Source organism: Pipistrellus kuhlii, unplaced genomic scaffold, assembly GCF_014108245.1.
Source record: "Pipistrellus kuhlii isolate mPipKuh1 unplaced genomic scaffold, mPipKuh1.p scaffold_m20_p_3, whole genome shotgun sequence".
Taxonomy (NCBI): domain Eukaryota; kingdom Metazoa; phylum Chordata; class Mammalia; order Chiroptera; family Vespertilionidae; genus Pipistrellus; species Pipistrellus kuhlii.
The window spans coordinates 134,313,425-134,835,773 of NW_023425529.1; the positions used below are offsets into that span (position 1 = coordinate 134,313,425).

At 37.9% G+C, this 522,349-nt stretch overlaps 5 protein-coding genes, 1 long non-coding RNA gene and 1 pseudogene across 24 annotated transcripts; 4 read left to right on the forward strand and 3 right to left on the reverse strand.

The window, feature by feature from the left end:
* Nucleotides 1-31,869: 31,869 nt before the first annotated feature.
* Nucleotides 31,870-42,125, forward strand: ACOD1 (aconitate decarboxylase 1). Its single transcript, XM_036455736.2, has 5 exons — nucleotides 31,870-31,997; nucleotides 35,868-36,029; nucleotides 36,992-37,081; nucleotides 39,084-39,289; nucleotides 40,381-42,125. The coding sequence occupies exons 1-5, from the start codon at nucleotides 31,986-31,988 to the stop codon at nucleotides 41,324-41,326; spliced, it is 1,416 nt and encodes a 471-aa protein (XP_036311629.1). The 5' UTR covers nucleotides 31,870-31,985; the 3' UTR covers nucleotides 41,327-42,125.
* Nucleotides 42,126-55,957: 13,832 nt separating this feature from the next.
* Nucleotides 55,958-64,676, forward strand: CLN5 (CLN5 intracellular trafficking protein). 2 transcript variants are annotated; one of them, XR_004991019.2, is made up of 5 exons: nucleotides 55,958-56,176; nucleotides 59,727-59,892; nucleotides 60,674-60,899; nucleotides 61,004-61,077; nucleotides 63,430-63,596. XR_004991019.2 is itself a non-coding variant. In XM_036455740.2 (4 exons), exons 1-4 carry the CDS (start codon nucleotides 56,022-56,024, stop codon nucleotides 63,939-63,941), a joined length of 1,059 nt encoding a protein of 352 aa, XP_036311633.1. In that variant the 5' UTR covers nucleotides 55,961-56,021; the 3' UTR covers nucleotides 63,942-64,676. The 2 variants fall into 2 exon arrangements, 1 of the variants encoding a protein (XP_036311633.1); XM_036455740.2 differs by lacking the exon at nucleotides 61,004-61,077 and having other exon boundaries at nucleotides 55,961-56,176; nucleotides 63,430-64,676.
* A 427-nt stretch (nucleotides 64,677-65,103) lies between these two features.
* LOC123653262 lies at nucleotides 65,104-67,701 on the forward strand. Its single transcript, XR_006742955.1, has 2 exons — nucleotides 65,104-67,157; nucleotides 67,304-67,701. It is a non-coding gene; the product is annotated as an uncharacterized LOC123653262 (long non-coding RNA).
* A 6,947-nt stretch (nucleotides 67,702-74,648) lies between these two features.
* On the reverse strand, nucleotides 74,649-95,332 carry FBXL3 (F-box and leucine rich repeat protein 3). Of its 2 annotated transcripts, XM_036455737.2 has the most exons (5): nucleotides 95,195-95,332; nucleotides 89,572-89,920; nucleotides 86,175-86,297; nucleotides 82,198-82,369; nucleotides 74,649-75,371 (listed from the first exon to the last, which is right to left on the reverse strand). In XM_036455737.2, the coding sequence occupies exons 2-5, from the start codon at nucleotides 89,917-89,919 to the stop codon at nucleotides 74,728-74,730; spliced, it is 1,287 nt and encodes a 428-aa protein (XP_036311630.1). In that variant the 5' UTR covers nucleotide 89,920; nucleotides 95,195-95,332; the 3' UTR covers nucleotides 74,649-74,727. The 2 variants fall into 2 exon arrangements, with proteins under 2 accessions (XP_036311630.1, XP_036311631.1); XM_036455738.2 differs by lacking the exon at nucleotides 86,175-86,297.
* A 3,235-nt stretch (nucleotides 95,333-98,567) lies between these two features.
* MYCBP2 (MYC binding protein 2) lies at nucleotides 98,568-354,934 on the reverse strand. Of its 17 annotated transcripts, none has more exons than XM_045588714.1 (86): nucleotides 354,280-354,934; nucleotides 330,314-330,389; nucleotides 323,504-323,719; nucleotides 315,219-315,372; nucleotides 309,901-310,097; nucleotides 307,214-307,456; nucleotides 306,918-306,989; nucleotides 305,033-305,129; nucleotides 301,131-301,204; nucleotides 300,870-301,008; nucleotides 299,357-299,433; nucleotides 297,032-297,236; nucleotides 295,545-295,709; nucleotides 293,556-293,714; nucleotides 286,691-286,895; nucleotides 282,676-282,821; nucleotides 282,030-282,131; nucleotides 274,362-274,469; nucleotides 267,421-267,540; nucleotides 266,422-266,503; nucleotides 249,670-249,787; nucleotides 245,256-245,460; nucleotides 244,140-244,293; nucleotides 241,120-241,292; nucleotides 238,956-239,081; nucleotides 238,743-238,870; nucleotides 234,804-234,895; nucleotides 233,911-234,045; nucleotides 232,172-232,255; nucleotides 230,812-230,908; nucleotides 226,865-227,057; nucleotides 225,742-226,010; nucleotides 222,463-222,684; nucleotides 220,741-220,932; nucleotides 219,546-219,752; nucleotides 218,592-218,723; nucleotides 216,647-216,825; nucleotides 213,735-213,877; nucleotides 211,812-211,912; nucleotides 210,858-211,076; nucleotides 205,861-206,086; nucleotides 204,296-204,414; nucleotides 203,621-203,708; nucleotides 201,273-201,325; nucleotides 197,062-197,234; nucleotides 195,499-195,643; nucleotides 193,296-193,511; nucleotides 192,141-192,196; nucleotides 188,825-188,940; nucleotides 183,719-183,816; nucleotides 182,903-183,019; nucleotides 181,861-182,001; nucleotides 172,031-172,105; nucleotides 169,462-169,686; nucleotides 168,477-168,609; nucleotides 164,363-164,485; nucleotides 160,567-160,746; nucleotides 150,698-150,799; nucleotides 145,447-147,090; nucleotides 144,430-144,599; nucleotides 143,476-143,717; nucleotides 141,312-141,479; nucleotides 139,827-139,984; nucleotides 137,931-138,130; nucleotides 136,924-137,073; nucleotides 135,415-135,575; nucleotides 133,889-134,045; nucleotides 133,544-133,768; nucleotides 131,491-131,556; nucleotides 129,553-129,792; nucleotides 129,152-129,250; nucleotides 124,225-124,305; nucleotides 122,494-122,760; nucleotides 121,721-122,004; nucleotides 120,269-120,365; nucleotides 118,338-118,457; nucleotides 113,834-113,935; nucleotides 112,965-113,093; nucleotides 112,498-112,630; nucleotides 110,935-111,038; nucleotides 109,686-109,874; nucleotides 108,860-108,967; nucleotides 107,136-107,345; nucleotides 104,552-104,659; nucleotides 103,557-103,722; nucleotides 98,568-99,401 (listed from the first exon to the last, which is right to left on the reverse strand). In XM_045588714.1, exons 1-86 carry the CDS (start codon nucleotides 354,597-354,599, stop codon nucleotides 99,286-99,288), a joined length of 14,406 nt encoding a protein of 4,801 aa, XP_045444670.1. In that variant the 5' UTR covers nucleotides 354,600-354,934; the 3' UTR covers nucleotides 98,568-99,285. The 17 variants fall into 17 exon arrangements, with proteins under 17 accessions (XP_045444670.1, XP_045444669.1, XP_036311618.1 ...); XM_045588713.1 differs by having other exon boundaries at nucleotides 201,273-201,322; nucleotides 225,742-226,016; XM_036455725.2 differs by having other exon boundaries at nucleotides 160,567-160,722; nucleotides 225,742-226,016.
* LOC118730921 lies at nucleotides 136,653-136,760 on the reverse strand (annotated as a pseudogene).
* Nucleotides 198,054-199,948, forward strand: LOC118728831 (abl interactor 1-like). Its single transcript, XM_036455739.2, is given in 1 exon segment — nucleotides 198,054-199,948. A coding segment is annotated over 1 exon segment (1,164 nt). The 5' UTR covers nucleotides 198,054-198,072; the 3' UTR covers nucleotides 199,237-199,948.
* Nucleotides 354,935-522,349: the final 167,415 nt, after the last annotated feature.

Sequence of the window (522,349 nt, forward strand, 5' to 3'; positions counted from 1 at the left end):
TTTGGGAAGTGGATGAGCTTGGAGGACATTGTGCTAAGTGAAATAAGTCAGACACAGAAGGACACATACTACATGGCATCACTTATATGAAGAATCTATAATAGTTATACTCATAGATGCAGAGAACAGAAACAGAATCATAGTTTTTAGGGGCTGGGGGAAGAGGAAACAGGGCATATTAGTCAAATGACACAACAGTTCAGTTATACAAGATGAGTCCTGGAGATCTACAGTATAGTATATTATGTACAGTTAGCAATACTATATAGTAATATTTTTTTCCTTCATACAAAGGTTTCCTTTTATTTTCAATTGAATTAATTGGGGTGAAACTGGTTAATAAAATTATATCAGTTTCAGGTATACAATTCTGGAATTCATCATCTGTATATTGCATGTGTGTCCACCACCCCAAGTCAAGTCTCCTTCCATCACCATTTATCCCGTTTACTTTCTACCTCTCCCAATCCCCACCCCCTTCGCTCTGACGATCATACCTAAAGTTTTGTTAAGAAGGTAGGTCTTAAGTGTTCCTATCACATATAATAACAATAAAGAAAGAAAAAAAAGAGTTATTTTAATAGGCAAGGGTCATTTCCAGGAGTGTAAGCAAGGTTGTGAGAAACCCCAAAACAAGAGAACACCAAGATTCTTTTTTTCATTTTTATTTTACTCTAGACCACATGTGTCAAACACAAGGCCCGCGGGCCAAATCCGTCCCGCCAGGCCTTGCAATGTGGCCTGCACCGTGCTGTCATCACTGCACTCCGCTGCGTTTCCATCAAAATGACAGTTTATGACTGTTCAGTAAACCATTCGGCCCACGATTTAGGCTGGATTTTAGATTTTGGCCCCTTCTCTGATTGAGTTTGACACCCCTACTCTAGACTATAGTAGAATAGCATGGAAGGGGGAACTGTTAGAGGCAGAAGATAGCCACATTCTTTTCAACACCAAAGGGCAAAACTAGGACCCACAAGTAGGAATTATTAAAAGGAAAAGTTCAGGTTTATCTTAAGAAAGACCCCTTGTACAACTACAGCTACCCATTGATGGGAAGGCCACTCCAACAGGAATTGGGTTCCATTCCTGCTGTAGATCTAAGCTACAAACCCATGGAGGCAGGCGGTGTAGGAGGGACCCATGATTTAGGTTAAGAAGCTGGACTAGGTGAGCTCTACTTTATATCTGTAAGATTCTGTTCAGAGAACAATTTCCCTCAGTGACTTCTTATGCAAAAAATGGGTGTGCTTTTTTTCTAATTTTTTCTATCATTTTCAGGGATAAAAACTTGATTTAATACCTCTATATTAGAGAAGTTACAATCGTTATTAATAGCTAGCATGTGCCAAAATATTGTATATGACCAACATAGACCAGACATGTCTTAAATATCTAAATACCCAGAAGTTACCAATTTGAAAAAAATGGCATAATTGTCTTCATGTTGTTAAATCTTTAAATGTAAGAGTAACACTCACTATTTTCAGGTATTTCCAAATAATTAGTTTTATTCATTAATTTAAATAAATCCAGCTATGTAAGTATAACAAGTGAACATTTACTAATAAATCTACTTTTATAAGCACTTCACAATGGAAGTAAAAACCTATTAAATAATATAGCACCAATCTACATAATTTAAATCATTTTATTGCACACATTGATTTTTTAATTTTATTGGTTTCTCACCTGTTCATTCTACTAAAATCTTGTATTATTTAGCCCATAGGCTGGATAAAACTTGGAGCCATTATGCATTGTGGCAAAATCCATAGAATTGCATGATGCATAGTAAAACCAGATGACAAAATATGGACTTTAGCTAAAAATAATGTATACATATTGGTTCATCAATTGTAACAAACGTTTCACACCAATGGCAGTGGCAGTGGCAGTGGCAGGAGCCTCTCCTGCCTCCACAGCAGCACTAAAGAGCAGCGAGCCAAGTGTTAAGGAGCAGCGAGCAGGCAGGTGGTAAGGGGAGAGGGGTCCCGGACTACAAGAGGGATGTCTGACTGCCGGCTTAGGCCTGATCCCCAGGAGCAGGCGGACATCCCCCTCCGGGTCCTGGACTGTGAGAGGGCGCAGGCCCAGCTGAGGGACACCTCCCCCAGTGCACGAATTCTGTGCACCAGGCCTCTAGTTTAATATAAAAGCAGATGTCCTTAATATATTCTAAGGACAAGGGGAATATTGTTCCATGGATAAATATTTTACACATATTTGGATTACCTGATCCCTTTTCCGGAAACAATCTCCATTATACTCCTGACCTCCTGACTCTAACCAGAGTTGATATTGACCCATCCTATTTGCTCTAAGTATCCAGGGATGTTCTTCTGGTCAACAGAGGTAGCTGTCTCCATTCACTGGGTGCTTATCACAGGTAAGGCACTTTTGTAGGTTCTGGGGATACAGCTGTGCCTAAGGCAGACAGAATTACAGTCCTCAGTAGAAAATGCAAAATTAAACAAAGTTTACAATAAGAAAACAACCCTGTGTTTATCACATTCATAATATGCACTCAACAAACACTGGTTAAATGAATGGATGAACTCATCTGATTAAGAAAACAACCCAGACTCAGTTAATTGTTTTCTTTATACCACCTAGGAAGTGTTTACTAAGAATTGCTGAATTTAAAATCAGATGTTGAAGTAAAACTTATAAATCTCTTCTCCAGAGGGCCTGATGGACATGAATGTGAAGGAGGTTTATGTCCTCTTCGTCTTCAGAAATGTGTCCGGAGCATTCACAAGCAGTGGTGGGAGAACCATTCCCAGGAAGGTAAACAATCAGGCGTTTCTAGCCATACCATTCATCCACTTAACCTTTAGCAAGCACTCAGCATGAGACTGTAGACAGAATTCAAGCATTTTCCTCCTTCATAGATGTACAATCTACTGCCAATAATAATACCCTTGGGTGATTAATAATATACAACCAATAACTTAAAATTTTGTATTTTTCTTTTTTATTTTACATGTAAAATTGTTTAATTACTGCAATATGTGACCTTTTCATGGACAAATCACGGGTATGCCAAGTGTCTTTTTTAAAGGTATGACAACCCTGTAGCTTCCTTTAATCGCAAATTCATCAGCAACTAGAGGTATCAATAGTCTTTGGTTTTCTGAAATGTGGTATTGGATGATACTACAGAAAGCAGATATAAATTTCACTTTCCACAGTGCTTTGTGCTTAGCCAACCACTTTCAAAATACTGTATGGTTACAATTATGAGTAAATATCTGAGGTAAAGTTGTATCTTGTATTGAAATAGTAGCCAGAATATATACATATAATTTTTTTTAAACTGGGTTGATTTTACAGCCATTTTACTTAAGAAGGTGGATTCATATAGGTGGAGGAAGACTACCACCTAGTGGTAGAAAGTATAAACTGCACCCACCAGGGAGCCGACTGGAAGCCTTCCAGGAAGTATTATGCCACATTTTTTAAAATACACTTCAAGCATTTTCAATGCAGGCATCTTCGATTCCTGAGACAGATATTTACCATGTCAATTAAATATTTTAGTGAACTGTGTATGTGTGAGGTTGATGGTGGTAAAGCTAAATAATTATTTGTGCACACATTTGTGCACAGTAATATACTGATTATCTCTAAATAAAATTAGAGATAATCAGTATATCCAATAATTTAGAAAAAGACCCTAAACTTTCCAAATGTTTCACAGGTACCCCAAGTACATCTGGTAAAATGTGCAGGCTTAAATATATTTATTAGATGATCGGAGATTTTCTTTAACAATTATCCAAGTCTACTAGTACATTTGAGTAAAAGCGTTTGGCTTTCTTAAACTAGTTAGTACGTCACTGAGATTATTTTAAGAACTCGGAAGTACCTTAATTAGCTACTCTGAAATTTTCTTCTCTTCCAGTGATGGATGCTATAAACAAAACAGAGTATTTTACACTCTCTGGACACATAATACATTAATACTTGAGCATTTTAAAACTTTTAAAATTTAAATTCTTTTTTTTTTAACATATTGTATTGATTTTTTTTTTACAGACAGGAAGAGAGAGGGATAGAGAGCTAGAAACATCTATGAGAGAGAAGCATCAATCAGCTGCCTCTTGCACACCTGCTGCAGGGGATGTGCCCTCAACCAAGGTACATGTCCTTGACGGAATCGAACCTGGGACCTTACAGTCTGCAGGCCGACGCTCTATCCACTGAGCCAAACCAGTATCAGCTAATTTAAATTCTTAAAGTATTATCTAAGTCTCCTTTTTTCCCCATTGACCTCTCCCCAGTTGTCCCTACCCCCCAGCACATGCCCTCACCACCTCCTTGTCTGTGTCCATTGGTTATGCTCATATGCATGCATTCAAGTCCTTAGGTTGATCTCTGACCCTGTCACTCCCCATCCCCCGCCTTCCCTCATAAGTTGGACAGTCTGTTAGTTGCTCCCATGACTCTGGTTCTATTTTTGTTCATCAGTTTATGTTGTTCATTATATTCCACAAATGAGTGAGATCATGTGATATTTCACTTTCTCTGACAGCCTTATTTTGCTTAGTATAATGCTCTCCAGTTCCCTCCATGCCATTGCAAATGGTAAGAATGCCTTCTTTATTACAACAGCATAGTATTCCATTGTGAGATCTAGCTGTCACTCACTCAGACACAGACACACACACCACATGTCCACACACTCCCCTTTCACTCACTCACACGGTCTTCCTCATTGCCATCCTCCTGGCCACCATCTTGGAATCTCCCTTAAAAAACTTTTATAGTGGAAAAACTAGTTGTAATTATGTAGCTTATAGTTCTGTTGAGGTTGATGGTGGTAAAGATAAATAATTATTTGTGCACACATACTTCAATTCCTAAATTAAATGTAAATTCAGTTAAAAATGTATTTCTTTGGTGTGAGTACAATTACATGAGTGTATCATCTATCTTTGAGACCCTAATATGAAAAGATAGAATTGTGAAATTCAAATCACACCTAGAACCACATAACACACACACACACACACACACACACACACACACACACACACACCTAGGCCAAGCCATTTACCATATCACACCCCATGCTCTTCTTTTGGGATTTTTCTAATATTATCCAATCAAAGTTCAGCTTTCAGCAGTCATATCTTAAACCAGAGCTGACCAGGCCATGCCTGCTTTCCTGGCTGTAGGCAGCTGTAGCCCTATGATGCTCCAGCTGAAGGAAACTTACCATAGCAGAGAACAAAGTCCAATAGGACAGACTAGAGGTGAAAGGATCCTTAAGCTATGAGTCTCTTGTTCTGGTTTCTGGCTCTAATTTCCTCTTTCTTTTCCCAAGTTTCTCTTCCCATAAATTTCTTTAAAACAAAATCTACTTAGAGATATGTTCTTGCAACCTAAAGAGAACTGACTCATACTGCATTTTTTTAAATAAGGCATAGCTCTAATCACGCTACCACCCTGATCAGAAAATCTCCATGCTCTGTAGTGTTTGAAAATAATCTCCACGTTTATTTGTTTGTGAGTTGTCCCTAATCTACCTTTCCAGCTTCATCTCACTCAATTTAGTGAAATTTTATTATTCTTTACTTTTTTAAAATACCTATTCCTTCCCCTTATTGATTCTGACCATGGAAATATTTGCTACCTTCAGCAATCCAGGTTCCACCTTCTAAAACTGTACCCATTTTTTCAAGTTCACCCACAAATGATTGATTATTCATAAATCCTTCCTCATTACCCCATGAACCAGATACGGTTTAGCTAGGTAGCTAAATGAGAACCCAAAACACAACAAGTTAAAGAAGTGGAGGTACAGGGTTGTAATAGCAACATGGACATCTATGTATTAGTGTCCTAGGCTGCATAACAAATTAGCACAGACTTAGCAGCTTTTACTAGTCACATTCATTATCTTACAATTTCCATGGGTCTGGAATCTGGCCATGGCTTAGGTGGGTGATCTCACAAGAATGAAATCAAGGTGTTGGCCAGGCTGCATTCTCATCTACAGAGTAGGGAAGAATCCTCTTCCAAACTCCCTCAGAACAGAATTATTGGCAGAATTCATTTCCTTGTGGCTGTAAAATTCGGGAAGTATTATATCTTCAAGCTAGCATCAAAGAAAACGCACCTCTGCTGCTTGGAGTCTGAATCCTGGGAAAGCATAGGCCCTCTTTTAAAGGTCACACCTACCCAGAAGAATCTCGTTTTTGATAAAGTTGAAGTTAACTGATTAAGGACTTTAATTACATCTGCCCAATTCAATCACCATTGATGTTTAATGTAACATAATCATTAGAGCAATATCCCATCTCCTTTGCCATATTCTATTTATTAGAAGAAGCAACTCATCAGTTTCATCCCAACTCAGTGAGAGGGGATTCTACAAGGGCATAACTCATTGGGAGTCACCTTAGTGTGTGTCCACAAAATCAGAGACCCTCGTCCTCTCTTTTTGTCTGCTCTACCCTATCACTAGCTTTCATCCAAGTTGTCTTCATGGTCAACCAGGGCTTCTGGAACTCTAACATATCCACCTAACACATTGCAGAGAGGGGGAAAGAAACAGAGCGAGAAAGAATATTTTCTCCCAACTGGTCAGCTGCCTATAAGCAGACTTTGCAGAAGTCTCACACAGCAGAGGGAACTTCTTATGTCTGGGGTGCAAGCAATAATAGGTGTATTATCTAGAGAAATTATTAAGAAGCAATAAGACAAACTTAAATCCGTTTGCTTTTTTTTGCCACCATCCACCAACAATTTTAAATGATCCATTGATAAAATACTCTTTTCCCCAAAAAAAGTTTCAAGTTAACACGTTTTTATTACATATTCCCTAATAATATGGTACTCTACTTGGAAAGTAATTCCAATAACTTAGCTCCCAACACATAAGAATTTGTTACAGATAAGAATAAGTTCATAATGGTTTGAAATCTTTTGAGCTCCCTTCAAGCACAATTTGTGTCTCCAGTTTCAATGGGACTTTCTTGCATTTAAATAGCAGGTTCCATGCGAATATTAATAGTATAGGAAACAGAAATAGAATTACTTCAACTCTTTCATTTTGTGTACCTGCTTAGAGTTGTTGTTTTGTATTTAAATTTAAAACAGCAAAACAGGGTGCAAGCTGTGGAATGTATTTTGTTTGGAGACTGAACATGTTTATTTACACATGCAATATTTCACTTAATGTGGATAATAATTTTTTAATTAAAAGACTTTCTTTTTTTAATTTTAGTTGTTTTAAAACTAAAGGACAAGTTTAGAAAAGAAAACATTACATCAGGCGTCAAGTTAATAGTTGCCAAATTTGTACCTATGCAAATGTTTTTGTTTTACTAAACTTTATTGAAGTTTTTTAGCTTTATTAGTTATTGGAATGTTATCCATTGCTATGAAAATTATGTTGATAGAATTAGGTTTTTCTTTCTATTTTGTTAGTTCTTACATATAAATGGAGCTCAGTGACCTCAAAATACTTTCCTATAAAATAAGCATAATACATAAATTCAGAACTGGATTAGCATGCTTTGCTGAACCCAGCTTTGAGATGAAGAGACCACAACTTCTTGCATTTCTTAGATGAAAGAGAGAGAGACCCTGGTCCTGGCCCTCTGTTCTCAGGTGCCTACACCCGGTATGAACATCAGGCTGTGGTTCCATCTGCATGATCTGGCCAAGAGAGGACCATCTCCCCACAACCAGGTGAGTTTTACTACTTGCAAGTCCAGAAGAGCCATCTATCAAACTCTCTGGTAAATTGGGTGAGTTCTATCTCAGTGGATAGAGCGTCGGCCTGCGGACTGAAAGGTCCCAGGTTCGATTCCGGTCAAAGGCATGTACCTTGGTTGCAGGCACATCCCCAGTAGGGGGTGTGCAGGAGGCAGCTGATTGATGATTCTCTTTCATCGATGTTTCTAATCTCTGTCTCTCTCTTTCCTCTCTGTAAAAAATCAATAAAATATATATTTTCTTTAAATTGGATGAATTAGGATGAAAAAAAATTAAAACATCTTGAAAGTGAGAAATAAACTTTCAGTTATTTTTAATGGATAGAAACATTGTTGACATTTAAAGAATATGACATTGCCTTTTTGTTTTCCTGTGCTCAACCATAGTTTGGATACTCAACCTTGCAGGAGTGATCAAGGGCTCAGACTATGCACAGACACAGCACCAGGCAAGCACTTGTAAATCACAAGATTGCATTGACTGAAAGCTCTGCTCTTTAATAAACCACCGTTTACTGAGAATCCTCTAGGTGCTCGGAATTGTGCCAGATGCCAGAGTGTTACAGTCGTAACTGTGGGAATTACTGATCAAACAAGAAATATTGGGAGAGCCAGATTTCAATTAACCTTACCAGTCATTGTGGCTTAATTCTTGGGATGTCACTATTACACAGAATTAAAATTCTCAGCAGTAAATGAAGGTTATTAAAAGTAGCAGCAGCAATTAAGCCTCAGATGCTTGCAAGAATGAAAATTTCAAGAAGGTTAAAGTGAAAACTATGCAAGTGACACACATTCCATAAAATAATAAACAGGCCTTTTTTATCCTTACTCAAGGATATGTTTTATTGATTTGAGAGATTGAGAGAGAGAGAGAGAGAGAGAGAGAGAGAGAGAGAGAGAGAGAACTATCCATGGGTTGCCTCCAGTACAGGTCCCAACCAGGGATCAAACCTGCAGCCTCAGTATGGCCCTGACCAGGAAACTGAACCTAACCTCTTGGTATCCGGGACAACGCTCCAAGCAGCTGAGCCACCGACCAGGGCTGGACCTTTTTAAAATGCTTGATGGCAAGAAAATGTCACAAGTTTGAATAATGCTTATTATTGTTTGTTGAAAGTGGACCATCTGTCATTTGTGTGAATTTTCTAATTCTATGAGAGGTTTTAACTTAAAGCTTCCATTATATTGACTAGATCACACGTGACTTACTAGCTTCTTCCCACCCCCAGGGCCGGAAAGCCAATTTTGCCCAGTAGGTGGCACTGCAGCCCTGGGTTTCTCAGCAGGGTCCCCGGGCCACCAGAGCCCTCCTGGGGCCAGGGATAGTTTCCCAGTCCTGCCTCAAGCTGCCTCCGGGCTCATCTGCTGCCACCCCCAAACCTCCCTCTGCTGGCATTGCCTTTGCACCTTTACCCAGCACCTGTCATCCTTTCCTTTTCAGGCCTTCGTGAAGGGTCCCTCCCCTGGACACCTATTTGGTCTTCCAGGCAGAATGTGTGACCCCTACTCTGAAGTCCCCGGCACTCTCCACTTCCTTCCGCTCTGCTGTACTGACCCTCTCTATTCATTCACTTCTTTCTTCGGTCGATATGTACTGAGCATCAGCCACGGACCGGACATTGCATTTCGGCTCTGGGAACAGAAAGATGAAGAGAGTGGATGAGCGTCGGTCTGCGGACTGAAGGGTTCCAGGTTCGATTCCAGTCAAGGGCATGTACCTTGATTGCGGGCTCGTCCCCAGTAACTGGTCGATGTTTCTCTTTCATCAATGTTTCTGAGTCTCTGTCCCTCTCCCTTCCTCTCTGTAAAAAAAAAACAAACAAAAAAAAAAAACAATAAAATATATTTAGAAAGAAGATAGAAAGAAAGAGAGAGAGGGAGGGAGGGAGGGAGGGAGGGAGGGAGGGAGGGAGGGAGGGAGGGAGAAATTGAAGAAAGAGAAGAAAGAGAAGAAAGATGAAGAGAGGAGACAGGAACATGACTGCAGAATGGTGCAGTAAAAATGGATGAGCACCATGGAAGCCAGAGGAGCCTGGGAGGGGCGGGGTCCACGTGCCTCAGCAAAGGCCAGAGGCAGGGGTGCCTGTGACAGAGGGCAGGGCAGGGCATTCTGGGCAGAGGGGACAGTGGCAAGGTGTATAGGTGGGGTTTGCATGCATGGGGTTGGGTGGAAGATACAAAAAGCTGGGAGTTTGGGGGAATTCGGAAAGACTGGTAGGAGATCAATAGAGTGGAGAGAAGAATAGAGATCAGATCATGTCCAGCCTTTTCAGATGCTTTGATTTTACCCGGGAGGCAGAGGAATAATCACCCCATAGCATCGTAACCAGGTACATCCTTAGACTGCACCCCCAGAGGCACTGACTTAGTAGGTCTTGGCAAAGGCCAGAGAGCTTTCATTTTAACACATGCACAAGTGGCTCTGCGGCATCTTGTCTAAGAGCCATGTTTGTTTATGTGTGTGTGTGTGTGTGTGTGTGTGTGTGTTTTGTTTGTTTTTGTTTTTGTTTATATTTACAGGGAAGAAGGGAGAGGGATAGAGAGTTAGAAACATCGATGAGAGGGAAACATCGATCAGCTGCCTCCTACACACCCCCTACTGGGGATGTGTCCACAACCAAGGTACATGCCCCTGACCGGAATTGAACCTGGGACCTTCCAGTCCGCAGGCCGACCCTCTATCCACTGAGCCAAACTGGTTAGAGCTAAGAGACATGTTTTTAAGAAATACTTCTGGCCCTGGCTGGTTTTGCTCAGTTGGTTGGGCATCAAGGTTGTCAGTTTGATTCCTGGTCCAGGGCAAATGCTTGGGTTGGAAGCTTGATTCCCGGTGAGGAGTGTGCAGGAGACAGCCAAATGATGTTTCACTCTCATGTTGATTCTTCTCTCTTTCCCTCTCCCTCATCTCTCTCTAACCATCAATAAAGTATTCTTTAAAAAAGAAACACTTCCATCATGATGAGAAGCATTTGAGGGCTTTACACAAACCAATAACAAAGACTTGGGTTTGAGAAGGAACAGTCTCGTGGGTTAACGGAGGATGCATGTAAGAGAACAAGACTGGAAGCAGGAAACCATTCAGGAAGCCTTTTCAGTGGTCAAGTAAGAAATAATAAGGGCCCCCACCAGAAAGAAAATGAAATTCCTCTGACTTGGTGACTAGGTGGCCTGCAGAATGAGAAAGTCAATGGTGGTTCCTAGGTTCCCAGCATGGGAGGAGCCCCCCATGAGATCTGGTGTACAGAGAAGTCGATTTAGAGAAAAAGATGATGCATTCCAGTGGTAAAGGACAATAGGAGGGTAGGGCATGAGTGGGGAAGGGTGGGGGATTGGAATGGGGGGTTGAAGACAAATATGTGATACCTTAATCAACTTTAAAAAAAATAAAATAAAATAAAATAAAAAAGATGATGCATTCGGTCTTTTTCACACAGAGCACCAGCGGCCTAAGGAAATCCAGGAGGAGATATCTAGGAGGCAGCTGAATGTCTGCCCTGAGGCTTAGTGAAGCAGCAGCACGAAGGAGACAGAGCCCAGAGTCACAAGCCCCGGTGAGAGGGTTTGCATGAGCAGAAGAAAACCTAGGCAGAGCTCCAGAGAGCAAGCACCCAGTGAATGGGCTGGCTGAGGAAGAGAAGCAATGCGGACCATAAGGAGCATGGTGAGAGAGGCTGGGGGATGGGGGTGGGGGTGGGGACCATGCTATGACGGGGAGTAGGCACTTCAGCCAGACTCCACGCCGGTCCCAGATCCAGCACGTAGAAGTTGGGTGAAATGGAGTTCATTATTTTCTACTCTGTGTCTCATTTTCCTCATCTGTAAAATGGAAATACTGATGGGTGCCCATCTCTTACGGTAATTGTGAAAGGGCAATACGTTTAAATAAAAAGCATTTAGAATATTACCTGCCCGTTATTAAGTTCTTTTTAAAAAAAAAAACAAACAGCTTTTTTAAAAATGTTTTATTGAGTGTTGAGTCTGAGTCCCTCTGCTAGGGATGGGGCCTCCTTGGAAGCTGGGAATTGGAAAAAGACACAAGCAGCTGGGGGTTATAAGACGTGTGTGTGTGTGTGTGTGTGTTTTGGGTTTTTTTGCGGTTTTTGTTTTGTTTTTTGTTTTGTTTTTTGTTTTTTGCAAACCAAGCAGCCATTGCAAACAAAAATAGCTAAAGCTGCCCCTGGCTGGTCAGGAGCATGTTTTCATACAACTTCAGACAAAAGAGGCTTCTCGCCGAACAGTGACAGCAATATTACATGATGTGAAGTTGCACCCACGTGGTGCATACGGTAAAACTGCCGTCTCCTTGCCTTTACACATGAGTATGACACATGGGCTTTACCATTGGCGTACTCCAGTCAGGATCCCCACACTGAGAAACTGTTGATATACAAAAAAAAACAAACAAAAAAAAAACTGCACATGTTTCATATATATCAGGGATGAGTTTGGACATATGCATACATAGATGAACAATCACTACATCAAGGTATCAAGGTAATAGAAATATCCATCTCCTCCAAAAGTCACCTCGTATCAAGGTGTGTGCATGCCCGTGAGTGTAAGAACACTTAGAGACCAGTGCTAAAACCACATAGCACTATGATCAAGTCCATGGCCTCCCCTTGGCCCACACGGCCTAATTGGCTTTCCAAGAAGGAAGTGAGATGACTTTGTGGCAGGCCTTTTCTCCTTCCATTAGCACTGATCTAGACCAAGTGCAGTCTAGACCAAGTGTTCACCATCTTTATGTTTGATGAGCCAGGTATAAACTGCTGGTTTCTGGTTTGGTTGAAACAGTCCATTATAAATTAAGCCTTAAAATTTTATTCCTCCAGATCTTTTCTGCTTTATGGTGCCAAATGCTGCTGTCTTCACTGACCTATTGGAGTATGCCAGGAAATCGAAGGCTCCCTTTTAAGGAGAACATGGTTCCTTCCATCAGCACCTGTGTGACTGTCATCTGACAAAAAGCAGAAATCGGGCTCTTGACCTTCAGGGACACAGTGGCAACAATGCCTCCTCCTGTGAAGTATGGTGGCAACCATACTTAGGTAAAAAAACTGCTGAATTTTAACCCTGCTATTCTGGCTTCTGCGCGTACTTACTTGCTTAAACAATAAGGTAGTTGCCTCAGCTTCCAGATTGAGACCTGGAGGCTAAGGCAGTTTTCCTGTGCCTGTGGACCAGGACCACAGGAGATTGATTCCCACTGACTCAGTAGCTTCAGGGGTAAAAACTGTAGTTAACCTTTAGAGATTAACTGCTCAGCTCTGCTTCTGTACTATCTGCTATCTCAAGATAGGGCCACATTCCAAGGTCCAGCAGGGTGTGGCTGTGAACCACCCTGCTGGGCTGTTCCCAGCATTTAGAATTTAGAATTTAGAACAAAGGAAAATTCTTGTGGTTTAGACCTTTAAAAGGACTGCCTACACCTGCAATGGTGCAGTCGTGAGTGTGGCCACCTGCATGTGGTGCTCTCGCAGCCATCCTGGCCAGTTCAATAAATCCTTGCCTGCTTTTTTAATCAATCAGCAGCCTTTGGTGGTCTTATTTTGAACCCAGGGTTCGACCCCACATTTTGGTCTCTAAAATGGATGGATGGAGTCCTCTGTCGACAACGTAGAACATAATTTAATTTAAAGTCTGGGTTGGGAAAACGCCCAATCACAAACCAGTGTAAACCCAGCCCTTCCCCAAGGCCCAGCGAGACTGTGATGGAGTCCTAAGGGTCATTTACGCTGCCCCACTTCCTGCCCGCTTCCAGCACTGCCCCCACCACCGGGTTAGAGAGCAGAAAGCAACCAGTCCTGCTTGTGTCACCTAAGCTCCATACAGTAACGGCTTCCCGTAACTACAACCTGTGTTCTCGTCAATGTTATAGACTGTGACAAGGAAAATCCATTTCAAAGATGATCCTGTGACTGTTGCAAGACCACATGTAGAGTCATCGCCGGTTAAGTTGTGAAATGCTCCTCATGCGAGGACCCCGTTGATAAGTTGCTGCTTGATTCAGAGCGAGAAAGCGTTCAGTTCCTCACAGTGCTAGCCTGCACGCACCCCGCTGTCAAACAATGAGGGTTGCAGTACCTTACCCAACTCTGTCTTTGCCTTAGCTCCAGGCGAGCAGAAGTTACTGTGCCCTCCAGATTTATTCCCAGCGCCTGCGATCTTGGCTCTCTGGTACTCAGGTGCCTCTGGTCTGGATTGTGCATTGTGTTTGTTTTTGTCCATAGCCTACAGCTTTCCTGTAAAAGGAAAAGAAAAAGAAAAAAAGTGGCTATAATGCATTTTAAAGAAATGCATTTTAATTTTACCAAGAATTGGTTTCTTTCCAAACCTTTATCTCAGTTATATTTTTGCATTCGTTTTTCTATCGGATTAATTTCTGTTGCCTCTGAGAGGGGAGAATGCCATGTAAGAGGCATTAACCTTTAGAGATTTAACCGCTCAACTCTGCTTCTGTACTATCTACTATCTCAAGATAGGGCCACATTCCCTATTGTATCGTCACACCTAGCATCACACCTAGCATCGTGCCTGCTGGCAGATGGGGCCTCTGTTAGTCAGAATAGACCAAGTTGTGCTGTAGTAACAAGCAGCCTAAAGAGCCCCGTGGGTCCAAAGAACAAAGGGGTTTTTCTTGCTCACTCTACATTTCCATAGGAGAGGTTGGCCACAGGTTTGCCCCACCTAAGAGCCACTAGAAGATGACCACGGCAAAGAGGAAAGAGATCTGACAAACTGCCAGTCGCTTGCCAGTGTTTTCACTTCACTAGCCAAACCCCACAACGGGCCAGGAAGTAATCTGGCCAGGACGATGCCCTACAGGGAGGCAATGTAACATTTGGTGAATAGTAATACTGTCCATAACACTACCCCCGGACCTTGGTCATCTGGACGTACAAGTCACATTTTCTTTAAATCAGTTAGGTGTTCTTTCATTATGTCTTTCCATGTATCTTTTACCTTTGTTACCTTTGGAAGTTGTGTATTGTGTATAATAACCTAACTTCACAGTATCTCACCATACCCCAACGTGGTTATACTTAAGTGAAATATGCTTGATCACTCGTAATATCTCCCTCCCACAAGAAACTCAGCAAGTCTAAGAGCAGCATACTTCCTCTCCCAACACCAGTTACCATCAGAGGCCTCGGTGGGTGATTACAGAGGCTGTGTCTGTTTCCACGCCTGTGTTAAGGTGGGCCAGATAACCTGAAACCTTTCGCTTCAAAACACCTGGAAAACTGGACAGAATAGACAAACGTTATCTTAAAGCCATGCCTGAGCTTGGAAGAAGATAAGGGAATTCCAGGAACCAAAAAAGAAAATGAAATTGAGAACTGCGTCAGGAAGCCAGCAGCAGAAGTCCTCTGGGCCCCGGGCTTCCCAGATCAGTGCGATCATCGCAAGGCCCAGGGCCGAGGTGTAAAGGCTTCCGGAAGCAGAAGTTCCTACTTCTGCTTCCGGAAGCCTTTAAAACAAATCTGTGAAGGTTTTCCTCTCTCTCTCCTCCCACCAGCAGCATTCAGGTAAAATAAGAAGAAAGTGTGAGGAGTTATAGTTGAGACCCCAAATAAAGCCCGAAGCCCCCAAAGGAGCTCAGCCTGTGTCTGTCACAAACAGTGTTGCCATGTTTAGCAAAGAGAAATACACGACATCCAGCTGCAGCCCTCTCTCTCCTGGGAGCTCACCCTGTCCTTCCCTTCTCATTACCCCTCCCCACCAGGAAAAAAAAAAACCAAATTCAGGACATCCAGCTAAATTGGTACTGCAGATGAACAACAAATAAAATTTTAACGTAAGTATGTCCAGTGCATTATTTAGGACACTTACACTAAAAAAGTTATTTTTTGTTTAATTGAAATTCAGTATTTTATCTGACAATCGTAGGTATGCCAGAAAAATGACCCACTGGTATAGGGAATCAACAAGAATGCTTGTGTGGGCTCTGCGTGAGGTCTCCCCCAGGAATTAGCCATCATAGTTGTGAATTACATGGATTTACGATGCAACTTTCTACTGCCTGCATGATCCTCACCTACCAAGCCAGAAATGAACATAAGAAATGTCCTCAGACCATAGTACCCCGGGACTCCTAACAGAGGCAAATACACACCTGCTCTGGGTGGGGAGGGGTCACACCCTCTACTCAAGCCACTGAGGAGGTCCCCAGACAAGGCCTCACTAAGGATGAACTCACGACCTGCCCTAGCAGGTTTGGCTCCGTGGAGAGAGCATCAGGCTATGGACTGAAGGGTCTCAGGCTCGATTCTGGTCAAGGGCACGTGCCCCAGTTTGTGTGCTTGCTTCCCAGTAGGGGGCATGAAGGAACCAGCCAACCAATGATTCTCTCTCATTGATGTTTCTATCTCTCTCTCCCACCCCCTATCTAAAAACCAATAAAAACCTATTTATTTTTTTGAAGAAAGGATGAACTCACAACCCAAAGGACAGACAGAGGTGAGAGTGGTAGTTAGTGCACAGGAGGCGATGCGGGCTCTTTCACCTTCCAACTAAATAAGTCTAAGGACACCGCAGGCTTCAGACCCCTGCAGTCTGAGGGTCGCTCAAAGCTGATTTCTTCCCTGTGTTCCCTCCAGTGGAGCATGTCCCAGTATTCAGCTCCATGAGTTCAGACTATGATTCTCCTCCAGCCAACCATCTCACATAACTCCGTCACCACTGCAGAGAAAAACAAAACAAAGCCAGTTGTAGTGATGGCAGAGTCAGCATTCATTCATCCATTATGAATAGACCTTCAAAAGCCTTTAGTTTCCTTTTCTCATAAGAACCTCTTGCTCAATAAACTCAAGCAAAGCTTGCGCAATCTGCTTTCAAAGGCCTGACCCAATGCTCTCCTTCCCTGAAATGTTGGTGGACGGAATAGCCACCCAGTTCTCAGGGATTTTCCAGGTTTTCACACTGAAACGCCTCAGTCCTGGGCAAACCCACACAGCTGGTCACAGGAAACATTTTCCTATTCCTCTGGGTGGGAGCAGTCAAGCCACTGTTAGCGGCAACTCTGCAAAGAACATTGTCAGCAATGTTCAGGCAAAATAAACTAATAATTATTCCTTCAAGAGGCAGATTATGCAGGAGTGTCTATAATTGCTGTATATGTATATAAATATGCATATACAGCACACATATATTTCTTTTTTTAATATATTTAATTGAAATATATTTAATTTTCCTCATGAGAGGAAAAGAGAGGGATAGAGAGTTAGAAACATCGATGAGAGAGAATCATCAATCAGCCACCTCTTGCACACCCCCCAGTGGGGATGTGCCCACAACCAAGGTACATGCCCTTGACCGGAATCGAACCTGGAACCCTTCAGTCCGCAGGCTAACGCTCCATCCACTGAGCCAAACCGGTTTCGGCCACACATACATTCTTAAGCTTCTTTGAGCTTCAGTTTCTTCATCTGCAATATCCAAACAAAACAAACAACAATAACAAAAATACATATATATTGCCGAAACCGGTTTGGCTCAATGGATAGAGCGTTGGCTTGGGGATTGAAGGGTCCCGGGTTCAATTCCGGTCAAGGGCATGTACCTTGGTTGCGGGCATATCCCCAGTAGGGGGTGTGCAAGAGTCAGCTGATCGATGACTCCCTCTCATCAATGTTTCTAACTCTCTGTCTCTCTCCCTTCCTCTCTGTACAAAATCAATAAAATATATATATTTTTTAAACATATATATGTATATTCTACCATAAAAGTTTGGTGAGGATTAATAGAACATAGATAAAGCACTTAGCTTAGTTCCTGGAACATAGTAAGCACTTCAGAATAATAGCTATTTTAATGATTAACTTGAAGACATATATATTTTGGAAATAGTTACTAAATGCTTCGATTTTCCACATTTCTGCTTTGAAGTAGCAGCACTGCTTATATTGCTGGATTTCTCTCACCCAGCAAGTCAGAAATCTATTGACAGATGTGAATTAGTTTCTCTTACTGTGTTTGGACACTTAACTGATCGTTCATCCATTGATTTTCAAAATCCAAAGACCTTCATGAAGATTCAAGGGGGAATAACAATAATATCGATGGTTTGTCTTCGCTTTTTAAAAACAAACGTGGTATACTTTACCTTGTCAGCTTATCCCGTTTTCCCAAAATGCAAAAGCAACTGAAAATAGCTTTCCCTTCTTTCCACCTCACCAGTGACCCAGAACTAACAGTTTTCATTCTGAACTGGCTCATTTTCAAAGCATTCAAATTCTGAATACCCTTTCAATTGAGTGTATAGTTATGTTGGGCATTGTTTTACTTATAGAATAAAAGGTTTGTTTCTGCTGCCCCCACTGCCTGGCCTTAGGCTACTTATTAACAATCATGTCCATTGGTTGTACTTCCATGCATGTATACAAGTCCTTCGGTTGATCTCTTATCTCCTCCAGATCTCCCTCCCCTCCCCACTGTAATTTGACAGTCTGCTTGTTGCTTTTCTGTCTCTATATCTATCTTTTGGTTCATTATGGGGGAGGTGGGAGAACAATGTTAAAATATGTACACAGATAATAATTTAATAAAAAAGTAATAAAATAAAATAAAAAAGTGCTGTCCAATAGGAATAGTATAATCCAAGTCACATATAGAGTTAAATTTAGTAATTACTTTCAATCATATTGATTTCAATGATATATTTTATTTAACCCAACACATCCTAAGAATGATCATTTTGACATGTAATCAATGTACAAAATCATTAAAGAGACATTTTACATTTGGAAAAAAAAATCGTTAAATTGCTGTGGATCTGAAGACATCACCTCCCTCTGTTAGAAGGACATCATGCTGAGCCATTTGAGGTGAGTGGTGATAGATCTTCCCCAAATCACCCCTATAATCTTACTTGTCCCCTTTGGTGACTATTTGGGATATTGCTGTCAAATACGGTTTATCTTTGTTTGTCATTAAAAGTCCTAACTGGGATCAAAACACAGGATGCCAAGCAGTGCTTCTCAAATTTGAATGTGCACACAAATCACACTTTGAGAAACCTGTTAAGCACAGATTCTGATGCTACAGGTCTGGAGTGCGGACCTGGATGGATTCTGCGTTTCTAGCAAGCTCACAGGGGATGCTGACGCACCACACTGCAGCAGCACAGGGCTGGGGGGGCGGGGGGAGGGGGGGGTTGTCTCAGTGTGGTCACCGGCCCAGCAGCATGGAACTCACCTGAGAAATTTTCAGAAATGCAAATTCTCGGGCCCTGGATTTCCAAATGAGAAACTGTGGTGAGGCTCCCTGATCTGTGTTTGGACAGCCCTCTAGGTGACTCCAGAAAAACACACAAAATTTGAGAACCACCACTGCAGACAAGTCAGTCTGCTTCCCCAGTTGGCCTATTGTTAGTTCCCACGAGGAAAGGAACTAAGGTTGCCTTGGGTGTGAGACCTCAGATCACAGCCCTGTCTGGCCTCAGGAAAGGAACACAGATCGGCCCACTCTGGTGCATGGGCTTTGGAGAGACAGAGCTTGCCAGGTTGCTGGCCAAAACCTCGTCAAGCAGATACATTGTTTTGTGTTTTTTTAATTTCCTTATTGATTATGGTGTCACATAATTGTCTTAATTCCCCCATTCCCATCCCAAACCCCTCCCCATGTATGCCCACCCCCTGTTGTCCATGACCTCTGGTTAGGTTTATATGCATGCGCACAAGTCCTTTGGTTGATCTCTCCCCTTTGCCCCAGCCCTCCCCTACCTTCCCTCTGAGGCCCGACAGTCTGATCACTGCTTCTCTGTCTCCAGGTCTGTTTCTGTTCATCAATTTATGTTGTTCATTATTTTTCCTAGATACATTAGATCATGTGATACAAGGAATTCCCTTATAAGGACCGAAACTGAGACAATGGTTATGCTGAGAGGCAAATGAATCAGTCTGTAATGAATTCCTTTCTGGGCCAACAGTTCTTTTGAGTCCCCATTTCAATGTCAAACAGTTCCTTATGTGTACATGTCAACCATGTTATTTCAGATACATCTTTCTACCTCATCATGCATTGACGCCAGCACTCAGCATCAAGGAAGTCTGGCGTGAGTTAACAAAGCGCTTAATTGCCCAACTGAGGAAATAGGTATGTGATTATGGTATCTGCTAAACAGGGACGTGGAAATAATGAGAAAAAATATTTTGGAAATAATTTTAACACTTCAAAAGAAGAGCATTAAAGTAGACATCCTGGGGAAGATCCCATTAGTCAAGGTCTTCACCCTCCTGTCACTGTGCAGTGTGGCTTAGTGTCATCTCTGGAATCAGACTGCCTGTCTCTAAATCCTGGCTGCCCCATGTACTAGTGGGGTAATTCCAGGCAAATTATTTATCTCTCATTGCTTCGGCTTTGTCATCTGTAAAATGAGGACAATGATGTGTTATGAGAACCAACCACTGCATTAATATATTTAAAGCTCTTAGAATAATAGTGCTTGGTATTCAATACTAGTAACGCTTCATAAATATTTATTTTTATTACATGTGGACACAAAGGAAAGAAGGCTCCCACATTTCCTTCAGTGTTTAGGGACTTAGAAGAATTAATCTATTCACCAATAGAACTTGGCACAGCTTGTGACAAGAGTTAAAAATGTAAGGCAAGAAGAGAAAGCCTTCAGAGGGGTCTTGGGTCTCCAGGAAAGACCAGCAAGAGCAGAATAAAAGTGGAGAAGCCATGGAGTCCTCACAAAGTCAGGTGTGTGTCAGGAGAAGAAGCAAGCTTACATTTTGGCATGTGAGTCTGGGGGTGGTAAGTGCTGGCACCCACTAGGGTGGCAGCATCATCAGTAAATCTGAGAACTTTAGGCTGGATCACTGGCTCTCACCTTGGCTGCACACAGAATCACCTGGGAGGTTTAAAAAATACTGATGCGCCAAAACCAGTTTGGCTCAATGGATAGAGCGTCGGCTTGGGGACTGAAAGGTCCCGGGTTCGATTCCGGTCAAGGGCATGTACCTTGGTTGCGGGCATATCCCCAGTAGGGGGTGTGCAAGAGGCAGCTGATCGATTACTCTCTCTCATCGATGTTTCTAACTCTCTATCTCTCTCCCTTCCTCTCTGTATTTATTGTACAAAATCAATAAAATATATTTTTTTAAAAAAAATACTGATGCCTGAGTCTCACCCCTAGACAGTCTGTTTCGTTGATCTGGGGAGTTACCAGGGCAGGAGATTTCTGAAATCTAGTGAATTTATTAGATAATGAAGGTAGAGGGTTTTACACTCCTTTAAGTTTGTCAGTATTCATTTTTGAAGGTGTGAGGAGCCCAACGGTAGACACATATGAAACAAAAAGGCAAAGAAAACATTGTCCCTTCCTATTTATCCCCACCTTCTCTCCTCTCTGCATGTATGCTCTGAACTTGCTTCCTCCCTGGTTGCTGGTAGTCCAACGAGTCTTTTTACTATTCAGAAAAATGTTTCTCTTCTTCAAGATGACAGGGCAGAGCAAGGCTATAAGCAGAACTTCCCTTTTTGTTGAAGAGCCAGCCCTATGTGCACTTAGTGGTTATGTCGTTGCTGGCCTTGAAAACAATACAGTTCTATTCAATTGAAAAATGCACCTGCATGGCATTGAGATTATGGGCATATCTAGTCTCTGGCCTACAAGGTCATATAGCTGAGTTTGTCTTCAAACAGGCTAAAGCAGGCTAGAAAGCAAACACTTATTAAACAGCAGTTTTTTTTACAAAATAGTTCCAGTTGCCTAACCCACCCTTAAATCAGCCAATAGGAATGCAGAAGGCCAAATAAGCTAACCGCATCCAGCCACCTGTGTAACAGGACCCTGGCCCTCACCCCACCACCCAACCCTAAGCCCTATAAAGAAGCTGTACTTTCAGAACTCGGGGCTCTTTGCATCCTGCTGCTGCATAGGGAGAGGTGGAGAGACCGGGCTCGAGCTTGAATAAAGGTTCTTTGCTTTTGCACCATACTCAGCTCCCTGATTGTCTTTGGGGATCTTGAAATCTGGGCATAACAAAGATACTCTGTCAAGAATTGAGAAGGTACTGTGATGTTACCCTCCATGCAAGCTAACAAGCTTCCTACCATACTTTCATGGATGGTGGCAGTAGATATGAAACTCCCAGGTCAGAAACAAATGACTCTATTACTCACAAAAATAGCACTAACCAGATATCAACTTTTTCTTGCATGAGATCCCAAGTTCCCTTTCCCACATACATGGGGAGAGAGCCAGGTGGCATCTGCACATGTAGTAAGTTTTATTACAGGAGAGAAACCCCAAACTTAACATAAATCTTTTATTGGGGGAGTAAGCCTGCCTGCCTTTTATTCCAAGGCCGTTTGCTATGCACATCCTTGAAAAGATCATCTGAAATAAACCAATCTGTGATTTTGCTAGCAAAATGTGAAGAAGCATGGGAGAGACTGGAGGAGCCCTGTCTGCTTTATTTCCATTGTCAGAAAAACATTACAAATACACTGATTTCTTAGAATCAAAAATACTGTGTCCTTTGCTGTGCAATTAACAGAATAAATATGCAAAATTACCATGTCAATACTGATTCAAAGAATGGAACCATAGTCAGAGGGTTTGAAAATCTTTGCAAACTGGATTCTATTGTAAATATTAAACTTAGAAAATGGAAAATATTCTTTGTGGGTGTGAAGGAATATAGAAGGAGGAAGGAAAAATGCAGGGCTCAGTAGAAATTCTGAAAAGCAGAACCCAAATAGTCTAACCACACAAGAGGCCATATTAATTCTAAATGTGTTTGCAAAAACTTGAGGGAATACTAAAATGTGGAAATGCCTGACTAATTTGCATACTTTGAATGAGTCATGACAGATATTTCAGCTGACAGGAAGTTTTATTTCATTTGAACATGGCAATAGTATATTTTACCTGTTAGTTGTCATCCCTTTCATATCCAGATTCTATGTTTTATTGTGTGGTAAACTTGGAGATCTCACCCATTGACAGACCAGGATATTATGTTTAGGTGTGAAACTTAAAGTCCAGGAATGTTGATTGCATTGTGCTGTAAGTATTATGTTTTTACAGAACAAAGACTAAAAGGTAAACAAAATAAGGGTAATTTAGGAGAAACAAATAAGAATTTGGCCAAGTGCATCTAGAAGAAATTCTGGTGAACCCATATACTCTGGGCACCAGAGATTATGGATGCAGGAACTTCAGGAGCAAGGATAGCACCTGGCTTCTTCATGATCTGTGTAAGGTAGCTTTCCATCCATGCCTCTGCTACTAACCAAGTGAGCATTGCTAAATCTCCTTCTCAGGCACCTTGATACAGAAAAGGGCCTAAATAGCAGACTCCTTTGGACACTAGAAATTATAAAATTCTGATTGATGTAAATTAATAAGTTGAAATTATGATGAACTCCTCATTCTCATATAACTTTGGTTAGTGAGAGTCAATCTCTAAGCTGCTAGTCATCTTTGGGTGCACAGATAAAAATCAAGATTTGCAAAATTTATATAATACTAATGTTACAAGAGCAGGGAATTGGCCAATTAGGAAAAAAACACGAGGGTGAAATATGGTAGCAACCATACTTGGGTAAAATCTGCTATTTAAATTTTAACCCTGCTATTCTGGCTTTGGCATTCTCTTACTTGCCTAAACATAGGGTGAAGATCTGGAGGCTAAGGCAATTTTCCTGTGCCTGGGACTAGAACTACAGGAGATTGATTCCCACAGACTCAGTAGCTTCAGGGGTAGAAACTGCAGATAACCTTTACAGATTAACCACTGAGCTCTGCTTCTGTATTACCGGCTATCGCAAGATAGGGCCACATTCTGTTATGTCCAGATTTCAAGATCCCCAAGGACCACCAGGGAGCCGAGTCCATGCAAAAGCAAAAGAGCCTTTATTCAAACTTGAGCCTGGTCTCCCTGCTTCTACCAATGTAGTGGCAGGATGCAGAGAGCCCCGAGCTCTGAAAGTGTGGTCTTTTTATAGGGTTTAGGGTTGGGTGGTGGGGTGATGCTCAGATCACTGAGTTAACTGGTTCTAATTGGTGGGGTGAGGGCCAGGGTCCAGTTACGCTGGGTTACTTCCCTCTGCATTTCTATTAGCTGGTTTAAGGGTGGGTTGGGTAATTGATACATTTTACATAAGATGGAAGACACAGTACAAAACCGAGTTAGTCCTGCTCTGCCCTTGAAAGAAGGCCTACGTGCTGGGAAGGGGTCATGAGACCATATCTCAAGGCCTGGCCTGCTGTCAGCTCTGATAACTCTTCTGGGGCACAGTCCATGGCCTTTCTGGAAGCATGCTCCAACATTCTCGCTCTCTAACAACTCCAGTGTCCAGCAGGATGTGGCTGGGAATGACCCTGCGGACTGTTCCCAGCCTTTAGAATTTAGAAGTTAGAACAAAGGAAAATTCTTGTGGTTTAGACCTTTAAAAGGACTGCCTACACCTGGAATGGTGCAGTCGTGTGGACTTCACCTGCGTGTGGTGCTCTCAAGGCCATCCTGGACAGTTTTCAATAAATCCTTGCCTGCTTTTTTTTTTTTTTTTTAAATCAATCATCAGCTTCAGGTGGTTCAACCCCACAACAAAGGGGATGTCAAATGAGAAGGGATCCCATTAGAAAGTAGCATAGACAGACAAAGAAGCAGCCAGCATTTATAAACCCTTAGACAAAGAAGCTAGGGGTTACTCTTTTTGGGACCCCAGTCCCCAGGTGGGGAGTTTGCATAGGCTTTCAATTAATTTTTATTCTTTTGCTTAAAATCCTTTATTCCATGAATTTTATTCTTCAAACTTCATAGGACAAAGACCTGGAGTCAGGATCCCAGTTTACCATTTGGGTAACACTACCACTGTGATCTCTGATAAAACATAAGCTTTCCAAAAAATGAAACAATAATTATAATCCAGAGAATGACTCATCAAGATGTTGTTCAATAGTGACATAGGAAGTACAAGGCAGGAAAAGAAAAACTGAAATTCAAATTCCCCAAATTGGCTGCCCTGGGCAACATTAAATGGTTTCTCTTCCTTAGAAATAGTCTACATTTTTATATCCCTGATTTGTTATTTCAAATATTCTTAATTTATTCACAAAGGATTTATTCATAAATAATACCTTGTAGCTGGAGTTGCTCTTGCCAAGATAGAGATCTCTTCATTGTCTTTTACTGCTGTCAGAGCAGCATATCATAGTAGAATACAACCCATAGCCATTAAAAATGGTACATATCTTCCTGACACATTTCCACTGGGAAAAACAGGGGGTTAAATTTCATTCATGTGTTAGTATGATTGACTTAATGAGAACATCAGGTTTGTATTAATTCATTAAACAAAAATGTATTGAGTACCTACTATGTGTGGACTCTGCATGAGATCCTGGAATGAGTGATCAACAGGGTAGGTCAGATTCCTCACTAAACAGAACTTTCTGAGTTTAAAAGGGATATAAACAGGGAACTCTTCTGCCCCATAGGAACATGCAGTCACTTTAAGCTTGGGATATTTTGGAGGGCTCCTAGAATTAACCTCTACACATAAGTGAAATATAGTGGCAACCATACTTTGGTAAAAACTGCTGTTTGAATTTTAACCCTGCTAAGTCTGGCTCCTGCCTGATTAAACACCAAATACTTACCTCAGCGACCTGGAGGCTAAGGCAATTTTCCCTTGCCTGGGACCAGGACCACAGGAGATTGATTCCCACTGACTCAGTAGCTCCAGGGATAGAAACTGTAGATAACCTTTAGAGACTAACCGCTGAGCTCTGCTTCTGTGTTATCGGCTATCGCAAGATAGGGCCACATTCCAATGTCCAGCAGGATGTGACTGGGAACCAACCCTGAGGGCTGTCCCAAGTCTTTAGAATTTAGTCTTTAGGATTTTAGGAACAAAGGAAAATTCTTGCAGTTTAGGCCTTTAAAAGACTTGCTTAACCCAGGAACAGTACAGTCATGTGGAGACCACCTGTGTGTGGTGCTCTCACGGCTGTCCTGGCCAAATATTTCAATAAATCCTTGCCTGCTTTTTTTTAATTAATCATCAGCCTCCGGTGGTCTTATTTTGAACCCAGGTTTCGACCCCACAACAATAAATATTTCTCAATTTTGATACTATTAGCATTTTTGCCAGTTAATTTGTTGTTGGGGGTGAGGGTGCAGTCCTCTACATTGTAGAATGTTTAGCCCCATGCCTGGACCCTATCCAGATGTTATATAATTAGATGAATGTCTCCAAACATTGCCAAATGTCCCTTCAGGGACAAACACATCTCTGGCTGCTCACTGCCCTTGTTTTCCTCCAGAGGATGATGGAAGAGTAGATTTGCATTTAGAAACAATTGCTCTGGCTTCTATGTAGAGCACATGTGTCAAACACAAGGCCCGCGGGCCAAATCCGTCCCGCCAGGCCTTGCAATGTGGCCCGCACCGCGCTGTCATCACTGCACTCCGCTGCGTTTCCATCACAATGACAGTTTATGACTGTTCAGTAAACCATTCGGCCTGCGATTTAGGCTGGATTTTAGATTTTGGCCCCTTCTCTGATTGAGTTTGACACCCCTAATGTAGAGCAAGGAGCAAAAGGCAACAGGAAGTCATGAGTTGTTTTTTGCTGGAGGGGTGCCATCAATATACAATTTATTATTTAAGCCCCTAGATAGTTAGAAAGTGACAGATTACAGAATGCCTTAGTCTTTAAATTGATCACAATTCCATAAAAAGCACACAGTAATTAAACCAGAAAATAATTGAACTAACTCTTCTTCTGAAGCCAGTAATGACAAAACCTGAGGCCCAGAGAAGCTGAAAGAGAGAACTTCCAGTAAAGCTCACCAGACTTAATAAAGTTCTTCATTCCTTTATTAAGCTTGTCCAGAGTGATATGGTGGAGGTCATCATCACCCATTCTTCATGTAAGAGTGCTCTTAGGACTTTCAAAATGTCTAAGCATAGACATGTAAGCTGAAAACTCCAGAAATCCCAATTGGAATCATGCTTAGGATAGTTCTATTTTATATTTTTTAATATATTTTATTGATTTTTTACAGAGAGGAAGAGAGAGGGAGAGAGAATTAGAAACATCGATGAGAGAGAATCATCGATCAGCTGCCTCTTGCACACCCCCCACCGGGGATGTGCCCGAAACCAAGGTACATGCCCTTGACCGGAATCGAACCTGGGACCTTTCAGTCTGCAGGCTGACACTCTATCCACTGAGCGAAACCAGTTTTGGCAGGATACTTCTATTTTAAAGTGTCTATCAAATCAGATGTCTATTTCCTTTCAACTCAGTCAGATTACTTTTTTTTTTTACCAATATATGTAGACTATCCAGCAATAAATCACAAAATCTATGGTTGTTCTTACTTGCTGTAGTTTATGCAAATGATCTGAAAATATGTTTCTTGAACCTCATCCCCAAATGGCCATCGATTCTTTGAATATAGAAATCCACCCTTCCACTGGTGGATTTGGAGTCCAATGATATAAAATAAAGATCATCTGAAATGGTATCCAACCACAAGTTGTGTAAATACTGAACCTACATCTGGCTTTCCCTAGTCTAGACCATAGTTTAAGCTGCAATTGACTTAAAAGTAAAATCCAAATGTCCCCCAAGTCCTCCTGTTTCTGAGTCCCTCTTGTGGGGGGCTGTTTTCCTATTTTCTGTGACCCACACAGAAAACGACAGGTTCCTGAGTGTGGAGGAGCTGGGGATTAAGAAATTAAAGAAAAAAAGAAGACCAAGACACAGAAATAGATTCAAGCTGGGATCCAGATGGGGGCTGCCACTCTGATGGAGAAACAGTCAACCACCCACAACAGACAACACAGCGCATTTATTTCTTTTCAAAGCGGGGTGGTTAAGGTCAAAGAAGTTTTGGGTGTGCCCAGGTCTTATTCATTTCCTCATTCCTGGGATTTAGCAAATCTAGACCTGGGTAAGTCAAGGTCCTATTCGTTCCTCATTCAAAGCACAGGGATAAAGATAAGAAATCCGAACTGATAACAGTCTCTGACATTTTCGGGGAGGGGGGGGGGGGGGGGACACGCGACACACGTTCCCAGGGCGTGGCTCTGCCTATCCTTGAGTTCAGCTGATGATAATTAAAGGTCATCCATGTGCATTCCCAGAGGGCCCTCTACACCTCTTCCCTAGACCACAGTAGATACAATCATACTCCTTACCTTTGACTTTTCCTTAATTCTATGTAGGATTCCCAAAGAGCACCACATAGGGAATTATCATGTTGTAAAAAAAACTTCAAATTGGATATTTTATCTCACTACTCCTTAAATGTGCCTGCCTGTATCCTTCCACAATACCTTGCTGACCACGTCTCCCATTTTCCCTGGCTTATAACTATGGCATCACCCTCTCTCCCCTCACCCTCTCTCCCCTCACCCCCAATCGATGGCCCTGCCTTGGCCTTCTTTTCAGGGCCTCAACACTCTCTATAGGCTCCCACCAAGAGAAGAAAAATATTAACCTCTTCTCCCAAAGACACCACCTTTTACATTTTTAAGCAGAGCAATTTAATTCCTCTGTCCCAAACTCTCCCTTCTGTAATGGGACTGGGGGAGAATAACAAGGTTTATGGGTATTTCCTCCAAAATTGAAATGCAATCTTCCCTAAAGATGTTCTGCCACTACATGTGGAACAGATTCAAATATTAAAGTAAATAGCAAAGTGGTTTTTGTATCCGCTGTAAGTACAAACCAATTGGCCAAGACTAGACAGCCCAAAGGAAATGACAATTACCCACAGGAGCAGTACTAGGTCCAGACAAGACAAGCCATGGTGAATGATTACAAGCGGAAGGACTTGGACATACTGTGTTGAAGCAGATTTGGGCAATGGTAGGGAGTAAAGGAGATAGGCAGTAGAGGACCAGGAACCAAAGATCTGCATATACGGAAAATGCAGTTGACAAATACACAAGAGATTAAGCTGGGAAGAAATATGTTGACTCCCAATGTCCTTCATCTCAAGCTACCAGGAAATTCTGGTTGGCACATTTGTCCCTAGACAATGATTACCAGCAGTTTGAAGTAGGAGGGGAAGCTGAGAATATGTCTTAAAAACTACAACTTTATCAATCCACTCTTTGGGTGAATTTGTTTACTTTTTTTAACCTGTGGAAAATTTTATTTTTCAATGACAATTGAAAATCAATGTTATTTTATATTAATTTCAGATGTACATATAGTGGTTAGACAATTATATAATTGAAGAAGTGATCCTCCCAATAATTGAAGAGTCCACCTGGCACCATACATAGTTATTAAAATATTACTGACTAAATTCCATATACTATACCTTATATCATCATGACAATTCCGTAGCTACCAATTTTTACTTCTTAATCCTTTCACTTTTTTCACCCAATCCCTCATCCATCTTCCCTTCTGAAAACCTTCAGTTTTGTTCTCTGTATCTATGAATCTGTTTCTGTTTTGTTTATTTTGTTCTTTAGATTTCATATATAAGTGAAATAATATGGATTTGGTCTTCTTGATTACCTGAGCCAGCTGCTTGAAGAGTGTCCCTTGTGTGGTTTGTGATAGATTAAATAGAGAAGGTAGACCGGGGACCGGGATGGCAGGACACACAGACCTTACTGGAGGGAAGGGTACCCCTGCCAGCTGCTTCCACGGAGAGGTGCGGAAGAGAGCAAGCGAGGGTCTTACAAGCACCTTTAAGGATAGAGGGCGGGTTTTAGGGCACTCAGCACACACTGATTGATTAGGGACCTAGGGACTTAGGAATGAGGGCTTAGGGTATTTGGCAGGTGATTCAGAGCTCAAGAATGTCTGGCCACAGGTGGGGTTTATGTCTGTCCATCAACTGGAGAAAGGGAGGATCTATCATTTTGTATGTGATCTGTTGAACTCTGATTGCTGTGGGCACATCCACTGAGGATATTGACCCTCAGTCTGTCTATGTGAATTGGCCACAACAGTATACGAATTGCTGTGTGTGTGTGCGTGTGCGTGTGTATGTGTGTGTAGGGGGTGGGGGGTGGGGATGGGGGACTCCAGAATAGGATTTGCCCCAGTGGGGTAGGGGGTCCCATGATTTCTGAGATATTGCTTTGGGTGTGCCACTTGTATAGCTAAATGCATGATGCTCTCCTATGGTCTAAATCCAGCCATTGGGTGTATTGGTTCTGGGGCCTCTTGAGAGGAACTCCAATGCAGGTCATGTCAGATGCTTCTTGTGACTAGCCTGGGCTACCCATTGGGATCTATAAAGCAATATGCATTTGGCAGCTGCCTGTGCTAGGCCTGGATGCTGGTGAAAGGGGCCACTTTGCACACCAAGGCTGACTGCCACCAGTACCAGGCCTGAGGTAGGTCAACTAAAGGCCCAAGGCACCTTGAGACCAGCCTGGATGGAGCCTGTGGTCCTTTAAGTTGGGCTGGATCTCAGGAAGTTTTCTGGGTGGAGCTAATAGAATTCACCAGGTTGATGCAGATTCAGGTTGGGTTGTGTTGATGCAAGGGTTCAAGACAGGAACAATGGCAGCTATCCCTCCAACCTTAACCGAAAGCCACACAACTCAGTTTCTCCATGTAAGTCTCTGGCAGCACCTCCTGACCCAAGCCACTATCCCTCTGCTAGATCCCAAGGTGTGTGCCTGCAAGCCAGAGTCTTTGCACTGACCCTTTAAGAGGTTTCTAGCAGCCTTCTATCTTACATGGACATTTCACAGACAGAAATTATGTGGACTTCTCTTCCCACACCAGTGTTCCAGGCAAAGAAGCTGGGCATGGGACTAGACTCCTTCTTCCTCAAGGGGGATGTCTACAGCTGATGCATCCCTCCAGATGCTCTACTATCTACTATCTATGGTGCAGGGCCAGGCTGTTTCAAGTCTCTGCCCCTCTTACCAATCTAAACATGGCTGCTGCTTCTGCTTCTGCTTCTGCTTCTGCTTCTGCTTCTTCTTCTGCTGTTGCTTCTTCTTCTTCTTCTTCTTCTTCTTCTTCTTCTTCTTCTTCTTCTTCTTCTCCTCCTCCTCCTCCTCCTCCTCCTCCTCCTCCTCCTCCTCCTCCTTTTCCTTCTCCTTCTCCTTCTCCTTCTCCTTCTCCTTCTCCTCCTTCTCCTTCTCCTTCTCCTTCTCCTTCTCCTTCTCCTCCCTCTCCCTCTCCCTCTCCCTCTCCCTCTCCCTCTCCCTCTCCCTCTTCTTCTTCTTCTTCTTCTTCTTCTTCTTCTTCTTCTTCTTCTTCTTCTTCTTCTTCTTCTTATTTTTAATATATTTTATTGATTTTTCACAGAGAGGAAGGGAGAGGGATAGAGAGCTAGAAACATCAATGAGAGAGCTACATCGACCAACTGCCTCCTGCACACCCCCCACCGGGGATGTGCCAGCAACCAATGTACATGCCCCTGATTGGAATCGAACCTGGGACCTTTCAGTCCACAGACCAACGCTCTATCCAGTGAGCCAAACCGGTTTCAGCAAAACATGGCTTCTTCTTTATATCCTTAGTTATAGGGTTTCTGTTCAGCTGGTCTCCAGAAGGTTATCCAGGTTGACTGTTCTATAACTTAGTTTTAATTTCCATGCAGTCATTGGAGGAAGTGAGTGCAGCACCTTGAGAAGAAACTGATTGTTTCATTTTTAAGTGAATAAAAAGCAAGGCTAAAAATTTTATTTTTCACCAAAATTTCCACACATCCATGTTTATATCCTTAGAATAATTTTATAGTAGTATAATACCTAAATAAAGGAGTGAATATTTTTCTAATTTTGACATACTATAATATTTCTGAAAAATTGAGCTGCTTACTGCTTGAAACTTAATACTTGAGAGACAAGTGTTGGGTGGGAAGGAAAGGTTGCTTTATTCAGGAAGCCAGCAGCCTGGGAATATGGTGGACCAATGTCCAAAAACCATCTCTGAAGTTCTGAACCAAGGAGAAGAGTTTTACAGGGAGGCAGGTGGGAAACAGCAGGAACTATGTGCTGGCGCACACAGCCGGAACCAGTTAATCTTTTCCCTGATTACTGGAGACCTGCTTGCATCAGAGTTACTATTCTTCTTTGTGGTCAGGCATGACCTAGGCCATGCATTCCCTCCGTGGAAACCTCTGGTTCCTCTAAAATAAGTTCAAGTGGGAAGTGTTGAAACATATTTTAAGGTTAAAACAAAGAAAAGGAGGTTGGGTTTGAGAGGAGTGGCGGGTATAAAAGGCAATCACACAGAAAATGAATTACTCCTTGGATTCCCTCCTGAGATAAACCTCTTCTTTAGACCATGAAGCTCAAGGTATTGTTATATTTTATGTGGCCAATTTAAATTGGTTTTCTAGTTTATCTCTTATTGTCTCGATTTCTTCATTGCCCTCTCATTTGAAGAGCTATCTGATTCTACTTCAAAAATGGCATTTTACTGTTTTCCAAAGCCTCTGTGATATCTATATAATTAACTGCATCTTGTTTCTTTTTTTTTGTTTGGGGTGTGTGTGTGTGTGTGTGTGTGTGTGTGTGTGTGTGTGTGTTTTAGCAATGTTTTATTAATGACAGACATATATCTATTGTATAAAGTTAGGAAGAAAATGAATCATTATACATTCATTGAATTAACCTCCTAGTTTTGTGTACGTTAACATTGGCTTTGCCAGATTATTTTTCTAATTATATGTTTATTGTTCTTAGTCTCCTAGAGAAGGTAAAATTTCTAAGGCTATAATATTTAGTACTATGTTGAATAAGAGTGGTGAAAGAGGACATCCCTGTATTGATCCTGTTCTTAGAGGAAATGCTTTTAGTATTTGTCCATTGAATATGAAGTTGGCTGAAGGTTTATCATATATGTCCTTTATTATGTTGAGGTATGATCCCTCCAGTTTCACTTTGATGAGAGTTTTTATCATAAATGAGTACTGGATTTTATTAAATACTTTTTCTGCATCTATTGATATGATCATGTGATTTTTATCTTTTATTTTGTTTATGCAATGTACCACATTTATTGGTTTGTATATATTGCATCAAACTCACATTCCTGGAATAAATCCCACTTGATCATGATGTATGATTTTTTTAAGTGTGCTGCTGGATCTGATTTTGTTGAGTATTTTAGCAACTATATTCATCAGTGATATTGGCCTCTAATTTTATTTACTTGTGTTTTTATCTGGCTTTAGTATTAGAATAATGTTGGCCTAATAAGAAAAGCTTGGAAGTTTTCACTCTCTTGAATTTTTTGGAGTAGTCTGAGAAGGATAGGTGTTAGTTCTTATTTGAATTTTTGGTAAAATTTGCCTGTGAAGCCATCAAGTCCAGAACTTTTGTTTGCAGAAGAGTTTTGATTACTGCTTCAATTTCATTAGTTATTATTGGCTTACTCAGGTATTTTTCTTCTTCCTGATTAAGTTTTGGAAGATTAAGTTCTCTAGGAATTTGTCAATTTCATCCAGGTTGACTAGCCTGTTGGCATGTAGTTTTTCATAGTATTTTTTTTAATAAACCTTTGTATTTCTGTGGTGGGAGTTATTTCACCTCTTATGTTTCTGTTTATTTATTTGGGTTCTCCCTCTTTGTTTCTTGACGAGTCTGGCTAAAAGTTCATCAATCTTATTTATCTTTACAAAGAACCAGCTCTTGGATTCATTGATCTTTTGTATTTTGTTTTATTTTATTTTATTTTATTTGTCTCTATGCCATTTATTTCCACTTTGTTCTTTATTATTTCCATCCTTCTACTTACTCTGAGATTTTCTTGTTGTTCTCTTTATAATTATTTTAGTTTTAGTGTTACATAGTTTATTAGAGCTTTTTCTTGTTTCTTGTAATGCTATGAACTTCCCTCTCAGGACCACTTTTGCTGATCCCATAAGTTTTGGGTTGTGTGCTACTTTTTGTTTGCTTCCAGAAAGTTCTTTATTTCTTCTTTGATTTCATTGGTAGCCCTTTAATTGTTTAGCCTCCATGTGTTTGACTGTTTTTATTGTAATTAATTTCTAGTTTCATGCCATTGTGATCTGAGAAAATGCTTGATATGATTTCAAATCTCTTGAACTTGTAGAGATTTAGTTTGGGTTCTAACATGTGGTCTATCTTTGAGAAGTCCTATATGCACTTGAGAAGAATGTATATTCTGCAGTCTTGGGATGGAATATTCTATAAATGTCAATTAAATCCATCTGGTGTATATGTGGGTGACATAGCATTCACCCTCCAGAGGATGTGCTTGGCATAGGCAGCTAGTTATCTTTTCCTAGTACTTACCCATGAGGAGTAAATAAATTATCTGAGTTTCTGTTTCCTTGTGTGTGATTTTTTGTCTCAAAGATCTATCCAGTGATGTCAATGGTATATTAAAGTTCCTAGTATGACTATATTTCTGTCTATCTCCCTTAAAGTCTTCCATGGGCTTTTTTATATATTTAAGATGAATATATGTTTAACATGGTTATATTCTCTTATTGTATCAATCCCTTTAGTATCATGTAGTGGCCTTCTTTATCTCTTTTTATGGCCTTTGCTTTGAAGTGTATTTTGCCAGATATAAATATTGCTACCCCCTTGTGTTTTTTATTTCCATTTGTTTTTGTTTTAAATATATTTTTATTTATTTCAGAGAGGAAAGGAGAAGGAGAGGGAGAGAGAGAGAGAGAGAGAGAGAGAGAGAGAGAGAGAGAGAGAGAGAGAGAGAGATTAATGATGAGAGAGAATTATTGATCAGCTGCCTTCTGCACATCCCTTACTGGGGATGTGCCCTTGATCAGAATCAAAACTGGGGCCCAGCCCTAACCGGTTTTGCTCAGTGGATAGAGCATCAGCCTGTGGACTGGAAGGTCCCAGGTTCGATTCCTGTCAAAGGTACATACCCGATAGGAGATGTGCAGGAGGCAGCTGATCGATGTTTCTGACTGTATCCCTCTCCCTTCCTCTCTCTGTAAAAAATCAATAATATATATATATATATATATATATATATATATATATATATTAAAAAACAAACAAACAAAAAAAAAAAAACCTGGGGCCCTTCAGTCCACAGGCTGATGATGCTCTATCCACTGAGTCATGATGATGCTCTAACCAGCTAGGGCTTCATTTCCATTTGTATGGAAAATATTTTTCCATCCCTTCACTCTCACCCTGTATGAGTCTTTAGTTATGAGGTGGATCTTTTGTAGACAGCATATATAATGTTTTCTTATCCATTTGGCTAACCTGTGTCTTTTTTTTTTAATATATATTTTATTGATTTTTTACATAAAGGAAGGGAGAGAGATAGAGAGATAGAAACATCGATGAGAGAGAAACATCAACCAGGTGCCTCTTGCACACCCACTACCGGAGATGTGCCTGCAGCCAATGTACATGCCCTTGACCGGAATCGAACCTGGGGCCTTTCAGTCTGCAGACCGAAGCTCTACCACTGAGCCAAACCGGTTTCGGCTAACCTGTGTCTTTTGATTGTAGCATTTATTCCATTTACATGTAAGATTACTGTTGATAGGCACTTATACCTTTTTTTATATCTATATTCCTCACTCTCTTTCACATTGATGTTTTCTCTCTATCTGTCTCTCCCCCTCCCTTCCAATCTCTCTAAAAATCAATAGAAAAGATATCCTCAATGAGGATTAGCAACAGCAACAAAAAAGCCTATGTAACTTAATGACATTGCCTTTCTGGGTCTCTTTACCTGCAAAGGAGATGCACAATAAATACCTACCTAGAGACTTGTGGATACTGTGTCTTAAAAGATCAGTGCAATACCTGGTACATACTTAAAAATGGCATTTACCAGCTCTCTGAATGCACCTCACCCCCTGCCAAGGTCTATCTACTGTATGGCCAAGATGCTCCCCACTCTCCCCTGTTGACTGTCTGTGCTTCCCTTCACCATCACCTCTCCACACTCTGGGTCATCGTCTGCTTGCTAATCTGTGTCCTCAACTTGACTGAGGGCAGAAACTGGCTAGTGTGTATTCCCTTTTTCTCACACATAGCAGGTGCTTGGTACACATCATTTTTTTAGAAATTAAACTTAATTTGATCATTTGGGTTTCCTCTAGTGGAATAAACTCTTTACATAAAAGTACCTTGAGTTTTCATCTATTACAGACGTATGCAGATACACAGTGAGTATCTGACTGTTCTAACCCTCTCCCCTTTAAAGTCTGTCACAGAAAGCTTTGCCAAAGTGATCCAAGGCTTGAAAGTGGGACACCTGACAGATCGTGTTATTCAGAGGAGCAAGAGGATGATTCTGGATACGCTGGGCGTTGGGTTCCTGGGAACCGGTACAGAAGTGTTTCACAAAGCCAACGAATATAGTAAAGTAAGTTCATGTCTGCCTTAGATAAAAGCCAATGTGCACACATGCCTGCTTAGGAGTGTACCCGTGAGTGTACCAGAGCTAGGTGAGTTATACTGCTCTGCTCTTCGTGTTAGGGATACTACGTGGTGTATACAGCATTGTTGTATATAGTTTTACACTTTTCTGTGCTCTATTATCTAAGTTTTCATATTCATCCATGTATTTCACTAAGTCACTGGCTTAAGACCATTCTTAACACTAGTAATATCTCATATTTATTATTATTATGACTAAAAGCACTTTTTAAAAATATATTTTATTGATTTTGTACAGAGAGTAAGAGAGAGGGATAGAGAGTTAGAAACATCGATGAGACAGAGTCATCGATCAGCTGCCTCTTGCACACTCCCTATTGGGGATATGCCCGCAACCAAGATTCATGCCCTTGACCGGAATCGGACCTGGGACCTTTCAGTCCCCAAGCCGACGCTCTATCCATTGAGCCAAACCGGTTTCGGCTGAAAGCACTTTTTAACTGAGAGTCTTAGAAGCAATAGCACCCACCCCAGAGTCTCTGGGGGAAAGGCTGGGCCAGCACTCTGAGAAGAGAGGGGTATATATGTGGGTGACATAGCATTCACCCTCCAGAGGATGTGCTTGGCATAGGCAGCTAGTTCACTTTTCCTTGTACTTACCCACGAGGAGTAAATACGAGTAAATTCGGGCTTCACGCCCTGGAGCATTTATAAATCATGGTCTGGGTTGAGCAACAATATCTCTTCTCACTTCATGGGAAAAGCTGTGTATTGCCCTACAAGGAAGAGAAGAATTTAATGGTTAAGGCTTTGATTTAATATAGCACAAAGGGTTCAATTAAGGACTATGAATGAAATGCCTCCAAAGATGAAGAATGACTCTTGCAATGGGGGCTTGGCATGCTAGGCTCACACTCTGTATCACTGGTTGATATTCTTTTGTTCCAGATCTACAGTTCCAACGTATCCAGCACTGTTTGGGGCCAGCCAACCTTGAGACTCCCACCGACATATGCTGCTTTTGTCAATGGTGTGGCTGTAAGGAGATTTCCATGTCTTTTCCACTGTTAGACAAATACAATAATTTTCAGAGTCAGGAAATATCTCAGAAATTGCCAAATTTCCATATTTTACTAATGGCATCATTGAAATTCTTAGAGATGAAGTGGACTGCCCTCCCTCCTATGTAGTAATCCCAGTTTTCATAGTGAATTGATACTTTCTAAATCAATTGTGAAGTAGAAGAAATAAGGTAGGATTTAGATAGCTCGACCTCTAAGATAGCCAAAACTCTAAACTCTGAATGTGTTTAGCAGAGAACATAAAACCCGATAACCAGACTCAATTTTTTGAGTACCACTTTCTATTCAGTAGCCAGCCTTTCATTTATTTATTCATTAATTCATTAATTGATTCATTCAACAAACATTTACTGAAAAATAAATAATGGCTATATGATATCTTTATTTTTTTGTAACAAAAGTCAGCATTTCTTGTCTAAGAGACAATTTTTATGCTTTACATAAGATATAATTTAGACATGAATATGTTGGGTTTTTGAGATATATTTATGGTTTGGGGGATAGTAGCTCAGAATATTGAAAGTCAAACTCAATGGTACATCCAAGGAATAAATGTCCAGTAAGCAGTAGAAAGTGCACCAGACACATCCAATAAACATAAATATCTATTTTAAATGAACTTCTGGTTATTACTAACCTATATAATAAAAACTTAATATGCTAAGTATCCAGAGGGCCAGTGGGCCATTTAACCAATTAAACCGTAATATACTAATGATATGCTAAGGCGGCTTAACTGCTCGCTATGACATGCACTGACCAACAAGGGGTAGACAGTTGACTGGTTGACCAGTCACTATGATGTACACTGACCACCAGGAGGCAAACAGTCAACCAGTCCATTAGTCGTTGTGACATGTACTGACCACTAAGGGGCAGATGCTCTGACCTGTAGGTTAGCTTGCTACTGGGGTCTGGCCAATTGGGACTGAGGAAGACAGGCCAGACACATCCTGGAGCCCTCCCGTGGTTGGCCAACCTCCCACAACCCTCATTGGCCCTGATTGTGCACCAGTTAGGTCCCTTGGCCTGGCCTGCACCCTCTCACAATCCAGGACCCCTCTGGGGAGGTCAAAGAACCAGTTTTGGCCCTATGGCAGAACAACTGGTTGCTATGATGCAAACTGACCACCAGGGGGCAGACATTCAACTCAGGAGTTGCCCTCTGGTGGTCAGTGCACTCCCACAGAGCTCACAGCTAACAAGCGCAGTAACAGTGGTGGGAGCTTCTCCGGCCTCCACGACAGCGCTATGGGCCTAAGTCGGCAGTCGGACATCGCCCAAAGTCTCGAGAGGGTGCAGGCCAGGCTGAGGGACACACATACCCCCACCAGTGTGCGAATTCCATGCACCGGGCTTCTAGTTTCATATAATAAAAAGTAAATAGCGGGGTTAAAGAGGACTAAAACCTGATAGCAGAAAATAATGATTTTAAAATATAATTTAGTATATAATCTTGGTTCAAAAATTCTTTCAACTTCTCCAGAAGTCTAAAATTATTTCATAATAAAAAGTACACAAATATATGGCCAAATATGGGATAGATGATATTAAAGTTTTAGTGCAACTTATTTGAAGGGTGGGGAGGGAGTGAGGGAGGTAAGGATGAAGCAACCACCAAATTCCACAGCTTTGTTTATAAGGGAAATACAGATCTTTTCAGGGGCTATGGCAGAGAGCTCTGGTCACCTGGGTAAGACCCTAGATCCTTGGGGCTCACTAGCTGCTCCCCAAGGTACTGCCTGCTTTTGGCAGAGGACAGTCTGTCAAGTGCCCAGCTATGTGATCAAGAATCACAGCCTCTTCATAGGTTTTATTTTCAGGAATCAGATCTAAAATCTCACATCCAACAAGGCTATTACTTAACTATCAATAAATGCTTACTGATCCAAAAGCCATTGCATTCAGGGAAATACATTTTGGTTTTTGATTTGTTGTTTGCTTGTCTGTCTACATAGATTCACTCCATGGATTTCGATGACACGTGGCATCCTGCCACCCACCCTTCTGGAGCTGTCCTTCCTGTCCTCATGGCTTTATCAGAAGCCCAACTTCCAAGTCCAAAGCTCTCTGGTCTTGACCTACTGCTTGCTTTCAATGTTGGGGTCGAAGTGCAAGGCCGGCTAATGAATTTTTCCAAGGACGCCAATGACATACCAAAAAGGTATGGAAAACATTACCCCCACGAAGAAACAGTCAGAGCTCCTTTCATCTGTGAATCATTACTTCTGTAGAGCTTTCTGATATAAAGTGTGGCTCACCTGAAGATGTTAATATTAGTGCTAGCAGATAAGTCAGGGCACCAGTCACATATCAAACTGTATATATGAAGATACGATTCAGAAGTGCTCATGAAAAATCCCCTTTGCACTGAAACCGGTTTGGCTCAGTGGATAGAGCAAAGGCCTGCGGACTGAAGGATCCCAGGTTCGATTCCGATCAAGGACACGTACCTTGGTTGTGGGCACATCCCCAGTGGGGGGTGTGCAGGAGGCAGCTGACCAGTGTTTCTACCTTTCTATCCCTCTCTCTTCCTCTCTGTAAAAACTCAATAAAATATATTTTAAAAAATAAATAAAAATCCCCTTTGGGTTTAGAACACCAGGACCATGAAATAAATTGGGGTCTGATGCCATCCTGGCACCCGTGGGTACCCTGAATATTCCTGATCCCATCAAAGCATAATCTACTTTGATGTTTGCTAGGGTTCTTCATACTAATGAGAACACACAGAACATCCTAAACCTGACTGTTCAACCCATAGGGCAAAATGGTCAAATGTGGGCTGTAGCATAGGGTTCAATACAATATTTATCTTGTCACTTGGTCCAGCCTTCTAAGAGAGCTGTAAATTGGAATGCGGAGTGAATTTTCACAATTTCTAAAAGGCCCTTAATGTTTAGAGTTACTTACATGATCTTTCAGCAATCAACAACTTTCTACCTTTCTTTTATAATTATAAAAGTACCATTCATAAAGAATTTACTGTCGCCGGCACTGTTAAAAGCATGTCAATTCATTCAACACTCTATAAGGTAAATACTACTGGTATTATTGTTGCCATTTGTAAGTAAGAGAAAACAGAACAGAGATCTTGAATGCCTTTCCCCAAGATCTCTCAACTAATAAGTGGAAGAGCTGAGATTTGAACGCAGGCAGCATAGCCCCATGATCTAAGTTCCTGATCACTATAACTATACTGCCTCCTGGTGGTGGAGGTTTGTAAATCTCTAATACTGCCTTTTTGCTTTTCAGATTCCATCCGCCATCAGTGGTAGGAACTTTGGGGAGTGCTGCTGCTGCATCCAAGATGTTAGGGCTCAGCATGACCAACTGCCAAAAGGCCTTGGCTATTGCCGTTTCTCATGCCGGGGCACCCATGGCAAATGCCGCCACTCAGACCAAGCCTCTCCACATGGGCAACGCTGCCAGGCACGGGATGGAAGCTGCTTTCCTGGCCATGCTGGGTCTTGAAGGAAACAAGCAGGTCTTGGACACGCAGACTGGATTCGGGGCCTTCTATACCAACTACTCCCCCAAAGTCCTTCCAAACCTAGATTCTTACGCGTGGCTCCTGGACCAGCAGGATGTGGCTTTCAAGAGTTTCCCTGCACATCTGGCCACCCACTGGGTGGCAGACGCCGCTGCATCTGTGAGAAAGCACCTTGTAACCGACAGAGCCATGCTTCCCCCTGACCACATTGAGAGGATCGTGCTCAGAATTCCAGATGTCCAGTACGTAAACCGGCCTTTCCCGGACTCGGAGCACGAAGCCCGTCACTCCTTCCAGTATGCGGCCTGTGCCATGCTGCTCGATGGTGGCATCACGGTTCCATCGTTCCACAGAGACCAGATCAACAGGCCACAGGTGAGAGAGTTACTTGGCAAGATGGAGCTGGAGCATCCTCAGGACAACCTGCCAAACTTCAACACACTCTACTGTGAAATAAGTGTCACCCTCAAGGATGGAGCCACCTTCACCGAGCGCTGTGATACCTTCTATGGTCACTGGAGGAAGCCGCTGAGCCAGAAGGACCTAGAGGCCAAGTTCAGAGCCAATGCCTCCAGGATGCTGTCCTGCGATGCAGTAGAAAGACTTATAAAGACACTAGACAACCTGGAAGGTCTAGAGGACTGTTCTGTGCTAACCTCACTTCTGAAAGGACCCTCTCCACCAGAGATGATTTCACAATCCATCTAGCATGTAATAATTCCATAGTACAACATCTAAACGACTTTATATTTGGGAAAATTCAATGATTTGCTTTCCAGAGCAAAGGTCTGCTCTTGGTTTGCCCAGAACTAAATGCAGCCTGGCGGAGAGAGTCTAGACAGAACTGGGAATATATGGAAGGAGTCTTGTCCTGTTAATTTGCAAGACTGTTCCAAATATATATAAGCATTCATAGAGCTGAATTTCAAGTCACCTGTGACTTCCTTATAAAATTAGTATTTTCAGAGGAATTTTATGAACCTCTGGTGTGAGAAGGCTTTGAACTTGTACATTTTTTTTTTTTTTTTTTTGCTGACAGTGGAGAAGGGCTCTGGTCCGTTGTGCCTCCGACAGATTTCTTAGACCAGAGGTTACAGAAGCTCTCCATGGTGGAGAGGATGCTGCTGGGTTTAGATATGATAGCTTAGTGGGTTAAAATCCTGCTTCTACAACTTACTAGATGTTACTAGGTATTCTTTTACCATAGTTTCTCTATTTTGTAAAGCAGAAATAAAAAGCAATCTAAAAAATGAAGTGGCTTCCCTTCAGAAGCCACGCTTTTAACCACTGCATTATGTCACCTTTCATTATTTAAAAAAAAGGGGGGGGGGATGGTTGTGAAATAAATAATGAATGAAGAGTCTGAGATATAATAAAGAATGACAACAAGACGATCAACCATCAGGAGCTCACAGTTCAATTCCTGGTCAGGGCATGTGCCCACGCTCAATCCCCAGTGTGGATGTATAGGAGGCAGCCAGTTAATGATTCTCACTCATCATTGATATTTCTATCTCTCTCTCCCTCTCCCTTCCTCTCTGAACTATACACACACACACACACACACACACACATATGAATGACAACAAAAATGTATATGTCTATAGTTAAATAAATATTGACTTATAAAATACCAATAATAAAATGTCTTATGGGTTAAAATTGTAACATTAGCAGGAAATTTTATAGTAAACTAGAGGACCAGTGCACAAAATTGTGCATTTGGGGAGGGTCCCTCAGCCCAGCCTGCACCCTCTCAGTCTGGGAGCCCTGGGGGGATGTCCGTCAGATGGCTTAGGCCTGATCCCTATGGGGATGTCAGTTGGACATTCTCAGTGCTGCCACGGAGGTGGGAGAAGCTCCTGCCACCACAGCTGTACTCACCAGTTGTGAGTCCAGCTTCTGGCTGAGCCACACTCCCCCTGTGGGTACACACTGACCACCAGGGGGCAGCTTCTGCATTGAGCAGGATTGAGCTGAAATTGGATCTCCAACATCCCAACATCCCCCAAAGGGAGGATGGCCAGCCGGGGAGGGATATGGAAGGGCTCCAGAATGTGTCTGGCACATCTCGCTCAGTCCCAATTGGCCCAACCCCAGCAGCAAGCTAACCTACCAGTTGGAGAGTCTGCCCCCTGGTGGTCAGTATATGTCATAGTGACTGGTCAATGGGTCAAATATCTGCCCCCTGGTGATCAATGCTCATCATAGCGAGTGGTTGAGTGGACTTAGCATATCATTAGCATATTACACTTTGATTGGTTGAACGGATGACTGGACGACACTTAACATATTAGGCTTTTATTATATCGGATGTGCTCTAAATTCCTTGTTTTGTTCAAGAAAAAGGCAAAGCTACTAACTCTAGACTTTGATTTGTAAGTATGCATGTTGACATTTCTAGGGTAACTATTACAAAAAGGCAGTAGAATGTATCATTTCCAGTTAATAGGGAGGGAAATATGTAATTAGGGGGGAAATAACTCATAGGAAGGCAAGACTGGAGGGGAAAAGAAATGTAGAAAAGGCAGAACAGATATAAATTATAGGAAAAAAAATCCAAATATATCTGTAATTATAAAAACAGTAAGTGGACTAAATACTCAGTTAAAAAAATATACCATGAACACATTATTAAAAATGTTTCATAGCTTTATTAATATCAACGTTACATACTATTAATTCATCCATTTTAGGTGTACAGTTCAATGAGTTCTAGTAAATTTATAGATTTGTGCAAACATCACCACAATTCAGTTTTTGGAATATTTCTATCACTCTAAAAAAATTCCTCATGACGACTTGCAATCAATCCCCAGCCCCGCTCCAGCCCTCAGCAAGCAATAATCTGCTTTCTACCTCAATAGTTTTATCTTTTTCAAATATTTTCTCTAGTAAGTGGAATCATACAATATGTAGTCTTGTGTGTCTGACTCTTTCACTTAGCATAAAGTTTTAAGATTTTCCACATATGTATCAGAGCACTTTACTCCCTTACATTCCTTAGTAACACTCCACCGTGTGGATACGTTGCAGGGCAGTGAAAAGCTAGGAAAATTCCAGGGCAAGATGAATAGGGAAACTGAGATAAAGAAGTCAAAAGAAGGCCAACAGTGTGGGTAATTTACAGCTGGCTTGTTAATAACAAGCCTTTGTCTTCCCAGCCAAGGACACCTGAGAGCAAATGGTTAAAAACCTCCCAAATGAGAGAATGCAGAAAAAGAGGGAGGAAGGGGAAGGGAGAAAAAGGAAGTTTTATTATTTTTTTTTGTTTAACTCACTAACAGAGAAGCCAGCAGTCTCAAGGTGAGGCGAGATGAAATTGCCAGGTGCTTCCCATGAATTCTGAACCTTGAAAACTAGTCTGTACCGAGACATTCAGCAGAGGAATTTTTGAAACCTATAGAGAGGGGAGTGTAGAACTCCTCCAGCCCGCACATGACATTGGCTTTCCTGGGTTAGCTGGAAAAGCCTACCCGCCCTCAGCCCAGTGAACTGGGATAGATTTGCTTGCCTTGCTTCTTTAATAAATGTGCTTGCTTTGATAAGTTGGCTTTGTCATAATACAATCAGGGTCTCCATTTAAATTCATGTATACTAGAAGACAAGAATTGAGGAGACAGCCCGCTCCCTTCAACGAAGGGGGTTGTCTGATGATACCTTTTCGGGGGGCTCTGGCTGCAGGAACAGATGTACCACACTTGGTTTACCCATTCATTGGTTAATGGGTACAGTTGTTTCCATTGGGGGGCTATGATGAATAATGCCTCCATGAACGATCTCACACACATCCTTCCGTAGGCATATCTTTCTACCCTGTTTCCCCGAAAATAAGACAGTGTCTTATATTAATTTTTTCTCCCAAAGTTGCACTAGGTCTTATTTTCAGGGGATATCTTATCTTTCCATGCACTAGGTATTATTTTCGGAGGATGTCTTATTTTCGGGGAAACAAGTCTGTCTCTTGGGTCTAAGAGTGGGAATGCTGGGCCATCTGATAAGTATATGTTTAAGGTTATAAAACAACTGTTTTCCAAGCTAGCTCTATCATGTTACATTTCCACCAGCAATGACTAAGAGTCCTCATTTCTCCATATCCTCATCAGCTGACTTGTAAATAGCGAGCCTTTATCTTCCTTAGAATTGCCACTTTTTTACATTTCAATCAGTCTGGTAAGTGTGCAATAGTATCTCATGGTAATATTAATTTGCATTTCCTTCATGACTAATTGTCACACATTTTGGCCAATTTTTTTTTCTTTTTTGAAATGTATCTTTATTGTTGAACATATTACAGGTGTCCCGTCCCGTCTCTCCCCTCACCCCAATTGAGCCCCTCTACCCTCACTCTGGTAAGGATTAAAAAGAAAAATAGCTTAGGGTTAGTTCACAGAAAATTAACATTCAAAACACCTCCAAGGCAGGTGACTGTTTCAGAAGCAGCTGCACTGGCTCCCGTGAAACTCTAGAGGGCTGCATAGCACATCAGAAGAACGTCTGATGCACAGTAACTTAAAAATAGATCATGGCCTTCTCAGAAGCACAGCACAGAACAAATACCTTCATAGGAATAATGAAAACCAGTCTAGTCATCTTGTTCCATTGTAAATGCAGAAACCAATGTTCAGATATCATCCTGTCACTCAAAAAATTCTCCTTGCTTTTTGTTGTCATTATTATTAAACACAAGTCAAGGCACCACAGTTATAGTTGTTGCTCATATTGAAACGGGAAAATTAAACTGGACCGCGTGGTGTTCCTCTAGGCAGATAGTTACCAGGTTCTTGTCCGGTGAAGTCGAAGAATGAAATCACGGACAGAAGGTGGTTTAGCAAAAGATGGAAATTTATTGAGAAACAGGCACAGACTCCCATGGGGGTAGGGGGATAGAGTCCCACTAAGTCCCTTTTTCCCCACGGTTTATAAAGGCCCTGACATCCCCTCTGATTGGTCACGATCCTGATTTGGTCACTATAGCAACTTCAGAGCTCAAATCTCAGGTGAGGTATATGTGGTTTCTCCTCTTCTTCTCCCTTATATTTCTCCTATTCCCTTTGGGCTTCCTCTTCCCTCTCTGAATGAGGAGCTTCCTTCCCTTTGTTCTGTAAATGTGTACCTTCTTCAGCTCCCAGCTCCCTTATTCCATGGGAATGTACCTTTTGCAGGTCTGTAGCCCTGTGCTTTTTTCATGGACCCTTTCCTTCCTAAAATTTCCTAAACCTGCGTATTTTACCCTAAGAACTCCTTTCAATATTGGAACCAACCTGGAGGTTCAGGAAAAGGCCTTTGAAATATAAATGACAATGTGTTTAGGAATACTATGGGTCAAAAAACTCAATAATTGTTGTTTCATCTTTGGGTCAAGATCACACTGAGCCGAAACCAGTTTGGCTCAATGGATAGAGCGTCAGCTTGGGGACTGAAAGGTCCCCCGGTCAAGGTCATGTACCTTGGTTGCGGGCATATCCCCAGTAGGGGGTGTGCAAGAGGCAGCAGATCGATGACTCTCTCTCTCTCTCTCTCTCATTGATGTTTCTAACTATCTCTCTCCCTTCCTCTCTGTACAAAAATCAATAAAATATATATTTTTTAAAATCACACTGAAAGTATCTATCATCACATGATAGAGTGTGTATATAATTCATTTGGTCAGAGCAAAAATACTTTTACTTGAATAATTTGTCCTAAATATTATAACTAAAGCATTGCTTTTCAAATACCGTATTTTTCGGACCATAAGACGCACCGGACCATAAGACGCACCAGTTTTTAGAGAAGGGAAATGAAGAAAAAAAGATTCTGAAACAAATAGTGTCCTAAAATATTTTATGTGCATTAAAACCCAACATCACAGTCATAAACACATGTAATCAACCCTGTAAAGTAAACAGCAGCATTTAGAACCATTTTAGAGCCGGGCAAGCACACAGAGACCACACAGAGCTGGGCAAGTAAAAAAACTTTTTTTTTTACAGTATATGTGTAGGCTATATTTGGACCATAAGACGCAGGGACTTTTTCCCCCCACTTCTGGGGGGAAAAAAGTGCGTCTTATGGTCCGAAAAATACGGTACATTATAAAGCATCCCTACCGTTTCCCTCATTTCATCACAGATGTCATTCGGGGGGCTGCACCCTGACAGCGCATGTCTGCACCGCTTGTTGGTGGCATCCTGGCAGATTCACTCACATCCCCACAGCGGAGTTTGCGTCTGGGCTCTCTTACAGCAGCTGCTTGGTCTGCATCCGCACACCTGTCAGAACAGAAGATCTGAGCTGGAGGAGATGTTTCTTAGGCACCTGATAGCATGACTGTGAATAGTTAAAAGTATCAGGTCGCTTTGGCCTCTCAGAGGCTGCAATGTTCACAGAAAAAACACACAGGCACTGTGCACATAAGAAACCTGTTCCAACCCGAGGCTTCATTTAAATGCCCAGCTGGTAAGAGAAAGGAAGGTTCTGAGACAGGAATTTTGGGGGTAAATCAGGTCAGGTTCAGGAAATGTTAGAAAGTTTAGAAACTAAAGGGACCATGGAGGGAGCACAGGGCTGCAGAACAGCAGAAGGTCTATTTCCATAGAATAGGGGAGCTGGAAAGCTGCAACAGGCACATTTCCATAGACTGAGGGAGCTGGGAACAGCAGAAGGTCTATTGTAGAGGGGGATCCCTTTCCTGAGTCCAGTATGGATAGAAGACAATCCAGTTCCTGAGTAGGGGGACAGGGGATTGAGAAAGGGAAAGAGATAAGACACAGATACTGTAGAGAAAACTGGGACCAAGTGGAACTACTGTCCTTTGATGGAGAGACAGGGACCTGTTTATGCCCAGATTTCAAGATCCCCAAAGACCAACAGGGAGCCAAGTCCGGTGCAAAAGCAAAGAACCTTTATTCAAGCTTGAGCCTGATCTCTCCACCTCTACCTACGCAGCAGCAGGATGCAAAGAGCCCCAAGTTCTAAGAGTACAGCTTCTTTATAGGGCTTAGGGTTGGGTGGTGGGGTGAGGGCCAGGGTCCAGTTACACAGGTGGCTGGATGCGGTTAGCTTATTTGGCCTTCTGCATTCCTATTGGCTGATTTAAGGGTGGGTTAGGCAACTGGAACTATTTTGTAAAAAACTGCTGTTTAATAAGTGTTTGCTTTCTAGCCTGCTTTAGCCTGTTTGAAGATAAACTCAGCTATATGACCTTGTAGGCCAGAGACTAGATATGCCCATAATCTCAATGCCATGCCAGGTGCATTTTTCAATTGAATAGAACTGTGTTATTTTCAAGGCCAGTATCAAGATAACTACTAAATGCACATAGGGCTGGCTCTTCAACAAAAAGGGAAGTTCTGATTATAGCCTTGCTCTGCCCTTTCAGAACCAGAGCTGATGCAGCATCTTTATTTTATACCCCCAAATACCAGGAAGTTGTACTAAAAGTCAAGACAAAGGAGATTATTTGCATTCTTGGGTGGGCCCCAGAATTCATTCCTGGTGCTTGACTGGATTTACGTAATCAAACCCACTCCTTGGCACGTGGGCAGAAACGGAGGTCAAGCTGACAACTCTTCTGCCTTTTGGCAGAATGTGTTTCCAGTGTGTGGATTTGCCAACTGCCACTGGATTCAGCTGACAATTTAAAGAAATGCCCATGTGCCTTCCCAAGTGCTTTCTACAGTCTATATTTACAAAATAAAGGGAAGGAAGCCCCTCATTCAGAGGAAGAAGAAGAAGAAAGCTCAGCCCTACACGGTTTGGCTCAGTGAATAGAGCGTTGGCCTGCGAACGAAAGGGTCTCAGGTTCCATTCCAGTCAAGGGCATGTACCTTGGTTGCAGGCACACCCCCCCATAGGGAATGTGCAGGAGGCAGCTGATCGATGTTTCTCTCTCATCCATGTTTCTAACTCTTTATCCCTCTCTCTTCTTCTCTGTAAAAAATCAACAAAATATATTTAAAAAAAAAAGAAGAAAAAAGAAAGTAGGAAGTAACACCTTTGTCATAGGGTGTTGGGGAGGATTAAATATAGTAAATGCCAGTTTTGTTGAAACCTCTATACTAATGTATTTCCTCTTACTGAATGGTATACATTACTTCTTTTTATTTGATATACATGGAGAAAAGATAAGTTTTTGTTCTAAAAAATGGTTTTCTTGAGAATAAACTAAAAAATACAGGGTTGAGTAAAATTAAGTTTACAGCTGTTTGTATAGAAAAAGACGTGCAGGTTCTGATTATTACAATAGCTTGATTAACTCAAAAGAATGTCACAATGCAATCATAAATATACTTTTGCCCACCCCTGTATATTCAATAAATACATACAAAATTGTAAAGACATCGGTGTTTCTAATTATCTTTCTCTCCCTTCCTCTCTGTAAAAAATCAAGTAAAAGTGTTACTGGAGGAATTAATGGGCCACATTTCCCAGATATGAGTAGGAATGGGGTTCTTGGGGTACTGCTGAAATGAGCATTTTCAGAAGCCCTCACGGGGGAGTGAGGTGTGGTAGACGACCTTATCGGTGTGGAGTTACATTCCTCTGTTTGTAAAGTCCCCTTAGCCCAGTCTTGAAAGAGGTGTAGCTGGGATTCCAACAGAGCCCAAAGCAGTGCCAGTGTCCAGAGCTCCCATTCCATGTTGCAGCTAGGTCCTGGTTAGCATTCAGGCTGGTTACAGTCCATTAGTCCTTTATGTGTGGGGTCCTCGGGCTGTGGGACATATGGGCACAGGGGAGTGAGCCCCCTGCAAGCTGAAACCAGTTTGGCTCAGTGGATAGAGCGTCGACCTGCAGACTGAAAGGTCCCAGGTTAAATTCCAGTCAAGGGCATGTATCTTGGTTGCAGGCACATCCCCAGTAGGGGGCGTGCAGGAGATAGCTGATCGATGATCCTCTCTCATCGGTGTTTCTAACTCTCTATCCCTCTCTGTTCCTCTCTATAAAAAGTCAATAAAATATATATATATATATATATATATATATATATATATATATATATTTTTTTTTTTTTTTTTTTTTTTTTTAAAGAGTCCCAAGAGGGCCTGAGGGCCAAAGGCCAAGAGAGGCAAGAAGGTAGGATCTCCCTTTGTTCAGAAGTTTAAATATTTAGGTTTCGAGCCCTTGCAGTGACCACTCCTAGGTGTGACTGACAGACAGGAGGCACCTTCCCACATCACTCAGACCTTCCTGAGCATGTCTCCAAACTGCCTTTGCCCAGTCCCTTCCCCCACGGATCAGCAGGGAACAGACTTGGAGTGTGCTAAATTAGCAGAGCTGTGTAAATGGCACGTCTATATTATCTAGTATCCCCTTTACTCATTTCCTGTTAAATAGTGACCAGATTATCACAGTGGTATCAAAAGAGTGTAAAGCCAAAATTACTTGATTTAGTATTAGGGTGAGATGTTAACTATAGTTCCAGAGTTGTTTGTTTGTTTTAAAGTATCACATGTTAAGCAGGTAGCACCTCTAATTCCTTGAAAGGAATATTATAACTTTTAACTTAATTAAATTCACACTTAAGTTATTCTTTAAGTTATTTTTATCTAAAATAAATTCAGCTGTAGGTAAGTGAAACTCTGAATAAAAATTTGAAAATAGGACCTATACTAGTATATAGTTGATATATTTATGCACCTATAAAACAGGAACTATACCTGTCTCATAGCCTTTGGATCAGGGGGAGGAAATGGTTAATATTTTGTTAACATCAAGATATCGTTGCCCTTGCCGAAACTGGTTTGGCTCAGCGGATAGAGCGTCAGCCTGTGGACTGAGAGGTCCCAGGATTGATTCTGGTCAAGGACACATACGTTGGTTGCAGGCACATCCCCAATAAGGGAACGTGCAGGAGGCAACTCTCTATCTCCCTTCCTCTCTGTAAAAAAAATCAATAAAATATATTTTAAAATATATATATTGTTGACCAGTCAGCATGGCTCAGTGGTTGAGCATCAACCTATGAACCAGAAGGCCATGGTTCGATTTCTGGTTGGGGCACATGCCCACGTTGCAGGCTCGATCCCAGTAGGAGGCATGCAGACGGCAGCCAATCAATTATTCTCTGTCATCATTGATGTTTCAGTTTTTCTCTTCCTCTCCTTTTCTCTCTGAAATCAATAAAAATATATTTTAAAAAAAGATATTGTTAACCTCTTACACAAAAATCAGTGTGCTCTGAGCAAGGCCTTTTAACTTTTCTATGTGGCCCTTTTTGGCAGACTGTTTTGGGTTTTGTTGTTTTTTTTGTTTGTTTGTTTTGTTTTGTTTTTTAATGTCTAAAGAATAGTTCAACACCATCACATTTTAAGCGAGAAAATACAAATTAGCTTGGACTGGAAAAATTTGCCCTGCCATTCATGAACCAGGAATAAAAGACAGATAAAATCCAGTTGCAAAATTAGCAGAAAACAGTATTTCTCCCAAAGCACAGTAACATAGGAGAGTTTTAAAGTGTCAACGTCAGCCGAGACCGGTTTGGCTCAGTGGACTGAAAGGTCCCGGGTTCGATTCTGGTCAAGGGCAAGTACCTTGGTTGCTGGCACATCCCCAGTGGGGGGTGGGCAAGAGGTGGCTGATTGATGATTCTCCCTCATCAATGTTTCTAACTCTCTATTCCTCTCTCTTCCTCTCCGTGAAAAATCAATAAAGTATATTTAAAAAAATTAAAAATAAATAAATTGTCAACGTCATAAGGACCCTTGGTTTCAATAGTTTATCTTTATTTGTTTGTTAATCCTCTGAAGATATTTTCCCACTGAATTTTACAGAGAGCGGAAGGGAGGGGAGAGACAGAAATGCCCTGACTGGGGCAGAGGATCGAGCCTGCAACCAAGGTACGTACCCTTGTGCCCTTGACTGGAGTTGACCCTTCAGTCCATGGGCCAATGCTCTATCCACTGAGCCAAACCTGCTAGGGCCCTTGGTTTCAATGGACCCTCAAGCTTTAACAGCCACAGAGCAGAGAGAAGTAACCAGCACAGGGAGGGATTAGGCAACAATATTCTACAACCATCTTTGTCCTGAGGTGCTGGGGACATCACCAAGAGGGACAGAGACAGAACCGGACCAGAGCAGATGAGAGTTAGTAAGATGCTAAGTTAGGGCCAGTATGAGGAACCGCTTTCTCACCATTAGAGCTGTACACCCAAAACAGGAAATCCCCACCAGTCAAGGTCAGCCTGGAGTTTACTTTTGTAGTTCTGGAAAGTCCTGTGCAGGACTGGAAGTTCCACTGACTATGGCCATCTAGTGTATGGTCCCATTATTTGTACAATATGGCTTTGGAGAACTGTTTTTTTTAAATTAGTTTTAAGTCATCCTCAAGTGCTAGTCCACAGGAAATCCTGCAGGTGCCCCACAAATCCAACATCACACTTCAGCTTTCATGGCTAGGATTTGTTCCCTCTCATCTTCGGTGGGTCTTCAGCTTTGATTTTGAGCTAGGCTTGTATGTGAAGGAGAGCTAGGATGGGAACCACTTAAATGCTTAGATAAGCAGGTATTAAAATGGGACTGCCTGAACCTCCACAGAACTCCCCAACCTGGTGCAGTAAGTGGGCAAAGGTGTTTGGTGGGAGCAGAAAGGGAAGCAGAACTACTTCCCAACAACCTTTGGAAGGCCTTGCAGGCCTGGAGAAGCCAGTGATGATCCCATCATCGTGGTCAATTCTGGCAATTATAGTCACCTTGCTTATTATATACTTAGTAGTCTTGGTGCATGAAAATTCATGCACTGGGGTTGGGAAGGGGTCCCCTCAGCCTGGCCTGCCCCCTCTCACAGTTCAGAAGCCCTCAGCGGTGGGAAGCAACCTGGCGATCAGGGTAAGGCAATGCCTCCATCACACCTCTGATGCTGCCACTGCCGGCAGCACAAGATTCAGTTGGTCCTGGTTACCTGAACCTTGGGAAGCTCTGGGTAGCTGGGCAGCTGCCATCTGAGGCTTGCCTGTGAAGGCAGCGAGGGGGCTGGGGGACTCCAGAGATAGGTGCATAGAGGTGAGAGGACTGGGCACTGCCATCTTGTGGCTGTGGGAGCCACCATCTGTGAGGGTGTGGCAGTCCATTAGCATATTCCCTCCTTATTGGCTGTGGGCACTGCCATCTTTGTGAGGGCGTGATGGTCAATTAGTATATTCCCTCTTTATTAGATAGGACAAGTATTGTGATGGCTCAGTCGTGTTGTGAGTTGATTCAGGTTGTTTTCCTGAGCAGGATGCAAGGGTGATTTCTTTCTCAGTTCCTTGTCCAGATTGATTAGAAGAATAAAGCCAGAGACAAAAGGTTGTACAAAAAAAGAGTGGTAATTTATTGGGAGCAAATACAGACTCCCACATAAGGAGGGGGACCCACTAAACTCTTTTTTGCTAAGGTTTTTAAAGTCTGTAGTTCTTTGTCTCTTGATATTCCCTTCTAATTGGTCACTCCTTTTGCAGAATATCAGCTTCAAAGCCTAAACCCCACAGGGTGCCCCTCTCTTTCTCCCCCTTATCAATTTCTCTATTGCCTGTGAAAATCTGCTTTCCTCTTTCTACCATTTGTCAGCAGACATTTCTCTATCCTCTGTGAAAGTTTGTTTTCTTTTTTCCCCATATGCTGTAGCTTTTCCTTATCTGCTCTGAATGGATGTCTTCCTCTCCCCTTATCCTGTGGCACCTTTTTTTCTCTGTGTGTGTGAATGTGTGCCTTCTGGCAGCTCCAAGCCCTCACCTATGTATTCCTCCCCCATGGACCCTCTTTATTCCTAAAACTCCCAAAACCTGCCTATTTCATTCTTAAAGGTTTTTTCAGAGTGACTCTGTAAATAGTAGTGAAACAGGAATTTTAGGGGTGAAATAGGACAGGTTTAAGAAATTTTGGAAATTAAGGGGACCATGAAGGAAGCACGGGGCTGCAGAGCAGCAGAAGGTATATTTCCATAGAATATGGAAGCTGAAAAGCTGAAACAGGTACATTTCCAACAGCAAAAGGTCTATATTTATAAAATAAAGAGATGGAAGACCTTCAACCCAAAAGAAGAAGAAAAAAACCCAAAGGGAATAGAAAAACAATAAGGAAGTGTGGGGGGAGGAGGGGAGATCTCACATGTTCCATGTGATGTTTGACCTTTGAGCCCAGGAGTTACTATAGTAACCAGCCTAAGGGAATAGTGACCAATCAGAGGGGGTATCAAGGCACCAGGATCTGCCCCCTTTATAAGCCATAGGTAAAAGGAACTCAGTGGGACCCTTTCCCCCCTCCCCACATTGGAGTCCATTCTGTGGGACTCTTCCCTCTCCCTGCATGAGAGTCTGTACTTGTTCTTCAATAAATCTCCACCTTTGTTATACCACTTTCTGTCCGTGGATTCATTCTTGGATTCTGGAAGACAAAGAACCCGGGTTCCAATGCAAAAAATTTTGTTTCAGCCGAAACCGGTTTGGCTCAGTGGTAGAGCATCGGTCTGAGGACTGAAAGGTCCCAGGTTCGATTCTGGTCAAGGGCATGTACCTGAGTTGCGGGCACATTCCCAGTAGAGGGTGTGCAAGAGACAGCTGGTCGATGTTTCTCTCTCATCAATGTTTCTAGCTCTCTTTCTATATCTCTCCCTTCCTCTCTATAAAGAATCAATAAAATATATTTTTAAAAAAATTTTGTTTCAGTAGTGGAAGAAAACTCTTTATTCCTAAAACTCTCTAAAGCTGCCCATTTTATCCCTGAAACTCCTTTCAGAGTGAAGCAAGGGCATTGGAAAGCTCTGGTATAACAGCTCTGGTATAACAAGTGACTGTGACACCTATAATGTTTTATTTATAGACACAACCCAGTATCTGTGCATAACAGCATGGTAAGTAATAAAGCAGGGCAGTTGATTTATTGTTTTCTTGAGGTGGTTGAAGTGTCAAAGAGGATAATATAGAATCTTATTGAAGTGGTAGAGCCAAACAAGGAAGAACATCTGAGGGGAGATGAGTGAATAGATTGGAGTTTTTGTTGATGGCTGCGAGAACAGCACCAGGTGTTAGACCCATGGGGGGTCAGATCAAATCTTGGTTCAGCAACCTCAGTACTTGAGCTCTGGCTAGGAAAGAGCTCACAGCCAAGACTCAAACTATAAGAGAACGTTTATTTAGAAAGTCACAGAGGCAGAAAACTGTGAGTGGTAGAAGAAATGGGCTCAGGAAACAAGTTACATAGGCAAAAGAAGGGCCCTTGGAGCAAAGGAGAAGAGGGTAAAGTTAATGTACCAAGGGGAGGGGAGAGGGAGGGGAGAGGAGGGGAAAGACGCCAGGCCAGCCTGCTCCTGAGAGGGGAGACCATGCTAGGTGGGCTGTCCAAAGGGCTCTTACAGGTGATTTTAGGAGAGAGCCCAGAGGATGATGCAACAGAATAGTCATCAGCTTGCCAGGTGTGTCCTGATTGGTCGGCACCAGGTCATGAGTCAGTGCAGCTGGCCCTGAGGTCAGCTGTGGAGTTACTTGTCTGGTTTTGCTGCTTTTCTGAGCCTGGAGCTGAAACACAACTGAGGTCTATGTATTTGATGGGGGTCAGAACCTCACTGTCCCTGGGGCTCAGTCCCCTTGTTCCTCTCCAAAGGGGCAAATTAGCAACATATCAGGGAAGGAAAAGCCACCCTGGGACGAGACGCTTGTTCTTAGAATTTTCCGTTTACCATGTACCCATGGCCCCACCCTGGTGACCTTCTGTACCTGGCCCATTCTCCTTGCTCTGCTCATGTCTGTCTGTCTGTCTGTCTGTCTACCACATTTGGGAGTGGGAGCCCCTGCTATATGCTGTTAGTGTTGGCCCTTGTATCACCGATTAGGTCATCCCGCCACGGTCGTCTCCTCATTACATCCACCATCCCAAACAAGATTCTTCTTCACTCAAATGTTTGTCCTCACGTCGTCTGGGCCTGTGTGTGGGACAGGGCAGAAAGGAGCCCAAAGCTGGATTTGCTTATTCCTCTGGTTTGGTTTTCACAGTGGTGGTGGTTGGTGGGGGTGGGGGTGGGGAGTGTTCAGAAGAAGCTCCAAAGGAAAGGTGATCTTTAAACTGAGAAGTTAGGACAGAAGACCCAACACATCCAATCCCTTTCCCCAACCTAACACGCCCTCCTCCCCCCCGCCCCCCAATCCTACCTCGCTCTCAGCACCCAGTGTGTTTAGAAAAGAAAGATCCCAAGACCTGATGGAGCATCGGGGACTGGGGAGGAAGGGGGACTGGGCCGGGGGAGACCCGCCCCCAGGCTCAGGAAGGCTCCCTGCGCGGGTGAACTGGGCCAGGGCAGAGGGCACAGGGCAGAGAGGGAAGAGGGCAGCCCGCGCAGGCCGGCGACTAAGTCACCAGCCCCCGCGGGGCGGCTCCGCGCATGCTCAGCTCGCGGCCCGCCCCAGTCGCCGCGCTCGCTCCGGAGGCGCCGGGAGCCCGAAGCCGCCACATGGCGCGGACCGAGGACACCAGCCTGCGGCCCCGGCGGCAGCGGCGCGCGGGCGCCTCCCTGGGGCGCGCGCCTTGGTTCTGGGCCCTGGCGCTGCTCGGGCCGGCGGCGGCCGCGGGCGCGTCCTCCCGGCGCCAGTGGCCCGTGCCCTACAGGTGAGCGCGCGCGGGGCGGCGGGGGCGCGCGCGGGGCGGCGGGGGCGCGCGCGGGGCGGCGGGGGCGCGCGCGGCGCGGGCGGCGGGACCCGGCACCCCGGGCGCCGTGCGGAAGGAAGTGGGGCGCCAGGAGGGGCCCCGCCTGTTGCGCGCCGCCCTGAGGCCTGTCCCGTGGGGACAGTGAGTCAGTGGGGAGCGCGCAGACCCAGGGCTGGCCTGAGTTAGGGAAGAAAAAGCGAAGTAAAGCTGTTTTGTCGCGTCCCTTTCAGACTCTCTGCACAGGGGGAAGACACTTAGGTTCACTTTATTACGTTATATCTTCATTAGTTGTGAGTGCGTAGCCTTTGGCAGAGTTCAGCTCGCCTTGGTCGGCCGGGGCTGCCCGCTGTCAGCACCGGTGTCCGGTGTCGGCGGTCCCCGCTGCTGCCCCGGGCACACCGGGCGGCGGGCGCGTCCTCTGCCCCGTCCTAAGCCGCAGGTGGGACGCTGGTCTGCTGGTCGCCAGGCCAGCGCGGAGGCTGCACAGCCGTGAGGCGGAATCCAGCCTTTGACCTAGAAGAGTATTATTTCCTTGGCCGGATGCTGTCATGTGGCCAAACAGAGAAAGAAAACATGGTGTCACGTGGGGCGCGGGAAAGGCCAGCAGCTTCGAAAAACACGTAAAAACTAGCCCAGCCTGTGAGGCTCCGTGGCTGAGCATGGGCATCAGGGTTCCACTCAGGCCAGGGCGCAGGCCGGGTCTCATCCCCAGGGTGGGGTGCAGGAGGCAGCCAGTCAAGGATTCTCTCTCATCATTTTTTTATTTAGTTTAGTTTGTTTTTTCCCCCTCATTTTTTAAATTAAGGTATTATATGTGTACATACCTTACCAATCCCCACCCCCCCACTCCCATATGCCCTCCCTCCCCATAGTTTTTTGTCCATTGGTTATGCTTATTTGCATGCATACAAGTCCTTCGATTGATCTCTTATCTCCCCCATCTCTCTCATCATTGATGTTTCGGTCTCTCTCCCTCTCCCTTCCTCTCTGAAATCAATTTAAAAAATCATACTATATATAAAAAAAGAAATAAAAAGTGTATAAAAATTTAAAACAAAAAAAAACAGAAGGGAAAAAGAGTCAGAAATGTAGCAGAAGGGGAAATTAGAGAGATTCTAAGTGCAAAAAGAATTCAACTCACCTTTGCTGGTTCTAAAATGTATGGACAAATGTACAAGGACAGAAGAGAAGCCTCTAGGAGCTAAGGAAAAAAATAAAAAAAATCATACTATATAAATTTCTATTTATATAGAAATATCTATATAGATCTATATCCAGCTACTATATATATATATATATCACAGTTTTATATATACATATAAAACAGCTATTTTAGATGACAAAATAGTGAGTTGGGCGGCAGGATAACCTAGTGGCTGGGAGTGAGTTTCGGATTCCAGCTGCCGCTGATCAAACCCAGCACCGTCGTGACCAGCTGTGTGATCTTGGGAAAGCTGTTCAGTATCTCTGCCCACGTGTCCTCCGTCAGAAAGTGGGGATAGTAGTTGCATTACCTTAGTTATGTTGGGAGGATTAACTCTAGTAAATGCCAGCTGTCGTCAAACCTGGATATTAGTGTATTTTGCTCACTGAGTGGTTTTCGCCAGTTCTTGTTTTGCTTGATATACGTGCAAAGAGAAGTTTGGAGTTGGTGCTGGTGTTCTGGGAAATGTGAAAATGTTCATAAGAAGTAAAAATAAAATATTCAGTAAAACAAGGAGGAAAGTGTAAATGCAAAACTACTTGATTTAAGGGCAGGGTATTGAGTGTGACTTCTTAGGTTTGTTTAACAGTTTCAGATATTAAGTATATGTCACTACCTGCCCTAGCTGGTTTGGCTCAGTGGATAGAGTGTCCGCCTGCAGATGGAAGGGTCCCGGGTTCGATTCCCAGTCAAGGACACATGCCTGGGTTGCAGGCTCGATCCCCAGTAGGGGGCATGCAGGAGGCAGCCAATCAATGATTCTCCTCATTGATGTTTCTATCTCTCCTCCCTTCTTCTCTGAAATCAATAAAAATAAATTTTTTAAAAAGTACATGTTGCTACCTAATAACCTCACCTGTATGGAAGAAGAGTTATTAAGTGTGAACTTAAATTACCTTAGACGTAAAATAGATTTGGCAGTGAGCAGGTGAAACATACATAATTAAACATTTGTTTAAACCAGGTAAGCACCTATCAAACAGGTGATTATACCGGAATCTGATAAATGTTCCTGAGGGTTGTTACTGTTTTTGGCTAACATCTAGACTTCAATTAGAATAAGAATTTTTGTTGATGTGCTACGATTGTAAAACAGTAGCTCTAGCTGGAACCTCAGGGATCTAGGATTCTTAGAGCACAGGTATAGGTAGCTTCTTTCTCTTTCACCTTTTCTCCCCGTGTCTAATGTGGGTGGTGACCAGTAAATATTGAGCCATCCTATCGCCATGGCCTCCTCAGGCCACTTTCTTTTCTTGTTGCATTATTGAAGTAACCTCCTAAAACTTACCTCTCAGCCTTAATTTGGCCTCTCTACCTTCTTATTTTTAAAATAAGGTTTATCTTTTAAAAATTTTTTTATTGATTATGGTATCAAAATAAGGTTTATCTTTTTATAGCAAAATCAGTCATATCAGATCTGCTACTTAAAATCCTTTATGCTGACTCCTCGGCTCACCCTCCCGGTGGTAGGACTCAGGGGGTTCGGCTGCCTCCCTCTCCTCTCACCACTCCTGCCCGGAAGCATAAAGGCGGGTCTTAATTACCGACCAGAGAGAGACTCTTCCAGTGTGTTGTGCTTATCCTATAACACTTAGTGTTTTCTCTCCCTTTCTGCCCTAATATTCGAAAGTATCTTAAAAACCTAGGCCAGATCTTCATCTCTCTCTGTGACCTCCTCAGGCCCACCTCTCCCATCCAGGTGAGAACGATTTCTTCCCCTTTGTGTCCCTAGGACTTGGTCCAGCACCTACTACACTGTGCTTCATTGTGTAATGTCTACCAAGCCCCGACCCAAAGCGCCTTGAGGAAGAGAACGATGTTATCATTTTTATTTCCCTCCTTCCTAGTATAATGTCCTATACTAGGTCCTGAATATTAGTAAATTCTTAATAGTAAACATATTCTGTTTAATCATAATTATCTCTGAATAGTCTTAGCACTTAGCATATGGATTGTTTGGGAAATTAAGCTTCATGTGAAAACTATTCCTTTATTCAGTAAATATATGTCTACTAGATAAGATCTAGAGCTATAAACACTTTAAGGTATGGTCCCCATCTTCACAATTCTCCCCATGGGAGCAGGAAACAGGGAAGCATGCTATTATCAGTGTCTTTTAATAGACCTTTTGCTGTAAAAGATGTCATTGGAGTTTGTTCACAGGATCAATACAATGTATATTTATGTGCTATGGGCTCAGCTTTAAATGTTTTCTCTAAAAATGTTATTGACAGTGAAGTTAAAATTTGGATTTCGAAATGTGCAAGAAGCAGCATCCTAAACTGATGCTTTCTTTTTCTTTATTAGACGCTTTTCCTTCCGGCCGGCACCAGATCCTTACTGTCAAGCTAAATACACCTTCTGTCCAACGGGCTCCCCTGTCCCAGTTATGAAGGGTGATGATGTCATTGAAGTCTTTCGGTTACAAGCCCCAGTATGGGAATTTAAATATGGAGACCTCCTGGGACACTTGGTAAGGATGTATCTCGATCTTATAAATTTAGTTAATCAAATGATGTCTTAATTAAGTGGATTTGAGGAAACATTTTAGATTACGTTTATTGTTTTTGCTTTGAGTATATTTAAAATGAGTAGTCAAGCCTGGCCAGCGTGGCTGAGTGGTTGGGCATCGACCTATGAACTGGGAGGTCAGGGTTCGATGCCCAGTCAGGGCACATGCCTGGGTTGCAAGCTTGATCCCCAGTAGGGGGCGTGCAGGAGGCAGCCAGTCAATAATTCTCCCATCATTGATGTTTCTATCTTTCTCTCCCTCTCCCTTCCTCTCTGAAATCAATAAAATATACTTTTTTTAAATGAGTAATCAAAAAACCCCAACATTATCAGGTTTTGTGATCCTGACAATAACAAATGCAGTTGCTCTCATCCCTTTTAATGTTCTGAATCCAAACCAAATCCTGTAGCGAGCCCCTGGAAAAGTAGGAAGGGAGGAGGCCCAGAGGAAGGGGCAGAGCAGTCAGAAACACTCCATCTTCGGGTCCTGTTGAATGTTCTTTTCCTGGGTTAGTTCACCATTTGAGCGTCTCCTCCCCTGTGAGGTGCAGAGTTCCTTCCGGAGGCTGCGCGTGGGGGCTGCTCACCTCGTTCTAAGCTGTACGGCGGAGCAACATGGAAGAAGGAACAGTTGTTCTGCTTGACTTGCATTTGTGGTGTATCTTTCGCATTTGCTCCCTCCCGTTCCTGGACCAGTGGGTGCTTCACAAATACCTTTATGCTTGTTTGTGATCTTTACACAGAAAATTATGCATGATGCCATTGGATTCAAGAGTACTTTAACTGGCAAGAACTACACAGTGGAATGGTATGAACTTTTCCAACTTGGAAACTGCACGTTTCCCCATCTCCGACCTGAAATGAATGCCCCGTTCTGGTGTAACCAAGGAGCTGCCTGCTTTTTTGAAGGAATCGATGATGGTCACTGGAAGGAAAATGGGACGTTAGTTCAAGTAGCAACCATATCAGGTAAGTTAAAAAAAAAAAAGGCGGCATTATTCGATGATTGCATCAATATCTACCTGATAGAAGTTTTTTTCATTGAGGCATTTCAGTAATGTCTTACTTTATAGAGGTCAATTTATAAAATGTACTTTTGGAACTACTAACCTTTGACCCAAACCATTACTCATGCAAAACTTCAACTCTTAAGTGATGACTAGCTTATCTCCTTTATTCCCATGGTAAAAATAAATGACATGATAAAACACTTTGCACAATTTAATTGGACTTCTTAAATAATAGAGGGAAATACATAAAATGCCTGAAAAAAATAATTCATTAAAGGACCTGTTAACTGTATCTGGGAAGAGGCTTTTAGTGATGATACATTAAAATAATAATAACCACCACTCATGTTCTGAGTACTTTACATATACCGCAGTATTTATAATCACAGGATCCCCCTGAGAGAGTTGCTATTATTTTCCCCACTTTACAGATAGGTTTGAAATCGAGTCACAATGAGATAAAAGTCCCACAACTAAGGACATGGGACTGCAAACTTGGCAGTAAAGCCTTATTAACTCCTTTCTTAACTACTTTGTACATGGCCTCCTAAAACATATGATCTCACACATTTGAGGCCTCTTGAGCAATTTAAATATTTCCTCTCTCAGATTTTCTGTTCTCGCATGTATTTGAAAGTTGCTGAAACAGTTGGAATTTTGCTGCACGTGTGTTGCATTTAGTTAGTGATAAAGAAAGGAGTTCGGCAGAATTTGTATAGGAAACTGGTCACATTTTATCTTGTTGACTCATTGCTTCGAGTGTAGAATAAGGATGAGGCTTTCAGAGGCAGGGAGCTTGCCCTTATCAGTTATAGAACTCTACATTATAAATTGTTGTTCTCCACAAAAGTGGAAATAACAAAACCACTGTTTGTTATAAGAATTATTCAATGAGCTACAGGACTTGAGGAAATTATCATGCTTTCCGCTTGTACAGCTCTTTACAGAGCATTTGGATTGTTCAGTGGGGAGGTAAGCTACTCTTTTTGCAAATAAGGAATTAAGGTTCAGCCAGGTGGCATGACTTACCTGTCTTTTAAGGTCACAGAGCTTAATGTAGAACCAGGAATAGAATTGGTGTCTCTTACATGTCATCTGAGGATATTTTAACTATATGCCGTGCTATTTTCTAATCTTGCTTTCAACTATATACTATGCTGTTTTCTACTTTCTAATTGCTATAAACCATCCCAATAATATAAAGGTCCATTTCTTTTTTAACACTGATCGGTCTAATACATAGCTACTCTTTCTTTCATTCTAGGTCAGTTCACATCTCTCCTTTCTCATTTCCTCCCACCTCATCTGAAAATTCTTCCTCCTGACATAAATATATGATCATGTGAACAAGAGATCACTATTTCCTGGAAAATATTTTGTAATATGCCACTTCTTAAGTCTTTTAAGTTATCCATCTGTTTTGTGATTAATCCTATCCATTGGCCTTTTCTCATGTTACAAAACAGTGTTTCAAAAGATGCTTATCTTCTAATTACAGCACCAGCTTTTCAAAGTTGAAGAACACTAAGAACAGTATCTCCAGTTTTAAGAAAACAGGTTTTATATTACTCCACAATTTTAACTCTATAAAATTGATAAAACAGACATTCTATTTTATAGCATGAAGTACTATTTTACAGACTCAAGTTGGAGTAATCTAAGAAGCATCCATAGTGACAGAGTGAAATGTTGGGGCCCAGATGCTTGTAAACCTGCAGAGCGCAGTGTTTTGTTACCGTGAAGAGGCTCTTGTGCTCTGGTACAAGGTGGTAGGAGAGACTGTTAGCCATCCAGGAGTCCATATAGTCTACACTTGGCCAAAAACATTTCCAGTTTTAGTTGATTTATTGGGAGAATTTATGTGGTGGGTAGGAAGGTTCTAAGCAGAATCTCAACAGCTGCAAGTGCAGGAAGACAGGGAAATACCAAATGTTCTAGGCGGGTGGGCGCTAAGTGCATCCTTTCTCACGCTGGAAGGCCAGCCTTCTCTAGCTATTCCTCAGGAGCCGTTCAGACGGCACACATGCCCTGCTTTGTGACGGAGCTCCGCATCTCACCCTCCTCAGCTCTCCTTGGACTCTTCACCCCTTCCACTCTTTCCTCTTACACCATGTCCCCCTGCTTTCTTTTTCTCTTTTGCCTCTGAATACAAGGTTTGTTGAGAGGGGTAAAGAAAGACAGCTTCTGTATGTGTATAGTTTTGCTTTTGATTATAGCTTAAATGACTATAAAATTAGTATATGTAAAACTCATCTTTATACAGCCCATCACATCTAATGTTTACAATTAAGAAATATCTAGTCCCTTGAACATGGAATAAAAACTGGCTGAGCTTGAATTCCTATTGTGAGATACAGGTTTGGAAATTCAAAAAAACTCTTGTTTATGTATGTATTATACATCTATAGCCTGAATCTGGTTAGAACATTTGGTTTAACACTAACATGATTAATTTTGATATTCACATAGTGATTTTTCCCCCCCACTAGGAAACATGTTTAACAAAATGGCACAGTGGGTCAAACAGGACAATGAAACAGGGATTTATTACGAGACATGGACTGTCCAAGCCAGTCCAGAAAAAGGGGCAGAGACATGGTTTGAATCCTACGACTGTTCCAAATTCGTGCTAAGGACATATAAGAAGTTGGCTGAACTTGGAGCAGAGTTCAAGAAGATACAAACCAACTACACAAGAATATTTCTTTACAGTGGAGAACCTACCTTTTTGGGAAATGAAACATCTGTTTTTGGGCCAACTGGAAATGAGACTCTTGCTTTAGCCATAAAGAAGTTTTATTACCCCTTCAAACCACATTTGTCAACTAAAGAATTTCTCTTGAGTCTCTTGAAAATTTTTGATGCAGTGATTATACACAGACAGTTCTATTTGTTTTATAATTTTGAATATTGGTTTTTACCTATGAAGTTTCCTTTTATTCAGATAACATATGAAGAAATCCCTTTACCTAACAGAACCAACACAATCTCTGGTTTATAAAATCTTTATTCCTCTGATTTGTATCCTTCCACCAGCAGCATATCAGTTTTTTCATGGAGTTGTTTTCCATTTGTGTATTTTTTTAGGCCTTTCTTCCTTGGGGCAGAAAGGTGAAATGCACACGGGCAGAATTGCTGCATCATAGTATCTCAGGAATTTTTTTTTGAAAGAAGCTGAAACTCTAATAGTGTTGGCCAAAGTGGGCACATTACTTTGATCTTGACTTCAATCTATGAACCCTTTATCAATATGGAGAATTACAGTTTATATCAGCTACATAGGCTCTGTAGACCCTACATTTTAAAATCATGAATACAGTGTACCAAGATTTTAAAATTAGCCCCAGTGACACTTTCATGGTAGGAGCTATTTTCTTCTGGGATGGTAGTTACCCTTTTCCACTTAAGTATTCTTCGGTATAGACTGACTTCACAGCTCTTGCAGCTTTTGGAACTGCTCTGTTAGTTTGATTTTGTTCTGTCCACTTAAGTCTGAAGACTAATTTGGACACCATATGTAGAGTGGCTATGGTTCCAGATGAAAAAGAGCACAAGTGTTTGGCTAGTATTTTAGAACTAGCTAGTCACTGGCATTGTGTGATATAAGCAACTTACTACCTTTGAACCTTAGTTTCCTTAGCTCTAAAATGATTCCTCTGTCAGGACTGTTGTAAAGATTGAACCCATGTATGTTTGGCATAGTAAGGTCACAATAAATGGTAGCTATAAAAATTAATCACAGAATGAACTGCCACCCTTGATCTTGTCCATTGAAATGAATGGGTGTTACTGATTGCAGATGTGTCTGGGTGATAGGTGGCCCGCCTCCTTCACTGCCACATGTAGCCCTCCCTCTGCCCACAGAAGCCGCCAGCTCAGAGGAAGAGGGTAAACTCATCAAGAGGACAGGTTTTTGGCTGAACCCAGTTTGGCTCAGTGGATAGAGCGTCAGCCTGCGGACTGAAAGGTCCCAGGTTCGATTCCAGTCAAGGGCATGTACGTTGGTTGCAGGCACATCCCCCCGGGGGCGGGGGGGGGGGGGCGCGTGCAGGAGGCAGCTGATTGATGTTTCTCTCTCATTGATGTTCCTAGCTCTCTATCCCTCTCCCTCTCTGTAAAAAATCAATAAAATATGTTAAAAAAGAAAAAGAAAAGAGGACAGGTTTTGGCAGAGGTCTCCAAGTAGCTGTACTTCTAATTAGGGCCATTAAACAAGGTTATAGGGTCCTTTAAGTGTCTGATGATGAGCTGAACACACTGTCTCTATTCATGAAAAAAACACCAGTTAGATGACGAAGCAAGAATCAGAGGAAAAAAAACCCGTTTTTAGTATTTAATGTACAAGTCCTATTCTGTTTCTATTAACATTTGAGTGCTTCCTGAGGGGTTAGTACATGATCACTGAGTTCTCATAAAAAGCCTAAGCATGGATATTATTTACTTGGTCCACAAGAGTAAATGGGCCTTAGAAAGCTTAAGTGACCTTTCCATTGCTACCCAGTGAGCGTTGAGCCACGTTTGAACCTAGTTCTACTGACTGAACGGGGAAGCACTCTCAAGCGAGCTTTGTCCACGCTGGTGTGTCTTCCGACCAGTGCCTGCATCGTGTTACTAATGCCACATGTTACTGGCCCTTAGGAGAGAAGTACAGATACTGATAGGAAGCATTTAGAAATTTTGAAAGCAACTTGTTGGAGTCATTTTGATTCTATTGAATCTAATTTTTAAAAAATAGGGCTTGTATTTTGTGTCATTTTATAATTCATTTGTCTAGGAATTCACTTTTTTTTTTTTCATATCATAGACACTATATGATCATCTGAAAATAAAAACCCAGCCCTTGACTACAGATAGCTTGAGAAACTGCACTGGTATGTGAACGGCAGAGCCTTACTCAATTACATACGGAGAACTCGGATCTTTGCATTATCTCTTTCTAGGGGCTACAACTGGCTAAGGCCAATTTTTACTGGTTTCTTAGGAAAATTGTTCAGAATAACAGTACAGATTTACAGAGTTGCACTGGGATAACAAGCAAACTTCTATGCCAAGTATGTGTTAGCTGTACACCACAGACTTTGGTTCCATAGCAAAGACGAATGAGGACATCTGTACATGGAACTTGAATTTTAAAGCAAGATTCTAATAGTTATGTTAAAAAAGCATTCAAGATTTTTAATTGTCCCTAAGAATACTAATAAGTGAAGAAATTCGGTGAAAGTAGCAGACTCAGGTGACTAGCACTAAAAACATACCATTAAAATACTAGTAAGACTTTTTAAAGAATTTTCTAAACCTGTCAACTGTCCTTAAAAGATGAAGTAGGGCTTTGCACTAGAGATGATTCAAGAATGTTTTCAAAATGGGAGTGGGGCCACGCAGGAGTTTGCCAATTAATTTCAGACCTTTGAAATACTGTATAACTTCAAGTGTGCTTGCTACTTTTCTGTTAAGTTGTAAATTGATAAAATTTCCTGTTTCTTAAGAAAAACCATTTGTTTAAGTTTGAATTATGTAAGGGCTTTACAATAAATATACCCTCACTTATTAATTCTGGCTCAGTATTACGATAAGTATACCCACAAACTGGCATAAATATATTTTTATAGAGGAATATAGTCAAAAGGTGAAAATAATTACTGAACTCTAAGTATTTGAAACCTTCAATCAAAATTGGCTCTTTAGAAACCAGAAAAAACAATATTAGGAAGTTTATCCAGTTTTATGATCTGCTCTGGTGTCATTTAATGAATTCTCTGGGACTGCAGTTCCTTTAAGGTGATGAGTTTACTTTTTTAAAGAAACAGTTGGCATGTTACACAAAGAGCAGTGCTCCATAACCACACTTTCCCCCCATTTCACAGCCAAACGGTTGGCCAGTTTCCAGCATCTTCCTCACATTTACCTATTGTCCAAGTAGCTTCCTGCTCCTTAAACTTTCTGCATTTTTCTCCCCTATTTAAAACAAGTGAGGATATTAATTATATATTCGTTTACTGGACTGATTATTCTAAGGATAAGCTCTTAATTCACTTTGAGGAAAATGGCTTTGTGTCCCTTTATACATGTCATATATGGCCTTTTTAAAAGGAAAGTTGGGTGTGAGCAAATAGGTAAAACTTTTCTGGCTGCTTGGTAGTATTAAAACAAGCCCCACAGTTTGCAAGTTGGTGCAGCTGCTATGGAAAAGTGGAAGTTCCTCAAAAAATTAAAAATAGTTGTGTGCATGCATATGGACCTAGCCAGTGGCCATGGACAACAGGGGAGTGGGGACATATGTGGGGAGGGGTTTGGGATGGGAATGGGGGGATGAGGACAATTATGTGATACCATAATCAGTAAAAATAAAAAAATTAAAAATAGGACCCCTTACAACCCAGCAAGTCCACTTCTGGGTATATATCCAAAGAAATGCAAAACACTAATTTGAAAAGATATATATAGCCTTATGTTCATTGCATTATTTACAATAGGCAAGATATTGAAGCAATGAAAGTGCCCATCAATACACAAGTGGATAAAAAAAATGGTATGTTATGCAATGGAATATTACTCGGCTATAAAAAAAGAACGAATTCTTACTATATGTGACATGGATGGACCTAGAGGATATTATGCGAAGTAAAATAAGTCAGAGAAAGACAGATACCATATCATTTCACTTATATGTGGAATTTCAAGAAAAACTAAACAGTAATAGACTAACAGTTATAGAGAACAAATTGAGGGTTGCCAGATGGGAGTGGGGTTAGAGGACTGGGTGAAAAGTAATGGGATTAACAAATACCAACTGGTAGTCATACTGTAAAGTACAGCATAGCGAATACAGTCAGTAATCCTATCTAATAAAAGAGTAATACACAAATTAACCATCACTCCACCACAAGCTATGCCCATAAGCCAATCAGGAGCGAATATGCAAATAAACCCAACCAAGATGCCACAGAGCACAAGAGGGAGGCTTGGGATTTCCCAGCAATGGAGGAAGCCAAGCTTTCTGCCTGTCCTTGATGCCTAGGCTTCCACTCAAGGCTACAAAGTTTCAATTATATGATAGAAGATATATAAATCCAAACACAAATGGCTGCCACCAGGAGCAAGCAGAAGGCTTAGCTCTGCTCCAGGCTACAAAGTTTCAACTGTAGAAGGTAAACCCCAGATACCAGGGCCTCTGCTTGAATTGCTGGGGAGCATGGCCTGACTGCAAACCATCACAGGCCCCTTGCCCAGGCCGCCCCACGCCCCAAGGGATCCCCCACCCTGATCCAAGACACCCTTCAGGGCAAACCAGCTGAACCCCACCCATGCACCAGGCCTCTATCCTATCTAATAAAAGAGTAATATGCAGATTGACCATCACTCCAACACACAAGATGCAAGATAGCTGACCCCATGTGGTCAAAGATGGCTGCCCCCATGTGGACACAGGATGGCCACAACAAGATGGCCAGCAGGGGAGGGCAGTTGAGAGGGACCAGACCTACAAGGGAGGGCAGTTGGGGGCAATCAAGCCTGCAGGGGAGGACAGTTAGGGGTGACCAGGCTGGCAGAGGAGGGAAGTTGAAGGTGACCAAGCTTGCAGAGAATGGCAGTTGGGAGGGACCCAGGGCTGCAGGGGAGAGCAGTTGGGGTGGGATACCAGGCCTGCAGGAGAGGGCAGTTAGGGCTAACCAAGTCTGCAGGGGAGGGCTATTAGGAGCAAACAGGCTGGCAGGGGAGCATTTAGGCATCAATCAGGCTGGCAGGGGAATGGTTATGGGGTGATCAGGCTGGCAGGCAGAAGTGGTTAGAGGCAATCAGGAAGGCAGGCAGGCGAGCAGTTGGGAGCCAGCAGTCCTGGATTGTGAGAGGGATGTCCGACTGCCCATTTAGGCCCGATCCCACCAGGCAGTTGGACATCCCTTGAGGGGTCCCAGATTGGAGAGAATGTAGGCTGGGTTGAGGGACACCACCCCGCTCCTCTGCATGAATTTTATGCACTGGGCCTCTAGTTCTATATAATAAAGAGGCAATATGCAAATTAACCTTTATGTCCTGACAAGATGGCTGCTTATGATCAGGCCGGCAGGGGTGTTAGTGAAGGACGACCAAACGACTGAACAAGCAGGCTGCATGGGGTGACCAGGCTGGTGTGTCGAGGGGAAGGGGGACATGAGTGGTGACTAGACTGGCAGGGGGGCAACCAGGCTGGCAGAGGGGGGCAGGTGGGGGCAACCAGGCCAGCAGAGGCAGCAGTAATAGGTGACCAGGCTGGCAGGGGGGAGGAGGGTGGAGTTAGGGACAACTAGACCAACGGGAGGGGGGTTGCAGTTAGGGGCAACCAGGCTGGCTGGGTGGGGGGAGGCAGTTGGGGGCAATTAGGCTGGGGGGAGCAGTTAGGGGCAACCAGGCTGGCAGAGGGGGGAAGTTGGGGGTGACCAAGGCCAGCAGGGAGGCTATTAGGGGTGACCAAGCAGGCAGACAGGTGAGCAATTAGTAGCCAGCAGTCTGGGATTGTGAGAGGGATGTCTGACTGTCAGTTTAGGATCGGGCCTAAACCAGCAGTCAGATGTCCCCCAAGGGTTCCAAATTGGAGAAGGTGCAGGCTGGGCTGAGGGGACTTTCCCACAACCCCTTGTACACTAACTTCATGCACTGGGCCTTTAATATTGTAGTAGTAACTACCCTGTTTCCCCGAAAATAAGACAGTGTCTTATATTAATTTTTGCTCCCAAAGATGCGCTAGGTCTTATTTTCAGGGTTTGTCTTATTTTTCCATGAAGAATACGGTACACATTTATTGTTAAATGAAAATAAAGGAAATTTATTACCTGTATACAGTACAGCAGTACAGTAGTTGTCAACACAAACAAGACAAACTGTGAATCCTACAGTATCAAGAATTTACTCATTTATTCAATGACAATCATGTCATCATCTTCTGGAACATCATCATAACAATCCAATTCCTGAATTTCCTGGTGAATTTCTTGTGACTCCATTTCTTTCAGAATCAGTGGACCAAATTTCTCATGTTTAGCCTGGTTGGGGGGGGGGGCTTATTTTCGGGGGATGCTTTATATTTCACTTAGAAGGAAACCTGTAAGTAGGTCTTATTTTCGGAGGATGTCTTATTTTCAGGGAAACATGGTATTATGCCTGGTGGGTAGTAGAATTATCAAGGATCCCTTAGTCAATGATATAATTGTCTTAACCATTATGTAGTACACTTGAAACTAACATAAAATAATATTGAACGTCAACTGAAACTGAGAAAAAACCTTTCACTGGAAGGCTTCAGTCCTTTAGGATGCACCAGGAAAGAATTCATCCTGCCTTTTCCAGATTCTAGAGGCTACCTTCCCTTGGTTCCTGGCCCCTTCCTTCATATTCAAAGACAGCATTTTCAATTTTAAAAATTATTATAATAGTCTGGACCTTTTTTATGTAATTACAATGAGCAATTTTTCTAAATCAAAGACTTTAAAATTGTCTACTAGCATGTCAAACTCAAGACTGGTGGGCTGCATGTGGCCCTCCAGCCTCAAGTTTGACATGCTTGGTTTACAAATAGGTATATTTATGACTACAGTATGGACTTTTTGGTGGTATTTTATGCATCACTGTTCTGCCTTGTTGTCTTATCTATGCAGCCCAGGTCGAGGGCTAGAAATTAGAACCAAATGGCCCCCAGTTATACAATCCTTATATCATCTTAACTCACAACTGATATTTCAAACTCTTAAAAGGAAATGGACTACCCCAATTTTTCTGTCTTGGTTATTTTTAATATATTTTTATTGATTTAAGAGAGGGAAAGAGAGAGAGAGAAACATCAATAATGGACAAGAATTACAGATTGGCTGCCTCCTGCAAGCCCCACACTGGGTATTGAGCTTGCAACCCAGGCATATGCCCTGGCCAGGAATTGAACTGTGACTGCCTCATTCAGAGGTCAATGTTTAACCACTGAGTAATGCTGGCCATTATCTTTTTCTTTTCTTTTTTTTAATTTATGAAGAGTTTTTAATAATTTCAGTGATGTTATTTTTTGCAGTTTTGTAAGTCTATATTGTGCAAAGAACTTTATAAATTTTACTACAATAAATGTAAATGTAATTTTTAAAAAATGACAATAAATTTAATCAAAAATAGCCTCACAGATAAACTTGGGCTGGAGTCCATGCAGATTGTCCCCAGCTATGTATGGGGGAGAGATTATTTCTATCTCCTTAAAGAACTTCAGTTCAGCCGGGACTGGTTTGGCTCAGTGGATAGAGCGTCGGCCTGTGGACTGAAAGGTCCCGGGTTCGATTCCGGGTAAAGGCATGTACCTTGGTTGCGGGCACATCCCCAGTAGGGGGTGTGCAAGAGGCAGCTGATCGATGACTCTCTCTCATCGATGTTTCTAACTTTCTATCCCTCTCTCTTCATCTCTGTGAAAAATCAATAAAATATATTTTAAAAAAACAAAACAAAACAAAAAAACAAAACAAACAAAAAAAAAACCAACAAAACTTTAGTTCAGGCCTGAGCCTTCTTTACATCAACTCCTCCCTTCTAGCCTTCACTTTTCTATAAATGTAAAATATTGTTCAAATGCAGTAAATGTATTTAATCTTCCATTATGCCAATTTTTTTCTGGTAATATTGTTAAAATAGCCCAGATTACTAAGGTAAATTGAAGTTAATGGAAGCTGTTAAGATAGGAGATGAAAACAATTTCAATAGTTTAAAAACCATTTCAATTGAAATTATATAGACATCCTATATAATTAAGAGGCAATATGCAAATTGACCCTCACATCCCCACACAAGATGGCCACCTCAAGATGGCTGGCAGGGGAGAGTAATTGTGGACAATCAGGCCAGCAGGGGAAGGCAGTTAGGGGCTACCAGGCATGCAGGGGAGGGCAGTTGGGGGCACTTGGGCTGGCAGGGAAGCAATTAGGTGTCAATCAAGCTTGCAGGGGAGTGGTTAGGGGGTGATCAGGCTGGCGAGCAGTTGGGAGCCAGCAGTCCTGGATTGTGAGAGGGGTCCCAGATTAGAGAGGGTGCAAGCTGGGCTGAGGGACCATCCAACACCCCACTCCCCGCACAAATTTCATGCACCAGCCTTCTAGTTTTTCTCTAAAAACGCTATCTGAATTTAAGGACCCTAAGACTCCTATTTCTTTTCTTTTTTAGAATTCTATTTCTAAATAATCTGTATATATTCTTATTCTAAATGTAGAAAAAACCTATTTTTGATTTTTAACTTAACCACTTTCCTCATAAAATTTGAGGAATAAATTTACATTTTATGGTCAATTTTAAATTTTCCATCACTTTAGGCATCAGAACTTATAGATTTCATTTCCTTAACAAAAAAGCCGTTCTACTATAAAGATTATTTAATGCTAAGCATTATATCCATAAACTATGAATTTGAAACTAAAACATAAGTTTTAGTTTAACATGTTTTAAAATCAGTTAAACACATGTTAGGGTAGTTTTTAAAAATTGTAATACAACAACATTAGAAATTATCTTTATTCTTAAACTGACAAAAGCATTTAACACATAGTTTACAGTATAAACAAATTAAGTGCTATACATTTTGCTTATAAAGTGACTTAAAATATTTCAAGCATTATATAATTCAATTTGTACAAAAAGTAAATTTCCAAATAAAGCTTGGTTATTTGGTATAACTGATTATGTACTATCAAATCCATTCTCCAAAAGTTGTACAAGGAAAAAAGCTTCATTCATTAACACAGGTATTTCTGTACAAACCTTTTTACTATTTTGTAAGGGAGAGGGGGGAGAATAGTATAATAATTACTTTTAATTTCCAAGTCTAGATCATTCTTCCCCCCCCCCCTTCTCATTTATATGTGGCCAGAATACCATTAATTTTAAAAAGCAAAAATTACACAGAATATCACCTTTTACTTTATTCTTAGGAAGGTATTCAATTTAAAAATAGATTAGCCCTAACCGGATAGAGGACTTGGGGACTCAAGGGTCCCAGGTTTGATTCTGGTCAAGGGCATGTACCTTGGTTGCAAGCACATCCCCAGGAGGAGGAAGTGTGCAGGAGGCAGCTGATCAATGTTTCTAACTATCCCTCTACCTTTCTCTCTGTTAAAAAAAAATCAATAAAATATATTAAAAAAATAAAATAAAAATAGATTAGATCTGTAAGACTGTTAACTTCCATAATTACCAAAATGCTTTCTAGAAATTTGAAGCATTAATCTATTCCATGGGGAGTAAATCAGTTCTAATTTCCCTTAGGAGGGTAATATCAACTAGCACTAGTGTTTAGAATCAAAGTTTATATAATATCTAAAAGAACTTAGCCCAAAAGTTACTATTTTTACAGTCTACAATCTATGAATTACCTTCATTCATAAGAAAAGTATTAAAAATGCTAACTTAAATAATATATAAGTTCAACCAAATTAACAATCAAAAACTATAGACATTGTTCTATTAACATTTTCCAGTCTACTGAGCAATATTTACTTAAAAATATGATTAGGAACTTAAATATATCCTTTTAAATTTACAGTCTATGCTGAACTATACACTGATGCTTCTGTTATAATTTTTGAAAGTCTTACATAACTATATAATTCCAAAATGGAAAAATGAAATTCACTGGAGACTTAAAAAATATATTCCTTCATGGAAATAATTTTTAAGTATTTTAAAGTTCTACTTTTATTTGAATTTAGCTTTTTAAAAATAAACTTTTCAATTATTGTATAATACTTCAAAACTAGTTTAAACAAAACTGAGAATTCGTAAAACATTCCTTACTTTACATACAATGCCTCAAGTGCCAAATAAAATAATGTATTGCAGAAAAGAATTACAATGGTTTAGCAGATTACAGAGGAAATCTAAAAGTTTATACTAAACTAGACAATGCCTCCCTTCTGGTGTTTATTTTCTTTTAATTTTATCTTGGCTGTTTGTTATCCTTCTAATATAACTACTGTGTGACATATATCGGATGTCTAAGAATTATAATTATATTTATACCTTATTAAAGGTAACATTTGAGAACATTCAACCGATCTTTTTCATTAAATACAAAATAACGTACATTTTTTCCTCACAAAATGCTTACTTTCCTGAGCTATATTAAACACCTTATAACAGGTATATATATAACTGAAGACCCTAAAATGTCAAGTTTACATTAAAATAAAGAATGTAACACAACATTTTGTAAAATCTATTAGTACTCACTTCTTGGATATTATAATATACACTGAATGGCCGTATTATTATGATCTCTGAATACATACTAATCTGGCCACTCAGTGTATATCCTATATAAAAAAGACTAATATGCAAATTGTCTCCTCGTCCAGCAGGCAGGCCGGCCAACCGCCCATGTACCCTCCCCCTAGCCAGGCTGGCCAGATCACATCTACTCACGAATTCATGCACCGGGCCTCTAACACACACATCCTGAGTGGCCAGATTATTATGTGTTCAGAGATCATAATAATCTGGCTATTCAGTGTATAGGTTTTGTTCCTTCAGATTGTAAAATATTCAATCTTTATAACAGGTTTCAGATTTGAACCAAATTAAATAAAATCTGCAATCTGACTAAAGAAATAAAATTTTCCAACCAAAAATGATTCATGGGTCTTCCAATAAACAGTCCTTATATACTCAATACAGAATACTATTAAATTTCTGTTCCACAAAATAGAATTAGAGCTACAGGAAATAAACTTTTGTTATAATACAATATGCTTAAAGTTAAGGTGCTATTCATCATTCCCTACATCACTTAGTCTTTACCACGTGGGCATCATGTCTGGAAACCACACCCTACCAAGGTGCTTGGACACTTCCCAATGAATCTGCTCCAAGCTATACGTTTGGTCAGGAATTAATACTTCTTCCATAATGGATAATTGAGACAGGCGACCGCCACACATCTTCACAAACTCAACAAAGGCACTACATGAGACTTCGCATTCCCCTAGTCCAATAGCTGACAAATTTTTGCATCGTTCTGCAATTCGAATTAACTCTTCATCAAGAGGTCGTAATCCATTAGCACACACTACTAGTTCAACCAGTCTAGGGCATGTCATTCCCACACGGCCAAGCACATCTTTGCTTACTGACCTCCCAAAATAAAGATGGGTGGCAGGTATTTCATACCGAAAGAATGGATCAAATTCCTCTTCATATAAAAAAAAATACATCACTAAGTTCACTTTGGGTGAATGTCTGATGAAAGCATCCCAGCTGCTCTTCTGAATTGTATGGAAGTGTGTCTGTCCAGGATTCTCGCTGACTACATCAATGCGCAAATGTTCTAATCGAACGTGTTTTTCAGAAGATAAAGCCAGCAGCAATTCATCACTTAACAAATGGTAATTCAGGGCCAGTTCACGTAAGCCATGACATTGATCAGCCACACAAAGGATACCTTGGAAAAAAAAAGATCTAATTATTTACAAATTTCTGCACAAGGTCATCATCTGTTCAAAAATGTAATCAAATACATGTCCCACAATAAAATCTTACCTATTTCCCTTACACAAAGCTATACAATTTAAAATTTAGTTATATGATTGAATTAGAAGGTAAGTTACCAATATTTAAATATTACTAATTTTGTCCTTAAGAAAATTAGACCAATTTAAATGAACCTAAGAAAGAAAGCTCACTTATCAACTCAGAAAAATTAAGAAATAATTATGTCATTTAAAAATATACAATGACTAAGCAAGGTTTATCCCAGTAATGTAGTACCATAATTTTTTTAAAGAAACTGTTTACTATCACTGAACTGATAGGTAAGGCAAGGAAAATTATATGATTATTGCAACAGAAGCCAAAGGGCATTTTTTGAAATTCAAAACCTTAATAAATCTTAATTAAAATAAGGTAGAAATCATATACAGTATTATTTATATAATAAAACATTTGAAATAAGATATTTAAAAAATAGATTTTCATCAAATGAGCAGAGTTTAACTGATAAATAGTATATATAAGTATGTCATATTTCTTTTTAAAAAAAATATATTTTATTGATTTTTTACAGAGAGGAGGAGAGAGGGATAGAGAGCTAGAAACGTCAATGAGAGAGAAACATCAACCAGCTGCCTCTTGCACACCCACCACTGGGGATGTGCCAGCAACCAATGTACATGCCCTTGACCGGAATCAAACCTGGGACCTTTCAGTCCACAGACCCACTCTCTACCTCTGAGCCAAACCAGTTTCAGCTAAGTATGTCACAATTCTAAGAAAAAAAAAAAAATACCAAGGTAAACAAGTCAAAAGGTAATTACCAACTCACATTAGTGAAAATATACATTATGTCTTTGAAAGCTCTAACTTACACACAAAGCAGTTCCTTAAATGGTTCCAATGCGTAGGGTACTATGCTTCAAAACTGCTCCAAACCCCTACCAGCAGATGATTTAACAAAGGCTAATATCTGATCTCCAAAGTGGCTTAGTAAGACACACCCAATATACTGGTATACTACTTGATAAGTGAGCAAATAAACCATTTCCTTTGGGTGTTTAGAAACAAGAATACAAACAACAAAACTCACATCATATTATCTACTATCTATTGTGCAACGATATGTCAGGTACTAAATATGTTATCCTACAAATAAAAGTCTAGAAAGGTAAATATCCTATTTTGAAGTTGTAGGCAGTTAATTTCAAAGACCACAACTGGAATTCAAGGAGTGACAATACTAAGGCCATCAATAAGCCCAAAACTTTAAAGAGTAGGAGGAGAAGACAAGCAACAGAATCAGTGAAAACATAAATGGAATAGCCAGTTTAAGAGAATCACCAGAAGAGGGAGTAAAAGACATCTGTGCTTTAATGTTCAGTCACTGCCAAGTTTCTGTCTCCACAAGGTGTATATATACTATAAAATAAACCCTGACCACCCAAGGTAACCTGAACACATTTCATTCTTTGCAATCTTATAAACCTGATATAAATAGAAAAAACAAAAACACACACATGGGAAATGGTAACCTAAGATGCAAATAAAAGAAACTGGGAGATAGATACCATTTACTAGTAATAAAGCAGTATGACAAACATTACTTCTCAAAGTATCAATAGTTCCCAAGATTCCACACCCTAATCCCTGGAACCTGTGAATATGATTAAGATACCACTCCCATGATTATGTTATATAGCATAGTTGGCTTTAAAACAAGACTGTCCAGGAATGACCCTTTTAAAAACCCAGTGAAGAAAGGAAGTGATTGGTATTTCCTGTGGAACACCCAAACATGGAACACCCAAACATGGAAGAAAACACAAGCATTCTAAGAACTGACCGAAATTCAACACAGATTATCCTATTTTAAAGGTTGAATCCCAACAGATAGGCAAGGACCATCTCATATAGGATCTTGCCAGCTTCAGCAAGGTGTTTGGATCTTATCTAAAGCACAGTAAGAAGTTTCTAAAGAAACTGGAGGGAAAAAACCATCAAATTTTATTTTAGAATGAAAATCAGATTAGAGAAGAGCAAGTCTGCAAATCAGGAAATCAGTTAAGAGGGTATAGCCCAAAGATTGTGAGGCCTGGACTAGAGCAGTAAGAGTGGAGATAAAGAAAGGTACAGTGTCTTAGTTTGGGCTACTTAACAGAAGCAAGTGGCTTAAAAAATAAACATCTATTTCTTACAGTTCTTGAGACTAAAAGTCCAAGATCATGGTGCCAGCATGGTCAGGTTTGGGTGAGGGGCAGAACTCTCTCCGCACCCCCCACTTGTAGATGGCTACTTCTCACTATGTTTTCACATGGTGGAAAGAGAGACTGTCTTTCTTATAAGAGTACTAATTTTATTGATGAGGCCTCAACTCTTATGACCTAATTATCTACCAACCCACCTCCAAATACCATCACACTGGGGATTAGGGTTTCAATACAAGGACTGGGATTGAGGGAGAGGAAACAACACAAACATTCATTCTATGGCATCATAGAGATTCAAGGCATACTTCAGGGACACCAGACCTCCGTGGAAGAAATGTACAAAGTAAAGGGAGGAATTAAGGACATCTATCAGGTCCCCGACAACTAGACAGATGCCATTCAATGAGATGGTAAAAAGGGAAAAGCAAATTTGGATAGGGGGAAAAGGAAGTTCATTTGTCTGAGGTACCTGTGAGACATTCTAGAGGCACTGGGCCATCATAGCTCAATACACAGCTCTAGAGTTTCAGAGACATCCAATGTAGGAGGTATTAACATATAGGATGTAACTGAATAGGTAATGAGAACAGAGCTGAGTTTACACAGCAAAACAAAAAAGGATCCAATACAGAAGATAGTGAAACATCAAAGTTTAAGGAAGGAAAAGAAAACCCAGCAAAGAAAACAGAGTAGAAACAATCTGAGAGGAAAAAGGAAAATCAGGAGTATGAAAGAGACAAGACACAGGTGTCAAATGGTCCCTAGAGGCCCTGTAGGGAGCATTATAGAGTTAAGCCTCAGACTGACCTGCTGGCAAAGTCGCAAACAAGTCCCAGCTTTGAGGGCACAGCCCTCTAAGCATAATTAAGCTTGATCTTGTGACTGCTTAAACTTGATTGCAACATGTGTACTGAACATGTAGATTCTTTTTGTCATTATTCTCTAATCACTTAGATCTTTCCTGGGTAGCTAATGGGCTGTGGGAGGGGCAGCAAGTGACAAGTGAAACTTATAAGAACACTGTAAATTACCTTGTTTGCCCCTGACTTTAAATAAAGCATCAGCTTTGCAGTCTGGATCTGTTCTGTGGCCTCAGCCTGGCACATAAGATCCATCTAGACTCAGCTTATTCTTTTTGTCTGTCTTTTTCTTCATCCTTCACCAGCCCTCCCTCAGGCTTGATGAACCCTTGACTGTGCTGGCGCAGCACAATAGACAATTATAAGGACTATACGAAATGGGAAAAAAGTTTGACAAGATGTTCAGTGAAGAAAGCAGAATAGAAAATAGCCTGTAATTTCAACTTAGAAAAACTGTCCAAATGTATGAAACATGGATAAAAAATATATAACATGTTAAATTTTAAAGATCTTTATAGTTACAAACTTAAAAAATATAGCCCTGGCCAGGTGCCTCAGTTGGTTAAAGTGTCATCCTATACACCAAAATATTGCAGGTTAGGTTTCTGGGTCAGGGCACATACCTTATTTTTTGGACCATAAGACGCACTTTTTCCCCCCCAGAAGTGGGGGGGGAAAGTCCCTGCGTCTTATGGTCCAAATATAGCCTACACATATACTTTAAAAAAAAAGTTTTTTTACTTGCCCGTCTCTGTGTGCTTGCCCGGCTCTAAAATGGTTCTAAATGCTGTTTACAGGGTTGATTACATGTGTTTATGACTGTGATGTTGGGTTTTAATGCACATAAAGTATTTTAGGACACTATTTGTTTCAGAATCTTTTTTTCTTCATTTCCCTTGTCTAAAAACTGGTGTGTCTTATGGTCCGGAGCGTCTTATGGTCCGAAAAATACGGTACTTAGTTTGCAGGTTTGATCCCTGGCCCAAGTGTGTATGGAAAGTAACTGGTTGATATTTCTGACATTGGTGTCTCTCTCTAAAATCAATAAAAGCACACATATCCTTAGGAGAGGATTTAAAAAAAAAGTGTTATAAGTGCTCCATCTCCCTCCTGAACAACTAGTCCACAAGTCATTAGGTCACATTAAGGAAGCTTATACCAGTCTATCAGAACTGATGTGTATATACATTAAAAATAAACATGGGATGTATTGGGATAAAGAGAATAATGAGCTCACTCTCGTGGAGAAACCAGAGACCCCAAGGCTCTCACAGAGTGCTATGAGTTACGTTCAGAGTGATATGGAAACGACAGGGTAGCAAAAGCAGAGAGGAGGAAACAGGAATAAAACCAAAAAACCTGAGCTGCATTCTGAAAGCTGAGCTGGAATTATCTAGAATCTAGATGAAGTGGGGGAAAACAGGTATTCCACAAGGTACAGTGTTCTGCTGACACACAGGTATAAAGACCTGTAGTTTACATAGGGCTCAAGTAAAAGCTGCATGTGAGCGAATAGCTAACATAATGAAAGAGATGGGTGGAGATCAGGATACAAAGGGCCTTGTACACGATGAAGCTTTGAATTATGAACCTTACTCTGAGTTATCTATACAGTAGATAGTAAGATGTGACCAAGATTACATAAGAAGTAACTGCCAAAGCCCATTCTTTTTCATTTAGATTTATCATATTTTGTGATAATCTAGAAGTGGCAGAAGTTAGAAAAATATAGTCATATCTTGGTGTCACTTGGTGACTGGTTCCAGGACAATCACACAATACCATACCACTCCTCCCTTCCCCCTGCAGAAACCAAAATCCACTAGATTCTAAATGCTGTTTACAGGGTTGATTACATGTGTTTATGTAATCAACCCTGTAAACAGCATTTAGATGCTCTAGTCTCTTATAGAAAATGTGTAATATTTGCTAATAACCTACGCACATCCTCCCATACACTTTAAATCATCTCTACGTTACTTATAATACTTAATACAATCGAAATGCTATATAAATAGTTATTATCCTGCATTGTTTAGGGAATAATGCCAAAAAGAATCTGTATATGCTCAGTACAGATGTTGCAACCATCATAGGCCAAACTACACAATACACATCAGTAACAACATAACCTTTTTACTTTTTTTTTTTTTTTTTTTTTTTTTTTTTTTTTTTACTTTTTCTGAGTATTTTCAATCCACAATTGGTTGAATCCATGCATGCAGAATCCACGGATACGGAGGGCCCACTGTATTGCAAGAAACCTAGCCATTCCCATCACCAAGATCCTCTGTATTGTAGATAGGGAAGAATGAGCAAATATCTTCATCCAAGAAAGATATAGTTATTTCTTTTCTTGGGGAAAAACCGGGCTTTAGGTATGGCAAGAAAATGGGAAGTGTTCTGTAAAGAGTTCAAGAATTTAAGATCATTTCTTAAAAATAAGTTTCCCAAATAACAGCCAAAGGATTGGGAGTTAGGTCAACAGTGGGAGGTTGAGTCAGGAGTGAAGCATCAGAGAGTAGTACAAAGTATTGTATATTTACTTTATAATACAAGCCATTTGAAATTTACATGATATAAAACTGAATAAGGTGCAGTATTTAAATTCTATATGAGATTTTATAATGCTACTAGAGGCCCATTGCATGAACATTCGTGCAATAAGCACTGGTTTTCCTCTGGCACTTGGGACCCAGCCTTTGCTCTGGCTGCAGCCTTGAGGCTTCTCTGCTCTGGCTACAGTGAGGCTTGGCTTCTCTGCTCTATTATAGCAGAGAAGCCAAGCCTCTTCAGTCTTCATAAGTCTTGGCTTGGGCAGGAGCCTTCAGTTTTTGCTCCACACCTGCATATGCAAATTAACCCACTATCTTTGTTGGGTCAATTTATATACTCACTCCTAATTGGCTGGTGGATATCATGCAGGTATGGTCAATTTGCATATTTCTTTTATTAGTGTAGATTATTCCCCCATTTAAAGTGACCTTTGGCTCCAAATTTCAACCTAGGGAAAGCATTATCTTGCAAAATGTAAGGCAACAACTTTAGCACAACTCCTCTCCTCTACTTAGCAAGAAGAAAACTAATTATGAGATTACACAGACTCAAAACCTATCCTGTTAGCTCAAATACAATAAGAGAAAGTTCTATTTTACCTAAAGGGGCACCTCAGGCAGACCTCATCTTGGCCTTTCATTTTTTTTTAATTTATCCATCTTTTTAACACAAGTTGGACACAAATTGCCGAATAAAATTAGAAAATAATTTGGAAGTGTCAATGCTACAGAATTTGCTTTATGACATTAAGAACACTTATGTAGCTCTAGCTGGTTTGGCTCAGTGGACAGAGCATTGGTCTAAGACTGAAGGGTCACAGGTTCGACTTTGGTGAAGGGCATATGCCTGGGTTGCAGGCTGTCCCCAGTCGTAGGGGAGTGCAGGAGGCAGCCAATCAATGATTCTCTCATCGCTTGATGTTTCTATCTCTCCCTCTCCCTTCCTCTCTGAAAAAAAAAAAAAAAAAAAAAAAAATATATATATATATATATATACACACACACACACACACACACACACACATTTTTTTAAACCACATATGTAAAAGAGAATAATCATATTAATTCCAAGATTAGTGATCATAGTTTTTTTTAAATTTGATAAACGTATCAATACATTGACTAAAATGTTATCTGGCAAAAACAAAACATACCTGCTGGGGACACGTGAGGACAGCTGCTCATTTTTAGCAGCTTGAGCGTATCACTGTTGTTGGCCACCAGTACTTTGAGGGATGGATCATCTACTGGGGTATCATCTATCTTAAGCGAGGATAAGGATTTGGAGTTTACAAACACAACTGTCAGTGCAGAGATAAAGTGAGACTGAAAAGCAAAAAAAAAAATACATTGTTTCAATTCTACAAATGAGAATTGAAAGAGTTGTCATAATACACATATTTGAACCCTAATGCTATTATTTCATAACTATTTTAGGGGCAGCATCTCCTTCACTCTACTGAAGCACCTTTTTACCTTTGGGAGAAAAAAAAGACTTCAAGCCTCAAGATGAGTGTCTCTATCACAGTAATTATTGGTAAGAAAAGAGAGGAATTCTGGAATTCAAGTTGATAATACCTCTTAGACATTTCACATAACTATCTGAAACCCTACTCTCCTGTTTTATAACAAATTGTATTATTTTTTTGTCTGATAGTAATGACCATTAAAACATAATAAATATTAGCATAATCATTAAAAATTAAAATAACAACCAACTCAGAACCTATGAAAGACTTATTTGGAATATGAAAACTTAAATAAAATTTGATTATAAAATAAAAATCATACCTAAATAAAATTCCAAGTTTAAAAATGCCTTTAAATATGTTAAATTATCTATGTTTTCAAGCCTATTTTAACATATTTTCCCACAAATATAACAGTTAATAGCTATCCATTATAATAAACATATCCTAAGTTATCAGTTGGACACAGAATCTGACCTAAAGGAACCACTGTAGGGAAACAGGAATCAAAGCATGGTCAAGGCCTGACCAGGTGGCTCAGCTGATTGGAGCATCATTCCATACACCAAAAGGTTGTGGGTTTGATTCCCAGTCAGGTTGCAGGTTCAATCCCCAGTCGGGGTGAGGACAGAAGGCAACTAATCAATGTTTCTCTCCTTGTTTCTCTCTCCTTCCCTCTCTTTCTCAAAATCAACAAAAACATAGCCTTTAATGAGGATTTTAAAAAAAGGTTTGAAACAAAAGCATGGTCAAAGTATATGACTTTGAGTAAAAACTAAGAAGCCATAACCAGTGGACAAATAATCCAGGAGAGGAAAGAGAGGCCAATCTGACCTCCCATTTAACTTCATAAATTTACTTCGGTAGTAAATTGGGAAGAGGGCAGGTTAATAGCCAGAAAGTACAGCTGACCCTTGAATAAGATGGGTTTGAACTGTGCAGGGCCACTTATATGTGGATTTTTTTTAAATTGAAAAATATCAAATTTTGTGTAAGTGGACCCGTGCAGCCATTAAACTGGTGTTTTTCATGGATCAATTACATTCGATCCGTAGCTGGAAATCCCCACATGCCGAGGGCCAGATCTTCGAATGCTCAGGAGTGGGTCCTCCCACACCCATGTTGTTCAAGGGTCAACTGGACAATGAAACACTATCTTTTTAATCATTCTTTTTTTTGCACTGTAATTAACTGTTTTACTATTTAAATGCTAAATCTTCCTCCTAAATTTTCATATCAAACTCAATTATTTATCTCATACAATCACATTTCATTAGTATACTCATAACTGCATCACTGCCTTCATTTTCCCATTTCCCTCAGATTTAGCTTTGGTCAAATATCTTTCAGGTTCTTTTTGGTTCTCACAGGATTTCCCAACTATAGCGACACTCAATTTCAATCTCTGCAGAAGCCCTAATAGGAAAAGAAAAAATAAAAACAGTACAAGCACCTGAGGCCCATCCTAATAAAGAATATGCAAATTGACCATAACTCCACAACAAAGATGGTGGCACCCACAGCCAATAAGGAGGGAATATGCAAATTGAGGATCATTCTGGGTCAGATGGCAGCAGCTGGGCTGGGACACTTGCATCATTGCCACAGTGATGAAGGCAGGCGTCCCACCCCAGTTGCTCTGGGCAGGTAGGCAGCACGAGGAGCGGCCAGTGGGGAGGTTGGGACACCTGCCCATCTGCTGGGAGCGCGCTGCCCGAGGCAATGAAGCTAGGTGCCCTGCTCCAGGCCGGTGGGCAGTACCTGCAGGCCAGATTGAAGAGGGTGCAGCTTTGACTTAGAGGCCCCCTCCCAGTGCACGAATTTCATGCACCGGGCCTCTAGTTCATCAATAATTCCCAAAGACAAAACTACTACACATAAGTACAGCATCAGTACTAATTATGCATAATGATAATCCCGAGTAATGAAAAAAAATTATGTTCAATATACTTTTAATATGTTTTATTTTATACATATTCCATATGTATAACTATGGTATGTACATAAAAAATTCAATTCAGAAGATTTCCCACATGATGCTTGAATAAGGTGCTACTGTAGCACATAACTAAGTGCTTCTTAGACTGAGATCCTTGAACCAGTTTAGGATTGATTGCTCTTAGGAAGGGAAAATTTGAAATAGTGGTAATCCAAAATTCAAATATTAAGTTTGAGAACAATACTGAATTTATATACTTAGAATCTTAAAATGCTGAAATAAGCAGATGCTCTTGTCCATTTCTCTTATTTTACATATGAGAAAACATTTTATTTCAAATGAAGATATGTAGTGAACCTTTTTAAAATCAATTAAGACTTGGAAATTAACTGGTGATATATGTTATTGATTGATATTCCATTGAACCACCTGGGTTATAATATACACTCAAGTTAGTAAAATCTCTCTGAATCATCCTAGTAAATTAAACTGTTAGGTGTTTTAAAAGGATATCTACATTTTAGTTTGTGATGCTCTCCGAAATATCTGTTTTTCAAATTGCTATTGGAAAATAACCTACTAAACATTAGCTAACATACTCGAAGGCCTTTATTAGTTGTCTTTCTAAAAATGCACACTTATTTTTCTATTTTAACAGAATTATTAGAGAGACTACTTCCAATTACATGTAGGATCATCTAAAAACATAAATATGGAGATATATCAACTAACTCTTCAAAAAATTTTCTTTAAATAAAATCTGTAAATTAATCCAAGCTGTTCTGATACTAACTCTGCTTGAGAATAAATCTTTATGCACTTAACAGAACTTGCTTTCAATACAGACACGGTCTACTTTTCTTTGATTTTAATTTCATCAATCTGCCCTGAAAGTCCAAAAAGGCACATCTATGTCTCTTTTTCTAATACTAGTGGCCCGGTGCACAAATTTTGTGCACATTAAAAGGGAATGAACTAGAGGAAACATTTTAATATTGCTATTTGCCCTTTCTCTATAATAGAAGTATCAGAGATGAAAGAAAATTAGTAAAATATATATGAAAATCTTCATCCTGTCAAGAGTCTGGGGCTCAACATGGGACCCAGAGTCAAGTCCCTGCCCCACCCGCATGCACCTTGAAATCACACAAGACCCAGACCTGGCTAGCCTCAACCTCACTGAACAAGATCCAGACCTGGCTGGCCCCACTCCTGTCAGGCCTCACTGAGTGTGGGGTGCAGTTGCAGGTCCCCAGTGCACCCTCAGGTACCCTGCCCCATCACTGGGGTGGTGGGTGCGGCCTGAGGTCCCCCGTCACCCCCGGGGGCGTGGCCTCAGGTCCCCTGGCCTGGCACCATGCAGCCTCAGGTCCCTGCTGATCGCTTCTTATGGGAACCCCGCCTACACTGTGGGCACAGCCATCTTGTCACAGTGTGACGGAGTAAGGGTCAATTTGCACATTACCTCTTTATTATATAGGATTCCTGTTTCTCAGTTTTACTTTGTCTCTTTTAAAACTTTCTATAGAAACCTCTATAAATTTATTCACTCTTCAACCTTACTCATAAAAAAAGAAAGTTTAAAAAAATCCTGTTAACATTCCAAATAGTAACTTATTTTCTATTTTACTACTACTTCTTACATTCCCAATGTCAGTATAGGAATGAATAGGGTTTCAATGATTTCTCAGTAATAGTTAATAAAACAAAACCAGCAAGATACCTTTGGTAAATCCATAAAACTTGGCCGAGCAGTTGAAATAAGTCCAAGTGTTTTTAAAGAGCAGTTCACAAGTTGTGATAATATATCACAAGCTGCTTCAGCTGATTCTTTGCTGCTGTCCACCTTAGAAAGAAAACACCATTTACCCATTGGTATATTTACATTACTCTGTGCATTTATTAACTTTACAAAAACAAAAAATAGTTATTAGTTTATTGCATAATTTAAAGAATTTATATTCTTTTGATCACCCACCCCTCATATGAATATGCCTATCAACCTAATTCTTTACCAAAAAAAGTTTTCTTTAAATAAAATCCAAGCTGTACTGACACTAACTTTGATTAAGAATAAATCTTTACACACTTATCACAAGATTTTTATAAGCAAGCTATACCTGCTTTCATTATTGACACTGTCTACTTTTCTTTGATTTTTAATTTCACCAATCGGCTCTGAATTTCCGAAAAGGCACATTTATACATCTCTTTTTCTAATGTACTTGTTTCTCAGTTTTACTTTGTCTCTTTTAGGACTTTTCTGAGTCACCCTAAGAAATTATAAGGGCAACTGTCAAAACTTAACTTTCATTATGAAAAGGTATATATTTAATGTTGAAAGAATTTGACTTTAAGTTTATTTATTCCAAACTGACTATATAGCCTAATGAAATGCATAACATTTATCTTTGAAAAATAATTATATATTTGATAATTGGTACAATCATACATATAAGTACATTATGTATAATATAATACACGTTTCAAGACACAAGAAACTGAAGTATTTACTCAGAAGGTTCAAATAAATCACACCTGGGGATTCACCACCAATATTACTGAAAAAATGAATGCACAGTGAAATAAGGGCTCTAACCAGTCAAGCATGAAAATCTCAAAGAAGCTGCTCCTACACACTCTTCTGCTTAGATATATCTAGGTAGAAGGATAACCAAAAAACTCCTCAAGCACTCTTTTTTTTTTTTTCTTCAGAAAGGAAGTTGCCCTGTGGGCTAAAAAGCATCTTAAAACAGAATAGTTAAAAGTATTGTTGTTATTTTAATTTCAGATTGATGTACATTACTTTAACCTCAAAATGTTCTGAGGAGCTGGCTGTACAACTGTTGTACTGATTTACGTTAAAGTCGCAAAGCCGTTTATAATATCCTTTGGCTAAGTTTCCCTACACTAGTGGTTCTCAAAGTGTGGTCCCTGGACAGCAGCATCAATATCCCCTGGAAAGTTGTTAGAAATGTGAATTCTCACGGCCAATCCAGACCACCGGAATCAGAAACCTTGGAGGTGGGAGTCTGCATTCTGTATCTCAACAAGCACTATTGGGGGTTCTGATTGCCCCTAAAGTTGGAGAAACCCTGTTCTACACCAATAATGGACTGTCCACCTCTTTGGCCTATCAGGAGAGGTAAAAAAAATCCTGTGATGTGGCTCTTTTTGCAAGTTAGAAATTATTTTCTCAGCAAAATAACAATAAGATAAAAATGTTTAAACTTTTAGGACAAGTGGTCCTGTAAGGATTATACAAATATAAGAATTATCACGGAGCTGTAAAAGATTAACACTGACCCAGCCAATCCAATGGATGGACTTGGTCTTTTGACTTATGTGATTACATATTATACTAATTTTTTCTTTTAACAGGATTTACCATCAGAACATTCTTAGACAACTCAAAGATAACTGAAATCACAGGGAGGCAGAGGAGAGACAACAAATGAGAAGTTCCCAATTTTTTATTTGTTTGATCCTTCTATCTTTCCCCACACTTTCCCCCAGTTAGGGTTGCCAAATAACATACAGGACATCCAATGAATAAGTATAAAGTATGTTCTAAGTAATGCAAGGGACATATTTATACTAAAAATTATTTGTTATCTGAACTCAAATTTAACTAGGCATCCTCTATTTTTATTTGCAAAGTCTAGCAATCCTACCCTTAGAGGTCTAAGAGCCTTTATGTATTTTTCTGGGAAGGAGGCCATTATATACCCAACTATTTCCATCACCAGTTCTTTCCTCATCCTTGAACACATAATGGGTGAATAAGCTGGTGATTTCTATTGAAGACTTTAATTTTGGTAAGGAACTCTGGGTAAGAATCCCTGTTTTATCTAGGTTTAACTTTACCTGTTTAATAACTGATACAGCTATAGTTAAATCAGGTATTCAGGTAGTACTACTTTTCAATAATAATTACCAGTGTTACTCATTTAGAAAATAAACATGCCCATATTTCTTTCCTTTTTTTAAAATATATTTTATTGATTTTACACAGAGAGGAATTGAGAGGGATAGAGAGTTAGAAATGTCGATGAGAGAGAAACATTGACCAGTTGCCTCTTGCATACCCCCTACCGGGGATGTGTCCGTAACCAAGGTACATGCCCTTGACCGGAATCGAACCCAGGACCTTTCAGTCCGCAGTCCGATGCTCTATCCACTGAGCCAAACCGGTTTTGGCAAACATGCCCATATTTCATTATCCATCCCAAAACAAAACATTACAAACCTCTGAACTTATACAGACCACTGTGATTCCTTAAATCCTAAACATCTCAAAAAGCCACCCCACTTCATTTATCTCATCACTGCATGATTTCAGTATATCCCTTCCAGCAATGAAAAGAACCAATCGCCCTCGTTGGTTTGGCTCAGTGGATAGAGTGTCAGCCTGAGGACTAAAGGGTTCTGGTCAAGTGCACATGCCTGGGTTGAGGGCTCAGGCGGGCTTGATCTCGAGTAGGGGGCATGCAGGAGGCAGCCAATCAATTATTCTCTCTCATCATTGATGTTTTTCTCTCTCTCCCCCTCTCCCTTCTTCTCTTGAAATCAATAAAAATATATTAAAAAAAAAACCCCAAAAAACCCCAAAACCAAACAGTTCTTTTGGCATTCTTCCATGTACCTTTTTCTACATCTTTCTAAAATATATTCTTAAAATATTTTACATAAAAGCTCTCTGTCTCCTTTTTCTTTGCAGATTCCATATCAAAAAGCAAACTTAGTCCCTATTAGGTAGAAACAAGAATTAAATGTTAAGTCAGCCATAATCTCCGCATTTAAAAAAATGTTATTGTACATTTCTTTTCCCTCAAATTGTTTGCAATAATTTAATGTGTTTGACAGCTTTGGACAATGATTTATGCTTATTTAGTGAATGCTTTTGCTCTTTTAAGAAATTATTAATAATTATAATAGAGTAATTAAGCTGAAATATAATTATTTATTACAACTTTTAAGGAACGTGATAATCCTGAATCTATCTTTAAGCAGTTTTCCTAAAAAGCAGTATTTCAAAGACACGAGAAGATATATTCACTTAGGATACAAAGGTCACTAATATGCTTTATTTTTTTTAAATGAAGGATTTAAAGTATTACCTTGAAGCTGACATATTGCAGATGGTTTGAATGTCTTTTGATGATCTGTTTGATCAGCTCTGGATGTGTAGCCTTTAAATAAGATGTAGCTGGCTGATGTAGTTCAAATTCAAAACATCTCCACAAGTCAGGCATGTGAAATACCTGGTTCCAGTTGCGGCAAACTTGTGAAGCATGAGCCCGATCAAGGAGAGGCAAATACTTAAATATTTGGAGAACAATGTCCTGAAGGAGATTACCCCAATCACAAGTCTGAGAATGCTCATTTGTAGTCCTCAGTTTCTTGGATTTCTCTGCAATATCTTCTTCTGATGAATTATGGTCACTATTGCTTCCTCCTCGTTTCATCCTATTCAGGAAAAAGCATAATTTTTTTTCATACTTCAACTTCTGAAGAAAGTAAATTCAAAATTCATTTTTCTGTCCCTGAGATGTGTGCAGAAAGAACAAGGCCAGTAATTCAAAAAGAATATCAAAATAAAATATAATGAAAACACAAGTGGAGACCAACTATCATCTTACAACTTTTTATACAGGTGCTTACACATTTGTATTTATAGTGTACTATTTGGAGGAGAAAGTTGATTATGATTTTGAAACAAAAACAAGAATTTATGTTTTAAAAGATACAGTCAACTGCCCTCGCTAATATGACTCTGATGATTGGAGTGCCGACCTGTACACTGAAAGGTGGCAGGTTCAATTCCGTGTCTGGTATACACGGGAGGAAACCAATATATTTCTCTCTCTCCTTTTCCCTCTAAAACCAATTCTTAAAAAATGTTCTAGTCAACTAACTAAAAGAGAACCTGCAATGACACTTTACTGGTGTGGCTCTGGAATTAAGCTCCCTGGGTTTGAATCCTATGTCTCACTGGTTATGTGGCCCTGAACAAGTTTCTGACCTCCTGTGCTTCAGGTTGTAAAATGAAGATAACACCTAGAATTCTTGTGAGGAATTAAAAAGTACTAGGGCTTTTGAAAGGAGACAGATGACTGTTAAACTCAGTTACAGCAAAGACATCCAAGCACATGACACAGTAAAAAAAAAAAAAAAATGACCCTATGTTTATTTTAAAACCAAATGTGTGTGTGACAGTGCAAGAATACACATATATGTTTGAGAAACACACACTGGAAGTAGGTTCATCACATTAATACACTATAATAGTAGATTATATTAATAGAATAATGTATTATATTGGGATTTAATAGTGGTGGAATTATAGGTGAATTTTTTTTCCCCAATATGCTTCTCTATATTATACACATTTATTTTCTTTTTTCAAATATATTTTATTGATTTTTCACAGAGAGAAAGGGAGAGGGATAAAGTCAGAAAACATCAAGGAGAGCGAAATATCCATCAGCCGCCTCTTGCACACCCCCTACTGGGGATGTGCCTTCAACAAAGGTAAATGCCCTTGACCAGAATTGAACCTGGGACCCTTGAGTCCGCAGGCCAATGCTCTATCCACTGAGCCAAACCGGTTTCAGCTAATTTAATTTCAATAAATACTATAATCAGATAAAAAGATCTTGTTTTGATTTGGCTTTTTGTTGTTTTTGAAAAGTATTGCAGGCTCTAAACTAAATGGGTCCTATTTACTTTAGAGCCTGCAATAATTTTCTTTTGTCTTTAGACAGCAGTTGTGGAATGATAATGGTCTGGATTTGGAGTCATTGTTTTTGAAAGAATGGCTGGCTCCAACTCTCTTCTTGGCACACTAGCATGTAAGAATTTCCGATTCCTGCATGGTACAAAGGATGTGCAAATGCATGAAGCTTAACCAACTATGTTTCCAGATTTTCTATCTAATAGCTAGCAACATTTGTGAAAAAGAACTGGGGATTGCAGGGAAAGAGAATGACAGAGACCCTCTGGTCTTTATGGCATTGAAATCAGCCCAGGTGGTCTGCCTTTTCCTCATTGCTCCTATTTCCAGCTATGTGAGATAAGCGAATGATGTATATATTCTTTTGAGCAAGGGAAAAGGGAAAAAACAGAATGACAGAGGTGATGGTAAGAGGTTAGTTGTGCTCTGGCCGGTTTTGCTCAGTGGATAGAGCACTGGCCTGTAGACTGCAGGGTTCCAGGTATGAATCTGGTCAAGGGCACATGCCTGGGCTGTGGGCTTGATCCCTAGCAGGAGGCAACATATCAATGATTCTCTCTCATCATTGATGTTTCTTTTCTTTTTAAAAAAAATATATTTTATTGATTTTGTACAGAGAGGAAGAGAGAGAGATACATAGTTAGAAACACCGATGAGAGAGAATCATCTTGCACACCCCCTTCTGGGGATATGCCCGCAACCAAAGTACATGCCCTTGACCGGAATCGAACCCGGGACCCTTCAGTCCCCAAGCTGATGCTCTATCCATTGAGCCAAACCGGTTTCGGCTCATCATTGATGTTTCTATTTCTCTCCTCTTCCTTCCTCTCTGAAATCAATAAAAACATTAAAAAAAGAGGGTAGTTGTATGGAATGGAAGACTAAAACTTATGTGTGAATCTATAGATGCATATTTTAAACTGTGTTTAGAGAAAAGATAGTATAAAGTACAAAGTAACCTTTAACATAAAAAAAAAAATCTCTCCCAGTAATGATGTCCTACTAGAGGTTGAAATAACACTGTCATTATGATCCATTTTTCTTATCCTGAAGGCTTACTTTAATTTTAGCATATAAAATTTGGGTCAAAGAACTAAAGAGTTTGCTATCCAGGGCTTGTAATTTCTCTTCTGGCTATCTAAAATTCTTCAGAATTTTGAGATAGAGATTCAAAAGAGAATGAAGCCATCTTTATATTTCTACCCCCTATCACAGAATGCTGACTGCTTATTTCTAGAGAAAAGTCTTCTAACACCAGAAATGTTCAACTTAAAAATGAAAAGATTTATCTTACTTTAAAGTATATGAACATACAAATATCTTTGTTAATACTTTGCTGATCCTCACAATAGATACTTTCTTTGTCTATTACAATTGTTTTAAACAAAGTATATTTCTATACCTTTTCAAGGTGAGGGGAGAAAAGCTGACATATTAAAAAAAAGTATGTAACACTAAGGAATAGCATCTCTTCATCTAGATATTAAGACTAAATGACCACTGAAGCATATTTTAAGCATTTATTAGTTTATAACTAACCAAACAAAACCTATAACTTATATATAATGATTGTAATATGTCAGAATTTTAGTACAATCAGCAAATGCCAATAAAAATAATCTCTGCATCGTCCTCATTTATGCATGAAAATAACAGAACACAGTGGGCACCTAATAAAAATTTTAAGTATCAATTTTTTCCAAGATGATTTCATTTATCAATGCAAAAATGTACATTGCTTTCAAAAGCATTTTATTAAATCTACTTACATATGAAGCTCTGCTATATCAAAAGTTAATTCAAACCAGTCAGTGTGGCTCAGTGGTTGCATGTCAATCCATGAACCAGGATGTCAGGGTTCCATTCCCGGGTTGTGGGTTGGATCGCCAGTGGGGAGTGTGCAGGAGGCAGCAAGCCAATGATGCTCTCTCATCACTGATGTTTCTCTCCCTCTCCCTTCCTCACTCTGAAATCAATAAAAATATTTATATATGTATTTTAAAAAGTTAATTCAAAGCATCCATCAGTCTGCAAAGAATTTATATCAATGAACTATTTCCTATTTTTAGTCAAAGTGAAATACCTCATCTATTTATCTAAAGGCCAGTCCTAGCTGGTTTGGTTCAGTGGATAGAGTGTTTGCCTGTGAACTGAAGGGTCCTGGGTTCGATTCTGATCAAGGGCACATGCCTGGGTTACAGGCTAGATCTCCAGAAGGGACTGCAGGAGGCAGGCGATCAATGACTCTCTTTCATCACTGATGTTTCTCTCTCTCCTTTCCTGTATGAAATCAATAAAAATATATTTAAAAAATAGATAAAGAGAAAGGCAGAGAGGAAGTTGGACAATTAACGTCAAAGAGACTTTGTAGAACACCAAAACCAAGTCTCTTCAGGGCTCTGGCAGTTCAATTTCAAACTGCAACTTTTTCTGGCTCCAAATAATTAATGCAACTTAGGCCACCAGAGCCATTTGGTGGGGGACTGACACTCCTATGGAGGGCCAAAAAGCAAACTAATGCGGAAAGACTGCAGACCAGCTGAGCAGTACAGGGCGTTGCAGAACTAACACATCCACACACTGCGAGGAGCGGCCACACCGTGTCCTCAGGGGAAGAGCAGAGCTAACACTCGTGTGTCCCTCACGGCATCAGGCACTTTCAGTTCCCGGCGCCTGTGGTCCTTTTAAAAGCCCGTTTGTTCTGAGCTCTAAGCAGCTTGATCTGGCATCACATTTCCTTTCCGTTTACGCTCTCCTTTGATGAACATTAAAATTAATACGCACGCTCTGGCTGGAATACAAGAATAAACTCGTGGAAAGAGACGGACTCTCAGATCTAGATGGTGGGGGGACATCGGGATGGGAGGGAGCATAGTGATGAAATTCTGTCTAGTGGTCATTTGTACTTCCAATAGATTGACTGGGAGCATTGGTAATTTTATAGCTATTTCAGGGATGGCAAAAATAAACGAACAAATAAGTAAGACTAAATTAAAGATCGGGGCCATAGAGATCAACCCAAGGACTTGCATGCATGCTTATAAACATAACCAATGGACGCAAAACTCTGATGGGTGGGGTGGGGGGCAATGGTAAGATATGTACACATATAATACCCTAATAAAAAATGAGGGGGAAAAAATAAAGATCAGCTGAAACCGGTTTGGCTCAGTGGATAGAGCGTCGGTCTGTGGACTGGAAGGTCCCAGGTTCGATTCCGCTCAAGGGCATGTACCTTGGTGGCGGGCGCATCCCTGGTGGGGGGTGTGCAGGAGGCAGCTGGTCGGAGTCTCTCTCTTATCGATGTTTCTAACTCTCTATCCGTCTCTCTCCTCTCCCTTCCTCTCTGTAAAAAAAATAAAATAAAAAAAATCAATAAAATATATTTAAAATCTTAAAAAAAAAATAAAGATCGGGGCCATTCGACTGGGTATCATCAGCAATAAAATAGCAGCAATCTCAGCTCCTAGCCCGGAGACCCAGGCCAACCATCTAACAGGCCGCTCCGCATCCCAAGCTGCGGCCCTTCCTGCGGCCCAGAGCAGGGAAGCTGCTGCAGCGCAAGTTGACCAAGTTTTCCGCCGGCCCCGCCGCCCCGCCCCGCGGCCCGGCCGCTCCGGACATTCCTGGGGCGCTGCCCGCCCTGTGTGTTGACATCCCACAGCCCATTTCTCACGCTGCAAGCGGGGCGCAGCCGCACCGGGAAGAGGCACCGGGGAGAGCCCCGCACGCGCACCACGCCCGGTTGACATGTTTTGAAGCCGCAGGCAGGCGGGGAACCGCCCCCGAGCGGCTCCAAGGTCCGGGCGCCGGCCGCGCCCCCGGCCCCGCCCCGCCCCGCCCGGCTCCGCGCGGCTCCGCGCTTCGAAGGGCGGCTCACCCGCGCCCAGGACCCCCGACCCCTGACCCCTGGCCCCCGCGCCGCCAGCCCGCCCCGCCGCCCACCGAGCCGGCAGAACGCCCGGCCCCGCGATGGCCGCGAGCTCCGGCGCTGCTCGCGCCCTTACCTGCTGTCGCGGGCGGCTTCCCCCACGCACCGCCCCGGGCTCCGAGGACGGCGGCGGCCGGGTCCGCGGCTTTCACGTGCGACCACCCGGTCCCCGCGCTTCCGGCTCCCGCCGACGCGGCCCCCCGCGCTCCGCCCGCATCCGAGGCGCTGGTCCCGCGACGGGCGCCAGTGCGGCTCCACCTCTGCGGCTCCGGCTGCCCTGCGAGGAGCTGTCCCCCTCAGCGCCGCGCCGTCCGCGTCCTCCTCCTCCTCCCGGGAGCCCTCGTCGCTCTGAGAGACGTCCCTCGGAGAGCTGTGGCCGCCGCGAACGTCGAGCGCCGCGGCCCAGACCCCGTTTCCAAAATGGCGCCGGGCTCGCGGGCGCGCGCTTTCCCCGGCGCGTCCCCGCGCGAGGGCGGGAGGGGGCCGCTCCCTCGCGCCGCCCGCGCAGCCCGGGCCTTCCGCCTCCCGGCTTTGTTGGGTGAGGCGGTGCGGTCCGCCTCCAGCTTTAGGGGTTTTTCTGTTTGAATCCGTAGCGGGAAGGCTGGAGCTTAAGGGAAAGTGTGTGGCGGAGCGGGAGAGTGTAGAGAGCGGGGCGGAGGGAAGGAAGGAGGGAGGCAGTGTCGGGGCCGCGGGAGCCCAGCAGCCGGTCAGGAAAGAGGCGCCGACAGCTGGCACGCGGGCCACGCCTCCGCGCAGGGCGGGCCCTTTGTCGGGCACGCCTCCGAGCGGGGGGGCGGGGCCTCGGGCGGCCACGCCTGCGCCACAGAGCCCGGAGGTAACCCAGGCTCTGAGAGTACTGTCTGTGTACACAAGGTGTCTTTAAAAACAGCAGGGAGCTATACCAGCAGGTGACAGTGCTAACGCAGGGGTTACAGATGAACTTTAGGTTTAAAATGTTTGTGTTTCCGCTGAAACCGGTTTGGCTCAATGATAGAGCGTCAGCCTGCGGACTGAAATGTCCCAAGTTCGATTCTGGTCCAGGGCACATCCCCAGTGGAGGGTGTGCAAGAATCAGCTGATCGATGATTCTCTTCATCGATGTTTCTAACTATCCCTCTCTTTTACTCTCTGTAAAAAAAAAATTCAAAATATATTTTAAAAAGTCTGTTTTCTAAAAATGAGTTATTCCTTTTAAAAAAACACGCCTCTACTTTTACATAAGGAGGATAGACTCCTGAACGTTGTAAATAGCTTTGTGCAACCTAATGAGGAAAGTGTAAAGGAGTAGTAGTTGGCTATTTAAAAGAAAAACATCTGCTGAAGCTTTTATTTTTCTTGTAAATCCAGGCACCTTTGTAACTGCTACTTACTTGTTTTAACTGTTTGGATTTTGGGGTACTGGGATTTCTGGGAAAAGTTACAATGTCCTTAGGTGCAAAGTCATAACTTGAATCATGCACCATCCTTCCTGCCTCCCTCAAAAATAAGAGTATTTTCCATCTAAAGATGTCTTCTCAATCATTTTATATATATATATATATATATATTTTATTGATTATGTACAGAGAGGAAGGGAGAGAGATAGTTAGAAACATCAATGAGAGAGAGTCATCGATCAGCTGCCTCTTGCACACCCCCTACTGGGGATATGTATGCAACCAAGGTACATGCCCTTGACCGGAATAGAATCTGGGACCCTTCAGTCCCCAAGCCGACGCTCTATCCATTGAGCCAAACCGGTTTCAGCGTCTTCTAATCACACAGCCCAAGGGGCGCTCCACTCTCTCCCACTTCCCCAGAAACACTGAGCTAGGAAGCCCTGTGTAAAATTACATTCCGATTCACTGGGGGACAACGCCAGTGTTTTCTCAGGGGGAGATCTATCTGATCAATAAGTGAAACTGAACAAAGTCCCTGCAACATAAAAATATGATTGCATCTGTTTTTGCAACATTTTTTTAGGTCCCTCAGTGACTGGATGAAGGACAATAGGAAGTTTTAAGACTGGCCATGATAATTAGAGGAAGAAAAAAAAAATCAAATGCAGGCCCATTTATTTAAAGCTAGGTTAACATTATAAATGATCAGCAAAACACGTTAAATCAGCAAACATAAGGAGTATACCGGGTGTCCCTCCAAAATGTATTCACATACTTTAAGGGCTGATATCTCAATTTTGAAAATGAATGTATTTTAATAAACATCACCTTTATAACTATTCAAAGTGTTTGTATACATTTTTTTTTGTAGACACCCTATATATTATGCCATATTAAAACTTTAAACTCCAAGTATAGTCCCTTTTTAATTCATTATAAGTTATCCTCTCCTTAAAGAAGACAAAGATTTTGGCACACCTATCAAATGCTTCCTCCCTATTATTTATAAACTAGAGGCCCAGTGCATGGATTCATGCAGTGGTGGGGGCATGGCCTGTGGGGATTGGCTTGCTGTGGGAGTGCCACTCATCCCGGTAGGCCAAGCAGCTGTGGACCTGCCATCTGAGTGGTGCTCATCTAGTCAGCAGAACGGTGTTCCTACTGAGGGGGTGCACTGACCACCAGGGGGCAGCTTCTGGTGGTCATTCTGGTCATTCCGCCATTCAGTTGCTGGGCTTTTATTTATATAGATGTTCATCTTTTTTTTTTTTTGGAAAAAATTTGTACTTTTTTTAATCAGTAAATACTTATTTACATTTTTCATTTGTGGTGGTGGGGGGAAGAGGGTAGCTACTGAATAGTTTGGTCCAGCAGGGAAAAATATTTTATTACTGACCCTATTTAGTATTGCCAATGCATATGATAATAAAAAGCAAACTGTTTATAGTCAGCTTTCTCTCTTCCTTGGGTGCTTGAATTTGTAACCCAGGAGCTATAGGTAGTCAGTTTCTATCACATCATCTGTTTTTTTTTCACAGAATATTAGCCCAAAGTAATCTAGGGGTTAGACTTGAACAAGACCTGCCTGCAACCCTTTCAGCTTGGCTTGAGACCACTATAGTGCCCTAAATGACAATAAATTACTCTTGCCTTTATACATTTTGGGCAATTAGAAATTGCTTGCAATGTTAAGGCACTGTTACTCACCACAAAGGAAAAAAGTTTGAATAACCTTCTCTTGAAGTATTTTTTTAAAGCATTATTTATTTTACAGTGATGGTTCAAATGCATCTTATTTACACAGAGGGGGCCTTTTGTTGATTACTCTTTGAAAAGTTCTGAAAGGTACTGATTAATAAGGTAGAGGTTGGTCAGTTTCCTAAACACATGTGTCTTTTACTCAGTGTTCAATTAAGATGCCAACATTGTACTTCATTACTACTCTTATTTTCCCCAATAGTTATGCACCTCATGATTGTGCTGTGTAGCTTTCTCTCCTAGGAAAACTGGATGGAGTTTTAGACCTTAAAGATATTTAAATTTTGTTTCTCAAGCAACACTCTACACAAGTTTTATGCTTTATCACTGTATAAAAATGTACAGTGGTTTATTGACATGTACATTCCAATATGTTTACAGCTGCAAGATAATGAGGCACACTCAGTATTGCACTTCATTAAAATTTCAGGCTCAAACGTAACCTAGAAGTTTAAATGAAACTGCATTTGTAATTTAGTAATTATTATAGAGGACAAACATTGATATCTTTATTTACATTGTGATACTTATTACATTTATATGCCATCCTAACACAATTTTTTTTTTTTTAAATAACAGTCTAGGAAATAAACCAGAATATTTTTCTTTTTATCCCCACCCGTGATGCAATTGTACAGGATTACAAAAAGGCAGTATACAATAAACAATGATTATTTTTCTTTTTTGCTTGAAAGCCAGCATCATTCTTAGTCCATGAGCATGGTGATTCTTTCTATATCAATTATCTATAAATGTCCAATGCTTCACAGGCCAATGACGGTAATGGCCACATGCAAACACCTCACGAGTTTGATGTCTTGGCTCAAAAGAAAATAAACCAAACTAATGGGGAAACTCTCCATAGCAAGTATTATGTACATGGTATTTGGCATCCTTCTTGCACTGTGAATGTTCATTTTCATGGATGTAAAAATGGTCCCGTCCTTATCCTGAGCAGTTTAAACTTCACCACATCTGCTTGGGGGATGAAGGCAACTTTTCTATCCACAGACAACGGAATCTGAGCGTTTTAAAAAGTGTGGGCATTTCTGCACACTCCACAACCCAGAGCAAATTCTTCCCCAGTAGGTGGATGAACAACATGGAGTGGACATTCAGTTCCTTCTAATTGTTTGCCTTTGGGACCTGTATAAGTTTTGAAGGAGGCAAAATAATATAATTAAAATATATTCATATAAATATAAATCACTGGTAAGTTATTCAGAGAAATAATGTGACAATGAATATGCAAATATAAAATAACAAAAGTATTTGTTCTCTAACCACAAAAGTAAAAATGTTCCCCATAAAAAACTCAACACACCAGATACATATGTTGAAGAAGGGACATGGTCCTTTAACCACAGCATCCTGCCTAGAGATAAACACTATTGATGAATTTGGTTCATCATTTTAAAGTAAAGAGCAATGAACAAAAATGGTCACAAAAATTCCTCAATTTAGTCTAGTAGGAAATTATTCTGGATGAGAAAATACAGAGATTTTTTTTTATATAAAACTAGAGGCCCAGTACAGGAAATTCGTGTATGTTGGTTGGAGGCATTCCTCAGCCCGGCCCACATCCTCTCAGAATCTTGTTTTCATCCACATATTCATTAAAATTAATGGTTGACAGTGGTTAGAGAATTGACCCTTCTGTATTTCTAAATAAGCTGGACAGCCAGCTTCCCTAATTTCACTGTGAGTTCTCCTTTGATTATCTACAGTTCTCTAAATGAATGGATAAGTGAGCAGAATATGAGAGACAGGAAAAGCATACCTTAATCTAAGGGTATGATCTTAGCCAGGTATTTAACCTGTCTAGGCCTTGATTTCCAATTTGTGAATGTGGAGAATACTACTATCTACTACCTTGTAGGCTGTAAAAATTAGGGGAGAAAATATATGTGAAAATGCCCAGGATCAATGCCAGTTTCTTCCTTCTACCACCTCTCCTGCCTCATTCCTGTGATTCACAATTGTTTACAGGACAAAGTCCCTTTTTGTTGGCTGACCTGGATGATCACGTGCATGTATGACTGGAGGCCTTGCCTTTGCCTGGCCCATCCTCCTCCTCTCGTGACTACCTGCAGTACTGTGTCCGCTGCAACACTTGTTTCAACACTAACTCCCTTTTTGTTTTTAGTATTTTAAAAATTATTTATCTCCCAAGTCCTAACATGTCATAAGGGCAAGAAGCAAGATTAACTTTTCTGGTTCCTTTATTTCCAGACCACTAACCTACAACCTTCATTCAATAATCCCTCTTCCTTTCAAGCTCAAATGGAGAGAGAACACTGCCTGGCCCCTTTTCATTCCCTTCACTTGCTGACCTCCAGACCTTCCTCCTACTAATGATGGCTCACATCTCTATTTGGCCATTATCCTAAGCACTCACATTATTGTGATCCTGCTTCTCTTAAAGTCCAATACTTCTGCTTTTTCAAAAGAAGGTTTTTAGAGGTGGAACAGTAACAATTTTTATTTCACATGAGTAAGTAGCAAAAAGTAGCCTTACTTTAAAAACTCTCTCTATCTTACCATCTTTGTTTCTGACCATATAATGTATCTCTCATGGTTTAAAAATCAGTAAGACGTTACCTCCCCCTATTTCTCTCCCATCTTCCCTGTTTTCCCCAGTATTAACCAACTTTATTAATTTTTTGTATAGCTTTCCAGTGTTTTTATGCAAATATAAACATATATATATTCATTTCTTCCTTTCTTACAAAGGCAGCATACTATATGTACTTTCTAAAATTTAATTTTTCATTTAACACTTCTATAGATCTTTCCATATCAGTATATAGAAACTCCATCCTCAGTCTTCTTTTTTTAAAGGTGCATATTAGTTAGTGTTTAACACCCCCCCCCCCCCCGTAGTGGATACTTGTATCATTTATGAATTTTTGTTATTACAAGCAATGCTGCAGTGAATAACCTTGCACATTTTTCCTTGTTTATTTTCTTCACATATGTAGGTATATCCCCCAGAAGTGGGAATGTTGAAGGGTAGATGTATTTGAAATTTTGAGAGGCACCTCAGGGGCTACATTTGCACTCTGATAAAGCAATGGATGAAAGTATGTGTTTCCCAGCTTTAACAACATTGTCTATTGTGGTGTATGTAATTCTGTATGTATTTTCAGTAATTTCAGATACATCTCATGCAAATTTCTCTTCAGTAATTTCAGATACATCTCATGCAAAATTTACTTCTTCTTCCACTTCTCCCACTACATTAAGCCTCATATTCCATCTCACTATGAATCACCAGCCTCCTAACCTCTTCCAAACTATGTCTCTTTTAAATTTCATCTTGACTTTTCTCAGCCTAATTTGCACAGATAATCATTTCTCCTGTATTTTCAGTAGCTTCTTTAATTCTCTTGGCTATCTGATGCTCACTACTGCCAGTTCCCATTCTAGATTAAACCAGTTGTCCACTTTATGGTGCCTGCTCCAGGCTTTTTAAAAAACAACAACACAAAATCGCTTTAAATGGTTCTGTTATCCTCTCTAATAAAAGAGTAATATGGAAACCGGTTTGGCTCAGTGGATAGAGAGTCCGTCAGTGGACTGAAAGGTACCAGGCTCGATTCCGGTTAAGGGTATGTACATTGGTTGCAGGCACATCCCTGGCAGGGGGTGAGAAGGAGGCAGCTGGTCAATGTTTCTCTCTCATCGATGTTTCTAACTCTCTATTCCTCTTCCTTTCTCTCTGTGGAAAATCAGTAAGATATATTAAAAACAAATAAATAAATAAATAATATGCAAATTGACCATACTTCTGCTACACTCACAAGCCACGCCCACCAGCCAATCAGGCACAAATATGCAAATAAACCCAACCAAGATGGTTGCAGCCACAGAGAGCAGGCAGGAGGCTTGTGTTTCTCTTTCTGTCTGCCCTTGCTGGCCCAGACTTCTACTGAATGCTACAAAGTTTCAATGATAGGAGATACATAAATTCCAACAAAAATGGCGACAGCCAGGGAGCTGGAAAGAGTAGGAGGCTAGGGTTTCCCCTGGCGATGGAGAAAGCAAAGCTTTCCATCTGCCCTGGCCTCAGCTTAAGGCTACAAAGTTTCAATTATAGAAGGTAAATAAACCCCAACAGAAATGGCTGCTGTGAAGGAGCAATCGGAAGGCTTAGCTCTGCTCCAGGCTACAAAGTTTCAATAGTAGAAGATAAATAAACCCCAGATACCAGGGCCATTGTTTGGGTTACCAGGGGGCATTGCAAACCACCAGAGGTCCCTCACCCAGGCTGTCCCACACCCCAAGGGAACTCTCACCCTGATCTGGGACATCCTTCAGGGCAAACCAGCCAGCCTCCACCTATGCACCAGGACTCTATCCTATCTAATAAAAGAGCAATATGCAAATTGATCATGATTCTAACACAAGATGGGTGCCCACATGTGGTCAAAGATCCTGCCTCCATGTGGACACAAGATGTCACCACAAGTTGGCCAGCAGGGGAGGGCAGTTGGGAGGGCCTAGGCCTGCAAGGGAGGGCAGTTGGGGGTGATTAAGCCTACAGGGGAGGGTAGTTAGAAGTGACCAGGCCAGCAGAAGAGGGAAGTTGGGGGTGACTGAACCTGTAGGAAAGGGAAGTTGGGGGGGGGGGGGGACACACAGGCCTGCAGGGTAGAGCGGTTGTGGGGGGGGAGAGAGACCAGGTAGGGGTGACCATGCCTGCAGGGGAGGGCAGATGGGGGCAAACAGACTGGCAGGGGAGCAGTTTAGCATCAATCAGGCTGGCATGGGAGTGGTTAGGGAGTGGTCAGGCTGACAGGCAGAAGTGGTAAGGGGCGATCAGGAAGGCAGGCAGGAGCCAGCAGTCCTAGATTGTAAGAGGGATGTCAGACTGCCCATTTAGACTAATCCTACCTACCTACTGGGATCGGGCTTAAATGGGCAGTTGGACATCCCTGAAGGGGTCCTAGATAGGAGAGGGTGCAGGCTGGGCTGAGGGACACTCCCCCCTCCCACCTCGTGCACAAATTTTGTGCACCGGGCCTCTAGGCCATTATAATTTCAAACTTCACATGGCCCTTTGGTGTCAAACAGTAACCCTTTTACTAATCTTTAGTTGACTTCCGTCTCATCCTCAAAGCAATCTGCTCTATTATGGTTCCCAACCCCACTGGTGATGAGGATCTTTTTACTTCACTCAGAAAGTAGAAGTTCATAAAGTCAAGGAACCCCTTGGGTTCTTTAGGATAGTGTCAACTAGGTTTCTGCCACTTGTGCAATCATTAAATAATAATCATATTTAAAAAACTAAAAGCATACCTGCAGGACAGTGTGGTAGTTCTTCCTTAGGAATGCTAGTCATCCTTTGAAAATCATCATGACAAGCATTACAAAAATGTGTTGTTCCAAAACAGAAAAAGACAGCCACGGAACAGCAGTAGCGACATTTATATTCCAAAAAGTCTGTGCCATGTTTCGGACACATCTATAGCAAAAGAAAATAGACACAAGATTTTAGTGAACCTATTTCATTATACTTAAAATAGTCATATATATAACTCAGCGATTCCTATTTTGAGTACGCACACTCTAAAAACTGATTGAAAAATTAATGATACCCACATTAAAAAATAATTAATAAATGTGCGGCTTTGCCCAAAAGATCTGGAGAAGCTTCAAGTTCTAATCCCAGTTCCATCATAACTAATTTTATTTATTATATAAACTAGCCTCTTAATTTCCTTGTGAATGTTTTCTGGTCAGTCAAGTTGAAAAATTAATATTTCATTTATCTATCAACCTCATAGATGTACTATGAAGATTTATTTCATTGAAGAGGAGAAAATCTAAAAGTGTGAAATTTGGTGATTATTTTATGGGAGACAAAAGTATAAAATGCAAATCCCATCAAAAATAGATAATATGCCAGGACCGGTTTGGCTCAATGGATAGAGTGTCGGCTTGGGGACTGAAGGGCCCCGGGTACGATTCTGGTCAAGGGCATGTACCTTGGTTGCGGGCACATCTCCAGTAGGGGGTGTGCAAGAGGCAGCTGATCGATGACTCTCTCTCACTGATGTTTCTAAGTATCTCTCTCCTTTCCTCTCTGTACAAAAATCAATAAAATATATATTAAAAAAAATAGATAATATATATGAATAAGTTGAAAAATTATACATTGCTGTACAAACATCAGAAAATGCTGGGAGAAAAACCTGCCATGCCATTTCCACCATACTGGTTATATTATTATTTTAAAAGATTAGAGGTTTAATGTTTCTAAGTTGTCCTTTCTAATAAAATGGTCTACCCACCTGAGCCCGGGACACATCAGAACAAGCACCACAAATGAGCTCTCTGGGATCATAGTCATCTCCTTGTCCAGCCTCAGCATCGCAGCGAGCTTCACCACCAAAATATGCCTAGGGGAAAAAATGCAGTGACATTACAGCAGGGAAAGACTGCCCTATAATTTGGGCATAGTGGATATAAGATCAAGAGATCTTGGGAAATATCATAATATTGTCTATTAGACACTCCTTGGCATGTCAAGTGGATGCCTACATTGCTGCCCAGAGGGCACAGCAGGGTGAGAAATAAAGCTACGGTCTTTCAATTCTAGAATGAATTCATGCTTACAGTACGAAGTTCAAACACTGTACTGTCAGAGCAAAATAAAAAATATATATACAATATTCCAAATATCAAAATAGGACATTAAGAAATAAAGAAAAACTGCATTTTTAGGGCAAAGTTTAAATAGTCTTTCATCATTTTGAAATTGTAAATAACATATTTCTTTTTATTGCTCTAAAAATATGTTTAGAACTTCTTCAATGTAGAGCGAAAAATAAGCCTAATGTAAATATTAGTACAGAATTATAATCCTCAGGCTAATGGGAAAGAAAAAAAATCAATTTTAATCATATAATATTTTTTAAAAAGCAAAATAGGTAATTCTTCTCAGAATACTGCTCATACTTATTATATGCAAAAACTGAACAGTATCTAATACAGATTATAACAAATGATTTATCTGAATTTGCTCTGGGTACAAAACAAATGAGGTCAATTATAATTGTGACAATCTACACGCACATGTCCCATAGCCAAAAAAAAAAATGAGGATAAGCAGGATGAGTCAATATAAATCTATTATATGTACTAGAAAACAGGTTAAAAGACAGGCTGCACTGATACAATTATTAAATGGTCTTCCACTAGCTAAATTTGGCCTCAGAAATATTTCATTTGTCCTAGGGTCTATTCTGGCTTTTATACTTCTCTGGATTCCTAGTGTGGCTTCCTGGAGATTTGACTGCCATTTTCATGGTGACACAATATTCATTTATGATGTTTAGTACATTATATACCCATAAATAATGTATTATTATTTGTAACAATATAATTCACAAATACACAGTATTGTCTTTCTTTGGGTGTATGTGTATTTGTTTTGCTTTCTGGCTACCACCTATTTATCCTTCCCTTCATTATCTATATTTTCTTTTTGCTACACTGGGAGTACATCTTTCATTTATTGATTCCTTTGTTCATTTATTCATTTTCTAATTAATTTAGTGTCTAATAAAGTGCCTGTAGTGGAGACAGAGAAATGAAAAAATATAGTCTTTGTCCTCATGGAACTTAACAAGTGAGGCAGAGAGATAAGTGAATCAGTAATCATAATGCAGAATAATGAGGGCTATGATGGATGTATACTAGATTTCTAAATCATGTGATGGATGGGTAAGTGTGGGCAGAGTGCAGAGGAGATGAAACGTGATATGAATACAAAAGTGATAGTTTAGCATATGTGTAAGTAGGCGGCAGGTGAGAGTAAAATGCAGAGCAGAAGGTAGAGAGGTAGGGAAGAGCATTTCATGAAGAGAAACTGCCTGAGTGATGGCATGGAAGTGTCAGTGAGCAAGGAGACATGGCCAAGTTTGAGAAGTTGTTCAATATTCTATAGCACAAGGTGCAAAGGGTAGCAGCTTGGGGGATGAGATGAAGGGTGGACAGGTTTACAGGCTTATAAGCAAAACAATGATGCAATCAGATTTGAGAAATAGTACCCTATGAATAGCAGTGTAAGTATAAAGGATGGCATGGAGGCGATAGGGGCTCCACAAAAGCAGTACAGTAAAGAAAGCTGCTGTGATTACCAAAGAAAATCATCGGGGGGAAAAAACTCTCAAGACATTTGGAAACAAAATTGACAAGACTTTGTAAATTAACATTGGAGAATCAGAGAGTCAAATTTGAATACAATACTGGACATATGGACTTTGAAGTATGTGAGAGAAATTCAAATGTCTGAAAGGCAGATGGACATTTGTATCTAAATCGCAAAGATATTGGAAGATCATAACATTATAGGTGGTTGGCAAAGGCATGGGTGTACAGGAAGTAAATCAAAGATAAGGAGGTATTATTAGCCAAGGATTGAATGCTGGTGAAACAAATATGTTAAGGGTAGGTGAATGCAAAAACATCATAGGAGGGATTCAAGACAAATGACCAGAAAGGAAGGAGGATATAAAAAACATGTTGTCTTGAAAGCCAAGGAAGTAAGAATTTAAGGAGAAAATGCTCAAAAGAGTCAAGTAAGAGAAATTTATTCAAGAACCACCTGGATTTGGAAAACAGGAGGTTATTACTGATGGGAAGTAGCTTGTGTACAGAAATATTTTATGTTTTGGAAATAATGTGTATAGGTTAAAAAAAATCCCCCCAAAATTAAGTAAATAAATTAAACTTGAAACACAGTACCAAGCTTTCTCATTTTTAACTTCAGATTTAAGATGTAAGAATAACTGAATATCAGTATACAAAATTCAACCTTTTAATCATATAATCTCTAGTTCTTAAAAATTTTTAGTATAATTTATAGCATACCTTTTTGCATTTGTAGCAAACATAATATGCATATCTATTCATGGCATAGCCAGCTGGGTCATTATAAAATCTCACACCAGGAGTTGTTATAGCTTCACTCTTATGCAGACCTTCATATTCCAATCTCATTAAGGCTTTTCTTTTGACATCCTCATAGAGTTCTTTTATTGGATCAAGCAGGTCTTTTAATACTACATGATTGATTTTGTTCTGAAATTTAAAAAAGAATATCTATTAAGAGAGCCATTTATTTATTAATTCTATTATACAAACATTGTGTACCAAAGTGCTGAAGCATTGTGCTAGGAGGTAATGAAAAGATCTATAATAATAAAAGCGTCATATGCTAATTAGACAGGGGATCCTACCGGACTAAGTAGCGGCGGATGGGGGCTGAGGCAGCTGCCACACTGGTGGGGCTGAGCCCCTTGCATGAGTTTCGTGCATTGGGCCTCTAGTTTCTAAATAAAATGCCATTTAAAAATAATCTTGTAAAGTCCTCGTAAGCCTCACAGGGAGAATAGAGGTAAGTGGGGCACAGAATGTGAAAATTCCACTTTATTAGCTTCATATTTCTGAATATGAAACATATCTCCTGCTGCCTTAGCTGTTTTGGGAATAAAAGGTTATTACCTTGCTGCCACAAATAAGACACCCTTTCTCTGTGTGTTCCTTGCAGCTATAGTAGAATGTCAGGTGGTAGAAATAAGCAGGTAGTATTTTCTATACCACTTACATGTGACTTTTTTTGGTGGCATTATATGATGAGAGAGCAAATATTACAATCCTTTTTTATTATTTCTCAGTTTACCTAAGCAATGATTATGTTAAGCCTTTCCATACTACCCTACATATCAGTCTGCAAATATGAGGAAAATAAGGAGAACTAAATGGGGGGGGGGGGGGAAGGAATTAATAGAGATGGCATTGCTAATCACATTCTTAAATATTTTTTTTTTAAAAAAATCATTATTAGCTTGCCAAAACAATTTGCTACTTTGCTTATTACTATCTTTGTAGAGATGGGTAAAACATTTTCTTATTTGAGCTCTAAAATTATTTTAATGGCACTGAAAGTTCAGCTTTTACTCTTTAATGGCAGGTAGCAGTACCTACAAGCACCACAGGCTCATTCTTCTTTTTGGTAGTTACCCTTGTCATGTCACATGACGTGAATTTTCAGGGGGTCTGAAAGCAGAGATGCATGCCTGTCAATGCTTGATGATGTCTAAATGAATTTTATGATGCAGTATGCTTAACTAGCTTTTAATTGGAAATTGCTATTTTGAAATGCATCATAATAGAGAGATCTATTATATTCTTAAGTACCACTTGGATAAAGAGAGCAGAAATTGATGGGGGATGGTTGTAAAAAAAAAGCAAGCTGCTGAAACCAGTTCGGCTCAATGGTTAGAGCATCGGTCTGCGGACAGAAAGGTCCCAGGTTCGATTCCGGTCAAGGGCATGTACCTTGGTTACGGCACATCCCAGGTAGGGGGTGTGCAGGAGGCAGCTGGTTGATGTTTCTCTCTCATTGATGTTTCTAGCTCTCTATCCCTCTCCCTTCCTCTCTGTAAAAAAATCAACAAAATATATTAAAAAAAAAAAAAAAAGGAAGCTGGTAAGGACACTGAGTAAACATTGACAGTTTATTCTGAAAGATGAAAGATGAAGATAAAGATGAAAGTAAATAGAAAGTAGATAATTTCTGATTCTTTCCATACCTTGCAGATGGGACAAGATATAAATCCAAATGTTATCCTTGGACCAAGCCATCTGTTTTCCAAAACCCGTCGACAGCACTGTAAGTGGAATACGTGACTACAGTCCAGCTTAAATAAAGAAAAGAGAAGAATATAAGCAAATGTAACAATGATAAACACCAGTGACTGGCAGATTATCAATATATGGTGCTATTGAAAGGAGATAAGAGAAAAAGCAACCAATTTAGTACAATGGTATTTTAGCACTTTCCCACTATTCATAGGACATTAACTAAATCTTCAGGTGCTCCCAATATTTTAGCACACATATATTAATGCCACATTATAGAGAGTAAGCTGGGTTAGGAAAAATGCAAAATTACTCACTTCTGTATCTTATAAAAAGAAGAGGAAACTACTGACTTAGAGATTTAAGATTTATTTTTGAGAATATTACCTTGGAATTATAAGAACTGGAAATATAAATAAGCAACCAGTAAAAGTATAAAAAGATATTTAGCAAGTAGTAATTTCTGTATTATTAATATGTATGTACATTATGTATAGAGGTATGTATCATTGCATCATTATGTACAGATCAATTATATAATGCTATTAAGTATCATTCTAGATTGAAAATTAAAAAAAAAGAGTAGATATTGGATAATCTGTTTTTCATTCCTTTTGAACATTTTATTGATTATGTAGGATCATACAAATCACAAATTAAAGCTAAACACACAGAATGTAAACAGGATATTCTCTTTAATAAACTGGTAGGTATTAATGGGACATTTTCTCCCAATGATAATCTAGACACAATTAATACTTTAAAAGCTGAGACCACCTGAATGGCTGGTGCTGCCGAGAGTGCTTCAGTGAAACATATCATGCACATGTCATCAGCGTCTTGCTTCAGTGTTGTGGCACTTTTATCACAGCCATGCAGACAGGGCAGACAATGCTCTTCGTTTTTCACACCTCCACATGGATGGCCACAAGGATGTGTCTTACAACAGGCTATCTTAGCATATTCCTATTAAAAATAAATTGCAATGGCACACAAAATATAGAAAAGAAGCACACATCCTAGTAATCATATCCATTATATTAATTTCCCAAGGTATTTTTTTCCACAGGAAATACATATTAAGGCTAAGTTACAATAAAGTGATTTTTATTCTTTGTTTGAATATAATTTAGATTATTAATAAAGTCTATTTTTGTTTTAATGTGATTTGAAAAATTTTCACTCCACATAAAGGGAATGCTGATAAAAAGTGAATTATAAATTTAATCTATTTGTTATTATGCATAGCCACAGATCAACTATCTCCCCATTACCACCCACTCCCTGGCCAAAATGGGGATTAAATAAAATACAGGTATCTTTCACTATTTTGACACTATCTACATTCCTGTTAACTAAATGGAGGCATCACAAATATCTGGATAGCCCTGGCCAGTGCGGCTCACTTGGTTGGAGCATCATCCCATGCACCAAGGGTAGTGGGTTTGATTTCCAGTCAATGGCACATACAATCAAGTGATATGCTTCCCATTCCCATTCTCATTCATATTCTCTCTCTCTCTCTCTCCCCCCCTCCCTCTCTCTCTCTCTCTCTCTCTCTCTCTCTCTCATATTCCCTCATCCCCCTCAACTTTCTAAAAATCAATGGGAAAAATATCCATGGATGAGGTTTACCAAGAATAAAAAATCTTCATAACATGGAATGTGCATAGTTGTTTAAGACTAAAGAACTTTCAGGTACTGGAAATTTATTTTAGAAAAATAAGTGAATAAAATACCTATAAGAGACAAAGGAAATACAGCCCATAGATTAAATTTCTATCACATAAGTAAAAGTTAACTATATAGTATACTCCAATGGCTGATGGGAAACACATACAAAAGGAATCTGGTTTGGGGCTCGGGTGCTTTATCTTTACCCATTAGCCAGCTTTGATAAAGCATTCAATTCATAACATGAGTACCACTCTAATTTAGAAGACAAATGATGCTGAGATGGAACTCTTACTTTTATGAAGTAAAGATGTCATGTGGGACTATGTGCTCTCCTTACTGGGATACTCACCTGGCAGTCTGCATCAGAACAAACACTGCCAACAGCAGATAACTCTGTTCCACTTCTGGAACCACAGAAGCGGCATGCTTCTGAGCTACTTGTGGTGGGTTTGCCTAGGTTCGAGGAGAAAAAGAAAATCCTTCTGAAGAATATTTCCTAATATTTTAATATAACTCATTAAAAACAAACAAGCAAACCAAGTTTGTATTAGTTGTCACCACTGGGAAATCAACCTGGCAATTACAAGCCGAAGGTACACTAATTACAAATTACACAAGAAAAGGGATAAGAAACTGAAGAGCTACACTTAAAGCCAAATAAATTATTAACTGATTCATTTATACTTTTTCAGTAAAAAAAAAAAAAAAAAAGATTATACTTCTAGTCAAGATAGCAGGTTGGGCAAATATGGCAAGCCCCCCCCCCCCCCCTAAAAATGCACAATACCAGACAAAATATAACACAAAAAACTAAATAAAAAAATATAAAACAAAGGGAAATAGAGCTTTCCACAATTGCAATATTAAAATTTCCTTGGAGAAAACCTCATCAGAGAATATGAAACTTGAAAAACAGAATTCCCACCCAAAGAAGTAGAGATAATAGAATATTTGGAAAGAAACTTACATTTTGAAATAAAGAAGGAACTGACCCATAAAAACAATAATAGGATGACATGAAAAAGAACAGGAAGATTGAAAAATATAGACCAAGATCATTTATAAACACAGATACAAAAATTCTAAATATAATAGTAATTCAAGGAACTTAAAATATCCTTTTTAGACTGGCCTGTGTGGCTCAGTGGTTGAGTGTCAACCTATGAACCCAGAGCTCATGATTTCCGGTCAGGGCACATGTCCAGGTTGTGGGCTCGATTCCCAGTGTGGGGCGTGCAGGAGGCAGCCAATCAATGATTCTCTCTCATTATTGCTGTTTCCATCTCTCTCTCCCTTTCCCTTCCTCTCTGAAATCAATAAAAATACATTAAATTTTTTTATTTTAAAAATAGGATAGTTTACATCACGAATACAATGATGATTCAACATTAGAACATTTATTAATGTTATGTATGGCATGGTCGGATTATAAAAAAAAAATCCAATCAGCTCTGAGAAAAAAAAAAAAAGACCATGTTTTTACAGCATGAAAAGTTATTACTACTAGAGTTAAGTTTGTTCAGGTTTATACCTAATTCTAACATCAGGAATTCTTGTTAGTCAAATGGCAGATGACAGAGGTACTGAAAATTGAGAATTTATAAGACTTAATATAACTAAACTAGGAATATAGCAGACTTACATTTTTATAAATAAATCAAAATGAAAACACACGTTTTGGAGATAAAATAACTGGCTCAAGATTACACAGCTAGTTAGTAGCAAACCAGGTTTCCTGACTTTTAGCTTGATACCTTTTCTACCATTGTATCATAAATTTAATAATATAGTCAATGCTGTCATAATAATTACTTGTCAGAATACACTCAATTAATCACACTAAATAATTTTAAACTAACATCTAGTTTAATAGTAACCAACAGGCATGATTCAATCTTAAATCCTCTTGTACCTGTGTGTTCTCGGAATTCTACCATTGCTTTCATTGTTTTAGAATCTGCAAGTGCCATCAACCAGAACAATTTAGTTCGACCACAACCTTCATGAAGGTCAACCTTTATAGCTTCTTCTTCTTCTTTGAAGACCTATTATATCATTAAGAAAAAGGAAAATATATTTATGACTCTGAAAGAGTATAAATTTAATTATTCAATAATAATGCCTTTTATTAAGTAGGCATTCTAAAAACTTCCAGATATTTCCAATTTTCTCTTTAATATTTACAACAGTTCTGTTTTTATAAATGTGGAAACTATGTCTTAGAGAGGTTAAACAACTCTCTTGATTTACACAGTTAGTGCCACAGCTGCTGTGATTCCCAAGTCCATTTTTTCTCATTACCCCAAGTCTCCCACAAAAGTTATTGAATACACTTTATGTTCTAGATAATGTTTTGTGTGTAAAGACAGAAATCTTCACCTGTCTTTGATGAGTTTTGGTTCGCCGATGAAGATGAAGGAATCTGTCACAGTCAGTACACAGATTTCCACATACGTTGCATAAAATGATTGCTGCAGTTTCACCATCATCATGGTTATCACACATGGGCTAAAATAAGACATTTCAATAGGTTACATTAGATTAATAAGAAAGCATCAATATTCACACAAATTGAATGAAATTTATTTTTACCAGTGAAAAGTCTATTAAGAATTTGGAATCTGAACATTAAACTGAATGATGGCAAGTGTATTATAAATTATAAAATTTCCTCAAAGGCCTAAATAAATGATTAATAAAATAAAAATGTATATTTTGCTCAGTGACTTGAGAAAATTTCTCCCCATTATATTCAAACATTCTGTATGGTAAATGAATAAATACTCATTTTTGAAACTTTAACCATTAATGAGTAAGTGTTGAAAGGGCCCATATAAAGTCTTTTTTCAGTGAATGAAGAGATAAATATCCAACCTACTTTAAGTACATTTCTGAAGAAATGGTATGTCATATTGCCTCTCTTACTACTTTATCTCCTTGCCATAGGACTGATTACATTTTAGTACAAAAATTGAGACATGAAATCAAAGTCTGGCTAAAAAGAAATTTTGATACTATGCCAACATGTCTCAGAGAAGAAGGGGAAAGCTCTTTTATATACCTAAAACCCCTAATATATTCTAAAGAACCCTTGTGAGATGAACTTTGGCAATATGACACAATTTTTCAAGAGTTCCACTAATGATGTATTTTGACCTATCGTACTTTTTTTTTTCTTTCAAAAGCTAAGCTATTGCTGACTATAAAGAAAAACAAGATTATTTTATATAAAATAATTTTCATCTTACCATTTGTTTTTGCTGGCCATCCTTTCCCATCCATCTCCCTGAGGAGAGACGATCTACATGGTCCTGGTCAAGAACGCACAGTGATGCTAGAGCAAGCCAGAGCTGTTGAAAGGAAAGGTTGTTATCCCACTGACTACTTAGGAAAGACTTATAAAATGTTGACTGACACATGATACTAGTTTAATAAATTCCAGCTGTATCTGGAGATATGTAAATACCCAGTGGTACTCAAAATTTCCTGATGTGGTATCAGACACATATATGATTGCTGTATGTGCCACACACATAGTATGCACTCAAATATTTACTGAATAAATGTTCATCTGATTAAGCATTCTATTTCCTGCCTGATATATAACGTTATCCTTTACTAGAGGCCTGTATCCTCTTGAAGTTTGGGAGCCCTTGGGGGATGCCCTATATCCTTAGAGCTGCCATGGAGGCTGGAGAGGCTCCCGCCACCACCCTTGTGCTTGCCAGCTGTTAACCCAGCTTCTTGCTGAGTGGCACCCCCCTGTGGGGGAGCGCACTGACCACCAGGGGGCAGCTCCCACGTTGAGCCTCTGCCCCCTGGTGATAGAGACTGATCGTTTTGCTGTTCAGTTGATTTGCGTATTAGCCTTTTATTATATAGGAGGATTGGTCTACTACCGAAATAATATAGCAATATGTGCATTTTCATATTCAGAATTCCAATGACTCCTGCAAAATTTTCCATCCATTATCATTTGTCAGAGGCATTAAATTCCAAGGAAGGTGGTACATGGATGTTTAATTTTATACAGTCCCATGAGTAGTTGGGTACATTTTACATTATTACAGATAATAACAGTTACTCATAAGTCTCTATATGCCCCTAATGTTCTAGCACTATACTTTGTGCACTTTGTCAGAAATAAGTGTCTAACAAATAAAGCAACTTTAAAAATTGCCCTAAAAAATAGTTCAACACTTTGAGGCTTAAAGAGTAAGATTCAGTTTTACATAGAATTAAATATTTCTTCATTACTGAAAAAAATAATTTAACTGTCTTAACTCTAAGAAGTATATGGGAGTGTCACTAGATATGAAGAGTAAGAGAGGGAAAATTAGGGAAAGAAAAGCCAGAAAAATAAAAATAAAATATGCCAAAAAAAAAAAAAAAAAGTGAGCACAGAATAAAGAGAAGAATGGGTGAGGATTAGTCAGAATAACTGCTTCAGGAGAACCAGGATGGCAGTGTAGGCAAACACCTGTACTCTCTGCTTCCCATAGCCACATCAAAATTACAACTAAAATACGAACCACCATCATCCAGAACTGCCTTAAAGCTGCCTGAATGGAAGTCCTACATCCAGGGGAGTAAAGAGGAAAGCACACTGAGACTGGTAGGAGGTGCAGAGGCACGGAATGGGCTGGCCTGGCCCCCACGTGGGCCGCTTTTTTTTAATTGGGAGGGAGATTGTCTCTGCTGAGGCTGCAGGGAGGAGCAAGAGTCCCAGGTCCACACCAGACCCCTAGCCAGAGCTGGGAAAAGAAGTAAGAACTACAGGCTGTAAAAACCAGTGCAGATTGGGGCTGAGTGACACACAGGCTGCTGGAGACCCAGTTGCTCTTCTTAAAAGGCCAGCACCATGAACTGAATTTACAATTTCCCACTTCCTCTGAGCTCCAGTGCCAGGTTACGTTCTGGGGAACCCAGACTCATATGAGGAGAAACTGGACTGTCTGGCATCTGGGCAGGAACTTGGGGGCAGCTTTCATGAAGATGCTCGAAGCATTCATTGTTCCTACGCTGGGTCCTCCCCAGTTGCAGAGTTGACTGAAAGCCATTTCTCTTTGCTACGCCTTGGTGATTCCCTGAGACCTCACCACACCAAATTTACAACCCACCCAAACTGTACCCAGTGTCTTTTACATATCAATGGCCTGTCCTTTCTCAGGCTAAAAACCTGTCAAACAAGCTGAAGGGAGCCCCAAACCTATCAATAAAAAGGCCCAAGACCTGCAAAAGCAATAGCACCAGCCTGCCTTGCTTCACAGCTAGGCCTCATCTGGGCCCTTCCAAACCTGATACAAAGAGGAGGAATCTGTAGATCTCTCTGTAATTCCTGCTGGGTGGCTCCAGGCAGTGGCTGACTTTGCACCTCCCTGGAGACTCAAGAGCCCAGTGGTCAGTCTGAAACCATACCAGGTTACAACTCTTCACATCTATAAGCGACTCAAGGGGCAGACTCAGTGAGCACCAAAGCCCCACTTAAGCAAATCCTACTCCATAAGGGTGTCTCTTGCACAGCAGCTCTCCCACTGTAGTCACAGCTGGCCCCATAGCCAGTTGGCTTGGAGGTCAATTCCTCCCATTGACACCAACAGCGATCAAGGCCAAACTACACCAAGTCTGGGCACACAGTCCACAAAAGGGTGCACCTAGAGTGTCCACCTCAGGTGATTGGGGAGGCTGAACCAGTGGGCCCTATAGGACACCTACTACACAAGGTCATTCTATCAACTCAAAGAGACTGAGCAGCTCAACCCAATAAATAGAAAGAAACACAGAGAAGCAGCCAAAATTTGGATACAAAGAAACATGTCAGAAATGGAAGAAAGCAAACTACTAGATATAGAGTTCAAAACCACAGTTATAAATTTATTCAAGAATCTTCTAGAAAACTCCAAGGGACTTAATGAGACTTTTAAGGATCTTAGTGAGAAAGAAAAAAAAAAAAAAAAGAGATAAAAACATACACTGACTGACATAAAGAATAAAATTCAAGGATTCAACAATAGATTAGAGGATCCCAGGAATCAAATTAATGATTTGAAATATGAGGAAGCAAAAAACACCCAACTAGAAGAGTAAATGAAAAAAGAATCCAAAAATATGAAGATAGTTGTAAGGAGTCTCTGGGACAACTTAAAGCATATCAACTCCCGAATTATGGGTGTGCCAGAGGAAGAAAGAGAGCAAGATATTGAAAACCTATTTGAAGAAATGACAGGAAACTTCCCTACCTGGTAAAGAAATAGACTTACAAGTGTAGGAAGCACATAGAACCCCAAACAAGAGAAACCCAAAGAGGACCACACCAAGACAAAGAGAGAATCTTTAAAAAATATATATATATTATTGATTTTTTACAGAGAAGAAGGAAGAGGGATAGAGAATTAGAAACATCAATGACAGAGGAACATTGATCAGCTGCTTCCTGCACACCTCCTACTGGGGATATGCCTGCAACCAAGGTACATGCTCTTAAAAAAAAAAAAAAATTATTGTATTTTTTATGGAGAGGAAGGGATAGGGATAGAGAGTTAGAAACATCAATGAGAGAGAAACATCAATCAGCTGCTTCATGCACACTCCCTACTGGGTATGTGCCCGCAACCAAGGTACATGCCCTTGACTGGAATCGAATCTGGGAGCTTTCAATCCACAAACTGATTAGGGCCAAAGAGAGAATCTTAAAAGCACCAAGAGTTGTATGGGAATGCCTATACAACTGTCAGTTGATTTCTCAACAAAAACTATCCATGCCAGAAGTGAGTGGCAAGAAATATTGAAAGTGATGACTATCAAGAACCCTACAACAAAGATTACTACTCTACCCAGCAAAGCTATCATTTAGAACTGAAGGTCAGATAAAGGGCTTCACAAACAAAAAAAAGGTAAAGGAATTCATCACCACCAAACCAGCATTATATAAAATGCTGAAGAGTATTCTTTAAGAGGAGGAGGAAGAAGAAAAAGGTAAAGATAAAAAAAAATGAACAACTAAGTGGCAACAAATATATATCTATCAACAATTGAATCTAAAAATCAAACAAATAAAAAAAAATCTGATGAACAGGATAAACTGGTGAATGGAATAAAATGAAGAGTATGGAAATGGAACAGACTGATGATTCTCAGAGGGAAAAGGAGGTGAGGGGGACCCTGGGAAGAGATTAGACAAAGATCTTATATGCATGTGTGCATTACACCTATGGACAATAGGGTGATGAGAGCCTGAGGTGGGGTGGGAACTGGGTGGAGGGGAGTTATGGGGGGAGGGGGGAGTGGAAGAGGGACATCTGTAATAATTTCAATAATAAAGATTAATAAAAAAAAAACACCTAAAAAAAAAAAAAAAAAGGGAATAACTGCTTCAGATGCCACACTCAATAGTAACATAGCCCAAATTGTGTGTGTGTGTGTGTGTGTTTTTTTTCTGCCCTAGGGAAATATTATTTATCTTCCTTTTCAGACTTCTCAGAATTAACTAATGTTTTACTTCTTACCAATGCTGTCACACTGCTCTTTCTAACTAGTATATCCTGAGCTTCCTAACTGATAACAAGAACAAGTGATAAAGAACATGTAAGAGATAATATTAATAATCACTATACTTACTTCATAATTCAAAAAAACATTCAGTTTTAAATAAATATTTGGTGAAAATAATATGAATTAAGCTGACCTATTTATTCAAACCTATTACTGAAAAAAGAAAATGCAAGGATATAGAACAAATGAAAAAAAACCTACCCTAGTTGTTGCTATACATCTTACTGGAGATCTAAATTCTTCCTCCATCTTGGTCAAGGCAATGATGGTTTCTGCAATGGCATTTTTTGTCACTCGGGACCATGCTTCAGAGAGATGACCCTATTGAGCAGGAAACAATAATTTAACAAGCAACCAGAAATGTATAGTCATAGTAGCAAATTCTACTCTCTGAAATAACATCTCTCACCCATAAGGAAAGATTTATTTTAATGAAATTTTAATCAAGGGGCATAGTTTTGAAATAAAAGTTCTTTACCACCCTCTAAAAAATTCAACTTCTAATCACTATTTTGATGATAGAAAATCAAAGTAAATAAATTAGGTTCTTAATATTCTATAGAGTTTAAGGGTATTTCCTTTTACATTTTGATAAATATACAACAGAAATATTATACTAAGGTTTCTATGCTTGAGAAATTTTGATTATGCAACCTTGTTGATTAACATGAAATTTATATAGCTAATTGCTTTAGATAAGTATTACTGAAAACCAAGAGCATAAATGGGTTCAAATTATAACTATCTTAATTTGATTTTTACCAATCACCATCACTTTTAATTTAATTTAATTTATTTTATTTATTTATTCTTTTTCCCCAATCACCAGCACTTTAAAAACAAAACAAAACATTTTATTGATTTTTTACAGAGAGGAAGGGAGAGAGATAGAGAGCTAGAAACGTTGACGAGAGAGAAACATCGACCAGCTGCCTCTTGCACACCCCCGACTGGGGATGTGCCTGCAACCAACGTACATGCCCTGGACCAGAATCGAACCTGGGACCTTTCAGTCCGCAGACCGACGCTCTACCACTGAGCCAAACCGGTTTCGGCCACCAGCACTTTTAATTGCTATAGAATTTAGATGTTCTGAAACAGTTTTCCTAAATATTTCCATCAAGTGAACCTGAGAAAGCCTATTTGAGAACTGAAAAAATTCTCCATTTCTGATTGAGGAAATGTCCATGCTGTTGGGAAAGTGATAGAATCTTATATTTCCCCAGAATAATTTTTCTTATCTCATATCCATGTTCTATCAATCTTTTATTTATTTATTTTTTTCTCTATCAATCTTTTAAAGAGCAGTTCAAACTTCTCCTCCATCAAAATGGCCTGCCATCTATTTTATCTCTTAGGAATCTATAATCTGAGTATCTTGCCCCCCTCAGGCTGAACTCCTGGATATAATGGAATGTAAGGAAACTAACATTATGGAGCACCCAGTAAGAGCAAGGTACTCTGATAAGTAATTCCCTTTCCTCCACACTCCCAGATCTTCCCACAAAGCAACATCTAAAGATAGGAGTAGTCTAGCTGGTGTGGCTCAGTGTCCTAGGCACCAAGAAAGAGGTTGCTGATTCTATTCCTGGTCAGGGCACATGCCCAGATTGTGGGTTCTTTCCCCAGTAGGGGGCATGCAGAAAGCAGCTAATGAATGTTTCTCTCTCATTGATGTTTCTATCTCTCTTTCTCTCCCTTTACCTTCCTGTCTAAAATCCATAAAAACATATTATAAAAAAAAGTACAATTTTTATAAGCCATGAAAACTGAAGAGGAGAAATGTCCACTTTGTGGATGACACCCATTTCCCCCTCCCCCACCTTTTTGTTTCAGAATCAGGCTAATTTTTAGGGTTCAAAGAATATAAACTTATTGTTTCAAATTCTTGGAAGGCTTATGCTACAATTCTCAAGTAAATGAACTGGGAAGCTTGAAATGAACATAATTTACACAACCGACAAATTTATAACTAAAAGATAAATGGTGCAACAGTTAACCTATTAAACTGAGCCTTTAAGTAAACCAAAATAATACTAATGACATATTAATTCAGTAAAATAAGCTGCTTGTTTTTTTAATAAGATTTCTACTGCATTTCACTGACAATGAACAGGAGGATGGGAACTTACTGCTGCCATATCCTTAACAAGTTTAATGATAATCTCTGAGATCTGAGTAGGAGTTGAGCCCTTCATCCACCAATGACTTTCGCCTCGTCGAATATAACTACAATGAAAAGTCAGCATTTATAAACCAGTCAGTAATAGTTACAGATGAATTAGATAAAAACTCTTATTTCATTATGTAGCATTTTTAATTGTTTAAATGATCCAGTCAAGTAAAGCCTTTTCAAAGAATATTAATCAACACATTACCTATTATCTGTGTCTTCAACATCAAGAGAGTAGCTATTCTAATAGGTGCTTCCTTTGAAATGTTTATATATTATTCATGTATGCATCTTCTAGAACAGTGCTATTCAATGTATATACATAGTCCACAAACTCTTTGTCCACATAGACATAATAAAGAGCTTGCACCAGAATATGTCAACTATACCACTGAGTTAACTACTGTTGAGTTCTGCTGTTTTTTCCTTTAGCAAGACTATGAAGATAAAGGAAGCAATATGCTGAATTATTGTACATTCTGATGTTTTTTGCTTAATATCATGGATTGTCTCTTTTACTAGCATGTTCCCAATTCTCTGATGTAACACACATTTCTGGAATAAACACGTGCATTTCTGTGCACATGTATGGATACCTCTGATGGAAACAATTGTAGAAGTAGAATTAGTAGGTCAAAAGAAATGTATAAGTATGGTGATATGCTATGAAACTGACATCCAAAAAGATTGTAGCAATCCACATTACATTAATAAAAAATGCCTATTTCTTAATAATGCTACCAATGCAAAGATATTCTCTATTGTTTTATCTATATTTCTCTGATTGCCAGTTAAGTGTCTTTTCATTTGTTCCCTGGCATTTGTAATTTCTCTTCTCTGAACTCACTTTTCTTGTTATTTATCAGTTGTCTTTTTCTCATTGATTTGTAGTCATTCTTCTAATATTATGCCTAATAATTCATTGTCCACTATATAGAGGCTAAATATTTTTTCCAAGTTAATTGCTTAGAAATTGTCTATCAATTAATTTTCATTTTTATGTAGTCAACTCTATGAATCTTTTCCTCTCTGACTTTTGGGTTCTGTGTTTCATTTAAAGTTTTCCCAAATGGAAGATTACAAAAATATTCTACGATTTGTCCTTGTATATAATAGAATTAAAAAAATATATAAAACTTTAATTATTCTTATTTATTTTTGTATATGATGTGAGGTAAGGGCCTATAATTATTTTTCTACTTGGGAATTATCCCAAGGTCATATATTTTGCAGACTCTTTCCCCCAGTAATCCCAAAATGACTTTTATATACAGCATTCTTTATACATGGGTCAGTATATATGTCTTTTATTTGGTGAATAAGCAAATAAGGTAGAATTTGACATGTCTTAATTCTCCAAACAGTAGCTCATTCTATTCTATTTTAATATAAAACAGCCACAATGACCAACCTGGAATTGAAAATCATTGGAAGGGTAACTGTTGTAACGCCTTTGCCCACGGTGGTTCCAGCTGTTCCTGTGATGGTGGTTCCTTTGGCTTTGAGCTGTACTGTGAGGGCTTTGGCAATGCATCCTAGAAACATGTCCAAAATACCTAGCTTATTCCAATCTCCTTTCTCTGTTGAGTGAATGATATCACTGATATCTGCTGGGGGGAGAGATTTCACTCCTATGATGCTGGCCAGACGATTAGGCGTCACTTCAGGCAAAACCCGTCTTAGTAAGGAGGTCACCTGGTAAGAAAAATAAAAGGAAAGAATTCCATTTAAAGACTGGTGCTTTAAAGTTTCCAACTTTTTAAAATGAACATAGCTGCCATTCTATGACTTCAAATATTTGAGAAGTACAGAAATATGATTTCTACACTATTTAAAAAAAATTTCCCAGATGGTAATTACCACTTCAGGGCAGCAAGAAAAAGATGCTTTTATTTGGTTAGGATTGAGGGAAAATTCAATTATAGATCTTAGGGTAATAAGAAACTCATAGCCAGAACACTCTTATCACAACAGCACATTAGTAAAATAAACTCTATTTTCCTCTTCCATATTCTCATCACAATGAGTCAAAAATAAAAAGCATGGAGTTAAAATACAATCCAAAAACCTAAAACATAACAAAATAAAATAAAACTGATAAAGTTTGGAATTTCACTAGTTTAGTTTTCAACAATGTTTCAAATAAGAAAAATAAGCCAAAAAAGCAGTGGTATGATCAGTCACCTGTCTCTGGACTCGAGGGGATGCTGTGTGGAGCAGTGAGAAGAGATCCTGGAGCAGAGTTAGCTGCTGAGCCAGATACTGCCGGCCCACATTAGAGCCACTCAATGCTAAGACCATAGAGAGCAGCTCAAAGCAGTAAGCATCAGAGGAGGCATCTTCATCACTGGGCTGAGAATTGGCATTTTCTTTGCTTGATATGGCATGTTCCCATTCTTCACGAACTCTGGTGGCTTCCATGCGAATAGCCTGGACTATGTGAGCACATACCTATTTAAAAGGTGACATAGTAACATAAGGAGAACATAAAAACATATCTGTAAGTTTGATTTACTACTCCTAGTTTTCTTATAAAAAGACAAGAATACCATTATAGTTGATACTCAACACTTTTCCTCCCAGTTAATTCTGTATCATACCATTCTCTCAACTCGTCTTAAAAACTTTTGTTTTTAAAAACTAGGGGAACTATGATTAAAAATCTGAATATCTAAATCATCTGATATGGAGAATCTACTTATATACAAGTTACTAATGCCCCTGCCTATAGTTTACTGTGCTGCAAGAATTTTTAAAACTGCAATACCTGACGGTTTAGTCAGGGGCACTCACCTCTTTTCCCTTCGATTGCCAAATAAAAACATAACAGCCACACGACAGCTGTTTGGTGTGAATAAATAAAAATTATACCTATTTTTTGTTAGATTCACAAATAATACATATTTTGGTGTGCCACATAATTTTTGTAATTAATTTATGTACGCCATGAGATGAAAAAGGTTGAAAATTGCTGGTTTAAGACACCAAACACAAATTACTATATTTTATCACTTGTAGTAACTCCATTGTAACATTTAAATTCATAATGTATTTTTCTAATTAATGGCATTCACAACTTAATACACAGCAAATTTACTTTTTAAGTGATATATAAAATAACAGTACATTTTACAACTAAGATTCAACAAAAAGTTGTTAAAGAGAGATAAAGCACAAATAAAATTGTCATTTATTTAATGGTATTTAAAGTTAAAATAATGGGGTAATTTATTTATTTTTTAAAATATTTTCATTGATTTCAGAGAGGAAGGGAGAGGGAGGGAGAGAAAGAAACATCAACGATGAAAGAGAATCATTGATCTGCTGCCTTCTGCATGCCTCCCACCAGTGATCGAGCCTGGAACACTGGCATGTGCCCTGACCAGGAATGAAACCATGACTCCCTGGTTCATAGGTAAACACTCAACTGCTGAGCTACATTGGAGGGGATAATAATGGGCTAATTTAAAACCAATATTTTACTTGACCTTTAAAGGGCTAATTTTTATGTTATTTGAGCACATTTGAACAATGCCATGCTACTTCCCAATCCTCTTATAATTAAAAATATTAATGCTGGTTTAGCTAATATAATTACTCAGCAAAAAAATAAATAAATAAATAAATAAATAAATAAATCAGGCAACAAACAATGAAATCTTATATAGTTGGGCATTTGTCACCAAAATGAAATAATCTACCTGAAAATAAATAACAAAGAGCAGCAAAGTAGGAAAGTTAACACTTAAAAGGAATCTTTAAAGTGATGCAGGTATGCCAATCTACTCTTTTCTTTCTAGAAAAAGGCAGATATATTCTGCAGGATCTATAAAAAAGTCAGCATAAGAAAGCCTCCATAGATTTTGGAAAATAATAAAAAAACTGATGAAGATAATGAAATGGATCTGAACCAACCTGTTTTTGCAAGTTAGTCAGTTTACTCCTGCTGAATATGATTCCAACCATATGTTCTTTCAGATCAGCATCTGATGTTGCCTTTACATAGAAAAAGGAAAAACAAGCTCTTTGAATAAAATTTGTACATTTGACATTTTAAGGTATCAAAATAAAACATGTGGAACTACATCACACTCAAAAGCTCTGCACAGCAAAGGAAACCATCATTAAAATGAAAAAGCAACCTAATGAATGGAAAAAAAATATCTGCAAATCATGTATCTGTTAAGGGACTAATCTCTAAAATATAACTCAATAGCAAAAGAACCAAACAACTGATTAAAAAACAGGTAGATCTAAAAAGACATTTCCCAAAGAAGACATACATTTGATGACCAAAAGGTACATGAAAAGGTGTTCTACATCACTAATCATCAGAGAAATAAAAATCAGAACCATGAATGAGATGCCACCTCACCCTGTTAGAATGACTATTATGAAAAAGAGAAGAATAACAAGTGTTGGCAAGGATGTAGAGTAAAAGCAATCTTTATGCACTATTGTTGGGAATGTAAATTGAATGTGTGTGTGTGTGTATACATATACATATATATTCTTATTTCATCTTCACAACAACTCCATAAGGTAAAATCTGATGTCCTGCCTATTTTATAGGTAAGAAAACTGAGACAAGTCCCCCTTTTGCTTAAAGGCTCTTGAAGACAGGAACAAAACTACCAATCATCTTGGAATTAACTGATATTTATAGAACCCCATCACAGAACAAAAACAGAGCTCATATTTTTTTCAAGTTCACATGGACATTCACTAAAACATATCATATTATGAGACAGAAATAAAATTTTAACAATTTTATTTTCTTTCTATTTATTAATTTATTTATTAAATATTTTTATTGATTTCTGAGAGGAAGGGAGACAGAGAAAGAGAAACATTGAATCATTGATTGACCGTCTCCTGCATGCCTCCTACTGGCGATCCAGCCTGCAACCAGTATCAAACCTGGGATCCTACAGACTGCAGGTGTATGCTCTATCCACTAAGCCAGCGTTTTTCAACTGCTGTTCCGCGGCACAGATGTTGCCTGGTGTGCCGTAGGTGCAGACAAGACAAGAATTTTATAATTTTTCACTATTTTGTTTACTTAATATTTCATAATAAAGTAATTATAAAATACTTTCTTTGTGTTTATTTGATTCCTATTCAAGAGAATTACTTTATATATAGTCAATATAGGCACAGAGTTAAATTTTTTAACATTTTTAAAAAAATATATTTTATTGATTTTACACAGAGAGGAATTGAGAGGGACAGAGAGTTAGAAACGTTGATGAGAGAGAAACATCGACCAGCCGCCTCTTGCACACCCCCCACAGGAGATGTGCCCGCAACCAAGGTACATGCCCTTGACCGGAATCGAACCCGGGACGTTTTAGTCCGCAGGCCGACGCTCTATCCACTGAGCCAAACCGGTCCCGGCAATTTTTTTTTAACATTTTCTAATGGTGGTGTGCCTCGTGATTTTTTTCATGAAACAAGTGTGCCTTTGCCCAAAAAAGGTTGAAAAACACTGGTTTATAGCATATTCGCAGATACGTACAGTCCTCACTAATTTTTGAACACTTTCATCATCCCAAAAGAAACACTGTACCTTTTAACAATCACTTCCCTAGTTTACCTTCTCTTTTACTAAAGAAAAATGAAATGCATAAAAACTAATATTATATATCTACTAACACACATAATAATATATGGATTATTTTACTGAATAAAAGAAAATACAAAAATAGAAATATGTGACAATATCCATTATGACAAAAATTTTTAACAAGCCAGGAAGAAATAGAAGGAAATATCCTCAATCTGCTTAAGAGCATTTACAAAAAAATCTATAGCTAACATCACATGTAACGGTGAAAGACTGAATGCCTTCCTTTTAATATCCAGAGAAGGCAAAGATGTCTGATCCTAATACGTCTATCAACATGGTACTGAAGGTCTTCAACATTCCAAAGATACAAGAAAAATTTAAATTGGAAAGGAAGAAGTAAAGCCAACTCTCGCAGAGTACATGATTGTCTATGAAGAAAATCTCAAAGGTTTCACAAAAAAACTTCAAGAGTAAGTGGATTTAAGATCACAGGATGTAATCCAATACACAAAATTCATCTATATGCTAGAAATGAACAACTAGAAAGCAAGAAGAAAACACCATTTACAATCGCATAAAAACCATAAAATGTTTAGGGAATAATTTAATAAGATGTATATAAGACCTGTTCACTGAACTACAGCACATTGCTAACAGAAATTGAATAAGATCCAAATAAATGGAGAGACTATATCATGCTTGTGGATAAAAGCACTCAATATTATTAAGACACCAATTCTCTCCAAATTAACATCAATTTGGTACAATTGCAATCAATATACAAAAATATTTTTAGGAGACAGGAGGGGAACTGACAAACTAATTTTAAGCTTTATATGGATATTCACAGGATCTAGAAAACAACACTGAATGGACAAATTACATATTGTTGGAATCTGATCACATGATTTTTCTATACAGCTGCAATAATCAAGACAGTCAGATGGTGGTTTAAAATTAAGTGTGTATATATATATACACACACACACATATACACACTAGAGGCCAGGTGCATGAAATTTGTGCACGGGTAGGGTCCCTAGACCTGGTTGGTGATCAGGGCTGATCAGGGACTCCCTTCCCCAGTTGCTGGCCAGGGCCTTCCTTCATTCCGTGCCGCCCCCTGGTGGTCAGCACACGTCCTAGCGAATGATCAAACTCCAAAGGGAACACTTTGCATATTAGGCGTGTGTGTGTGTGTGTGTGTGTGTGTGTGTGTGTGTGTGTGTGTATGAAATATATATAAAATATGAAATAGAACAGAGAATCCAGACAAATTAACTTAAAATGTATATAGTTTTAAACAAAATAATTAAAACTCTGTCTTTGAAGAAAATATGGTAAAAATATTTGTGACTTTACATTTTAGATATTTAAATATTTGTGACTTTACACAAAAATCATGAGTCATTTGGAAAAAATACAGTGGACTTCATTAAATAGAACTTCTGCTCTCTGAGCCAGGACCGGTTTGGCTCAGTGGATAGAGCATCAGCCTGCGGACTGAAGGGTCCCGGGTTCGATTCCGGGCAAGGGCATGTACCTTGGTTGCGGGCACATCCCCAGTAGGGGGTGTGCAAGAAGCAGCTGATCGATGATTCTCTCTCATCGATTTTTCTAACTCTGTATCCCTCTCTCTGAAAAATCAATAAAATATATTAAAAAAAAAAAAAGAACTTCTGCTCTCTGAAAGATAAGCTTCAGAGTAGGAGAAAATATTTGAACACACAGGACCTAAAGCCTGAATACACTGAATATATAAAGGAATTTTATTACCCAATAATAATACAAATAACCCAATACAAAAACATGAGTGAAAGATCCAAACAGATGCTATTCTAAAGTGGTTGACAGGGTCTAGGCACAAGATGAGGGGACTGACTACAAAGAAGCATGAGGAAATTTTTGGAAGTTATATGCTTTAAAACTTGGTTACAGTGATGATTTCAATGCTGTAAACATATTGGACAAAATTAATCAAATGACACACTTGAAAAGGATAAAATTCTTCTGTGTAAACTTTACTCTTGGGTCCATCTTCCTGATAATTCTAACTTTCATCCATTCTCTTTCAAGTCTAACTCATGTCCAAAATTCTCTCAAGAAGCCTTCCCTGATCACTCCAAGAGACAATGGTCTTTCTCAGTGTATTCTGAAACCCTATTACAAGTGCAATTCTTTTACATATTTAATAATTATATACTATATAGTATCCTTGTTGATTTATTGGAAGCATAGGGCTTAATATTTCAGACAGAATGCAAGTTTTTTTGAGGCCAGTTCTCAAAGTTTTAAAGGACAGAGTTGCCACTTGCTAAAATTTAGTTGGTTTGAGGAGTTACAGTCTTGGAGTCTTTAAAATGTTATTTGCAAAAAATGCTGAAAAGAAATTACCTGTTTATGAAATCTTATTTTTTTACAGACCCCAAATAGAAAAATGTGGATGATTCAGAAGGCAGCATTAAACTAGGTAAATCCTTAAAATTATCTTTCAAAGGGCTGCCAAGATGGTTATTTGTAATATCTATAGACACAAAAATAATGAGATTAATCGGAGTTGACTTCTTGTTTTGGAAATGAGTGAGGTTTTCCTTTTAGGTACAATGCTTTTGACCAAATTAAGTAACTCAGCTGCATTTTAGAAGAAATTTCAATAATAGTACTAAGAACAGGTTATTCCAATAAAAATTTACTCAACACATGGGTGTTTATGCCATGGTGGATAAAAAGACAAACAAGACATGTATGTAGTCTTTGAGACTATGATTCAGTAGAAGACATGATAAAACATGTATATAAGTAAGCATAACAAGTGAGAACCAAGAGACACATAGAGGTTACTATAAAGTTTAGCAGAGGCTAAATATTTAGTTTAGAGAAAACTACATTGTGTTTGGGGGAAAGCATAAAGAAAGTTCATGGAGAAGAAGATCTTTAGACTAGACTGTGAAGACAGAGAAAATGGAGGAAGAAGATGACTGATGGTATACTGCACTGTAAATGACTAAGTTAATTTTAGAAATGCTAACATTTGAATAAACAGCCCAAACTATAGAGAAAATTTTGTTGCTACTTAAAATACTAGCTAGATCACACATGAATACTGACTTTCTTTTATAGTTCCTTTATCTTCTAATTAAAGTAAAAAATATGAACTGCACATAACCTAATTATTACATGTCTCTTAAAATACACAGCAATCCATGGGTTATTTCACTGAACAAAAGAGAATGAAAAAGGGAAATAAAATATTTTTAGAATACAAATAAATACATTGTATACTTTTTCCTCTCCTTCAGGTGATGACAACAGTGCCTTTTCCTCTTGTTCAGGGGTGGGTTCAGCATCTCCAGAGATGAGTTTTCCAAATACCTGACGAAGAGACAAGGGTATGCGAAGAAATTAATGGCAGGAATTACCACGTGAAAGGCAGAAGGCTCATCAGCTGATTGTGTGCAGGCTTTATTAATATTACCATTTATTTCTGCTCTACACCAATAGTTTTCAGAATTATGAAGGTAAAGTGAAATACAGAAGTTTAGGCTGAGATAAAAAATGGGCCACATTTTCAGCCAGCAATCTCTAGTAAGTTCTACAAAATATTTTGCCCACCCTCTTGATATTTTTGTTGAAATAATCTATCCTGTGCTGGAATTCTCAGGAAGGACACTCACCTGCGACGTGATGAGTCTGAACACTCGCAGAGTCTCAGCTTCACAGTTCCTCTGCTGGGCCACACTTGCTGAAATCTGGCCAGCAATTTTTGTGCTTTCGCCATCCTTCCAGCCCAAGACCTTTACTTGTCGAACCCTCAGTGTATTTTCTGGGCCCTTTAATTCAATTTTGATGATGTGATTATCCCCTCCTGGAAGTTCACTTGTTATCCAACCAATGTGCCTGGAATCCAGATCAACCTGGCAGAGCAGAAAGGGGACAGAAACTTGACACAGCTGTATCACTTTGTATCAGTCCTAGACTTAGCACCAGTAACAGCACAATACACATGACTGTACCAAGAGTAAAGTTTTCGAGGTAATTTCACAATGATTATCTTATTTAAACTTTGTCAGGATAAGTAATACTATAGTAGCTGTTATACAGATGAGGAAAGTAAGGTTAACACAGTAGGATTCTCACTAAGGGATGGAATTGAGAATTAAAATATACAAGTTACAGAAGTGAAACCATCACATTCAATTTATGATTGTACTTTATCTATACTGACCATAAGTTGAAACACTCACAATGAGGTTCTGTTTTGTGCATTTTCACATTAATATATTTTATTGATTTTTTTTACAGAGAGGAAGGGAGAGGGATAGAGAGCTAGAAACATCGGTGAGAGAGAAACATCGACCAGCTGCCTCCTGCACATCCCCCAACAGGGATGTGCCCGCAACCAAGGTACATGCCCTTGTCCGGAATCAAACCTAGGACCCTTTAGTCCACTGGCCGACACTCTATCCACTGAGCCAAACCGTTTTCGGCCATTTTCACATTAAATCTACTTAAAGATAAGCATTTAGATGTGCAGTTATCTATGTTTTACTTTTTTAAAAATTATATAGTAAGTAACTTCATATCTGTAATTATTTTACTACTAGAGGCCTGGTGCATGAATTTGTGCACTGGTGGGTCCAGCCAGCCAGCCAGCCAGCCCCAATGGGGGCCCATCAGGTAGGGCTGGTGGGGGGAAGGGGCTGGGGAGAGGGACCGTAGGTGGTTAGCTGGCCAGCTCTACCCTCTATTGGGGTATTAAGGGCCGATCAGAGGTGGGGCTGGCTGGGAGTGGAGGGACTGATTGGGTCCAGATAAGGATGGTTGGCTGCTGCAGTGGGCATCATAGCCATTGGTCATTCCGGTTGTTCTGCCATTCCAGACACTGGGCTTTTATTTATTTATTTTAAATAATTTTTTATTGACTTCAGAGAAGAATGGAGAGAAAGAGAGAGATAGAAACATCAATGATGAGAGAGAATCGCCTCTTACTGAAGATAGAGCTCCAAACCCAGACATGTTCCCTGGTAAGGAATTGAACCTTCTGGTTCATGGGTCGATGCTCAACCACTGAGTTACATCATTTGGATTCCCCATATTCTTTAACAATTTAAACAAAAATTATTGTTTGTTTAATCCAAAATCTCAATTCATTCTTTCAATATGATTAAAAACCAACAAAAAATGGTCAGTGTCCATGGGACAAAGTAGCTATAGAAGAACAGCTCTGATAAAATTTCTCCCATCTGAGTTTATAATCTCAAATACATTTCCAGATCAAATCTAACCTGTTTCTAGAATTGGTTTGTAATTGATTTGCAAAATAGATGTAGCTGCAAGTAACAGATTTTCAGAGGACAACAACCTATGTTTTAACGTGAAGTATAGGTGAATTCAGGTGTCAATTGTGAATCAAATCTATGATAAATTAGGGTAATAATGAGTACCATTTTAGTTCATAGATGGTTGTAACTGTCCTTTTACATGGACACTTGTCAATTTAGCATTTTTAAATAGATGATTTCTTATAATGCCAAAATTAGAACTCAACAATGGAGACTGAGAAGAAATTTTGCCCTAGGTAGCAAAACATTTAATGACAAAATTTTAATTACCTGCTTTATTCTGCACAAATCTTCTACTGCTTTTCCAGTTAAGAAGGTCATTGAAGTAACTTTATTCTAAAATAGACAATTCAAAATAGTTATTATGATATATTCCTTTTCCAGACTTTCCAACGATTTCTTACAGCCTACTGTCTTTTAGTTTACTGTCATAAACTTTTCAATTTGTCTTTAATGGTCCTTTCCAACTAACCTTACTCCGTTTGTCCAACCAACCATAACTTCTCAACTCCAGTAATTTCTTATTCTCACAAACTCTACCTTAAATCTCACATTTCAACTTTTCTCCATGAGCTCTGAGAGAGTTGCTTGCCCTTCCCCCTTTTCAGTCAAACTCTAAACATTTAAATTCTTTACCATGAAATCTTTCAATAATTCTGCTTGTCACTCATGTCCCACACTCTCTTTAAGTAAAAAGAAGGCAGGCTTAACTAACAAATACTTGTGACTGTCACAATGTGCCATTATGAACTTATGAGAAGGATATATGAAAATGATGGGTTCTATCCCCTGGAGACTTGCTAAACCAGAGAAGGAACATTAACACAAAAAATAAATTTCAAACAGTAGAGGCTCAAACTCTTACATAGTGAAAAGAGTTATGCTGCCATGAGAGCCACAGACCTTAAGGTTAAATAAATTTTATGCAAAGCATATCAAGAAAAAGATTAATATTACTTCCTTGGGGAGCTACATACTTCAAATGCTATAGCTGATGGAATTCAAATCAACACATGTTGGTCTAAAAGGTACTCTGGTGGGCATGCTGGGGGACACAGAAGTAGTAGTAAGTGAGCCTCAAGGATGCATAACTTAGAGGAAATTTCTTAAAAGAAAAACAGATGTCAGCTTACCTACTGATACTTTTAAAAATGAAGAGTTGAGCTGATCTCCTTTAAAAGGCGGACATTTCAAATTGATTATAATCACTGTTCTGAGGGAGAGTATTTCCTGGCTTAAAATGGACCATGAATCAAAGATAAGTTTGTAATGAGCAGTGGAGTTCTAATCAGAAAAATGTATTGATTTATTACACTTGATCTTCTAGTAAGGTAAGTTCATGATATATTAGCTACCCCCCTTTTTTCTTAGCCAACTCCAGAGAAGAACTGAATCTGCACTGATGGACAGGCATTAGACTGGCTAAGAATGTAAGGAGTTCTCTGATTGCATACTTCTGTGGTTGGCATATTCTATCCAGGTTCTCCAAGACCCAATCCCCTACTCTGGCTCTTCCTGGGGAAAAAAAAAAAAAAAGCAAATGGATGGGAGCAGCGTGGTAATGATCCAAGGAGATTCACTGTACCTGCTAACAAGGCACATCTACTTTGGGAGAAAATAATTCCAATAAATAACCTTCCTTAGGAATGGGGTTAGAAGTATGGGGACTTGGCAGTGGTTCTTCCTTCTGGGTTCTTATCACTCAAACAGGACTCTTTCTCCTTTGTTTAGTGCCTTATAAAAGTGTGTTTCACCCATTTGAAACATATGGACAGGCTAGGTAAAGTATAAATCATGATTACTTGGGTTAGTCCAGAAAATCCCCTCACTCACTCCATGACAACTGGGGGTGAGGTTTAGGAACACAAAGCTGTGACAGTATAGGTCAAAATGTATTAAGTGCCATCAGAGTAATATACAAATAACTCAGAGAAGGAAAGAGTAATTTTTGTAGAGGAGGTGCTGGGAGAGGCTTTCTCTGCTGGATCTAGGGATGTGGAGGACATGAGAGAGTTTAAGGGGATGACTTCCAGGCCAAGGGCTAGCTTAAACAGGGCATAAAGGTAGAAAAGTATAGAGAAGACATTTATTTTGTTTAGATGTAGCCATACTATATTTGTAATAAGACCTCTTTCTAGAATTGGTATTCCACAGTGCCCCTAGTCATATTAATCTGATGTTAGACTTATGGTTTCTTTGGTAAATACAAAATGCTGTGTGGTTGGTAAAGTTCCATCTTTTTGCTAAACTCAGAAATGACAGAACATGATTACCAACTGTCTGAAAAGAACCAATGTGCCACAAATTAAATTTCCTTTCTTACCCCAAGATCTCGGGAATTGTCCACGTGAACAGAAACGTAGCGAGCATTGATGCCTTTTACACAGTTGATGGTGATGTTCTTAGTTTTGTTTTTATCCTCATCTCCTGATTCCCAAAAGGTTTCTGTGGAACCATCTGTCAAACTGCCAATCATGGCAGGCCGGCTTGAAGTTTTTATGTCAACAATGCTGGTTAAGTCCTTTAAGCACATTACTATGCATAATTCCTACCGGAAAGAATTATAAGTAATTACAATACTCAAATGAAAATCTGCCATGATAATAAATCATGAGATAAGAAACAATATCCTGTAGTATAGTAACAGGATAATTGTTAAATGACTGACCTGACTCATAGCTTCAAAGCCAGATTGTATACTGATGCTAAAACTCTCTTCGCTATCTCCATCATCTGATTTTGACAAAATGTTGTTAATGTGATGAAATACATTGCTCTGATGGAGGAACTGGTGATCAGATTGCTTGAATTTCAGACTCCAGCATCTATAAAGATATAAACAATATATTAAATAATTATTTTTCAGGAATTTCTAAGAAATTCTAACATTTCAAGTAATCTTACTAATCTGAGTAAAAATGAAAATTTAAAAACTCCAGGAAACAAAAACATTACTATTGGTGCTTTTATAAAGTAAAATTAATTTATAAAAAAAAAATGGGATAAGTTCTAAGGCAGGTTCACTCATTTTAAATCTGAAAATTTGAGCACTCAGGGAGGGGGGTGTCCCTCAGTCTGGCCTGCATCCTCTCGCAGTCCGGGATCACTCGGGGGATATCCAACTGATGGCTTAGGCCCACTCCCCTAGAGATCTGGCCTAAGCTGGCAGTCAGACATCACTCTAGCAGCCTGGGGGGAGCAGGCCTAAGCTGTTAGTCGGACATCCTTAGTGCTGTTGCAGAGGTGGGAGAGGCTCCTGCCACCAGTTATGCTGATCAGCTTTTGGCTGAGTGGCACTCCCCCTGTGAAAGCACAATGACCATCCAGTGGCAGCTCCTGTGTTGAGCGTCTGCCCTCTGGTGGTCAGTACACACTATAGTGACTGGTTGTTCCACCATTAGGGTCAATTTGCATATTACCCTTTTATTATATAGGACTGTATACATGAAGATGAAGACTATAGAAGCAAAAGAGGTAATAAATCAGTTTTGTGACAAGTGTTACCTAACAATGACTGACTCTCAAATTTATCAGTCTTATAATTCCCTACTATTTGCACTTCAAAAATTTTGTGAGGAGAAAACAAAATCTCCCCTCTGTTGGTCTTACTCATTAGGGGTATGAGTAGCCCAAATCATTGCAATGACCTATCTCTTATAAAAATCAATAGAGGATTTATTTATATGTTAGTCTCCAGTATATGTGGGTCTAATAACAAGGTTCACAATGTAAATGTTAAAAACTCAGCAGGTTTGGACTTAAAAGGAGGTGATGCTCCTCAAGGAAGTTTTAAGATTAGTTATATATAACTTCATTTTCCTTAAGATTATTTTCAATTCAAAATCCTATTTTGATTGATGTCTGAGATTTCATTCTCCCTCTCTCATTTTGTGACATTTAAGATTCTACTTTTAGGCAGAACTCAGAAAAGTAATTTGGGTTACAAAAGAGGGAAATGTGAAGAGGTTCCATATTATATATAATACAAGAGCAAACAGGTGTAAGCTAAGAAGAGGAACAATTTTAGTTTATGACAGGAATGAGGGAGGCACCATTCACATACCTACGGATTCTTCATTATCTTAATATTTATATTTGCAAATACAGCAAAAGGGGCCTTCTAAGAGATTGAACTTTGAATAGCCCATAAAATACTCTCTCCAATGTACCTAGAATATTTAGATATAAAATTACCTTAGGGCCATTTGCTGTAATGAACTGCCACTGGGGAGAGACATCATAAGATCGGAGATTGTTTGAAGTAAGCGATGAAATGTATGTGGTAAAGGATGAGCGGCTTCACCTGCAATCACTATATCCGAGAGTGGATGTTCACATACTCTTGTATCTTTGTCCTAAGACAGAAATTGAAAGCAAGTTGACTAGTTGGTGTATTGAAAAAATTTTCCCCACAAAAGAATCTTATGTATACTTAAAAGTTTTGTGTTACTTTCAAGATACTCCTGTAATAGGAATCTACATGACAAAACCAAACCATAAGCAAACGTACATTAAGATTTCACCTAGCCCTTACCAGTTTGGCACAGTGGATAGAGCATCGGCCTGTGGACTGAAGGGTCCCAGGTTCGATTCCAGTCAAGGGCATGTACCTTGGTTGCGGGCACATCCCCAATGGGGGGTGTGCAGGAGGCAGCTGACCCATAATTCTCTCTCATTGATGTTTCTAACTCTGTATTCCTCACCCTTTCTCTTTGTAATCATAAATCTATCAGCAGAAGAAATGAGCTATTCTTTTTCTTTGAGATTCACCCATATTGCTGAGCCAATAAAGCAATTGTTTTAACTCAGTGAGTTTTGGGGTGATTAGTTATGTGGGGATAAAATGCTTTTAGAGGTATGTAAGAATCTCACATTGTAATTGTGGATTTTTTCTGTTTTTTCTTATAGTTATGTCAATTTTTACTTATTTTTAAAACGTTTTATTAGGCACATACATGCTCAAAATTAATCTTTTATCATTTTGTAGAGAGTCTCTTTATACCGCTTAATAATTTTTCTTGAAGTCTATTTTTTTCTGATGTTTTCTTTTCTTACTTTTAATCTTCCTGGATCACTGTTTTGGATGTGATGCTTATAAAAAACTATCGTTTGTTTTTATTCTCTTTCTATTGGTACAGTTTTATTATTTAAATGGGAGATTTAGTCTTCTAATTTTATTCTAGATATGGAAATGAAGCCCAGAAGTCAAAACCAGGCTGGTCCCAGGCTTCCAGTGTCCTAGTTCAATACTTGTCCATGATGCAGGCTGTCTCTAATAAAATCCAAGTTCCTTCCAGACAAACAAACACAGGAATTTCATGTTCCTGCACAGAATCAATGTTGGTATCTTATACAACTGTGGTAAGGTAGACTGATATATATAATAATGTTGCCCTGTTTATTTAATATTGTACTGTAACAGTATCTTCCAGTTGAATTATGACAATGATGCTTAGTGAGAAATCAGAATTAACTAAGTATATTTAAATTGCTAAGAACAGATACTACACTTGATCTTAGCCAAAAGGCTGAGAAGCAATTGACTAAGTATATTTAATATGTTGTTCATAGCATTGAAATTGTATTCTTTTCTTTAGGTCATATACTCTGTGCATGACCTCATGCAAATTATTATTCTATCTGAAGGTATTTCTACTGTACTATAAAAATACTGACAATTAAAAAAACAAAAATCTTTCTTACTTGTTCTGCGTTTTCTTTGTTTGTTTTATTTTCCTCATCCTCTTCTTCCTCTAGTTCCACTGGAGCAGGAGTCAGGGATGCCACAAAATGCCATAGAATATCATGGAGAGAAGTTGTTTGGATGACATTGCATAGAAGCCAGTTGAAAGCCTGAATAAATAATGGTTAAATGAGTTTAAGATGAAAAGAAAATATACAAGTAAAAAAATTCAGGGCTTTTCTTAATTGGAAACAAAGTACCTCTAGATTAAGTGTTTCAATGAGCTCTAGGAAGCCTGACTTTTGTTTCACTTAAATACACTGATGAACTTGAAATAGTTACAAATTTTGGTCCTAATTTAAAAAACTAATTATAACAGTGAAAATAATACTTATAAAGGGCAATACCGAAATACTTTTTTAAGCCACATTTTATCTTAATAATGTGTCTTATATTAATTTACTCAAACACATTTTCTCCTCCCAGCTTGCATTAGGATCAACATAGACTGTTCCTCAAGCTCAACACAAGCTACCATTTAATTAAATATGTTTATTTGTTCCCATCAATAAAGTAGTAGGTTATCATAGTGTAATAAAGAAAAATATTTACTATATGTAAGTCTCTGATATTCAGCAATCCTATGATTTCCAGAGAACAGAGACTCAGATAAATGATAATTGTTAGTTTTATAACTCAAAAGCATATTTATCCCCTTTGCATGATCATTCTAACTGAAATGACATTGTGATGACAAAAACTTTTTCAAAAAAGATAATACAAGGACTCAAATAATAAAGCAATGTAGAAATAAATTTCTTTAGAATGCTTACATATGGAACTCTAAAATCATTTCTACTCATAAACTTAAGAGTTTAATTTTGATGGGAACATTTGATATTTTCAATTGGCTAATGTCTTTTAACTTATTGCAATTTCTGTTTGGTAAAAAGGTGACATCATTAAATAGAATCATCACATGATTTGTATGATCAATGAATCAATAACCACGCTGATGTATTCATACCTCCATAGCAAAAACTCGACAAGCAGATTTCCTTAGGGCCTGTTTCATTGCTATTTCAAGACCTTCTAGATCATGATGTTGTATAACAAAAGCTAAAACTGGCCATTGGAAATTTCGTTCTCCTTTGGAAAGAGAGCTGTGGGCTGAGATTAGCCGGGAAAGCTCAGGAGATGGATGTCTCAAGAGAGAAGAACCAACTTCTATTAAGAAAAAAAGGTATTAATTTTCATAGGCAATACATCAGGTTAATATACTTAAGATTATATTTAAAAATAATAGTACCTAACTTATTCACTATAGAGATTTGGGATTTTGTTTTCACTTCGCATAAATCACAATTAAATTCTTCTTGAGGCTTAAAAAGTTTAATATCTTACTTTCCTAAAGTCATACAGCTATTAAATTGTAGGAAGTGAGTTTTGAATCCCAGGCTGAATCTAAGTTCAAGCTTTCTAAAACACTAAACACTAAGTGATTTTTCTCCCTAAATGAAATCTGTATTTCATCCCCAACATTTTCTAAAGGACTGCTTTGTAATAAATGTGCCTCAATAAAAGCTCAAAAATATTTGTTAAATGAACACAGAAATCATTGGGAGATGCTAAATAATATATTTCTTGAAGATCTTCAATAAGATACAAAGTCATCTACATATAAATATTAGGCCATATCTTACTAGAGATCTATCTAATAAGTAATAATCATAATATATTTTTTCTTGGTTTTATTTCTTTACTCTTGGGATAGAGTCAACCAGCCCCAATTTGGGCCTTAATACTATCTTGTTCAGAGTACCTAACTTTTAAATTATTAAGAGTTTTAAATACACAAGTTTTATTATTTATTTAGAGTGATACTAGCTGTAAAGAGTTATAAGCTTCTATTGGGAGTGAGAAGATAATTGTAAAAGTATAAGTCACTGGAATTGCTGGTTCACTGTAGCCTAATTGAAGGGATAATGGTAGCAACATTTGGTTTAGATGCCTAACAAGTAAGATTTTAAATGTCAATTTATTCTTGAGTAATCACTGTATGATTTTTTGGGTGTCTCTTTAAACTGAGATGCAAAATTTATGCCCTAGCTGGTTTGGCTCAGTGGATAGAGCATGAGCCTGTGGACCAAAGGGTCCCAGGTTTGATTCCAGTCAAGGGCACATACCTTGGTTGCAGGCTCCTCTCTGTATGGGGCCCCCTGGTCAGGGCCCTGCAGGAGGCAACCAATTGATGTGTTTTCTCTCACATCGATATTTCTCTCTCTTTCCCTCTTTAAAAACCAATGGAAAAATATTCTTGGTGAGGATAAAAACAACAACAAAATTTAGAGAGGCATACTTAGAGCCATGTTACATAGAAGGAATGTCTACAACAATTTAAAATTAATCAATTTCTTTCCCTTCAAAAATTGAATATTCAAAAATATCTGCACCCTGCCAGTATGGCTCACTGTTCGATTCCCAGTCAGGGCACATGTCAGAGTTGTGGGGTCGATCACCAGAAGGGGGCATTCAGGAGGAAGCCAATCAATGATTCTCTTTCATCGTTGATGTTTCCATCTTTCTTTCCCTTTCTCTCTCAAGTCAGTAAAAAAATATATTTTTAAAAATAATAAAATATCTGCAAATAAAACTATTTAGGTTATTCAATGTTCCCTCTTTTTTTTTTTTAAATATATTTTATTGATTTTGTACAGAGAGGAAGGGAGAGAGATAGAGTTAGAAACATCGATGAGAGAGAGTCATCGATCAGTTGCCTCTTGCACACCCCCCACTGGGGATATGCCCGCAACCAAGGTACATGCCCTTGACCGGAATCGAACCCGGGTCCCTTCAGTCCCCAAGCCGACGCTCTATCCATTGAGCTAAACCAGTCCCGGTCCCTCTTTATCTTTATACTTACCAGTGTCTCCACTGTTCACTCTTCTTCTAGGAACGGCTTTAACTCGTGCAGGTAAAATGGAGTGCTGTTTATCATATTCAGAAGCAACAACTGAGTATGATCTTTGGAAGACAGTTCTCTTTGCAAGATCAGTGTCAGTTATGGGACTAGTTTCCAAACTGCAGATAAAATAAGAGGACAGACAGATAAAAATGTAGGTGAGAAAGTAAATAAAGACTATATTTAGTTTATAATAGTGTAATCACATATGTAAACCTGTATTTCATGCGGAGAAGCACAAATTCAAAGCCAACTTAATATTCTCTCTTTAAACAGTGTAATGAGAGGTAAAAAACTAGTTTTTAGCATTGCAGTTATATTATAGTTAGAACAGTCTATATAAGAACTTAGTGATTTTCATGTAGGTTAAAGTGAACTAAATTTTTTTCCATTTACTATACCAGCATTAAAAAACACTTGTAAAGTTATTAAGATGATTATAGGATTTCCTTTATGGCGCATTTTATTAAAAAGAGAAGTAGCTTCCCTTCCTTTTCCTCTAAGACAAATTTAAAACTATTTTTTTCACATATTCTTTTTTTCTGTCACTTCATTCCAAACTGTGACATTTTTGCTCACCTTGAGTTCTGGAGTTATTTCTTTTCCATCATTAAAGCTGTGTTTGAATCTTATGTCCCTCAGTAAAGCTTATATATTTTCTAGTTAGTGGCTAACTCCCTAGCAATTTTCTTAACTAACCACCTTTCTTAAGTGTGTGTACATTCTTGTTTGAATGGACTATAAATGTTGTACATGTTAATGTGCCTAGATGTCTGTTTAGGCTGCTTGATTCCTGAATGATTTTTCCTACAAAATACATCATTTATCTACCTGTTTCATAATCATTGTCAACATTATCCAATTCCTTATAGTTAACTGAAATCTTGGACTAAACGTATCAGCTTCTCAATTGAACTTTAGTATTATCTTCGCATGTTTACCATGTCATCCCTCTTTCTAAAAGTCTCAGTGGTACCTCTGTATTACATTTATATAATTCTATTCAGTTTCCAAAAAGCTCTTTATTCTGATACTACTATACCTAATTGGGGGTGAGTGTGTAGGAGAAAATTGTAAGCAATATTTCAAGAAGTTCAAGATTTATTTAAGTGCTTCCTCTCTCATGAAACCTTCCTTAAGCACTGCCTTAAAGCGACCTTTCTGTAGTCTGGTTTACTACAGCACTAAATGACATCATACAACGGGAAGTTTTACTATTACTTCATTAGTGTTTTTTTTCCAACTAGTCTGATTTTGCTATCAAAGACCTTGTAACTTACTTCATGTATGTAGCCTTTTTCTTACTGCTCTAGTAGTTAGCAAAGCTGACTCAATGTCCTTCCTGAGATGGAAGGATGTACTAAAGAACTTCCAGACCGTTCTCTTCCAGCTTTCTTTCTTCCACCAAACCCTGGCTATTCAACAGAGACGAGAGAAGCCAAATACCTTGGTGGCATAGACTTCATATTGCTCTCTGGCTCTTCAAATACATTAGGACTTGCATCAGGAGTTACTGATATGTATGGGGCAGGTACAGATGTTGAACGAAGATATCTCATTTCATCCTGAAATAGGTTGTCATCTTGATAGCCCACAAAATTTTCATGATGATGCCTACATTAAATCAAATCCAAGAACTTTAAATATGAAGGCAATACAGATGGCTTCCATTTTCAACTTCTTTCATAAAAGCAAAAGCTTCACATTTAAATCTATATGAGTGAAGTATTAAAATAACCACAGATGTAAGTAGAATGATATCAAAGTCGGTCAGTTTTACATATAGATAGATATTCCAGATACCACAAACATTTCAAAACCAAAACTGAATTAATTTTCTTTCCTTTTGAGAGCTTTTATCTCTTCTGGTATTTTGGTGAGTGATCCCACCAATTATCTAGAGGCCTAAGTTAAAATATCTCAGTGCTTGTAGTAGGCTCAACCATGACCCATTACTCAGGCCTATGAGTACCAGGTTTCCTTTCACAGCCATTATTTCTTCTCATTCTCTATCATCACTGCCTTGATTTAGGCCCATGTTTCTTGCACAGTCACCTTTTTGGTAGGAACATATATAAGAGTCAAATTTGAGGGAAGATTAGATATATAAAATGTTCCATGGGTTGAGGGAGTGTCCATTCCCCAAAGAGCTAAAATTATAAAATCCATAATTATGGTATGCTAGCATTTTTTACATGTTTTACAATTTCATCCTTTCCTTTTCAAACTGGAACAAAGAGTTGTTAATTTAAGTCTACTAAGTGGTCTTACTAAAGCTACAGATTTGTTGCTATTGGGATACCTGATGATTTCCATCTTGGTCTCAAATGCATTTAGTCTTATACTTTCATTTTTGTTTCCCATTCATTTTATTAAAGTAGCAAGTGCAAAAGTAAAAGAAAAACCACCAATATCACAAAAAACCCTGATATAACTCTGCTAACCAAAGAGGACAACAGTGCCAAAATGAAATTGTTGGCTGGCAAAGAATTTCTAAAATCTTCATTTGTCACCCAATGGAAAAAAATCTGAACTTGGTATATGAAAGGCTCTTTTGGAGTGTCAGTGTTTAAGAGTGTGAAAGTACAGGCTGTAACACCCAAACCCAATATGGCATACTATTTATAGACTCCCTCCATCTTCAGTAATGCCCTTTCATCCAGTTCCCACATTAGTTGCTGAGTGATCTAACTGCAAACCAGTTCATGTATTTCCCTAGTTAAGATTCTTCCACCGTTTCCTCTGTGGGGTAAACTCCAACCTTAGAAGGGTGACAGGGTTCCACATTACAGGGTCTTGGGTAACCATTTCTAGTGGCATTTCATATATTTCTCCCAGTAGCCAGTTTTAATAAGCCCGTGAATCCTTAAATATGTAATGCTATTTCATCGTGTTTTCACACACATGGTTTACTCTGTCAGGAACACTTTCCTGCCATTACCTGTTCAATTTAATTCCTACTTATCCTTTAAGACTCTTGTAAAGGATCAGATTCTCTGGTCCTAATCTCCTGGGGAATATTCAGAAACTATCCATATTGTATGCTCTACAAACATCTTGTACATACTTCTAATATAGTACTGATTATATACTATTTTTAATATTTTATTTACATGTATGTAAATTTCCACAAAGTATGAGCACATGGAAGCCAGAATTTTATTATACTCATCTTAGTATCTAAAAGGTCTAGTACAAAGTTGGTACCCAGTTGCTATTTATTTAAATAACAGGATTAATCATTTAAAAAAATTAAAAAATGCTTTAGGAAATAGTTTTTTTCTACTTTAGCATTGCACTCTTTTAGCAGAATGAAGTCAGCCTACTAAAGAATAAAAGATAGCTAAAGTCTTACTTTCTAAGGCATTTTTTATATGAATAATACTAATTGACATAGTATTTACAGGTTTAAAAAAAAACAAACCGCCTAGTACCTTCAAGTGTGTTCCTACCAGTCAAATGTTGGTCAAGGCAACTGAGAATATGAATTCCTGGAGGCCTCTTTATTCTACACAATGTGTTAATATAGCATGACATTCAGAACATGATATTAGTTAATCAACAACAGCTGTTAATCACAAGCGATTAAATAAAAAACCAGTTATGTTACCTGGCTAATGTCTGCAGGTAAAGACAAGGCATTTTAACAGGAAGATCCTCAGAAATGCCCTCCTTCACGCTGGGAAGCTGAGACTGGAATGGCTTTGCAGGATAACACAGAATGCTTGGCTCGGCTGCACTGCTCAGAGACAGCAGGAAGAGTGCGTTTGCTTTAATCACCTGGTGAGCTTCCATAGTGGGCAAGGCACGAGGAGTCTTGACTTGCATTGGTTTCCTCCTGGATTGTTTGACCTGGCAAAGAAAAATGTTTAGTGATCTTTTCCTACTTATATTCAAATTCTTATTTCATAACCTAAGTATTTTGAGTCTGTAATACAAATTATTAAACACTTGTAGAATCATTTAAAAATAATAACAGTGACTACCAAAACAACATTCACTTCATGCTTATCCTGAACTGACAGAAATAATTTTATACTGAAGATAAACTATGTATCTTTTATGTCCTTGGGAAAATTAAAAAGCTAACTAGTAAAATCTAAATGGAATTATTAAAAAAATCAATTATCTCTTTTTGTGTGTACATTTTTAGTCAGATGTACCTTTATTGTGAATGATCTTGAGTTTTCATGAGTTCTATAACACAATTAGGGATTAAGAAAAAGAGAGAGAAGATAAAAGAGTACAAAAAGAAAAGGAAAAGAGGGAAAATTGAGGGGAAGGTGAAAAGCTATTTATATGTATAAAATTTCATAATAAACATCTGCTAATAAGGCATATGTGCCACAGGCTAGTTGTCTTGTGTTATCATAGATATAATTTATTTTTGTAATAAAAACTGCTGGCCTAGCACAAATATTAAATATGTATATTATTACTCTAGTTATAAAGCTAGCCTTTAATATCAATTATGTTGAGTTATCTGATATTATATGATCATAAAAAGATATTTATAAGGTTTCTCCTCATCATTAACAATATAACCAGAACAGAATAAAAATACCTTTTCCCTTGCAGCAGCCTGTTTTTCCCGGAGGTATTTTTCTCTGCAGCGATCACATACCAGATACCAAGTGCTTCCTCCTATGCCACCATCACCACAGTTACCAGCCCATCCTCCACAAAAATGCCCAATGCTATTGTAACCTTGTCCACCAGCATAACGGCCACAACCTTGAAACAAGAACAAAGTAAGTGACCTTTGGTCTGAGCCTTGCCATTTATTCATTACCTTCTCATGTAAGCAAAATACTGAAGCGAGTATCTCACTTTTTTTTTTTTAATGGCTATTAACTATGCCAGAAAAATTGATTACCAAAAAGTAATCAATTAAATGATAGCTAAAATAGTCCGTACAGGCAGATGGGAAGAAATATACAATGTGCAATTTGGGTACATTTAGGTTTACTTAAGTATGCCAATAAAAGTAAACAAAATAGGAATAAAATATTCTGTAAAAATAATATATTTTAAGGAATCCCATATTTTACAAGAGGTTTTAGGTATAATATGTAGAAAGAGAAATCTTTTAACCAAACTTGTAATGGGCAAATTTTGGAGTACTAAACAATTGTTATAGAAATCCCTACATTGAACTAAAATATAATCTTCTGATAAAACAGTTGATATCATTTCCATAGGAAAATGCCCCCACTTCCTTAAATCAGTATAAAGTAATTTTGAGCAGAAAAACCTAAAATCAAAGTAAACCTAATACTGGAATCTTTCCTCTGTATACAGACATGTCATGATTTCTACTGTGTGACATACCTTAACAGTAAGATTTGGGTAGTAAAAACAGTTAAAAAATAAACAATATTTCAAATGTAATATATTAAAGTAAAATAGTATTAAATTGCCTTACTTATATTTCACAAAAAAACCTTTTAAGTTATAAGATACTATAAATTCTGAGCCAGTTTTCCTGAATTTTAATGTAATTTATAGAACATTTCAATTAAAAATATCTTCTTAGTATTTTTACAAAAATTACTTATATATGTTTAATAATACCACTTACCTGGGTGAGCTTGTCTCATATGGTAGGTCACTGGGTATGGATGTGACTCTCCACACAGCTCACAGATGGTATCTTTCTCTGGTCCTCCCACTGCCAGCTGGGCCATCTCACCAAATAAATTGCCCCTGGGCCGAACTTCTGCCTTTTCTTTTTTCTTTTTTTCTTTTTTGGCCTTCTTATTCTCTTTTTCACACTCTTTCTTTTTAAGGACTGCACAAGAACCAGGACTTGGAAAAATCATATTCTGGGAAGCTGCTTTGATAGTAGCCAAAGAAATGTCTTCCCAGAAAGCCACTAAATGTTGTAAAGTTAAGGGAAGAGGAGATTTAGACTTCATTGGGTGGTGCATGGACATTTCAAAAGTGGCTTCAGTTTTCCCATCCTCACATTTTTCATGCAGAGGTGGCTCCTTAAGCATAGACAACACCTTATTTTTGTTGATACTACCCATTTTAGATATATCTGGTCCATGAGGGGCAATATTAAACATATTCAGAGCAGATGATATTTCCAAAGAGTGTCTATTTTTTAACTTGGTTTCCTTTTCTTCTGCAGGTTGTTGGCTGCTTAAACTACTTCTTATAGGGGCATGTTCTTTGGAAAGTTCAGGATTAAATTTTAAAAAAGAAGAACAAGCCATTGCATCGTGCACTATGCCTTCGTGCCACAGGAAAGAGGCAAAGACTGCTCTGGCACACTCAGCCACGGAGGGAGACATGGCTTGCTTGGCTGGCTCTAACGGTTTGGCTCCATCTCCTTTGAAGAGAAAGCTGGATTTTTCCTTTTTGGGCCTGGTGTGTCTATTAGCACATTTTCGACTAATTTTGGGGGATGCTCTCATGTCCTGTTCCTCTTTCAGTGGGGCTTTTCCTATGCTGAAATGAACTTTATTTGAACCTTCTTCCCCACTCTTAAATTCACTGCTTTCATCACAGGTACCATCTGTTAGGCCATTCGTTTTTAAAGTACTTGAAGTGCAGACTTCAACCACCTCGCTGTGAAGGTTTTCTTGTACCACATGGGGAGAAGGAGCTCTATTTTCGGATCCCGGGGAATCTTTTGAATCCTTTGGTACTGGTTTTGGTTTTGGTGATGTTGATCGTCCCCTTAATGGTTCTGTGAGGGGCATTTTCTTCTTGCGGAGGGTATCTGGATCAAGTGTGTAAGAGTCTGATTTGGAACGTTCCCGAGGAGGATCAAGTTTTGTCTTAACAGGAGTGGTACTTTTTTGAGGTAGATTTTTATCATGTGGTGAGGAGGAGCGGGGAGAACTAGCACCAGATGGGCTAGACCTATTGGTTGGGAGAGTCTTTGGTTTAGGAGACGATGACCTAGAACCTGGTCCCGGGGATTCAGCTCTGAAACTAGAAGACATCCTCCCATCGGATTTCAGTGTCTGCAAGGTGTTATGGTTGGGGGACAATGACCTACTGTGAGAATCTGACCTCAACTTCGCAGCATCAGATTTCAACATGAGGGATTCACTAGCTGATAAACCTTCGGTACCCCTTGGTTTCTTTGGATCAGCAGAAGTCCGGCTCATACGTCCATCAGGTTTAACTGATCTGCTGTGTTTGGAAGACAGTTCTGATTTTCCTGATACAGAGACCAGTCTAGAAGATGTTGAGATAGTTCCTCGGTCACCTGTGTGGTTCATTTCATAGTAAGACTTGTTAATGAAATCACAATTTATTGATAATGTAGTCACTAAACACTGATTAAAAAAAAACCCACAGCTACAACATTTATATTCCTTGTCAAAGACAAAAAGACTTGAGAAATAAGATATTTCTCATAAAATTTCTATTATATAATTATACAACAATTTCTACCAAAAACAATTGTCATGGATGCAAAGCAGACTGAACAAACAGTAGCTATGGACTAATGTGAATTATCCACCATATCTGAACCTCAGCCTTCGAAGAATTAGTGAGAATTTAAATTTAGTGAGAGACTAGAAAAAAACAAAAAACAATTTTTTTGGAATAAAATATTGGGAAAACATATGTGTTTTTTAAATATGAAGCAGTTGAGCTAAATTTCCAGTACAATAATATCTCCCATCCTTATTAGGGATGTTAATGGTGCAAGTCTTGTTAAATTAGGAAACGGAATTTATAAACACATTTATCATTTTCAAGTCCACAAATAGGTACTATTAGGTGAAAATAGGACTGCTAAAGAGACACTAAATTTTAATGCTTGAATTACAACAATTTATAGTTAACATATGAATGCCCAAAGGTTATTATTTAATTACATGTAATTCAGGCAATCTATTGTTTATAAAGATATTGTACTCTAAAAGTTTATTTAGTTTATTAAGCTTAGCTGGTTAGAATTTTGAGCTTGTGTCCCCTTGGAATAAAAGAGGATCCACAGAATCAATACAAATCTGAACTGTGGGGGACCTTGAAATAAGGAGTCAAGAAAATAAAAGATAAAAGAAACATATTCTACCTTTTTTCTAGTAAAAACACTAGATATTTCTACATGGACACTAATGTTTGGGGTATCCTGACCCTGAATTGGTGTATCTCTCTTCTACTATTTCCTGCTTCCAGTAAGTGGTACAACCTACAATATTACCTTTCCTCCATATAATAAAAATTTCCAATTTTAGTGCAACTGATATTAATTAGTTGTTATAAGAAAAGCAATCTGATTAAAGTGATGCATGTGGTATAAATTACTGAAAATTCATAAATCTTGCTTGCTAGATGTATTTATATGTTTTTAAAAAGGGTATTTAGCAAATTCAAATACATTTGTTAACTGGTTACATTTCAGGTATTTTTTAGAGTAATATATGTTTTGGCTTGCTTGTGTGTGTGTGTCCATGCATCTAGGTGCACATATGTGTGTGTAGTCACACTCTAGCTATCTATAAGTGAAGGCAATGTTGCTACAGAATCTGGCCTTCTGATGGAAGGTCTGTAAGAACTGGTATTTTTATCTATTACTCTTCACAGATGTAATGTCAGGAATGGGTCCCTGGAATAATAAGTGCTCAAAAAATATTTGTTGAATCCCTGTTTTTTTTAATGTTTATTCTGCTAGTCCCAAATCTTCAGATTCTCCAAAAATCCACTTCTTACAATTATAGCTCCCAAGGCTATAGGGCAGAGATGACAGTAACCTTGTTGTGTAAGAGGCGGATGCTTGCAAGTTAATTCTGAAATAATGAAGTATGGCAAACAGCATATTTGGAACACATTTTAACTGCATCATGCCAGTGTTTAAAATAATAACTCATTCTCTGGATGAATAAAAACAACTACTAAATATAATGCTCTTCAGTTTCTTGTAATTCCTTATTATTCTGTCATCAATTTCATTGATCATGTATATATTATAAAATCAGTATGAAAACTGGGCTAAATTCAGAGGAAAAGTGGTAAAACAAACCACAACACACACAAAAATAATCCAAATATTTATGCTGTCACAAAACAGATAAATAGATGTTACAATCTTGATAAGTTCTTTCAAATCACATAAAAATAGTTTAAGAAATTGCTGCCCATTTTACTGATCGAGTAATAGAATCAAAGAGAAAATATTGTAAACATATATACTGAATCCTTGCCACTAATTTTGAATGTGTAATATTTGTAGTACTATTTTTTTTTGTAATCTGATAGTGGATAATGCCTTCATCATCACATTTATTTTAGATGCTGAATTATATATATTTAAAAATAATATATCATTTGTTATGTGTGTAAAACTATATGGTAACTGATGTTTACCTTCATTTGGGTTTCAAAGTTTTAAAGCAGGTAGTAAATATTACTAAAATTTGTCATGTTATGGCTATTTGAAAGATCAATAAGCATAAACAAATATTTTGCTAAAAATCTTTAGGTCTCGTAATACTTTCACATTATCACTTAACTAATTCATCATTAAACTAATTTCATAATTATATTGTCATATGTAAATTTAAATGATAATAGGCAAAACATTTTCTAACCTCAAAAGAATTCTGAAAAACAAAACAAAAAACAAGACAGAATAGAAATTTAGTAGATTCAAATAAAATTAGTAATCATGTTTAATCTTAAGTATTCATTCAATAACCTGCATAATTTTTATGCCAAAATTGTAAACACTAAAACTATATGATACCATACTGTAATATAGCAATATCTTACACTGTAACATTACATGCATAATATGTAGTACATGTCAGGTTACATAACAGTATATATTATAGATATCAGGTTCTATAATACTATTTAATATACTACAGTATTTTAAAGTATCACTGTCAACTATATAAAGAATAAATTTAAGATTGTTTTATCCATTTCTAAGAAAAAATAAATATAAAAATTACCTTAAAAATATATACAGTATAATAGCTATTGCTACAACATTTTTAAATAAAATTTTCCTAAAGTACAGAATTTAAAAAATTTAAATATTAGTCAGACAAAAATATTTAGTATACAGTATTCTATAGTATTTTAGAAAATTAAACATATTTTTAAATTGTCTGAAATTTTATCAATTATCAATATAGTTTAAACATTACTACATTTAAATTTTTAAAATAAAGTGACTAACAAAATACTATAAGGAAGACTCTTGTCAGACAGGACAGGTAACTGATAACTAAGTTAAATTAAAAAAAAATTAACCTAATTATCAGTGTTTCAAATAAAACACTAAAGTAGGAAAATAAATTCTGCAGTATATAACAGAAAACAAAGACCAACTGCTACAAAAGATACTATATTCTTATAGGTCACAATGTGCCTCATGACATATGCAGGTGGGACAAAAGTAAATTTATAGCTGTATGTATGGAAAAGAATACAATAATTATTAATAATAAAAGAATAAACTCTGTTTCATGTACTCACAACTGGAAACTTATTTTTGCCCCACCCTGTATATTCCACTTTTTTTCTGAAAATGATTTATAATTCTTCAAATCAGGCACTTCTTTCTATATACTATTTTATTTTTTAAGACTTCATAGAGGTTTGAGATTAAATAAGAGTAATATTTAGCCTACATTTATTGTCAACATGCATATCAGTCAGGATAATTGCTACTATACTATTGAATAGATAATATCTCAAATTAATCCCAAAATATCAAAATTTAAATAAAATAATAAACTTTAAATCTTAAAAAATGAAATGGGATGAAAATGACTGAAGTGAACTAAAATGTCTTCATTGAAACTGCCTATGTTCACTAAGAATGGCCCATCCAGGAATGCACGCATACCCACCCTTCAGTTTGTGAGATAAAGATGAAAGAGCAGAGGCAGGCCCAGCTACACCATAATTTTTGTAAATGCGCTCACGAGAAGCAAGGTTGCGAGATGGAGATTCTACAGTGAAAAACAGTGGCAAAGAAGCAGCACAGATTCAATGGAAAAAAAAATTAGCAGAAAACACAAGCAGCAACAAAGCATTTCAAATGGTATGCATGACTTAACTACTAATAAAAGTTTATTCAGCTAGATTTTTCAACAACTTTATATTTTTCTAAAATTCAAACGAAATACAAAGGTCAAAATAGTTAATTTAGATTAATAATGATAGCTTTAAATGTGGTAATTTAAACGTTAAGTAAGGCTTATAGCTCTGATAAATCAATTTTGAGCATTTCTTTTTAGATTAATACTACTTAAACTTGCTTTTCTTTATGGACCTGGGGAGTATTATGTTAAGTGAAATAAGCCAGTTAGAGAAAGACAAGGATCACATGATGTCACGCATATGTAAATCTAATGAACAAAATAAACAAAATAGAATAGTCTCACAGATAGAGAACAACTATCAGAGGAGAGGGGGGTTGTGGACTGGGTGAAAAAGTGACGAAATTAAGAAAAATAAAAACAACCCAACTCATAGGCTCAGACAACAACAGCTTGGAGATCACCAGAGGGAAAGGGGTGGGGAGTAGGGGTAGTTAGAAGATAATAGAGGGAAGATAACAGTGATGGAAAAAGATTTGAATTGGAATGGTGAACATAAAATACAGTATACAGATGATGTATTATATATAATAATTATAACTGAATCTATTGTCCCCTTGATTTCTGTAGGGACAAGTGACTGATTATTCCAGTATGTATCTCAGAATGGACTCAAGTTAGCATTTATGATTATTTTTCTTAGTTTATCTTCAGTGAAAAATGTTAGTACCAATCCCAATATTTAGTGTTTGTTTTATAGGTCTTATTACTGAGTTACCACACATCTTTTTATACATTTCACAATACAAACACAGCAAAGGAAATTTACAAGTCACTGAAAGATGTTAAACATCCATGATTTATCATGCCGAAAATGAAATAAAAGTTAAATAATTTATCTTTTAAAAAGAATTAATAGAACCTTAAAAGTATAGTTTTTTAAAAGCAGTATGCCAAAAATATCTCTATCTAAATCTTTTAAAAAATCCATTAATTTAAAGGTTAAATTTTAGCAATTAAAATAAATACAAATAACTGAGCTGAAATATATTCAGGTAATGAGATAACTTTCTTAATATTATTGAAATAAAAAAAAAAAACACACAACAACCTGGATACACCATACATTTTGCACAAAATAACAGTAATAGTTGTCTGATTCATTATTATGGCCAAGAATAAAGGTGAACTACTCATAAACCAAAAAGTTATTCCATGTAAGATACTGAGTACTTGTCATGTGTCAGACATTGTTCTAGCCATTGAAGATAAAAGGATGAACAGAAATAAGGTCCCAGCTCTTATGGAGCTTATCTTAAGGCGAAAGAAGAAATAAACAAATAAATACACACTTGATCAAGTGATGATAAACTTGGGAGTCATAAGCATGCAGATGTTGAAAACTATTACATGCCTGGATAAGATCACTTAGGGTGTGAGGTCTAGAAGAGACCAAAGCTCTCAGACATTCCTAGGAATACAGAATACAGGAGGATGTTAAAAAAAGAGACTAGAAATGAACAGTTAGTGAGATAGGAAATATTCAGCAGGCAAAGAAGGAGATTCAAGGAAGAAAGGTAAATTCCGTCTAACACAGCTGATAAATCAAGTAAAATGAGATCTTAGAATTGACAAGTGAATTTAGTAAAAAAACAAAAACAAAAAGAAAAAAGAGCCAAAGACTAATTCTAGCAATTTCTGTAGGTAAGGACAACTAGAAGAATACCTTGCAGTGGGTTCAAAAGGGAATGGCAGTAATGGATGGAGAGATGTACTACATGCTACCAAATCATTTTAAACAAAGTAAAAAAAATGTTAGTTTTTTTTTAAAGATATTTCTCCATTGGTTTTAGAAAGTAAGGTAGAGGGAGAGATAGAAACATCCTATATAATAAAAGGGTAATAGGCAAATTCACCCTAACTACAGAACCACTGGGAATGACCAGTTGGTATGACACGCACTGACCACCATGGGTCAGACGCTCAATGCAGGAGCTGCCCCCTGGTGGTTAGTGCATTCCCACAGGGGAGTTCTGCTTGGCCACAAGCTGGGCTGACAGCTACAAGTGCAGCAGTGGTGGCAGGAGCCTTTCTCGGCTCCTTGGCAGCACTAAGGATGCCTGACTGCAATTTAGGCCTGATCCTGTGGGGAGAGGGCCTAAGCTGCAGTTGGACATCTTCCGAGGGGTCCCGGACTGTGAAAGGGTGCAGGCCAGGCTAAGGGACCCCCCACCTCCCAGTGCACAATTTTCGTACACCAGGCCTCTAGTTAATGATAAAAGAGAATCATTGATTGGCTGCCTCTTACATACTTCTCACTGGGGACCAAGCCTGCAACCCGGGCATTTGCTCCAATTGGGAATCGAATTGTGACCTCCTGCTTCATAGGTTGATGCTCAATCACTGAGTTACAACAGTCGGGCAAAAAATGTTCAAATTTTAATATTTTTGAGCATCTTTCATTTTGAAGGCTATAAAACTCAAAAGATACCAGGCACTACAAAAGAAATTCTTATGCTATTTAAATATCATGTAATACGTAATCTGCAACTATCCTTGAAAATATCAGTTAGAAGGATACCAGTTTTGGATTGGAAGAATTATTCAAGAGGAATTCCAAATACCACTGTAAGGATATAGTCTTGTGGCCTGGCTGCTAAAGTCTGTGAAAACTGACTTATCAGAAGGACACAGAAGCAGAAAATCAGAAAACTATCTTAATTAGGAGCTACCATAAAATAAATGTGAAAAACTATGAGGATAATTGTAGGATAAGATGGCAGAGGTTTAAGAACAAACTCCTGGAAAAGGTTTTGAAGACAAAACAGCCTTTAAGTCTTTTTGAATTTAAAAAGCCTAGAGAAATTGGATTCCTAGTCATTATTCAGAGTAAGAAGAAAAACATTATTTGTTTGTTTTTTTAATCCTTACCTGAGAATCTTTTCCACTGATTTTTAGAGAGTGGAAGAGAGAGGGAAGACAGAGAGAAACATCAATGTGAGAGAAACACATCCTTTGGTTGCCTCTTGCACGAGCCCTAACCAGGGCCCGGGCCAGGAAGAAGCCTGAAACCAAGGTAAGCACTCTAGATCGGAACTGAACCCAGGACCCTCTACTATGGATAAGCCAACACCCTATCCATTGAGCCAAACAGGCTAGGCAAAAGGTTATTGTTAAATGCCTAATAAGTTAAACTGTAACTACAGATAACATTTGTGCCATGTATATAATTTATACAAAGTTTGCTCATTTATATTTTTATATAGTTAACTTTTTAAAAGACTCATGTTTTTCAATTAAAAAAATATAGTACTTAATAGTATGCAATATCACTGTATAATATATATGTATGTCCAGAATCCTATAAATGTATTGGGAGAAAAGTGGAATTATGTGAATGATAAAGGAGCTTAAGACATAGAATAGGAACTAAAAATTATTTACATAAATGTTAGCATACTAAATGAGTAATAAAAGAATGAAAGATAGAACAAAACTTCCAAATAAGGATAAAACAGAAATAAGCTTTTCGTTAGAATATAACTTTAACCCACATGATATGAATGCAGAAAGGAAGAGGAATGAAAACATGTAAGATGGATAATCCTCAAAATATGATGTGTCTCTAAATGACTTCTAGATGTAACTGTACTTGGATGAAACATAGGTAGCATATACCGATTATATAGTAAATCCCTAGTAAAAATGGTTAAGAGATATAACATTAGGGAAAGGCTTATCACTTCAGAGTTTGTGGTGGACAATATAGAAAAATTCGGAGCAAAATATGATATATATCCTAGGCCTCAGAAAGAATATTTCAAAAATATTCCAACAAAAGATTAAAGATTGCTCTTTGAACAGTGACTCCAGACACCCAAAAATAAAATTGTGATTTCCCAAAATTGCTTATTAGTTGCAAGGAAAAAAAATAGTACCTATCCATTAGAGAAACAAGACCTGTTTGATCAGGTGATTTACAATAACCATATCCTACCTTCAGAAGGATACAACATGTATGTAGCATAAAGACAGCTAAAATGCAACCAAAACTAAAAGGCTTTCAGGATAAAATAATTGTTTGCAGAAAGAATATAAAAGCGAGAACCAGTCACTGCCTCGAACCCGGGAAATGAATGAATCACAGACAAATTAGAGGCATGTTCCATTTTTCATTGTTGTCGGAAGGCAGAGGGCAGGACTTTGCTTCCATATTTTCTATCAAACTGAGAACAGACAACCAGAGCAGCCTGTGACAGTTCGACTTTCCCATCTGGCAGCTTATCAAGGACATCGCCAAGGGGTTTAAGGTACAAATAAGGAGGTTAGATGAAATGACCTCTTGGCTTTTCCAATTTTTTTAGTTTATGTAAGGTAATTAAGATGTAATTGGAAAAAATAAAATTACTGGAGTTAAACCTCTCTTATTTAAATCTTAGGTTTTCCACTTACCAGTTAACTGTATAACTTTGGGAAAGTCACTGAGAATTCCTGTATCTCTAAAGTAAGAGCTAGATGAATTAAACACTAGCAATTAATTATGCCTTCATATGACATATATCTTAAATAAACTGAAGGGAGAAGAAACTCATTCTCTAATGATTAATGATGAAAAGTCTGATTTAAAAAGATAAATAGTTGACTTGGGTGATGGTATCACGGTTTATGTATATGTTCAAACTCATCAAAATGTATACACTTAAATTCAATAAAGCTGTAATAATATTTAGTTTTAATTTTGCTAAATCTAAGCAATGAGATATACTACTGTGTAGACATTTTAGAGAAAAGTGGAACATAAGGAAGACTGAATATGAAAGTAGAATTTAAATTCTTTGAGAACTGTTTTCTAGTCATGGCTGATGTATCTTAGTGGTTAGAACATCGTCCCTCATACCAAAGGGTCATGCGTTCGATTCCCGGTCAGGGCACAAACATGAGTTGCAGATTCTATCCCCAATTGGGGTGTATGAAGCAGTCAATCGATGTTTCTCTTTCATATCAATGTCTGTCTGTCTGTCTGTCTCTCTCTCTCTCTCTCTCTCTCTCTCTCTCTATTTTCTCTCTCTTTCCCCTTTTCTCTCTCTCTGGAATCAATGGGGGGGAAAATGTCTTTGGGTGAGGATTGAAAAAAAAACTTTCTAAATTAAATTAATTGCAAATCACGAAAATACTTTAATGTTTCATTTTTATGTAAAATGTACATATAAATAATTTGATGGAGTATTTACACCAGTCAGCAATGCCATTGTTAGTTAGGAAAATGCCAAATATGCTTTTTTCCCAAATAAGCTTTTCATATTCAAATTATATTACAGTTTACTGGAGCTAAATTACCCAAATGAACTACTAATTTTGTCCTTAAAATCTTTTTATTCTGCTAATGGTATTAGGTAAAAATTTTATCTTTCATAACTAAAACAAGAAAACTGACTTACTTCTAGACTGCCTCCCGCAACTGTGATTAGCATGTCTAAATATTTCTAAACTTGTTTCTTCCTCTACATTCCCACTGTAATTTACTTAGTTTAAAAGCCCTACTCCGCTTTTCTTTGCACTTCCTGCCTCTAACTTTCGCCCCTTCTCCAGGATCTTTTTCATAATATTTTCAGTCCTTGCATAAATGTAAAACTGAACCTGTCACACCTTTTGTTTTAAAATTCTGTGGTACTACTTATTTCCCTCCTCTGCTCCCTCCCTTCTATTCCCTATACTTAGAGGATAGTCTCATCAACGAAGTATGGCTTATAAGACCCTTTATAATGGCCCCATTCTCACTAGTGTAAAATGCTGCCACAAGGGCATTAACACTCTCAGCTACAAATGCATGAAGTTTCTTAAATGAAGCGTATTTTAGCATGATCATATGAAGTGGTTAAAATGGTGTCTGTTATATTGTAAATGTTTGAAATGTGTTCGCTATTTCTATTTCATACTTTTTCTTCTTTCATCAAGCTACCAACATACTCTCCACATGTTAACTCTGGGCTGTTGCCAGCTTTCTTTTTTACTGAAACAAACAAAAGAACATCTGCAAGCTCCTAACACTATACCTTTTTCTTTCTCTCCTGTTATGACAGAAAAACAATGTGTGCTCCTCCTTAGTCAACCTTTCCACTTTTTTGCTAGATTTCATCCTCTCTCCTATGCAAGAATTTTGTTCAAGCTACTCTCCTGTCTCCTGCATCAATTTCTCTCTCTCTACTGGATCATTCTCCTTAGAAAACAACCTTGATATTATTTTTTTCCATTAAAAAACAAGTAAAAAACATCTCCAGACATCACATCATCTCTCCTAGTTTCACTTTGTTTTTCTTTTCCCTGTAAATCCTAAGAGAGCAGGTACAGATATCATTCTCTACCTCAGCTAACTAGAATCTTATTGCAGATTTACTTACTAAGTTTAAAAACTACACAAATAATTTTGAAATAAGAGAGTAAATTATAAAATATACTTCTTTCTCTCTTATGCATGGTAAGATAAGAAAAATTTGTAACTTTCATTTCTGAAATTATTCTATTTCACTAGAATAACTGGTGAAATAATTTGTTTATATATACAGATATGTGTGCATTTATAATAAAATAATTTTGCTAATTAAAAACCCAACAAATTAATATGCCATATTATTTTAAATTGCAGAGATTAGTGAAAAAAATTATGCTTCAGAAAAAAATATACCCTAAAGAATTACTAATAAGAATGCTCACAGATATGTTAGATAATGCTGACATGGGGGCAGTTCATGTGTAACTATGTAGAGCTCATCTACTTAGCTGGGAACTTGAGTTATGACATTTTGGAAATTTTTTGCTTTCAAACCAAGATACATTCTTAAAATTAAACTATAAAGGGAAAATAACCAATCTCAGTAAAGCTAATACTCTAGATGCTAGAACTAAATATAAGCAGAAATTATGAATATGAATAAATTTTGCATTAATCATCAGTAGGCATAGTTAAATATTTAAAAACATGGCCTTTGTAGTTAGTAGAACTGCCTCATGTTCTGGATCTACCATCTTACTATGACTGTTTCTATAGCGAATCATTTATCTTCTCTAAGCCTGTTTCTTTATCTGAAAATGGGAGACATTATCTCCAATGAGTATGTATTAAAGTTGCTTAGGTATAGTGTTTAATACATAGTGGTGATGATTCATACAAGCAAAAATTAATATGACTTTCTATACACATTTTATTTTAGCATCACAAAAGTATAAAAGAAAAATGACTCTCATTTTACTAATTAGTAAAGGGAGTATATGTAACCCACCTTCTAAAGCAAGATGACATGCTGGTGGAATGGATGGCAGTGAAGTTCAGGAAAAGGTAACTTACTAGACAGTCCTAATAATGGGCACTCTGCCATGTTTAATTTTCCTAATAAGATAGGATGAATATAATTCTAATTTGTTTCCAAAATATTAAAAACTATTTTTGGATTCCATAGCCTTTTTTTAATATGCTAAAGATAAAATCTTTTGGTTTCTTGATTTTGGAAGTCAAACTTCAGTGAAATTCTGCTGAGAATAAAAGGAATGTAAAAAGATCTAAGTAATTCCTGATGTTACAGTACAGGCAAGTAATGATTCAGAAATTTGGTGAGATATTTCTAGGCCACAATTTCAAATTTATCCCAAGATAGTGGCAAAGGAAGCGGCGGTACAGATAACACTTAGATACAATATGCATAAAATTATATTAACACATGCCAGCAGGAAACTTATTATCCTTTAGAAGAGACAAATCTGATTTATCTTAGTCGTTATAGTCCATTTTAAAATATTTCATTAAATAATTTGGTAAAATAAAACAGTAATTACACGTTTTTTGAGAAGATTTGTAATGACCCTTTAGGTCAGGGGTGGGAAACATCGACCCATGGGCCACATAAAACTTATGAAATCTTTTGGTCTGCTCCTGCCCAGACATTAGGAGTGAATTAATTAAATGTTTGACTAAATACAGCAGGCTAATTTTTAAGTTGATAATTTTCTATGGGCCACAAGTTATGTAAATATCCAAATGGTCCTTGAAAGAAAAAGGGTTCCCTTCTCCTGCTTTAGATATAAAAAGGTCCTTATTTCTTATTTCTCCTGCCTATTGTCACCAAGACATTATCAGTGTAATTTCCATTTAAATTTTATACCTATAATATGAATTTCTTGATTATGACTTATTGTCCTTTGTTTTTTTCCTTGATCTTACCTTTAAAACTTCCTGTAACCTGAATACATCTAAATGAAAAAGTCTATTGCTCCATAAAATGAATAAACTAAGTCTTTTCTCCTCTTTATCCTTCTATAATAAAATGCTTATCAAGAAAGAAAAAAACCACACAACTATTTTACACATGTGACACTATTATATTTCCTTAAAATTCTCTTAAGAGACATTCAAGTGAATGCCATACATAGAGATGATTAGCTAAATTGATACTACTTATATTTATAAACTAACTTCATTAGTTGAACTTACTTAATATATAGTACAAATCTGGAAAAGTTTATATATTCTTGCATTTGTTTTACCTTAGTTATTGATAGATAATTACATCACAGTTAATAACATCATTTGCTAACTATATATATATATATATATATATATATATATATATATATGTATAATATATATGGTGATTAGCATAGTAATATATATATTACTCTGATCCCTAATAAAAACTAAATGAGCTAGCGTTATCTTAAGTAATCCTAATAACTGTTATCAAAGTAATTTTGTAGAAAAATAACTTAGACATTAGTGTGGATGTAATTTATTAAAGCAAAGAGGTCATGCATTTGAATCCAAATAATGGTTTTTGTAAGCTAAGACTTTCATAAACTATCTCACTCAGTGAGTGTATTTATATATTATATAGCCAACCTGTGAACTGAAGGCCAAGAAGAACATGTTGTTATATTGTAATGAACTTAAAGGAAGTGTATGTGGAAGCATCAGGAGGTCATTAAGAAAAAGGAACACTCAGTTAAGTGTAATTTCATATTTGTGTGAGGTATTGTCATAGATGAAAGGCTAGAGCAATCCTAGGAGGCTGAACTGGAATCAAATAATCAGTTTAATGTGTTAAGAATGAGAACAGCAGCAAAAAATAAAAAAATAAAAAAAGAGAAAAAACAACAATTTGAAAAATTCTGGAAACCTAAATTGTTATATATTTTTATGAGCAAGAAATTCACTTAAAAGAAACAAACCTGCCCAGTACATTCTCTCTTCCACCTATTGGAATAGTGAAATAGGTTTATTCTCTTGGGGCATCTCTAAGTAACAAAAATCCAACATAAAACAAAGAACGTTATCCCTATAACTGGTGCTTAGCACAGTCATGCACATTATAAAAGAAATTTTTAAATTAAATATGTTTTTCCTAACATGTTTTATAGTACATATTTGTGAATACAGGAATTAGAATAGAAAGTGTAAATCATATTTTAATAACTACACTTAAAAAAAAGTGTGATTAAAAACAAATGTCTTAGCTGCAGAATGTCTTAGCTCAGAATAGCTTAAATGCTTCAAAAATGTGGGAAGGAATAACAATCCTCATTAAGTAAAAACCAGTCTGTTGAGTTGGTAAATTATTAGTAACTGATAAACAACTCAGAACAAAGCTTCAGCAATAGCTTAATGAGGCAGGTAAGACTGACAGACTTACTCTGAAGCTGAGGCTGCTGGAAGGAAAGGGGCTGTCCGAACACAAATGGGCTGTGGACAAGGGAAGAGGGAGGTTTTGCAGCTTGATCAAAGATGGAAGGAGCTGGGAGATTGGGCCGTGACTGAATTGAATTCAATATGGCACTCAGTTGGTCACCTGCAGTGGGCAAAACAGTCAAAACTACAACTTGTTATTAACACCCCAAATGGCAAAGTAAGCCATGTTTTATGACATTCAGATAGTCAAACACTAAATAAAACTATGCCAATTCAGAAATATGTGGAAGTTTGTGATCATTATCCTGAAATTAGGGACCAAGCTTCATGTTGTTTTAATATTGGAAGCACCCCACAAAATCTAATAGCCCAAATCCATTTAAATTCATATACACCATCTAGCAGCAGCATGTGAGAATACCAAGTCTATGAAGAACCTATGATACATTGTACATCATCCTATATAATAAAGAGCTAATATGCAAATTGGTCATCATGCCCTCACCCAGGGACAGGGGGACCTGAGGCCAAGCCCCCCAACCAGTGGGACTTGATGGGAGACCTGAGACTGTGTCCCCTGCTTGGTGGTGCTTTACAGGGGTGGGGCCAGCCAGGTCTGGGTCTTGCATGATTTTGAGGTGCACGCAGGTGGGAGGGGACTTGACTCTGGGTAATGCAGTATGACCAAGACTTTGACAGGAGGGAAATTTTCATACACATTTTATTAATTTTCTTTTATCCCTAACATTTTTATTATAGAGAAAGGTCAAATAACAATATTAAAGTATTTCTTCTAATTAATTCCCTTTTAGTGTACACAAATTTTGTGCACAGGTCCACTAGTGTAAGAATAAGTGAAGGTCTAAATGTCTTTGTATGAAGTACCTGACAATGACTAAGTATACTTCATGCAAAAAATAAGCAAATAAGATGAGGTGTTTTTTTTTTTTTTTTTATGTGGAATTCACGGGTAGCAAAGTATATGTTATTAACTTAGTAATATATTTATACTATAGTTAAAAATTAAAATTTCATTTTTAAAATTTAATGTTGAAGAAATTATACATTTTGGAAAGCATGATCTCTTTTGCTTTAATGGGTAATATAAAAATCTATGATAATAATGTAAAAAGGAATATGTATCTAATTTATTAGAATAGTGTCTCAAATATGAAGTCTGACATTTACCTTAAACTTAAATACTAAGGAAAATAACAGAAGAATATTTTTAAAAATATGAAATAATGTAACTGGATAGGTAATAGTTTCTCATTTATGAGACTATATATAAAATAGTTTAAATGATGCTGAAAAGAAAAAAATATACCTAGACATAGGCACAACTGGAAAGCAGCACCTCTCAGCCACATTCCTTATGTATAATAAACCTTCATAAATAAACATTTCAAATGAAGCACCAACAGGAATAGATTCATATGAAAAGAGCTGTGCACACAAGTGATACATTTTTACTTTTTAAAAAATTAATGCTGTAGGTTAAAAAAGGATTTTAAAGATTATGATGAATTTTATAAAGAAAAATAATTTCTTGATCTTGAATAGTATAATGAGTTAAATAAAATGGGGACTATTATTAAAGGTAAGATAATAAATAAACAAATAAATAATAGATATTTATTCAGATTAAAGTTCTTTTAAAAATATATATTTTATTGCTTTTGTTACAGAGAGGAAAGGAGAGGGATAGAGAGTTAGAAACATTGATGAGAGAGAAACATCAGCTGCCTCCTGCACACTTCCTACTGGGTATGTGCCCGCAACCAAGGTACATGCCCTTGACTGGAATCGAACCTGGGACTCTTGAGTCCACAGGCTGATGCTCTATTCACTGAGCCAAACCGGTTTCGGCCAGATTAAAGTTCTTAATATTTCTCTACTTAATAGGCTTTCTAAATACTTAAAAAGCCTATTAATAATTACATGCTATTTTTGAGCAATATTAGCAAATCATATTTTTTAAAAGTAATATATCATTTTTATTAAATAACACATGTCGTCGGCAATGTTTGCATCTCTTAAAAGTTGATTTTTATGGATGCCCTATAAATTATATTTTAAATACTGATTTTAAAGTGATAGTCACCAGTACAATTTAGACATTTTAGAGACTGAAAGCATGTAATTTGAACTAAACATGGCTTTAAAATATTATAGATTACTATAGGAGTATAGTAGTGGTAAGTAGTGTTGAAACTTTAAAGGTTTGATAAAGGTTGAAAGGGACATAAAGAAAACACCACCAAGAATTTACCCTACTTAAGTATGAAGATCTAGTTCAAGTTAGTTGAAATCTGAACCACCAGAAATGAGCAAGCAAATGGTACACAAACCTGTAGGAGAGACCAGCATAACAGAGTAGGGAGAGCCAAACCAAAAAGAAATCTTGTGGTTAGGCTTCCTTCATAAAAATATTCTGTGGAAAATAATATATGAAGCGGCTTTATTTTAAATTGAATATTCCCTCAATGGTGATGTAATTTTATTTTTTATAGACTATTTCATTATTTTACTTGCTCTGTAAATCAGGTATTATGAAACTTTTATTTCTTAAAATCAAATCCGGTGAATTAGTTTAAATAACACTTTAAATTAAAATTATTTCCATGAATTATTCTCCCTCTTACCTATCATCCAACTGAATGCTACCTGCTGACAATATGGCTAATTTTGAAGGAGTCAGATTCATAGGAAAGAACATGAATGTGTCTGAATTTATAAACAAATGAAATTTTGAATAAAATTCAGGTATAAATTATTTCAAAGTAATAAAGCTAAATAGACCAAACAGTAGAACAACTGTCCAAACTTCCAGATGACTGTCCGGACAATCTTCAGGACGAAGCCAAGGCTGCGAGGGTTGAGCTGTTGATAACTGTCCATGTTGCTGCTCTCTTCCATTGATGTAGCCCAAAAAGTTATATACATTTTATATCCATACTACAGGCCTGGTGCATGAAATGAGTGCACTGGGGGTGGGGGAGAGGTGAGAAGGGGAAAGTGTCCCTCAGCCTGGCCTGCACTCTCTCGCAATCCAACCCAACTGGCTCCTAATTGCTGGTTTGTATGCCTGCCTGATCGCTCCTAGCCACTCTGCCTGCCTGCTTTATCACTCCTAACCCCTCTGCCTGCCTGCCTGATTGCCTCTAACCACTCTGACTGGGACCCTTCCCACCACGGCGGCTGCTTTTGCCTAGGCCCCCACAGCTTCATCCAGAATAACCTTAGGAAGGTTATTCGGCTGTCTGGTCTAATTAGCATATTACACGTTTATTATTATAGATGGCTTAGAATATTGGCTTCATTATATATACCAAACCCGAAGATATAATGTCATGAAATTCCAAATGAACTAAGATAACTTGGTTAGACGTTCAAAACCCCACAAATTTAATGAAGTTGATATACAATATTATTTAAAAATATTACTTAAAATGTTATTTTAAGTGGATCATTTTAGAAAGTCCTTTTTTGCTTATTAACATTACTCCTAATAATTAGATGACAGAATTCTTTGACTAGATATAGAGACACAAAATTTTTATGATGCAAATTCAAAATGGGTGTCTCTAAAACAGGAACAAATAAGTAAATTAATTATAAACTTAAGCTAAAACTGACAAAAACACAAATACTAAAGAAACATCTTTGTAAACATTTGGCTCTTAGTTTTCTAGGAAAAAACTTTGGTGACATTTTGTAGGTCAAGGGTAATTAAAATGCGTAGAAGAGAAGGTAATGAAAATATTAAGGTGTGTCAAAGACTACTTTTAAACACCTACCTTTATTATTTCCAAGTCCATAATCAAATCCTTGGGCACTGCAACTTGCCCCTTTATTAAACGCTTGCACTGAGAAAGGGCTTGGAGGAGGAGTTTGAGAATTTTGATCCAGAAGGACTTGTTCTACAATAAAAAGCAAAGCTATAAAACAAGTTTTTTTTAATGTGTTATCCCCTATTCAAAGAATAAAGAGATAATTCAAGAAAAGGTTTATGATGGTCAGATTTTAAAATGCCTCACATTTAGATCTGATAAGTTTACCACTGAGGTTATTGATACTGACAAAGTACATGACAAATCTTTATTTTCATTTATCAAATACATAGTGAAATTTATAAATGGGATATTCTCTTGTGGAGCCAATTTACTCTTATTATGGTTAGAAATACATCACTTAATGTAGTACACTAGTATTTTGGGACCTGAAACTCATATTTGTAACAAATTTAAACAAGGGCATTTTACAAAGTAAAAATAAATGCCCTATATCCAGAAATAAAAATATTTTGTATATTAGTATTCAAACAGGAAAACCATCTTCAAAATGTCTAAGTATATGGTACCAAAAGAAATTTTCATTTGTGAAATATTTTTAAGTTTTGAATGCAAAAATTATTGATAATTTAAATTTTAACTTATTTTTACTTATTATATAAAGATAGTTTCCCCTAAACAAAAAGATATTAAACCAGGCCATGTAGTCAGAGTTATTAATGCACCCTGATGTAAACAAATGTATCAGAATTCTTATTTCAAGAAATGACAAATGTTTTATCTAATTTACAAATTGCAACAATGCAACATAAAATTGGTAGACTAAATTAATCCTCTATTTACAATCAAGAGGCTTTAAAATTCTAATACTAAAAATACTAATACCTTAAAATCATATAATGCCAGCTTTAAAAAAAATAAAACAAAAATAAAAACTGCTAAATGAAAGGTAAAAAGGAAAAGTACTTTTTAAAAAATAATAAGTTTTAAATTTATTTTTTAAAAGCCAATATCCCTTTAAATAAAAAACAGAACTAGAAGAAACACGATGGAGTAAATCAGAATTCTGCTGTAACTATTTACCAACAATTTTAGAATTTTTTAATAAACCAATCATACCACTTTTCTTAAGCAATGCTCCTTAGTATAAGATATTTCAACAGTGAAATATTTCTTCTGAAACACCCTCATGAACAGTCAGTCATGAATGGAAAAGATAGCATCGCTTTCACCCTGTAGACTCAAAATGGTCTGGCACCAAGTGTAAACTGTTTTGACCATAGCAATAACTTTGCTTACTAGGTTTTATCTATGGATACCAAAAACCAATAAAGAATTTTTACAAAGAGGAAAGCCTTTGTTTTGCTCATACTACTTTACAGAAATAAATTACTTCAATGCCAAGTCCTCTTATTTCCATACTAGAGTCCCAGTGCACCAATTTGTTCACAGGTAGGGTCTGGCTGGCCTGCCCCCAATTGGTGGATTGGGGCCAGGCTTATGGGAAGGAGATGGTGGGAGGTTGGCGGGTGGGCCTACCCTGACTGGGGCCTGATCAGGGCCAGGCTGGCTGGGGGCAGGGGCTGCAGGTGTTTGGCTGATGGGCCCTGCCCCAATTTGGGTGGGAAGCCAATTGGGGCGGGGAGGGGCTGTGGGTGGTGGCTGGCCAGCCCCACCCAATTGGTGTGTGTGTGTGTGTGTGTGGCCAATCAGAAACAGAACTGGCTTGGGGGAAGGGCCTGAACCAATTGGGCTGCAGTAGGTTGGCCAGCTGACCCACCTCCTATTGGAGTGTGGGGATAACCAGGGCTGGGCAGATTGGGGTGGTGGGGGCCCATCAGGGACAGGGCTGGTGGGGGGAGGGGCTGTAGGAGGTTGCCTGGCCAGCTCCACCCCTTATTGAGGTGGGGGGCAATCAGGGGTGGGGCCACCCTGGGGGAGGGGCTGCTGGCCAATTGGGATTGGGTAGGCTGATTGGGGCAGGGCTGGTTTGGGGAAAGGGCCACCCTCAGGAGGTTGGCTGGCCAGCCCTATCCCCCAATCTGGCTGGTTCGCTGGCTCCAGTGGGCATCATAGCGACTGGTTGTTCCGGTCCTTACAGCATTCTGGTTACTAGCTTTATATATATATAAAAATTAAATAGTTACATACTAATACCAATGAACAGACTATTTGGATACTGTATCAACTAATCTTAGTGGTTTTAAAGCACTAACTTCTTATCATTTGTTTCCTTATCAACTCAGCAATTATGTAAAAAAAAAATTAAGACTCACATTATATGTATATATAAAGAACAAAGCATTGATTGTTATTCATTTGTCTTTCAGATCAAACTAAGTATCCTCATTTTGTAAATGAGAAAACAGGCACAGAGATATCAGGTAAACTGGCTGAGGTCTCATAACTAGGAAAGTTGTAGAGTTGGCATCTGTGTCCTGGCAGTCCAGCTCCAAAGTCCTCTCTTACACATTAAAACATATGGCCAGGTAAGATGACTACTAGGCTAGAAAAGACTCTTTGCTAGTTACTTAAACCATTCGTATATTATTTAACTACATCCTACATAAATCTGATCTCACTTCAGGTATTTTAATTTATATCTGAATATGCCTATATAACAAAACTCTTTAAGATTTTATGAATATGCAGTTAATATATTTAATTAGTATGCTGTAAATGAGATCATTTTGTAAAATGTAGGATTTACATCAAATGCTTTTTTTTTTTCAAAACAGTGAAAAAACAGTTGTACATTTTATGACCACATCATCTTTGACTATGAAAAATTTATCTGTAAAGACAAGAAAGGGCATAGGTTCCCAAATAATGTTTAATGAATTATTTTTTATTTAAATTCTTTATTGTTTAAAGTATTATATATGTTTCCTTTTTCCCCCATTGACCTCTCCCTGCATTCAATGAATTATTGATATAGTATGGTATGGTGTAATGAGCACAGATTTTGAAATATTAACAAAGATTCTGGCTCAAATCTTATATCTGCCATCTATCCAGTTGTATAACTATAGGCAAGTCATTTTAAATTTATGAGCTTTAGTTTCCTTACCAGTAAAATGAAGATTATATAACCTATCTCAAAGGCTTATTGTGGAAAAAGAGGGAATGTTTTATTTATAATTCTAATACATCTAAATGTACTCTATCATTCAAGCAGGTTTCAAAACTTCTTTGAATTTATGTTTATGGACATATTGCCTCTTAGATAATGAATATTTTGTTTATTCTTTCTTGGATAAAAAAAGCATATACTAACATCTCTCTGACATTATTCTATATTTTTGGGATTTGGTAGAAAAGTATATGCTTATTTTACACATTCATTTTGATATCCTTAATAATATTTTTGTGACTCAAATTTATAAACTTAGTGAGCAAAAAACTATGTGCCTGTCCATAGGAACAATCTGGGTATGAAGAGGTAAAAACTAACTTGAATACAGTATCAGTTTTGCTCTAGTGGTGAATACAGTTCTTTAGGAACACTGAGGGAATTCTTGACCCTGTCAGATCAGGTAAAGTGATGATGTGGTCTGAACTTTGAAGAAGAACAAGTTTTTTTCACCATGTGAATAGAAAGGGAAACAAAATGGAAAATATTTTATTAAATGAGATCACTGTTGAAAAAGGCAAATGAAGTTGAAACCCTATCAACAAAATACGAAAACCCCAGAAGATGCTCTGCATTTATTCAATGTTTTTTCCTGAGACAAAAGTCAATCAAATGAAACTGCCTGGGAGAAGTGCTATGATTTATGGTTTGAGAATTAAACTTCCATTTAGTGGTAGAAAGGGTAAAATATTCAGTCCTGGACTGGCACAGAAGAATGATCTTTCACAAATTCATATTAATCAAAAGCATTTTTTACAAAGATGGATTCATATGTTCTATATTTTCTCTTAATTCTCATCTTTGATGTGCAGTAATTTAGTACCCATGTATTTTACAAATAAATATTAACAATTGCAAGATTTTATTACGCTTAGCATTTACTTAAAAAATAAAAACACGAAAAGCTCTTTAGGATAAAAGAAATACACTTTAAACTTCTGCTTTCAAGGGTTAATCAGAATAAATCACAAATGTAAGCCAACTTGCCATCTTCATGTCGGAGGTACTGGTTTCCGCCTCTGTCTCTAGCTAAGGACCATGCCTCTCCTTCATCACTCTCACAGAACTCTACCATGCTGTTCTTATCCAGCTGCACCCATGTACCTTCAGAATTGGTTACCTAGTATATAACAAAAAGCATGATTGATTGGCTTGATTCTCTCAGGGCATTCAGGCTGAAAAGCAGCAAAAGATTAAGAGTTTGGATAGTGTAATCATTCCAATAAATATCTACCATGAAATTAGTTTCTGAAATTAAGAACATAGCCCAAGGTAAGACAAAAATAAATAAAAGTTATGTAAAATACTACTTATTTAAGACTTTAGTTAAAATAATTTTTAAGGCACAAGGATAATCCCTAAATAATTTTAAATGTTTCAAAAAACACATGGCTCTTTTTCTAAACACCTAAAATGTCATAACACAACACATTCCATTATTTAGGTTGGTAGTGCCTATAATGCAATTTGAAAATGACCCTGACACTAAGAAATAGCATGACACACTACATCTTCAAGCTCATCACCTGAGGCAAATGCCACAGCTGATGAAATGGTAATTTTATTTGCTCAGGACTTCAGTAAGACACATGAATGGGAACAAAGAAATGAAACCTTTTATATTTTTATCACATCCACATACTGATCCATAGCAAATATTTTAAAGTGCTGTTAATCCATGACAGTATAGTACATTTATAGTAATAAAAAGATATATGTAATACCAAACTCATATACACAGACACATCATTTTGGTAATATAAATATTGTTTTCACAAGGATAATTATGAGAATAAAATTATTAGAAAAGCACAGAAAAATTACATTAGTATTTCCAATACAAATAAAGGTAAATAACATTAGCATTAAAAAACCTGGGTTGGAAATGACAACCTTTGGAAAAAAGAGATGCTTTGGTTGTATTACATAAAAAATTAATATCTTAAAGTCATGAAGCTACAAGAATCCATACCTCTCCCACTGCTTTGACTTTGTTTCCCAGAACTAACATTCCAATTGGGATACCTCTAAGGTTAGGGCAGCTTCTGATGTTGTGGCCGGAAGGTCCCGTCTTTACTACCTTGTACATGCCCGGACCTCCTCGCAAGAACGGCATATCTTGTTCTTGCATTGTTGCTTCCTGTGGGCAGCAGGAGTTTATGTCTTTGAAAAAGTCATCAGTATTAGTTTTAGGTTCCTGAAAATTTGAATAGGAAAAGAAAATAAACAAAATACAATCTATTATCACTTTCAACATATTCCTATTAATAGTTTTCACAACAATTCTATAATGCAGGTACTGTCAATTAAGAAAAAGAATATACAAAGATAATTAAAATATTAGTCACTACTACCATTAAAGAGCCATTCAGTTTTTCAATGCTTACTAATAATGAAAATAAAGTTGAAGAAAATATAGCAGGACAGCTATTGAACCCCAGACTTTTGACTACCATATCACAATTTGAGAACTACAACAGTACTTGATTTTTCTTTTAATACAATATTTAACAGTAGGGAAAACAAAAATAATTTACTATGTGAACCATAGCTGAATAATTTTGAATCATTATTATTGCATTACTGTATGTTGGTATGGGTTAAAAAGCCTAAATATTCATTTCCTTCCACTTTTGTCTGTAATAGTTATTTAAAAATAGAGAAAATAAGTGTGAAGGCTCTGGAGATTAGCTATAAACAGAGATAACAATGATGAAATGTACATAAAATATACCTTCATGTTAATATTTACTAGTTATGAGAGAAAAAAATGTTTTTAAGATCTTAACTCACACATCTTATAAATAAAAATGACTTGCTGGATTAGGTCATTATTAAACATTAATATATTAAAGCTATTAAAATAAAATAATACTTTTAGTAAAGAGGACAGATAAACATTAAAGAGGCATTTTTACATAAATATAATGCATTTGGATATGAGAGTCATTTCTACAATGAAAGAAAAGAACATGCCATAAATTTTCTGTTAACTCTGCTTAATAGAATTGCTTCCTATGTAAATGCAATGAAGAGGAATAACAACCTTCCCATATTTCTTGTTCTTTCCTAAATATAAATCAAAGTTCCACACCAAGAATTCTTCCATTTTCATCATTACTCCTTTAAAACAGATTTAAACTACAATCTTAAATATAGTAATATACACTCTACAAATTGCTCTACATAGAAAGGCAGTAAAAGATGATCATAATGAGACACTCAAACATGAATTTAAAATTAATATTTAGTAGCCCTGGCTGGATGGCTCGTTTGGTTGGAGCATCATACTATATACCAAAAAGTTGTAGGTTTGATTCCTAGTCAGGGCACATATTTAGGTTGGGCTTTCAGGTTTGGTCTCTGGTGTGGGCTCGTATGGGAGGCAACCGATCAATGTTTCTCTCATATCTATGCTTTCTTTTCTTTTTCTCTCCTCCTCCTCCTGTACTACCTCCTTTTCCTCCTCCACTTCCTCCTCCTCTCTTTCCAAATCAATAAACATATCCTCAAATATGTTTTTAAAGAATTAATATTTAGTAATGTTAGAATAAAACAAATAGTAACACATTATACAAGTTAAAGTATTATTAAATAGCTCTATCATTATAAATAGCCTCATATTAGGAGGTATATAAATATATTCATTATTTAGTAGAAAATAAAAAATAAAATCCTGAGGTTTAAAAAAATGTAGATTCAATAATTATGTATGTTTGGGTAGGGAAACATTTAGATAAAAAAATCACAAGCAAATATTAATAGATTTAGAGAAAAAATAATCTCATTGGTATTTAATGATACATCTGGAGCATTTTATTGTAAGTATAATAGTATTTCCAACTTTTGATTATTCAGGGTAACACTGAGAGGTGTGTTGGCAAAAACTAATAATACTTGCAAGTTATTCATTGAAAGGTAATATATGAGAAATTTTATTAAAATATTTAATTGAATAATTAAATAAGCTAAATTAATAAATGTAAAAATGAAGTCTATCCAACTTTTTAATATTAAATAGTATAAAAAGAACTGACAGACATAAAGTCAGAACTGTGCATTTTACTCTCTAGCAATCCTAAGGTACAAGTTCAATTCAGCACAGTAAAGTAAGACCTGGCACCAGAATATGATTTGTAGTCCCTCCCCATTCTCAGGTAAACATTCAAAAGAGCATTGTGAAAGAATAGGAAAAAAAAACAACAAAACACAGAGAGCCATAGGGTCAAGTCTCTCCCAACTAGATAAGCTAGTTCTGAAAAAGCTAGACTTGGATATAATTGTGGGAGAAGCTAGTCATAACGTTAAACATAGCGAATTTGAAGTCATGTAAAAGTTTAACTTAAACTAACAATACAGTCTTTGGGAGAAGTAGACGGGTAAGAGTTACACTGGAAACTCAACTGCAGCACTTTGTATAGGTCTTTTTTGGTTAAAAAAATTATTAATTTTAAGCCAACACTTCAAATGATATCATGTAAATTTGTTATACATGCTGAAATACCTGAATAATATATGATTGTTCCTTACAGTTAACTCACCTGGGGGGAAAAAGCTTTGGAAGTCCATGAAAATACGTCCAAATCCCTGACTCCTTGGCTAGCATTAAAGATATTCTGAGCAACAAAGTTTAAGACAGAAAAATATCAACAAAGAAAGGGAACAGGATATCAGCTGCAGAAGATGAGTTCACAGTAACAACATTGTTCTGTACTCTAGCACCAGCACTGAAAAATTATTTTATTAAAGGGAAACTGAAGCCACCTGAGTAAACCACACATCAAGGAAATTCTGATAAATAGGTTTGTCAAAAGCTCCCCATGGATATAGTGTGTCATGCCATTTACTAAAATTGACTGAAAGCTTAACACCATCAATGCAAGAAGGAAACCTTAAAACCCCTTATCTGACGACATATCTGTTCCAAAACAATCAGGTTTGTTTCATGACCGAAAACAGTGCAGCTTTATAAAGAAAATGTGAATACAGATTGCATAGATAGCACAACTGTCACTATGAATAATAATGGCATGTAGTATATGTGAACTAAAGTACCCCCCAAAAAAGTAAATTAGGAAAACACCGTAATTTTTCTGTCTTCTATAAATGCAAAAATTCAGTTGGAAATGTTATTGAAAGCTGTTAGTAAATTTATTAAGCAAGCATAGAAAAAACACATAATCTGAATCTTTTATCAAAAGACAGGCCAAGTTTTCTCCATTTCAAAGTTTAGAAAATATACAGATCATTTAGTCACTATGTTAAAGTCTAAAAATATTTTGTTAAAGCAGCATAGTCTCAGAAGAAAAATTTTCACAAATTCATAAAGAAAATGTAAATGATATACATTTTACATAGATATATCATTCTATTGTATTTATCTGATCTGAAATTAAAATCTTTCCAGTGAGTGGTAATTAGACGATTTTACTGCTTATTTACTAGTAAATACTGTGATAAATGGTTATTTTGGAGAAAAGGAGGACAATCAAAATGTTAATAAAAGCTGTCATCATATAAGACTGCAACACAAAGAATATAATTCCCAACCAATTATAAACCATTTTAGATAACAAGATTTTATTTAATATGCTCTAGTTCTGTAATTTCCTTATGTATTTATGTGTATAGACAGACACAGACACACACCCATATATACACATATGTGCTAATTCATAAATATGACACATGAAAGCCAGAAAAATGGGTTTCTAATAGTTTACCTACAAATAAATATAAAACAAAACCAAACCCCCAAACCAAACCCCCTTCCACATTTACAAATGGATAGAGAATAGGGTCCTTTCTCTTTAGGTGAACTTGAAACATGTTGCAAAGCATTTTGAAATGATGCTTTTTTTTTTTTGGGGGGGGGGGGGGGGGGGGGGAGGGGGGGGGTTTTGAAATGCCCTTACCGACTCATCCATGTACTATGTAAGAACTTGTGAAATGTTTGGTCAATGGTTTTTCTCTTTCACAGGGATTGGTGTTGCAGATCTTTGACAAAACAATATCAAGAATTTTTAAAGCATTTTTTTATTTTTTAGCTTATTTTTTTTAGTATTAAAACAATGAAAAGCAATGCCGATGAAGTTAGTTATAAAGAAGCAATGTGGCTACTGGCAATATTTAAAGCTTGCACCTTTTTTTAGTAATTTCAAAGTGCAAATTTAAGTATTTCCCAAGTCTGAGCACGAGTTAACATGTACAACTATGTCAAAGTGATGTAATTGCTAATCAGTTATATATTGTGAATAAAATTCTATTTTATACATGCTAATTATGTGTGGATTCAAATTTCACACTTTTTGGCCTTTGTTTTGCATTTATAGAAAGTTCTTAGTCTGTACTGGTTTACTATAAGATTATTAAGGCTATTTTCAAATGTAGTGACCTGACAAAATTGCATTTATCAAAAGTAAAAAATTTATCAAACAGGAAGCTGGAGTCTAAAAATAAAATGTACTTGCATAGTGTTTTTTTGAATATTGATATTTAGTAAAGTTTAGTATATATGCATATACACACACACACACACACACACACACACACAATTACAAAAATTTAAATCATTTTGTTCTCAAAGACTCTTTTAAAGGCAAAGAGGTATGTAAAGAAAAGGGAAAGCACATTAAAAACCTAAGTAAATTAATGAGTACCAAATTACAACTCCAAGCTAATAATCTATCAAGGCATGGAAGAGATCAAATAAGAGAAAAATTTCCATGGTGAAAATATATGATCAAGCACGTCAAATGCTCATGCAAAAAAAAAAAAAAAAAAAAAAAAAAGATAATAAATAATCATCAAGGACAGTACATTTACTAATGCTACATTAAGTATTTATAATTTATTAAAATTGCAAACAGGTTATGCATACACATACACCCAGATCTATTAACAAAACAAACCAAGAAACTTGGTGTATGCTGAATCTGTGACTATCAGACACCAGTAGGTACCCCAAAAGCATGAAACTGAATATAAAATGCAAGAAAGATTTTCTAATTGTATCAATTACCCTGGGTAATACTCTAAGAGAGACTACCAAATATTTTCCCTCCATTTCTCCTTCAAATCTTAAGGGCCCCCAATTTTGGGAAAAAAGTCAACCTACTTTCCATATTTGAACTCTGTTTGGCCTAATGAGGTAAGATGTGGTTTGTATAAATGCATGGTGATGTTCAGAGACTAGTGTTGCTTCTGCAAGAATTCAGATAATATGGACTTATAAAGATATCTTAGAACACTTCTAATGAGGTACCATCTATTTTCCTTGATATAAACTTTCTCTACCATTCAACTTGCTTCATAATGTTGTGATACTTCATTTTTGACCAAGTATCCACAGGATTGTGCCTCTAAGTTTCAAATCACTAAATATCTCCTTATCCTATAAGTAAAATGGTTTTCCAAAAAATTTAAGTTCAAGTGCTAGGCAGTCAAATATCTCCCATGTCATGTACTTAGTAACTAATTCTCTCTTCTTCCTAGTTACATTTTCCCTGATGAAATATTCTACTAGTTTACAGTTTGTAGTTTCCAAATGTTTACAATTTTAATTTGCTTTCTCAAACTCATCTATGTCACCCTCAACATACATCACGGTCTTTGTTCATATTTGAATATTCATATTTACTTTCTACTTACGATCTTGGGAGAGGAGCTATCTTTTGTCATAAAGAAGTGAGAATGTTAAAATACTTAACATCACAGTCACGCAGAATTAAGTGAGATAATTAAGATAAAAAGCATATATGTTAGAAATTCTTTAAAACAGTACGATCATACCAAATGCCAAGAATTCAAATTTAGTATTCAACAAACATTGAAAGCCTTCCATGAGCAAAATGTAAAACTTAACACCGGGAAGAAACAAATATGAGTAAGAAGGGACCCTTGTGAGTCCTTAACAGAAATAGAAAGTATATAAATACAAATGGCTAAAGGCAAGAAAAAAGAAAACAAACAACATCATGGATAATAAGAGAAGTAAGCCTTTTCTACTTTTACTAGTACAGACAAAGTGCTACCTGAGAAGGGAGAGAGAAACCTAATTTCCCCAGTACTTAAACGCTTTCCATCCCCAATTCATTGCTTCATTCGTGACTGTAAACTATCAGTTCCCAAACATAGTATACCTCCATAAATTTGGAAATTTGTGTCTATGTCTAGAAATTCATTCTCTTTCTCCTGGCAACTTTTCTTCAAGACCTCTTCAAGTGTCCTCCTAAATAAAGCCATTTTAAAATTTACCAAAAACGCAATTTAATTATTGAATATGATATGTCTATCGCACCATATAGTGAGTACCTCAAGAACAAGAACTGTACTACTTCTTATTTATTTTGTATTCCTCTCCCCTGCCTCTCCACCCAACCTCTACTTCTCAGTTCAGTGTTTGGCACATAATTAGGACCCAATAAATATTTGTTGAGTGAACAATTAATAAATAGCTACAGAATTATTGGGAATTACGTAGAAGAAAAAGTTCAAGGGAAACTTTTATCCCTGTCAACAGGAAAATATTTGAAAGGTCAGGGGAAATAAACAGGAGCAAAAGCATTCTGGACAAATGAAACAATATAACAAAGATGGTAGAACATAAAACTAAACACTGAACACAGTGGTCTAAAAGGGCAAGAAGTTCTAGTAGACCATAAGCACCCACAGAAAAGAATCTGCATCCTTCATGTTTATCCCTATTTTTCCCATTGCTTAAAAATATTTTAAAAATAAAGTTATAATATAAGTGTATAATGCTATTTAATCTCTAAATTAGAACATAACGTGCTAAAACTTTAGTTAAAGTCCCATTTGAACTGTTAGGATGCCACTGTTTCTTAGTAAAGTAATGATGTTTAAATAGAACTTTCTAGCTAAAATACATATCCTACAATGAAAACAAAAGTTATATAAGTAAATAAACAAGACAGTGCAAAACAATACTTTAAAGCTTATTCTAAATATGACTATGTTCATCTTTTTTTTTTTTTTTTTTAAATAAACAAACAGTGCTTAAGTAGATCATCTAGTATTTAAACATTATTTAAATTTCCAATCCTGCCCTAAATGGTTTGGCTTAGTGGATAGAGTGTTGGCCTGCGGACTGAAAGGTCCCAGGCTCGATTCCGGTCAAGAGTATGTACCTTGGTTGTGGGCACATCCCCAGAAGGAGGTATGCAGGAGGCAGCTGATCAATGTTTCTCTCTCATTGATGTTTCTGATTCTTTATCTCTTTCCCTTCCTCTCTATAAAAAAACAATATGTAAAATAAATTAATTAATTTCCAATCCTTATCCATACTCTTCCAAACAGTCTGAGTCAGGACCCAAATAAAATACTAATATTGAAGTAAATGTAGAAAATTTTAAACTAGAACAGGCTGAATGATAGATGTAAAGATTACTAAGGGAAACTTTTCTGTATTTTTGTATCTTAAGTTAGTGACTTTGGTCCTTCATTTTTTAATTGATCAGTGTTTTGAAATTATAAGCCAGAATTACAGTTGACTTATTCACAAATGGCCTGAAGTGAAAAGGAAGAAGAGTGTAAAGTTTTGAGCAAAAAACAAAACAAAAAACATTTCAGCAGCAAATGTTTTGAGATGCAAAGGGAGAAGTAACAAAATGCATTTACTTGGCTGTGTTAATTCCTTTAGGGGATGAGATGGAGCTGTTATTTCCTCTGTGCAAATATCGTTATTCCCTCTGTGCCCAATCACGTTTAGCCTTGCAGAGTAAGGCACTCATTAAAAACTTCTTGACTGTATAAGGGCCTGTCCCATTCTCAACGACACAACCCTGGAAAAGTAGACTGTCCTTACTGATGCCAGGTTCTGACTGTGTTGGCCCTCATCTAGCACCTGCATTGATGAATTTTATATTAATCTGTTTGGAGCCCTAGACCACAGTTTATTTTGCTACTCTGTATCCTGTCATTTTGAGTCACCAAACAAAATCAAAATCCTTATGTCATCTACCTGTTCTCTTATTTTTACACCAAAACACTCTATGCTTTTTTTTCTGATCCAACATCAAACTATTTCCATTTGCCCCATAACTTTATACTGAATGTAATGGTAACCAAACTCACTTTTATCTTAAACCTGGCAATGTTGCCATCACCTGTGTGTTTTCCTGTTGATATCAATGATCATCCAGCTGCCTTGCCTGTTATTTCTTATACTAAAGCAGTTTCAATGACTTTCACTTTTCACTGAACTTCAGCTACCGTTGCTGGCTATATCAATGGGCCATCTATTCAATAAAATGTTCTATTACGTCAAATTAAAAATATTCTGCTTTAACACACAAACTGCCTATATCCTTCCGACTCTTTAACTAAAGTGCACTCCCTCTGTTGTTTGGGGATTGTACTAAGTCTTCTAAGTTCATTGGGCCCCTCATTTGTCCTTTCACATTTACAACTTAGGCCAGATCCCAGCTGGTGATCTCAACTGCTCCTCTATCACCATCTGAAATTCCTCTTCAACCCTATTTTTCTGTCACAGCATTCTGGGTAATTCCAATTAGTGCTAGAATCTTCTTTCTTGGCTCTTTTATTTTTGGACACTTAGGGCTATGTGGGAGGAAGGTCATCCAGAATGGATCCATTCAGTGGTCTCACTGGGTCCTTAGTGGCCCATAATCTCCAAACAAGTAGTTTTTACGACAGATCCCTCTTCTATTTCTATCAAACATTATTCCAAAATTTTATGACATTTCTGAATCCTTTAATGTAACTCATTTGTTTCTATCCCAACTGATGGCTTGCTCTCTTCTAGTTTATGAAGCATCATGGCATCCACCTTCTACTTCACCCCGTCTTCTCTCCATCCCTAAAAATGTATCTACTGCCACACACATCCTCTCTTCCTTCACAGAAACATCTCTCCAAATATAGCCTTAATTCCATTTTCTCCTTTTTTCAGTCTTCAGATTTCTTATGTAAACTTTAATTTACCCTTCCCTAGTGGTGTCTTTAATTTATAAAAATCCCAAGTTGCTACCATCTTTAAAATAAAGGAACCAGAAAAATCTCAGCCTTCTTAATGACACTAAACACTGAATTTTTTACATGAAAATAGAACTCATGTCATTCTTAAACATAAAAACCAGAAAAATTCCAAAGCCACTTACTTCATTTTAAATTCTATCTCCAATATTCTGCATCAAAAAATTTTAAAGTAAGTCAGTGACAACCTTCTCATTCACATTCCAGTGAAACCCACAAGTTTATGTATGACTCACTCCATTTAGCTTTCGTACCTTCGTTACTGCCCTTCTCTCTCTGGCCTCAAGAATACTGTCTACTATTAGAAGGGATTTCAAATTGTCAAAAAACAGAACACCAATGTGCCAAAACGAACCATGGCATTTAGAACTTCAACAAACAGCACTCCTTGCTCTTCCTTTCTCCTGTTGATTCTCTTATTTTACCTATGACTGTCTTCCTCTCTCAAAAAAATCTCTTCAAATGAACAAACAAAGGAATTAGGAAAACAATTTTGGATGGGGGAGGTAGTAAAGATAATGCCTTATTAGGGGCTTACACAAAAGTCTAAATTGGTGAAAAATTTAAAAGTAATCTATAAACAGAAGAAATAAAATGGTGATTACAGTTATTTAATTTAAAATATAATTTTCATAATCCTGAGAAATATTTGGTTACTATAACAGAAAAATTATTTCAAACAATTTAAAGCCAACTTATTAGCCATAGGTGATAAAAAATTCTTATTTCTCTTTCAGAGAAGTACCCCTTTTCATGAGGAATAAAATCCTTCTCATTTTTACCTGTAGATACGAATCAGTATAAAATTTAGGATCTCATTTATTTAAAATTTTATATTTGTTCGTTCACATTTACAACTTAGGCCAGATCCCAGCTAGTGATCTCAACTGCTCCTCCATCACCATGTGAAATTCCTGTCAATGTCAATGATCACCCAGCTGCCTTGCCTGTTAGTTCTTATACTAACGCAGTTTCAATGACTTTCACTTTTCACTGAACTTCAGCTACCATTGCTGGACACATTAATGGGCCATCTATTCAATAAAATGTTCTATTACATCATTTTTTAGCTCAACCTCAATAAAACAGGAGGCCAACACACTCCAAGCTTTTTTAAAATAACAGATCTATTAGTAAAAGTATATTCAGATATATCTCTCCTCACTGTACTATTACAAAGCATAAATAAAATAATATAAAAAATTATATCAATAAATATAAATAGAAGTTCTCATATTTTCTTTTCCAAAGACTCATCATGTATAACTGTCTTTTAGGAGAACATTACTCTGGACTACCAAGAAGAAAAACAAACAATATATTGAATGGTTTGATATCATACTAACTTTACACATTGATTTGTAAGAAATTAATCTGTTTAAAATGTTAAGGTTTTTAAAAAATAAAATTTTAGTAGTGCTATATATAGTTGCAGTGTCATAAGGAATACATACATTTGATTGTGATGAAAAGAAAGAAAATAATACTTTTATATTTAAACTGGAGGCCCAGTGCACAAAATTCGTGCACAGGAGTGTGTGTCCCTCAGCCCAGCCTGCACCATCTCTAAACGGGGACCCCTCAAGGGATGCCTGACTGCCCTGACCCTTTAGGGCAGTTAGACATCCCTTTCACAATCCAGGACTTCTGGCTCCCAACTTCTTGCCTACCTGCCTGCCTAATTGGCACTAACTGCTTCTACCTGCCATGCTAATCACCAGTTATCCACTCCCCTGCCAGCCTGATCAATGCCTAACTGCTCCCCTGCTGCCCCAATTGCCCTTAACTGCCCTCCCCTGTAGACCCTGTCCCCTCCAACTGCCCTCCCCTGCTGGTCTGGTCACCCTTAACTGCCCTCCCATGCCTGCCCAGTCCTCCCCAACTGCCCTCCCTTGTAGGCCTGGTCCCCTCAATTATCCTCCCTTGCAGGCCTGGTCATCTCTAACTACCCTCCTCTGCCTTCCCAGTCCTCTCCAACTGCCACCCCCTACTGGCCTGGTCCCCCCCAACTACCCTACCCTGCAGGCCTGGTCCCCTAGATTATCCTCCCCTGCAGACCTGGTCAACCCCAACTACCCTCCTCTGCCGGCCCAGACACCCCTAACTGCCCTCCCCTGCAGGTCTAGTTCCCCTCAACTGCCCTCCCCTGCAGACCTGGTCCCCTCCCCCCTCAACTGCCCTCCCCTGAAGGCCTGGGTCTCCCTGTTCCCCCCCAACTGCCCTCCTCTGTAGGCCTGGTCCCCCCAACTATCATCTCCTGCAGGCCTGGTCATCTCCAACTGCCCTCCTCTGCCAGCTCGGTCACTCCTAACTGCCCTTCCCTGAAGGCCTAACTGTCCCCAACTGCCCTCCCTTGCAGGTGTGGTCCCTCCCAACTGCCCTCCCCTGCTGGCCTGATCGCCCACAACTGCCCTCTCTGGCTGGCCATCTTGTGGCAGTCATTTTGTGTGTTGGAGTGATGGTCAATTTGCATATTACTCTTTTATTAGATAGGATTATAAAGGGTTGTGCTTTACTATCACATTTAGTGATGTAGCAATCTTGTGACTTTTCTAAAGCATTTATTAAAGAGGTTCAATGAATTTTCTCAGACAGTACGATCTAGGTTCAACTAGAACACTGGAACACCACAAGTCTAAAAATCCAGCTTGTCTTAACAAAGTAATATTAAAAGCTAAGAAGGAAACATTCAAACTTAGACAAAACACAGAGGACTAATTACAAAATTCCAACATAAGAAACAAATGTTATACATGTTTTTTAATGTATATAACAATACTGAATTCATAAATTTAGTGCAGAATTCATTCCAAACAGTAGTGTGACAGGAAAGTTAAAAATAAAAAAATGCTGCCGAAACTGGTTTGGCTCAATGGACAGAGCATCAGCCTGCAGACTGAGAGGTCCCAGGTTCGATTCCAGTCAAGGCATGTACCTTGGTTGTGGGCACATCCCCAGTAGGGGGTGTGCAGGAGGCAGCTGATCGATGATTCTCTCTAATCGATGTTTCTAACTCTCTATCCCTTTCTCTTCCTCTCTGTAAAAAATCAATAAAATATATTTTTTAAAAATGCAACCACTCTTATTCCCCTCTTTGAAAGGAACTCAGTAGACCCAGTTTTCATTTATTACTTTCTGCCTGTGAGGGATCATAGTAAGTATTAAGGTCATCAGCCTTGCCAACTCCACCATTATTACACAGAAGTTCTCAAGAATTCAAGCACTTTTAAAGTCAAAGTTATTTAGTTGTGGTATACCTCAGAACTGAAATGCCTTCATTAGCTTAATTAAAGAAAAGTCCTGTAATGAGGACAGAGTGCACCTATAACACTTTTGAAAACAACCTTTTACTTACGTCAATAGGGACCAGAAGACTCTTGCCAAGATGTTGATTAAAAGAGAGACACCAGGCTTCAGTGTAACCATTCATATTAGGCACATACTTCTTTATTGTCTCATCATTCAGCCTCAGCCATACACCATCATCATTGTGGATCTGTGAGAAATAGGCATAAAAAACAAGCCATGGCCTCCTGTAACTCCTATGAGACTAGCAAAGGCTAAAAGGCTAAAAAATGAGCAAATAATGGTGGACATGGAGAGTAAGCATCTAGTTTTGCAGAAGGTAAGTATGGAGAACCTTTAATGAAAAAAGCAAAAATGGAATGCCTAGCAATATATTTCACATGGTGAGATTGTAAAAACAAGGTCACATAGGAGTAAAAGTACAAACATATTACCCTTTAAAATAAAAACTTGAAACATAAAATCAGATGTTTCCCAAAAGAACGTCTTTCTTCCCCCCCAATTTAAACTTTAATAGTAATCACAAGTTATTTGGTAGTTTTATTAGAAAAACGTATTGTAAAAATTAAAGAAATACAATAAACACATTTAAAAATAAACAACATCAACTGTATGCATTTTCAGTGAGTGCTTGTACAGACTCTAACTCCTATGTTAACTGAGTTCCTTTCTTTAAAAAATATAATTTTAGCCCCACTGGGTGGCTTAGTGGTTGAGCATCAATCTATGAACCAGGAGGTCACAGTTTGATTCTCAGTCAGGGTAAATGCCTGGGTTGGGGCTTCGTTCCCAGTGAACGACTTGCAGGAGGCAATCAGTCAGTCAATGATTCTCTCTCATCATTGATGTTTCTGTCTTTACCTTTCTCCTTTTCCCTTCCTCTCTGAAATCTATATATAATTTTAGTTATTTTATTGATAAAAAAAAATAAATGAAATGCTTAAAACTCAATGAACACATTTTGAAAAACAATTTTCCAAACACTAACCAAACTAATTAAAAGATAGAAAATTTAGTAACCTTATTATTATGCAAACAAATGCAAAACTTTCTGTTCAAGATTAATTACCAGGTATTTCATTATAAATTACCTCATCAATAAAAGTGATAGTTCCATTAACTTTCACTATGCCTATCTGCTCACTCTGAAGGGAAGGGTGACTGCGGATACGGAGCCCTGCACTGTCTTTGGCCACAAATTTTCGAACCTGAGAAAAGCAAAGATAGATAGGGAAAATCATGGTTTAGAGATCACATAAGTAATAGAGATAAAATTAAACAGATTTGAATGTATTATTAATTCTAATAAAGTTTCTAAAATTATTTGTAGCTGCTTTTCTCATGCAAATAGCAGTGGTTTATTTATAACAAAAGTATTAAGTTGTACATTACTGAAAAAAATAGAAAATTAATATATTTATATTTCCTCTCTAAACTTTGAAGACATGATTAAAAAAATAAAGTAATTATTATTTTATTGTTAGAAAAGTATAATATAAATTCTTTACCAATGTTTTCTTTTTAATAAATAGTTTACAAAACATTTTCTATTTACTTTCAATGTTAGGAAATTAATTTTTCTTAGTAGCAAGGATATTTTAACTTTGCAAACATTATACACTTCTGAGCAGTAGACTTTTAGTTAGCTGTAAATTTTCAATGAACAGAAAGTACCCAAGGCCTATAAATTACTTAAGTCTTACATAAAGAAACCAAAAAGTACAGGTTATACTATTTAGAAATGAGTAGAATTACCATGAAAAACTCTTAAAAATTAATGAGGGGTATTTAGAATTCAAATATTAAAGTCAAATAAAACATTAGATGTTCGATGGCCACTTTGCAGCATCAATGAAGAAAATTAATAAATCTGTGACTGATTCAGATTCTGATTTTATCCTATTAACCTTATTTGGTTGAGGTTCAGTCTTTGGTTTGACCAGCTGAGTTCCTGGTGGTATCATCCCTTTAGGTGGGTCTTTGACTTTTACTTCTAGGCCAGCATCTGTAAGAAAAAAGGAGGCAAACCATAATGTTTGAGAATACAAGAAAGGGAGAATTCTTATACTAACCTTATAAATAATCACAGGCTATTTTAAACAGTTGAAAAAAAATCTGAATTCTGTTCTTTTAAGATCATTGATATTTACAGTTAAGAAAGAGAAATATTTGAAAAATGTCCCTGAGATTCCAAATGGGTGTTTTAGACTTCAAGGAAAAGAGTTCACATTCTTTATCTGGACACATGAAATCATAATGAGATCTTGAACGGCAGAATTGCTGTGAAAGGAAACCCAACCTCACCACCACCCAGACTGACTTCAGATGCAAACTAGGACCCTTCAACCTCTCTGAACAAAGGCCTGCTACCACAGCTACAGACCCATAGACACTGAGACTCCAGCCATCCCATCTGCAGATTCCTGTGAGTCAGAGTGCTGCCCCCTTCCCCAGGCCCACTACAGTGGAATAGAGCCTGCGTGACCCACAGTGAGCGAATGGGCCTCCCACTGGCACAGGGCGGCCTTGCAACAAGGTCCCCTAGCAGGCCCACCACTCTGATTCTCGGCAAGTGTGTGAGGTTACAGGGAGCGCCAATGTCTCAGATTCTTAGCGCATGCACATGGGGTCTCTGCTTCTCGGCAAGCAGGAGAGGCCTCACTGGCGCCAGTGACTCTAATTCTCGGCGTATACAAGCACAGGAACTCTGATAATCCGTGTGCGTGAGGCCGCACTGAGTACCAGTGACATGGATTCTCGGTGCACAGACGCAGGGCTTGGACACTTGGTGCACAGGAGCAGGGACTCTTATCCTCGGTGCACATGTGCATGGGAATGCTGATCCTCGGCACGTGCGAGAAGCCACACCAAGCACAGGTGACTCTAGAATCTTGGTGCTTGCATGTGAGGACACTGATTCTCAGTGCATATGGACCACCAACCCAAGGCAGCCATACATCTCAGTGCCTGAACTCTTCAGTGATGCTTGGTATGCACAATGTTCCCACGTCTGCGGCTCGGGCCCCTGCAACTCTGCAGTTGGACTTTCGAGTGAAAATAAATAAATGAGACTACATCAAAATAAAAAGCTTCTGCACAGTAAAAGAAACCATCAACAAAAACAAGAAAGCCCACTGCATGGGAGAACATTTTTGCCAATGTTATCTCTGATAAGGGTTTAATCTCCAAAATATATGGAACTCATACAAATTAACAAAAGGAAGATAAACAATCCAATAAAAAAATGGGCAAATGACCTAAATAGACACTTTTCAAAAGATAACATACAGAAGGCCTAGAGACATATAAAAACATGCTCAAAGTTATAAATCATCTGAGAGATATAAATCAAAACAACAAGGTACCATCTCACACCTGTCAAAATGACTATCATTAACAAAGCAACAAACTGGGGGGAGGGAGCTCGTAAGTGCTGGCGAGGATGCGGAGAAAAAGGAACCCTCATGCACTGCTGGTGGGAATCAGACTAGTGCAGGCAGTATGGAGTTCCCACAAAAAATTAAAAATGGAACTTCCATTTGACCCAGTGATCCCACTTCTAGGAATATATCCCAAGAAACCAGAAACACCAATCAGAAAGGATATATGTATCCCTATGTTTATAGCAGCACAATTCACCATAACTAAGATTTGGAAGCAGACTAGTAAGCACCCATCAGCAGATGAGTGGATTAGAAAACCGTGGTACATCTACACAATGGAACACTGTGCTGCTGTAAAAAAAGAAGGAATTCTTACCATTTGCAAGAGCATGGATGGAACTGGAGAGCATTAAGCTAAGTGAAATAAGCCAGTCAGAGAAAGATAAATAAATATCACATGATCTCACTAATTTTTCGAATATAAACATCATAAACCGATGAACAAAAATAGATATAGAGACAAAAAAGCATGGAATAGATTGTCAAACTTCAGAGGGAAGGCAGGAGAGGGTTGGGAGGTGGGTGGGTAAAATATCACCTAAAGGACTTATATGCAGGCATATAAGCATAACCAATGGACAGAGACACTAGGGAGTTGAGGGCATGTGCTGGCGGCTGGGTGTGTGAGGGCTGCTGGGGGAGGTAAATGGGGAGAAAAAGGAGACATCTGTACTACTATTTTTATACTAAAATATATATATATATATATATATATATGCCCTCTCCCCCCAAAAAAGAAATCATAATGAAAAAATTAAAAAGAAAAAGAAACCCTTACATGATTAAACATTATTTTGCAACATCAGATCAGAGTGTGACTCATTATCTATAGAAATCATCTCTATCACTAAGGTGTAACACAGTATGGTGGTTAAAAATTGGAGTGCACATATTAAGACTGTCTTGTTTGTGCCCACATCTGCTGCTATTTGATTCTCTGTGTCTCAACTTTTTTATCTATAAAATGGGAACAAGAATAGCACCTACCTGACTAGGCTTTTGTGAGAATGAAATGATTTAAAATATATAAGGTTGGACATATATTAAGTGCTCAATAAATGTTAGCTATTATGATTATGATTATGATTATTATTATTTTTATAACTAGAGACCTGATGCTAGGGCCTTGGCCCCAGCCCCTGCCCACCACTGCTGGGTGCCTCTGCTGCTGCCCTGCCCACTGCGGCTTTGTCTGGAAGGAAGGATGTGTGGTCTAAGTAGCATATTATGCTTTTATTATTATATATCATTCTAATATCTGCCCTTTTCTATGGTCAAATAAGGACCCAGTCTATTGACAGTTTGGACTCCTAGGAAGAAAGTTGAGTTAGAAATGTAGGGAAGAGCCAAAGCCGGTTTGGCTCAGTGTAGAGCGTTGGTCTGAGGACTAAAAGGCCCCGGGTTTGATTCCGGTCAAGGGCATGTACCTTGGTTGCAGGCACATCCCCAGTAGGGGGTGTGCAAGAGGCAGCTGGTCGATGTTTCTCTCATCGACGTTTCTAACTCTCTATTTCTCTCCCTTCCTCTCTGTAAAAGAATAAAATATATTTTTAAAAAAATGTAGGGAAGAAAATTAATGATTCCAGGTAAATATGAATCTTTTCCTATAGTTTCATTTGGAAAAAAAAAGTGTTCTTATCTACTTTATAGCTATTTCCTTCACTCCACTTTATAGCAAAGATGAAGCCATTCATGATTATCTCTATTTTTGAATTCCCATAATGTGTACCTCTTGTGTTCTGCTACTTATATTCTACTTCATATGAGTTTGTTTGCCTGCTTTATCTTGCAATCATCAATAAATTGTTAACACTTGACAATAATTATCTACCTAGAACAGTAGGTATCTGCTGTTCAGAACCAAAAAGTTTGCTGAACTAAAGGCTTTATGAATATGCTGAAATAAAGGAGAGTGGACCAAAGACTGAGGATATAGTCTCTGGAATGATATAGATGAATATGAGATATCTGATTCTACATAGTTACATCAATGTAAAGTACCTCTTTACCTTCACTGTAAAAACAAACTACTTATACCAGTTTCCCAAAGGATATTCTGGTGGAATGCTAATGAGGATTATTTTTATCTCTACCTGTCTCCCTTTTTCTCACATTCAAGGGTTTCACGTAAGGATTAAACAGTTTTAAATTTTTTTTTTTTAAATTAAGTCTACTGGGGTGAGATTAGTTAATAAAATAATATAGTTTTCAAGCATACAATTCTATAATACAACATTGGTATAGTGTATTGTGTGTTCACCACCCAAAGTCAAGTCTTCCTCTATCGCATGTTTTCCCCCTTTATCCTCTTCTACTACCCTCACCCCCCTTTCTTTTGATAATGACCATATTTCTATCTCTGTCTACACATCTTTGTTTGTTGTCTTGTCTGTTCATTTGGGGCTTTTAGTTCTATATCCTACACATCAGTGAACTCATATGGTTCTTGACTTTTTCCATCTGAGCCAAAATTGTTAATTTCATAACTTCTTGTAATTTGTAATATGTTAATGTGCATTGTATGAACGTCTAATATAAGACTACAACACACTAGGTTTTCTAAATCTATCCAATCATAGGAGCCCTTTTTCTTAAGCAGCTTCAGGAAAGACAGTGCCAAATGGAAGAATCCATATAGACGACACTTATTAGAGTTTTCTTGTTCTACTGTTTATAAGGTTCTCCCTCCTCCCAACTGGTGGGCGGAGTTATGACATTATTGGCACCTGTCACAGAGACATCTCCAAGACATTGAGCCATCAATCAGCGCCTGCCAAAGTGTCCTGGAGCCCACCCTTTCCTGTTCTGCCCTGGGTCCAACCCTCTCCTGTTCCTCCCCTTAAGAAGACCCCCAGACCAGCCACGGGCTGCTGATCCGCCATGTCCAGGTGGCAGCCAGGCTGGGTCCATCTCCCCTCCCAACTCCTTCAATTCTGACTTCTCTACTTCCATAATGAGTCCCGCTCATTGCTGAGGAATAAACTTTAAAACTCCTTGGTGATCAGTTTCCTGCACCTCAAACCTTACACTGTTATCCTATTATATAGATATTTAAAAAAAGATTAATATTCAAAGTAAAAGCAGTAAACTTTCCCAAGTTAGTAGTAGATAAAGAAAATTCATTCATTCAATAAGTATTTATCAGGCAGATATTATGTGCCAGGCTCTGAGCTAGATTGGGAGATCCAAATGTGAATGAGATGGTCTCTGCTCACAGACAGGAAAGGAAGACAGATATACCATGAGGAGGATACAAGGCATGCACATAGTTATATAGCAGCTTGGAGGAGATCATACCTAATCAGTCACATCAGGGAATCAAGGAAAGGAGTCATAAGGGATATAATGACACCATAAATTATTACAAAGTTTTAAGACCTTCTGAATATACTAATTCACTATTCATTAGAGGGGAGAAAACGAAGCCCCAAACAAGTTATGGAATTTGTCCATATCTATGATACAAGTTAAAGAGCAAAATAGAACAGAAAAATAATTTTTATTCTAGTTCTTTGCACTTAGTAACTCATAACTTAAAAAAAAAAAAAAAACCTATTTAAAAAAAATTACCTATTTCAATGCCATCAATGGTAACATGAATAGTGTACAGTCCAATAGCCCCTGGAGTCCAATTTGCACAATAAGTACCATCATTGTTGACACGAATCAGCATATTCTCACTGGGTCTGTAAAGAAATATGAATATTAGAAAATTTACTTTTAGTTAAACAGCTGACAACATCATTAAGATTTATCAGCATACATTTAATTTCTGATTGAACTATTACAATAAATGACAATACTACTGTTCCACCATAGCATGTTTTCCTACTTTCCAAAATGACTGAGTTTCATTTTTTTCTTTCTCACCTCAAACTTCCTGTTGATCATGACATCACTTTCTTTGGTGAGAAAAAGAAGCATGAGATACAACTTCAAAGTTGTAATCAGATTAATAAACCTACTTTCTTCTACCTTCTATCTTGTTACAATGAAAGAAGTATCCTGGGTCTTATTCAAAGTCAACCCCTCATTTGTGCTGTGAATCTCATTCCCTCAAGCACTTCAATGCTGCAATTACCTTGCTCTCTCATTCATCATCAGTTTCTCTCACTTTACTGGATTGCTTCTATTTCTTTTTTATTTCTATACAAAGAAACCTCAGAATCTCTTATCCTAACCACTTCCTCTTCATTTACAGCCCTTTTCAAATAAGGTCTCATCTCTTTTTCCATTTATACCAACCTTACCCAAACAATTGTCTATAATCACCATATCCATTTCCTCATTTCCAATTCTCTTCCACAACTTATCCTAACTAGACTTTTGTTCCCAACACTTCACTACAATTGCTTATGGCAAAGTCATTATCACACCATTGATTTAAATGGTCGTTTTCTTTGTCCTTAGCAATCTCTCAGTAACACTTGATAGCTCACAACTTCTAATTTCTTGAAATGCTTCTTTTTCTTCCTTCTGCAATAGTCTCCTGACTTTCCTCTAATCTCACTGATCATTCTAAGTGTTTTGCTGGCAGTTCACTCTCTTTCTCTTTTGGCCATACTTTAACTATGGAATGTCCCAAGATTTTGGTCTAGGTCTTTTTTTTCTTCTCTCTCCCTTTGAATAACATCTCTATAGTTGATCAATCACCTATTACTCATTTTTAAATGCTATCTCTATATAAATGACTCCAAAACCATCTTGTCCCCTGAATTTTAAACTGATATTTCCAGTTGGCCTAGAAATACCCCTACTTAGAAAACTAAGAGGAATCTTGGAATCTCAACTGCAAAATATCCAAAGAAGAACTCTTATTTCCTACTCATCCTACCACCTAACAAAACAAAACAGAACAAAAAACACTTAATTTCTCAGGTTTTCTGATCCTCGTAAAAATCATGATAATCTATACCAGGGGTTAAAAGCATTTTCTGTAATAATACTTTAATCTACTGTGCTAAATAGTCTGTCAGAATTACTACATAGTGGGAAAGAAGCCATAGACAAAATACAAGCTAATGAGTAAGGCTGTGTCTAATACAACTTTATTTAAAAAAAACAAAACAGGTCTGAATTAGTCTGCAGGCCAAAGTTGGCTGACCCCTTTACAGTAAATACTCTATAGTGCTGCAAAAATGGGAGAAATCTGTAATCACTCTTGATTCTTCTCTTTCCTTCATCCCCTATTTCTAACCTAGCAGCAAGTATATTGGCTTTGCCTTCTAAATATATCCCAAATCCACCCACTTCTTCAGTTCCATTCCACTCCTTAATAGTCAAACTAATCTGTTCCCACTAGAATCCATTCTCCAGAAAGTAGCCAGAAAACTTTTAAAACTACAAATCAGATTATATTATATAATTCCCCTGCTTAAAACCCTCCAAATAAATTCACTTAGAAAAAAAGTCAACTCCTTAAAAAGCCTACCAGTCTGTATATAATATGGCCCTCATAGTACTCTAATGTCATCTTGCATCATTTTCTCTTGCTCACTATTTTCCAGCCTTGTTATGTTTCTGTTCCTCAAACACATCAAAAGCTCCATTCACCCATTTTTTTCACTGCCTAGAATGAACTTTCCCCAACCCTTTCATTATGAAGTAACTTTTTTATTATTACGATTTTGTTTACTTATTCATAGATTGCTTCTCTCCAGGAATATAAATGCTATGAGAATCAGCCAGCATCTTGTCTATCTTGTTCAGAACTGTATGCCATGGCCTCTACCAGTGTGTTTTCACAGAGCAGATGGTTAACAGTATTTGATGAATAAATGCATTTATTTAGATAAAATACTATTTTAATTAGGATTAAAATGCCCGATGCATATGACAACTTATTTACTAGCAAATGGTCAATTAGTTCTTATTTAAGATGCTATATACATATATACAGTTAATATTTATTTCATAAAAAGTATATAATTCCACTGTATAGGTATTCTGTAACTAAAATTACACCAGAGGAAAAAATACTATTTCCCTATTTATAGACAAAGATACATTCTCAATACTTGGGCTATTTTGACAAAAACTCTCCAGATTATGCATTAAAACTCTACTGTGCATACATGTCAGAAGGAAATCATAGTATCCTAATTCCTACTAAGTCATGTGATATGATGTAATAAAACATAAGTAATTATACTTCTTCAGACTCACTTTAGACGGTTTTCTAAATTCTATGGAGGTGGTCTCTCTAAAGTATAATCCATCTAAATTTCCCCCCAAGCATTTATTTTAAAAAGTATTTCTCCTAATCACCAAGTTGTAGGTAAAAATATCTGCTTAAATCTGGTGTTAAAAGAATTAATCAGGGGCTGAAAAATTAAGACTTCATAATCATAAGAAAACTGAAATGTCCTGCAGCTCATTAGATGGAGAGAAGAAAAAACAGAAAAAAGAAAACCCAACCCAATAACACCTAGCCCTCAACGAACCAAATCATATCTTTTAGATTTTATTCTTTTTTAAAAATTTCAGTGATATATTTCACTTAACCCAATATATAAACAAATATTTTCATAGGTAATCAATATTCAAAATTATTCATGAGATTTTTTTTTTTTACATTCCTTCTTTCTTTCTTTATTAATTTTTATTTATTTTTAAATTAAATTTATTGGGGCAATACTGGTTAATAAAATTATATGTTTCAGGTGTACAATTCTATAGCACATCAACTGTATAGGTATTATTCTTTCTCTATTAACTTAATATTATGTAACATATTGTAGCTGATAACCTACACATTATACAATTTTTAGTAGATCTCTACTGAAAAACTTTAAAATGCTATAAAATATTTACTTATGGAAAATAAAGTTGAAGTTCAGCCAACAACACATGCTTTGGATATTTGTGTGGAGGAAAGTATCCTTACCTCTTAGGAGTTGGTGATGCAAAACGTAGTTCTTCAAATGAGTAATTTTCATAAACCTTTAAGAAAGAGACCAGTAAAAATCACAAAATCATTAGGAACATTCTTGTTTCATTCAGTGATACAACATCCAACAAATGGTGCAGCAGAGGTGTGATGGGGCGTCACCTTCCCCTGATCACCGGGTCACCTCCTGCCCCTGAGGGCTCCCTGACTGTGAGGGGGTTAGCCTGGGCTGAGGGATCCCAGCTCCCCAGCTCCAGTGCATGAATTTTCATGTACTGGGCCTCTAGTGATCTTTATAAAACACAAATCTAATTATGCCATTCCTCTAAATCAGTGTTTCCCAAACTTCTCTCAGGATGAGAATCACCTGGTGGAGTTGTTAAACTACAGATTCCTGAATCCCAACTAAGAAGTGCTAAACTAGAATTTTTGGGAACATATAGGTAAAATTGTATATTCAACTAGTACTCTAAGACAGATTGGGATTTTGGAATCTGTAGTTTAACAACTCCACCAGGTGATTCTCATCATGAGAGAAGTTTGGGAAACACTGCTCTAAATGAAAACCTTGAATGGATCACCACTACATTCTAGTAATGCCAAATTACCAGTTTTGGCTTCAATTAATAACAATTTCTGTTTCAATTAATAATAACACATTGGTAATTTAGACTAAAATTGCCTCTGAAGAGTTAAAAAGCTTGAAAGATATTAAAAACATTTTTTCCTGAAGATATCAGATGGCTAAAAGCCTGAAGAAACCAAAAGAGATGAAGGTGGCATTTGGGAGAATCCCAAAATTGAATGGGGCTAGTCAGGTAAACTGAATCTCTGAAAGGCTATGTCCTAAAAGTAATGGTAATTGAAAACTAACAAGTACTTCTGTAGAAACTGAAATATAATTTTCAACAATTTCAATCTCTGACTGAATCAACTTGATCTATTATTGGCAATCCCTTCTACATGTCTTCCAAAAACAAATGAAAACCCTCTTTGAAGAAAAATAACACCATCCGAAACAATATGTTACAAGTTTACAACTACCAACAGCTCTATAGTCCTATAATTTTCTGTCTGAATTTGAATGACTGATGTTTACTAAGTGAATAATTGGTAAGAAATAAAATTTTTCTAGTAAGTAAAATAAATTACCTTCATCATTGTGATGGCGATATATCGGGCCTCCTTCACTATCATTGGTTCATATGAAACATCTAGCTTTGGTGATGCCAATCCACCAAAAGTTTTGTCAGTATTAGAAGGCACAGCTGTTATGGCAGGACTGCCAGGAATCCTTTGAGGTTTCTTTACTTGCTCTTGTTGTAAAGATGTTTTCTTCTGAGAAACAGGAACAGCTTTCACTTCCACCTAACCATGATATTATAAAAAAACATACACAAATATTATATAGTCTGTGACAAATGAAAAGAAGCTATTTATAATATTTTGATGGGGCATTACCTTTCACACAATAACTAAATTGAAAATAAGCATAGTGCAACATATTGTATAAATATGTATTATATATGTTGTATATAAGTAAGAGCATATAATATTCCATCCTATATATGTATGTTTGGGACCTGGTACAAATCCTTATGGTGTGGGTCATTGTCAAAACCTGATTTTTGTTTGGTATCAGTTTAAATACTTTTCCATAGAGTTTTATTTACTGGTCTTCATATCATACATGTGAACCATATGGCTCTTCTCTTTTTTACTATGAGTCAGGTAAAAGGTTCCACTGGCATTGTACTTCTTTGTGATATAAATCAAAGAATATATCAAGTAGCTGTAATAGTTATACTAAAAGTAATGTTGAGGTAAAACTAAAAGGGATTTTGTGAACTAATAAACGCTAAACTCCAAATAATCAAATCACTTTGTAATATAGTAACTTTGAGTAAAGTGTGAGGGTAGCTGGGGTTTGCCTATACAAATTTTCATTCAATATTGATTTTTCTCAGAAATATAATAAATGTTTAAAATGATATATTATCTACATTAATAGGTTATATCACAAAGGACTTAACTTTATACATTTATGTCTCAATTAATGTATTAGGGAAAAGGTATCCAAAAAACCATATTCATCAATACACCACATGATTATTTACATTCTTCATTATTTTTTAATATATTTTATTAATTTTTTACAGAGAGGAAGAGAGAGGGATAGAGAGTTAGAAACATCGATGAGAGAGAATCATTGATCAGCTGCCTCTTGCACACCCCTACAGGGTATGTGCCTGCAACCAAGGTACATGCCCTTGACCTGAATTGAACCCGGGACTTTTCAGTCTGCAGGCTGGTGCTCTATCCACTGAGCCAAACCGGTTTCGCCTCATTATTTAAATATATATATATATATTTTATTAATTCTCTATAGAGAGGAAGAGAGAGGAAGAGCTAGAAACATCTATCAGCTGCCTCCTGCATACCCCCTACTGGGGATGTGCCTGCAACCAAGGCACATGCCCTTGACCAAAATCGAACCTGGGACCCTTCAGTCTGCAGGCCAATGCTCTCTTCACTGAGCCAAACTGGTTTTGGCCATTCTTCATTCTTTTACAATCCAAATTCATTAATTTCTAATCTTACCTAGTAATAGACAAACATGTAAATTGACCATACCTTCGCTACATCCACAGCCAATCAGGAGTATGCAAATTAATCCAACAAAGATGGCCGGTTAATTTGCATGTGCAGGCATGGAGTGACTGGCGGGCGCTATGCCTGCTATGAGGGGGAGTGAGAGAGGCAGAAGGAGCTACAGGAGCAGTGTTCTGGCTGGGAGCGAGGACTTGGTGACTCTTATGCGGCCCTGGAGCGAGGACTTGCCAGCTCCTGGGCAGCCAGCAGCAAAGCCAGGAGAAGGAAGGCCTATTCTTGCACGAATATCGTGCAACAGGCCTCTAGTTTATTTAATAAGTATCACTATTATATTTTCAATGTTATTCAGTAGCACAGATGCCGAATGTATTTGAGTTTAAAAAAAAAACACAAAATTTTATAATGTCTTCTTTTATTAATTAAATCACTATGTATTGAGGACCTTGCTGCTATGTGCTTGGAGCTCTTTATTAATGGACACTTCTTTAATCCTTCCTTTGCATTACAATAGCACCCAACAAAATGTAAAAAACATATAACTTGGAAAATCAGATGCTAGTAATATAAACATAATTTAAACATTTTTTTTTTTTTTTTGCTTCCTCCATTACATATATGTAAAGAAGGTCTGGCAAATGGCTTCTAGACACTTAACATTTCTAAAATTTTATTTAGAAACCTCCTAAGTTACTAGTCACAATCAGTACATAAATGTCCCCTAGTTTAATTTTGATATAATTACCTTCATATTGGGAACATGCACCACATCCCCATATTGGTCTTTTGTTTGAACAGTTATGGTGGTAGGCCAACCACAACGAATATCATCCTTATTCAAGATCAAAGATGTTTTCTGAGGATCAGCATAGGAATCTGGCTGAAGCCACCTAGCAGTAATGAAAAAACAATCAAATAAACAAAAAACATTCATCAATATCTTCAATGGTTAATCTGAAATTAAGCCAGCAGAGGCCAGGGACCGCTAGTAGCAGCATCACTTGGGATCCTGTTGAAAATGCAGCATGTCAGACCTGCCGCAGACACGCTGAGTCAGAATCTGCATTTAAACAGGGTCCCCAGGGGATTTACAGTCACTTTATAGTGTGACCTGCACTGCAAATCTATCATTTCTCTATCAAAAATTTTTCAAATAAGCTGTTGGATAGAGGACTTTCTCCTCCTTGTAAGGTCATTGTCATTTGTCACCTGTTGCCTTGTTAATTGCCTATTGTCACCTTAAAATCGTAGGTGCCTCACAGGGATTAAAATTCCATCCAAAAGTTATTTATTGACTTCATTAAATAATGACCAAGTAAGTAAGTAGCGTGGGCATCTTAGACTGTGATTAACCTGCTGTTAATTGCCCTCCTGGCCTTATCAAGTACAGAAGTCCCAAAATATCCTGGGAAACCTGCCAATGCCCAATTCCATGGGGACTGCCAGGACCCATAGACCCTGAGCAAGGGATGAATGATTACTCTGACACATGTTTCTGTGAAAGAGAGAGCTAAGGGACTGCTTGGCTTGAGAAACCAAAGAGCCCCCATTCCCTTGCCTCCTTAGGCTTTTATTGTAACAGCTTGAACTAAAATTAACTTCTAGTTAATAGCAGGGTAAGTATCCTTGAGAAAACGCATAAATCTACAGTGTCCTTTAAGCAAGGACATCTAAAAATGAAACATAAAGATTCCAGTAAAACACCCAGGGGCTCAGAATTGTTTGGAAAAGTCAAGGCAGGCCCTGCTGCCTTCCACAAGGTCTCCTAGAGGCTCTCGGCCTTTTGGAGATTCCTCCTTACAGACTTTCCAACCAAGCCCCATGCTTCCTCACAAAAGTTAAAACCAGAATTAAGTTAGGTTTCCACATTGCAATATATTTTTTCTTTAGTTTAAAAAACAAATGAGAACTCTACAATCTCAAATTATTTGGTTTTAATTATAAATTTATAATTCTATTAGGTATAGATTTGAAAAAACTCATTAAAATAAAATATAGCAATAAAGTTAGTTTAGTGAATTATTAAATGTCACTATCCAAAACACAATACTTCTCAATTACACCACATATTTTTAAAATAAAAGTTCATATATGAAACTTTAAGATAATTAAGAACTATCATATATTTTTAAAATATTTTGAAATATTAACTACCATTTTATGTTTCAACAGGTTCAAAAAACAAAAGTATGACTATTTTAGGCAGCATTTATACATCCTAATGATTCCCCTTTCATTTCTTTGCAGAAATGTAAACTGAGGCAAGCTCTGAAAGAAAGTAGTAATCATAGTACTTAAAGTGCAATACCTTGCAAGCCTTCCACCACTTGAGCCTGGAACACAAGCAATAAAATCATCCAGGAAGGACTGTTCATTGCTTTGGATTTGTAGTGGCAAATTTCCTTCAAGTGCCTCTAATATAGTTGGTGAATGAGAAAGAGCTAACCCCTTTCCAAGAATGCCAGAATGGGTTTTGCACACCTGTTGGGTAAAAGAGAACATTTATTTTAAAATACAAAACTTTAAATACCTGAATTTTTGTACTTGCTAGGCCTTTTTAAGGAAATCATTTCCTCCCATATTCCTTTAGTCTATAAAGTAGACTTCTTCCAGGAGGAAAAAATATGAAAAAATACTTTCAATCTCCTTCCTCAAAAAAGTGACTTAAGAGCTTTGCATATCAGTTGAAATAGTGTTATTTCCTCCTTCCATTCTAGCCCTCTACATGTTACATCCCATTTGTCAGGGACATGGCTCCCTCATGTAGGCAGCTGTGGAAGTTTCTTTTTGTCTCCCCATTATTGGCAGCTATCATGTGTAGGTTGTATCTACTTTCTTGGGTGAGTGGGTACCATGGTCTAGACTTGCACAAAAAGTGAATGGAAACTTGGTGGTGGTTGCACATAAATTGCATTAGTCTGTCTGATGTGAAGAAAAAGAGGCAGATAAAACTGAAATTTTAGTTCTCATCTATCTGACAAGCAAGCCTATGTTTTGGAAAGACCTGCTTTCAATGCTGAAAACGATAGAAACTTTTTAATGACTATACTATAATTTTCAAAACAAAATATTTTTCATAGAAAAGCATTATACTTCCAGTACTATCAAATTTATACAATGTTAACTTTTGCATTCTAAAAGCTATAGCAATTTCAAAAATCATAATCTTTGAAATAAAACAGATTTGAGTTTGAATCCTGGCTTTGGACAAGTTATAGCTGTGTGCTTATGAGTTAACAAGTTACAGACCTTCCTAAATTTGTATAATTTATAAATTGGTGAGCAGAACGTAAGAGGAAGTGATGCGGAGGGGAGGAAAATGGCAGAGCTGCAGATGTTATTAGAGGAGGAAATTCCGTCTGGCAAGAGGGCGCTGATCGAGAGCTACCAGAACCTGACCTGAGTGGCGGACTACTGTGAGAACAACTACATACAGGCTACAGACAAGAGAAAAGCATTAGAAGAGACCAAAGCCTATACAACCCAATCCCTAGCTAGTGTTGCTTATCAAATAAATGCATTGGCCAACAATGTACTCCAATTGCTGGACATCCAAGCCTCTCAGCTTCGGAGAATGGAGTCTTCCATCAATCATATCTCACAGACGGTGGACATTCATAAAGAGAAAGTGGCTCGAAGAGAGATTGGTATTTTGACAACAAATAAGAATACATCAAGAACTCACAAAATAATAGCACCTGCAAATATGGAGCGCCCTGTAAGGTATATTCCGAAACTTATTGGCTATACAGTTCTGGATGATGTGGGCCATGGTGTCAAGCATGGAAATAACCAGCCTGCAAGAACTGGCACACTGTCGAGAACAAATCCTCCTACTCAGAAACCACCAAGTCCTCCCATGTCAGGCAGGGGAACGTTGGGACGGAATACTCCTTACAAAACCCTGGAACCTGTTAAACCTCCAACAGTTCCTAATGACTACATGACCAGTCCTGTTAGGCTTGGAAGTCAGCATAGCCCAGGCAGAACAGCTTCTTTAAACCAGAGACCGAGGACACACAGTGGAAGTAGTGGGGGGAGTGGAAGTCGAGAAAACAGTGAAAGCAGCAGTACTGGCATTCCCATTGCTGTGCTTACACCTTCACCACCCACTATTGGATCAGTTGCTGATAGTCCAACTCCTCCACCACAACCTCCACCAGATGACATTCCTATGTTTGATGACTCTCCACCTCCGCCATCACCACCTCCAGTGAATTATGAAGATGAGGAGGCTGCAGTAGTTCAGTATAATGACCCATATGCAGATGGGGATCCTGCTTGGGCCCCTAAGAATTATATTGAGAAAATTGTGGCAATATATGATTATACAAAAGACAAGGATGATGAGCTGTCACTTATGGAGGGTGCAATCATTTATGTAATAAAGAATGACGATGGCTGGTATGAAAGAGTCTGCAATCGAGTGACTGGTCTGTTCCCTGGGAACTATGTTGAATCAATCATGCACTATACTGATTAAAATTTTTTGCATTTAAAGTAAATTCTTATTATTCAGTCATACTGTGGGACTAATTAATGGTTAACAAAACTGTCTTAAAATGTGCCCATATTTTCAGGACATGCTGTTTTATTGATATAATTGAATGTCTACCTTGTAAGCATAAATCTTTGAGGCAGTTTGTGTATTGCTAAACAGCAATTTATACAAGAGGCTGTCCATAACTATTTATGCTTATATACTTACACAATGTTAACTCTTTGACCAGCTTAAATGTTCTGGGGTTCTGGGATATAATATTTAACAAATCATGATTCAGATTGTACCATTGTTTCAGTGCAGGGTTACTAATGTTATGTCAGACTAATATTAAAATCAGAAACTTAAATGCTGGGTGCTGGTCATACCTTTTGTTTAGACTCATTCTTGAACTATAACTATTTGTTTAAAGCATGCATACAAATTAATTATTGAAATATACTTCTTAAAAATCCAAGATGCTTCCAATTTGTGTGATATTTTCTTGGAGTACTAGTACTTAGGTCTCTTGAAATGATTCGAGTCTCTAAGGTTTCCATGTGAAACAAAACAAACAAAAAAGGGTTATCTATCTGTAATGTTGTAATTTGTAACTAAGTTTTTTAATGAGCGAATTTGTATTATAAATTTTTTCCACTCACAGATACATAAGTGAACCAAAGGTTTTTGTCCTTACCTTCACTGATTTGTTTTTTTTTTAAATAAATAAAAAATAATGATTTATTGCAGAAAAAAATAAAAAATAAAATAAAATAAATTGGTGACCAAGTAATATCTCTTTTTTGTGGTTATTATAAAAGTTAAATTAAATAAAATTTACACTGCTTTGCCTAAGAAGTAGGAGTTGTTTAATATTGTATGTTAGACCACCACCACAACTACTTACATGCCTAAAAGGCGGGCAATTTTGGATATTTTGTTGTTGTTGTTTAACCACAGCACAATAAAGATCTATTTATATCTGGCCTAAATGACATTTTATAAACCATAATAACCCCTATAATGATGAATAATATATGAACTCTTTGATGGGTCTCCTTAACTAGAATATTGTGTTTATTAAATTAATTTTTATTTTTGTATATTAATAGAAAAAGATTTAACTTCTTTAAAAAAACAAAAGCTATTTTTTTAACATTATGAGGACACCATGACTCTCTGTGATTAAAACATAGTGATCAAGGTTATACACTTTATCACCAAACTGCCAGAAGTCAAATTCTAGCCCAGTTGCTTATTAGCTGTGTGATATCTAAGCAAGTTACTTAAGTTTTCCTTGCTTCAGTTTCCTTCTCTGTAAATGGAGGTAAGAGTAATTCATATGGTTGTTGGAGGCTAAATGAGTTAAAAATATGCAAAATATTTGAAATAGCACTTGATAAAATTAAGATCAAATAAATGTTTTTATTATTACTGCTGTGATAAATTTATCTCAGGAAATACAACATAACCACTAGTTGTAGGTATTAGAAGACCTAAATGCTAGGCTCTTTTTCCCAATTAGCTGAATTCTTAGACAAGTCGTATAACTTTCTGAACTTCAGTTATTAGTAACTTGTAATTGTAAAATATAAGATAATACTAACCTCAAAGTATAACTGTAAAGATAGATAATAAAGATACTGTAAACTTCAGAGTGTCCTGCAGATATTATTTAAATTACCAACATCTCATTTTCCCCCTTTCTAACTGGTTAATAAAACTTTCAGGACCACCTGTACATGCCCACAGCTCTGCAATGCCTTCTCTGAAACTTTGGCACTTGGGAGAGCTTCTTTCTCTCAAAGGATTTATGTCTCGTGGAATTAACACTCATCATTCAATAAAGCAAGGGCTCACATGAGTCTTTTCCATCAAGGGGAAAATGTTTAAGTTATTTATCTTTATAACTGCCAATGAATAGCACGAAGTATTTAATGAATGAGCCCTATTTTCAAGAAAAATAGGGTTGATCTAAGTGAATATATTGGTTTTAAATTAATGTACAAAATTTATCCATATATTGTTTGGGGCAATACCTGTAATGCAGCCTCTTCAAGAATTTCAAGATCTTCCTCTAATTCATTACCTGCTGTGTAAATAAAAAGTTTTACTAAAATACATCAATACTTAATTTTTCAGTCTTTTGCATTCTTTATACTTTGTTCACAATTCTAAGATTCCAGAATAAAAAGAACTATTATCATTCTAGATAAGTCTCGGTGGTTTACATTTTAAATTTTCAGTGTGAATATAACCTATAATTCTCAAAATAATACTCAAAATGCATCCATTGAGTGATGTATAAAAGATTTGCGCTTTATTTATGCATATAAATTGGTAATTTAGAGTACTTACTTTTTTACAAAAAAAAAGGAAACTATTCAGAATCTGAGCATTTTTATTTGGTTGGTTCTATATCTTATAAAAGAGCAGTATCTTTAGTAAACAATAGTTTACTAAACGTGCAGGAAAACAGAGATAGTGATTGCATCCTCTAGTCATTTTCTCTTTTATTGCTTAATATAGAACATATTTATTTAATTTTCTTTGATAGTATAATGTATATATTACTACTACTAAATGTTTAAAGGAAAATATTCAAATTATATTAAGGTATAGAATGAATAATTCTGCTACTGGCTCCCTCCCAAATAAATAGTATCAAGTTTCTTATGTATTGATCTAGAGATTTTGTTGCAAATATATATCTATTATTTGCAACAAAATTTCTTACATATATATGTGTGTGTGTGTGTTTACTTATATATAATAACATATATAAGATAATATTGGCAAAAAATGTGACCCTTTTCTGCAACTTGCTTTTCTCAGTTAATATAATTTGGACATATTTCTTGGTCAGGATATGCTTTTCTGTTGTTGTTGTTGTTGTTGAACAGCTGCATACATTTCAATGCATGGATATAACATTATTTATTTAACTAGTTTCCAATGATATGCATTTTGATTACTTAGACATATTATAATCACCAGTACTGTTACATCAATCTATCTTACAACATATATTTTGAGCATTTGTTAAAGTATATAAAAACTTGCTACATCAAAAACTATATGCATGTAAAATTTGAACAGTTATTGACAAATAGCCTCCAAAGACATTGTACTAATTTTCCTCATATGACTAGAATATAAGATTTCTCATTTCCTCTCATATATATCACCATTAAGTAGGAACTAGGGAGTTGAGAAGAGTGAAAGGGAGCTGAAGGAGAAAGGAAATAGAGAAGACAAAAGTAGAGAAAGAGAAGGGAAGGAAGAAAGGATCAAATAGGGAGGGTAGTGCCTGATGGGAGAGATACATATAAACTTTTGGAGATGAGCACTAGGGAAATCAAATAAAAGTAATACCTTTTATTCCCCAAAAACTAAGAGATAAAATGTTACACCATGTATAATCATCATAGAATTAGTAAGTATTTTTAACTTTATTTTTGTCTTTGCCATCTTGATTTTAAGTCAATTTACATATCATATAAATTTGCACCTTATAAAGACGTTCCATTTCTGCCAGGGCGTCATTTCTCTGTTCTGCTCACATGAAAACTCTTCCAAAGAGCTATCCATATTCAGCCTGACTCCCCATCCTGACTTTCTATTCTCTCACTAAACTTTAAAAGGGCTTCTCTCTCTCTTTCGCATTTGAGTGATACATTTCTTTAAAAAATGTTTTGTTTTGTTTTTTTAATTTTTAGAGAGGAGAGTGGGGACGGGGAAGGGGGAGAGGGAGAAAAACACTGATGCAAGAGGGAAATATTAATCAGCTGTTTCCTGCATGCCCCCTACTTGGATTGAGCCTGCAACCATGCATATGCCCTAATCTCGAATCAAACCAGCAACTCTTCAGCGGCAACTATTATCTCATACAATACTCTGAGACTGCAAAGCAGGCTACTGCTGCCATCAACAGGCCATCCAGGTCAGGGCTTAATGATATATTTCTTACCGAGTATATAAACAGCAAGTTTATTAACCCAAGGATTGAAATTTTCTCAGCAGCATTAGAAAATCCCACTCTCTGGGTTTTACTCCTTTCACATTGGCTACTGTTCCTTCCCAATCTTTTTTGCAGTTTCTTCTTTCTATCCTGTCTACCTCTGAAGTTTTGGCAAGTCCCAGCTTTGATCCTGGGCTCTTGCCTTTCTCATATGCATTTTCTTCCTAATCGTATTTCTTATGGCCCCAAGTGTTTAAGTATCAACTATGTTTAAATGACATTTGCATTGATTGTTCCCCAAATTCCAGACAATGAGTTCCAATTGTCCACTAGAATATTTAAAATGTTCTATAATAATATATATATTCTATTCCTAAATTTTTTTTTTAAATCATAAACAGATACCTGGTATTTGACTAGACTTACCAATAGGAAGTGCTAGATCCTTTTTCATCAAAGCTGCTGCACAAACCCCACCAAGATTGGCTAATTCCTTTTCCAACTGAATGACTCCCTGTAGAATTGCAAAAACGTATCAGCTGTTTTAAAAAATGTTTGAAATATAATGTGGATAATCAACAAATGTGACGTGCATTCAGCATAATTTTTGAAACTGGAAGGAAGCATGTCATAGCTAGCTAATGGTTTAATTAAGAGTGAAAGAGGTTCAATATTATATCTTATGCTGATTATAAAGTTTGGGTCCACAGGTTCATCATCTAAAGAATTTTTCATTTTCTTTGAGGAAACGTAATCATTTTCCACCCTGATATTTTACTGTATAAATTAAAACATTTAGAAGAGTTACTAAAAAGTTCAATTATTTACTCAAAAAGGTATAAACACTTGAGCTAGTTTGGAACAGGTGCAACTATACTAAGTTGTCAAAGGCTGGGTCATGTTGCACAGACTCCAATCTCTTCATGTATTAAAATAGCAAAAACAGATTACTGCACAGAATTACAAACTATTTTAAACTAATATATACTCTAGCTTAAAATACACTTCACGCTTTTTAAATATAGGCAGCAAATACGCTTAAGTCAATAGCAGTCACAGAAACACAATCTTCCTTAACAAAATGAGATAATTCATTCTTACCTCATCAGGTCCAGGGCTAAATTCATACCCAATTGCAAAACATTTGAAACCATAGAAAGAAGCTTTGTCATCTTTCACATAATCTGATGCAGTTTCCAACGAAAAAAGGGCCTCATTTCCTAAGAAAAAAAAAAAGCTAACATTGAATTCAAAATCTGAAACAACCTTTACCTTCTTAAAATATAATTGATTTCAAAGAGGAAGGGAGAGGAAGAAAGAGAGAGAAACATCAATGATGAGAATCATTGATCCGTTACCTCCTGCTCTCCCCCTACTGGGGATCAAGCCCACAACTCAGGCATGTTCCCTGACTTGGAATTGAACTATGAGCTCCTGGTTCATAGGTCAATGCTCAAACACTGAGCCACACTGGTTGGCCTCAACTTGTATCTTTTATCCATCTCAAAATTGGTAGCAACACCAATAAGATTCTAAAAACCTAGTCATTTTAGAAGGGTTCCTGTATCTACCAGAATAAACCTGTGCTAAAAAAATCCCCTAAAACAATGGAACCACCCAAGTGAACTGTTATTTTTCTTTATAATCAAATTCTCCTTAATCAAATATCCTACCTTTAAATTACATGAGCAATCAATTATCTGTCAGTTACAAAAGTGAGTTACTCAATACCCTGGCATTTGACTTTCTCGGATGTCTTCACAAACAAAACAGGTCTGACTAGAAGAAAAAAAGCTTCTGAATTCAAACTGGCTATTATTTTGAGGGATTATACGATTAGTTATAGTTAGCTGGTTAAAACACAACAGACTACATATACTTTTAAAAACAAACTTTCTTTTAAAGAAAAACACCAGCAATGACAAAGGTTTCTCTCTCTCTCTTTCTCTCTCTCTCTCTTTCTCTCTCTCTCTCTCTCTCTCTCTCTCTCTCTCACACACACACACACACACACACACACACACACACTCACTCACTCACTCACTCACTCATACACTTGAAGGACTAAAAATGATGGTTTTGCCCAGTGGTTGAATGCCAACCTATGAACCAGGAGGTGACAGTTTGATTCCTGGTCAGGGCACATGCCCAGGTTGCAGGTTCGATCTCCAGTGTGGAGGATGGAGGAGGCAGCCAGTCAATGATTCTCTCTCATGATTGATGTTTCTATCTCCTCTTCCTCTTCTTTCCTCTCTGAAATCAATAAAAATATTTAAAAAACAAAACAAAACAAAACAATTTTTTGAAAGGAAGGAATTCTAGTAAGTTCTTGAGGAACGTCACCTGAGGTCAGCAGGTGACAGGACACTTACTGGGAAAAAAGATCTAATCCACTTTATCTATAGTTTGATCTCAATTATAAACAGCACCCCCTCAATATTAAGTCTCTGCTTTAGTCAAGCTAACATACTCTCTTTTAAAATTTGTTCATTAGATGCCATGCCTTATAAAGAGTTTACTTTTCAATTTTAATCTAGATACATAGAAGATCTTAAAGAAAACCATTTAAAACTTAAACATTTTAAATGATTTATCCATACTAATCATAATTACCATAAATGTATGTATTTTACTACATTAAATAGAAGAGAAAAAATATAACTTACCTGGTAACACTAAAACCATAGTAGGCCACCCAGAAGATCCAGAAAATTTCTTTAATTCGATCCAGGAATTAAGATTTTCATGAACAGATGTCAATTTTGGTCCATATCCTGAATTCTGAAGAGTTCTGACCGGAATCAACAAACGCAGGACATCTTCTGATTGTGCAGTACCACACTGAGGGTCAAACTCGATGGTCATCCACCGTACACACTCTGGAAATGTCACCTGAGGTAAGCAGGCAACAGAACACTTGCATTTGTTAAGAAGAATTAGATTTTCACTTTCTCTCTTAAAAACAGGACACCGTACTTCAAAGACAATGCTTTCAACATTTTAAAAATGATTTTTAAGTAGAAAACTAATAAAGTAGATTAAGAACTCAAGTTATTAATGTTCAATATAAACTGTTCCTACTCCCCACTTGCAATACTTAGTGCTCTCTACCTAATATTTGGTTGATATTACATTAATGATATTTGTAGCCCAGCCGGCATGGCTCAGAGAATGAGCACTGATCTATGAACCAGGAGATCACAATTTGAATCCCGGTTAGGGCATGTGCCTGAGTTGGGTTCAATCCCCAGTGTGGGATATGCAGGAGGCAGCCAATCAATGATTCTCTCTCACCACTGATGTTTCTATCTATCTCTCCCTCACCCTAACTCTCTGAAATCAATAAAAATATGTAAAAATATATTTTAAAAAATAATATTTATAAATACATATTGATATCATAAAAATATTACAAAGCTATTTAATATACATAAATATTCAACTATATGAATTTTTTAGAATAGTTTACTTATTTAATAAATTTTTCATTTCAGTAAATATACTTTTAAGGAATATAAGTAGATAAACTAAAATAAGATTTTACCTATAAAATATAAAGATATTTTAATGGAAAGTGAATAAATTACCAAAATATAAGGTTTTAGTCACTTTTAAATTACCTAGCATTCATAGTATCTATCACAAATGCTCCTTCTCATTAGGAAAAAACCTTCATATGTTATGAAAATATACTAGTTAAACACACGCACACAGAACTTCCACATATGGTAAAAAAAACTAGATTTTTATATTTTCCTAACCTGAACTTTTACTGTATATATGAGTTTATAATGGCACAGAATTACATTAAGGCCATTTTTAAGCTTCTGTCACCATAATCACCAAGAGAATTCTGTCATGGTAGTCAAATTACAGTTAAGCAGGTCCACGTTAAATAGTAAACTATGAATTGGTTGTAGAGTATAAAATGAGCTTTACTATTTCTTAAATATAATATTAATCTAAAAAATTACCTAGAACTATGTCAAACATTTTTAGTTAAGGATTTTTAAAAATTATCCATTTAAATAAAAAGTTCAACTTTGTTGGTAATAACATAAATGTAAATTAAAACTCAACTGAGATATCATTTTTCCCATAATATTGGCAAACAACCCCAAATTTAAGCACATACTCTGTTAAGGGAGGCCTTGAGAAAACAAGTACTCTCATTCATTGTTGGGGGTGGGGGAAGAGACAAGGAACAGTATAAACTTCTGTGTAAGGGAATTTATCAACAACTAGCAAAACTACATATGCATTCACACTCTGAATAAGCTATCTCAGATTTACAAAACACAAGGTTCCTCATTTTACATTTGTTTAACCCAGCAATCCCACTTCTAAAATTTACTTTGAAAATGTGCATCCAACATCATGAAAAAACAAACACCCAAACATATACACAAATTATTCATTGTAAAAGAAAAAAAGCAAAATACTGAAAATACTTTGAATGTACACACCCATAAGACTAAATGAATAAAATGTGATACATATTCACTGTGGAATATATAGCATTGTAAAAAGAAAAACATGAGAATTAGCTCTTTAAATGGACATAGAAAGATTTCTATACACATTGTTAAAAAAAGCAAGATACAGAATAGTATATATACTGTGCTACCATTTTTAAATAAAGAAGGGAAATAAGACTACATATATACATAGTGTATATTTTTAAACGATGACTTATTTTATCTTTAAAAATACATGTATACATAAATTTGTATAAATAGAAATATATAAACATATACATATATAACATAACAATTACCTGTGTGTATAAACATGTGTTTATGTGTGAGTATATGTATCAGTTATGGACACTAGAAATATTTAGAAACAATGACCAACCCAGGAGAAATGAACATCTCTAGTGCTAAATTTCGACTTTTAAATACCCATCACCTTTAAAAGGAACCAGGGTACTTTGAAAAAAATGGCTGATTTCAGATATGAGGCAAGAAGTGTATAAAATGACCCTAGAACATCTTATCATACCAGAAAGCGAGAATGCTATGAATGACAACAGGGTGTCTAATGAACACAGGAGGCAAACTAAAGAGGCTCCTCTCCAACAAAGACATATGATCTAATCTACACTAAAAAAAGAGAAACATGCAAAATACCATCACTCCGCTATGCTACCAGCCACTCAGAGTATGCAAATTAACCTGAAAATAAGGCAGCAGCCCCGCACCATTGCTGCTCCAGGCCTGTGGGGGGTCAGAGAAGTAGGGTGCCAGTGTCTGAGGCTGGCTGAAGCCTGGGAGACGAAGTAGCCACCTGCCCTGTGATCTCAGGTCTCGGACAGCAGCAGAAGCCTCAAGTCCGCCTGTCCTATGTCCTGGGGAAATCAGAGAAACCAGGCTGGCTGCAGCCCTGGAGATGAAGAAGCTGCTTGCCCCATGATCCCAGGCTGCAACCAGCCAGAGAAGTTGCCCACACTGCATCCCAGGAAAGATGGAGAAGCCGCCTGCCTGAGGTCCAGGAGCCAGCACTTGTGGCTGGCTACAGACTGGTAGATGGAGAAGCCGCCCACCCCACAGTCCTGGGCACCAGTACCTGTGGCTGACTGTGGCCCGAGAGATGGAGAAGCCGCCCACTCCGTGGTCCCAGGCACCAGCACTTGTGGCTGCAGTGCAGGTGAAGCCACTTGCCCACCATCCCCTGTGGCTGCAAGTGACCTGGTGCCTATGGCTGACCAGAGGGAGGGAAGCCCGGAACCCTGGTGCCTGTGGTCTGCTGGAGGAGGGAATCCTGGGTCCCAGATGCGGGGCCGAGGCAAAGGTGGTTAGGGGCAATCAAGCCAGCAGGGGAGCAGTTAGGGACAATCAGGCTGGCAGGCTGGAGAAGTTAGGGACAATCAGGCAGGCAGGTGAGCAGGTAGGAGCCAGCAGTTCTGATTCTGGATTGTGAGAGGGATGTCCGACTGCCAGTTATCCCCTGAGGTGTCCCAGATTGGAGAGAGTCCAGGACGGACTGAGGGACACCCTTCCCATTCCCTTCCACCCCCGTGTAGTATGAAATTTCGTGCACCAAGGCCACTAGTTTCTTAAATAAAACTCAAGGAAACAAAAAAAGAGAGACATGGAGGGAAACCTATGAAGTCAAGAGATAGAACCAATCATAATGCGTGGATCTTATCTGGAGTGTAATTCAAATAATTAAAACATGCATATTTGGTGAAAGAAACTTTAGTTGGTTTTTTAGTGTGATAATATGGCTATTTTTTATGAGACTTCATATTTTAAAGATACATAATGAAATATCCATGTTTGTGCTTTAAAACAATTTAGGAAAGAAAATGGGCAGAAAAATAAATGAAATAGGTTAGGCCAAGAGGTGATAACTGTTGAATCTAGGATGATGAATAAATGAGGTAACTGTACTAGTTTGTCATTTTATGTTTACCATATTCTACAATAAAAAGTTAAGTACTTTATAAACACATAAAACTTAAACTTATAATTCAATTCTCCTCAATTTACGTGATACAATTTATTTTATTTATTTTATTTATTTTTTTACAGAGAGCAAGAGAGAGGGATAGAGAGTTAGAAACATCAATGAGAGAATCATCGATCAGCTGCCTCTTGCACACCCCCTACTGGGGATGTGCCCGCAACCAAAGTACATGCCCTTGACCGGAATCGAACCCGGGATCTTTCAGTCCACAGGCAGACGCTCTATCCATTGAGCCAAACCGGTTTCAGCTACATGTTACAATTTAAAAAGCAAGAAATAAGGATTGTGAATACTCTATAATATTATATTTATAAATGTTTTATATGTATTTTTTACATTATGTACAATAGAATACTTTTTCTTTTTTAACCCAGACACTTTTATTTACACTTTAGAAAGCAAACAGGTTATCCACAAAGAATGGTTAAGAAACATGAGGAGGGCCTGGCCAGTTTTCTCAATGGTTAGCATGTCGGCCTGAGGACTGAAGAGTCACAGGTTCAATTTCAGTCAAGGGCATATATCACAGTTGCGGGTTCAATCCCCAGCCCTGATCCAAGCATGTGTGGGAGGCAACCAAACAATGTATTTCTTTCATGTTGATGTTTCTCTCTCTCTCTTTCCCCCTTCTCCCTTCCTTCCACTCTGTCTGAAAATCAAGGGAAAAATATCTTCAAGTGAGGATTAAAAAAAAGAAAGAAATAAGAAAAAGTTCATTTGTACTATTAAAAAGGTATAGTTCATCCATTAATCTGTATGAATACCTTTCTGACAACAGCAGTAAACTTTTAACCTCCCATTAATAGAGTATTTTAAATCCTATATTGTGTATATAAATTTTCAAAGTTGAGGCTGTAGTACAAATAATTTCAGTTCCAAAAGTATGATTTTTAAGTTTTAATGGTTACATCTACTATTAAAATATATACTATGCAGTTTAGCATTATATACTGCACTGTACTTGTAAAAACTATGAGAACAACTCTTATAAACCCTGTAAAACTGCTCTTTAATGATAAAAATTCTGTCTTAAGCCTTTTTGTGTATCTGACAATGCTAATTACCTTGTGATTCTCTATGTTTAAGTACTATAAAAGAAGTTATTCTTCGGAGCAGAAGCTAAGTATCCTTTAAGATATTATTATAGAACATCAAACCAAGTTTCCAATTCTCCCTAAAAATCGGTGCCTACCTTGTAGTGCATCACACACGCAGGTTTATAGGGGTGCTCACTCTCTATGACAGCGTAGTGATTAGAGGTTGTACACGCAGAGAGGCCTTGTTCAGGCTGGTTTCCTGTGGTGCTATCAGTTGACTGATTAGGATTGAACGCAGGAGGAGCATACTTCTGATTCAAAATGGCAACTGAGGGAAGCAACTGCTGAACAAGGCCAAAGACTTCTACAGCAACCTAGTACATATATATAGATATAAAAGGAAAGATTAAATAAGATAATAAATGTGAAAGTTGCTTTAAAATTATTCATTACTATAATTATTGGTTATCCTTATTATTAAGAATTCCCTAATTAAAAAAAAAAAAAAAGGAATTCCCATCTAAAGTTTCTTCTAGCTAAGTGTTGAACAAGACGTTTGTTCAATGAGAAAAAACATTTATCATAGATGTTTTAATGTTATATGAAGACAAACTAGTCTGTATTTTTAAATACTTTTGCCTTTTTGTGATCTCAGTAAACTAAGATTTAATCAATAATTATGGCAAAGAATCAATAGTTTATAATTTCTTCCTTGTCTTGACTATTGCACAACTTAAAAAACATTCCTATCCTGTTATATTGCTATTTTTATTCAAAATAGAAATTTGTCATCAATCTCATAAATTTAAAAAATCTCATTTAACTTAAGCTTTCCTTACATGCCATATTTCTAAAATATATTTTCTATTCCCAATTTTTTCAAATGTAAAGCCAATAAGTAAGCATAGTAATGCAGTAAATAATATCAATAACACAAAGAAGTTTAATAATTTCTATCAATTAACATGTCTATCTCTGCTCGTTACCTGTATCCCAGGTAACCACTGCTGCGCTCACTTCAAAGATTAAAATATTCTTAAAGGACACAAAGTCTAAAAAAATGATTTTGTTTAAAAAAAGATTCAAAATTATAAAATTAAATTGCATACCTTAGGAACTGCAGCAGCTACAGGTCCTATGTAGGCTATAATAAGGGGAAGCAGCATGGAAAACAGACTGGAAGAGCTAAGCAGTTCTGGAATGTCATCAGCTAAAAAGGGTATTAAAACTATAATTAGAAAGTAATTTCACTGTAATGAATACATGCTGTTTTAAATTTATATTTTATTATTTTGAGCAAAATTATAGTTGATGCCAACAAGTGTTTATTAGGACCTGACACTATTGTAAGGGCTTTATTTACATATATTATCTCAACCAATAAGAAACTTTAATTATCCCTACTTTTTAGAAGGGAAACCAAGGCACACAGTGTTTAGGTACATTGCCCCAAATCATACATCTTTAAAATGATAGAGCCAGGATTAAAACCTAGAGTAATAGTCATGATTTTAAACCACTACTCTTGGTATCACACCTGGCTTTTTGTGACATTAGGCAAATTACTTTATCCGTATATCCCTCAGTAATCACCTATAAAAAAGAGTACTAACATTACTTCCCTCATTGGATGTTATACAGATTAAGTAAGTTAATATGTATAAAATACTTAGAATAATTCCTATACATATTCAGCACTCCAAAAATGTTTGCTGTTAAGCTTTAATGCCTTCTGTTTTCCTATGAAAAGCACTTTGCTGATGAACATTTTACTCATTTTTACCCATGAACATGGTGCTGAAAGAGAAGTTGAGTCTACATTATAAATACTTTTATGTTGAAAACCAATCAATTATTCCAAAACACTTGTTTGATAGTCAGCTGTCACATCAGAATAGGCTAAGTGCTTATTTAAAAACTAGAGGCCTGGTGTATGAAATTTGTACATTGGGGGTGGGAGAGGTGTCCCCAGCCCAGCCTGTGCCCTCACAGTCCAGGAGCCCTCAGGGGATGTCCAACTGATGGCTTAGGCCCACTATCCCGGGGAGCAGGCCTAAGCTGGCAGTCAGAGATCTTTAGCACTGTCATGGAGGTAGGAGAGGCTCCCGCCACCGCTGCTGCACTCACCAGCCATGAGCCCAGCTCAAGGCTTCTGGATGAGCGGCACTCACCCTGCTGGAGTGCACTGATCACTAGGGAGCAGCTGTGTTGAGCATCTGCCCCCTGGTGGTCAATGCATAGCATAGCAATCATTCCACTGTTGGGTTGATTTGCATATTAGCCTTTTATTATAATAGGATAGGATACAGCTTCCTAGCCCAGCCTAAACCCTTAATTTGAATGGGCCAAATATTCTTCATTTTTAGCAAGTTTCTCAGGTAATTTTGATGTGCAACTAGGCTTAGAAACAAGTGTTAAAAGTAAGGTGGGGTGGGTAACAGTGAATGTTTTGTAAATATAACTCTGTTGCCAGTGAGAAAGAGGCCTTGATAACTAGACAGGGAAAAAGGAAAGGTGGCAGTAAAATTTTAGGTTGTGATCCACCCAAGAAGAAGAGGACATATGCTTGCACTCTGGCAGCCTGAGCTAGGAGAGAACAGATAGAATGGAGAATACAAACTGGAGTTTCTCGTGGAAGAACTCATAAAACTCAATTTAGACAAGTTAATTAGGGGAAATGTCTAGGGTTACTCAGACTTTGGGTAAATGGCAATACCATTACTGGAAAAAGACATTTAGGAAGAAAAACTGGTCTAAAGGAGAAAACAAAATGCTTTTTGACTATGAAAAGATAAAGTAAACACTCAGTTTAATCAAGAGTTTTTCTTTTACTAGTTTAAGTATGAAAATAAATTACCAGGCTTTTGAACATTCTAAAAAAAAGTCTGTAATGCTGTATGAAGTGCAAAATGATTATATGTGTATTGTACATCTACAATGAACAAAACACTCTGGAAGTCTACCAGATGGTTCCTCTTCAGTAACTCTGTGCATAACTAACCTAATTATTATTAAGAAAATAAAAGTCTTACCGTCCACAGCAAGAGCTCTGTGCAAGAGGTCTTTTGCAGCTCGAACAACAGTGCTTACAACAGAGAGAGCTCTGCTACAGTTTTTATCTTCCTCATTGGCTTTACTCAGAAGTTGGGACTGTAAATCTCCATCAAATTCACTCCTAGAACATGAATAACACATGAGATTTTACATAGTAGGTAAAACATGATCTAACTCTAGGATCATACCTAAATCAGAGCTCCTCATATACAATTTAAAAAGTTAAAGTTTAAAAAAGTAAGTATGTAACTGTATAATTTCAAGGAGCGACAGGGCATCAAAGAAAAAGAAAATAGGATATAAAGTTATTTTAAATAAGATCAAGGGCAGTCTATCTTAAAACTGCTATTAAACAAAGGCCTGACTTATGTATTTTTAAAAAGTCTGAGGGAAAAGTATTCAGGCAAAAAGAACAATAAGATAAAGTTTCAGAAAGGAACAAGATTGGTGAGTTCAAGGACCAGAATGCAGATAGGGGTATTTGGAATGAAAGGAGAACAAGTGACAAGGTGGGAAAGTTAGATCATGTGAAATGAGTATGACAACTCATTTCAGTGACAACTTTACATTTTATACTGGAATGGGGATAGAAATTTATGAGAGGACTTTGAGCAAGGGCAGAACTTGACATTTCCATTTCCACTAGTTCACTCTGGCTATGCTGTGGAGAACTGACTGTAGGAGGGCAACACGAAAGGAGGGAGACTGGTTTAGAGGCTATTAGTTATCCAGGTAGAAGTGATGGCTTTAAGTAGCTGTTAATTATGTGAGTAATCTGACATTTTGAAGGTACAGTTGTCAGTACTTGATGAACTAGAGGTAAAGTAAGAGAAAAAAAGAAGGCACGACCACTGGACCACTGATGTACATGCACCTCTTCTAGTGTACAGTACTATCGGAATACATTTTTAGTACTGGACTCCTTGCTAGTATTTTAAAAGTATAGATCATAATGAATTCTTTTAGAAGCATCATACTTTGTATACTCTGTTTCTTTGTGTCTCGTTTTTTATTGAGCGGTAAGGAACGCAGAATTTTAATTGTAACTTTGCCAATATCCTTATCTAGAGGTCTGTGGCTGTTTTTTGAACTCTATAAATTTTCTGTCACCACAAAAAGCAGGATCACACTTTTCTTTTTCCAGGTTGAGTTAGTGTAGTGTATTCTAGATTATCAAAATACTCATATAGTTTTGGGACTTTGAAATGGTATGTATTCATAATGTGTAAAAAAAAGTATGATATATAACTATCATCTTAATTACATAAAAATGGAAGCTTAGTTGTGTAGATATATAAGATTATTAGAAATATGTGTCAGACTGTAAGCTGCTTGTGGTTATGACTTTGTTCTTCTTGTGTTTTCAGTTTCCTATTATATGCACATAACTTAAAAAAAATGTTATTAAAAAAAAAAAAAGACTCCAAGGAGTTTGGCTGAAACTGTGGATGAGAGGATTACTTTGAACACATTAAACTAAGACTTTTTTTAGCCAACTACCTAAAACAGCATTAAAGTGTTTACGTGACATAGAGACAAGAGTGAGTATTTTGATTTCCTGCCTGCAACCCCAGGGCCACAATTTTACTAGAAGCATGCCTGTAGGCAAGGTGTTTACTCACTTTGCCTTCAGTTCCTCGTCAATAAAGCAGGGATAAGAAAAGGGCCTACCCCTCATGAGGTTACTGTGAGGACTAGCTGCCAGCCCAGGTAAAACATGAAAGCACTGCATGACACACAGTAAGTGCTCATCCTACATTAACTATCACCATCATTTCTATTACTACCACTCAAATAAAGATATCAAAGTGGAAACTAGATATTGAGTTTGGGGCTCAGACGAGATAAAAACTAAAGATATAATCTTGGGAGCCTCAGAATAAAATGGTATTTAAAGCTGAGACTTTAGTCATTTTAAACTTAACTATTTTTTTTAATTGAAGCTAAGTGCATTTATATTAAAGCTTGGGAAAAACAATCAAGATATCTGAAACATTCTGTTATGTAGAAGATGTAACAATTAAAGATATGTCTTCTCTTGTGCATAACATAGTCTTTACTATATGATTTGAGAAAAGAATAATGTAGTGTTTATTATAGTGCTATGTGACAAAGTTTTTATGACGGGTGAAATGATTAAAAGCTTTTGTATCTCTCAGCAGCAACATGCCAATGTAGCTATTTAATGTGTATTATTTCTGTCCTATTTCACATGAAGAAAGGAGGCAGAAATTCTACATTCAGGGAAACTATTTTGTGCTAATTGCCTAAGCAGCTTCTCCAGATTGTTAATGAAGAAAAAGAGAAAACAGCAAACCTCTGAAAGTTATGTGCATTTAATGCAAAGTCAGTTTGAGGAAAAAGTGATTGGTACACACTACTCCTTAGGATTCCAGCTAAGTTGCTAAAAGAAAAATTTAGACTCTGTTTACATAAGAAATGGTTTTTGTTACACACATAAGAAATATATAATTATATACTCTAGAACTAAAGTCATAGACATAAAAATATTCTGCAGACTGGACAACAGAATTAAGGCAATACTAGTACTTGGGTAGAATTGATTGATCATCATTTTTAGGTATTTTTGAAAAAAATACATTCCATTTAAATTAGAAATTGCAGACCACAAACTATAAAGGTAACTACATAAAAGTTTCAAATATATTATCAAAATTATGATATATTTCAAAGTATTCACCTTTAAGGTGAAACTGAATTTAGATATTAAAAATAAGACTTTTAAAATATGAATTAGCACACGTAATATGTGCAAGAGATGCTGTATACTTTAATTATAACTTACCCATTCAGCATATTTTACCTAGAGAGTAAATCATGCATATTCTACTACTTTAAAATAGTTCATGATTTCTATGCACAGACCTACCGATAGTAAAGTATTTGTGGAATCTGTCCTCTGGTTTGGTTTGTGCCATTACTACTCAAGCTGCATGTGCTGAATGTAAACGTCACACCATCAGGGCACTGAACTGTGGTCATTCCTCCATCTCCATTGGCCGTTCGGCTTCCATAATTCCTCAAGCGCACAGCATATTTAACATTTTCCTTCACAATAAAGATGTGAAACATGTTTATATTTATTCATAATGTGTAGAAACATACAAAAGGAACTCTGAAGTAAACTGGGCAAATATATTGTATTTCATTGATTTTTTCATAGACAATTTGTTTACATGAGTTTTTAATGAATCAAATAGGATAACTAACACTTATTGATATTTATTTTTTTAACAGAAATAGTCATAAATACTTTGTGTGATTTAATTAAATTAATAATTAAAAAGGCCTCATGAAGTACCATTATTATCCCTATTTTATAGATAAGACATCTGAGGCACAGAGAAGTTAACTAACTTGCCTAAAGTCACAAAGCTAGTAAAAAATGGAACTAGGATTTGAATGCAGGCAGTATGATTCTAGTTCTTGCTCTTAGTAATACTGTCAAGAGTATAAACTATATTAAAAGATTATATATACATAAGACAGCACTTTTCTTTGATGAATTTAACTTCTGAAATAATTTAAAAGAGGGGAAAAATAATGGCGAGTCCATTATATTTTAAGAAAATATACTCAGAGACAGAAATAGGCAGATCTAGAAAAAATATCCATAGGAAAAAGTTGTCCAAAATATGATGCACTATATATAGAAAATGTGAGATACAGATACTGATAATTTATAATTCATGATATAAAATTCACAATAAAGGTTTTTTAGTTTCTGGTATCTGAATTCTTTGGTGAGGTTTCTGGTGAACTTACCTAAAATTCTGTTCTATAATGAAAATTATTGCAGCATTATTTTATCAATAAGTATTTTAATATTAAGTAAAATTTGTTTTGATAAAGTTAAAGTTATTTACTGCTAGACATTTAGTTTATACTATTTGTTAATACTAATTATTTTTAAAAATATATATAGTTTATTCATTTTTTTACAGACAGGAAGGGAAAGGGAAAGAGAGTCAGAAACATTGATGAGAGAGAAACATCTACCAGCTGCCTCCTGCACACCCCCTATTGGGGATGTGCCCGCAACTATTGTACATGCCCTTGACCAGAATTGAATCTGGGACCCTTCAGTCCTCAGGGCGACGCTCTATCCACTGAGCCTAACCGGTTAGGGCAATACTGATTATTTTTTAAAAGAGTTCTGGCACAGAAGAGAAGAAAGGGCAGGAATTAATATTTTTTGAATTTCTAAACTGTACTAGACACTGAGGGAAGTACTTTATTCCATTATTTAATTTAATCTGAACATTATTACAATGTAGGTATTATCCTTCCCAATCTACAGATATGTCTTAAACTGGCTAAATGATGACATGTCAATTATCTTAGAGCAGGTATCTAAAGAAGCTACGATCTAGCTTCTAACAATACCTGTCATTATACTGTACTATTTACTATGCCAGACTTTAAGAGATCTTTTGCAATTAGGAATATTATATAGTACAATGACAAGAATATAATTAAATTTTTTTTTTTTATTGATATTTTACAGAGAGGAAGGGAGAGAGATAGAGAGCTAGAAACATCGATGAGAGAGAAGCATCGACCAGCTGCCTCCTGCACACCCCCTACCGGGGATGTGCCCACAACCAAGGTGCATGCCCTTGACCGGAATTGAACCCAGGACCTTTCAGTCCGCAGACCGACGCTCTACCACTGAGCCAAACCGGTTTCAACAGGAATATAAATGTACTCCCTAAACATTTAAAGCACCACATAAAGAAGTATTTTTTGATATTTTTAAGTAAACTACATAATAATACCTATTATTTACAAAAGAAACATATTAGTAAAGTTACCTTTAAAGGAACAACTTTGTCAAGTCTGATTTCAGCAATATCACTGGGTGAATCATCTGTTGTATAGGTTCCTTTGACTAATTCTAGAGATGTCCATCTATGAGAATGAGTTGAATCTCCAGCATGTTCGCTCTAATTAAAACAAAACAAAGTCCACCACACTCTTTATTACACAAACAATTTTGACATATAATCCATAATTGTTTTAAAGCATATAACATTAGGTATTAGCATTTCCTCACGTATATCACACAAAAAAATTTTTGTACTCTGTAAACTATTTACTTCTATCTGATTTCTTGTGGAGTTTAAAACCTAAATCATATAAATGTGCTTTTCTCATCTGATGTCCTCAAAGGATTCCTAGTTCTTCATAAGAATAATGCTATATCTAATTATAAAGCCCATTGAAATAGAGAGAGAATTAATTTAACTGTTTAAAAACATAAAACAAAGACAGATTGCTATATATTAGGAAAAACTACGTTCTGTTCCACTAATAAAGCTTTGTGAAAACTCAGATACTTTTATTTAAATCATATAGCAAAATAGAGCTAAAACAATCATTAAGCATCTTCACTAAGAATCATCTATTATTAGCACACTGATAAAATTGCTTAACCATGGATACAGGTAATAATGTTAGTCTGAATATTGTTCTTGTTTCTGGAGAACTTACAATAGCAGAGAAAAATTTACTCAAGATTGTAATCAGAGGCTCAGCTATATAATTTCCAATCTTTTCATTTAAAACCTTTCTTGAAAGTGTAAAAAATATGAGACGGGAGTGATCCAAGATGGCACATAATCAGGTAGAATAACTCTCTTTCAATTTCGTTAAAATCTTCCCTCTATGATTGATCTACCCTCAATGATTTGGACTATCATATTATGATAAGATATCCTGACACACAACCCACACAGCAACATAAACTCTGTGAGAGTGGTACTTACATCATCAACCAGCACCTCTAATTCATATTCATGAATCCCACCTCCTCCATAGACAGAAAAACCAACCACAACTATTCCAGGCTTGTCAACTGAAAAACAGATTGCATCAGGGGACCCATTCCCAGTGTTCCAACTTCTTCCCTGACTTGTTTTTGTGAATCGGTTGGCACTAGCTTTAACAGAGTGCAGAGAATTAAGTCCATCGATCTGTGAATGACAAAAGCAATTACAACAGTAGTCTACCTGAGTGTTAGTAACATACTTTTAAAAGCACTAAGCAAAGGTTTCTAAGTTCAGTTAAGTAACCTACATTTAACAAGTGAGGTAAAACCTTCCAAATGGTACGTTTTTATTAAAAGATTAACCACCAATAAAACCAGATCTCCTCATTCTATATTTATACACTAGTGGGCCAGTGCACAAAATTCATGCACAGGGGCGGTGTCCCTCAGCCCAGCCTGCACCCTCTCCAATCTGGGACCCCTTGAGGGATGTCCGGTAGGATCAGGCCTAAATGGGCAGTCAGACATCCCTCTCCCAACTGCTTGCCTACCTGCCTTCCTGATTGCCCCTAACTGCTTCTGCCTGCCAGCCTGATCATTCCCTAACCACTCCCTAGCCAGCCTGATTGATGTCTAACTATCACCCCCTAACCATTTGATATATAACTAGCATATATCAATGATATATATATTATACATTTTAATTAATTCAGAGAGAGAGGAAGGGAGACAGAGAGAGAAACATGGATTGGCTGCCTCCTGCATGCCTCCCACTGGGGATCGAGCTGGCAATCCTGACATGTGCCCTGACTGGGAATCTCAAACCGATGACCCTCAGGTGCATGTGACGATACTCAACTAACTGAGCAATACCAGCCAGGGCCAAATTTGCATTTACTGGGATATGATAGTGGGGTTGTGCAATGAAGCAGCTAAGAGAAAAACGTATATATTTGCATATTGTGACATCCTGGGTAAACTGGTAAGAGAGAAAGCAAGTAAGAGCAGAGTAGAGGTATAAGGAAGGGGAAAAACAGCCTAGTTAGCTTAAATGTATTTTTTTAAGGAAAAAAACAAAACCAACAATGGTAGGATTAAAATCAGTTTCTATGAAGTCAAAATATATGAAAAAAAGAAACTATGTGGAATGTTTAAACATGTCCTTATTATCTAATCTCAAAGTAGAACATTACCTCAGATCCTAGGGCTGAGGCTGTCAGTTCACTGACAATACTGGCCAGTAATCCACAGGTATTGTAGACCAGGTGGGACGAGAACAGCTCATTTTCCCTCCTCAGACTGTTCCTGACTGGGAGCACAACAATAACCAGCATTTTCTCCAAAACTTCACGGAAGCTTGTCATCCCAGAGATATTCTCTTCACTCTGTGATACATTAAAAACAAACATAAACAAACAAACAAAAACAATTCCAAGATACTGCTTTCTGTTCCTTCTCATGGGCACTCCATTTCAAAATCTTGTCTTTCTAGATGACAACATTAAAATTCAGACTAGAGTCTAATTCCGTAAGTCTATCCAGTTGAATGTGGAGTCATTATATCTACTTTTCATTTAGCAGTTCTTTTTAAATTATTAGCCTCTCTGTATCATAAAAGTATCACACATTTACAAGCTTTGTTTTATTAGCTTTTTGGTATTTTCACTTATTTTCTTAACTTATCAGTAATAATTCTTATGACAAACAGAATAAAACTCCTCCCATTTAAAAGGCTTTCTCTATAAACAAGATTCCAATCTCAGATAATTATTTTTGGTATATTTAGAGGTAAAGAAACGAAGAAATACTGTAATCTCTGAAAATCTATTTTCAAACAAAATTCTTTCTGAACATGCATGTAATAAAAATATGGAATTCTGTAACTATTCCTATAAAACTTTTTAACTTTTATGTATTTGACTTCATAAGCAAAGAGAAAAATTCCAACCTCTACCAATGGAAAAAGATCAAGATAAGAAATTACAGCCGAAACCGGTTTGGCTCAGTGGATAGAGAGTCGGTCTGCGGACTGAAAGAAATTACAGAATCTCATTAAAGACCAATGGGAAGTCCAACCAGCATGGCTTAGTAGTTGAGTGCTGACTTATGAACCAACAGGTCATGGTTCAATTCCCAGTCAGGGCACATGCCCAGGTTGTGGACTCCATCCCCCATTGGGGGTGGGCAGGAGGCAACCAATTAATGATTGATGTTTCTCTCTCCTTCCTTCTCTGCTCTGAAATCAATAAAAATACATATATATTTTTTAAAAAATACTTTTTTTCTCCCAGGAAAGGAAGGTAAAAGATGATGATTTTAATTGATACTCAGCATGAACATTATCTATTTCCTTTACCACCCTCAATATTTCTTAGTCAATTGTGGACAGAAAACAAAATGTATTTAATTTCATCAAAGGATCAATGGGAGGAGGGAGATTTATGTAATACTTTCACAATAAAGATTTAATTTTAAAATGATAAAGAATATTCCATCACTTGTTTTGTATTGCTTATATGTAACAAAATGTTTTAGAAAATGTTTTAAAAGTTATTTATTTCTTTATAATTCTATCTTGGCAATATAAAATATATGAGAAGATAGTTTTTTATATCTACAATTTTCAAATGGTTCATCCAAAAAAAATTACACAGGAATGCATTATATAACACTCAAATTTCTTACAGGTTAGAAATCATTAAAAAAAAATAGAGGAAAAAAGAATACTTATTTATAGGTAAACATGAGCCTGTTTTTTTTGGTGGTTTTTTTTGCTTTAATTTTAGTCCTTTTTGGACTAAACACAATTATTTGGTAAATATATTTACTGATATAGAATAATAATCACTAAGTCAAATATGTCTCCATTTGACAGTTTTATTGCTTCAATATAAAAGTTATTTTAGAAAACCTACCTGGCTGAGTTTTTCCATCTGTGCTACCAAAAGGGGAAAACGGTGAACTAGTGTTGAGTCATTCTCTGTGCTAACTTGTTTAACAATTGATCGTAGTAGTACTTCTCCATCATAAGCAATAGGGAAGATAGAAGTCAGCTTAACAGAGGTGTGACAAAGAGCTGACATCACAGCTGCTAGGAGTCGACTACTTGATGTCTTGAAGTTTGCTTCTTGAATGTCCTTTTAAAAACAAAAATACGTAACTCACTAAAAAAACACTGCATCAATATAATCCAAAGTTTCTGGATATACAAATGGGAAACACCATTTTAAATCATACCAAAATTTTCTAGAGTTCAATCATTATAATTGTGTTGTTACAGAATAATGTTACATCAATACATTTAAACACTTGTTTAAGTTATTACCCAATGAAGATTTAAAACTATTAAATGTGGTCAAGAAAAATCAACTCCTGTTCTCTAGTAAATGAGTTTATATATATTTCTGTATCTTCAAAATCACAGTTCTGTCCAGCAATATTCTCAAGGACAAAAAAAAAAGGCCCTAAATTAGTATACATCTAAGGCATTTCCAGTAACAAGCACTGAAACTACTTTTCTCAAATAAATTATATTGTAATTCTGTGCTCCTATAACATTTCACTAATGTTTACATTTCATAGGATCACAAAATTATGCCATCACATTGCACAGTTTATTCAGGAAAAGTAGTAGCAAACATGTAAAATTTTATAACAAAGATTTAAAAAGTTATCCACACAGGATATCCTAATTCACAAAGGAATTTGTGTATGCCCTGCACACATTATTTAGTTCATTAAACATGTGTTACAAGGACAGGCTAAAAGTAAAACGACATTCTAAATGTTACACCAATGTTTGTCAAAGTCAGTCTACTCAGCAGCACTTATCTATGAAAGGTTAAGTGCTAGAGATCTGCTACATAATATTGTACCTACAGATAACAATATTGTGCTGTACACTCAATATGTGTTGAGAGGGTACAACTTATGTTAAGTGCCCTTACCACAATAACAGTTTTTTAGAATGCCAAGAAAAATAAGGTCAGTAACCACATGGCTACATAAAATAAAAACAAAGTTGCCCACTCAGATGTCATTACTAGAATACCTTTTCATGAGGCTAGCATATCCCGGTGATTGATACCAGTGAATTTCTTTTTTTGTGGGAGAGGTGAGGTTGAGAGGAGTGGGGAGAATAGATACCTTGTACATTGTTCCCATTTTTAGAGAAACAATAAATATTTCACCATTAATTTTTATGTTAGCTGTAGATATCCCTTGTCAGATTTAGAAAGTTTCCTTAAATCCTAGTTTGCTGAATTTTTATCACTGAATAAAATTTTGTCAAATACTACTTTCGATCTGCAGTTGGGAATCTACGTATTTGAAGTGCTGACTTTATTAATTTTCTCTATTTATTATTTTACAAACTTCTGTCCTTACCTTTCTTATTTCCTTTCTTTCTCTTTGTTACTTCCTTCTTTCTTTGCATTTGATTTGTTTTTCTTTCTGGCTTCTTAAGATAAAAACTAAGATCACTGGCTTTAAACCTTTCTTTGTTAATACAAGCATGTAAAAGCTTACATTTCCTCTATAAGTGATGTTATAGCTACTTCTTACAAATTTTTATGTTATATTTTTATCTTTCAGTGTGAAATATTTTTTAATTTACTTGAATTTCTGCTTTGATTTATTGGCTTTTAAAAGTGTGTCTATTTTCCAAATATTTGGTGCTTTTCTTGATTTTGCTGTTTATTTCTATTGTGCTCTGAAAACACTTCCCTTAAAGTTTTAATATTATAAAGTTTACTAAGACATTTTATGACTCACAATCTGATCTATCTTTGTAAATATTACATGTACTAGAGGCCCAGTGCAAAAAATTTGTGCATGGTAGGGGAGGGGCGGGGGTCTCCTCAGCCCAGCATGCACCCTCTCCAATCTGGGACCCATTGGGGGATGTCTGACTGCCGGTTTAGGCCCGATCCACAGGTTCGGGCCTAAACCGGCAGTCAGATATCCCTTTAATAATCCTGGACCACTGGCTCCTAATCACTCATCTGCCTGCCTGCCTGGTCTCTCCTAACTGCCCCTCCACTGCCTGCCTGATCACCCCTCTCTGCCTCTGTGTGCTGGCCTGATTGCCTCTGACTGCCCCCCTCTGCCTGCCTGGTCACCCCAACTGCCCCCCTATGCCAGCATGGTCGACACTAACTGCCCCACCCCATCAGCCTGGTCACCCCTACTGTCCCCCCATTGGCCTACTCTCCCCTTACCCCCCCCCTCCCCCCAAGACTAACTGCTCCAACTCCCTCCCCTCCCCCCTGCTGGTCTGGTTGCTCCCAACTGCCTCCCTGTAGGCCTGGTCACTCCACGCAGCCTGCTGTTCAGTCATTTGGTCATCCCTTACTAACCCCCCTGCCGGCCTGGTTGCCCCACACAGCCTGCTGTTCAGTCGCTTGGTCATTCCTCACTGACACCCCTGACAGTCTAGTTGTAGGCAGCCATCTTGTAAGGATGTGAGGGAAAATTTGCATATAACCTCTTTATTATATAGGATAGTTGGTAAGAATATGTATTATATATTGCACTTGAACATTCTGCTTTTTAAATGTCACTTAGATCAAGGGGGTTGATAGTATTGTTCAAATTTCTATAAACCTACTGATTTTTTGGGGGTCTGATTGTTCTATAAATTACTGAATAAGCAGTATTGAAGTTTCCAACTATCAATGTGAATTTGTCTATTTTTCTCTTTAGTTTTATAGATGTTTTGCCTTAGATGGTTTGAAATTGTGATTTGGGGCATATGCACTTATGAGGGTTGTGTTTTCCTTATGAGGGAATGGATGATGCCAATGTGCAAATTCACTCCCAGCTCTCTCTCCTGACTGTTCTGCAGTTATTGAATGGTGGACGCTGTTCTTTTAGTGCTGTCCCAGCTCTCACATATTCACTCACTGTTCCTTCCCTTTTATACACATACACACAGGTTTAAAGAGCAAATCAGCAGCTGCACATCATGACTGCCAATTTTATAACTAAAAATAATAATAAAGTAAATAGAAAAAAAGTTTTTTGAATTTTGGATTAGGAATGTTTTATTTTTATTAAATCTCACATATCAAACTAATTTCCTGATTTACCTTTTATAAAAGTTAGACTGAAGCAACTGATATTTATTATCTTGAAGAGAACTTATTAAGTAAGTATATCATATTTTCATCTAACATTTTATAAACTTAAATTACCTGATCCAAACAATTCAGCAGGTCACAAAGGCAAGCCCACTGTAAGGCAGGGGTTGGATAGAAGGAATGAAAGCAAGCAGTAAAGGTATTATGACATTCCTGAAGTACAGCTTCTAGGAGACTCAAGGGTTGACTGAGATATCCTTGAGGATCATTATCCAACTTCACCATGCAGTGATCAACTCCTTCTGATAAGATTTTCCTTAACAAAGTTCTGGTTTTCCCAATACACTCTGCTAATTTGCTAGTTTCTTCTACAACTGCTTTTCCTGTAGCTTTAAGGAAACAAAACAGACTGTTAACTGAATTGAATAATAAATATTCATGAAAACATTTAATATAATTTATGTAATTTCCTATATAGCTAAAAATCACAAGTACTCATAACCTAGAAAGGAAACAATTTAGAGATTAAGTATGGTCCAAATTTATTTCTTTTTAAAACCTATATAGAAAAATAAACAAAACAAAACACTGGTTTCAGCATGTAAATCCAAATCAGTTGTTCAAAAATTTCTATTTGACAAAACCTGATTAAAATAACACTTTATTAGAGTATTTAATTTTAGTATAATGACTTTTTGTTATCAGAATGACATTTTATTCTTTATAAGCATCACAGCAAGCTGACTTTCTCCCCTCTTTTAAGAAGCATGCTGAAGGCAACTAGGGATTTTTTAATTTATTTTTAATTTTTATTTTTTAATATATTTTATTGATTTTTTACAGAGAGGAAGGAAGAGATATAGAGAGCTAGAAACATCGATGAGAGAAAGACATCGACCAGCTGCCTCTTGCACAACCCCTACTGGGGATGTGCCCGCAACCAATGTACATGTCCTTGACCGGAATCGAACCTGGGACCCTTCAGTCCGCAGACGGACGCTCTACCCACTGAGCCAAACCGGTTTCGGAGCTAGGGATTTTTTTTTTAAATTGAATTTATTGGAGTGAGATTGGTTAATAAAATTATATAGGTTTCTGGTGTACAATTCCATAATAAATCATCTGTATATTGTATTGTGTATTCACCAAGGAATCTTAAACTCTTGGCTATCACTACATAAACTTACTCAATTCTCAAATATTTTATCCTCAAAGTCATTTAAAAAAATGATCATACCTGACACTGGGTAAATTTCACAGGTATAGACACGCAGTAACCTCAGACAACAGGTACCCACAAAGCGCAGTCTCTCCAAATCTAGAAGGGTAGCTGTAAACTGGAATCCTTTTAGTCCTCTAAGTTCTTCAACTCCTAAGACTAAGGTGGTCCAGCTCCAGTGAAGAATACTCAACAATGACTCAAAACATTCCTAATCCAAAACATGAAGAAATAGATACCAATTAGTCCAAATTATACTATAGGATGAATCAAATGGAAAGCTTTATTTTAACTTGACATTTTTTTGTTCAGTTTTGGTAGACCAATTAAAAGAGATCTTACTAGTTTATTCATTAAATTATCATTAGAAACATTTTTGAAGCTTGACAAAAATAGTAATGTAGTTAGGCATCCATAAAACAATATCTTCAATATTTTCCTATTTAAAAATACATTTCTAAGTTTCTCTGCTACCAACCTATTTAGTTTATCATATAAATAAAGAAATAAAAGAAAATCACTTATAAATATACTAGAGGCCTGGTGCACAAATTCGTGCATGGGTAGGGCCTGGCAGCCCACCCTGATCGGGCCCATTAGGCTGGGCCGGCCAGAGGGAGGGGATGCAGGCAGTTGGCCAGCCAGCCCTGTCTCTGATAAGGGGTTGAGGGGGCAGATAGGTGGTGGAAGAAGCTGGCTGGGGTCAAGATCCTGGTCGAGGGGACAATTTGCATATTAATCTTCTATTATATACAATGTTTCCTTGAAAGGAAAATTATATTCTACATTTTCAAGGTAGTAATATGTAAATATTATAAACCAAAAGTATTTAACAGTTGAATAATTTTTAATATAATAAACCATTTTAGCATATCAACAACATAAAAAGATTATTTTATATCTACTTATTAAATTTTACACTACAACCTAAGTCAATTTAAAAAAAATATATTTTATTGATATTTTACAGAGAGGAAGAGAGAAGAATAGAGGGTTAGAAACATTTATCAGCTGCCTCTTGCACACCCCCGACTGGGGATGTGCCTGCAACCAAGGTACATGCCCTTGTCTGGAATCGAACCTGGGACCTTTCAGTCTGCAGGCTGATGCTCTATCCACTGAGCCAAATGGGTTTTGGCCCTTAGCCAATTCTTGATAAACAGTTAATAGAAGATAAAAAGTGACTATAAAAATAATAAAAATTCTTATTTTTTTAAATTCTTAATTTTAAAATTCTAAAATATGGGTTTGGGGGGGGGGGGGTGGACCATCCCTGTAGTTCTAGTTGGTCTGCAGGTTTTGTTATGCTTACATGAATCTTAAAGAAAAGCACTTATTCTCTCACTCCCACCAAATTCTCATCCTCTGGTATAGTAATACCAAGAATAAGATTTTATACCTTAACTTTTAAAGAAATGATTGATAAGTTTCCTACATAAAGATTTTCATTACCTAATAACCACAAAACCACTCATACATAAATACAAAAAAATTACTAACCACAGAATAAAAGATCACTAAAAAACACACACAACAAAATCAAAGATCAAAAGATACCAAAATGATCATAATACTAAAAGGATCCAAGTTACCAAGTAGCCAAAATTCTTGTACTCTTTTATTCAAAGCACATTCTCTGTAAATTGCCCTATCTCTTTTAGAAGGAATAGAGTCCAATAATTTAGCATGCAGTGGGTCTTCAAATAACGTCATTTCATTCAACATCATTTTGTTTTAATATTAATGAGACGTGTAGGAGCTTAGCTCTTATTTATATCAATTAGCCTATGGTAAAACTGGTTTCATTATACAACATTTACGTTAAGGTGCAGAACCTATTATCGATAACATTAAGTTACTGTACAACCATTCTATGGAATATGACGCAACATTAGAAAATATTAAAATAGGGCCAAATATGTCCACAGCATATACTAGAAAATCTTAAAAAGGAAAATGCAAAACTTAAAATATGATGAAACATAAATAAGAAGGTTCATAGCATATTGTACCGTATTTTCCGGCGTATAAGACGACTTTTGAAACGAAAAAAAGTCAACCGAAAATCGGGGGCAAAAGACCAAAATTGCACAAAAATTACCTGCAGATCTTGACAGCAAAGTAAGTCTTTTCTTTGAAGTGGGGGGTAGTCTTATACAGCGAATATAGGCTTAAACCTATGTTTTAACTGTAAAATTAGGGGTTGTCTTATACACCGGAAAATACGGTATATTCAAGTAATAAATACGTGTATGTATAAAAATATAGCCTGGAAGAATATACATCAAAATGTAAATAGTAGTTATATCCTATCCTATCTATTAAAGAGATAATATACAAATTGACAATCACTTCAACACACAAATTGGCCATCCCCATTTGGTCAAAGATGGCCACCAAAAGATGGCCAGCAGGGGAGGACAGTTGGGAGAGACCAGGCCTGCAAGGGAGAGCAGCTGGGAGGACCAGGCTGGCAAGGGAGGGCAATTGGGAGGGACCAGGCCTGCAGGGGAGGGCAGATTAGGGTGAACAGCCAGCATGGGAGGGCAGTTAGGGGTGACCTGAACAGCATGGGAGAGAAGTTAGGGTGACCAGGCTGGTAAGGGAGGGCAGTTAGGGGTGACCAGGCTGGCAAGGGAGGGCAGTTGGGAGGAACCAGGCTGGCAAGAAAGGGCAGTTGGGGGCGACCAGGCCTGTAGGGGAGGGCAGTTAGGAGACACCAGGCTAGCAAGGAAGGTCAGTTAGGGATGACCAGGCCAGCAGGGGAAGGCAGTTAATGGCAATCGAACTGGCAGAGAAGGGCAGTTGAGGGGGACCAGGATGCAGGGAAGGGCAGTTAGGAGTGACCATGCCGGAAGGTGGGGGGGGGGGGCAGTTAGGGACAATTGGGCAAGCAGGGGAGCAGTTAGGCATTGATTAGGTTGGCAGGCAGAAGCTGTTAAGAGCAAGCAGGCAAGCAGGTAGGCAAGCAGTTTGGAGCCAGCAGTCCTGGATTGTGAGGGATATCTGACTAGCTGTTTAGGCCGAATCCCACTGGGGTTGGTCCTAAAGGGGGGGTCGGACATCCTTCAAGGGGGTCCCAGATTTGAGAGGGTCCAGGCTCGGCTGAGGGACACTCCCTCCCATTCCCATGCATGAATTTTGTGTACTGGACCTCTAGTATAATAATAATAATAATAGGGTGATTGTGGGGGAAAGTTTAATATACATTTAGCTTGGTTTATTCTTTCTCTACCCTATTCCCACCAGGGATATGTATTAATTTTGTTTTTAAAAAATTAATAAAAAAGAATAAAAGCATTTCCCAAAGCCTTTTACAGAACAGACTACAGCTACATTAGTAAATCAGTCATATACTGACTTAAAATTTAAAAAGAATTTTTGCATTCCTTATGTCATTAAAATTTATAATGTCGCTATGACATAGTTCGTGCAGATAAGTTGCGTAATCATCTAAAACTAATAAATGAAAGAGCAAAACTTCCTGAACATACCATATTTCAATTATATCATGCTGACTTTCCATTCTACAAAGGTAGCCCCAATAGCGTGCTGAATCTTTAAATGTAGAATGGTGATGTCAAGTAACTTAGAGTTAGATATAAGTCTCTTTTATTTCCTAAAGCAATAAAATAGAACTTTTTGGTCTATACTGTCCTTAAGTTATCTTTCACTTTCTAATTATTCCAGCATATATATTCATTCATACATGATTTATCAGAGAATTTACCAGTTAAGTCAGAAATAGCAAGACATGATAAAATCAGTCACGATCTCTATTTTCCCATTATTTAAAATGCATGCTATTTGGCCCAGAATGTCAATGCCAATACAAAAACAAATCTGAGTTCATAAAGCATATTGCTAGGTTGAAATAAAAACTTAGAAGAGTGGCTAAATGCAAAAGGTTTAAAATGAAACTGAGCACTGGATAGAAAAGCTGAAATTTACAAAAAATGGCTCACCACTGAGACAGTTCTTGCAAAAGATCTCTTTAAAATGTGTACTGGTTCACTGGTTTGCTGTTTGCCTTTTGAAGCACTGCCATCACTGGTTGGAAGTCTGAAGGTAGCAGACAAATATAAATTTAGGCCGCAAAGGCCAATGACGTTTTTCTTTTCATAACATACATTTATGCAATAATAAAACATTGAGTCATGTATTTAAAGATTTCTGTTAAGTAAAATTACAATATGGGGCTTTTACAAAACATTTCTAAATGATAAACAATATTTCTAGCACCTGAGCATTTCAGCATTTAAGTCCCACATTTGTAAGACTGGGTAGTAAAGAATCTCTTACTAGACTACATATGTAACTTAAGTTCTGTAGTAATGCTACTACTAAATTCTACTACTTAAAAGTTATTCAACAAGTATACCCAGAAGTCACCCCAGCAACTTGTTATGTTCATAATACTACATATTACAAATAGTAACTATAATAAAGTGCATAAAAACAAAAATCCTTTCTTGGGTAAATGAAGTTTATATGTATCATACAAAGTCTTTAAGTGATTACTAGAAAGGAAGATATAGGAGACAGAGAATCACTGTTCTAGAAGTATTTCCTTTGATTTTTACTACTTCAAGTAAGAATGACATGTTTTTAGTGAGGTTTTATATCTATATGCATACTTCATTCTAAAACTTATTGCAGTAAACGTCTACAAATAGGTGGACACAAACATATGCCTCTATATATGTATCAATTAACTCTTAAATATTGGTAAAATATAATAAATAGTATAGATAAGTTATTATTTGATATACCAAGCAGATGTAAAAATTTTCAACAGTAAGAGATTTTCCAATTCATTGCATCACAAAATGAACAAAAAACATAGGACTGCAGCAGATAAATCAGGCCTACTCCAAAGTCTAACACCATAATTTAATTTTTCTAAGACAAATTTTATTAGTTTACAACATTCTAAAATTTGTAAAATAATAAAGACATTAAAAATACAGGGTGGGGTAAAAGTAGGTTTTCAGTTGTTCATAGAGAAAATAATAAATAATATAAGAATAAACTCTGTTTCACATACTCACAACTGTAAACCTACATCTGCCCCAACTTGTTTAAGTCATTAAAATGTTACTGGCATAATACAAATAATCTGAGTTATGGAGTAAATTTTAAAATTAAGCTTGATGTAGAAAATATTCTAAAATATACAAAGCATTAAATGATTTTGATAAATGCACCTATATTCCTATATTAAAATGTTCTAAATACTTCAAATTTGTATATATTTTATAGTGATCCTAGTTCATTATAGCAAAGGAATAAACCTTATTAATTAACAATGAATATGCTAAATACCTGTATAGTAATTGAGGTATCTGACCAGCGTTAACATCTGTACCATTATTTGATTTCTTTGAACTCTTAAATTGGAAAACAACCCTAAGAAGAGAAAAAATAACAATGATACCAAAACCAACATGGTTCAGGATTCATTGAAAGTAATTAGTAATCCAACAATGTTTTCAAATTCTTTTTTAAAAAATATATATTTTATTGATTTTTTTACAGAGAGGAAGGGAGAGGGATAGAGAGCTAGAAATATTGATGAGAGAGAAACATGGACCAGCTGCCTCCTGCACATCCCCCAATGTACATGCCCCTGACCAGAATGGAACCTGGGACTTTTCAATCCACAGACCAATGCTCTACCACAGAGCCAAACTGGTTTCAGCTGTTTTAAAATTCTTATGCTAATGAACTGAGATGCATTCTTTCAGGAAAATAATACCAGTAAAAAGGTATTGTTCTGATTTTAGTTCTAGCTCTGAATGGCTTAATAAATAAAATGGAAGGAATTGAACCTGATCAGGAACTACGAGGTTCAATTTTCTGTCCCCTTCCTTAGTTCTTCTAGCTCAACTTTAACAAGAGCAATACGCTTTTAACCAAATATTTCAACTTACAGTTTAAAAGCTGCTCAATTAGTGAAATTACACGCGTTAGCTTCAAAATGCTATGATATCCCAAGGTAGAAGTGCATATGAAAATCATTCAGTCCTTGATCAAAGCAGTCTTCCCAGTTCTAGCACAGTCTTATAGTAAGTGAGAAGGACACATACAATACAAGACAGTTTTCCTGTAGCATTCTACTTGAGTATTCAGCGACATGGAATCACCTCAAAAATTAGTCTGTTCTCTCTTGGTCAGCTTTGTTATGAGTTAAATGAAACTATCTGAAATATACTATTATATAATTTTTAAATGATATTTATTTAACTCATATAACATTTCAAATAGTTTATGCTCAATAATAATAAAAAATTAATTTCTTTTATAAATGATGGTCCTTCAAACACACAAATCTTAGTACAGGGTATGAAGAAGGTTAGTTTTAGAGTCAAGAGACTCCAGAACCAGATTTGGGTCTGCCACACAGTAATTATATGACTTAAAGCAAATAATTTCACCTTTTATTTCTCCATTTCTCTTTGTGTAAAATGGGGCTAATAACTGCCTCACAAAGTTGTTGAGGGCACCAAATAAGATAATATATTCGAAAGTGTTTCTGAAACTGCAAAGCAACTCCATATATGAAATGTAAACAGTAAAATTCCCGCCCAGCCAGAGTGGTTCAGTGGTTGAAAGCCAACCTATGAACCAGCAAGAAGGTCATAGTTTGATTCCTGGTCAGGGCACATGGTTGGGTTGCAGGCTCAATCGCCAGCAGCCCAGTAAACTGTTTTCATAAGCACTGTCAAATTTTATAACACGTATATATTTCTTTTTTTACAGTTTCCAAACTCTCCCACTATCATTGTCACTTTCCTCTGTATGATTTCTAATTTAGTAATGTAATACAACAGAAATATATACAAATGCCATCCGGTAAGAGCAAAGAATTGTAGTGCCATTATCTTCCTTTACTATCTAGACTTCAATTTGGTATGAGATTATATAAATTTAATTTTCGAAGTCATATTAAACTCTAGCCTTACTTAGATTTTATCCTACCAAAAATACTTCTGAGATTTCTAAACAAGATTCCACTACCAAAAATGAGAGCTGCTTAAGGAACACTTAAATATTCCACTTACCCATCATCTGTGGTGATAGAAGCTTGTCCATGAGATCCACAGTCACTGCTAGGTCCTGACACTCGAGCCCAGGCTACGTACCACCACCCAGCTTGCAGAAGAACTGGTTCATCAAACATCATTGCATATTTTTCTCTGAGAGAAAAATAGTGAGTCAAAGAGAATGCCTTTGTATTTCCACTACAAACATTTGTTTTTAAAATCCTTTATTAATAAAACATGAAGTTGATTGCATTGTAAAACTTGTGTCAAATATTTAAAACCTTTTTTTAAAAAATGCCTAGACAAGAACACAAATAATATTTACTTGTGTTATGGTCATAGCAAGACATTTCTTTCTTCTCCATCTTGAATTCTAAAACTTGCTTAAATGCTATAAAATTTTCATATTAAGACCAAATTTTTAAAAATTGTTTTTAAAAAACACAGTCAAGCCAACTCCCTTCCTTCAAGTGTGTTATAATCAAGCAGATATTATATGTATAATGTTAGAGTATACAGCTGATCTGAATTATGGCCCAGTATGACTATTTGACATTATATATATATATATATATATATATATATATATATATATATGTATAAAATGTTAGGTAGTAAATAATTGTATTGCATCAATAGAACATTAGTATATTAGGTGTTTTCTAAGCAATGCATAAAAATAAAAGTGTGTAAAATATATGTATACAATCTTTTCATCTTATCTTCAAAGTAGGAATACTATTATTTTTAATGCAGCATTGTTAAAACAACACATTACCTAATAAATAATTTAATTTCTCAAGTATGTGATCACTGATTACTTAAAATTTCCTTTTAAAATTATGTTTATTTATTGATAAATTTTTCACCTTATTTGTAAGGACTACACTGAATAATGAAGAAATCATTACCTAGCAGCACAGTCATAAGCTAACACATCAGTCTCTGCAAGAAGGTCTCCATCAGTTTCATGATCTCCTCCATCAGGACCCAACTCAAATAGCTGGGGAAAGGAGAAAAACATACTGTGCTCAATCTTTCAGTAACATAAATCTGCTGAATAATATGCTTACAATTTTGCATGTGTCAATATTTTCTGGACCCTATAAAATGTGAAAAATCAGAGCATCTCTTTTTAAACGTTATTAAGTAAAATATACAGACATATATAATTAAGTCAAGAAACACATACCATGACTTACAATCTATATTAATCTATTTTCCTTCCTTATATATTCCACTATTTATGTCAAGTGATCCAAATAATTCAGTACCAAATATAAACCTCTGAAGGAGAGAAGTTTATAAATTTGAAAGAGAGAACTCAACCAAAGTATATATCAAAGGGAGGTTGAATCTTGCTTCAAGATTTACTTGCTGAAAGACCCTACGACTCAGTTTTCTTATCCATAAAAAAGAGGTGGATACTAACACAGCCTACTTCAATAATATGTGTGAAAATTAAATGAAATAATATTTGTGGAAAAATGCTCAGAAAAATACCCAGCAAAAAAGGCTAGAAAATGTTAGCTATGGAGAGAGAGAGAAATAACAGAAAATAAAAATCCTTAAAAACACATGTAATGAAAAAACAGTTCAAAACAATATGGCATAGGAAAAGGAGAGATGAAGAGTGTGAATAAAATGGTTATAAAAAGGGAGAGAATTCAGAGTCTCTGAGTAAAGGAATAAAAGAGAAGATATAGAAGATATGAGATCAAGTAAAAATAGAGAATTATAAGGAAGAGTTTAATTTTTTTAATGAACTAATATATATAAAATATTCCCTGTTTCACTGAAGAATTATAGCAGGCAAACTATAAGAAAGGTGGATAAAATACTGAGAAGGAAAAGAGAGATGCATCCAAAGTTACCGAACAATTATTGTGTGCATGTCTTGATTTTTCAATTATCTATAATAATAGAAGCGTAATATGCTGATTAGACCGGATATCCCTCTGGAAGACCTTCCAGACAAAGCCAAGGCTGCAAGGGAAGCTTGGGTCCCCGGTGCCAGAGGGAAGCCAGTGCCAGCAGCTGGGGGAAGGTAGGCCTATTCTTGCATGAATTTTGTGCTAATAATTTGAAATCCATCTCCAGGGCAGATCTTAATCTCCACAGCCCAATGATTCCCCCCAGCAGCGCCATCTCACTTATTCTGAAGTGACTCATCTCTCCCTCCTCCTGCCTTCCACGTTCTGATAAATGGCGCTATCATTCTTTGCTAGTTACTGAGAGAAGAGACCTGAAATGCTCTCTTTTTCCATATCTCTCTACCATCACTATGTCCACTCTATTCCTGGTACCAAAGCTTGTCGGTTCACCCATATCCACTGGTACTAGCTAGAATAGCTCAATAACAATTAGTCTGATCTCCTTTATCTCCTTGCTCTAATCCATATTCCACAAGGCTGAGGGTTTCTTCTTTTAATGTTTTAAAATGAACATCTGATTAGCATACTTCCTTAAAGTTATGTAGCAGTTTCTCATTTCCGTCTTTGCAACATGATATAAAACTCCTGAATAAATTGCCCCAACTTGGCTCCCTTGCTTATTTTCAACAACTCTCTTTTAATACATACAGCTCTAGGAACTGGACATACAGGGGTGAATGTTACAAACAAAAAATAAGGGCTGGAAATGCAAGCACCCTCTTAAAGGGATAAGCCACAAAATCTGGTTTGTAGCTGCTCACCTTGGGCTCTGACTTAGGGAGGGCAGAGTGGAATGGAGCTGTGTGAGCAAAAGCCAGAGTCGGGGACTCTTGGATTAGAGCTCAGAAAGCAGAACCCTGATTTGTGCTGAATCATTATTCATACTGCAAAGGACATCTTTCTCTAGAGACCTTTACCATCCAAGCAGTTTTGCCTGAGGAGGAATCAAATGCTCCACCCTATTGGAAATCCCTATGCCCACCCTGTGGAGTTTCTGAGGCCCATTAAGAGACTAACAACCAGCCTATAGACAGATGCAACTGCCCAACCCTGTTTTTTTTTTTTTTTTTTAATTAAACTAAAATACTTTATTTTTTTTTATTTTTTTTAATATATTTTTTTTGCCCCCCTCCCTCCCTCCCACCCATTCCCTCCCTTCCCAGAGTTTTGTGTCCATTGTGCCCAACCCTGTTGTAAAACCTCTTACTCCACACTGTGGTGGATAGCCTCAGACTACTCAAAACCGAGTAACAATTGGACAATAAAGAGCTGTGGACCTCTCGAGGCTTTGAGTCTTCGCCTGATCTAATTGAGGTGTAGGGGCTAGGAAAAGCAGACATTGGTGCACATAGTGGTCCTTTCCAAAAGTTTCCAGTACCAACTGATAAAGCCACAACTGTGGATTGCTGACAGATCCAAAAAAAGGTACTCAGGGCCAGTCACAAACAGCTTTTGACACTGTCATGCACTAGAGACTGGGATTTATAGCAGATCTATCAAATACACAGTCACAAACCCAAATAGGCAGCCAAAATGGGGAGACAAAAAAACAAGCCCCAAAAGAAAGAACAAGAGAATTCTCTAAAAAATAGCTAAATAAAATAGAGATAAGAAATTTATCAGATATAAAGATTAGAATTATGATGGCAAAGATGCTCAATAGCATGAGAAAATATATATTAACAAATAAAAGACCAATGAGAAATTAAGAATGACATACCACTAATAAAGAACATAGTGAAGGAATACACAGCAGATTAGGGGAAGTCAAGGATTGTATCAGTGAATAAGGAAACAGGGTAGAGGAAAATCACTCAGAGAACCAAAAAGAAAAAAAAAAATTAAAAACAGGAGGACAGATTAAGGGAGCTGTGGGACACTATGAAACATACCAATATTTGCATCGGAAAGTACCAAGAGATGAAGGAAGTGAGCAAGGGATAGAGAAACTGAAGAAATAATAGCAGAAAACATCCCAAACCTGGTGAAGGAAAAAGTCACAAAAGTCCAAGAGGCACAGAGAGTCCCAAAGAAGAACTACCCAAACAGGTCCATGCCCAGACACTTCATAATTAAAATTCCAAAACTTAAAAACAAACAGAGAATCTTAAGGGCAGCAAAAGAAAAGCAGTTAATTACCTACAAAGGAGCTCCCATAAGACTATAAGTGATTTCTCATCAGAAACTTCATAGGTCAGAAGGGAATGGCATGAAGTATTCAAGGTAATGAAAAGGAAGGAACTGAAACCAACATTATTATAGCCAGCAAGGCTATTTAAAAAATCATTTTTCACTTATTTGATCCCTTCTTACTTAACTTTCAAGTTTTTAATGAATTAATGACTTAGTATTATTGTACACTAGAGACCCGGTGCACGAAATTCATGCACAGGGTGTGTGTGTGTGGGGGGGGGGGGTGTTGCTCAGCCCAACCTGTACCCTCTCCAATCTGGGACCTCTTGAGGGATTTCCAAACTACCCGTTTAATCACTTCTGCCTGACTTCCTGATCACCCCTAATCACTCCCTTGCCAACCTGTTCGATGCCTAACTGCTCCCCTGCTGCCCAATAGCCCTAACTGCCCTTCCTTGCCAACCTGGTTGCCGCTAACTGCCCTCCTTTGCCAGCCTGGTCGCCCTAACTGCCTTCCCCTGCTGGTCATCTTGTGGCGGCCACCTTGTGTCCACATGTGGGTGGCTATTGTTGACCACATGGGGATGCCCATCTTGTGTGTTGGAGTGATGATCAATTTGCCTATTACCTCTTTATTATATAGGATCAGATTTTAGTAATATATAAGTATTAATACTTATAAATTTTATCAGTTTTTGCAAGTCCTTTTTTAAAAAAAGCAATATGTAAAAAAAATAAAGTAAGTCAACATTAACATTTTCAAATAAAAAGAACAATGCTTACCTTAATTTTAGCAGTATATTCTCCTCTACCACCAAACAGACCAAGGCCACCAAGTAAAATATCAGTGTCAGCACTAAAACGTATAGCTTCTACTGAATGAGCAGAGTAACCCCACCCCCCTCCATGACCTGAAAAAAAAAAAGATTCATGTTTTAAAATAGTTAGACATATTTCAGTTAGAAGACAATATCTCCTAAATGTAAATATACATACTTTCAAACCTGTTCACTACACTATAATCTTCTTTGGAATAAACCTTCATTACTGCTTGAGTCTCCTCCTCTGTACTTGTAACACCCATTTTTAAGTCCTGCATAGTTGCCAAGGTATCAAGACAACCTAAAAACAAATTAGCAAGAATTCAATTCCTTGAAATTATAATTTCCATAATAACAATGAGATAAGATACTATAGGGGATAAAAAAATTAGTAAAGTATAAATGTGCTCAACAAATGTATTCTAAGCCTTGAACAGCATTTCATGGACATATGCATTGAATAACACTATCCATTGTGTCATTATTATATTTAAAAATATACTGTATGACAATGTACTGCACCAAACCGTATCTCTGAAAATATGAAACTGCTTAATCTTTGAGTCCTTACAAACTTCTTCCTTTTATGAAACTCTGAATTATTTTAGTTTCATTCTTAAAATACTATAAGAAGAAGACACATTAGCCTGAGATAACCTTAACTGACTTTAGTTCTGGATGTTCACAATGGTTACCAGATGAAATTTGTGAAAAAAGAAGCAAGCAATTACATTTGTGATCTAGTAATTATGGTTAGAAATGTGATTTCACCATTGAAAATTCTACATAAACATAATTAAGTATTTTAAAGGACATTTTTAAAGCAATGGAATAAGTACAATAGTTATATGTAAAAGTATAAAAATTTCTACGACAGCACATATACCATATCTAATAAAATAGCAATATGCAAATTGACTGTACCTCTGCTACACCCACAGTCATGCCCCCCAGCCAATCAAAAAGGAGTTTATAAATGAACCCAACAAAAATGGTTGCGGCCACAGAGAGCAGGAGGCTTGGGTTTCCCCTGCAATGGAGGAAGCCAAGCTTTCCGCATACCCTGGCCAGCCCAGGCTTCCACTCAAGGCTACAAAGTTTCAATTATAGAAGATAAATAAATTCCAGATACCAGGGCCTCTGCTTGGATCACTGGGAGGCATGGCCAGCCTGCAAACCACCACAGGCCCCTGGCCCAGGCCCCAAGGGAATCCTCCCCACCGTGATCCAGGACACCCTTCAGGGAAAACCAGCCAGTCCCCACTCATGCACTAGGCCTCTATCCTATTTAATCCTATCTAATAAAAGAATAATATGCAAATTGACTGTCACTCCAACACACAAGTTGTCTACCCCATGTGGTCAAAGATGACTGCCCCCATATGGATACAAGATAGCCACCACAAGATGGCCAGCAGGGGAGAGCAGTTGAGAGGGACCAGGTCTGCAAGGGAGGGCAGTTGGGAGTGATCAATCCTGCAGGGGAGGGCAGTTAGGGGCAAACAGGCTGGCAGGGGAGCAGTTAGGCATCAATCAGGCTGACTGGGGAGCTATTAGGGGTGAGCAGGCTGGCAGGCAGAAGCAATTAGAGGCAAGCAGGAAGGAAGGCAGGCAGGCGAGCAGTTTGGAGCCAGCAGTATTGTATTGTGAGAGGAATGTCTGATCAGGCCTCATGGGAACCCAGATTGGAGAGGGTGCAGGCTGGGCTGAGGGACACACATACCCATGCACAAATTTTGTGCACTGGGCCTCTAGTACATAGCATATCTAGGCACATACACACACACACATATATATATATATATAAAGAGAGAATGCTATATCCCTAATTAATTAAATAGAAATGAAGTTGATGTGCTGTGGAAAACTGTATTGTATAAAGAGAAGTTGTATTTATAAAATTAATATAATATTTTATAGAATTTATTTTAAAATAATGTATATAAATTATATAAAATTAATTAATATTTTATAGAATTTATTTTAAAATAATGTATATAAATTAAATATACTTTTACACTTGAATATCCAGTGTAGACCTCTAAACTTTATGTATTTGGGTTGAACTAAAATTAGTTTTAAAAATCTACAATAGTTATATTGGAAAATTGTATCCAGGCTGCTTTATATTTGGCATGAATGAATCTTTCATAGTGTTGGTACAAGTTTGAGGTATTATTTTCTGTAGGATAAATCTCTTAATAGGATATAACCTATTTTACATTTAGCATATTATTTAACAAACATGACAAAATATACAAAATTAAATTCTCTTTAAAAATACTCGACATACAATGAAAATTAGCTAAAATTATTTGATCATTATATAGCAACCCTACCTAGAATGTGCAAAGCTGCATGAGATCGGGTGGTGAGAGCCCTTGATCCTGTTGGTAATGCAAGTTCAGGACTTAGAATACTGCATCTGGACTGCATGTCTGTTGCAGAAGGAAGTCTGGCATCAGCAACCACTGCATTGTAACACCACAGTTCTTTAGTATTTGGTCGAAACCTTTTAAGAGAGAGAATAATTATAGCACCTCAACATACAGTTTAATTTCTAAAATAATTGAGGATACAAAGAGAAAAAGGCAGTTTAGACAGGACAAATGTAGCTCATTATTTTCCATATCTGAACTAAATATATACAGAATTTATGTCACTTATAAGTAAAACAATTTAAATATAGCAATATAGATCATAATACTTCATGAATATAGAACAATATACTTAACAGATGCATACATATAGGTATGTAGCATGTGTACAATAAAAATTCCATTTTAAAAGAAAGTATGATAAAACAATATCCAGAATTATAAAAGCTCTTGAAAGCCAGTAAGAGACAATCAAAAGTGGTCAAAAGACATGGAATGCTGTTCTCAAAAAGCAAGCACAAAGAGAATTATGCAGATGTTCAAACTTACTAAAAGAAAAGTAGCAATATATAATAATAAAGGCGTAATATGCAAATCAACCGAACAGCTGAACAGCAGAACGATCCTTCTGGATAAAGCCAGGGCTGCAAGGGCCAAGGCAGCCAGAGCCACAAGGGCCAAGGCAGCTGGGGTTGGGAAGACCTACTCTTGCACACATTTCATGCATTGGGCCTCTTGTAAAAATGATAAGAAATCCAAAATGCCTTACGAGCTGTAAACCACAAATATACTACTAAAAAACACAAAGCAGCCAGAAGTTAGGATAATAAAATGAAAGTCTGATTCTAATGAAAGAAAAACGCCATCTAGCTAGTTTACTAAAACAGAGAGAAGACTGTCCTTCATCTTTTAATCTCTATTTTGGGTCAAGGACCTGGCAAGGTATTTAAGATCATCTGTCCCACTGCTGTCACCATTTGTGAAAAAGGCAAGGTTTAACCAACTATACACTACACTTCACACTTCGGAGTGCTGCTAAGACCCCTGGCTGTTTAGAATCTTAGTTCTACTATAATCTAGTTTAGAGAATACATTTCTAATTTACTTTATGTACCTAGAAACAAATTGCAAACTGCCAATTTTTATTTTTTGTTAATGCAAATTTACTTCATTTTAAAATAAAACATAAGGAATATAAAAAATAAAATGAAATATCTAGTATATTGACTTTTTTTAACCTTAGCATTTTTATTTTTTTTCTCATTTTTTTTTATTAAGGTATTATATGTGCACATACCTTACCAATCCCACCCCACCCCCACTCTCATACATGTCCTCCCTCCCCAGAGTTTTTCATCCATTGCTTATGCTTATATGAATACATACAAGTCCTTCAGTTGATCTCTTATCTTCCCCCATATCTCCCTACCCTCCCCGCTGTAATTTGACAGTATATTGACTTTTAATCAGTAAATAATTCTTCCTGTACACAATTCACTTCTCTATCCCTGCCATTCTATCCATTCTATTGCACTATAAACACACTTAATTTTGGTTCTTAGTACCTCATTGTCTTCATAAGAATTAGTACAGGACTCACCTCTAGTCTCTTGTTATTTAATTTATATTGTATAAATCTTCCAGGGAGATTCAAAAATACTACCCAACTCAATTATGGCCTCCAGAGCGTCTAATGAAATGCCCAAATAAGATAGTAAGCTGATCAGCAACCTGGAGAATGCCTACTGTAATGCCTACTCTCTGAATGCAGGCCTCAGGACTGATAAAAACAAACAAACATCCCTCTTAAGACTTGATGGACTGATAGAAATGAAAGCAGGCATGGGCAGAAGAAAATGAAAAAGTCTTTCCCCTTCCTCACTCATACCATATCAACCTTTCAACTTATCTGAATTCAGGCCTATTAAACTATGCAGGCCAAATAAACTATTCAAGAAGGGGAAAAATAAAAAAAGCTTTGATGAGCTACCCTAGTAATGGCAAGATACAATTCCTATAGCATTCAAAGCTAAAACCTCTGAGGAGAACTTTTTTCTCTACTCATTTTGTATATAAAGCACCATAATAAATTATGGTGCCTATATCCACCTCTCCATTTTTTATCATTTCTAGAGTTTAATAACCCTACATATTTCTCTACTAATATGGGAATTTAGTTATATACATTCCTGAAGGGCAAGCTCATATCTTATTCTCGAATGTCCTTGGCATAATTTCTGCTACAGAGTTGGTAATAATTAAGATATTTGAATTCTATACAATTTTAGATAACAATGCTGACAGACTAAAATAGACAACAAAACTCTTTAAAGTAAAACTTCTAATTATTAAGACAGTATCCAACACTTCTATAGCACTTAATATAGAAGTGCCTCTGTTCTAAGTTCCCCAATTCTCATACCAATCTAGGAAGTAGATTGACTATTATCTATACTAAAAGAAGAGTAATATGCTAATTGACTGGATAGACCAGATTTCCTTCCTGACAAAGCTGGGGCCTGGTCTGAGGAAGCTGCCATTGGTTCCAGGTGCCTTCCGCCTGCTTGGGGGGAAGCTGGCAGGGGTCCTGAATGCCTGTGGGAGGTTGCAAGGAGGGAAGCTGATGCCAACAGCCAGGGGAAGGAAGGAAGGCCTACTCTTGCACAGATTTTCCTGTATCGGGCCTCTAGTTATTTTATAAGTGAGGAACACAGAGTCACAATAACTTTTCCAAAGGCACACAGAAAGTAAATTGTGGAGCTGGAATATACTTATAGGCAGTTTGGTCCAGAACACTTTGCTCTAAGTCACTACACTCTACTGTAAGAGTCCCTGTGAATCACTATGATAAAAGTTGGTTAACAGTTAAACAGAAAAGTTCTCAGATATGAAAAATCTATCCACACATAAATTTCATAGTACCACAAGAACAGAATTTTATCAAAATTTATTTACTATTCTAGTTTATAAACAGAGCTTACCTCCAAATGACATCATACACAGGATCAAGACACACACCAAATCCTTGCAGATCCTCTTGTTCAGAGTCATTAAAAGTTTTACAACTCCCATCCACTTTATTTATCAGAAGACATTTAAATGGAGGAGGTTCTGACATAGAAGCAGGTACCAAGCCTTGAGAAAAGATAGTTACATATTTAAAAGATGCATTACCTTTTTATATTTCCCCAACTTATAAGGTAAGTATTATTATTTTCTTCATTTTACAGATGAAGAAACTGAAACTTAGAGGTTAAATGAAAACCCTTTAAATAGCAGAATCAGGATTAATATCTCAGGCTGTCTAGATCTACAACACATGCTGTTAGTTTCTACACTATACTACTCTATTATATAATCAACTAGAGGCCTGGTGCACCAAATTTGTGCATGAGGGGTGACAGGGAGGGGGGGGGACACCTCTCAGGTGATGTCCAACTGCTGAACATCATTCTTGCAATCCAGGATACTGGCACATAACTGCCTCAGCCTGCCTGATCGCCCCTTACTGCCTGCCTGATCGCCCCTTACTGCCTGCCTGATCACCCCTAAGCACTCTGCCTGACTGATTGCCCTTAACCATCTCTGCCTGCCTGATTGCCCCTAACCACCTGTGCCTCCCTGATCACTCCTAAGCACTCTGCCTGATTGCCCGGAACCGCTCACTGGAGGGCTGCCGGATGGGAAAAAGGACTGTGGTCGTTTCTGTCGCTTGGCTTTTATTTTTATATAGGGTGGTATCATGGACACAAGTATGGATTGATAAGTTTGACTTATGAAACCTTCTAAAATTAATTTCTATAATATATTAAGAACCAATACAGAAAAATCCCTCCTTTCAATTAGGTTAAAATGTAGCTTATATTTCTACTACTCTCTAGCTTATAAATAATTTGTCTCTAGATCTCTCAATTATTGCATTCTTCCAGCAAACAGACAAATTTAAAAAACACACTCAGAAGCTTCTTTTAAATTTATTCAGAGAAAGAAAGAAAAAAAACTATAAGATTATATCTCATAATAGGGAAAAATGAACCATTTACTATTAATCAAGATAAAGATTTATGGTGGGGATGTCAGTTTGTTTTGGGTATTACCTATTATGTGTTTACTGGCAAAAATTTCTGATGTAGCAAGCACATGAGAATTAATAAGTGCTTCATCAATTCTTAAGAAAGTCTGATCCCCACTTGCACCTATCCATGTAGCTTTTCTTCCATATTTTGATCCAATGTTAGGCATAGGAGCTGGTTTTGCATTCCAATATGGCACATCCAGAATTGGTCTGCCCAGCTGTCCTTTCTGAAAGATTAAATGCATCAATATTAACAGTATTACTGAATAATCTATAATTTTTATAAAGTGAGACAGTAGATAAAAACAGCTCTATGAGACATTATTAGTCATAAATTAAATTCACGTGAAATTTATACCAAACATATATAAAAGTATAAAATAATTTTCATTATTCCTAGGAATTCTACCCCTAATAGATCACAGTGTATTATTTTTAAAAAACGTATTTTTATTGATTTCAGAGAGGAAGGGAGAGGGAGAATCATTAATGATGAGAGAGAATCATTGATTGGCTGTCTCCTGCACACCTCCTACTGTAAGATCAAGTGCACAACCCGGGCATGTGCCCTGACCAGGAATCAAACCAGCAACTTCCTCGTTCATAGATAGATGCTCAACTACTGAGCCATGCTGGCCAGGCACAAAGTGTATTAATAAAAAATAATTAAGAAACAAAATATTTTTCCATGTAAGAAATCACCTTGAAATACTGTGACTGTCTTCATTTACATTTAAATGAAAAATATATAAATACATAATATACTTAAAAATTAGTGTTACAAATAGCTCATTAAAAAAAAATCACTTTGACATTTTAAGTTACAGTATCACAGAAAATCTACTGAATTCACACAATCTGGAAACATTTGGGTAAAAGACCAAAATAACAAATACCACAATTGTGGATAGAACTAGAAAAACACATTTTTTTCAGATGATCATCAAGAAACTTCATTTATAGTTCAATACAAACAACAGAATCAACAATAAGGTATGATATCTTAAGTAAATAATTGCTAACTCACTTATTTGCTGTCTGTTTGGTACCTGGTTAGGTAAGAGCTTAATTTGAAAAGTAACAGGAAATTTCTCTATGCTACTAGCTGTAAAAGAATGTAGATAGATTGGTAAATATTTATCCCCTCTTGGCATAGGATCTTTCTCTCTCTCCAGTGTCCCTCTTCCAAAAATCATCTGGAGAGCAGAAAATGCTGTATCATAGTACCCAAGGATATTTACAAGTGATGGGAATTATAAACTAGAGAAAAGGAAAAAAGAACAAAAATGCCTGTGTACTGCCAATAGCTTAGTTCTCAGCCAACTACCAGGTATCTAATGGTTTTTGTTGTTATTCCTTCACCACCACAGAAAGAAAATACAGCTATAAACTGACTGTAAAAGCACTTTTGGATCAACCCCTTGATAAACCGGGGAAGGTAAAATGGCTGGAAGCAGCCAAAAATATTCAAGCACGTGACTGGAGAAGAAGCCAAAAAAATTCAATGCTCATTTCCCACTTCTTTCAATGACTATCCTTATTTTTTGACAAAGAAAAAGAAAAGCATAAAAATGTAAACAGTGAGCAAAATACATTATAGTCAGGGATATATTATGCTTTGGGAGAGAAAAGAAATATTTTTCATTGACTATTGAATTAAATATCTATTCCTTTACTATCAACCAACTAATGAGAAGAAAAGCAGACCAAAAATATGATAAATGCCTGATTATAAATAAACCATATTTAAATTCATTAAAGTTCACAAATAGGACTTTTGGGGCTAGAGGATAATAATGACTGTTTGATTTCAAGTATTATCACTCACATTCCCCACAAAACCAATACACAGACCAAATAAAACCACTCACAAATCAAGCCGTCAGCAGTTTTAGGAAAAAGCAGATTTCATAACCTCTGTAACCAGAGAGAAAAAACTAATTCAATGGAGTTTTCTTCACCCACCTGCCGCAAGTCTGCGGGGTGGAGAGCACAAAGGGGGTTGTGGTGGGAGCTTGAGAAAGAGAGCAGAAGAGTATGCAGGTCTTAGCAAAGCATCCCCACAAAAAGAAAATGTCAGAAAACTAAATACGAGTAAAGACTTGAAGGTTCACAGCACTAACTACAAGAAAAAGACTTCACAGTATTTAGGGCCATTTTTCCACTCATCTGATTGATGCAAATTAAAAGGCAAGATAACACATTTGTTGACAAGATTGTGGAGAAACAGGCAACCTCACATACTGCTGGTGAGAATACAAAAGAGAAGGGAACTGATAATATCTCACAAAACTACACAGGTATTTAACCTGCAACCCAGCAATCTTACTTCTAAAAATTTTCCTTAAAAATACATCTCTAACAATATTTATTGCTATCACTCAAAAATATTGGAAAGTACTTAAATGTCCAAGCATAAAAATTGAGTTACCAGATCAAAGGTAACAAAAACCACTTAAATCAGAATGGCCTGAAACGTGAGGAATAGGTTTTATTTTACTATAACTAGCTCAAAGACATAAACTTTTGAACTTTTCCATGTATATCAATTCCTGAAGATAAGTATATAAATCCTATAGATTATGCTCTGAAGAATTTAGGAAAGAATGTTCATGTGTCTAGACCACTGTACATCTGGAAGATTGCCATCTAAAACTAATCCAGAAGCCAAAATTGTAGGACTTACTCCTCTCAAGAATGTACTTTTTACTATTAAAAACTGTCAATTTTTATCTTTCCTTCAGAATACGTTGGGTGCTATCTGCTCCTGTTTTATGATTTGCAAATCTTCAGACCCTTGAATAAAATTGTCATTTAATTATATAAAAAAATTAATTGAGCCAAGACTGATTTGGCTCAGTGGATAGAGCGTCGGCCTGAGAACTGAAGGGTCCCGGGTTCGATTCCGTTCAAGGGCATTTACCTTGGTTGCAGGCACATCCCCAGTAGGGGAAGTGCAAGAGGCAGCTGATTGATGACTCTCTCATCAATGTTTCTAACTCTCTATCTCTCTCCTTTCCTCTCTGTGAAAAATCAATGAAATATATTTTAAAAAATTTAATTGAAAAAACTATAGTATATATTCACAGTGGAATATTATATAGATGTAAAAAAGAATAAGATTTTGAGACTTTTCGTCAAGAGGGCATAGAAGGTAAGGTCTGAGCTAGCCTTCTTCCATGAGCACATCAAAATTATAACTAAATTCTAAGACGACAATCACTGATAACCACCTGAAGACTAGCTGAACAGGATAAAAAGAAGAAACCACGTCTAGACTGGTAGGAGGGTTGGAGATGCAGATGGGCAGGACCCACACCAACATTATGGCTATTAAGAATCAGGAAGGCCCTAGCAGGTTTGGCTCAGTAGACAGAGCAGCAGCCTGGTTTGATTCTGGTCAAGGGCATGTGACCAGGTTGAGGGCTCCATCTCTAGTAGGGGGTGTGCAGGAGGCAGCCAATCAATTATTCTCTCTCATCATTATTATTTCTCTCTCTCTCCCCTTCTCCCTTTTTCTCTGAAATCGATAAAGAAACATATTTTTAAAAAAGAAAAAGAATCGGGAGTGATAACAGCTTCAGAGGTTTCAGCCCCAGCCCAGGGACCAGCTATAACATTTGGCTGTCAGACCAGTGGGGGTTATGTCTGAGAAAGACAAAGGGCTGTGGGAGAATGAGATGCTCCCCTTAAAGAGCTGGCCCATGAAGTCGCTTGCTTATAAATTCACTCCCAGCACAGAGACAGCAGCTCAAAATTTTCAGGGACATAACTAGAGGAACTACACAACCTTTTTATATGCTTCAAATAATTTCCAAATAAAAGATTTTTTAAAGTTCACTTAAAAAAATTTTTTTTAAATAATAAAGAGCTGCAAATTGTATCCCAACGACTTAGGTTACAGAGTTCTGAATATTTATCTATATCAGAGATATTACAGGTTTATTAGCAATCTTATGGAGCTGTTCCTTGATCTCTACTGTAGTTAAGAGAAAAAGAATGAAGCAGACAGGCAAATGGAGAAAGAAGAAAAAGGAAACTATTATTTTAAACAAATCTAATAAGAAAACTAGACTTTTAAAAAGTTCTAAGATAGAATTCTATATGTTAAAGAAAAATGAATCTTTACAAATTAGATGAGAAATTAGTTTTCAAATGATAGAATTAGCTCTACTGAAAGCTTAAAAGACTTTGACCTGGAATAAACATTCTAATTATAACACAGCTTTTTATTAAATTCAATAAATTCTAATGCTAAACTAGAAAACCAAATTATTTCAAAGTAATGTCATTCAAGTTTTGTGTGTATTAAGGGCAGAGACAGGAAATACGTATATGCAATAAGAATTTCACTGGAGAAAAAAAAAAAGGCTCATGTAGACAAATTGTAAGACAATGATACAATGAATATTATCAATGCTTTAAAAATTCCTTACAGAAAAACTTCCAAATGTGAAGACCTGTCCATCCATTAAAAGTACTGCCGTATGGTTGCTGCCTGCAGTAACTTGTGTGCTAGGACCTGGCAATGCTTGAACAAGAGTGGGACATCCCCTAGGTTAAAAAAAAAATTAAGTCAATATCTTAAAAGACCCAACTGAAATAATAAACAAGCAATGCATAAGGAAAAGAGATAATAGGTACTAATATAAATATTCAGTAAAAACTTATTTAAGTGCTATGTTACTGTCTCCATTCTAAGTGCTCAGGATACAAAGATTAAAATGGCATAATTATTTTAAGGACATTATTTAAAAGATTTCCTGAATTTATTATCCTAATTATAGACACAATTTTTAATTGTTCTGAAAGACTGGTGCTACTTTTGTTATAGAAGAAAATTTCTTTAATCTTTATCAGTGAATAGCATTGTTGGAGATCTCTATAAGTATTTATTGGATGATATAATCATGCAATAATTTAACTGGAATTCAATTCAGGAACTATAAAAAACAACTGATTTTATGTCCTGTTCTCTATTTTTCTTCACTGGGATATAACTTAAGATTTTAATATAGTAGTTAATGAATCAGAATGCAGTATCCTGAGAGGCTATGCAGCAGTTGCTAAAAGCTTAAGCTTAGAGATTTGGGTGTGAATCCTGGCTCCAACAAGTAACACCAGCATGACCATGACTTTGAACAAGTTACTCATCCTTTCTGCATCTCATTTTTCTCTGTTATAGCAAAGAAGATAATAATAATCCATAAGGTCCTTATGAACAATAAGGAAGCTCACATATGTCAAGCGCTTGGCACAGAGTTAACATAATAAATGATAACAATTATGATAAATAACATCCTTAGATCCGTTCTTGTATCACTTTATTTACCATTTATTAACCATTTTTAGTAATCATTATCTGTAATTAGAATGATCATCTATTATAGAAATAATCCATACATAACAGAAGGGCTCGATTTTGAGACAATGTTATTATGATACTTTAAAATATTTTTAATAATTTTTCAGTATGCAATGAAAAATGAATGGAAAGAGGCAAGATTAACAGGTGGAAACCTAGTTTAAAAAAATTCACAATAAATGGGTGAGTTAAGATCGAGGCACAAACTAGGAACGGAGTAGATTGAAAACAATGAACTTGACAGCTATGTAAAAATAATAATAACTGATTGGACTTGGCAAATGATTGATATGAGGCCAGGAAGGATTTTTGCTTATTCAACAAGGTACACGGTGGTAACATTTTTAAACTATGAAAATGAATGAAGATGATTAAAAAGAGAAAAGAAGAAATCCTGGTTTTCATTCTGAATCTCTTCTAACACTGTCAGTATGGACAGAGAAAGAAAAACTAGTAGAAATCTAGGACATACCAATGAGGAATAATGAATTCTGATAAATGAAGTGAGTTATTGGAAAAGAAGGTTTCAAGAAGGGGGAAATAATCTACATGCTAAGTGCTTTAGAGAGACATCAACTGACCACTCAACTTTTTAGCAAGAAGAAAGTCTCTGGTAGGAGTAGAAACAACACTGTAGCAGATGAGATGCTAACAGTGGGGTCAGAGAATATGTAAAATCCCTTCAGGCATCTCAGCAGGAAAGAGAAAAAGAAAGAACCAACAACTAAAGGGAAAATGAAGTTGAAGGAAAGACTTTGGTGCTTTAAAATGATGGAGAGTTGAAGAAGTTTAAAAGAGTAAAAATAATGAGGCTAACTAAACAGGTCAGAGAGGAGACAAGAAACAGAACTTGATCTCTAAGGAAAAGATATAGATAGGCTTCATAAATATTACATTAAAAGCAGCAAAGTAGTAGTATGGATGCAAATGTGTTTGTAGAGTTGGTGGGCTAAAGAATTTCCCACCTAACAGTTTTTATTTTTGTTCTAATAGAGGTCATGTGCTGAGATGAAAAAGGAAGCAGAGAATCTGAAGATTACAGAAAAGGTATGATGCTGAATGGAACAAATAAAGTACTGAGATAAGAAGTTTTTAAACCTGATCCAAAGGGCTTCTGGGAATTCTTTTAATGAGCTTCAGGAGATATGTGAATCTCCTAAATCTGTAAGTCAATTTCTGTGTATATGTTCTTGTATCTATTTATTCTGAAAAGAAAGCACATATCTTTCATCAAATTCTCAAAAGATCTTAAACCAAATAGTCTAAAACTACAAAACTGGAGGATTACTGCCCATCATACTGAAATTAATTGGATCTGGAAACCATATGACAAACTATACATGTGTATATTTTTTTTCTGAAACCTAAGACAGACATGAAAAATATAGACATTGATTCATGCCTAAAGTTTTGCCATGCTTTAGCATCAAGACTAGGATGGTAAGGGAATTGAGGATACTGCTAAGAGTATAGGTGAAGAGAATAAATAATCTCTAACTTAGGTAAATGAAACTTTTACCTAAAAAAAGAAAGAGTAAAAAACCAGAGGGCAATAGAGATGAGCACTGATAATGTCAATGGCCAACTAAAGTTAAGTAAAGCTAAGTACTGTAGAAGAAGGAGAACTTGTGATCAGATTATGGTTGTGTAAACTTAAAGAATTCAAAGTTTGAGATGTGCCAGATTCAGAATGGGTGCTGGGAATAACCATAATGAATGTGGAAGTAAAGTTTACAAGATATAAGGGGTTCATATAATTTATATTGTATGATGTCATTCACATAGATATTGAAGTCACTCATGAGTGTGACAAAACTCAGACTGAGAAAACACTATGAGGCAGACACTAAATTTTAAATGAATGAAAGACAATGACTGAAGGGCTGATAGGTAATAAAAGGGAAGAAGAGGAGAAGGAGGTAAGATGGTGGAAGAATAGATGGGCGGATTCTGAGCCCTCTCCCGAAGCAGAAAGAGAGAGCAACTGAGGGTCTTGTGCTGTGAGTGTTTATCGGCAAGCTGGGAGACAGCGAACACCACAAGAAACTGCTGGGGGGCCGCTGACAGAGGTACCCCTCAGAGGGAAGCACCCACGCGGGCTATGACCCTGCCCGGAGCTACCTACCGGCTTGGACAGGAAACCTCGCCATCTTGAGAGGAAGATAGGATCCTGTCAGAGGCCTGAATATCCACAGCCGCAGGGACCACCAAGCATCTGTGACCCCCAGAATGCGGATCCCAGGCTGCGCGAACACCTGGCTGCACTGAAGTGCCCCACTGCTCCAGAAAAGGTCAGATTTCCTGGGGAGAGGGTGGAGAGTGCTTGTGGCGAAGACAAAAGCCTGTGCGCACAGAGCGCGCGGAAGCTGGAGGACAAGGGCGGTGATTACAAGTAGAAGCCCCAGCTGTTGGGCGGTTGTCACCCATGAAAGGGGACAGGGCTCCTAACAGGGGAGTTATCTAAAGAGCAACACATCTGGATCTGCCTCGGAGGGATATCGGAGAGTTGCGGGAGATTGCAGTTGCTCCGACCTGCCCCCTCCCCCCTCCCCCCTCCATAGTTCCTGCTTCAGAAAGGAAAAAAAAAAAAAAAAAAAAAAAAAAAAAAAAAAAAAAAAAAGCTGGAGAGGCTCTAGAGTAGGGGTGTCGAACTCAATCAGAGAAGGGGCCAAAATCTAAAATCCAGCCTAAATCGCGGGCCGAATGGTTTACTGAACAGTCATAAACTGACAATGTTAACCAGAAATGTGAATTTAAAATGAGTGGAACAATCTTTTCCCTAACAATGCTGTTATCCAACTCACATGCTATCAAGCAAAACAGTAATATTGGTATCAAGCAAAACAGTAATATTGGAATGTACCTAAAATGCTCATTGTTTTGTTTTCTGGCTAGATGTCTGACACCGTTTTCCCCGGATCAATGAGTCAATGTTCGGTTTTATTTCTTGGGCTGTAGCAACCAGCAAAACAGCATGGAGGTTGTCATCGGTAATGCGTGATCTGTGCTTGTTTTTGTTCAGATTCATTATTGAAAACATCTATTCACAAAGATAGGTGCTTCCGAACATGGATAGAATACGGGCAGCATGAAGTCGGAGCTCTGGCATTGAGTCAGGGGGCAGTAGAGGGTAGAAGTCCTCAATTTCAACATCCTGAAACCTTGATTTCAGGCCACTGTCAGACTGAAGCTCGATTATCTCCATCTGAAGGTGATGGGGCACATTGTTGACATCAACTGTAAAAGGATTGGCAAAGATGTCAAAGCCTGAGTGCTGTGTTCTAAAGTCAGAGAAGCGCCGCTCAAATTCACTTAGTAAACGGCTAACTTTGGTAGCCAGCTGACTGCAAGGAAAAGTACCAGAAATAGTGGTTGAGATACTCAAACAAACGGGAAAGTGGGCAAGATTGTCCTGTTCCAGTTGGGACTTCCATAGTTGAAGTTTACGCTGGAATACTGTGATCATGTCAGACATCTTCGTGATGACTTGTTTGCGTCCCTGCAGCTTCAGATTCAGTTGGGCGAGATGCTCGCATATGTCACACATCATAGCAAAATCACATAGCCAGGCGGGATCCGACAGTTCAGGCAAGGGCTTTCCTTTACTTTCCATGAAAAGAGCAATTTGTTCTCTGAGCTCAAAAAATCTTTTGAGGACTGCGCTCTTGCTCAGCCATCTTACTTCTGTGTGGTATGGCACGTCTCCATGCTCTGCACCCACCTCCTGTAAAAACTGCTGGAACTGGCGATGATTCAGGCCACGTGCCCGTATAAAGTTAATAGTTTTAATGACTGTGGTCATTATGTCATTCATGTCCAGAACTTTTCCACACATAGCCTCTTGGTGGATAATGCAATGATAAGTAATCAAGGGTGTGTGGCAGTGACTTTTTTGCATTCTTTCCTTCAATAGTCCAACCAAGCCTTTCTTTTCTCCGCACATTGAAGGTGCGCCATCGGCAGTTAGCCCCACCAACTTTTCCCAGGGTAATTTAAAATTATTTATAGATTTCTCCACAGCCTCAAATATATCTCTACCAGTCGTCGTCCCATGCATGGCAGCTGCATCCAAAAGTTCCTCAGTGACAGAGAGGTCGGTCTTCGTAGCACGTATAAAGATGGACAGCTGCGCTGTATCAGTGTTGTCTGTGCTTTCATCGATAGCAAGTGAAAAAGCGAGATAACTGCATGCCTGTTCGGCCAGCTGTGATGATAGATTCCCTGAGAGTTCTTGAACTCTATCTGCAATGGTGTTTCTTGACAAACTGACATTTTGAAAACTCTGTATCTGGTCTGGGCATACTTGCTCACACACTTTTAGCATGCATTGCTTCAAAAAGGCACCCTCTGAAAAACACCTTGAAGTACGGGCAATTTCTTCAGCCACTATAAAGCTTGCTTTCACTGCAGCATCATTTTTCGCTGTAGCCTTTGTAAACATTTGCTGCTGTGATTGTAGTTTGCCTTTTAGTTCTTTAACAATTTTATGCTTTTCTTCCAAAGTATATTTGCCATACTTAACATTTTGTTTGGTGTCAAAATGACGACGTATATTGTACTCTTTCATCACCGACACTGTCTCATAACACAATATACACACTGGTTTGCCCTCTTTAAGCACAAACATGTATTCATTTTCCCATTTGTCATTAAATTGTCTGCCTTCACCGTCAACTTTTCTTTTCCTGGACATTTTGGGATCAATATTGGCAGTAAAAGATGTAGTTTATTGGAAATCTGCGTTAGAAGGAAAAAGTTGAAAATTGCACAGGGATAGCTTGATTTGGCAGATGGAGTGGAGAAAAAAAAGTCAGTCAATAAATGCCTGGCTGGGTACAGATAGCAGATTCTGTTGCGATTTTTATGCCTGCACTTTATGCCAGGAACTGGCAGCTTCTGCTGTGTATTTTTTATGCCCGCACACTCACTCTCTCCTCTGCTCTGCCAACCGCACAACCACATCGGATGCCGGACTATAGGTCACGCCTCCTGAATCTCGCGTGACTTGTTATCTATGCGCATGCGTAAGATCACAAGCCTCCTATGTCACCGCGCGTCATTGTGATGGAACGCAGCGGAGTGCAGTGATGACAGCGTGGTGCGGGCCACATTGCAAGGCCTGGCGGGCTGGATTTGGCCCGCGGGCCTTGTGTTTGACATGTGTGCTCTAGAATCTGGGAAGTCAACCTAGAAACACTGCCCCCAGAGGCTAATCCACAAATTGACTCTAGTGTAATAAAAACAAAGCAAAATCTGCCTAAAAATTAGGACTGGATCATAACAATAGAGGAAGCGAATGACCTTCATTACTGCAAATTTTATTTAAATTTTTGAAATTTTTGTTTTTTATTTTTGTTTTAATTATTTGCAACGTTTACTAAGAAACTAATTTTTTTTTCTTTTTCCTCACTTGATTTTATCTTTATAATTATTACATTGTATATGTAATCAACATTATTACTACTACTAATTTACCTTTTTCATCTTATTTTCTTTTATTTTTATTATTTTTATTTCATTTGATTATACAGTGGTGCCTCACACAACGAACTTAATTCGTTCCAGGAGCAAGTTTGTTATGCGAAAAGTTCGTTATGTAAAACGCGTTTTCCCATAACAATACATGTTAAAAAAAATAATTCGTTCTGTAGCATAAAATATGCTAAGATGACATAAAAAAAAGATAAATTTTTTGTGATTATTTTTATTTAGATACATCTAAAAACATAATTTTTTTAAAAAAAACCACACATTTTTTTAATTTTAAGACAGACTAAGTAGAGTCTACCGAATCTTGCACATCTTCATCCATTTTCTGCTTTTTGGCCGATGGTTTCATGAAAAACCTGTCCAAAGTCGTTTGTTTTTCTCTTTTCTCCAACATCTGCCGGAAATAACGGACAAGAGTATCGGAGTAAAGATCGTTGATCCTGTTTGCTTCAGCTGAATCCAGATAGTGGGCATTGGTAAACTCCTGAACTGCTTTCCATTTGACCAGGATGTTCTTGATGTCAGCAGTTGGGATTGGTTGATTGTTTGATTGTTGCTCCTCGTTATCAGATGACGCTTCCCTTTGAGCATTGTCCTGTTGCTGTGAAGTTCGTTGTGTGCAGCGTTCGCTGTGCGAGGCGTTCTTTATGCGAGGCACCACTGTATATATATATATTTTTTTTAAATTTCAGGATTACTGTTCTACAGTCTTTATCTATCTTTCCTTCTCCAACGCTTTATTCTATCTCAACCCTACCTTTATGCCTTCACCCTCTTTCCGATCTTTTCCTTTGGTACCCCGTTTATCTTAACCCTTTCCTGCTCTAGATTTTCCCCATTCCTTCTGTCTACCCCCTCCTAAAATTTCATCCTACTTGTATGTATCTAATTTCCAACTACCTGTTCCAAACCCATTCACACCTCCCTCGCAGTTGTCCTAAAAACAAAACAAAACAAAACAAAACAAAACAAAAAACAGTCTTTCTCTCTAACTCTTTGAAGTTGTATGTTGAATGTTAACTATACTGAAGTTGTATGCTTTTTGTTATAAGATTGATTTGCCTGTTCTTTTTGTTTGATTGTATGTCTTTGTTATTCTGGGTTCTAGTCAACACAACCACCCTTATTGGTGGTTATTAATATTGCAAACACATTTCTATTCAGTGCCTTGTGTGTTGTACCTGGTTGTGTTGTATTTTGTGCCTTTAAATCAAAGCAGGAGAGAGAGAACTACACAACCAGACATAATAGATCATGGGGAGACCAAAAAACACCCCGCATATGAAAGAAAAGCAGGCTTCACCAGAAAAGGAAGTAAACAAGATAGAGGCAAGCAACCTACCTGAGCAAGAATTCAGAGTAATGATCATAAGATGGCTAAAAAGAATGGAAGACAAATTTGACATTATGAGTAAGAACCAAGAGGAAATGAAGAAAAACCAAGAAGAAATGAAAAATGACATTGCTACTGTAAAGAACTCAATAGAAAGCATCAAGAGTAGATTAGAAGAAGCAGAGGACTGCATCAGCGAGCTAGAAGACAAGATGGAAAAAAATACCCAATTAGAACAACTTCTGGGAAAAAAAATTAAAAAACAGGAGGAAAGTCTAAGGGAACTTTGGGACAATACAAAACAAAACAATATTAGAATAATAGGGGTTCCAGAAGGAAAGGGAATTGAGGAAGACATGAAAAACGTATTTCAAGAAATAATGACAGAAAACTTTCCGGAGATAGAGAAGAAAAACCCCACACAAATCCAAGATGCTCGCAGAGTCTCAAGCAAAATGAACCCCAGAAAACCAACCCCTAGGCACATTATAATTAAGCTGGTAAACACCAACGATAAAAAAAGAATTTTAAAAGCAGCCAGAGAGACAGAAAGTTACATATAAAGGAACCCCCATCAGACTAGCAACTGATTTCTCCACAGAAACTTATCAGGCCAGAAGGGAATGGGATGAAATATACAAAGTCATGCAAAGGAAGGGTCTGAATCCAAGAATACTATACCCAGCAAGGCTATCAATCAAAAGTGAAGGTGAAATCAGGAGCTTCACAGACAAAAACAGACTAAGGGAATTTATCTCCACCAAACCAGCAATGCAAGAAATGCTAAAGGGTCTACTGTAAAATTAAAGAAATAGAAAGCAAAGAAGGAACACAGGGGTATAGAATAAAAATGGCGTCAAATAAGTATCCATCAATAATAACTTTAAATGTAAATGGACTAAATGCTCCAATCAAAAGACATAGGGTGTGGGATTGGATAAGAAAACAAGACCCATATATCTGTTGTCTACAAGAAACCCACCTCAGAAAAAAAGATGCACACAGACTGAGGGCGAAGGGATGGAAAAAGGTTGTCCAGGCGAATGGAAATGAAAAAAAAGCTGGGGTAGCAATACTTATATCTGACAAATTAGATCTCAGAGTGAAGGACATAACAAGAGATAATGAAGGCCACTTCATAATACTAAAGAGCAATCCAACAAGAAGAAATAACCCTGGTAAATTTATATGCACCCAACATGGGAGCACCCCAATATATAAAAAAACTGCTGGAGGACATTAAGTGAGAGATTAATAGCAATACAATTATAGTAGGAGATTTTAATACCCCACTATCACCCTTTGACAAATCATCTAAACCAAAAATCAGCAAAGAAATATCAATCCTAAATGACTCGCTAGACCAGATGGAATTAATCGACATCTTCAGAACATTCCACCCCAAAGCCACAGAATATACATTCTTCTCAAGCGCACATGGGACATTCTCAAAGATGGACCACATTTTGGGACATAGGCAAAGTCTCTTCAAATTCAAGAAGATAGAAATCATATCAAGCATCTTCTCAGATCATAGTGGCATAAAACTGGAAATTAACTACAATGAAAAAAATCCAAAGAAATCAAACACATGGAGACTAAACAGCATGCTATTAAACAAGGACTGGGTTACCAAAGAAATCAAGGAAGAAATTAAAAACATCCTGGAAACAAATGACCATGAAAACACAACTATCCAAAATCTATGGGACACAGCAAAAGCAGTTTTGAGAGGGAAGTTCATATCCCTACAAGCCTTTTGCAAAAAACTAGAAAAAATGGTAACAAATTATCTAACTCTACAACTCAAAGAGTTAGAAAAAGAGCAACAAGAAAAGCCCAGTGTAAGCAGAAGGAAATAACAAAAATCAGAGCACAGATAAACGACATAGAGACCAAAGAAACAATACATAAGATCAACAAAACCAAGAGCTGGTTCTTTGAAAGGATAAACAAGATAGATGGACCTCTAGCCAGGCTAACCAAGAAACAGAGAGGACCCAAATAAACAAAATCAGAAATGAAAGAGGTGAAATAACAACAGATCCCGCTGAAATACAAAGGACTGTTATAAAATACTACGAACAACTCTATTCCAACAAACAGAACAACCTGGAGGAAATGGACATATTCCTAGAAAAATACAAACTACCAAAACTCAATCAGGAAGAATCTAAAAATCTCAATAGAGCAGTGACTTGGGAAGAAATTGAAACAGTCATCAAAAAGCTTCCAGCAAACAAAAGCCCAGGGCCAGATGGCTTCACAGGAGAGTTTTACCAAACATTCAAGGAAGAACTAAAAACTATCCTCCTCAGACTATTCCAAAAAATTCAAGAGGAAGGAACACTTCCAAACTCCTTCTATGAAGCCAGCATCACTCTAATATCAAAAGCTGATAAAGACAACTCAATGAAAGAGAATTACAAGCCAATATCCCTCATGAACATAGATGCCAAAATCCTCAACAAAATTCTAGCAAAGTGGCTCCAGCAGAGCATCACAAAGATCATACACCATGACCAAGTAGGATTTATTCCAGGAATGCAAGGTTGGTACAATATCCGCAAATCAATAAATGTGATACATCACATAAACAAATTGAAAGATAAAAATCATATGGTCATATCAACTGATACAGAAAAAGCATTTGATAAAATCCAACACCCTTTCCTGATAAAAACTCTCAACAAGGTGGGAGTACAAGGATCATACCTCAACATAATAAAAGCTATATATGATAAACCCACAGCCAACATCATACTCAATGGGCAAAAACTAAAACCATTCCCTCTAAGAATAGGAACAAGACAGGGATGCCCACTCTCGCCACTCCTCTTTGACATAGTACTGGAAGTACTAGCCATTGCAATCAGACAAGAGGAGGAAATAAAAGGCATCCAAATTGGAAAAGAAGAAGTAAAGTTATCCTTATTTGCAGATGACATGATATTGTACATAAAAAACCCAAAAGACTCCATTAAAAAACTAATTGACTTAATAAATGAATTTGGCAATGTAGCAGGATACAAAATTAACGCCAAGAAATCTATGGCATTTCTATACACCAACAGCGAATTTATAGAAACAGAGACTAAAAAAGCAATTCCATTTACCATCGCACCAAAAAAATTAAGATACCTAGGAATAAACCTAACTAAGGAAGTAAAGGACCTATATGCGGAAAACTACACGACACTGAAAAAATAGAGGAAGATGTAAACAGATGGAAGAACATACCATGTTCATGGATTGGTAGAATCAACATCATCAAAATGTCCATACTTCCTAAAGCAATCTATAGGTTTAATGCACTCCCTATTAAAATACCAACGGCATATTTCACTGACCTAGAAAGAACTCTCCTAAAGTTCATTTGGAACAATAAAAGACCCCGAATGGCCACAGCAATCCTGAGAAAGAAGAGTAAAGTAGGAGGGATCTCAATACCAGACTTCAAACTGTATTACAAAGCCACTGTTCTCAAAACAGCCTGGTACTGGCACAAAAACAGACATATAGATCAATGGAATCGAATCGAGAACCCAGATATCAATCCAAAACACTACGCTCAATTAATATTTGACAAAGGAGGCATGAATATACAATGGAATCAAGACGGTCTCTTCAATAAATGGTGTTGGGAAAATTGGTCAGATACTTGCAAAAGAATGAAACTAGATCACCAACTTACACCATGCACAAAAATAAACTCAAAATGGATACAGGACTTAAACATCAGACGGGAAACCATAAAAATACTAGAAGCATCCACAGGCAACAAAATCTCAGACGTATGCCAAAAGAACTTCTTCACTGATACTGCCCCTAGGCTAGGGCAATGGAAGCTAAAGAGAAAATAAACAAATGGGACTACATCAAAATAAAAAGCTTTTTTACAGCAAAAGAAACCATCAACAAAACAACAAGAAAGCCCACTGTGTGGGAGAACATAACTCTCCACACAGCACATATATTCAACCTTACAGTTACAACTCAATCAATGTAAACATTTACACATTAGAAAAGAACAACTTTGGGCAGTTATAGCAAATCTCATTAGAATTTAATTTTCTTAACAGATCCTAATATTTTATTTTCAACACCAAAAGCTATCATATTCATGATATTTAACATACTTAGAAGATTGTATTATCACCTGAACTAGTCATTGCTAATCAAGGAGTGGTGCTCACTGGTATAATCAAGACTATGAGGTCAAGTTTTTGGGTAACCTCTTGATATTAAAAGCTGATACAAGCACCTTCCTTTTCAATAGCCATTATACCTCAATATGGTATGGCAGGATCTTGGCTTATGCTGTTCATTCTTCATATTTTAGTTACCAGAGGTCTGTGATTTGATTATACTCATGATTTTCACAGTTTCCCTTCCAAGAAGTCAAGACCATGAAATATAATAATGATTTACCAATTTTCTGTAGAATGACAGCCAAGTACAGATCTGTGGAGAATTGCCTTCTTTGTTGCACACATGATTGATGCTCCATCATGTCTAACTATAATGCACCTTTCCCAGTTTATATCATGACTCACAAAATAATCACCAGCTAACTAAAAGCAGCAACACTGATGTCATAATAATAAACCCTCTTGTTCTGTTTTGAGTCTTCAGTGAGAAACAGAACTAAAATTTGCTAAATTCTCTTCCACACAAACTATAAGCCCTAACTCAGTATCTACATTATCAGCGAAGCCATTCAAAGGTGAAGCAAAATATATGCTGCCCGTAACACCTGTGAAAGTAATTGCTCAACCCTGCAAGCCATTCATATTGGGTCATATGCAGTGTCCAATATCCATGTCACATCTTGTGACATTTGATAAAAGTAATTTTGCCAAAGACCTTTTGCTCTTTACAAGCACAGAATTTGTCATTAAGATTGTGATAATCTTACAACCTCTTGACAATGATGTCAAATGTATGTTGCTCTGGTCCTTTTAGTAAGAAGTTCAACTCAATTATACCTCAATCATCCCTTCTTATTAGCAACAACATTCATCAAAGTAACTGAGGACATTCTATTTCATCCTTATTTTATGTGCAAATAAACCTGACCCCATTCTCTTAAGGACAGACAGGCATTCATTGCAAATGAACCTGACCCCATCCTCTTAAGGACAGACAGGACGAGCATTAGTATCTGGAGTTTTTAAAAGACAGATCTGCCATTCTATATAGGACTGCACTAGCTGCCTCTAATACCAACCCTCACCCCCAACACAAACCTCTTAGAAATTCTAGATTAGAATATGTACATGGTATTTCTGAAGTCACCCAAGTAAATTTAGTGTGCAGCCACGATTAAGAGTCACGGATCTTGGAACAGAGTTGTTCACAGTATTTTTTTTATAATTGTTGGTATTTCTGTGGGATCGGTTGTTACTTCACCTCCTGCATTTCTGATTTTATTTGGGTCCTTTCTCTTTGCTTCTTAGTGAGCCTGGCTAGAGGTTCATCAATCTTGTTTATCCTTTCAAAGAACAAGCTCTTGGTTTTGTTGATTTTTTGTATTATGATGTTTTTTTGTCTCTGTCCTTAATCTCCGCTCTGATCTTTATTATTTCCTTCCTTCTGCTTACACTGGGCTTTTTTTTATTGCTCTCTAAGTCCTTTGAGTTGTAAGGTTAGATAATTTATTACCATTTTTTCTTGTTTTTTTTTTTTTATGTAGGTCAGTAGAGCTATGAACTTCCCTCTCAAGATAAATGCTTTCACTGTGTCCCATAGATTTTGGATTGCTGTGTTATCATTGTCATTTGTTGCCATGATGTCTTTTATTTCTTCTTTCATCTCTTTGGTAACCCAATCATTCTTTAATAGCATGCTATCATATTTAGCCTCCAGGTGTTTGATTTTTTTTAATTGTTTTTATTGTAGTTGATTTCTAGTTTTTTGCCATTGTGATCTGAGAAGACACTTGATATGATTTCTATCTTCTTGAATTTGAAGAGAGTTTGCCTGTGTCCCAATATGTGGTTTATCTTTGAAAATGACCCATACAATGGACAACCTAGATGAAATGGACATATTCTTAGAAAAATTCAAGCTCCCAAAACTCAGTCAAGAAGAACCAAAAAACTTGAATAGGCCAATAACTACCAAAGAAATTGAAACAGCGATTAAAACTCTTCCAGCAAATAAAAGCCCTGGTCTGGATGATTTTATAGGGGAGTTCTACCAAGCATTCAAAGAAGAACTAAAAACTATCCTCTTCAGACTATACCAAGAATTTCAAGAGAAAAGCACACTTCCAAGCTCTTTCTATGAAGCCAGTATTACCTTAATACCAAAACCAGATAAAGACACAAAAAAAGAAAACTGTAGACCAATATCCTTGATGAACATAGATGCTAAAATCCTTAACAAAATTCTAGCAAATCGGATTCAGTATTACATTAAAATGATCATACAACATGACTAAGTGGGGTTTATTCCAGGCATGCAAGGATGGTACAATACCTGTAAATCAATAAATGTGATATATCACATAAACAAACTGAGAGACAAAAATGACATAATCTTATCAATTGATGCAGAAAAAGCATTTGACAAAATCCAACACCCTTTCCTGATAAAAACTCGCAGCAAAGTGGGAATAGAGGGATCATACATCAATATAATAAAAGTTTATATAACAAACCTACAGCCAACATCACACTCAATGGGCAAAAACTAAACTCATTTCCCCTAAGAACAGGAATAAGACAGGGGTGCCCACTTTCACTATTTCTATTCCATATAGTACTGGAAGTACTAGCCATAGCGATCAAACAAGAAGAAGAAATAAAATGCTTCCAAATTGGAAATGAAGAAGTAAAACTATCCTTATTCGCAGATGACATGATACTATACACAGAAAATCCCAAAGACTCCATCCATCAAAAAACTACTACACCTAATAAATGAATTTGGCAATGTAGCAGGATACAAAATTAACACCCAGAAATCTATGGTCTTTTTATACACCAATAATAAACTCACACAAAGAGAAACAAACAAACAAAAAATCTCATTTACCATTGCACAAAAAAAATTAAGATACCTAGGAATAAACTTAACTAAGGACGTAAAAGACCTGTACTCAGAAAACTACAGAACATAAAAAGAGAGAGAGAGAGAGAGAGAGAGAGAGAGAGAGAGAGAGAGAGAGACATAAACAACTGAAAAAACATACCATCTTCATGGATTGGTAGAATCAACATCATTAAAATGCCCATACTACCCAAAGCAATTTACAGATTCAATGCAATCCCCATTAAAATACCAACGGCATATTTCAAAGATCTAGAACAAACACTCCACAAATTCATCTGGAATAAAAAGACTCTGAATTGCCACAGCAATCCTGAGAAAGAAGAACAAAGTTGGAGGGGTCACATTACCAGATATCAGGCTATATTACCAAGCCACAGTTCTCAAAAAGGCCTGGTTCTGGCACAATAACAGATGCATAGACCAATGGAACAGAATAGAGAACCCAGAAATCAACGTAAGCCATTATGCTCAATTAATATTTGACAAAGAAGGCAGGAGCATACAATGGAGTCAAACAGTTTCTTTAAAAATGGTGCTGGGAAATTTGGACAGATACATGCCAAAAAATGAAACTAGATCACCAACTTATACCACACACAAAAACAAACTCAAAATTAGTTAAGGACTTGAATGTAAGATGGGCAACCATAAAAATCCTACAAGACTCCATAGGCAGCAAAATAGTAGACAGGTGTCCTAGCAATATCTTTAAAAACACAGTTCCTAGGGCAATGGAAACTATGAATAAAATAAACAAATGGGACTACATCAAAATAAAAAACTTTTTCATAGCAAAAGAAACCATCAATAAAACAACAAGAAAGCCCACTGCATGGGAGGAATTATTTGCCAATGTTATCTCCGATAAGGGTTTAATCTCCAACATTTTCAGGGAACTCATACAAATTAACAAAAGGAAGATAAAGAATCCAATTTAAAAAAATGGGCAATGGACCTAAATAGATACTTTTCTAAAGAAGACAGAAGGAAGACCAAGAGACATATGAAAACATGCTCAAAGTCACTAATTATCCAAGAGATGCAAATCAAAACAACATTGTGGTATCATCTCACACCTGTCAGAATGGCTATCATCAACAAATCAACAAATAACAAGTGTTGGAGAGGGTCTGGAGAAAAAGGAACCCTTTTGCACTGCTGGTTGGAATGCAGACTGGTTCAGCCACTGTGGAGAATAGTATGGAGTTTCCTCAAAAAACTAAAAATGGAACTCCCATCTGACCCTGCGATCCCACTTCTAGGAATATATCCCAAGAAGCTAGAAACACCAATCAGAAAGGATATATGCACCCCTATGTTCATAGCAGCATAATTCACCATAGCTAAGATTTGTTAACAGCCTAAGTGCCCATCAGCAGATGAGTGGATTAGAAAACTGGGATACAGTTTCTCTGAGAGATCATTATGTTTTACTTAAAAAAATATTCAAAAGCTTCAATATCTTCTTTTTAATTCTCGGCCAACATCAAGGAATATAAATGAATCTACTACTAATTTTAAAAATGCAATCTGGAGATATTCACTGTTTTTTTCATTGCCACGAGCAATCTTTAAAAAAATAATTATTAAAAATACAGGATTTTTGTGATAATCATAATCACTTTGATATTTAAAATGTGTGAAATGTAAATAACTTTTTCTATTGAAACTACTAATCTATCCCCACAAAAATCACACAACCATAAAATCAAGAATCACCTGTAATTTTTATGGGCCACACTCTTTAAAACTGTGGTATAAATACTATTTTAAGTATAGAAATATATATTTAGACAAAAAAAGGAGAAAAGGAAAAGAAAAAAAAAACAAATACACACAGTATCTTCAAACAATGTCAGAGCAACAATCGCCAACCTATCAGACCTCACGGACCACTAGTGGTCTGCAGACCACCAGTTGGCAACCGCTGAGTCAGAGTACCTGGAATTGACATCTCCATGTCCTAGCTGCCCATGCTGTCCATATCCAAATGTATAGACATCTCCATTTTCCATTAAAACCACTGAAACCGAAAGGAAGAGCTTTATTATTTCATCATGTACATTTTATATTTCTATCACACTATAGTAAAAGTAGTGCAATTTTCGCTACTTAAAATTTATAGGGCCATTAAATTAAGCAATTGAAGCATAAGTTTATATTTAATGAAAAGTATAATTTTAGGTCAGATTTTTATAGTGCAGTGTTTTTCATAATAAATATTGTTAAATTTAAATAAATTTCATTTAATAAGATTAAACATTAGTTTGGGTCAACTGTAAAGTTTGTAATAGTAAGTAACTACATATAAAATATTTTTCTCTCACATCTAGGATAATTATATAAGTACACACAGATTTGAACTCTGCATAATTATGAAAACATCAATAAACTGTCAGAACTTCAATAACTGCCAATGCCTTATTGAATGAGGAAATATATTTGGCATCAAAAAAAAATTTAACATTTTTCCTATTTATAAAGGTTGAATAGTACAACCTAAGCTATCTAACCTAAATGCAATAATTTACTAACCATTCAATTACTTTTAACATTTAAAAAAATAAGGAAATTGCATTTCTCAGTAGCAAAATAAGTGACCTGATTATAAAAATTAAGAATTCTAGAGTCTAAAAAAATTTCAGGGATTATTTCATTTTCAGAAATTTTCTAAATAGAATTATAATGTAAGTTCATCAGAAGACAGGATAAAAGTTAGATCTCAAGACAAGTATCTATTTCATCATGGCCTAGTTTTTAAAAGGAATTCTGTAATAAATACAAAGCTTTTTTTTTTTTTTTTTTTTTAAATATTTGAGAGGTATTGCCACACTACAGATTTTAACACATATTAACAGACTTCATTAGTCTATACTAAACAAATAACTGATTTAGCACAATTGTAAAAATGCATTTATACCCTAAAGTTCCAGCTGCTACCTGAATGGTGAAATCCACAGCTGACTTGTACTGCCCGGAGCTCACAATCAAATCGCACAGACCCTGGAGGATATGTTGTGATTTTGCTTGCATCCTTTTCTCCTCGTTCTCCACTTCCATCTGTAAGTGTTATAATTTGTAAGTAAGCCATTATTCATCTTCAAAATAAAATTTTTAATCAGTTTACTATAAAGAACAAGAGAAAAATGTTAAAAGGAACAAGCAAGAAGAATCTGCAATTGTTAGAAGTGATAGATTAAGAATCAACCTGCAAAGAAGCAATTTTGAAAAGATAATAGTACTATACATTTCTGCTTGCAAATATTGTTAAATCAATAAAAACAGAAATCTAATTATGAATAAAACCTATTGAGCTAATCAGTTATGTAATATAAATTTATGTTATAAAAATAAAATTATAATTTGTATGGAAAAATTTAGTTAGCACAAAAAATAACTTCATGCAATGTCATTTAACAATTATTTTATACTTAGTGAGACTGTTAGTTCTAGCCATTAAAAAAATTCCAAGTTGACTAAAAAATAACAGATTTCCCAATCTTAGAAAGGTTACCCTATTTATCAGTATTGCTAAGCTCAATTAAACTTTTAAAAATGTATGAACACTAATTAGTTCATTCCTTTCCCATTCTATCTTTTGACCCCAACCAATAACTACTCTCAGCCAATAACTACCTTCTGCTTTCATTTCTTTTTCCTCCTCCCTTCTTATAATTTCCTCCCTTAAACTTGCTTTACACCTTCCCAGATTTCTACATTTGATTTTAAATATTCTGGCATTCTAACTATAGAGTAGGGGTGTCGAACTCAATCAGAGAAGGGGCCAAAATCTAAAATCCAGCCTAAATCGCGGGCCGAATGGTTTACTGAACAGTCATAAACTGTCATTGTGATGGAAACGCAGCGGAGTGCAGTGATGACAGCGCCTTGCGGGCCACATTGCAAGGCCTGGCGGGACGGATTTGGCCCGCAGGCCTTGTGTTTGACACATGTGCTATAGAGTTAAAAAAAAAAAAAAAAACCACACTCCAGAATATAAATATTTTTATTTAGAATGTATAAGGGAGATAATCTATTTTTCCTAATCTAAAACTACTCATCACTAAAACATGACCTCTGTATCACCAAGATTCAAATTCCTTGTACATTTGTATAAGGAATTTATTCCTTGGAATAATGTCAACCTAAGCCACTCTACTGTGGCATAGCAACTCTATAAACAAATCTATATAACATGCAGGTGTACATGTGGATCTACAGACACACATATTTTTAATTCTACATTTTCATTGCCCTTTTTAGAAAGCTAAACAGAATAACATCAAATCACGTTCATGTTAGCCTTTCTTTTTTTATCTACTATTTCTCACATTAATAGTATTCAAGTCAGACCAACTTGGCTTACGTAACTTACGACTTTCCTTTCTACAATATAAGAAAAATGACTATCATTCTGAAAAGCTTTCCACTCCTTATAACAATAGGACAGTAAAACCTCACTAATTCGGAATAACATAGAAAAGTTTGACCTATATGATTTACTGAAAAGGTATCAATCATAGAACCTTTAAGAGAAAATTCAACTTTATTACCTGGAAGCAGTACAGACTGTAAACTAAATGCAACAATAAATGAAAAGTGGTTACCTACATTATAATTCAAAATAAGCCTATGTTACATAAAAATGTACCATAAACATAAAAGTCCTTTAACATACAAGAATTAATTGCTCGACACAGAGGTTGAAGGTACGTTGAAGGAATCCTTCATTTCTTGAGCCCTTGGTTTGAAAAGCTAGTGATTTTAGACAGGTTTCCCCTTATAAGTATGACCCTGAAAATTCAGAGGAAGAAATTACTTTGAATTTTTACTCAAAAAAGATCACAAATACTGCATCTGTAGTATAATAAATTCTGAATTAGTGAGAGGTTTTACTTTAATAGGATAAAGAATACGATTCCACTTCTGCTAAATTATCTAATGTGGGTTTGACAAGATTGTATGGGCTACAAAAAAAAAAATTACATTAGTTTCACTCTATCCAAAACAAAATATACTCTTAGTTCAAAGATTCCTCAACTTGGAAAGACAGTGGAATGGTTAAACATAAACAAAGGCCTATATAAAATAAATAAGCAGCTTCCAAAGACTATTTAGAGAAGATGAAAGATGTATAGAAATTTCACAGCTTCATCTCCATTCTTAAAAATATCTAATTACTAAAACCAAATCTGATTTAACATAGAAAACAGTGTTCATATGATGTTACCAAATTTAACTATATTCAATATTACAAATGTCATTCCACTTTATATGAATGGATTAAGGCCCAGTACAATCTTTTACCTCTGAATTTAGCAATTTACCCTCTTCCTTAAATCAGAGATTAAATATAGATGCAAATCCCACAATAGAAACGTAGCATCAGGGAAGGAGGAAAAAAAGCCTAGTAATTTACTGATTAAAACCACAGTAATTAAAAGAGTTTCAGCTAGTATTTAAAGGTAAAAAATACAAGAAACATTCAAGTTCATCTAAACAAAGCTATATCTATATAAATTCTCAATTATTATAGCTTGTTACAATATTATTATAGTTGGTTAAAAGAAAAAAAAATAAGGATGAGGCTTTTGATAATTTCAGCAGCAGTGGCAGAATTAAAAAGATATCTGTATTTGATGTCAATTAAATCCAATACAATTCTAATAACTTAGAAATTTATTAAAGTTTATTTTAAAATGTGCCTAATATGTAGGCAAAAATTTAGTGAAACTCAGGGAGATTAATTCTGCTCAAGTTCATTATTCAGTAATGTGTTAATAAGCAGCAGTAAAATTAATCTCACATTTGTATGAAAGATCATTGTTCTTAATATTCTTATAAGTGGCCATTTAGATATAAGAATATCTATATTTTCCCTAATGTAAGTGGTTCATATATACATTATATGATATTGAAATTATAGCTATAAAGTTTTGACAGATGTATCTAAAATATTGTAAAGATATGTATATGTATATATAGAGTTCATGCACATTTGTATACACACATAAAGAAAGACTCAGTATCTAAATGACTCCAACTCATTTTAATTTTTATTTAAATCTGTACTCTTTGGTCATGTATATCACAAAATGTATCATGGAACACAGAGTACTTTAAGCAAAATCACTAAATAAAAGAGTAAAGCAGTAGCAAGTACAATTTACTAACCACTTGGCTCTGTGCTACACACTGAAACTTAAATAGCACAGTGGATAAGTGCTTTGGGGCACTAGAGCCTAAGAGTCCTGGATTGGAATTCTAGCTCTCCTTTTTACAAATTGTATGATGTCTGAATTTTACAAGTCTTACTTAGCTTTCCCATCTATTAAATAGCAATAATGGTACACGACCTCACAAGGCTCTTATGAAGATTAAGTAAATAATGTACAAAAAGTGCTCAATCAATATTCACAACTGTTGCTTCCTTTAATCAATACAATAATCTGATGACATAGGTACTGTTATTGCATTTTGCAGTTGGGAAAAACTAAGGCTTACAAATAGTAGGACAATTTTAGAGTCTGATAAAAAATAAGGTTCATGCGTTTTACTACCACCAACTGGCTTACACTTTAAACTTTTTTTTGTAAAAATAAACTAATAATGTATTTAACAAATCTCAAATTTTGTAACTTTAGAATAATAATAAAAGAGAAAGCAAAAAATTCAATTTAAAGAATTAAAGTATTCATGGAGGATTTCTATATACAGGAGGAATATATACATGTGTTTATATACATCATCATCTATATCTTAATATTCATATCCACATAATCAGAAATTATCATTTTTATTTTTAAAATAAGAAAACTAAAGCCAAAAAAATTAATAATTTATGAATGGTCACACAGTCCTAGTACATGGAAAATTTAGAATTAAAACTAAAGCCTTTCAAGACTACCTCCAAAACAATTCAGATGTTCCTAACTAAAATACTATGTTAATATGCTTTTATATGCAAGGCACTAAACTTCTAAAAAAATATATATAATATATATATATATATATATATATATATATATATATATATATATATATATTATGTGTGTGTGTGTGTGTGTGTGTGTGTGTGTGTATATATATATATATATATATATATATATATATATATATTAACCTAGATATCTCTTTAAAATATAGTCTATGGTTACATTTAAAAAATAACTTAATATAGCCGAAACCGGTTTGACTCAGTGGATAGAGCGTCGGCCTGTGGACTGAAAGGTCCCAGGTTCAATTCCGGTCAAGGGCATGTACTGTGGTTGCGGGCACAACCCCGGTGGGGGGTGTGCAGGAGGCAGCTGATCAATGATTCTCTCTCATCGATATTTCTAACTGTCTATCCCTCTCTCTTCCTCTCTGTAAAAAATCAATAAAATATATTAAAAAAATAACTTACTATATAGTACATGGACTATATATATATTATACTTATTGATTCAGCCTTAAATACTCTATTATGCCTCTAATCTAAATTTGCCTGCTTAGGATGGATTCCGTGACCTTCTCTGAATTCTCTCCAATCAGCCAGAAGCTCTCCAACATTCCATCTTAGAATTCACTCCTGTTAACAATAAATCCACAGTGCTTACCCTCCACACTACCCCCACACAAAAAATCATAATCTAGAAAATTTTACCATCAACATAATTGAATGTAAAACAGAACACAGCAATATATATAGTGAATTTTTCACTGGATAAAAATAGAGTTGAGATAGAGCGGGGGGGGGGGGGGGGGGGGGGGAGAGAGGGGGAGAAGAGAAAGAAAATGTAGAAAAATATTATTAAAAGATTGACTATGCCCTAGCAGGGTAGCATAGTTGGTTAAAGCATCATCCCAATATGCCAAAATTGCAGGTTCAATCCCTGGCTAGGGCACATATAAGAATCAACCAAGGAATAGGTAAATAAATGGAACAAGAAATCGATGTTTATCTATCTCTTTCTCTCACTCTCTAAAAATAAAAAAATTTAAAGTAAATCAATAAAAATTGTTTAAAAGACAGTAAGTATATGTATTAGGAGTAAAAAGCAGTGAATAGTGAGATAATTAAATGCCAGTTACTAATAGTGAATGCTATAGGGGAAAAGAGAGAGGGATTTAATTAGAAAGGGTTAATATTCTTTATATAAAATAGAGCACCATTACTTTAAATTTTGGTAGTAAAGAGATAAATTGTTTCACCCAATGAAACTATAAAACCTGATTTTAGAAAACTGTCCCTCTACCATATTATAAAATAAGTCCTTTCAAAAAGGTTGCTATGAATATAAAAGAGTCTTATTATAAAATAATCCTGTGGCAGAAAAGAAGGAGGGCTAGCTATTATTGAGTAATTTCTATAGCTAATCAATGTGACACTGTAAAATGTGTTTTAAATTTGTGACTTTAGTCTTCATTTGGCATTTCATTTTAATTTTTTAGAAATTAAAGATATTTGTCCACAAGGAGCTGAAACATGGAGCTGAAAAGGTTTTAAAGTGTTTTATGTATTGCCAATATTTAACCTCAGGTAAAACATTGGAAAAACTTCACTTTTATGTAATTAGGGGCAGAAGGAGAGACACTGAGAATAATTGTTCTACAAGTGGCATAGCTGAAAATGTGAGATCAGAGATTCTGGCAAATACTAAAATATTTTTACATAGCATACCCCAAATATCATTCTTTATTTTTAAATATTTATGGTATTGTTTCAGCACTCAGTAAATAAAGCATTCACAAATCTTCCTCTGATTAATAACATTAGATTTAAAATACTCTCAACTTTTAATTCTGCAGAATGCATCTTAAGGATTGCTCTACTTGTTTTTTTATACTAAAAACAGGGGTTTTGTCTCTTTAGTTTTTGCTTTGAGTGGCAAACTGACAAAGTGAGACAAATAAAAATAAAGTTGATTATATTTTATGTGAAAGTTTAAAAATAAAATTAGTCTATAACAGTTTTGCAACCCCCCCAAAATTTGAAGGCAGACACATTAGATAAATTTGACTATATAGAATGTGTGATTTTAAAACTTTCTATTCTATTTGGTGGTATTTAAGAAAATAGCAAGTGTAAGTTTCACTAGTCAAAGAACCCCTGGTTCATATGCTAGGATTCAAGGCAAAATTTATATATCAATTTATAAATTATCTACATTCAATTCTTTCATAATCTTAGTTGACCTATGATCTGTGATTTAAAAGTAAATAAGCTTGTTTTAGAAATATTTTTAATTAACACATAACTTTGATACCTCAAAGAATTGTGCATAAACAGTTTCCTAGTTCCTCACCAACTTTTTTAGACTTCTGTCATTTTCTGAGAACTAGAGTAGGTTTACATAACTGTTTGCTTACACCTATCACTACTTAACCCTCCATTGCCAAGAAACTCAGGGGTGTTGTATAGTAAAACATAAAATTTAATATTAAAACAATGGAAAAGTGCAATCTCAGTCAACTCATTATTACTTTATAAATGATAAATGAATTGAATAGTTTTGTTAATTCTAAAGCAAATAAACAGCATTTTAAACAAGTAAAATGCCAGATGGCAATCAATTAAGAAGTGATAACAAAGGATAAAAATAGAAAGCAATAATTACTTTTCCCACCTTCCTTTATTAATTATATGAAAATTGAAAAGAAATGGAAAAGAAAAAGATATACCATAAAATGACTTAAAATTGACAACAAAAAAAGAAATAAGATTGATAGTCATCAACAAACAGTACAACTTCCAGCATGTTCTTTCTCCTCAGGCTATATATAGTAATGAGAGAAGCAAAGTGGAAGAATTAGGTTTGTACATTTTCCCAGAGGTGAAGCTCAAATGAGTGGAAGAAATTGGGAAAGTGTCCCACCTAGTGATAAGGAAGACCAAATACCTTTGTGCTTGTCCCGTTTATGCTTTAGCTGTGCTGGATGGGATCTGAGTCTGGCTAGAGCCTGTTCTCGATGGTTCATAAAAATAGGACCAGCAAATACAAGGGGGCCTGAGGAGAAACATTTTGTATGTGCATAGACAAGCTCACAAAATGAAAACACTACAATGAAAAAAATTAAGTCAAACTAAAAAACATGGAAATTTATTCTTTATTGCTTTAGACATTATACTTTTCTCCCAATTCCCCCACATTAACCCTCCCACCTCCAACCATAACCTATTTACCATTCCATACACAACTTTTAATATCTTATAGTTTATACAGTACAAATTCTATTTTCTATACTTATGAAATTACCAGATAGCTACTAACAGTCTCAAGTAAACAATTAGAAAGCCCAAACAGAATAAAATATTTTACCTTACAAATATTTTTAACATTATATATATTCAAATTTAGTAATCTACATGATCATTAAAAACAATTATCTTTCATTCTACAATACCAAATATCAACTAATTTTTAAATTCAGGATTAAATTTAAATAGGATCTTGAAGATTTAATATCCATATCAGTCTTACTGCAAAACTAAGGTCAGTGTTATGACTTAACTACATTCTATCATAGGAGTTAAGGAAACAAGACGGCCAAAACAACACACAAAAATTTTAGTATGATCTTAATACAGACGTATTTAATTTCTAAAAACATTACATCTAAATTTATAATTTCTTTAACCACATACTCAAAATCAGAAACAAGGATAAACTGAGCTTCAGATTGATGCTGAAGAGGGGAATCAAACCCAGTAGCATTTATGGAACAATAGTCATCTCTCATAAATTAATTTCTTTCTGAAGATCCACTATGTACATACACATACATACACATACATACATACACATACATACACAAATACATAGTCACATAGATCACCATTATTTCCACTTTTTAGTATTCAGTTTAAAAAATGGACAGCCAAATTAATTTCAATAAAATTTAAAAACTGCTTTTCCCCATTAACATAAGCTTGAAAAGAAACTTTATACCTTAAATTTTCAGGTTTTTTTTTTTATATAGAACAGAACTGCAACTTCCTTAAGTTTTAGCAATATGCCTACAAATTTCAAAACACTCTGAATTTGACAGTTAGGAACTATTTGAAAAGAAAATTGACAGTATATAACAGAAAACATTTTTAATTTAAGCAATTTTCTTCATAACTCTCTACAGATCTTCAGCTATAATTACTTTTTCTAACAATGCAACTAAACAAAACTACTGTCCTTTTATAAAAATTGACAAATGTCAAATTAAAATACCAAAATACCCTTTATAAATATTTATAAATAGGTACAAAAATATATTTCATTATGTCTTTAGATATAAAAATACAAGCAGTACCAGTTCTATTAAAAAAAAAAAAAAAAACAACACACAAGATTAACAAACATATTCTATGATTATTACAAGAAATACACTAATCCAATAACAAATGGGGTAAAAGTAGGTTTACAGTTGTGAGTATACAAAACAGTTTATACTTGTATTATTTATTACTGTATTATTTTGCACATGAATAACTGTAAACCTACTTTTGCCCACCCTGAATTATTTCCCAGTAATGCAAGTATCAATTCTTTTTAGACTAAGGTTATTTAAATTGAGCTCTTTTTAAAATGTAGTGAATGAGGAGAACCATGATGGCAGTGTAGGTAAATACAGTACTCACATCCTCCCACAACCACATCAAAATTACAATTAAAAAACAGAACAACCCTCTTTCAGAGCCATTTGAATCTGGCTGAATGAAATTTCTACAACTAAGAAATTAAAGAAGCCACATTGAGACTGGTACAAGAGGCAGAGGCTCACAATGGGGTGGCCCCACACTCATGTTCGGTGGATAAAAATCAGGAGGGATACCTTGGCAGTGGAGGTCCCCCTGAGGAGCATGGGGTCCCAGTCCCACACCAGGCTCCTCAAGCTCAGGATCCCAGTCCCTGGAAGTAAGTCCCTGTAAGTTCTAGCTGTGAAAACCAGCAGGGTAAAGGCTGAATGAGAGTATGGGCTGCTGCAGTCCCAGGCAGCTCCTCTTAAAAGGCCAGCACACAGAGTCACTTTCTCTGAGCTTCAGCACAAGGATGGCAGCTTGCAAGGCACCAGAGACACTGAATTGTTTGAGATCAGATTGAGAGCTGGAGAGACAGCTTTCTCCTAGACAGAAGTGCTGACAGAAGGCATTATTCTTTTGATGAGCCCTCCCTTTTAGAGCTATATTTGAGACTCCATGAACTTGGCTCACAGGGTTTGCAGCACACTGTTGATTCCCTGAAACCCTTCTCACCCAACTGTCGGGCCCACCCAAGCTGTTTCCACTGGCTTTCCCATTGGAATGGCCTGTCTTGGCTCATGCTTCAGATTTAACTAAAAACTGTCCAAATGAGCAACATCTGGTCTCAGCAAGCCCTATACCTCTAGCTAAGTGGCCGCAGGCCTGGAACTATAGAAGCAGCTGGCCTTACCTGGTTCACAGGTTGGCCTTACCGAGGCTCCTTCAAACACAAGAAACAGGCATCTGCAGGTCACTTTGTAGCTTATGCCTGGTGGCTCTTGGCAGAACACAGGCAATGGTTGACCTTGGCCTGTACCACTGAGAAGGCTCCAGAGCCAGTGCACCCAGTTGACAGCTACAGAACACGTCAAAGCACCACCACCCAACCACCTCCACAAGCAACACACACAGGCAGACTCAGCGGGTATCAGAGCCCTGATGAAGTAAGCCCTGCTCTGTGTAGTGGGCCACTGCACAGCTGAACCTCCAAGGAGGTTGGAGGTCAAAGCCAGTCCTTGACATGCCAACAGCAATCAAGACTTAACTACAGCGGAAACTGGTTTGGCTCCGTAGTAGAGCATCAGTCTGCGGACTGAAAGGTCCCAGGTTCAATTCCAGTCAAGGGCATGTACATTGGTTGCGGGCACATCCCCGGTAGGGGGTGTGCAAGAGGCAGCTGGTAGATGTTTCTCTCTCATCAACGTTTCTAGCTCTCTATTCCTCTCCCTTCCTCTCTGTAAAAAATCAATAAAATAAAAAAATAAAATAAAAGACTTAACTACAATAGGAGGGTGTACAGTCCACATGGGGAGCCCACCACAAATGTTCAGCTGGGATGATCAAGAGGCTATGCCTCTGGACCCTACAGGACATCTACTATATTACATTAGTCCAAGCTATCAAGCCTGGGAGATGTAGCAGCTCTACTTAATACATAGAAACAAACACAGGGAGACTGCCACAATGAGGAGACAAAGAAACAAGGCCCAAATGAAACAATAGAACAAAACTCCAGAAAAATAATTAAACAAAATGGAGATAAGCAATCTACTAGATGCAGAGTTCAAAACACTGGTTATAAGGATGCTCAAGGAACTTAGTGAGGCCCTCAACAGCATAAAAAAAAGAACCAGTTAAAAATGAAGGCTATACTAATTAAAATAAAGACTAATTTATAGGGAATCAACAGTAGAGCAGATGATGCTGAGATTCAATCAGCGAATGGGAATATAAGGAAGAAAAAAAAATACCCAATGAGAATGGCAATAAATAAATAAATAAATAAATAAATAAATAAATAAAATGATGAGGATAGTTTAAGGAGCCTCTGTGTACCAATATTTGCATCATGGGGATGCCAGAGGAGAAGAGAGAGAGCAAGAAATTGAAAACTTATTTGAAAAAATAATGACATAAAATTTCCCTAACTTGGTGAAAGAAAAATATACAAGTCCAGGAAGCACAGATAGTTTCAAACAAGATGAACCCTAAAAGACCCACACCAAGATACATTATAATTAAAATGCAAAAGATTACAGATAAAGAGAATCTTAAGAGCAACAAGAGAAATGCAGTTAGTTACCTACCAGGGAGCTCCCATAAGACTGTCAGTTGTTTTCTCAATAGAAACATTGTAGGCAAGAAAGGAGTGACAAGAAAAATTCAAAGTGATAAAAAGCAATGACCTACAACCAAGATTACTTGACCCTGCAAAGCTATCATTTAGAATCAAAGGACAGATAAATCTCTTCAAGAAAAAGCTAAAGGAGTTCAGTAGCACCAAACCAATATTATATGAAACTAGAGGCTCAGTGCACAAAATTCGTACACAGGTAGGGTCCCCTCCTGGCTGGGGCCTTCCTTCATTCTGTGCCACCCCCTGTGGTCAGCGCACATTAAAGTGAGCAATCAAATTTGGATCGGTCGAACTCCCAAGGGAACACTTTGCATATTATGCTTTTATATATATATGTTAAAAGGTTTTTATGCTTTTATATATATTATGCTTTTATATATATGTTAAAAGGTTTTATTTAAGAAGAAAAGAGATCACTGGCTGGTGTGGCTCAGTGGTTGAGCATGAACTTATGAATCAGAAGATCATGGTTTTGATTCCCAGTCAGGACATATGCCCAGGTTGTGGGTACAATAACCAGTAGGGGGCATGCAGAAGGAAGCCAATTAATGATTCTCTTTCATCATTGATGTTTCCATCTCTCTCCCTCCCTCTCCCTTCCTCTCTCTGTGATGAATTAAAAATAAATAAGAAAGAAAAAAAGATAAAAAATAGGAACTATAAAATGGCATTAAATACATATCTAGCAACTGAATCTACAAACAAAATGAACAAGCAGAACACAACAGACACAAAGATACAGAGATCTCTGTGTTGGCTGTCCTAAAATTTTGATGCACTTTGAAACAGTTAACACAAGTTTGGTAAAGAAGATCAGATAAACAAATCAAGTAAAAATATTTAACATAACATATCCCTGAAGTTAAGAAATTTCAACATAGATAAAAGCCAATTACTAATGAGCATAATTATTAACATATTATTAAACTGTTAGTATCTAAAAAAGTAACAAGCAAAAGCCCAGAAGAAAAACAAAACATGTACATATGGCAGTTGGAACACTAAATTTTTTTTTTTAAGTTCCTGTTCCTCATGAGGACAAAACAAGACTAACAATCCTAGCATGGTACAGTGCTGTGACTCAAATCTGTATACAGGACTCTCATGCAGAAATTCTACTTCATTAGACTCATTTGATGCTGATGTAGAAAATCCCTAGAACAGTGGTTCTCACACTTCAGCACCAACAGCAGCACCTGGTGGGCTTGTTTAAATAGTTTGCTGAGTCCTTAGTTTCTGATTCAGTAATTTTGGGATGGAATCTGAGAACAGGTAATTGTGTGTTTTTTGTGTGTTTTTTAAGTACTACATTTCTTGACTAATTGTTATGGGTACACTTTTTAAATATATTTTTATTGATTTGAGAGAGAAAAAGGAAGAGGGAGAGAAAGAGAGAGAGAGAGAAAGGGAATAAAAAACAAAACGTTAACTGCCACCTGCACACACCCCGCCTGGAGAAGAAACCCACAACCTGGGTATGTGCTCTGACCTGGAATTGAATTCAATTAAAATAAAAATATTTTTTAAACAACAAAGTTAAAATATATATGCCTTAGAACCAGTGTCTGTCTGTCTGTCTGTCTGTCTGTCTCTCTCTCTCTCTCTCTCTCACTATATATGTGTGTGAGTGTGTGTGTGTGTGTGTGTATATTTTTTTTTTGATCCTCACCTGAGAATGTTTATTGAATTTTTTAAGAGAGAGAGAGAGAGAGAAATGGAGAATGGAGAGAGGCAGAGAAACATCAATGTGAGAGAGAAACATCTATTGTTTGCCTCCCAACCTGAAACCTAAGTCTGTGCTTATGAAATCAGATACACTAACATAAATTCTATAAATATTTAAATAATTGAGTTTTTAATCTTTATGAAAGATTAGACTTTACATTTTAAAAATAAATGGTAAGAGAATATTCTGCAATTACAAAGTTTTGTTGAATAACCAATGCATAAATCAATGTCTTTATTTTTGATATGCAGAATATACTATAGTGAGAGAAGAACAGCTTTTTATAGAAAAAGATTAACAAAATATACAGAATTAGGCAAGTGATTAAATGTCATCACAAGGATTTGGCGAGTTTTGTAGGTCAATTCATATGATTCAACCTAATAGTTCTAAAAAGAGAAAAAACAGGTAGTAAAAAGTTACACTGATAAGTAACTTTAGGCAAATCATATCATTATATAAAGGAATTATCACTCAATTACCATATGTTATTAAGACCCAAAAGTTAAATTTTATTCTATTTCTATAAAACATTTATTGTGCAATTTTTCACATATTTATATTATGTAAATAATGATAGTATATAGATTAATTTAATTAAAATATCATTTAAAGGCAAAGACTTTATGTAAACAAAGCCAAACTAACAGCAAATAATCACTGTTACCAATTAAACAACACTGCTTATCAGGCTCTTATAAAGAATAATCCAAGCATATATTTTACAACTTAAATGTAATAAAAATGGAATATATTACTAGTGCAATATATTTTATTGCTTATTACATTAAAAATGCCTAGAAAAAACAACTTGCAATGATGATTAATGTATAATATCAATAGTTTCTATATTATGTATTAAATAATATATCATTTCTAATAAAAATTTAAAACATACAACATCAGTAAATGTTTCTGATTAATCTTTTGCCTAGCAGAGAAATAAAATCATAGACCTCTGCAATAATCCATCTTAATCCTATAACGAAACAATTCTATTAGGCATAAAGAGCTTTAGTAACACATATTTATTTCTGTTAATTGGATATATATGCAAACATCTATTATAACCACCATTAAATGTATCTTAGCCTCAAAAATTATCACAATGAGGACTAAATAAATAATAAATCTATCTTCACAATTAAATCCTGCAGACACTCCTTCTTGTACATAACCAGAATAAGATTTTCAAACAAAAACAAAAGACATATAAAAGCATAGTTATGCACTGGATTGAAATGAAGGGTAATAGGACTATGCCCAAATGATAATGATTACAAATCGTAAGAAAACTGAAAATCCAGTTTGTAATAAAACTAGAGGCCTGGTGCACAAAATCCGTACATGATAGGGTCCCTAAGCCTGGCTGGCAATCAGGGCCAATCAGGTTCCCAACCTCCCTGCCTCCTCTTTTCCTCTACACCCACATACCACCACCACGTGGTACCCGCTTCCCAGCCTCCCGGCTTCCCCACCTCCTCCTCCCCCTGCTCCCTCAGCACCCCACCTCCACCGCTAGTTACCCACCATGCTCCACCCTGCCCTCTTGTGGTCAGCGTACCTCATAGTGAGCGATCAAAATCTCAGTCTGCTGGTTGAACTCCCAAGGGAACAATTTGCATATTAGCCTTTTATTATATAGAATAGATGAGTCCAAAATCTGGGAGAACTAGGCCTTAGAATTTATAGTTTTTAAATAATTGCCATTGCTAATAGTTTTTAAAGCTTGTCTGATGGCATAACAATTCTTAAAACAGTGATTTTTGCCATAAATACTCCATTGAATTAAATATATGTTATTAATTAGCACAATCATAAATACCCTGAATATTTTCAAGAGTACTAGAATTTACTAATTTTAACTTCAATTTCTTACCAAATCAGCCTATTCTGTATCTTTTCAGTTGTCTCAGTAAAGGGTAAGAAAATGGATTTTCAAATACTTTTTCTCTGCAGCTACATCTTACCTCTTCCTTCATCTAATCTGTGTCTCCTGACTACTCGCTGCCGTTTTTCTTCTTGTCTTAACTGAAGGTGTTCTTCAATGTTAACCCCAGGCACTGGGACAGCTAATGATTGATCAAAAAAATTTATATATAGACATGTAAATATATATACATGTGTGTTTATACACAAACACATAATATAATAAATATAACAGAACTATATAAAATTCAAGAACATAAAAGCTAACAACAGTCTAAAACAAATTATTTTTAATGCAAAAATCATAGCAAAAAAGAAAGTGTTTCTTCCCTTTATTAATGACATATTTTCAGTTACAATACATGCGGAATTATATTAACTACTACAGGCAGTGCATTAAATTCATGCATGGGTAGGCCCTAGGCCTGGCCATCCATCGGGCCTATTAGGGCCTTCTCGCTGCTGACCAGGACCTTCCTTCATTCAGAGCTGCCCCTGGTGATGAGTGCAAGTCATAAGGAGCAGTTAAACTCCCAATCTGTCAGACTCCTGAGAGGACAATTTGCATATTAGCCCTTTATTATATAGGATTATCTTTACTTTTTAGCACATGTCTAATATAAATTATTTAAACTATCCTTATTACTGAGTTGAGGACAAGATTTTTGGTATAATAAAGCAAATTACCTAATAGAAGGTCTAAAGGTATCATCTCTTTCACTGCATCAAGAATTCCTCTTTGTCTTGCCTCTTGACCATCCAACTCTCTTGCACAAGCTTTGCAACATCCACACACAGCACAGCCAGATTCTCCGGAACCACAACCACAGATACTTAAAAAAAAAAAAAAAGAAAAAAGAAAAGAAAAAAAAAGAATTAATTGAAATCCTTCTACTCTTTCCTTAAAACACTTTTCTGTATGAAGTACCATCTCACACCTGTCAGAATGGCTATCATCAACAAAGCAACAAACGACAAGTGCTGGAGAGACTGTGGAGAAAAAGGAACTCTCATACACTACTGATGGTAATGCAGATTGGTGCAGCCACTGTGGAGAAGAGTATGGAGTTTCCTTAAAAAATTAAAAATGGAACTCCTATTTGACCAGTAATCCCACTCCTAGGATTATATCCCAAAAAGTCAGAAACACCAATCAGAAAAAACATATGCATCTCTATGTTCATAACCAATGGACACAGACAATGGGTGGTGCGGGGAGACCGGGGCTGGGGGGAAGGGGCAGGCTGGGAGAGGACAATGGGGGGCAGGGGAAGGGGACAATATCTAATACTTTCAACAACAAAGAATTGAAAAAAAAACTTTTCTGCATTTTTGAGATTAAATTAAATGAGGCAGAAATGAAATAAACTGTTCAGATTAGGCTCAGGATGTGTCAATTTTTAAGGAAAGGTATGAATTTATATATGTAAAAGCCTAAGTGACTGGACAACCAGATAGAAGCTATCATGAGCACTGACCACCAGGGAGGCAGATGCTCAAAGCAGGAGCTGCCCCCTAGTGGTCATTGGGCTTCCACGGCAGGAGCACCGCTTTGCTGACAGACTAGTGCTAGACACCCAGGCTGATGGCTGGCAAGTGCAGCTGCGACTGCATGAGCCTCTCCCTCAGACATCTCCCCTGCACAACTGAGCAGCAGAAGCAGACACAGCTAGGCTGGGATGAGTGGGAGTGGTGCAGCATTGCAGCCAGCCCAGCCTCAGGCTCCTCCCCCACTGCCTCTTCCTTCCCGCACTACTTCCTGCTGTGCAGGATCAATGCAGACAATGGGCCCAACAAGCTGGTGGGTAAGGCCAGGCTGCTGTGACACAGAGGTCCACTGATACACACAGGCCAGGCCAAAGGACCCCACTGGTACATGAATCCATGCCCCAGGCCTCTACTAGATGAATAATTAAAAACAAAAGTTTATTATTAAGTTCCTCAATTTCTACAAAAAATACAAACGTATTCTATCTTCAAAGCTGCTATTAACAAATATTCTTCACTTTTTCACAATTAGTGAAGGACCAGCAGCTTTACTATTAAGTGGTCTGGATGGCTTGGTTAGTAAACAAACAAAACATTCCTACCTATCAGATAAGTTAAGGGAGGTGTGGGCAGCCCACTGGCTAGCTTAATGCATTAATCTCCATCTCCCTCCCTATCCTTTATATTCTATCATCTCCCATTAGCTCCTTTCACTGTGTCCAATTTCATGTTCTTTTTGCTCTTCTTTATCCTTTCATATTAGCTGTGAACTAAGTATATGGCATTTGATTAAAATATAAAGAAGACAAGAACAGTCCCGGAAGTTAGTTAGATGGTCAGTGAACAATTAACTTCTTAGTCACATATTTTACAGATGCAGAAGTTATAGCTTTAAAGGTATTAGTTGGATAAGTCCTAAAAAACTTTAGACAGCTTTACGGAAACCCTGGTTATCCCGATTTGCAGAGGTTCATGAGGAAGGACTTATCTGGCAATAGACTTGAAAGACATAGCCAGGTGCCCTGTGAAATTTATAGCTTTCAAATGCAAACACTACTGACAACTGGAGGATCGCTAACTACAGCATTAAAAACGGATACAATAAAAAGCCCTACTGAATTGTACGTGGGCACTATTTAAAAAATAATGTCTATTTTTAAACCTATTCTAAGATATATAGTCAAAATTTTATAATTGAAGTCATTTTTATTTTTTTAATATATTTTATTGATTTTTTACATAGAGAAGAAGAGAGAGGGATAGTTAGAAACAGATGAGAGAGAATCATCGATCAGCTGCCTTTTGCACACCCCTCACTGAGGATGTGCCCGCAACCAACGTACATGCCCTTGACCGGAATCGAACCTGGAACCTTTCAGTTCACAGGCCGACACTCTATCCATTGAGCCAAACCGGTCTTGGCAATTGAAATAATTTTTAATAGTGCTTAGTGTCCCGGCACAAATTCCTATGTTGACTTGATTCATGTATTCGTTTCTGCTTCGTTAGTAAAGAAATCACTGTACTTGGTTAGGTATTGTCCATTTGATCTATAAATGATTATTGAAAACAGACAGTAAATCTTGGGGGAGAGAGGGAAGCATATAAAGAAGAATGAATAATTTCAGGAAGGAGAAGAGAATAATAAATTCATTTTTAATATGCATCAATTACTTAAGTTCAGACATTGGGGACATTATTTGGGAAGAAGCACCTAACTATAAAGGAGGTGTCAAATAGGAAGGGCTGTCCTCACCATGCTGATATTTCCCCCCCAAGATTCCCTTTAATTTCCAAATTAAGCTAATTATCAAAATCTTATCTTAAAAAAATCAGATCTATCATAATACAAAGATATATCATAATTAATTTAATCTTTTTAGAAATATATATTTTATTGATTTGTTACAGAGAAGAAGGGAAAGAGATAGAGAGCTAGAAACGTTGATGAGAGAGAAACATCGACCAGTTGCCTCTTGCGCACCCCCTACCGGGGATGTGCTCGCAACCAAGGTATCGATACATGCCCTTGACCGGAATCGAACCCGGGACCTTTCAGTCCACAGGCTGATGCTCTACCACTGAGCCAAACTGGTTTCAGCATAATTAATTTAATCTTACAAAGGATAGCCCATTATGTTACATTGGCTACAAAAAGCAACACAAAAATAAGAATCAAAATCTTCCCTAACATTCTAGGGGAAAAATCTGCATTTTGATTGTGCCTAACTCATACCTTAACTTTATTTTTTTTTTTAAAGATTATATAGTATTTTATTTATTTATTTATTTATATTTTATTGATTTTTCACAGAGAGGAAGGGAAAGGGATAGATAGCTAGAAACATCGATGAGAGAGAATCATTAACCAGTTGCCTCCTGCACACCCCGTACCGGGGATGTGCCCGCAACCAATGTACATGCCCTTGACGGGAATCAAACCTGGGATCTTTCAGTCCTCAGACCGAAGCTCTATCCACTGGCCAAACCGGTTTGAGCTCATACCTTAACTTTAAAATGACAAAACAGACCCTGAAAAAAAATAGTGGTAAAGCAAGAATAAAAACTATATACAACAGGTGCAATGCAACTTTAGCCACAATAGTTCCTATTGTAGAATTCCTAAAATTGCAAAGAGTCAATTCAATTTAAAATGATATATCCCTAATAAAACAACCTATATGGTTTTTTATATAATTCTACTCAGAAAAAAATTCATATGTGTTATTAAAGCAGTCTTAGAAAGTATACAAATGGCTCAGTGGTTGAGCTTCGACCTATGAACCAGGAGGTTATGGTTTGATTCCTGGTCAGGGCACATGCCCCAGTTGCAGGCTCAATTCCCAGTATGGGGCATGTAGGATGTAACCCGTCAATGACTCTCACTCATCACTGTCACTTTCCCTTCCTCTCTCTGAAATCAATAAAGACATATTTTTAAAAAGAATACAAATGAATGCATAACCCAAGCCTTGAAAAAAATGACCTTTTTAAAAATGATGCTTTAAATGGATCAAATGATATAAAAATGACACTAAAATAGAATTTATTGTAATTCCCCACCCCTGCTGTAAGTATGTCCTCAGGTAAGGATTAAAAATAAAAAATAAAAAAAGAAATAACACAGAATACTCTGAAATAATTTTTAAAAGAAACGTGTTGTATGCATTTTCTAGTAATGTTTTATTTCTTCAGTATTAATTCTTTTTCTTACCCTCCAGGAACTCTGTCTGGACGCCCACTACTGACACAGCTGGCTCCATAACCTGTACAGTCTCCACAGACAGTACACACCATGCACTGCTCTAGCTTCCACTTATGCATGCCTGGAGGGCACATCATAGACTTCTCATCTTTTTCATCTAGTTCTTCTTCTAGGTCTTCATCCATTGCTGTGGCCATATTTTCAACTCCAAACCCTATTTGAGAGAACAGTTTATAATTTTTAGATTATACATTCTAGATTATTCCCATGTCTAAAAAACTGACATTTATTATTTCCCAATTAAATATGTATATATAACATATACTAATCCAAATGACTATGCAAAGAAATACTAAAATATAAGAGCAAGAAAAATAAAATTTACTTGAGGGTCTACTAATAAGTGCTCTCCACGTTTCCGTTTCTGCAAAGAGTCAGGGAAGACAGAAACATCTCTTAGCTGTTGTTGCTTCTTGTCAATCACACTTTTAATTTTTTGGGATTTTAATTTTAGTCCCTCCTTTCCATCTTCACTGCCAACACTTTTGTCCAACAGACTAAAGAATGATTACTAACCACACTTTAAGCCAAGAGTCCCTCCAATCTAGACCATCCTTCCACTGCTAGCAATCAGCTTTGTAAAACATATACTTTAATCCTATGACTTCACAATTTATAAAATTCTTCAGCAAGATAGAGACATTCACGATATGGCTCCCAATTTTCTCCAAACTACTTCTTCCATGCAAACTACATTCTATCTAAACCTATATTCAATCTGCTTTCTAAACATCCTATGTCCTTTCTCAGACTCTGGGCCTTTGCTCATTCCTGCTCTCTCTCTTTTTCTACCTCATATACCTACCTATCCATACCTCATCAACCAGAGTTTTTCAGACCTCAAAAACTCAGCTCAGAAGTCATTTCCAAGGAAAGCACTGACCACTTTTCTGAAGGAAACAGTCACTATCTCCTCAAACCTGTTTATATCTCAATTACAACTTAATTGCGCTATAATTCCTTCAACTTTAAAAAATATATATTTTATTGATCTTTTACAGAGAGGAAGAGAGAGGGATAGAGAGTTAGAAACATCAACTAGAGAGAATCACTGATCAGCTGCCTCTTGCACACCCCCTACTGGGGATGTGCCCACAACAAAGGTACATGCCCTGGACTGGAATCGAACCCAGGACCTTTCAGTTTGCAAGCCGACGCTCTATCCACTGAGCCAAACTGGTTTTGGCTTTTTTTTTTTTAGCCTGGAAGGCAATATAAAAAACAGGCTACTGAGCAGATGGCTCATAGGTCTCTGCTTTAGGCTCTGAGGACTATGATAATGAACTATTTTTTATAAACCTTATAACTTAGTGATAAATACACACATTAATTAAATAGCCAAACAGAAAAAAGTAAATATATAACTTTGATAGACTTATAAAGGAACATATAGTGCTACAAGAACATATAATAAAAGAACAAATCTGTGGAAATCAGGTAATTATTTTTAATCTTTGTCTTTTCTACTAGACTTAGATCCTCAAAGACAAGGTATTACCTTACTCACTTTACCTCTTTTTTTTTTTTTTTTTTTTTTTTTTTTTTTTTTTTAAATATATTTTATTGATTTTATACAGAGAGGAAGGGAGAGAGATAGCGAGTTAGAAACATCGATGAGAGAGAGTCATCGATCAGCTGCCTCTTGCACACCCCCCACTGGGGATATGCCCGCAACCAAGGTACATGCCCTTGACCGGAATCGAACCCGGGACCCTTCAGTCCCCAAGCCGACGCTCTATCCATTGAGCCAAACCGGTCCCGGCTACCTCTTAACTTAGTTAACTTTACTCTCTTTTATCACTTATACCTATAATAGACTCAGTATATATAGGTCTGTCTAATCAAGAAATTGATGGGATATATACCTTTTTTTTCTTTTTGTCACTTCTAATCTATGGACAAGTTGGAAAATTAGATAACCATGTATTGGATAACTAAGCCTGTCTAGTTAAAATAAAGCAACCCCAAGGAAGACCAAAGTGACTATTATTCATAAGAATATGAACTAAAATATTTTGAGCACTTACCTGAGTCTACATATATTAATCTTCCCAAATGTACTATAATTATTATCCTCATATTAATCCCTAAAATTCAAAGCAATATCAATCACAATACCAAGTAGAAAAGCTCACTCTCATGCACATGGAAAAAAAGGCCCCAACCTAGATAACTACATAAAGCAAAAATGTATTTAAAAAAAAAAAAAAAGACAAAAAAACAACAGCAACTTGCCAGCAAAATTGAAAAATTATAAACAAGTAAATGATAAATATAAAAAAGAATCCACAAATTAGTAAAAAACATTTATAACACATACAACATAATATATAAAATACTGTTACAAATTAATAAGAAAAAGCTAGAAAAATAAGAAAAAATTGAAAAGATGGTCTAACTCACAATTCATAACCAATGGAATGTAAATTAAAAAAAAAATGAGAGACTGAGCAATTTTCCTTCTAACTGTATACCCCAAAGAAATGCAAACATATTTTCACTAATATTTATTAGAAATGTTCAGAGCAACATTATTCATAATAATCCAAACTAGAAACTACCCAAATGTCTATAATACTAGCAAAAGTTTTAAAACTGTGATATATTTACACAACTTAATACTACATGATGAGAATGAACAATTTACAGCTAACCATACCAACATAGATGAATCTCATAAAAGTAAAGCTGAGTGTAAAGAAACCAGACATAAAAGAATTGATACTACATGATTCCATCTATAAAGTGTAAAATTAATGTACAGTGTTAACTGGAGAGGAGGATAGTAACTGGAGAGGAATATAAGGGGGTTTTCTTGGGTGCTGTTAAGAAACTTTCTTGATCTGGGTGCTGATTACAAGAATATGTTCAGTTTGTGAAAATTCATAAAAATATATATCTATGCTAGGTGATTTTTCTGCATATATGTTATATTTCAATACAACAAATAATAAATTACAATGTCATAGCCATTACACTGGCAAAAATCAGTGTCTGTCAATAATGAGTACTTGAGTAATGTGGAAAATCAAATTCTATTAGTAAGAGTATAAATTGGTATAAGCTATTCTAAGAAAAATCTAGCGCAAAGCTGAAATTTACAGCATAGTAATTTCACTAGAGAAAGTCTCACATGTTTACCAGGAAATGTGTATAAAGGTTTTAAAATTATTTATAATAGTGAAAAATTATAAATTCATCTATTAGCAGGATCATCTAGATTTATGTGTACCAACATGGACATATTTCAAGCATAATGGTGAAAAGACAAAAAAAAAATTTGCAGAAAAATATGAATAGACTAGAGGCCCAGTGCATGAATTCACGCATAGGTGGGGTCCCTTGGCCTGGCCAGCCCCCAAACAGGGCTGAAGGAGGTTGGCCAGGGAGAGGGACCTCAGGAGCTTGGCCGATTGCAGGAGGTTGGCTACGTTGAGCGTCTTCCCCCTGGTGGTCAGTGAGCGTCATAGCAACTGGTTGACTGGTCATTTGGTCACTTATAGATAAGCACTTATAAATATATGTGTGTAATGTATTTCACAAAATATAAGAACAATCTACAGGGAGTACACATACCACTGTTAGCTGATTTCTCAACAGAAACTATGCAGGCCAGAGGAAGTGGCAAGAAATATTCAAAGTGATGAATAAATAGCAAGGACCTACAACCAAGATTACTCTACCCAGCAAAGCTATCATTTAGAATTGAAGGTCAGATAAAGAGCTTCACAGAGAAAAAAAAAAGCTAAAGGAGTTCATCACCAAACCAGTATTACATGAAACATTAAAAGGTATTCTTTAAAAAAAGGAAGAAGAAAAAAAAGAAAAAGATAAAAAATATGAACAATAAATAGGCAATAAATACCTTTCTATCAACAACTGATTCTAAAAATCAGAATAAAGGAATAAAACATCTAATGAACAGAATAAACTGGTGAATAAAATAGAATCAGAGACATGGAAATGGAACCAACTGATGATTCTCAGAGGGAAGAGAGTGAGAGGGGTGGGAAGAGATTAAATAATGATCTTATAAGCATATTTGCATTACCTATGGACACAGACAATAGGGTGGCAAAAGCTTGGGGCAGGGAGGGAACTGGGTGAAGTGGGGTAATGGGGGAATAAAAGGACATCTGTAATACTCTCAATAATAAAGATTTTAAAATAAACAAGCAAACAAATAAGTAAATAAAATTTAAAAAGAAAAAATGAATAGAACAGGATTGAAAGGATGTTAATCAAAATCATGTTGTGATTAGTTCTGGAGAGAGATATAGAGTATAATATTAAGCCTTGGAATAGGAATACAGGACACTGGAATCTTATCTATAATTTTTTTAATTGAAAAATTATAAGATGGTGGTAGACCTACAACTTTTTAATATTTCAATATTATGTTCTATACTTTTCGAGTTTTTTAATAATGACTTTATGTTCTTTATGAGTCAGCAATCTATATTTATTATGTGTCTTACACTACTATACTGGCATGCTTTCTTATTTAATACTCACAGAATAAGTGTGATTTCTAGTAAATAAAAAATGTTTTAACAATTTAATTTTGGTTATTACAAAATTTACACTAAGAATCTACAATATAGTTGTAAATGTATGCCAAATTTCACAAAAGTTTCAGAATAATTAAGAAACAACTTTGTTCAGCTCACAACTCTTATAAAACATACTTTGAATACATACTTAAATAGAGAAAACTAAAAAGGTTCTCTCCTCTTTGCCTAGTAGGTATTATCCAAAATTGTGGCTCACTAGTTTAGCAATATTTCTATTTTGGAGTTATCCATTTCTTTTTTTCTTTTGTTCTTCCTTCTTTAAAAAAAAATTAATATTCCTCTAATAGACTTACTCTTTTAAAAACAGAAGAATTAAAAAAAACAACTAAAGAATTTTAAATACACACATATATAAATAAGCTAAGGGGGGGGGGGGGAAGAACAGTAGACTTTAATATCCATATGAGTCTGTCATCAAAAAGACCCCCAAAGAACTAAATTTATTTTTGTTAATTTATACAAATATTAATTCTGAAACTATGCAGGCCATAATTTAAAGTATTTGTACTTTAAACACAGCTTAATACTTAGTTCTAATAATATGTATCTATTTCCTATTTTCAAGGCCACACAAAATTTAAAAAAGACATTGGAGGGAAGGGTATAGGAAGGCACTGATAGCAGCTAGAGTAAAACGTAAGAGTAAGAATGAAGTAAACACAAACAATTACAAAAACAAAATCACAGCAAGCATGGATCAACGCCTCTCTTACCCTTCAATACCTTTAGTTTTTAGGCAAAGGATACGGTGGATGGGAGGCATTTTTGACTTGATAAAGGGTCAAGTATTTTTAAGAATCATCTTAATTGTTAAGAACTGACTGAATTATAGGCAGTGTATACTGTTAAACAGGAAGATAATATTTACCAGAAAGACTGCTGCCAAAAATGATTTGAAAATGCTTTTTAAGAAAAATTTAGTCACCAAAGATACTAAATCAAAGAGGTGCTCTTATCTATATAGAGCACCAGGGTCCATAATGTCCAAAATGACTGAACAGCCGACGGGAAGTCAGTCCCAGCACTGGTTGCCATAGGGGCTGTAGATCAGGCCTGGAGAGAAGCAGGGCCAGATCTGCAGCCTCCATGGCAGCTGTTGATCAGCCCATGCCTCTCTCTTCAGGCCTTACCAGCAGCCGCAGGGGCTGCTGATCAGCCCTGCCTCTCTGATCAGGCTCAGAGACACTGACTGGCATAGAAACAGACCAATCAGAATCTAATCTGGGAGAACTGTGAAGGCAAAACCTAAGGTGGGGACTGAGGAAGGATTTTAAGGGCAACAGTTGTTTGGTGTAAGGTGTAAGAAAGTGGTTCAATTTTTTAATGACCGGTTTGGCAGTATAATGCATATGGCTGGCTATCAGTCCAGATATAGGGATTATGTATTTTTGTCAGTCAAGAGCATCTCTTCTTGCTAAAAAAGACTTTCCCCTCCTATTTAAGAAATCCCATTCTATATAATCTAGTTATACTAATAAAAGGGTAATACCCTAATTAGACCAGGTCGACCGGCCATCTTCTGGACATCCTGCTTCCTTCTGGACAAAGCCATGGTGGTGGGGCCAAGGCAGAGGCAGTTAGGGGCCATCAGGCCAGAAGGGGAGGGCAGTTGGGGGCGAGATCAGGCTGGCAGGGGAGCGTCTTTGGGAGTGAGATTAGGCTTGGGAGGGAAGGGGAATTGGGGGTGACCAAACCAGCAGGGGAGGGCAGTTTGGGGTGAGCTCAGGCCTGCAGGGGAGGGCAGTTGGGGGTGAGATCAGGCCAGCACGGGAGGGCAGCTAGGGACAATTAGACAGGCAGAGGCAGTTAGGAGTGATCAGGGAGGCAGGCGAGCGGTTAGGAGCCAGCAGTCCCAGATTGTGAGAGGGGTGTCTGACTGCAGGTTTAGGTGTGATTGGGCCTAAATCAGCAATTGGACATCCCCCAAGGGGTCCCAAATTGGAGAGGGTGAGGCTAAGGGAACCCGCCCCACCCTCCCTCCACACCAATTTCATGCACCAGGCCACTAGTAATTATATAAAATTAAGAAGGCATACAAGTAAAAAACATTTGCTCAGAAATTAAAGGTATAAAGTATATTTGGTTATTTCAGTGATATACTGTCAAATAAACAAATTTCCTAATTTGTGAGTGTGAAATCAAGGAATCATTTGTTTTGAAAATAGTAAGATTCTTTACCATGTTGTTCTGAAAAGCTAATGCAAAGGCTACACACAATTTAACAATACAGTAACACCTACCTTTCCCACCTTGGTTCATGGCACCTGTGTCTCGTCCACACTGTCCTTTATTATTTACACCAAAGGTCCAAACTTCGCCATTCTTCATTAAAACACAAGTGTGTGCTTTGCCCATAGCTACCTGAATTACAAAATGGCCCTTCAAATCTGTTACCAAACCTACAGGAAAGATACATATTTAGTAAGAACAAAAAAAAAGCCTTTCTGAGCCTACCACCTCAATGCAGAACTTTTTTCTTTTTCTTTTTTTTTTTTAATCCTCACTCAAAGATACTTTTTAAATTGATTTTAGAGAATGGGAGGGTAGGAGAAGGGGGAAAAACATCGATGTGAGACAGACACTGGTTGCCTCCCACACTCCCCAACTGGAACTGGGTTTCAAACACGCCCTTGACAGGGAACTAAACTGTGACCCTTGAGTTCAAGGGTCAATGCTCTAACCACTTAGCATAATAAGATCAGGGCTCAATGCTGAACTTTTCATTTCTGGGATAAAATAAACTCACCAAAATGAGAAATAAGTGGCCATAAGACTGGCAGTAAATTAATTTGTGATGTTATAATGAAGCTCTAGCAAAAAGGATTTTAGCAAGTAAGAGTTACACTGAGTATTATTTTTAAACTGTACATGAGCCCATCTAAAATTCTTGACTTATTTGACATTAAGGCCAACTACAAATGTAATTATACCACATTAAGCAATTCACATATCACCTGAGCACAGTTCAACTTAACTGTTATGAATGTTTGATATGTCATTTCCCTAGGCCCATGGTCGGCAAACTGCAGCTCGCGAGCCACATGCAGCTCTTTGGCCCCTTGAGTGTGGCTCTTACACAAAATACCACAGCCTGGGCAAGTCTATTTTGAAGAAGTGGCGTTAGAAGAAGTTTAAGTTTAAAAATTTTGGCTCTCAAAAGAAATTTCAATCGTTGTACTGTTGATATTTGGCTCTGTTGACTAATGAGTTTACAGACCACTGCCTTAGGCTTTACATATTTACTTCATATAAACACCTTCTAAGTGGGTTGCCCAATCATTATACTTAATTCTAAGTGCCAGATAGAAAACCTAACAACCAAATATGTTTTTAAAAATCAAAATTCATAAATATAAAACTCTTTATCTGGTTAGTTCATATCCATTTCTTAAACTTCTGTTTTACAGGTCACTCAATCACTCAACAAGTAATTCTTGAGCCCCTATTATGCACCAGATACTGTGCTGGGCACTGGGGATATAATCCTATAAAAGCCTAATATGCTATGTGTCCAACCATTCATTTGACCATTCAACCAGTCGCTATGACGTACACTGAACACCAGGGGGCAGATGCTTTGAACAGTAGGTTAGCTTGCTGCTGGGGTCCAGACAATCGGGAATGGGTGAGATGGGCCCAACATGCCCTGAAGCCCTCCCGTGGTCTCTCCCCAGCCCTGATCATGCATTGGTGGGGTCCCTCTGACTGGCCTACACCCTCTCACAATCTGGGACCCCTTGGAGGATGTAGGAGAGCCGGTTTTGGCCTGATTCCTGTAGGCCGGGCCAAGGGACCCCACCAATGCACAAATCCATGCACCAAGCCTCCAGTAGTAAATAAGGGAAAGAGAATCTCTCCCTACCTAACAGGAAGGGAGGAAATAAGTAATTCATCAAATATAAACCAGCCATGTTATAAAAATAATTTTCCCACGACACTATCAGAAACATGTCACATGAGCATCTAACTGAGCTTAGGGAAAGCTTTCCAGAGAAAGTAACAGCTGAAATAGAGCTACACTAGCCAAGTGCCATAATTCATTCTGATAAAAGTAGAGAGTGTTCCCAGAAATAATACAGGAAGGAATCACAAAATGTTGTATTTGTAAATGTGAAAAATGTAGAGAAAGCATTCTACAAATAATTTTCTAGACATATCTATGCAATACATGATGTCTAGTCTTGAACTTTCTTTGCATAAAATTGAAATAGTGTTTAAATTTAACTTACTTGAACTATCAGAGTAAATGGCATCTTTTCCAAACATGTATAACTCTCCATCTTTAGAAATGACAGAACTACTTCCATTATTGCAGGCTGTATACACCACAATTTTTCCTTCCATCTTAATTATCTTTTTAGGTTTATAGGGTTTTGATTGTCGTCGGCTCTTAGCTTTAAAAAAGTTAAATTAAGACATCAATGTACAAATAAAAATAATTTGTATATGAACCACAAGGGAAAAACACATGTTGTTTGCACTTTATGATACACTTTATTTTCACAAAGGCCTAGATTTCCCAACATATTAATTAAAATGTGTCAACCTTGCAAGCCTCATCTAGTTAATTATATTTAGGCTATCAGTGTCATATTTTCTCCTTTGTGGCACAATTAAATTCCCAATGGGAAACACAATTTTCTATGAAACTTCTGGGAAGCCCAATCTCAAGATTAGCTATCTACATTATCAAAACCATTCCATTATCATATATTTAAAAATTCCCTTTCTCTTAAACTCTATCTCACATACATTCTTATGCTAGAACCTTGAAAGTAAAATCAGTTCCTCATTCATTCAAAACATATGTATTAAGTAGCTACACATGGTCAATGAGAGAATGTAAGAAAGGAAAATATACATAAGGAGGGGAAGTAAATAAATTAAAAGTGAATTCAAGCAACCTCTGCTTTCAAAACCTAAATCCCTAAAATCAGTAAAATATGGGAAATATCAACCTTCCTATTTCTTTATTCAACCCGAATTTTGCATGCCTTTCAGAATAAAACATTTTGCTGTGCGGGGTACCGTTCTGGGACTTTAAAATACCATTATGTATTTTCATATAACATAGCAACTGTTTTATCTGGTACTCTGAATGCTAGAAGGAAAAAGTGGCTATGCTGAAGTTCCTGACTATTTTAAGGGATTTCTTTCAAGGTCTTTTTATTTACACATGATTTTTACATTAAATATCGACTTCAAACCTACTCCTCATAAGATGCTACCCCAGTGTGCTACACTGTATAAAATAAATGAGAAGTTACAAAAAGAGAAACATGACACTTTGAGGAAGACTTCATTGCTAAGGGTTTGCTTTCATCTTAAAGAAATAGCAGTGACCCATCAATAACTGACACTAATACAGAAGGTTACATAAGGTTTCCTTTATTCTGAAATATATATATATTACTCTCAAAATTTGGGGTTACTTAAAATAACATATTGAAATAAGTTTGTAAAAATAATATCTGACAAAAACAAAGGAATAACTAAATAAACACAAAGCATATAAAAATTCAAAAGTATGAACTGCAGAATACAATCTGCAATCACAGTTCTTTAATAAACAGTATACCACCACAATTAACTGAATAAGCCCCAATGTAAAATCCTCTATTACCTTGGTGAGGTAACTGCGGTTGAAATTGATATGCCTTACGTTAATAAATTCTACACTATTTTTACTGACTGTCCAATTGATTAGTTAACTTACTTGACTCTCCATCTTCTCCTTTACTAGCAGATCCTGTAAAAAATATGCTTCCATCTTCTGCAACTAAAAGGGCATGAGAGCCATCATGTCCAACGGAGAAATGCACAATCTTTGGAGATTTTGTAATTGGTAGTTCAACCCATTTTCCTGCTGATGGACCACCTTGTTTGATTCCAAGACTCTGGTATTTTCCAGTGTAATATATCTGATAATGTTAAAAAGAAAAAGAAAAAGAAAAAGAAAAAGAAGAGGAAGAAGGAAGGAAGGAAGAAGGGAGGAGGAGAAGGAAGAGGAGGAAGAGGAGGAGGAAAAGGAGGAGGAGGAGGAGGAGGAGGAGGAGGAGGAATAGAAAACAGGAATTATGACGACTTTTGGAGTAATGCACCAGGTTTTACTTGAGAAAAAAAAACAACCTTCCATATTTTATTGAAGAACAAAAATAACAAAAACCCAAACTCTTGAATACTATTTGACTTATGTGAGCTGAGAGAAAAACAGGCATATTTTTCCAAAAAGGCAGAGTTCATAATAGGTTTTTCCTATCTATTCAGAATACTTATCTTTTGTCTCTCAATTTTATTTTAGTTTTCAGTATTTCTTTTAAAAAAAACTTATTTATCTTTATTGTTAATGTTCCCCATTTCCCCCCACTGCCCAACCCCAGGCCTTCACCAAGTTATTGCCTGTGTCCATGGATTATGCATATATGCATATAAGTTATTTAGTTATTCTCTGTGTGTCCCCCTCAAACTACCCCCCCCCCCCCCCCCCACACACACACACTTCCCTCTGAGATTCATCAGTCCCAACCATGCTTCCATGCCTCTGGGCCTATTTCGTTCCTTGGTTTACTTTACAACTCAAACTCAACAAAAAGAAGACAAATAATTCAATTTAAAAGTGGGCAAAGGCCGAAACCGGTTTGGCTCAGTGGATAGAGCATCTGCCTGCAGACTGAAAGGTCCTGGGTTCGATTCCGGTCAAGGGCATATACCTTGGCTGCGGGCACATCCCCAGTAGGAAGTGTGCAGGAGGCAGCTGATTGATGTTTCTCTCTCATCAATGTTTCTAACTCTCTCTTCCTCTCTGTAAAAAAACAATAAAATATATATTAAAAAAAAACACCTCAAATTAAAAATAATAATAATAAATAAATAAATAAATAAATAAATAAATAAAGTGGGCAAAGGATCTAAATAGACACTTTTCCAAAAAGAACATGACAGAATATAAATAAGTGCTCAAAGGCACTAATCATCAGAGAGATTCAAATTAAAATGATAATAAGGTATCACCTCACACCTGCCAGATTGGCTACTGCCAGTAAATCCACAACAAGTGCTGGCAAGGAAACAGAAAAGGGAATCCTAGTACACTACTGGTGGGAATGCGAACTGGTTCAGCCACTATGGAAAAGAATATGGAATTTCCTAAAAAATTTAAATATGTGATCAGTGATCCCACTTACAGGAATATATCCTAAGAATCCAGAAAGAATATATGCACCCCAATGTTCACAACAATGCTATTTATTATAGCTAAGATTTTAAAACATCCTAACTGTCCAAAGTAGATGAGAAGATAAAAAAAAAGCTGTGATCCATTTACAGAATGGAATACTATGCAGCTGTACAAAAGAAGGATCTCTTATCCTTTGAGACACTATGGAGGGACCTGGAGAGTATTATGCTAAGTCAGAGAAAGACAAGTATCACATGATTTCACTTATAGGTGTAATCTAATGAACAAAATAAACCGATAAAACAAAATAGGCCCTAGACAAGGAAGTATGGCACAGATTGACAGATCATCTTTCAATTTTATAAGATACTTTATAAGTATCCTCGATAAGAAAAAAAAATGTTTAATAAGTATACTCAAAACACTTAACAAGTTCAGAAAATTCTCAAGTCAATTTCTCCAGTATAAAAAGCCCTACATACAAAAACACTGTGTTTGCATAGAAATTCTAGAATTCTTGAAATTATCTTACTTTATCCTCATAGGCACCAGGATAAGAAAAATGTTTTCAACTCCATAGATTGACCTCTAAATTCTATTACTGAATTACACATGCTCCTACTTCCTCTGACTTATAATCAGTATATTTCTGCTCCTTTATAGAAATGTGCAATGAAAAGTCTATTTATCAAAACAAACACAAAATGTGAACTTATCCCCAACTCAGAAAATTATACGGAGTTCCAATCAAAATTTAAAATGATTGTTTAAACATGTGAACTATATACTAGTAAACTAATCAACTGATGTACCGACTATTTTAAAGCAGAGAATGTCAATTTTTATCCTAAAATAGTAATTTACCTTTCCATTTGCTGTTTTCATTAATGCAAACTCTCGTCCTGCACCAAGAATTGCTGACTCCTCATCAAATCCTGTACCTGATAATACAAGATTAATAAATTCTATTATTTTAATAGAAATAAGTTCATGCACAACTTGCACTATTTTGAGTTAATTAACAGTCAATTCACTTAATATAAACAAAAACAAGTATGACAAAATGTCATATGCCTGAATTTAAAAAAAAAAAATTAATAATATGTACGTTACTCCAAAGCTTCTTCATTGGTTACCATAAGCTTCTTAATTTGTTACCATAAGCTTCTTTGTTCCAAACTAATGCCAGATTAATTTTTTAAATATAAAAAAGTTTTTTAAAGCAATGCCAGCAATATCCCTTGAATTATTGAATGAATAATAACATATTTTTAGTGTGCAGACATAACTTATTCTATTTGATCCTCACAATTATACCTTTTAGTTTGTAAATAAACAAATATAAAGCTTGATGAGGTTTGTCCAGGCCTTTGAGCATGATAATGCCAGGCAAATATCTGAATTAAGGTAATTCAGATTCTCCATTCCATGCTTTTTACTACAAAACACTTTTATGAATTTGAGTACATATGTGTGCATTTTCAAATTATAAAACTAATAGTAAATAATTATATGTGGCACATTTTATGATTTTTGTCTAATTAGACAAATTACTAATTAGCTCATGGCCTTATTAAATTTAAAAACTATAATTTCAATTCAATATATTTCTATGAAAAAATACTATATAATTCAATTAGTATGCAAAGTAAATCACTAATGTCAAGTTTATTAAATTTAATGAGATAGTCAAAGATGTGGGTCTTGCAAAGAATCTTGTAAGTTAAAAAACGGCACTATTAAACCTGCAGCAGGTTTAACCCAAAAGTGAAACCCCCCCATGGGAACTAGTAGAATTAAGTACTACTGTGACATTGTAAGAATAATTACCATACACTAAGTCTGAGAAATACACTGAGGTTGTCTGTATATCTGTATCAAAATGAAAGATTACTAATCAATTTGCTAGGTAAATTACCATTTTCACAATTTATAGGATCATTCTATATAGCTATCCTAAAAATATAGTCAAACCAAAATTAAATGTTTCAAAAATATTAACTATGTACATATTACTGTAGTTAAATTTTACAAATGATGTTTTCAAATTTTAAACAACTGAATACAGACGGAACACATAAATTAATGATGTCCACAATTGTTGTCCACCTAAATCTTACCAAATGTAAACTTATTTTCTTTCAATCTTTTGAAAATGAAAATGGAAAATTATTAGTCACTTCCTTAAAATGGCTCTGTTTCAAAACCATATTTCCTGGCTACTTATACATATTAATTCATAAGTGTGCTTTAAAGTAACAGACAGCAAAATAGCTGCTAAAATATATGCTACACTGCTAAAAACAGAGCCAGTCCTCAAAAGAATAAAGAACTTAAAAATTAAAATATGAAATAAAGGCTTATTTGACCATCCTACTTATAATATGCAAGTCCTTTTCCAGATCAAATAGGGAGATACCACAGGCATGTAAACATTTTCTGGCCAGTTTAAGTTGTAATTCTTGTTGTAGAACAGGTTCAGTGCTTGTGGCAAATATTCTGACAACAAAGCCATCCTAAAACAAAACATCCACAGTATTAGGTTGCATATTTAAGGCTCTATATTCCATTTAACATAGAATAATATTTAAGAAAGGGATTCCATTTACATCAGCTACTCATGATTCAGAGTACTTACATCTCTTGAAGCAGCTATCTGATTAATATATTCTCCATCAGTGAATAAAATATTTTGACCTTCAGTATGGCAATCTGTGCAGAAGGAAGAAAAAGTAATTATTTTACAATATAAACCAACACCTCACAAAATGACTTTACTCCTCTGATGAAATCAGAATGAGAGTTTTCCACACAATAAGATAAACTTAAACTCAAAGGGAGACTGTGCTTTTTAATAAAGAATTATAAATTAACAGAAACTAAATAATTCAACTAGTAATACTTACTACATTTTGTGCTTACATTTATAAATCTTTTATAATCTAGAAACTCAGGGCCCACCTGCTTTCAAAATGAATTAGTATTAAAGTCTGATCATAAACATGCACCACAATAAACAATCTATAGTCACTGGTTATAATCATTTCAATACAATCACATGCGAATATAAGCAACACTCTTCCTCGGACATACATAACAGTTGTTAGTGTCACAGAAAAATACAGACAGACCTAAAACTTCTGTACTTGAGTCTATGGTGTCCAACTACTGATATTCCTTGCTTTATAAAATAGAACTGGGTTTACAATTTCTACTTAAGACGTTTCATGCTTATTCCTAGCATTTTTAGCAAAGTGCTATATAATTTTTTAATGTTCATCCTTTATACAATAGACAAATCTATGCTTATGTAGTTCTTTTTGTCTGAACGCATTCATATGTTTTGGCTGGAATACCATATTTTGTCAACATGTCCATATGTGGAACAGTATACTATATACTTTGATCAAAATAATGCATGAGCTCTATTATAACAAGGGATACCAGTATTACATAAGGACCACTGGGGCATGTATTAGTGACTGCTACTAAATAACATGAAACTACAAGCAAAATTAACATCTAAGTATAAACTGTATCCTTTTGGAAAAATAAATATTCAGCAAGCAAGAAAAAAAGCACACACACTCCCAAAATAACTGCAGAGAACTAGGATGAATCACTCCATTAATTTACAATACCAAGAAAATAATATTTCATTTCTATTTGCACCTGAATCAACAAAACATAAAATTCTGTTTTTGGAATGCAGTAATGGAACCCACCCAAATAAGATGGATTACTCTATATCTTTGCCCAGGAGCTTCATACTAGCATACTTCTTTATTACAAATATGCAAAACACAGGCAGACCCTTACCAAATAGAGAATTCAGTGATCACAAACTGGAAATAGAAACTGGGAGACAAGGCCCACTGGTAGCCCAAGAGACTTGGTAATCAAAGAGAGGAGAAATCGAAAGAAAGAGTTCCTAGTCCACTGTACAGAATACAAAGAGGCGCAAGAAAGATGCTTCTCAAGCTCTAAGCAGTAAGATTTTAAACTAAAAAGCAAAGAAGAAAAACTCATTATAATTCAGGTAATTGCAGGAGTCAGGACTGAAGCGGCGCAAGAAGAGTAGCAAAAACCCTCATGATCTGACGCAACCTGACACCAGACATGTAGAGTAAATGACATAAGGATACAATACAAAAGATATGCCAACACATAAAAGCTAAGATGACAATTAATAGGGGAAAAAAGCCTACATTTTAAGTTCATCAATGCTAGGTTTAAAACAACTAATTTATAAACTAGACTAAAAGACAAGTTGGATCATGAAGATCAAAGAATTACCAGATTTATATCGATTTTAAACATGATGTACAATTCTGTCTATATCCTGACAATTCACTTCTGCTTGTACTTGATAGAAAGCTACAGGTTAGAGCTGCCTGTAGCCAGAAAGAGAGAAAAATAAAAGTGCTATCGAAGAAATTGCAGTCCAGGTCAAAGAAATAGAAAGATGGAAAAAGGCTTCTTCAGGCTTGAAGGCAAGTCTTCCTGTTGTGTGGCTTCAAAAAGGTTTTCTCTTTATTTTTTCTTTATCGATCATGTAATGTTGTAAGACAGCATCTTCAGGAAAATATCAAGCAACATCTGCCAGTTTGGAAGACACATGTCATGGGACTATCCTCCCAAAGTTTGCTTCATTCTTCACCGTGAATACAATATATATTTATGAAGCACAGAAAGCCACCCTTGTATTGGTAAAAAGCCGCATTTCATATGTTAAATAATGTAAGCTGAAGACAGTAATAAGTTATTTTTTATCATGATGTAATAAATACAGCAGCTGAAGGCAGACCATTTGAAAATGGTCTTCTCATTCAATCTCTATTAAATGAGGGTTTCTCAGAAGTAAATTGTTTACATTAGTATCCACCTAATGGACGAAGGTTAAGAATTTCTTTCAGTATATTATCCTAAAATGATTTGAACAAAGACAGAACAATAGGGACACTCATTATGTTGTAATTCATGTTAGAAAAAAATTGGAAGAAACTTCCATTTCAATATGTTAATGAATGGAATATATTTTGTAATATTAAAATTATATTGTGGAAGACTAATAGCCTGGAAATTTACTCATAATGATTAGTGAACAGGATAGGTTAAAACGCAGTATGTAGCATAAAATCACTTTTTTATAAGTATTTCACATACATAGGAAAAAGATAGGAAGGGCATTCACCAATATGTTATAACGTTTCTATATGGGAAGTGGAGTTACAATGAATTTTGTTCATTTGTTTAGATGATACAATAAATACAAGGTGGGACAAAAGTAGGTTTACAGTTGTTTGTATGGAAAATGCAATAATTAATAAATAATAATCTAAGAACAAATTGTGTTTCTTACAATTATAAATCTACTTTCCCTACTTTGTATAATCCCTTTTATATGGGGGCACACTTTATTATTATAAATTATCTATATGTAATATTACTATTATTATTATTATTATTATTATTATTCAAACTAGAGACAAGGTCCAAACTTGTGATATTAAAAAAAATTCTGTACAAATAATTAAAAACAGATGACTATTTACAAATTGTTTTAATAAGTCATTTATTTTCCAAAGTAGCTTTTTTGTGAAATACACATAAAATGTGGCATTTTCTTTAGCCGAGTGTCATTTATACTAATTTGGATACGTGTATATATATAGCAATGCTTAAATAAATGTTTGATGAAGTTATAAAAATATATTAAAAAATTAACAAGCAGGCTGGCAGCAACTATCCTTCCCAAGGTGATCTCCAGAAATAGTTCTCCATCATTTTCAGATCACCAAGTGCACAAGAGGAATATTGCTGCTTACCATGAAATTATTGATAAATATATTAAGTATTCAATATTTTAATATAAAGTCTTTTAGAATCTATTAAAGGTAAAAACAAATTCAAAGACTTTCCAATTGAGAATTTATTATACATCTGCCCAATATTAAACAGAATTTAAGATCTACTTTAGACAGCTGAGTGATTTGAGTGATAAATATACTAAGTAAAATCTCACAATTAAACCAAAGGAGTTGTTCCCAAAGTGCCTTATCAGAGTATTATTAAAAGTATAAATGATGGAATTTTAAAAATTTCCTGACCTGCCCTGAAATCTTTGTCTATGAAAAACCTTTAAAAATAGAAGAAAACCCAAAGTGCATTGTTAAAGTAAAAATAAACAGGAGGTTCTTTACTCCAGCTATATGAGAGTCAGAGCTGTGGTTTAATCAAGAACAACAAAATCACCCCACTTCAGCAGCTGAAATAGCCTTGATGGGGGATCAGGCTGCAGAAGGGCAAGAACTTAAAATAAAATATTAAAACACTTTATACTATATCCTTGATGTTTGTTTTCCTTAGATGTATTAACTTTATATAGACTATAAAATATTTTGCATGTCAAGATTTTTTTAACCTATTTGTAAGCAAGCATTTTTTCTTGCTACTCATTCTTTATATGTCCAAATGGCCTAACATGCACATCTCTTAAAATCAAATGTAAAGAAAAAAATGAGGTGTTCACTAACATACCTGGTAACATGACAGTACCATCTTGTTCCAGTGTTTCAGGGCTTATTCTTATGGCTGTCATGCTGTGGTTATTCACATCTCTATACAATAAATAACCCTGATAACAACAAAAAATTTTGCTATATTATGTGTTAATTTTTTTTTCATTACCAACTTATCAGTAAAAGCAATCATACAGTTGTATATTATAGTTTTTTGAGGTACAGTAATACATCACTATTGATGTGTAAAATAGGTTACAGATTAAAAATATAAGAACATGGGTAAACTTTAATAAGAGGAGAAATTATGTATCTCTGGGTATCAATTATACTGTTATACTCTCAGATACATTCATTAGACACTAGAGGCCCAGTGCAAGAATTCATGTATGGGTTAGGGTGGGGGGCACAATGGGAGGTTGGTCAGCTGGGGTAGGGACTATGAGAGGTTGGCCGGCAAGGGGGGAGGGACCACAGGAGGTTGGCCAGCCAGAGGAAGGGACCGCAGGAGGTTTGCGGGCCAGGGAGAGGGGCTGCGGGAGGTTGGCTGGACAGTGGGGAGAGACCACGGGAGGTTGGCTGGCCTAGGGAAGTTGGCTGTGGGAGTGCACTGACCACCAGGTGGCAGCTCCTGCATTGAGCGTCTGACCCTGGTGGTCACTATGCATCATAGCAACCAGTTGTTCCAGTCGTTCAGTCATAATGGTCTCTTAGGCTTTTATATATATAGATTCTGCATAGGACAGCACATTTTGTTCAAAATTATTATATCACTTGTAAGTAAATGATAGAAATGACCACTGTTAGTTTTACAAATATTTTAAAGAAAAATAGCTGAAATATTTAAGTTAATATTTAAAAATAGTTTTAAATAGTGATATGCCCCTGAATATATTTTTGTAATGATTATTTTCTTTGGCATTATTTCTTAGATAAAATATAGTAATGGCAAATAAAAATTCAATGAGACATTTTAAATCAGGTTAAGTTTTAAGAGACAATTACTGAGAAACTGACATTTAAAATTTTAATTTCAAAATCTCAATAATCAGTATAGCAGGATTATTTTTCATTTAACAATAGTAATTTCTGTAATTTTCAAAATTCTTTTGAACATCTTTTGCTATTTGATACTAACAACAAACAGTGAGCTGGGCAAGGGACATCTTTATTCTGTATCTTCCACAAGGGACCTTGGCTTCACCTCTCAAGTAGGGATAGTATAGAAATTAACACTTCTACCGCCTCTGTGCATCGCGTATTTGCTTCTCTCCAGAGGAGGAGTGATGTATCTGATTGTGGACATCCATTTGGTAAGACATGTTAGTCAGGTGGTAAGACAGCAGCATTAAGAAAGCAACATAGGCCCAGCTCTTTTTCTCTTTGGTGATACTAAGCATGATCCTCTATGCAGGTAGCTATCTACTGGAAAGACCATACACTGTTCCCTGGAAGGTGCTATCAATAGTTTAGATGAAGAATAAATGAGTTTCCAGGAAGAAGTTCTAACTTGGCCTCAGGTTACAGCTATATTCCCATTGCAGATTTGCTAATATAAAGGCAGTTTTTAATTTTTATCTAGAGGCTCACTTAAAAAAAGAAGTCCAACAGAAGAAATTTTTATTCCCATTTCACAGCTAAATCACAGACAATCAAATAATTTAACTGAGATTTCCCAAGTCACATAGCTAGTAAGAAGCAGGGCCAAAACTAAAAGTAGACATCTAATGAATTCTAAGCCAAGTTCTTTACACTATACCATGCCACTGTTATAGGCATATTATTAAAAATATGGCATGTCTATTTAAATAGAAGTGATACTATTTATTAATTTAATAAGTATAAACCACATGTTTTTAAAAAATAAGAAAGAAAAGTTTGGTTTATTGTTGATATTCTCCTACCTGAGCATACCCTAACCAAGACTTTTTTTCTTTTCTGTTTCTGATGCGAGATGTAGAATTATATATATGGCCCTGCAAAACAACAAAAAAGTTAGTCTACCAATAGTTTCATCATTAATAATGAATAAAAAATAAATGAATGACATTTAACATGTTTGTTCCCATTATAATTTTTCAAAGAAATACTATTATATCAAAATTAGATGGTACTCTGAAAATGAAGCTAGAAACAAACAGAACACAAATCAGTGTGGATAAAACTTGTTATGATTAAGAATTATAAGAAATCATATTACCCTAACTGTTCCACTGTATCCAGAGCCTATTTTGTATAATCCATCCTTGCATAACAGATAAAGAAAAAATCCATCATTCTGAAGTAGACACTGATCATCTTCATCAACAGATATTTCTTTTAATGGCCACCTGTGCATTAAAGCTGCTTTCTTAATGCCATTGCTAAACCAGTCTTGAATTTGAATTTTTCCCACCAACACTGCCTGCACACTTCTCTGTAGTGAATTTAGTATTGTTGGCACCTATACAAAAAAAGAAGGGAAAAAAAAATACATAAAAAGTCATTGCTAAATGTTGCAAACATAAAAGAGACAAAATAAAGATGCTTTAATCATATATCATCATTTATAAGAAAATAAATTGTTACAGTTGCATCAATAGAATAAAATACCTAGGGATAAATTTAACCAATGATGTTAAAGTCCTGTAACCTGAAAACCATAGGACACTAATGAAAGAAACTGAAGACAACACAATAAATGGAAAAATATACTGTGTTCATAGATTAGAATATTGTTAAAATGCCAATACTATCCAAGTAATCTACAGATTCAATGAAATCCCTATCAAAATACCAATGACATTTTTCACAGAAATAGAACAAATAGTCCTAAAATATATATGAAGTCACAAAAGACCCTGAATAGCCAAAGCAATCTTGAAAAAGAAGAACAAAGCTAAAGATATCACATGGCCTGATTTCAAACTATACCACAAAGCTATAGTAACCAAAACAGTATGATGCTGGCACAAAAAACAGACACAGAAATTAATGGAACAGAATAGAGAGGCCAGAAATAAACCCATGTTTACATGGTTAATAAATCTCTGACAAAAAAAGCAAGAGTATACAATGAGGAAAAGTAAGTCTCTTCAGTAAGTGTTGTTGGCAAAACTGGACAGATACATACCAAAGCATGAAGCAGGACCACTTCCTTACATCACATATAAAAATAAATTTGAGTGGATTAAAGACTAAGATACACAATGTCAAACCAAAAAATTCTTCTAAAAAAAAAAAATAAGCAACAAACGATTTGACATCAGTCTTAGCAATATTTTTTTGGATTTGTCTCCTATGGCAAGGGGAACAAAAGCAAAAAATAAACAATGGGACTATATGGAACTAAAAAGCTTTCAATATTGAAGAAAATAATCAACAAAATGAAAAGGCAACCTAATAAATAAGAGAAGATATTTGCAAATGCTATATCAGATATCCAAAATATATAAAGAACCCATACAATTAAACAGAAAAAGAATCTGATCAAAAATGGGCAGAGGCCAAAACCGGTTTGGCTCAGTGGATAGAGTGTTGGCCTGCGGACTGAACAGTCCCGGGTTCGATTCCGGTCAAGGGCATGTACCTTGGTTGCGGGCACATCCCCGGCAGGGTGTGTGCAAGATGCAGCTGATCAATGATTCTCTCTCATCGATGTTTCTAACTCTCTATCCCTCTCTCTTCCTCTCTGTAAAAAAAAAAAATCAATAAAATATATTAAAAAAAAATGAGGACCTAAATAGATATTTTTTCAAAGAAGATATACAAATGACCAACAGATACATGAAAAGATGCTCAACATCACTAATTGTCAGGGAAATGCAAATTAAAACCACAATGAGATATCACCTCACAACTGTGGAAATGACTATCATCATAAAAATAATTAACAATAGTGTTGGCAAGGATCTGGCAAAAAGAAAACCCTTGTGCACTGTTAATGAGAATGTAAATTGGTATAGCCACTATGGAAAACTGTGAGCCTCTCTCACATTGATGTTTCTCTCTCTGTCTCTCCCTTCCCTTCCACTCTCTCTAAAAATCAATGGAAAAATACCCTAGGGTGAGGATTAACAATAAAAACGAAGGACCCTAAAGAGGGAAAGAGGATTTCAGGCTGGGCAGAAAGAGAAAAAAGAGTAAGAACAGAAAACTAAAGTAAGGGCACAACTCATGTTTGACAAGGAGAGTTCAGTTATCACTGGGTAAGTCCCAGAAAATGACCCATTATACTCCTTTTGCTATCTCTGGCCTGCTTAAAACAGGATTGAGGGAGCCTTTCCAAGCGTTGTGGAACTTATCCTAGGGGCCAGAAGAATAATAGAGACTTAAAATTGTAACTTCTTACTCAATTTCCAAAACTGTCCAAAATAATTAAATGAAGTTTACATATTAGCATATTTCCCACCACTAACAATGACAGAAAGTTTATTCCATAAATATTAAAAGCTTAAAATGTAATACGCAAAGCTAAAGTAGCTCAGAAATAAATTATGAAAAACTATAATCAACTGATCAAAAATACAATAGAATAATACCATATCTTTTTCTTTCAACAGAGAAAATATGTTTGTAAACTATGAAGAAATTCCATACTTGAAAAGTTAAGGCAAAAGAGGAGGTGTGAGAAGATGGAGATCAAGATGCCACAGAGAAAGATGAGGCTGTGGTGCTGACACAAAACTAAGCTCAAGATTTGTATTTTTGCCAAATTTCATTTATTACCTTTAATGCTACAGTTAAAGACACATGTAGCTTAGCTTGAATATTATACATTACTTATATATCAACTTGGGACAGATCAAACTATTACATAGAATGATAAAAATCAGGAACTCCTACGGATAGAAATCAAGATGAATTAGGCATCTTATAATTTTCAAAGCAGCTATAAATATGAAATACCTGAATAGTTTGGCAAGCATGGCTGCCATTGTTGGTGAGGATAGCAGAGATGGCCTGAAGTGTCCTTCCTGTTTCTCCCCAAGAAGCCACCAGACTAAAGAGGCAAGCACAGGAAAGTGCTGTCAGAGACTGCCCTGTGCTGTCATTCATGCCAGTACTTCGAACAGTGATTTCCAAAAGGAGCTGGAAGAGAGACTCTGTAGATAAAATAGAATTCAATTATATTCACTCAACAGACAGAAGATTATATGCATATATTTATTTATTTTTATCTTTGCCTCATTACAAAAAAAACCAGAATATTTAAGGCGACTTTGAATACTTATTTTGCATTAATTCCTCTCTAGTTACCCTTCTTTCAAAGAAGTTTCAAGATTTATATAAAAAGAACCTTAGAAAACATTAGTTTAGTTCTTCATTTTTATAAAGACATGGAATATATCCAAGGTAATTTATAAGAAACTTTCCTTGAGTAAATACCACTCCCCTGCCAATTTTTTCATATTAAATAATAGACTATTTATTGCACTGATTTTACCTTTAAGAGAAAAATACGAGCTTCTTAAAATGTTAAGTGCCCAGAAATTTATGTATTTATTTGCAAAACAACAGAATACATAAAATATGTGGGGTAACTTACTTTATTATAAAATTACCTTTATTGCTAACATAGCAGTTCACACTTACGAGGTGATATGTAATTCATTTTATAACCTAGAAAAACCTCCAATTCAATAAAACAGATGTCCTCCTCTTTTGATTAGTAATGAAAATGGAAGCACAGGGAGGTTAAAAGATTCTCCCTAAATCATAAAGCCATTTAATGGCAAAGAACGGAAAATAACACACATGGCTATCAGAAGTCTCCACACAAAATTCCCTTGAACAACTCTGCCCAAGATTTAATCAACAGACTTCTGGATACCTCTTCCCTAGAAGGGAAGGGGAATTTGAAAATCCTTAAAAAGTGATTACTCAGAATCAGAAAAAGACAGAAAAACTGAGAAAAATGAATAGATGGAGAAGGAAAGGAGAGGGAAGAAGGAGAACACAAGAAAGAGAATTAATGTATCACAATTCTCTTAAAATTACAAGGCCGTGTGTGTGTGTGTGTGTGTGTGTGTGTGTGTTTGGTATGTTTTTTGTGGGGTGTGGGGGGTTTGCTAACTCATGGAAATCAAGGTTTCCTCGATTCCTCATCAATCCATACCTAATCCCTAATTAAGTCCTATCAATTTTGCTTCCTAGTTAATTCCTCCACTTTTTCTATCTCATTACTGTCATCCCAACCCATGTTGTTTTCATCTCTTAATTACTTACTAAAAAGTGTTCATAAATTTTAGCTCCTACCATTCACTTTCTCTTTATAGCCAAAGAGAATTTTCAAACTAAAAATCTGGTTTTCCACTTAGTATCCATTTTTTTTGGTTAATTAGTTTCTATCCCTTCACTTGTGTTTCCTTTTTCCATCTAACCTTCCCCTTTGCCTTCCCTTCACCTTTCCCTCCAACTATCCTTCTTTCCATCCTTTGTCCTTCCTTCCTTCTATTATTATCCTTCGGCCCATTAATCTTTTAATTATTCAGCAAATATTTGCTGAGTTCTTCCCATACATCAGGATCTATTCAGTTAGCATAGTACATTGGCAAACAAGACAAAGAATGTCCTCTGTCATCAAAATGTTAAATTCCAGTGAAAGAAAACAATGTAAGTGATGATGTTTTTAAAGCATAAGGAAATAGAGGGTAATTTTCCATTCCTCCCCAGAGCACTAACCAGACTCCTTCAGCATGGCCTATAAAACTCCACATGATCTAGTCCCTGACTTTACTCACCTTTGGCAAATCTGTCTCTCTTTTAGTCATTTTCCTTCCCATCTCAGAGACTTCCTATATGCTGCCCTTTCTGCCTAGAAACTTAGTTAATTGCTTCCTACTCATCCTTTAAATCTCAAATGCTACATCTTGAGGGAAGCCTGTTATAGACTCTCAGAATTCCCTCTACTTTCTCCTATGCTATTCCACATTTGAAATCATGTATGTGAACAAATGTCTGAAGCAAAGTCCCATAACAGCAATAACAATGTCTAGATTGATTACCCTTGAGTGTTAGCTCTTAGCACAGAACATAGGAGGTGCTATTGCATTTAAGAAACTACTTGAGAACATTTATTATAACCTTAAATTAAACAGGAATTTTTGCTTCCTAGTTAATTCCTCCACCTTTTCTATCTCATTACTATCGCCCCAACCCATGCTGTTTTCATCTCTTAATTTCCTAGTAAAAAGTGTTCATAAATTTTAGCTCCTACCATTCACTTCCTCATTATAGGAATTTTTTTTATTTGCTTAACTATACAATTTTTTTTGTATTTGTTTAACTATACAATGGATATTTGCTTAACTATACAATTGTAAACCAAAATCCATTTATAAAAAAGAAACTTGGTGTATAATAACCATCAAACTATTCCAATAGTAAGAGTGAAACATATACATACATTTCATAAAATATACCAAAATAGGAAAAAAGTATAACTAAGGTGGTTATGTTAGAGCAAAAGAGAAAAGCAGACAGATTCCAATGTAAATTTAGTTTTTAAAAAACAAATTACTTACACCTTTGATCTAATGAAACAAAATAAAATATATGAAGTGATCATAAATCCTTCAAAATAAAAATAAATCAAAGTAGTAATCAGAAAGCACTTAAAGGATAGAAGAAACTAGCAAATTAAATCAACAATGTGATTTTTTTAAAAATACAGGAGATAATGTAATCCATTGTATAGTTAAACAAATACAAAATATTTCCTCAATAGGTATTGTATCATCAAATTTCAATCCTAAAATTAAGTTATGAATTTAATTCAATACCAAAAATTTTTTCTTTTAAATGAATCCTAAAATATATGTGGAAGAATAAATAAGTATTGAAGTATTAAAAAGAATGATATAAGAGAACAAAGACAGTAGAGCAACATTTGAAGCTGTTAACAAGAAAATAAAGGCAAACAAATTAATCAGGTGGAAATTTTGAAGATGATTAAACTAAAGCACACATAATTTCAAAACCCAGTATTATGAACAAGATCTACTTTTAAAAGAATAAAAGAGAGTATTTAGGTATAGATGGATACAGAAAAAAAAGTATATAAACAACAGATAAAAGACTGCAAAATAAGTAAAAGTTCTAGGAAAAAAATGACTAGCATGTTGTTCAAAGTAAGAAATAGAATATACAGGTGTTAGTGGATATCCTATAATATATAATAAAAAGATAATATACAAATTGACCCTCACGCCACTGCACAAGATGGCTGCCCCATGTGGTCAAAGATAGCCATCACAACATGGCTGGTAAGGGAGGGTAGTTGTGGGCTACCCTCAAGGAGAGCAGTTAGGGGCAATCAGGCTGGTAGGGAGGGCAGATGGGGGTGACCATGCCTGCAGGGAAAGGCAGTTGGGGGGGACCAGTCCGGCAGGGGAGGGCAGTTAGGGGAGAGGACCAGGCCTGCAGGGGATGGTAGTTGGGGGCAATTAGGCCAGCAGGGGAGGGCAGTTAGGCATCGATCAGGCTGGCAGGGAAGTGGTTAGGGGCAATCAGGCTGGCAGGCAGGCGAGTGGTTGGGAACCAGCAGTCCCGGATTGAGAGAGAGATGTCTGACTGGGATGGGGCCTAAACTGGCAGTCAGATATCCCCTGAGGGGTCCCAGATTGGAGAGGGTGCAGGCTGAGGGACACCCTCCACCAAGTGCACAAATTTCATGCACCAACACTCTAGTTTTTTTTTATTTTTATTTTTTATATATATATTTTTTATTGATTTTTTACAGAGAGGAAGGGAGAGAGATAGAGAGCTAGAAACGTCGATGAGAGAGAAACATCGACCAGCTGCCTCTTGCACACCCCCTACTGGGGATGTGCCCGCAACCAAGGTACATGCCCTTGACCGGAATTGAACCAGGGACCTTTCAGTCTGCAGACCGAAGCTCTACCACTGAGCCAAACCGGTTTTGGCAACACTCTAGTTTTTAATATTACAATCTGATAATTGACAAACAATAGCTAAGAATAACTAGTAAAATATTTTTAAGTAAAATTAATCAGTTAATCAATAAATTCTTCAGTAAAATGTCATGAAGCCAAGTAGTGCATTATAACAGAAATACTTGTGTTAGCATGATAATAACCAACAAGGATTACAGCTTTTACTTGGTAGCAGCACTTAATAACATGGGGTGGGAAGTTAGGGGTATTGGGGGGGGGGCTATTGTTTTTAAAAATCCTCAGCTTGCTTTCATGGCCAGCATTCCCTTCCCCCGCTAAAACAAAACAACAAACATCAAATACAAAAACTAATCACCATATATGACCAAAAAGGAATAATCTGACATGTAATTAGGTTCATGACATTACTTCTCACATGTAGATCTAGTGAAATCCACAGTCAAGTAGAGAAGAATGATCAAACTCTAGTCCAAATCAGCAATGTGATCCCCAGACTGGGAGTATTGGCATCAGCCAAAAACTATTCCAAAGGCAAATTCTTGGACCCCCACCCCAAATCTAGAAAACCAGAAATTCCACATGCAGGGCCCATGTGACTGACACATGCTCATGCTTGAGTTTATAAAAAAAAATTAAAAAAATAAATAAATAAATAAATAAAAAAAAAAGCAAACTCTTCAAAGGCATGGTTAGCATCAGAGAAAAGCAATTACCAATTTCACAATTAGGTCTCCATCTCTATTTCTATTTCTTGAGAACTCCTAAGTCACTGGCATGTAAGCAAGTATTTATAGAATTCTAATACATTTTAAAAGCAAGCAAAGATTTTTGTTTAATAGAAGTTGCTACTAATTTAGAAGCTTTATAACAAAACTATACTTTTATCTATTAGGAATTTTTAAAAAAGCCTTTTGTTTAAAAACATATTGTATTGTTTGGGTTGGTAGTATTTGTCTTCTTTTTTCTTTTTAATTGTCCAGAGCAACATGTAAAGTTAGAAAAAGTTAATATTAGATATTTTGGCCAAAAGTCTAGTAAGAATAATTTAAGTTAATAGTGACTATAAAGCTTGAGGATTACTTCTGTGTACCAAGAATTTATGTTTTGCTATTTATCATCAGAATAATGAAAATATGTCTGTCTGTACATGAATTGTAATTCTTAAACCATTAACTATGATAGAATATAGCAAAACACTTTAAAATTTATATCCTTGCTATTTCAATACCATAAATAAAGACTGCATCACAGGTTGCTATATGTGCTTCATAAGAAATGCTTTGCATTAAAGACTTCAATGCCTCTTACCTAGGACCTCTGGTGGCTCTGACTGGAGGCCTTCCGGCTGTTGACCCTGAAGCACGTTCAGCAGGGCTTGGAGACTCCTGAGGCACAAGGACGGATGAGAAAATCGTGTCTCCTTGATCAGTTCAAAAACTTCACAAAGTCCAACCTCAATTATCTATTTAAGATGAAAAAAAATTATACATTTTAACCAGGCAGTTTAATAGAAACAGCTCACTTCCAAAGCAAATTATTAGTGCTGCAATATTTAAAAAGCAAAAATAAAAAGATACACCTTTTTTTAAAAAAGGAAAACCCACTATGTTTAGTTTTAAGATTTAGGTTTAAAAAGCCAGTCAGTTACATGGCTGGTTAAAAAATAGTGACACTGTTTAAAAAGCAATTTTAGAATGAAGCCATAATAAATTATCATGAAAATTGTTTATAACAGTAAACTAAGTACTATAGAATGAATTCACTCATAAAAATAAACTATTATTTACAGAGTTCATTTAGCTGTACTCAAGCAAATCAGCATTCCTTTTTTTAAAGTCATGTTAATTGCTACTTATAGCGCTCTCCCCCCCCCCCCCCAAAAAAAGTCAACAAAGCATACAAGGTGAAAAGATGAAAGTAGGAGCTTTTCACCTTAGTCTTTCCTATAATGGCACAATTGTCATAATATTATTTATAGACAGTGCCCCTTCTTCTTTTAGGTTTTATCATGAAAAGAAATTAAAACTGCCTCCCTAAAATATCACTACTACTTGTACTTTATCTTATCATACCTTATCAGGATATAGCCAAAAATAAATAAGTCAGTAACTAAAGAATTAGAGAGAAATGTGATGAACTGGTATAAGGAGATAACTTCAGAAGACTGATATAACAATAGATAAAGAAACTCCACTTCTCAGTAAATGCCAGATGTATGATATTTTCAGGTGTTAAATTATTTGAATAAGTAACATAAAAAGTTAAGGAATAATTAGTATAAATTTATCAAAGCATTAATACCATTAGACATAACAATGAAAGAGTATTCTCTCTATTGAGATGTGTGCATTAATTCATACACATTATATAAATATTTCTTAAGCACCTATTTTGTATAACTTGCTACAGGAGATGTAAAGATGAATTATACTGGACCGTGGCCTCTAAAAGTTCATAATGCAACAATGTAAATGAGCCTTATATATAGCTAGAGGCCTGTTGCAGGAAGATTCCTGCAAGAACAGGGCTTCTGGCGGGCTTCCCTGCCACCTTTCCCACACTCTCCCCCCCCCCCCCCCCCCGTGCTTTCCCTCCCACCACTGCTGCCCTGTGCTTGTGCTTTCCCTTCCATTGCCACCCTGCACTTTGCCTCCTTGAGCCACCCGCCTTGCCCAGGCTTTCCCTCGAGCAGCTGTCTTGCTTTCCGCTTTCCCTCCCTCTTTGTTCTATGCTGTCTTCGGTCTTCACTCCTCCCTCCTTCAGTGTATGCAAATTAACCTCCATCTTTGTTGGCTTAATTTGCCTACTCACTCTGATTGGCTGTGGGCACAGGGAAGGTATAGTCAATTAGCATTTTTCTCTTTTATTAATGTAGATTCTTATCCAGTCCAGCCTTCCATTATAGCATTTATTATGTTACTAGAGGCCCAGTGCACGAAATTCGTGCACTGGAGGGGGGGTGTCCCTCAGCCCAGCCTGCACCCTCTATAATCTAGGACCCCTCAGGGGATGTCCGACTGCCAGTATAGGCCCAATCCCTGTGGTTAGGGATCAGGTCTAAACCGGCAGTTGGACATCCCTCTCACAATCCAGGACTATTGGCTCCCAACTGCTCGCCTGCCTTTCTGATTGCCCCTAACCACTTCTGCCTGCCAGCCTGGTCACTCCCTAACCACTCCCCTGCCAACCTAATTGATGGCTAACTTTCCCCTCCAAGCCTGGTCACCCCCAACTGCCCTCCTCTGCCAGCCAGTCCCCCCCAACTGTCCTCCCCTTCAGGCCTGGGTTCTCCCAACTGCCCTTCCCTGCTGGCCTGATTGCCCACAACTACCCTACCCTGCCAGCCATCTTGTGGTGGCTAACCTCTGACCACATAGGGGCAGCCATCTTGTGCGAGGGTGTGACAGTCAACTTGCAAATTACCTTTTTATTACATAGGATAGTATAACTGACTGTTTTTATTTTCACAGTTAGATGGTGGTCTCCTTACGGACAAGGAGCATGCCTTCACAAGCTTCATATCTCCCATTACTAAACCAGTGCCTGGCACATGATAGGCACACAATAAATATTTAATTACTCTCTCAGTTATGTGCTAAAAACCACTGCAACTCAGAAATATATTTTCCAGACAAGGGTCAAATATTGCAGGCAAGTAGGTTGCAATTCTGATTATCATTTGCAGTATTTCTGAAAAATACAAATATTACTGAGAAGTCAAAATAACTATTATGGCAATCTTTAGGGAAGTTATCTAAAATACTAGCAGACTTGATTGTAGCTAAGATTACAAAAATGCTTGTGTAGAGTTTTAATTGATTAAAATATACTAAGTAATAAAAATTTTTCATTTGATATAATTTCTTTTCCTGGAATAGACTAGAAAATAAAAACTTGTTGTCCAAATTTTCCATCTGCTTATATACTTGCAGGAAACAAATCTGAAGTCAAACATCTCATAATAAATAGAGAACGTGGGACTCTGATCTCAGGCAGATGGGAGACTACTACATCCTATCAGTTTTTAAGATTGCTAGCTCTACATCTACCAATCCTGACTTTTCATTATTCAAAGAAATTCTACACAGATGACATTTTTGGCTAGGGTTTGTTTATGTAACTAACATTTCTTTAGCAATAAAGTATTGAATCTTGCCAAAAACAATAAAGCTACTTACTGAACAAGATCCTGAGTTATCTGGTAAGTTTAAGGTGTAATAACAAATGTCTGACAACAGGCAACTCAGAAAGACTCCTAGGAACAGAGCACCAGCTGGTTTTGGTGAGACATACCCATAAAATGTTAGTCATAATGACCTTGACAGAGAATTATCCATCTGTCTAAGTTAAACATTGTGAATTCTCACTAATCACTTATATCCTACTTCAATGTAGATTTTTTTAATAAGGAGGAAAATTAATTCATTTCCAGAATAGTTATAGCCAACATGCAACAGAATAAAACTCAATTTCAATTTTATCAATCACATTTACTTTCAAATTATTGAGCAAGGGAATAAAACATATGGTGAAATATGTTTTTCCCCCTTAAGTTTGACTGAGAGTATTTTATATGTATGAACTTTGAAATTCACTTTACACTTTGAAGCCTATTTACAGTCACTGATAACAGCACACTTTACTTCCTGCTCCCTCAATATTAGGGAGAAAGAGTATATAAAGGAGAAAACTATGTAATACATCGAATACAGTATGATTTCATTGGTGCAGACATATACACTGAGTGACCAGATTATTATGATCTCTGAATGCATAATCATCTGGCCACTCAGTGTATATCTATAAAAGAGTAATAAGCTAATTACACCGGGAGACCTCTGGATGTCCTTCCAAACAAAGCCATCGTGGCGGGGCCAAGGCAGAGGCAGTTAGGAGCAATCAGGACAGCTGGGGAGAGCAGTTAGGGGGATCAGACCACCAGGGGAGGTCAGTTAGGGAATCAAGCTGGAAGGGGAAGGCAGTTGGGGGTGATCAGGCTGGAAGAGGAAGACAGTTGGGAGCAATCAGGCAAGCAGGCAGGGACAGTTGGGGGCAATCAGGCAGGCAGGCAGAGAGGTTAGGGGCGATCAGGTAGGCAGGCAGAGAGGTTAGGGACAATCAGGCAGAGGCAGTTAGGGCCAATCAGGCAGGTAGGCAGGTGAGCGTTAGGAGCCAGTAGTCCCAGATTGCGAGAGGGATCGGGCTTAAACTGGCAGTCAGTTATCCCCCAAGAGGTTCCTGATTGGAAAGGGTGCAGGCTGGGCTGAGGGAACCCCCCCCACCTTGCATGAATTTCATGTACTGGGCCACAATTTAGCAAAATAAATGAATAAATGTAACTTTTAAATAGTTCATTATATTAATCAGATAACACAGTAAGCTTTAATAATCTCAATAATAAACCATAATCACCAATGAACATGGTCCTCCACTTCTCTTCAGAAAGTCTTTTATAAATTTTCTGAATTTTACCTTTACTGTCGCTTTCAAATAATTAAATTATGATGACTCTCTATTATACCTGAATAAAATCCAAATAACTCCCTGATACAATCAATCCAATATGACTTCTGGGAAAAGTGAGATAAAACATGTTTGGCCTAAGAAAAATGACTGCATGAGTCTTTCGAAGTTTTATTTTCCTCTCCTCATATATTTCCAAAGGTTATTTTATTATTTCACTAAGTGTGAACATGAGAATTTAATTACATTACATTTAGATTTAATAATTACCTCTTTGCCATGAGAACTTGTATTCTATTACAATCCTGATATCAGTTCTAGTACTTCCAAAATACATTCTTAAAAGTTCAAGAGGTTTATATACCACTATCGAGTGAAGTACACTCTTTAAAATGTTTTATATGAGTTTGCCTGCTGGAACCAGTTTGGCTCAGTGGTAGAGCGTCGGTCTGCGGGCTGAAAGGTCCGAGGTTCGATTCTGGTCAAGGGCATGTACCTTGGTTGAGGGTACATCCCTGGTAGGGGGTGTGCAGGAGGCAACTGGTTGATGTTTCTCTCTCATCGACGTTTCTAGCTCTCTATCTCTCTCCCTTTTCTCTCTGTAAAAAATCAATAAAATATATTTTAAAAAAAATTTTTATACGAAATATCTGGTACAGACAACATTTACAAATAACAAAAAAATAAAAATCTAGAGGGGAGAGAGAGGCAGTCAGAATGCTATGGATTAGGGTATGGGTGAGGAGTGAAGCAGGTGGTTTTTTGGCGGCCATTTATATGACATAAAGGATTGACACAGAAGAAGAGATGATGAAGTCTCTAAGGTTTGGAGTGATTGGAATTTTAGGGTAGGCAAGAAAAGTTGGCAGTTTTCTTTTCTTTTGACAGGTCTGTGCCTTTGTTCCAGATGCTAGTCTTTTATGTTAGTTCTTTCATTTTCTCTTGCTCCTCCTGAATGTATGACTGTTTCTTTCCTTTTCACCTAAGGTTTCTTTCTCTCTTCATTGTTCTCTCACATAATGGAGACAGTTTTTTGTTGTTGTTAAAAAAAAGTATCCTTTTGAAACAGTTCCCTCTCTTTTTGACTTTTAGAAGTTAAAGTGAATTTGACTGTTATATAGACCTTGCTTGTCAGGGTTTTTTTGCTTTATGATTTTTGTGGGTCATTAATCATTAACATTTTAAAAAGGACTTTTTTTATCCCCACCTAAATTTTTCTATATTGCTTTTTTACTCAAAACACATTTTTACACAGCTTAAATTGTCTTTAGTTATCTAATTTCCAGATCCTCTAAAGTGGGGGTGTCGAACTCAATCAGAGAAGGGGCCAAAATCTAAAATCCAGCCTAAATCGCGGGCCGAATGGTTTACTGAACAGTCATAAACTGTCACTGTGATGGAAACGCAGCGGAGTGCAGTGATGACAGTGCGGTGCGGGCCACATTGCAAGGCCTGGCGGGACGGATTTGGCCCGCGGGCCTTGTGTTTGACACATGTGCTCTAAAGAGTTCCAAATATTATAGCTACATAATTTTTTTATTTTTATTGATTTCAGAGAGAGGAAGGAAGAGGGAGAGCGGGATAGAAGCAACCATGATGAGAGAGAATCACTGATTGGCTGCCTCCTGTATGCCCCCTACTGGGAATGGAGAATGCAACCCAGGCATGTACCCTGACCGGGAATCTAACTATGATCTCCTAGTTCATGGGTCCACACTCAATCACTAAACCACACCAGCCTCAGTAGCTACACAATTTTTAATAATAAAAATTAGGAGTCACACTTCCCATCTAGTCATATTTGAGGATAGATATGCCAAATAATTTATTAAAAGAGGTAGATTAACATAGAGTAATTTATTTACTTCTTAATTCAGTAAAAGTTTTTAAGTTAATAGCTATTATATTATATTAATTATATTATATTATATTATATTATATTATATTATATTATATTCAACATGATGAGACACTGACCCTACCCTTAAGAAAGTTATGTGTAGTAAGGATAGGAGGCATGTCTAGTGTATTAAGGATTGATGGGGGCATTGTAGTTATAGTGGATCTCATAGGGGAGTAAGGATGCAACACTGACAGAAGATGTATTTTGAGGCAGAAGAAACAACATCATTAGGAAAGTAACAGTGGTCTATTTTGGCTAGAGTGGAGTGGCTGAATAGGGCAAAAGGCAGAGAGCAAGACTTTGGTCCAAGAAAAGCCTTAGATGTCATGTAATCACTTTCAGATTTTGTCTTGTGAATTGGAATTATTGAAGATTTTGAACAAAAGAGTTTGATCAAACTTGTATTTTTTAGTCAAGATGCTTGGTTATTAGTAAGATGATTCATGAGAGAGTGGTGAGATTAGAGCAGTTAGGCAGTACTGCAGTAGTTTAAAAAGTATTAATGGGGCTAGAATTAGTGTAGTGGCAGTGGTAAGCATACAAGCAGCTCCATTTCCTTGGATATAAAGTATTTCCTAATAAAATGAAGAGTTCCTTGAAAAGTAATAAAATTTATTTGCACCTACACATTTTCTTGTTTGTACCTAACCTGATATTTATAACTACAGGTATCATTTATTGAGCAGGCATGCATTTGACATTTACTAATTCACAGAATCTTCACCACAACTCTAGGTATTATCCTCATTTCATACATGTCAAAACTAAGGCACACGTCGCCGAAACTGGTCTGGCTCAATGGATAGAGCGTTGGCCTGCAGAATGTAGGGTCCCAGGTTCGATTCCGGTCAACCTTGGTTGCAGGACACATCCCCAGTGGGGGGTGTGCAAGATGCAGCTGATTGATGATTCTCTCTCATTGATGTTTCTAACTCTCTATCCCTCTCTCTTCCTCTCTGTAAAAAGTCAATAAAATATATTTAAAAAAAACACTAAGGCACACAGAGATTGAATAACTTTCCCAGATTCACACAGCTAGTATGTTTAACGGTGAGTGTCTGGACTCAGGCAGTTTTACTCTAGTCCATTTCTTAATCTGTATACCCTTTTTCCTGATGGATCAGTAGTTGATGAAAAATATTAATTATTTGGATTATCTGATTTTCTTTGAAAGATCCCTTTTAACTCTGAATCATTTTATATGCTATATATATATATATATGTGTATATATATATATATATATATATATATATATATATATACATACACACATAAAGACATTTTCAAGGCATAGTTTTAAGGTATTAGTTTAATAAAGGGGCAATATATATGAATAATTTATGAAAAAATAATTTTAAAATGTCTATTTAGAAAAAAGCAGACGCATACATCATTTATGACAAAGGTATATTTTTAAATGTCTACTTTTTTGCCCATTCTTGTTAGAATTACTAATTATACCTACTATACAGAAAAGAAAAAGAATATATAACATTATAGTCTTCAAATATACCAATATTTCAATAGAACAGAGTACTTTAAGAATAGTTTGTTCTACTATAGTACCTATTTCTATTACATCAATTAGCTTATATGCTTTTGGTAAATAAGGAAGTGATCACAGAACAATGTGGAAGTTTTATTGGTTCATATGTAATTTTTCCTAGGCAAGGGAGCCAGAATAGCAAGAGTACAACAATATCCTTAGGCAAAAAAGGTAAAAGCTCTCAGCACAGCTGCTGCACAGACAGGAGCCCTTCCTTTCTATTTCAAGAAAAATAAAAATGTGTACCTGTACAAGAGGTCCTTCCCCAGCAGGCAGCAACCCCAGCTTCCCATGGCTTTTCTTGGCTTTGTGATAGTTGGCACTTCCTTATGGGCCCACCATAATGGCAGCCCACAGGCTCAGATCCCCACTGAGTCAGCAATAACTCCATGCCTTCAAATCACCATTTCCACTATATAGACCCCAACTCACTGATTTCCCTTTCCTGGGCTTTCCAAATACACCCTTGAGTTACCAATTATTAACTTTGTTAGCACTCCAGTTATAAAGTTGCATAGAGCTTTCCTGGTCTGCTCCAAACCTATTTTTACTCTGAAGCCATGTCATTTTTAGTGCACAATCTTATAAAATGCAAGGTATTTTAGCAATGCAAATATATGTGTGATAGCCAAGACACCCATAGGTTATGCTTCTATTATAATTGGAACTTAGTGACTTACCTTTGGAAGCTTGATAGGGGGCTCTTTGGATTCCTCTTCTTCATCACTATCTGATTCTCCACTCTGAACAGAGTTCTTAGATGCAGCTGCCAATGATGTTTCCTTTTTCTGCCATTCCAGAACGCAATGGCGTACATTGCAATAAATATTAAACGCAGAAGGATTGCTATGTAGTTTGATATCTGGTATGATTACTGTATTCTCCAAGTTTTCAGACTGAAATACAAGATATAATACTTCAATTTCATATTCCTTTCCAACAATTCTAATTTTAAATAAAAATATTACAATTAGACATTCTAGATAACCTACAGAAGTCACATAATTGACAGAGCAAAAATAATCTAAATCTACTAATAATGCCCTTTCTATCATACTTCATTACTTTCTGAGTAATACAGCAATAACTGACTTGACAAGGGCTAGAAAGGGCAGGTGAAGAACTTAGGAATATCTTTTTATCCCATGAGCCAATGTAGTCTAATTGCTATAGTCCCAAAGGATATTAACTGGGGGCTTTTCTAAGGGACACTAAATGTATTGAAGAGTCAATGACTTAACACAAATGTTGTATTACATTTTTATTTCTCTTAAAAGTAGAGATAGGGATTTAAACAGATATTAGGGCTAAAACGAAAAACCATTAATTTTAATTAATTCTTCAAATTTCATTCTCATTCAAATAGTGGTAATGCTAAGAAAACTGTATGTTATGAATATATGCTTTCCTAAAGATCTTTCTTAGCTATCAGTCTTGATAAATGCTAAAAATCACATGCTTAGTAATTGAAATGTTAAAATTAAATAATCTCTGTCTTGTCCCAGGATTTTATTCATCAGACCACAGCCACTCTTTTATATCAACATTTACATTATAAATATACAGAGAATTGGTTTAAGATATTCTACAAATGCAAATTCCAATAATTTACAGGAAGTATGCAAGATAAATATGAAACTCAAGTACCAAAAACACTTGATCTCAAAAAATTCTATACTTCTTCAATAAATTGGTGAAAAATGAAAAACTCTTTATTAAATAAAAAATGTACTAAAGTTAACTAAGACATAAAATGTTATTATGTCCTCAAAAAATGTTATGATGTTAATGTTATTATGTCCTCAAAAAAAAGCAAATATTAGCAACCCAAATGTAACAATATATAAAAAGATAACAATCATGATAACCCAAACTCAAGGTTGGCTCAACACTGAAAAAGCAGTGTAATTCCCATACTCAATACCATAGCTAACATAGTAAAAAATAATGAGTGCAATTGCAAACAAGGCAAAGATATCTATTCTAAGCAATTTGATTCAAAACTGTACCAGATATGACAGTGCACTAAACCAAGAAAAAAAAATAAAAGATATACTTAGAATCTTCTAGAAAACAAATGCCTTTATTTGCAGAAGTTGCTTAAAGAATCTTAAGAAGTCTGCCAAAAAAAAAAAAAAAAGCCATTAGAAATAAGGTGTGGACTTAGCAAAGTCACAGGATACCAGCTTTCTATATAAAAATGAGTAATATATCTGTACACTAGGAGTGAATAATTGAAAATGTAATTTAAAAATTATATTACAGTTACAGACTGGGAGCCTTGGCCAGAGTGAATCAGTTGAATCAGTTGGTTGAACATCATCCCATATACTAAAAGGTCAGGGCACATTCCTAGGTTTCAAGTTTGATCCCAACCTATTGATGGTCTCTCTCACATCGATGTTCTCCTCTCTCTCTCTCTCTATCTCTATCTCTCTCACTTCTCTCTCTCTTTCTCTCTCTCTCTCTTCTCCCCCCTCCCTTCTAAAATCAATAAGCATATGCTTGGGTGAAGATTAAAAATAAAGTTACAGACTGGGAGAAAATATTGGCAAACCACATACTTGACAAAGGACTAGTATCTAGAATATACAAAGAATTCTGAAAACTCACCAGTAAAAAACTAACAGGTAATCCAGTTAAAAAAAAAAAAAAAATGGGCAAACACATTAATAGACATGTCACTAAAGAAGATATACAGAAGGCAAATAAAATAAGCACATGGAAAAAGGTTCAATATCGTGAGCCATTAGGAAATATAAATTAAAATTATATATATAACATACCAATCACACTGGCTAGAATAAAAAATAGTGAAAACAAATGCTGGTGAGAATTTGGAGAAACTGGATCTCTCACACATTGCTTAAAGGAATGTAAAATGATACTGCTACCCTGGAAAAAGTGTGGCAGATTCTTATAAAATTAAACATGTGCTTACAGTAAATTCCAGTAATTATACTCCTATGAGGAAAGAGTTAACATGGCAGGTACGATTTCTTATTCCTTGGTCAATCCTTAAGAATGTGATCTTTAGAGTTTTCTCTGTTAGCTATTGATGATTCTGGCTTGTCCTTTTGCTTTGTACAAATATCAAGATTGATCCTGAGTTTCAATCTGTGATATACTATGTGATATCACCTGAGATTCACTTGCCATGCTGGCTGCACAGCAGGATATGATTATATGACCAGACCCTGTAAAAGTCCTGGATCCTGACTCAACTAAACTTTCCTGGGCAAAAACATTGCACACATACCCCTGTAGTTCACTGCCTGAGAGGAAGCATATCCAAGGAAGAATTAGGAAGCCTATGCCATAGCTCCTTAAACACCTCCAAAACATTTCTTTTCCCTGCTGCCTACTCTGTATGTACCTTTTGTTGTACTAAGTCTTAGTCATCAGTATAAATTCCTTTTGGGTCTTCTGAATCCTCTCTGGCAAGTCATGGAAGGAAACACTGCCTAATCATTCTACTCTTAGGTATTTGCAACACCACCTCCCCAAAAAACCCTAAACATATATTCACACAAAGGATACTAGATAAATGTTCATAAAAGCTTCATCTGCAATGGCCAGAAACTGGACACAACATGTAAATATCAAACAGGTGAATGGATTAACAAATCAGGATATCCTATATAATAAAAAGGTAATATGCAAATTGACCTTCACTTCATCATGTCCTCATAAGATGGCTGTACCCACAGCGGAGGCAGAGTTCCTGTAACACAAGATGGCTGCACCCACAGTAGAGGCAGGGTTCCCGTAACGAGACATAATGAGTGATCAGCAGGAACCTGAGGCTGTGTGATGCTGGGCCAGGGGACCTCAGGTCATACCCCCCTCCCCAGTGCTAGGCTGGGGGACCTCAGGCTGCACCTCCTGCCCCAGTGCCAGGGGACCTGAGGTTGCAACCCCAGCCTGGAGAGGCTTGACAGGGGACCTGAGGCTGTGCCCCCCACCAGGCAGGGTTTGACAGGGGTGGGGCCGGCCAGGTATGGATCTCGAGTGATTTTTGAGGTGCATGTGGGTGGGCAGACTTGACTCTGGGTCCCGCAGCGTGCCCCAGACTCTGACAGGAGGAAGATTTTCATACACATTTTACTAATTTTCTTTAATCTCTGACACTTCTATTATAGAGAAGGCAAAAAACAATATTGAAATATTTCCTCTAATTCCCTTTTAATGTGCACGAATTTTGTGCACTGGGCCACTTGTATCCATATAATGGAATAACTAATTAGCAAAAAATAAACTATAATAAACTGGTTAATATGTACAACATGTACACAACCAAAATTACTATTCTGATGGAAAGAAGACAGATATAAAAAAGTACACACTGTATGATCACATTTATTATGAAATTCTAGAAAATGACAACTAATATATAACCACAAAAAAGCACATCTGTGGAAGTCTATAACCAAGGCTTCAGGGAGAAATGGAATGCAGCAAAGGATGAGGAAACCCTTAGGGATGATGGAAATTTTCTGATCCTTGTCTGTATCATTCAAAACTCACTAAAATGTACACTTTAAATTCCAGTCTCAGGTTCTGCTATTAAGGATACTGACCTAAGACCCATTTTTTAAGCAAGAAGTTGAAGAAATTTCCTGTGTAATGGATTTTATTTCTCCTATTAAAAAGTGAAGTCATTTGCTGGAGGACAGAATTTATCAGAAGTCTGAGGAGACTAGCACAGGTGTGAAATAGTAACAGGAAAAAGTTAGAGACCTAATTGACCAGAAAAAAATAAGAAGGTAGTCTGGCTAAGAAGGTCCATTTGAATATGTACTGGTACCAATTAACTCTTTTCAAACTCCTCTTAGCTGCACATGACATTCACCTGAAGGAAAGAGAAAACAGCTGGATTTGTATAAGATGGAGTTTTGTAAAATGGATGCAACAAATATAAATGGAGGAAAGGAAGATGTGGTAGGTAGTATAATAGTCTGCAAAAATGTATTCACCCTAATCCCAGGAACCTGTGCCTATATTGCCTCACATGGTAAAAGAGACCTTAAGACATGATTAAATTAAATCTTGGGATGGAGATATTTTTGTGGATTATCTGGGCGGGTCCAATTAACCAAAGGGTCCTTATAAATGAGAGAGGGTGTCAGGACAATCAGAGAAGGAGAAGGTGTTGGGAGTGATGCAGGATGAAAAGACTCAACCAATGATTGCTGGCTTAGAAGATGAAAGAGGGCACAACCCAGAAGATCCAGGCAGCCTCTAAAGCTGGAAAAGGTAAAAAAAAAAAAAAAAAAAAAAAAAAAAAGAAGAAGAATTCTCTCCTAGAAACTCCAGAGGAATTCAGCCTTACATATATATTAACTTCAGTTCAGCGAGACTCATTTTAAACTTCAGACTTTGAGAACTGTAAAATAATTTATTGTTGTTCTTTTTTTTTTTTTAATATATTTTATTGATTTTGTACAGAGAGGAAGGGAGAGAGATAGAGAGTTAGAAACATCGATGAGAGAGAGTCATCGATCAGCTGCCTCTTGCACACCCCCTACTGGGGATATGCCCGCAACCAAGGTACATGCCCTTGACTGGAATCGAACCCGGGACCCTTCAGTCCCCAAGCCGACGCTCTATCCATTGAGCCAAACCGGTTTCGGCTAATTTACATTGTTCTAAACCATCAAGTTTGTGTGATTAATTAAGCAAAAGTTATTCTCAAACAAAACAAAACTATGGTAACTAAACTGAATAAAAAGGATATTAAATAAAAGACATGGCTAATGCATGAGGAGAAATAAAGGAGACAATGACAGTAAGAAAGGAGAAATGGTAGTATAGATAAATGGGTGTTGTTGTTTTTTTTTGTTTTACTGAAAAGAAATGCATGTTTTAAAAAATATATTTTACTATTTTATATACTTATCATAAGTAGGAAATGTTTCTTACTTATCTTTCTATCCCAAATATCTAGCATAATGCCTACACATAGTCAGCATGCCATTAATATTTGAGGAATAAAAGAATGCATTTTTATATCATCCTTATTACAAGCAGCTCGTAAAAAGCAGATAGGAGATATAAAACCTGAAGCTAGATAAGAACAGTGAATTACTAAGGGCACAAAGTTAGAGACAGAATTGAAAGGGACAAAAAAAAACCCTTGACTTTCCCACCTTATCCGGATATCATAAACTATAATACCACCTTAAGGAAATCACTAAATTAAAGCTTAAAATAACTTAAAAATATCTTCAAGATTCCCAGACTAACTCTGCACATAGCTCCAAAAAGTGGAAAAGGGGTAGAGATTGGAAATCTAAATGAGTATCTGTTAAACTTTTTTTATATATAATAAGTATATTAAAAGTGTTCTCCACTTTCCTCTTCTATTTCAAAAGCCAAAATAGTAAGAGGTGAGAGTGAAAATATATTATTTGTCCACCCAGCAACAATTTCCTTAGGATAACCCTTCCACATGGCCTGCTCATCGGTGTCCTCACCTCTAACCAAAGTACCTAATCTCCAAAGCCAACGTAAATGATACAGGTTAATAAAAAAAATAATAATTAAAAAAAAATACCCAAAACATTCTCCTAGAGCCAGTAGGAGAGATGTCTCTTGCTCAAAGAAAGTGAAGATGAAGCTGCCAGCAACCTTAGTGCTCAGCCATGGGCAAAAAGCCCACACCGAGAGGAAAACAGAAGCAAGAGACAAAGACATAGATTTGATGAATCACTTAATCCCTGGGTCCACCTCTGTCTCAAGATAGAGCCACCAAGTAAATTTTGTCCCTTATTCTTTTGTAAGTTCTTTGTTTACTACTTTAAAATTAATTTCTCTCAGTTACTGTAGCAAGAACACTAACTGGAAAGAGCAGGTAACCAAAAGTGGAGCTGTTCAGAAATCATAGTTATGACTCTTCTCTTCCTCCTGGCTAGGCTTCTTAGTACTGTTCAAAAGAAAAGAGACTCTTATATAGAAAGCAGAATCTGGACCCTGAAAATGTTTAAGTAAAAAATTTTATAGCAAAAATTTTTGTATTAGGTAGAAAATTAGATCTTTGATTGCTACGATCCTACCTAATTAAAATATTCTATATTGCATTTCTTTTGCACTGCCACCCACAGCCAAAAGAATCTCAGAGCAATATAGATGCACCAAGATTCTCCCTAATTCATGACATAATGAACCCAAATTCAGGTCACAACTCACAAGCCAATTTTACTCAGTTTATAGTACAGGTAATCAAAGTGGAAAAGAAAAAGAGAAATGGTTATGATCCCCCCAAATCAAAAATAAGAATAAACAATTTTCAGGATCCATTTATTAACTTCAAGGCTACTGATAAAAATATGAAGCTAAGCAGTGTAATTAAATACTAAGAGGCTTCTAAAAAATTACTTTAACATGAAATGGTTTGCTAATTATACTCACACCTTTTTAATCTTGGCATTTTAATTCAAATTACTATATGAAAAAATTCCTTATTTCTGATAAACTGCCAGCAGTTTTACCTTGCTTCTTGTCTTGACTTTTGATTTGCTCTTCTGTTTTCTTTTCAACTTCTTCTTATTTAAAATTTTCTTATTCCTAAAAATGCAAAAAACATGGAAAAATTATGCAAGTTCAATATAAGAACATATTAAGCTATTAAAAATAGGTACTTCCAAAGAAGAGACTTAAATATGTATTCTATAAACTTTCTTCCTATGAAACAATATACCCTAGTTATACATGAAAGATACTACCATATAATGTAGCTACTGAAATAATGCAATACTAGATTATCTAAGCCAGTGTTTCCCAACCTTCTCTCATGATGAGAATCACCTGGTGGAGTTGTTAAAACACAGATTCCCGGATCCCAACTAAGAAGTGCTAAACTAGAATTTTTGAGAACATATAGGTAAAATTGCATACCTAACTTAGTGCTCTGTATATAAAATCTGTCTTAGAGCACTAGTTAAGTATACAATTTTACCTATATGTTCTCAAAAATTCTAGTTTAGCACTTCTTAGTTGGGATCCGGGAATCTGTGTTTTAACAACTCCACCAGGTGATTCTCATCATGAGAGAAGGTTGGGAAACACTGATCTAAGCAATACACAGCCTATCTAATAAAAGAGTAACATGCAAATTGATTGCACCTGCGCTACACCCAAAAGCCACACCCACCAGCCAATCAGGAGCAAATATGCAAATAAACCCAACAAAGATTGCTGCAGCCAGAGAGAGCAGAAGGGAGGCTTCGGTTTCCCCAGTGATGGAAGAAGGCAAGCTTTCTGCCTGCCCTTGCCTGCCTAGGCCTCCAACTCAATGCTACAAAGTTTCAATTATAGATCCAAACATAAATGGCAGCAACCACGGAGCTGATAGAGCAAAAGACTAGGGTTTCCCCTGGCAATGGAGGAAGCCAAGCTTCTAAAGCTGGCCAGTCTAGGCCTCCACTGCAGGCTACAAAGTTTCAATTATAGAAGACACATAAATCCCAACCGAAATGGCTGCCACCATTAAGCAAGCAGAAGACTTGGCTCCACTCCAGGCTACAAAGGTTCAATTGTAGAAGATAAATAAACCCCAGATACCAGGGCCTCCGTTTGGGTCGTCAGGGGATGTGGTCAGCCTACAAACCACCACAGGCCTCTCGCCCAGGCCACCCCATGCCCCAAGGGAACTCCCACCCTGATCCAGGACACCCTTCAGAGCAAACCAGCTGGCCTCCATCCATGCACCAGGTCTCTATTTTATCTAATAATCCTATCTAATAAAAGAATAATATGCAGATTAATTATCACTCCAACATACAAGATGGCTGCCCCCATGTGATCAAAGATCCTGCCCTCATGTGGACACAAGATGGCCACCACAAGATGGCCAGCAGGGGAGGGCAGTTGGGAGGACCAGGCCTGCAAGGGAAGGCAGTTGGGGGCGATCAAGCCTGCAGGGAAGGGCAGTTAGGGGAGACCAGGCTGGCAGAGGAGCAGTTAGGCATCAATCAGGCTGGCAGGGGAGTGGTTAGGGGGTGATCAGGCTGGCAGGCAGAACCAGTTAGAGGCAATCAGGAAGGCAGGCAGGCGAGTGGTTGGGAGCCAACAGTCCTGGATTGTGAGAGGGAGCTCAGAGACTTGGATAAAAATCAAGAGGGTGCTACTGCTATAATATAATAAAGACAAAATTTGAAGGGGAAGGAGAAAGGGGAAAGAAAGAAGAGAAGAAAGAAACTCTACATTAGGGGTGTCGAACTCAATCAGAGAAGGGGCCAAAATCTAAAATCCAGCCTAAATCGCGGGCCGAATGGTTTACTGAACAGTCATAAACTGTCATTGTGATGAAAACGCAGCGGAGTGCAGTGATGACAGCGTGGTGCGGGCCACATTGCAAGGCCTGGCGGGACGGATTTGGCCCGCGGGCCTTGTGTTTGACACATGTGTTCTACATGATACAGAGTTCAAATCCATAACACATTTTAACCAATTTAGTGGAAGCTGTAGTAAGGCTAAGTCACTTAGAGGTAGAGATGTCATTCACAAAAGTATGTAAGTCAAGGGGAAGAATTAGTTTGAGAAAGAAAAAAAAAACAATGGATTTGTTTTTGAAGATGTTTTACTAATGAAAAATATTTTTAAAATTCTAAAATGTTAAGATAGATGTGAACAAGCATATGTAAATATTTTCCTAGACACTTCCTTCAGCTTCAATCTATAGACCAAAATAATCACAAAATCCTGTTAATTTATGACATAGAGTTCTTGAATCCATTTACATCTCTACTGCTTCTATGCCAATAATCTAAGTTACCACCACATCCTGCCTAATCCACTGCAAAACTTTCATAACACATTTCTGCACATTGATATTTGCGCCCTCTTCAATTCATTCTTCACATTAAAAACCCAAGTCAACTTCTTAAAAAAAAAATATGAGTAGGTAATTCCCGCACTTAAAACTATTAACAAAAAGAAACAAATGAAAAAAAACCATAAAACAAACAAAAACAACAACATACACATGCCAAACAACTCTATTAATATCTTAGGATAAAGTCTAAAGGAAATGACACGGCTTAAAAGCTCCTCCACCGATATCTGACCAGTCTCTCCTGCCTCATTCTGCAATCATTTCCAACTTGTTCTTCATACTCCAGCCACAAAGACATCTTTTTCAACGGTCTGAATTGGCTAAACTTCTCAATGACTTTCACAGAGGTTCTCCCTCTACCTAGAATTCTCTCCCACATTTCCTGCTAACCACTCTTATTCTCTGAGGTCCCAGTATGAGTCACATACTCAGGAATGTCCCAGACTGGGTTATTTTCCCTAATACACATTCTCATTTCATTTTGTACTTGTGTTTCATTGTGCAATCTACAACTATATCTGTTAAATGCATCACTGCCTCACAAATTGTATGCCTCAAGAGTACAGAAACTGTGCCTTTCTTGGTTACTGCTCCAGCTCTTTGCCCAGAAAAGTACCTGGAATGCAATACTATTTTGAGAGAAAGAGAAAGCAGGATGAAGGAGAAAGGAGAGGTTGAAAAGAAAGTTCAGAGCTATAGCTATGAGCCTTACACAAAGAGTAAATAAGCAGAGGACCAAGGATAGATCCATAGATACAACAAACATTAAAGAATATCTAGCCAGAAATGTCCAGTAAGGAGTTAACCATGGGATTATTTTATGCAGATTGTGGGGCAAAAAAAGGTAATGGAAACTATGTATGTGAATGAGATTTCCCCAGTAAAGTAAAGGGAGTGACCATCAGCTATCAAATGCTACACATGAGCAGATATACCTGCTTACATAATCTATTCAACTACTGTGAAAGCATGAAGAATGTCTACTTCAACTCCACACTGAAAGCATTCACATCAGTGTTTGACACATTGTGATGTTCAAGAAATATTAGATGAACAAACATTAGATGAACGAACAAGAAATATTAGATGAACATTAATGAAAATATTTCTCATATATGGCTTAGGAAACCAACCTCCCTTTATATTAAAGTTTACTTTATTGAAATCAGTTATTTGAGCAACAGGAGTATGTAACTGCTAAAAGATTAGCTCCTCCTATGCAATTTAAAAAGCATCAAAGTTCACTCAAATTGTCAGAGGAATGGAATATATAATCCAAATTAAGATGAACTTCCTGAAGTCTAGTTATCACGAACCTAAATTTTCACTAGTATATTATACATCAATATTTTTATCTGCTTTGCTTAATAGACTTTAAAAATATTTTAATTGATTTCAAAGAGAGGAAAGGGAGAGGGAAAGAGAGGGAGAGAGAGAGAGAGAAACATTGATGAGTGGAAGGCTGCTTCCTGCACACCCTCTACAGCAGGGGTCTTCAAACTTCTCTCATTATGAGAATCACCTGGTGGAGGTGTTAAAACACAGATTCCCGGATCCCAACTATAAGAAGTGCTATCAGGAATCTGTTTTAACACCTCCACCAGGTGATTCTCATAATGAGAGAAGTTTGAAGACCCCTGCTCTACAGGGTATCAAGCCTGCAACTAGGTTATGTGCCCTGACCAGGAATTGAACCTGTAACCTCTTGGTGTATGGGATGACACTCAGCCACTTGAGCCACACCAGTTGGGCTTTAATAGACTTCTTAAATGCTTACTAAATTATAAAATAGATTTATTTCTATGCATATGACATTTAACAAGTTACAACAATTTAAATGAAACTGAACCTACTAATTCCTGAATAAAAATCAGCTTTCCCAAATCCCCAGAAATTAATTTTACTGTGTGTGTTCTTTGTTGATTTGGATTGTTTAGAAGTAGAGGGCTGTAAAAAAGAGCCAGTAATAAATTAAAAATTATATAGAGAAAATTCACTTCAATATTAGAAAATAAAAATGCTACGTTAGTAGTAAAAGATCCCATTATATGACTGCATTTGAAAACTTTTCATATTATCTGAGAATGGATAGATGAAAGAGAAACTTAAGAAACCAGTCTTACTCATGAACAATTCATCTTGGAATTTCTGGTGACTTAGGACTTTAAATCCTGTATCAAATAGGAGCTTAATGAAGAATGTTTGGAATTGATCCTATAAGATTTTTAGTCTTTTCACGAAAAGAACCCTATACACATGAGATTTGAAAGAATTATCTGTAGTAATGAAAGGCAAAGGCTATTACATGCTTTAAATATTTATTTTAAAATATTTACTTTAAAAATGCCAAAGAAGGAATATTCATAATAACAATAACTGTTTAAGGAAAACCAAACACTTCTGTAATATGAATTTTGAAAGTTGTTCCATGATATAGTTCATTAGTTTCTCTACCAGATTACTACTGAGTCTGTTCTCTAACAAAACAAAAATTAGTCATAATTTAATTTTAAAATCTCTCTCTGAATCTGTTTCTTCATCTGGAAAATAAAAGATTAAGGAGATTATCTCTGAGATTCCTTTTAATTCTAAAATGCTAGGATTTTAATAAGCCAAATTCAAAGAACTTCAGGAATAAGAGGGTTTTGTTTTTTAAAATATATTTTTATTAATTGACTTCAGAGAGGAAGGGAGGAGAAAGAGACAGAAACATCAATGATGAGAAAAAATCACTGACCAGCCCACACTGGGAATCAAGCCCACAGCCCAGGTGTATGCCCTGACCGGGAATCAAACTGTGACCTACTGGTTCATAAGTCAACGCTCAACCACAGAACCATGGGTTTCAATCTTTTGTTTAATTTGCCTTAGCAATGAGAAACTTAAAAATTCCCAAGTCTACTGTCTAAGGAAGAAAAAGACAAATATTTTTTCTGTAAAAAAACAGAGAGCAAATATTTTATGCTTTGTAGACCATTGAATCTCTGTTGCAACTAATTTACTTTTACAGCATAAAAACAGCCATAGACAGCACATAAATAAATGAGCATAGTTGTAAAACTTTATTTCTGGGAGGATAATTTCTTAGCTCACAGGCCATACAAAAACAGGAATTGTGCTGATTTGTTCTGTGGACCAGTTTGACGACTCCCAGTCTAGAACATATTTTGATTAACAGGCTCATGTCACAAAGAAAAAAAACATATAATTAATAGTATGTGACACATAAACTATTCAAAACATGCTTATATAAATAAGCACTCTAAAATTATCTGCCTTTTCTTTTTACCAAGATTAATTCCTGACTTCCATTTTCCTAAAGTAGGATACTAGATAGGGACAAGCCACTACTCTTCCTTTAAATAAAAAAAACAAGTCAGAGAAAGACAGATATCACATGATCTCACTCATATGTAGATTCTAATGAATAAAATAAATTGATGAAAAAATTAAATCCCAAGACATAAAAGCATGAAACAGACTGACAAATATCAGAGGAAAGGGGGAAATGGGGCAGGAGAAGATTAGGCAAAGACAGCCTGGCCAACCCCGAAGAGGCCATAGGGGTGCGGAGCGGGCTCCTCGCAGGCCTGGCACCTGAGCGCAGGGACTTCACCAGTGCATGTGAACCGTGGTGTCCCAGGGGAGGGTAGCAGGGGGAGTGAGAGCGAGCTCAGTGGACACCCCGCATTCTCTCCTCTTGTCTGTCTCCATCACCCCACACCCAGGTAGCTGGCAAGAGGTTGCAGCTCAAGACCTACACCTGCCATGTTCCGGGGGTGGCCAGCACACATCATAGCCAGTGGTTGAACTTCCAGTCTCCAGGTCAAATGACCGCCAGAGGAGACAATTTGCATATTTTATTATATAGGTTATACATAATCTATATAATACTGACAATAGTGCCATGAAGGCCTGGGGCGGGGGGAATGTGGGTGGAGGGAGTCAATGAGGAAAAAAGGGAGATATCTATAATATTTCAATAAAAAAAGATTAAATTTAAACATAAGCAGATATGGAAGTAATTTAGGACTAGATAAACTAAAAATCCAGAGATGAAAGAGCACTTCCAAGGGTGATCAAATGCAAGGGGACATTTGCAGAGTTTGGGGACAAGTGAAAATCGAGTTTAACTTCTACTAAGGGAAACCAGAAGTTACTGGTGCTTTAGATGTCTGCATGGGTTGGAATGATGGTCTTGAAATTAAGAAAAGCCCCAAATATGTGACCAGTTTTCCCAATGGTAAAACTTCTTTGTGATGGGGCACTGAGGAAGAATAAGGTGACTATGCCAACGGATCAAAGTCAATTTCTCACAATCTCCCAGTGTTTAAAAGACAGAATCCCAGTAGAGAGAAGCCTATTTAATCCTTGATTGGACTGAGGTAGTCAATACTTCACCCTACCTGTCTAACACAGCAAAGAGGAAACTTCTCTGAAAGAAAATAACTGTTCTTTTACACACAATGTTAGGCACATAATAAACATATTAAGAAACATCAAAGAAGCAAAAGAACAGATAATCAAGAGGTTTGATGCCCAGGCAGGGTGCACACAAGACACAAATCATATTCAGCTGATGTGGCTCAGTGACTGTGCATCAACCTATGAACCAGGAGGTTACGGTTTGATTCCCAGTCAGGACATATGCCAAGGTTGCCGGGCTCGATCCCCAATAGGGGGGCATGCAGGAGGCACCTGATCAATGTTTCTCTCTCATTGATGGTTCTATTTCTCTCTCCCTCTCCCTTCCTCTCTGAAACCAATAAAGATATATTCTTTTTAAAAAATATATTAAAAAAGAGAGCAGATGAACAAAATAGAGAGTATAATATGTGGGACATAGTCATATGGTCTCATATTTACATAGCAGGAAACCATGACCAAAAAAAGAAAAAAAGAATGGACCAAAAGCACTATGTGAAGAGAAAGATAATTCATGACAATTTTACAAAAGTGAGGGGGAAAAATCAACCACTCAGATACAAAGAGTCCAAGTATTTGTTTTTTAATGTGATCATGAAAAATACTGGTAAAGGAATCAGAAGTGAGATACAGGATGCAGACATGAAAGAATGCATTATTAAGGCAGTTATCCTGAGATGGGCCATTAGAGCATGATCCTACTGGAGAACTCAAGTAGATAGTATATGGCTCAGTTATCCTAACTAAAGGATGAGAAAAATTAGGTATTTATGTGTCAATTCCTCACCCATCACTGGCTGAAGCCTTTCTGAAGTCATTAACCTTCTGTTGTTAATAATCTTCAAGCATGTATCCATGGCCAGTATAAACGTTCTCAGGCAGAAAGTCAAAGATGTAAGTAGATAGTATAGAAATGAATGTCAAAGACATATGGCTAGGACACTAAGAACACCAGCTACAAAGTCTCTTATCCAAAGATAAAATAATTCTTTGTCTCCTTTTCCTTTAAACATTAATTTCTAAATTCTCTATTCCCTTCTCTAACCTCAATTCCCAATAAAATGTTGCTTCTCCCTGCCTTCTGCACAAAAGGTAGGAGTGAGTTAATGTTAGATCATTAAATGCCAACTTCAAGCTAATGTCTCAGACTTTGGTTGAGCTGAACTATAGAAAAAGAGGCAGGTTTTAAGTAATAGTATTCATGAGGAAACTTTGAATATACTGACGGATTGAGAGACTCCCAGCATTACAACTGTCAAATTCCAGGTATCAAAGGAAAGGTTTTAGCTACAAACCACAGACCAGGAAATCAGAAATATCCTATCAAATAAAAGAGTAAAATGCAAATTGACCATCATTCAAAGACACAAGATGGCCGCCCCCATGTGGTCAAAGAAGGCTGCCAGAAGATGACCTGCAGGGGAGGGCAGTTGTGGGCAATCAGGTCAGCAGGGAAGGGCAGTTAGGATTTACTGGGCTGGCAGAGGGCAGTTGGAGGAGGGCAGTTTGGGGGAACCAGACCTGCAGGGGAGGGCAGTTGGGGGGAACCAGACCTGCAGAGGAGGGCAGTTAGGGGTAACTGGACCAGCAAGAGAGGGCAGTTGGGAGGCACAGGCCTGCATTGGAGGCAGTTGGGAGGGACCAGGCCTGTAGGGGAGGGCAGTTGGGGGCAACCAGGCCTGCAGGGGAGGGCAGGTAGGGGTAACCTGACTGGCAAGGGAGGGCAGTTAGGAGTGACTGGGCCTGCAGGGGAGGGCAGTTGGGGGTGACCAGGGAGCCAGAGAAGGCCTGCAAGGGATGGCAGTTGGGGGTGACCAGACTGGTAGGGGAGGGCAGTTAGGTGCAATCAGGCAGGCAGGCAGGTGAGAGGTTGGGAGCCAGCAGTCCTGGATTGTGAGAGGGATCCCAGATTGGAGAGGGTGCAGGTCGGGCTGAGGGACACACCCCTCAGTGCATGAATTTCATGCACTGGGCCTCTAGTTTAGGCAATAATTGAAATCATAAGACTAACATAAAATAGCCAAGAAAGAAACTTATAGAGAAGAGGTACCAAAAATGCACTCTTGAGAAATTAGTTCTTCCTCCCATACTATCTAGACTAGGGGTGTCAAACTCAATCAGAGAAGGGGCCAAAATCTAAAATCCAGCCTAAATCACGGGCCGAATGGTTTACTGTACAGTCATAAACTGTCATTGTGATGGAAACGCAGCGCAGTGCAGTGATGACAGCGCGGTGCGGGCCACATTGCAAGGCCTGGCGGGACGGATTTGGCCCACGGGCCTTGTGTTTGACACATGTGCTCTAGAATGTTATTAGAGACTAGGAGCCTAGTGCATGAAATCACGTGGCCCCACCCACCCACCCACTGCCACCCTGCCTTGACACCCAAACCTCTCCACACAGAAGAACTACAGCGCGTCTGGCCCAGCCTCCCACCCCTCTGGCCTTCTCTGGCTGCTTCATGCCCCACCCTCGAGTCTCCTTGAGCTGGTCATGCCTTCTCCTGCAGCTTCCCCTCTTCCACCCTGTCTCCGGAGCAATGTGGCAGTTCCACCCCATCATAGTGCTGGAGGAGAGCATGGAAGCATTATGACTGCTGTGCTGTGCTCCTTCCCCTGGCAGGTGGATGGCAGGGCGCTCTGAGTGTAAGCGATGGGTGGCGAAGGACTGATGAGGGTGTGCTACGGACTCTTACCCCACCTTCCCCGGCACCACATGGTCCCTCCTTCTCTGGTCACCTCCCTGCTTCCGCCCCATCTCCAGAGCAACACCCCACTGCGCACACACAGGTAGCCTCCTGCGATCAGTTCTTACGTGTCATGGAGTCCAACCACTAGCTTATTAGCTCTTAATTATTATGATACTTTTATAAGTTGAAAGTTTAACTACTGTTCTCAAATAAACCAGGACCTGAAACATAATAACCCAATACTAAACTTTTCTTTCTAGTCTCCTCTACACCCTTATCCTACTCACCCAGTTCCCCAAACTTCAATTATTGCCAATATTTGTGCTTTTCACTTACTTGATTTTACCCTTGAATTCACAATAGTGCTCCAACAACTTTCACTGTCTACCTCAGGAGTCAGCAAACTACAGCCTATACTATAGAGTCCAAATCTAGCCTGCCAACTATTTTTGTAAATACAATCATAGTGAAACAAAGGAATGCTCCTCTATTTACATACTGACTATGGCTGCTTTCAAACTATAACAACAGAGTAGAATAGTTAAACGAAACTATTATTACCTGAAAAGGCTAAAGAATTTATTATCTTGACCTTTACAAAATAAATGTGCTGACCCCTCAGCCTTATCAAGCATTCTCATATAGGTATAACTGGATTCTCAGAAGGAAATAAGAGGCTGGGTTTTAAATAACATTTGAGGAAATTATGGCCAAAATGTGCCAAATTAAACAAAAATTCACATTATGCAGATCTAAGAAGTTCAATGAACAGGATATACACACAAAAAATATTTAGGCACTATAATTTAGTAATATTTACTGAAAATTAAATATAAAGAGAAACATCTTAAAAACAGCCAGAGAAGGAATTCTGGTTCCAATGTGATACAGATTGTTTTTCCCACTGTTTACAACTAAAAACAAGACAAAATACCAAAAAGAAAAGGAAAGAAGGAAGGGAAGAGGGAAGGAAAAGGAGAGGGATGATGAATTACTTGAGAACTCTGAAAACCAACAAAAGCATATTGTGGAGGGGAGTCAAACTTAGAAAAATGACCCATAGTGAGAGTGAGCTTTCCATCCTGCCTTTGGTTTTTGTTTTTGTTTGTTTGTTTTTGTTTTGTTTTGTTTTTCTTTTTCTAATAGCTTTGCCCAAAGGCCAAGAAGCAATCACTATATACACAGCAACAATTCAGAAATTAAAACTCCAAGAAAAACCCTATTTTTCTGGTCACAGAAATTGGAGGCTAGGGGCTCGTGCCTGTTGGAGAAGGTCGAAGAAATCCTGGAAAGGAGAAAAGATAGAAACTAAAGAAAAAATAAACAAATGGGACTACATCAAAATAAAAAGCTTTTTCACAGCAAAAGACACCATCAACAAAACAACAAGAAAGCCCACTGCATAGGAGAACATATTTGCCAATATTATCACTGGTAAAGGTTTAATCTACAATATTTACAGGGAACACACACACCTTAATAAAAAGAAGATAAATGATCCAATAAGAAGATGGGCAATGGACCTAAATAAAACCTTTTCGAAAGAAGACAGAAGGTAGGCCAAGAGACATATGAAAACATGCTCAAAGTCACTAATTATCGAAGAGATTCAAATCAAAACGACAATGCGATACCATCTCACACCTGTCAGAATGGCTATCATCAACAAATCAACAAAGGACAGTGCAGGTGAGGATGCAGAGAAAAAGGAACACTTGTGTACAGCTGGTGGGAATCCAGACTGGTGCAGCCACTGTGGAGATCAGTATGGAGCTTCCTAAAAAAACTAAAAATGGAACTCCCATTTGACCTAGTAATCCCATTTCTAGGAATATATCCCAAGAAACTAGAAACATTAATCAGAAAGGCTATATATACCCCTATGTTCATAGCAGCATAATTCACCATAGCTAAGATTTGGTAACAGCCTAAATGCCCATCAGCAGATAAGTGGATTATAAAACTATGCTACATCTACACAATGGAATACTACCCTACTATAAAAAAGAAGGAATTCTTACCATTTGCAGCAGCATGGATGGAACTGGAGAGCATTATGCTAAGTGAAATAAGCCAGGCAGTAAAAGAAAAATACCACATGATCTCACTCATTTATGGAAAATAAATAACATTATAACCTGATAAACAAAAAGATAGATACAGAGGCAGTAAAGCATCAAACAGACTTTCAAATTACAGCAGGAAGGCTGGGGAGTGTTGGGGAGGGGGGAAAAGAGATCAACAGAAGAACTTTTATGCATGCATATAAGCACAACCAATGGACACAAGACATTGGGGAGGGGGAGTAGGATGAGGGCAAGCAACAGGAGGTAGGGGTGCCTGGGGGAAGGTCAATGGGGGGAAAAAAGGAGATATATGTACTACTATTTGTAATACTTTAAACAATAAAATAAAATGCAAAAATGATATAAAATATATATATGGACAAATTTATTCTATCGAATAAAGCAGGAATATGCTAATTGATCCTCTTGCTGTCGCAAAGATGGTGGCGCCCACCACTAATAAGGAGGAAATATACTAATTGACTGCCATGCCCTCAAAGATAGTGATGCCCACAGCCAATGAGGGAATATGCTAATTGACTGCCATGCCCTCAAAGATGGCAGTGCCCACAGCCAATAAGGAGGCAATACGCAAATTGACTGCCATGCCCTTAAAGATGGCGGTGCCCAGTCCCCTCAGACTCCCTGCCACCCAGAGCCAGCCCGACGCTCAGATAACCAGGGCTGGCTGAGTCTTGTGCTGCTAGAAGTGGCAGCAGTAGAGGTGTGATTGCCTTCCCCTGATCACCAGGTCGCCTCCCACCCTTGAAGGCTCCCAGACTACTGTGAGATGGGGCCCTGTGCTGAGGGCCCCTCCCTTCCCCCCCCCCCATTCCAGTGCATGAATTTTCATGCACCATGCCTCTAGAATATATTTAAATCCTTAGGGCATTAAAAATAAAAGGACAAAGCCAAAAAGGCCAATAGGTATATAAAAATACAATATTAAAATACAATCCAAAAGAAGAAAAACAAAAACAAAAAAAAAAAAAGAGGGAAACAGAAGGCAATTAAATGGTATACTAAAGCCAACAATATCAATAACTAATTACATTAAATATTAATACACTACACTCTCCAAATAAAAAGCAAAGATTGACAAGGTGGATTTGAAAAAAGCAGTAGCAGCAAAATCCTATACATGTTGCCCTCAGGAGAAAAACTTTACATATAATGCTGCAGCTAGGTCAAAAGTAAATGATTGAAAAAATTTACCATGCAAACAGTAAGCATAAGAAGGTTGGAGAGGCCATTTTGATGTCAGGTAAAATAAGATCAAGACAAAGAATATTACTAGAGATAAAGAGAGATGTGATGTAATGAATTAAAAAAGTAATTCATTAGGGAAGTTTTAACCATTATAAATGTATATAATAGCTGAGCCCCCAAATACATGAAACAAAACTGACAAAATTAAAGGAACAAATACAAATCCATAGTTACAGTGGAGTATTTTTAGTACCTCTCTCTCAGCAACTGACAGAACTAGACAAAAAACTAGCATGCAAGCGAGTGGTTGGGCACTAACAGTCCTGGATTGTAAGAGGGACCTCTGACTGCCCATTTAGGCCTGATCCTGGTGGGGTCTCAGATTGGAGAGGGTGCAGGCTGGGCTGAGGGAAACCCCCCATATATATATTTGGCATATATATATATGTATGTGTGTGTGTGTGTGTGTGTGTGTGTGTGTGTGTATATATATATATATATATATATATATATATATATATATTGGGTCGGCAACTAAGTACTTGCGGATTTTTTAAAGAAAATCAAAGACAATTTTTTCATGGAACTGAATAACTTTATTCTGTAATGTATTGCCCATTTTGATCAATGACCTTTTGCCATCTTTCAGGCAGCATCATAATCCCACGTTCAAAAAACTTCTGGTTTTTATTAGCAAAAAACTGAATCAGGTACGATTTGACATCATCATCATTATTGAAATTTTTACCATTCAAGGAGTTTTGTAAAGATCGAAACAAAAAGTAATCAGATGGTGCAAGGTCAGGACTATATGGTGGATGTGGCAAAACATCCCAACCAAGCTCCATTAATTTTTGCCGAGTGACCAAAGATGTGTGTGGCCTTGCATTGTCATGATGGAATACAACACCTTTTCGATTTGTCAATTCGGGCCGCTTTTCTTCAACTGCATTGTTTAATTTCATTAGTTGTTCAATGTAGACATCAGAATTGATCGTTCGGTTGGGTGGTAAGAGTTCAAAGTAGACAATTCCTTTGTAATCCCACCAAACTGATAACAAAACCTTCTTTTGATGAATATCAGCTTTTGATGTTGTTTGAGTTGGTTCACCTGGCCTGCTCCACGATCTTTTCCGCTTGATATTGTTGTGAACAACCCATTTTTCATCCCCAGTTATCAGTCGTTTTAAAAATGGATCATTTTCATTATATTTCTTTAGCAAATCGCAGCTGCTAATGCGTTGCGTTAACTGTGATTCTTTCAGTTCGTGAGAAACCCATGTATCGAGTTTTTGAACATAGCCAAGTTGTTTTAAGTGATTTTCAATGCATGTATGTGATACATGAAGCTTCTCTGCAATCTCACGTGTTGTACTGTGACAGTCCGAATTGATTATTGCTTTGATTAGGGCGTCATCAACTTCAACTGGACGACCAGAGCGTTTTTCACCTTTGAGTGAAAAATCACCAGAACGAAATTTGGCAAACCAATTTTGACACTGCCGTTCTTTTAAGGCTTCGTCACCATAAACAGCACATAACTTTTTATGAGCTTGCGATGCGTTTTTCCCTTTGCGGAAATAAAAAAGCAAAATATGATGAAAATGTTCCTTTTGATTTTCCATTTTTCAACGAACGCCAAACGAAAACTACAAAACAGATCAAAAAACTTTTTTTACTGATTAACAGCTGAATAGCCAACTATCAAATAACAAAATGTGTTTTACATTTGTACTACGTCTGCAAACCTAAAAATTCAACTGAATTTTTGTTGTGTGAAACCCGCAATTACTTAGCTGCCGACCCAATATATATATATATATATATATATATATATATATATATGTATGCCAAAGTGACCAAACCAAACAACCAACAGGTCAATCGGTCGCTATGATGTTTACTGATCACCAGAGGATAGATGTTCAATGCAGGAGCTGCCCCCTTGTGGTCAGTACACTCCCACAGAGTGACACTTGGCAAGCTTATCGAGCTGCACGGTGGCAGGCAAAGTGGGGCTGGGATAAGCAGAGTGGCACATGCTTCCCCCTGGTCACCTGCTGCTTCACGCATTACTACACCCCTTGGGGGATGTCAGCCCTGAAACTGACAGTCCGACATCCCCCAAGGGTCCTCTATTGTGAGAGGGCTCCAGGCTGAGGAACTCCACTGGTGCACGCATCCATGCACCAGGCCTCTAGTATCCTTATAATTAACAACTTCCCAAAACCTCTTAAAAGCCAGTGATTTTATAACCATCAGTACATTTCCTTCTACAGGAGTCCCATTATAATTCACCACTTATGAAAGTTTTACCAGTTGCAAAGCTAAAGGGCATGCCAAGGGTTATCAGTACCAGTGCTCCATCTTCTATAACCTGTAGTGGGGCTCGCACATTGACAGCCAGCCACCAGCAGATAATCTAGCCCCAAAATCCCATTTTAAAGTCTACTTCCTCAGACCATTCCTGGTACCATAATTGTCTTGGGTAAGGTTCCCCAGGAAACAGACTCTGAACTGGAGATTTGCACACCAGAAGTTTATTGAAGAATGCCTTCCAAATCAACAACTGTGGGAGAGTGAAGGAAGTTAAGATCTGAACAGAGAAAGGAGTTGAATCACAATACAACCACAGGATGGCCTCAGACAATCCCATAGGGAGCTCTGGAGTTGGGATCTTCAAAGTTATCCTGTCTTAGTGTAAAAGGGCAAGGTATTTATATCCTCACGTAATACAGGCATTGGCTACTAACTGACCCTGAAGAAGCATGACTGAGTCTTAGAGGGAAGCAGCTCTGTTGGCTAAGGGAATGCCTGGAGAGGGACTTGGAGGCAATCAGTTTTAGCTACCAATATTCACAATAGCTAGGGGAACCTGCACCTGAACAGAGGGATCTGGGTGGTGAACCATAGCACCTGCCATACTTCTACTGGACTAGTACACCAATTTGACTAACGAAGGGAGATAATGAAGCAATTACCATGAGTTCTTAGGAGAAACAACAGTACATCACCAGTTGATGAGAGAAAACACAGCTTTGCAGAACAGAACCAGCTAATGAACATGGAATAATAGAATTATAAAAATCATTATTTTGAAAGCCCTAATAAAATTATTAACTCAGACAAGGATTATCAAAGGATGTTAAACCCATTAGGTGAAAGACATACACAGTATGCAAAAGTTATTATTGGCCATGATTACTCACTTACTGCAAATGGAAAAGGCTTACATTTATGAAAAAGAGATCTAATGGGTACCATCTTAGCCAAATAATTAGACTGGGCATTATTAAACAGTGAGACAATCTGAAAATCTCTGATGGCCTTAGTCAACATCTGGATAGGATGCAATTTGCAGTACCCATAGCTATATATAAAATACAATTGCTAAAAAAATGTTTAACCAAAACCTAATGAAGCTTTAAAATTAACTTCCACTTACAGAAAATATGGGATGGAAGACATGGAGATTAACAATATCTGGGGAACTGTCCTTAAGGAACTAGATTTATAAGACATTCTAGAAAAGTGACAAAAAATGGGATAGCAGTAGAAGGAGGGAATTAACTGAAGAAACTTTTTAGAGGGATGTAAATGTCCTATACTTGACTGGTGATAGTTCTAAGACCCCTTATAGAAACCCTTTTAAACGGTGAATTTTATTTTGTGTAAATTAAACCTCAATTAACAAATCCCCTCCTTCAAAAACCTGAATGTTTAATGTTTTTGAATAAAACAGTGTGACTATTCTGTTTATATTTTTAAGCAAATATTTTAAAGTGCAAAAGTATTTTTAAATTAAAATTTTACTTACTTTATAAGCTCAAAGGCAAATTTTCTCTTATGTTAAGCTAAGAGAGTAATTAACTTCATATTTCTACCTACCAATACACCAAAACCGTTGTTTTAACATGTGTGATATACAATTCCATAGATGTAACAGCTATATGAAACACATTACTACCTAACCACAAATATAGGTATCAATCCTACATCACTTCCTACAATACTCCTACAATAATCTCCAATAGCTCAAACCCATCAGTATCTATTTAATAAAACCAAATTCTTACCTGGCTGTTCAATTTTCCCTGCCCTCTGGCTACAGTCTCCATTTCCAGAATGAATTGCCACTAGTCTGCCTTATAACACCTACATTCCAGCTCTGATGCGATTCTTACAATTACCTACACACAGCTATGCTTTCTCACTTCTTGCTCATGCTTTTTTGAGCCAGCAGGGAATGCTGTCCCTTAGTCATAACACACATGCTTTCACAATGGTTTCATTTAACACTTTTATCAGTACCTCCCCTTTTGTATCTTTCATCCCCATCTAGACAATAAACTGAAGTGTAGAAACTTTGTCTTATAAATCTCTACAGGGCCAATGGTAAGCACTAGCAGTAATCCCTGAACCTTTGTTGGATTAACTGACTACTTAACTTCTTACAACCAAAATTCCATGCATCTGAAATACAGGCTCAAATACAATTTTTAACAACAAAGATATAAAGCATTTAACAGAACTGAGTGGGTTTAGCTTAGAGAAGAAAAGCATTTCCCCCATTAACCACAATACCACTTTTTTTCTTTGATCTTCGCTCACACTTCAACTTTGGGGAAGAGGGTGCAGTGAAGAAGGAAACTTGATTTAGTGCAAAAACAGTTCAACTGTGATACAGCACAGATGGGAAAATAGCACAAGTGTAGAAGGGCCTTGGGGCCAGACCCCTCTCTGGTTAGACAGGTTTGCTTTGCAATGCATGAGTTTGTACCTTACCATGATGGTCTTCTCTTTTTGTGCCAGTCTGCTTCACTCTGACCTAGGAAACATCTTCCATGCTTCTGCTCAGACAGGAAGACACAGTCTCCATAAATCAATGGGGAGGGAATGTACTTTTAAGAAGCTGGCTCATAAAGATTGGAGTCTCCACCCCTGATCCCTGAATGGTCCATGTTCATGCAAATGAGGACTCCAAAACCCTGTAGTTTGACTGGTCCGAAAGGCACTGCCTGATTGAGCAGCTTAGATTGGTCAGAGCTGCACAGCTCTGATTGGATGAGGAAAGCCTCAATCCTAATGGTTGAAATAGGATTCTAGGAAACCTTTATAAGGATTGGCTCAGATGGCAGAAACACAGTATAGGCAGGCAATTTAGCCCAGGCTTCTCCAGGAAGTGCAATTTGCACGAAAGGCTCCTTTGCAGAAATGGCTGATAGGCTCTGTGTTGATTTTTTTGTAAATTTGAGCCCACACTTCAACTTTCAATCAACTCAACTAGCCATTTTTCCATTTCTCTTTCGTGTGGAAAAACCTATATAATCATGCTGATTAGAATATTAAATGTGATTTTAATGATTATAATAACCATAATGATAACAACAGCAGCAGGAACAGCTAACTTTACTTACTAATAAGCACTTACCATGCACAGGCACAATGTCCTTTCAATACCAATAAAGTTATAAGTAAAGAAACAGACAAAGGAATACTAGTTAACTTGCTCAACTTAAGATAGAAAAAGGTAGAGAATTAGGATTTGAACTATGTAGTCTGTCTCCAGAGTAGATTTAGTCACTGAGCTATGGTTTCATCCAAATGCAATGTTATGCTGCCATTCACACACAGAGCTGATCAAACATTCCGTTATTCATTTCCTTTCCCATCTCTTTCCCCAACTTAATGTTCTCATTTTGATTGGTTCATTAATACAAAATATATTTATTCAATCACTGAATAAATGAAATAGTTATTCCCATGTTCAATACAGTCACTGAGACCAAAAATAAAAGAACAAGACATGATCCTTGCCTTCTCTTTAAGTCTCCAAATTCCATAAGCCCCCTCACTCTCACCAGAAATCAATAGCTAATATTTAATAGCACTTAAAGTGCCAAGTACTTTACATATATGGATTCATTTACTCTACAAAAAACAATTCTTATTATCATTAACTTCATTCTATATAAAAGAAAACAAAATGATAAAAGTAAAATAAGTGGAACTACAACAATCTAAAAAGCTCTCATGCAGCAAAAAAAAATCAACAAAATGAAAAGTCAATTTACAGAACGTGAAAAAAATATTTACAAATCATATATCTGATAAGAGGTTAATATCCAAATTATATATATTTATATACAAGGTGTGCCAAAAATGCATACAAAAATGTATAAATGTATACATTTTTGGAAGACAGTCTACACACACACCCACACTTTAATATAATTCAATAACAACAAAACAAGCAATCCCAGGAAAGAATTCCAAGAAAAAAATACATATGGCCTACAGGCACATGAAAAAGGGCACTCAACATCACTAATCATCAGGGAAATGCAAATCAAAACCACAATGAGATATCACTTTACACCTGTTAGAATGGCTGTTGTAAAAATAGAGATAACAACTGTGGGTGGCCATGTGGAGAAAAAGGAACTCTTGTGCACTGTTGGTGGGACTGTAATTTGGTGCAAACACTATGGAAAACAGTATGGAGGTTCCTCAAAAAACTAAAAATTGGACCAGCACATGATCTAGCAATTCTACTTCTGGTTATTTATCCAAAAGGAAAGGAAAACACCCAAAAAGATATCTGCACTTCCCTCCTTGTTCTCGGCAGCAGCATCTACAATAGCCAAGTCTTGGAAACAAGGTAAGTCTAAGTGCCCATCATTGGATGAATGGATAAAGAAAACACTATTATTATTCAGCATTAAAAAACAAAAAAGGAAATCTTGCCATTTGCAACATCATAGATAGATCTTAAGAGCATGATGCTATGTGAAATGCGTCAAAGACAAATACCATATGATTTCACTTGTATGTGAAATCCAGAACACAAAAAACAAACTCATAGATACAGAGAATAGATTAGTAGTTGCCAGAAGGGGGTGGGGGGTGGGCCAGGGAGAGAAGATTGGGCAAAATGGGTGAAGATGGTCAAAAGGTACAAACTTCCAGATATAAATAAGTTATGGAGATGCAATGAATAGCAGGGTGACTATAGTTAATAATACAGTATTATATACAGGGTGAGATAAAAGTAGGTTTACAGTTATAAGTATGCAAAAACACTGGGTTTATTCTTGTATTATTATTTATTAATTATTGCATTATTTTCCATATGAACAACTATAAATCTACTTTTGCCCTGCCCTGTATTTGAAAATGCTGAGAATAAATTTTATTTTCCATCATAAGAAAAAAATTATGCCGAAACCGGTTTGGCTGAATGGATAGAGCGTCGGCTTGGGGACTGAAAGGTCCCGGGTTCGATTCCGGTCAAGGGCATGTGCCTTGGTTGCGGGCATATCCCCAGTGGGGGGTGTGCAGGAGGCAGCTGATCGATGACTCTCTCTCATCCATGTTTCTAACTCTCTATCTCTCTCCCTTCCTCTCTGTACAAAATCAATAAAATATATTTAAAAAAAAATTATAACTATGTGTGGTAATGGATGTTAACTAGCCTTACTGTGGTGAATCATTTCACAATATATACAAAAAAGGAATCATTATGTTATATACCTGGAATTAATGTTATAAATAAGTATCAATTACATCTCAATAAAAAAAATAAGAAAACTGAGGTATAGAAGTTATGTAACGTATGTAAGGTCACACAGCTTACAAGTGGCAGAGCCAATATTTAAAACTAGTGGACTTCAGAATACAAGCTCTTACCCACTTCACCATAATGCCATCAAAGTCAGTAACTCCATTAGGCTTGCATCCCTCAATGTCTCTACAATAACCTAAGAAATAATCCACAGCAATGAATTCTTTCAATACTGACTGATAACTTACTCACCTTGTTTTGTTCTTTAAACACAAGCTTGTTCTCACCTCAGAGCCTTTATTGTAATTACCTATAAGACTCTTCCTCTAGATCTGTCTTCCCATTATTACAATTTCATGTAAATGTCAATTCCTAGAGAACTATCCTGACCACCCTACCTAAAACACTCCCAACTACAAATTATCTATCAATGAAATTAGTTTTATTTTCTCTATATTTACCACTATCTGATATTATCAGTTTTTTATTTCTCCCCGCTAGAGTGGAAGTTCCAAGAGAGTAATTCTCAAGAGAGTAGTCTTTGTGCATCTTGCTCAATGCTGTATCTTATGCACCTACACCAGTGCCTGGATCACAGGAGGCACTTGATATTTACAGAATGGATGCCAAATTTGTTCTAGATATTTGAATTACCAAAATAGGATATAATTATTAGTCTCAATAAACTCTTAGTTTTTATATTTTTAAACAGCTCCTCCCCTTGTATATTAAAGACTAGTTCCTAACTTTTTTCAACAGGTAACCACTCTACCTGTCACTTAAAAAAAAAAAAAAAAAAAAGTTTTATTGATTTTAGAGAGGAAGGGAGAGGGATATAAAAGGGAGAAAGAGGGAGAAACCTCACTAAGAAGCAAGAATCATTGATCAGCTGCCTCCTGCACTGGAAATCAAGCCTTCAACCCAAGGCATGTGCCCTGACCAGTAATCAAACTGTGTCCTCCTAGTTCATAGTCAATGCTCAACCACTGATCCCCACCTGTGAGACTCCTCCTGACATCTTAAAGTTTAAGACTTAAACCAATCCCTAAGATCTCCCTTTGACCTCTCCCCATCAATTATCCCTCTCTCGCTAAATTCTTTAATTTCTCCTTTACTTACTGATAACCTGTTAATCTCCCCATTTCCTCAACATCTCCCACTGACTGCACCACATTTCTCTACTATGACCACTTCCTCAAAAGTCATCAGTGACCTGGAAAGTGTTCTCACTTTCTTCAGCATTTAACACTGCTGTGGACTTCCAATCTACTTTCTTAGGACCAGAGGTGATATGATCTCATGGCTCTCTTCCTAATATTTTTATTTTTTTAAAGCTTTCTTCCTATTCCCTTTCTCTCATCCTTTAAACTTCATGCTCACTAGAGCTTCATCTTCTACTCTTGCTCTCTGTCTCTGAAATAGCTCACCTGCTCCTCCAACTCAGCTAGATATAATATTATCCATTCAGTACCTAAATCCCATTTTCACTTTCCCATTATACTTACTAAGAAATGTGATTGAATTTTTAAGCAAATTCTCAATAAATGTTAGTTGCAGGCTAAGACTTAGAAAAAGTAATGTGAACGATAATAAACAATAATGTTCTGAACAAGCTGCTGAAGGTATTATTATACAACTTAAGGCAGTTTCCTTGAGTACTTCTTGATATACTTGAACTAATTTTTCATTAACTTTAACTGAAAGCTTGTACAAGAATGGGCCAAAAACTAAAAATCATTCACAAATTTTAAAACTTTAATACACTTCTAGATATACAGAAATTGCATTACACAAGTACAGCTGTAAGAAATAAAAATAGGATTATGCCAGTCACAAGTTATTGTGTAAGTTGGGAAATAACATACAAAGTAAATTTAAATTCTTTGCAGAGCTTTGTAAAGATGTATTCTTAATACCCTAATTCAGAGACTCACAGCTCAAAATTATACCTAATTATCAGAGCACAGCGTCTAATAAGGTTTTCTGCTATTTTAAAAAACATTAGCAAGAAACAAATTTGTGCCATATGGCTTTCAGCTTAGATAGCAAAAGGTACTTACATACACTTATAACCATATGATAAAACTACTCATGCATCTAATCCTGTAAATAATCACAGATATGAGAAGACTGGTTTGACCAGAAAAAAAAAAAATGTGAACAAAACTCCATCTTTACAACTCTGCAATAGATAGAGCCACCAGTGCATACTGGTAAAATTCCAATACCTGACTCACAAGTTACCCCCTTTCATAATGGGAGAAAATGACATCTGGTTATTGCTTAACAAACTGCGCATTCAATAAATACAGTAAACTCTGTGACATTTAACAAAATTCTACAATGATTCCCCCATTTCCCCATATATTGCAAGAAGCTGTGAGAAAAATGATGATGCTAACTCCCAAATGCCACTGTCAAAGCCAAGCTGGTGAAACAAGTCAGTCACCCTCCTTCAGGGTGTGTGGCATGTAAGGGCATGGGAAAGAAAACAAAAGAAGAGCCCTCAGCAAAAAAAGACACTCATGTTTTAAGAAAAAGAAAATGAAAGTGATATGACTTCTCCTATACATCAAGGAAGCTAAAGGAACAGGGAGCCTAGGAAAAGATCTAGGAGCTACTCAAATTTTCTAGTTGGTGCCAGCTGAATACTATCTACCAGCTGTCATATTTTCAAGTTCAGCGTTCCCCTTTTCCCACAAAACCCCGCACTACTCTAAAGCCTGTAAGTGATAGACTAATGAAATGGCTGATGGGACACCAGAACACAAGAGCAGCTGCAACCACATTTCTAGAAGACCAGTTATCAAAGTGCAGCTCTAAAGATCTGAATCAAATTAAATACCTTTGGCATCCACATAAATCTAACATCTGCATCCCTCTTGCTTAATTCTCTTAATTGAAACTCCATGCCTTATCCCACTGCCTGATTATCTAAAACTCGTCATATACATAAATATATGAATATATGTGTATATGTATATGTATATGTATATGTATATGTATATGTATATGTATATGTATATGTATATAGGCATGTCACTATCCTTAGCCTATACTATCCTACCCTTAGGTGAAAGGCAGATTTTGCAGATTTTTATTCTATGTTTTTTAAGGGGAACTGGAAAGGGGAGGATGGAATGTCGTGGGGGATGGGAGGGGTGAGAAATTCGTGCAAATACTATTGCGACAGACACTGGAAACGCCACTGCCTTCACCACCCTTGCCAATCCCCTTCATGTATTCATTGCCCTCTTACTCTTTACCCATCATCCCTCCTCCTTTCTCAACAATACACTACACGTGTCATAACCGACCCGCACCACCATCACCTTCTTTTCTGGAACATCGCACGCTATTACCCCCCCCCCACACACACACACGCCCCACACACATACAGACACACACACCCTCGCTAACCACCCACAAAGACACACACACTCAGAGCAGAAACTGCTGCCACCGCACCCTCCTACTTCAATTAAGTGCTTCTCACCACGCAGCACCAAGCGCTTGCTGCAAGGGAGCTCAGTAAATACGTACGTAGAACACGCACACGCGCGCACACACACACACACACACACACACACCACACGCACACGCACACGCACACGCACACGGGAGCGCATGCAGCATGTGGCGCAGGGAAGGGCACCCGGACACGCACCTGGAGGCCGAGTGTCCCGCGCCGCTGCCTCCCTGGTCCCTGTCACTGAGCGCCGCCGTGTAGATCCTCCGGTAGCGGTCGGCCAAGGCGCGGCCTGACAGCAGCAGCTGGTAGTGACCCCGGGAATCGGCGGCGGGCAGCCCCAGCCCCAGCCCCGCGGCGGCCGCGGAACCCTCGGGAACCGGCATGAACAGCGCCCCCGGCGCCGGGAAGGAAGAGATGGTGGCGGCGTGGAAGAATCCGTCCCCGCCGGGCCCGGAGGCGGCGGCGGCGGCGGCGGCGGCGGCGGCGGGGGAGGCAGTGGCTGCGCACATCATCATCCTCGCGGCGGCGGCCGCCGCTGCCTGGTCCCCGCGGGCCGGACGGGCTGACCCGCGCGCGCGAGCGCACACACACCGCGCAGCCCTTTTCCAACGACGACGGCTCCGGCGGTGGCCTCTCGCTTCAGCAGCCGGGAGGCTTACAAAGACAGCGACGACCTCCTCCTTCTTCTCCTCCTTCTTTTCCTCCTCCCCCCCGCACCGCCTTCTTCGCCGCTACTGGGGCCGCTCATCTAACCCCGCCACCTCGGGGAGTGTAAGGAGGAGGCGTAGCCGCCGCTGAAGCTGCCGCCGCCGCTCCCACCGACCGGACTGAGCCGCAATGGGAAGCTGCCGGCTGCACTGGGCATGCGCGGCTCCCGGCGCATGCTCAGTAACGCCAGCCTGTTCTCCTCCCCACCCCCTCCTCTCCACCACTCCCTCTGCCTCTAAGGCTCAGGGTGTGGGGCGGTGAGTCCCTGCCGAACCTGGGAGAAATCCACTTCTCCGGGCTTTCCCAGCAGCTTGAGGAAGAGTAGGGAGAGTGCTAGGCAGGCTGTCAACTTGCAGAAGCTGGGCTGCAGGTACTGGTTCCGGACCAGGTGGGAGAGCTGGGCCCTGAAAGCAGAGGGAACGTGCCTCCTGCCAGAGAAGGTGTGTTATGTAACCTCCTGCCACCTCTCCAGACAGGAGCAGTGCTGATTAATTCAGAATTCAAGGCCCACAAGGCCAACCGCATTAGAAGTCCCTTTGCAGAATTTTTGTCTTTAGGACTGAAGTCCATTTAAAATAGCATTTACTTACAAAAGACAGGTAGTTAATGAGTGCATTCTTTTTTTTTTTCTTCTTTTTTTTTTCTGTTTCTGAAAGTAGGATTCACAGTTAGGACAGTATTCACAAGCCAGAGTCATTCAAAAATTATTGCTCTCAACATTTACATCGGAGTTAAATCTTAAGACATTATACTATTGTTAAATATTCTTTTGTGGAATCTACATTCCTCCTAAAAGTGCACTCTCATCTCTTGTGAGTGGTTACTTAATGGCTTATCTTTTTCTGACCTGACTTACATTACTAAAGATAATTCTTAAATGTGGCCTGAAACTGTAATTGTGACTATGTCTGTAAATACGTACCTGGAAATGTCATAACTACCAAAGATCTTATCATTGTTCTCTATACAATGTAACACTTGCTGAGTTCCCTCTTCCAAGTTATTCTACTAAACCCCTTCTAAGTAAATACTCTAGAATTATATTTGCCAATGCATGCTTCCTATTAGTCTCATCTTTACTTGAAGAATATAAATTTATACTCCTGACAAAATCATTAAGTCCTGTCCTCAGTACTATGTTCTTCATCTAATTACTAGCTCCTATGTCTGTGCCTCTTCTCTGAACGTCCTTCTCTTAAAAAGGAAAAAAAAAACTCGAGTAAGTAAATTAATTCTAGTTGTGGGAGGAGGGATAGGGGAGAAAGTGGTAAAGGAATGCATTTTTTTTTTCTGGGACTTTAAATGATAGATGAATGTCATTTTTAATAACATTAAAAAACAAAATAGCCAGAAGTGGGACAATGAAAACATAGGGGCCAGGGGCGGGCCTGCAGAATCATAAGATTTTCGTACAGTGAGTAGCCCTGTTAAACAGCTTTTGTCTTATTTTTTCAACTCTCCTATAAGCTCCTTCAAAGATTCTTATTTATCTGTGTGTCTTCCTCAGCTTCTTGTATAGACCCTTGTACATAGGAAGTATTCATTAAGTATTTGTTCTTAAGTTTCAGTAGAGTTACAAGTTCAGTATTGGGCAGGAAGCTCTCTTTCCCAACCCTGGGATGAGAGCTAGAGCACAGGTAGAGAGGCAGCTAAAGGCAGGTGGGATTAAAGGCCTGAACTGCATGTAGGAGCTGCTGTAAGAGCTCCTCACGTTGCAGAAGTCAAGGAGGTGGTAGCTAAAGCCTCTAACAGACTAGGATTTGTATCCTAACCCTGCTATTTGTGTCTTTGGGCAAATTTTCAATCTCTGAATGAATAATGGTCAAAATAATACTGCATGATATTACGGGAGAGCTTCAAGCATCTAGGATGTCCACCTTGATACATGACTCCATGCAAGTGGTAGCACACAAAACAAAACATTCTAGATATTTTTCATAAGGACAAGTATGGCCTCTGTATCTCCCCCCCCCCCTTTTTTTTTTTTTTACATTCCCAGATCCTTCCACACAGGCTCTAGCCCCAAGCAGGAGGGAAATCTATAAGAGTTGAATGGATGGACGGAGGATGAATACCCAGAAAAACATTTCCAGCTTAGGTTTCGGTGGTGGCATGTGCAGTCATTGTGCATGTACAGTTTCTAGTGGGGACTGACCCCATGGGCTGCACTGGTCTCAAGTCCTTCCCGCCATCCCTTCCTTCGTTCACTTGGGTCTTGACCATACCCTCCAGTCCCAGGCAGGCACTTTCCTGAGTCCCTAGGCACACACAAAACCCGGCAACTGGATCCTTTCAGAAGGAGCCCGTTGTCATCGAGCCGCACAGCACCGCGAGGCGTGCGCAATGCCCACATTCGTTCACTTAGGTTTCAGACCGTGGATGGCGTATCCTTCCACCGCCGCGGCAGCAACGGCGGGCGGGCGGCAGCTCTCCTCTAAATTAATAGCAGACGCTGCGTTTTCTTCCCTCCTCCCCTCTTCCTGCCTCTGCAGTGTGCACTCCCCGGTCACTGCCACTGCTGCAGCTTCTGCCTCGGCAGCTGGGCACCTTGGAAGGCTTCCCTGGATGGCCGGGAAGAAGGGGGGGGGGGGGGGGAAACAACAACAACACAACGATTGGAATTTCCTTTAATTCCACTATCAAGAGGACTTGAAGGGAGGGTGGCCCCCCAAGGCATGTCGCAAGGGTCATCTGAACCGTCCCTGCAGATGGGTGGTTTGGGTTTCTGGCAATAGGCAAAGCAAGCGTCCCCTCCCGCCAATATTGCGCCCTCTGCGACTCAGTGCCTGACGCCGCGGTGCTGGAGGTGAGGTGGGTGGGGTCTGGGTGCTAAAGAAAAGTGCAGAATGCAAGGACGTTGCTTTGTTTTTCCTGTCCCGCTGCGTGCGGCTCCTGCACTTTCTGCGCTGCCATCTTAGCTTTATCTCCTCTCAGGCTGGGGTGTACACTTGGGTTAGGAGGGGGTGCTGGAGGCTTGGGGGAGAGCGGATGGAGGAGCTCTGGGCAGGTTGGGTGTCAGAATCAAATTGGCTAGATGGGAGTTCTGGGCACAGCTGCCCTCACTATTGAACTAAGGCAAATCCTGGCTTTCACCACTTTGTTATTAAAACACATGCGTAGTATTTTGTAGTCTTTGTGGTTGGTGTCATGTTCATTTCTCAAAAGCATGTATCTCTCTGGTCTATGATGACATAAGGCTGCGGCCTCATCTTTCATCGGTGTGGTCACAGATTTTGTCACTCTTTACATTGACATTGCAAACCGGCGACCATATGATGTTCTAAACTCTGTTTCTTTAAGGTTTTTTTGTGGGTTTTTTTTTGTATTGTATTGTTTTGTTTTTTAAAGGACATCAGCACTGACATATTTAAAAACATGGCAGAAACCATGAAGTGTAGTTAAGTGGACAATGATTGATGTTAGATTCATTCTAAAGGTTAATTCTGTACTAATGTTTCAAGATTACAAACACAGGAAGCATGTATGTTATCAGGAACATCTAGACTGCTGAAAATGCTGTGGACAGGAGTCTGAGTTGGTTTCTCCGATTTGTATAATGATGTATTTAAAATAAAATTGGTAGTAGAGAACATTTTAAATTGAACATTTAAATTGGTGGTAGAGAACATTTTAAAGCAAACTTGAGAAGGTAAGAACAATGTGGAAGGGAAAAAAATTGCTCAAGCTTAAAGAGAGAAGAACTGCTTCACCCTTCAGTCATCTTTGCCTTTTAAGGGCCACAGGATTCTGGATCCTTTACAAATATGACCATATTGCACTTTAAAATAAAATATATTTTATATAATCTACTTATAAATAAACAGGAAAATTCAACATGGCGATTGAAATTCTTTTAAACATAAATTACATATTGGCTTCCCTAGAAATCTTGACTCTTGCTTTAAACAGCTGTATTTTTAGAACCTTGGAGGATTCAGTAATTTATAAGCATGAAGATTAAATCTTTTTCATTTTTACTCATATTAGTTTTTAAAGTTTTACATATATACAAATTATATATCCAAGTTTTTCTACAAGTAAAAAATTTATATTTAGGGGGCCTGGCTTATAAATGAACATTTTTGTCCCTGAAAATTTATACTAAAATATTTGTTAGTGGGTGAGGATATATTCTTTGAAGTAGTGAATTCAATAATATATACAGGGTGTCCCAGAAATAAGTACATACACTTAAACAGCCAATTGCTCAATTTTGAAAATGAAATGTATTTTCAAAAACACTGACTTTATGATTATTCAGAGTGTGTATACATTTTTGGAACACTCTATATTTAATATGTCACATTTTGTTAAACCACATTGTTGTGATGCATTTTAGACCACAGGATGCTTTCACAGATGGTATAGAAAGTCATCCTATCTAATAAAAGTAATATGCAAATTGACCATCACTCTAACACACAAGATAGCTGCCCTCATGTGGACACAAGATGGCCACCACAAGATGGCCAGCAGGGGAGGGTAGTTCGGAGTACCAGGCCTGCAGAGAAAGGCAGGTTAGGTGCAAACATGCTGGCAGGGGAGCAGTTAGGCATCAATCAGGCTGGCAGGAGAGTGGTTAGGGGGTGATCAGGCTGGCAGGCAGAAGCGGTTAGGGGCAATCAGGCAGGCAGGCAAGCAATTGGAAGCCAGCAATCCTGGATTGTGAGAGGAATGTGTGACTGCCCATTTAGGCCCGATCCCAGTCAGACATCCCTCATGGGGTCCCAGATTGGAGAGGGTGCAGGCTGGGCCAAGGGACACACTCCTCCACATCCCCCCGTGTACAAATTTCATGCACCGGGTCTCTAGTATAAAGTATAACTCATTGAAAGAGAGAAATGGAAGAACCACATTACTATAACTTTAAAACTTCTTCAATATAGTGAGGTTTTTAAAAATATATATTTTTATTGATTTCAGAAAGAGGAAGGGAGAGGGAGAGAGAGAGCTAGAAACATCAATGATAAGAGAGATTCATTGAGCGGCTGCCTCCTACACAACCCCAGCTGGCGATGGAGCTCCAAACCCAGGCATGTGGAAGAGAGAGTGGAGGAGGAATCATGACCCTCTGGTTCATGGGTGGGTACTCAGCCACTGAACAACATGGGCAGGGTGGGTTGTTACAATTTTAACTAATGGCTGCAATTTGACACACAATAGTTAAAACAGATTATAGTTTCTCATCAAGTAGCTATCGTACACTTTTAGGGTCAAAATTATCATTCATGGCTCACATTCTCTGTTAACTTATTTGTAATAACATCAAAATCTTAGTCCCACCTAGGGCAACTTCCTGTTTTGATCAATATTTTTACTTTTATATTTTGAAAGTAAAAAGGAGTCCGCCGGTACCGGTTTGGCTCAGTGGATAGAGCATCGGCCTGCAGACTGAAAAGTCCCGAGTTTGATTCTGGTCAAGGGCATGTACCTTGGTTGCGGGAACATCCCCAGTAGTGGGTGTGCAAAGAGGCAGCTGGTCAATGATTCTCTCTCATCGATGTTTCTAACTCTCTCTCTATCCCTCTCCCTTCCTCTCTGTGAAAAATCAATAAAATATATATATATATTTTTTTAAAAAAGGAGTCCATTTACTAATTGTTCATAAGTAATTCTCTTAAAAATAGCTTTTTGGGTTTTTTTTTGTTTTGTTTTGTTTTTTTTGTTTTTTTTTTTACAAATCATGTCAGGTTTGCCTTTAAACTGAGCCAAAAACTATTTTAAAAGTATTTAGAACACACAATTTATGAAAACTTGTATTTTTTCTAAACTATTAATAATTGGTAATATGTGACAGCTTTTCTTCAGTTTAGGCAGAATAATCTTATCTATAGGATGTCAAATATTAGGAACTGGGTTAATTCTTTATGCGGTAGAGACCACACTGCTTCCAGGAAGAAAAACAAAACAAAACTGTGGTTTCCCTACCCATATTCCTAAAGTCCACCTCTACATGCGCGTAGGATGGTGTGCTAATAGTTTTGTTTGCATTTGAGTCCCTTACTCTTCATTTCCCTGCTCTGCTGTGTACAGCAGGGGAATGACTCCTGCAAACTATATTTTTCCAGGTTCCCTTGCCTGCTTCAAGTTAGGTTCAACCTGTGTGGGTGAGATGGAAAGTGGGAAGGGGAGAAATCCCCCTTCTTTGCCTCTTTCCGCTTGCACAATGTCATCTCTGTGGCTCCAACTCCTGCTGGGAAGCTTCTCCCTCTATGATCCAGCTCAAGCCAGGTAGACTCTGATGTGGAACCAGTTCTCACTGGGCAACCCTTGCTCCTGGAATCTGGTAACAGCATTTCCTCCTTGGGTCTCTTCAGCTCTAGGGATTGTAGTGGCTTCCTGCTGATGTTAATCTCTTAGATGCCTCTGTATCTTGTTTGGCTTCTCCGCTCCTTTAATACTCTTGCAATTAGTTCCCCATATGTATTCAGTTCCCTCTCTTAATGACCTGGCATGCACTTCTCTGTTTTCCTGTTTGGATCCTGAATGATACAGATAGTCTTCCATTCAAATGATAGCCCTGATTTGACTTCTCAGCCAAATGATGGTATCTGTCATTTTCCATCTAGCCTTTGAAGTTTATGGATCTGACCTCAATCAGCAAAACAGAAAAATGCTTTGAAAGCTATATGGATTGACTCACCTGTATCTATTCCATATTCCCTTCTTCCTTGCCTGCTTCTACTATAAAGACTAAAAAGTAGGAAATATTCTCTCTATAATCCTCTCCTGCATCTAGGGTTGGCTTTGGGACACAATTTGGACCGGTTAGATCAAAGAAAGTCTGCTGCCACTATTCTATCTTTCTTTCTTAAAGACAAGCAGGATGGTTGATGTTGTAGCCATGAGACACTAGGTCTGAGACGAAGGCCAAGAGCAGCACTGACTTAGCCTTGACATTGCAGGGCAATTGAATGAAGTTTCTAACGTATTTTTGTGCAAGAAAAAAAAAAAAACCTCCAAATTGTCTCAGTGACTGTTATCAAAGTATCCTGTTATTTGTAATTAAAAATGTTTTTAGCAGATATACCAATCCCAACATCTTATCAAAGAGGACACTCTCTAGCTTCTATCAGTAGTCTTTGGGAGGAAGGGGGAGCGAGTATTTATGGAAAATAATAAAAAGCATAAAAATCCATTCTCTTTCCTTGGGCCTACATTTTTTTGTTTTTGTTTTTGTTTTTGTTTTATTCAAGTCAACCATCAGAAAGTTCCCTCTATTTTATTTTATTGTACATCAGACCTTTGGTTTGTTCAAGAGTTCTACTGTGATGTGTCTCCCAGATACCCTTCCAGGTCTGAGGCACTGAGTCCCCCAGATGCTGGGAGTTTTGACTGCCGGTTGCTTACAACTGTGCATCTTCTCACAACTTGCTCTGGGCCTTAAGTAAATGTCTCACCCAAAGTTCCAACCCTCCCCATGTAGTAGGCAAACACCTGGCCCTCTGACCTTAATTCAAGATGACTCAGAAGAGTCAACCAATCTCTAGAACTTCGTAGGAAGTTCTAGAGATTAAAGACAAGCAGGATGGTTGATGTTGTAGCCATGAGAAGTCAAATCAGGGCTATGTGGAACCAGTTCTCACTGTTGTAGCCATCTAGCTAAGGCTTTTGTTGCAACTGTATTGCCATTCATTTTCTTTTTCTCTCTTGACTGATCCTGTTTTTCTCACTCATTCACAGGCAACATTATTGAAAGCACTCCACAGTAAACTTCTTGCATGCAAGTCTCTATCTCGCAATCTGTTTTCCAGGAAGAAATGGACTCTGAAATGGGATTTTGGAGCTGGATCATCCACTGGTTAGGCAGCAATAAGGACCCAATTTGTGACAGATTGTTTCTAAGGTGACAGACCCCATGATAGTCATTTCTTCATATCCCAACCCTGTATAAATTTCTCTCCTTCCATGTGGGCAGGACCTACAAATTTCTTCTAACAAACAGAACACAGCATAAGTGACAGGATGTACATGATGACACATATGTGTTTAAGTTACATAATATCAACCCTCCCATCTTGCTGGGACTCCTCTCCCTTGCTGACTTTGGAGCCATACGCTGCCATATTGTAAGCCAGTTCATGGAGAGGTACACGTGGCTAGGCCTGATGGTAGCCTCTGGCCAACAATCAACAAAGACCCAGTCCCTCAGCCTGGCAAGGAACTGAATTCCACCAAAAAACATATGTTTGGAAGTATTTCTTTTCCCAGTTGAGACTCAGATGAGACTGTAGCCCAAGCTAACACCTTGATTGCAGCCTTGCAGAGGACAGAGCTAAACCATCCCCAGTCTTCTAATGCACAGAAACTGTCAGGTAATTAATGTGCATCTTATTAAGCCACTATTCTGTGGTAATATTGCTGTGCAGCAATAGAAAACGAATCGACTACCATCGATGATAGATGGCACATTGATAGGCCTGTGCAGCTGAAATTTCACTGGAGGTGGATTAAGATGTGACACTTGCAGGTGGGAATGCACTTGCAAGCTTTTGAGTGGTTCAAGGTAAAAACATTATAAAGATATTGAAGTAGAATTCTTTTGATGACTTCCATAGATGCACTGAAGAAAGAACGAAATGCTGAAACTTAAGGTTCCAATGGCATGAGACATGATCGACATCTTCTACAAAGTAAAGGGTAATTTATCACATCTTGCACTTCCTACCACAAAGGAGGGGCAATACCCGCTAGGCTTCTCTGGGTGCTGCAGGCATAACATCTACTTGAGAGTATTGCTCTGACACATTTCCTGAATGACTTTAAGTGGTGTCCAGAGCAGGAAAGTGCTTAACATTATCTCTTAACTTTGGGGTAAGCATTTCTGCTTCTCAGACCATACAACACAACAGAATCTATGCTATTGGATGTATCAGAGGTGGGGAAAGGTGGTGTAGAATGAATGGGAAGTTTCAATGGAGGAATCCAAAGGTTCTGGACCAAGGCAAAATAAAATGTTTAATTCATTTCAGAGAGAAGAGGGTGGTGGAGAGAAAGAGAGAAAGAGAGAAAGAAACATTGATGTGAGAGAAAAACATAGTGATGCCCCTACTGGGGATCAAACCCACAACCTGGGTATGTGCCCTGGTGTATGGAATGATGCTCCAACCAACTGAGCCACACTGGCCAGGGCCAAAGGCAAACATTTTTTAGCAAACAAACAAACAAAACAAAAAAAAAAAACAAAAAAAAAACCACACCAAACAAACAAACAAAACAACAAAAACAAAACCACAACAATACTATTTAGAAATGATTCCTGGAAGGCTATTTCAGCCCTGATAGAGGTACCTATGATCACCATGATATGTCAGGTGTTTATAACTACCCATCAGAAGCTCTGTTTTTTTCTAGACCCACCAACTCATAAGGTCTGGTAGACACAGCAAAAACATATGATAAGATGGTGGTAATACACCCAGGATTGGACATGAGCAGGACCAAAATACAAGAAAGCTGCATGAATATGTGGCCAGAGTACTATGTCATTAATCACTATTGCACTGGTACCTGGTCAGATACATGTCTGCACGGGATTGGGGTGACCCTTATGACTGACACCAGAAAAAAAAAAAAGGCTGAGCTTGGATCACGTTGGTAAGTAGGTGCAAACTGAACTGAGCTGCTGCTGTACATTGACCTGATAGTGATAAAGCAAAATCCTCCCAGTGGTTCAAACTTCATGCACTGTACGTGGGCATCCATTTTGCACATAATAAGAAGTGGCCTAAAGTAAGAATAGGTAAGACTCCTGGGTGGTGGCATATGGCCTGGCTCTTTCGTAGGCGCCTGGAAGTAGAAATGATGGATGAGTGAAGAAAAGGAGGTCTGTGGAAGAGGCCTGTGAACGGAGCTGTGGGAATGGGCACAAAGTATGGCTATCTGAATCACATGGTGTGTCCATCCGGTAATGTACCATCACGTAGACAAACTAATAATGTCCATTGAATACACTTCTATCACACAAAATGCCACTCAGAACCTGCCATTGATAGAATTGCAGATGCTGTTTGGACACAAGCTACACATAATACACTTTGAATTAGCAGCTGGGTCTCTAATAGTAGAACATATGAGTCTGAGAACTCAGCGTGGAAAGAGAAGTGGCCCTACTCCCAGTGACCCCTTGAAGAATAGGTGCTTTGTGTCCTGCTCAGGCTATGCAGCTTTAGAATTCCTGGTTCCCAAATGTCTGATGCTTTCACCAGAGAACACAGTTAAGAACCCCATTGAACTTTATTTTATTTTTTGCATTACCATTTATCCTCTTGATGCCCTCTTTCACCTCCCTCTCCTCCAACTCCCCGCCCCCCTGCTCTTCCCCTTGGCAATAAGTTCTCTTTTTTTTGCCCAATTCCTCCCCCCCTCCCCCCACACCACCAGAGCTGTCTGCTTGCTCTGTATGCATGAGGCTGTCTCTGTTTTGCTTATGGCTGCTTTCAGTCACTTCAGGCTCCTCCGTCCAAGAGACCAGCAGACCAAGAAAGGAGGCCCTATACTGGCAGGAGTAACTGACCCCTGTCATCAGAAGTAGATAGTGTTGCTGTTACATGTGGGAGCAGAGAAGAGTACCTACAGAGGGGCAGGGGCCGGCTGGAAGAGGTCAAGGGGGGGGGGGAGCATATGTAATACTATCAACAATAAAGATTTTTAAAAGCTGTTGCCTTAATTTGGGGAGAACTCTAAGGATCATCGCAAGTCCAGAGCTTTAATGTGAGTTTGGCTGATGCTTCTCTTTTTTAACTGATCTTCGGTTCCACTTTTCCCTAAACCTACCTAAGCTGTTTCCTTCACTTCTTTACAGATTTTATTTCTTAGGTGAGCCGTGGGTGTGTCTCTCAGTGCTCCTTACACCATTTTGATTTAAATGAATGGGTACAGTACCCATGGCTTTACCCAGAGCTATCAGGATGAGGGTGCAGGTGACCCTACACGGTAGAGCAACTGTTTTAATTGAGGTGAAGGCAATCTAGAGACGAGGCTCTATATGAATTTGTTTTAGAATTGAGTCCAGATGCAGCAATTAGGTCTGTGCTTCATCCCACTTCTCTTCCTCTTTTATGTTTCTGCAGGAAAAAAAAAAAAAATTAACCAGGGTCCTTGATATAAAGTGAATTCTCCAAAGTAGCAATGCTCTGGGTGGATTGAAATGGATACCACAATTATTGCCCTGATTATTGCCCTTTTGGGATTGAGTCCATTATTTCCCATTGGTTAGAAGTGTTGGCTGCTGACAGCTCTCAGCTGAGCCCCTCTCTGAGCATTGTCCTCAGCCTAAGGTTGCTGCCTGAACCATAGTTATGTTCGTTACCTAAGGTGCCGTTGCTTCAGTGACTTATTGAAGAGGTACAGAGGCTAGCCATGTTGTCTTAATTTGGGGAGAACTCTAAGGATCATCGCAAGTCCAGAGCTCTCTGTGGGTTTGGCTGATGCTTCTCTTTTTTAACTGATCTTCGGTTCCACTTCTCCGCAAACCTACCTAAAATATTTCCATCACTTTACAGATTTTGTTCCTAAGTGTACTCCCTCATGTTCTTCCTGAATTCAAGTGTTTGTTTCAAGCTGACTTCCTGGGGAAGTTAAACTAAAGTGATTACTATGATTAAAATATATAAAATTTATCATTGCATTTGCTTGAAATACTTTGGTGTGTTTTCTTTTTTAAATATATTTTTATTAATTTCTGAGAGGAAGGAAGAGGGGGAGAAAGAGGGAAAGAAAGAGAGAGAGAGAGAGGGAGGGAGGGAGGGAGGGAGGGAGGGAGGGAGGGAGGGAGGGAGAGAGAGAGAGAGAGAGAGAGAGAGAGAGAGAGAGAGAGAGAGAGAGGGAGAGAGAGAATCATTGATCGGCTGCCTCCTGCACACACACACCCTTCCCCCCATCCCCACCACTGGGGATCAAGCCTGCAACCCGGGCATGTGTCCTTGACCAGTATTGAACCTGGGACCCTTCAGTCCACAGGCCAACACTCTATCCACCAAGCAAAATCAGCTAGGGCTACTTTGTTTTGTTTTGTTTTTGTGGGCTTTTAAAAATCTTTTTTGTTGAAAATATTACATATGACCCCCCTCCCCCATTGATCTCTTCCAGCCCGCCCCTGCCCCCCACCTTCACCACCCTATTGTCTATGTCCATGGGTTATGCATATATGCATACAAGTTCTTTGGTTGATCTCTTCCCACCCACCCTCCCCTGTCTTTCCTCTGAGGTTTGACAGTCTGTTCCATGTTTCTATGTCTCTGGATCTTTTGTTGTTGTTTTTGTTCATCTCAGAGTGGCTATTATCAACAAATGAATAAACAACAAGTGTTGGCAAGGATGCTTGAAGTTTTGATGACATTATTTATGACACGCCATGTTCCAAATTTTATTTAACATTTAATACCCAGAAAACAATTACTTTTCCCAAAACCTATTCTTTTTCATAAGTGATCATGATTCCATTTACATTTAGCTACTGAAAAATAGTATATTTGCTGTAGTGCCTTTTTGAGTTCTGGGGGAGTGGGGAAGCAGAATGGTTTGTAGCAAATTGAAGCAAAACCTCATCTTCATTACAATAATAAGTGAGAGGACAGAGTTTAATAGAAAACCTGAGAATCAATCTCTCTGCTAAAACAGGAAGATCCAGCTTATTCTCTTTGTCTGTCTTTTCTACATCCTTTGCCGCCCTCCCTCAGGCTTGTTGAACCCTTGGCTATGCTGGCAGGACACAGATAAGTAGCACTCTTCAACTCCTATCTGAAAGTAACTTCCTTTTCCTGGGTTCCCATCTCAATGAACGACATCATTATCCACCAAGAACCTGAGAGTCACATCAGAATCCTCCATGTCTCTCACCCTCCACATTAGATCACTGTTTTGCTATGCATCCTACCTCTTGAACATCCCTCTCCTCTCTATAATTACTGCCTTAGTTGATACCCTCAACAAGTCATGGTGAACTACAATAACTGCCGAACTGGTATCTTTTGTTCCTGGTACCCAGGTATAGTCTATCCTTAGGTACAGCAATGATGATAGAAGATGGATGGATGGGTGGGTGGGAGGGTGAGGTGCAGAAATTGGGCATTTTATACCCTAGTTCCTTCTTCCTTTTATCCTGTTGAGAGGTAGGTGACCTCATCGAGCACATAATCTTTTCCCCATTGTTTAAGGGGGACTGCCCAGCTAAAATTGTTAATATTTGGGTTTTAGTGTCATAAGGTCAAGCTTAATTATGCTAAGAGAGCTGTGCCCTCTAAGCTGGGACTTGTTTGTTGCTTTGCCATCAGGTCAGTCCGAGGCTTAACCCTATAGCCGCTCCCTATACTTATCACCTCTCACTTATTTCTGGGTCTTAAAATAATTTGAGAGAATTTTTTAGAGAATGTGATCACTCCCCAACTTACACACATTCCTCTGCCATTGATTTTTGGCTCACTCCAACCAATTCTCTATACATCCGTCATCTTTGAAAACTGTACCATATGCAATGAAATATTACTCAGCATTGAAAAGGAACACGTTATAACATGGATGAACTTTGAAGGTGTTTATGTTAAATTAAAGAAGCCAAACACAGAGGCTACATGCTATAAGAGTGAATTTAAATCCAGAATAGACAAATGCATTGAAACAGACAGTAGATTGGTGGTGTCCAGTGGCTGGGGGGATGGGGAAAATGAGGAGGGAATACTTGATGAGTATGGGATTTGGGAGGTGGAGAGGATATGATGAAATTTTTCTAAAATTACATAGTGTGGATGATTATCCAATTGTGTGAACATACTAAAAACCACTGAATTGTACGCTTCAAAGGGATGAACTTTGTGTAAATTGTTTAAGAAAACTTATTTTTAAAATCTGCTTTAAAACTTCCAGTGATTTGGTATTAGTGTAATTAAAGCTAGTTGCCACAACAGACAAACCTCAGGAACTACTTACCTTCTCTAACCCCCCTCTCCCATTGTACCACCCTCCCTCCCTTCTCCCCCTTGCAGGAGCATCGCCTGGGCTCCCTTGGGGCTGCATTCTGGTTTTGTTGGCCAGTGGGAACAACCTCTCGGGAGACTACAGGACAGGAGAAGAGGCAGGTCAGGGTACATTGTTCCAGCTCTCCCCCTCCTTCTGGCAGTAGTGGTAATGCTCCATGACCAGAGTTCCCGCTGCTGGCTCCTCCTCCTTGGCACCCGTTCTCAGGGCTCTAACAAGTCTATTTCCTCTCTTTGCCTCTTCAGTTCTAAGAGTGAGAACAGCTTCCTGATGCCTGTGTTTCTTCCCTTCCTTCCCCTGTCCTCCCCTGTCCACACCAAAAGGATTTCCTTCATTAGAGTCTCTTCATTTGAACCATATGGAGTGATTTGTTTCCTGGCAGAATTCTGATGGATAGATAACCCCAAAATCTCAGTGGCTTAATACAATAAAAGTGGACCTCTCACATATCTGATACAAGTCAGATAGCTTTCTTTCGACTTGGAGCTTTGCCATGTGGACCATGTGGCCTCCCCCAGGAGGCAGGAAAAAAAGGGAATTAGAGGATTGCAGGGGATCCTATCAAGAACCAGGCCTGCAACTGGCTTACATCTCTTCCACTCACATTCAATGCCCAGAGCAAGTCACAGGGCACCAAGCCAACTGCAAGAGAGGCTGTGATAGTGGTGTGGTGACTATATAACATTCTCTCTGGCTAGGACTACAAAATTCCCTTTAGGTTTAAATGAACTGTTTAGCAAAGCATTAAAGATACATCACCATCTGGCCCCAGCCTATCTTGTTACCCTCCTGGCTGATAGTGTGTCACTGTGCAAATTTTGCACAAGCTCTTTCCTCTGCCTGAGTTTCCATTCAACCTCTTCTCCAGGTGGCTAACTCAACTCAATAATTAACAACTCCAGGGAGGTTATCCTGACCCTTCCCAAGGCCAATTTAACTGCTGGTTCTGTGTACTACCACAGGGCCAGGACAATATCTCCTGGCACTGTGAAATCTTTATCATTCTGTTGTAATGTCATTCATTTTGTTAGCTTGCCCATTGAGCTGTGAGTTTCTTGACGGTGTGGATTAGATTTCATTTCTATCTTTCTACTCCCTAACATTGTAGTCACTTTACAAATAATGATTCTAGTTAGTGGTTCTTAGCAAAGTCAGTACCATCCCCCTAGAGCAGTGTTTCCCAAACCTTTGACATATGTGTACCCCTTCTATAATTTTCATAACACTGAGTACCCCCCATACTCATGAGAACGTAGAATTAGGCACAGCTAGCTAAGCACGGTGCAGTGCATATCCCCACCAAACTCCGGTGCAACGCGTACCCCCACCAAACTCTTCCTGTACCCCTGGGGGTACGTGTACCACACTTTGGGAAACACTGCGGCCTACAGAGTATTTTGGAAATTTGTAGAAATGTTTTTGGTTGTCATAATAACCAGGAAACACTACTGACATTTAGGGTAGGGACTAGAGATAATAAATATCCTGCATATATAGGACAGTCTTTCATAATGAAGAATTCTTTTCTATCTGCAAGACTTTTTTAGGTCCCGCTAGATTTTCAAATAGAAAAAAAAAAAATCTGTTCATATGGGGCAGAACCTAGAAACCACTTCAGTTTTACATACAATGCTGTTTTTATTGCTGTGTAATAAAACAGCCCAAAACATAGAGGCTTAAAACAATAAGAGTTCATTGTCTCCCACGGTCCTGTGTCATGACTGGCTCAGAGGGCAGTTCGTTCCCGGGGATGTTGACCTGCTGCAGTTGGGCTTGAACAACCACTGGCCCTTGGGAGGAGATTGACCTGGATCTGTCAGGAGCGCCTCCCTCATGTTGTCTCTCCACATGGCTTGGGTATCTCCTAACATAGTGGCTGGCTCCAAAAGGTGTCACGTGGAAGCTGCCAGTCTCCTTCAGGCTTAGGCTCAGACGTTTCAGAACAGCACTGGGCTGCTTTCCATTGGTCAAGCCCAGTCCAAACTTAGGTGAGGACAAATAAAAGCCCCCCCTCTTGGTGTGAGAGGCTGCTTGCCTCTTCAGGAAGGAGAAGGTATTAAGAGCAATCTTTGGGGAGTAGAGAGAGTAGACACTAAGTGATTTTTGTCCTGTTTTCAGAACTTTCCAGATATATAACAAAGGTATAAATCAAGGGGAAATTGACCTTTGTTTTGTTTGGCATTTTATTCATTGCGTTTGAGTCATCACTATAACATAACAGCATCAGTCCGCCTTTGCAGTTGTCACATTCATGGTGAGGCAACATGTACATCCAAGTATCAGATTACTTCTTTAAGTCTCCTAGTATATATATATTTATACACACACACACACAATATATGCCTACATATAAGTATAGATATAGATATATGCATGTATTTCACTTTAATACAGTTTAGGCATATTTATATATGAAAATAATTACAATATATTTTACTAGAGGCCCAGTGCACAAAATTCATGCCCTCATAGGGTTCCTAGTGGCTGCTGGCTGCTGGACAGGTACTTCCTCACTTCCCCTGGTCGCTTGCTGCCACTGCTAGCCAGGGCCTCCCTCCCTTCCCCCAGCCAGCCCATCCCGTGGTGGAACTCCCAGAACTCTGGTCTAGGGGACAATTTGCATACTATGTTTTTATTATATAGGATAAAATTATCACTGTAACTATATTATATATATATACATATATATATCACCAAAATATTTACATATAGAAAGGTAGATAGTTATAAACTTTCATTTTAGTTTTTCTTTATCTTAGAGCATTGTATTTTTATTACACATAAAGATGTTATATTTATTAATTTATATCATGATAGTAAAGAAGTTATTACTACACCTGCTACTCAGAGCAAATCTCCTATATAATAAAAGGCTAATATGCAAATAGACTGAACGGCAGAATGACTGGTCACTATGATGCACCCTGACCACCAGGGGACAGATGCTCAATGCAGGAGATGCCTCTTGGTGGTCAGTGAGCGCCACTCAGCCAAAAGCCAGGCTCATGGCTGGTGAGCGCAGCAGTGGTGGCAGGAGCCTCTGTAGCAGTGTTAAGGATGTAGGACATCCCCCAAAGGCTCCTGGACTATGAGAGGGTACAGGCCTGGCTGAGGGACCCCCACCCCTGAGTGCATGAATTTCATGCACCAGGTCTCTAGTATTATATTATATAATAGTGTTGAGAAAGATCACTGATCTATGAGATCCGAACTGTTACTCTGGGGTTCTTTTTCAGTTTGCATATTTTTTTCCTTCTTGATCTTAATTGTTTACTCCGATTTATATTTTGTTAACTCACAGTATGTACTCCTGACACAAATCAACTCTAATCTCTAAGGTAGGGGTGTCGAACTCAATCAGAGAAGGGGCCAAAATCTAAAATCCAGCCTAAATCGCGGGCCGAATGGTTTACTGAACAGTCATAAACTGTCATTGTGATGGAAACGCAGCGGAGTGCAGTGATGACAGCGCGGTGCGGGCCACATTGCAAGGCCTGGCGGGACAGATTTGGCCCGCGGGCCTTGTGTTTGACACATGTGCTCTAAGGAATAACATCGGGGATATAAATAGATGAATTATTAAGTAAATAGCAGTTCTGTGTCTATATTTTCCCAATTGTTAAAATGTATAATTCTTACAGAAAATAAGGCGTTTATCTTTTAAAACTGCATTTTTTCACAGAAATAGTCATGTGTTACTTTCTAATTTGGACCAGAATAAAAAGAATGTCTAGATATGTGTTATATAACTTATATTTTATTAGTGTACTTGGATATGAATCATTCCTTGACTTATCTACTACATAATCATATTTTTAAAATAAGACTGAAATTATATTAATACATAACTATTTTAGATTTCTGGCATTGCAAAGTGCTTTACCTCATATTAAGATATCCTCAGGGGGGAAAAATCATTATACCTTTTAGTAAAGCCAGCCTATGTACAAATGTACTTATTCCATAGCTTTCCTTAAATATCAAGCTGAATAAATACTGTACTTAGGATACATTTTCCATCTGAAACTGAATTCTGTAGAGCCATAAGTACTGATAATCTATTCCTGTGACCTCGTATTGCTTATACAGGTTTAATACAATATTCTATATTTAAAAGTTTGCTTTCTAATAGTAATACTTTCATACCAAAATATAGAAATGAGTCTGATTATTAAGTCACTAGAATCTCCTATAACATGATTTTTTAATCAAGTAGACAAATATAAAAACCAAGTAAGTTTACTTAATGTGCTGTGACGTGGACTCTGAAAAATGCTACTCACCCTGGTCTGGTAGGCAGAAGTTGTCCTCCCAGTTGTTGGATATATATTAGGCACCAGAGGCCCAGTGATTTGTGCACAGGTAGGGTCCCTAGGCCTGGCCAGTGATCAGGGATGATCGAAGCCTTCTGGCTACCAGCTGAGGCCTTCCTTCCAGCTGGCATGGCTGCTGGCCAGGGCCTTCTTTTGTTCTGTGCCACCCCCTGTTGGTCAGCACACATCATAGAAAGTGATCGAACTCCTGCTCTCCTGGTTGAACTCTTGGGGGGACACTTTGCATATTAGCCTTTTATATATAAAGATAGATAGATTCTGGTAGAAAGATACTACTCTCCTGGTCTAATAGATAATGTCCTCCAGACCTGATAGGCAGGTACTGCTGTCCTGGTCTGCTTGGCAGATTCTCCCTTCCTGGTCTGGTAGACTTGTGCTACTTCCTTGTGTATTGATAGATGCTACTTCCTGGTCTAGTAGACAAATTTTGCCCTTTTGGTCTGATAGAGCAGCAAAAGAGCAAGGTCTCAAACTAAAGCTCTTCTGTAAACCATCACTCAGATTCTGCTCAGAGTACCAGTAAATGATTTTTTGTTCATTTCCACTGGAGTAAGGCATGAATGGCCCCTAAGAAGTATGTCATGAAAAGGATGGAAGAGACATAATTACTTAATTACTTTTGCCATAGTAGGCTCAGATAAACACTATCATTTCCCTCCTAAACTACTTTGAGCAGGGGCAGGAGAAATCCAGCTTCTCATCAAGCTTTATTGACATACTTCATTAAGCTGAAGACTGGTGTGAGAACCCCTCGAATGTTCAACCACAAAGAAAATCCCCTCTCTAAGCCAGCCACTGTGTCTACTTCAGTTTTCGTTTGGGGAACTAGGTCATTCTCTGTTCTGCTGTGATAAGAGAAAAATTAGTCTGGCTCCTTAGAAGTGCAAAAAGTGACTAATTTAACTGTTAATTCTTAAAACACTGGCAACACAGTATTGAAAGCTATTACAAAAGTTTTCTTTTTACATACTCATTTCCTTTGTCACCTTTTTATTCCCCCTGACACAAACCATAGAGTTCTTTTCTTCAGTGTGTTAAAAAGTTAACTTTGTGGTGGTGGGGGGCAGATTAATTGGGGAACTTATATGCAAATATGTATAGCCCATAGACACAAACAATTGTGTGGCAAAGGCTTGGAAGGCGTCAATGTTGAAAACACACACATACATATATACACACACACAAACAAAGCAGACATCTATAATACTTTCAACAATAAAATCAAACTCTAAAAAAATTTTATTAATTTTTTTTAAAAGTTAATTTTGCTTGCCCTGGCCAGTTCGCTCAATCGTTAGAGTGTAGGTTTGAGGACTAAAGGGTTGTGGGTTTGATTCTGGGTCAAGGGCACATACTTCTGTTGCAAGCTCAATCCCCAGCCAGTCGGGTGCATGAAAAAAACAACCAATTGATGTGTCTCTCTCACATCAATGTTTCTGTCTCTCTCACACAGATAGTTGTTTCTCTTGCTCTTTTTTCCCCCTCCTTCTTTCCCTCCATCTATTCATTCCATCCACCCTCTCTAAAAGTCAATGGAAAAATATCCTTGGGTGAGGAGTAAAAAAAAAAAAGTTAACTCTATTTAATCTTTGAATCAAAGAAAATGTAAGAAGAAAACCAAATAAAGTAAATTTTACAACAACACACCAATATTATTCATAATATGGCTGCATAGATTTTTTGAGTTATTATATCTCTGATATTCTTTAATTTATTACAGTATTTCAAAGCAATATAAGGTTCTAGAAGTGAACATTTGGTCTGTTCTAAGGATGTTTACAAAATGCAAGAGAAAATTCTGTTGACAAACAGAAGCATTGTCTCAAAGTGCATGTATGTGTGTGTGTATTATGTCTTGCCTCATGAATCCATTTTCTAGCCACCATCACAGTACAGAACACCATCCCTATGTTATTACTTTCTTTACTATGGTATAAAAACATAAAATAGTATAAAGGAAAGAATCAACTTCCTATCCTGTACAGGGAAAAGGTATCCCCAAATCCAAGTGTAGCATGAGACTCATCTATAATAATAAAAGGGTAATATGCTAATTAGACCAGATGTCCTTCCGGATATCATTCCGGATGTCCTCCCGGACAAAGCTGGTGGCTGGAGGGAAGCCCGGGTCCACAGTGTCAGTTGGAAGCCAGTGTCAACAGCCAGGGGAAGGAAGGCATACTGTTGCATAAATTTCGTGCATTAGGCCTCTAGTTTAAAAACAATAAACACATTAGTCAATAATACTATTATAATTTTAATATTCAAAATATTAAGGTTATTTTATGGATTTTTTCACTTATTAGTTATTAGTGTTATATAATTGCACAGTTCTGATAAGGATTAAGCTATTAACGCTTACTATTATGATCCCGTACTCTATGTAATTAGTGATAGAACAATACAGTTGTAGAATATCACAGTAAATAGTCTCATATGAAATGAGCTTATTACCGGGTGGGATCATGATGTAGCCCTACTAATAAATTTAAAAAGCCAAAATACATCTGGAGCCATTGCACCATTTAATTTTTCAGACTGCTTAATACAGCTAATATTCAGAAAGAAAACAACCCTAGTTTGTAAAGTGATAATAATCATGTCGGAGAGATAAAAAGTGGAGGATAGGACATAAAGATAGCATGAATTTTGAAGAATTCATGGAACATCCCATTCTCATTCCTCTCATTCCATTCCACACACTGCATCTTATGGCGTCACTATGGTATCTTATTCTTTATCGCTATGATAAGTTATTTGTCAAGAAGAACCTCAATAAGCTGATTCATTGTCATGGCTCCCTTCCCAAGGCTGTGAACTTGGAAGGTAGTAACATTTAAACTTTGTTACTTATTCCAGTTCTGGTGAGATGCATTTTACTTGTAAATCTGCAGGCACACAAACAGCATGCATGTGGGAGAGAGAATGAAAATAATTGGCTAAATTAATTTTCATTTGATATTTGGCTTTATTATATACATGCCTCCAAATTTAGAACTTTATTGTACTCTATAGCTATCCCATGTTTTAAAATTTAGCTTCTGCAGCACTAAACTAATGTTAATATCTCTTTTGTATAGCATGCTATAATTTTAAATATAATTGCAAATAATGAAGTGCCATTGCTCTCTTCTAGTGGAGGGAACTTAGTTCAAAAAGTTTAAAAATTGTGCCAGAGATCACAAAATGACAATGTGACTGAGTCCTATATTTCATTCTGTTTCCCAACATATTTTAAAATGCATTTAGAATAGAATCCCTAAACCATATATGTGTACAACTGAATTTGAATGAAAAAATTTTAAACAACTTGGTCATATTTCTTAATTTTGTACCTCTCAATGTCCTCATCTCTAAAATGGGGATTGTTTCATCTTGCCTCACAAGATTGTGCCAGTTAATCCTTAGAAACTCATACAACAGTGCTCAGTGAGCACTTACTGAGACAACTAAATTTTAGATTGTTTTCCTTGGTTCATAAATAATCCTGCTTTTTAGGAGATGGCCTTACTTTTCTAAGGTCAAGTCCATGTTCTTCCTTCTATTCCATATATTATATTTGAGGTAGATTTTTTTTTTTTTACAAAATGACTTCCATATTTTTGTTTATGTGTATGTATTATATGTGTACCTCTGTGGTTTTTTAAATTATCATTGCATACAGTTTTATATTAGTTTCAGTTGTATAAAATAGTGATTCAGAGTGATGTGCCTTTCAGAGTGATAGCTACAATAAGTCTAGTAACTATCTGTCACTGTACATCAATTATTACAATATTGTTGCCTTTATTCTCTATGCTGTTCATTACATCCCTGCAACTTATAACTGGAAGCTTGTTCTTAATCTCCTTTCCCCTTTCACCCAACCTCCCACTTCCCTCCCCTCTGGCAACCATCAGTTAGTACTCTGTAACTGTGAGTTTGTTTCTGTTTCATTTTGTATGTTCATTTATTTTTCAGATCCCACATATAAGTGGAATCATATGGTATTTGTCCTTATCTGTACAAGTTACTTCTCCTTATGTCATACTTTGTAGGTCCATCCATCTTGTTGCAAATGGCAAGATTTCATTCTTTTTATAACAGAGTAATATTCCATTGTATATACAGGAGTATACAAAAGTAGGTAAATTATCAGCCATCATTACCTAAAAGATAAACCATTAGCAAGGATACAAAATAATAATATGAAGAAGACAAATAATATAAATAAATTATGCAATAATAAATAATAATATAAGAAAAATTATTTTTTAAATAGATTTTTATTTATTTCCCAGAGGAAAGGAGAGAGAGAGAGAGAGAGAGAGAGAGAGAGAGAGAGAGAGAGAGAGAAGAACATCAATAGCAGGAAGGAATCTGTGACTGGCTGTCTCTTGCACACCCCTCAATGGGGATCAAACCCACAACCTAGGCATGTGCCCTGACTGGGAATCGAACTTGGGATCTCTTGGTCCCTGGGATGGTGCTCAGTCCACTGACCCACTACAGCTGGGCAAGAATAAATTCTTTTGCATACTCACAACTGTAAGTGTACTTCTGGTCATCCTTGGATATATATATATATACCACATCTTCTTTCACTACTATTGATGGACACCTTGGTTGCTTCTATATTTTGGCTCTTATAACCAATGCTGCAATAAACAGAGGTGCAAATATTTTTCTGAATTATAGGTGTGTTTTTTTTTTAAATAAAATAAATACCTAGAAGTGGAATTGTTGGTTAAATAGTAGTTATATTTTTAATTCTTAAAGAAATCTTCATACTGTTTTCCATAGTGGTTGAGTTAATTTGCAACCCCACCAATAGTGCATAAAGCTTCCCTTTTCTCCACATCCTTAGTAATACTTATTTGTTGTCTTTTTTATAGTAGCCATTCTGGCAAGTGTGAGGTAATATCTCTTTGTGGTTTTGACTTACATTTCTCTGATGATTAGCATTTTTTCATGTGTCTCTTGGTCACTTATATGTTTCATAGAGAAATGTTTATTCATATCCTCTGCCAAATTTTTAATTGGATTGTTTTCTTTTAATGTTGAGTTATATAAGTTCTTTATATACATTAGGATATTAATCTTTTATTGTATATATCACCTTCAAATATTTTCTATCATTCACTAGATTGCCTTTTAATCTTGTTGATGGTTTCCTTCACTATGTAAAAGCTTTTTAGTTTTATGTAGTTCCCTTTTTTATTTTTGGTTTGCTGCCTTGCCCAAGGAGTTATACCCCCCAAAATATTGCTAAGACTGCTCTTAAAGAGTCCTTTGCCTATGCTTTCTTCTAGGAGTAATTTCAGGTCTTACATTTAAGTTGTCAATCCATTTTGAGTTTACTTTTGTATATGGTATAAGAAAATTGTTTAGTTTCATTTGCGTGTGTATCTTTGTATACTTAGACTGAGAGTTTCCTTTTTAGTAAATTGCCTGTTCAAATCTTTCACTGTTTTTAGCTGTGTTCTTTGTCAGTTTGGTTTCTCTAGGAAGTATCAATAGATGCTAAGATTATTATTAACTAGAGGCCCAGTGCACAAAATCGTGCATGGGTAGGGTCTCTAGTGGCTGCCAGTTGCCAGCAAGGGCCTCCTTCTGTTCCCCCTGCCATGTGCCAGCACCAGGTCCTCTCTCCCTTCCCTGGCAGCGTGCTGCCACTGGGGCCTCCTGCCACTGGGGCCTCCCCCTCTTTCCCCGGCCGGCCCGTCCCCTGGTCGAACTACCAGAAGAACTCTGGTCAAGGGGACAATTTGCATACTATGCGTTTATTATATAGGATCAGAGGCCCAGTGTATGAAATTCGTGCACAGGTAGGGTCCCTAAGCCTGGCTGGCGATCAGGGCCGATCAGGTTTCCCACCTTCCTGCTCCTTCCCTTGCCACCCACCCCACCACCTGCCACCACGCAGTTCCCCTCTTCCCCGAATCCCCATCTCCTTCTTCCTTCACTCCCTCAGAGCCCTGCTGCCACCACTGGACACCTGCCATGCTCCATGCTGCCCCCTATGTCATAGTAAAAAAGGTGAACTGCTAGCAGAGTACAACGGGGGAAGGGAGGGTTCTTTTCTGTGTTTGTGTATGTGTGTGTGTGCAGTGAAGCTGTTGCTATTTCTTTGGCTGTTCATGTTGTAATGAAGTGTTTATCTGTCTGGAGTGGGAAAGATATTGCTGTATCTGTTTCTGCTTTCTGAGATCATTTGTTACATTATCTTTTAAGAATAGCATCCATTTGCAACAGCATGGATGGAACTGGAGAACATTTTGCTTGCGAAATAAGCCAGTCAGAGAAAGATAAATATCACGTGATCTCATTCATATGTGGGATATAATGATCAACATATTTGATGAACAAGAATAGATCCAGAGACAAATGGCAGGGAGGGGTGGGGTTTTAGAAACCAAAGGACTTGTATGTGCATATTAGCATACCAATGGACACAGACACTGGGATGGTGGGGCTTGCCTGGGGTGGAAATGGCTTTGGGGGGAAGAGGGTCAAGAGGGGAAAAAGGAGACATAGGTGAAAGTTTAGACAATAAAAAAAAGGAATATAAAAAATACATATATAATCAATACATTAAAAAAAATGCAAGAAAGATCCCAAATAAACAACCCAACTCTATGCCTTAACAGACTAGAAAAAGAACAAGCTGAGCCAAAAGATAGCAGAAGGAAGGAAATAACAAAGATTAGAGCAGGAATAAATAAACTAAAAAACAATAGAAAAGATTAAATAACTAAGAGTTGGTTCTTTGAAAAAGATAAAGAAAATTTATAAAACCTTAGCTAGACTAACCAAGAAAGAAAGAGGACACAAGTCAAAGTTAACAATGAAAAAGGAAACATTAGAGCTGATAATACATAAATACAAAGGGTCATAAGAATCTGCTATGAAAAATTACATGCCAACAAACTGGACAACCTAGAAGAAATGGAAATATTCTTAGAAATATACAACATGCTTTGACCAAGTCAAAAAAAAGTAGAAAATTTGAATAATTACTAGTAAGAAGAGTAAAAATATACAAAATGTTGTGTGGGCAAGTAAATTTTAAAAGTAAGTGAATCCAAGAGTTGATACTTTATTCTTTAATAGGAAACATTATTACTACTACGTCAAAAAAAAAAGATGCTAAACCTTGACATTTAAAATATCAGATTTATAGTTTTTTATTATACATTAACATGTGCACACTTACAGAAAATTTTGGGAATGCAGTATAAAAATTCACCCATAATTACACAACCCAGAAATAACATGTTAATATTTTGGTGAATTTTTATTTTATTTAATATTTCTTAAATGTTTGTATACATTTCTAAAAATATTCAATGATTATACTATACTAGAGGCCCGGTGCACAAAATTTGTGTGCTGGGGGGTTGGTGTCCTTCAGCCTGGCCTGAGCCCTCTCGCAGTCTGGGACCCCTAGGGGGATGTCTGCCTGCTGGCTTAGGCCTGCATGGGGAACAGGTCTAAGCTGGCAGTTGGACATCCCTCTCACAGTCCAGGAGACCTCACTCCTTACCACTGCCTGCTCGCTGCTCTTACTTCTCAGCTCACTGCTCTTTAGTGCTGCCACAGAGGTGGGAGAGAATCCTGCCACTGCTGTTGCACTCGCCAGCCATGAGCCCAGCTTCTGGCTGAGTGGTGCTCCTCTGTGGGAGCACACTGACCAGGGGGCAGCTCTGGCATTGAGTGTCTGGCCTCTGGTGGTCAGTGTGCAGCATAGTAATTGGTTGTTCTGGTTGTTCCACCATAATGGTTGTTTAGGCTTTTATTATTTACATATCCAGCACTATATCTTGCTTCCCCCCTAAAAATTATGTGGTAATCATTTTTATATAATTAATAATTGAGAAACTTATTTTAATGGCTGCATAAGCAATGTATGAAAGTACAATGTTTTATTCAATAATTCCCCTGTTGTTCAATTGTTCCCATTCTTCAACCCTTATAAATAATATTTAAATTTACATTCTTTTTCATAACATTTTATTATGCTCTTAAATTTTATTTCTGTAGGTCTGATTTCCTGGACATGAACATACTAGATGAACAGGTTTTCTTTTTGAAGATTTTGCATACTATACATTACTTTTAAGAAAGATGGTGTCAATTTTGACTCTCAAGAGCAATCATGGAAACATCGATGTCATAACAATCTTGCCAACAATAAAATAAATTTGCCAAGTTGATAGACAAAATGGATGTGATGTTTGTCATTTTTGGTTTACTAGAGTGGTGTTTAAAAAAAAATGTATATGTATTATACAGATATTTAAAGTATATATGTGTGTGTGCATACATTTACATATACTAGTATGTATAAATATATATGTGCACATATGTTCATATTTGTAAATATATATGTGTACATGTATTCACATTTGTAAATATGTATGTGTAAATACACATACTCTAACACACATACACACACATTTTGTACTGTATTTTCTGGGAATGATTTACTCTTTCCTTTTCTAACCACCACTGGTAATATTTAAAAGCTCATTCTATTACTAGTAATTTTTTTTTCAGATTTGATTAAATAATAAATGGTCTAATGTAACATTGGTTAACAGCTGAAAAATTGAGGCTAAACTACCTCAATTAGGCTACTGAGGTAGTTTAGCCTACCAAACAGAAAGCATAGTTTGGAGCCAGAGGAACCGAGTTTAAAATTTTTACTAAACAATTTTGTGGTCTGTATCCATACTTCTCTGAACTTCAGTTAACTCAGTTATAAAATGAAAAGGATGATTCTTGTCTTCTGTGGTTGCTGTGACCATTAAGAAATACGTAAGAAAATTCAACACATATTATGTCTACAACATTCTATTATCCTTTAAAATCAAACCATAGGAGAACATCTAGATACACAACAGAAAATTCGTTAATGAAAAACTGCAATTACTTTATGCTTTTTCAGTTTTTTCTCAGAATGTATTAGCTTTTATTTAATGGAGCTCTTATATTTCCTGTCAATAGAGGTAAAAGTCTCAAGGTAATACATAAGAACCCTGAATTTATAGACCACTTCCTTTTCTAATTTCTGATTTAACAATACTCTAAACTTTGACACCATTCTTTCTTTTGTTAATGCTTCTTGTTCTTAATCATTCAATGTTCCGCTAGATTTATTTCATTTACTAACTAGAGTTCTTTCTTTATCCTTGACTAAGTACTAGCTATTTAATTATTTAAGGCCAAGAATATCGGTCTTCCGACTGGGATTGGCATACTTGCTTTCCATTCAACATGTTCCATTTACAAGCTCATTTCACCATAATAATGAATTAAACAGAATGAAATCACAGAGCAGGCTCTTCAAGTGTTGTTAGTTATAATGCATTCTGTATTTCGTATTTGTTTTTGTATAGAAGGAACCATTTTATCCCAAACAATTGCTGTTTTTTAGCACTGATCCCAACAGAAATAATGTATGTTTGTCCACAGAAAGGTTTAAAAACCTGCATTATGGATTTCTACTACAGTTACCTTGGTCTAAATTGCTCTGAGAGTATCTTCCTTTACAGAACATTTAAAGTATAAACCTTGGAGGCACTCTTCATTTTGCAAATGGTAGGAAAAGTCTCTAAGGATAACCCCTAAAATGAAAAATAAAAAAACCACACCCCAAAACATCAAAGCTGGGGCTAAAACTTTTTTTGTATGTACTTGAAAATTTCCATAACAAATTAAAAAAAAACAACATCAAGGTAGTTGGGGAGAGTTCAAGAAATAGGATGGGGAGGAGCATATGTATAGATTTATTGTTACTGTTAGTGTTCTAGATCTTGGGTTTGGTGGTATATTTATGAGTATTTATATTTTATAACAACATACTTATTTTATATATTATTTACTTTGTATTTATTTTTATATGAAAAGGTTCTTAATTAACTGATAACATTTTTATTTTATTTAAATATAGAGAAAAGTTTAAAGGGTAATACAAAAAAAATTCATATAATCCCACTAAATTCAACAATTGTTAACATCTTACCAAATTTAGAAATATTTCAATGTACATGCATAAATTTGATTTCTTGCTGAATAATTTAAAGTAATTTGCAGAAATATGCAACTCCACTCATACTACCATAAGGATATTTAATCCCAATGCCATTATTACACCTAAGAAAAATATAATAATAACTTCATATTGTTATTTAATATCCACTCCATATTCAAATTCTCCCAATTATTCCCAACTGCTTTTTATAGATGTACAAAATTTGTGCACATTAAAAGGGGATTAATTAGAGGAAATATTTTAATATTGCTCTTTGCCCTTTCTTTTATAATAGAAATGTCAGAGATGAAAGGAAATTAGTAAAATGCATATGAAAATCTTCCTCTTGTCAGAGTCTGGGACACACCATGTGACCCAGAGTCAAGCCCCATTGGTTGGGAGACATGGCCTGAGATTTCCAAGCCCAGTTGGGTAGGGGGTGTGGCCTGAGGTCCCCTGTCAAGCCCAACTAGTGGGGGGTGCAGCCTCAGGTCCCCCGAGAAGCCCAGCCAGTCAGGGGGCACACCTTGAGGTCCTCTGTTAAGCCGTGCCAGGCAGGGGGTGCAGCATCAGGTCCCCTGGCCTGGTGCCAGGGTGGGGACATGGCCTGAGGTCCCCTGTCAAGCCCCATGGGTGGGGGTTTGAGGGGGGGTAGGGAGGGGCGGTGCAGTCTCAGGTCCTTGTGATTGCTCATTAAGGCTCTAGAAACTCAGCCTCCGTTCGCTGTGGGTACAGCCATTTTGTGTTACAGAAACCCTGCCTCTGCCATGGGTGCAGCCATCTTGTGTTAGGAAGCCCCCTCCTCCACTGTGGGTGCCACCATCTTTGTGGTGGAGTGATGGTCAATTGCATATTCCCTCTTCATTAAATAGAATATATTTGAATGCATTGAATTGGATAAATTTTATGGTTGTCTCTTTTAATTCAGAACAAATTTGGCCCCTTTATTCATAACCTTGAAGAATCCAGGCCAGTTGTTTTATATAGTCTGATTATTTCCCATGATGTTCTTAAGCCTATCCTATATTTCATGTAGACTGAAATTTAGGTCTAGATTTGATTAATTTTAGATAAAACCTATTTGTCCAGAATCTTTCATTCACAACACAGGTAATGTTGTGACTTCACATCTCTTCAGGAGACATATAATTCAGGTTGTCCTACTACTAGTGATACTTTGTATGATTGTTAAATTTGGATGGCTACTGCCAGATTGCCACATGGCAAAGGTGCCTTATACCTTTGGAATTAATAAGTAATCTGAGAGGTAATACATACTTGGGCACTGTGGGAATATCCTGTCCCAATATCCTTCCATTCAATGGTTTTAGCACCCACTTACTAGGTACTGTGAAATCTCGATTTCCTAATTCTGTCGTACTAAAGGGGAGATTTTTCTTTTCAGTACCTTTATTTTGTTTTAAAGAATTGCATTCGGGTGCTAGGTCTTTAGTTTATATAAATGACAAGATTTAACATGATTATCATTTATTATTATTCTGCCATTTCAAAATGCTATAGACTAGGTGACTTAAACAACAGAAATTTATTTTCTCACAGTTCTAGAGGTTGGATATACAAGAGATCAGCTAGCCAGTATGGTATAAGTCTGGTGAGAGTTCTCTTCCTGGCTTGTAGAGAGACACCTTTTCTGTGTCCTCACTTGATGGGGATTAAGGTTAGAGAAACAAAGGGAGGGAGAGAGAAAGAGAGAGAGAGCGAGCTCTCTGGGGTCTCTTAGCAGCTAGGCAGGGGAGCAGTTTAGGCCCACTGTGATCAGTCCTAAATGGGAAGTTAGACATCCCTCAAGGGATCCCAGATTGGAGAGGGTGCAGGCTGGGCTGAGGGACCCCCCCCCCCCCCCCCAGTGCACAAATTTTGTGCACCGGGCCTCTAATTATTAATAAAGAGTGAATATTGTTGAGTATTCATCTTTCTACTTAATGTAAATTCTTTATCTCCTCCCCCACCTTTTTTTGAGATTTAATTTACATATAGCATTGTGTACCTTTAAGGTATACAATGTGTTAATTTGATATACTTAAATGATTTTCACTATAGTACTAGCTAACATTTGCAACACATCATATAATTATCATTTCTTTTTTGTGATGAGAATGTTTAAGATCTAGTCTCTTAGCAACTCTCAAGTATATAATACAGTATTAACTATAATCACTATGTTGTATCTTAGATCCCCAGAGCTTACTCACCTAACAACTGGCAGTCTGTATGTTTTGACCAACATCTCTCCTTTTCCTCAGCTTCTGGCAGTTTCCATGCATTTGGCTTTTATAGATTACATACATTTGATATCACATCTGGTCTCTGTTTCCATGATTTTGGCTTTTATAGATTACATATATTTGATATCACATGGTATTTTCTTTCTCTGTCTGACTTATTTTCCTTAACCTAATGTCCCTCAATGTTGTTGCAAACAGCAAGATGTTCTTCTTGTCATGACTGAATAATATTCCAGTGTGTGTATATGTATACATATGTACATCCTATATAATAAAAGGCTAATATACAAATAGACCAAACAGTAGAACAACCAAACAACCAGTTGTTATGATGTGCATTGACCACCAGAGGGTGCATGTTGAACATGGCGGGTGTCGGCAGGGCAGCAGACGGCAGAGCATAGAATGTGGTGGCTATTGATTGTGGCAGGATGGTGGAGCAGGTGAGCAGGAACACCAGACCGAGGCGGGGTACCAGTCACTGTCATCAGGATGAGCCTCTGGTGGTTACTGAAAATTCTTTGCTTCCATACACCACAGTCCCACCCATTACTCGTACCTGCTGCCGGCGCCCAGCACCAGTCCTGATTGCTTGGCGCTGTCAGTGGATGTGAGCAGCAACTGCTGGCTCCGATCACCCCTGAGGGCTTCTCCACTTCCCCCTGTTCCTGAGGGGCCATCCCGCTGCTTGCACCTGCTGATGGTGCTGGCCCTGCTCGCCCCACTGCTGGCGCTAGTCTCACTTGCTCTGCTCGATCAGCATGTGCAAGCGGGACTGGTGCTGTCAGCGCATGGGAGTGGCAGCGGCAGAAGTGGGGCTGCAGGCAGACAGGGGACTGGGGGCCGCTGCGGGAAGGGCTGGGTGGGGGCATGGAAGATGGGCCAAGACCCACCCCTGTGCTCATCACAGCCTCCTGGCCTACAGTTCCTTTCAAGGTGCACGAATTCATGCACTGGGTCCCTAGCCCCATATAATAAAAGGCTAATATGTAAATTGACCTAACAGCGGAACGACCGGCCACTATGACATTCACTGATCACCAGAGGGCAGATGCTCAATGCAGGATCTGCCCCCTGGTGGTCAGGGCATTTCCACAGGGGGAGCACCACTTAGCCAGAAGCTGGGCTCATGGATGGTGAGCACAGCAGCAATGATGGGAGCCTCTCCTGACTCCACAGCATCACTAAGGATGTCCAACTGATAGCTTAGGCCTGGGGGTAGCATGCCTAAGCCATCAGTTGGATATCCAGAGGGTTCCTGGACTGTGAGAGGGCGCAGGCCAGGCTGAGGGCCTGAGTGCATGAATTTTGTGTACTGGGTCTCTAGTACATAAATACATATAAAACATATTCTATATCCATTCATTCATTGTGGACACTGAAGTAGTTTTCATATATTTGCCATGGTATCGGGTACAGTAATAATTAATGTCGTTTTTTAACATTCGTTTAAAATCTTGCTTGGCGTTGACTTGTATTGACATAACCTTCAAACACGTGGTATCTACAGAACGTGTGAAGTGCAATTAACAAGTTTGCTTGAAAAAGTTTGTGTTTGGTTTGGTTTTTGTTGCAAAACTAGGGCTAAGAAGATGGCGGATGAAGAGCATATTCGGCACTGCATGCTTTACAAATTCCAATTAGGAAGAAAAGCAAGTGAGGCTGCAAAAAACATCTGTAGTGCTCTTGGTCAAGATGCAGTTAGCACCAGAAAATGCCAGCGTTGGTTTGAGAAATTTCGCGAGGGAAATTTTTCGTTAGATGACAAGAGTGGTCGAGGCCGTGTGTCCAATTTTGATCAAGAAGCTCTTCAAGCTCTTTTGGTGCAAAATCCTCAAATTACCCAACAAGAGCTTGCGACAACTTTAAATTGTTCACAAAAAACAATTTCCAATCAATTGCGTGCACTTTGCAAAGTCCAAAAGTTTGGAAAATGGGTTCCTCATGAGTTAACCGACAACAACCGTAATCAGAGTCACAATTTGCAGTTCGCTCCTCTCTCGTCAAAACTGTTTGCCGTTTTTAGAGCAAATTGTTACCGGAGATGCAGAATGGGTGCTGTATGTTAATTTGAAAAGGCGGCCTCAATGGTTGGACAAAAATGGGGCTCCGCAGCCCATGCCAAAACCTGACTTGCATGCGAAAAAAGTGATGTTGTGTGTTTGGTGGAATTTTAAAGGAATTCTTCATTATGAACTTTTACCATCTAACCAATCCATTACAAGTGCAGTGTATAGTGCCCAATTGGAAAGGTTAGCCCAAGCTTTAAGAGAAAAAGAACCCGCGCTGATTAATCGGAAGGGCGTAATTCTTCACCACGATAACGCACGACCGCATACTGCAAGAATCACTGCTGAAAAGCTGCGCCAGTTGGAATGGGAAGTTCTCCCTCAACCTGCATATTCTCCTGATATTGCCCCTTCCGATTACCATTTGTTTCATTCTTTGCAAAACTTTCTTCTTGGAAAAAAATTTAATAATGAAGAATGCCTCAAAAATGCATTGACCGAATTTTTTGCATCAAAATCACAAGAATTTTACAACAGAGGGATTAAAATGCTTCCTGAGCGTTGGGCACAAGTAGTAGAAAACAACGGCAACTATATTGTTAATTAAATTTTGTTGTATTGTTTAAATAAATTCGATTTAAAAAAGTATTAGAAAACGACATTAATTATTACTAGACCTAATAAATAATGCTGCAGTATACATGGGAGGAGTGCAAATATCTCTTCAAAGTCATGTTTTCATTGCCTTTAAATATCTACCCAGAAGTGAGATTGTTAGATGATGTGGTAGTTCTATTTTTAACTTTTTGAGAATTCTCCTACTATTTTTTCATAATGGCTGCACCATTAGGGTAAATTCTTAAAAGTAGAAAAACTTGGTCAAGGTTATAGACCTTAAGGATTAGGATCTGAACTGCTGGTTAGCTTTCCCTAAAGAGTGTATTAAGTTTCACTGACACCAGCTGTCTGTGAGTATTCATTTAAATATCACACTTCTGCCAAAACCGGTTTGGCTCAGTGGATAGAGCGTCAGCCTGCGGACTGAAAGGTCCAGGGTTCAATTCCGGTCAAGGGCATGTACTGTGGTTGTGGGCACATCCCCGGTGGGGGGTGTGCAGGAGGCAGCTGATGGATGTTTCTCTCTCATTGGTGTTTCTGTCTATCCCTCTCTCTTCTTTTCTGTAAAAAATCAATAAAATATATTAAAAATAAATAAATAAATATCACACTTCTCAATACTAATCATTTCAATTAAAACTCTTTTCTGAATATAATAGAAAATATTTTATTTGTATTTCTTTGTTTATATTTTTCATTTTATTTTGAATAGTTTAATTTTTCTGTACATTGTTTTGGTTATATCATTTCCAACTTTTCTACTGCAGTTTCAGTATTTTCTTCTCTTTTTTATGAGCCCAATGCTATTTTTGGACTACAACATTACAAAAAAAAAAAGAAAGAAAAGGATAAAAAATGTTGACATAATTTTCCAAATTCAAAATTTTGCAGACATTTGACTTCAAATGTTTGATCTGTTTTAATTTGTATAATGAATGTTGACTAATTGTATGTTATATTTCAATGCAAATTATTTTTTCCAGTTTGACTTTTGAGGAAGGCTGTTTTCATGATCTTGCCAGCACTAGAGGGATACTAGGAAATGCAGGGGGGGAAGTGTTTCTTTGCATCTTGGTTCTAGAAGGTTTGTTTCTAGCACATATATATGGGGATCAGGCAGGCTAAGTGATTTCAAAGGCAATGCCATTTCTAAGTGGGTTTTTTTGATTTTAGTAAATATTTCTTCAGTGAATCTGAATGTATACTAAGGATCCAAAGCATAGTACTGAGCATGGAACAAGTTTTAAAATTACTTTCATTGCTACTTGTCTCCCCTGTAGAGTGTCCCTATGGTATTTTTGATATGGTCATGCTTTCAATGATCAGAATCACGTATCCGTGGACATACTGGAGAAATTTTAAAATTATAATTATTCTAGGCCTATTTTTAAAATTGGTATTTTTGAAATGTAAAATTCTCCTTTAAGCACACCTCCTTCCTTCTACAAGCTTTGCTAACTTGAAACCCCGTCCTTCCATATATATATATATATACACACACTTCCTCAAAGATGAGAAAACCAAAAATGCTCAACCCTGCTTACCAAATTGTGTTAGCTAATATTTCTGTACAGCCTAGTCAAATGGCAGCTTTTTATTTTCTGTAGTGGGTTCATCAAATGGTCATTAAACCAAAGCTCAGCTCTTCTTTTAGAGGCAAACAATGCTCTCTGGGCTGAGACCTCTGAATCTCGGTTTTTGTTACAGCATTATAACCTGTTAAATTGTTATTACAATGACATGACCTGCGGAAATACGGGATTTTCTTTTTGGTGTTTGCTGGTTGTAATTTGCTGTATTTTGCAATTACTTTTCTAATTGGCTAAAGCTGTTCAATCTCCTTTCAATGTTGTAACGCTCTGACGGCAGAAACATGTCACATTACTCCAGCCCTGCAAAGAGTCTTGTTGTAGATTTTCATTTTAGAAAATTTAACTGATCATCTTATTTTTAGTATATGTTAAAAGTATTTAAAAATAGTGACTCTATCCTGTTTTTTAAAAAATATAACTTATTGCTTTCTCAGAGGGAATCAATGTCCTTCCCTCAGTTGTGAGTTATTCCAGTTATCCAATGATAATACAATGTTGTAATTATTTACCAAGAAAGACTATTTATTTATTTTTGTTTTTATCCTCACCTTAGGATATTTTTTCCATTGATTTTTTTTTTTTTTGAGACATTGGAGGGAAGGGAGGAGGAGGAGAGAGGAAGAGAGAAACAGCAATGTGAGAGACATACACCTTGACTGGTTGCTTCCCACACAAATCCTAACTGGGGTGGAGATCAAGTCTGCAACCAAGGTATGTGCCTTTGACTTGGAATTGAACCTGCAACTCTTTGGTCTGAGGGCCAACACTCTAACCACTGAACCAAACCACCCAGGGCTAGAAAGATGTGACTTTTAATTAAAATTGATGTATTAAAAAACTATAATCCTGTGGCAATATATACCCACAATTCATAATTTTTAGAGAGCTTCTAATACATAGTTTAAATTCTCCATGCTGTAATTTTTGTCTGCCATATGTTACTGAAAATAATTGTTTTCTATCATTTCTAGAAAACACACTCAAAAAGAAGAATCTGTCTCTCTTAAGCCTTTTTTACCTTAGGTCATATAAATTCAACTCCTTTACTCACACTTCTAACTATGAAACTATATCTATTCCTTTGGAATGGACTTTCTCAAAATTGCCATGCAGAACTTTACAAAAGTTCTGACTAATGCGTTGTTGTTTGCACAGTGTGAGTCATTTGTATACTTGTGGAATCCAGAGGTCAATGGAATCATAAAAACAAGAGCAAACTTTGGGAATGAAAGAAATTAGTAAAGGCCTAATAACCACCCGCATTAGCCTTCTAGGGCAGAGGGTTTGTTTAATTTGGGTTCCTTTGTATTAATCAGTCATCCTGTGAGCCTAATAGTGGGGAAATGTTTCTTTTCCCTTAGTGTACTGGTATAAGTAGCAAGGAAGTGAGTGCCAATTCAAATTTCCTGAGACAATTGGAATTTTCTGCGAGATTAGATTTTAAGGGACAGATGTAGTCAATGAACTATAGTTCACTTATATAAAAACACTCAAACTGGTTCACTGATCCATGCATTTAGCATGTAATCTTAATATTGACGTTGACCCAAATTATTTATGCTGGAACTATAATATGACTACATGCCACCTCTGGTGTGTGACCAAACAGCTCAGAACAGCTGATTTACCTTTCTGGCATTCAGAAAAGTGGCAGTTTCCTCATTAGTTCTGAGCTTGAATAAACTACCTGGAAATAACTGGCTGAAGATAAAAGTCTTCTGTAGGACCTTCTGCTCTTTTCTTTCTTCCATGGCAAAAGTGAATACAAATTTACTTGGGGCCTGTTGATTTTGCCATTTGACTTTACTGTGCAGCAACAAACCCTATTTCCTCTTGGTCAGGAGCAGTCCCTCCAGCCAAGTTCACACAGGGGAGGCGAAGAGCCAGGCTTTACAGCTTCCAGCTCCAATGCCACTGGCACCACTCGATATGCATGGGCACCACTGCTGCTGGCACTGACACCACAGTAGTTCCTTGGACACTGGATGCTCCTGGAGATTTATCTGCCATCTCAACATCTTTTTGGCTGTTTATGTCACTAGTTCCAGAGTTTGATCCCGAGGGTTAGCTGAGATTTGCTCATGTACCCATGTCCTAACCACTACACTGTTAGGTTCTCTATTGGTTCTTTAGCTAGAGGTAGACTCTGTTGTCTATGAGGCATGAAAGGCAGGGTGCTAGACAAAAACACTGCAAGTTGAGAGATGCTATGTACTAGTATATTCTGGGGATGGAAAACATGGAGAACAAGTGGCAAAAACCCTCAGAAAGTTGGACTCAGAACAAGGGGGACTCTGGAAATCAAACTAAGGCATTTAGATTTTATTTGGTCGGCAGAAAAAGTCACTGGAAATTTCTGCACAAGATCAAAGTGGATTTTAGGAATACTTATGTATGGCAGTTTGTGTAGGAGAGCATTTGGAGAAAGGGGATTTTCAAGGCAGAGAAATGAGCAATCCAAGGAGTTACCCAATTATAAAGTGATAGGTACCTGAACTCAGTATCTGTGACAAAGGAGGTGAAAGAATAGGTGAGATAATTGCAGATATTAAATTCTAGAGCTTCCTTATAGGATCCACTTCTCGCCAGTCTGGCTCAGTAGATAGAGCACCGGTCTATGGACTGAAGGGTCACAGATTCTATTCCAGTCAATGGCACGCACCTTGGTTGCAGGCTCATTCCCTGGCCCCAGTTGATGGTTGCAGCCAATTGATTTGTGTCTCTCATGTTGATGTTTCTCTGTCTTTCTCCCTCCCTTCCACTCTTTCTGAAAGTCAATGGAGAAGTCAAATAGATGTATGGAAAAATGCTCAATGTCAATAATCATCAGAGAGATGCAAATAAAAACAAGGAGGTACCACCTCACACTGTCAGAGTGGCTGCCATCAATAAATCAACAAACAACAAATGTCATACAATCTTGTTATTATTGCATATAATAAAAATCACTAATTCACTTTAAAATGGTTCTTTTTATAGAAGAACATACTGTTCATGGATTGGTAGAATCAACATTGGTAGAATCAATAAAGAAATATGCCCGGAAAATAATCCTAAAATGTTAGTGGCTATCAATTAATAAAGTTATTGTCATTGCAAAAATGTTTTAAGTAATAGGGTTTGAAGGGTTAAATATTTGATGTCAATCATACAACGATATAAAGTTGGTGACTAGTATTGTAGAATGCAAGTTTCCTATTTTTGCTTATGGTCTTGCCAGCCTAGTACCCTTGCCTCATTTATGTTAATGCTTATTAACATAAAACAAAAAATACCTACATTTTCCACTTTTAGCAAAGTTGAATGAACTTAGTGACAGTGAAGAAAGTCATCTGATTTCATGAGACTTGCTGGCATCTCAGGGTATTGATTATTATGAGGAGAAGGAAGCCAGATGAAGGGTGCTTGGAAGTTGGGGGGAGGATGGGGTGAGTGGTAGTCTTATTTTTAAAATATATTTTTATTGATTTTAGAGAGGAAGGGAGAGGGAGAGAGAGAAATATCAATGATGTGAGAGAATCAGTGATTGGCTGTCTCTTGCATGCACACACTGAGGCTCTAGCCCGAAACTGGGACATGTGCCCTGACTGGGAATTGAACCATGACAACCTGGTTCATAGATTGATGCTCACCCACTGAGCCACGCTGGCCAGGCGAGTGGTAGTCTTTGTGCCAATATCTTGGCAGGGATTGATACTCAAACCATCTGGCTAGAAGTGGCATCATGATTTGTAAAGATATACTCAGTATGGAGCAGGACTTGGCTATCAGGTCCATTTCCCTAGTAGAGGCACCAGCAAGAATGTCAGAACTGGAGTCATAGCAGGAAAGGGTACAAACCTTTGTCTCAATGCAGGAGACAGGACTCGGGCCACCAGAGACTAGGTGATATTGAGGAGCACGAGGAAAGTTCTTCATTTTTAGGACTCATGGAATTCCAAAGTTTGTCTTACGTACTAAGCATAGGTTACAGAATTAACTCCAGATCTATCAATAATTAGCTAAGATTAAAAAAAAAAAATCCTAGCCTTTTTGGTTTGGAAGAAATGTCTAAACTGTTGTTAAAAGCTTATTCATCTTCCACATGAACTTCTGTTTGCTTTTTGTACAAGTTTTAACAAATCATGGGGATTTACTATTACTGAAAGACAAAATTACTAAATTACTGAATATTAATGAATGACAACACAATACAAATAGTGGGGACACTATGCTGACAGCGGAGAAAACGGGGTCACTAAGAAGTGTTAATTATAGAAAACAGGCTTTGTAATTTTGTTGAGTTTCACTGTATTCTTTAAAATTGGTTTAATTTCTATTTTTAAAAATAACTTATTTTTCATTGAGTACAAGCTTAACAGAAACACAACAGCAATTTGCATAACAATAATTTCCTTGGCTTTAGAAAAGCTTGGCATTTGGGTTTCTCTCTCTTTGTTGGTATATTTTATTGATTTCAGAGAGGAAGGGAGAAAGAGAGATAGAAACATTGATGAGAGAGAGAATCATCCATCTGCTGCCTCCTGAATGCCCTCTACAAGGGATCCAGCCTGCAACTCTGGCATGTGATCTGACAGGGAATTGAACCTTGATCTCCTGCAATTCAGGTCGACACTCAACCACTGAGCCACACCAGCCAAGCTGTGTTTTTCTTAATGAAAGGTTTGGTGTCTGTAGGACACGTTAATATTTTTAAATTAATATTTTTTAATCTTTCCATTATTTTCTAAAATCTGAATTTGGGTATGTAATATACCATCACACTACCTGTCAGCATGGCTAAATGCCTCTTAAACTTTTGTAATGTGACTCAGCCTCACTTTCCGTTTATACTATCTCCCTAGCCACAGAGATTAGACTTCTCCAAATTAGCTGTGGTCTTTAAAGTTAGTACAAAATAGGTAATATTTCTTTTTCTTTCTCTGGAATTCCCTTCCCCACCTTAGCCTGACCAGTTTCTGTTCATTTTCTCTGTGAACACAGACCTGGCTCCATCACACGGAATCTCTCTGCTCTTCTAGGCATAGTGTCTGACAGTGGTTTTTTACACTGTATACACTCTAAGGTAAATGTATGCAGAGGTGCCTCCAGATTTACCTTCCTTCATCGGGTAGAGAAAAGAGCAGGTACTATGGAGTCAGACCTATCTTAGTTAGAATTTAAACCCTATCACTCATTAGCAGGGTAAACTTGATGACTCATTGAGTCTCTCTAACCTTGGTTTCCCACTTGTAAAATCAAACAAAAAATATCTCAGTCATTTATGGATAACAAGAAACATTATAAACTGATGAACAAAAACATAGATACAGAGACAGTAAAAGAAACAGACTGTCAAATTACAGCAGGGAAAGTAGGGAGATATGGAGGAGATAAGAGATCAACCGAAGGACTTGTATGCTTGCATATAAGCATAACCAATGTAAGAAAAACTCTGGAGAGGGAGGGCATGTATGGGAGTGGGGGTGCGGTGGGGATTGCTAAGGTATGTACACATATAATACCTTAATAAAAAAATGAGGGGAAAAAAAAACCTAGCTCATAGGGTCATTGTGAGGATTAAATAGGATTCTGTATCCAATCTGCTACACCCATTAATAGATGCGAACAACTCTTTGCTTCCCCTATCAGCATATGACATGTATAATTTAAATATGCTTATATCTCCCTCAAGATGATACAGGCAGGGAAAGATGTAGCACAGCCTCTGGCCCAGAACAAACACTTGATAAATCTTTGAGGAATTAATGAATAGTGCTGATTTCTCTAAAATTTCACAGAAAGTTGTGTGTGTGTGTGTTTTTTTTTTTTACCTGTTTAAATGAACAGTTCTCTATTCACACCAGAAACTTGCCCATTTTAAATGGAAAAATGGATAAAGTTGCAGCTATTTAACTGTCTTGCTCATCTCCAACTTGTTTTAGATTCCAAATGGTCATATTCTGTGAAATCTTACATGGAAATTTTAAATAAAAATATTGTTTTATCATCTATAATAATAGAAGTATAATATGCTAATTAGACCAGACAGCTGAACGACCTTCTGGACAACCTTCCAGATGAAGCTGCGACAGCAGGGACTGAGGCAGAGGCAGTTAGGAGTGATCAGGCAGCCAGGTGAGCAGTTAGGGGCAATGAGGCAGGCAGGCAGAGTGGTTAGAGGTGATCAGGCAGGCAGGCAAGTGTTTAGGGGAGATGAAGCAGGCAGGCAGAGTAGTTAGGGGTGATGAGGCAGGCAAGTGAGTAGTTAGGGACAATTAGGCAGGCAGGCAATGGTTAGGGGCAATCAGGCAGGCAGGTAAGTGGTTAGGAGCTAGTGGTCCTGGATTGCAAGAGGGTGCAGGCTGGGCTGAAGGACCCCATCCCTCCCCTCCCCTAGTGCATGAATTTTGTGCACCTGGTCTCTAGTATTTGTATGAATTTCATTTAGCTTTTCATTCCATTTAGAATATTTTGCTCTATGTAATTCCCTGACCTATTCTCTCCACTTTCATCATGGTTGGTTTTCAACTAACAATTATTGAGAATCTATAAGTACTTTCTGTTTTCTCTCTCAAAACTAACCAGTCTTAATGATGGCTGTAAGTTATGAAGTCATTAGATCCTGTAGGTATCCTTACAAAACAAAAAAGTGACAACCTTATTGTTATGAAAGACCTATAAAGATAAATATCTGGTGGTTGGGTAATAGGTTTTCATCCAACAAAGAATGAGATATTTAATGAAAGGAGATATTTTTCTTTCTTTTTTTTAAAAAAAAAAAAATATTTTTATTTATTTCAGTGAGGAAGGGAGAGGGAGAGAAAGAAAAATCAATGATGAGAGAAAATCATTGATTGGCTGCCTCCTGCAAGTCCCACACTGGGGATCGAATCCACAATCCCTACATGTACCCCTAAACAGGAATCAAACTGTGACCTCCTGGTTCACAGGTCCACACTCAACCACTGAGCCATACCAGCTTAGTTTTTCTTTCAATGCTACACTAAAATTTTTCATATTTTAAATTTAGAGTTATTGTCTTAGAAAGTACAGTGGTTAGTTCAAGTTTTTATTTTTATCTTTTAGAAAATTTTATTAACCATAAAAAAGAACTATTACTAGGGGCCTGATGCATGAAATCCATGCAAGGGTAAACCTTCACAGCCCCAGCTACCAGGGCCCTCGCAGCCCTGGCTGCCTCATGTCCCTGACCCCTGCCTGCACCTACCTTGGCCTGGCACTGCCTGTGCCTTCCGCTACTCTCCCCTGGTTCCACGGAGACCCCCCTATCCTTCCCCTGATCAGTTGCCCTGTAGAAGGTGGCCTGGGCCTCCCTCTTTGGGGCAATCATAGAGCCCAGCCCTGTCCACCTCTCATCGATCGCCCTCTGGCTGGTGGCCTGGGCTTCCCTCTGCTGCGGGGTGATTGCAAAGTTCCCTGATTGGCCTGGGTCTCCCTTTGTATGGGCAATCATAGGGGTGATGGCTTGATTCTGAACAAACAAGGCACTATATATATATATATATATATATATATCTTCAGTCTTTTCATGATCTATAACTTGTTACATATATCTCCCATTTATTCCACAGTAAAAAATAATACCAAGTAGCTTCTTCAAAAATAATTATATGAATTAGGATACTATTGAAAAGATACACTTTTTATTTATTTATTTATTTATTTATTTATTTTTTATATATTTTATTGATTTTTTACAGAGAGGAAGAGAGAGGGACAGAGAGTTAGAAACATAGATGAGAGAGAATCATCGATCAGCTGCCTCTTGCACACCCCCTACTGGGGATGTGCCCACAACCAAGGTACATGCCCTTGACTGGAATCGAACCCGGGACCTTTCAGTCCACAGGCCGATGCTCTATCCATTGAGCCAAACCAGTCCCGGCCGTGGTGTTTTTTTCAATAGTGAGTCCTAAGAAAGTTCACAGTCCTGTTAGAAATGACAAAAATATCTGTTCTTTAGGAAATTCTTGATTTTTGAAAGAATAAGATAATTCTAAAATGTTACCATTGTTATGGTTTTTCAAAAAAGAAACATTCTCTTTTAGTTTATCAGATATTTTATGTTATGATGTACAAATAAGAGAAGATCTACTGATAGCAATGATACTTTGGTAGTAATCTTAAGGTTCTCTTTTTTCTTTTTCTTTTTTGTTTCTTCATTGGTTAAGTTATTACAAATATTCCTTATTCCCCCATTGTCTCCCCCACCTCTGCCTTGTCCTCACTCTTACCCCCTGTTGTCTGCGTCCATTGCTTATACTTATACACATGCATACAAGTCCTTTGGTTGATCTAGGTTCTCTTTTAAGGTTGTTTTCTAATTTATACGAGGAATGTATACTTTTGAGGCATATTGAGAAAAATATTTCTCTAGAATGTTCTTTCTTTGTTTTTCTCTTAGAGCCAATTTATTGTTGAGTTAGAAAAGAAATCTCTCGACATAGCTAGACGCTATCATGGTCAGAGTTCAAAAATCATAAGGTAAATGAATGAATGATATTTTCCTTTTTTATATATATTTTATTGATTTTTCACAGAGAGGATGGGAGAGAGATAGAGAGCTAGAAACATCGATGAGAGAAATACATTGCCTCTTGCACACCTACTGGGGGTGTGCCCCAACCAAAGTACATGCCCTTGACCAGAATCAAACCTTGGACCTTTCCATCTGCAGGCTGACGCTCTATCCACTGAGCCAAACTGGTTTCGGCATGAATGATATTTTTCTATACAGCTTTAGAAATAGCTTAATAAAGTGTCAGAACAGCAATATAAAACTAATATACTCATTTATTCTAGTATAAAATATTTGAGTGCCTCCTCTGTTCCAGGCCCCACACTAGGCACTAAGCATAGATACTTATCTGTAAAAACCATTATTATGGGAATATTACTTGTAATCAGGAAGAATATTTAACTACCTATGCACCACAGTACCATGCAATCAGAAGCAAAGCCATCAGTGAACAACAGATTTAGATGGACCAGTGCATCCCAGCAGAGGATCCTAAGATCTAACTTTCCTTGGTTTCATTCATTGGGGATTTTTACTTGCCCCTCAGTCAATACCAGGGCAACTGGGTCTCCCTCACTCACCTCAGAATCCTCTATTCCTATGATTCTGGACTGTGCCAAATATTTTGACCTACCGCTGCTCCTTGAAGTAATTAATTCTTTTGTTCTAGGTTCTAATCTGAATTTTTGAGTCTTCCACTTCTTCAGCATCTAGTTACTCCCTTCCTTTTTTGGTCAAATGCTTCTGTACTTCTGATTATATTATAGTATATGTTCTACTTCTTCAGGCTCCATTACCACCTCCCTCTTCTGATCATCATGTGGCAATTCATCTCTACTTTTCTTGGAGCATTTCTCTTGTTTATTTAAGTAAAGTTCATATCATTCCTTCTAAATTGTAAATTCTTTGATAGCAGGGTGAAAGTCTTATAAAACTGGATGTATACCAATCACTTCTAACATTATTGTTACTTTGTTTAGTATGATAATGATATTATGGTTATGGTTTTATAATTCTTTATCTAATAGAGAGATATACTGAAATATTTATAAGGTAAAATATGGTATCTGACATTTATTTCGGAGTACCTTAGGAAACATATTTTGGGGTACAGAGAAAATAAAATAAGAATAATAAAATAAAATATTGGTAATTATTAAAGCTGGTTGATGAGCACATTTGGGCATTGTACTTTTTTCCCTATTTCCATGAGTTTGAAAATCTCCATAATAAAAGTTAAATTATAAACATAAATTATATATATATTAGATATAAAAAAAACACCTCTAAATGCAAATACTCATTTGTTAACAGAATGAACCCCTGAAATTACTCCTCTTTATATGATTTGTCCTGTCCTTATCTAAAAGGGATGTCATCAAGGTTGGCCACTTTGCTCACAATAGTTTCTCTTTCCTGGAAATGGATCAAAACACAAGAGTGGGCCTCTAATCACCATGCCTATACTATGTGACTACTGGGACTTCAAACACAGTTGACTGATCCAAGTATAGGCAGACAGTTGACCCAAGCTGGACCAATCACACCCGTTCTCCTTACAATTTAAAACTTAAAAGAGAAAGGCATGTGGACTAGTCTAACTGGAAACCTGTTGTATTAATGGCTGTGCCCAGAGTAAAGGTCTATGAACTCTTGCTCTGGGGTTTCCTAGTTGACCTTGCCCCTGCCTTCCTGGGATTTGGTTGTCTGCTTCTTCCACCAGACCTGTGAGATGCCAGAGCATTCATTCAGTAAATCTCTCTCTCCACCTTTAATGTTCAAGTTATCCAGAATTTGTTTCTTACAATTTTATTTTATCATTTATTTATTTATTTATTTATTTTTAAAAATATATTTTATTGATTTTGTACAGAGAGGAAGGGAGAGAGATAGAGAGTTAGAAACATTGATGAGAGAGAGTTATGGATCAGCTGCCTCTTGCACACCCCCTACTGGGGATATGCCCGCAACCAAGGTACATGCCCTTGACCGGAATCGAACCCGGGACCCTTCAGTCCCCAAGCCGACGCTCTATCCTTTGAGCCAAACCAGTCTCGGCTGTTTCTTACAATTTAAAAAAGTTTAGCTAATGTATCATGTAAATGAAATAAACTCATTTACATTACAAGGAACAGAATGTCTGAATGTAACACAATTCTGTGTGGGAAAACAGTTTTATATATAACTGTACAGAGGGCTTTTTTTCTTCCGCTCACTTTCCTGCCTTTAGCAAATAATTAATTAGTACCTACTATGTGCTTATACTTTGACAAGGGCTGACTATTCATGATAAGAAAAATGGAGAGAGTCCCTGCCCTCAAGGAGTTTAAAGTTTTATGGGGGAGACATTTATTATTGTAAAGATGAATATTCAAAGGAAAGGAATATGTTTCTAACCAGAGATCTTGGTTAAGATTGGATGTGGAGTAAGGACTAAATTTGAGTTGCAGGCTGAAAGACAAACAATTTATAATTACATGGGATGCAGTTGGGAGTGGGAAGCCATTCTTGAAAGGATGATTTCTAGGATTCTGCTCCATCAGCACAATGGATAGTGGAAAACAGAACCTCTCCATGCAAAAAGATGTTTGTCACTTTCTGGTTAATAATTAAGACTAAATTGGAATTAGTTCAATGTTCACTATTAGGACAATACTTAAACTATTACTTTCACTTTATTATAAGAGCAAAAGCTCCCTCAGGTTTCATTTTGTCATATCTGTCTTTTTGAGGTTAGGTAATAGTAAGGACAGTGGTGATATGGTGAATGGCTTAGAGTCCAATCATGATTCCTGACCCTTGACCTAAAGAAAGGCCCAAGTTTTTACAGCATATGGCTGTTTTATGAGCAAGGAAGTTGATTGAAAGATATGGCTGTTGCTGAGATCACCCACACTGTATAATGCAGATAGGTCAAGTAGCCTGGACCACAGCAGGTCCATGGAAGGGTAGAAATCTGCTTGGAGAACAATTAAAGCAGTACATGTGTTACAGAAAACCAGAGAAAAACCAAGCAATGCTTAGAAAGATGGAGTTACATTTATTTATTTATTTATTTATTATTATTATTATTATTATTATTATTGTTGTTGTTATTACAGGCAGGCCCAGAGGAAAATGTCTCTCAAATTCTGGACCCCAACTTGGAGAAACTTTCCCTATTTATGTGTTTTTGCTTTTTTTGTCTCCCAAATATGGGGTGTTTCTGGCCCCCTTTTGAAAGTTCTTAAAGAGCCCCTATGTGCTCGGGCCATGAGGCCTCAACCAAAGGCCTGGCCTAGTGCCAGCACTGAAAACCTCATCTGAGGAAGGTTTAATAGCCTCTCTGAAATGGGAGTAGTCTTATTTTCCTTATTATTTAAGCAAGCAAGCATTTACAGAAGCCAAAATATCAGGGTTAAAATTTCAAACAGCAATTTTTATATAAGATGGATGCTTCACATGTAGACAACTCTTTTGAAACGTTTTGTTATAAAAGCTGGAGAGAAATGTAGGGGCCAAGAGAGGTTTGTATGTATATATGTATTTAAGATTGGAGAAATTAGGGCATGTTAAATGTTGACGGGTATGAACCTATAGAAAGGCAAAATTTGAGATGCAGAAGAGAGAGAAAAGAATAGCTGGAGTGATGGCGATTAAGAGACAGCGGTGGTAAGTGTGATGCACAGTGGAGGGGTGGGTCTCGGGAGGAAGATATTTCATCCACAGTAATGGCAGGCAAGAAAGAGTCCATGGCCCAGTTGCAGGTAGATGTGTAGGTGAGGTAGTAGGGCTTGCATAAATTTCTCTTCTGGTTGCATATGTAGAACTCCAGTAGGTAAACCAAATTAATGAATAGGTTTCTTAGGTTAAATTCTTGTTTGGCAGAGAATATTTCATTGTTGATGTTAGCCCCAAAGATGATTTCCATGGTGTATCATTTCTGTATTTAACTAGGCTGATTGTTAGTACAGTAAGGTTATCATTCTAAAGCTTGTATTCTAAATACATCCGAGGAATCAGTGCCAGCTTAAAAGGACGTGGTGTTTCACTTTCAAAACAATTTATTTATTAAGGTATTACATATGTGTCCTTATTCCCCCAATAGTGTCCCAACTTCCCCATTCATGCCCTTACCCCCTGTTGTCTGTGTCCATTGGTTTGGCTTATATGCATGCATACAAGTCCTTTGGTTGATCTCTCCCCCTAAATTCAAACTCTTTACTAGTGACGATGAGGTCCCCTCATAACTTGATCTTTGTCTACCTCTCTAAACTCATCCAATAGTACTCTTCTCCTTGCTTACTCTGTTTCAGCCAAATTGTCTTTCTTCCTTTCCCACCAATATTTCAAGCTCATTTTAGTTTTAGGAACGTTTCACTTCTATTTCCCTCTTCTTGTAACATTCCTCAGTCAGGACATTCTCACTGCCCTCATTTAGGGCTCAGCAAGCCCTCCCTGGGCCCCTTATCTAAAGTTGCCTATACCTTATCCAGTTACCAGTTTACAAGTATTATTGTATTTTGCTTCTTTGTAACATTTAACACTAATCAAAGTTGTATTACTTTTTTCTGCATTTTCTGTATTCCAGCAATTAATATACAACCTAGTACATAATAGGAGCTCAAACTTTTTTAAACGAGTGCATACAAATGACTCTGCTTGTATTCTTATTGTATTCAACCTTTTAATAAGTTGATTGGCTCTTAAAGCAAAATATTCCAAAATATATGCAAGTTTTAAGGGGGATCTGTCTAAATCCTCCTTTATTTCTTATTACAATGTTTTGTATCAGGTAGGAGCTCATTAAAAGATTTCTTAAATGACAGAACAAAGAAAACTTGGTTAGAATATCCAATAATCCTGACTATGATCAAACTTTGGGAAATAAGCCTCAGTGATGAAAACTTGGAGTGTTAGTTTACTCCAACTGGAACAATTCATAAATGGATGTGGTGTCTCAGCAAGCTTAAGTTGTAGAGCTGTAATCCAGAGAAAAGGAAGTACAATGAACACAGAAGTGATGAAAATAAAATAAAATAAATTTAATCTACTAAATAGGAATCCTTAGACATAAAGAGGACTTTCTTAACCTTGTAGGCTGCTAGGCTTTGAAATTGGGTGTTTATAGAGATAATTCTCTTCTATAGACCTCTTCTGTGGAGGAGCCTATGACACAATAGAAACGTCCTAGGATCTTTTAATATGTTTTGGACTAAAATGAAAACATCAAAACATACAAAATAAAGTCCAAATATTTTAGCATAATTCAAGGTCCTTTGCAAAACTAACTCCCAACTTTCTCATTACTTACATGGTTCCTGTCCCACATCCAGTCTGGGTACTGGTCCAGAGACTTTCTGTGTTCTATGGAACTCTACTGTTTTCTAATATAAAGTGTGTCCTTAAGACAAAAACATCTGATGTTAAAAATATTGCGTGGTAAAACAAGTTAAGGAAATGTTTCAAACCACATCCCTAATCCACCTATTGGAAATTCAATGATAAATTAACTCCATTAGCCCAATTAGAACAACATTAACCCAATTAGAGGCTCTGAAGAATTATGCAGTGAGAAACCAGTTTTCAGCATCACTTACCAAACTTAGTTGGCCAAAGAATTTTTTTTGGATGATAGAATATTAACACCATAAAAAGTACTGTGTTCCCTTGAATATTGTTTGCAAATGCTTTGCTTACCCTGTTTCCCTGAAAATAAGACAGTGTCTTATATTAATTTTTGCTCCCAAAGATGCGCTAGGTCTTATTTTCAGGGGATGTCTTATTTTTCCACGAAGAAGAATATGGTACACATTTATTGTTAAATGAAAATAAAGGAAATTTATTACCTGTATACAGTATGGTAGTACGGTAGTTGTCAACACAAATCAGACAAACTGTGAATCCTACAGTATCAAGAATTTACTCATTTATTCAATGAAAATCATTGTCATCATCTTCTGGAACATCATCATAACAATCCAATTCCTGAATTTCCTGGTGAATTTCTTGTGACTCCATTTCTTTTAGAATCAGTGAACCAAATCTCTCATGTTTAGCCTGGGCGGAAGGGGGCTTATTTTCGGAGTGATGCCTTATACTTCACTCAGAAGGAAACCTATAAGTAGGTCTTATTTTCGGAGGATGTCTTATTTTCGGGGAATCACAGTAGCTGTCATAATGCTTAGAATGTTTTGAATGTCACTCACTTATGAATGGAATTAATTTGTTTAGAAAAGGACTTGTACTCAAAAAAATATTCCAAGACACATATAAAGTGGAAGGCATAAAAGATTGGGAAGACCTGTGAACTCATTTTGTGACTCAGACCTCTGTCTATCTGCCCTCCAAGGCCTGTGGGCAGCTCTCCACTTTGAAGTTGGAAGCACAGTCTTTATTTACAGGTGTCCTGTATTCCTTCTTCATTTTGGCTAATTTCAGTCTCTGTGTAATTTGCATTTAAGTTTGGGGAATAAACATTTTTTAGAATCAAAAGACATAGAACTTACGTGTGGCCTAATAGAATAATATTTGAAAAAATTTATTTTCATGAAGTAGATAGGATTTGGTAAGTTAAGTTTTTCAGGATTTATCCAATAGTACCAATTATTGGAAGAGTGACATACATTTAAAATAATAAAATAAGATGAGAATTTTCCTTGATGAACAGAAATGACCTTTGTTGACAGATGCTTTTATTTAGAGAAGTAGAGAATGGATGAACTATTGAGTATTCATTGCTTTGCCTATTTTTCTAAGATGTCCATAAATTGTGTCATTCACTCATCCCCTGATATTTTTAACTTACTATTAAAAGGCAATTTCCCATGGGTTTTTCGTTTCTCTTTGTATCTTGTTAGCAGAGGCACTGAAAGCCATTTGCTCTGGATAATCTTTTCAAAGATGTTTGGTAGTGAACACAGGGTCTACTAGTAGATAGTATCTGTTTCAGGAGTAGAGGGTCAGTTCTTTTTCTGTCCAGTATAATAAAAATAATGTCTTCCTCTGGAACAACTTTGGACAGGTTTTCTGGCCACCCAATCTTATTATTTTTTAAAATATATTTTTATTTATTCCAAAGAGGAAGGGAAAGGGAGAGAGAGCTAGAAATATCAATGATGTGAAAGAATCATTGACTGACTGCCTTCTGCACGCTCCCTACTGGGGATCTGACCTGCAACCTGGCACGTGCCCTTGACTAGAATCGAGCCTGGGACCCTTCAGTCTGCAGGCCGTTGCTCTATCCACTCAGCCATACCAGCTAGGGTAGGAGCAATCTTTTATAATAAAGATTGGGGTTGTCCAACAGGTGTGGCTCAGTGTTTGAGTATCAACTTATGAACCAGGAAGTCACAGTTCGATTTCAGGTCAGGGCACATGTCCAGGTTGTGGGCTTGAGGTCCAGTAGGGGGCATGCAGGAGGTCTATCTCCCTCTCCCTATGCCTTCCTTTCTGAAATCAATAAAAAAATATATTTTAAAAAAGGATTGAGTTTCCACAGCTCAGAGTTTCTCAGCTGTGATGCAAACCCAGGCAAATACCAAGTGAACGGGGCTTATCCAGTATGTATTATCTAAGAAAAGCCACCTCAGCTCAGTTCAGAGTGGAATGAGGAGTAGTCAGGCTAGGAAGTGGGTATCTCTCAGGTTGGGATGGCCCAGATAAGCACATATCCCAGACCAAGGCTGTTGGAAACAGGTTAGCAGAAACCACCTGATGCCTTTTCATACAGATTGAGTTCTTTTCCCTCATTCAAAGGGACCCTTAAGAGTTTGAATTCTTAAAGTTGCTAAGTTCTTGGACTTTCCTAGCCCCAGATGTGGCAGGCTCTAGTCATTTTCACTATTAGTGTTTAAGGGGAAATGGTGTTTTTGCCTGGTGGGGAATGTTAGCTAAGCTCCAATGAGACTTTCCTTTTTTAGGGTGTGTTGGTTCCTGGTGTCCAGTTGCCCAGGCTCTCTTCCAGGACTGTCTTCCATTCCTGGGGACCAATCACCCTGAGTGTCCAGGTGGAAGTCTGGCACTGTGGCCCTTGAAAGATTACTCTGGAAAAAAAAAAAAGTCAATTGTGGCCTAAATAGTAACACATTTCCAAACGATGTGTCATTCAGTTTTCTCAGTATGAACAGTTCTGGTTCCCTCAGGAATTTGGGACTGTTGGCTGTGCTCTTTCTAAAGGGGGATGTGGTTAAAATAGCAGCAGTGGCCCAGTCGGTCCAAGCTGGCAGACAAAGCGGTGGCGGTGAAGGCTCTCAGGACTCATAAACAGCCTCATAAAAACAGGCGTCGGGAAATGCAGCGGACACAGTGTCATCACACGAAAGTTTGCGGAGAGCACTCCCGAACTATTTCAAACTCTTAATTTTGGTTTGATTTATGTGACCTAAATAGTTGGTCAGCCATTTAGAATGGGCAAAAAAAACAAAAACAAAAACAAAAAAAACCCAAACTTGTATTACGTTGAGGGAACTACTTAGGGCTAGTTTAAGTATTTTGGAAGTCTATAATCTCATATGTCACCTTCACTTTGATTACTCTTATATTCGGTGGGAACATGCTTCTAGAAGACGAATTTGGAATAAAAATTTAAAAAAGCAAACGTAAGTGGAAAAATACTCCAAGCAGAGTACAAGTCCTGGTCCAGAGCAGCACTGGCTGCCATAAACCAAATTTGAAAGGGGGTGTGGAAATTGAAGGGTGGAGTGAGAAGGCAGTCCAAGAGAACAGATAGAATGACACGGCATTAGGAATTTTGGGTCACACTTCATTTCAAGGACAGCTTGTTAAGAGGGAAGCCCATCTAACCTGAAGTGCAGGAAGAGAAAAGAAAGTTTACCTTCATGGCAGAAACTGGGAAAAGCAAATATGGGCAGAAGGACCATTCAGGCAAATTTGGCAGCTCAGGGTGCAGATAGGATAATATAGCAAAACACCACCAGACAGCGCGTGCCTGACCCGACTATTTTAACAAAACACACAAGGAGGGGAGGGAGCTACTAATAACCTGCCAAACTGGAACCCAGTGTGTTCTGGGGCTGGGTGGAACTGCCTGGAGAGAGCAGCAATATTCGGAGCAACTGGAACAAGAAGGGCTGTTTGTATCTCTCTCCTCTGGCTCGAGGACAAAGTTGCCCCAACTGGGAGGTTCCCACCAGGTTTGTGTTGTCAAAAGCCTCTCAACCAAATACAGGGCGAGTACAAGCAGGAGAAGAGCTAAAGTTAAATGCAGTGAGTGATTCAGAGAGACCTGTATACATTGCCAAACCGAAAGGCCAGGAGATACCAGAATTCCTGGAATGGGGTCAGGGATAAGCATCCCTGCTTGCCTTCATCCATTCAGTGTCTAATACAGGGTGGGGCAAAAGTAGGTTGATAGTTGTGTATGCACAAACCACAGTTTATTCTTCCTATTTATCAATTGTGTTACTTCCCATAAGAACTACTGTAAACCTACTTTTGCCCCACTCTGTACATGCCCTGGTCCTTGCTATGTTTTGGGAATACAAAAATAAGACATAGCCCCTGCCCTCCAATAGTTTAGAGTCTAGTAGGTCAATTAGACAAGCTGATTGCAGTCCAGTGTGATAAGCACAAGGCTAAAGATAAGCACAAAGTCCTCGAGGTGCATGCAAGGTGGTGCTGAGGAATGCAGATTGTGAAGCACAACTTTCTGTAGGAGGCAGCGATCAAAAAGGATAAGTAGCCCTCGCTGGTTTGGCTCAGTGGATAGAGCGTCGGCCTGTGGACTGAAAAGTCGCAGTTCAATTCTGGTCAAGGGCATGTACCTTGGTTGCGGGCACATCCCCAGTAGGAGGTGTGCAAGAGGCAGCTGACCGATGTTTCTCTCTCATTGATGTTTCTCTATCATTCTCCCTTCCTCTCTGTAAAAAAATAAATAAAATATATTTTAAAAAAGAATAAGTAAAGGTAGGCAAGTAGAGGTGAATATTGTTCTAAACTGAGGTTTGTGCAAAGCCTGTGACTTCAGAGAGAGCATGATGCATTCAGGAACCTTCAAGATTTCAGGGTAGCGGAGGCTGGAGAGCCATAAGGAGCAAATTGATTTTTGTAGAGACACTCAACCACTCATTTTTAGGTGTCTCAGACCAACTCCAATCATGGTTGAGAGTGGCTCTCTTAATTATATTTTGGCTCTTCTCTAGGCAGGCTTAACCTTGCTAGGATTTTGTTCTCACCACAAAATAGAGTCCAAGCTCTCTCTTGAAGAGGTAGAGAGGGCGAACAGAAATGAACTCTTCATTGCACGTAGACCTACATGCTGAGGTTCTAGCCCTCCTCCCTCTCAGGTCTTTGGAATGAAGTCACAAACCAGCTTGCCTGGCTAAACCCATGATGCCTTTTCTCATAGCCCTCCCCTTAGCAGAGGATGTGGATCCATACCTGTCAAAATAAATAGCAGACTCTGAGTCATGTGTTTATGGCAACTGAGCCTCCCCCCTTCCCCTACCCCATCCTGGAAGACAAAGCTATCATATTCTTTAGGTCCTACAGTCCTTGGGTTGAAGTCATAGTTAGTATCTTCCTGTCTGATCTAAAGATGTTACAGAAAATGAGAATGTCATGTTTGTTTACTATTGCTTAGATAGTAGCTATAGTGAAGGATTATTGCTATGAATATTTGAGTTGCTATGAATGCTTGAGAAGGCAGAGTGTGTGTTAAAAGTGAAAGTGCTAGAATGCTATATTAGCTGCAAGATTCTGATGGCCCTGGTGCTGGAATGCAAATGATGAGGCTTGCCTTGCCCACCTTCAGTGGTTATTTGAAAGGTTAAATTACAGGATGTATGTGAAAATGAAGTGTTACTAGGATGCTGTATAAACATAAGATGTTATTAGTTGACTTGCTCCTAAGCTAGTTGTCTAGCTTTCTAAAAATAATCATTTATTTTTTTCTCTCTGAAATACATAATTTAACTAGGAATGAGTTACCATGGTATTAGAGACACTTCAATGAAACATTGAAATGAAAATGAAAAAAACAACAACTGTTAAAAGTGCTGTCATTTAGGACTTTTTAAATAGTGTCTCAATACTTTGAATAATATATAGGGTTCTTTTCTTTATCTGTTTTGAGGGCTCTATTTGCAAATGGACAAATATTTGATTCCATAAGTCAATATATTTTGATGCAAGAGCATTAAAATAGGTAGCATTTTTAAAAAAAAGATTAATTGCTTTAAAGGAGAGCTTTAGGTTTCACTGAAAAGTATTGGTAATTTCCAAGGATGCATTTAAAAATGAGTGCAGAAATCAGACAGGGAGCAGTTCAGATCAGAATTAGTGGGAGCAGTAGGAGCAGTAGGAACAGCATGCCTGTCTGTCTTAATAGTTTAAATGTGCAAGGGAGATGAGAGGTGAGGAAATAGGTGGAGGTGGAGGAAGATAAGTGAGATGCTTATTATATTTCAACAAAGGGTGGTGCTCCATGCATGAGTATTGTGAAAAAGGCACAGATCTTCCTTTGACAATTATCAATGTCTGGGATAAAATGAACTCCTCCTTCCTAGATACTTACCAAGCTGTCTTGGACCTCCAGAGAGAATCCTTTGTGAACCTCCAGAGAGAATCCTTTGTGTGTTTTCTGTGGAAAGAAGCATCTTTCTTTCATAGTCACTCCCAGGGCAGTGGACATTATCTTGGGCCTCAAAAAACTGCCAAGGAGAAATGACTAGAGCAGAGACTCCATGCCTGCCCCTGATTTTTCTGTCCTACTAAAGAAGAAGTCATGTAATGACAGCAGAGGGGACCTGCTCCCACAGGAATCAAGGTGCAGGGCAGTGTGAGGTTTCTTTAACCCTCCGCGATCAAGGAAATACATTATTTGTACTCTCAGCAGGGAGCTTTGACTTCATATTTATCAAGAGTATTATTTCTAATAATCTATTATAATAAAAGCATAATATGTTTATTAACCTAGACAGCCGAACGACCTTCTGGATGTCCTACCGGATGACCTTCCAGACGAAGCTAGGGCTGTGAGGGAAGCCCCAGTCCCGGGTGCCAGAGGGAAGCCAGTGATGGCAGCCAGGGAAAGGAAGGCCTACTCTTGCACAAATTTTGTGCATCGGGAGTCTACTCTATAATAAAAGCATAACATACTAATTAGATTAGACAGCTGAACGTCCTTCCTGAACAAAGATGGCGTGCCAGAAGCCAATTTCAGCATGTCATAATTACAAGAGTTTCATCAAAAGGTTGATGAAACTTGGGGGTTCAGCAAGGGCTGAGTCATACATGTAATTACCTGTTGGAATGGCTAAAAGGCACTTCCCCTAAATCTGAATAGAATGATTGTTTACTGCCTGACAGCTCAGAACATCTTGATGTACATGTTATTGCCTCCTGTTGGCCAAACACCTGAACAGCTTTAGACTATTCCCCAATCTGACAATACTTCCGTACTCTACCCTTTGAAGTATATTATCTCCACCTTGCCTTAGGACAAATTGTGTTAATATTATAAAAAGCAAGGGTCCTGACTCAAGGAGATATCTTTAGCTCCTTCAGCTGAACCTCCTCTGACCCCCAATGCCTTTCAAAATTACTTTCAGCTTTGGACTCTTACTTTATCTATGAATAGCCTTTCTCCAGATTGCTGAACCCTTCTTAATGCTGGAACAAGAACCCCAGCAACAGGGCTCTGAGGGCTGAGGCAAGCCGCAGCGGCTGTGAGGGCCGAGCCACTTGCACAAATTTCATTCATCAGGCCTCTAGTATTTCTATCAGTAAGAAATCAGTAATACTTAAACTTATGCTTTTTTATTTTTACAGAGACATGAAGGGAGAGGGATAGAGAGATAGAAATATGGATGAGAGAGGTCAGTGATCAGCTGCCTCCTGCACACACCTGCACTGGGAGTTGAGCCTACAACCCTGACCCAGAATCAAACTGGTGCAATCTCTTGGTTCCTGGGTCCACACTCAACCAATGAACCATACTGGCCTGGCTAAAGTTAGTAATTTAAATGAAGAAGCAATTTCCTAGCATTTTATTTAATATAAATGATATAAATGGACCAATGCCATACTGGTATTTGAAATGAAAGCAAGAAAAAAATTAAAGTTCTTAAATATTTAATGCAGCTTGGAATTATGTTTATAATGTTTATCTGATGTTTTCAATGAAGTCTTTCTAATTAGCATTCACAGATCATCTAAATCTATTTATGGGGATATTAAATCTATAATTTGGATACCTTTACAATATACATACAGCCACAACAAAAATGTTTTTAAAATGAAAATTCAAAAGTACACTATGAAAATTACATTTTAGTACTTTAGTCATTAAGTTCTAGAACAAAATACTGAATTAATTGTTTTTCTCATAGCAATATTCAATTTCATGAATAGGGTACATTAGTAGTATCAATCAATAGATTATAGTGATAAAATGACCATTGCTTAATAATATAAAACATGCAGCTAATATAGACTTTTTACTTTATACAGTATTATGTTATGAAAGAATTAGAAGACCGTTGCATGAAATTTGTGCACGAGGGAGGGGGGTGTCCCTCAGTCCAGCCTGTACCCTCTCCAATCTGGGACATCCCTCTCACAATCCAGGATTACTGGCTACCAACCACTCACTTGCCTTCCTGCCTGATTTCCCTTAACCACTTCTGCCTGTAAGCCTGATCAATGCCTAACTTCTCCCCTGCTGGCCTGATTGCCCCAACATGCCCTCCTTTGTTGGCCTGGTAACTCTTAATAGCCCTCCCCTGCTAAACTAGCCCTCCTCAATTTCCCTTCCCTGTTGGCTTGGTCACCCCTAACTGCCCTCCCTTGCCAGCCTGGTAGCCCCTAAATGCCCTCCCTTGCAGGCCTGGTCCCTCCCAACTGCCCTCCACAGCAGGCCTGGTCCCTCCCAACTGCCCTCCCTTATAGGCCTGATAGCCCTCAACTGCCCTCCCTTGTAGGCCTGGTCACCCCAAATGCCCTCCTCTGCTGGCCTGGTCAAACCTAACTGCCTCCCCTGCAGGCCTGGTCCCCCAAATTACCCTCCCCTGCAGATCTGGTCTCTCCCAACTGCCTTTCCCAGCAGGCCTGGTCCTCCCAACTGCCCTCCCTTGCAGGCTGGTCCCTCCCAACTGCCCGCCCCTACTGGCCCAATCGCCCCCAACTGCCCTCCCTTGCCAGCCATCTTGTGGTGGCCATCTTGTGTCCACATGGGCCAGCCATCTTTGACCACATGGAGGTGGCCATCTTGTGTGTTGGATATTACCTTTTCATTATATAGGATATCATATTACCTCTTTATTATATAGGATGTCAGAAACTTTTTAAAGATACTGCCTATGTAATATACTAAGCAAATCTGGTTTTGAGGCTAGGGTAATAACATATACTAAACATATATTTCTTGCTGAATGAGTATGGTGAGATGACTATTTGCAAGTAACTGTTTTGGTTTTTTTTTCCCCCCCTATAAGCCTGTTTCTGGAATGATGAGCCTGAACCATGCAGTGTCTAGTTGTGTGTTTTTTGTTTGTTTTTTGTATGTTTGTTTCTGCTGAAGAATGACTCTAAATAGACTAACCTAATCTTAGATCATACGTAAAATGGGGGGTGGGAGGTGTGTGGACGTGGGACCCAAATACACCAAAAAAGTCCTTCAACACACTAGGAGATTAGAGTATGCATTAGATTTTATTTTATTTTCATAAAAAAATATATTTATGTTGATTTTAGAGAGGGAGGGAGAGAAAGAGACAGAAACATCAATGATGAGAATCATTGATTGGCTACCTCCTGCATGCCCCACATGGGGATAGAAGCCACAACATTTGCCCTAACCAGGAATCTAACTTTGATTTCTTAAACTGTGACCTCCTGGTTCACAGGTCAAAGCTCAACCACTGAACCATGCCAGCTGGGCTGCATTAGATTTTAAATGCATGCTAAGAAGGGTATAGAGCTGACTGGTTTATCAAGCACATTCACAGATTTTTAGATCCTTTGATGATGTACAGTCAGAGACTGGACCTTGGGGAGCTTCCTTTTTTTAAAAAAAATAAAGTTTTTAGGGGGGTAAGAGATCAACCAAAGGGCTTGTATGCATGCATACAAGCATAACCAATGGACATAGACACTAGGGGGGTGAGGGCATGTGTTGAGGGTTGGGAATGGCTGGGGAATGGTCAATGGGGGAAAAGACATATGTAATACTTTAATCAATAAAGAATTTTTAAAAAGTTTTTAAGTAAACTTTTAAAAATTGAAGTAGAATATACTTACTTAAAAGAGAAGTTAAAAGTGAATGTTCATTTATTGTGATGGATGTTTGGATCATTGAATTGTAGCCCTTTGTTTCCTAAATGTCAGCATTTAAGGCTTTAAATCACAGTTTTAGTTGCATCTTAAACATTTTGATATGTCACATTTTCTGTTATAATTCAGTTCAAAATTTTTAATTGTGATTTTTTTTACCACTGGGTTAAGAAGTGTATTGCTTTTTACCCAATCATTTGGGCCTTTCTAGTTATATTTTATTATCAATTCCCAGCCTTATTTCATAACATTAATAATTTAAATGCTTTGTGATTTGCTGAGACTTGATTTATGGTACAACATTTGGTTAATTTTGGCAAATGGTTTATGTGCACTTGAAAAATATGTATGCTATTGTATTATACATAGCAGTTAAATGAGGATCATTAATCATGTCATTAAAATCTTTTAAATCCCATGATTTATTTTTGCTTGTTCTCTCCTTAACTGGAAGAGATGCATTCACAACTTCAAATGTAATTGTGATGCCAATTTTTTCTTTGATTCTATGAGGTTTGTTATTATCAGTACATTGATTGATTTTTATTCATTAAGTCAATTTGTGGATTGACTCTTCTAGCTTTATAAAATACTAGAGGCCCAGGGCATGAAATTCACGCATGGGGGGGGCAGTGTCCCTCAACCTGACTTGAACCCTTTCCAATCTGGGAGCCCTTAGGGGATGTCCTACTGAGAGCTTAGGCCCGCTTCCCGTGGTTCTCTGCTCTCTGTGGGGCCTGCCTGCTCCACATCATGGCGACTGCCAAGCAGGTCATGCTGGGAGCTGCCTGTGGACCTTGAATGCCTGCTCTCTGGTTGCCATAGCTACCACCAAGCAGGCTGTGCTGGTAGCTGCCTCTTCCCTGCTATCAGTCTCCATGGAGGAGATGAGGTTAATTTGCATACCCACTCCTGATTGGCTGGTGGACATTGTGAAGTGATTGTCAATTTGCATATTTCTTTTTTATTAGATTTGTTACTTATAGTAATACTTCTTTACTTCCAGATATTAACATAGCTATAGCAACTTTTTTTTGCATTGTATCTTTTTCCAATATTTTGTTTTTAATACTTATCTGTCCTTATGTTTAAGGCATGTCTTTTGTAAGAAATACATAGTTGAGTTTTATTTTTTAATTTAATCTGATGGTCTCTTTAATTAGAAGATTTTATTCAAATTGCTGATATTTTTGGGTTTTAAATTTACCATATTATTATTTGTTTTATATTAGTCTTTGTATTTTCTTTCATTCTCCTTCTAAACTCTTTTGAATTGGTTATTTTTATAAATCTATTTTCTTCTATATTAATTGTTGATTATATTATTTTAATATTTTCTAGTTGTTACCATTGATATTACAACATGCTTTTTTGACTTACTAGAATATTGTATAAAAGTTAGGACTTCTACTACCCCATACTAACAATGCCAGGACATTAGAATACTTTGACTCTATATACTACACTCCTGAGAGTTTCCTTATAATTTCATCATATACACATATTTGTACATATTCAAGATTATTATCATTTCTTGTCATTGCAATTACTATAGTTTTTTTTTCTATTGCATTTCATTCTCTCTTACATTTCTGTGTTTTTATCTGGAATTTTTTTTCTGTCTGAAAAACTGCCTTTAATATTTCATTTAATGCTGGCCTGTTAATGATGTATTTTCTTATTTTAAAATGTCTATTTCTTCTTCACCTTTGTTTTAAAAAAATCTTTAATGAAGTACAATTTACATACACAAAAGTTACCTTATTATTTATTCTATTTTTAACTCTTCTTCACTTTAGAAATATTTATGGTATAATACACAATACAAAGATTTATCATCATAACCATTTTTAATTGTATAGTTCAGTAGTTTTAAGTATATCCATGTTGTCATGAAACCAATATCTAGAACTTTTTCAGCTTACAAAACTTCTCCTTTGCTTTTTATGATTATTTTGGGGGGTATAGAAATATAGCTTGACATTTTTTTCTTTTAACATTTATGGTAAAAGGTCAGTCATCAATGTTATTGTTGCTTATTTGAAGGAAATGTTTCTTGTTTCTTTGTCACAAATAATAACTTTTTTATTTGACTATGTGTGGATCCAATTCTATTTTCCATTTTGTTCCTACTGTTGCTGTTGTTCTTTTGGCTTTTAGTTGTTGGTAATTTAGTCATGTCTCAAGAATGCCTAATGATTTTTTTTATTGAATGCTATATATTAACTATAAAAGTTATAGACATTTGGATGATTTTTATATTTCTTCCAGAGAGGATTTACTTTCCTGTTGGAAGGCAGAAAATCTCTTTGATTTAATCTATGATTAAGGTGATTTGTGGTGGAATTTAAGTCCATGTAGGGTCTGGCATATTTTGGTTTGTTCTCAATGCTGGGACACAGTATTTCTGGTTTCTGAGGCAAAGCCAAGATGTGTACCTGATGGTTCTTGAGCATTATTTTTTTTCCTGTCAACATGCTGGAAGCTCTGAGCTGGAAAGGAGAATGTTCTCCCTAAGCCACTAAGCCTTGTGCTGCTTAAATATTAGCCAATTTTTAAAGGGACAAAGTGAAGGGGAATGGCAATCTCACATTTATGTTCTTCCCTTATCTTCCCTCTAAGTGTTGGCTGCCTATATTGCTTTCTAGTGCCTTCCAGTAGTTTATTTCTTTTATAAAAAATTGTCTAGCTTAATGGTGAGAGTGTTGATCTGATACATACCTGGAGGTAGATGTCCTCTAGAATTTTTAAGGATCAGGTTGAAGCTAATGTATGCATATTTTCTTACCCGGAAATTCAGGTGTGATCAGAACTTGTAGGTGACTGTTTGTCTCTCTGGAATGTGCCATCACTAAATTTTGTCTCAGTGGAAAAATGGGCAAAGGAAATTAAATTATAGTTCACAGAAATAATATAAAAGTGGTCAGGAAATCTCTAAACAAATGTTCAACCTCAATGAATATTAAGAAAGTAGGAGACAGTTTTCAGTTTTCTTCTATCAGAGAAAACATGTTTTTGTACTATAGGTGGAAATGTACATCAACCCAATCTACATTAACAACAATGATAACTGACATTTATTGAGAACTTCCTGTATGTGTCATGACCTGTTTTTTTTAAAATATATTTTATTGATTTTTCATAGAGAGGAAGAGAGAGGGATAGAGAGTTAGAAACGTCGATGAAAGAGAATCATCAACCAGCTGCCTCCTGCACACCCCCTAGTGGGGATGTGCCCGCAACCAAGGTACATGCCCTTGACCGGAATCAAACCCGGGACCTTTCAGTCCGCAGACCGATGCTCTATCCACTGAGCCAAACCGGTGTTGGCATCATGACCTGTTTTATAGAGAGGAAAATACTCTCTACACCAAGTTAAGGGGAAAAATGGGTGTCCCCCCCCCCCGACCACTTACTACACTCACACAGAACACTTCTATAACCAGGTGTGTGGGGTTTTTGCTGCATTACCAATTCTCTGACACCAGCTGCATGTCCTACAATTCAGGTTGGGTTTGAGACTATCTACCTGGAGTTAGCATCAGATCCCACAAGCAAAAGGTTCAATCCCATAAGACTGCCCACACTTCAGACACAAAAAGAAGTCCCAGGTTGTCACCTCTACAACTGACTAGCTATACATTTCTAGATTAGCTCACAAAAATCAGGGAAACCCTTACTTACATTTACATTTTATTATAAAGGGAGTAATAAGGGATCTAGATGAAGAGCTAGGTGAAGAGCTACATAGGAAGAGGCCTCGGAGGTTCTCAGTACAGGAACTTCTGTGGCTGTGAAGTTGGGGTGTGCCACCCTCCCAGTGTGTGTATTTACTAACCTGAAAGTTCTCCAAACCCTGTACTTCAGGGATTTTTATGGAGGCTTCATTGTGTAGGCATTATAATAATTATTAATTTAGTTTTTAGCTCCTCTCCTCTCTCCAGAGAATGGGGTAGGGGTGAGGGACTGAAAGTTCCAAGCTTATGATCATGGCTTGGTCTTTCTAGTGGCCAGCCCCCATGCAGGACCCACCAAGTTACATCATTAGAACAAAAGAAGTTGCTATTACCCAGGAAATTCCAAAGGATTTTCTGTCTGAGATACTTCTATCACTCAGGAAGTTACAAAGATTTTAGGAGCTCTGTGCCAGGAAATGAGATCAAAGACCAAATAGTAACAGGAACTGGGAACACAGACCAATATGTATATTTTTTAAAATTATTTTCCAGTCATTCTAAATACTTTATATATTGTTTATTCTTATTATAATGTTATGAAGTGAATAAGATTATTGTTGATCCCATTTTCAGAAGGAAAACCAACATTCAGAGAGTTGAACAATATGCCCATGACCATGCAGACGGTCAGTGACAGTTCAGAGAATAGGACCCAGGGAGCCTAATGGAGTGTCCACACCCTTGTCCACTAATTTAGACTGCCTCTCAATTCTATTTGTGAAATCTAATCCTACAGACATGGTCACACACATTTACAAAGAGGCGTGTACAGAACGCTTCGCTGAACTATTGCTGGTAATAGTTAAAACTGGGAATAGACTAAATATTCATTCATCTGAGACTATAAAAATAAAGTCATCCATGAAAAATATACAAACAATGGAATACTCTGCATCAGCTAGCAAGAATAATATAGACTTAAACTTACTGTGATGGTAAAATAGCCAATATATAATTTTATTTTATTTTTTATTTTTTAAAAAATATATTTTATGGATTTTACACAGAGAGGAATTGAGAGGGACAGAGAGTTAGAAACATCGATGAAAGAGAAACATCGACCAGCTGCCTCTTGCACACCCCCTACTGGGGATGTGCCTGCAACCAAGGTATATGCCCTTGACCGGAATCGAACCCGGACCTTTCAGTCCGCAGGCTGACACTCTATCCACTGAGCCAAACCGGTCCTGGCTCAATATATAATTTTAATATAAAAAAGTTAACAAGCATTTTGGTAAAATATTAAATATCTCTATGTAAGCATATATATAGATAGAAATGTCCATATTGGTATACATACCAAATTGTTAATAGTGGTTTCCTCCTATGAGTAGGATTGGGTGATGGAGAACTTTTGCATTTTAACTTGTACATACCTTGTATTATTTGTACTTTCACATGCTGAATATGTATCACTTTTATATTATTTAAAATATCTTTATTATGAAATTTTTTAATGTATGCCATATACAGGGCATAGCAAAGGTAGATTTACAGTTGTTTGTATGGAAAATAATACAATAATCCTATGTAATAAAAGCCTAATGTGCAAATCGACCAAACGGCAGAATGACTGGTGGAACAACTGGTCACTATGATGGGCACTGACCACCAGGGGGTCAGGGCAGGTGCGTGCAGGGGCCCTCTGACTGCCCCCTGGGCACCCCACAGAGGGAGGCAACTGGGCAGCGGCAGTGGTAGGGTGATTGGGGGTTGGGGCTGGCAAGCAAGTAATGCCAAGCCGGCCAAGGTGGGTGCCAGTGGTAGCCCCCTGATTGCCCCACCAGTCGCCCCACAGATTGGCCCTGATTGCCGGACAGGCCTCGTGCACCAGGCCTCTAGTTAATAAACAATAACATGAGAATAAACTGTGTTTTGCGTACCCATAACTATAAACCTACTTTTGTCTCACCCTGTATGTATCATAATCAATAATTATCAGGATTTTATCTTATTTACTTTATATAGCCCCAACCTGTTTTTTTCTTTGTTAAAATATCTTACAGGTAATCTCAGACAGCATACCATTTCACTTCTAACTCAGTATGCATCTATAAGAATTACAGAAGTTTTATTATTCAACCAGTTGCCATATCTTACCTCACAAATTGACAATAATCCCTTGGTGTCATGTATCACCTCATCCATAATCAGATTTACCAATTGCCTTGAAAATGTCTTTATATAGTTGATTTATTTAAAAGAGGATTCGAACGAGGTTCTCACACTATATTTAATTTTTAGATCTTTTCTTCCCTCTTTTAACCTAGAACAGTCTCCCTCAGTGTTTTCATGCCATTAACTTGCTGTAATTTAGTAATAATGAAAACAATTAAAAGATAGGTTCCCATAGATACTTAAATTATATGGCAACCCCTGGCACATATTAAATCTTATGAAAGTAAGATATTTTAATCCTATTTGTATTTCTTATCCATCAGAAATGTACTTATCAACTAACCAGTATTTATTGAATGTTTAAGATGGTTTGAGCAAAGACATTTTGGGAGGATAACAGTAGAGGAAAGGAGGAATACAAAAAGGGAAAAAGACAAAATCATCAATTATTTAAGCTCATTAAGTATAAGAGCTGAACTAATTTTAAATTTCTAATATTTTTGTTTTAAATTCAAGATTGAGTTAATCAATTTCATAATTAAAATGGTCATAAATTTATTTTGTGTTAAATTATGCATGTAATAGTCTTTGGTAAATCACACCCTTCCCTCCCTCCCTCCCTCTTTCCCTTCCTCCCTCCCTCCTTCCCTCCCTCCTTCCCTTCTTCCCTCCCTCCCTCCCTCCCTTCTTCCCTCCCTCCCTCCCTCCCTCCCTCCCTCCCTCCCTCCCTCCCTCCCTCCCTCCCTCCGTTCCTTCCTTTCTTCCTTTTCCTTCTATTTTCTTCTCTAGCTACAATCAGAGGTCATTGGTATAAAAGCTGACATCTTTTTCTAATATATTATAGTAAAATTTATATACCTTAGCTTTGAAAAGATCAGAACGTTTAAGAACTGTCAAGGAAGAGTGGAAAGTCAACATAATTGCAACCTCTGACAGATTATTCAGGACAATTTAAAAGTATTTGATACATAATACATAGAGCTGTGCATCCTTGTCTTCAGCATTTGAAAGAGAACGACATGATGGAACAGTATTATCTCCCTGACCCAAGAGGACCTAATTAGCACTAATGGGGGCAAAATAGCAAATGAAAGCAGGAGCTCAGTATTATTTTAGGGAAAATGTCCTAATGGACAGATCGATCAGTTAGTGGGAAATTCCACAAAGAGGTAATGGTAATGCAATTGAAATATGTAATTAAGAGAGCAGAGAACACTGGAGGAGAAATAAATGTACCGTTTGTAATTCTCCACATGTTTTCAGTTTATTAGCATTGAAAACACTATACCATGCTTTCAGTGTGTAACAAAGTTGAAAACAAAAAAAACTGAAGTCTAGTTGATGCTTATTTACTCTAAGAATGTAATCCAGTAAGCTAAATCAGTGTATATTGATTTAACTTTTGTTCTTGATATTAAAAATAAGCTTGTACAGCATCACTCTGCTTGGTATAATTGATGTTAACTAAGAATGAGAGAATTGCCCAGCCGGTGAGCTCAGTTGGTTGAGTATGGTCCATGCACCAGGAGGTCACCAATTTGATTCCTGGTCAGGGTACAAGGCCGGATTGTGGGCTCAATCCCTGGTGGGAGGCAGCTTATGGATGTTTCTCTCTCGCTCTCCCTTCCTCTCTCTGAAATCAATAAAAACTTTTTTTTTTTTTTTTAAGGAAAGCCTTTTTGAAAAAAGAAAAAGAATGAGAGAATGAAACAAATACTTTAAAAGTGTTCCGTGACACAGACAACAGGGTGGTAAGGACATGAATTGGGGAGAGAGGGTGAGGAGTAATGGGGGAATAAGGACATGTATATAATACCTTAATCAAAAGACATTTTAAAAAAAGTATTATGTAAGTATGGTAATCTAATTGCTAGCCCAACTAATCTTCATATTGATAATAATATGTTATTTTGTATTACTAAACTCAGAATATAGTTTTTCTATTGTTCTTTCTTTTTATAGTATTTGGTAGAAAATTTGAAATTATAGACACCTCTTTGAATTAAGATGGGACATGTTAACCAGAGGTACAATATGTAATTATTTCTAATTTTATTAGCTGAATTAATTTTTTAACTTTTAGTGGAAGAGACAACTTAGGGTTAAATAGTGACTTAGCTTTCAAATGTTAGCAATATATCTGAATATGAGTTATTCAGATTTACTGTAGCAAGCTTTACTTCCCTGGATCTTCAGGTTTCTCTGTGTTGTGTAGATATGGTTAGAGTATTTAGAATTTAAATCAAGTTTTAGAAACAGGATTAAGTGCAAAAAAAAAAAAAAAAAAGCTTATTAATGGGAGGGAGGGTTGTTGTGAAAGGTTACACACTAATGACAGGGAAATACCTACCTAGTCACACTCCTTTACCAGTACTATTATACACCCATTAGATGCATTTGTTTACTTAAACCTGTTGGTCATAATCTTGGACACAACTATGTAAATTATGCAAAATATTTTCTAATTTGAGAAATGATCACAGGGAGAGTTAGTTTTCATCCTGGCATCTGCAAAAAATTTTAAAAAACCTTGAAATAGAATTTGAAGTCTATCACCAAGGTAATGAGTCAACTTGGAAACATTCTACAGATGTCAATAGAAAGTCTGTATGAAAGTATCAATCTTTGCATTTGGCAAGAACAAATTCAATTTAAAGTTAATTTAGGCCTAGTGAACAATTTACTATATAATGTTAGATTTTAATTTTTTTTGCACCATTTATGTTCTGTGCTTGATTTCTTTTGCATTAAAATGCCTGATTGATAGGGTGTTCCCAAGTCAAAACCATACTCCAGTGATCTTTATTCTTTCATGAGCAGAAAACCATCTTCCTTATAAATTCAAAGCAATTATTTCTGCAATTATAGTGTTGCAACTTATTCTTAGCAATATGTATGCTAAATTATGTTAGTTACACAATGGCATTGCTTGTTGATATTAAGATAATGCTAAAGTATGAGTTGCTTCAGGTAGAGACTTTATAATTACTCTTGTATGCTTGGTATACATAGTAGGCCTGGCACATAGTAGAGTGAACGACCTATAATATAGATGAGATAAAAGTGTTACCATCCTATTGCTAAGTCAATGGCTTTCTTTACTCATTTAATGACTAGATTATTAGGTACCTTGTGGGTGGTTAAAACCTTCAGAGGTCATGTTACTAGCATAACTCACTGAAAATGCACTATGTGTGTGTGTGTTTTGTTGTTTTTATTGGCATTAAAGCTAATCCTTCACTCCTACTCCAGGATTCCTATAGTCATTCATTCCTTCCTAATTCATTCAAGGCTTTCAAGTTAAAAGGTAGTGCTCTGTCTGGTTTTGCTCAGTGGATTGAGTGTTGGCTGGCAGACTGAAGGTCCTAGGGTTTGATTTTGGTCAAGGGTACATGCCCAGATTTGGGCTCAATTCCCAGTAGGAAGTGTGTAGGAGGCAGCCGATCAATGATTCTCTCTCATCATTAATGTTTCTATCTCTCTTTCCCTCTCCTTTCCTCTCTGATATCAATAAAAATATATTTTAAAAGAATAAAAGGTAGTTTAACATATCCCTGCTTCAAAAAGAGTAGTAATTTTACTGTTTCACTATGATGCAAAATAAGACTTTTAGTAATTCTAAATATTGTAATTCCAAATATCTATTTATTTCAGGCTACTGCAGACTATTTAGAAGTTAGAAAGTTGATATGAATATTGCCAATTTTTAATATTGCTGCCAATTTTGAAACTTCAAGTGATATTTGCCATTTGATAGTCTGGGAAAGATTTTTTGTGTGTTTTGTGTGTGTGCTTTTTTTTTTTTTTTAACAGAATTATGGTATAATTGAAATACAATATACTGCATATATTTAAAGTATAAAATATTATAAGTTTAAGCTTATTTATATACCAGTAGAGGCCCGGTGCACTAAATTTGTGCATGGGGTGTGTGTCCTTCAGCCCAGCCTTCACCCACTCAAATTTGGGACCCTTCGAGGGATGTCCGACTGCCTGTTTAGGCCTGATCCCAGTAGGACATCCCTCTCACAATCCAGGACTGCTAGATCCCAACTGCTCATCTGTCTGCCTTCCTTCCTGATTGCCTCTAACCATTTCTGCCTGGCAACCTGATCACCTCCTAACCACTCTCCTGTCAGCCTGATTGATGCCTAACTCTCCCCTGCCATCCTGATTGCCTCCAACTGCCCTTCCCTGGTCACCTCTACCTGCCCTCCCCTTCAGGCCTGGTCATCCCCCCAACTGCCCTTCCCTACAGGCTGGTTCTCCCCCCTTTCCCCTGCCCAACTGCCCTCCCTTGCAGGCTTGGTCCCTCCCAACTACCCTCCCCTGCTGGCTATCTTGTGTCTACATAGGGGTGGCCATCTTTGACCACATGGGGGCAGCCATCTTGTGTGTTGTAGTGATGGTCAATTTGCATATTACTCTTTTATTAGATAGGATAATGAGAGTGAATAAATCAAACACAGCTATAAGTTTTTTGTACCCTCTTCTATATAAATCCTCTCTTTACCCTTCCTCCCTACCTCATATCCCTAAGAAACCATGATCTATTTTTTTTGTCACTATAGATAGATTATTTTGCATGTTTTAAAATTTAATATAAAAGTAATTGTGTAGTGTGTACTCTTTGTCTATCTTCTTTCACTTGGCATAATTAGTTTTGATTCATTTTTGTTGGGGCGTGTATCAATAATTCACAACATTTGTGCAAACATAATGGGAGGGTTGGGGGTCAGGATGATGGTTGAGGGGGTGATACTTTGGGAGATACTACTCAACTGAAACTCATTGATGGGCTACATAAGAAATTTTAAAGGAAATCTTCTGACTTCATTGTGTGTGGAGTTAAAGGTAGTTCTGGATATAAGGAGGCTCTGAGGTCAAAGTTCAGAGCCTTCCCTCTAACACTCCCCTTGAGTACAACTTAGTCACACTGTGCCTTTCAGCTTTTTTCCGTTGTGCTTTCAACTTACTCATAATAATCTGCTCTTTGTAAACTTAACTCACTTGTATCACATTATAGTTTTCCCATTCATAACCTTTTTGTTTCAGATCTTACTGCTAACTGTTTTTGGTTTAAATTCTCAAGATAGAGCTTATTTTTTGGCTTACTTTATTGGTTCAGATTTGTTTCTCGATTACCTCCCTTAGGGAGATGCCACCTGAGGCAGGGGTGATAAATTGCATATGTTAAAGGGTGTAGGTAGTGTAATTTTATTTAGAAAGACCTAGGCAGATAGGCCATATAACATAACCTTAATAAGGTAAGATTAGTAACAGAAAATTAACAGTGGCAATTTTTGAGTGGTAGGATTATGTTATTTGAATATATATTTTTGTGTTTCTCTACTATTTTTTTTTCTGTAATGATTATTTATGATTTGGGAAATAAGGAAATAAGATCACTACAATATGATTTATACCTTTTCCTCTGTAGTATGTAGTTTTGTACTAATTCCATTTGGTAGAGAATTTTCAAATTCTAGCAATATGATGTTGTTTTGGAAAGATGAAATGTACTGGAAAAAGAGTTTTGTATTTTAACTTATCACAGTCAATACTGGGTATCATTTTGAGTTGATTAGCTTTATAGCAAAGTGTATGCTGAGTCTGGAAGGATAGAGGTATATACTTTAAGACATGACTTTCAGTTCAGATCAGTAAATCCTTATTGAGTGCTTTAATGCAATAGAGGTCCAGTGATATACATCACTGCTTCCTCACATAGCTAGCAATCCAGTGAATAATAGGAACAGAAAAATAAAATTAATGTGAAGGTCCAGGGACTGACTTGAGAGTTCAGAGGAGTGAGAAATAATTTCAAGTTTGGATGAATAAAAAGCACTTCATGATAGATGTGGGATTTGAATTGGTCCTATTGGACAGGGAATTCTTGGGTAAATGGAAGTATGATAGAAGCCATTATTCGACTAGGGGAATATCTAGCAAAAGATGTATAGGTAGAAAGATACAAGGCATGTTTGGGAGATTATGAGTAAATCTTTTCAGTGGGCTCATATTGGGTAGATAAGATTAGGTTAAGCAAAGATAAGATTTTATGGAAAGTTTTTCTTATATACTTTCATAAAATGCCCTGGTATTGCTTTGCTTTCTTTTAAGTTTCAAGTTTATTAACTATTTAGACTATTTTGAAGCTGACCAGCTAGCCTGTTCTGATAAGGAGATGGTAAGCCATCATCTTACACTTGCTCTCAGTAATTTCTCACAAACACCAAGTCTCAGAATTCCCTGTAATGAATGATAGTCCAAAGACCTTCTTAATGTTATCACTGGTTTTCTTATGTTTTCCTGGCATTTTGATCTGGTAATCATGTTATTTTGAACCCTTATTTGGACTTTTACTGTATTTTAGGACATAATTTGGTTTTGCTTCTTTTGGCTGTTTTCCATACTGCTTTACTACTCTCTTCAATTTGCTGATTATCCTCATTCAGGTTACTGACCTTGACCTAGTGTTTTACCATGATACTAACTTTTAATTTCCTGTTCCAAGGTCTTTTTTCCAGAATGTAGTCCATAGTAGTCTGTTATAATCTTTGGTGAAGGAAAATTTGGCATAAAATGGAATTTTCTTTATCCTACCTCACATTATTTATTGGATGAAGTGTAAAAAGTGGTATACTATAGAATAGGCCCAAGGGTAGCTTTACACTGATATTCATTTCATACATTTGTTTATAAACTTGATGGACATTGCATCATGTAATTAAAACCATAAAATCAGTTTTACAAATTATTTTACACATTTTCCTCTTTCCACCTACTCTTCTTGTTTATCTTATCAACCCCTGCTATCTTTAAAAGAGAATGGTTTTTACTTAAAATGAATATTTTTAAAGCAGCATATTTAAATTTAGGATATGGTCACTGGGTATGAGTGAGATAGTGGGGAGAGAATGCTGGTCCATTAATAAACTGATGCCTTGGTCTGTTTATGCTTAACTGACCCAGACCCATTCAGCTGTCAATACAGAGAATATTCCATGTAACAGGCTCCTCTCCTGCCCAGCCTCCGAAGTCATCTCTTGCAAGGCAACAATATATCACCATTTTTCAAGAGTAGCTGATGGTAGGGTCTGGAATGAGTCTAAGCATCTCCCTAAGAACCACCCTCTCAGCCATTATCATGACTCCCAGTCCAGTCATTATGTTTGCACAAATATATGTATAAGTTTTGGTATACAGCATAATTATAATTGAACACAGGTTTGGCTATCTGCTACAGCAAAAGCCAAACTTGTGAGACAGGTGCTGGTAAAAAGGAAAGTGGTTTATTCAAGTGCAGGCCACCTGAGAAGATGGGAAACTCTTGTCCCAAAACTCATTTAACATTTCAGTGCAGGCAAGCGTTTTTATTAGGAGGGAGAGGGAAAGCACAACAAAGAAATTGGGGAGAGGGAGGTTGAAAGTTCTCTATGTGTAAGTCAGCACAGTTTGTTCCAATGGTTATCCTGAAACTGGTCAAACGGAGGTCCAGTTTTTATGGTTGAGAGTCAGAAAATCTCTGGAGCCAGAATGGCCAGTTGTTGGAGTCAGCTTCCTTTCCCTGAAGCTAGATCCTATAATATGCTCAAAAGGCTGTTAATGCTTTAATGGCAAGTATGAGAAACGGGCCATTATTTTAAGGCATACATCCTTTTTTTTTTTTTTTTTTAATCAATCTTTATTGTTCATATTATTACAAAGGTTCCTCATTTCTTCCCCCCTCCACCAGGTTCCCACCCCACCCTCCGCCCCCTCCCCATCCCCCATTGTCCTCATCCATAGGTGCACAGTTTATGTTCAGTCTCTTCCTCCCTCCCTTTCCCCAATGGTAAATCCGTTTTCAGATATTAAATCAGTTACTTAGCATTTTCTCATATCAATAATACCTCCACATAAGGCATACATCCTTTTCCTGGATTTGAGGAGAAGCATTATTTATTATATTTTATTTAATCAAAAAGGTTATTTTATTGGTTAGCATAAGATTTCATATATCTTCCATAACATAATGACATAGCATATATTGTAAAATGACAAAATGCTTGTCATGATTTCTTTTTCTGTACTCCAATCTCACCTTCAGAATGGATGTTATGCTTCCAACCCTAGCCCTCTTGTATGGGACCCGATATTCTTTCTAAACCCTGTCAATCTCTTTTCTTGGAATTCTCTCTAAAATACCTACTAAGTTAAAAAATAAAAATAAAAAAAACTTAACTCAGAACTATAAAACTGATATGGCTGTGGTTCTAGGGAGAGCCACCTAAGCATCGTATTAGATAATTGACCTGCAGTTTTGTTATCAGAGATATTGGGGTGTCTTCTTCTCCAGTGGGTGCTGGGAGTGGGGTCCTTACAGTATTTTCTGAGACTCACATGGGAGGATGATGTGGGGAAGCATGGGGCTTGGTAGGAATGTCTGTAAGGAGGGGGCCTTCGAGGGGACCTTACCCAAGGCGGCAGCTGCTACCTTGACTTTTCCAAACACGTCCCATCCCAGAGGTGTTTTGCTAGAATCTCTATGTTTAGTTTTTAAAGACCTGACCTTGTAGAAGCATATACTTTCTCAAGATACTTACCTTGCTAATTGAATCTAGACCTTAATTTTAGTTCAAGCTGTTATGATAATAAAAGCCAAAGGAGGCAGGCGAACAGGGCTACTTCCGTGTTTCCCCGAAAATAAAACATCCTCCGAAAATAAGACCTACTGACAGGTTTCCTTCTGAGTGAAATATAAGACATCCTTCTGAAAATAAGGCCCCCCCTAGGCTCTGTCTCAGAATGCTATTGCTAAATATGAGAGATTTAGTCCACTGATTCTGAAAGAAATGGAGTCACAAGAAATTCACCAGGAAATTCAGGAATTGGGTTGTTATGATGATGTTTCAGAAGATAATGACATGATTATCATTGAATAAATGAGTAAATTCTTGATACTGTAGGATTCACAGTTTGTCTGGTTTGTGTTGACAACTACCATACTACCATACCAAATACAGGTAATAAATTTCCTTTATTTTCATTTAACAATAAATGTGTACCGTATTCTTCTTCATGGAAAAATAAGACATCTCCTGAAAATAAGACCTAGTGCATCTTTGGGAGCAAAAATTAATATAAGACACTATCTTGTTTTCGGGAAAACAGGGTAGTACTTGGTGGTGATAGCCAGGTAGTGCCTTAGCCCTCTCTTTACAGAAACATGTGTCAGAGCAATCTGTTCATCCATCACTCAGGGTCTGCTGGTCAGCCCCGGCAGGATGAGTGATTTTTATTTGCATGGAATTACATCCCTGGATTTCCAGAGGACCATTCCAGTCATAAAAGAAGTGCAGCTGGGGTTTCAGTAAAGCTAAAAGCAAAGCTAGAGTCTAGAGTTTCCTTTCCATGTTGGAGCTCGGACCAGTTCAGCACCAGACTACTTTCAGTCCGCTAGTCCATTGTGTGTGGGGGTCCACATGGCAGTGGGCCATGTAGGCAAACCAAGGAGAGCACATCCTGAGCAATAAGAATCCCAAGGACATAAAAGGAACCAAGAGCATAAGTGCACAAAAGAACCATCTCCTTTGTTTTTGGGATTAAATATCCCAAATTTCAAACCCTTGCCGTAGCCACGCCCATTCTGTCTAATGACCTGTTCCAGGTGTGACTGGCAGACAAATACCTTCCCAACATCACCCAAACTTTATGGGCATGGATCTATTCTCCTCCCTATCCATCCCTTCCCCCAGTGATCTGCAGAGGGATAGAATGGTGGCTCCCTGAGGAATGTAATATTTTAGCTTCCTAATAAAGCTGCCTAAATGACATGCCTCCTATATCTGGCCTTTCCTTTGTGCCTTTCCTGTTATTAATAACTAGGTTAATTACTATGGTATCAGTTTGTTATCTTTCTTTCAAGTGTTTAAAGTATTTCCTGCTTAATTTTGAGGGCTATATAAAGAAATTTGCATAAAAGCACACCTAATGTAGTAAAATTAAATTCTTAATATATAGAGAAACAAGCAGGTTTATGTTTAAGGTGTTAGATGTGCATTTTGTTCTTTTGGTATGAAACACAAGAGCTAATCCAAAGGAATCTGAGACTTATCTGATTCATAATTCATATCTGTAAACTGTTATTCTACACAGTGGTTTAAAAACATCTGATGACTATATTTTTAAACCTTACATTAAATATTACATTTTGAATGAGCACTGACTTCTTATATGAGTCCTATTGGACTAGGTGAGTCCTATTGGACTAGGTGACCACCTCGATCATATTATTCTAGAAAATATTTGATGCTTCTTATATATAATTCACCCACTATGTTTACTCTGTGCAAGGCCTTATGCTGTAAGGGTTATAAAAATGAGTATGAGATACACAAATGAGTAAAACATAGTGTAAAGGGATTAAGACAATTACACATAGACATGGGCACAAAGCAGGGTAGCCAATACAGTCTGTAAAGGACAAAAAAGCAGTTTTAATAGTAATGGCATGGTCGTGGCTAAGAAAAAGAACAGATATATATGCAAATTATGCCCAGCTTAATTATCTCTGTCAATTTGAAGAAACAGACAATCGGGTGTGAGGCCAGATGCTAATACTCCCCTGGGAACACTTAATCTATGTCTTTTTATGGAGGTGGGGGATGTTCAGTGATTTCAGTTGATATTACATTCTTTAGTAGATCTGATCTCAAAAAGTATTTTTCTATCTATGACCTTTACTTGAATGTTCGTTAGCAGCTACTAATACAGCCTAGTGGTATAAAACCCCACATCTTCATGTCAAGCTAATTTAGGGAACATTTCATCACTTAACTTCACAGTATGAAAACATTAATAATTCATTGGCTTGTATACATTTCCATTCATTCTCCTCTAGGAGATGTTTGGACTGCATAACAATGGCGCGGAGAGGAGATGGAGGAGTCCGGAAGACCAGCCTTCTGAATTGAAGTCATGGTTGTGTGGTGTCTCTTTGCTACCCTGTCCCCAGGCCCTTTTTTCTTCTAGGCTTCAACAGGCTTCACTGTTGCTGAAGGAGTGGTTGGGTTTATACTATAATACCTTATGCCAATAAAAACTCCTCATTGATAATATCCTTTTTCTAGCTCTGTCCAGATTATTAAACAATCTTTTAAAAAAGTTTCTTTTCTCATACTTTGGGGCCAGTAAGAATAATGCTTGGTATAAAATTGTTTGTGTTGAAACATATGTAAATATATATATAAATGAAGACAGACTCTGAGAGAAGATTGCAAAGACATGGTATCTTGGGAACTACTCATTTGTGAAAAAATTCTATTTCTGTTGGGTTAGAGGCCTGGCAATGGCAAAATAGACTGCCTCTGCAAGCCATTTATTCTGTCTCCCTGGACAGACTAAATGGTTTTCTAATTGAAGCTATGTCATGACATGAACTGTAAAATGTGGTAGTAATAACTTAAAAGAAATGACAGAAAATTGCTCTTTTAAAAAGCCTTTCTTTTTCAACCAGATGGTGAGATGTTAAAAAGAAATGCTTTCTGCAATATATTTTGCATCTTACTTTAAACAACATATTTTGAAATATTTTAAAATAACTTATTAAACATCATTGTGTGTGTTCTTTTGAATATAATTGCTTTTTAATAAGTAAATCAGAGTTTCTTGAGCATTCTTCTATTTATCTTTTTAAGCCCTAGAGACCATAGACATTATTGCTGCCTTGAAGATGAAGTCTACAGATGGTGTTGGCAAAACTGGACAGACACATGCAAAAAGATAAAACTAGACCACCAACTTACAAATACACAATAAACTCAGACCATGAAATGAACATATTAAAAATTAAAATACTTTTATTTGAAAAGATAAAAATAAAATTTAAAGGTAGATGAGAAAATGGGAGAAAAATATGTGTAAAGACAAAAGATTAATATCCACATTTTACTAACATTCTACTAATAAATCTGAAAAAGATAATCAATCAAAACGAAAATTGATAAAAATACAAACAGAAATGAAAGAGAGGTTTACAGGTGAGGAATGACCGGAGGCTACATCTGAACTCCCTGTTCAGAGCTCTTTCTCCGAGTCTTCCCAAAAGCCCCATAAAAGGCACCAGAATCCCACCCCACAGGCCCTACACTGAGACCCTCAGGACTGGGACTCAGGCACAGACACATCCAGAGCACACTTAGGACAGATTTTAAAACCCAGGTTATCTGGTTCCTATGTAGGCAACCTTTCTGTTCTGATTCCCCACTTACATGTTTCCACCTGGGACCAGATGAAAGCAGCATCATCGCTGCACAGGGCCCCTTGGGCAATCCTCTGTAGCTCCGTGACCTGAGGGTTAGACACCATTGCATCAGCCTCTTCCTTGGGGACTGGCAAGCAGCTCTCAGGCTGCCTCCTTCCTTCACTCTGATTCACATTAACATGTTTGGTTACTGTTCACTAATTCACACTCATAAACCTGAGACATGACCCACCTGCAATCTGCTCTGAATCCAGCATGGTCTTTGCCTCGAACAGTCATTGTAGACATCGTTGTTTGTGGTTGAGGCATGTGTCACCTTTTAGTTATTTCAGGCCTTGGGGCACATTTTCCAAAATGCAAAACTGACCGCTAGACACAGCACCAGCTGTGTCACAGGGGGCACCTCTCCGAAGGGCTGTTCACTTTTTGTTTGTTTACTGAGAAGCAGATGTTCAAACATCAGCTTAAATGTTGTGAAATCTTTTCACAGATTGGCACGTTAGTTCTTACAACATGACAAGGAAGGCTCCTGTTTACCAAAGTAGGGCAATTTGTATGTTTAAAAAGGGAATTTAGGGGGCACCCTTCTAGTTGCTAGACTGGATGCTGACTGACTCAGGAATTGTCAAATAAACCCAATCAGATCTTTAAAAAACAGGGAGGGGAGGAGAATTTGGTAGAATATCTTTCATAGATATTTTTGTAGAATATCTTTGCATATCCATGACAGCAAGTACAATGTTAGCAAAAGCTTTTATGTGTTTATATGAAATACCTTTGCTTGTGTGAAGATCTAAAATTCATTAGTATACTATTACCTTGATTTTTTTTTTCATTTTATAGATATATCGTAAAACTTTTATGGAAAACAATTTTGAATAAAATTCAAAATACATCTGAGAGATGAACTGATCTGATAGAGAAGTTATGTTCATGACATTGCCCTTTTTTTCTTCTCCAGTAAAAGATTAGGCAAACTTTCTGATTTTAAAATTATTATGTCTACATAAACATCTCTAAGGAGCTGCATATTTACCTATAAACATGCAACAGTAACAGTCCTGCTGTTTTGCTTTCATAATGCAATAGAAAAACATTTGGCTTATAAAATTAAGATAATCTGGTTACATCACAGACCTAATACTTTATTTTGAATTTGAGTGATTTCTGTCTGATGTCACGTGAAAGAAAATACAATTTTGCCTGTCTTTTAGTAGCAGGCAATTTGCAGATTTTGTTGCTCAATGGCTTATCTTCAGAAAGGATTTTGAAATTGTACCTTGAGACTTGTACTGTTCTGCAGATGGGAGAGTTGAAACGATTTACTGCTAGCTTTACGAAACAGACTGGCTGAAAGTGGAAAATTCAATCACTTAGTTATTTGCCCTCTCTACTCTCAATCACTGGTTTTAACTGAAGTGTCTAGTTGCTTAGGCATCATGTAGAGCAATTTGGCATGAAGAAATTATTTCTAATTCAATCTCTCTGTTACCTTGCTGGGTTAATTTGCTCCAGTTCATACACACATGCACACACACACAAACACATACTCATACACAATGAAATAACAGACATCTTAATCTATTTTAGAGAAAAATAACCATAAAGTAATATTAGAACGCTCTGTTTTTTTATTTAGTATATTTTATTGATTTTTTACAGAGAGGAAGGGAGAGAGATAGAGAGCTAGAAACGTCAATGAGAGAGAAACATCTACCAGTTGCCTCTTGCACACCCCCTACTGGGGATGTACCCGCAACCAATGTACATGCCCTTGACCGGAATCGAACCCAGGACCTTTCAGTCTGTAGACCGACGCTCTACCACTGAGCCAAACTGGTTTCGTCTGTTTTTTAATTTAAATAATGGTATGTTATCTCAAGAGTGATGCTTAACTGCTAGCTTAAGATGTGACGTCCACAATGGCAATGCTTTATTGCTTCTCCATGGATATGTTTGGTGACGATGAGTCCTAGTTTAGCTTTTCAGCCCTCACACAACATAATCACTAGTTGATTTGAAAGACTGTAGATTTGCCCATAGTTAGAAACATATACTAGCTGTATTCAGGTCTCCTACCAAAAATATTAACCCTGATAGCCTTGCTACTCAATCATTTTCAAAATCCCCACTTTGAGGAATAAAATTAATAAATGTGATTATCTAATATTTCAAATTTAGTATAAAGGAATAATATTCTCATATACATGAATCTCTTGCCTGAAGGATCTGCCATTTGTATGTCAAATAAGTAATTCTCACCACTGGGGCAAGACAGGCCGCAAGAGAGCTGTATCTTCTGCCTGGACACTTGTTTTGGGTGCTTTAGCCTGGGGTGTTAGAATGTCAGCCTACTCTTCAAAATCTTATGTTCTTTGATACTACAAACATCCAAGTGTTTGGGCAACTTGGACTTTTGCTTGTATCCACCAGCTTGCCTTAAGCGGATTCTGAGTAACTATGTTCAAAGTTGTTTGCCTATGTTCTTTCAGTTTTAGCTTCTTTGTAATCACATGGTAGGTATAAGGAAGGACACCTGTCCACCAGTAAATGTGCCAGTCTTTCCCCTGTGATCAGTGATGAGGTGATGAGTAATAAGCCAGATAGAACAAACAAACAAATGAGGAAGAGCATTGTCTTTTCTTGGCACTCACTTAAAAAGTGATTTTTCCTAAAAAACTATTTTCACTTTGCTTTAAATGTGATTTAAAGATTTTCCATTTTATGTGCCTGATTTGGAGGGAGAGAGACAAAAACTAATAATAATAATAATAAAATAAAAAAGCATGTTGGTGGTCTAAGCAGCTCAGACTATGTCTTTGTTTTAGATAATTAGATAATTGCTTAAATTTTGCTTTTGTTTTGTCTATACAACCATTATCTTCATCACGAATCAAACTTCGAGTAGTGGTCAGGGGATGTTTTGTTTTTTAAAGGCTTTATTAGCATCCATGACCAAATTTGTTTTATTTTCAACCATTTTTAGTGAGACAAAGTGCCTTTCCTCACCCTAGTCCCCAGTTACCTAGTTCATTCTCATTTAGTAACAGAAAACTGTTGATATTCCACTGGTTTACCGGCTTTTTGTAATCAGGAGGTGTAAAGCACGTTGTTTCCAGTTATGCATGTGAAAGGGAAATGCAGTGGTGCCTCGCATAAAGAACGCCTCGCACAGCGAACGCTGCACACAACGAACTTCATTTCATGATTCATACAACGAACTTCATTTCACACAACGAAGTCGCCCGAGCTTCCACGACCGCTGCCGATGTATTGCATCCTTCCGTGCAGGCACTGCAGGCAGTCGTTAGTCACTGCACTTAACTTAAGCACGTATCGCGGCAATCGTTCTTCATTACGAATTAAATCACGCACGTATCACGGCAGTCGTCCTTTTAAGTTAAACTCAATATTTTTAACATGTATTGTTATGGGAAAACGCGTTTCACATAACGAACTTTTCGCATAACAAACTTGCTCCTGGAATGAATTAAGTTCGTTGTGTGAGGCACCACTGTGATAGAGTTTTTGCTTTGTCTGAACAAAGTGGTTCCTTCCGCTCATTTTCTAAACCCTTCTGCCAGAACAAGCTGGTTATTCAGGGAAGACAGGGCTTCCAACTGCCATATGCACCCATCTGTTCTCCACAAACATGCCTCGTGTTTCCCACACATAGCCAGTGGGTGCTAGTGGTACCCACTGCAATGTGGACAGGCCAGGCAGACCTCAGCCTGGTAAAGGAACACTATGGTTAATATGTAATTATAAGAAAACTATTAAAGAAAAAAAGAGTTTGCCATATATTTAGACCACCCCTGAGCTTTCTTAACACTTGCCCTCAGCCTCCCCAGTTGCTCTTACTCATACTCACTATTTGATCAGGTTTCCTTCTTCACGGCCTTTTCTGTGAGTCTGCAAGGCTGCCCAAGCCTCTTTTTGTGCCTCTATTACAGCATCACTAGTCTCAGACCCCAACCCAAGATTGTGTGGCAGGCTGTCTAAATTGAAGATTCTGAGATGGGGAGGTTGTTGTGGATTATCTAGGTGGGCCCAAATGTAATCAATCGCAAGGAAGGCAGGAGGACCAAAGTCAGAAAAAGGAGTAGTGATCAGAGGACCAGAGGTTGGAGTGATCTTAGTTCTACCATACAGACAAGCTACTTTGACAAGCTGTAACAAAGACAAAGGAAACCATTTACAGAGGAGCATTTAAAAATATATTTTAATTGAATTTTTGCATTAAAAATTGAAGAGAGAGGGATAGAGAGTTAGAAACATCGATGAGAGAGAATCACCGATCAGCTGCCTCCTGCACACCCCCTATGGGGATGTGCCCACAACCAAGATACATGCCCTTAACCAGAATTGAACCCATGACCTTTCTGTCCACAGGCTGACGCTCTATCCATTGAGCCAAACCAGTTTTGGCTACAGAGGAGCATTTAGAGTTTAGAGCAGCAGATGATGATGGGCCATTAGCAAGGGCAGAGCATAAGCCAGAAGCCAGCCATCCAGATGGTTTTTGAGAAGCTGGGAAAGGGAAGGAAGCAAGTTCTCCCCTGAAGCCTCCAGAAGGATCTGGTCCAGACAACACCTTGATTTTAGAATTTTGACTTCCAGAACCGTAAGAAAATAAATGTGCTCGTTTAAGCCATTAATTTGATAATTTGTTACAGCAGTCATAGAAAACTAATTACTATTATCCATATCAAATTATTATCACATATAACATAACATCATAGTAGGTATTATATAGTCAACAGGATTGGTTTCTTCTGAAATCTCTCTCTGGTTTGCAGATGTCCCCCTTTCTTCCTGTGTCTTCACATGGCCTTCCTCTGGCGCATGTCTGTGTCTTAATCTTCTCTTCTAATAAGGGCACAAGCCATAGGGAGGTAAGGCCCACCCTAATGACTTCATTTTTACCTTAATTACCTTTAAAAGGTCCTATGATCAAACACAGCCACCTTCTAAGGTACTGAGAATTTGCACTTCAGCATATAAACTAAAGAAGGGTCGCAAAAGAGATGCAGATAAGTTGCTTTGAAAAAATTCAAAGAAGACTGGATGAGATACTCCAGATATTGCAAATAGGATTCCTTCTAAAACCACTGGATTAAGTAGGAACTCCCTACCATGTTTGATTACTGTAAGACTGAGCCACCTCCTCCTAGAGCAGACAGAGAAAATGAGACAATCCTGATGAACAGATATGGACATGGTAACTCAGAGGCTAGGACACACTTGTGTTCTTTTTTTTTTTTTTTTTAATATATTTTATTGATTTTTTTACAGAGAGGAAGGGAGAGAGATAGAGAGCTAGAAACGTCAATGAGAGAGAAACATCGACCAGCTGCCTCTTGCACACCCCCTACCGGGGATGTGCCCGCAACCAATGTACATGCCCTTGCCCGGAATCGAACCTGGGACCTTTCAGTCCGCAGTCCAACGCTCTACCACTGAGCCAAACCGGCTTCGGCACACTTGTGTTCTTTCATGAATAGCACTCAGAGGAACAAGGTCTTTTGGTGCTGCTCCTCAAGTTCATTCCCAGGCGACAAATGAAGCCAGCCTCTGAAAAGTGTTCTGGTAAATTTGCCCTTTGGAAGTAAACAAATTTGCTGCAGTGAACATTGCTGTGCTTTTAGGAGCTGTCATGTCAAAACTTGCATCTTAGTTGAGACAAAAACAAGAAAACAAACAAAAACAAAAAACACATCATATAATATATTGAAAAGCTATTGTTTTAATAAGAGAACCTATTTCAATAGAAAAAAGGATGACATATTTTACATGTCAGGTGAATATAACATGCTTATAACATACTATGTTTCTTAGGTTCATAATTAATACATTTTTTAAGCAACTGAATTTATTGGCAAGCTCTTCCTCTCAGGAACAGACTCATGCCTTTCTCCCCCTCCCTTCTTCCCCCATGTGTACTACCTTTACTGTTCTCTCTGCTAAGCTCCAAGGGCCCTTCTTTTGGTTCTGTAACTTGTTTCTTGAGCCTACACAACCCAGCTGGCTCACTTTTTACTACCTCTGCAATGTTCTAAAGAAACTTTCTCTTAAAAAATTGACTTTATTGGGGTGACATCGATTAATAAAATTATATAGGTTTCAGGTGTACAATTCTATAGTACACCAACTGTATATTATAGATTTACTACTCCAAGTTGAGTCTCTTTCCATCACCATTTATCCCCTCTGCACCTTCTTATTAAAGAAAGGCCCTCCCCACCTGACCAGCGTGGCTCAGTGCTTGAGGGTTGATTCTCAGTCAGAGCACATGCCTGGAGTACAGGCTTGATTCCTAGTGTGGGGTGTGCAGAAGGTAGCCAATCAATGATTCTCTCTCATCATTGATGTTTCTATCTCTCCCTCTTCTTCCCTCTCTGTAAAATCAATTTAAAAAATATATTAAAAAAAAAAAGAAAGAAAGAAAGGTCCACCCCAAAGTTAAGGTCTAGTCAATTTGAGCTAGGATCTAACCATTTTATAAAAGCAGACAATGTTCACAGAAATCCTTTTATTGCCTTATCAACACAGATGAAAATACTCAAGTTGATGGGAACTCACTGGAGTGGGTAATTTAATCAACTTATTTTGATTCATCATTATGCTAGTGCTACAGATGTGAATATGCAGGCATGGGAAAGTCCCTGGCAAGGAAGATAAGATGTGCACACAAGATAATTCACCCATTAGAAGGCAATAATACAAAGTGAAATATCATGTAGAGAGTATGAAAGAAAGATGATTATGAGCTCTTTTGAATTTCCAGGCATAGAAAAAAAAAAAAAAAAAGAAGAAGAAATTCCCCTTTTAGGTTCTTCATTTGTTCGCCTAAATATTTGCTAATTTTGTACTTTATACATTTCACACTATCCTCTATCATTTCAGATAAATTATGCTATTAGAGGATTTCAAAAGTAATTTAGTTCCCAAATTCCAAATAATACTAGTGGAGTAAAATGAATGTTTTCTTGCAAAGAAATAAAATGGGAGAATGTTTAGTAATGATAGTTAAAATGCTGCTTTTGCTAACAGAACTGTTTCGATTGTAGAATAATTGAAGTCATTTGTCTAGATAGTTTACTTGCTAGCAACATAAGAATGTATTTTATGATAGTGTAAATTTTTAGTAGGAGTTATAGGAATGTTGATTCGTTTGAAATCACAGTTTTATAGATAGAATCTGTTAAGTTTTAACAAACAAAAAACCCATAGCTAATTACAGGAAATAAGTATATCACATAATTATTTTCATTGATGATGTTGGTTTTTGTCTTAGATACAGCAATACACTTCCTGTAGTCAAAGAGATATTGTCATATACCTACAGGAAGAAATGCAAATGAACATGTAGGTCTTTCCTTAAAGTACTGAGAAGATGCTTGCAGAAAAGAAGCAACCACTCTCTATTTTAGTTAAATTCAAAGCAATTTTTCTTGAACCAAACCTTTCTATGCTCTATTTCTGTCATCTCTTTTTAAATTTCTTGAACCTCAGTACTTTCTGGAGCTGCAACATTTTGCCTTTCTTGACCTTCTGAAGGTCATTTGTTCTTGGTTAGACTTTCCTTAATCCTCCAGAACATTGACATCTTCTCAGTATTTTCTTACCAGAATTATAGAAAACTAGAGGCCTAGTGCATGAAATTCGTGCACAGGGGTGTGTGTCCCTCAGCCCAACCTGCACCCTATCCAATCTGGGACCCCTCGAGAGATGTCTGACTGCCTGTTTAGGCCCGATCCCAGTAGGACATTCCAGGCAGTTGGACATCTCTCTCACAATCCAGGACTGCTGGCTCCCAACTGCTCATCTGACTGCCTTCTTGATTGCCCCTAACGGCTTCTGCCTGCCAGCCTGATCATCCCCTGACCATTCTCCTTCCAGCTTGATTGATGCCTAACTGCTCCCCTGCCAGCCAGATTGACTCTAACTGCCCTCCCCTGCTGGCCTAGTCCCCCAACTGCCCTCCCCTCCTCTGTCACCTCTAACTGCCTTCCCCTGCCAGCCTCATTGCCCCTAACTGCTCTCCCTTGCTGACCTGATCACCCACAACTGCCCTCCCTTGCAGGGTAGGTCCCTCCCAACTACCCTCCCCTGCTAGCTAGATCATCCACAATTGCCATCCCCTGCTGGCCATCTTGTGGAGGCCATCTTTGACCACAGGGGGCAGCCATCTTGTGTATTGGAGTGACAGTCAATTTGAATATTATGCTTTTATTATATGGGATACTACTTTACTTCCAATGGAAGGGTCCTTATTGCAGTATGGCACCTATTGTTTCTAATGGAATTATTCCCTTTATTTCCAAAATGGTTTCATACATTCCAATCTATTTTTTAAATTTTTATTTATTCATTTATTTTTGTTAATCCTCACCCTAGGACATTTTTCCATTGATTTTTTTTTGGATGGGGGTGGGCAGTGGAAGAGAGAAGGAAAGACAGAGAGAAACATCCATGTGAGAGAAACACATTGATTAGTTGAATAGAATCAATTTTGGCTGAATTTACTTAACAATTTGGCTCCAGTACTATGCTACTGGCATATGTATTTTAATTGTCACCCACTTTCATAAAAATACAATAGGTATAGATTTAAAGCAAATCTATATTCTAATAATCTAAAATTTTATTGGTAGTCTGTGAAATGCTTAAGACACTAAGTCTTACCTAACGCATGTCTAAGGGGCTAAGCTGTTGCAAGATTAAGCTATATAGTATCAAATCCTATATAATAAAAGGCTAATATGCAAATTGACCCAACAGCGGAATGACTAGTCGCTATGATGTGTACTCACCAACATGGGGCATATGTTCATTGCAGGAGCTTACCCCCTGGTGGTCAATGCACAAAAAGCCGGGCCCTTGGCTGGTGAGTGTAGTGATGGTGTTGGGAGCCTCTCCTGCCTCTGCAGCAGCACTAAAGATGTCTGACTGCCCGCAGTTGGACATCCCCCAAGGGCTCCCAGACTGCGAGAGGGTGCAGGCTTGGCTGAGGGACCCCCCCCAAATGCATGAATGTCATGCACTGGCTCTCTCTCTCTATATAAAAATCCAGCAACAGTAACACTGTAATGGCTGAAACAACCAGTCGCTATGACGCCCATTACTGTTGGGGGGTGGGGCCAGCTGGCAACCTCCCACAGCCTCGCCCCCTAGCCGCTCCACTCCCAATGAGCCCCTACCATTCCCATCAGCCCATGGCCCCGCCCCAAGCTGGCCTGGCCCTGATTGGGCCTTAATAGGGGTGGGCCAGCCAGCGAACCTCCCACTGTCGTCTCCTCCCAACAGGCCTAGCCCCTATTTGTCCTAATTGGGGCCGCGCTGGCTGGACCCCACCCATGCATGAATGTCGTGCACTGAGCCTTTAGTAAAATATAAAATTTACCTCTAAAAAAAATCACTGAGCAGTTCAAATTTGTTCTTTGCAATTTAGGATTTTTCTGGTTAATGCAAAAAAGATTAAAATGAAATAAATGCAATTAATATTGTATAGATCTTTGGTTAAACATGTGTCATGACTGTATGATATTACTGTTAAGAAAGCATAAATATATTTTATTAGGATGTCAATACCTCTTTGAAAGGGCTTTATCATTGTTAGATTTTTAGGATAGAAAAGTTTCCATTGGCAATAACAAACTAAGAATGGTCTTAGCAGTGGATAACTCTTTGATTTTTGGATACATTTTAGCCATTAGAATGAATAAATCTGTCACAATCTCCTATTAATTTATATGTCAACAAATCATGTGTTCCAATCCAAATAACTCCTATAGCCAAAATCTCACTGAGATCTGAAATGTCAAATTCTTGCATTTGCTTTGTCTATTTTGCCAATTGCTCTCTGAACCTTGGCAGATTTCAACAATTAAAGTCAAATTTATGGCTTCATTTTATTTTTGATTCCAATCCTAAAAAGTTTAATAGATGAAAATGTAATTGTGAAGATGAAAAAATTATTTTCAGTATGCTTGTGCAAATCATTTCCACTTATCGTTTTGTGTAATTTTATTAAAAGTACAATAAAAATTAAACTAAGATTTTTTTTCTGGGATAGTCATACATTAAATTTAGTTAGTATTCCTAAAATTTATCTAGTGCTAGTTTTCCTAAAATTTATCAACTTTACTTTGGACAGTTCTCATCACCATGTATAGCACAACATTCCTTCTCTAAATTTCAAAACAATTTTACAAATATTTAAGGAATCTTATGGAGGAACAAAGTTTAATAATCTATTATTATTCAACATAGAAGCAAAAATGGTTGCAAAAATTAGTGTAGTGAGGCCTGGGGGTGGGGAATGGTGGGGTGAGGAAGGGGTGGAGAGATTCATTGAGGGGGGAGAAGCAAACATCTGTAATACTTTCAACAATGAAGATACATTACAGATAAACATTGATGATTTTGTTAATGGCAAGTCATGGTAAAGTCTCCAATTTGTGTTTTAAATTTTTTACAGCATTTTTATATTTGTTAATGAAGTTAAATTTTCAGTTTCAAAGTAAATTTTGGTTTTCTAGTGCAAATTTTTTTATTGCATTTTTTTTTCTAGTGTCTTCATTAGCTTCTTTCCCCCCTTAGGATTCACTTACATATTTCAATTTAAGAATATTTTCCTACACACATTTTGCTCCCTTGTTGTCTAATACTAGCCACACTGATTATCATTTCCTTCATTCCATTCATTCCTCCTCCTTTTACTTACTCTGACCCTCTGGCTTAGAGCTTCCTAGTGTGTTTGTTGTAGTCTTTGTAATAATAGCAGGTCTTCCACTGATTCAGCAGATTTATTCAGTAATTGTTATGTTCCAACCATCATGCTCGATTTTGAAGATAAGAGAGTCCCTTTGAGGTTTGGGGTTATGTCTTCTTCATCCTTATGTTGGACACACACCTGATCCACAGCAGACCTTTCAGAGAAAGGGGAGTGGGAGCAGGTAGAAGAGGGTGAAGTGGGATAAATGGAATCAGAAGAGAACTGACTTTGGCTGGTCAACACACAATACAATATACAGATGATGTATTTTAGAATTGTACACTGGAAATATATAATTTTATTACCAATGTCACCTCAATAAATTCAATAACTTTTTTTTTTTTTTAAATAACAGTATCCCCAAAATGCCCATCTTCCCTGGGAAACATTTTAATTCCAATTATGTTTATTCAAATTCTTGAGATGATTCCATATATGGATCAGTTGGGGGAGCAAATATTTTTCTTAGATTTTCAAATGAAATTCACTACTATGGCAACAAATTGTTTGAGTACAAGGAACACTGTGCAAACATGGCTTCAAGGACTTCATTGCAGCATTTGGTTGAATTGCTGACTTTCTGGTTGGGATCTGTTGTAGATAAAGCAGTCTGTGCAGTGCTAGTTTTATGAGGCTGCACCTAAAATATGTCTTTTATTGTGTGATCCAGTGACTAAAAATTTGAGGAATATAGAATGTAAAAAAAAATTAGGTTTCACATTTAAAAATCATTCATGTAATTATCTCTATTCTTATGGCAAATGAGAATAACATATAGTAATATATGTAAAATCAAATCACTCTAAGATATTGTATATAAAACCATTGTAAAATTAACTTGATTTTTATTTCTGAGTAAAATAATACATATTTTAAAGCTTCAGAAATGCATACCTGAAATGTTTTATAACCATATCCTGACACTTCTGTGTGGGTAATCACAATGAAGCTGAACTAAGATGACATGTTCACATAGGCATTTATTCACTTCCTGACCTTGCAAACTTAGCTTATGGCCAGACTAATTTTTAGAACTAGGAAAACTAGTATTGAATGTATACTTGAAATAGTTCATTTATGGATTGTATGGCATTGTGTCACATGTCCTTCTGAAGTTTCTGAAGTCTCATTCTTTGCTTTGCCCAACTTCCTTATGAAGAGTGAATAACCAAGCTGTAATTTATGATTTAGTCTTTATAATTTGCAGGATTTTGCCTTCTTCAAGCTAAGACTTGCTCAGTGCCACTTCTTTCCTTCCATTTGTTTTCTTTAGGAAATTACTCCTTTCAGGAGCAAAAAAGTTGATAAAACATACCTTTCACAGTCAAGTTTGTTTTAGTTTGTTTACCAAATGAGAATCTGAAAGGAACCTCCCTTCAAGGTGAGGCTCAAGAGACTGAGATGAAAATGGAAGAAAATGGATATTTAACAAACCACAGTACAAAGACTTGGAACTTGAAGTTAAAAATATGTACCTGTCTGTACATTCCCATTATATTTACTATAACTTTGATTAGAATTTACAATCCATAGAATTTCATGTAAATTCAAAATATTGTTCAGTTTATTTGGACTTCCATTAAAAACAAATTTTGTCAACCATCTTCTTCACAAGGCATTAAAATGATTTTTTAGAAATAAACCCACAACACAGTTCCATCTCCAGAAATACCATTAGGTTTTTTAAAAGTACATCCATCTATTTAGAAGTACAAGCTCAACATTTCTGTGCATATGTTTACATAGATTCCTCCCCCCACCCCCATAGGCAGCATAACACAGTGGAAAGAATATGAGATTCTGGAAGTAGAAGAACTGGGCATGAATCCCAGACTCTGCACCACCAGCTGTGTGACCTTGGGTAAGTCACTCAATCCATCTGAGACTTGTTTTTCTTTCCTGTCAAATGAAAAATAAAAGATGCCAACCTTCTGGCTGTATGTGCAGGTTAAATGAGTATTATGTGAAAGTGTTTGTTAATTATGAAGCATTATGCAAAGTATAGTTATTTTAGTTCAGGTTAACTCAAATATTGCTCAAACAAAGGAAGTAACTGCTAATGCCTGTAGTAATAGTAGCAAACTGTAAATGGTTTAGAATCTTTTAAGAAATCATTATATGTTTGAATCATTCAGTTTGAACAAGAATAAAATATTCTTTTAAGATAACCTGCTTGAAACAGAATCACTTTACCCTTACCCCAAATTTGGTCCCACATTCTGGAACCAATCCTGGCCTTCTTTAGAAAAGCCCCTTAAGGCAGTAGATTATATAAGCGAGAAACATGTGTGAGTAAGAGCACATGCACACAGGGAAACCTTACTCATTAGGCATTGGGTTCGGTGCCAAGTGCTCCATGAATATGGTTTAATTTCTTTTGAAATTGAAAGAAAAAAATGAACTTTTAGGTCAAAGTCAATTTTTAGAGTGTAACATGAATATATTCATATTTATGCCAATGAGTCATAAATGTAATTTTGAATATATATTGAAGTCTTGGGTAACCTAAGGTGAATTCTTAAGGAGTCTGGTTATTTGCAGTTCAAGGCCCACCAGGACCTTGTTCCAACAGTGGTGATGTTTCCAGAAATCACAGGTATAGAGTGATAATTCTAATTTGTGAAATAAGGAAGGCTTTGCAGAGCTGATATTCAAATATAAGTTATTTAAGGATAAATATATCTTTACAGGTAGATATATTATCAAGAGCATTTCTGTGAGAAAAAGCAGCATGAACCAAGGGATGGGACTGTGGAGAAAGAGTATTGGAACTTGAGTGATCAGTACTGACAAGGGCCCCTTCAAAAAAAGCCATGGGGGAAAGTCTGTTATGTGTATTGATAAATCTTATGCAAATAGTGTTTGTCCATAATTTTGAATCAAAATATTTTAGGGCAAACTTCACAAATTACATGAGCATCTATAGAAATACCTAATGAGTAAACAATGGTTTGTTACAAATAGCTAATGAGCTTACATAGAATAAATAGGGATATTGTGTCAAGAATAAGGCAAAGTATTTTATGTATTAGCTGTTCTCTGATTGCAAATAACAGAAACAGATTCTAGGTAACTCAGACAGAGGAGAAGCAAAAGAGGGAAAGAAGAAAGGAAGCTGGTCCTGCTAACACATATGATAGTCTTTTTGAAGTCAGAATGTTTTTCTCTTTTCCCCACAGCTGAATCAAGTAATCTCCATCTAGCAGCTTAATTTAACCCAGAGACGCTGGACCAATCCCATCCTTTGTCAGGACCTCCAGGTCAATACTCAGGTTATCAAGCACCAAATAAGCAAGCATCTGATTCATCTTAACTAAAGTAACCTCTGTGCCTTACTACAAGATCGATATGGATTAAACAAGCCCTCACATTATAGCTTAGTTTTGTGGTCCTCTATCCTCTTATAAATTTCTCTCTGCTCCTTATCTTCCACATCTCTGTTCCTCATTTCCAAGGGAATGCTGAACAGGGCTGATAATCATGTTTATGTAGTGCAGTGGACTGTTTACTTACACTGGCATCTGTTCTGATGTAATGAGGCTAGACCACGGCAACTGTTCTGACTGGTTGGTATCTGCAAGTACCAGTGGTCAGATATGTTCCACATTACTCTCATCCATAATCAACATTTAAGTTGTTTTCTGAGAGTATCAGTGGAATCTCAGTATGAAGATAGTAAATCTAGATCCTTTATGTGATAAAATATGAGCTCTTTTCTTCCTTTAGGAATCATTTTTCAACCAAAAAATATTGTTTTCAGAATTAGATGGTTTCAATAATTTAAAAGGCCAGCCATGCATAACTCTAACCAGAACTGTTCAGTATTTGCATGCCTATGTTCAGGGGACAGATATTAAGAACAAAGGGTGAATTAGATATGGACTATATCTGCTAGGAACTTCTATTCCTGAATTTGCCACTAATTACTTTATTCAGAACCACTCCATTTTACTTTTTTTTTTTATTATTGATTATGGTCTCACATAATTGTCCTTATTTCCCCATTCCCATCCCAAACCCCTCCCTAGATATGCCCCTCCCAACCCCCATTGTCCATGGCCACTGGCTAGACCCATACGTATGCACACAAGTCCTTTGGTTGATCTCTTCCCCTTACCTCCATCCTCCTTTACATTCCCTCTGAGGTTTGAGAGTCTGATTGCTGGTTCTCTTTCTCTGGGTCTGTTTGTGTTGTTCATTATTTCCTCTAGATGTGTGAGATCATGTGATCCAAGAAATACCCTTGTAACAACCTAAATTGCAACAAGCCATAATGGTTATGCTGAGAGGCAAATGAATCATTCTGTAGTGAGTTCCTTTCTGGGCCAACAGTTCTTTTGCATCCCAATTTCAATGCTAGATAGTTCCTTATGTGTACATGCCAGCCATGATATTTCAGATCTGGTTACTGGACAAATGGAGATAATGCATGTCTGCCTGTCTCTGGTTTGGTCCTGGGCATCCTTCAGCAACCTGCAGCTGTTGTGTGCTGGTATGCTGAGGCATCGTCAACATCTTCCATCTCTGAATTGTATCTCGCTGTTCCTAAAGGGTTAACAAAAATTCTTATTGGCAGAGTGTCCCACGGTAAAATTGCACAACATGTTATGAATCTAAAGTAGTCATAGTGTAGCACAAATAACTTAAAATGTAAAAGCTATCAAGACTACAGTATAAAATTTCCATTTTACATTTTTAAAGTTTAAAATTGTGGTAGGTTTCTTACTGATTTTTTTGTAATATAGGTGATTAATTAGATTTAGAAATATATTTGAGAGTATCACAATACCTATATGCTTGAGAGGTAATTAAATAGACCTTCAGAAAAGTTCACCCAAATAATCTCTCAAATGTTCATTTGTCCGTCCATTCATCCATCCATCCATCCATTCATCCATCCATCCATCCATCCATCCATCCACCCATCCATCCATCCATCCATTACATCATCTGATCTCTTGTTAGATTCATCCATCTGCCAGGAAATATACTTGAAAATGAAAAATTTTCTTTGAAGTCAAATTGCTTTTCTCCTTTAGACTAGTGATACACAAACAGTTTCAATGCCAATGTAGATAAAGTCACACGTGGATGAACTTACATAATCCAAGAATCTGGAAGAAGATAGGTCTAAATTTGAATTCTAGCTCTACTCTTATTAAAGCTTTGAGTGAGTTATTTAACATCTCTCTCTGTCTCAGCCTCCTCATCTATTATTCTATATAATAAAACCCTAATATGCAAATTGAATGAATGGTGGAATGACTGGAGGAATGACCAGTCGCTATGACGTGCACTGACCACAAGAGGACAGATGCTCAATGCAGGAGCTGTCCCCAGCCTGCAGGCACCGATCAGACTGCCAGCCAAGGCAGGTGCCAGTGGGGGCCCCCCAATCTCCCCACAGATTGGCCCTGATCACTGGCTAGGCCTAGGGACCCTACCCATTCACCCCCTCAAGTATGTGCATATTGTCACTTATTTGACCATAATAGGTGACCATTATGTTAGCTACCTTCTCTTTATCTCCCTCTCTTCCCTTTCATTCATCTCTAAACTTTGGTTTTATCACAAAAATTAAAGGCTTTAATTTGATTTCTAAGCTCTTTAAGAATCTAAAGGTCTGTACTGTAGGAATGATTCCCTAATCTTGAAGAAGTGCATTGATTATTATTTTTTTAAATATATTTTTTATTGATTTTTTTACAGAGAGGAAGGGACATAGATAGAGAGCTAGAAATGTACATGCCCTTGACCAGAAAAAAACCTGGGACCCTTCAGTCTGCAGACCGACGCTCTACCACTGAGCCAAACCGGCTTCGGCAGAAGTGCATTGATTATTAATGGTTAAATAGGCAGTGTGTTTTGTAAATACAGTAAAGTTTTATTAATAGCATTACTTAACCTCTAACATACCCATCTTTCCCTGTGCTTACCTTGCTAACTCCTGCTCCTCCTCCAGGTCCTAGTCTGTCACTTTCTTAAGGATGATTTCCATAGATGATCTCTAGGGGCCTGATCTGCAAGTTCTCTTTGGATTCTACTCATCCTATTAAAATAGCCTTCACACTACAGCAATTTCTCACTTATAAACAAATGACAAAATTTGAACTCTCTAATCTTATAATGTGTTTCCCTTTTTTTTTTAAATTTTTTTTTTAAAAAGGACATGATAAAGACACCCCTCACCCCCACCCCTATAGACTCTTCTGGGGGCAGCTTTTTGTTTACTGCAGAGAAAGAGGATTGGTTTTTATATCTCATCATTTCAATGAAAAAAATGTGAATACAAATTATTAAAGGCTAACATGTATAAATCATCACTACATGCCAGGCACCATATATCAATTATTTCATTTACTTCTCTTTTCATTTACTTAACTTTAAGAAATAGGTTTACGAGTAAAACAAATTTACAAATAAAAGAAATAGAAACTTAACCTGTTAACCGAGTGGGACCTATAAATACGTCAAACGTAAACAATATCGGGAACGGGTAGGACGTATGAATACGACGTATGAATATGTCCTTGAAATATATGTTGCGCCCCGAGAGGGACGGTATATATTTTTTGTAATCTTTTTTTAAAAATATTTTATTGATTTTTTACAGAGAGGAAGGAAAGGGGAGGGATAGAGAGTTAGAAATATCGATGAGATGAGAGAGAAACATCGATCAGCTGTCTCTTGCACACCCCCAACTGGGGATGTGCAGGTAACCAAGGTACATGCCTTTGACCGGAATCGAACCCGGGACCTTTAGGTCCGAAGGCCGACGCTCTATCCACTGAGCCAAACCGGTTTTGGCTATTCTTTGTAATCTTTATCATTGTTTGTAAAATTTATAATTTTTTAATTCAACGTGTCCATTTTTTTTTGTCAGTATTCTTTTCTATTTTTTTTTGTAATTTTGTATTTTCCTTTGTGCTTTATATATATAAATAAACAAAAAATATATATTTCATTTATTTTCATTAAGTATAAATAAAAAAAATAATATGAAATTACGTCCTCCGGGCGTGACGTACTGACACATCCCTAGTAAAAGAGTACGTGCCCGTTACAGGTTGCGTCATTAAAAAGGGAACTCCCCGGTTAACAGGTTTAAGGAGTTTAAAGCAATTGCTTATCATCACACAAATTGTTGTTTTTCTAAATGTCAAGATACCATTGGTTGTAAAAATAAAACAAAACAAGGGGGGAAGACTGCAAACACAAAAAACCTCTAAGGAACAGAACGCTGTTGGTTCAGCAATAGCTTTTCAGAGAGCGGGAAACAAGGCCTTACACACACACATTAATTCTAAGATGATTCAGATGTCAAATACATTTGAATTGAGGTGTGGCAGAGGCTAGTTTGTACTCAGAACTGTATAACTTCAGAAGCAATATCTTTATCATTAATCTCTGCTCTTCAAATTCAGAGAATCAATCAGTTCTCAACTATTGTACTTGTGAAAGATTCATGAAAAAAAAATTATATTTAAAATTATGAAAATAAACCAAGGGAAAATTGTTTTAAAACCCCAGAACCCAAAGCACTCAGTATATTTAAACTTGCCAGCAACATTAGATTTATAAGCTTTAAAATAAATGCAGAAAACAAAAATATTTATTATATACTAGTCACTTTATATGATTTATCTAATTTAATTATAACAATTTTGTAAGGTAAATACATGAATGTAATCATATCTAACAAATGAGGAACTGAGGCATAGAACCTGCCCCCGGTCATGTACTACTAATAAAGGATAAGTTTGTATAAGAACTGGGAAATCCAAAAATTATGGAATTGCTAGAAAGTTGAACAGATTTCAAGATCATAGGAATGCAGCAATGGTTTTTGAATAATTGAATAGAACTGGTCAATAGAAATATTTACTACTAAAGGCTTGGTGCAAGGGTTCATGCACTAGTGGGGTCCCTCAGCCTGGCCTGCACCCTCTCCCAATCTGGGACCGCTCTGGGAATATAGTAGTGCTTGAAGCGGAGGAGCCAAGCTTGGGGCTGAGTGCCACTCAGTTCCCGCTCATTCCCAACCCTCTGTGCCTTCCCCACCACTGCCTCTTGGTAGTGCTGCCACAGCTGAGCTTGCCAGTCATGAGCCTGGCATCTGGTGCCCGTCAGTTGAGTCGCACTCCCACTGTGAGAGTGCACTGACCACCAGTGGGCAGTTCCTGCATTGAGCATCTGCCCCTTGGTGGTCAGTTTGTGTCATAGTAACTAGTCAACCAGTCATTCAGTTGTTTGTTATTTGGTCACACACACACACACACACACACACACACACATACATACATACATACATATACATATACATACATACACACATACATATATATGTAAATATCATATATATATCATATATATATGTGATATTTATAATATATATAGCAAAACTTGTGCATTGGTGGTGGAGGGATCCCTCAGCCCAGCCTGCACCCTCTCCAATCTGGGACCCCTTGGGGAATGCCCGACTACTGGTCTCACAGTCTGGGACTGCTGGTTCCCAACCGCTTCTGCCTGCTAGCATGATCACCCCCTTACCACACTCCTGCCAGCCTGATCGACACCTAACTGCTCCCCTACCAGCCTGATTGCCCCCAACTGCCCTCCCTTGCAGGCCTGGTCACCCCCATCTTTTCTCACCTGAAGGCCTGTTTCCTCCCAACTGCCCTTTCATGATGGCCTGGTCACCTCTAACTGTCCTCCCCTTCAGCCTAGTCACCCCTGACTACCCTTCCCTGCCAGCCTGGTTTCCCCTAACTGCCCTCCCCTATTGGCTTGATCATCCACAACTGCCCCCACCCTCTGCCATCTTGTGACTATATGGGGGCAGCCATCTTGTGCAAGGGTGTGATGGTCAATTTGCATATTACCTCTTTATTATATATGATTAGGGCATATTTTTAACATGAGGGAATCTGATCTGTTGTGGAAATGAGATTTTTTTCAGATCTCCTATCTCCTACTAGATCTTAATTTTGCCAGCTTTAGTTAGACAGTCATGGTAGTTTCAGGGGCATGACACCACAAGAGATTACACATTATAACCTATTGTTGCTTTTCTCCATGTCCCAGACTAAAAAGCTTCTTGTGGTCAGGATCTATTTTTTGTTCCTGCTTGTATCAGCATCTGGCATCACCAAGGGACCAATAAATACTTGTTGAGTGAATAAAACATATAAGAAATTGAGCACAAGCAATTTTAGATTTAAACAAAGAAAATGTATATCATAACGAATGTGGTCTTTTGGTCAGGCCATAGCCAACTTCTATAGGGCCTTTTTCAAGTTAAGAAATTAGGAAAAGTCACCTACTGGGTAAATGTGCTCTGCCTGACTCGGCCCACCTGGCAGAGAGCCTGCTCTAGAGACTCATGGAGTTCATCTGGGCCAGTGGTGGGCAAACTCAGTCAACAGAGCCAAATATCAACAGTACAACGACTGAAATTTCTTTTGAGAGCCAAATTTTTTTAAACTTAAACTTCTTCTAACGCCATTTCTTCAAAATAGACTTGCCCAGGCCGGGGTATTTTGTGTAAGAGCCACACTCAAGGGGCCAAAGAACCATATGTGGCTCGTGAGCTGCAGTTTGCAGACCCCAGATCTAAGCAAATAGAGCTTAGATTTCCAACCCATGTGCCCCCTTGCTCAGGCATGTTGAAGCACTGCACAAAAGGTACAACTGGATGGGGTGGTCTAGTTTACTTCATCTCCCCTTGATTTTGGAGAGGAGGGCAAGTGTCCCTTTGTCTTTCTTAATCAAGAGTAATAGTCTGCTCCATTTGAAAAAAGATGTAAAATAATTATATCTTATTGATTGATACCATATTAAACACCCATGTCAGTCTTTTCAGTTCTCAAGGAGAGTGTATTAGGTAGACTAGTTCCTTCCCTCCTTACACTTCAATCTATCAATAATTCTCATAGGATTAGATTTTAGAAAGCAAAAATATTGAACACCAAACCTGGGTATTTTAGGATTGGAGTTCTGCAAATATTCTACTGATCCTGTGCCATTCTTATTTTATGTTAGATGAGCCAATAGAAAAAAATATTAGCTAAAGCCAGATTCTAAAGTACATGAAATCATATTTCTCTTCCAGATTCTCTCTCTCTCTCTCTCTCTCTCTCTCTCTCTCTCTCTCTCTCTCTCTCTCTCTCTCCTCCCTCTCAGCTTTTCTCATACTAAGTGGAAATTTAGGGGCAATCTGATTCATAGCAAGAAACAATTTCATTTGGAATTAGTGGTTCTCTAAATATCTCCAATTAATTATAAATGATCATCAAACTAAGTTTCTCAGAAAGATTTTATTAAAGCTGAAATGTTAAAACTCTACTTCATATCACTTAGACACACACACACACACACACACACACACACACTACAAAAATTAAAGAATTAAACCCCAAATTCATTTCTTGATTAAAGGAAAAGCCAATCAAAGCCTTTGGCCTTGAATGTCACTGTGCTATAGCATGCCTTCTAAGAGGGATTTTGTATTTACCTTAAAGACCACAGAATTTTTCAAAGTGTAAGCATTCTTTGTAGAAGAGAATGCTTCAATTTAGTGTGCATGCCCTCGGGTTGGTATATTGATTTTCTGTCCCCAAATGCATTAAAACATGTGATCTCTGTGGATAGATCTTAGTTTCTCTTGTTGTTCCTTATAATCCTCATCTTCTTTTTACAGAAGTTTCTCATTAATTAGGCTGAAGCAACAGAATGGAAAGAATTCTGATGGCGAGGAAGAGGACTTGTGCTTTCACTAGCTCTGAGGATGATTCAGTTGTGTGGGCAGTGTCTGTGGGTAGAAGCAGGTTCTGCTCTCTCTGTTGATAAACAGGGCCAGAGACAACTCAGGCAGGAGAGCCCTTCTGAGTGTCAGTGAAATACATAGCTAAGTGTTTGGAAGAAAAGCTAATCCTATGTCGGGACTGTTAAAGCCTACCAATACTGGCTGTCCCTTGCTTTGTTTAGAAGAAGTAACTTTTGGCACCTTTAAAATGATGTGGTTTCTTTTCTGATTCACATTGGTTTTACTGTTAGCTTTATTGTTAAGGAGGTGCAAACCCTGGATTGACTCCCAGTGAGCTAGCAGGATTGGAGAACAGAGGGTTTGGATCATCTGGAAAACAGTATTGAGTGGCAATTAAAAGGCGGGGGCTTTGGAGATACGACGTGGAGTCCCAGTTTTGTATTTCACTGTATGAGCTTGGACAAATTGTTCAGCCTCTCAAAAGCTTTGTTTTCTTCTTTTGCAATAGTCCCTACCTAAACTGGTTGTTGTAAGGATTAAATTAGATAATATAGGCAAAACACTAGCATAATACCTGGCACATGGGCAGGGCTTTTTCTGTTGTTGACCTGTTATCCAGAAGACTCTTTTTTTAGTCTAAAATTCCCTTCTCATAGGTTGAATTATAAGTGCTAGGAATAGCTAGGATAAAATGAAAATTTGAAGACTTTTGAATTTGTGCAAAAAATATATATATTGCCAAAAATAATGAACTAGTCAGCCTTAATATGCCCTAACTTGGTTCCAATGCATTTGTCTAGGTGTATGCTATAAATAAAAACAATAGTTATATCGTAATAATACTTAAAAAATTAATAATATTGACAATTTCTATTTGTTCAACACAAACTTTATTTGCCAGGCACTTTAAATATATGAATTTAAGTACTTAAAATAATAACACAAATTAAGGTGAGAGATTACTGAACATCTTGAAGGCTGCAACTAGTAATTTGTCCTTCCAGTAACAGGTAGTGAAAATCTCAATAGTGCAAACCAAATATTTGATGCCAATTGCACAGCCTCTGAGGAAATCCTACATTGTCTTCTTTATTAGAATACAGAATTCCTTTAGTTAATTAAGTTATATTTTCATTGATGTGAATTTCAATTCAATCTAATAATAACAAGGTACTGTCTTAACAAGGGATTAATTATTTAGTTTTTTTTTTTTTTGAGAGGCAATGCTTTCATAACTGTTGAGTCAGATGAATCAGAGGATAACATTATCAACATCTGTTTAGCATGTAGCAAGGGAAACTTCTATTCTAAGGAATAGTTTTACTTCTCATGGATCATATGATATTTACAAGATGATTTTTAAAAAAGAATCAATACAGTCTTAGAAGAACAAATCACAGTGTTAGGACAGACAAAAGATGAGTAAGACATAGGTAAGTAAAAGAGACTGAGCTAATATTAAGATTAGAGGTAGAGGAGATAGAAATATATATAATATAGTAGGAAATAACAAGAGGGAAATGGTCAGGTCCACTTAAAAGTTAAACAATCACCTAACAGTGTATTGAATGATGACTATGTACTTCCAAATGATGGAGGAGAGGAAGAGAGTGTGAAGGGGAGCTAGTGCTCATATCACAAAATCAATTGTCAGACAACTTGGAAAAGGTCAATATAAATTATTTAAGAGAGACATAAAACAGAACATAAAATGGTAGATCTATATCTAACCATATCAGTAATTATATTAAATGTTAATGATCTAAACCAGTGTTTTTTAATATGGCTATCATTGCCACATGTGGCTATTTTAACTTTATTAAAATTAAATATAAGTAAAATTCAGTTTCTCAGTGCACTAGCCACATTTCAAGTGCTCGATAGCTACATGTGGAGAGTGACTATCATATTGGATAGTGCAGATGTAAAACATTTCCATCAAGGCAGAAAGTTTTACTAGACAATGTTGGAGACAGAAACAGTCAAAATGGATTTTTATTTATTTAATTAATTTGTTTTTTTCAAAATGGGTTTTTAAATGAAGTGAGACTCAATTATGAATCATGTGCAAGAATACACAAAGATATAGCATACAAATGTTGGTAAAACAAGCTTGAAGACAGAGTATCGTTAGAGACAAATAGGAAAATTCTTAATGCTAAAAGAATCAATTCAGCAGAAAACCATAACAATTATACATGTTTATACACCTGGGTGGTTTTTTCCTGTCACCTACAAATTCTCCAAAACTGCCACCAACTGGGGATCCTACAATTTAATTCAATTCAATTTTGACAGTAACTACCCAGACCTGGTTCAGACGCCACAAGTAAAGAGCTGAAGTCCACAAACTGTCCCAATTCAGACAACCAGCTGCAAGAGAGGTCCCAGTGTTGTATCATAAATCAGCGAATGACATACAAGATGCCTTAATGAGCCAATTAATTAGGAGTCATTTATTGCACGTCTCCCTGAGGGAGGTGTCTCTTCCAAATCTCTGAGTACCACATACAGGAAGTTTCCCGTATTTAAACTTTTTGAGCCTCTTTTTTGCAGATATTACAAAGGGCTCTGAGTAAGTTATTGTTACAGACAGTTGTAACCTTGAATACATAATGAGTTAGTACTTGGCATAAGAATATGGGAATTATTATGAATATTAGTCTATATTAGTCTATTACATTGGATGGCTAGCTTGCAAGGTCAGACAGATAAGTTTATCTTTTTCTATTATTTGAACTAAAAACAGTTATTTTATAGAATAAGAGACTGTCTTAAAGTGACAGAGTTTACAATGACAAAGTTTACAGACTAGGGACTATCTAACAATAGCAGAGAATTCAAATAGCAGTTTTATACAAGATGGAGGTTACTATGCTTCACCAGGAGACCTACATTTTTCCAGGTTGACTTCAAATTTGGGATTGCCAAGGACCTCCTCCCTCAGAGTCAATAATTCACTAAAATAAATCACAGAACTCAGGAAAGCACTTTACTTACAATTACTGGTTTATTATAAAACAACAAAACAAAAAAACAACAACTCAGGAACAGGCAAATGAAGCAATGCATTGGGCAATGCACAGGGGAAAGTGGTGCAGAGCCCCCATGCCCTCTCCAGGTGCACCCCCTCCCAGCATGCTGATGTGTTCACCAACTCAGAAGCTCCCAACTCTGTCTTTCAGGGTTTTAGTGAAAATTTTATTATGTAGGCGATTTATTATCATTAAATCATTAGCCATTGTTGATTGAACTATCTCTAGCTCCTCTTGCTTCCCAGAGGTCTAAACCTCTAGTCAATTGATTGGTTTTTCTTGAAGCTATCTAGGGCCCTTCCATGAATCACCTTATAAACATAAAAAAGGTGGTAAATTAGGAGCTCTGTGCCAGGAATTGGGGACAAAGGTCAATTTTTTTTTTTTTAAATTATACCACAATAGCTAGTAACAGAGACTCCAAATTCACAAAGCAGAATCCACAGAATTTAAAGGAGAAATAAACAATTACACAATCAATCTGGAGATGTTAAAACTCCATTCTCATTAATCAATAGAGCAACTAGACAAAGGAATCAGTAAGGACATAATAAGATGTGAGCAATACTATCAACCATCACAATCTAGCTGATATTTATAGAACACTACACTCAACAACTGTAAAATGCATATTTTAAGAAATGTACAACATACACTATGCTAGGCTATAAAATAAGCCTCAATAAATTTGAAAGGATTAAAATCATACAGAGTACATTTTATAACCACAATTCAATTAGGAATTAAGGGGAAGCAGAATTTGCCAACCCCAAATATGCCTTTTTTTTTTTTTTATTAAAGATATTTGATTATTTTAAACTGGTTATTTTTAAGAAATAACAGCTTTAGGAAATTTTTTTTGACATTTCCACCTAACTGCCTAAAAGAATTAGGAAGGGAGCTATTACCATAGATAACTATAGTTTAATATATGAACTACATGTGATAGGGAGAAACTAGCAAGGCCCATTTGATCAAAATCCTCTCTGTATCCTATTGTTCAAGATAGCAGAACATTTATTTGCCAGCCATTTGCTTTTTAATCTCAATGTGAATTGCCTTCCTCCCTTCTCTTTGAAGTCCTCAATCACAAAACTTCCCCTTTCCCTTTCTCCTTTGCTCAAAATGACATATAAGCTTTACTGCCCAATCTGTCCTGGGTTCCATATTCTTAGTGAACCCCAGTATGTACATATATAATAAATTTGGTCATTCTTTTCTATTAATCTGTCTCATATTAATTTGATTTTAGACTAACCAGAAGTACATAGTTGGGTAGAAGAAATATTATTTTTCCTACCCCCAGAATCACAAAAACGATACCTTTAAGGAAAATCCCAAATTTTGGAAATTAAACAACAGACTTATAAATAACCTATGGATCAAAAAAGTAATAAGGAAAATTAGAAAGCACTTCAAACTGAATGAGAACAACATGACAATGTATCTAAATTTGTAAGCTACAACAAAAGCAGGACTTAGAAATTTAAAAATTTAAAGGCTTATATTAAGAAGGAAAAAAGGTCTAAAATCAATTATGTAAAGTATCATCTTAGGAAGATTTGTTGAAGGCGGTGGGAACAGCAGCAGGGCTAGACTGGTGGGGTAGGACCAGACCTAAGTCCAGCAACCTCATTACTTGAGTTCTGGCTAGGAAAGAATTCAGAGGCAAGACCAAACTATAAGAGAACATTTATTTGGAAAATCACAGAGGTAGAAGAAGTAATTTGTAGAAGAAATGGACTTACAAAACAAGTTATAGAGCTAAAGGAAGGGCTCTTGGAGTTTGGGAGTGAGATAAGGTGCCAGGAGGAAAGGGTGAGGGAGAGGGGGAAGCGAAAAGCTCTAACATGCTCCCAAGAGGAGCATGAGAAAAGGGGAAATCCTTGGGCTCTCTGTCCTTAGAGTTTTAAGGCTGGAGATTTTAGGGGAGGCCCCAGGGGAAGATCTCAATAACATATTCAACAGCTTTCCAGGTATGTTCTTTCTGGGTCTAGTTCTTCAATGATTCATTGGTTGGTGCCAAGACAGGGGGGTCATTATCCTATGCAGTTGATCCTGAGGTCAGCCAGAGGGTCACATGTCAGGTTTTGCTGCTTTCTGGTCTGGAGTTGAAATATTGTAGAATGGTAGCCTAGATGATATCTTCAGGGAGGGAAGGTCAGGGGTCAACCACAAGACTAGCGATAAGCTAGGAGAGGACGATCACTGAGGGGTGGTGGTGGTAGTTCTACCCTATAATTGCCTTTTTCTAGGCATGTGGTCTTTGTGGAAAACACCCTGTCATGTGAGGGTTCTTGCTGACACTATTGTTTTGCTTGTATACAAATAGTGTTGTGAGGCATATATTATTTTAACAGCATTTTATAATTTAAAATATTGGCATAATTTTATATCATTCAAAATAAAGGTAGTGACTTCCACTTTTCTATGCTTCTCACTTCTCTCTTTGCCATTCACACAATTGATGAGAACCACTTTATTTTATTACGAGAGGCTCGATGCTCAAAATCTGTGCAAGAGTAGGCCTTCCTTCCTCTGGCTGCCGGCACCCGGGACCCTGGCTGGCTTTCTTCCAGTCACTGGCAGGAATTAGGAACCTGGGCTTCCCTCATGACCGGGCTTCTTCTAGAATGATGTCTTGTCTAATCACCATATTACCCCTTTATTATTATAGATTTTATTGATTTTAGAGAGAGAAAGGAAGGAGTGAGAGAAACATTGATTTGTTGTTCCATATATTTGTGAATTCATTGGTTGCTTCTTATAAGTGCCTTGATCTGGGATTGAACCTGCAACCTTGGTGTATTCCGATGATGAGATGCTCTACTTGGTTTCTCACTCCCATTACCCTTGCTGATTCTCAGCAATATATAAACCAATGAATTTTACATTAAAAATGTAGTGCCCTTAAGGCTGGTTTTGGGCTTAGGGTCTTCAGGAAAACACCATCTAAAAGAGAGGGCTACCTATTCTTGTTTGAGTTTAACATGTTGCTGAAATTTGCAAATGCCATGCGCATTTGTAAGAATGTAAGTAACAAAACAGTCTATAGGAAATGGCAATTTGATTAATGAAATTTTGGTTGGTTTCCATTTTAATTTGAGCTTCAATTTAAACAGTGTTTTCTTAAGTGGAATTCATAAGACTCAATAAAAGTTTAAGTAATTCATGCATAAGTAATTCTATTTTTTTCTTATGCCATTTAGCCATAACATTCTTTTGTTCCACTGTGCCTTTCTTGCCTTTTTATCATGGAAATAGAAAGACAAGAAAAAGAAAAAATATATATATTTTTTAAAAGTAGATTTAAAGTAGATTTTTGACCTCTAAAATGGAAACTAGACAATATAGAACTTTGGTATATAGCAATTTGTGATAGATACAGATTTGGGTATGCCCTATGTCAAATATTTTCTGAAACATAACTACATTTATTTTTTTTTACCAAAGCCTCACATAAGGTGATTATTATTCAATTCACAAATACCAGCATTATATAAAGCTCTACTTTGTAGGAGGTGGGATGGGAGAGCAGAAAGAACATGCCTTTGTGTCAAACAGACGTTGTTTCAAATACTAGCTGTGCCACCTACTATTTCTGTAATCTTGACTATGTCCCTTAAAAGGTCAATATTTCTGCTTTGCAAGCTTACAGTGTGCTTTACACAGGGTATCCATCCAAAATTTATGGACACTTTAAGCGTTCAATTTTGAAAATGAAGTGTATTTTAATAAACACTGCCTTTATAATTATTCAAAGTGTGTGTATACATTTTGGGGGACATCCTATATGTGTGTAAATGATGATGCATTTGAAGTGCCTGGCACATAGGAGGTCCTCTGTTTTCTTTCCTCCTTGACCTATAATATAATATACCATTAATGTCTAGTGATTTTTCTGTATTTTCAGGAAGCTAGTGTGGCAGAGTAGAAAGAACAAGGCCTTTGTAGTTGCACAAAACCAGCCTCACTCTCCTTGTCACTCATTGGCTGTCTGACCTCAGCCTCTTTAACTTTCTGTTTCCCCATGTATATAAAAAAGATTGGCTCAGGTGGTTGGAGTGTTGTTCATACACTAATAGATTGTGGGTTCAATTCCCAGTCAGGGCATGTATCTAGGTTGTGGTTTTAATCTATGGTCAGTATGAGTATGGTAAGCAACTAATGGATGTTTCTCCCTCACATTGATGTTTCTCTCTCTCTCTCTCTCTCTCTCTCTCTCTCTCTCTCTCTCTCTCTCTCTCTCTCTCTCTCTCTCTCTCTCTATCTCTCACCCTCTCTCTAAAATCAATAGAAAAATTTCCTCGGGGGAAGATAAAAATAAAAAAGATTTTATTTGCAGACACAGGAGTTATGATATGTAAACGTGTAGCACAGTGCCTGGTGTGTTAATTCTTCAGTTAGTTTCCAATGACTTTTCCATAGGAATAGTCTACCTTGGCTCATACTTCGGACTTTCCTAAAATGTCTCTTAAAGACACAGCATCTGACTTTAGCATGCCCTGTATTTCTTGCTAAGTGGCTCTAGGTCCAGCACTAGTGGCAGCTAGCTATGGGTTGCTGTTTGTCCTCTCCTGGACACCTCCAAACCCAGCACAAATAGAAGCCATCTGCAAATTGCTTTGTAGTTCATGCCTGATTGCCCTGGATAGAACACAAGCAGTGGCTTACCTCAGCCTGCACCTTTTGGGAGGTCCCAGAGCCAGCACACTCAGTGGACAGCTTCAGACTATGTTGAAGCACCACCCAACCACCTCCACAAGTGGCATACTCAGGGATGAACTCAGCAGGTGCCAGAGCTTTGCTGAAGTTAATCCTGCTCTGTGGGGTGAGCCCCTGTAGAGTTGATCCTCCATAGAAGTCACAGCCAGTCCTTGCAGCCAGTAGGCCTTGGGATAAATGTCTTTTGTGTGAAGTGTATCATATTAGTCTTTTATTAGTAGCGGCCCCTAGCCAATAGCACATCAATGCTAGGGCGAGAGTAGATAAACTTAGAGTAGGGGTGTCAAACTCAATCAGAGAAGGGGCCAAAATCTAAAATCCAGCCTAAATCACGGGCCGAATGGTTTACTGAACAGTCATAAACTGTCATTGTGATGGAAACGCAGCGGAGTGCAGTGATGACAGCGCGGTGCGGGCCACATTGCAAGGCCTGGCGGGACGGATTTGGCCCGCGGGCCTTGTGTTTGACACATGTGACTTAGAGAGAATTTCAATAACATAAAAAAGGACAATGAAACCATAGAAATAATCACTTAGAAATGAAGAATACAGTAACTGGAATGAAGGTTGCATTATAAGGAATCAACAGTGGAGTAGATGAAGCAGAGGATTATCTGTCAGTTTGAAAAATAAGAAAGCAGAAAATACCCAATTAGAACAGAAAAAAGAATTTAAAAAATGAGGATAGTATAAGGAGCCTCCAAGACAATTCAGGTGTACCAATACTTGTATTATTGGGGTGCCAGAAGGAAAAGAGAAAAAATAAGAAATTAAAAATATATTTGAAAAAATAATGACAGAAATTTCCCTAACCTGGTGAAGGAAATAGATATACAAATTCAGGAAGTGCAGAGTCCCAAAGTGATGAAAAGCAAGAGCCCTACAACCAAGATTACTCAGAAAATCTAGCATTTATAACCAAAGGACATATAAAGAGTTTCTCAGAGTCTTCTAGAAGTAGTAGTAGTAGAAGAAGAAGATGAAGAAGAAAAAGAAGAAGAAAAAGAAGAAGAAGAAGAAGAAGAAGAAGAAGAAGAAGAAGAAGAAGAAATATGAACAGTAAAATGTCAATAAATACATATCTGTCAACAATTGAGTCTAAACACAAAATAAACAAACAAGAAGAACAGAAATAGACTCATAGATGCAGAAAACATATTGATGGTTTCCAGATGGGAGAGAATTTGGGGGTTGGGTGAAAACCTTGAAGAGATTAAGAATTGGTACAAATGGTAGTTACAGAATAGTCATGAGGGCCTAAAGAACAGCATAAGGAATCCTATCTAATAAAAGACTAATATGTAGAGGATCCAAGATGGCTGCTCAGGTAGACATCTAACTGCAGCAGCACACAACAATTTCAATGGAATACAACTAAAATGTAGAGTGGACATTGCCCAGAGCTACAGGTAGTCGACTGACTGAAAACTCTACAATAGGAAGGAGGGAGAAAACCAGAAGGAAAATCAGAGGAGCTGAAAAAAAGCCCAAGGTACGGAGACATGCTGCGCGCCCACACGCACGCAAGCGCGGAGAGGTCACAGCCGAAGAGGAGGAGAGGGCTCGGTGCTGCCTGGCGTTCCCTAGCAGGAAGGAAATAGAACCCCCAGCCTGGGATGAACCCCCGAACCAGCAGCACTGAGCCCCAGTTATGGGCCAGACCCTGGGGACCCAGGCTCTGGCAGGGGGAGATGGGGCTGTGAGGCGGAATCCCGGGGGAGCAGCAAAAGGCGGGGCCCCTGGAGTCGTGGGCACATTGTGCGCAGAGGACTGAATGTTGACTCTGATGCTGGATTACCCTAGCCGGAAGAAACAAAGCCTCTGGTGGCGCTGAGCCTCAGTCCGGACTGCCCCGAACTCCAGGTCTGGGCCAGTCCCTGGGGACCCAGGCTCAAGCGGAGGGAGACGGGGCTGTGAGGTGGAGTCCTGGGAGAGCGGCGAGGGGCTGAGCCCCCGGAGTCGCGCACACTGCGTGCAGAGGACAGTCTGTTGACTCTGATCCTGGACTCCCCTAGAGGGAGGGAGAAAGAAAGCTCCAGACTGGAGGAACGCGATGAGGAGCAGGAGCCCCTGCCAGACACCGGCCAGCCGGGCACCAGCAAGGAGCCGGGCGTTGGGGCCCCCAGGGGGGGGTGCCCCTGAGCCTTCGATTGCTGAGTGCGGGCAATGGAGCCAAGGCCGGGGGCTGCTTCCTGGGCGGCGCCAACCCCAGCAACAGGCTGAAGCTGCGCAGGAGCCCGCGGAGAACAGGGAGGTGCCACAGGCCAACCTGCTGAGCTCCCAGGACAAGGAGGAAGAAACCAAAGAAGTTCTCAATGTGAAGAAATCAAGTGAGAGCAAAAGATAGTAAAATTACTTAAGAAAGAATACAAAGAAGATCTTGAAAAATCAAAGACTAAGTCAGAACTCAACTCACCAGCCAACATTGCAACATAAATGCATTTTAAAAAAAAAGAAAAAGGGACAGAATGTTGGAACAGCGGCGACCAGGCCTAGAGTGGCCAGGCACAAGGCAGTGGCAGCCAGGCCCGGAGCAGCAGCGGCCAGGCCCCAGAGCAGCAGCAGCCAGAACCAGAGCATCAACAGCCAGCACTGGAGCAGCCAGACCTGGGGCAGTGGCAGCCAGGCCTGAGGTGGAGGTGGCCAAGCCCAGGGTGGCCAGTCCAGGAACACCCAGACCCGGAGTGGCTGGGCCCGGAGAAGCCGGGCCCAGAGCAGCCGGGTTGGGAGCAGCCAGGCCCAGAACAGCAGTAGCCAAGCCCAGAGCATCCAGGCCGGAAGCGGCCAGGCTCGGAGCAGCCGGGCCTAGAGCAGCCGGGTTGGGTGCGGCCAGGCCTGGAGCAGCAACAGCCAAGTCCAGAGCAACTAGGTCAGGAGTGGCAGTGACCAGACCCGGAGCAGCTGGTTGTGGAAAGAACCAGAGCAACAGAGGCCAGGCCCGGAGCAGCCAGGCCCGGAACAGCTCGCTCCTCACCTGCCCCTGCCCCACAGCTGCCTCTCAGACATGGCTGGAAACTTTTGTGGGAACTTGAGGGTCTGCTGAATCAAGTGATGAAGGCTTAGATCTGGATGTGTTCAGTTAGTATAGCGCTGGGGTGTTGATCTGTGAGTGCCTTGGGTGGGGCCTGGATGAGGCTGATTGACCTATTTGGAAATGTCTTTTGTGTGAAGTGTATCATTGGGCATGTGGAGGTATTATTGATATGAGAAAATGCTAAGTAACTGATTTACTATCTGCAAAGGGATTTACTATCGGGGAAAGGGAGGGAGGAAGAGACTGAACATAAACTGTGCACCTATGGATGAGGACAATGGGGGATGGGGAGGGGGTGGAGCGTGGGGTGGGAACCTGGTGGAGGGGGGAAGAAATGAGGAACCTTTGTAACAATATGAACAATAAAGATTGATTTAAAAAAAAAAAGACTAATATGTAAATTGACTGTACCCTGCTATACACAAAAGCCACACCCACCATCCAATGGAGAGAGCAGGAGGCTTGGGTTTCCCAGCCAATGGAGAAAGCCAAGCTTCCTACACACGTTGGCTGGCCTAGGCCTCCACTGTAGGCTACAAAGTTTCAATTATAGAAGATAAATAAATCCCAGATATCAGGGCCACTGCTTGGGTCGCTGGGGGGCATAGCTGGCCTGCAAACCACCACAGGTCCCTCACCCAGGCCACTCCATGCCCAAGGGAACCCCCACCCTGATCCAGGCACCCTTCAGGGCAAACCAGTTGGCCCCTACCTGTGCACCAGGCCTCTATCCTATCTAATGAAAGAGTAATATACAAATTGACAGTCACTCCAACACACAAGATGGCTGCCCCCATGTGGACATAAGATGGCCACCACAAGATGGCCAGCAGGGGAGGGCAGTTGGGAGGAACCAGACATGCAAGGGAGGACAGTTGTGGGTGATCAGGTAAGCAGGGGAGGGCAGTTAGGCATCAATCAGGCTGATAGGGAAGTGATTAGGGGTGATCAGACTGGCAGGCAGAAGCAGTTAGGGGCAATCAGGAAGGCAGGTGGGTGAGCAGTTGGGAGCCAGCAGTCCTGGATTGTGAGAGGGATCCCAGATTGGAGAGGGTGCAGGCTGGGCTGAGGGACACACCCATTGTGCACAAATTTTATGCACTGGGCCTCTAGTATAGTCAATAAAATTCTAATAACTATGTATGGTGTCAGCTGTGTATGAGATTTATTAGGATGATCACTTAGTAAATTATGTAATGTCTACTGGAGTGTACACCTGGAACTAATATAATATTGTGTGTCAATTATAATTGAAAAATAATAAATGACTTAAAAATTTGCAAATGCATTTTAGGAATGTGAGAAAATCAAAGGCTTACCTTACATAAGTGAAAATGACCTGATTTTGCTACCAAAGATGTGGATTTAATTTTTAAAGAAGTCATGCTAGAGATAGGTATAAGCAGTATTAAAACAATTATAGAGGTGGTATAATTGAAGCAGTATTAAAACAATTATAGAGGTGGTATAATTGAAGCAGTATTAAAACAATTATAGAGGTGGTATAATTGATGTAATCTATTAGGAACTGGGAATTATTTCTGAAGGTATATCCATGATTTCTAGTCCTGGTTCAGATAATTCTCTTAGATTTCTCCATTCCTGTTTACCTACTGTGACATTACAGTTATATGGGGAAAATGAAACCTTAAGGCTATTTTTGAAAGAAGAAATAAGATTTTGATGTGATATGTAATGCCTAAGAGTAAATTCTTATAAAATTATAACTGAAAAAAAAACAAAAAACCAGTCTTGGTTTTTGTTTTGTTTTGTTTTTTTGTTTTTTTTTAAGAGTAGCTTTAGTTATATCATTATATTAAGATTTTTTAATTGGTTTTTTTCCCCTAAGGCACCTTCTATTTTCACTGTGTTCTAGTAATCAAAACCCTTAGAATTAAGATCAGCAATGGTAGAGCTCTGATCAATTTCTGGTTCATGTATTGGATATTCAATTTTATCTCTGCCTCTCTTTATGAGGGCTGGAGAAGCCAATTTCATTGTTCCCTACCCTGCGGAGCAGAAGGCTGCTCATGAGCTCCATGGAGGTTATTTTTTATGGCTCCAAGAACCTAATCTTTATGATTGATGATTGTTGTTTCACTATTACAAAATTCATCCAAAGAATTCACATCTCAGATTATTGATTTCTATTGCCTGCTTTTCAGTGCGACGAGGTGAAGGATATGATCCGAGAAGGAAAGAGCAGTGTTTATTTGATTACAATTTCTTCAGCTTGATTTTTTTGTTGCTAGTGGCAACCAACAAAAGAATAGATCTAAAATGACAGGCAGCAACAATGATGATTACAGTCCATGTTTTTTTTTTTGTTTTTTTTTATTTATTTTTAATCTCTCCCTAGTTGTGATTTTAAAATATCCTCCCTAGTGCTTGTAGTCATAAAAACGATTGCTACATGTGCCACTTGAGACTTATTGACAGACCTGTCTACACAACCCTATTCCACTAATGAACCTCTTCCCAGGTCTTGGCAAGTCAACCTCAGGACACATGTGTCATTGCAAAACAAGCTATAAGGAAGATGAAACTAGTGATATTATGAAGACTATTTCCCAAAATGAATTTTCTATCAACTATATGTCTTGGGTCAGCATGTTATATGTAACAGCAGCATTTACATAGTTTCTATCATTTTGAAAAATAGTATCACTTCCTAAAACAAAACAAAACAAAACACAACAAACAAACAAAAAACCACAACCCTGTATGTGATCTATTTAAAAATTTGGTCATTCTGATATAAATAGATATATTCTGAAGTCTTTAAAGGAGATGAAAAATACACCCTGGCAGAGCTCTTCATAAATGCAGTGAAATTCTATTGGGAGAACATCTTGGTAAGCAGGAAAATATTAAGTTTACAAAATCATGACACAGAAGCAAACACCGTTGGGATGTTTGTTGGGTATTTCAAAAAACGAACCTGATACACAGAGAAAAAACACACCAGAGCAGCAGCACGTGACATAATATAGTTGTATTTTTCCTCCATCATCTTGTTTATTTGTAAGGCAATAGAAGGAGTCTTCTAGCACATGATTGGATCTCTGCATGCTGGGATGCCTTTTGTCTGACTCCTGGAGGGTGACATTCCCAGAGACAGGACTTCCAGAGGGGGAGTCATTATCAAATTTACAATAAGACTTCTGCTGGGTGAGAAGTCTTTTTGATGAGAATCATGTATGCCAAGTTGCATTTCTTGAGGCCCAGGAAAGGTCTCTATACAATCCCTGGCGAGGAGGAGCACCTCAGGCTGCTAACAGTGCACAGTGGGAAGAACTGGAAAACTCAGCATTTTCTAGTCAGCTGGGAATAAGGAGACTCTTAGAAGCAAGATCTGACATAAGAAGAAATATAGGGAGCGTCTCTCTGAGCTGAGCAAGGCAAGAGGGTAGGGGAGCGAGCCAAGAAGCATGAGAAGATCAAAATCATTTTGTCGACATCATAAAATTCCCTTAAGCTGGCACTCAAGATATTTTCTAATTAAAAAAAAAAAAGTTTAACCTAGCCAAAGTCATGAGATACAAGTAACAGTTCCCCATTTGACTTTCTTCTAAATTTGTACAGTGTCGCAACCCTCTGCTTAAATTTGCCACAGGCACTGAAGATCTGACCTTCCTGGCTCTGAGCTGGAGTTGGCTCTGAGTGTTGCCGGGGCAACGGCGAGTAAACTAAAGAAGGGATGACTAAACTGTTAACCAAAGGCTAACCTGCTTGCCTCCATCATTACTCAGCCTGGAAAAGGATCAGAGCTCTCCCTGTCTCTCGTGGGCACACCGGCTATATCAATGTATTAAACCAGAAAAAAGATTGGTCTCTGGGAAGAAAACTTTGGCTCCAGCCCTGCTTACCAGACATTCCTTCCTTCACTGAGCATGTACATTCATAGCACTGCTCACTGCGCTGGGTACCCTTTGGATGCAACAAACTCCCTCTCCTTCCCTGGAGCCTACTTCTCTACAGCCTATATTTATTCATGCAACAAATACTTACTAAGCTCCTACTTTACATTAGGTACTATGCTAGGGCCTGGGCATAGAAAAATTAATAAAACTTGATACATGCTTCCAGTGAGATCTCAGTCAAATAAGGCTGTTTTTCTGTACACTTTCTACATCTCGTTCCCTTTAATTTTTTTGGTTTTGTTTTTTTCCCTAAGGCACCTTTTTTGTTTGTTTGTTTGTTTGTTTGTTTAAACTATTTTTTTTTTCAGTTTTAAAATTTGAATTACTTTCTAGGCTTCATAATGTAGCCCATTTCTACAAAATCCCACAAGCTTTGAAATTTTAAAAACCCTAGTGTTTTTTTGAACTTACTGAATTAGATTTCCTTCCACCCTCCCTGCCTCCCTCCCAATTCTCCCTTCCTCCCTCCCTTTCTCTCTCCCGCCTTCCCTTCCACATTGACTTCCTCTAGGTATACAATTTAGAGTAATTCTTCCAATGTAATTATCAAGTATTTAGAGTGAAGTTTTGAGGGTACAGTGATGTATTGGGTTCTTATTGCTGCTGTAACACACTGCCACAAAATTAGTGACTCAGAACAACAGTTTTATTATTTACATTTTGGAGATCTAAAATGGGCCTCACTGGGCTAAAAGAAAACTGCTGCTTGCCTTTTCCTACTTCTAGAGGCTGTCTGGGATTCCTTTGCTGGTGGCCTCTTCCGGCTTCAAGCCGGCAACGGCCAGTCATGGCTTTCTCATGCCCATCACTCTGACTTCGTTTCTTTTAAAATTCTCCTTCTCTGACTCTTACACTCCTGCCTTCCTACTTTAATTATAAGGGCACTGTGATTACATTGAGTCCTCCTGGATAATCTCCTCATCTCAAAATCCTTGATTTAATTATATCTTTAAAGTCTCTTTTGTCATTTGAGACAATATAGTCACAAATTCCAGGATTAAGACTTAGATATATTGGGATGGGGGGTGGTGGTGATAGGGTGATAGAGTTCATTCTTCTGCTTATCCATATCTTATGGATCCTTTAAAAATAAGGTTCTTTATTCCTTTGTGGTGAAATGGGACCTGGATTTACTCAGATCTGACTCTCTAAGTCTTGGCTTAAATTCTTGACTGATCTTCTCTGCCTTAAGTGCAGTAGAACTGCACCTGATATACACTGAATGGCCAGATAATTATGATCTCTGAATGCATAATAATCTGGCCACTCAGTGTATATCTATATAATAAAAGGCTAATATGCAAATTGTCCTCTCAACTAGGAGTTCAACCAGCAAGCAGGCGGGCCAACCACCCATGTCACCTCCTCCTGGCCAGGCTGGCCGGACCCCACCCATGTATGGGGCCTCTAATATATAAATATATATATTCTATATATACTGAGTGGTCAGATTATTATGCATTCAGAGATCATAATAATCTAGTCACTCAGTGTAATACTTTTGTGAAAGGTTACATTACATTTTATATTAAAATACCTTCTTTATGTGTGTATGCAGGTATGTAATTTTAGTGAACTAAAAATGAGTCTGACTCTAAAAACTGTCACCTTATACCTAATTCACACAACTATATGATTGGAATGATGGTGTATGAATGCATTTTTTTTTTTTACAATTTTCATACTTTATTGTGCTAATTTAAACTTCACCATTAAATACTGAGCCAAAGTATCATATATGCTGACTTATGTTCAGATTTTTGAAATGTAAAGATAAATGGATGGATGGCTTTAGGGATGTGCTAGTGTAGACATTGAAGACAATTAAAGAATTAAGGTATGCTAAAATTTTTGTCTAAACACATTTACACATTTATCAGCACAGGTAAACTATTGGGACAGAAAGACATACATAAAACTTTGGGTTGCAATTGGGAGGAAAAACTATTTGGACTAAAACTGAGAGGTTATGCATAGAAGAGAGAATTAGCAACCTGTGAGAGCAACACTCATACAAGAAAATTAAATAATGGTGATTCAAATTGTGTTAGTAGATGACATTCAGACTGCAAACATGGTAGCAAAGATATCTTCTTGGGGACTTAAGGTAAATGTCACTTGCTTAAGTCCATATTTGGAACAAAGAACGTTGACAATTATAATATATTGAAGTAAAATTTTTAATTTGAAAAGTCTTTTAATTTGCTTACATATTTCTTCTTGGTATCATATTAAAACATTTGATATTAATAAATAGAAAACAATGTATAGAACATGAAAATGGATATTGCAGTGGTTATAAAAAAAGTTAAAACAATTAAAATATGGTTTTGATAGTTGGGATTTTTATTTATAAAATATCATTGAGTTCCTAAATCCCAAAGGAATGTGGAAGACATAGGTAGTTATTGTTTTTTTTTTTTTAGTATATTTTATTGATTTTTTACAGAGAGGAAGAGAGAGGGATAGAGAGTTAGAAACATCGATGAGAGAGAATCATCGACCAGCTGCCTCTTGCACACCCCCTACTGGGGATCTGCCCACAGCTAAGGTACATGCCCTTGACCAGAATCGAACCTGGGACCTTTCAGTCCACAGGCCGATGCTCTATCCAAACCGGTCTCGGCGGTAGTTATTGTTCTTGATGAATGGGAATAATAGGCAGGTCCATAACCATTAATTATAGAATAAATATAATGTAAGTGATAAGTCTTAGAGATATATAGCAGTTACCTATAGTTTATGGAGATAATTACATTAAGATTTAATGATTGGGAAAGAGAGAACAGTAAGAGACTAAGAGTGATTCTTGAGTGACTGCCAAGAAATGCCATTTTAAAGAAAACATCTTCTCTTTTGAATAGATATTGTAAACATAATTCCCTTTGATGGAGTTACTCAGGTAGCTTTATAATAATTTTTTAGGAGAAGATATGATTAGTTTTGTGATAAGTTTCTGTAAACATCTTCTCTTGCATTTGTCAACCCAACCTGAGTTGACTTAGGTTGTAGCTTGGGAAGAATCTTGTCATTTAATCAAGGTAGAGTTGCTATTCCTCACCTCAAAAGTTAAAAATTTACTCTGTGTGTGTACATGGCTGGAGTCACATTAAATAAGGTTATAGAGACTGGAGCCAGGGCACAAATGATGATGTTTGGGAACTACTACCTTGAGTCAAGAGATCTGCATCCACTTTCCAACCTTAGCCAAACCATGCTTTATTCCACTTGGAAGTATAGTTGGTATGTATCAAATGAATACGTTGTAATGTATTCTATATTATGACTCTCTCTTTCTCCATATACATATTCTATGTAATCATATATAATAAACATCTAATATGCTAAGTGTCTTACCATTTGATCATTCCACCAGTTGCTATGACATACACTGACCATCAGGGTCAGACAGTCTGACTAGTAGGTTAGCTTGCTGTTGGGGTCCAGCTGATGGGGACTGGGAGAGATGGTCCAGAGACTCCCTGGAGCCCTCCTGTTGTCCTTCTCAAGTCCCAATCATGCAGGCCAGGCCAAGGGACCCCACCGGTGCACGAATCCATGCATCGGGCATCTAGTATCTCTAAAAGTGTGTGTGTATCTATCTATCTATCTATCTATCTATCTATCTATCTATCTATCTATCTATCTATCATCATCATCTATCTGTTATCAATCATCTGCATTTATTTCCACACTCTTTCATGCTCTCCCCTTCAAAGAGCTGGAAGCCTGAGAACCTTATTTCCCAGACTCCTTTACTTTTGATGTTTTGAGTGCACATTATATTCTGTCAATGAAATGAATTCATACAAGGTTGTGAAGGTAGAAGAAGGCTCAGTGAATCCATATGTGAAAAAATAAGAATACCTTTGCAATATAAGTAATAATTTTTCCAATTTATTGATTTTGCAAATTTAAATTGTAAAGGGCAGCGTGTTTCCCCTTTAAAGTAAGGAATCCTGCTTGTTCAGCATTTGCTGCTAGCATTGAATCCTGTAGTAGACAAAAAGGTGAAATAATTTTTCCCCTCTCGCTTACTTTTTATGTGACATTGTTTGAGAGACTAAGCTCTATATTTTTAAATAGATGACAAAGTGTCACCATTGAGTGGCATAAATTTAATAACAGCAGTAGAATGTTTTATTATGACTTCTTTACAGTATGAACCTCAGAGTTATTCCTCTGTGCCTCCCCGATGAAATCACATTGAGAGGCAGCATTAATTCAGTGATTGGGAAGACGGTTGAGTGTGAGGAGAGCAGTATAATTTTCATCTGAGGAAAGAGCACTAGATGTTCGAGAAGGTAATTGCATGTATTATGGAGCAAAGTGATGACTCTTCCACATGAATAGTTCACCTCCAACAAGCATTCAATCAGTGGAACTGTCAACAAGATCTGGCCTTTGATAAACACATTCACTTTAATAGCAGTTCTTGAGATGAAAGGTTTGGCTTCTTTCAAGGAAATACAGATTCATGGCACTCAATCTTTGAAGCCTTAAAAGATGAAAAACTGCCTCTAAACCCATAAAATTATGCAAGAATCTTCTTTTAGACATAAGAAAGACAGAAGATGTTACTAATTAATTCAAATCTCTCTTCTTTTGATAAATTTTTTTTCTATTTTATTTTTTAATTGAATTTATTATGAGCCACACTAGTCAGCACTGTACCACAGCTTTACAATGCACTTATCTACTTATGGCACTTGGGCTGTTTCCCGATCTTGGCCATTGTAAATAATGTTGCTAAGAACATAAGGGTGCATTTCTTCTTTCTGATTGGTGAGATTATTAGGATATATTCCAAGAAGTTGGATCACTGGACCAAAAGGCAGTTCTATCTTTATTTTTAAATTTTCACCTAAGACATGTCTTTTCACTGATTTTTAGAGGGGGGGGGGGAGGAGAAAGAAAGAGAGAGAAGACATTGATGTGAGAGAGAGACATCAGAGCAGTGATTGGGGTCTTTAGCAAGACAGTTTTTATAATTTGATCAGGGTAGACCAATTAGGAAGAGAGAGGAGATGAGCATTTCTTTTTTGAAAGTTTAGTTGTGAAGGGGAGTAGAGAAGTAGAGAGGTAACTAGGGATAGATGCAGGAACAAAGAGTTTATTTAAAACATAGAAGTGAGCTGTCTGAATGCTGATGGGAATAATGAGGAGAGAAGGAGATGGAAGATGCCTGGGAGATGAGAGATTCAAGGAGTTGGGGATACTACTTATTCTGTAATAGGGTAATAAGGGTATTATATACTTTAATCCATTTTAATCCTCACAATACTACTAGGGATAAGTATCACAGTTTTAATATCTTGTTATATTTCAAATGGCTTGAAAGTCTAATGAGAAAGGCCCCAGGGTTATATGTCTATTAGGAATCTCCTTGATGTACAAATGAAAATGCAGATGTTTTTCTATTACTCCCTCGGCTGTTTTCCAGTCACTGCCAAGTTAGCCCTCAGAGGGGCTCTCTCCCTCAGTTCTGACTTTATGTCACGGTACTATTTTTACTTCTGTGGGTAAGTTCTCTTTGCACCGTGTCTCTCCTCATTTTGAGAAAGTACCCATGAGACCAACAAAAGTTAATGTTGATCACTTCCCAAAGTGCATCTTGGATTTATTCACCTGAGTAACCACTGTACTTTGCACTGCTGAGCAAGCAGGCAAGGAGTTTGTGTTCTAATATATGTTTGTGTGTGTGTGCGTGTGCATGGAGGGGAGGGGTGGTGATGCCAATGATTGACAAGTGAACCAATAAATTAAAAAGCAAGATAATTTTGGATATTGATGAATTCTCTGAAGAAAATAAATCAGGGAGCCATAACCAGTTGCTCAGTGGTTAGAGTGTTCACCTGAAGACTAAAGGGCCCCAGGTACAATTCCGGTCAAGGGCAGGTTTGATCCCCAGTGCAGAGCGTGCAGGAGACAGCCAATCAATGATTCTTTCTCATAGTTTATGTTTCTTTCTCTCTCTCTCTCTCCCTCTTCCTTCCTGAAATTAATACACACACACACACACACACACACACACACACACACACACACACACATATATATTGTTACTGTTAGAGGCCCGGTTAGAATATGTGCATGAGTGGGGTCCAGCCAGCCTGGCCAGGGGGAGAGAACATGGGCCATGGGCGGTTGGGCGGCCTGCCTGCTGGTCGAACTCCTGGTAGAGGGGGCAATTTGCATATTAGCCTTTTATTATATGGGATATACACTGAGTGGTCAGATTATTATGTGTTCAGAGATCATACTAACCTGGCCACTCATTGTGTCTGTGTGTTGTTACGAAGCGAGTCCCCAAGAGATGGACCACCAGAGCCAATTTGATTAAGCATGCTAGAATTTATTACAGATTCGAATCTGGACTCAAACCATGGCTGACACAGCAGCTGGTAAACACCCAGGTAAGAGCCCCGATGGAGAGGCAGTCCCTCCAGAGCGCTCACACAAAAACACAGACACACACCTACCCTGGCCAGTCAGGCTCTCCAGAATGGAGGTCCCTCATGGTCCTGGCTGGGGATTCCAGTCATGATCCCCAAGGACCACCAGGGAGCCGAGTCCGATGCAATAAACAAAAGAGCCATCTCCATGCTAGCATGGGCTATCTCACTCATGCCAGCAGAGAGTGAATTTCACCCAGTCCAGGGGTTTTACTCAGGTCGGTGATGTCACTGCCTCGGCTAACCCTGATTGGCCCCTCAGGACTAAATTCTAAAGACTGGGGACAGCCTGCAGGGTTGTTTCCCAGTCACACCCTGCTTGACATTGGAATGTGGCCCTATCTTGCCCATAATACAAAAGCAGAACTAAAGGTTATCTATAGTTTCTAACCCTAAAGCTACTGAGTCAGTGGGAGTCAATCTCCTGTAACTACCCTCGAAGTCAGATAGCAAGGTTAAAATTCAAACAGCAGTTTTTACCCAAGTATGATTTCCACCATATTTCATGTGTGTATAAAATAAACCAGGGAAACATGATGCAGAATTACTGAATTTTTATTTTAGATTGGGAAGTCAATAAAATTCTTAAAATTATATTAAAAATCCCCCTTTTCCAAGGGTGAGGGTGGAAATGAAGAGAACTTGACTTGACTCATGAGATGCAATGGGATGAATCAAAGGAGTGAGGTGGAAAGGAACTTGGACCACCCATTTTATTCTCATTTCACAGAGAAAGATTCAGAGATCAGACTTACCCATCCTACTCAAGGCCCTTTAACTCAAAAAGACATAACACGAGAATTCCAGTATATGTCTAGTTTTTCCTTGAACAAAAGCACCAGTTCTAGGCCTGTAATAGTCTCTGGGAAACCTTGGACAAATAACCTACCTTGCTCTGTAAGTGAGGCATTACCAAACTAAGTATTTTAGGGCTACATGATATATGTACAAGAGCACTGTGAATCTCTTGAAGCTAATGGGCAACATCAGATCAAAATGTTCACTGCCACACCATCTCATCCTTGTAGAATGTTTTTTTTTTTTTTTTTTTTTTTTTTTTTTTTTTTTTACATAGTTGGTCTTACAATTCTGCCAAAGGCCACTTAGTCTTTCCCTTCTCTTCTAGGAAGGAATGTGCCTAATTTTTCCCAGAAATACGGGTGTTCCCTTCAGAGAAATAGATTGCTCAAGCTTGTTCAGTGGCAGCCAACTCTAGAAAAATCACAAAAATTAGGGCATGATTTATTGTTTTCATATCTTACAAAAAGAACCACACAGAAATCTAAGGCACTGCATTGTGGCTTGTGCGTCACTGTGGCAGAGAAAGATCCAGAAGTTGTTATTGCCTGATTGGTGTGATAGTCTCCTCAAGTCTCCAGGCAATCTCTGAGATATCCTTGAAGTATAACTATGGATTATGGCTTGGGCAAATATGGGGAAGTGCTCCCCCTGGTTAGTCTTTTATTTTATTTAATTAATTAATTTATTTTTAAAATATATTTTATTGATTTTTTACAGAGAAGAAGGGAGAGGAATAGAGAGTTAGAAATGATGATAAGAGATAATCATCTACCAGCTGCCTCCTGCACAGCCCCCACCAGGGATGCGCCCACAACGAAGGGACATGCCCTTGACCAGAATCGAATCCGGGACCTTCCAGTCCACAGGCCAACGCTCTATCCACTGAGCCAAACCGGTTCTGGCCCTGGTTAGTCTTTTAGCTTGTATTCAGTTAGGTGACTTTAATTGGAAATGTCTATGCAAAACCAGGAAATAGTCTATCTATTTTGAAAGAGAGCTAAAGGAATGAAATAACTAGATGGTTAGAAAATAAAACTTATGAGAGAAGATTAAAGAAGATGGGGAATAATGAAGAGAAAACTGAAGGCATCAGATCCAGATTGATGAGTTTCACTCTTTCCTCCCCCCTCCTGTGTAACTTATTATGTGTTCAGAGATCATAATGATCTGGCTACTCAGTGTGTGTGTGTGTGTGTGTGTGTGTGTGTGTATGACATTTTTCAAAGTCCCTTTGAAAATCCCTGGAGTACCTCAAGGAAACCCTCCAAGTCTGGCTCCCTAAGCCAGTTCCATGCCTCCTTTTTTTGTTATTCTCCCTAAATCTCTGATTTCTTCATACCTGGATTGCTTCTTATTACTCAACTAAGTTAATTGTCTTATTCAGCTGTGTGTTTTCTGCGTCTCTACGCTTTTTATAAGAACTATTCACCACACCCATTTGGTGAATGATTAAGTGAAGACCCTTCCTGTTAGTTTTCTGGCACATAGCTTGTGCTTACTAGATGTTTTTGAATTGAATATTCACAATATCTTGGCACAACTCTCTTGCTTTAGTCTCGTGCCTCATGGACCAGTGACAGAGAGAGGGAGAAAACAGTAGTTCTCTATAGTCACACAAATTCCCAGCAGCTTGGTGTTACCATTCCAGCTCATGTCCAAGATCTTTAGAACAACATCAGTTTTCTCAGACTGATGCATGAGTTGGAACAGGGCAGCTGCCATAGCACACAATTTAAAAACTTCAACGTTTAACATTTGGATTAAGAATCCAAAATAAAAGCTTATTTGTCACTCTATTACATTCTTAGTTTGGTTGGCTGGCTCTACTGGGCAGCTTTCCTCCAAGCAGCAATGTAGGCTCTGCATCATTCTCTGGATCCTGAGATGTCTCCACTCAATGGGTACAATGGAAAAAAGGAGAGAAATTTGTACATGAGGCCTAAGAGTCATATATATCACAATTTATATACTATTACTATTCACTATGTTCATATTTCATTGGCCAACACCCCATCACCAGGCGACATCCAAGTGGAAAGGAGGCTGTGACATATCACTCAGCAGTGCACTTGGAAAGAAAGGAATAATCATTTGGTGAACAACTACCTCATTACTGGCACAGATGCCATTAGTGAGTCTCTGTTTCTATTTGTCAAATGATTCAAACTAAAGTGTTAAAGAAAAAGTAAGGTAGTCCTCAAAGATGAGTTGGGAAAACATTATACTCTGATATACCAAATTATAGAAATGAAATTAAATATATGAAAGCATATTAAATCTTAAAATATGCATAATCAGTATACCAGAATTATAACTTTGCCACTATATTCAAAATCTCTCATGGAAAAAACAATTAACAGTATTATAGCATACACTGAAGACAGTTTGACCCCTTACCATTTCTCTCATTTTTTGTATTTTCAAAAGGAGAAAAGCCCTTTTATCTTATCTGCTTATATGTGTAATCATGAAAAATTGAATGGTCAAGTTAAAGAAAGAAAAATGGAGGGAGGAATAAAGGAAGGGATGGAGAAAGGAAGGAACTAAAAAAATTCAGTATATAAGCACTCCCACACTTATGATCAATTTGGTTCTGTTTTCTCATATGATTGATCCCATTTTAAAAATATTTTTTATTGGTTTCAGAGAGGGAGTGAGAGTGACAGAGAGCTAGAAATGTTGATAAGAGATAAACATCGATCAGCTGTCTCCTGCACACCCCCCACTGGGGATATGCCTGCAACCAAAATATATGCCCTGGACCAGAATCAAACCTGGGACCCCTCAGTCTATAGGCCAATGCTCTATCCACTGAGCCAAACTGGTCAGGGCAATTCCATTATTTTTGAAAAATTTCTCCCAACTGTGAATAGATATTAGGCAGAATTTTATTTCAGTGTTTATTTTGGCATCAGGTTTAATTATTTTTTTGTTTTGTTTAGTTTTACCAGCACATCCCCCTGTCTATCAGCATTCACTCAGGCAGAACTCCTAGTACAGGAGTTCTGTGTGCTTGTGGTGGCGTAGACATTAAAAATAACAAAGTGCAAGCAATTTCACAAACACTGTAACCTGGAGGAAGTTTGGGAAGAAGAACAGACAGAGCCTGAAAAGAATAAATAGAAACATAGCTACAAACCTGATAAGAGATCAAAGAATCTGGCATTTTCTTGAAACATTTAACTTTATAAAGCTGTTGTCACAGCAGCCAAATGGCTGATTCAAATGGCATTATTGGGCGTGAAGGTGGAAGAGATAGAAAGGGCTCAGAATAGAAAAACAAGTGGCCTCACTAGCAGTCTGACAGGTTTGGTGTTGAAAATTCTTTCTATATTCAAGGAACTAGGGCTTAATGCCTTTTTATCTAGTCATTCTTTTGTTCCTTCCTCTTGCATAGAGCACTTCAATATGAGAGACACTGTACTAGGCACAAGTCAGTCCATACATATTATGAGGAATATCAGTTAACACTGTCCAGCAGTTCAAGAACCTTAAAGTCACTGGCAAAGAGGCTGAACAGCTGGTGGATCTACAGGGAAAGGCCTGAGACAACACAGACACCTGTGATCAAAGTGGAGAGCCAACCATGGATGCTCAGAGTCTTGCTTCTGGATAGAGGATTAAATTGCATAAGAAGCAAAGCACCCAGGGAAGTATATGGGGTGGGCCTTATTCTTTGCTTCCTTCTATCTTGCAATCTCATTCACCCAGTCAACATTTATTGAATTACAAATGTGCAAGACAGCCGGGGGGTAATTGAAGGATATGTGAAACACAACCTGCTCTTTAGGAGTGTACAGTAACTGTAATATAAAATAGATGGGGCCATCTGAAAGATACAATTAGGACCCCTGGGGGTGTACATCTCTCTGGTATTTGGCAATACCAGGGAAGCTTCGGAGAGAAATTTCTAGAATCTACTCCACTGCATACTGTAACTGAACCCCTCAAGTCTCAAACTTGGCAGGCATTTTAGAATCATAACTTTTATCCTCGCCTATGACTCATTTTAATTTTACAACCTGTCCCATAGGCTAGGTTTTTTCGCTTCCAGTAGAAACAGATAGGAAAAAACTCTTTGTTGCTCATAATTACTATAGTTTATAAAAGCCTCTTCAGGAATCTTGGAAATCACTAATTCAGGTTTTCTATCTTTTCCAGTAACTAGAATTAATCTAGTGATTCCAAGTGGCCAAATACTGAAGGCATGCCTGATTCTACTGCTCATATGCAACTCTCTTTTATGGAAAGAAAAGGACAGGCAAAGGAAGGTCAGGTGGATTATTGAGGAATTAGAATAAAATGTGGCCAGCAACTCTATTATAAGATGTCTTACATTAGACCCAATGATTTGCTTTTCTACGCATTCACTTGAAAAATAAGTATTTCTTGACACAAATATATGTAAATATGTTCAATATATTAACTGCAGTTATAATTCAGACAGATGGTTGAAGAAACTGTCTTGGACCAAGTATCATGCTTTCTCCCTTGTTCCATCAACAAATGAGAATTAGTCATCTCAATCTGGGGAACAGGGAGGTGGTTATTTCCCATTGTCTCAGTTTGAAGTGCCCAGAGCTGTTTCCTCCAAGGAGCCAGGGTGCTGCTGAAGTCCCCACACAGCTGGCAGAGCTCTGCTTCCGGAAGTCAAGATAGATTGGCCCTGACTTCCGTCCTAATACATACACTTATGCCTGGAATTGTTAATGATTCTTAGATACTTTGAACATTTGTAAACCAAAGTTAGAGCCACATTTCCAAGGGCCATTCAGCAGTAGCTGATTGGGAAAATGCTTCTTGCATGTAATGTCATGGCATACAGATTGTTCTACTTTTAAAATGACTGTGAGAAAAATTACAGGCTGGAGAGAATGGAAAATAGTGCATGCTGAGGCCCGCAAATTACTTTTTGGTTTTGAAGTCTAGGGTGCTATGTAATGCTTAGGATTCTTGCTCATGGCTTCCCTTCTCCTAGCCAAATTCTCTTTTTGGAAAGATTTTTTTAAAGACTAAGAGCTGAGTGCTCCAATGTCTGGCACCATTTTATCTGCATTTTCATAAGCATTTTAGCAATCCCCTGAGTCATTTCTTCCTCACCTCCCACAAATAACGTGGGTTAAATAGAGCCACGAGGATTTTTTTTTTTTTTTTGAGAATAAGAATTCTGACTTCAGAATCTAAAAGGACATCACTTACACAAACACATAAACAATGAATGACCTACCAATACAGCTGTCTGTAAATGTTCCATGCGGCTGACACCAGTGATTTGTGTTTGGTGAATTATCCTTGATCTTCTATCTTGAAGGCAGTGTTCAATCGCAGTGTGTTGGGAGACTGATCTGACCTCATTACATGTGCTGAATCACTGTCCTACGACTGCTGTCCCCAAGGCGCCAGGCGGACTTTGCATTGTCGTCCCATCGTCATAAAAATGTGTGCTGGTAAAAATCCTCCCAGGCTTATGTGCTATTGTTACCGCTGTTTCTCATTAACGGCACATGAATGTGACCAAGAAGATTCTCTCAACACGCCCAGCCCCTTAAACAACCAAATAAATGCTTTAGAAATCCTGCAAAACAGCTTTCATTTTAAAGGTCGGATCTAAGGACTTGCCTTGTCACACACATCCCCAGTGTGTTGACTGTCCTCTAGTGGCTATTCTGAATCCTCTTATGTTTCAAAAGGAATTTATTGTATTGTTTCTTTCCTGGGTCTCAAATAAAAAAAGCTTGTCTGCCGGGAGTCTCCCTTGAAGAAGGCAATACTTTCATGTTTGAAAAAGAACCGGTAATAAAGATGAATTTTAATCTCTGTTTTGCCTCATCTTTGTTGCAGTTTGAAAACCCCAGACCTCTGAGATGGTTACATAAATTAACCTACCGCCTGTGCAGCCTCCAGTGGTGAGTGCAATAGTTTTTCCTTGTTGTTTGGAAAACAAACTGCTTTTGTCTGCACCACTCAGTTGAAGGGAATCCCTATCCAAGCTCTTCACACTCCGAATGATTTTTACTGCCACTCTAATTATCAGCCAGTGTGCTTATTTGTAATCATCAGCCTTCAATCACTTAAATAGGTCATTGTTCAGCCAACTATTTTTATTCAAAATGTGACAGAAGTTAAAATTGCATGTTGAAGTTTATCCAGATGCTGTCTTCTTTTATGACACACTAATCGATGCAGAGCATTTGTTCATTTACTTATAACGTGTCAGAAGAGCATCTTTACTTCATGAATTTAACCAACAATCTAAAACAAAGTCTTTCATTTATGTGTGGGCTGAGTTGCTCACCAGAACCAGCAGGCAGGGCATGTTGAGGATTATTTCAGTGTGCTGAATCATCAGATATAATCACATCCATAAGTCGTGGTTATTACACTTTAGAGAGGATCTTTCCTTTGCCTATTTGCATTTATACAAGGATTATTTGGGTGGTTACATTTTCACTAATAATAATAAAGACCACTGTAAATAAATTTGTCAATATAAGTATCACTAAATATTTCTGTAAGGCCTCATATGTTCTTTCCCCCCAGTTTTTCTTTTATATTTTTGTATATTAAATGGAGCAACATCTTAGGGTGAAAAAGAACTAAATCAGACAGAATCCAGATTCCTTAAGAATAAATTTCAAGTATCTTTAAACTTTTTTTTTCTAATCCAGTGATTATTGCCTTCTGGGCCAGCAAAGGAGCTTGCTCTGAAAAGTTCCAAAGCTATAAAATTGCAAAACGGAGAAGTTAGGTTAAATGTTTTTTTCTGCTTTGTAAAATTTGTTAAATTTTTGCCAAATCCCCAATTTTACACTAAAGAAGTTTCAGGGAAAGCTTCTGTTGTCCTTCATTAGGGTTCTTGTTCACAAAAAAATGTCTCCAGGTGGCTAATTGCTATTAGTGAATGCAAATAGAATCAGTTGCCTCAATGCAGCTTAATAGTCCTTTGGCCAGTTCCCCTCTCCTGTCTCTATGTGGCTTTCCCAGGTCTTCATCTCTCTCTTCAAATATCTCCTCAACTCCCTACACTCACATCAGCAGAATACCTTGGCTCTTGGCTAACAGAAGAAAGTCTCTATTTACAATAACTCCTTGAAGTTCCTTCTACTCAGTAAACATATCTATTTCTGCAATGTTAAGAGTGGGGTATGGGTGGGGGGCAAGGAGACTCCTGATTTTTCCCTCCACCTCACTCTCATTTCCTCAGAGCCCTTGCTACACCCTTGTCTCTCCTCTCTCATGAATCTTCAACATCCTGCTGGTCACTGACTTAGTTCTTTCAGCATATAAACCTGACACAATCTCTTGCAGAGTAGTATTGGCTTAGGGTCCCTGAGAGTCCAGATGAGGGGCCCCAGCTCCCTCCTGAACACAGAGGCCAAAGGTGGCTCCATTGACAGAAGCTGCCAACCTTTGGGTTATGAGGCCCTGCCACCATGGCTGGCCTCAGGGAACTGGGTTATGAATAGGGCCATAGCCAATGGCAGTTGAGATAGGAGAGCCAAAACTACGTGGTGTCTGAGTCCTGTTTGGACTCCTGTTCTGGCTAATTTAACCTCAGTAGGATATTCACCAGAAGAATGTCTGTGATTCATAGATCTGCAGGGGCCTGGAGGATTGGGCTTAGAAAAGAAGAAAAAATATCAAGGTGCTCTGAAGAGTGCAGTGGAAAGCACAGCAAAAGTTATGCAAGAACAGTGTGTGAGCCTGCTGCTTCTGCTGCTGCCCCTTTGATGGGCAGCTGTCCCTATACTTGTCTGATTGGTCTAGGCCAACGGACATGCTTACCCATAGCCAGACCATTTAGGAAGAGAATGCAGGGCTCCTTGTGTTCTATGCATAGTAAGAGATTCCCCTATAAGGAATTTGGAGTGTTAATAGAATTGGATGCTGGACAGCCCACACCAAGAAGTGGTAACTATAAATAGTTCTCTAGCACAATGAGATGCTCTTCTGAAGAGCAAGGACATGAGACACAGAGAAGAGAGAAGTAGAAAGCAGTAGAAACATAGAAGCAATAGCCAAGAGAAGCAAAGATACGATAGACTCCAAGAACAGCTGGAACACAGAGATATTGTCATGAAAATGGTAGATTGTGAGAAGGAATAGACTGGTGTCTATCTCAGGGGGTGGTGAAGCACCTGGTGACCATAAGTGCTGGATTGCTTGGGGCAGTGGAGCTGGCTCAGTTCTAGAGGAGCATGTAGTGTTACCTAGCTCACAGTCTTTGGAGTCAGAGGATCCAGGAGCTGAGATAAATCTCAGCTCCACCACCCACCTGCTGGGTGAAATGGGACATAATTTTTAACTGCTGTATCCTCACTCTCCTCATTTGGAAAAATTGTACCTTTGTCATTTGGTTGATGTAAGAATAAAATCATAATGTAATAAGTGATTAGCATAATTCCTTGTATATGTTAGCTATTGTTACTACTTTTTATGCCTCTTATGATTTTAAGGATACTATTCTATTCCTTTATCTTCATAGAAAATTACAACTCACCTTTTAAAATCCAGCTCATTCAGATGTTACCTTTTCTATAAATCCATCCAGGAATCTTTCCCCTGCCCCAGGCAGAACTTATAATTCAGGTCAACACTTATTAAGTGATTATCATGCAAATTATAGCATTAGGTCCTAGAGATATCAAAGATGTCAAAGACATTGTTTTGTTCCTCGATAGCCTATGATTTAAAGGGAGAAGCAAAGACATAAATACACAACTTTAATATCTTCCAGTAAATACCATGATAGAGCTACAACAAAGCAATACCTTGCATTCTCTTATAAATCATATTTTTATTGCAGCAACTATGCCATTATGAGTTAATTGTTTGCACATCTACCTCTGTCTTTTTGAGCTTACTCACCTTTTTATTCATCAGGATATATTAAGCACTAAATATTTATTGATTCCATTATATTTTCACTGAATAACTTAATTATTAATTTTTAGAAATATAATTCCTAATATGTTATTACTACTTAAAAGTACAAGTTTTATCCTAATATTCTATAAGTTACTTCCTTATTGGAAATTAAGGTCCAGTCACTGCTCAATGTCACCTCTAATCTAATTTAAAAATTTTTTTCTAATATATTATTTGAAAACATTTTTTTTATTAAAGTATAGTTAACATACAATATTGTTTTAGTTTCAGGTGTACAACATTGTTATTCAACATTTATATAATTAACAAAATGATCACCTCAATAAATCTAAAATCCATCTGGTTGAAATTTAAATGAAGTGAGGGAGCTATATCTGGGGAATACCAGACTGAACCTTAAGGGAGTCCCACACATGCAAGATAAAGGCCAAGGTTTAGGGACGGCTGAGGTATAAGGGGGAAAGGAGGGCTAGGAGAACAGGAAGAGACAGATGGAACTGGACAGACACAGATGGGTACAGTCCAAGGAAGAGGGGGGAGGGGGAAAATCGGTGACTTCTATCACACGAATGGGAAGAGAGGCCCGCATTACTGGAGCAGAACAAGGGAGAGAGTTGGAGGCCAGCGAGGTGATGCGGGTGAGGGAAGATTTATTTGTTCGGGAGTTATGTAAAACATTGGCATCATAACAAATTCAGCTCATGGAAGGCTGAATGAATTATCTAACTGTAACAAGGGAGGATGGATGGGAAGGTCAGAATATTGGTTCCTGGTTATCAGGTGGGAGAGTAGCTGTCATTATCCCTGATCCAGGTGAGCCCAGGTGAGTGGAATAGAGCTGGGATGAGGACCGAAGAAGTAGGACCCAATTCAGATTGTGAGCTGTATGTTACAACCCTGTACCACCCAACAATGCATGTGGCACCCAGTTCCACCTGGGATTATTGACCCACAATTTTTAAATTTCATTTTCTCTGCTTTTGACCTGTTTGGCAAATTTTGTCAATGACAATTTTCTTCATCTCTGGGTCTTCTTTTATAGTTTGTGTCTACAATTTGTATTAATTGATGTCTAAATACTATTGAAAATATAATAAAGTATTATGGGAATGCTGAGTAACTAGATTATTTTTTGCTTGTATGACTCAGAATTGGCAACTTTACAATTTGTGTTTTATTTTCTTTGGCTGATTACCTTGATCAATCAAGCGAAATGGAAATAGGGCCACTTTAGGTGGGGGTAGGGCATGGGCAAGTGAACTTTGGCCAAATAGAGTTGACAGTTTATCAGGGCTGGAAAGAATCTTGTCCAATTTCTTTATTTTGAAACGTGGAAACAGAATTTAGAAAGGCTAAATGGCTTGCAAAGGCTAGCCAGTAGAAGCAGAAATAGGAAGCCACATTTTCTTTCTTTGGATGAATCATTATATTAATAGAATCATTAATATTTAGTACAGATAGTAGCAAAAACTCCAATCTTTAGTACTGGGTAAATGAAAGAGGAATTTTAAAAAAATTTAAGTCAAATTTTACTTACCTTTTCTTTATGTTTAATCTCCATTTCAAGTAGGGAAATTTGAGGAGGACAGTGAAATGATTACATTTACACTTTAGGAAGTTATTCTAGTAGGAGTATTCCTGAATACTCTGAATGAATTAAAAAAACTATATCTTTTCAAAAAATTTCTCACTGTGTTTTTATTAATTCAAGCTAGTTTTATTTGCAGGATTCATGTTTTTGACACATAGAAGAAATATATTACCCTTTCGCCGGGTCAGGTTTGGCTCAATGGATAGAGCATCGGCTTGGGGACTGAAGGGTCCCGGGTTTCGATCCCGGTCAAGGGCATGTACCTTGGTTGCGGGCATGTCCCCAGTAGGGGGTGTGCAAGAGGCAGCTGATCGATGATTCTCTCTCATCGATGTTTCTAACTCTCTATCTCTCTCCCTTCCTCTCTGTATAAAAATCAATAAAATATATTTATAAAAAAAAAAAAAAGAAAAAAAAGAAATATATTACCCTTTTGCTACCATTATATTTCTAGCACTGCAATTTGTTTCTCCTTGAATTAACTTAGTTCAGATAGTTGAAACTTTTGAGATGCTCTTAATGGGGATGATCAGTTTGGTATCATTCATGCTCAGTGACCTTTTAGAGCACATTGCAATGCAGAACAGCACGCCTGTTACTGCACAATATCAGTGGAGGCTCCCTAGGAGCCCACTTTATAGTTGGAGTGTGATATACCCTGTTCTTACACACTCTGTGATTTACTGCTATGGAATAAAACAGTGCTATATCTCATGGAGATTTATGAGATCTGAGATATTAGTTCATTTAGTGTGTGTATGTGTGTGTGTGTGCATGCACGTGTGATACTCTTTATTTCCCACACACAATGGTATGGGAAATAGAGTATCATGATCAATAGTCTAAAGTGATCTTTATTTTTTTATTTATTTATTTTTTAATATACTTTATTGATTTTTTACAGAGAGGAAAAGAGAAGGATAGAAAGTTAGAAACATGGATGAGAGAGAAATATCGACCAGCTGCCTCCTGCATACCCCCCACCGGGGGATCTGCCCACAACCAAGGCACATGCCCTCGACAGGAATCGAATCTGGGACCCTTCAGTCCACAGATCAATGCTCTATCCATTGAGCCAAACCGGTTTCAGCTGTCCTTAGACTCTTTAATCATCTACATGCAGCCCATTTCTCCAGAATGCTGAATCTTTAGTAAGACTGGGGGGGAAAAAACAAAACAAAACAAAAAAACCCTGGCAGTAAGAGGTGATAACACATTGTGGTTTCAATTTGTATTTCTCTGATGATTAGTGATGTTGAGGATATCTTCATTTGTATACTGGTCATCTGTATGTCCTCTTTGGAGAAGTGTCTATTGAAGACTTTTAATCCTTTTTCATAGGATTGTTTTTTGGTGTTGAGTTAGAAAGTTTGAATATCAACCCTTTATCACATGTAATGGTGAATATTTTCCCATTTAGTGGGATGTCTTTTCATTTTGTTGATGGTTTCCTTTGCTGTGCAAAAATTATTTTAGTTTGATGTTGTCCAATTTATTTATTTTTCTTTAGTTTTCCTTGCTGAGGCAATATATCAGAAAAAATATTGCTACCCAGACATATCTTAGATTTTACTGCCAATGTCTTCTAAAATTTTTATATTATTGTGTTATTGAGTTTAACATTTAAGTCTTTAATCCATTTTGAGTTTATTCTTTTAAAAAAGATTTTATTGCCGAATCTGGTTTGGCTCAGTGGATAGAGCGTCGGCCTGCGGACTGAAAGGTCCCAGGTTCCATTCCGGTCAAGGGCATGTACCTTGGTTGTGGGCAGATCCCCAGTGGGGGGAGGTGTGCAAAAGGCAGCTGATGAATGTCTCTCTCTCATCGATGTTTCTAACTCTCTATCCCTCTCTCTTCCTCTCTGTGAAAAAGCAACAAAATATATTTAAAAAAACCCCACACATTTTGTTGTTTTGTAGAGAAAGAGGAAGGGAGAGGGATAAAGTGATCTTTAGTTGGGTAGAAAAAGCATAAGTATATGAAAATTTCATTAAAAGTGAAATATTTTACCAAGATGAGGACTTTCAAAATAGTGTATATTTTTATTGATTTTTTCAAGTAATATCTTTCAATTTTTGAACATCTAATCCCACACACCTTACTTTTAATTCCTGCAAGAAAGATTTCATATCCATTTTGCTTATAAGAAAAAAATAAAGTTAAGAGATGTGTGCAAATTAATAGAAAGTGAAGGATGTGTGCAAATTAAATCTGGGCCTGTATGTAGCCACAGCCCCTGCCATTTCTTATAAAGCATCTGCAGTGGATATTTATCATTTTATGTCCATCCAAGTACCAGGATTCACTTTCTATGTTTGGAAAATGTTCTCCCTTATGATACCTTGCCGGATACTCATCTTTGCAGGTTCCTTGCAGTTAGGGCATGGGTCTAGGCTCTGCCAATCAGATCCACCTGCTGTCCAAAGTATGAGTCAGTAACCAGTGACCCCAGAAGTAGGGGCCACCAGAATGTAAGTGGACAACATGTGCGATTAGGGTATCTGTTTGCCGAGATTTCCTGAATGTGATGCGTCTGCCCCCGAGGAGTTAAAGATGTCTTTACTTGAGTAGTCTTGTGGTTTGCTTATGGAAATTGTTTCTAGCTGTAAAATTCCTAAGTTTGCTTTTCCAGCCCTCCCAAGAGAATCTGTGAGCTATCTCACATCTTTTTAATAATTTACATTAGCCAGAGTCAATTTCTTTTATTAACATCCAAAAAACCCTGAGTGCTATTGAAAATTGTACCAGGAGAGGTTACAGGCAATAGACCTTCAGGCCAAAAAGAAGGAAACTGGAATTTATTACCTGTCTTTGGAGGGAATAAGGGAAAATGGAAGTCAAATTGTCCTTAAGAAACTAGACCTGAGCAACTATTGAAATTTGTGAAAAAACAGCCAATCAAATTGTCACCCATTGTCACATTAAGTGACAGTCCCATTAAAGACTGGGTTTGTGAGATAAAGTGATTGCTGCAAAAGCATAGTTGAAGGGGTGAGGAATCTATTGACTGAATGGTAGTGCAATAGACAGTTTATCAATAGAAAATGACAAATTCACTACTTGATTCTCAGCTCAAGAGCCCAACTGAAAACCAGTCACTGTCTAATGGTTCTAAAAGAATGTATAATCTTTCAGTCACAGTGTTGAGACCATTGGAACCCACACTCAAAGGTTTATCCTCCAAGTTGCTTACATCAATCTATAACATTTCCTAGTTTCTTATGTGGACATTCCCACTTTGACTAACATAAGATGCTAAGCAGAAATCCTGACACAGGTGGAGATATGTGAGAGGAGTTTGGTTGCTCAGTGTTCAAACACTCAAAGCCACTGAGCCCCCATTTTCTCTGCCCCCTTTCCTCAGTGAAAGCATGCCCCAAGGCCTATTACAAAGTCAACCCAAAAGAATTACATTTTTGAAAACATATATTGCAGAAATCTGGCTGATACATGTGAGAATGAGTTTTGCAGATTGTTGACCAAGGACAGAGAAATGAGGTTTAAATCAAGAAGAATGTGTCACTTGTGTGTAAAGTAATTATATGTAAATCTATATTCACCTGGGGGTGATTTTGGTTACTTTTTTTAGACTACTGACTGAACTTGGACTTAACAGTGACTTTCACATTTTTGGCATAATAGAGAGGAAGATATTTAAAAAAACTAAAAGATGTATAGAAGTGGGAGTGAATTTCTGGTTTATAATCCATTCCTATGGCCCCAAGGCCTTCACTGAGTCATGTCTTGAAAAAAAAAAAAAAACATCAATCAGGAGAGTCCCAGCTTTTAGAAAATCTCTATAGAGACTGTTCTTCATGGGCAGAGAGGGGAGATACATGGGCCTTACATGCAGTGAAATGAGCTTTCTGATTTCACTGGGATTCTAGAATCCTGGGAGTGGCAGCAGCCATGTAACAGCATGTAATCATTGGAGGCCATTGAAGTTTGGGCAGATGCATAGGAAGGGAGAGGGCATGTCAGTGTAGTAATCAAAATGGTCCAACCTCAGAGATCTTTGTGTTTGCTCATCAGTCATAGGTATTCTAGAAATGAACTGTATGAACATTCAGTTTGTAAAACAACACCAACACCAACCAAAACACAAAAACTCAAGGTATGGCAATCAGAGTCCCAACTTGAACTATCCCATAAAAAAGGGTTGGCCTTTTACCCAATTTCCAAACTTAATCCGGGCACTGAAAGGAAGGCTAGGTAGTCTTGTTATTGTAAGTGCGTATTTCTTCTAGTTTTCTGCCAAGGACCTTTGGCTCTTGGGATGACTACACTTTGGAAAAGGCAAAAGCCCAGACCTTTCAGGTGTAGTATAACAGCTGCTCTGAGCTAACACTATTTCCGGGGTGGGAGTGGGGATACAGAGCACCACTGTGCCGTATCAGAGTGGGGGCTATGGGGACCAGGTAACAATTGAGGTTTTGAGCTGAATTTACCTTAGTGGAACCCGGGCTCTGTTTTTTAACTCTGTTCCTGATTATATGATTAAAATTAAAAATCCCAGCAACCACAAAATCCCCTTGTTGACTTCCTGACACATGGAATAGGGGTGGTTATGATTAAAAGAGCTGAATGAGATCCCCTGGAATTCTTCTTCTTAATACCCACCCATCTCAAAAAACACACACAACTATTTATTCATTTTTTCAACAAATTTTTGTTGATTGATTACTATATGTCAGACACTATGCACTGGCAATTTATTAGTAGCAAAACAAATAAACATTTTTGCCTGAATGGAACAAAAATACTAGAGGAAGAAGACAAATTAATAATTGAAGTAATATATGCTATGTCAGGTAGTGAGTAATGCTATGAAAAAAAAATCTGGAGTGAGGTAGAGGGTGGAGAAATTGCTTCATTTCTCATATAGCTAATTAGTATTAGAATCAAGGAAATGGGGGCTGATGTGGGGTCCTGGACCTCTTATGGTGACCAATGTAGGTTGAGGGAACAATGAAATAATATATAATACCAAGTGCAAAAAAGAATAAATAAGTAAACAATTTCACATGGCAGAAGGAATCTCAAAGTCACTAGCAAGGACTTAAAAGATGCAGAAGGATTATTTCCTATCTGATCTCCATTTAGCTTATCTATGTGGCAGATGCAGGAGGCAGTTTGGTATTGGAGAAAAATGTGTTTGTGTTTCTATATTATAATTTAAGCTAAGTATGCAACAGAGAGAAGCCAGCTCATGGCAGGGGACGGGCAAATATCACATTATATCTTTGAGTCCACATCCTAATTGATACTGTGAACTTTTGATAGTAATTTTAAGTGTTTAGCAGCTCAGCAGGTCTCCATGGAGTGGTGCTAGAGAGTCAAGTACTATACAGTATTTGCATATTATCAGCTGTAGGCTTGATTGATTGTTATATTGTTCCTTTCATGAATGGCTTCCCTTTCCCTTTTTATCATCATTAGTCAGCAGAGTAGCATGTTGGGTGTTGATGTTTAACCTGAAATTAAAATCTGTTTGTTCAGGATGGTTTCATGGATACTTAGTACAGCAAGAGAAGAATGATTTATGCAAAGTTTTATCTTTCAGTGCATTTGTTTTCAGAACTAACCCAGTTTGATTATAGAGTGTACTAGCTTTTGTCCTTGAGATGGGTAACTTTGGAATCGAGCCCAAGCATTAAAATACAAAGAAAAGATTTCCTTCTATTTAATGTAGCTCTCTGTTGACAACCTTAAAAAAATGATGTCAGTTCTACTCTTTTGCAAAATATGACAGTTGTCCTGAATTAATCTACAGTAATTAAAAAAATGTTATCAATTTTTTATTTGGCCACAAAATAAACATTTATTACAAAAATTCAGAAAAGTGGAAAGAAAATGTATTAATTTGCTATTGATGTATGAGAAATTATCACAGGCTTAGTGGCTTAAAACAACACATATTTATTGTCTCACAGATTCCATGGGTCAGGAGTGTGGGCACAGCTTCCCTCGGCTCTCTGTTCAGAGCTGCCCTCATAGAGCTGGTCAGGTCTGTAGTCTCATCTGAGGATCAGGGTCTGATGCCAAGCTCAGGTCACTGCTAGCAGAATTCATTTCCTGCAGCACTCCAACTCCCAGTGGTGCCTCTTTGTGAGGGGAGTCTCTCCTTTGAGGAAAGATCCAGGGTTGTTTTTGTTTGTTTGTTCATTTTTTTTTTTTTTTTGGTTTGTTTTATTTAAGGGCTCATTTGATTAGGCCAGACCCACCCTGGGTAATCTCCTTTTTTATTAACTCAAAGTCAACTGATTAGGGACTTTAATTACCATAGCAAAATTCCTTTATTTTTGCCAAATAATGTATCTTAATCACAGATATAGGAGCTCATCATATTCACAGTGTGGTTAACATGGGCAATCTTAGAATTCTGCCACCATAGGAAAATAATACTCAAATTATTTCTAATAACAACCTCAAAATTTCAAAGTATTTTTTCCTGTGTCTCTCCCCGCCCCCCATATAGTGTTCTTAACATAGTTGGTATTAAATTTTCCATAACATTTTTTTTCTTTGTATTATTTAAAGTTACAAATATACCATATTTTCTGGCATATAAGACAACCCCCTAATTTTACAGTTTAAACATAGGTTTAGGCCTATATTCTCTGTATAAGACTACCCCCCACTTCAAAGAAAAGACTTACTTTGCCGTCAAGATCTGCAGGTAATTTTTGTGCAATTTTGGTCCTTGCCCCCGGTTTTTGGTTGACTTTTTTTTTCGTTTCAAAAGTTGTCTTATACGCCGGAAAATACAGAACACTAAAATAGAGAGAAGACTAAACTCTCATGAACTCTACCATCCAGTTTCAGCAATAATTATCATTCTGTAGTTCATAATATTTGAAGTCTGCTCCTTTTTCATTATCATTATATCATAGCAATCCCCCCAATTTATTACCATGGTCTTGATACTTTATACATGACTAGAGGCCTGGTGCATGAAATCCATACATGGGGTCAGGAAGGGGTCTCCTCAGCCCAGCCTGCACCCTCTCCAATCCAGGACACCTTGGGGGATGTCCGACTGCCTGACAGTCAGACATCCCTCTCATAGTCTTGGAATGCTGGCTCCTAATCATTCCTGGTTACCCCCAACTGCCTCCCTTTCCAGCCTGGTACCCCTAACTGCCCCCCCCCTCCTGGCCTGGTCACCCCCAACTGCTCCTCTCCCCCCCATGCAGCCTGCTGTTCAGTTGTTTGATCATTCCTCACTAACCCCCCTGCCGGCCTGGTTGTAGGCAGCCATCTTGTGAGGGTGTGATGGTTAATTTGCATAGCACCTCTTTATTATATAGGATAGCTCTGACACTATTGCTAACTCAGTCCCCTATTCTCAAGAAAGGAATCTCTTCAGTTCTATCAGTTCCTGGCAGGCCAGTGGATTGGCTGTTTTTATGCAGGTGCCATGCTCTGCTTCAGTACTATGTACAGAGGCCTCAGGTGGGATCCCATGGATTCAGTATGGTTTCTGTCTCTCATCAGGTATGGTCAGTCAGTTTCCCAGTTTCCAGCCAATGGACACCGTAAAACCTGTACTGGCAAAAGATGTAAGTGCATATGTGGAAAGAAACATTGAATCTTAAGTGAGTTTTTACAAATCAAATCATGATTTTCATTGACTTTATAACTTCAAAGATATAATTCATGGACTTCTTACTGTTTTTTATGAACATAGACCTTTAAAGGGTACAGACACCATAGTGTTGTAGAAAGAGCACAAAGTTTGGAGTCAGGTGAACTGGATGAGTCTGGCTCCTTCCCTGAGTCACTGGTTAATCCTGGCAATGCACAATTGCTCTATGAGAACCACTTTCTTCATCTGCAAACAGGGACAAAAATCCATCTCACAGAATGCAAGATATCGTTATCATTAGACATATACTGCTTTATAAGGAATAGCTTCAGCTTTTACAGAAAAACTCTGCATCAGAATTCAAAAATACAAAGTGTGTCATCATTACAATAGATCAAAGATCTTTTTGATGTCTGTGTTTGCCAGGATCAAAGGGCTTGTAACACAGAGGGGGAAAAAAAATCAATGGTAGAGTGAATATAACAATAAAGTATAAGTGATATTAAAGAACAGCAGCTCAATACTAAGCTGGAAATAATAAAATTCCAGCAATTTCCTTAGATCAAAGACTTGGGCCTCATAAAAGAGAAAAAGAAACCATTTTAAGAATTTGAGCTCAGGGAAACTGGGTTTGCTCTTTCTAATCTCACTTTAAAATTTATAAATTTAACTTCCTTTCTAATGTTCATATTGTATATTAATAGATCAGACTTAGTTACATATAAGAGTCTGATGGAAGAAAAACTTGCACTAAATGGATGTGTCTATAGAGCGTGATTTGAGGGGTACAGGTAGCTCCCTACCCCAAGTACTATTTCAATAGATTGCTCAGTTCTGGATTCTCCTTGAGAAAACACAGTTTAGCTAAGTTAAGGAGTTCTGTTTTGTGGAAGATGTGATTACCTGATAAATAATGCCCACCATATTTATTTTGCAAATATTCCCGAAAGAATGGAATCTATTTGTAGAACAGGCTCACTTTGAGCAAGGCTGCCTGCCTTTGGGTTTCAGCTCCACAATTTACCAGCTCTGTGACTCACACTCTCATCTTTTAAGGTGTGTGTGTATTGGGGTTGGGGTAATAAGGGTACCTCATAGTCATGTACTTCGTAAGGTTGAATGAGCTTATATATAAATATATATAAACACTATATAAGTATCAACACCTATTATGTTAATGAGATGAGAGGAAATGTCTGGAGAATGGCATCAGGCCTTACTGAGGTGTGTGTGTGTGTGTGTGTGTGTGTGTGTGTGTGTGTGTGTAGGGACAGCCAAGGGACATAATAAGGACATTAGGGCTGAAACATTGGGAGTGTTAAAAATAACATCAGGAGCCCAGCCTGAAGGGTGGTGGGTGTCAGTGATTAATTTTCATAATTTTGCATCCAGCCACACTAATTAAAGCACCTTTACCACTGTGCTTCCCAGAGAAAGATTAGTGTAAATCGCTCTCAAATTATAGTCCACTCATTCTTTTGTTTGTCAGTGAGAGAGTTTTCTGATTCCTTAGTTAGTTTTTTCTCCCTTTAGTTTCATTAATTTAACTAAGCTTTTGGTACTAAGCAATGGGACTTTAAAGGTTGTTCAATGTCTATTATATGTCTTTGTAAGAAAATTTGATGATTGAAAACTTCTCAAAGAAACAGTGAGGGGAGTGAACATGCTTTATCTGGGGAATGTTGATGTCACTGCTCAACTTGTATGCTGCCTTAAGTGGGATATTAAATGGCTAAAACAGATAATCTGATTTTCCACAGATTTATCCTCTTTTCTAACACTTTGTACATTGATAGCTCCTATGAGCACATAGCATTAATACTTTTTTTCTGAATGTGACTTTTACAAGATAATGGCACAGTGAGTTACTTAGAATTGGGTTTGGTTGTGACTATCAATAAAACTCAAATGATAGCACTTTTACCAAGAAAGTTCATTTCTCTCTCACATTAATGCCTGGACGTAGGCCTTTCATGACTCTGATGGCAAACAGCTCACTTCCTGACAAGCCCAAGGACCCAGGCTTCTCTCTTGGTGCTCCTCCATTCAGGATCTCCATTTCTCGAGTAATGCCAGCGTGCCTCCATCCAGACATTGGGAGACTCTGAGTCAACCTGTACAATAAGATACAATGTAACATGAACTTAAATGTACATCTAAGTATTTCAGCAACATCTGAAAATGCTTAGTTTCCTTAAATATAGCACTTAATTATCACAAAAGAAGCTCATTTATTTCAATCAGTGAATCATACGTTCAAGCAAAGAAGATGTAATTTTGGTGATCTGCTTGGCTTCCTAAGCCCATATTTGTTAAATTCCCATAGACATTTCCCAGTATATGCCTGACTGGAGGATTAATTCCATGATAAGCTGGAAGAAGTAGAGAGAAATCTAGGCATGGATGCTAAGCTTCAGGTCACGTTTTGTAAATTTCCCTCTTAAACACTTGCTTCTAAAATTTGACTTTTTCTTAAAGAAACAAGCCCCTACCATGAACTTCATTAACGGGTCCCCTAGGACCAGAGTTCCCAGCATTCCTCTGTGGGAACAAATGCCCTAAGCCTGTCTCCGAGGTCATGTCAGCATCTGTCCCTGATATGTCATCCACATCCAGGTTTACATTCCCCCTGGACAACCTGGTACTGTGCCCTGGTGCTGAGATACCTAACTGGTGGTACCCACTGCTGAACCATGAGGCCACTCTGGGCTTCCAGGCACTGCCTGGAGATCTCTGGACTGCTTGTTCTGCTGGGGCGTCTTATCCTCTGGATTTCTGCTTTCCTATTCCAGTCCCTTTCAGAAAGCCTATGTCTTCATGTAGCTAATGATCCAGATGAAAGGAGAGGCTCCATGGCTCATTCTAAGCCCTATTTGTATGATGCACACCCTCCCCCCTGCCACCTTGAAACCTAGGTCCTTATATATTTGTCATTGTACAGATACAGTCCAAGATGGATTGGCTGTCAGTGGGATGACACTGCTTATGGTAGCTGCAGCTACAAATTAAATTGGAACTGACTGATGCATGGTGTAAAGGATTCCTCACAGGAACAAACATATACACCGTCATCATCTTGCAAAGTCAGGTATACTTGAGATCATTGGCCATCCAGGCCAGGATGAGTAACATCACTTCGATCAGCAAGCCAGGAGTACCTTTTTTTATTTTTTTATTTTTTGCTTGAAAATGGCTCAAACTTGCCCTTTACAAATATTCAAAATAAAATGTACTTTTTTTTAGGAAAGAGACTATCAAGGCAGAGTGAGCAAAAGTTTGGTTTTTGGATTCAGGAAGATCTCAGGGAACCCTGACTATCTCACTTATTTGCTATATTGCCTTGGGAAAGCTGCATCACCTCCTTAAACCTCAGTTCTCTCATCTTTAAAATGGGTATGATAGTAGTGCTTATATGGTTATTATGACCAGAAAGGAAATAATTCATTTAAATATTTAGTGTATTATCTACACATTGCATGTCCTTAATAAATACAAGCTTAAGAAAGCAAGGAAAATACTAATTTAACTATAATTTCATTGCTGTTTTTAAAATGAGCAGGTGGGTGTCAGCATAATGATTTGATTTACAATATCAGGAAGTGATTTCCACAATAAATGTACTTAACATCCATCATATCATATGGACACAAAAAATATTTTGGCTTGTGATAAAAACTCTTAGGATCTAATCCAGGGGTCCTCAAACTTTTTAAAGTGGGGGCCAGATCACGGTCCCTCAGAGAGCTGGAGGGCCGGACTATATGAACTACTAATTCCTACCCACACTGCACATATCTTATTTCACAAAAAGGTAACAAATACAATATAAATAAAATGAAGAACATTTATAAATAAACAGATCACTTACCAGTATTTCAATGGGAACTGTGGGCCTGCTTTTGGCTAATGAGATGGTCAATGTCCGGTTCCATATTTGTCACTGCTAGTCATAACAAGTGATGCAAGTGGGCATCAGTTAATCTTGATCTGGTTGGAGATTTCAGATGTTTCATTCTTGAAAAAGTCTGTTCACAGACATAAGTGCTACCAAAGATGGTTACCATTTTGAGTGCATGGTTCCTGATATTTGGATATGTCTCAGAGGGGAGAGATGCATAGAAATTCAGAAGGCTACTTGACTTGAATGTGTCTTTCAGAGAGTCACAATTCTGCAGTTCAGCCAGTTCCATTTGGTAAATTGTAAGGACATTTTCAATCTCAACAGAAAATGGGTTACGAAAAAGCTGTATGTCCTGTTCATGGAGATGAAGCTCTTTGAATCTAAATTGAAACTCCTTTTGCAACAATTCCAGTGAATCCACACATGTTTTCTTTGGGAATGCAACCAACGGTTTGTCCGCTGACAGGTTTTGAATTGTTGGGAGATGGCTGAAGTTTTCCTCCTTTACTTGTTTGATGAGAAGGCCTAATTTTACTTCAAATGCTTTCACATGCAATGCCATATCACAGATGAGCTTCCCCTTTCCTTGAAGTTGCAGATTGAAACTGCTGAGTAGCTCTGTTATATCTGTCAGAAAGGCAAGGTGCCATTTCCATTCTGCATCATTGAGCTCTGGTACTTCTTTGTTTTTTGAAAGTAGAAAAGCTGTAATTTGCGGAAGTAAGTCATAGAAACATTTCAAAACTCTCCCTCTACTTAGCCAACGGACTTCTGTGTGGTACAGAACATACTCATGGGCAACATTTAGCTCAGACAGAAATTCCTGAAATTGTCTGTGGTTTAGTGCATGAACTCTAATGAAATTAACACAAGATACCACAATTTTCATAACAGAGTCCCACTTCAGTGATTTAAAACACAGCGCTTGTTGGTGGATGAGGCAGTGTATGGCAATTGGATGAGGATGGTTATGTTTGTCCATCTCTTGTTTAATGTGAGCAATTACTCCTCTCTTAGACCCCACCATGCTAGGAGCACCATCAGTTGTCACACTGGCTAGTTTAGCCCAGTCCAGCTCCAAACCATTCACAGTTTGGCAAACCTTTTCATATATATCCACTCCTGTGGTTGTACCTTTGATACTTTGCAGTGCAGCAAGCTCTTCTGTGACTTCAAAATACTCATTTGTCCCACGCATAAAAATGAGAAGTTGGGCAGAATCACGAACCTCATTGCTTTTGTCGAGTGCCAAGGAAAAATAGCAAAGTTTTTTTGCAGAGTTTTGCAAATGGTGCTGCAAATTGTCTCCCATTTCTTCAATCCTTCGTGTCATTGTAGCTCCTGAAAGACTCACTGTACTAAATAAATTGGCCTTCTCTGGACACATCTCTTTGGCAACAGAAAGAAGGCATTCTTTAACAAATTCTCCCTCCACAAATGGTCTGCCATTGTGCGCTATTAGCTTGGCAACTTGAAAACTTGCCCGCAGTGATGAAATATTTAGCTGCTTCTGCTTCACAAAAGTATTTTGCTGAGTTGTCAGTGTATGTTTCAGTTTTAATATTTTATCTTTTCTCACTTCTCCGACCAAACAATCATATTTATCTTTATGTTGAGTTTGATAGTGGCATCGCAAATTGTATTCTTTGAACACAGCAACTATATTCTGGCATATCAGACACACAGCTTTTTCTTTGTACTGCATGAAAAAGTAATCATAAGTCCACTGTTCTTTGAATATCCTACACTCAGAGTCAATTTTTCTTTTTCTTGACATCATTGTTTCCTAGGGATTCCAAATTGCTATTAGTAAAATACTAATATGTGTGTGTGTGTGTGTATATATATATATATATATACACACACACACACACACACACAGTGTATGAACTCCCATTAGTAGGTCTCTGCCCCCGATGTGGACACTTACCTCTTGCAGGCTTTTCTAAGTGGACCAGCTCAGTCCCTGATGGGGTTCGGTTATATCTCCCTATATAACGGCCAAATTGACATGTTCAGAATCAGCATGTGAACACTGAAAAGGAAATGCAAAATGCATATAAAATTTTTAATGTAAACCCCTTTAAAAGGCTTTAATCGTCTTTTTACACTGGAGTTGACTTTCTGGTTTGGAATGGGCCTGGCTATATTAGTAGGAAGATGCGATCAGGGTTGCCTCATGGAAAAAAAAAAAGGCTGTTGGCTGGGGCGGCATACTGTCAGTCTCAATTCTTCCACAAAGAGACTTGGTCCAAGTCCCCCCCCCCCCCCCCCCCCCCCCAACACACACACACACCTGGCAGAATTTTGATTTCTCATATCAGCACCGAACATCTTCCCCCCAAAACTGGCAGAATTTTCCATATGGGCAATTCAGCACCGAACCCCTAACCTCCCCCCACCTCCCACCTGGCAGAATTTTGATTTCACATATCAGCACCGAACACCTTCCCCCCAAAACTGGCAGAATTTTCCATATGGGCAATTCAGCACTGAAGCCCTGACCTCCCAACCACCCCCCACCGCCCACTCCCCAACTGGCAGAATTTTGATTTCAGCACCGAACGCCCCACCACCCCACCCCCCAAAGGGGAATTTTCATATGAGTCACCAACCCCCCACCCCCCAATCGGGCAGAAACCCCCCATCTGGCAAAAATTTCTTTCTATGGCACTTTCGACCGACCTTTGGTGAAGGCAGTGGAGGGAGAGGAGGAGAACCTCACTGATAGGCAGGCACAGCACACAGACACCACGTTGCCTGGGGGTGAAGCGGGCGCCTTTTTACATCATTGCGGCGCAGCACAGCACAGCACAGACGTGCCTGTGCGGCGGCACGTCGCATGCTCTGAGCCCCAGCAGGCACTGTGCTCTTAAAGAGGCAGAGGGGTCAGAGCGGCCGTGCAGTGACAGTGTGTATGCAGGTCCTGGTGGCCGAACTGTAACACCTCGGCTGCGCTCACTGCCCAAAAAACCTGGCGGGCCGGATCAGACTCCTCTGCGGGCCGCATGTGGCCCGCGGGCCGTAGTTTGAAGACCCCTGATCTAATCTCTTAATAACTTTCATATCTATTGTACTTTTTATCACTTTATAACTGGAAGTGTGCATGTTTCGACCACCTTCATCCAATTCCCTCCTCCTACCCTCTGCCTCTGATGACCACAAAATCATGATTCATGGCATGTTCTACCATCATATAGCACTCAACTTCATTACTGTGGTGTTTATACTCTAGTTTTAAGAGTGACGGGAAGTTAAGTGAATATACCAGGTCCAATAAGAAAACCCAAAGGTATATGTTCCAGAATATTAACATAATTATTACTCCACCTAAACCCCAATTCTAATCTCCCAAATCTCACGTTAGGCCTGCTTTGGTTACTGGTGCAACTGGCTATTACCATGCCCATTTCAAGCTGGTGAAACCTAAAGAGGTCTTGCTTCATTTGAGAAAGTAGAGAGACGCAGCTCTTTCCTGGTGTTTCGAACAGGTATCAGCGAAAGCTTTGCCACACACAGGGCAGTTTGTGGATCAGTATATCAACCTCATCCAAGAGCCTGTTGGGAATGCAGAATCTTAGGCCCCACCCTAAAAAAACTAAGTCAGAATCTGCTTTATGATCCCCAGAGAGACATTGAGTTGAAGAGTATTGAACATCATGTGTTTTATTCACATATTAGAAATAGTTATGGATCTCACTATCTGTTTCAACCAATTTATTAAAAATTCTATGTCCCTTAATTCTGTCTTCTCCCCCATTTATTAGTCATGAGCTTTGGTCTTGCCTTTAGTGAGAAAGTAACAGTCCTGTTTTAATTACTATATTTCTTATTTTGTTCCTTAGCTGGACCAAAACTAGAATAGTGGTAAAGCCTGCAAGCTTTGTGTTAACAGAGATTAAGTTCCATCTCTAAAAACTAGAGTAAATCAGTTTTCTCATCTATAAAATGAGCATTTTATTAATGGTTCTTTCCCCAGGGACTCTTGCTTTGACTCCCACAGCTTTCAAGGTCAGATAGAAGGCTTTGTGTGATCAGTGCATTTCCTAGGGAACCCTGAGTCACTAGCTAAGACTAGTCTATATAGGATTTATGAAATTTAAACTCTCCTGTTGATTTCTTTTAAAGATGAGGACAGGTTTTCCATTTCTGAAACATAACCTATGTTTATACAGCCAAGATTTGAGTGTCCCCCATGTGCTCAGCACTGTCCTAGTAACAGAAACAATATTGTACAAGTCAGAGAGAGCCACTACTCTCAGGGAGACATCCTAGTATTAACTATCTAAATTGTAAGTATGCTTGCAACATTCACTTTCCTTTCTGTTTCAGAAAAATTTCTATAGGGCATAGCTTGCTGCATTTCTGTAACTTATTTAAGCACACAAACACAAAATCCTAAGATCAAAAGAAAAAAAATGCTGCTATTATTATCTATATATATATCAAAGCCTAAGTGACTGTTATGACTGAACAACCAGAATGACCAGAATAAATGGTTGACCAGTTGCTATGACCTACACTGACCACCAGAGGGCAGACGCTCAATGCAGGAGCTGCCCCATAGTAGTCAGTGTGCTCTCACAGCCAACCCTCCTTGGCTCCTCCCCCTGGCCGGCCCATCTCCTGCACGCCCCTTTCCCCCCACCATCCAGCTGCCCAATTTCCCATTATCCCTCCTCTCTGGCTAGCTGGCCACCTGATAGGCCTTGATCGCTGGCCAGGCCGAAGGACTCCACCGATACACGAATTCATGCACCTGGCCTCTAGTTTAATTATAATAACCCATGAGATTTATGAGAGCTGTTAAGTTTGGAAACTCAGGAATAAATGAAATGAAGCATTAGTTACCTTTTCAGTCATTCTATTAATATGTGAAAAAAATTTAGAGACATTAAACATCTTTAAATTTATAAATCCTCAGATTTTAAGGACCCAGGAGAGACTAAGGATTAGATTTATACTCATTCAGCTCTGCAAATAAATACCAAATATATATCAAGTTTCAAAATACATACTTTGTTTTTACAAAAAGAATTCAAATAAGTAAAATTGGTATTTATCACTTTGTTTTCCTATTTTAACAATGGCTGGTTCTTGACAAACTATTAATACACATATTTCATATATATACATTTTAAAATCAGGTGTTATTTCACCAAGTACTTTGAGTAAATTTGCTGGGACCCAATGAGGTTTTCTTTCTCTCACCCATCCTCGACCCCCAGTAAGAATAATCCCTAATTTGAAGTTTGGTTGGGTGAGGCTAGTTACAAGTTCAAACATTATTGCATTTCAATATCAAACGAGTTATAAAAGCATTATCCTATCTAATAAAGAGGTAATATGCAAATTGACCATCTCTCTAACACACAAGATGGCTGCCCCCATGTGGTCAAAGATGGCTGCCCACATGTGGATACAGCATGGCTGCCACAAAATGTCCAGCAGGGGAGGGCAGTGGGGAGGGACCAGGTCTGCAGGGGAGCACAGGTGGGGGCAATTGAGTCTGCAGGGGAGGACAGTTAGGCATGACTGGGCCTGCAGGGGAGGGCAGTTAGGGGTGACTGGGGCTGCAGTTGAGGACAGTTGGGAGGGACCAGGCCTGCAGAGGAGGGCAATTAGGTGGAACCAGGCCAGTAGGGAAGGGGAGTTAGGGTGACAGGGCCTGTAGGGAAGGACAGTTGGGAGGGGACCAGGCCTGCAGGGGAGGGCAGTTGAGGATGACCTGGCTGGTAGGTGAGGGCAGTTAGGGGTGACCAGGCCTTCAGGGGAGGGTAGTTAGGGGAAAACAGGCTGGCAGGGAGTGGTTAGGGGGTGACCAGGCTGTCAGGCAAAAGTGGTTAGGGCAATCAGGCAGAAAGGCAGGCAGGTGAGCAGTTGGGAGCCAGCAGTACTGGATTATGAGATGGATGTCTCAGATTGGAGAGCATGTAGACTGGACTGAGGAACACCTAACCACTCCATGCACAAATTTCATGTCTTTGGACTCAAGTCCTATCTAATAAAAGAGTAATATGCAAATTAACCATCACTCCGCTACACCCACAAGTCACACCCACCAGCCAATCAGGATTGAGTGTGCAAATTAACCTAACCAAGAAGACTTCGAACAGGAGGCTTGGGTTGCCCCCAGCAATGGAGGAAGCCAAGCTTCCCCCCACACCCTGCCAGCCCAGGCCTCCACTCAAGGCTACAAAGTTTCAATTATAGAAGATAAATAAATTCCAGATACCAGGGCTTCCACTTGGGTTGCCGGAGTGTGTGGCCGGCCTGCAAACCACCACTGGCCCCTTGCTCAGGCCACCCCATGCTCCAAAGGGAACCCCCACCCTGATTCGGGACACCTTTCAGGGCAAACTAGCTGGCCCCCATCCATGCACCAGGCCTCTATCCTATCTAGTAAAAGAGTAATATGCAGATTGACCGTCACTCCAACACACAATATGGCTGGCCCCATGTGGTCAAAGATCCTGCTCCCATGTGGACACAAGATGGCCACCATAAGATGGCCAGCAGGGGAGGACAGTTGGGAGGGACCAGGCCTACAAGGGAGTGCAGTTGAGAGGGACCAGGATGTCAGAGGAAGGAAGTTGGGGGCAATTGGGCCTGCAGAAAAGGACAACTAGGGACAAACAGGCTGGCAGCAGAGCAGTTAGGCATCAATCAGACTGGCAGGAAAGCAATTAGACATCAATCAGGCTGGTATAGGGGGTGGTTAGGAGGTGATCAGGCTGGCAGGCAGAAGTGGTTAGGGAGAATCAGGAAGGCAGGCAGGCGAGCAGTTGAGAGTCAGCAGGACTGGATTGTGAGAGGGATGTCTGACTGTCCATTTATGCATGATCCTGGGCAGTCAGACATCCCTCAAGGGGCCCAGATTAGAGAAGGTACAGTTGGGCTGAGGGACACCCCCCGCCCCCCATGGATGAATTTCATGCACCAGGCCTCTAGTATATACATAAAACATGATTTAATATACTGTTTGAAATAATGCCAAAGTAAAGTTCTCATTCAGGTTGACTTTATCTTAACTGTGGTAGACTTAGAAGATGATGCTTACTTTATTGAAGATTTTGCTCCATTAGAAGATGGAAAGGGACAGAAGATGGGAGGGTTAGAAACTGTGGAATCCCAAAAATATTTAATGACACTTGTGATCATAAACAACGAAAACCCCAGACATATTTTCTTTATGGGAAGATAGTGATGAAATCACTTGAAGATAGACACTTATAATGTGTCTTTAAATTTTTTTTATTTATTTCTGAGAGACATGAAATTCTTATTGGCATACTTAAAAAGGAAACTGAGTCAGATGGGTGGTTGCCTCCTGTTCTTAATAACAGCAAAATATATGCTCCTACGTGTAATTGGGAAAGTAATTTCCTAAAGAGAATTTAAATCCTCCTTTCATCAAAAGCTTGTATAACCCCAAATCCTTCTCTGGCCTGACTTTCAGCTTCACTATTTTTTTCTGCCCTCTTTGGGAGTAATAGGTCTTCTGAGGCTCTGGCTGTATATTTTTTTTGAGAAATAGGACTGAAATATTATAAAATAAACTCCAAACTGGTATATTTTGGAACCAGGCTACCATTCAAAAACTTTTTTTCTCCCCTAAAGAAGCAGAAATATACATTAATAAAATGAAAAAAGAAGTGTTCTCTTAGTTTAATACACTAGATTTTCTCATTTTTTAAAAAAATTTTGTTTCCCTCTAGTGCTCCAAAGTGCACAGTGCATGAGGATTTATAGAGACATGTCTAACTCAAAGGTATTTAAAAGAAATTGGGAATATTCATTTTCATTGTCCCTTTATCTGGCATTATTACCCCATTCCGGATAATGTGTGGACCATGATCTGGAACCTCCTCATCTTCCCCAACTCACCAGCACCCCTAAACACCTCCTTTTTTGGTTGTACTCAGATTTCAAGAGACTAAACACATGACTGTGTTTGTTTCCATGTCTTCTGCCTGGTTCTACTATTTTTGTCTAAATTTAATAATGCTGCAAATTTATGATGATGTGTAGGTATTAGGTTCAAATTGGAACAATTTTTAGCTTATAGGTTAATACAATCAAATTAATTTAAGGCTTAATACAATCAAATATTCATTTTATTATGCCATAATAACACATACACATGGGATTTTTAAAAGAGGGAATTCTATTAACTTATGGATTTCAGGGGTCAGGCATTCTATTTTTGACCCAGAGACCCCATCCATGTCATATTTCTGGTCATTCTTGAGCATCTGAGATAATAGGAGTCTGTCTTCCTCCTGGTCTTAAGAAAGAACAATGATCAGGACTTGCTACCATAGCAAGAATTATTACTTTGGGGGAGAATTACTACCTTATTGATATTCTAAATGAGGATCAATATGCTTTGCAGTCACTCTAAGCTGGGGCTCTGGAACTGGGGTTCAGAGCTGCTTAAAATGCCTCTTGGTAGGAGGCTCCTTAAGGTATATAAAGCCAAATGATATTTTTATAGCTTTTCCAGGGTTTGATGATCTCACAGTATAGACTGGTCAACTCCCCACAATGGCAGGTTTATTCATTAGAGAATTTAGGTGTGCCAACCAGTCAGGCCATGGCTTTGTCCTCTTCTCAGAAAAGAAGGCAGTAGACAAACCAACAGGGAAACTCATGGATACACTATGAGCTTGTCCAACCTCGACCTTTTGTGGTCTAAGTATATGGCAAGACACTCCAAATTCACACCACTTGCCTGTTGTCTATTAGATGATAACCAGGAAACACAATAAAACAGCATTACTCAGCTTTCAGTCAGCCAGTTTTCTAGTTTGTTTGTACAGCCTGTGATAGAACTGCTGTGTAGCAGCTGACATCCTGGGTATTTAGAATTCGAACAGGCAAGGTTGAGATAAAGTCAACCTAGATGAGAAGTTTTCTTTGGCATTATTTCAAAGATTACTTGGCAGTAATCTTCAAAGGAGGGTGTGTGTTTATCTTTTTTGGCACAGCTTTTGTTTTACTCATTCTGGAGCCCCACCTCTTATTTTAGATAATATATTCTCCAATCTCTCTGGCAGCTGTGCTGAGGTTTCTCATAGCACCAAATTATCTGGTTAATTTAGGGAAAAGATTGGATAATTTTAATTTTTAGCATCTATTAGAAAGATTATTGCTTTGCAGTTCAGAATGTTGGTTGTGATGGTGTGGCAACCATAAAGCAATCTTAACACTCCAAAATTTTGGCAACTCATTTATGTAGAACTCAGTGAAGTGAGTTCTACATAATATATGTAAATGAACATCTTATTTTACTTAAAAAATTATTCCAGTTCTCTTACCCATTGCCAGCAGCTTCAATTTTTTAATGGCAACGACATTGCAAAAGGCAGCAATTTAGGATCTTCCACTAAAACTTGACTGTAGACCAACATTTAGGATGGGAGTATTTAATGAGTTCATTCTTAATGTAAAAATATAGTGTCAAGTGCATGGGTTTTGGAAGTATACAACTTTGAGGCTGAAAACATGCTATACCAGTTGCTAGTTGGAAGAACTCTCTGAGGTTTAAAACTTCATGGAATTAAGAGTCTCTCTTTTCTTTTATGCCACTCTGCCTTTTGTACCTGGGAAATGGACTAACACATAGTGAAAGCTCAAATACGCTTACTAATGGCTACATGAATGGTAAGTTTTTTTTCTGGGCGTGAAAATTCTTTTCGAGTTAGTGTTTTCCTATACAAAGACTGACCTATTGCTCTTTTCTGAAGATGAATTATGTTCTGCAGAGTATTGTGTGCCTAAGAAGATGATACATCCCTCAGAAATCCGAAATCCCATGCTTCCTGTTTCCTATTGTGTTGCTACTTGTTGAGCATGGCAATTAGGTTGTTCCTGAAACTACTTCTTCACTGAATGTTTTATGACGTTTAATAAATAAAGGAACTCTCTGAATTCAGAGCCTATAAAGCAACTATCATCAAAACTAAGGCAAAGAATTGTATTTTGCTGTTAAAACCTTCAGTTGTAAACTATCTTCTGTACTCTTTGACCTGTCATCATGAGGGAGCTTTATCACACCAACATTAAACTTGGGTCTTACCACCAAAGTAAACTTTGAGAAGTTAGTTCTCAAGGTCTTTTCATAGTTACAGGAAGTTCCTGTTGCCATATCAATTGTATGTATCTGGAATATCTTGAACATCAACTCCTTCAATTTCATCCACTTTACATGAGCAATTACTGTGGGACTGGCCCTGAACCAGGCATTGGAGCAATCAAAAGTCAACACAGATATTTCATATCCAAATATTGTATACTATAGTTTACTGATAGGACAGTGACATGAATACAAATAAAATATGATGCCTTGTGGATGTGAGAGTGATCTGGCTATAACATCTGTCACCCGATTGATCGCTAGGGTTGATTCGGCTGATCTGGCTGGCTAGTGGGTATCCCTTTTCTCTCTTAAATAAATAAATAAATAAATAAAATAAAATAGTGCTTTGTAATAATGGAACATGTATAGAATAATGGAAAGTTTCACAACACAAGGGTATTCAGAGACTGGCAATTGCCTATCCAATATTAACCCTTCCTTTCTTTCTTATAAAAGAATTCTAATTTTATACCAGGTAGAAAAAAAAATGCTCAGTTAAAAACTCCATTTTCTAGCCATTTTGCAGCTAGATGTGGCCAAGAGAGTAAGTTTTGGCTAATGGGATGCAAGTGGAAGTTTTGGGACTGGACTTTTGGGAAGTCTCCTTAGTGTGGGAATAAATAGCTAGAATGTATTATAGACATGATAGTTGGAGCTTCTGGAGCAATTCTAAAGGATGATGCCAATGACATTTTAAATAGACTAGTCCTCGTTGGTCTGGTGTTCCCCATAATTAGAATCAGTTTATACATTCTAAACCAAATATTTAATTGGTAACTCAGTGTCCTTCTCAAGACGTCTCACCTGCAGGCACACAATGGCCATCTACTCCTCACCAGTGACATTGATGTTAATCTTCCACTGAAGGTGTTGCCTGGCTTCTCCCCTGTATAATTACTTTTTTTTTTCACTTGAAACTAATTAGCAGTTATGTGATAAGGCACTTTAAGTCCATTTCAAGTTCCTGATTTTCATACAATTTTCTCTCTAGATTAACACCACTGATGATTTTTGCCCGATCTAATCTTTACTATGATGCTGCAAAACAATGATCCAAATGTCGTGCCACTTCCACGTTAACCAGTCAGCACTCAGCATTCTGCCTCAAAAGCATGAGACCTACTTTTTTTCTCACTTTTTTAAATCTATTTTTTTAAACAGTAACACTTATTAGCTCATATTTTTCAATGGTTTATAATTCATTACTGTACTTAATAATTTGGTGCTCAAATTATCCCCAATTTGATTTGGCAACTGAAGGCCTATTCAAGTTGGTTCCTTGTCCTTGTGCAAGACCTAATCATTTTATTTTTCTTCACTTGCAGACATGAAATGCTTTTCTTACTCACCTTGTGGGTGATTAGTGAGTACCACATTATGTCTTTGAATCCTTAGCCTAAACATTATTACGAATCTTTGTGCAGATAAATTAGATATTAATTTAAAAGTATTTAGTTCGGTATATCTCTCTGAAGTTGAGCCCTAGTTCCTTTTAGTTGGAATGGCATTAGAGGACAAATTTTGGGATTAGGTATGCTTTTGGTTACTTAGTTATCTTTGCTTCTTGGCTTTTCTGGTACACAAAGCTAGGAAATATGTATCTATGTATACATATATATGTATATTGACATATACATACAAACATATAGATGTGTGTACATGCATGTACATCTGTTTATTCATAAACACATGCATATACAATTTCAATATTTTAGAAATTAAGTTTTATTCATTGCTAAATCCTATAAAATATCTCAATTGTTTCAGAATCACTTCACTCAAACTTCTAAAATAAATACATCTACTGCCAAAACCAGTTTGGCTCAGTGGATAGAGCATCGGTCTGCAGACTGAAAGGTCTCAGGTTTGATTTCGGTCAAGGGCATGTACTTTGATTGCGGACACATCCCTGGTGTGGGGTGTGGAGGAGGCAGCTGGTCAATGTCTCTCTCTCATTGATGTTTCTGGCTCTCTATCTCTCTCCTCTCCCTTCCTCTCTGTAAAAAATCAATAAAAAATATATTAAAAAAAATAAAAATAAAAATAAATACATCTACTAAAAAATACCCTCAGCATTTCGTTACAAAAATTTCCATCCATAAGTATTATATTAATGAGAGAATAAATTTCAAAATCACCAGTGTGGGGTTTGTAGCTACTATTAGCATACAACTATAAATTTAATGTGGAAATAGTCCTTACTACAATACAAGCTTCAGTGTTCTCTGTGTTTGCCACATTCATCTTTCTGAGTGTAAATCCACAATGACTGGTGTGTAAATATATGTGTGAGTGGTTGAGTGTGTGTGAGTGGTTGTGTGTGTGTGTCAAAAGGTTTTTTAGTGTGTGTGTGTGTGTGTGTGTGTGTGAGAGAGAGAGAGAGAGAGAGAGAGAGAGAGAGAGAGAGAGAGAATTTATTGGCAAGGCACTAAGAGTATTTATTTTAAAACTAGAGGCCTGGTGCACGAAAATTTGTGCACTCAAGGGTGGGGGAGGGGTCCTTCAGCCTGGGCTGCGCCCTCTTACAATCCAGGACCCCTTGGGGGGATTTCCGATTGATGGCTTAGGCCCACTCCCCGGGGGATAGGGCTGGCACTCAGACATCTCCCTGGCAGCTCGGGAGCCCTTGGGGGATGTCCACCTGTGGGGAGTGGGCTAAGCCATTAGTTGGATATCCTTTGCCCTGCTGTGGAGGTGGAAGAGGCTCCTGCCACTGCTGCTGCCCTGGCCATCCATGAGCCGGCATCTGGCTGAGCAGCACTCTCCTGTGGAAACACACTAACCACCAGGGGGCAGCTCCTGCATTGAGCATCTGCCTCTTGGTGGTCAGTGTATGTTATAGCAACCAGTCGGTCCTGGTCATTCTGCTGTTTGGGTCAATTTGCATATTATCTTTTTATTATATAGGATTGACTGGGTTCTCTTTATCCTTTTCTCTTTTTCACCACTCCATAAAGAAAAATAGCAAGTTGCACCTTAGATGAACACTGCTAGGTGAAAGAAACCAGTTTGAAAAGACTACATACTATGATTCCAACTACATGTTACTCTGGAAGAGGCAAACTATAGAGAAATAACAAGATCAGTGGTTGCCAGAGGATTTGTGGAGAGAGAGAGAAAGGGAATAGGTAGAGCATAGGATTTTTAGGGAAGTGAAACTATTTTTGTAATGTATAATGATGGATACATGATGTTATGCATTTATCAAAATCCATAGACTGGTACAACACCAAGATAAACCCTAATGTAAACTATGAACTTCAGTTAATAATAATCTATCAATATTGACTCATCAACTCTAACAAATGCATCACACTAATGCAAGAGGATAAAAATAGAGGAAATGGGGTGGGTGGAATGAGCAAAAGAGCATATAGGAACTGTACATTTTGCTTATAGTTCTTCTGTAAACCTAAGAAGGTCTTTAAAAAATAAAGTCTAGCCGAAACCGGTTTGGCTCAGTGGTAGAGCGTCGGTCTGTGGACTGAAAGGTCTCGGGTTCGATTCCGGTCAAGGGCATGTACGTTGGCTGTGGGCACATCCCTGGTAGGGGATGTGCAAGAGGCAGCTGGTTGATGTTTCTCTCTCATCGACGTTTCTGGCTCTCTATCTCTCTCCCTTCCTCTCTGTAAAAAATCAATAAAATATATATTTAAAAAAAGCCTATTAATTTAAAAATTGCAAGTTTCAAATCTAGAAAAACTCAACTAGAGAGATAGAGAGCCTATATATTATTATGAGCTTTTCAAACACACCTGGCACAGACATTAATTAATTTTCCTTCTAAGAAGCTAATCTAAATATTGTCAAAGGACTTTTATGTTGTTTTGATCTACTGTTTTTTTTATGCTTTTTAAAAGTTATAATAAATTTAGATATTTTTGTAAGTAGAAAACATACTGGGAGGGGCAAAGTACAATAGATTTACAGTTGTTCACATGGAAAATAATACAATAATTAATAAATAATAATACAAGAATAAATTGTGTTTTTCTTACTCATAACTGTAAACCTACTTTTGTCTACTCCTGCATTTTATTTGGCTTTCAATGAGTGATTTCCAAGCCATATTTAAAATAAACTCTCACATACCTGCCAAGGCAAGTCCTACTGGAATTACCTAGTTTCCTTCTGCATTATACCCTCCTGAGAGCTGCAGAGCTACAGATTTTTCTGGAATGTTCTCGGTGGCCAACCCACTGAATCTGAGTTCACATTAGCAAACTCCTAACTTGTGCCTGCTCTTCCTTGAGCTTCCTAGTTCCCTAGCTTGGAGTAGAAGCCATGCTCCTGAGCTGACTCCTGGGAAGGCACATAGTCATTAGCTTTCTTCGGCCACAAAAACACGGCTCAGGGAAGAAACTTGAGTGACTCTGACAAGGAGGTCATGTTTTATATCAGGGCCTTTATTGGTCAGGACAAATGAGTCTCTGCATCTTTAGAGCAGTGATCTCTATCACCTAGATCACATTGCACTGCAGTTTCTCTACAGTCCTCAGCAAAATTCTTGTGCCTGTTATTATGTGACTTGGAGAATGGCTTCTCTTATTCTGAGCGTAGCCATGTAGCCGTGCCCTGAAACTGTCCTTGTTGCCTAGCTGCCTCTATGTTCTGCTCTCTTAGATTCTCTTGGTTTTGAAGGGTAGAGAGAGGCAACCTGGAGGTGGCTGGCTCTGATGGGAAATGTGGTTTTCCGGGTGGTTCCAATGTCTCTTGAAGTCTGTGATTCATGTTACAGAATGTGATTCATTTCCCTGGTAACTGTTTATGATGACAGCGGCATAACCTTTTCATGCCAATCATTTTATACATTTCATAAACATAAAGGAATATTATTTAGGTAATAATGACAGGCTTGTTGGCTGTTGTCAATATAATACATGCAAATTATTACCAAAAAGGAGCAAAATGTAGGACTGATACACACATTTGCAGCAACTAGGTGAAATTTTATAACTAGAAGAGAGTTTGATGAGAGAGATTAGAATCTAATAATATTTATCATTTTCCTTTTTCTGTCACAATGCCAAAAATAGCCACATGGAAGTCACTCTGCAGAAAGTGTTGGTGTGTTTCGGTCTTCGCTGAACCCTCATGCAAAACTGGAAATATGGAAGAGTGCTGCTAGAAATCCAGCTTGGAGACTACGGTAGTTAGCTAGGGTTGCCATAATAAAGTACCACGATTGGGTGACTTAATATATACCACTCTGTTGTATAAAAAGTTAAATATTAATGTGGGTTTTCTTCTATGGAAATTGTCCAATGAATCAATTTAGCTATCCTTATACTGTATTAATTATTAAAGCTTTATAACAAGTTCTTGCATCTGAAGGGACAAGTCCTGCACCCCAATACAGTCTCCTCTCTCTCTCTCTCTCTCTCTCTCTCTCTCTCTCTCTCTCTCTCTCTCTCCCCTCACCTGAGGATATTTTTCCATTGATTTTTTTAGCGAGAGGGAAGGGGTGGTAGAGACAGAGAGAAAGAAACATCTACCTGAGAGAGATGCATTGGTTGCCTCCCACACACACCCTGACCAGGGCCAGGGATTGAGTTTGCAACCAAGGTATGAGTCTTTGATTGGAATCAAACCTGGCACCCTGCAGTCTGCAGGATGTTCTATCCACTGAGCCATACCTTCCAGGGCCAACACTGTCTTCTTATTGAGAAAAGTCTAGGGTATTCTCTCTATTCTATGAAATCAACTGATAGACATCCATGAAGAATGCTGTTGATACTTTGATTGGAACTACATTAAGTATATAATTATTTTGGGGAAAATTACTGTCTTTCTACTATTAAATCTTCTTACCTAAGTACACAAGATCTGTTTCCATTTTATTTAATTAGTAGAGACTTGATGCATGAAATTTGTGCAAGGTGCTCAGCCCTTGCAGCCGTGGCAGCTGCCTGAGCACTCGCAGTCCCAGCTTCATCCGGAAGGTCGTCTGAAAGGTTGTTCAGCTATCTGGTCTAATTTACATATTGCGCTTTTATTGTTATAAAAGACTAGAGGCCTGGTGCACAAATTCATGCATAGGTGGAGTCCAACTGGTCTGCCCCAGTCGGGGTGGAAGGGGTTGATCAGGAGAGAGGCCATGGATGTTGGCCAGCCTGCCCCAACCCTTGGTCAAACTCCTGGTCAAACTCCAGTCAAGGGACAATTTTCAAATTAGTCTTTTATTATATAGGATTATTTCACTAGAGGCCCGGTGCATGAAGGCCTGGCTGGTGATCAAAGTGAAAGCATCTGGTGTGGAAAGGCAGATCCCAGCTGACCTCTGGGCCTTGGGCAGCACCTGGGTCCCCAAAACCCTATGAGCTCCCCTCCATCTGAGTCGTGGCACCCAAGTCCTGATGCAGAGATGCAGTGAGTGCAGCTGAACACCACAAGCCTGGGCACAGTGTGGGCCTCTGCGCTGCCCAGCGGCACCACATGGAAGCCAGGTAGGCAGCATGCTCTCTCCTGAATGGCCTTGCAGACAGACTCCTGACCAAACTCATGGGGAGTCCAACTGGCCCCTGCAGTTCTGACAGCTGCAGCCCAGCTCACTCAGAAGACAGAAGATGCTGCGCTGGGGTGGGGCAGGCTCCTCACAAGGACCTGGCACCTGAGTGTGGGGACTTCCCCATTGCGTGAGCATTGGTGTCCCAGGGGAGGGTAGCAGGTGGAGTGAGAGCGAGCTTGGTGGACACCTCTCATTCTCATCGCACCTCTGTCCCCATCACCCCTGCCCCCAGGTAGTTGGTGAGAGGTTTCAGCCCCCTCTTATACCTGGATACTGCGAGAGGTTGGTCGCTTCCCCCTGGTGGTCAGTGCACTTCATAGCAAGTGGTTGAACTCCTGGTCTCTTGGTTGAACTCCTGGTCAAATGACTGCCTGAGGGGACAATTTGCATATTAAGCTTTTACTATATAGGATGTCCTAAAAAGTTTCATAATTTTATGCATATCATAATTTTATTTTTAAAAGTCTTTTTAGCCAAAACCAGTTTGGCTCAGTGGATAGAGCATTGGCCTGCAGACTGAAAGGTCCCGGGTTTGATTCCGGTTAAGGGCATGTAACTTGGTTGCGGGCACATCCCCAGTAGAAGATGTGCAAGAGGTGGCTGATTGATGTTTCTCTCTCATCAATGTTTCTCTCTATCCCTCTCTTTACCTCTATAAAAACTCAATATTATATATATATATATATATATATATATATATATATATATATATATTTTTTTTTTTTTTTAAGTCTTTTTATTTTTAAACTAGAGGCTTAGTGCATGAAAATTCATGCACTGGAGGGGGGTTCCTCAGCCCGGCCTTCCCCCCTCACAGTCCGGGAGCCCTCAGGGGCAGGAGGCAATCTGGCAATCAGGGAAAGGCAACACCCCATCACATCTCTGCTGCTGCCACTGCCGGCAGCACAAGCCTTAGCTGGCCCTAGTTACCTGAGCCTTGGGCAGTCCTGGATGGCTGGACATCTGCCTGCACCTCAGGCCAGCCCTGGGCAACTGGGGGACTGAGGGGACTAGGATTCTCCGGAGGCAGGTATGTGGAGCTGAGGGGACTGGGTGCTGCCATCTTTGAGGGCAGGGCAGTCAATTAGCATGTTCCCTATTTATTAAAGAAAATATGTTTTTTAATGATTTTAGAGAGAGGAAGAGTGAGAGAGATAGGAACATCAATGAGAGAGAAACATTGATTGGCTGCCTCCTGCATGCTGCCTACTGAGAATTGAGCCTGCAACCCAGGCATGTACTCTGACCAGGAATCATATTGGTGACCTTCTGGTGCATGGGATGATGCTCAATCAACTGAGCCACACCATCCAGGCTGCATATCATAATTTTCTTGCATATCACAATTTAGTAAGCATAATGAGGTTCATCTCCCATTTTAATCTACATATATTTGTGAGACTTTTTAAAGCTCTTATAGCTATTAAAATAAAAATAGAAATAAAATAAATTTAGAATCAGATATTTAAATATGCTATTAATAGAAAAGAATTAACTATAAACTAATATTTTTATTGAGAAAAATGTTTTATGCTATTGTATTTATAGAATAAAATAGCATTTATGTTATCCTTTTTTATTTCCATGGTGTATGTTCATAAGGAATGCTTTATAAGAAATACATGTCAATAAGATTTTTTGCTAAGAAAACATAAAGACTGGGAGAATGAAAAGCAGAGCTGCTGATGACTTTCAGGAAATCAGGACTTGCAGGAAATGCAAGAAATGGCTGACTATGATTCAGCTTTCTGTTTACCACTGAAATGAAATAATTTACATGAGGATGCCCAGAAGATTCTGGAAACATCTTACATCTAAAATATGCTAAAGAACATGATATGCCTTCCTGCAAGAGAGGAACAATATTATTTCTGCTTCTCTCCCACCTTCTAAAGCTCGTGTTAGAATATAATGTAAAACCCTGTAGCAGGGATTCTGAGAATGTAGTTCCTAGTCTTCTAGCCCTTGTTAATAAGAGATCTTGGGTGGTAAAGAATGTTGGGTGAATCACAGATAATTTGCACAACAAAAAAATACACAGAAATACAAAAATAAAGTCATTATACTATATCGGTATAAGCACTTGAAAATTTTTTTTAAATATATTTTATTGATTTTTTACAGAGAGGAAGGGAGAGAGGGATAGAGAGCTAGAAACATCAATGAGAGAGAAACATTGACCAGCTGCCTCTTGCACACTCCCTAGTGGGGATGTGCACTCAACCAATGTACATACCCTTGACTGGAATCAAACCTGGTACCTTTCAGTACACAGACCGATGCTCTATCCACTGAGCCAAACCGGTTTCTGCGCACTTGAAGTGTTTTAATTCTAGTAGAGATCTATATATACAAAAGCCTAATATGCAAATAGACTGGACTGCAGAATGACTGGTTGTTATGACGATCACTGACCACCAGGGGGCAGATACTCAATGCAGGAGCTGTCACCAATATGCAGACCCTGATTACTTGATTAGGGCCTGCTGGCAATCCCTTCAGTTCCCTCCCTCCTCCCCCCAGCTGGCATGCTCTGATTGCTTGATGAAAATTGGAACTGGGTGTGGGTGGCAGCAGTGGATATAGGTAGTGCCAGGCCAAGGTGGGTGCGAGTGAGTGGCACCCCAATCCCCCCCACTGGTTGCCCCACACACAGAGGTTGACCAGTGGCAGGAGGTAGGGCCAGTGAGCAAGCAGGAACAGCCAACCTATTGGTCCCTCCCCCTGGCTGGCAGGCTCTGATCATTCAATGGGGAACGAGGAACCGGGGGGCAGGTGCCAGTGAACGAGGGTGGCGCCAGGCCAAGGCAGGTGCCAGTGAGTGGGGCCCTGATCACCCCACTGATTGCCCCAAACACTCAGGGCAACCAATGGCAGTGGTGGGGAGTGGGACTGGCTGCTGGCAGCTGGGGAAGATCAGCCCTGATCGCAGGCCAGGCCTAGGGATCCTACCCATGCACGAATTTTGTGTGCCGGGCCCCTAGTATGTAATAAAAATATTTTGGATTATACTTTTCTAGAGCCCATTAACTCTAGGGAGTCTCTCACTCTCTAATTCATAATCCTTCTCCCCAACATTTTGATTTTTGATCACATTCTTCAAAAAGGTGACTCCAGTAAATGTTTAGGACACAACAGACATACAGAAGGCATCAATTTCCTCCTTCTCCATCCTGCACAGATCCTATGATGTGTAGTCGACCTTTGGCTATAAATACTTTCTTCCTGAAAATTGACTAGAAATATAGACAGTAGAGGGTACAGTTGAGTGAGCAAAATTCAAATGCTCGAAGAAAGGCTGGGGAGAGGGGAAGACTGTAAACCACTCTTCATTAATATATTTGCTTCAGCACACAAAAACAGAAATAATTATAGACAGTACAGCTTTCTGTATCTGAGGTAACTCTAGTCTAGTCCAAAGCATTGATAGCACCCCTCATGCATTTTGCGTAACTTCTTTCTCCATGTTAGGGGCAGAAATAGAATATAAGGGACCAGCTACAATGATAAGAAATATTAATCATGCACTGTCAATCGTGATTGTTCTGTTCCAATTAGAGAAAGCACATTCTAACCTCTCTGGGAGTTGTACGCCCTGGAACATGGGAGCTAACATCGGAATGCAGTCCATCCTCCTGTCCTGAGAGCTACCTATCATTATGGAAAGATCTACAACAACATGACTGAGACAATCTAGTCCTGAGGCACTCACTCTTTATAGCCCCCAGCCCCTATTGTCTATAATCTGGTCCCGGAGCACCTAGAGGCGCCAGCCCTCTGAAACCTCCTCCCTCCCAGCCCGCATGATTATCCTTTGCTTACTTTCCCACATAATATTTATCCTTCTACCCAACAAAAGCTGCTAGCTTATGAGAAGAGGCAGAGCAGATTTTTGTGGATGACCTGCTGCTCTCCCACACTGCTGGCGTTATTGGATTCAATGCTGTCTCTGCTTAATTGTATGAAGTAGTGACAGGCAGCCTGGACCCTTTGGTTGTCCAGTTACATAATTTGGTGACTCTGGTGGGACACAAGTGGGGCATCCTCTTGGGTGAGTATGGAGGATCGTGTTTGCTGCCTGGACTGAGGGCCTCCAAGGCTGAGGCCAGACCTTTTTTACTTGTAGCACTGCCAGGAATTTTCCGGTTTTGAGTCCCAGCCACAGCCTCAGGATTCCCCATTGTCCCACCAAAATCCTAAATTGAATGGAGCCTTCTGAAACTATGTAACAGGGGAAGCCAGTTGTCTGTTCCTTCCTGTTTGGGGTGAGTTTGACCAGCTCCTGGTTGCAAACAGCCTCCCAAGGTTCTTGCCTGGGTATTTTGTTTGGCTGTGCATGGTAAGGTTTGGCAGTGCAGTTAGCCACAAATGGTTGTCTGTTTGTTGTGTGCACTTATAAATATTGTATATTAGGGTGGTTTTAGCCTGATGTAACTTTTGCCTGGAATCTTGCCTGAATTGTTCAAGGATGGGTGCTGGTGGCTCAATCCCAAAAGATACTCCTTTGGGACAGATCTTGGGGTATTGGGTTACTTATGCTTATCCACCAATGAAAAGAGGGTGTTTTACTGCAGTACTATTTGGCTTCATCCTTAAATATCCTCTTGATTGGAGAGAAGTGGAGATTAGTGTTTAGGAACAAATGGTGTGAAGCTCTTGTCTGTGGATTGTGCATGCCAGCGATATTGTATGTAAAAGTGTCTTTGTTGATTGTTTTGTGTCTCTTTGTTGTTTGGTTTAATTTTTTAAAATTCTGTATTGTTTAAAGTAATTACATATGTCTCCTTTCCCCACCCATTGACCTCCCCCTAGTCGTTCCCACTCTGGTTTAAAATTTTTTTTTTTAAAGATGGGGCATATGCCACTTTGCTGGGGGCCCTAGCTGCTTGTGGCAAGCTGAACTCATGGCATAGATTGCAAGGACTTCTCAGCAGCTGCCGAGGGTTAGTCGCCCCAAATGCTTAACTAGTAAGAGTTTTGTCTGTTTGTGATGTGACTTTGGATAAGGATGTTCTTTGCTTGCTTTCTCACATTTTGGGGACTTAGTTTACTCTTCACCATCTTATGAACACAGGAAATCTTCTGTCTCTGCTATTTCGGCTTTATGCCACTCAGAACCAAAGGTCATTTGCTGTTTTGGATTCTCAGGCTAATGTCTCAGACCCTCCTTTTGGGAGTACTCATTTATTTACTTTAGGAATTGTTTTTGTTTCTGTCTTGAAATAGGATATGATCTCTTTTTATATGCAAGATTCCATGTTGTTACAGTCTAATCCGAAAGAAATTTTTAAGAAATAAACCCTCTAAACCCCCCAAGTTTTCTCCTGGAAGGGCCAGATCTGCAGAAGTGCCCTCGTGCAGGGGCCACTCCCACTTTGTAAAGAAAAAAAAAATAGTAAAGTCTTTGATAACTTAAAACTTTGGAGTTCTGCTGTTTAAATAGTAGAAATTATTAAATATCTAGGTATTTTAAAATAATAGGATACTTAAATATTAATTTATTTGAGTTTATCTACTTTTGACCTTTTATTTTAGAAACCTTAGAAAAGACTTGAAACTACTAGTGCCTACTTTCTCATACTTGTAATTCCTACTTTTCCACATATTTGTCCTTCTATCAAATATAAGCAGCTGGCTTATGGGGAGAGGCAGAGCAGATTTTTGTGGATGACCTGCTGCTCTCCCATACTGCCGGCATTATTGGAATAAATGCTCATATATGATTCACCTCTGTCTCTGCTTAACTGGCTGAAATAGTGACAGGCAGCCTGAATTCCTTGGTTGTCCAGTTACATCCGGACATCCTTCTTGTCTTTTAGTTTGTTTTCTTGGTCTCCAGGAACTGGCTTACTGTTTCATTTACCCCTACCTATGGATAAGTCAGTCTTCCTTATTGAAAAAAATAACAACAACAAAAAACACTTCAGTGCTCCACCACCCAATGTTGCTATTCAAGAGGGTCATACTTAGGTCACCAGTGATTCATGGGGCCATGACAATTGACTCCCATTGAGAAACAACAGGAGATTCAGCCTTTTGCTTAGAGTGACAATTCAGCTTACCTCTTTAGTCTCTCTGATTCTACACCCAGCAGATTCCTCCCCTCCAATATGGAAGGAGTTTTACCCATATGCAGCCAACAGAGTACCTTCATGACCCAACATTGGATTGTGTCCAAAATAAGCAGAGCCACAACAAATCTATAAGGATTTGACTTCACGTAGGTTCTAATAGCAATCCTTGAGATAAAAAGGTAGGATTCCTCTCAAGCTTTTGGCATTTTCCATGATTGATGTGACCTGTGGAAAAATAAGGGTAGAGTTAAAGAGACATTATTATCTCCCTATACACATAGCGCTCTTTAGGACTGAAAATGGTCCCTGTGAAGGAGGGCCTGTTCTGGGCCTGAAGCCTGTCATTCCTCGTGGGATGCTAGAGGTACTTGTATCATCCTTACTGGGTTTCCACAATGCACCCCGAGTGTCAGGAGCTGTCTCTGGTGTTCCACGAAGGGAAGTAGATATGACATTTATGCAAAAGATCCTGTATTAGTCCCATCCTGTACTTGGTTCAGTACATATGCCAAAGTAAGTTTTGCTTGGTTTTGAGTTTTGTTTCAATATTTTAAAGACGTCAGTAAGGAAGGAAAGCAAAACTACAGGTGCTCTGCCGAAACCGGTTTGGCTCAGCAGATAGAGTGTCAGCCTGTGGACTGAAAGGTCCCAGGTTTGATTCCGGTCAAGGGCATGTACCTTGGTTCGGGCACATCCCCAGTAGGGGGTGTGCAAGAGGCAGCTGGTCGATGTTTCTCTCTCATCGATGTTTCTAACTCTTTATCTTTCTCTCTTCCTCTCTGTAAAACAAAAAAATCATATATATATATATATATATACACACACACACACACACACATACACACACACACACACACACACACACACTACCTACAGCTGCTTTAATGTGAATGTGGAAGGGCCAGATCTGCAGAAGTGCCCTCGTGCAGGGGCCACTCCCATTTTGTAAAGAAAAAAAAAATAGTAAAGTCTTTGATAACTTAAAACTTTGGAGTTCTGCTGTCTAAATAGTAGAAATTATTAAATATCTAGGTATTTTAAAATAATAGGATACTTAAATATTAATTTATTTGAGTTTATCTACTTTTGACCTTTTATTTCTGGATAAATTAATTTAGTAGTACTTTCTTGTAAATAATCCTTCGCCTCTGGCTGTGGAACTTGCTCTTTAGGCCACACCTTGTGAGGAAGGCAGAGCTGCCAAATTCCCCTGTCTTTGCCTTTGCCAGTGTATTTTCTCAGGCCTTGTCAGATTTGGCTGTGCAGGGTGGGTCAGCCCACAGGGCGGGCTGCATGCCTTCCCTGGGAGACCCCGGAAGCTGCCAGCCGTCACAGAGCCGGGAAACTTCAGGTTGGACACTAGGGTTTGTTTACTGTGGTTAGGCATTTGCCCAGAGGTAGCTGAAGTGCTTCAGTGAGATCCTCTTGGTGGTAATTTTTTTTTTTTTTTTTTTTTTTTTTTTTTTTAGTTATTTAAAATTAAGTCTGTTTACCTTCAGTAAATGACTTCAATGACGTAATTTTTTTTTTAAACATTTCTTGATTTGCCTCTGCTGTCTTGACAAATTAAATAGTTATGTGAAATATATTGGCTTTCTTTCCTTCTAATCTTTGTAGTCAACTCAGGAAGTCTCTGAAAGAAACCCAGCCCCACTGTTTCTCTCTGCCATTGGCTCTGCTGGGTGAGTGAAAGGAAAAGGAAGGCATTTAATACAGCTGTTTTGATGATATGACACATAGCTTCACTATCCCAGTCTTGTCCTACTTTATTGGAGAGTCCTATGGGCTGCCTCACCTAATTTGACTCCACATTTTTTCCTCCGTTACTGTTGGAGAAATACGGATTTGGATGAAAGAGTAAAGGACAACAGACACTATGGAGTAGCTTTATTAGACCTTGCAGCAAGATAGAAGTTTGATCCCATTTGAACCTATCTATTTTTTAAAAATATATTTTATTGATTTTTTACAGAGAGGAAGGAAGAGGGATAGAGAGCTAGAAATATCTATAAGAGAGAAACGTCAATCAGCTGCCCCTGCACGCCCCCCACTAGGGATGTGCCCACAACTAAGGTACATGCTCTTGACCAGTATCAAACCTAGGATTTTTCAGTCTGCAGGCTGAAGCTCTATCCATGAACCAAACCGGTTTTGGCTGAACCTATCTATTTTAACAGGCAAATGGGCTTGATTGGGAAAGAAAAGGCAGAGAAGGAATATATGCTTCTAGGTTTCAGTAATCTGAGGATCATGCATTTTATATATGCCCTTTCCTACAGTCTAAGATGGAAATAAAAGTGGGAAGACCACATAACTTCTTAAGTAAATGGACAAGTAATGGTGGCGTACATTCATGTGTAGGATCCGTGAAGATTAATACTGAATTCTGAGACATGAACACATCAATTTATAAAACTTTTTCTTTTTCAGCTCAGAGCTTGCCATCTGTGGTGGCTTTTTCTTTCAATGGTGTGACACTTTCCAAACCTTCATGAGGAAATACATTTAATCAGATAAGACGTGTGCACTGAATGTCTCTTTATTTCTTCTTACATTTTCTGTACCTACTTGTTCCACAGAGCTTATGAAGAAACAAAGTGGGTGGATGCTGATGTAATACAATGTTATGGGTGCTAAAAAGGCCTGACTTTCTAAAAGAATCC

What these genes read in the sequence shown, in the direction of transcription:
- ACOD1 (XM_036455736.2), top strand. An exon ending in AAGCCAACGAATATAGTAAA is followed by an intron (nt 36,030 to 36,991) that starts GTAAGTTCATGT and finishes CTTTTGTTCCAG; the next exon opens with ATCTACAGTTCCAACGTATC. An exon ending in GCCAATGACATACCAAAAAG is followed by an intron (nt 39,290 to 40,380) that starts GTATGGAAAACA and finishes TTTGCTTTTCAG; the next exon opens with ATTCCATCCGCCATCAGTGG.
- CLN5 (XM_036455740.2), top strand. Translation starts at nt 56,022, where the DNA reads ATGGCGCGGACCGAGGACACCAGCCTGCGGCCCCGGCGGCAGCGGCGC. An exon ending in CAGTGGCCCGTGCCCTACAG is followed by an intron (nt 56,177 to 59,726) that starts GTGAGCGCGCGC and finishes TTTCTTTATTAG; the next exon opens with ACGCTTTTCCTTCCGGCCGG. An exon ending in GAGACCTCCTGGGACACTTG is followed by an intron (nt 59,893 to 60,673) that starts GTAAGGATGTAT and finishes ATCTTTACACAG; the next exon opens with AAAATTATGCATGATGCCAT.
- FBXL3 (XM_036455737.2), bottom strand. Translation starts at nt 89,919, where the DNA reads ATGAAACGAGGAGGAAGCAATAGTGACCATAATTCATCAGAAGAAGAT. An exon ending in TGCAATATGTCAGCTTCAAG is followed by an intron (nt 86,298 to 89,571) that starts GTAATACTTTAA and finishes TTTCTTTCTAAG; the next exon opens with GTGGACAGCAGCAAAGAATC. An exon ending in GTTTTATGGATTTACCAAAG is followed by an intron (nt 82,370 to 86,174) that starts GTATCTTGCTGG and finishes TTTGCTTTTCAG; the next exon opens with TCTCACTTTATCTCTGCACT.
- MYCBP2 (XM_045588712.1), bottom strand. Translation starts at nt 354,599, where the DNA reads ATGATGATGTGCGCAGCCACTGCCTCCCCCGCCGCCGCCGCCGCCGCC. An exon ending in TGAAAACAGCAAATGGAAAG is followed by an intron (nt 297,237 to 299,356) that starts GTAAATTACTAT and finishes TAACATTATCAG; the next exon opens with ATATATTACACTGGAAAATA. An exon ending in TTGCAAGAACTGTCTCAGTG is followed by an intron (nt 227,058 to 230,811) that starts GTGAGCCATTTT and finishes GTTTTGGATTAG; the next exon opens with GAATGTTTTGAGTCATTGTT.